This window comes from Rhineura floridana, chromosome 1, assembly GCF_030035675.1.
Source record: "Rhineura floridana isolate rRhiFlo1 chromosome 1, rRhiFlo1.hap2, whole genome shotgun sequence".
Lineage (NCBI taxonomy): Eukaryota > Metazoa > Chordata > Lepidosauria > Squamata > Rhineuridae > Rhineura > Rhineura floridana.
Window position 1 is genome coordinate 188,247,923 of NC_084480.1, and position 427,794 is coordinate 188,675,716.

Here is a 427,794-nt window from a genome sequence, read left to right on the forward strand (position 1 = left end):
TGAACCACACCACAATTCAAGAGAACTTTCATGACCATAACAGTGCACCACAAAAACCGGGCTGAGGTTTGTACCCCAACTCTTATTTTAAAAAAATTTAGTGCACATTTTAACATACTTTTACCATGCAATGCATTCAACCAACATCAGGTTAGAGTTCTCCTCGGTCTACTGAATGCACTGCCTGTAATCAGCAGGTAAGAATTTCCACCATCATCACCCCAACCTTTTACAATCATGCACAGATTGGGCTTGGAATTTTTAAACAAAGAAAAAGATGACCACAAAGGATGGATGTTTCCCTTCTCCACTCTATAGTCAACCAAATCTTTCCAAACAGGAATATGAAAGGAATTCCCGCAGATTAAAAAGTACATTTGCATTTTTCTTCCCATGTGTTAATAAAAACAAACCACCTTGGTTGTCATCTGGAAGCATCTGAACTGTTACTGCCTGTGGGAGTTTTTTTAGGAGAGGGCAGGTCAGAAACTTTAAGAACAAATGAGATGGAGAGAAAGCTAAGCCTTCCTACCCACCAGCCATATGGGGAAGGAGTGGGAATCATGACCAGGACAGAAGAACCCCCACCCTGCCCAGCTTTAACAATTCCCCACTGGCCTTGCTTTGCACCCTCCATAAGTGCTTTTGCCTGGCTTGAACTGTGGGAATACATCTCATCATAGTGGGGATGACTGTGACTAGATAACCTGTTTGCTTAATCGGTCTCTGTCCAGGTGCTAACTGTTGATGAACTCCAAAGTCTCTGTGCATGCTCTCTCTGGTTCTGTTTGTCATATTGTCAACTTCCTGGAGCTAATGCTTTTTAAAAATGTATATTCAGTGCAATCCTATCTATACTTACACAGAAATAAATCCCACTGTATTCATTGGGACATATTCCCAACTAACTATGCACAGGGTTGCAGTCTTAACCCAAGTCACATCCACACCATAGATTTAAAGCACTCTTATACTACTTTAACAGCCATAGCCTCCTCCAAAGAATCCTGGGAACTGTGGTTTGTTAATGGTGCTGGGAACTGTAGCTCTGTGAGTGGTAAACTACAGTTCTGAGGATTCTTTGGGGCACGCCATGACTGTTAAAGTGGTATAAATGGTTTTTAAAGGTATGGTGTGGATAGGATTCAACTTCACCCATCAAGCTTGCTAGGTGACCAGCAGTCACCATATCTCATTCTGTCTCTGGGGTCCCCAATGTGGCATCTGTGGGCACCATGGCACCCTCAGATACCCCCTTCGCTGCCCTGCCACTCCCAACTTTTTTACAAAAATAGTGTTCCGAGTCTGTTATTATTTTGCTTTTATGTTGGTGTGTGAGGGGGCCGTCTGTATTGTCTGTGTTGTATTTGTTTTGGAGTGTGTGTAGGTGTCTTGCCTTGGGGGAGCTTCTGAGCATTGCCAATTTTTCTTCTATGAAATTGATATTTTCTGGTGCTCACAACAGTTCCTTAGTTTTCCAAGGTTTTGAACTCCTAGGTTCAAAAAGGTTCATAGGTTGTTATGAGGATAAAATGAAGAAAAGCCACATAGGCTCCTTGGAGGAACAGTGGAATACAAATACAACACTGTCCTTGTCTGTGATGCTAACCCATTTCATAGTGTGAAGAGCAATTTAAACAGTCCTAACCATCTGGAACTCATTTGGTTTATATTACCTGTGCTTCTTTTTTTAATGAGCTTGTTATTGATATATTGCTTGGTCAGTCTAACTTATGCTTTGTTTGCAGTGTTCAATACTGCAAACTGATTTTTCTCTACTTTGACACTTTGTCACCATGGTGCTGTAGCCTCTCTCTGCAATCACCACAAAATGCTATTTTAAGTTTTCCATATTTTAAAGACTTTGTTGCATCACCTTTAAAGGACGAGTCTGCTATTTTGTTTCCACTCACACCAGCAAAACTATGATGAATTAGATTCCACTGATCATGAAACATCAATTTCTGATGGTCTCATCTACACACACTCAACCTAAAGGCTTTGCCATTTCTCAGCCAGATATGTTGCTGTTTTATTTGTTGTTGTTTTGCACAATTGTGACTTCAGGAGATATTTCTACTTTCACACTCCTGGGTGGATCATTCCCATGTTACTCACTTGCCTTTTTCAGCATACACTTGTCTAAGGCATTCATTAAAGACAAGATACCCACTGAGCACCGTGATCCCCTAACATTTTCATGAGACGAGGGCTAGATCACACAGAAACTAAAACGATGTGTTAATGTGGTTTGAGTGATTCCATGCAGACTACATAACATGCTGAAGCAGTTATACGTAACTGAACTGTCCAAGTACCACTTGGGGTACTCCACTAATCCTCAAGTCTCCATAAGAGAGCTTTTAATTGCCTTCTTCTGGAAGTACAAGACTTTGATCCCGGCAACTGCAAGAAGCCATCCTACTTCCAAATAAGCACAATTATGATCACCTTCTTCCTCCATATCTTTAGCCTGCATCACCAGTGAAATGTACTATCATGGCAGCATAGTCTCCTGTTCTGAGTCGCTCCTTTTTCATGCATTGCTACCTGTACTGTCCATCCTATGCTTGTGAGGATTTTGTGGATCAAATCTTAGGACAGAACAGTCCATTATCCTTTGAGCATTTTATCAACAAAATCCCATATTATTTTCAGTCCAGGTATGTTTTTCTTTAACTCATTTCCACATTTAACATTTTGCACACTTCTAACTTCACTTGAAAGTCCTGCCTTCCCTCAATTATGCTATTCTTTCCTCAGCTTTGCACCTGTAGCACTGAAGCCTATGAGTGGCTGGGCTGGAGAGATAGCAGCAGGTTCTGGGAAACTCCAAGGTTTATGAAAGTACAAAAAAAAAAGCTAGAAAACCCACCAAGACCAACCCCCCCCAAAAAAGCCCATTGAGAGTGGTGCATGTTCAGTGGCCACAAAATGGTGACTGGGGTCAGGGGGGGAGAAATCCAACTGGGAGGAGAAGTGGAATGGAGTTACGAGGAGGGCATGGCTTGCTGACAGTGCAATCCTATACATGTCTACTCTGAAGTAAGCTTCATTGATTTCAGTGGGACCGATTCCCAAGTAAGTGTTATAGGACTGCAGCCTGAAACACTGAACAGAAGCACTCCACATTGCAACATTTTGTGGTAGGCCCTGCCCCACTTGAGCAAATGTAAAACTGAAATGGCCAGAAGACTCCTTTATATTGTATAAGGCCAAATGTTTGCATAAATAGTACAGGAAAGCTCAAAGATCATTTAGTTTTGTCAAATATTCACCTCACTTGTATCTTGCCTGCCCTTGCTCCAGGAAATTCAGTGCACATGGGTTTTATCTCATTTTATCCTCACAACAATCCTATCTAATAGTTTAGGCTAACTGACACTACCTGGTCAGTTACACCCGGCAAGTTTCATAGCCAAGTGGAGATTTGAACACAGGCTTCGCTAGTCAAAATCCAACCCTCTGGTCACATTATGATGGCACCCCCTTTTTGCATCTCTACCATTTTCCTGGGGGTGTGGGGTGTGGTGGGGGTGGGGGTACATGCTTGCCCTCTTACAATAGTTGCACGTAGCTTACCATCTGTATACCCAGATCTTCTAACATCAGAAGAGACCCAGAAATTCTGGATTCAGCATCTAACTTCCTTCTTTGCAATCATGTCTGCTTGATCATTTTTAACCAGAGCCATCCACATTCAAATTATAGGCATTGCTATAGCTGGGCCAGAGCCAAAGGAAATAAGCTCTTAAATTAGCAAGACACTGTTCCTTGAAAGCAAATAATGTGCACACCCATTTAGCGCTATTTGGCAACATCTAGCTGACATCAATCCCCTTGGCAGAATAAGGTTTCTAGTAACAGAACTGGCAAGATGATTCAAAAGCACCAGCTCAGTTCCCAACAAGAGATACTGTACTAGGGATAACCAATCAGCAGCTCAACCAATTTACCATCCATCAGGATTTCCTGTCTGGCCCTGCAGCTTAACGTTGGATCTCACAGCTACTTTCTCTGAAATGAGGACACTGGCAATGCATCATTTTACTCAAATGTGTTTTTAAAACACAAAACAAAAACTTTACAAGGCTTTCACTCTGAATTCTAGAAATAAAATAAAGCAATGGCGATTTCCTGAGGTGCCAAAATTTAGATGGCTCTACGTCTGCCTTTTGAACCTACACAAAAGCACCCCACAGACAAGAAGTTGATACTTGCAGAGCTTGGAAAAGTTACTTTTTTGAACTACAACTCCCATCAGCCCCAGCCAGCGCCATGCTGGCTGGGGCTGATGGGAGTTGTAGTTCAAAAAAAGTAACTTTTCCAAGCTCTGCTCGCAATACACACAAAGCTTTTCTAGGGCACCACCAGCACACCTACTTACAAACAGCAAAGGAATATTCCAAGCAGATAAGATGGAGATGCTGTTGGTGGGTGGGTGGTCTGCCCAGGGATGTGGTGTTCACTCTAAATGGGTAGCATTTCTCCTGAAGGAGCAGCTGCACAGTTTGGGAGTACTTTTAGATCCATCCTCACTTCAGGTGCCCAGGTGACATCTGTGGCAGAAAGCACCTTTCAACTGCTGATGTTGGCATACTGTCTGCAGCCCATTCTGGACAGAAATAGGCTGGCCACAGTTATTCATGCTCTGGTGGCATCACTATTAGAAAACTGCGATATATTATATGTGGGGCTGCCTTAGAAGGCTACTTGGAAACTTCAGCTGGCACACAATACAGCAGCTAAACCACTGAGAGGAGCTAGCCCCACAAAACATCAGTATATCTCTGCTATTCCTGTTCATCTCTAGGTACAATTCAATCTGCTGATCCAAGCCTTTTAATCCCTGTGTAGCTTGGAGCCCCGGCATCTCCCATATGAAGCTGTCAAATCATTCAAATCATCTGGAGGCCCTTCCATTGGTGGTCCCTTTCAGCAGCAAGACAAGGGGGGGGGGGCAGAAGGTATTTTCAGTAGTGGCACCACAATTGTGAGACATCTCTCTAGAGACATTCACCCAGTACCCAAATTGCCTACTTTGAGGTGCCAGGTCAAAAAAATCTTATTTGTTGCTGATGTTGATATTTATGGTTGCTCCTGAAAGTTTACAGCTCTGCTGGTTTATAGTTTTATTGTGTTTCTGCTCCATGTAATAAGCTCATGCTTTGTATGCTGTCTTCTGAACTTCTTCAAAATTAAAAAGCTAGGTAGGAAGAGTTTAAACAAAACAGATATTCTCCCTCTTGATGTTGTCCATTTCTATTATATTTCCAAGGCTGAAGCACTGACCTTGCAGTTTCCTTCTATTTCTGTTGTTCATTCTGTACTCCACTGGCCTTACATGCACTGGGCTGCAGCTTAACCTAAGGTGGGTTATAGTAGCAGCACTACCATCATGCAAATCGGAGGAGGAGGAGGAGGAGGAGGAGAAGATTATTATTATTACACTTCTGGACTAAAGCTGGGTCCTGGTCTGAAACACCTGATCCTGCATGGTATATTTCACCTCTGTTCAGCAGATTTTCCTAGCCCTTACAATCCGAATGCAAATGGTAACAGGAGGATCCAGCAGCTTGGAGAGGTTCCAACTGCAGCTATTGAAGATCATCTATATAACACACATGGCAGCTGAAGACCTGCAAAGTACGATTTGCCCACTGAAGTGTTTTGCTCCATCTAGAGCCTGCCCTACCATCAGGCAGAGTGAGGTAGCCACCTCAGGCAGCTGATTTGGGAGTAATGAAAGGACAGCAAATTTTCTGTTATGTAATTTTTTATTATTATATTTTTACTGCAAGATAAAGAGGAGAGATACTTGTGGAATTTTCTGTCTACCAGAATAACTTGTCTCATCTCTGGATCTATGCATCTATGCATTTGCTGCTCTGCTTCAGGCATTTTCCAAGAGGGGGAAACCAAGCTGGTTTACCAAATCAGGATTCACCAGATGTGAAACCTTTGAACACAGAATAATAATGAAGTGTACCCTAGAACATATGCAGAATGCCCATACTTCACCACTAAGTAACAACCGCCAGCCCCTATAAAATGGGTTTCTGGGAAAGAGCTTCCAAATTACAAAGAGTAGCTGCACCACACACACAAAAATTAGGGGGCAGGGCACAGAAGGAGCAATGTATATTTCTAGGTGGGCACAATATACTAGGGGGGAGAGGGCAAGCTCCTTCTTTGGGGTGCCGCCCTGATCACAAAGTATGATTTGCAAGCAACCAAGTTATGACACCTCGCACTGTTTAAAAACAAGAGCCAGTGTGCTGCATTGGTTAGAGTAGGACTGAAGAGATTCAGATTCAGCCCCCAGCCTCAGCCATGAAGCTCACTGAGGGCTCTTCCAGGTGGCCTGTTTACTGGCCATTCATCCTGATTTGCTTGCACAAAGCTCGCACAAAGGTTAGACTAGGTCAAGTCTTTATTGAGCATTTGTTCTGATTTGCTTGTGCGGTGTTGATGTCTTCCCATGAATCATTTGTTCATTCCACACGTTTCAGTGCCTTTCCCCATCACTTTCCTAACAGCAAAAAAAATCCACTTTGTTTTTAGAGAATCCGTGGCACTAGGGTGACAAAGCACTTTAATCCATTTTAATTGCACAAACCTACATTTCTGCCATGGGCTTCAATCCCTCCCACAAAATACTGACAGTATGGATGAGACCTGGGTGAGCCTGAGCCAGTCACCTACCCAGTCACTCTCAACTTGACCTAACTCACAGGACTGTTGTGACAATTTTTAAAAAAGTGCAATTAGGAAGCACATGTCACTACTCTGAGAACAGCAGAGGTTAAAACCTCAGAGAAATAGAGTGACCAAAGTAAAAGACTCCAGAACTTACTTCTTTTAACATGTTTTAAAGTGTCTCTCTCACAAGTCGTTCTGGGCTACACTTTGCACAATGTAGCACATCCAACTCTCCATAGCTGACATTGCTCTAACGCGCTCAGTCTTTTGAAATGTTTTGTTCAAACAGCTCTGTGCCATTTTCTTTATTACTGTTCTTGTTAATTATATCCCCCCTCCTCCCTAAGGGAGCCCTGGGCAGCAAACAAATGATACAAGCTCTCGAAGCATCTTTCAAAACATCTTTAAGAACAATTCCAATACAGATGCAGATTGGAATGAGGTATCTGCTTAAAAGGCTTGCAGAAACTCAAAATTTTATTCTCTTTCGTTCTTAGTATGTGAACATTTCTGAAGGAGAGAAAGTTTTTTAAACAGCTAACTAGTAGTGCAATCCATGACAACTCACAAGTAAGCTTCATTGGGTTCACTGGGACTTATTCCCAGGTAAGTGTCTACTGGATTGCAACCTAAAAGGTATTCTGTGGGTACAGCTGCTCACCCCTGCATGGCAAGCACCTACAAAAACAAACGCTCTCCTTTTCCATAGCGATTAACAACAAGAGAACTTGGGGGCAGAGGAGGGTAGACGCAGATTGCCGGGGGTGAGAAGCTGTACCTGCAGAAATTCCCTCTTTTACGTGCCTATTAAAGATCCAGGAGCATCTGGTCACTGCCAGCAGGAGAGGCGCTACAAGAAGAGTGCTCTGGCTGCCTTTCCTCCAAGAACCCTCTAAAGCAAGGAAGAGGAGAAGCGCTCCCCGCCGCAAAAGTTGCGAAGCGCTTCAGGCAGGACCAGAGCAAACATTCCCACCTGCATCTCCTTGACGTTCTCCATCGCAGCGATGGGCTGAGTCGGCCTGGGGGGATGAGAGCGGGAGTCCCCCTTGCTCGGGCGGGCGGCCGATCCTTGGCGATCCCCTTCCCCCTTCTCCATCTCCGGGAAGCGGCCTTGGAGAGCAAAGCGCCTCCCGCGGCTGCTGCCCACTTCTCGAAAGTGCCCGCCACCCGGCACCCCCGGGCCTGTTTGCTGCCGCGGCCGTTTCTATGGCGAGCCTGAATCCTTAGATACTTTGCAAGGCGGCGGCGGCGGCGGCGGCGGCGGCGGCTGCCGCTACTCTTCCCTCCCCCTTCCCCACTTTACCATTATTATTTTTTTGCCTGCCTCTGAGCTTTCCCTCCCCACAGCGTGGTAAAAGCATCTGCAACCTCAACGTGTCTCCCAAGCGGCCTTAACAATAATAATGTCTCCTACCTCTGAGCTTTCTCTGCCCACCATGTTGCTGGCGAACCCACAGCCTAGAAAATGGCCAGGCTACCAAGCGCATTCTTGGAAGGTTCCGCTTCCGAGAATGCCAGCAATGCGTGGCCAACATGTCCACGCTGCCGCTGCTCCCCGCCGGTGCACGGCCGCGGCCACCCGTCCAGTCACCCATTTGCTCAGGGATGCGTATGACGTTGCCGGGGAATCCAAACTTCCGACCTTTCGGGAGCCTTCTGAGGAAGTCTCGGGCTGCTACAGGTGGAGGCTCTGAAGGCGCACCCCACCTCCCCGCGTGCCTTTTGGCCTGTAAGCACAATCCAGCCACGTCAAACTTTGCACTGGTTAGACTAGAGTGGGAGAAGTCGGCATGTATTTCAGTCTCGTCTGGCGTTGAATCAGTTGCACCTCTGTGGGTTCCTCACTCTGCCTGGAAGGGAACCTTTATGTTCAGCCATGGAAAGAAAGTGACAGCCATCTTGAATACCTCCGTTCAAAAATATGTGGAAGCGCACAAGGTTCTTCAAAGTACTGTTTTACCAATACTTTTTTTTTTCATCTTGAAAGGGGGCAGATTCATATTAATTTGTTTGCCAAAGAACATACACACACCACACTGATTCCTGACAGGATTCCTGTCGAGTGCAGAGGATACTGTGATGTGTTCAAGGGCGCATCCTCAGTTCCTGTAGCTAGGCATCATCCTGCATGACTAATAACCTACTGACTGATAACTTAGCAGATCGCAAACCACGTAGAGAACTTTTGTTTCATTATTATTGTGCACCCTTCACCAACAGGTCCTAGGACAGGTCACAGAAATTTAAAATACATATTAAACACCATTAAAACACACTACATTCACAGGAGTAGGGTGGGTCCTGAAAACATTCAGGTGCCAAAGGCTAGGGTAAAAAGGTGCATCTTTAGCTTTCACCAAAATCAGTATTGTGAAGGTGCCAGATGCACCTCTACAGGGAGGAATTTCTACAACTTAGGGGCTGCGACAGAGAGAGCCCTCTCCCAGGCCACCATCCCCTGAACGTCTGAGGGTGGTGGAACTACCAAGAAGCCCCCCTCTGCTGACAGTAACACCCAACAGGGTCTGTAGGGAAGAAATAGGTCTCTGAAACAAGTAAACGGTGTATAAAAATAAATACCCCAGGGTAGAGTTATTATTATCATCGTCATCTGACCTTCACCCAAAGGTCCAAGGGCAGGTTACAACAATTTTTAAAACATAATTAAAAACAGTTAAAAGCAACCTAAACAACATCACAGAAAATAGCATGGGCCTTAAAAATATCTCTCTCAGATGTCGAAAGCCAGGGGTAAAGCAGTGCATCTTCAGTATTCACCTAAAGTTGTACAATGAAGTTGCCAGAAGTACCTCAGTGGGGAGGGAGTTCCGCAGCTTAGGGGCTGCCACAGAGAATGTCCTCTCCCGGGCCACCCCCCGAACTTCTGAGGGTGGTGGAACTACCAAAAGGGCCCCTTCTGCTGATGTCAGCACCCAAGAGGATCTGTAGGGAAGGAAGTGGTCTTTCAGATATTTGGGACTGAGAGCCAGTGTGGTGTAGTGGTTAGAGCAGCCTTTCCCAACCAGTGTGCCTCCAGATGTTGTTGGACCACAGTTCCCATCAGCCTCAGCCAGCATTGCCAATGGCTGAGGCTGATGGGAGTTGTGGCCCAACAACATCTGGAGGCACACCGGTTGGGAAAGGCTGGGTTAGAGTGTTGGACTATGACCTGGGAGACTAGGGTTTGAATCTCCACACAGCCATGAAGCTCACTGGATGACCTTGGGCCAATCACTGCCTCTCATCCTCAGAGGAAGGCAATGGTAAACCCCTTGAACACCACTTACCATGAAAACCCTATTCATAGTGTTGCCATAAGTCGGGATCGACTTGAAGGCAGTCCATTTCCATTTTCAAGTTGTTTAGGGCTTTAAAGATTAACTTGAACACCTTGAACTGAGCCCGGAAATGAACTGGCAACCAATGCATCTCTTTTAAAACAGGGGTTATGTGAGTTCTAAAGGGAACCCCCAGCCAGTCACTTGGCTGCTGCATTTTGGACCAGTTGAAGTTTCCAAATAGTTTTCAAGGGCAGCCCCATGTAGAGCCCATTGCAATAATCCAGACTGGAAGTTACCAGAGCATGGAGCACTGTGGCCAAGTCTTCTCTGTCCAAAAGGGACTGGAGCTGGCAAAATAGCTGGAGCTGGAAAAGGGCACTCCTAGCCACTGAGGTTGCCTGAACTTCCAGTGACAGTGTTGGGTCAAGGCATACCCCCAGGCTCCGGACCTGTTCCTTCAAGGAAAAAGCAGTCCCATCCAGAACAGGCCGTCTTCCCAACTCCTGAACATGAGAACTCTGGACACATAACACCTCTGTCTTTTCAGGATACAGCCTCAATTTATTGGCCCACATCAACTGCCTCCAAGCACTGGTTCAACACCTCAACTGCATCTTCTGTTTCAGATGGAATAGAAAGGTAGAGCTGGGTGTCATCAGGATATTGATCCCACCTCACTCAGATCCCCTGATGACAGCTCCAGTGGTTTCCTATAGATGTTAAATAGCATGGGGAACAAGATGGAACCCTGCAGAACACCACAGGATAATTCCCATGGGCTGAACAGCAGCCTCTCATAACTACATTTTGAAGCGGTTCTGGAGGTATGAGCGGAACCACTGAAGGCCCAACCCCCACCTCCTCAAGACATTCCTGAAGGATACAGTGGTCAACAGTATCAAAAGCCAATGAGAGATCGTGGAGAATGAGCAGAATCACATCCCCCCCCTCTCCTGACAAATGTCATCAACCAGGATGACCAAGGCAATTTCAGTGCCATGGCCAGGACTGAAGCCAGACTGGAATGGATCCAAGTAATCAGTTTCCTCCAAGCATGCTTGAAGGTGGACCGCCACCACCTTCTCAAGAAACTTGCCCAAAAGGAGGATATTTGCCATTGGGTGATAGTTAACATTTATAGGTCCAGAGGGGTCTTCTGAAGGAAGGGACACACCACTGCCTCCTTCAAGTCAGATGATATCTCCCCCTCCTCCAGTGAAGCATTAATCACTCCCTGGACCCACCCATTCAATCTCCTATGGCTATTTCTCAGCAGCCAGGATGGGCAAGTGTCAAGGGGGCAGGTGGCGGGCTGCAATTTTTCAAGCAGCTTGTCCACATCCTCAGGCTGCAATAATTGAAACTGATGCAATAAAGGTGAAACAGGCAGTGCTCTGGACTCCTCCGTTGGACTTGCTCTAACTGTGGTATCCAACTCTATCCAAATCTGATCAATTTTGTCCCTAAAGTGTGTTGCAAAGTTGTTTCAGCAGGCCTCCAAGGCTATCAGAGCAATGCTCTCTTGGCTAGATGGCAAAAGCCCATTAACCACTTGGAAAACATCTGCCAGCTGGCTACTTGCAGACACAATGGTGGCAGAGAAATAGGCTTTCTTCGCCACTGCCACGTAGTAGGCATAACAGTGCAGCCTTACCTGTGTTCAGTCAGGTTTGGACCGATATTTGCATTACCTGCACTCCAGCCCCTGACCCTCCTGTTTCATTGTATGCAGATCATTGGAAGAGCAAGGTGACCTACGTGCTCCATAGCAAAGTTGGTTGCCTCATTGGAGCATCCTATCATGTAGTAAGGAGGTAAAGTTACATATCAGATGGAGATGTGTGATAAAACATTTCTATCAACTCAGATAATTGTCCCAGGAATTTATCTGTGATTGTCCAACTAAGGACAACAATACATCTGATTAAGCGGATGCTAGTCTGTGAAAGATAATGCCATAATAAATTTGTTTTAAAAATATGGGCCACAGGCCTGATCCAGCAGCCACTGATGTTCTCACTGCACACTCTTTCAGGTTCTATAATGAGCACACTCAGGGCTTATTTGTGTGTGATGGTACTCACTGGTACAGAGTACCAACACCTCTTCTTTGGCTAGCTATAGCGACCATTGGGAACTGGCACCCACAGCACTTTTATCAAGGTATGAGTACCGGAACCTCATTTTTTACAAAAATAACGCACTGAACACACTTGACATTACAGTAGGGCCCCTCTTTTTGGCAGCCCGCTTTTCAGCATTCCACTAACACAGTGGCTTTCAATTTATTTATTTATTTATTTATTTATTTATTTCATTTCATTTCTAAACCGCCCATAGCTAATAGCTGTCTGGGCGGTGTACAAAACAAGATTAAAATACAATATTAGAATAAAATCAGTAATAAAAAGCAACAAAATTAAACTAAAACATTAAACATAAAAACAATTAACATTAAAATGCCTGGGAGTATAACCAGGTCTTAACCTGGCGCCTAAAAGAAAGAACCGTAGGCGCCAGGCGTATCTCCCCCGGTAAGCTGTTCCACAGTTCGGGGGCCACCACAGAAAAGCAATTAGAGTAAGGCCCCACTCATACTCCGCTTGTTCCACTTTTACCGCATTTTTCAGGCGTCGGGCACCATTCTATTGAATGAGTTTCACTTTTCAGTGGGTTTCGCTTTTAGGCAGGGGTCTGGAACATAACTCACCATATGAGTGGGGCCCTACCGTACTTACAAACCAGACAGAGTCTGAGCTGGTGGCCCATAGCCCATTTGGACTTGCAGGATCAGCACCATAACCCAAGTCTTTAGGGAGCTTTCGTATGCTACATTAAGAAATGCATTTAATACACAAATGTGTTGACATAATTAAAGGTTTTAGGGATATTAGTTTAAAGAATCCAGATTGTCCAGTAGCAGTGGTTACATGCAGGAGCACATCCAATCACAGCTGTATATTAAAATGTCAGTGTGGTATACAAGACATAGTGTTAGACTTGGACTAGAGAGACGTGGGTTCAAAGAAAACCCCACTAAACCACAAATCTCACTGACCTCAGGCCACTCACTATCCGTCAGCCAAACCTACTTTATAAGTTGGGTTTGGTGAAAGATTGGCAAAACCATTTACACTGCCCTGAATTCTTGGAAGACTGATGATACATGCAATGTAAAACAAGAGGCAAATTATTTCCATTATCAAATTGGGCTTTGTTTCTACCTTCAAATATTTGAAAGAGTTTGCCTTTCCTGTTTGATACCAGTAGATAGCTTTCCGTAAGTTCCAAAACATTTCAAAGGCTGCAATCCTGAACCTACTTACCTGAGAATAAGTCCCAATGGGTCTTTCTTCTGTGCAGACATGTTTAGGTTTGTGTGTGATGCAGGGACAATTGGGGTGCTTCCAGACAGTGGTGGTGTGTATGCATGTGTAACGCTATACTAGGACCAGCCTTGTTCTGGGGCAATTGTGTATTACCTATTCTCATGTGTTAACAAAAACAAACCACTTCTTGGTTGTCATATGGAGGCATCTGAACTGTTACTGCCTGTGGGAGTTTTTTGGGAGAGGGCAGGTCAGAAGTTTTAAGAACAAATGAGATGGAGAGAAAGCTAAGCCTTCCTACCCACCAGCTATATGGGGAGGGAGTGGGAATCATGACCAGGACAGAAGAACCCCCACCCTGCCCAGCTTTAACAATTCCCCACTGGCCTTGCTTTGCACCCTCCATATGTGCTTTTGCCTGGCTTGAACTGTGGGAATACATCTCATCATAGTGGGGATGACTGTGACTAGATAACCTGTTTGCTTAATCGGTCTCCTGTCCAGGTGCCAACTGGTGATGAACTCCAAGGTCTCTGCACATGCTCTCTCTGGTTCTTTTACTTTTCAACCAGACTTGACCCTCTGCAAAGCAGAACACATGGCCACCAGACCTATAATAATTAGACTACTGATTAGGCACAGGCTGCTGAACTGACACTTCCCAGTCCCTTAATCCTTACTTGCCCTGGCAAGGCTGCATATGCAGCAGTCACTGCTGTTGTCCTTACTCTTATGAAAGCTTAGCTGGCATTGCCTCTTGATAGCCTACCCTTCTTGTTGCCCAGTCATTTATTTATTATTATTTATTTAAAGCATTTTTATCCCGCTCTTCAACCAAAAAAGGCTTACAAATGTCAATGATGAGACAGTCCCTGCCCTTAGGCTTACAATCTCAAAAACACAACCTAAAAGGAAAAGCATTACTAGTTACAGAACTCTTCTCTGGAATGAAAATATAACCAAGAGAGGAGGAGCCAAATGTTGCTGGATTTTCAGCAGAGCTGATGGAGAAGCCCTGTAGTCCCATCTCTCTTCTATAGCTTGATGCAATGGCTCCTGTAGATGACAGCAGCTTGATGGAGCTTGTCTCTGAGCCAATGGTGGTTGGTGCCCATTGTGACTGGGAGGGCAGAAGGCAAGGAGCCAAAACAGGAGATGGAGCCAGAGCCAAGGACAGGCAAAGCCAATCCTTCCCATTTTATCCCCATCCTCTTCCCTGCTGAGTTCTACAAGAGCCACATGGAGGAGGAGGAAGAGGAAGCTAACAGGCAGTGCTAGGCCTTTGACTGATTGTCAGGAGGAAGGCAGCATGATGGGGGCCAACTGTGGGCAGACAGGTTTGTGGGGCAGTACCGCATTTGCCATAATGGGCTGGCCTCTACTGCTTCCAGCAGAGCTGATGGGGAAGCCCTGCAGTCTCCACTCTCTCCCTCTCCTATAGCCTGATGGAATGGTTGCGGCAGATGACAATGGCAATGTAGATGATTTAGGGTCCAGGGAAGGACTATGCTTTCTGGCTGGCGGTGATGCATCAGACATTTGTCTGCACCTGTCAGCTACAGTACAAGCTCATTAGAGAAAACTAAGTCTTAATTCTCTCTCAAACAGTAGTGTAGTAGCAAACTGAGACGTTCAGGGTCCCTTCATGTTAGTCACAGCCACACCCCCTTCCCCACCCCTGCTGCTACCACTGCTGTTTCATGCTGCAGGCTGAGAATGAGATCCTTGTCTTCTCCCACAACAACAGAGCCAATAAGCATAAAAGAGGAGAGCATTAGCTACTAGAAGTCTTCTCAGCGGCTAATTCACCTCCTTTCACTCTGGCTCCAATTAGCAGGAAAGGCCAAAGAAGCATGTAAGAAGACTCTTCTGGGTGACTGACACATTCCCTTTTCATAAGGATTGGCTCATAGGATGTTGGAGACTTAGGGACCCTGCTCCCAGAAAAGTAAAGGGTCTAAGACCCCTCACAACCCTGGACAACTACACCCCTGCTCTCAAATTGGAAGGCCAGTGCCCATATATTAGCCTTCCAATTCCAACAAGCATAGAGCAGTAGATGCATCCAACACAGTGGCTTATTTGGAAGCAAACGTGGGGGGGGGGGGTGAAAGAGAATCATGACAATGTACAGGCCAATAGGTTTTTCAAGGCAGAAGCTTCATCAGATGCGTAATTATTAACAACAAGTTATAGTGTGCCTTTCTGGTATAAAGCAAGAGGGGACTTAGAAAACAATTAAAACTACATCAAAACAGTATCCAGCTTTAAGCTGGATTCCTGCATTGGGCAGGGGGTAGGACTTGATGGCCTCACAGACCCAACTCTGCTATTCTATGATGCTATTATTCAAGGCACACTTCAGCTTTTCTGAAGGCACACGTATCAAACAACTGGGAACCACTGGCCTCTGCCTCTTAAATCTTGTTGTTAAGCCAATCACAAGTCAGTTTACCTTTCTAAAAAACAAAAAGTATGTGTTATTTCATTTCTTTCTTTTTTAAAAAAAATCATGTTATCAGGGGAAACTCTTCAGTTTAGGGACTTCACAGACTAGCTACTAGAGGGGGAGGGAGTTCCCAACTCAAATCATTCTGTAGCTATGTCACAGTAATTCATTACCACAAAAGCAAACAGTCTTGCAATTCCTGATTTAGTGGCAAGAGCAGCCCTTTTCTGATGTTCTTTTAATGGGGGGGGGAAGCGGGATTGCACTCACTGTCCCTATTTCCTGACGTATGTTCACTGGAAGTAAATAACCTAGCCTACCTGTGCATACTACTACTACTACTACAAAATATAGTAAAATAATAATAAATACAACTCCATCAGTCTGTATACATTGTTATAGGGCACCCTTGCTCTTTCAGGGTTTTCAACTGGGCAAAGTAAATTGTACGCACACAGTTTCGCTTCTGACCTTCAACGAATGCAGGCCATAGGGACAGCGAGCATTGATCCTGCTTTGCCTGCCCAGCACAGATACACTGAAAGAATTTTAGAAAAGGCCTAGTACAATATTCAGCTCTTATTTAATGAAAGAAGTGGTAGCCTAGCTATTGAAGGATAGATTTAGTTATGTGTCCTGCTTTCTGCTGCCCCAGTTCATGGGAGATGTGCTCTCTGCAATTGGTGGAGGTGGGGCGGGCACAGTCTTCAAAGAACTGAAAGACAAGAAGAAAATACAGATATTCACAAAAATAGCAGGTCATTGCTGCATGGGTATTCTGGCCACTGGTCCATAAATCAAGAAACCAATGAAGCCTTTATCCCTGATTGACTAGCAATCCTCACCCAACAGCAAGAGCACACTCCTTTCTGAAACTAAGAACGGCTCTAAGAAAAGATAGCAACATTTCAATTTGTGGGACAATTAGTGGTGGTTGTTTTCTGGCTAGAAGCATCGATGTTTGGTGAAAATGTATTTTGTTGTTATGTGCCTTCAACTACATTATGACTTATGGCAACCCTATAAATCTGTTTTTGAATATATTCATAGGGTTTTCATGGTAAGAGGTATTCAGGGGTGGTTTACCATTGCCTTCCTCTAAGCCTATAGCACCCAGTACACTAATACCTCGCATTAACGTACGCAATGGGTCCAGAGTGAGTACGTAAACCAAAAATGTACTTAAAGTGAAGCGCTACCTTTTTTCACTTGTGCCGCCACTGTGCCACCTCTCCTTCACATGGAGCCTCAAAGCCCCGTGCTAAAGCCTCTGCTGCTGCGCCTCAGCTGATCGCAATTGCGCCTCCCAGCTGATTTGCAGTCGCGTCTCTTTCCACCCCCCCACCGAAAGAACAGGCCATTACCAAAGGTTAAGTTTCCATTCTTGTGAAGCGAAGTACGTAAATGGGAATGGTGCTACTGTAAGTATGTTCGTACTCGCGAGTGTCCATAAAGTGAAGGTCCGTATAGTGGGGTATTCCTGTATTCCCAGGCAGTCTCCCATACTAACCAGGCCTGACCCTGCTTAGCTTCCAAAATCAGACAAGATCAGGCGTGTTCAGAGTAGTATGGCCATAGGCAATGAACATGTCTACTCTTTATAAATGTTTCGATAGATAGGGAGAGGGATAGATATGGCAGGTATCTACTAGTGTGTGCTACTCTTGGTTTATTATGGGTGTGATTCCACATAATCTTATACCAACAAGTTTGAGGGTTGCACATGCAGTAGCACATAAGCTTAACTATCACCAAGTATATTATAGGGGGACTGTGCAACATCTTTCACAAGAGCAAGACACTCTTTGGATCCATTTGTCATGCTACACTAAGAAGAAGGTTCCTACTAGTGCAGTGGTTGTGGGAGCAGGCTGCCACAATTGGATATCACCCTAAAGATATAGAAACAGAAGTGTGCATGTGTGGAAAGGGTGGGGGAGTAGCGACATTCATGACGTTCATTGTTGTGTCACACTACACCCACTGGTGTGAATGAAATTTAGTGTGACATGGCAGTATATGGGTCAAACAGCCTCAGTTCCATAAGGCAACAGGTACTGCAGTGTGAAAGGAATGTTAAAAACTGGGACAGAAACTCCACCATTATAACTAAAACTAATGCAATAAACCCAAATCTGAATGCAGGCTAGGACCTGGGAGACCAGCATTTAAATCCCCATTCAGCCATGTAACTCACTGGGTGATCAGAGCTAGTCACCAGGGCTGGCGCCAGAGGGTGGCCAGGTCAGGCCCTGGCTGAGGGTCCTTTGGGCTCAAGGAGCACCTGAAGGGCCCCTCCGTAGGGTGGGTGGGTAGCGCTCCTTTCCGCGATCCATGGCAGCGTCGGCTCCCAACCCTGACATGGTTTGCAGAAAGGGAGCTCCCAATCACCCCCCCACACTACTGCACAGGCCCGCAATGCCCACCTGCATGCCACACCTACCTCTCTCTTGAAGTAAATGGCAGCTGCGCTGTGGGTGCAAGCCCGCCATCAACCAAGATGGTGGCCAAGGTTTCCCTAAGGGGCTGATGCCCCTGCTGCCATCTTGGTTGATGGCAAGTATGCATGCACATAGCACAGCACAGGCAGCATTCACTTCAAGGGAAAGGTAGGTAGGTGGGGCGTGCATGTGGGTGTCGGGACCTGGGGCAGGCTGGTGCCCAAGGGCCTGGGCATGCCTGGCACCAGCCCTGCTACTCACCCTATTTCTCAGCCTAATCTACCTCATAGGATTGTGACGATAAAATGGGGAGGAAGAGAACTGTGTACACCACTTTGAGCTCCTTGGAGGAAAGGTGGGCTATAAGTGTAAAAATAAATAAATATAAGTTAAAAAGATCAACCATCACAGGCCTACCTAAGAGAATTCAACAGGCACATCACCACCACCACCAAAAAGGCTTAGCTCTGTGTACAGCTATCAGCTGATCTTTGATTACAAAGGCACCAAGAGCAGTCATTAGGGCTGAGGACCCAAACTGCAAAAAGACAGTCTCCAATATTTGCTATAGTTATTTATTTAATTAATTTATATCCCACCCTTCCTCCCACAAGGAGCCCATGGTGGCAAGCAAAACACTACAAACACTCTAAAAAGTCTTAAAAACAGACTTTAAAATATATTAAAACAAAACATCTTTAAAAACATATTAAAACAAAACATTTTTTTTTAAAAAAAAGCTTTAAAAACATCTTAAAAAGCAATTCCAACACAGATGCAGATTGGGATAAGGTCTACTTAAAAGGCTTGCTGAAAAAGGAAGATCTTCAGTAGGCCTCAAAAATAAAACAGAGATGGTACCTGTCTAATATTTAAGGGGAGGGAATTCCAAAGTCTCAGTGCCACAGCACTAAAGGTCCGCTTCCCATGTCAACTTTCCTCTTTCAACAAGCCTTTTAAGTTGAGACCTATCCCAATCTGCATCTGTGTTGGAATTGCTTTTAAAAAACAACACCCTTTTTTTAACTATTTGTTTTTTTACCCTTTTTTAAAAAGATGTCTTTAAAGTTTTTTTAAAAATTTTTTTTAATGTTGTTTTGTTTTAATGTATTTTAAGGTCTGCTTTTATGATGTTTTAAAGTGATTTTAGTGCTTTTGTTTGCTGCCCTGGGCTCCTGCTGGGAGGAAGGGCGGGGTATAAATCAAATAATAAATAAATAAATAAATAAATAAATAAATAAAATGTTGTATGGAACGGACCTCCTGATAAGATTGTATCTGCCCTCACCTGCAGGGAGCAGTTGAAAGATTGTCTTACTCCTTATAGGTAGAGCTTTAAAGGTTCAACACAAGCACCTGAATTGTGCCCAGAAAGTAATCTAGTCTGTGCAGCCTTTCCCATGCAAGTCTGATGTGGTCCCTGCAGCTAACCACTAGGGCTGAACAAAACCCAACTCCCAAAATTGGGGGATGGGGTGGTTCTGGGCGGAATTCTCCAAAGGTTTCAGGGGCTCTGACCATTAGGAGCAGAGGTCTTGTGCTGCTAGCCTGGCTGACACTTTCTATCCCCCACAATGCCCCAGTCATTCTAAGGTACTGTGGGGGAAAATATAAAATCAGAGAATTGGATGAGACCTCAAAGGTCCGCTAGTCCATCCCCTTGCCAATCCAGAAACTCTGCTGTGACAACATCCCAGATACACCATCCAGCCTCTGCTTATAGAATCAGATGGTGGATGCCACACATACAAAAAAGGTGAATAATATTCAGATAATCAGCAAAATCCCCTCCTGGGGTGGGGATGGTTGGGGAGAGAAAAATGATCATAAGATTATCTTCTGAGAAATGTCAGCTCAGCTGTACTGCCAACTGCAGAATCTGAAGTTTCCAAACAGTCCTTAGGGCAGCCGCATGCTACCCTTTCATACACTGGAAAGAATAATAAGCGATGAGCAGCCAGATGTCATAAGTTGTGCAGGTATCTGCCAGAAATTGCTGCTCTTTCTCAATGAGAAGAAGAGCACATAGAGTAGCAAAATCAGATGGTTGGTCTCTAGAGTTATTACATCGGGCCCAGTGGAGGAGATCTAGCAAACGTCTTAAGCACTTAAGCAAAGCGTCTTAAGGGGATGCCACAAAGTCCTTCCCATCATCAATGAGCCGAGAGACTGACATGTCTTTGATGTTTTCCCGGTATCTTTTTACAAGGAAGGCATGCAGTTAAAGGCAGTCATATATTTATTTATTTATTTATTTATTATTTCAATTTATATACCGCCCTTAGCAGAATAGCTCTCAGGGCGGTGAACAAACAAGATAAAATACAATATATCATCATAAAAAATCACAAAAACATGTACAAACAAACAACAGAAAGCACAACAAAAATGAAATACAACACAAATTAAGAAGGATACATGTTAAAAGTAGAAAGATTAAGAAAATTAAAAGATTAAAATGCCTGGGAGCATAAAAAGGTCTTTACCTGGCGCCGGAAAGATAGAAGTGTAGGCGCCAGGCGTACCTCTTCGGTGAAATAGGCATTGGCCTGAAGAAGTTGGGAGTGTGAAAGCTTAGCCAAAATGGAGCTCTGTTAATTTGCTTTATGGTTTCCCCATATTCTGCACGACATTAACGCTGCATAGAAGCTGCCAAGAGGAAACAATGCTCAATAGCCACACAGCCTTTTTGAATGATAAATATATCAATTCATTTTTCAGCTTAGACTGGGTTCATCCTGAAGGAATGCGGCTCTTCCGCTTGATCCAATGCTGCCCCCAGAGACATTTCCTCCCTCCGATGCCATTTTGAATTTAAAATTGCTCTATTCACATGTTTCTGGGGAGGTGTGTTTGTTGGTCATGATGCATGGATGCAATCAGTAACCGGGAAGCAAACACGCTGCTGTTTTTGTGGCTAAGGAACAGAAACGCTACTTCTCTCCCTTTGTGATTCATCCTAAAAATGAATGACAGTACCTATTTTGGGGGGTGGGGGAGATCTAGTACCACTTGTGCCGTTTGTGGATAGGAACAAAGTCCTTAAAAACTGCATGTAACCAATGCATGTCTATTCAGAAGCAAGTCATACAAAGTTCAGTGGGACTTACAGGAAAATATGTAAAGGACGGCAGCCTTAATTCAAACAGAAAAGGGCAGCTCAGGGTAAGCCAAAGACATCCAGTGGGTTTGGGAAACGGTACTCACTGTTTGGAGAAACCTTGCATCGGGTCTGCCCTAATACCAGGAAGCAGCGGGAGTCAGGAGAACTGTCTACAGTGATGGTACCCCCCTCCGTTTCCCTTGCAGAAGCTGACTGGGCCATCTGCTGAATCATTCTTCCAACACTTGTGATGGGTCGTTGTCTTCTGCTGCACCTGAGGGCAGCGGGGTGTGTGTGTGCGTGTGCAGGCAGGATATGAGACACACAGCTCTGTCCTCCAGTTCCTCACTGCCACTGCCCACTTTTCAGTAACTGCTGCCAGAGTCAGACCCTTCACTGTGCCTAATGATAGGGTCAGCCCTGGGAAAGTTCATCATAGTTTCTAAACAAGATGAGACACATTTTCAATTAATTAATTAATACATACATATCCCAAAGAGCTCGTGGCATACAACGTTCTCCCCCATTCCATGTTACCCATGATTATCCTGACAACAACCCTGTGAGGTAGGTTAGACTAAAAGTTGATGATTGGCCCAGTGAGTTTCATGACTGAGTACGGATTTGAACCCTCATCTCCCAGGTCAAACACTCTAACCATTACACAACTCTGGCTCTGCTCTGACCTTCCTGGTTATACCTCTGTCCTCTCAGCACTGTCAAGCACTTAACTGTCAAAATAATTCACCCTCCTTAAATCCTTACAATGGTTTCCCCATTACTTTCTGCATCTTCTAGCACAAACCCTTTTCTTTAAAGCTCTCCACAGCCTTTCATACTACTACTCTGCTTATGACCTTCAGTCCTTCAATTCCACCACCCTTAACTGCCACAAAGTTTCCTGCTCTCCTATATAGTTCCTGCACAACTTTTAAAGATACAGAAGACCTCTTTGAGGCTGGGCCTGGCCTCTAAGAGGTCTTCTGTATCTTTAATAGTTGTGCAGGGGTAAGGGAGAATTCCACCTTGTAGTTTTTCCCATTACAATGTTGCAAGAAAACCTGCACTTGGCTGAATTTTCTCTTCTCTTAAAGATACAGAATCATTCTCAGGCCCTGAGCCTGGCAACCCTAGGAACAGATTTAAAGCTTCTTCTACATTAGAGCCACCTTTCCCTATGACTTTTGAACACTGAGCACAGTGGTTTGTTCTAACTATAGGTAATTAACAAACCAGGATATCAAACTATGACTTGATTCTGATTTGTTTTGACTAACAATACTACAAACAAGTTCCTCAAGTTTGGATATCACAGGGAACTGTGGTTAGTTCTCAAGTAGATAGTCTTAGTCTCATCTTTACACAAATGAAGGGGGAGAGGGAATTCACAAGGCCCAAATTCCTGCAAGATTGTTCCTATAGCTTTAAACCATGGCATGCTTAGGACTGCAGCTGAAGGAGTTCTGTGCAGATGCTGGGTTGTTCATTAGACTACAAATAAGCTTGCTTTCACCCATATACTCCGGAATAATATTGGCTCTTCAAGAGCTGTACTCCTGTCAGTAAAAGTGAATAGCAAAATGACATTAATATGCATCCTTAGTCTTTGTATGAGATATTTCTTTCCAATTCTAAAAGTAAACTGTATTAAATACCTATATGGGATGACAGCTGAAATGGTTTGAGCTCCCAATCTCTCTCTTTTTATTTAGATAGACATTGGGTATTGTTAGCAGTTGGCATAGCCTGGTTGTACAGACAGAGGCTTATTAAAGTATGCACTTTACTACTTTGCTATGCACACATTTTATGCAGCAGGGAGAAATGCCAGTTTTAGAGATTCTAATGTGATACTGAAGTATTGGCTTATCCAGGAGATAGCCAAGGTCCTTTTTTTCCCTTGTCTTTTTCCTGTGTTTGGTATATTGTGAAAGGCAAATGGTGATTACATTAAATAATTTAACAGAATAATTACAACAGTATACTTTTTTAAAAAAGGTTTTTGTACCTGCAATGAAGGTTGTATTTTGAGCATCCAGAAAAAGATTCCTGTGGGACAATAATCCTTCAGACAGACTGTGGAAAACTGCTAAACTATATTAAATGCAAAAAGAGGCAATACACTATTTTGACATGAGGTATCCATACCGCTTAGTTAGGAATGCTACATTTCAGGCTCGATGAACACAATAACTACTGATGTATTTCTGATAACAATATGAACTGTAGTAGGGTATCCACTCCACAACTGGGGCAGCACACCATGCTGTAACATCCATCACATGCCCCAAATTTGCCCAAATCTTAAGCTGCCATACTGTGGACAAAGCATTGTCCACAGAGCAAAACAGGATGTCAAAGGTCTTTTTGTGACTACTACAGTACACATGTGGGTGCACATCATTTCTATTATTAAATTCCAACAAAGGGTTAAAGGGGAGGGCAATTCTGTATAGTGCAGATACTATAATTTTTTTGTGATGGTAGTGGGGAGTAACTATAAGCATTGTGCATAGGAATGCATTGGACTGTTACAAGAGTCCTTGATGACAAAAGCCTGCATAGAAGGTGGTGGGACTTGCATCTGTTACAACATCATCCCAAGTACAATGACCTTTCCCCATTCTAGGACAGTAATTTTGAAGCCTTTGACAGATCAATCCAATACACCAATTATGCCAGAGGAAGGGGAGGCAGAGAAATATGGCCGCCATTCCCAGGAGGGGAAAGGAAAAAACGTACAACACAGAGTATCCAAAAACAGCATGAAAATGGCAGACATGCCCTAGCATCCCTGGAAACTCTAGCAAAGGCCACCAATCAACCAGGGACCATGATGCCAACATGCCATCCACCCACAGTCACCCCACAGCTCCTCAAATCCATTGGCACCTGGGGTGACACAACCAGCAATGCCTACATTGGGCATCCTTCTGGGCATCCTTCCAGGTAGGGTTCAGTGGGGGGAAAGGACATGGGAGTTTGAGCCCCAAGCAGGGAGAAAGGGGGTTGTCTCCATGTTTGTTCCAATCCATGTATCTGGATTGTAGAAGCTTCTTCTCTGTAGCTAACACACAGGCTCCCCTTTTGTGCTGATAGGCTCCTCGGGATGTCTGTTGCAGTGGAGGTGGACTCGGAGATGACAGGGAGAACAAGGGAGATGAGGGAAAGGGAGTATAGTGGTGAGGAGGCATGGCTATGAGGGGCCTATCATAACAGTCATGAAGGGACCCTTCACTTCTGAATTTGCCACTACACTACTGAGAAACAAAAGTGCTCATGAGCCACTGCAGCCCTAATCCAAATTGTCACACACCCCAGCTCTTTTGGGTCTGGAGGAGGAACACTGTAGGAAATGCATTCCTGTATCTCCAGTTTCTCACATAGTTTGTCCTTAAGAAGTGAGGAAACATTGATTTTGCTCATAGTCATTGCTAGTTTGCCTCAGGTAAATATATAGGGTATCCTTTTATGGATAGAGTTGTGTAACTTGAAAGCTCAATCATATGAATCTAAGGATACAAAGAGTCTGTAAAGTGTCCATGATTGCCTCTCGTATTTTCAGAACTGGTCATTCTGAACAAGGAGTAATTATGTTTTTATCTTACCTCCTAAAGTCTGTGGGTTCCCTTTTATAAGAGTGAAATCTTGAGAGGCTAGAATTCTGTTGACTGCGAATGCTAGGCCAAGAAAACAGACCAAGGCAAGATAGTCAGATGACTGAGCTTCCCAAAGCTCCATGTTGTTTCAGTGATAACATTTGATTAGGAGAGCTGCATAGAGCGTTATTTAATTTTTATGTAGTCTTGAAGTGTATGAAAAAAGATACATATTCATCATGTGGATGACTGTTCTGCTAGGCTAGGAAGAAGTCAAATCAGTGTGTGCTTCCAATTTTACTTGATCAAAGATTATATTCATGGGTTTAAAATTCTGGCTTTGCTCTTGCATTCCAGTATGCAGAGTGTATAAGCAAATAGACAAATTAAAAATGAATTGGAGTTTTCAGTTCCCCTTCTGTGTAGCTATCCCATGTGAATTCAAATGGAAAAATGAATGAAACTCTATTTAATGAATGCTGATCTAGGGAGGAATACTTTTAACAGGCTGGTGTCAGTGGATGTTCAGATTTATTTTCTGCTCACTCACCCCCCACTGCCCCAACCCATAAGTCATGCAAGAGTCAGACTGCTGAGATTCTCAATACATTGCTTTGAAACAATGGCAACTACTTGAATTGTGCATCCAGTTCTACAATAATATAGTGAAGTCAGAGAGACCCACTGCTTCTTTTGGGAACACTCAACACTGGAGAAAGTCAAGGGCCTCCTCACGTGAATGGTACTTTGTATGAATATACAGATTCAGCTCAACCAGGTGGGAAGGGAAGAAGGTGGCAGAAATAGGTATAACCTTATTCACGTTACGTACATGTAAAGCATAAATATGCTTTCAGCCTGCAGGTTGGGAATTTGTTCCTCTACGTTAAAGATTCCCTGTGAGTAGAAAACTAGCACAGCAGGGAAACGGCTGGCCCAAAAACTTTCTCCCTATTTGCAGGGAGTTTTTTTTTTAATGTGGAAGGAGCATTTAAAAAGTCATCCCCATCATTTGCAGTCTATAAAATTCTGTGATCTACAACTATCTGGAGTGATCTATACCAATCTGGAGTGCAGTAAAACTAGTTCTATCAGCCAGAAGACCTGGGAGGCTGGGGGGGTAGAACTAAGGCTGCAATCAAATATATGTCTACTCAGAAGTTCCGTTGGGTTCAATGGGACTTACTCCCATGTAAGTGTGTATTGGCTCACAGCCTTAACCATCATTGCCACTCCTCAACATTTCACTTTTGCTTCTGCCAGCCCCCTCTAGAGAAGAAATGAGAGGTCCAGCTGTGAACAATTGAGCCAGTGAGAAGATCCCACCTTTCAGATCTCTACACTATATTTTAGCCAAGCTGCTGCGGCACCTTGGGGGTGAGCAGGGTTAGGGGTCACTTCTGTTTCATTTTTTGTCCTGTTAGTTGACTTTTCCTTGTTTATCTTAAGTCTAAATTGTTGTATTGCAACTACACACACATTTGCATGCATCTTACAGAAGTGTTCACATAAATGCTAATTTGGGGAATTAGCAATGCTATCCTTGGGATTGTCAATTTCATGTTCACAAACAGGATTGCATTGGCTGCAGGTATGTTGCTTATCTGTGGGGGTTAATAACTGTTCTTAAAATGCTTTTCTTTTTGTTGTTGTTTCATTATTGTTATTTATTAAGTTGATACTCCACCGTTCCTCCTAGTGGGAGCCCAGGGCGGCATGTTTTGTTGATGTGTTTGCCACCCTGGGCTCCTTTGGGAGGAAGGGCAAGTTGTTGTTGTTGTTGTTGTTGTTAATAATAATAATAATAATAATAATAATAAAAGTCTTGTTTTATTTTATATTGGGTTCTTTAGAACCCTTTCGATTTGCTTATAAGTAGGCAGATTTTTCCTTGAGAAGAACACATTTGGGTGCCTTTTCTCCGAGGAGTAAGCACAGCTCAGAGGCAAGGAACGTGGTGTTAATCAGCTATCAGCTTTGAAATTGGGAAATTGCAATTCATATTTTTATCATGTTATTATTGGTTCATATCATTATTAATCATTAATTGACTTAAGCATATTTCTAAAGCCTTTTCCAATTGGTTCATGTTATCATTCCCATTACACCATTAAGTTCATGTAAATATTGCTTCATTACGTTTTCAGTGTTGCTTAAAGTTGTTGTATATCCAATATTATCTTTCTATTGTCTATCAGTTCATTATCTCATAATACCATTAGGTTTTGTGCATCAATAAATCAGTGTATTTGTTTCAGTTATAACTTGGGGGTTTGCGGTTTGAGTCATGAATTGGGTTTTCCCCCTTTCCTTCCACTGGGTCACTGCTTAGCAAAATGATTGAAAGTAATAATAATAATAAAATAATAAAATTTTATTTTTGAGTCGCCTATCTGGCCGAATTAACGGCCACTCTAGGCGACGTACAATAACAAGATAAAATACAATATAAAAACCATAACAACAATGTTCAATAATTAAGCTACCCACTCTTACATGTAATCAGCAGCATTAAAAACTAACCCACCCCAGAAACCCCATAGGCCTGCCTGAACAGCCAGGTCTTCAAGGATCGGCGGAAAGCCGTCAAGGAGGGGGCATGGCGGAGATCTAAAGGAAGGGCGTTCCAGAGGGTGGAGGCCACAATCGAAAATGACCTCTCTCTGGTCCGCACCAGCCTAGCTGTTTTAACTGGTGGGACCGAGAGAAGGTCTTGTGTGGCTGATCTTGTCAGGCGGCATAATTGGTGATGCTGGAGGCGCTCCTTCAGATAAACTGGGCCAAAATCGTATAGGGCTTTAAAGGTTAACACCAGCACTTTGAATTGGGCCCGGTAAACAACTGGTAACCAGTGAAGATCTATTAATACTGGAGTGATATGATCACGGCGACGGCTGTTCTTTATCAAACGTGCCGCCGCATTCTGTACCAGCTGTAGTTTCCAGACTGTTTTCAAGGGCAGCCCCATGTAGAGCGCATTACAGTAGTCTAAGCAAGAGGAGACCAGGGCATGTATCACTCATGGGAGAAGATGGACAGGAAGGTAGGGTTGCAGTCTCCATATCAGATGGAGTTGATACCAAGCTGCCCGGCTCACTGCTGATACTTGAGCCTCCATAGATAGCTGTGAGTCAAGAATGACCCCGAGGCTGCAGACCTGGTCCTGTATCCAATGAGGGATGATGCAGGCCAGAATTTGGCATGAGGAACTCTGATAACATCTACTGAGTAATGGAAAAGAAAGAGCAAGGAAGGGATCTAGCTAAAATCTAAAGAAAAAGAATGAAATAAGCCAATTCCTGCAGCTGTGTATGGGGTACAGTATTTTTTCAAAAATGGCACGGAGCCTTTTGGATGCTTCTCAAAAAGTTGAAGAAAACAGGGATGCAATGTGCACCCAGGTGTAGGAAAAATGTATCATACAACCTCACCATGAATTTGAAAGGGCATTTTCACCAAAAGTCTATATTTAGACATGAGTGACATTACCTAACAAAAGACATGGGTGGCGAGTTTCCTGGGACATAGTGAGTCATACCAAGTATGTGCCATATCATAGGGCTAAGACCAACTCATGGGGCATCGCCACTCCTCTGAGCTTATTCTAACAAGGGGAGGTCACCCTTGCTGAAGGGGGACAAGCTTGGACTGCTAAGCAAATGCAAAAAGGACACTTTGCTTAATTAAGGAAGAATATGCTTGTGCTAATATTGGAGATGAATGCTGGCAGAATTGTAGCAGAATCCCTGTTGAAGGAGCACACTTTACCCTGGAATCAATCACGCTGAGATTCTGGCTTTAAGAAAACAATAAACTGGCATTTAAATACATGCTGATAGGAAAGATCCCTAGTTCTGGCTAACTAAGGTGGAGATGCAATAAGGCATGCTTGTTCGTGCATCTCAAGAGAAGAAGGGTCCAAAGAGTAAGAGATAAAGGGTCAGGTCAGCAGTCCTAACAGTATTAATATAGCACTGGAAGGTAGACCAAGAGAGGCTAGACAGGAAAAGACAGTCTAGGAAGCATGGAGGTTCCTCTCTCTGTCTACTCTTTCCCAAGCAGACACATCTGTCTTCGGTGCAAGCTGAATTGCATCCAATACTTCCAGCAGCTTGCTGGTTGCCTCAGTTCATTTGCCAGAAATTATTAATGGCCAAGAAATGATCATAGGCATTGTTTGTATTAGGTATGGTATTGTATAATGGACCCCCTAGAACCCAATTGCAACCTACTGCTTGAGGTTGGCATGTGCTGAAACCAGCACTGGCTTGCACTCATAGGTGCAGGGAGCCTTTGGTCTTCCAAATGTTGCTACAACTACATCATTCCTGGCCATTGGCCATGCTTGCTGGGGCTGATGGGAGTTGTAGTTCAGCAACATGGGGGGGGAGATCCCTGACATAGAGGCTTTCCCCGATTTACCACAATGAAGCTCTCATTGCTCAGAGCAAAGTCAAATCACGCACACAGTTCAGGGGCATGTATAGAATTCCAGCTGAACTAAGCTACTCAGTAACAGACTTCACTGTAGAAAACCAGCATATAACTAAAATGAACTATCTTTAATGAGTTGATCAGCTCTCCGTTTCCCAGGACATTATGAGAAAGCAATGCTGCTTTGGACAAGATTGCCTAGTGTTTCTCTGCCACAACATGATGGAGCATCCCTGTAATGATAGGAATTCAAAGTAGGAAGCAGTGTTCCACAAGACATTATATGGAAGAGAGCTGCAGTCTCTCTGAATCTGGGTTGAAATTACACTCCAGTGGGTAACACTGAGCCGGTAAGAAAGACTGCAGATTCAAAACTGTAACAGGAACAAATGAAACAGTTTATTGAAGCACCATGCTCAGGGCAGAGACAGTAGAGAAATTATAGTGTGACTAAATAATATATTATTTCTATTATCTGTGTTCTATTAATTAGCCATTTGAGTTACATTTATTTAGTCACACTATGATTTCCACGCTGTTTCTGCACTGAGCATTCTGCTTCAATAAAGAGTTTAATTTGTTTCAGTTACAATTTTGAATTTCTGGTCTTTCGTACCAGTTCAGCTTTACTCACTGCAGTGTCATTTCAACTCCAAATACAGTCAAATCCAAATTTCAAATGCAGTCTTAGGGTGGATATATACCCTGGAAATATTCATCTAGAGGTACAGACACCATGATGATGGGACAGAGCTAAACAGTATCAGTGCAATTTTAACCATACGCATAGATAGCTAAAGGTTGAACAGGTGGACAAAAGAAAGAAATAAATAAAATCCAAATACTACTTCTTCTAGGTCAAGCAGCATTCTCCATTTAGAATAGAGAAGTATCAGAACAAAGGGATGTATGTTTCACCCCTTCCTGCCCACAACGTTTCTTCTCATAGATATTTGCAAATTATCATCATATGGACAATCTGTTTTTCAAAGGAGACACAAATGTTAAGCAACATTGACTCATGATGTCAATCATACTGGCCAAGGGAGACATATGAAGATTCAAAAGCTAGTATGATTACTTACTGGGAGCTTTTCTCTGAAGCACTGTGCCACAAATAGCAGTGATGTACCTTCTGATTGCACTACCGCTGTTTGTGGAGAATCTGCGCATCAGGTAAACCATCATAAAGGCTTTTCAGTTGTTTCCCTAAGAAACTATGTGTAGCCAGAACCAGTAAGTCCACTCCCTCCACTGCCACAACTGTAGAACTTAGTCATGCTTTTGTGCAGCTCTGCCAGTGTAATCTGGGCATCCTGTTGATTTGTAACCAATTCATTGCAGTCATTTAGTGTACATTGCTCATGACCATCCATACATCTGAGACTGGAAGAGGGCAAATATGCCACATGCGATACCATGAGCACACCAAAACAGAATCATCATTACTAGACACCCAAAGGCTCTGAAATTTTGCACAGCCCCAACCATTTACAGAAGCATCTGGTTATTAAAGATGTGTTGGTCTGTGATGCCTACAAAACGTGATACAACTAGGGATGAACTGACACTGGGATGGGATTGGGCAGCATTTGATTAAAAACGCAGCTCCCTGTAAAATGTGGACCCCATTTCAGCAATGGTATTTTGAGGGGGGAGGTGAAACAGGACCAAAATGTTTGCCCAGTCAGAGTGAGGACAGGAAGAATGACCAGCAGTCTGGTTCGGCTTCATTATGTTGTCTGATTGGCTATGTCTCCGTGACATCCTTATGACTATGTGACTCTAGCTCAGTGGTGGCTGATGTCCATTGGGACTGGTAGGGCTGAAGGCACCAACAGAAGGTGGACCCAGAGCCAATGTTAATCAGAGCCAACTAATTCTAGTTTCGTTTCCATGTTCCTCTTTGCTGAGTTACAAGTGCAACACTAAGACCAAGGAGAAAGAAGCCGATAGGCAGTGCTACCCCCTGGGCTGGTTGTAAGTAAGAGACAAGCAGGTGGGGGCTGGCTGAGGGCAGCCTGAGATTGGTGGGACAGTGCCCCATGCACTTTGATGGAGCAGCCTTCACTGCTACAACTAGCTGGAAATGCCAAACTTAATTTTATAAGCCACTATCTGAGATCAAGGTTAACAGAAGTGTAGCATCTTTTCTAACATTCACAACATTATGCGTGCCTAGTATGTACCACCTTAGTCATCCCTTTTTCTAAACTAAAAAGCCCCAAGTATCATGGGCCCTATACAGAACTCCTGGCAAAGTGAGCAGGAGGAGGAGGACTGGGACCCTGGAGGGAGCCCTAGTGCTCTGCAGAGGGTGGGGGTGAAACCAGAGAAGACTTCGTTAGTCTGGTCAGAAACAGCCCCACTCCCAAGTTGCCACCAGTTGTTGAAGAAATGGGGCCGGTCAATGAATCTCCTCTCACCATGGCTCCCGAGTCCATCAGCCCTGAACTGCCCCCAGCTCCACCTTCAGGGAGGGAGGGACAGGCGGTGAGACCAGAGGAGGGGACTCGGTAGGGAGGAACAGGCTGTTTCGTGTCCTCCTTGGTCACCAAGGACATGCCAGCAGTTGCACAGGCACAAACAGACTGGGGTTGCTCCCCTGTTCATTTGACAGAGTGCCTTCTAGCTTGCCCAGTCCCAATCTGAGAGACAGTTCCTGCACAAGTACTGAGCCCACCCTGCCCTAGTTAAGTGGTCCCAGGAGGTGTCTCAGATTGCTGCAACAATGCATTTGCTTGAGCAGCCATGCCTACTAATCCCCTGTAATGTTGTAGATAATGCAATATCTGCAGGCTGATCTATGAAATACTTTGGTGCTAAATTTCACATTAAACACAATGGGAAAAAGCACACCAATGCTTCGATTTTGATTCCAACGGAGTAGGTCAGGACACCAAGTAGGACACCACCCTGGACTATACGGGTTGCCCTTTTCTACATCTTTCCCAGCTGTAACAATAGCCATGTTGAGATGCGATGATGTGGGTTTATGATGGACTATCTTCATCCCTCAATTTAAGCTAGTCTTAATGGGTTGTTTTTTTAACAGCAGAAGCTAACATGGGCGTAGAAAGAGTTTAGAAAATGGACAGTAGATAGAATTACTTTCAAGGACAGTCATGGTCACTCTCCTTCAAGCCCATTCCTATCCACCTAGCCAAAAAGTTAGCATCGTAACTCCATTCAAAAACTTTATCCACCCTTAATTACATTGGGCAGAGTACACACTTTTATCTTTAAGTTTCTCAGTTTTGTGGATCATCATTATCATATTACATAAAGAAAAAGATTTGAGGGAGGAGCTGGTTGTGGGTGAAAACACCCAACAGGGGTCTTCCATGCTGTGCCATGTAGCCTACAAGCTGAATAATTTGTTGTTGTGGTAAGAAGTGATATTGGCTGGAAATGCATTGTGTCCGTACAGCACTCCAGAGTGGTAAGTCAATTTAAGGCAGCTCTTTGCATCAGACACCTCTCCAAGGCAGCACCAGATTATCTCATAGTGGCTGCCATGGTTTCAGACATCTGTTCACTGCCTAATGTTGAAAGAGATGAGGCACACACATCATGTAGAAACCTGATGATCCTGAATTTTTATTGAGTGTGTGAAGAAATCCTGTTTGTTTGAATTGTTTTAATGGGTATTTTGTAGCATACTCTGACATGTGCAGTGTAATGTATATTGTAATAATGTATTTGATGTGAGAAACTTTCTGTCTGGTCAAGTGAAAGTTAGTTTAACTGTCACATAGGGCCTTTGACAGCTGTGAGTTAGAATTCTTAGTATGAAGAAGAAGGATGGAAGGTATGCATGTTTTGATTGGTAAGTGCCAGTTTACACTTTTAGAATGTACAATCAGTGTGATTGGTTGAGGTTGGACAAGAGAGGCCAGAAGGGTATATATATGGCTAGGTACTAATCAGCAGTGAATTAGTTGGATTTGTTGGTGTTCATGGAGACTGTCAGAAGAAAAAGACAGCAAATGAAGACCTGACAGACAGGTAGTGTAGCTTGGTGGCCAAAGAATTGCTGGGGATAGTTGAATGGCTTGGCTTAGGCTGAAGAGACAAGGGGAGACACTGTCTCCAGCGCTGAGGAAGAAGTGAGAAGCAACTTGGAATGGTGGTCCTTGGCAACTGTTAGGAGTACGAGGGAAAAATTCTAAGGCAGTACAGCAAGACAAAATTGCACTTCAATAGCCCAGTATTGGAAAAAGAGTCTTCCAGCAGAATCCTGTTAACTGGGGTTAAAGGGCAATTTGGTCAAAATGTTTTAATAGGGTAATCGGCAGCTTCCTTAAAAACTGTCCCAGCTGAATATAACGTATTACTATTTAAAGCAACAGTAACAGGTTAACGAAGTGTATACTCATGTAAAGATACAGTACTATTTTAAAGCATACAGATAAGCATGTGCAGTTAATACTCTTGTGATAATTGAACAAAAACACCTTTGTTAAACATAGTATCGGTATCTGACCAGCTTTGTACCACACCTGTACCAACCCCTACCAGGTTATTGGTAAAGGTTCAGAGGGAGTAAGACTGAATGATGGCAGTGGCATGGATGTAGGAGAACCACTGGAGAGCGGGAGTAGGTTTTTGTTTTTTAAAAATAAGTAAATACCCCCCTTCCATCCTTAGAGCTCTGTGGTCATCTAGCTCAGAAAGTCTCAACGACCCTGTTTTCAGTATCCTTAGTTGCTTTAACTAAATCCTAGGTGAGCTCTGCATGATCTGTCTTCCTCCTGTTCTTAAGCCCAGCCATCCTCTGCGTATTGGTCAGTGGTGCCGATCCCTGCAAAATGCAGGGTTGAAGTCACTGCCCATTAGCTGATAGGTGGCAAGTTCAACCCTGATGGATCAGCTGCATGACTGAGGTCCACATGGACTGAACAGAGGGCTGAAAAAAACCCTTGCACTGTGGTTCCCAAGTGCCAACAACCAGAGGGCTGTTGGATGCTTAGGAAGAACTGCGTAAAGGACTTTGACAGTTGGGCTGTCCCACCCACTTGTCAAAGTTGGCGGTGCCAGGTAGGGACAGATAGAGATCTGGCCTGCCAGGCTGAAAAAGTTCCCTATTCCTGGACTACTTCTATCTCTATATTTATCCTAAATGTTTGTCTAATCAAGAATGTGTATTTGTAATACTGAAAATATATACTTAGTCCACAGTAAGGTTTGTAAATTAAGAGTTCAATTTCTACACTATATTCATTCCTTTAACCATTGTAAGCTATTCTCATAGTAAAATATTTGGCAACCCCAAAATTTCTTTTCTAGCACTTATCAGTGTAGCATCACTTACCCTTCTGATTCTCCCAGGAAGCACTTAACAAAACCTGCCTGTACAGGCTTTTTTACCTGAACAAGTTAGCAGAGGTAAAGAAACTTGTTCTGCAGGCTTCTTTTCCACCTGAAGGAACTGATATAATTTATAAAGGAAAGCTTCACAGAATCTATGATTTTCTGCATGATAGAAAATACAGCCCTTGTGGGATTCACTATTCATTGCTGTCTATTTGTAAAATTGTCACAGACCTGCTGAAATCAAGTATTCCAGTTTGTACAGAGTTCGCCAGGAAAACTTGGAGCTGTGAGACTATGAACTGCCAGACAGGAAACAGATGAGAACTGGTGTTATTATTCATTTTCTCCTTCATTTACTAGTGAAGTATTAAGTGCTTTTTGCTCAAATTGGTATTGTGTACAAAGTTACTTTCCTATGGACTTTGTTCCGTAACTTATTCTGTTGCATTCTTCTGTCACACTCTCCCCTTCTCTAGCAGCACGCGTTTACTAAATAATCTACCTTCAGTATGATAGCCAAGGCAACATCTGCTTTACAGGACAAGACAGACTACAAAAGGAACTGTTTTAGTTCAAAAAGGTTGAAGGATGCCAGGTGCTGACATCAGCCCTGGCTAATAGAGTTCCCAGCTTTCAAACTGGTGTCTCCCTGAAAAATCACTTTGATTTGCATTGGGGCAGTGCCTTTCTAAACATGTGAGTATTGCACTTGTTATGTTTTAGCCCCTTGCCACTGGTCTAGATGTTAAATATCTGAGCACGGAGCAGATGTAAGAATGTGCAACAGAGACAAGATACAAATCTGTCCATGATCACTGATGCTGTGTTATGGAGCGCACAGCCTAGCACAGTAGGCAAGGTCTATCTTGCACTATTGTTCTAGTTTATACAGGGGTGGGGAACTGGATCTGGCCAGAGACCACATTCTTAATTCCCCCACCCCCAAAGGGCCAACTTTGACAGGTGGGTGGGGTTGTCCACCTGTCAAAGTTAAAAGGGGCTCCCTTTAACCCAGGGGTAGGGAGCCTTTTTTTTTTTTTTTACTGCGGGGTTCATATCTTTATCTGGCCCTACTCTGTGCACCAACTTCTTTCTTTATTATTTCTTTATTAGATTTATATCCCACCTTTCCTCCCAGTAGGAGCCCAGTGCGGCAAACAAAAGCACTAAAAACACTCTAAAACATAATAAAAACAGACTTTAAAATATATTAAAGCAAAACATCCTTTTAAAAAAAGCTTTAAAAACATCTTTTTTTTAAAAAAAAGCTTTACAAACATATTAAAAAGCAATTCCAGCACAGACACATACTGGCATGTCTCTACTTAAAAAAATAATAATAATAAGCTGAAACTACTTAAAAGTCTTGTTGAAAGAGGAAGATCTTCAATAGGCGCTGAAAAGGTAACAGAGATGGTGCCTGTCTAATATTTAAGAGGAGGGAATTCCAAAGGGTAGATGCCACTACACTAAAGGTCCGCTTCCTATATTGTGCGGAACGGACCTCCTGATAAGATGGTATCTGCCCTCACCTGCAGAGCACAGTGGGTATCGCCTGGGTATATAAGGGATATTCAGGTATCCTGGTCCCAAGCTGTATAGGGCTTTGTACACCAAAACCTTGAACTTAGCCTGGTAGCTAACAGGTAGCCAGTGCAATTCATTCAGCAACAGGGTGACATGTTGGCAATAACCTGCCCCAGTGAGCAGTCTCACCACTGCATTTTGCACCAGCTGCAGCTTCCAAACCAATCTCAAGGGTAGCCCCACATAGAGCGTATTGCAGTAATCCAGCCTGGGGGTTACTAGTGCACGGACAACAGTGGTCAGGCTATCCCAGTCTAGAAACAGCCACAGCTATCTTACAAGTCAAACCTGGTAAAAGGCACTCCTAGCCATCACCTGAGCCTCTAGTAGTGACAGAGACGGATCCAGGAGCACCCCCAGACTACGGACCTGCTCTTTCAGAGGGAGTACGACCCCATCCAAAGCAGGCAACTGACCAATTAGCTGAACTCAGGAACCGCCAACCCACAGCGCCTCTGTCTTTCTAGGATTCAGACTCAGTTTATTGGCCCTTATCCAGCCCACCACTGAGTCCAGGCAGCAATCCAGGGAGCAATCCTCCCTTCCGAGGGAGGCAAGAATGGTCCCCTCTTTACTGTCCTTTCATCGACAGGTGAAGACTTATTCCAGCAGGCTTTTGGAGTAGAAGGTGTTTAGGACAGGACTTCTAGAGGTATCCCATATTGTTTTACGGTTTTATCACATTATTCTTAAATTGGTTTTAGGTATTTTTAGGTGATACTTAATTGTTTTAATGCTGTAATGAGTTTAATTCTATTTTAAATGTAGATTTTTATATGTCCAAATTATATGTACCCATTTTTAATTGTAAGCCGCCCTGAGTTCCAGTTTTGGAAAAAGGGTGGGGTATAAACAACAACAACAACAATAATAATTGCACAGCCTCTCCTGATTCAGATGTTACAGAGAAATAGACCTGGGTATCATCAGCGTACTCCTGACACCTTGCCCCAAATCTCTTGATGACCACTTCCAAGGGCTTCATATAGATGCTACACGGCATCGGGGACAAGATGGTACCCTGCGGCACCCTACAGCACAACTGCCAGGGGCCGAAAGACAATCACCCAATACTATTCTCTGAAAATGACCTTGGAGATAGGATCAGAACCACTGTAAAACAGTGCCTCCAATACCCATCTCAACAAGTTGGCCCAGAAGGATACCATGGTCAATAGTATCAAAAGCCGCTGAGAGATCAATAACAGGGTTGCATTCCCCCTGTCCTGCACCCAATAGAGGTTATCCATCAGGGTGACCAAGGCTGATTCAGTCCCATAAACAGGCCTGAACCCAGACTGGAATGGGTCAAGTTAATCTGTTTCATCTAAGAGTACTTGCAATTGCTGCACCACAACCCTCTCAATCACCTTCCCTAAAAGGGGGTATTTGCAATCGGGCGGTAGTTTTCACAAACTAATGCATCCAGGGTGGGCTTTTTCAGGAGTGGTCGGATCTTTCAGGGCAGCTGGAACCACTCTCTTCTGCAACAACGTGTTGACCACACCCTGGATCCACTTGGTCAAACCCCCTCAGCAAGCTTTAATAAGCCAAGAAGGGCAAGGGTCAAGAGGGCACGTTGCTGGCCACATCGTCACAAACACCTTGTCCACATCATCAGGCCACATCAACTGAAACCAATCCCAAGAAGTTGCAGCAGACATTGCACTGGATACCTCACTGGAGACTACAGTAGATGTGGATGAGGCATCAAGATTGCTACGGAAGCAAGCAACTTTACCCTCAAAGTGCCTTGCAAACAATTCACAGTAGGCCTCCGAAGGGTCAAAAACTCCCATTTCCTGGAGCTGATGTCAACAGACTCCTGACAATATGGATTGGCAACAACTTAAGACAGGTGGATGGGGCAATCCATATGTTAGTCACATGACATCACATGATTGACAGGTGGGTTTCACCACCCACCTGTCAAAATCCCTTGCATGGGGTTCCCAAGCTTGGGAACCACAGCGCAAGGGGAGTTGCCCCTATGTTTTGGTAGCCTCCACTCACTTCTCTTTTCCATCCCCAGTGCAAGAGGTGGAAGGAGGAAGCATGGGGATGCTCAGAAAGCCCTTTGTGCATCTCCTCACATTTCTCCTTTCCATCCCTGATGTCGGAGGTGGATAGGAGCCACACGGGGAGGCTTTAAAGAGCAGCACTGGGAGGGAGCAGCAGTTTCCTCTTCTTGAGCAAGGCACACTTCTGCTGCTCATTTTAATCTCCTGATTGTTCCTTTGAAGCCCCACCCATACTTGCCCAACATCTGATGTCATGTATTATGTCAGGTGTAGAATGGATGGACTTGGCTTCTCTCAAACAGCCTCATAGGCCAAATGGGGAGCCCCGGCATGCCAATCAGCTGCTTGGCACAGCAAGCCCCTTTGAAGTTCATTTGCAGGCACGGTTTATAGTTTGCAGGCAAACTATCAGGTGTTGGTAGATTCTTCAGCAACTACGTATAAAAGAGAGTTGGGGAGGTGGGAAATGTGTTGGTTCTTTTCCCTCTTATTTCCTTTCAGTGGATTTAGAACAAGCTAAATTGATATTTAAAACAGAAAATAAAAAGAAGTTGCAAGAGCTAAATTGCTAAATGTGTCCCATGTCCCATGTGTGCCAGGCCATTGTCTGAAGACATATGAGGCCAGCACCTTGCTGAAGCTAAGTGGGTCTGGGTCTGGTCAGTGCCTGGATGGGAGACTGTCTTGGAACCACATGTATGCTGCCCTTGGGTTCTGTGATGAAAGAAAGGTGGGATATAAATGTAATATAATAAATAAATAAGTGGGCAAAGCTGGACTCGCTGACAGCAGTAATCAGCTGACAGCAAGCCACCTTGGCTGCACTAGAGAGTACCTAAGGGAGCACTCCCTAGTGCAGCTGATGGCTATGGGGCTTGCTCTCAACACTGATCAGCACTGATAGCAAGCCATCATGGCTGCACTAGGGAGTTCCCAATGGGGAATTTCCTAGTGCAGCAGATTCCCCACAGCAAGCCCCACTTTGTCTGTTTGCAGGTGCATTTTGGATCTAAACCACACCTGCAAATGGACTTCAAAAAGGACTCACTGTGATCTGATGGGGAACTCCTTACTGCAGCTGTTCCCAGTGGGTTTGACTGGTGCTGTTAGTGAGTTCTGCTTGCAAAGAAACCATTTGGAGCTCACTTTATGCTCCCAATTGTTCCTTTGTAGCAATGTCCTTACCTGCCCCACACTGGATGTCAGGTATGAGGCAGATGGGCATGGTTTGGGGGGAAAGGCCTTGGGGGCCAAACTGGAAGTCTTGCCAGGCCTAATTAGTCCCACTGACTAGATATTTCTCACCCTGTATAATATCCTTAACAAAAAATGCTCTCTCGTTTTCAGTGGGTATAGGACAGGCATTGCAATGAATATAAAATAAAGAAAGGGGGAATCAGCAATACATAAATATAGATATAGCATATATAGACAACGTATTAGAAGTATGACATCCAAGATAAAACTGTACAAATAAGCAAACCTTTCAAAATATAAGAAGCTGCCTTATGCTGAGTCAAACTGTTGGTCCATTTAGCTCAGTATTGTCTACACTGACTGGAAGCAGCTCTCCAGGGTGTCAGGCAAGGTTTTTTCTCAGCTCCTACGTGGAGCTGCCAGGGATTGAACTTGGGACCTTCTCCATGCAAGGTAGATACTCTACCACTGAGCTATGGCCCTTCCCCTTATAGGAAAAATGGTAGGAAAGTGCCAAAATCACAAGATGATATCCTCAGTGTTCTATGGCAAGCTGGTCCATCAGTCTGAACACTTTTAAATCAGAAGCAGAGCTGGAGCAAGTACCACTGGAGAGTTCAATACCATATATGTATAGTTTTTCCCCCCTTGAAAAATCACAGTAGGGAGCCACTGAAAGTCTGGTGTACATCTCTCTCCATGGCTACACCCAGACAATCTTCCTCTTAATGTTGCATGAGATCATCTACAAATAAAAATGTAGTAAGGCTGCCATATGGTCTGGCTTCTTATATGAAACATAAAAAATTAACAGAAGAAAAACCCCACAAAAAAGGCTCAGTACACATTTTCCAGCGTGAACAATGAAGAGAGATTAAAGAGACCTGTGTTTTGGAACGCTGAAGTGCACTGTACAAAAAAAAAATGTTAAAAGCTCTGTAAATGTTTTTGTGGTAGCGAGGAGAACAATGCTGCAGGGATGTAAAACTGCCAGTCCTTGGAAGGAGCAGGTAAGGTAGAATAACAAGTAGCTCCATTCCAGTCTTTTATTGAGACTATTGTTATGAGGCATGCTTGAGCTGAGCATGCACAAGGCTTCGTAAAACAACTGAGGGTCCACACCCTGCTAAATAGTTTGATCCATATATATGGCCCAGACATATGTTATTAATTATTGGCTCTGAATTTGTTCCCCTACACCTCCAAATCACTGTATATCAGGTGTTGGTAGACTCTTCAGCAACTACGTATAAAAGAGATTGAGGGAGGGGGAAATGTGTTGATTCCTTTCCCTCTTATTTGCTTTCAGTGGATTTAGAACAAGCTAAATTGATACAGAAAATAAAAGAAAGTTGCAAGAGCTAAATTGCTAAATGTTTGCTGTGTCCCATGTGTGCCAGACCATGGTCTGAAGACACATGAGCCAGTCTTTGCCCAGTCTCTAATCTCCCCTTTGGGGGCAAGGTGATTGAGAAGGTGATGGCTGCTCAGCTCCAAGTTTTCCTGGATGAATCGGACCATCTAGACCCTTTTCAATCAGGCTTCAGGCCTGGTCATGGGACAGATACTGCCTTGGTCGCCCTGCTTGATGACCTATGCTGAGCATCAGACAGGGGGCGTGCATCCTTGTTGGTGCTGCTGGACCTCTTGGTGACTTTCGATACCATCAACTATGATATCCTTCTGGGCCGTCTAGTTTGGATGGGATTGGGAGGCACTGTTTTACAGTGGCTCCGGTCCTACCTGACGGACAGGACCCAGAAAGTGGTGCTGGAAGACTACCGCTCGGCCCCCTGGCTGTTGGCCTATGGGGTCCCGCAGGGTTCCATTCTGTCTCCCATGCTCTTTAACATTTATATGAAACCACTGAGAGGTCATCCGGAGATCTGGAGTACAATGTCATCAATATGCTGATGACACTCAACTCTATCCCTCCTGATCGCGGGGAACAAGTGCTCATCCTAAACTGGTGCCTGGAGGCTGTGAAGGGCTGGATGTGGGCTAACAAACTGAAACTTAATCCAGACAAGACAGAAGTGTTGCTGGTCAAGGGGATAAGTGTGTCAAGGATAGGGTTGCAACCTGTTCTGGATGGGATTGCACTCCCCTTGAAGGAGCAGGTCCACAGTTTGGGAGTCCTCCTGGATCCTGCCCTGCTGCTTGAATATCAGGTGGCTGCGGTAGCCAGGAGTGCTTTTGCCCAATTCAAACTGGTCTACCAGCTGCGTCTGTTCCTGGAAGCAGTTGAGTTGGCCACAGTGACACATACGTTGGTGACATCGAGGCTTGACTACTGTAACACTATGTGAGGCTGCCTTTGAAAACGTTTCAGAAATTACAGTTGGTTCAAAATGCAGCAGCCAGAATGTTAACTGGAGCATGGCGCAGGGAGCATATCATCCTGTGCTTTATCAACTCCACTGCTCCCAGTTTGTTTCTGGGCCCAATTTAAAGTGCTGGTTTTGATCTTTAAAGCCCTAAATGGCTTTGGACCAGTACACCTAAGGGACCGCTTACGCCCATATGTACCTGTCCAGGATTTAAGATCATCTTCCTTTGGTCTCCTCTGCATGCCTGGAATGAAAGATGTTAAGACTGAGAGGCACGCGGGAGAGAGCCTTTTCAGCTGTGGCCCCCAAGCTTTGGAATACCCTACCCCAAGAAGCCTGCTCTGCTCCCTCCCTGATGGTTTTCCGGAGATTTTTGAAAACCATCTTGTTCCAGAGAACCTTTGGGAGGGACTGATGGGAGAGCCTGAGACTATTTTTACAATTTTAATGTTAATTTTTTAGTCATTTGGTACCACTCCCCCTAAATATATATGTGTGTGTGTGTGTGTGTGTGTGTATTGCATTTTATTTATTTTAATTGTATTTTATTATTTTAATTTACTCTATTTTTTGTGTTTTTTATTGTGTACAATTTTATTATGTATGTGTGCGATTTTATTGTAATCCATCCTGAGTGCCCTATTTTAGGGCAGAAGGGAAAGATCAAAATATTTTAAATAAATAAATAGAGGCCACCACCTTCCTGAAGGTAAGCGGGTGTGGGTCTGGTCAGTGCCTGGATGGGAGACTGCCTTGGAACCGGATGTATGATGCCCTTGGGTTCTGTGATGAAAGAAAGGTGGGATGTAAATGTAATAAATAAACATACAAACAAATAAAGAAATGTATCCCATAGTCACAGGGTCTGACTTGGTCTACCCTTAATTGTATGTTTCATTTAACACTTTTATCAGTACTGAAATAGGGAAATGGGCTGCCTTCAAGTCAATTCCCACTTATGGTGACCCTGTGAATAGGGTTTTCACGGTAAGCAGTATTCAGAGGGGTTTACCATTGCCTCCCTCTGAGGCTAAGAGGCAATGACTGGCCCAAGGTCACCCAGTGAGCTTTATGGCTGTGTGGAGGGATTTGAACCCTCGTCTCCCAGGTCCTAGTCCAACACCTTAACCACTACACCACACTGGCTCTCGCCGAAATAGAGAAGAGCCATTTTATTAGCTCATTTTAATGGTTTACCTTCAAATCTTTTAGAAGGTAGCTCTGCTGCTAGAGTTCTTTTAGATATTACCCCTATTATGACACTGAAGGGGAAATGGTCACCTATGTGTTCTTTTACTGTAATTATTATCAGGGGGTTGGGAGTATAATCAGTCCTTGCATGACAGTGTTTTCAGGCCAATCTTTAGAAACCCTCTTGGATATTTTTCTTTAGGGTTCCAAATGTATTCATTATTTGGCTGATGGTGATAATCTCTCAGTGGTGTTGCCCTAGGCTGTACCGGGAGCAGCAAACAGCTCTCTATTTTATATACTGGGGAAAGATGCATTACATGAACTTTAAAAAGGTCACTTATACAGTCAGGTATGTAGTCATCCAGGGTTTCAGCGAGGCTTAGACGCCTTACTTTTTTGGGAGCAGGATCCCAGCAGGGTTCCTGTGTCTCCAGCATCCAATGAACCAATCAGCATGAAATGGGTGTGTGTTCACTACTGTTAAGATACTACCTTGTCCTTTCCTGCTGATTGCAGCCAATCAGAGTGAAAGGAAGTAAGTTAGCCCCTGAGAAGATTCTTTTCAGTAGGTAACCCTCTCCCCTTCAGCAGTGGCATAGGATACAAGCAAAATAGCAAATCCAGTTTCTCTGTTAGTATAAATTTATTCTTAATTTTGTTGCCTTGAAATCTTGCTTGTCAGATGTTATTAAAAAATACCTTACCTCAAATTTTATGTCCAGGTTACTACAATGAGTGATCTAGACAGAACAAGCTGACAAGACCCTTTATAGGGTAAAGACCATTCATAAAAACATTTTTAATACTCCAGATTTTTCTTAACATTTTATCCTTCAGCCAGAGGCCTGTAGTAAAGGCTTAGGTGCTATCCTTGCACAGGAAGGAACATCCCCTTCTGTATTTAACATAAACTACTCCCCAATGAACAAAAACATTCCACCATAAAATGAGAGATCCTAGCCATTTTTACACTACATTACCTTTGAGGTTCTCCATTTAGTCACTGACCATACCCCCGCTTCAATGGGTGAAAAATACTAACTCTTGCAGCACTTGGTGGCTTGTACTATAGCCCACCAGAAACACTCATGAAATGCTAATATTGTTTTTTCTTTTGTCAAAGCTCTTAGGATTATTCTCTCTTGGTAGAGAACCAACACGGCCAGATGTCCTCCTTGTGGGGTGTCTTGGGGTATACTGCCACTAGATGCAGCAGGCTATCCCCATACTGTCACCACTGAAGCTTCCTTGGATTGGTTGTGAGGCCAATGGCTGTCAATCAGCTGGACAGCAGCTAGTGGGTCAGCTCATGCACTAACCCAGAAACTGGGGAGGAACACAGCTGATATAAGCTCAGTAGAACAAGAGGCAGGGGTGCAAAATAGCACCGCTGAATTTAAATAGAAGTCAGTACTACAGAAAGGAGGAAGATAAAAGGAGATAGCAGAGAAATTGAAGCTATTCACCAAGGTGGGTTTAAAGAAATAGATGAAAGGCAGGGAGGGACTCATACTGGCTGGCTGGGGAAAAAGAGGAGCAGGAAAAGTAGGCTGAAGTGGATGGAAGCTTGAGATAAAAGGTAAGAGGTAATGGAAGGATGAGAGGACTAAAGAGAAGCATAAGTGGATCAGGAATAGCCTACTCACTCAGTTGCTGGGGTTGTAGGAGGTTCCTTCCCATTTGGAGCTTGTGAAGAGCTGATAGAATACCTACTGAGCCTACAATACAAAAGGGACAAGCTATGCAGCACTCGCCTTTGACAGCAGCCATTCCATGAACATGGAATATTTATCTGCATGCGCAGAGCTGACCATTCTTGCCTTTAATTAACTAAAGGACTGTAAGTGACCAGGAACCCAGAGAATTAACATGGCTTCTAATAAAATTTCACTTCAAACAACTAATTACATTTCTGTATCATTTTGACACAAGTATCAACATGTGACTAGATGCTTTGATGTGTCTCTCTCCCTTGACCACTTTGCAGCGGCCAACATCCAATTTTAAGGAATTGGTCAATGTCAATAATGGACTTAAAAGAGGTGAATTTACAAATAATGCTGCCAATTCCCTTAGTTGATATTAAACATTGATGGAAAACTTGAGGCCTATCTTGTCACCAGAAATTGCAGTCCCTCTCCTCAATCTTGGTTTGAAGTAGGATGGGGATCCTGTGGCCCTCTCAGTGTTTTTGGACTGCACCTCCTATAATCACTGACCATGCTGGCTGGGCCTGCTAGGGATTCAACATCTGGAGGGCCACAGGTTCTTTATTTCTGATGCTGAGTTCAAAAGTAAATGTCCCTAGTAAAAGCAGCAAGATCCCTACGGTTAAATAAATCAGATTAGCAAATTGAGTTTTTAACCCAGCAAATGAGTAGAAAACCTCTGAAGAAGGAAAAAAAGAGAATTAGGTTAATAAATTTTGGAAAGACTTTGGGCAGGCTGTTATCATTCAGCAGGTGGCAAAATTCGTAAACGTTGTTGTATCTCTCAGACTTGTTATGTTCGCCGGTTCTTAGTTTGTCACTCTTTTTAATCTGCTTTACCGAGTCTGTGATTTGGAATTTGTGTAAATGATCCGCTGACAGTAATAAAGGAAATGAGCATTCCACGGTACCTGCTCCTTGAAAGAATAGCTTTTTAAAAGTAACTTTAGAGTTATTTTTAATAGGGAAATGCAGAGGACTCTCGACCGGTCTCGCTAAGTTTCCTAATGTGGGGAACCACGCCTTACAATGGCCTCCCCCAGAAAGAGGGCGCTCTTTACTCCCCTCAGCCAATAAGGCGCATAAAATGCATATTCAAACGTCTATGTATTAAAGGGGATTTTCCTGCTCGGGCTTCGGCCGTTGCTTAGAATATGGCCTCAGCCAATAGAAAGGCGCTCTTTTCTTTAGCTCTGCGCTCCAATCGGCGCTCCCGACTGCCTCTTCCTGTGCAGCCTGCCGAACGTTAACGGAGCTGTCCGGAACTTCCCGAGAGGCTGTAGGTCCCCTCTCTCCCCCTTCTTCCAATGCTGTCCTCTCTCTTTCTTTTCCCTGGGCGGGGAATTGTCTCCCTTCCTTCCTTCCCTGTTCCCACCCACCTTTGCAATTGCAATCAAAATGGAGGAGCGGGGCGGCTTCTGCACCCTTCCAGGACACTGTTGTTAATGCAGCTGCTCCTGCCTGGCTCCCCAAAGACTGCAACACCCTTCTTCCCGCTTGCGCGCCTGCCCGACGCCTGCTTCCATTCTCTTTCTCCTCCCACCGGCTTCCTCCTCCTGCCCTGATTGCAGCCCCCTCCTTCCCTCTCCATCCATGCGCCCTCCCTTCCCCCTCCTGCAATTGTCTCTGCTTTTTTTGCTCCTGCATGCATCCATTGCTTATGCATGCGCTGTACACCCTGCCTCTCTGGAGGGGCTGCCGGGGGCTCTCCTAGAGCTGTGATCTCTCCGTGCGCACACCTTCAGTCGTGGTCTCCATCTATTATTACAATCCTTGCGCTGCCTGTGCAATCGAGCCGTCCATCCATCCGACCAGCCGTCCTTCTCTTTCTTTTCCCTCATTTTCCTTCTCTCTCCCCCCCTTCTCCGCTTGCACCATCATCATTATCACCACCCCCACCGTGTTTCTGGATGGATTTCTTCCTGGGTTTTTGCTAGAAGGGGAAGCCGAAGATCTGGTGGCGATTTTTTTAGGTATTTCTCCCCCCTCCTGCTGCTGTCAGGATCCAGGCAAAAACACTGATCAGAGTGGCGGTGGCCGTGGGATCAGGTCCAGAGGAGCCACCGACCGCATCTAGCAGCCATGAGCGGTTCCACGACCGCCTCCTCTACCAGCGGCAACGCAGCCGGGGAAGGGGCGGAGGACGCTGCCAAGGATTCCGCAGACATCGCGGCTTTCTTCCGATCGGGTGAGTTCTCCGTTTTGGCAAAAGAAAAAAAGGGATCTGGCAGAGGAGGCCTTGCAGGGGAGAGGGGCAAGGGAGATCTTACCCCCCCCCGCGTCCCTATGCCCAGGGAGTTGGGCCGGTGGCGGTGTGCGCTTTTGAGTGTTGGTGCCTAAGACCAAACGCTTTCCTTGTCCGAGATCTAAAATCCTGACTCAGGAAGCGGCTCCCTTTAATTTTACCGTGTTATATGCTGTCGGGCGTTGAAGGAGAGAAATGTTCCGAAGACACAAGAGAAGCCATGTGGATAACTGTAGGCGCTTCATAGCGTATCTTTAATACCTAATAGACGGATCTGGTGGATCCCCCCCCCCATTAATCTTCAACAAGTTCGGGTATCTTATCGTCTAATTGTAATGATCATTCTTCATAACAGCCTCACCTCCCCATGAAGGCTAGATTCTCCTTCTTGCTAAAGTCAGCAGAGAAGAGTATAAAAGGCCAGGCTTTCTGTGGACTGTAGCATGTGCCTCGATGCCAGAATCCACAGCCTTTGTCACTGTTTCTAGTCACCTCAGCTGCCTGTTAGCAAGGAATGGCAACAAACCCACACCCCCTTGTTTGCCTTCGGGGGGTGAACATTGTTTTCTTCCGTAGCCTTTGCTATGTCTCTGTGTGTTTATTTCTATTAAAAGAAGAAGCTTCACTTCCCAGCCACTTCTCTCTCCCTGCCTGCCTTTGGGGTTCTAAAGCAAGTATTGGAAACCAGCATATAAATAGTCTACAAAGGCGGCTAAAATATAATGGGCTTCATTTGTACATTTTTGGGGGGGGGCTTTTTTCAAATCTGGCGTAATGAGTGGCAGTTGATAGCCTTTGTGCGTTGGTGCTGGCAAGGTTAGGGTTTTCTAGAGGGCCTGTTGGCAAAGGAACACTTGTATCTTGCATAGTTAAGCTGTAAGGAAAATACTTTGACACAGGACAAATGCCAGGAGCTTCTCCTTACATGGTCACTCCAGCTGTTGTGGTAACCTTCTTGTATCCTATTACAGTGATGGTAAAACATTTTTTTTTTCTTTTTATAAATTGCTTGAGATGGGGTAACGACTGCGAATGGGAAGCACAATGGATAGGATGTGGGAGGAAATAGGTTCTTCCAAAACAGACCTTTTCCAGAAACCCACAATTGAGAAAGAGAACTTGTATTTCATTGATGCCTGTCAGGTGTGTATCTGTGTGGCTGAAACTGCCAAGTTACAGTGTTCCCAGTAGACCCAGTGCTTGCGACCAGAGGAACAGTGGCTATATGGAGGTGAAGTGTCCTAAAGCGTGGGAAGCAAGACCTTGGAGAGGGCTGGTGTGTTCTCTGGCTTACAGCTGAACTGTAAATGCTTTCTTCCCTGGAAATTGGGGGCGAGGACAACGTAAGAGGAGCCTACTGGATCAGGCCAGTGGCCCACCGAGTCTAGCGTTCTGTTCTTACAGCGGCCAGCTAGGAGAGAGGTTGCTGGGATAGAAATGGAAGTCATTGCCATCCCTTTGCTACTTTGGGATGAGGAGCTAATAACTCTCTGGAGCAAACATTTGTCAGCCCTGTTAGGACAAATTCAGGCAAAAGCTAGGAGTCTTTTTCCGAATTCAGGAGGTGAGAGATATCTCTGGATGAAAGAAGGGAAAGGAGTTGGGGCTGCCCTTTCCATTGATATCTCTGGATGAAAGAAGGGAAAGGAGTTGGGGCTGCCCTTTCCATTGCTTGCCTGCTATGTCCCCTGCTTCAGGAAGGCAGAAGGGGGAAGCCCAACAGGAAGCCTCTGACTGACTGACAGTCGGATTCCTTCTGAACACCCCTTGAGCCAAGTGCAGAGAGAGGGAATCTCTCTCTCTCTCTCTCTCTCTCTCTCTCTCTCTCTCTCTCTCTCTCTCTCTCTCTCTCTCTCTCGTGTGTGTGTGTGTGTGTGTATCTATCTGTCTTAGCCTATATGCTGCTCATCCTCCCCCTTTGAAGGAGGAGAGAGAGGGGGCAGCCAGCTTGATAACTTGCTTCATCTGAATGCCTTTAAAAGGACTGAGCCTAGCAAGTGGGGGGGGAGAAGAGGAGGGAAGAAATGCAGACTCATTGCTGGAAAAATGAAGGGGTGCCTGATTTAGGTTTGTATGTTTCTCTCTACTAGCGGAGTGGGTGTCGAGGGAACCTAGATAGAGCACGATTCCGTGGAATAAGTAACAGTTGGCTTGCTTCTGCCCTCCTTGACAAAGAACTGGGGGAGGGGTATGGAGAAGGAAAGGATAAAGACCATCAGTAATTGGGTCTCCTCCCTCACTGCCAGGAGTGGGTTATGGTGAGGGGTCTTGCACACAAGTGTGATCAGAAGCTTCTGAGCTCAAAGTCCCTTAATCTGGGCAAAATATAATCCATGAAGATGGTGGCTGGGTTAGACAGGTGGGTGCCTTTCATGTGAGCTTTGTTTTCATTCTCTGAAATAGTCTCCCAGGATAGACTGCATGGATCATGTTTCTCAGAAATCCACAATCCCTGTTTGGTGTTGCTCCCATGGGCAGCGTCAAGATGCAAGGGGATCCAGTTCTGTGTGGCTTTAGGGATAACTGTCAGCCAGGCAAAGTGCGCACAGTGTAATTTTGCTTTCCTGGGCATTGTTGTTGTCACAAAATTTGGGTGAGAGTTGCTAGCTAGCACACTTGCAGCCTGATCAAGCTTGGTATTACTCTTGTCTAGGTTTGGTCTGTGTTGCATAACAAAGATATTCCATCATGTGCCATTGACATTCAGTACTGGGGGTATGCCAGTATATGCTAGCTTCTGTTCAAAATAGGCTTCCAGATACACTGGCAAAATGTACTAGCCCGTAAAAATTTTATTGGCCTGCCTGATCATACATACCTGTTTTGGGCTGAAATCCTGTATCCCAGGTGTGGGCAACCTTTTGCCCTCCAGATATTGCTGAGCTACAACGTCCATCATCCTTGGCCATTGGCCATGCTTGCTGGGGCTGATGAGAGTTGTAGTTCAGCAACATCTGGAGGGCCAAAGGTTCCCCACACCTTCTGTCCAGAAATAAGCTCCGTTGAATTTAGTGGGATTTACTTCTGAGTAGACATGTATATCATTGCGCTGTTGGTCATTTTGGCTGAAAAAGCCAATGTCTGTATGACTTCCCTGCCAGGACACCTAGAGGCGATTTTTCTTGCCTCAGATAAGCAACTATTTGGAAGCCTGGTTTGAAATGTATTATGCTCTGGTGGTTTTGCTTCGGGTTGTATCTACTTTCTGTTTGTTACCCAATTGGAGCCCTTGGAATGGTTGCAGTAAAAGTGTAAATGAGAATGTTGGTAGTGAGAACGCTGGGAAAATGTGAAAGGCTATACAAATACAGGAGATAATTGACAAATATTTCCTTCTCTTTGAGATCCATTCGGGCATGCGGAGACACACTGATTCGGACTGTCTGTGCAACACATTTTCCTCTTCCAAGGATATGTTAAATTTCATTCTGCCTAAGGCAGGATTTTTTCAAGAGCAGTTTCAAAATTTGAGGTGGCTTCTCTGACAATCAGCCAAAGACTAAAAGTTGGGAAAGGCATTAAAAACAAACACACATCTGTGTGGGTAAGACCTGCCACAGTGGACTTCAGAAGGTATGAGTGATAGATGTCAAGTGGGGTGAAAAGTACAGTGAGAGGAAACTGACAAAAAAGGGTGTATTGGAAGGGATCCCTGGGGCTGGGGGAAAAGCAGTACATCAATGGTGTTTCAAGCATCTATGTAGAAATGTGAAGTTGGGCAGCCACAGTGACTGGTCTTCCAAGACTGCAAGAGAGGGAGTGGGCTTTGGATTTGGAATGGTGCAGCTGCTGTTAAAAGAGTGCCTGAGTCATTGGAAAGGGTTCACTTTTTATGGCCATGGTATGTATTCACAGTGGACTGCTTCCAGTGGACTAGCATATCTAAGTAGCTCTTTCAGCCATCAGCGGAACTATAGGCGTTGAATAGGTTAAAGACCTACTGGAGGAAAAATGCTTAAGTGGAATAAGGTAGGCAGGCATACTGTAAAATGGTTTGTCGTTGGGTATAATGAATGGTACATTGTGCCAAAGAAGTCTTCTTGTGGAATCTGAGAAACCAGCTGAAATCATGCTTGTTATCAGACAGCTCTGACACACAGATTTAGGGTGTGAACTGTGTCTCGTTTAGCCTGCATTGAAGAAGTAATACAGAAAATGGCCCTTATTCTTAAAATGTTGGTCTGTTGCCCTATAGGAACTTAAAACGACAAAGGTCAGGGCCAAGCTAAATGAGATGATATCTGATTAGATCTCTAGATCTTTTCTTAAACAACCAAAAAAATAATAATAGATGGGACATCTAAATTGGATTAGGGTAAAACTCTGGGAAAGAAGGGATTAGTGGCTTTTTTTTGCTCTAAATTATCCCCGCAAACTGTTTTTGCCTCCTATGGAAAGCATGAGCAAGTTTATCCAGTGTGGCAAATAGCAGCTTCGGCATGAGTTTTGGGGCCAGGGGAGGGAAACAATTTTAGATTAAAAAAAAAAGACATGGTTGGAAAAAGGTTAATCCTTCCTCCTTTCCCAGTGCCACAGCCCTGAACCAATTTAGGAGTATCTGTAGAGCTCTGATTTCAGCTCGTCTAGTTTGGCTTTTGAGTAGTAGGCCCTGGTACCTCAAAGGAAAGAAGTACTTCAAAGCACTGCAGCATTTCCCATTTTCTTGGAAAGAGTAACTGTATTTCTTAGCATGCTGTAACTTGGGTGGAAATGTTTCCTTAATGCCTGAAATAACAGGCCCGGTAAACTGGTGGCCAAATCCAGTAGGCACAGTTAGAAAGGATGGTGTTGAGCTTATGGGCTTTAGGCTTTGGTGTATGCAGGGTTTCTGCCACTTTCAATTTCCTTATTTTTATTGGCAAAAATCAATATGCCAGATACTGCCTCCATATTAAAAAGGCAGCGCTGAAGGCATCATGCGTTGATTTCAAGTCTCCTACACAGCTGTGATGTAAACAAGGCCTGAGAAGGGCATTCTTCCCATGCCTCTTCTTCCCCTCATTCTTGCTTATTCTCTGTAATTATCTAACTTGGCCCACTCTTTCAATGTGCAGCATAACACTTCGTGGTCTACATTTTTAAAATACCTTCTAAAAATAGATGGAGGGGTGACTTTGAACCAAACTAGATCGAGTAAAATTTAGGAAGTTGTGCAATGCTAAGAGTGCTTTTACTGTTTCTGTGAGTAACTTGAACTACTTTGAAAGCAGGGGTATTGGGGGCTGCATTCCTTCAGGGAGTAAACTGTCGGGGGCCTCATGCTGGTTGTGGTTGGGGCCCCTCCCATTTCTCTTCCCACCCCTCTCTCTTTTCTTCCTCAACCCATCTGGCTGCCTGAACAGGGACAGATCGCTCTTGCCAGAGGTCTGACTGAACTGAGGGCTTGCAGAGGGCTTTCTCCCTCCTTCCCTCTCTCCCTCTCCTTTGATTGTTCCATCCATTTCAGCTTTTCCTCCTTCCAACCTTCCTTGTATCCTTCTGGGCTTCCCTCACCTGCATGAAATTAGGCCAATCTAATGGAATAAGTTTATTTTCATTAAACACTTTTTAAATGCCCAAACTGGTGAATCCAGGCTTTGCAGTTCAACTATGTACTGATTCTTGATTCCTGGATATAAACTCAGTATTAACCTAGACATTTTCTAAACCACTGGCTTTTACACTTCGTACCTTCAGATAACATTGACTTTTGTCAAAGAAATCCTGCACATTGCTGAGAATACTGGGAATGGGGGAACGTTGTAATGCGCACAGTTGGATTGCATTGCAGATGGTTCAGACATAATGCCAAACCATGATGCTCTGTAAACAACCTTGACTTTTCTTCTCAGATGTGGTGATTCCCCATCTCGTCTGTTTTTCAGGCAAACCATGGTTTGCTATTTCATCTAAACCAACTACCTACTTCTGCAAACCATAGTCCACCAATCTGGATAAAATGACAAGCTATGGTTTGTGTCAAACGCAAGGTGAGCACATTCACAGAGCACCAATTCATAGTTTGTCATAGCATCTGAGCCTCCTATTGGAGGCCATACTTGTTGGACCTCAGTGTCTCTCCTGGGTGGACTAAGTGTACACCTTAGAAACACTGAAGTTCAACTGGATGGTCAGGGTCCACAAGCAGGTTACAACCCAGTTTTAAGGGGGTTGGGGCTCACACACAGGTCACAACCCCTGATTTTTAAGTATCATTTTAAGGATTTTGATATCTTTAATATGAGAGAGTCTACAGCAGAGTTTAAGAAAGGGGGGAGAGAAGGGGAGAAAAAGAAAAAGTTGGGCATGTATGGCAAAAAAAAGTTGGAGCTAAAGGTGGATCTGGGAAAGTTGAAGACTGCTACACACAATACACATAACATTTGTCTGAGGTTATTTATTGCAGAAGACGATTAGTAGTGGTGTGAAAAGTGTGAAGAATGCTTGTTGGTCATTTCTAGTCTACCAAATGAGTAAGCTTTTGAGGAACCTTGGGGTTCCCTGAAACATAATTTTGAAAGCCACTGGTATAATTGGAGCCAGCATGTTTTCCAATTAAGGAAGGCTAGCCTTTGGTCTTTGTTTCATTCTTGGTTTTTTTCCCATCAGGTCAGTTCTGTTGTCAAATCTTGAAATTATTTTTTACTATTTCTGGAACTGGTCCTTTTTGTTCACTCTTCACATCTCATCTTGGCTATTTCAGCATGATGCTGTTTGGTCTTCCTTTCTCAACGTAAACTTTTGTCCACAACAGTTCTGCCCTTAGTGGTATTTGTCCTGCTCACCATCAGCAGTCATCTCACTCTCCTCTATTCACTGACACTCAGTTTTCTCCTGTTTTCTTGTTCTGTTTCATATTTGCATCCCACCTTTTAGAGATTACAATTTCTCACAAAGCAGCTTCATACTTCTGCATCTCACCTTGAGGCACTATAACTCAGATCCTCTTTGAATTCTTATTAGATTTCAGTTTAGTTTGCTCTTTCCTTTGATTCTGACCCTATTATTGTTAAGGCAAAGATATCTTTTTCCAAATATGAACTTTTTCTTGCCTCTTCTTGTGCCTGGAATGGTTGTTCTGAACATGTTTTCACCTAACACATTTAAAAACTGAATCTTTTTGAACATAATGCCCTTGATATTACTAAGGAATTAAATTTTCCAGGAAGTCATAGATCCACTTTGCATCAAATTCAACTGTTGAATATTAATAAGTTATTTGGCAAACTCCTGATTGATTTCCTTATATTATCTCTCCAAAATACAACTGGAATTTTCTGATTGGGCTAACAAAGCAGAAATTGATGTATCCAGATAGGAAATGCAATACATTATCTACAGTTCACTCGGACATACCTCACATTAAATCTCTTTTGAGGTTTAGAGTCTGTTAAGAGATAAATAATAGGTTGTTATTCACAGAACAATTTGGCACCCAGTTTCTGGAATTCTAGAACACATTTCAGAATGGGGAAATCCTGAGACAGAGTTGAGCTCCATGTTCAGCAAAATATCATTCTGGAGCTCTTCCTAGAGTGTTAAAGGCTGAAGGTATGAGACTGGCATTTTTCAGTGCTTCCCCACATTAAACTCCCTGCATGTTAAAAGCTAGCACGTCAGGAAAGGATAATGCTAGAATCTTTCTCTGAAGTGCAAGGGTTTTTTTAATGTAGATGAGCATTCTGTGGGGATGCACTAAGCACAACCATAAACGATAAAGTGAAGGAAAAAACTCTCCACAAAATGTCATGCTAGTGTGAACGTACAACTTTATTTTGAATTTCTAGTGAATTATAAGAAACCAAAACTACAGTAGAACAAGTCTTGGAAAACAGAGATGGTGGCCCAATTTAAACTGATTTTTTATTTAATAAAAAGACGTTACAGATTTAACATAAATGTTAGGTTAAAATAAAACAAATAGGTTTACAGTAGCAAGCCACAAGTGGCTTAGTTATGAGTGTTGCATTCCCCATAGCTCATGATCAGTAATGATGCTTGCAGGTACATAGATGATACTAATGTGGAGGAGGTAATCGTCTGGAAATGGAGCAACTTGCGTGCATCAGGTTTTGAGAATATTTATTTATTGGAAATGAACCAGTGTTTTGCTTCTGAGTCAGCTAACCTCCTTTCCCCCAAAGCTGTTTTGTTAGATTGACAAAAAGCCTGGCTTCTCTGGGCTAGTAGAACTGTTTTGTGAAGGATATACCCGTCTTTGGCCTAGTGTGCATGCAACACTTAAGCTAAACCATGGCTAAGCTTGAATCAGGGCTGCTTTGTTCCTCTTGCTGCTGACTTACTACCCAGAGCTAAGCCATTGGCTTAGCATTATCTCTGAATCTAGGTTTATGGTTTGTCTCTCCCCAGAAAAACCACAAACTATAGCCATGGTTTGTTCTTGGCTTAGCACTTATGGTTTGTTTGGGGGAGGGAGACAAAGCATAAGCGCTCCTTCAGATGCAACAGTAAGCCAAACCATGGCTTCGCTCCGGGTAATGCAGTAGCAGCAGGACCAGAGGAGGAGCACAGTAGCTGCTATTTTTATTCTGAGTACACACACGCTTGCTTGGTTGTGCTTAGCCATGGTTGGGCTTAGTGTTATGTGCAAACTGGTTCCAGTTAGTATCAGACTATTTGGAAAAGTACCTGACTTAAAAATACCACTGCAGTTTTATTGCAGTAAAATACACAATTATGCAACAAAAGCAACTAGTGGTACTGTTGGCTTTTCATGGATTCTTTGGGGTAGTGAAAGAAGAAACAGCCATTTTGGATGTGCTAATAGAGCAGTGAGAATAGCAAGCTCAGTTGAGTTGTTCCCAGTCCTGTACATTATTTTCTGTCTTCTATCGCATTTGACTAGTTTCAGTACTTGCTAGCATCAAAATATTCCAGTGGGTGTCTTATTGCCAGGATTGGCCAATTTGTGAGCCGCATTCAGTCCACAGTCTTTCCGAGACCTCAGTGTCTTAATGATTTGTCAAGCACATTATGATGAAGTTATTTTTTCTCTCAGTCTCTCTTGTCACTCTTTCACTTACATAGACTAAAATGTATTTCAGGCCATAAACTCCCCTTCTGTATAAACGCACAAAGTCACTGGATATCCTGTAACTTGATTTTTCTAATCCTTGAAATGAGGATTATTTTAGGGGATTCCTGTCCTCTAAGGTTGGACTGTTCAGGAGAAATGACAAGATTATAGTCTGAACTGGCTCTTAGAGCTCTTAGTAGCAAAAGGGATGGGTTGGAAAAAGAGATGTAGAAAGGCATAGTCTGCTTGTTGTGAGCCCAGCCATGTGGTTGTTGCATCATAATGCAGAGTGGGTGGGGCTATGCCCAGAACATTGTGGTGGGGTGAATTTCCCAACAGTCTTTCTCTTGCTTTGTCGCTTGCATTGACATGCAGCACCCCTACATAGTCCTTCAGGAAAGAGGCAGGCTGCTGCTGACCTGATACTCGGGCGTTATGGCGAGGAGCCATGTACTTCAATGCAGGGCACATGCTTTGCATGTATAAGATGTCAACTTCAACTGCAGGCATCTCTAGTTAAAGGGGTTCTGATAGTGGGACTGGGAAGAATCTCTGCCTGAAGTCTTGGAGAGCTACTGCTGGTCAGGGCAGGGTAGTGCTAGATTTGGTAGGCCACTGGACAAACTGTATAGAGCAGCTGCTTGAAACTTTTGGTTGCAGTCCTGTTGTTCAGCTGGAAAATGTGAGTACTGGATAATTTATTTCTAACCTCTGTTCAGGGAAAGGTTGATAAAAGGCTAGGATAGTTTATTTTCAAAAATTCTAAATCGCTCTTCACCCAAACAGTTTCCACAGTGGTATACAAGAATAACAATTCAATAAAAGCAAAATGTAATCCATCATAAAACAATAAAAATGGAACGACAACAGCCAACCCCCCCCCCCGAAATGCACATGAGACAAATGTAGCTCCTTTAAAATGCCTGGGTAAACAAGAAAGGCTTTCACCTGGTACAAAGCGATTGTAATAGCCAGTTGAGCCTCTTCTGGGTGGGCGGTCAAGAGTAGTTGTGTCATCTTAGAAAAGGTCCTCTCCTTATTGCAAGCGTAATGTACTTCAGCAAGCAATGGAGAAAGACCTTAGCTGGAGATCTTAATGCATGTGTAGCACAACATGGAAAGAAATCTTGGGTCCCAAGCTGTGTAGGGCTTTAAAGATAAGCATCAGGACCTTGAATTGGGCAAATAGGCAGCTAGTGTAATTCTTTAAGAACCTACACCAGAATATGAACTATTTGAAGAATGCTATTGTCAAAGGCAGTCCATGCACAATGCATTATAGTAGTCCAGCTAGGCGGTTACCAGAGCTTGAATCATGATAGCTAAGCTATCAGTGTTCAGAACTGTCAAGTTCTGTCAGTGGCTGTTGGTTGTGATAGCCACAAACAAAGAACCTCAATGTTCAGAGGCCAATGAACAGATGCTGAGCATAAATAGGAGATGAGTTTCTATGTTACCTTACTTGAAAGTTCATCAAGGGAATCTTGGCAAGGGGCTCTATCTAGACATTGGAAATTACTGCTTGAGTTCTAACTTTAAAAAAGGAAACTTAAAACCAGTTCTTTTCATAGATTTGTGTTACTGTTATTTAGAAAGTATAAGATGTCTCCCCCCGGAATAGGGACTACAGTAGGGCCCCGCTTACCAGCGTTCCGTTTTCCAGCATTCCGCTGATGTGGCGGCTTTCAATGAGGAGAAATTCCCCATTTTAAGGCTGTTTTTGCGCTTTTGCGACATTTTCGCGTCATTTTTGCACGACGCGCGCCATTATTTTCAATGGGTTTCGCTTTACGGCGATTTCCGCTTTACGGCGGCAGTCCAGAATGGAACCTGCCGTATAAGCGGGGCCCGCCTGTAGTTCATGAATCGGAATCACAAATGCTTCTCCTGTTAGTGCTTCTGAAACTACAATTTGTGCTTTACCAGAAATCTCCTGCAGAGAATTATTAGCACTTTGTGTTTATATTTTTGGGAAGCATATATCTGTATGGATTCTCTCCAAAAACATTAACACTAAAACACACACACCCTGCTGCAGCGTCTGTTACCACTATGAGAAAACAGTTTGGATCTTTGGAGCAGGACTTGGGTTGATGAGCTTAACTAACTTGCTCCATCAGTGTAAAGATTATCGCTAGCACAATGGGACTTCTCTCTCTTGTACCCAGCCCCGCCCCCTCAAATCTGCTCTGGTGGGTTGGGGAAACCCGTAGAACAGGTTTAGGGGGCATGTGGGGGAGGAAGGTGGGAAGTCCTGTTGCACCAGTGGAAATCCTTGTGCTGATGGGACCCTGATTTAGCCCTACATTGGATACAGCTCTTAGTCCGATTTCTTACTGTGATGGTAAACTTGTTTCTGGGCTTGTAAAATTTCTTCAGCCTACAGGTGCTCCCATGACAGAATGTTCCTCTATTTTTTTAAAACCCCTCCACAAAGAGAATTAGATATCAGAAAGAAGGATTCCAGCCTGGTCTGTTACTCCCTTACATGATAGATCAGTGGTTTCCAACCTTTATGAGTATGGGACCCCCTTTTTAAGCTCAAAAAAATTTGTGACCCCCACATGTTAATTGTAATTTTGAAAATGGAAATGGACTGCCTTCAAGTCAATTCTGACATGCCAACCCTATGAATAGAGTTTTCATGGTAAGAGGTATTCAGAGGGGGTTTACCATTGCCTTCCTCGGAGGCTAAGAGGCAGCGACTGGCTACCTGAGCCTCAAGTGACACAGATGGTTCTAGGAGAACCCCTAAGCTGCGAACCTGCTCCTGCAGGGAGAGTGCAACCCCATCCAGGATAAGTTGAACATCCACAATCCGGTCAGAAGAACCACCCACTAGCAGCATCTCAGTCTTGTCTGGATTGAGCCTCAGTTTATTAGCCCTCATCCAGTCCATTGTCGCAGCCAGGCACCGGTTCAGCACATTGACAGCCTCACCTGAAGAAGATGAAAAGGAGAAATAGAGCTGTGTGTCATCAGCATACTGATGGCAACGCACTCCAAAGCTCCGGATGACCGCACCCTACGGTTTCATGTAATGTTGAACAGCATGGGGCTCAGAACTGACCTCTGCGGAACCCCATACCGGAGAGTCCAGGGTGCCGAGCAATGTTCCCCAAGCACCACCTTGTGGAGCTGACCCGCCAATAGGAGCGGAACCACCGCCATGCAGTCCCTTCCACTCCCAACTCAGCCAGTCTTCCCAGAAGGATACCATGGTCGATGGTATCGAAAGCTGCTGAGAGATCAAGGAGAATCAACAGAGTCACACTCCCCCTGTCTCTCTCCCGACAGAGGTCATCATATAGGGCAACCAAGGCTGTTTCCGTGTCAAAACCAGGCCTGAAACCCGACTGAAATGGATCCAGATAATCGTTCTCATCCAAGAGTGTCTGGAGCTGGCCTGCCACCTCTCGTTCAAGGACCTTGCCCAGGAATGGAACATTTTAGCCTCTGTTAATTGAAAAAATGGTGTGTGGCAAAATCACATCTCCAAGTATCCCTTTTCATAAAAAGCTCCTTGCAGACGGGGAGGTGTTGCTTTTTTTTCTTAATGCATAGATTCATCAAATTGGGATTCCCCCCCCCCAGTCTGAAGATGTACAGTCCTGTCTCCTAACACCAGTGGGTTACAGTGTTGGACTAAGATCCAGGTTCAAATCCCCACCCAGCCATGAAGTCCACTGGATGATCTTGCCAGACACAGTCTCTCAGCCTGACCAATCTCACAGGGTTGGTGTAAGGATAAAATGAAAAGGGGTGGGACTGTGCGCACCACCTTGAGCAACTTGGAAGAAAGGTGGGATAGAAGTGCAATAATTAAATAAATACATTTCAGCTGCAGTATGTGGACCCCAGCCTCACCCAACCTGCTGACCAATAATAATAATAATAATAATAATAATAGAAGCAGCGATGTAGTCATGGTGGGGATGCTAGATTGTGAAGATCAAAGGGTAGATAGATTGAGGAGGGGGGTTAGTGCTTTTAGGTCTTGGGGATGATCATCAGAACTGATGACTGGTTAGCGTACACTTGGGGAATGAGAGTGGAGCAGAAGGCAGATGCACATGCACACATACAAATATACTTGCCCCTCCTGCAAGTAGCTGCAGGCATGCATGCATTTGGGCATGTGGGAGAAGGGAAGCCCTCAACTGCCACAGCATCATGGAGAGAGATATGGGGGCGGAGTGTAGGTGGAAGAAAGGGCGGATGCTGGCACACACGCTGGCTGCCAGGAAGGAAGGAGGAAAGCAGCCTTTCCTTGCAGCCTTGCTTCTTTTTGCTTCACGAAAAGCCCTCTCCTCTCGTTCCGAGTAAGGGCGTCGTCAGCAGTGGCAGTGCGAGGAGACAGGAGTGGGTGATAGTAATTTCCCCTTCTTCCTAGTAGCTCCACCCTCAGCCTCCTTTGGCGTCTGCCACATGTTTTATAGGCAGATGCCTGTCCTCGGTGTGCCTGAAAGATGCTCTGCTGCTTCAGCAAAAGTCCTCCCCTCTCATTTGGAGCAAGGGGGAGGTGTTGTCTGCAGTGGCAGTGGGGAGCAGACAGTGTCCGGGGAGTGAAGCCTTTTCAAAGAAATTAATAAATAATTTATTTCTTTACTGTTCGTGGTCCTCTCTGGATTACTTTGCAGCCCCTAGATTGGGAACCACTGTGATAGATGATGATCTGTTAGTTTGTGTAGAGAACTAATATAGACCACTTACTATATATGTGTAAAAATACCTCAAAGCAGTTTACAGTAAGGAGTTGGACATTCTAAAATAACAAAGGGATGAGGACTAGTTTTTAAAACTTAAAACCAGACAATATACTTATACAGATAAATAACCAGCAGATAAAAACCATCAAAAAAAGGAAGAGGGGGAAAACTGGACTATAAAATTTTAAAAATCAAATGCAGTGCGCTCCAGTGATCAACAGTCAAGAAAGGTTTGGGCAAAACATACTTTTTCATTAAGTAACTGAAACACGCTATGGATGGAACCTTCTGGGTGTAGAAGGAGGAGCATTCCAGATAATAGGGGCCACAATGAAGACCTCCCTCCATAGTGCTGCTAGATGGCAGCCTGTGCATTTTGACATGGTGAGTAGAGTCTCCTCCGATGACCTCGGTGATTGCACAGGTATCCATCAGGGAAGGGGATCTGCTCGATAACCTGATCCCAAGTTGTTCAAGGCTTTATATGTTAATAACAAGACCTAGAACATGGCTTGGTAGCTAACAGTACCCAGTGCAGTTCTCCTAGCACCGGTGTAATGCGTGAGGTTGGGTACTTCAGTCAGCTGGGATTAGATGGAATCCTGTGGGACCCCACAAGGTGCCGAGGTGTAATTGCCCAAAGTTCAGGAGTGTTTGATCATAGGAGCCCTCTCTTGCAGTCTTAAGTGGTACAGATCATATAGAAGTTTAGCACATCAGTGAGAGCTACTAGCCCAGCTATCCCCAACCTGGTCCCTTGCAGCTTTTTTGGACTACTGGAGTTGTCCATAGTGATCCCAGCCACTGTGATTGTGTGGTGTGGTGGTTAGAGTGTTGGAACCCTGTAGATGAGGGTTCAGGTTCCCCACTCAGCCATGAAGCTTGCTGTGTGAAGCTTGGCGTAACCTACTTCACAGGGCAAGGATAAAATGGGGAGGGAAAGAACCATGTGCGCCACCTTGAGCTCCTTGGAGGATATAAATATAATAACAAACAAAGGGCCATAAACTATCCCTTCAGCTTTCTAGTGAAATCTTAAAAGTGCTGTTTAACAGTGCCAAGCAAGTTGAGAAGCGATTTTCTCAGGGGAAATCCTGGGAGAAGAAATAACATAATTCCTGCATAGCTACAATTGAACATAGAGGTCTACAGTAGTCTTTATCTAATTGGTATCAAGGTGCTGAATGTCACATAGGTTCAATTCAGGCATTGCACCAAACTTTGGTTTGTGCTAACTGTAGTTTAGAACCCAGATAGTGGATAGAGCTTCCAAACATAGAGTTAAGCCATATGGTAGGGTGGCTTGTCTGCTTTAGCTCTGTACTTTAAAATTATCTGCTGTGCATTCGTTTGCTGCTTTAATTAACTTTTTGTTGAAGGGGTGGTTTTTATTTTTTTTAATTAAAATCTGTATATCACTCGGATAATAATTGCTGTTGGGCAACTGATAAATGGAATAATAAATCTGCTTAGCATTTCTGTATCTGACTATAGTGGCCTCTGAAGATGGAGCAGCAGTCATAATGATGGCTTGATAATTCACACAACATGCCAAGCCATAACGGTAGTTTGCAAGCCAGCTTCAAGCCATGACTTCTAATTCTGGTTTTATGGTGGGTAGCAGACCATGACTTGTCAATTAACATCACAGTCAAGCTTCTTTAATGTTGATTTGGCGTGATGTCTGAATTGAGCCATCTTCTGCATGTAGACGCAGTTGGGTCATCTAAAATATGTGTAAGGCTGCTCTGTGTAAGATGTTACAAGCAGGCAGCTCCCATAAGCCATGTCCATATAGTTTGATGTGACTGTTGTGCTTTTGGGGAACTGCCAGAGACAAATAATTGCAATGCAGCAGATTGACTAGTGTAGTTTTTCAGAATTTGAGGTGTAGTTCTTATCAATGAAAACCAATTGCAAATCAATGAAAACCAATTGCAGATCTGCCATTAAACTTACTGATTTCCCCCAGGGACACTGCAGATGCAACTGTGGTCCATTATGAACCTTGGTTATGAAAATCGGAGTGGGTTGCAGACTTTTAACACCTCCTCCTTGCAGTCCCATATATCCTGGAGCAGACTGTCTTTTCCTGCTCTAACTGTGGTTAGCTTTGATGCTGGCACCACTTTTAAGCCTAAATGGGCCTGTCAGTTAACCAGTAGTTTAACCATGATTTCAAATCCTGGTTCCACAGATTACTTGCAGCCCCTTTCCCTTTTTCAAATTGTTGATCACATTCAGCAATGAATTCTAAATACTTAAGGTTCCTTTGCATTGGCAGCTAATGATGGGCACACTCATCCTCACTCACCCCATATGTTAGTTTTCTCTACCTTTCTTGGGAAAAACAAGGCCAAATGTCATCAAGTTGGTACAGAAGATATTACAAACTGCAAGAGCCTGGTACCCTAGCAGGATATGATTCCTGGGAGTGTTTGGGCCATAAGGACGTAGCCAGCAAGAACTCCAGTGAGCCTTCCTTACTGGTTTTCCCTTCCCACTTTTCTTAAAGTTGAGGGAACTGGCAGTGATTCCACTGTCAGCTAGAGCTAAACCTGGCAGGGAGGTTGGGTTCAGTTCATAATGGGCCATGGTTTTCTAAACCTCCCACTTCCAAAATTTGCCATCATCACTGCTAGCATTCATTTTCTTATTTTTTTTCCTAATAACTTCTAGCTGAACTGTGCAAGTATCTTATTTAGTATTTAGCTTATTGGCAAGCAATCCAATCAGAGACATTGTGAAAATAAAGGATTCTGTTGCTTCCTTTCCCACTTTTCCCAACAGAATAAAAATAAAAATGGAAAAAATAAACAGAGTAATATGGACTTGATTTTTCAGCCTGTTTTCAACATTGGCAGGCTATTCTCTAATGCAGCTAAACCTGAAGTTCTAGTGGTGGTGGGTAGAAAGTAGGCCTGTGATTCAGTTTGGTACCAGCTTCTGAAAAGCTGAATCACTTTGTTCAGGAAAAATACTGCATGACTAGGAAGTGATTCATATACTGGTGATTTCGTTGCTGCTTTTGTTTTGCTGCTCAGCGTTATAGAGGGGGAAAGGGGGGGGACTGCAGGAGAGGAAAACACACGCTGGAAAAGAACCTTTAGACTGCACCTTTAGAGACTCCATGAAATGTCTTGCCTTCCAAGAAGATCTGTGCAACAAAAATATGATTCTATAGCAGGCACCCCAGATCAAATTTTAAATATCACAAATGCTTTGGAATGCCAGTGCGTGTAGCCTAAAACCAACAGTTTCATTCTGTGGAAATAAGGGGGACACACTCTATCCCCAGAGTTGGCAATGTGTGGCCCACTGGATGTTGAGCTTTGAACTCCCACCAGACCCAGCCAGCATGGCCAGTGATCAGGGATTGTGGGAATTTTAGTCCAGCAACAGCTTGTTGACCTTTGTTCTATTCTATGATGCTGTGACCTCTTTAAAATAAGTGTGACTAGTACAAACATTGGGTTTCCCTCTGTTTTAGGCTACAAATGATTGCACATATATTTGGGCAAGCTAGTAAAAGCATTCTTGTTTTGGGGGCCAATCTGGGGTTAGGAGAAGCCCAGCTATTCTTGTTAACATTCTCTATTCAGCCTGAGATACCGTCTCTCAGTTCTGTTACTGAAGTAAGCTCTGCTGACAGATTTTCTCCTCTGTCAGGGAAATTGGGTCAGAGAGAGGACTGTTGGTAGTGTGGTAAGGAAGATGCATCCAGAGGTGAAAAGAGTTGTAACAAAGCTTTTAAAACTGATTTTGTTTATTTATGTGCTGTTTTTCAGCCTCATAACCTGTAAACATAATTAAACAAATGATGCTTCAGCAGCAAAGAACAGCCACGGCAACTACTAGTTCTTGATCATTGGACTGCTCTGCCAGATAGACTCATTCTCTGCTACCCTGTTTCTTTGCTGGAGGAAGTGGGCAACACCTACTTCATGCCGGGGGTGGGGAATGAGTTCACTGCATCCAGGCAGGGAACATGCAGACTTACTTTGGACCAGCTGGTGCTTCAGTGGGGGTGTATTTGCCACACCTCTTCACTTTCCAGAAACAGGAGTGTTTAATCAGTGATTTCTCCAGATCAGATGGTCTTGGCTTTTTATTATGAGACATGTTTCAGGCTTCCTTGTTTAGTACTTTATAGTAGGTGGGGGGCGGGCCCTGTAGTTCACCAGTGCAGTGCATGGTTATTGGTTCTTGAACAAGGGAGATTGGCTTCAAATCTCTACTTGACTATAGCCCTGTTCAGTTGGTCTCCCCTCATGCAATCAGAATCATCTGAGGGGGAGAGCAAGGCTGGGTTTTGTGTCTCCTCTTCTGTGTCCCTTGCCAGCCTTTCACCCCACCGTCCCCATGTTGGGGCTGAAAGGGGGAGTCTGCTGTGTCCAGGTGGGTTCCCTGTGTGATACAGATACATGTGCACAGGGAGTCTATTGGGTAGAACAGGCTTCCTTCTTCAGATCTTCAGGCCAACATGTGGATGGCAGGAGGCGGAACTCGATGACAGTGCCAGGGACTGTGATCTTTCTCTTACCCTCACATGATTGTAATTTAAGGGGAGAGTAACTGAAGCGGGCTGATAAAGCTCACTAGGTGGCCTTGGGCTATCCACTGTCTCTTGGCTTAACCTACCTAGTGGGTTGCGAGGATGAAATAGGATAATCTTATGGAAGCTTCCCCAAGCCCCTTGGAGAAAGGGCAGGTTACAAACATGATACACAGCTATTGATACACAAACATGATACACAGCTGTGATATACATAGTATATCAAACATGATATACAGCTTGGGACCAGGATACCTGAGAGACCATCTAACCCCTCATATACCCAGTCGATCACTGAGCTCTGCAGGTGAGGGCCTCCTGCAGATACCATTTTATCAGGAGGTCCATTCTGCACAACATAGGAAACAGACCTTGAGTGTGGCAGCACTTACCCTATGGAATTCCCTCCCCTTAAATATTAGGCAGGCGCCATCTCTGTTATCTTTCCAGTGCCTATTGACTTTTCTCTTTCAACAAGCCTTTTAAGTTGAGACCTATCCCAGTCTGCGTGTTGGGATTGCTTTTTAATATGTTTTTTTAAACCTTTTTTCCATAAACAATATGTTTTTTTAAAACCTTTTAAATATGTTTTTAAAGCTTTTAAAAAATGTTTTTAAAGTTGTTTTGTTTTAATGTATTTTAAGTTCTGTTTTTATGATATCTTAAAGTGTTTTTAGTGTTTTTGTTTGCCACCCTGGGCTCCTGCTGGGAGGGAGGGTGGGATATAAATAAATAAATCAATCAATAAATACACTTGTGCGTGTGTGTTCTGCTGCCCTTCTTCTGTGATGAAAACGTCAGTGTTTGTTCTGACTAAGAGGAACATAATGTATGTCTGGAACGTGACAGTCTTAATGGGGCATTCTTCTTCAGGCATGTCTGGATATAATCTAGTTGCTAAAGTCAGGTTGGCTGCTGATATGAGCAATTGAGTGTGTTGTCCATGATTTGGATATGTGCAGTTTGAACTCGTACTTAATAATGAATGCTTAGAAATGAGGATCTGGCTTAAACTAAAAAAAGTTATGGGACAAAATACAGTAATTTTATAGCTCTTATGGCTAGGTGCCTACCTGGTCACTTTGGCCAGTGAAGTGGAAAAACCAGATGAGGAGTGATCCAAGAACGAGCTGCAGGGAGGGCACCTGTGTCCGCTTAAGAGTACATCTTAAGGAAGAGGTTCCTTACAGTTCAGGATCTCGTAGATCCATTTGTTACAAGAAAAGTAAAAATTTAAAAAAGTAAATTCAATTTGTAGTAATTGTTTGAATAAAATGTACTTTGAATATAACAAATGTGATAATTTTATGCCAAACCAACTTGTACATAATTACATTTGATGTTCCTGAAGTAACAAAGTGATTTTCAATCTGTAAAAAGTGCTAATATTGCATTTTTTCAATTTTTCCAAAATTTTGTATTTTCTGAAAAAAACTGGTTTTTTTCCATGGCTTCAAAATTTCCAGAAATTTTACATCTCTACTCTTGTCCAATGTCCACTTTGTGGCTAGGGACATGGAGGGCTCTAGATTCAAGTACTAGGCCAGAACCAATGATAGTTATCTTTATGCATAACGTAGAGTGTTCACATTGTGTTCTCTGCATCTTTGGTTTCATGCCTCTTCTGATGCACACAGGCATCCATAAATGTACTCACCAGCTTGCTACTGTTGAATGCATTCTGATGAGAGAAGCTCCATGCGACAACAGATGGAGTCCCTGTCTTCCTTTAGACTTTGAAGAAGGACAGGGGCTCTTCCCTAATGGGATGCTGAAGCTCCAAAATAGTGAAAAAGTAGTGCAACGGTCACCAATAGTGCTCTAGTCTCTAGAGCTCAGCATGCCTTGAAGGTAAAAAGGGGATGAAGGAGATGAAACAGACACTGTATGAGATCCTGAATCAAAACTAAGATGTTAGCCAAAAGCTGCCAAAGGGAGGAAGATGTGGAGGAAAAATTTAACAATTGGAATCCATTTTGTCCTTAGCGTCCATTTTGCTCTCTTATGCCTCCTTGGCCTGATACAAAAGTTATTTCTGAGAAGACAGCTGTGCAGACACTGACTACTTATGCAAGTAGCTAAACACTAGGAATAGAATAAGGACTGTGCTCGGCCAGTTGGGGAAGATTCTGAGATAACCAAGAAACACACCTGGACCTGATATGTTAAAATAACTTATCTGTTGAACTCTCAAAAGTCCTTTCCAACATGTCTTCATGATGCACCACCCATCGCTTTGCTTGCTCTTTTGCATAATTAATGACTCTAGCTTGTAATTTTGTGATAAATAATTAGGCATCATGCCTATGGAGGTCAGAGAGAGCTTTTCCAATCTTGCTGTTGGGGGATCTCTCTCTCATTGCTAGCAACTGTGCGTGTGTGTGAATGGGTTTTAAATAAAGCCATAGCATTCTATATTAATGTGGTCAGACTCCTTGTTTTTCCACAACAGTATCCAGGGCAAGACTTCACCCCTTCCTTAAGTGGAGGGAAGTGAGTGGGTCAGTGATGAGCATACATTTTAGCAGACTACTAAGTCTCTATATGTAGCAGCCAAAGTCTCTATATGTAGTTAAGACAAATCAGTGTTTATTTGCAGAGGAGGTTCAGGCCCAAGAGAAGGTAGGTTCTTGGAGATTTAACCCTCTCACAGTGATCGTGTGAATCTTCATGAGGCCTGTCTGAGAAATCCCATTGCCTTGTCACAGCACTTAGAGAGCCTTTAAGTTAGTAAAGCATACCATTCAGGATTGATGAATGCAAACCTCTAGTAAGGTTTAATAGGAGATGAGTTTGCTTGAGCTTCAGCAGTTAACTCGGATTGCCCTGCTTTGCTGTTATGTGGTTCAGAGTGCACAAATAGAGCAGGGAGAGGAGAACTGAAGCACTCAAAACATTGGCCTTTAAAAAGGAAGACCTGCTGGAAAACTTTCCAGAATTAAAATAATATCCCACAATCTTCCCACCTCCCCCTGAATGTCTGGAAGAACACCTACAGCAAGCAAACAGATTATAAAAGATGGACAGTGTTTTACTGTGAAAGAAAGATGAAAGCTTTAAGGAGATAAAACCCTAAAGCGACCAACTCTGATTATCCAGGCTAGTCCCTATTAAGTTGCAAGCCCATCCATTAGTGTGATACGTCCAGTAAAGACAACTGTATGGGAAGAATGTCTCGGATGCTTACTGTGCAGTTTAGTAGACAATATTGCTTTTGTGTGTTAATGGCTTTCGGAACTCGCCTGCCAAATAACTACATGACTAGAGATGCGAGAGTCTGAGGGGGAATAAAGCAAAGAAGAATACAGTGGCTTGTGTGTGTATGCATGTGCCTGTCTGCTTTCTGTACTTACCCCTATCTTGTGAACCAGTGTTTGTAGAAACCATTTCCAATTATTTCACTTTTTCTGGAACAGGACTAACCACTGGGCATCCCTTAAGTTTTTACCACACTAACCATTTATGCGTGGAACAAGTTTTATGTACTAAAGCCTATCGCCCTCTAGAGATTCTTGGACTTCATCTCTCATCATCCCTGACCATTTGCCACACTGGCTAGGACTGATGGGCATTGAAGTCCAACAACATCTGGAGGGCTACAGGTTCCTCATTCCTGTACTAAAACATTGCTTTTCCTTTCCCTTCCCTTCCCTTTCTCCTCTCCCCAATTATTGAAATGTTGAAGGCCAGCTTCTTGTAGCATCAACCTGTGTGTTTTGACTTGAAAGGGTCTATAAAGCACCATAAGTCTGCCTGCTCTAAGAAATCTCAATTTTGAAGTGAATGGCTCCTTGTCATTGGGGTCAGTCTTGATATCTCTCTCCTCCACTTATTCCAAAGGTGGTATTATGACTGGAAAGTCGTTTCTGTTTTTGAGCCTCTACCTTGAAAAAGGTAAAACTGCCATGTTTTCTGCTAGAAATGGTTTCTGTAGTTTTCTGAGAAATTTCCCTTTTTAAAGGAAATGGTTTCCTTGTTTCAATATTCCTTAGCAGCTAACTTCGTCTTACAAGAAACCCACTCATCCTACATCTTGGTTCCCTCCCAGGGAACTAGAAACATGAAGGGGAAAAAGCCTATATGCAAATCTTAATATATATTGAAATATGTAAAAAAAAATCTTATGTAAAGATGGCAGACCAATTGAAATGAATTATACTATCTTCTTAAGCTCCTTAGTGTAGCTTTAATTTTGACAAAAGCTACTTATTTATGACCTTAATGGTTCTTTTTTTCCAGAGGGAGGGAGATTTTCTGTGTCTTCTGGGACAGATTTGCCCCAGAGGTCATTAGCTATTGATTTCCACTGTATGGCTATGTAAAAATCAGATGAATATTGTAGATTTTTCACCTCCCTGAAGTTACTTCGGCCTTGGGAACAAGCAGAAATTCCTGGGATTTTTCTGCCCCAGCACCAGTTCTGAACTATAGTGAAGAGAATGTGATCCAGATTCTTGTTATATTCCCAGCTGAAATCACGAATCATGAAGGAGAGACACTTGAGGATTCTCTTTGGACCTTGTTCAATTATTTTTGGCTTGCAGTTTTGCTGCTTCTAGTTGGAGCAGAATCCAAACTTCTGCTTTGTTTTTTTAAAAAAGTGTGCTCACTCTGATCTGTATCTCACCTGCTTGTCTTTGTTGGTAAGATACATAAACATTATCTGGAAACTGAATTACTTTCTTTAACCTGCTTTGACAAGCTAGTGGGGATTTAGGCGCTGTTAAAACTGTATGGAGCCACAGGGGAACATAATGGCTGTGTTTGGACATTTTGCCAACTGTAATTTTGTATTAACTTCTCTGGTGTTCCACAATGAGGAGATTGAAAGCTTTTGTTTCCATTTTTATCTAACTGCAGTTTAGTATCATGTCCAAGCCTAGACAAACTGTGGTTAGTCTTTGTTTATGGTTTACTGAAAATAGCAAACTTCAAATCATGATTTGCAAAGTTGGCTTGTTCTAATATGCCATGGTTACTATTAACCCCAGTTTAGAGTATGAATGTAACAGCAAACTGTGCTTAACTGAGAACAGAACTGCACTACTAGTCTCCTTGTGAAGCAAAGAGGATGGGAAACAAACAAAATAGAGGTTTGTGTACATAGCATGAAACAGTTTGGTGTTAGGTCCAAATCGATGAGTGTGATTGACCAGACTTGTGCAAAGAGAAAAGTTCACCAATTTTAATCTGTTCCTTGGATTATGACTTTCCCCTGTGTACACAAAAGGGGTATCATGTGGAAAAACTGTTCTTGTACCTCTTCAGAATGCAGATGTGGGATACACTGTACATTTTGAATATGTCTGTATGAAAGAAACAGACAACAAGAGTTTCCTTATTTATATTATTCTGTCTATATAAATGGTGCTTTACAGAACAACATAAGGCAAGATGGTCTGCCCTAAGGAAGCTACAGCCTAAACTTCTACAGTGGTAATGGAGAGTGGGAGAGAAATTGAAGAAAGAGTGAGGAAACAGAAAATGAACAACTTACAGTTACACCGTCTTGAGCTTCATTTTATTTGGGGAATGGATTTGAGGAGTGAAGTATTTATTATTTTATTTATTTAGTATATTTGTATGCCGCTTTTCATCACCAGGTGACCTCAAAGCGGCTTCCATAGCAAGAACAAAACAATTTAATTAAAACAATTCAGAACATAATAATAATAAAAAGACCTACAACAGTATCAATAAATAAGTAACGGGAGGGATTTTAGCCTGGGATGTGAAAGAGTAGTAGTTATGGGAGAGAGTTGCAACCAGAAGGGGCATCATCACCAGACAGATATTTTTCTCTTTTGAGTGCCATGATAACATGGCACAAACTTCATTCACGTTTCCCTAATTGTTTGTCATGTAATGGTTGTCATGATCACTTAAGGAATGTGTGTATGTGCCCCTATATGAGAGGAAATCTTGAGGCACACTTCTTAAGAGATTTTATGTTCTGACTTAAAAGTTGCCTGAAACCTGAGGTTGGAGGGTGGTACTTCCTGTTCACTGTTGCTATTGCTTATGTGTTTGTATGAAAAAGACCATTATCTGCCTTCCTCTGAAGATTCTGTCTGATTTCATCATGGTTTAGGGCTGTTGTATTCGTTCATTTCCTTTTGGGTGTTGGAAGCATTAGTTTGTTATCCAATGTTGCCGAAACAAACATTGTGAGTTGCTAAAAATAGTACAGTCCTGGTGCCAACTTTCACTTTGAATCATGTCCTGCATGGGTCATTCAAAAGAGGAAAGTGTGTGTTTATGAGAGAGAGAGACTGAATAGTTACAACTGTAGGCTATAACTTATATGCCATTCTTGAAAGTCTAAGAGTGCTGCATTAATGACGTGATCTTTGGCCAGTTGTTGGGTGTGGCTATATTTTTTATACAGTTATATGGCTGGGCACCAGAGAGAGTTGAAAATGCATGTTGCCACAAAAGTCTCCAGCTAAATCCAAATGCTGACCTTGTAGTTCAAAAGGCATTGTTCTTGACTCTTCTATTTGACTCTTCAAAGTCGGTATGTTAGCTGTAGTGACTGGATTATCTGCTGTTGAAATGGCATCTTGGAGTCACACACAGGGTATCTGTGCCTGCATCATAATGGCCCTTTATTCCACTCCTGGGACAGTACAGTACTGTAATACCTTTATTGGAAAAACCAGAGCTCACAGTGTGGAGTGCAAGCTTTTGAGTTACCAAGTTCTTCCTTGGAATAAATTTTAAACCCTATAAAACATCTGGGGAAACCATGTGTTCTCCACACCGTAGCACTTTACTACAGTTTGTAAAGTTGATCCTTTCCCTATTGTTTTCAGGCTCAGCTCCTCGGCTGGTGGGAGAGATGAACCCGGGGCCATGTAAACCTCATGAAGTACATACAATCTAGATCTCTCCTAAGAGAAGTGCTGTGGGGCAGCTTCAGATATGAGGGTCAGCACTAGGAAACCCATAGCTAACAATTTAATTAGCTTAACTAGCCTTGGTCACTCAACCAGTGGTGATTTTTAATTAGTTTTCAATCCTCTGCATGTGCAGTTACTTGGCTGTTCTCACAGAATGAATTTGTCTGTCTTGTCCTGTTTCTTAACAACTTAATTTTGTGATGTATACTTGTCAAATCTCTTCTCTATGGCATTCTTTTCTGCATAAATCCATTTTGCCTCTTAATATCATGTGCCTACTCTTCTGCTGTGACTGGAAAAAAATTACTTGTTTTTATAATTGTTAACTGCTTTTTATTTTTAATACCTGTGTTATGTTATTGCAGCCAGCCCTGCAACTTTATAGTGAAGGACAGGCAGGAAATCTTATTTATAAATGAATAAATATGTAGCTTTAAAATGAACATTCTCTGTCTGTATCTGTTTCGTAATTGAAACTTTAGGTTGTACTTCTATACCAACTGGTCTGGGAGCAAGTCTCATTGAATTCAGTGGGAGTGATTTCTGAGGTAGATATATATGGGCTCTACTGTAAGACAGTCAGAATATTTTTTGTAAAGGCAGTAGCTTGCTGAGCCCTGTTACACTCACATTATTCGTTTTGAATTATATCCCCCAAGTGGCTAACAACAGTTCTGCATAAGTGCTCTCTCAGGGGCTTTTGATACCATTGATCATGGTATACTTCTGGGCCGACTTGGTGAGATGGGTATTGGAGGCACTGTTTTAGAGTGGTTCCGATCCTATCTCCAAGGTCATTTTCAGAGAATAGCATTGGGTGATTGTCTTTTGTCCCCCTGGCAGTTGTGCTGTGGGGTGCCGCAGGGTACCATCTTGTCCCCCATGCTGTTTAACATCTATATGAAGCCCTTGGGAGTGGTCATCAGGAGATTTGGGGTGTGGTGTCAGCAATACACTGAAGATACCCAGCTCTGTTTCTCTAACATCTGAATCGGGAGAGGCCGTGCAAGCCCTGGACCGCTGCCTAGACTCTGTGGTGTGCTGGATGAGGGCCAATAAACTGAGTCTGAATCCTAGCAAGACGGAGGCGCTGTGGGTTGGTGGTTCCTGAGTTCAGCTAATTGGTCAGTTGCTTGCTTTGGATGGGGTTGTACTCCCTCTGAAAGAGCAGGTCTGTAGTCTGGGGGTGCTCCTGGGTCCATCTTTGTCGCTAGAGGCCCAGGTGACCTCAGTGGCTAGGAGTGTCTTTTACCAACTTCGGCTGATAAGAAAGCTGTGGCCATTTCTGGACCAGGATAGCCTGACCACTGTTGTCCATGCACTGGAAACCTCTAGGCTCAATTACTGTAATGTGCTCTATGTGGGGCTGCCCTTGAGGTTGGTCTGGAAGCTGGAGCAGGGTATTGCCAACATGTCACCCCACTGCTGAAATAATTGCACTGGCTACCTATTAGCTACCAGGCTAAGTTCAAGGTTCTAGTTTTAGTGTACAAAGCCCTATACAGCTCAGGACCAGAATACCTGAAAGATCATCTTATCCCTTATATACCCAGTCAATCACTGTGCTCTGCAGGTGAGGGCCTCCTGCAGATACCATCTTATCAGAAGGTCCATTCCAAATAACATAGGAAACTGACCTTTAGTGTCTACCTTGTGAAATTCCCTCCCCTTAAATATTAGACAGGCGCCATCTTGGTTATCTTTTTGGCGCCTATTGAAGACCATCCTCTTTCAACAAGCCTTTTAAGTAGAGAACTTATCCCAGTCTACAACTGTGTTGGAACTGCTTAATGTTTTGAAACATTTAAAAAATATATGTGTTTAACCTTTTTTTTAAAGATGTCGTGGAAGCTTTTTAAAAAAAATGTTTTTAAAGATTTTTTTTTAATGTATTTTGAAGTCTGTTTTTATGATGTTTTAAAGTGTTTTTAGTGCTTTTGTTTTCCGCCCTGGGCTCCTGCTGGGAGGAAGGGCGGGATATCAATCAAATAATAAATAAATAAGTGAACACATAAGAGCATAAGAAGAGCCTGCTGGATCAGGCCAGTGGCCCATCTAGTCCAGTATCGGTCCTCACAATGGCCAGCCAGATGCCCATGAGAAGCCCACAGGAAGGACATGAGTGCAAGAGAACTCTCTCCTGCAGTTTCCAGAAATTGGTATTCAGAAGCATACTTTTTCTTACTGTGGAGGCACAGCATGGCCATCATGACTAGTAGCCATTGATACACTGATGCGGGTCCATGTTGATGAATGGGCAGGGTGGTGGTGGAAACGGGCCATCTGAATGGACTCAGAGAAGTGGGGAGGGGAGAATTTTTGTAATGTACTGAACTTGGAATATCAGCAAAAAAACTCACTTCTGGCAGATAGAGAATGATTACTTCCTCTGAACATGGGGAAGTGGGTGTGGGAGAAGCGGAAGAGAGGCAACTCCATACTGACCTAGAAGAGGGCTTGTATATGGGGTGCCTCCCTCCCTCTCATTTTTTCAGCACACAGTTAAAATGCGCTGCGCCGAGATGCAGTGATGGTCACCAACTTCCATGGCTTTAAAAGGGGATTAAAAAGATTTCTGGAGGATATGGCTGTTGATGACTGCTAGTCAGCCTTGAGGCTGAGGAGCAGCATGCCTTTGAATTCTAGTAGCTGGGGCGGGAGAGTGCTGTTTCGGCCATCCCCTGCTTGTGGTTTTCCCATAGGCGTCTGGCTGGTCGCTGTGGGATGCTGGGCTAGATAGGCTTATGGTCTAACAAGCAGACCTGCCCTTATGAGGTGATATGGTGTCTTGCGGTTTTACTTCAGTTGCTTCATGATTAGAAGCAGTGGGCTCAGTTCTCCTCCTTCCCCACATCGTGGATTGCCTTACGTCAGATATACAGCACAGTGAACTGGTTAAAATATTAGCCTTTTTAGTTAGTGTGTGACTGTTCAGAGGACTTGGTATACAATTCAGCAATCCTTACCAACAGCCCTGTAAAGTAGGTCACTATTATTCCTCAATTTACTGAATAGGGGGATGAGACTGACAGATGGCTTCCCTGACACCACCTTGCCGCTACTGAATTTCAAAGAAATGGCATTCCCAATCTTTTTATACAATGTCCCAGAGTGAAATTTTTTATGATTAATATTTATTATTAATATCCCACCCTTTCTTTCACAGAGCAGAGGTATACACAACAGGAAAAATCTAATAGCAATAATAGTTAAAAACAATCTGTTGCAACCACTAAACTAACAGAAATACTACAATGTAAAAGCAATCAAATAACAGCACAGTGTTGGCAGCAAGATCCTAGTCTACTGGGTGAATAGACATGTCTTGAATTGCTGCCTAAAACTTAACAGTGTGTGCGGGTGAGCATTATGGTCCTTGCGGAGTAAGTTGCATAAACTAGCTGCCACCACTGAAAAGCCCCTGTCTCTTGTCACCATGATTTCATTTCAACACCTCACTCAACACTGGTCAGATGCATACCCAAATGAAAGGCTGAGTTGTGGAGATTATTAAACATAGGGGTGTAAACAGGAAGTGTCTTCTATAACACATGCTGGCTTCTGTGCAAACAAATGCTCTACAGGGTATAAGCCAAACACATACAGGCCTCAGGTGTCACTTTAAAATTAACATTGAGCTGCAGATAGGTCATTTGAACTTGGTTTTTGCCACTAATATTCTGTTATATGGGTAGGGTAAAGAATTTGGACACAAGGAGCATCTTTGCTAAATGTTTTAAAAGACCTTCCACAAGTCTTACTGCTTCGACTCTCAGCCATCTGCTGTCAGGCCTTGGCTCTGCAGTAGACAATCAGAGATGGAGTGTTAAAAGTCCTACCTTTTGGTGTAAACCTAAGACAGAGTAGTCAGTTCTCTTTGTTGATGAAATAGATGGCTGATGTCATGAAGAGATCTGGAACCCAGTCACCTTTTCAGAAAATGCTGGCTTTTCCCTCTTAAGTCATAGCTGTGTTGATAAGATCTTAAATGATAGGTTGATTGAGGGCCTTAGTCCACTAACTGTCAAATTTGCGCGTGGAGGACTCATGTCCCAAACGTCAAAAGATTGTTCTTAACTTTTACTTTTAAACCTGCAATAAAAAACCTCTGCAATCTGAAACAGATGAGAAATTTGCAAAGACCTGCATGCTGTCCCAAAAATAACTATGCTCATACTGTTTGACGTGCCTCACTTCTGGGTCTCTGTTTTTTGAGGGTGGGTGGAGGCAGTTGACGTTGGATGTACTGTTAGATAAAGAGAAGTATTGAGAGCTGGCCAAAACACGGGTCATGAGGGAAGTGCTGAATCAGAAGCCAATTCCTAAATAGGAGTCTGTTTTTAAAAACACAAACCTACTGCCTCCCCTATCTGCTACTCCCTGCACGGCTGAATCGTTCATTTTTATACATGAGTTAAGTGTGACTAGTGCTGTGAATCATCGTTTGTTAATTCTCCATATCTGGCCCGTGTTGAAACTTTGCTTGTACAGAGCTAGAGAAGGTCTTTATGTCTTGGGGGGGGGGGGAGATCCATGCTCAAAACGCTCCCTATTTTGAGTGGGTGAAAGAATTTCTTTTTTTGGAAATCCTCTGAATCAATAATTGCCTATTTGCCTTGCTGCTGCTGTTCCTCATAAAGAGGCATTGTCTGTTTGATATTTAGGGGAATAATCAATGCTGGGTGTGTTTGAATATATCCAACAAAGAGACACAATTTGACAAATGGCCATAAGGAAAACTGATAATTTGATAACAAAAATGAAAGAGTCTTCTGTGTCCAGACTCTCTTCTCAATTTGTGGGGTTTAATGACGTCAGTGGAACTTGAAGCTTCTTGGAGGCCACAAGGCCTTGTGTCCAAGAGGAAATGTTAACCCGGTCTGAGTTGCAGACCGTTCTTTCACATGCACCTCTCTCTCCTCCCATGAAGTGAAAGCAATGGGAGAAATTAGGCTATTCTAGGGTTGGGAACCTTTTCCAGCCTGAGTGCTACATGCCCTCATGTAACCTTCTGAGGTTTGTATGTATGTGCAGTGGGTGACAGTTCAGCCATGCAAAACCCAGAGGTTTCTGCACACTCTCTCACACACATACCTCTCTCCATCCAGACAGGCAAGAGGCATTATCACACCTCAAGGGCACATTCCTGCCAAGCAAAAACTGTTGAGCAGGGCTGGTAAGAGGTGTGACCTAGGGAGTCTCCCAATGTCAAGATGGGGAAGCCTGGAGGGCCGCATTGGGCCGCCAGACCTGTGGTTCCCATTCCTGGGATATACAGAGTATCTGTGTGACCAGGCAGTCTGTCCCATAGAGGACTGAGCCAACTGACTCAGTACTTTTCTTTTCCCATGGTAAGGTTGTATGCATGACAAAGGCTGGGCTGAGATGGAGTCTATATGATGAGTGAAAAATATGATGAGACCTGGGCTGCTCTTATGAATTGCACATCTAATATGATTTTCAGTATCTCTTTGTTAGATGTTATTGACACTGATCGGCTGGTGTTTGATTATCATGGCTGCCATGATAAATCAATCTTTCATGTACTGGGTTGAGTTTCTCTTGGAAGAACTTGTAATAGATAAATGGTAATAAAATGCTTGGGGCCTCAATCAAGGTCAAGTCACGCTCCCATTGGCAGCAGTGAGACTTGAATTAATTGTGACTGTGTTCCATTGGTTTCCGTGGGACTTAATCATATCTAACTGGAGCTGGGTTGGGGCCATAGATACAGCTGACAACCCCAATGAGCAAAATTCTCCTAGAAACATTGAGGAGGTTATAGAGAAAACTTGTGCATAAATGGCATATTCAGATATGCATGTCTAGTACTCTTTAAGCACGAACACTGGTGTGCAGCAAGGTACAGTGATGATACTCGGAATAAGGAATTATCCAGCAAGCAGTCTGTGAGAAGGAGGAATAATAATAATACTTAGCCTTTACATAGCTCCCTCTTTGAGTGTTCATAGTGCTTCACATATATTTATCACAGCAATCCTTACAATAAGGTAGATGAGCATCATCCTCTCCATATAAAGCGACCTACAAAGGCAACCTACTGATACGTTTTTTGCAGAGGCTAGATTTCAGCTGGGGTCTTCCCAACTCACAGCTTACACAGCCACTATGAAAAGTTCACGATGCAGGGGCTTCCCTATGCATGGTGGTGTCAGACACTGTTATGTCTGTGCAGTGGTGATGAGCATGAAATGAATGGGGAAGCCTGTATTGCCAGAGGGGATTTGCATGCACATAGGAAACTTGCCGGATAGACCCTGATTGAGGTTCAGAGTCAGTCGTGCAGTTGGCCACCTGCTTTATTAGTAAAAAAGTGTGCTTTCAGATGTCAACACTACAGTATCTTTGGCCAGCAAGAAAACCAAAGACCTGATGGTTTATGAATTATGTAAACTTTAGGGTTAGGGTCTAAGTGGTGCATACTGTTGTTACTTAATTCTGTAAGCAGTATGCTTTCTAGCCCTGAAGCTAGGCTGATTTTATTTTCTTTTTTTGTGCTCCTAGGTTTGTGATACACGAGCATTTGAAGCCCTTATGCATTCCTGAAATTCCTTGATGTGACTGAAGAAACTGGATAGGTTGTCAGCAGCTTAATTTTGTATTGAGTATCTTTTGTATATCACTAAACATCCTGCCCTGTAATCCTATACGCAGTTACTTGAAGGGTTAGTCCCATTGAACTCAGTGGTACTTACTTCTGGGGGAGCATACATAAGATGGACCTGCATTGCTAGTGCAAGTTTGGGGGGGGGGAAAGAAACATGCTATGGGGACAACATGATAATTCCATTATTTTGACCAATGAGACTACGTTTATGAACAGTTACTCAAATCTAGAGCAAGCTGAAAACAACTTAGTATAGCTAAAGCTGGGAGGAAGGATTCAAAGTGTTCTAAATCATGGGGTCTTGATAACAACCAGAGCTGATCACGGCTGCTGATCAGTGAAAGGTAGCATTTTATTCCTCAATGGGAAACATTGCATTTTCACTTGACGCTGTTGTGTTGGCTTTGGACATGTGACTCCTAGTAGCAAGAAAATTGCATAGCTTGGCATTTTCTAAGGCTTAGCCTTAGTAATTGTCCCTGATTTGTAATTGCACTGCAGTTCACTTGCTCCATTGATTGTAAATACACTAAAAACAATAGTTGCCTACATTCCAATTGTCAGTATAGCATCTTGCCTTAGAGAATAAATGTCTGAGGGGTGGGCACTGAATAATTACTACCGTTTAATTTTTTTTTATTGACTATGTGTAAGAATTTAGTCTGAGGAAATTCCAGCATATATGTATCATAGATTGATGTCATAACTGCTTCCTGCCTCTAGGACATTAATTCTCCTCTTTCCAATTAACTCTGGTTAAATGTTGCATTGGCACTAACATCATGGTAAGGCTAACCAGAGTTCCACCTTAATCATAATTTGGGACCAAGGTTTGAAGCTGGTTCCAGATCCTTGTTAAGGGGGAAACCTAATTAGCCTAAGCCAGGAGTAGCCAACCTGTGCCTTCCAAATGTTGTTAGACTCCCAACACCCACCAGCATGCCCAGTTGCCAGCACTGATGGGAGTTATAGTCCTCTGACATCTGGAGGGCTCCAGCTAGGCTACCTCTGGCTTAAGTGGTAGTTAACATTTGTGCCAATGTAATGGTGTGCAACTCTTCCCCTTCTCCAACTGTCTCTGTCAGCAGCGATTCCTCCTGGCTGCATTCAAGAGAGAGGTGAGACACTTAGGTCTTCTTCTTTGGTTCATCTGTGACCAGCTGCCATTTGGCTCTGCCCTACCAGAGCCATGGCCATTTCCCCTTGCTCACGCTGTGTCATCATGAAAGAGCTGTTGCCTTCGTATCTTTATTTTACTCTTTACTGAATGCTTTACGTTTTTAGAAATGCTCCATAATCACACAATATTAGCCATCAACAGTGGAACAAAATACTAAAGAAACAACTGGTTGTAGTATCCCATCAGAGCATTTTTATTTATTTATTTATTATTTGGTTTATATCCCGCCTTTCCTCCCAGCAGGAGCCCAGGACGGCATTTTTCTTTTCTGTATAGATGTCTAATAATCTGGAAGAGGTTGCTCAGCTCTTAATAGCAAGTGCCTACCATCTATAATATCTACCTGCATACACAGAGAGATTCTATATAATGCATTGGTTACTTAGGAACTGGAAGTTTGTTTCTGTGAGTCAATAAACTAGCTTATTACCTGCTAGAGAAGAAAAACAAATGGAGTGAGAAGGGCAGGCAAAGAAGTAGGCATAGCTTGCTCCAGCTAGACTTACCCTTAGCCCTGGGCAGGGCTCACTACTACCCAGTGAAAACCCCAGGAAAGCAAAAGGATGGTGAAGAAGATAGTGGGAACCTGCACCTGCTCCAGCTGGACTATCCCCTCCCCACCCAGGGCCATCTACCAGCTGCCCTGTGCGAAAGAGCCCTTTGGCCCTGATATGTTGATATTGCTGCATTGTGTGCATTTTAATGTGCATTGATATTACTTATAAGCCACCTTGGAAGGATTTATATCCTGAAAGGTGGTGTATAAATGACTAAAATTAACCCTATTTAAAGAATTGCATCAAGAAAATATAGGTGCAACAACTGTCTCGTTAAAATCACTCTAGTGGATTACTGTAATTGGGGTTTGTTTTCATGCTATGCATAATGATGTAATAGTTTAAAGAATTGAAATTCCATCGTAAGTAAAGTTTTGTAACGTCAAATTGTATTGTCAACCTGGATGTAATGGGCTTTCAAATGGCACGATGGTGTGGCCGACTTTTCATCAGGGCTGGGGGAACTTTATTAACGAGGACCACATTTGCTTGTGGAACCCCTTCCAGGGGCTACATACAGCTGTGGGTGGGACCAGAGGCAAAAGTGGGTGGAGGAATGGATGCGATTCCTACCTTTGTGCATAGGCTACATTTCAGCCATGTACAAGTTGGAGGGTTCTGCACATGCACACCCCCACATACCTCCCACCTCCATCCAGGCAAGGAAGAGGCATTGTCACAGTTCAAGGACATATTACAGCAGGCAAAAGCCCTTGAGGAGAGTACGAGGCAGGGGCAATGAGTAGTGTGACCTGAGGAGAGTGCCATGGGTCAAACAGAGTCCTTGAGGGCCACATTCAACCCCCAGGACTGAGGTTTTGATAACCCCCCCTGCTCTTGATGAAAAGGGATAGACTGTGTTTGGCTTTAATTCTGTATATGACCGGAGTGGTGCAAGAGGATCTAAACCACCCTAATAATTAAAAAAAAATGCATGGGTGATAGTGACTTTGGGAAAACCAAAACTGTTGCAGGTGGTTGGGAAGATGAGAATATAAGAAGTGCCTGCTCCATCTAGTTCAGCATCCTGTTCCCACAGCGGCCAGCCAAATGCCTTTGAGAAGCCTGGTGCAGGACCTGGGTGCAAGAGCACTCTCCGCTCCTGCAGTTTCCAGCAACTGGTGTGGGGAAGTATACTGCCTCTGACTATGGAGGCAGAGCATAGCCATCGTAGCTAGTAGCCATTGATAGCCTTGTCCTCCATGAATCTGCCTAATCCTTTTTTAAAACCCATCCAACTTGGTCACCGTTACTGCCACTTGTGTGAGCAAATTCCATAGTTTAACTATGTGCTGTGTGAATCTTCCAGCATTCAGCTTCATTGGATGTCCACGAGCTCTCGTTATGGGAGAGGGAGAAAAATGCTTCTCTATCCACTTTCTCCATGCCATGCATAATTTTATACACTTCTATAATGTCACCTCTTACTTGCCTTTTACCTAAACTAAAAAAAACCCAAATGCTACAACCTTTCCTCATAGGGGGACCCCCTGATTATTCTGGTTGCCCTTTTCTGAATGAGGTTTAAAGAAGCAGGATGGAACAGGCAGAGGTGTCAGTAACTCACTGTTGGTGCCAGCAAATAATTACACAAGCGACGGCAACTTCAGTTGTGCTGTACAGGTGCTATGAAGTTCCTACAGCAACAATTCTGGATCCCCCCTTTTGCCCCTATTGTGGCACAAAATGAGTAATATCAAATGAAACCTGCATTTGTGGTGGGTTCTGTAATGCTACCAAAATAATAATATGGAGAGGGCAGGAGACAGAATGGATGTATAGTGGAAATGGTAGAAAGTAGAGTGAGCATTGTGTAGAAGACACCGTAAAAGTTTGTAAACGTGGTTTAAATAAGGCTAAAAAAGGTCAACTCTCTGGACTTGCTGGGATCCCCTGGAGGGATAAAGAATTTTTAATCTCTTGGTATAAAAGTTTCAAGTATTATTATTATTTCATTTATGAATTGCTATGCAATGTAATAAAGCATCCCAACGTAATAAAACATGTATAAAACAGTTATATATATAAAAACAGCTAAAACATATAAATATATAAACCAATTTAAAATAATTTAAAACACCAGCACATGCATCAAATCAGTTCATAGGCAAGATCAGATACCAACTGGGGCAAATATCTGTAGAAAGCTTGTTGCAAGAGTAATGTCTTTGCAGTTGCTGAAAAGGCAATAGAGAAGGTACTTGTCTGATATTTAATAGGAGGGAACTCCAAAGGGTACTAACAGCCCAAATCTGACGTCATGCAGAAAGGACCTCCTCTGCAGGATGCCCTCCTGCAGAATGCAGCAACTGGTTGGGTCTGTATGGGATGAGAATGTCTTTTAGGTATCCTGATCCCAAGCTGTATAGGGCTTTGTACACCAATTCTAGCACCTTGAATCTTCCCTAGCCGGGAACCTGATTGGCAGTCAGTGCATTTATTTCAACCGTGGCATAATATGATGATGATATTCCACCCCAGTGACCGTTTGAGCTCATGTTATGCTAGCTGTGTTTTGCACTAGCTGTGGCTTTTCATCAGCCTCAAGAGCAGCCCTACGTAGAACGTGTTACCAGAACATGGACGACAGGGGTCAGAAGTGGACATAGCTGTCTTAACAACTGAAGCTGGCAAAAGGCACGCCTAGCCATTGAGGTCATCTGGGCCTCTAACAACAAAGGTGGATCCAGGAGCACCCCCAGACTACAAACCTGTTCTTTCAGGGGGAGTATGACCTCATCCAAACCTAGTCTTTCAAAGAGAGTGCTATTACTTGACAGCTGAACCTCTGTTTCCAGTTTAGGGCACAATCCAACTGCTGTTTACGCCGGGCTGAGGGGAGTTGGCTGTGGCAGACCTCTGGCTGAGCCGGCTAAGTCCCAGCTCACCTGGACTATGCCAGCGTACGTCCCTCATCCCTCTGGCTCAGCCAGAGGTTTGCTGGAGAAGCCCAGCCTGGTATAAGGGGTGCCAGTTGAAGGCCTGCAAAAAGAGCATTCTGGGGGCATGCAGGGCTGGAGGGGGGACTTAGGGTCAATATCCAGGTCCCATTTGGCGCTCTCCTGCGGCCGACCCTCTGTTCTGGTAGCCAGTATGCCAGGAAAAGGGGCGTTGCCTAAGTTGCGTGTCTTTTTTTAGCCCTCATCCAGTCCATTACTGCTTCCAAGCACTAATTAAGAATATCAACACTTTATCTGCAATCAGCACGGAGAAAGAGAGAGAGTGCCTCGTCGGGGGGGGCCCTCTCATGGTATCATATTCACATTTCCCCACCCCCACTATATCAGCTGGTCAGTGCATTTTTCCACATCATTAATCTATTAGGAAGAGATAGCAAGCACCGTTTTGGGGGGTGTTTTGTTTGTGTTATTTGGTCAGTATTGGAATTTAGAAGCATAATGATGATGATCAGCCATTCTTTTTATTTTCGTTACCCTTGGTATGTTTGTAATCTTGCATTTTAAAAATTATTCTGAAGCAGTGTATTGAGGGACAAGCATTTCTTCTTGAAATGTGCTTTCTTTTTGTGAATGCCTTAATATTAAGAACTCGTGTAAGCAAGCGGATGGAGAGAGGAAACACATTTGTGTTCAGGCAGCCATGCTCCCATTGCCTCATTGTGCATTGATTTTCCACTCACCACAAACACATGCATGGGCTTCCATGAGAAACAGGCAACTTAGCTGGTGCTTCCTGGGCAGATAAAACAGTGTTGTAACATGTCAACAGCCTTGATTATGATGCCGGTTCCACAGCCATAGCACAGCCACTACTTTGAACATCTTTGTCGTCTCGGGTCCTGCTTGCGGGCTTCCCAAGGCACCTGGTTGGCCACTGTGCGAACAGGATTCTGGACTAGATGGGCCACTGGCCTGATCCAGCAGGCTCTTCTTATGTTCTTAGTGATGTTGCAATGAAAGCACCTGGTTTTCAAACTTTCTATACTGACTCATTTGCTAAGGACCCATCAAGCATTGCTGAGGATTCTGGGCCAATTCAGGGCACATGCTCAATTTATGTGGCACACCCGGCCAGACATAGGTGTCACTGCTGCCTTATGTGACCAGAGGCTGTGCCCTGGAATCCACCCAATGCTTCCTGCCAGCTGGGCAGTTTTTTTGGGTGGTGGTGAAAGAAGCTTGTTGGCTATTACTGATCACCATGCGAGAAACATCCGATCACCTTCTGAGGGACCACAAAGGGTTTCATGCGACACAGTTCAAAAACCACTGCTCTAGACATGTCTCTTATTTTTGAACTGCTTAGTGCATACGTAACACACTAACCCTTATCTGTGGTTAAAGGAGTGGACTAGAGTATTGTTCAGGCTTGCTTGTTTGTCCAGCCATGTTTAAGATTTACATTGGCATAGCTAGTAACTATGGTTAACGCCAACCAGGGGGTGTGTGCTGTAAATCAGGGCTTGAAGTTGTCTTCAGATCCTTGTCAATAGAAAATTCTGGTTCATACTGGCCATAATTAAGGTTTAGTGGGGGAATTAATGGGGGGCAGCTGGAGTTCAACACATTTCCATATGTTGTTTCTTCCATCATAGTTAGTATCTGCACAGAACTGATTGTGTTTGAAGCTCACACACATCTCTTGTCAACTAGACTGCAGCTGCTGAAATCCAACATTGCAGCCAAGTGACAGGTGGATGGGATGCAGGGAGTTTGGGGTGTGTGTGCCTAAAGTCTGGTTAAACTACAGCTATCTTTTAAGGCCAGGGGTAGGCAATGCGATGTCCTCCAGGCATTGTTGGACTAAAACTCCCATTCTCCCTAGTCATTGGTTATGCTGGCTGGGGTGACGGGAGTTGGAGTCGATTACATCTGGAGGATGCAACGTTGGCTGCCCCTGTCTTAAGGGCATCTAGTCCTAAGTAGTTGCTACCCACCGTTCAAATGAAATACATGAACTGTGTTTGGAAGCTCACGTTCATAAGGAACCAGAGCCACTGCTGCACAGGAGGTGAAAATGTCTATTCTAGTAAAAATGTTTTAGTAGAAAAAAAGAAAAAAAATACATTGGTTACCAAATGTACTAGTAAAACACGCCACTTGATGAGGTTATTTCCTCAACTTGGTGTTGGCTGAGATTTTAGAAGTTGTCTTTAAGATCTGGCAAGAATATGCTTCTGTGTAATAACAAAAACTTGTTTCAGTTGCTTCCTCTTGCATGCTCTGTAACCGATCATTACAAAAAGGGGGGGAAAGAGCTTTTTACTGGTCAAGCTCATCTGTCTGTAGTTAGGTGGAGAAAGCTGTACACCATAGATGAGTCATTTCAGCACTGACTCAGATCCTTTTCTTGACTCTTTTGGAAGTAGATGCTCATTGGAAAATCTTCGGGAACTGAAGGCTTGCTTTTAAATAAGGCATCACGCAGAGTCCTCTTTTCTTCCTGAATTGGCCTCTTTGGGGAGGGAGGGGGCTCCCTCTCCCCAGAAGCTAAAATGGGAAAATGTTGCTGTGGATTGTTAGTACTGTTTATGTAGCTTGTTTCTTTACCTGATGGAACGCCTCTCCCGACACAAACCCACCCGTACACTACGCTCAACATCCAAGGCCCTCCTCCGGGTGCCTACTCCGAGAGAAGCTGGGAGTCTGGCAACAAGGGAGAGGGCCTTCTCAGTGGTGGCCCCCAAATTATGGAATGATCTTCCTGACGAGGTGTGCCTGGAGCCAACACTGTTATCTTTTCGGCGCCAGGTCAAGACTTTCCTCTTCTCCCAGGCATTTATTTTAGCATGTGTTTTTAATTTGTTTTTTAAAAATGTGTTTTTAAATTTGTATATTTGTTTTTAATGTTTTTAATTGTTGTAAACCGCCCAGAGAGCTTCGCCTATGGGGCGGTATACAAATGTAATAATAATAATAATAAATGTGAAAGCATTCCATGAAATGGCCATCCTACTTAAATGTCATGTGCTGTAGGTGTTGGGCCACTTGCGTGCAGCATTAGTGCACCAGCAGAACATCCTGTAGCCCAGACAGTTGGTGTGCTACTGCAGCGCCCAGATTTGCTGTGTTTGTGTGTGAGTGTCAGAGAAAGCCTTGAGACTGATTTAGTAAGGCCCTAGCTGTGTGGAACATGATTAAGTGCTTTCCACATTGGCTCCTCGCATTTAAATCAGGATGAACATTCTCTGGCAAGAATTCTCAGGGGGAGATGGAGTATTCTGGAAAAGACAGGCTGGGGTAAAGGGGCTGCTATATGCCAGGAATGATGTTTGATGGAAATGGACTCCCTTCGAGCCGATTTTGGCTTATGGCGACCCTATGAATAGGATTTTCATGGTAAGCAGTATTCAGGTTTACCATTGCCTTCCTCTGAGGCTAAGAGGCAGTGACTGGCCCAAGGTCATCCAGTGAGCTTCATGGCTGTGTGGGGATTTGAACCCTGGTCTCCCAGGTCATAGTCCAACATTCTAACCACTACACCACACTGGCCCTCGATGTGTGATGACTAGCCCCTATTGGCTGGGAGAAATGGGGAGACAAAGCAGAAAGGTAAATCTAGTGCTAAAAATCAGGGTTGGAGAGTTTTAAGTTATTAATACAGGCATGGGGAAGCTTTGGCCCTCCAGATGTTGCTGAACTAAAACTCCTGTCACCTCTGGCTATTGGCTGTGCTTGCTGGGGCTGATGGGAGTTGTAGGTCAGCAGCATCTGGAGGGCCAAAGCTTCCTCACACCTGCCTTAATGGATTCATTGATTTTTTTAAATAAAAAAGACTAAAATTAATTGGACAAATAACCCAATAAATTCGGCAGTAAAGTGTCTTAATGTAAATAATTCTGTAAACAAACACAAAACTATGATGGCAAGCACCTTCCTAGAAGAAACATGTTACCTTGTATGGGGGGAAGGCAGCTTCTAGGATGCCTCCTACATAAAACAATCTAAAAAAAAGTAGAATTTTGCTTCAAAACAATGTTTTTCCTCATCTGCTAATATAAGTGATCGACTAAAAGCCATACGATTAATCAACTGAGATTGAGTGGCAACCCTATCAGAAGCTCTTTTTCAGTCAACATTTTCCAGTTTTGGCCTCTGGGGGAAAAATAACCCTATGTACTACACTACACATAGGGGCTGCAAATCTTTTTGAGAAGGTGGGCACATTTGTAAACCTGAGAAACTGTTCTCGTCACCAACCACCCCACGCTGCCTCCATACCTGTAAACACACAGACCACCTCCCATGTTGCAACCATCCCCACACATCAGACAATATCCATTGTCTGCAATTTGAACTGAAAAAGAGGCCTTTTTAATAAGAGTGGACCTTTTCGTTGCAATGCAATTTGCGCGGGGGTGGGGAGCTGATCTGGATTAGAAAGGTGATCCAGATTTGTCTCCTCATACCTGCAGTTTGCATTGCAAAAAAGGCTGCATTTGGTTTAATAGGATCTTTTTTTGCAGTGACCTGGAGCGAGGCAATCTGGATTGGGATCATAGTGAGGGGCAAAGGGTTAGAGCTTCTTACTGCTGCACGTTGAACCAATTTAAGCTTCCGAACTGTCTTCAAAGGCAGCCCCACGTAGAGTGCGTTGCAGTAGTCAAGCCGGGATGTAACTAAGGCGTGAGTTACCTTCATCAGATCAGACATCTCTAAAAACGGGCGCAGCTGGCGAACCAGTCTTAACTGGGCAAAAGCACTCCTGGACACAGCAGAAACCTGAGCTTCTAGGTTCAAAGCCGAGTCCAGAAGCACACCCAAGCTGCGGACTTGAGTCTTCAGGGGGAGTGTAACCTCGTCTAACACAGGTACATTCCACGTTTCTAGTTTAGCCCTACGACTGACGAAGAGCATTTCTGTCTTGTCTGGATTTAATTTCAACTTGTTCACCTTCATCCAATCCATCACTGAGGACAGGCACTGGTTCAGGGGTCGAACGGCTTCCTTGGCATCAGGGGGAAAGGAGAAATAAAGCTGGGTGTCATCTGCATGTTGATGGTAACGAACTCCAAACCTCCGGATGACCTCACCCAGCGGCTTCATATAGATGTTAAATAACAAAGGAGACAAAATAGAGCCCTGTGGAACCCCGCAGGTCAAAGGCCAGGGGGCTGAGCAGGAGTCTCCGAGTATTACCTTCTGGGTTCGACCCTCCAGGAAGGAGCGGAGCCAACATAAAACAGTACCCTGAAGCCCCATCCTGGATAGGCGATCCAGAAGGATACCATGGTCGATGGTATCAAAGGCCGCCGAGAGATCCAGGAGAACCAACAGGGACACACTCCCCCTGTCTAATTCCCTTCAAAGGTCATCCACCAAGACGACCAAAGCTGTTTCGGTCCCGTGGCCAGGTCTGAAACCAGATTAGAATGGATCAAGATAATCCGTTTCCACTAGGAACCGTTGAAGTTGACTAGTCACCACCCACTCCACAATTTTACTTCAGAAAGGTAAGTTGGATACTGGTCGATAATTACCCAAACATAATGGGTCTAAGGAGGGTTTTTTCAGTAATGGTCTCACAAACGCCTCTTTCAGACATCCCGGCAGGGAGCCTTGTTGAAGAGAGGCATTGACTACTCCACAGACCCATTCAGCCAGATCCCCTCTGGCTTGTTTAATGATCCAGGAGGAACAAGGATCAAGCGGACAGGTGGTAGGTCTCATTCCTCCAAGGAGGCTGTCTATATCTCCAGGTTGAGCAAGTTGAAAGGAATCCATCTTAATTGGACAGACAGAAGCCGAAGGTACATCCTTAGAGACTGCATTAAAATTGGCTTCTAAGTCGGAGCGGATCTGATCGACCTTATTCGCAAAATAAAAGGCAAATTCTTGACAACGGGTTGGGGACAAATCTGCGTTGTCCTCAGGATGAACAGGGTTAAGCAAATTTTTAACCACTCGGAATAGTTCTGCCGGCTGGTTAACGGCTGATGAAATAGAAGCCGTAAAAAAGGCCTTTTGCGTAGATCGTCTTGTAGTCGAATAAGTTTTCAAGAATTCTTTAACGACAAGTCGGTCAGATTCGTTCCGAGTTTTCCGCCATCATCGCTCTAGACCCCGACGAGTGCGTTTCATCGCCATCAGTTCATTGGAAAACCATAGGGGCGATTTTGCTCTGGAACGCACAAGGGGACGCTCAGGAGCGATTGTGTCAACGGCCCTGGTCATTGAACTGTTCCAGAATTTGACCAGTGTGTCGACAGAATCACTTACTTAGATGTATCACAGGGCTGTTGATCTCAGTAGCCTTTAATGTGTGTTACAACTATGTGTTGGATTGTGGGTGCGTGCAGTCAGATCAGAGTAGATGAAGGCTACGAGATAGAACGATGATTTTGTTCCCTGCATTCTCTCATTCTTTCAGTAAAAGTGATTTAGTACAAAAAAATTAATTTTCATTCCCCCCTTTTAAAATGAGGTATTTAAACTTGTGTGTGTGTGTATTTTATAGCACACGTCCAACCAGTTTGATCATTCTTGCTTTCCATAGTATTTAAGAATTGTGCGGTTAAGATCCAGATTGACCTGAAATTGGCACCTGCCTGGCCCAATCCTTGCTTGCAGGGCTCCTCCAGTTTCCTGGAAGTACCTTGTAGCAGAGTGTTTTGCATTTACTGTAAATCTCACTAGCTTCAGCTTTAAAATTGCTGTTTTGCATAACATGAAGATGCTTGTGAGTATATAGAACACATTCTTAACATAAATGTAGCACTAAATAAAATGTGTACTGTTGGAATACCCCATGCACAGCTATGCAAATAAGATCTGACCAGAACTCTTTTCCAAAGCAATAAGGCAATTACTTATTAATATTAATGATAACTGAAAGTTTAGCTTAGGGCAAAGCATTATAGCAGGCTTTTAAAGTTAAATGTGCGCAAATTAAAACTAAGTGAGTTTCTTTCTGGCAGTTAAGGTGCTGGTTAACATTCTTAATTTCTGTGATTCAGTGCTCCTGGTAGCAGCCCCTCTTTTTGCACTAAGATTTGGTTGCAGCCCTTTGATACCAGATTGGGACCTTTTTTGTGTGTGTAGTACAGTACTGGGCCTGTCTTGTTAGCTGTGATCAGTTGCAGCTTGGCATTACAGGGGATTAAAAGCAATCATTGTTAAAAACCTATTTGGTAGTAAATCCAGTCAAAGCAACTGTCGAGCAAGCTGATGGTCTGTCAGGGCTTCTGGATGAAGATGTAGAAAGAGAAGCGTGTGCTTTTTACTTGGGAATATGGTTGTGAAAACACTAATGCACAACCATGGTGGAAGAAATACTGTATCTTCAAGATTGGCTTTTTCAAGAAGAAAGCAAGAGAGAAAGAATGGGAGGTAACAAATTCAGCAGGAATTGGTTTTGGCTAGTCTGATGCTTGGTGCTGACCTAGTTGCGCTTCCATTCAAGCAGTGAATGCTTGGAACCTTAAGCTGGCCATGTCTTCACTTTTTAAGAGGGAACGGTTTTGTTTTAGCAGTAAGCTTCAGGGTCTGTAAGCAAGTAGATTGTTTAAAACACTTGTTTTAAAATTGCTGCTTTGATTATGTTGAAGGTTTATCTCTGCACTCAGCTGTTGTATTTGTGTCTGTTTCATAATTGTATTTTTATTGTTTGTCAGCCACTCTGGGAATGCTAATTAGCATTAAAGGGTATCTACCTACCTACCTACCTACCTATCTATCTATCTATCTACTCTCAACCAATTTAGAAAAAGAGAAACCAGAATCAGCACCAATGACTGCTCTGAGGTTTGGCTTGGCCTAAGAGGTGTCAATACATGTCTAATTTTAGAAGATGGTGGCAGCATTCCTACTTGACATGTGTCCTGGTAACCTTTTTGTTGATCCTTCCAAAAAGCATCTGAGAAAGAAAGTTACACAAGAAAATGCCTGGTATGTTTCTAGATGTAACTTTGTGGAGTATATATCCTCTTGAAAAAATAATGGAATTCTGGTACAGTAGTGTGATGGAAATGACCATTGGTTTAATAATCTGAAAAGAACTAGGAAATGGCTGAAATGTGTTTAATCTTTGTCATCTGATAACGTTCCATGGATATCAAACCATAGATTTGAAAGAGTAATACGGATGTGATCTTTTTTGGAGTGGCTGCTTACACTGGAAAATGCTGAATACAAACATTAACTTTGCCACTAGCCTATATTGATGCAATTTGCTTTTTAATCTTTTCATTTTGAGTCCCAACCTAAATATACATTATAACATGAAAGACTGCAGTTAGGATTGCTGTGCTAAATATTACTGACATGAGATGTTTTAATAAATTGTTATGGCTTTCACAGCCAGTTCTTGGTCTTTTTGTGTGTGATTCAATTTTAGGTTGGTCTTCAGCAGCTCTCCACTCTTCTCTTTTGTCTTATTATGCAAATATTTTCAAGTTAACATATTTTCCACCCTTTTTTTCTTCTTTGGTTTGTTATATGTAGCTATATTTAGGCCAAGCATGGAGAATATGTGGTCCTTCAGATGTTGTTGGACTCCACCTGTCATCAGCCCCAGCCAGCATGTCCAGTGGTCACAGATGTAGTCCACCAACATCTGGAGGACCACAGGTTCCCCATCTCTGATCTGGTTCTACCAGTTATCACCCCCCCCATTCAGGACTATTAATATTTCTTTAGCTCTGCTTTCTATCCAATGCACTTACATTCTCACTGCATTTCAAAAGCCTTAGGTTTCTTTACGTACTTAACAAAAAATGCCACAGCTACCTTCCTCCAAGCCTTAGGAGGAATTACAACTGTTTTTGTCTGGTAGAAAGGGGATTGACCTGAAGATGTGCCACATCTTTGTAGGTGGCAACTCCTACCAAAAAAAAAAAAGGCCATGCATCTCTGTTTCTGGTCATATATACAATGGTCTGAGAAACCTAGGGGCTTTCCTGATAAAGTCTCTAAGTAATTTCCTGAAAAGTGGGCTCAGATGGAGCACCTGGTCATATTCATGATAATTCAGCTGGTGCTGTTAAATACTTAGCAAGTAACAGCTGCTTACAAGCCCTGCTTTGCCTTTGATATACTGCAAGACGTTCAGCTCTTGTTGGCCATTAGTAGAGCTCAGCTGTTTGTTTACAAACATTTGTTCTCCTGGGGGAAGGTAGGGCTACACTCATCATGGCATTCAAAGGGCACGTGGGCTTGAGTTGGCTGAGCAAGGGGCAAGTTGCATGTGTGCAACTTTTATTTTCCTCTCTGAATGTGTACTTTGAATTGTATATTGTAAAGTTTCTCTCTCCCGTATTGCAAAGCCACAGGGTCATGCTAATGATCTTACTGTTACGACAGGACCTTGAACTTCCTCATGAGCGTAGCTCACTAGAAATCCAAGTCCCCAAAAGAGAGCAGCAGGATCTTTTTGCTGGAGTTAGCCGCACGTCACCCCCAGAGCATGTATAATTTTACCCTTAACCCAATAACACATAACACTGAAAGTAAAATAAAGAGTGGTTTTATCAAGAGAAGAAACAAGGGAAAATATTGCAGTATACAATTGCAGTTAACAGTGAGTAGCTTTCTAACTATTATTCATTCATTCAACAACACTGGATAGACTAAAGCAAAGAGACTGATCCTATGAACACTTTCACATTAAGTTCACCCACACAGAAAGAAAGAAAAAAGGAAAGAAAAAGGCCCAGATAGTTGCATATACCTTTCCTGGAGAGTTGCTGCAAGCCTAAAACTGAGAGAGACCTTTCGTATCTAGCCCAATGAGCAAAAGCTCCACCCTTTGTAACTGGCACCAGATTTGAAAGTTCTCACCCAAATCCATAGCTCTGAAATTGTCCCAAAGATGCTAGCGTGCGTTGTTGGAGCCCTCCAGAAGAGGAACTGACTTCCCCTTCTCACTCCTCATGTTTTATACCTTTTCCTAACTAAACTGACCCCAAAGTAAACCCAAAGTAAATGTGATCAGGAACGCGGGAACCCACTGATTTCCTGATAAGTTCCCGGATGATAGGTGTGATCTCCCTGCTGTAGATTCCTGATGATTCCCCAAGGTTAAGATTATCATAATCCTTGTGTAAAACAGTTTCTTTGTTTGACAGGAGTTTATCCTGTCTTCTCCAAAGTCTTAGAAATGCACAACACCTCCTAGTTTGAAAGGAGCTATTCTGTTTCCTCGTGATGGCCTAGATTATCATAAACATTTCCTTTGTTTGAAAGGAGCGCCTATTCTTACTGGGTGACAAATCCAAATTTCCATGAGTCAGGAAGTCTATGCCTTCAGGCATTGCAAGATATGTACTCAGAGGTCACAGAGGGGCTGTCTCCCAGGAATCTTTGCTGTTGCAGGCCTTTTCAAACTCTGGTTCACTGAGATGAATCAAAGATTAAAAATTCCAAATATTTGATTCCTCATAACATTACCCTGTTGATTTTAATAGATAATTACTGTTGTGGTTACAGTGCTGTTATGAGCTCTGTATGTCTGTATGGATGCAATAGAGGTATATGATTTTTGTGGCATTAAATAGTATTTTGCATCAGAATTTGAAGTTCAGTGTCAATCATCAGATCTTTTTAGTGAGTGTTCCCATTTTTTTCCTCTTCTGTTGTTTGTATTTTGGTATACTTTGAGTGATTCTTTAACCCATGCCTTCCTCTCTGTTTTGAAGTGGTAGCGAGTGGGGGGGCAACAGATGTGGGCTGTGGTTGACTTTGTGTTGTTATTATACTAAGTGCTGGTTTGCAAGTTTTGTCCCAGTGAATAGTGTCTGCAGTTTTGTGTTGGAATCCGTAATGGCATCATATCCCGGTGACTTAGCATAGCTGGCCCAGCCTTTCTACTGTGATTCTTTTTCCATTGACAGAAAGATTGAGAGGTCCAGATGGTGGAAAGGTGATCTTGTATGCAGTGCAGAGAAACACCACCAGCAGTAATGACACATCCTTCTATTTGGTTCAGTACTGTGGCTTCTGCATCTTAAATCTTGCTTTCATTCTCCTCCTCTAGCATATTTGGTTCATAATAGCTTTATTTTTAACTTTTAGGTAGTTATCCTTTCTTCTCCTTATGGCCTTGCAGCTCAGTCCTGCTTTATGCAGTAGCCTGTCACATTGTGAGTAGGTATAAATAGCGCTAAGTATCATTAGTTACCTGGCAAAACTGCTGGGTGTATCAAAGCCCTATACATCACCATGCAGTCTACTAGTTGCAAACTCCACCCACGCTGGATGATGATAGCCCTGACACCTTTTGAGTTTGGTCCATGACTTGCTCTCTTTTTCTTCAGGATTGAAGTGGGGTGGCTTGGCAGCTTCCAGGTATTTCTGTACTTTTGGTATCCTGCATCTGTCTCCTCTGTCAATGATCAAATAAGTGCTCTATACTTTTTTTTTTAAACTCTACAATAGGTTACTCTGATTAGGGTGCGTGCTTCATTTTTGCTATAGCGCAGGACTTTCCTCTTCTCTAAGTCATTTTAGCATGGGCTTTTAAATTGCTTTTTAAAAATGTGTTTTTAAATTTGTATATTTGTTTTTAACGTTTTTAATTGTTGTAAACTGCCCAGAGAGCTTCAGCTATGGGGCGGGATATAAATGCAATTAATCATCATCACCATCATCTCCAAACACCTGAGGATGGAATAAGCTTCGGGTTGCACCCTATTATGAAAAACTTACTCTAAGTGCAGTATGGTTGGGGGGAGGGGTGTTGTCTGACATTTTTTACTTCTCTTGCCTGTTTTTCTTTAATTTGTAAAAGTACAAAACACAAACACTCAAAAATCAATTAAAAACAGATTAAAAAAAATCTTCGTAGCACAGAAAATAGGTTTATCCTATTCTGAAACTTATTATTCCAGTACATAATAATATTCTGTTGGGCTGGGAACAATAGGTTAACTTGGGCATGAGTGCAATCTTATGATACCATTCACTAATACCGCTCTTCTTTACATGGAAATCCAACTCAAGGCAGCTCACAAATAAAATATAAATAACACACACAAAACCCAGTCTTATTTTAATTGTTTTTGTTTTACATAAAAATGACCGGAAACAACAGGCTCTAACTAAAACTAAGTAACTAATAAATGAAAAGCCTGTTGGAGCCTATTTAAAAGCAAATGCCAAAATGTAAATGCTCATAGCTTTTTCAGGTTTTCACATGCACAGCAAGTTGTTTGTAGAGTGCTGGTTGGTAACAAATGATTTATGGTGTTAAGCACTAAAAATGTAATAAGTGGCCGCTGTGTTTAAAAAAGAATATTGTGCTTTCACTGTTGGAACAGGATTGATGATGAGGCCTTGTAAATGTACATTCAGCAGGTGATCATCCACCTGAATTCTGAATCCCAGTTCACATAGTGCAGTTCTCATGGGGCCCATCCATGATTTCTGGTCTTCATTTTCATTTTTGAACACATAAAGCTGCCTTGTACAAAGTTAGACTCCACTCCAGGGGTCACCATGGTGCCTGTGGAGGCCTTCAGTGGCACCCCCAGCATATAAGTCTGTACCCTCCCAGAAAGAAAGTTATGGAGCAAAATGTGCGGGTACCCTTCTAATGGATTTATGTGAAATGAGCGAGCCTAGCTGCTCCTACCTATCACTGTTATTAGTCAATGTGATTGATAAGTGGGTTGTTTGGACACCAGCCACATGAATTCCTGGGGCTCTTAAGAGCTGCTGTTTTGCCCTACCTGTTAGTGTACTTTTCCTGCTTGTCTTTTTTTTTCTAGTCCATGGTTTGCCCTTCCTTTTTCCCTGGCAACCAGGAAGCATCTTTCCTGTACTGGGTTCACCTGAGATCAGATAGTGCCTAGAGTTATTTTCTGCAAATACTGTACTAATAGACAATAAATGTGGGTGAAAGTTAAAGAATCCATTTCCCCCCCAAAGGCAAATGTGAAAACTTTGCCAAGAGGTGTAGGCATACCTCCAGGAGCTAAAGACTTTGTTGTTGTTTTGTGCCTTCAAGTTGATAACGACTTATGGCGACCCTATGAATCAGCAACCTCCAGTAGCATCTGTCGTAAGTTCAGGTCTGTAGCTTCCTTTATGGAATCAATCCATCGCTTGTTTGGTCTTCCTCTTCTTCTACTCCCTTCTGTTTTTCCCAGCATTATTGTCTTCTCTAGTGAATCATGTCTTCTCATTATGTGTCCAAAGTATGATAACCTCAGTTTCATCATTTTAGCTTCTAGTGACAGTTCTGGTTTAATTTGTTCTAACACCCAAGTATTTGATGTTCAGCTGCAGTTCTGCTTTTGTGCTTTCCTCTTTAACTTTCATCAGCATTTGTTTCAGATCATTACTGGTTTCTGCTAGTAGTATGGAATCGTCTGCATATCTTAAATTATTGATATTTCTCCCGTTTTCACACCTCCTTCATCTTGGTCCAATCCCGCTTTCCATATGATATGTTCAGCATATAGATTAAACAAGTAGGGTGATAAAATACACCCCTGTCTCACACCCTTTCCGATGGGGAACCGATTGGTTTCTCCATATTCTGTCCTTACAGTAGCCTCTTTACCTCCTTACCCTGGCCTTCGGCACTTGATATGTGTTTTCAGGACCCACCCTATTCGTGTAACTAATGTGCTTTGATTGTTTTTAATACTGTATTTTAAAATTCTGTAACTTGCCCTGGGACCCACACCGGTGAAGGTCAAGTCTGTAATAATAATAATAATAATAATAATAATAATAATAATAATAATAATAATAATATGCTCCACCAATGAGCAACATCCCCCATCTAAATACAATCGGGAGTGAATAACCAGTGGGCTTGTTAGTGCTGGGTGGTCCTAAATAGAGTCCATTTGGGAGACTTGTGCCTTCATATGCAGTTGAAACTTTTGGGTTTGTTGTATTAGGGGGCATTGCAGCAATGCTACCTTTCACTTCAGGATGTGACAAACATTTTTAGCTGGCTTGTGATAAGATTGTGCTGCCTAACATGAAGGATTAAAATTGTTTTCTAAGTAAGAGAAGCATTCTGAGAGCTTGCTGTACAATTGAGGGATATGTTGCCAATGCACTTTACTAATGATTTTCAGCCTGGTTAGGAGTAAGCATTGGGGTGAGAGAGAATTCTTGGATTAGCAATTAATAGGAAGGAAAGCTTATGCAAGTTCCTGTGTAGCAGTTGGGTTGGTATGGATTTCTCCTTAAAGAGAAGTGAAAAGATGCTCCTACCAGGTTGGAGCAATAAGGAAACTCTGGATAGGTTTTCCATCCTTTCCGAAGGAAGCGTTCAGCAGTCTTTATTTCTATTTAATGTTAGTATAGGTGCCCCAACAGAGTATGAGCTTGCTACAAGAACAAACTGAGCCTTCTCCCAGGCTTGCATACCCTCCCTTCTCTGATCCAGCTCAGGAGCTTTTCTTTCCTTTTTTGATTAACCACACTTTGACATGTTGTCTGAACCCAGACAGACTGCAATTAATCTTAACTATGGTTGGTGGAAACAAAGTTACGAAGCTGGCTTGTTTCATTATCCACTGTTTACAGTTCAGATGACACACTAAACTGCATTTAATCTAAAGGAGAAGCTTCTGACCTCCTTGCAGCCTCATGGGAGACGAATAAGGGGAGAGGGAGCACTCAGGCCTGATATGGAGGCTGGGCCCCATCCTTGTAATGCTACACCATGGTTTAGCATTGCTTCTGAACAGAGCTGCAAGTGGGAGGTTTAGGAGTGATGAAAGGAAGTTGGTTCCTAGAGTAGGAAGCCGATAGTACTGGAGCAAAAGATTATGCTTGTGACTGTTGCTGTTATAATCAGGGCTGCTGAGGTTAGCTCCTTCTCTTTGCTGTTGAGCAGTTCATTTAAATAGTTGTAGAAAAGAGCTGCTCCTACAAGAGCCCCCAGACTCTTGACTGGTTTCTAGCAGCCAAAGTTCTTAAGACATTTGTGGATGCTGAGAATATAGTGTGAAAACAACTTAAAGAAATACAAGGGCAAAACAGTATAAAAGTTATGCCATGAGAATGGTTCAGAATGTCTCTGTGTATATAGAAAAATGCACATGGACTATTTCATCTTTGGATAGCTCTTTGCAAAGCAGAATCAGATTCTGAGAAGCTAGCACACACCATCCAGATCTTATAAGAGCTACATGATTAAACGGAAGGTTAGCCCTACATTTTTATATCAACAAGAGGGTTTATTTGTGTGAGCCCTGAGTAGTGAACCGGCTACAGATGACTGAATTCAGTCACAAAGCGAGTGCTTGAAAATGGGTGTTCCCTTGCTGTCGCTTATGTCACTGGTGTTCGCCACTGGACAGAATGCTGACTTAATAGGCAAAACACAATGTGAGTGAAGCATTTAGCTGAACTGAGTAACAAAGGGAGTTGCCCCCAAAGATGCACATCTGGGAAATATAGTGCTTTAGTGCCGTAGAGTTGCCCCACGCTTAGGAAGTAAAGCACATTTTATGACAAATGGAAATGGGAAAGACCTTCATCCACCCCATTAAAAACACCCACCCTGATATTCTTCCTCTTTGAATTCATTCAAAGATCAGGTTATAGTTCCAATTCTGCTGAGTTTCCTGTAGCAATGCCATCTGTGGATCTTGCTTGAGGTAAAAGCAGGTTTCATCAGATGCATTGTTTGGGGTGGGAGATGTATATATTGTGGTTAGTTCTTTTGACATCTGAAGCCCAATGTAAAATGGGAGATTGTAGGCAGATGGATTTTTTTTAAAAAATGCAACATTTTCAGACTCCGAAGGTGGGAGGCAGGTGATAACTGCAGGAGCAGAAGAGGCAAAGCAGCTCCATCTGGCTGGGTGCTTGGTTTAAGCGTATTCACTGGCTCAGCTCTGCAAAACGATGATGTAATCCATTCTGCTGCAAGGGCTGCTGACTGGGGGTAGATATTCTGTTGCTGCATTTTGCACGGATACCATTGTGTTGTGCTGGTTCATTATCCGGAGTGGTTTTAGAGCTATTGTAAAGGCAGGTGAATTTTCGCACCTTTTGGGACTTGAATTGCCTTTACCACTGCATCATGTCTGAATGCTAGTAGTGCTTATGTGCTTACTAGGGAAGGAAGGGCCATTCTCTGTCCTCACAACTTGCATCTATCAACATGGAATCTTGGGGACATCTGCTTGGGGATTGGATGCTGCCCTTATCCTCTGCTTTAGGGTGAGGAGGAGGAGGGAATATGGGTTGCTAATAGCAACCACTTGCCTACATAAAAAAAGTGCAAGCTTTTTTCTCTTTTGTGTATAGCCCATTTCTTGGGATCTGAAAACCTGCCACATATGGGCTTACTGCAGGAAAAAGAAAAAATTATTTCTACAATAAAAATGTGCTTTTCTTTTAATCTAATACTTTTTATGGGTGATATGGTGCTTTGAGCTAGGAATATTGGGGTGAGGATGAGAGAGACCCAACTATATTCCAAATAATTTTCCAGGAATAATTTGCACAAATTACAGAGCAACCAAAACTCAATTCTTTAAGTCGTCATAGAGGAAAACAAAAATCTGATAAGATGAGGTAGTGCAAGCAGTGGTGAAAGAGCTCTAGCACCAAATTGGGGTTTTTACTATGAAAATGAGGGGGTGCAAAGTCCTTCACACAATTTCACACTTGTGCTTCTCTTACACAGTTTTGCCATTGCTTCTTACCACTCCCATCACCATCTTAGGTATGTGGCTCTTACTAACTTTTGGTAATGTTTTAAAAATTTAGAAAATTCAGCAACCCTCCCCTAGTAAAAAAAGACAGGGTATGTTACATTAGGTGAAGGATCCTCAGAAGATGTTAGTTTTGCTACTTGGAAGCCTGATTAACCTGCACTGCTGAGTACCACCCGTGGAATTCAGTAGCAAAATTTTAGAAATGGGATAATTCCCAAAATAGTGCATTTGTGATTCTTCCACAAGCATAGAAAAATTGTTCAGAATTCTTGTGATGGGTTGTAAATTTTAGTATTCTGAGAATCTTTTTCATTAAAAACAAAATTGCTGTCCTTTATGACAAAAATAGGTTTTTAATTGTATGTATGAACAGTGTCTGGTGAAACTTCTCAAGCAGGGAGGGGCATATCCAGTATGATTTCTAGTGATCAGAGGATGGGACTTCATTGCCCTACTTAGGACTAATAGAAGTATTTAAAAATTATGAAAACTAAGAGAATAATATTTTATATAATTTATTATTGCAGAATCGAGCTTTTCTTGCTGTGCAATTTCAAGAGCGCACAGTGTTAGGTCATATCCACAGCATATATTTAAAACACTCTTATGACACTTCTACCATCATGGCTTCCTCTAAAGAATCATGGGATAGTTTATTAAGGGTGCTGGGAATTGTAGCTCTGTGAGGGGTCGCCTAACAACTCTGTTAAAAGTGGTATCAGAGTGCTTTAAATGTTCGGTGTGCCTGTGCTGTCAGTTGTGCAGTTAGGCAGGAAGTCCCAGAAGATTATTAGCATTTGAATTTATGAAGTGTCTTGTTTATGATGATCTAGGTTACTGTGTGTTGAAGTTGAAGCAAACATGGACACCTTACTACTTTCATTCCTTTAAGATGCCCTGAAATTTAAGTTGCACATCATATAGAATTTAACTTGTTCATGAGGGAACAGATTCATAGCACAATTCTCAATAAAATATCATCTAGGAATATAACCCCATCACTTCTTTTTCTCTTGCTCTCTGACCTCGTGGTGTTTGCTGTCTCCATCTTGTTCTCCCTAAATGGAAGCAATTGGAATCTACTGTAAGCGCCTGGGTGGGGGGAGAGGCCTCTCTTTTTCACTTATAAAACTCTAAAGTGCCAGATGTATTGATGGTGCTGTATGAAATACCACCAAGGCCGTGCTTTGTAAGTGTTTGCTTTTCAACATTTTTTGACACTTGGACAGTATTGGCAGCAGTTCATAGAAACAAACACAAAAATAAGAATAGAGAAGGCTGACAAAAAATGTAACTTCTTTTCTGTGCAGCTCTATAACTATTCATTAACAGATGAACTGAAGAACAGAATTCTACAATTGCCACAAACCTAGCATTCTGGTATTTGATCTGCCTGTGAGCAACTGAGTTAGAAAAAGGATGAACAGAAGGTAGATTGTGGTCTCTTCCCCTTCTCTCCTCCAGTGGAGCACTGGCTATTTTTCAGGAGGACCGCTTAGTGACTGCTAGCTACTGGGATTCTTGCAAGGAATGCCGGACTACAAGGACCTTTATTTGATCCAGTGAAGCATTTTTTATGATGTTACTCAAGAGAGCATGCCCGCTCTTAACACTTAACACCAACTAGTTACAACTAAGGGATAACAACATAAGAAGAGTTGTGTTGGATCAGGCCATAGGCCCATCTAGGCCGACATTTTGTTTTCACAGTGGCAAACCAGATACATATAGGACCTGAGTGCAAAAGCATTCTCCCCACTTGTACCACATTATCCTCCATGAATATGTTTTGTGGGATCCTAACTTATATGCTATTGCTTCTAAATTTAAAGCTAGGGTTGAGCAAAATGGCCTTCTAAATTCTCCATGCCATTTATGAACAGTAATTTTTTTTTGGAGGGGGGAAGGATTTTGCCAAAAATTCTTGGGGAGGGGACTGAAATTCTCCCAGCGTTTTTTTCTCAGAAAACTCTCTTCGGAAAAACTTTGTTTAATGAGACTCTATGATAGATGATACTGATGATGGAGGAAACCATGGGCTGAGAGAGGAGAACTGGAAGGAGTAGGGCTCAGCCCACTGCTTCCTTTGTTAATATTCAGATGATACCAAAGAATATTATAACTGTATCCAGAGTTGTGCCCACATTTCTCCACCTTGTTCTTAGGTGGCAAAATTGGGAAGGATGTTTCACTGAGCCTTCTCCATGTGTTGACTGAAGTTCTCCAACAGTTCAGGAAGAACTTGAAAAAGAACATTTTTTTCCAAAAGAATTTTTCTGAGAAATTTCAAACACAGCAGTAGATTCTGGGATTTTCGTTTAAAAATAAATAAAAATAGGCCATGCAGGACTGAAGTTGGCCCACTCCTGATTTAGCATGGAGGGGCCTTTCAAACATTACCATCACTGTACCCAGCTATGTTCCTCTCTGAGCAGCCCCTCCACAGCTGGGGGAAATACTTCAAAAACCCAGCCCTATGGGTAGGGGCAGACTACAATAGTCTTGTTCACAGAACTGAGCAGTGGGCTGCCTTCTATTTTGTGTGGGTGGCTTCTTTTTTCAATAACTCTACTCCCCATGATCCACCAATCTGTTTCCCAGCTAAGGTAATATTTAAAAGACCCTCTGTATGCACTTTGTGATGGGCAGGATTTTGTCTGCTTTCTATGCAAACTGGAACTCAATGATCTCATCCAAGTCAGATGCTGCAGTAAGAGAAGGCACGCTTTTATCTCTACTTTCAGATGAGCTGGATAATTTTAAATACGATGTTTGGTGGATTTTTTGGTGGTTGTTTTTTTGGCAGTAGTGGTCTCATTTTTTGTTCAAGAAGAGTTGGAATGTGTCCCAAGTTGGATTGACTTGCATGTTATGTTACGCTAATTTATTTGAGGTAAAGATGGTATTCACTCAGATGACACTGTTTAGTCTTGGTTTTCTGTTGTATAAATAGCTAATCTGGAATGACTGGCTCTCAGCAGTTACACTCCTTAGGAAGCAAAGTGGGTAATAAATCTGCATTTGGAGCCATTCTATGGCCATATCTTCATGTTGTAGAGATTACAATAATTGACTGATATCATGAATGTGTGAAGCTGCAGTCTTGTAGTATGATTGGTTATCTGAGCATTGCCTCTCACTGAATCAAGCAGTTAGCCAGTTGCAAAAGTGCTAACATTGTTTTGGACATTATTGATTGGTTTATACAGCCAGGAAACAAGAGATATCATAGGTGTGGTGCAGGGTCAGCCCATGTGCGTGTGATATGGTAGTATACTGGTTTCCAGTAACTGCAGTCCTTTGACATCAAAAGAGGGGGAAGGATCACTAAGATTGGGTGTATAGTGCGACCACACCTTATGCAGTGTGTTACCTGTATGTATGTGGCACTTTAAACAAAAAGAAAAGCCTGCATTTGGACAATGCATGTTCACTTCCAAGAAAAGCTGAAATCAGTGGAATGTGTACGTTTTATGCAAACAGTGGAAAATCTACCTTCTCACTTCGCATAATTCTGGTTTTGCTAGCTCTGAGAAGCAAGCAGATGTGCCAAGATATTTGCCTCTTCTCTCCTCCACCCCACATGCTGGAAATCTTATTGAGATACCCCCTTTGACTTCTTTCTGTAGGCAGTATCCACACACTTTCAAGCCTAACCTTCTAGCTATCGGGTGTAGAAAAAATAAACTGAACTGCAAAAGCTGAGATTTTTTAGGATGCTGAATCCTAGGCCCAATACCGCAACCAGCTTATTATTATTAATAGTAAACCTCTTCGCTGTGCTGTTCTAGGACCTTCAACTCTTTCTCCCACCACGGGCGCTTCCTGGTGTTCTGTGGTGAGAGGAAAAGCTGAGCCATCTTAAAAGCCTGAAAAGATTTTTGATTGAACATGGGAGACTGGTCATTGTATGTCTGTTGCTAAATGCCAGTATTGGAGTATCATGGATTTCCACAGCACCCCCAAATGGAAAGGCAGGATATAAACTTATTTAAAATATGAAATTGGCCTGAAAATCAAAGCTTCCACTAAGCATCTGACAAAAGTAGCAGTCCATATCTACAGCATAGGGAGAACAGCATTCTCTCTCTCTCTCTCTCTCTCTCTCATGCAAACCATTATGCTATTTGCCTACTGTAAGTTTAATCACCACCACTACCCAGAAAAGGGTGGGGGAATGGGAGAGAAGGAAGATTGCAGGAACAGTGCCCACAAATCAAGGGTAGAAACGTTTGCAAAACCTTTTGCCAAGGTGCTTTTGCGCAAATCTGTAGGTGCATGATATGTGCTATGTGTGTGTTTCATCTTACCGTTTGGGAATCTCACTCATCTTGTAATGGGTCATATGTTGTGCTGTTGACAGTTGGCCCCATCTGCACTATACATGTAAAGCGGTATCATTCCATTTTAAACAGTCATGGCTTCTCCCAAAGAATCCTGGAAACTGCCATTTAAGGGTGCTGAGAGTTGTTAGGAAGTTCACCTCACAGAGTAACAATTCTCACAGTGATATAACAGTTAATCCCTCTTCTTGGGGAACTCGGAGAATTGTAGCTCTGTGGCAGGAACAGGGGTCTCCTAACAAATCTCAGCACCTATAACGAACATCAGTTCCCAGGATTATTTGGAGAAGCCATGCCTATGTAAAGTGATGTGAAACTGCTTTGAAAGCATAGTGCAGATGGGGCCCCGGTAAGCATTGTGAGTCAGACCCATATGGAAAAGGAAGATTTTGTTGGTACTACATTCACTCAACAATTGAGCCTGCATCCTATTGGGCCTAAAGGTTGTCGACAAATGCACCCTTCCTGCTGAATATAAACCTGGCCAGTTCCAATTAGGAGAGATCTTGTTAACAGATGCCTAGAAATGATCTCTTAAAAACTATACCCACCACCTCATCTTTTTGACTCCCCAGCTTCGGCCACAGTTTTTGTGCAGAGCCAGGGTAGTTGTCCCAATCACTTTTTCTCTTTTTGCCTGTGATATCTTGCTATGCCTTGCTATGCCTGTCACCTTCTTGATTCTTCCTTTACTGCTATCACAGCTACTTTCTCTTTCCAACTAGCCACACCTATTCCCCTTCTTGTTACTGCACAAACCATGCTTGTGGCTTTGCAAGCTGTGGGACAATAGCACTGGGCACTAGTAAACAGAAGCAGATATAACAGCAGGAATTCCACCTTCTGTAGGATCTTATAATCGCAAAGAACTGCTTCAACCCAGCCTAACAATATGTAGGGCCACAAATCTAACTCCAGAGTGTGATACTCATGCAACCCAGTAATTGCTTTTGAATGACAGCTTACCACGAGTTTGTGGGTTCAGGATGGGTCTTAGTATTCCAACACACGACACCACCTTTGTATCCTCAAAGAGCGCTCGGTCTAGGCAACAAATTATTAAAGAGCTTGGGGAATAAAGTCAGCCAAACAAATTAAAACTTTTTACAGAGAAATTCACTGATTAAGAAATCCAGTTAATCATTTTCTCCTATTCCTTGTCCATGATGTTCCTTCTCCCCAGCATTGCCATCAGAAATGAAGATGGAAAAGAAAACTTAAAAGAAAACCGCTACACCAAGGCACCATCATTTTATTGGTGTAATCGATCCATAGATATTTATGTTAGAGCTGGTTTATAGGTAGAAGAGTTCAGACCCAACAAGAAAAGTAGCAACTGTTATCTGCCCTGGGCTCCTTTTGGGAGGAAGGATATCAATTTAATTAATTACTTAATAATACATCCATCCCTACCTTTTTCAGGTTGTAAATTAAAATATTAAAATTCAGCTGAGCCTATCACATCCAACTTATACCATATACTCTGAGTATGTTGCTAAAAATGCAGTCACACATTGACCAGGCTGATGACCTCTGGGTCCTACAGTGTCTTTGAAAGAGTTGGTCATTCATCAACAGAGACAAAAGTGGAAGGTGCAAGGTGTGTGTGGGGGGGTCTGAGTTCAGTTCCAGGCAGGTCATAGTGGTGAGGAGGAGCAGGTAGCACTAACTGAATGAGTGTTCCAGAAGTGAGGTCATCATCCTGAATCAGGACATCACTGTCAAGATATTTACTGAACTGATTAAAAAAACTATGGTGTAGCTTTTCTAGACTGTTACGGGAAATTCAAGATTTGATGGAACTCCCAAGTATTGTTCTTGAACACTTTCTACATATTCTTCATAAGATAGTCAGTCTAACACCATTGCTTAAAGTTTGTCCCCAACAGTGTACTGATGACATATTAAGAATTACAGTGCTAGTTGCTCATTTTTGAAATGTATATAGAATTAGTGTTGATTTCATATATCTATAGGAGATTATAGATTTAAAGATTTGGGCCATAGTAACCTTTTCTTCTTGGTTGTCTTAAAAGGTTTGAAGGCCACCACAGGGGAGTTAAAATATTTTTGCTGGCATTTTTAGTTAGCCTGGTGTGGCTTTATTAGGTATAGGAAGCATGCGCACTATACTCCTTGGCATAGGATGGCAATATTAGAATTATCTATGTCATTGAAGAGATGTGTGCTTGAGTTGACCTCTGAAACCGTTAGTTGATCGAATTGAAATATTAGTTTACCATATTTATATCCTGCTTTTCTTTCTTTCTTTCTTTCTTTCTTTCTTTCTTTCTTTCTTTCTTTCTTTCTTTCTTTCTTTCTTTCTTTCTTTCTTTCTTTCTTTCTTTCTTTCTTTCTTTCTTTCTTTCTTTCTTTCTTTTATCAGTGTTAGCTCTTAGAGCGGCTTACAACAACTGAAATGCTAAAATCCATCTCAAGATCCATGGAAAGATGACCCAATTACTTAGTAATTAAGAGCATAATAAAAAGCAGGATAGTTAATTCAAAATGCAGTGGGATCAGGCTAATATTCAGAGACTGCAATCTGTGACTGGTTAAACAGCTGCTGCCCAGAGGTGAAGATAAATAGGCAATAATGTTCATCTGTTGAAAGCTCTTGGCTATTACAAAGTAGTTTGTTTGTCTGTGGGATGTTTTGGAGAAAAGCAGTACTCTCAGAAAGCTGTCAGAAAAATGTTAAGAGTTTTGTCTTATTCACGTGTGGTATCACGGGAGCAGTAAAAGTTGTATTCTCATTTGTAGAACCTCTGTAATATAAGGATTAAAATGTAAATTCTATGCAATGCAATAAAGCAGAACGGGAAATCCGTGGCTTCAACTCCCATCATCCTGGACCATTGGCCATGCTTGCTTGGGGCTTATAACATAAGAAACGCTTGCTGAACCAGATCAAAGGCCCATCTTGTCTGGCATCCTGTTCTCATAGTCACCACCCAGATGTTTTATGGGAAGTCTGCAAGCAGGACTCCCCACTTGTGATTCGCAGCAATTGGTATTCAGAGGCATATTGTCTCCAGTACTGGAGGTAGTACCTAGTCATTATGGCTAGTAGCCATTGATAGCCTTATCCTCCATGAATTTGTCAAATCCTCTTCTAAAGCTGTCTTGAGTTGGTGGCCATTACTACATCTTGAGGTAGTGAATTCCACAGTTTAACTTTGTGCTGGGTGAAGAAGTGCTTCCTTTTCTCTGTCCTGAATCTTCCATCATTCACCTTCATGAGATGATCCCTGGTTTGTATTATGAGAGAGGGAGAAAAACATCTCTCTGTCCACTTTTTCTACACCATGCATAATTTTATACAATTCTATCATGTCCCCCCCTGCTTTTTTTCTTAACTAGAAAGCCCCAACCTTTTCTCTGCTTCAACATCTGAACTTTTCCCAGCTCTACAGTATCCTTTTTGAGGTGAAACAGTCAGAACTGTATGTGGTATTCCAACTGCAGTCACAGCATAGCTTTGGTATAACAGCATTATTATATTGGCATGGGAGTTGGAGTCCAACATCTGGAGGTCCTCCGGTTCCCCATCTCTGCAGTAAAGGATCTTGTGGTGGAGGGGTGATATAAGTCTCTCAGGCAGCTTGTCTAATAGCTGCCAAAATATCAGAGGGATGGGAGAAGGCAGAAGGACTGTAATTGACTGAACTGCTGTGATCCTATATAGCTGTGTAGGCCTTCCAGGTGCTTGGCCTTCCAGATGTTGCTGAACTACAACTTCCATTAGCCCCAGCAAGAATGGCCAATAGGCAGGGGTGATGGGAATTGTAGTACAATAACATCTGGAGGGCCAAAGGTTTCTTACACCTGCTATAGAGGGACAAAGGAAGCTCGGTGTGGCGCAAACCAACCAACTGGACTCAAAGGAGAAGGAGAAGGTGGGAAAGTGAGAGGGCAGATTATTCAGGAATGGAAAACTGGAATAGCGAACGAGCAGGGATGGCACGTACCCCAGGCCAGGAGCTACAAATGTGAGGAAGACTGAAGTTTCCATATTGGCTACTAGTTACCTCACCTAAAACGACCTTTTCTAGCCTGGTGTCCTCCAAATCTTTTGGACTGCAACTCCCGTGCTGACTGGGACTGACAGGAGTTGTGGTCTAAAAGATTTGGATGGCGCAAGGTTGGGGTAGGCTGAACGAGAACCATTTGCTGCAAGCCTCTAGTACAGCCTTTCCCAGCCAGTGTGCCTCCAGATGTTGTTGGACCACAACTCCCATCTTTCCTGACAATTGGCAATGCTGGCTGAGGCTGATGGGAGTTGTGGTCCAACAACATCTGGAGGCACACTGGTTGAAAAAGGCTGCTGTAGTAAAACCCTTGTGTGTTTGCTGCGTTGGATAGTTGTCTGGAGCATTTTCTAGTCTTTTTGCATGTAGCATTGTTTGGAGTTGTATCTCAGTAAGCTGGTGCCTTTTAGAGGTTTGGCTTCATAAGAGATCCTCCTGTTTGAGCGTTGGTTCATTTACCTTGCTTTCAAGCGCAGTGGCCAATGTTTTACAGCGTTGAGCATAGTATCCCTGAAGTGTGGTTTCTTAACCGCAATTACACCTTTCTTCTCTGGAATGGAGATTTTACATTAGATGATCGGTAAGTTTTAGAAATAAGTACTTGGAAAATGCCTATTTCAAAATACAGCTGGATCCCTTAAATTGGAGGAAAGCCTTTGGATGAGATTTGTATAGAGACTCCAGTCCATCTAGCACCTAGAACAGATTGCTTTTTCTTGTTCACTTTGTTCCTCCATATGTTTGGGTAAAAGGGTTGCTGGTGATAGAACTTGAAAGGGGAAAAGCTGGTTGAAAGGCTGGAAAGCAAACAGGATATATACTATATTGTATGGAAACACAACAAAAACATCTATAAAGTGATTGAGATCCACCTTGATGATTATTTTTCAAATAATCCCAGATGAGATCCAATCTAGATTCAGATCTCTTATGATAGTAGCAGCTAAAATTGTATGGGCCAGGAGCTGGAAAATGGCACGATTACTTCCTGTCACTGAATGGTTGAAGAAATGCTTCAAGCTAGTGGTAATGGACAAATTAATGTATTGTATTCAGAGAAGAGAAGGAAGAGTATGCAATCTTGATATTATGGAAAGATGGGATCCCTTTAGATTATGCTAGAATAGATATGGGAATATTAGATTGGAAAGGTTTTTGTTCCAGTAAGGTAATTACTGATCCCAGTCTGTGTCTGTGTTAGAATTGCTTTTTAATATGTTCTTAAACTTTCTTTTTTAAAATGTTTTTAATCTTAGAAGATGTTTTCATAGCTTTTTAAAAATAACATTTTGAAGATGTTTTGTTTTAATGTGTTTTAAATATTTTTAATAATGTTTTTAACCCTTTTTAAAATATTTTTAAAGCTTTTAAAAATGTTTTTAACATTGTTTTGTTTTAATGTATTTTAAGGTCTGTTTTTATGATGCTTTAAAGTGTTTTTAGCGCTTCTGTTTGCTGCCCTGGGCTCCTGCTGGGAGGAAGGGCGGGATATAAATCAAATAATAAATAAATAAATAAATAAATAAATAAATAAATAAAGGGACAATACAGATTATATTAATTCATTTTTCATTGTTAGTATGATAAATAGCCATTATTTTAGTTTTTTCTTTTTATCTTTTCTTCTTTTTCATTTCCTTCTTAAGCATTTGATAATTTCTTAATTACATGGACTATATAATGATGTTGTATTGACTGTATAAAACATCGGATATATATTGTAAATGTATCTATTATTGCCAAATCTTGGAGATTGGGGCAGGTGGGGAGGGCAATATTTATTTATGTTTGGTTTAGTTTTCTCAGGACTAGTCATATGTATTTTAAACAAATCAGTACAATTATTTTAAAAAATCAAGTGATGGGTAAGGAGATAATCCTCTTTTCCTCCAAGTGCTTCTCTATGTTGAAAGAGATAGGTGCCATCCTGATGAGATGGCAGTCAATTTAACAAAAAAACTGTATGCTTTCTTGGAGTTGCACTGTATTGTACGGATTCTCTTAACCCTCCTGCAAAATAAGGAATTATGCCTGTGTATTATAGTAGGTAACAGTGTGATGCTAGAACACTAAATTCCTTATTCAGAACATATGCATTCAAAGGGGTTTGAAGGTATTGTTTTTATTTTTAAATCTCTAAGATGCTCAAGGTTACATACATTAAAAATAAACGTTAATTTTTTTAAAAAAAAACACCAAATAAGATTAAGCAAAGTTCAAGATCACTTTCCAGGAAAAAAAATGTATTGCCTAAAGGTATTATTCCTTGCCTACATTTGGGGGAAAGTATTCTTGGTTTAGAGTTGAATAGTTAATTTGTGCAATAGTTAATGGGTGCAATAGTTAATGTATCTATCACATTATTAGTATGGGAGAAAAATAGAAAAGATCCACGCTAAAGGAGCAGTGGCTGTTATTACAACATTTATGGCCCAAGTTAGTTGTTTCACTGGGGATACTAATTTCTGTGAAAATCTTGTGTGGATCAGGTGAATTCAGGATTGTCAAAGTATAAAAAGACTCTTCTTTCTTAGGTCAGGTAGGAAAGGTTTGAACCCCAATTCATGAATTCATACTTTCCAAGAGTAAGCATAGTTGAATGAGATAATAATTTTCCTCCAAGATTTTCTGTAATATATTGTGCAGGCAGAATTCAAATAAGGGAGCTTTATCTAGCTCTCCACTGTGCCACCTTTCTCTCTGCTGTGCCACCTTTCTCTCTTGCAAATCCTGTGAATACTGCAGGCACTGCAGTGGAAAAGACGACGGCAGCAGGAGCTGCAGACTGCCCTGGTTTTGAAAAGATGACATCATCTCTATTAATGTGCAGTGCTGAGGACGCTCGCTCACTCAGAGGGTTGCCAAGCTAATGTGTGAGCAGAGATTGATGCAGATATTTATGGCTCTGTGCATGCATGCAGCGATTTTCAGAAATCCTCCTTGTTCAGACCTCAAACATAAATGTTCTGGGGTTATTTATTGTATTTTTAAAAACTTGTAAATAGCTGACATTTGCCATAAATTTCACAGTGCACTTGGGGGGCGGGCGGGGGAGAGAGACATTTGTTTGTTTCTGGATAAATAATCTACAATGAAATACCGACCACTTATTTGGTAATTGTTGGGTTGGAATCCATGTTGGGGGGATCATTATACTGCAACCTCTTAGAAGATACTGAGGGCTTTCATTTTAGTTTTTTTAATGTTTGCTGTTATGATCAGGACGTGTTAAAACATTGATTTCTGTTGTAGCACAGTTGAGTCTCAGGACTGAATTTAGTCAAAGGCATCCAGCTGTCCACAAAAGCATTCAAGTTTTGTCTTTCCTTCCACATGTATAGAATTTGTTAATCTGGTCATAAAAGGATATTCCCGTATTTTATCAAGCCATTCCTCAACAACTGGACATTTTGGTTGCCTTAAATTCCTGGAATAAATCACCTATGTTTTCATTTTAATTTTAAAAAAAAGGAGATTACATGCTTTTTACCAACGTAAAAAGCTGGTCAGAAGAATGATCCACAAAGAAGCCAGGATGAAAAAGGTTGGGTGTGCGTGTTTTGCCTAGAACAAAGGAAGCTGAGAAGGGGAAGGGGATTAACAGGTAATACTGTAATTAATACAGTAGGGAGGAGACTTTGAGCACCTTTGTTGGCTGCTCGCTGTCCTTGTTAGTCCACTTCCAGACAGTTGAGGTTAAGGTGTGAAGGGCGAGAGGGCTCCTGTTTAACATTACCAATAATGTTCTAATGATGATTAAAGTAATTCCAGCAGAAAAGTTCTGAAATGGTTTTGAGTGTTGCATAAATGGATCTCATTCTGGGGTACTTACGTGAGTTGAAACATTTGCTTTAAAAGTACTTAAGCTAGGGACATGGGAAGCTGCCTGACACTGACCATTGCTCCATCTAGCTCAGTGCGGTGACCAGCAGTGGCCCTCCAGTATTCCAGACTGTGTTCTCTCCCAGCCCTACCTGGAGATGCTGGGGAATGAACCCAGGACCTTCTGCATGCAAGCGGGTGCTCTTCTGCTGAGCTATAATGGCCCTTCCCTCAAGGGATCTAAGGGAGCTGGTTTCTTTTATAAGCCTGCATGTGCAAGGATCAAACTGAAGCTCAAAGTTCAAAAGTACAGTAGTGTTTCTAGTTGGGGTTAATATCCAGGTAGCCATGCTTCAGATTTGCCAAAAGGCATTGGATTGCCTTCTGGAAGAGGGCCCAAACACATACAATATAACTGCTGTGATGTAAGAGTTCTTCAGCATGTATCTCTTATATCTACAGGGCAGGCATATTTTTGAGCAGTGCATCCAAATGAGTTTGGTGACCTCAGCTGTGACCCGTGACTTGGACTGGCACTTTCTGAAATTGTTGTAACGGGAGGGCTGGTTTCAAAGCAACTGGTAGTAGGCAGAACCTGAGTCGCATGGCATTTGCTTGTCATAGAAATCTGGCATTAAGTACTTGTCCAAGTGGGAGCTTCACAGGCTCTCCCACTCAGCATTTTACCGCAACTGGAATGTGAGAGGCAGCATCCAATAAAAGATATTACGTGGTACAGGATTATTCATATCACAAGCAGCAGTCTTGCCCAGTGTCAGGGTGGATTAGATTGATTTTAAATCATCAACATGGATCGATTTAAATCATCAACAATTTTCAGCCAGTTCTTACCTTTCAAATACATAAAGGCCTGCCTATTTGGTGACCCACTCAGTGCAGCAGCTGTGTACAGTGGCATATTAGGGTCTTGATAAACCCCCAAGAATATCAAGAGCCCCGATGGAACAGACCAAAGGCCTGGTCCAGCATCTTATTTTCCACAGAGAACAACCAGATGGCTCTGGGGAGGCAGCAAGCAGGACATGAGGGCAAGAGTCCGCTCCTGCTGTTGCTCCTAAGTGACGGAGGCATGCAGCCTCTGATACTGGAGGCGCTCTATGGCCATCATGACTAGTAGCCACTGTTAGCCTTGTCCCCATGAATTTATCCAATCCCTCTTTAAAACTACCTAAATTGCTGGCCATTAACACAATCTGATGGGACGATTAATTCTATAGTTTAACTATGTGCTGTGTAAAGAAGTACTTCCTTTCTTCTGTCCTGAATCTTCCAACATTCAACTTAACTGGATGGCCCCTGCTTCTAGTATATTACGAGAGGGAGAAAAAACATCCTCCTTTCCACTTTCTCCATACATAATTTTATGCATCTCTATCATATCCCCCATACTTGTCTTTTCCCCCCTTAAATTAAAAATCCCCAAATATTGTATTCATTCTACTGTGGCGATGGTGGGGTAGAGATACCCTCAACTGCCCACAGGAGGCTAGCAGTGTATTAGCTTAGCTTTCTGTATGCCTGCCTATTTTCATATTTTCAGCATTCCCCACCCCAGAATATGAAATGATGCAGACCCTGAAAAGGGATGCCATGAAGTGATATAGTTCCAGAAACTTGTTTCATATAATCTGTTGCATGTGTGTAGCCCAGTTCTCTTATGGGAAACGCATACTGCTCTGAAAGGCAACTAACATCCGTTTTATTTATTTCTTCAGGATTTCGTAAAAATGATGAAATGAAAGCTATGGAAGTCCTGCCAATCTTGAAGGAGAAAGTTGCATACCTTTCAGGTAAGGAGATATATTTCGGGTATAATTCTGAGCTGTATTTGATAGGTATCTTTTCAGTGGTCATCAGCAGTGGAATCCTGTACATTTTTTACTTAGAAGTAAATCTCACAAGGTTCAGTGGGATTTACTCCCATGTGAATGTGCACTGGATTTATAGCCCCAGGATATGAGGTAGGTGTTGGCAGTAAAATAAAAGATTTGACATTCTGAAGAAAAACTTGCATCAAGGGTTTTTTTCCCCAAGCACCTGTGCTTTCTATTTAAAAAACTGAGGGGGTTATTTTTTCATATAAGAACAGTTCAAACTATTTCATATATTTAGAAGTGTTGTCCTATTTTAAATTTGTTTGTATCTGTTTGGAGGTGGAGGATGCCTTCCAAATATTCATTTTAGTATGCATCACTCCTGCATGAAGTTGTATTTTGTTTGCTATGCTCATCTTGCCTTTGGTAAAATTGCTAATACAGACTAAAAATGTCCCATAAGTTTTGTATCTAGTCTACTACTAGGGGTGGTGTTGCTCAGGATTTTTTAAAGGTTTGTTTTTTTTAAGTCTCCATGTATATACCCCGTAGTGCTACCCTGAAGGAAGCCAATTTGGCACAGTGGTTAGACTGTTGGACTAGAATCTGGGAGACCAGGGTTCAAATCCCTACTCAGCCATGAAGCTCACTGGGTGTTCTTGGGCCAGTCCTTTGGGAGGATAGCATGGAGAGGGGGAAATCTACGTACACTGTCTTGAGCTCCTTGAAGGAAAGGTAGGATATAAGGCCCCATCTGCACTGCATATTTAAAGTACTATGATACCACTTTAAACAGCCATGGCTTCCCCCAAAGAATCCCAGGAACTGTAGTTTGTTATGGGTGCTGAGAGTTGTTGTTGTTGTTATGTGCTTTCAAGTCGATTACGACTTACGGTGACCCTATGAATCTGTGATCTCCAAGAGCATCTGTCAATGACCACCCTGTTCAGGTCTTGTAAATTCAGATCTGTGGCTTCCTTTATGGAATCAATTCATCTCTTGTTTGGCCTTCCTCTTTTTCTACTCCCTTCTGTTTTTCCCAGCATTATTGTCTTTTCTAGTGAATCGTGTCTTCTCATGATGTGTCCAAAGTATGATAACCTCTGTTTCATCATTTTAGCTTCTAGTGACAGTTCTGGTTTAATTTGTTCTAACACCCAATTATTTGTCTTTTTCTCAGTCCATGGTATGCACAAAGCTCTCCTCCAACACCACATTTCAAATGAGTTGATTTTTCTCTTATCTGCTTTTTTCACTGTCCAACTTTCACATCCATTAGTAGAGATTGGGATTGTTAGGAGATCCTTATTCCCCTCACAGAGTTGCAATTCTCAGAGTTCCCTGGGAAGAGGAATTGACTGTTAAACCACTCTTTGAATTGTAGCTCTGTAATGGGAATGGGGGTCTTCTAACAACTTTCAGCACCCTTAACAAACTACAGCTCCCAGAATTCTTTTTTGGGGGGGGGATGTTATGACTGTTTAAAGTGGGATGCTGCTGCTTGAAATACATAGTGCAGAATGGGCCTAAATGTAATCTTTATTGCTCATAATTTGCTCTTTTAGAGAGGTTAATAGAACAGTCACGTCTGTATTCCTTTGCTGTCTTGACTGATTAACCCAATAGCACCAGAGCCAGGTAAGACATCCTAAACTGTTTCTGATGGGTTTGCTTTGCTGATATCATGTGCCTGGGGCTGTTACAGTATTTCAAAACTGTCTGGTTTTTAAATCTTGGGAAGAGTAGGGGCTGAAAACCAACTAATGAAAGAATCTGACTCTTAACGTGGAAATGAACTGGCTGTAGGCCTGTACACAGCACTAGGTAACTTTGGCAGGCAAGTTGCTTTAATGGCTTATGGCTGTTAAACAGACTACAGCTGTGACAATTTTTCAAACTTAAACACTTTAGAAGCTGTTGGGATTATCGTGCAGCCGTCTTTTTGCCCACAATCCCTAAGCAACTGCCTGCTTAAGATGTGTTCTGCCTCCTAGCTTTGTTTGGTTTAGGAGTGTGAAATTGCAGGATGTCAAAACTGTAAGTCTGTCCTCTCACCATGGCCCAGATTTATTTGTCAAATTCAGATGCTGGGTTCAGACAAGTAGCTGCTTCATAAAAAAAAAAAAACCCACACTAACGCTGCTGATACAGTTGTATTAGTGAGTTAATAAGAATTTAGTGCTCAGAAATCTCTGGTTTAAATCTCATCTTAGCCATAAGTTTACTTAGTGGGCTGAGGAAAGCTACTCTCAACCTGCCTTTCTCCTTCCAAATCTGCATGATGGAGATAATTATGTTGACATGCCTTGAAGGGAAGTTGTACACGTTAGTGCAGAGAATCTATATGCAATGCAGTCTCCAAAGAGCTATGTTAGGAATATAGGAGGCTGCCTTGTGCAGAATCAGATCATTGATCTATCCAGCTAAATATTTTCTGCGCTGACAGGCAATGGCTCTCTGGAGTTTTAGACAGGAGTGTTTCACAGCTCTGCTTGGAGATGCCAGGGATTGGCCCTGGGTCCTTTTGCTCGCAGAGCAGGTGCTCTGTTACTAATACGTCCCATCAGTTAAACACTTAGCAAGATTATTATAATTACTACTACTACTACTGTTTGCAACTATTCGAAAACCAATCGGAAAGCTGTTTGTAGCTTGTTTGTTAGAGCTGCCACCCTTGCTGTAAGCTGAATTTGGTTCCGTGAGACCTGGCACAGGGATTTGGATGATAACTAAGCAATGAATTATCATTTGCCCTAATTTCCTCCCCATGTGCTTCTTTACCACCCTTTCCTGGCATGTTCGTTATATTTTACCAGCATCACCTTTTATTTTAAATGCTACTTTCCTTTCTTACAAGCCTCTCCTTTCATCACTTCCTACCATCTTGGACCTTTGTTTATCCGGTGGTCCTCTGTGGCCTTTTCTCTTCTGCTTTCATCTTTTGTTTTGATAAGAGTTTCTCTGGCTTCCTCACGGCTTGGAGGAGAAGGGTTCCGTTCTTCTGCATAACTTATTTGCATAACTTGTATTTGTATAAATCTAATTGCCAAGTCTGTGGGTGGTTTGCAGAATCTGTTGCATTGCATTTGTTGTGGTGAAGCCTTGAACATCGGTTAGATGAGTGAGTGCTGCAGAATGTTTACAAACATTCCAGTTGTTAAATGCAGATGGTTGTATTGATTTTAGTTTAGTTTAGTTTGATTGTCTGGTTTGTTGTTCGTGTTGGTGAGATATATAATAATGTTTAAAAACAGGATTTTTTAAAAGCGAAGTTGTCAGTTTCTGTGAGGGATGAAGCATCTGTTTCACTGGGATTAAAGCTCTGCATAGGCTTGAGGACAAGAACAGCATTATGGCTGAAGATTGGACGGGGCGGGAACTTTTGGAAGACGTACCAGGAGGTACGAAGCGAAGAGAGACAGAGCTCCAGGAGCAAGGTGTCTGAAGGAAGATTGCAGTGAGCTGAGAGAGAAATACAGAGGGTAGGGGAAGGATTGAGGAAAAGGGCAGATGAGATGACAAGGGGCTTCGAAGAACCCTCACGGTCCCTAAGATTAGCAAGGGCTTTATGCTGTTTGTGCTGTCAGTGAGGGCCAAGAAATAGTGATGAAGTTGATGGTGAATTGGACAAAGGACTGGATTTCACATGGATGTTTGAATTTGTCTGCAAGCCTCTAGTTTGAGACAAATTTTCATGGACTGTGGAGATGAGGCAAAAAGAAAGATTGATTAGATAGTAAGGACTGATTTCAACTAGAGATGTAGCAAATGCTCACAATTTTTATACTGGGAATCAAAATTTTGCATTAGCAAAAGTTGAGCACATGGATAAAGGTAATTATTTCAAGGAAGGTAGTAGGATTCAAAACAATTATTGTAGTTTGGAGTGTGTGTGTGTATATATATATATATATGCCTTCTTATCTGAGTAAGTCAATTTCACATGCAGGGAGAAGGAACAGAATAGTTGAGAGAAGGACCACAATAGTTGGGTATTAAACCATATGAGAGCCAGTTTGGTGTAGTGGTTAGAGTATTGGGACTAGGACCTGGGAGGTGAGCGTTGAAATCCCACTGAACCATGAAGCTTGCTGGATGGCCTTGGGGTACTCACAGTCTCTCAGCCTAACCCTACCTCACAGGGTTGCTGTGAGGATAAAATGGAGTGGGAGAACTATGTACAACACTTTGAGACCCTTGGAAGAAAAGTGGGATATAAATATAGTAATAAATAAAATATGTAACAGCAGCCCTTTTAGCCCAATGACAGTGAAACCACAGTTAGCAATTGCAAGCTAGCCAGCGCTTTATAACAAGGATGGGAGAGAACTGATGCAAGAATGTGAACTAACAGTGGATAAAGCCTTATTCCTGTGAAAATTACATCTCTGCTCCTCGTAGACAAATGACCCAAAGATGTGATATTACCTTTCAGCAGAATGAAAATATCCCTGGAAATAATAGGGAAGATTTCTGAGATCAAGTATGATTTGTCTGACTGTTTCACAAGAGTCCACAAAAGCACTCGCACTGGTTGTCAAGACCTCTCCTATCCCCACCCCGCAAGCAGCCCCATGTCTGACATGACAGTGTCCTTGGGAAAGGAACTCAGGACCTTCAGAATGCCACATGCTCAAAGGTAGACCCACACCTCTCCCCTAAGTGTGGAACTAGCAATGGAGTTTCACCTTTGACTTTGCTCTCTAGACATTTTGAGACCTCTGTGTCATGGCGAGTTAGCAATAGAATCAGTTAAATTATAGAAATTCATATAATCCTTTGTATCTGAATGGGTTTGCCTTTCTTGATTTATAAAGATCAAGGTTGCATGTAGCAGCCATTTTGTTGACCTTTGTTTTACCCCAAGCACTGATTGTTGGTCAGGACAAGCCTAGACTTCTTCTGAGTGATGCATAGGCATTAGAAGGGTGGGACAGATTTTTTTCCTATAAATAAATAAATATGTCTTGCACCAGGAAACCATCCCTAAATCAAATTATGCTCTCACATCAATTTGACAGCCAAGTTTCCTATAAATACATAGCCTAGACTTTTGTTGGGATAGTTTGATCTATAGTTAGCAGAAGATATGCACCCTGGATTCCATGTTGCATCTTTCACCAAGATGGTCTCAAAATGACTGCCTTTTGCTAGGGATCTTCTGTAGCAGCATAAGATATACAACCTGCCTGCCTATTGTATCAGCTGGGGAAGGTATTTGGAGTTAAAATGATGTTGCTCTTTTTATTTCCTTGACTGCACTTCTGTGGCCATTTTGTTCATTACATGAATTAACATCTTGGTTAAACTGTGTGTTCTAACCTGGGGAGAGTCTGATTAATATCATTTCGCCCCTTGTGTAAGTCTACTGTCTTCTAAGGCAAGTTAATAAGAGAGTGTAGAGCAGGTGTGTGGTTAGGCATTGGAAGTGTAAAGTTTCACTTGGTATCCCAATTATGTCTCTCTCCAATAAAATATGAGCCCAACAACTCGTTAACCCAGTAGGTGGTGGTATTTATTGCTGATTTGTGGGTATTAGATTAGATTTAGTCCCTACGGTAAAGTTGGAATAACTAGGCACCCATCTAACCTGGGTTTCCCCATGGCCCCTGGGAGACAGGGTAAAGAGAGGGATGAGGACTTTCCAGAGGACACCAAGAATGTCACAGTGCCCTTCACCCATATTGTTTTTGGTATTGCAGAAAACTTGGGAGATGGACAGGATCAATGATGACCGCAAATAATGGTTGGCTAGTAAGGCTAGTCAGAATTGGTGGGTTCTTGCTTTTGCATTTCAGGACAGAGATGGGTGCTGCCCCATGTGTAAATGGTGTATAGGAAAAATGATAATGTGTAAAACAATCCTTAACTATCTGGAGAAGGGAGAACATATTTTCTTGGTATACTTCTATCCCAAAATTGTGTGAATCCTGATCAGCGGTGATTGTTAAATGTTAGTGCTGGAAAAAACCCAGGATTTTATTGCAACAGTTCTTGATTATTGTTTCATACTCCTCCTCACTCCCCTCCTCTCCTCCTTAGAGGACCTTGAAGACCAGGGTTCGAATCCCCACATAGCCATGAAGCTCACTGAGTGACCTTGGGCCAGTCACTGCCTCTCAGCCTCATGCAAACCCTATTCATAGGGTTGCCATAAGTCGGAATCGACTTGAAGGCAGTACATTTACATTTTGCTTTCAGGGACGCATGTATCACTTCTAGGTTGTAGGAACAAAAAGGCAAATCAGAGCAACTCTTAACATCCGGATATAAACAAAGCAGCCTTAGATTAAGGATGAAATATCCAGTGGGGGTCTGATACCTTGTCGATTCAGCAGTGTGGCAATGTCAGAGACTGAATGTTAGCTGGCCATCTCTGTTTGGCCACCTAATTGGCTATCTCCCCACCTAAGGTTAACTATTAATCTGGAAGCCATGAGACCTGGACTGACTTAACTTTGAGTGTATTATGCCTATGGTAGACAGTGCTTAATTTCTAACCTGAAATGTCAGAGCTCAGCCCTGCTTGAAAATAGTGCTCTTGGCCTGAAAGCTCTTCTCACTAATTCGAAGTGCATGGAGGCTAGCTGTGGCTGTTCATTTGTGATGGAAAAGCACTCAGTATATGTCTTACAATGACATTAGTGTTCCACATCTAAACCAGCTCCAGCATGGAGGTTTGAAATTTAAGCCTTAGATCAGCCTTATATTTAACAACTTCCTAGTAGCCATAGGTGACTAGGAATTTCATACTGATAAGTGAATGCACTAAGGGAGGAGATTTCTGTGCTAGCCACAGAGAAAGGACAGCCCTTTCTTCTGCAACCAAATGCATGGTATTTGCTTCTTAGCAGCCTAGCAATTTTTTTGAAGGCTAGTAACTTTTGTTGGATTGATTGATTGAATGAATGAATGAATGAATGAATGAATGTTCCACCTTTACTCACAAAGGAGCCCAGGGCTACTCCAGGTGTAGGCTGTAAGTTTTTTATGTCACCCCCAATAAAATAATGGTACACGTTGATTTATCCTGACAGGATATTTTGAGACGAGCCAATCTTGGTATATTGGAAACCAATGCTTATCCAAATACTATTTGGTGGCATTTTCTACCACAAGAGTAGTTTCTTCTGCAGGTGTATAGAAAAATGCTATCATACAAGGTGTCACAAACATATAAGGTTTTATTTCCCATTTTTCAGTGTGATCAATTTATCTGCAAACTAACTTTGCCAGACCATGAAAACAATGAAGAGAAAAAAAATACCCCCTTCCTTGTATTTTCCTTTTTTTAAAAAAAGCTATGCAGCTATATAAATTTGTTTAATTTAAAACATTTCTGATGTGGTTTTAATTGGAAATACAATTTCAGAGTGGGTTACAAATTCCAAAATTGGGGTATCACCACCAAAAAGGCTCTCCCCGAGTTGCAATATAGAAGGCCTCAGCTAAGGACAGTTGAGAGAACTCCATGGCAGATCTTAACAAATGGCATGGATGTACCATATTTGATTGGCTAATTAACCAAACTGAGCTGGAAAATTGGCCTAGAAGAGAATATAAAAACAAATAAAATTGTACAGTTATGGGAGAAGTTGTTACTGATGAGATTAGTAGTGCTTGTGCCTTTGCTCCAGTGCAGCAGCTCTAAATCTTGAGCCAATAAAAGTTGCCTTGTGGCTTTATTTTTAAGTAGTAAATACTGCTGTTAGTGACGGCTGCCCTCTTCCCTCTCATCATAACTTAAATTAAGCTGGTAGCATAGTCAGAGGTGGAAATAGTCCTAGAAGCCTCTGAGATGGAAGTGGAGCACAAGGGCAAATATTCCTTTGCCACTTTCCTTAGACCTGTGAGCATTGCAGTGACCACAAATTTGCTATGGCAGGTTTGGTGAACATCCTTTCTCAAAAAGGGGGCAGGTAGGCAAGAAAAGAGCCGAGCAGACATCCAGTGAGGTCATAGCCAGTTCTGGCAGCTTCATCTCTCAAGCTGTGCATGCAGCTGACTCTGCCATGTGTTCATTGCTGCTCAGAGTTTTGCTGGTTTTACAAATGCCTTGGCTTCTCTCTCTTGTGGCCTTCAAGAGCTCCAATAATGGATGTAAAGTTGCTTGATACAGCTGCTGCTCTGAAGCGAAGGTTGTCTGTGTCTGGCCACTGCCTGCATGAGAGACTAACTGGGAATCCCATGTTGCTTTCTCTGAAGTCCTTGAAGTAGGGGCAGGGCTATTTTTTTTTCTGTACTGCCTTCAAAGAACAATCCTGTTTTAGGTTTTGTAGTGGTCGTGTTGCTCCAGTGAAAAATGGCTTTCTGTTCTCAGCTTTTATAAGTGCCATTGTGAAGTGTTAGTACTAGTGCTAGTAATTTATACACCATTGTAAGTGTATAAGGTGCTTTACAGAGTTTGGTAAGCAAAAGGTGGCTTGCAGTCTAAATTGAATAGTGGGGAAGGATGGCAGAGATAAAGGCAGCAACAGATGGATGTGAGCAACAGATAACTTTAGAGACCAGATGATCTGGGTTCAAATCTCCATTTACCTGGAAAACTCACTAGGTCCCAGGCAGGTCCCAGGATATGGTTTGAAGGCACATGAAGCCACCACCTTCCTGAACATTAATATATAATGTAAGACTATAATATAAGATTTTTTTATATTTATTTATATATATAGCATATAAGAACATAAATAAAATCTAAAATAAATGTTCAGCCTACTATCTAAAATTGTTTTGAATGTAAAGGTCATGCTTTGAACGCTACTCTTGAGTACTGGGACAAAAGCTGGAATACGAATGTGATCAAATAAATATGAAGTTTGTACTTCCAGTGTATTCAGCATGGTTGTTACAGTCCTAAAAACAAGACCTTTGTAAACTGCTTGTCCCCAGTGGTGTGTGTTTTGTTTTAAGCAAGATCTTAACATATCTTGGCAACACCTTTGTATTGAGTTAAAGCTATGCTGGCAGAAATAAATATGTGTGAAATGCCATGCTGTCTTCTCAAATGCACGCTGTCGGATTGTATCCCTCCCCTGGGCAGAATCTCTTATCGCCAGTGTACACCATACCCTACAGTTGGCACTCATTCAATATGTTTCTTTTTCAGGGGGAAGAGATAAGCGTGGAGGGCCCATTCTAACATTTCCAGCGCGCAGCAATCATGATAGAATACGACAAGAGGACCTTAGGAGGCTCATTTCATACCTAGCTTGTATTCCTAGGTAAGGGTACCTTTCCTGTATTATGATTTGAAGCTGTGTATACTTTGCATCATTGTGTCAAAAAAGTTTAAAAGGAGTCCTGTGCGAGTTCATATCAAGGTCACGTTCCTCTAACCTTCCAGTTGTTTAAGGAAAGGTAGCTTAGCAACCAAGTACGCTGCTCTGGAGTATTCAGAATGCTCAAAGGAGCAGCCGATCATCACAGACTTGGAGTAAAGTTACTTTCCGGGCCTTTTCACCCTTGAATGATCAGGGCTACCATTAACAAAACAAAACAAAAACTGTATTCCAAGGTTATTACCCTTTAACAAGAGTGCAAAGTGAGTTGTGGATTGCAGCCAAAGTCTGAATTGCTATTGCTGATTTTCCTAATGTACTGCAGACTAAGAAGCCAGTTTATACAGCATATAGAATCAAGTGATAAACACTTTACCTGGACTATACCACCTCATGCAACAGTTTTGGGGGGCGGGAATGTGTGTATATGCACATATACACGCTCCCCCACCCCCCAAAAAAAAACATGTCAGGGAAAGAAAGGTTCAACCTAGTATTTTCTTTGACATGTAATTTTTCTAGGTGTGGAGGGGATATGTTTGTATATGCAACTATGGAACCCCACACCTGCTGCGTGAAATGATCCCATCCAAGAAAAGCTTTACTGTTTGACTCTGTGAATTGATTAAGCTGTCCCAAATAATGTGGCAAAAGAAGAAACCAGTATTGGACAAGGGAGAAAGTGGCTTTGCACAAAATGTGACCTATTGCGCTAGTAAGTGCTAGCTCTGTTGAGCATTATCAATGGCTTTGCTCAATTTAGCTACTTTGGCAAATTTCAACACTTAAGACGTGTTTTTCCTAGTTCACATTAGGCTAAAGCTGCTTCTTTTTCTTAGAAAGGTGCCAATTTCACAGGGAGAATACATTCTGCTGAACTGAGTATTAATCCCAGAGTAAAGTTTACACTTTATAAATGGTATTAAACATGACTCTGCAAGAGTGCCGTTCAACCCAGAAATAGCTCACATCTGAACTGACTGCCTCACCTTCAGTTGATCAGAATTGTAGTGAAGTGCAGATTTTCTCTTAAGAGCCAGCTGGCTGTACTGTTATGAATTGCAGGGCTTCTGAGCTTTCCAAAAGACCGTGTGTGGGCTGAATACCAGGCTGAATTTAGGCACTGGTAGCATTTGCTAGAGTAGCCAATGCTTCTTATTAAAGCTAGTGTATTTTTATTGGTAAAGGGAGAGGGAATATGAGTGGAATCAGGCTAGGATAAGGTAGATCTCTAGGAGCAGCCGAGAGCATGTAGCTGAGCAGAATGCAAATTGCTAGTGGAATGTACAAGTGGGAAATCTGCAACAAAATGTTGCAGTAAATTCTCAGCCTTGGCAATCCCAGAAGAGCAAATTAGAGTTTCAAGGAACTAGGACATTCCATCAACAGACAACAGCGTGAGCTACTTTAAACTTCTTTTCTCCCTAGGCTCACATGCCATCAACATTCTGAAACTCCTGTAAGGTAGTAGGCCCTTTTCAGGTGGTGCTGGTGTAGGTGTTGGTACTGGAGGATGTCGTAAATATTGTCTAACTGATATCTGGGTCTGACACTACAGTCGGCTTCTATGTTGAGTTTTATGTGAAAATGAATTTTAAAAATTTACTAAAACCATTTTGTGCTTTATTTGCTAGTGCAGGGCTGGTCCAAGAGGTAAACTAGGTAGGTGCCTGGGGTACTAAGAGCACCTGTTGCGTCTTTATTAATGTCTTGGGAAAAGAGGGAGAGACCTGAACCTTTGAGGAGGTGCACTGAGACCGCTTGGCATCTGGTTGGCTGGGTGATACCCCTATATTCCAGAGAACACAACTGCGGGACTTCTGTGTCCATGATCTCCCTAGGACATATGCCCTGTTGTGCAGGGGAGGAAATAAATAAACAGTGCACATTATAACTGAGAAAATAGTATCCTGGTCCACTCTTGCTCATTTGTTGTGCTATTGTTTATGCTGCTTGTCATACAATGACGCAAGGATATGTGTTCATGTGTGCATTGTGTATGTGTAAAATGTTCTTTCATAGTAGTGCTTGATTCTACCAAGTTGTATAAATCTCTGGTTAGATGTTATCCTTCTGCAGGTAAAAAAACCTGCTGAGTTGACCGATGAGGACAAGAATAGAACTGGCAGACAGAGTAGCCAGGCTGGCACTCGGGACCATGCTTGCCTCTATTAATTGTTGTCTTATTTACCTTCTAGTGAAGAAGTGTGTAAACGAGGTTTCACGGTTATTGTAGATATGCGTGGATCTAAATGGGACTCTATTAAGCCACTTTTGAAGATCTTGCAGGAATCCTTTCCCTGTTGCATTCATGTTGCACTGATAATCAAGCCAGACAACTTTTGGCAGAAACAGCGGACTAACTTCGGCAGCTCCAAGTTTGAATTTGAGGTAACTTATAACAACAAAGTTGAATTTCTTCTTTCTAATGTTGGGTATCTAAAGTGGAGGGAAACCTGCCTCCCTTCTAACAGTATTTAAAGAAATTTTGTATCGCTAATACTTGGCCTGTTAAAACCCCCCCCCCATTTCAATATTACTGAGGAAACTACAGAACAGGCACTCCTGTACTCCAGTTATACCAGAGAGGGAGATATTTCATGGCTACACTGGTGGAATGGCAACCTTATCCTATGCATGCTTAGCCTGGGAGGGGGGAACCCCCGCCCCCCAGAAAATACAAGAATGGCATAAAATTGGAAATATCGCCTAGAAATATTTCCACAGGAATATAGGAAGCTGCCTTACACTGAGTCAATCCATTGGTCTATCTAGCTCAGTATTGTCTACACTGATTGGCAGTGGTTTTCTAGGATTTCAGGAGGTGCCAGGGATTGAACCTGGGACCTTCTGCATGCAAAGCAGATGCTCTATCACTGAGATACGTCCCCTTCCCCCTCCTGTTGCTCACACATGGAAAGAACCTGAATGCAGGTGGATAGAGACCCCCCCAGTCCCCTTCTGCATCAACCCACACACAGTACATAATGCCATAGTGCCCCTAAACTATCATCTTCAGTGGCACAGCCAGCAGCGACCCTGCTACTGCTGGACCCCAGGCCACCCTTACACGCCGGGGTCCAAATTCCTTTATGTGGCTAGCCGCCACCATTTTGAACCACAACACAGAACCCACATAGCTCCCTGGAGTTCACTTTAATTAAACGCTCCTTTTTTCAGTGCTTTAAATGTGTCTCATTGTATGGTTAACATTTGATCTTTGCTGCTTTCCAGACAAACATGGTGTCTCTGGAAGGCCTTACCAAAGTTGTCGACCCTTCTCAGTTAACCCCCGAATTTGATGGCTGCTTGGAATATAACCATGAGGAATGGATAGAAATCAGAGTTGCCTTTGAGGATTACATTAGCAATGCTACACACATGCTCTCTAGGCTAGAGGAGCTGCAGGACATATTGGCCAAAAAGGATTTGCCTCAGGACTTGGAGGCAGCTAGGAGTATGATCGAAGAGCATTCGCAGCTGAAGAAAAAGGTCATCAAAGCCCCTATTGAGGACCTGGACTTGGAAGGGCAAAAACTGCTGCAGAGGATACAGAGCAGTGAGACTTTCCCCAAAAAGAACTCTGGGTCTGGGAATGCGGACTTGCAGAACCTCTTGCCAAAAGTGTCCACTATGTTGGACAGGCTGCACTCGACGCGGCAGCATCTGCATCAGATGTGGCATGTCCGGAAGTTGAAATTGGACCAATGCTTTCAGCTCAGGCTTTTTGAACAAGATGCAGAAAAGGTAAAATGGGGACCGTTTTCTGAGCCAGGTTGGCCAACTTCTTAAGTGGGGCCATATGTTGCACCAGGGGCATCCACAGGAATTTTTCCAACGAGGGGGCCAAGTAAAACAGTGAAAGCAAGGAGCAGGACAATTTCTGATCTTTTAAAAAATGCAAAGAATAGTGCATATTTTACTTCCTATCTCAGGTTTTCCAAATGCTGGTAATTTACTATTTTTTTTAAAGAGAGAGAGAGAGAGAGACAGAAGGAAATCTGGGGGTTATGGTTCATGACCCACCCACCCCCTTCTTACCGGCACCAATGAGTTGCTATATGTGATGGAGAACCGTTGGAGTACCAAGGAAGCTGGCTGCGTTCCCCCTTAAGAGCCCAGGACAGTGTGTGTCTGTGTGGCCTAGCCATCCAGACTTGAAAAGGAGGCTGTGACTGCTGCCTCTGGAGGAAGTGGCTACCCCAACATGGAGCCATCATGGTAGTGTCCAGAGCCTGCAACCCAGTACCCCCAGGAGCCAGATCTAGGCCAGGGCCCACCAGTTGGCCCTCTGCTGTAAGCCATGCTCAAAGGATATTCGGAAATCCTTCTCTTAAATAAATAAGGTCTTAAATAAATAAGGTGGGGGGAAAACAAATGGCAAATATGATCTAGCCTCTAATTTCATATCCATGAAGCCTCTAGCCTTGCTGCAGTCAAGGGGATCTATCCATCTTCAAATGGTGGCAGGATTGGACCATTTGGCTGCTCTTATGCACATTTGGGAGTTGTCCCACTGAATTCTGTGAGTTTTAACTAATAAATAAAGCATGTATAGCAACTAGCTGCAACCAAGCACAGCCTCGTGGGATTTCACGTTGATGGTTTTTTTAGTAACTATAACTACTTTAATGCAGACATTTGGATGATTTAGGCAAATTGATCATAACACTGGGATTTGAGCGAGATGTTTTATTACATGCATGTACACTGCTTTTCATCCAAGATTGGCTTTCAGAGCAGATAACAATTAAAATCCAATACATAACAAACAAGATCCAATCAAACTGTAAGCCCCCTCAATGCACTCCAGTTTGCATTTCCCCCCCTCTGGACCCTTTTCTCTCCTTTTGGGCCTCACCGCTAATGACACTTCTGAAGCTCTCCCTTGCACGGAAGTCTCCTTTGGTAGGCCCAACTAGCTCTTACCTAGTAGATGCATCTTAACCCTCTACTCTCTCACAAGAAGGGTTAGGAAATGCAAGCAACTTAAAAATAACAGAACTTTTTCCATTGCTCTATTGACCAAAAGTAGATATTGTGAAATGAACGTTTTGGATCATTTAGATTCCGTGTACCTTAGATACGAAATGCTTAATTCTGCCTTTTCTTTCATTGTAATTGGGATCTAAATGCCTGGAATGTGCTCCTTGGTGAAATCCTCAAAGATCAAAATGACAACTGGAGGAGGCACTTTGACCCACCAGAAAACAATTGTCTTCTTCATTAGAAAGAGTGCATGCACCTCAACTGCATGGAAGGGTTTAAAAGGTGAAAGTTAAATATTGTTTTAAAAAGGTCGCTTGCCTAAGGATCAGTTTCCCAAATCAGAAAGCAACCTCCCTTGTCTTTGCATGCAGTTGGTGAGCCAGAGGGTCAGGACTGTGGGCACTTTCAATTTGTGTCTGCTACAGTTAGAGTGATGACCCTAGCAGGGGATTTCTCTTACTGCGGACTGCTCTGAAACATACTTCCTTTGGATGCTTTCCGTGCAGAGACCTTCTCGGCCAGCTGCAGAGCTGAGAGGCTCCAGGTGGATGCATACCTGTCTTGCAGCCTAACACAGGGGAAAGATTTTCGGTTTTAGAATGCACATCCATCTAGCCTTTCATACAGTTAGGGAACTTCCCCCAAGATTTACAACCCAACAGGGGCTGGGAAGCAGTGTATGGAAAGAGATTCATCCTCTTTGCCAATGTCAACAGGAGATGATAACATGAAGAGAAGCCAATCTGACATCATATTTTCCCTCTGTAGCTGAATACCCGTGGAGGATTAAATATGGGGGGAAATGTTGTTAGAATAGAAAATGCAAGTGAATTTTACTGTTTTTATATTTAAAATTATGTGTATATATAATTATATTTATATTGAAGCTTTACTTACTAGTGGCACTCTTCATTCTTTAAGGCAGGGATGACTAACCCACAGTTTGGGGGCCTGATTCAGGTTCCCATGCCAATTTTTCTGGCTCCCAGAGAGCCCACTGATTTTGCAGGTGGCAAAAAAGGGGGGAGGGAGTAGACACTGCACTGAGGTGGTTGGAGCACAGAACCATAAGGGGGATGTCAATTACAAGTCATTGGATCAATCAGTAACCCTCCACCCTTAACTGCTCTGCACGGATGAGCTGAAGAGGGGGACAGTGTGTGTGTGTGTGGGGGGGGGGCTCCTGGCTATGCTCACCACAAAGTCAGATCTTGTTTAATCCTGTATGTGTATTGCAAGTGTTTGTGTGTAAGCTTCTATCCCAGGCCTTTAAGGCATATACTGGATCAGGGTGATAATGAATAATCAAGCATCGCCAAAATTAAAGAGTGACATTAGCAAAAGAATAAACAGATTCTTTAACATCGGGATGGGAAACTTTTTGGCCCCAGGGCTGCGCTACCTTCATAAGCGTTATCCGCATGCCTAGTATGGACAGGGCCAGGTGCAAAAGTGGCCAGAGCAACCAATGTCACTCTTACCTTTGCAGAGTAGGATACATTCCAGCCACCCTAAAGTCAGAGGTTTCTACGTGTATCTGCATCTCTCTATCCTCCATCCTGGCAAGTAAGAGGTTTTATCGCAGTTCAAGAGCACATTCCAGCAAGGCAAAAGCACTTGAGGCTGGTACAAAGTAGAGCTAGTGAAGGGTATGGCCTGGGGAGTGCCCCGAGGACTGTGTTTTGTCCCTGAGGTTGATGTCCCCCTTCCCTGTTGTAACACATGTAGTGAAAGTTAAAAGCACATCCAAACAAAAAGTGAATTGTGTCAGTATAGAGCTGGTTCACAGGGGACGTCCATCTGAGCACTGAGTGGCTACCTTGGGCTTGCCAAGTTGATTGCCATTTAATGCACCTAAAGACAGGATACTCATTTTTCTAAATGAATCTCTTTTAAGACTCCAGATTTTTAAATGTTCCCTATTAAGACAGACAAAATATCCCTCATTCTAGTGCTAAAGCAGGTGTGGGGGACCTCCAACCTATGGGATAAAATTGACCCGCCAGGTCTCACCATCTGGCCTGCCAGGCCATTCTGGGCAAGCCATGCCCACTTGCCCTACACCTGACATCAGGTGTGCGGTAGGTAAGGGCAGGGCTTCAAAGAGACAAATGGGAGCTTTAAGTGAGTTCCCGATTGTTCCATTGCTGGAGCAAGGTGCACTCTCCCCACCCATCAGTTGTTTGGCATTTGGAGTGTGCCTTGCTCCTGGAGGAGGAAATGATTTCCATGGAAATCGTCGTTAAAATGGAGGTGGGGGGGATCAGTTTTTGCATTTTATATTGAAACTTCTTACCCCTCCCAGTGCTGGTCTTTGAACCTCTGGAAACAGCATGGGGCTGCTTGCAAAAAAGCGTTCAAACAGCCCCATGCTGCACTTTGAAGTCCCAACAATCGGGCCTTGAAAGCACAGCATCACCTGATATCATTGTGATGTCAGGTGATTGACAGATGGGTGGCTCTCTCCAAATTTGACCCGCCAGGGGTGGGGAGATAAGGATCTGGCCCACTGGCCAGAGAAAGCTCCACTACCCCTGCACAATTGTATGACCTAGGGGGATCAGATATGATGTGGAGATCTGTAGGGAATTCAGGATCAGTTTACAAGCTTTCTCTCTGAAGTGCTACATTTTTATGATGAGGGGGGCACTTTCAAGCAGTCTTTGCAATGCGAAACTTTCTTTGGTACAGCCCTCACATAAGGATTCTACCATCTTCATGCGAGCCTAGATGTGACAAAGTGTTCACTCCTGCTTCATAGCATCTATGAACACTGACCACATGATGGCAAGATTAGTACATTGCAAGTGTCTCAGCCACCACAGTATGCTAATGACAATGCTAGTTTCTGAAAGGGATGAGGGAAAGAAGGGCAAGAAAATTCACAAAACAATGAATCTGCATCACATGACAAGTATGGCCCTTTCAGCCAGGGGAGGAAACTCGCTGTGCAGAAGGAGAGATGTGAAGCCCTGGGGGGGAAATGTAAAAATTAGGGGAGCTGAACCATACAAAGAAAGAAATCGCAGATACTACATAGTAGTTTTGTAGTAAAGCTTAAAAAGATAGTAAAGGGGAAGAACAGGCTGAGACAATATAATTGGATGTTTTATAGAATTCTGTAAAATTGCCGCCGTACCATCTAAAGTAAACTACTGACAAAGAAACAAATGAAATTCTTTGACTAATAAATAATTGCATCTTTTTACACAAACGACATTTATATGGCTTACTTCCCTCCCCCACGCACCACCTCCGGTTCTAACTAGCTGTGCCACTATTCCACATTGAATTATTTTCTTCACTTATATCTGAGCCTTCAAGCCAGCGTACAATAAATGGCTAAAAACCAAATTACAACAAAGATTAATGCATAAGATGGGTGTGCACACGCAAGGAGTTGTAAGGCTGAACTGTTAATAAGAAATGTCAGTGTCAAATGTTAAGGGGGGGGAAGGGGGCAGATGTATCTAAAATTGTGATTTGATGTCCTAAATATTTAATTTCAGATTTGCAAAGTTAATTATAAAAAAATCTGGTTAACAGTGAAATGCCATAAAATAGATTATTAAAATCTTGACTGAATATTTTTCAAGGACTGTCTTGAATTCAAACTTCCATATGTGCTGATTGTCCAGTTACTGTTCTTAAAAGCATGCGCACAGAGAGCAAGAAATGTTTTGTGACTGAAGCAGATTGTTAACCTGCTCCTTGCCAAATTGCACCATCTGATCAGGAAGCATTTTTGAACATTGTTTAAGCGGTCCTTCAAGGCCTGTCCTGCTAAGCATGCTTCAGGAGGCACCATGAGATCAACGAAGGAAGTAATTTTTTTTAATTTTTTTAATTTAATTTAATTTATATACCGCCCTAAGCCCAAGGGCTCTCTGGGCGGTGTACATACAATAAAGCAATCAAAATATATAAATACAATAATACAATAAAATCAAACCAACAAAGGTAAACAAAATAATCAAACATAGCAAAATACATCAAATACATATACTAATACGCATTAAAATGCCTGGGAATATAAAAAGGTTTTCACCTGGCGCCGAAAAGATAGCAGTGTCGGCGCCAGGCGCACCTCATCAGAGATACCATTCCACAGTTCGGGAGCCACAACCGAAAAGGCCCTATTTCGAGTCACCACCCTCCGAGCTTCTCGATGGGATGGTACTCGGAGAAGGGCCTTAGATGTTGAGCGCAGTGTACGGGTAGTTTCATATTGGGAGAGGCGCTCCACCAGGTATTGCGGTCCCATGCCGTGTAAGGCTTTATAGGTCAAAACCAGCACTTTGAATTTAGCCCGGAAACAAATAGGAAGCCAGTGCAGACGAGCCAGAACAGGTGTAATATGAGCGGACCTTCTTGTCTGCGTCAACAATCTGGCCGCTGCATTCTGGACTAACTGTAGTTTCCAAACTGTCTTCAAGGGCAGCCCAACGTAATTGATGTTGGAAGACAAAGCATTAGCCTCGGTGGTAGTGGACATGGCACAATTTGCACTCCGTTTCAGGTAGCAAAATGTCTTGGGCCTATATCTGTGCTGGTAGCAAGCATATTGCTCCCCATTAGAGCTGAAATGTTTGATCAGTGTAGCTGGGCCAGCTCTGTTGCTGGTAGTAATTGCCAAGTGCCACTGGAAACCAGATTGGCCCAGATATGCTTGTGTGGTTTGTCCACCTCTGCTGCTTTCCCTCCTCCACAGTGGGATGGAGCTGGGAGTGAGTATGTAGCCCTGCCAGCCAGGCTCAGTTTTGTTGCCACTCCTGGGGACTCCTGGCTACCCAGCAAGGAAGCAGCTGTCTCATATTTTGTGTAGGCAGTTCCACAAGTGCACACCTTTCAGGTCCTCACTCTTGCCAGTATGTGTTGTGTGCGTATATGCATGCAGACTTCATACGTGCACAAAGTAAAACAGACAGCCCACCTGAAATATGTGGGGAGGGGCAAGACTGGCAGCTGTAGCAGCTGTCAGTTTAACATATGCAAGTCTGACATTTCAGTTGCAAAACTTGCAGATGAATGCGCTGTGATTGTCCTTTTTCGGTTGCAGCTTGTCTTCACTCTAGCTGAAAATGCTCAGCACTGGATGTGGTGTTCCAGCTGCATGTTAACTAGTGCTGTGCTGGGTGGCACTGTTAACTCTCATACTGTATTTGTTAGCAGTTACTTCTTGTGGCGCCTTCAAATGTACGCAGTTGCTCCACAGCACTTGTGACTTATTATTTCTGTGCTGGCCTTTGAGATGTGTTAGAACTGTGATACCCAGTGTGCCTGCCTGCATTGCTTTGGGATGGTTCTGATGACTCTTGCTATTGTTGGTCTTATCCTGACTTAACCTAGTGCTTGTTGTAGTACTCCTGCATAATTGGCTTTCTCTCTTTTGGTAATGGTGCATTTGTTTAATATTCTTCTCTCCGACTCCCCATATCTGTAGTATTTTACATTTGTTTTCTGTTCAATTCAGTTTGCAGCCTAAATTTCTTGTTTATTCAGAATCCCTTGAACCCTGTCCTAATCCTTCCCACCTCTGTCAAGCGCATTTTGGGGGAGCACACGTAAGCTCCCTTTTAACCAGAACAATAGATAAGTTGGACAGGATAGGCAGCTGTGAGGTCCAGCTTGATGCTTGCACCTGCCGTTTCGGCTCATTAATGAGCATGCTGAAGGTAGCGCTCCAACAAGCTATGTATCCACCAAATAGCAGGGCCTTCTTGGTAATGTTTCTCCATTTTTACTTCTGCTTTGCCAATGAGTCCACAGCAAGTATTACTAGTCCACAACAGTTTCTACATGCCTAACTAGCTACTTGTATCAATGATCATTAGGAGCATATTGGTGGCTTAAAATGAGTCAATTCACTTCTTTACAAAAGCTTCTCAGCTTGTTTGCCTGGAAGCAATTCTTGCTCACCACAGGTGACTAGGCAAGTGGTTATTTATAAGCCTGATCTGCTGACCTCTGTGTTGTCATCGAAGCTTTGCTAATTTGTAAGTTCTTTGCTTGTGAACATGCCGATGTCCTTAACCTTCTGTTCTGTGATGAACATTCATTCTTGTCTTCTCTTAGATGTTCGACTGGATCACACACAACAAAGGCCTGTTTTTGAATAGCTACACAGAGATTGGAGCCAGTCACCCTCATGCCATGGAGCTCCAGACACAGCACAATCATTTTGCTATGAATTGTATGGTAAGAATCTCTGGAACTTGCAACAGCACTCTGTACTTGGCATGCATCTTGTCCTTTACAGTGCAGAAGCATATGAAATTCTGACCTGGTGTGCTGGCCTCCTCTGTATACTGTGTGGTGAAGAGGAAAGAACAGGAACCAATGTATATGAACAAGGTAGGAGAAGAGAGAGAGGAAGAGAGATGAAGACAACATAGCTTCGCTATTCTTGTTACTGAAGAACTGTCAAAGTGCAAGGCACTTTGCAGACCACAAACAGATAGATCTCTCCTCAGAGGGCATATAATCTATTATTCAGCACAAGCAGGGGGTAAACAGGGAAATAATAGGTCTTTGTTTCAGTTACACATACTTTAGTTACAGTACCGCAGCAGGACAAGGGAGTTGTGCCCAAGGCTAATGAATCACACTTCATAGAAGTAGCTGTCCTGCCCTACCCCATTAGAATCAAACTCGGAATCACTGACATGCTTTTCTCCAGTGTATGTTTAATGCAAAATTTAACACTAGAGCAGTTCACAGATGAGCTTACCAAGAACATGGGTCTCTGCGACAGTACAAGAGATTGCGAGGAATGGCTACTCGAGTGAAGATATTGTTGCAGCAACTTGATACTCTCCCAGGACCACTTAAATAGGGTTGGGGTGGGCTCACTACTTGTGTGAGAATTGTGTCTCAGATCAGGACTGGGCAAACACGCTGGTGCTCATCGCATGGACTGGGGACCGACCTCAGCCTGTGGGCACCTGCGCAACCGCAGGTGCATCCTTGGTGACAGGGGAGGAGACGTGCTGGCAGTTCTTTCCCAGTCCCCTCATCTGGTCTATCCACCTAATCCTCCCTCCCTCGAGGCGGAGGCAGGGGTAGATCAAGAGGGCTGGCAGACTCTGGAGTAATGGTGGGAGGAGGGTCATTGGCCAGCCCTGTCTCTTCGACAGCCAGTGGTGGCTTGGGGGTGTGGCTGTCACTGACCAGACTACTGAAGTCTTCTCCAGTTTCAGCCCCCTCCCTCTGCAGATCACTAGGGCCCTCCCCAGGATGCCAGTCCCCCTCCTCGTCCTTTCACTCACTTTGCCAGATGTTCTCTACGGGGTCCATGACAATAGCAGGACTAACATACATGGACTCTTTCCAAAGTCAGTGAGAGGTGGAGGCCTCATTTCTATGAGGGCATTTGGCACTGGGACCTTGAATTGCTAATACTAATAATTCCACAAGTTGTGAAATAGTGCTGAAACAGTGTAGCTTGCAGAAACCTCTGTTCAGGCAGTCATTTATAAATGTGGGCAGGTAAAATAAGAGCCTGATTCATATTTGTTGCGCCCAAGAGAATGGGGACAACTCCCTGGGCCCCCCAGATTGTAGTCATGTGGGCACACAACACTGTTACATGGGATCTTGGTTTGAATGGGCATCAGCAAATGACCGCTCTAAAAACTATTTGAAATGAATTAGTATCTTAATAAGCAAGGATTTACTGAAGCCTTTATGATCTGGAGTCACTTTCAGTTTCAGATTAGCAGTTCAAACATGACCTATTTTGACAGCATTTTGAACTTCTTAATGATACTTAGTAGTTTATTGCAGAGGCCTGTGTGGGCTTGCCTATATCCAAAGGCACTAATTCAGGGGTGGCCACTCCGTGGCTCTCCAGATGCTGCTGGACTACAGCTCCCATCATCCCTGACCATGAGCTGTGTTGGCTGAGACTGATGGGAGCTGTAGTTCAGCAGCATCTGGAGAACCACGGAGTGGCCACCCCTGCACTAATTCTTGAAGTTAATAACATCTGGGACAGTCTAAGCAGAGGACAGGAACTGAAATCAAAATGGAAACAAATACTAATATATCTGAAGAGATTATTCTGTGAAAGGGAAACATTCAGCTTGGGTTTCTGGTTTGCTGCTGTTGGTGTATCAGTCATTCAACCCCTAGGAGTTTAGTTATCAGAGGCCAACAGGCACAGTGTATTTTCACTTGCCCAGATGTTTTGTTGCTAACCAATCACAAGTAGATATTCATCAGTCCACCAGAGCACGGTAAGGTATCTTAAGCCTGAGACCTATAATTGATTGGCCTGTTATTTGGACACTTAAGACCTGCAGCCAAAGATACAACTAGCTAAATCAAATCCATTGTTGCTGGTGTTTTTTAAGGAATTCAAGCTCTTCAGGTAGAAAGCTGTAAGGCAACCAATATTCTTAGGAAGGAAAGAAAAAAAGAGCATAGTAATGCGAATTCTCAGATTCCTTCAGGAGAGAGACCCAATGCAAACATAATATTTAAGATTAACTAGATTCGTATGTGATTAGTGGTTTGTATTTTCTTCTTCTCATTTAAAAATGGGAGGAAATCTCTCCCTATTATTTCAAGGGGCACAGTTATGCCATATTCAACAAAAAGCTCTGAATGTTAAACAAGCTAGATACGATGCCAGAGGAACATTTAATTATAACCACATTTTGTGTGGGGCCAGATACGCAAACAGTGTTATCTTTTCATGGAGGATGGAACTTTATTTGCTACGATCCTCCTCTCTAAATGTTGAATCTTGTTTGCAGCTGAGGTCTTTCTGTAATCTTGCTGCCCTCATTTGATCCAAAGTAGAGTAAAATGGCCTTAATATTAATAAGGGGTGAAAAATGGTTGTCTCCTTATGCACTTACAGGTACTATAATAGCTCGCATCAGCCCCAGCCAGTGATCAGGGATAATGATAGTCCAAAATACCTGGGGGGCACCAGGTATGGGAAGGCTGGCATAATGCAGTTTTTCACACGGTACTTCCCTAAGTATATGGGCAGTTGATTTATCTGTGGACTTTAGCATACTCTTGCATCCATAGGGAAATATGGAGATCAGATATATTGAGTGTTTGTGTGCCATCTTATGGGACCCTTTTTTAAAAAAGGCAGTGACTATGCTGTAAGAAGTCGCTTGCTTGCAACCTCAAATTTAGTTATGGTGACTCACCTCTAGGAATTCATGTAATGCAGCAGATTGGCAAAGCTTGTCACTTTAACAAACAAAAACAAAAAACCTTTGTAATCCTTGGCCAAGGTGGGGAATGTTCCTCTGAAGCTCACGTGTTGGAAGGCAAAGGAGGGCAGTGTCTAAAATTGTAGGTTGCAATCCTGCATGCAATTTCCCATACACAGGTCATATGGAAATCAATTCAAGGCTACTTGAATTTGGCTTATCCGACAGACAGTAAATATTGATAACCTTCTTATGATGGTGTTTTTGGTAAGCCCCCTTAGTTAGGCTTACCTATTTTCACAACAGCCCAGTAAGGAAGGCCATTAGTATTTTTATCTACGAGGTGGGGCCAGAAACGGAGTAATTTGAATTGTACTCTGGTTTCTCAGGCTGCATGACTTTGGGTTTCCTGCCAGTGTGTTTGAGGTGTCTGCATTCAGGAATACTGCAGCTAAGCACAGGACACTGAAATTCACTACATCTCTGTTCTCTGATCGCTTTTGCACCTGGGAAGGATGTGAAAGGGGGCAGAATGGACAAAGAGTCCTAGTCTCTGCTCCCTTTGCATGCTGATTTTAGTTTTGTGGATACTTGATAGTGATGGAGTGGGAAGAAATCTTGCCTGTACATGGTTGGTGTCTTATCTCGCTTCCCTGACAGCTCTCTTGGGCTCTTCAAATGTGAATAGAAGCCCTTGGTGTTCTCTCTCCTAATTTGGAATGCAAATGGCAGCAGACTTTTGAACTCTTTTTAGAAAGCATGGATAGCTATAGCTTTTAGTGGAATTTGATGCCCTTAGTGACGCGGCCAAATAAAGCCTCAAGAATTTTTGACTTAAAAAGATTGATCACTTACTTGCCATAAATCCTTCAGTGGTTCATTGCTCATGACAGTTCTGAAGCAGAGGACTCCAGTGATCACTGAACCCTTCCCAGATTTGAGTGCCAAATTTTCCAGTGCCACTTACCCTCTTTATTGGAAAGTTCATGTACAATGTATCCCTGTTGAGCGCTACTGTACCACTTCTGTGCCTCTTGATATCTACTGCTTGTGGATGGAAGATCCAATTTCAATGTTCCTAGCGGCGTGGGCTCAGCTCTGTCTTGAGAGCAAGGAGGAAGGTCTGTGTCGCATTATGCAAGCAGTAGTGGCTAATAAGGCAACTGCAGGCTGGAGATATAGAAGTTGTGACAGCAGGAGGCAGGATGAGTTTGTTGTGGAGCTTCAGTTGGTCCAGGAAAAAGAGCCATTCATGCTTTCAAGGAAGCAAAATCTTAAACCAAAGCCCTCAAAACGGAAATTTAATTTCTTTTCTTTGAGGAATTGTATAGTGGTAGCTTATATAGTATCAGTCTATAAGGGTGCTGTTGAGGCCTGTAACTGGCAGTCTGCTTGGATTTGAGTGGAAATTCTAAGCTCAAATCTCATAACCTGGTGCTCTGTTGAATATGGTAAGAAGCAGAGAGTTCAGATAAGGTAAAAAATAGTTCAAGAACTGGCAGCCTGAAGTTACCCCAACCCCTGCTAAAGGTTTTTTCCCCCTTAAGACCTGAAATACTTTTTTACTTCCAGTATTCCTTTTTAATTCACAAACCTGTCAGACTGATTTAAAAAGCTGTTCTTAGGCCTTCCAAAGGTCTTTTTAAGACTGTAGCAAACAAAAGCCACACTGTTAATGAAAATCTGTGTCATTTAGAGTGGTTCAAGGTGCAGTGTGATTTGCAGTCCCCCCCCCTTCCCTGGGTTAAACAAAAAAAATGCAGACCTTTGCTCAAAACAAGCTGCTTGCCTGCACTACTAATGAAAACGGATGGCAATGGGTTTGGAGAAAGTGGCATTGGCACAATGTCTTGGCAGCTTGGCATTTCACCATTCCCTTCCAGAAGCCAATTATGGGCAGTCAGTTGTACTGGTGCATGATTTAAGAACTAATGCTATTTACCTGCTAAGTGAAAAGGGAACATAAGAAGCTATGAATTCTATTGGAGGCCTCAAAGTTAAGAGGGGCTGTATTATGATATGTTAACAACAAGAACAGCCTTCTTCAACCTAGTGATCTTCAGTTGTTGTTGGGCCATAATTCCCATAATCTCTGACCATTGACTGTGCTGGCTGGAGCTGATGCAAGTTGGTGTCCAAAACATCTGGAAGGCATCAGGTTGGGGAAGGCTGAGCTAGAATCTTTGTCCACGGTGTTTTCTGACAAGTAGTTCTCATGAGGGGCAGCTGCCCATTCTGCTCAGTGTAGGCAGTTATTCAGAACGATGGCATCCATCCAGGGAATAGATCTGTCCTTTCTTGTTAGGCTCAGTTGTGTCGCTGACCCCAGAAGGTGAAGCATCTGTGATGAAATTCAGGTTGCTGGTTTTATCCTATTGGGGTTGTAAATGGCTTTGGACTGACATATTTAAAGATGATTTCCTCCCATATGCTTTACTACAACTCATGTTCTACTGAGACAATCCTTTAGCTAGCCTGTGCCAAGATTGACCATCAAGTGTGCGCCAAGCTGGCATTTATAAGGGTTGACAACGCTTGTGGGGTGGATGGGTAGGGAGTTGTAGTATGCCATGTCTTTCTGTTCTAATTCCTTTGTGTTTGATGAAAATTAAGATTTAAATGCTGTCTCTGCAAGCTCAGAATATTGTACACGGTGTTCAGTTCAGCATCTTTCAAGTCTGTTCACTTGTATTATTATTTTAAACAAGGGTGCCAAATTCAGAATACTGAACTCTGAACTTGCATGATGTTTGCACAAAATGCACATGCCCCTGATTATCATTAACATAAGGATATGAGCAAAAAACGAGTTTGTGTCAGAATGGATTCCTATATCTTGTGAGGTCCTTAACATGCTTAGCGTGCTTGTCTAATGTGTTTTGTCTTGTCCTTTTTGTAGAACGTGTATGTAAACATAAACCGCATCATGTCTGTAGCCAACCGTTTGGTGGAGTCCGGTCACTATGCTTCACAGCAGATCAAGCAGATTGCTAGCCAGTTGGAACAAGAATGGAAAGCGTTTGCTGCAGCCCTCGATGAGCGAAGTACCTTGTTAGATATGTCGGCCATTTTCCACCAGAAAGCTGAGCAGGTCAGTAATTCCACACAGCAGCAACAACAGGCTGATCTTGCACGGTTTCATTTAGTTTTGAAATAGACTTGGAGTCTAAGCCCCAGTTTATATATTTTCTTCTTAGTGAGGCATCACAGTGGGAAAGCGTCCTGGCGGATGTTGATCCCTGAAGCAGTTATAGGCAACTTGGCTTGGGGTTCTTCCTCCAAGACTTTGCTTTGGGCAGGGGAAGAGAGCCATCACTGCTCAGCTCATCCTCATTGTAGCATAACACCTCCATGGCTTTTAGCTAGAAGGAACAAATAAATCCATATCTTGAATTTTCTCCCCCTTGTTCCCTCCAGCGAGGTGTGAAAATTGGTGGGAGAAATATCAATAATTTAAGATATGCAGTCGATACCATACGAATGCTGATGAAAGTTAAAGAGGAAAGCACAAAAGCAGGACTAAAGCTGAACATCAAGACTGAAGTGATGACAACAAAAGATTTATGTAACTTCAAATTTGACAATGAGGACACTGAACTTGTCAAGGATTATGAATACCTTGGCACAGTCATTAACCAAAAGGGAGACAATGGTCAAGAAATCAGAAGAAGGCTAGGACTGGAGAGGGCAGCTGTGAGAGAACTAGAAAAGGTATTCAAATGCAAAGATGTATCACTAAACACTAAAGTCAGGATCATTCAGACCATGGTATTCCCGATCTTTATGTATGGATGTGAAAGTTGGACAGTGAAAAAAGCGGATAAGAGAAAAATCAACTCATTTGAAATGTGGTGTTGGAGGAGAGCTTTGCGCATACCATGGACTGCGAAAAAGACAAATAATTGGGTGTTAGAACAAATTAAACCAGAACTATCGCTAGAAGCTAAAATGATGAAACTGAGGTTATCATACTTTGGACACATCATGAGAAGACATGATTCATTAGAAAAATTAATAATGCTGGGGAAAACAGAAGGGAGTAGAAAAAGAGGAAGGCCAAACAAGAGATGGATTGATTCCATAAAGAAAGCCACAGACCTGAATGTACAAGTTCTGAACAGGGTGGTTTATAGCAGATGCTCTTGGAGGTCACTGATTCATAGGGTCTCCATAAGTCGTAATCGAATTGAAGGCACATAACAACAACAACATTCCCTTCAGCAAAATACATGCAATTAGGCTGCGGTAAGGGAAACGAGAGGCTGCAGGGGTCTTTTTCCTTCTTTTTCTCAAAGCATAGACTAAGGGGGGGGTTCAAAAGGGATCTCAAGGCAACACTGCTTGTAACTGCTTTGGGAATTGGTGGTCATTACAAGCTACAAATAAGCTTTTTATTATGTGATGCCTTGTTAAAAGGCAGACTTATTACTTGGTCTCGGAAAGGATCTGTCAGTGAGTAGAAAGCATAAACAAAAGCCCTGGTTTGTGCCAGAACATTTCCCTAACTTGAATGGCATTATTATAGTTGCACAGTCTACATTATCCATCAAACGGTTCACAAGGATTTTAAAGGATAGCTAGCAAATTGGGGACACTGGCATGTAAGACTAAATTAAAGTTTAACCCGAGGCAAACATTTGACTATGGTCTCTAGCTGCAGGCGGTCTTAGTTATTTAAAGTAACAGTTCTAAGTTATGCATAGGCAGAAGGGAATTAAAAACTTGATCTAGTGAGAAGCAGGCATAAATGTTCCTCTTATCCCCTGGTGGGCTGCCTCCATAACTAGAGTGTGTCTTCCTTAAGGGCATGTGCTCCTCACTTGCAAACTCAGCTTTGAGTTGCCTGTCAGTTTTGTTTCTGTTACAAGTTTTGTTTCTGTTACAGTGAGTGCGTTCACTTGACTGTGCATTTATTCGGCTAAATGGAAGAGTGAAATATACTCAGCTGCTTCCTTTGACTTGCTACATCTGAAGTTTTGTATTTATCCCTCTAGATGCAATTTAGTTTGTAGCCAATCAGCCAATGAAGGTGACCAAATAAAAGGAGGGCAAGCTTCTCTACCTTCACTAGTCATGTAGAAAAGGCAATTGTGGGCTGCTATTTTCCATCTCTGCATATGAAATAACTGCAACCTGTCAAAATTGTATATAACTATTAGTAAGGCTAAAGAGGCATGAATCTAGTACAGGTGGGAAACATTTCTCTCAAATCTGAACATGGAAATGTGTTGCTTTTGCTTACAATAGAGCAGTGACTTTGGAAGATAGAGGTTCAAATCCTATCTCAACCAAAGGAAAGCTTTGAGCAAGTCACTGTCTCTTGCGCAGTGGACAGAGGTATGGACCAAGAAGTCCTTTGTTTAGATATGTCCAAGCCAGCTGTATTGGGATGATAATTCTGTTAAGAAAGGTCAGTGTTATGGTAAGGATTAGTGAGACACGAAGAGCTATATAAATGCTAAATATTTGGAGAGGGGCCATAGTTTAGGAACCAGATACATGGCTTGCATGTGTAAGCTCACTGGTTCAATTCCTGGTGTCCTTAGCAAAAAGGTAACAGGATTAGGAAAGACCCCTGCCTGAGACCTTGAAGATTGCTGCCAATTGGAGTAGATGGCTTTGGACTGGCTAGTGGTTGACTCAGTATGGCAGCTGCAAATTTCTGTATCTAGCATCTTAGACTGGTTGAGTACTTTCCTATATTGCAAGTTCAGACAATGGAGATGAGCTCTGTTTACCAGGAGGCAGGTTCCTTAAAGGAATACGTACTCTCTTGAGGGACTGGAATAGGGAAATTCTTTCCATTCCTCCCTTGAGCCAGTCAGTTTCGAGATAGCTGAGACCTCCAGGATCTAGTTTGCTTCACAGCTTTAGGCTGTTACTTGGCCTTTTTTTTTAGTAGAACCTACTAAATAAAACTAACACCATACTGCTCTACTGATAATGAATTCAGGTGACAGGAATGCATGTCACATTATTAACCTCTGGCATATTATGGACATACCTGATAGTGTACATAGAGAATTAGTTCTCATGCCCATTATGCATTATTGTGATTGCCTTAAGTTTACCCAGTTCAAATTGCTTTCAGAAGTACAAGTTTGCTGTACATAATTTCTGAGCCAAGCATGTCTCGCTTCCAGCCAATCTGCAACTGGACCGTGTGTCCGCTGTCCCCCAACGTGCCTGGCCGTTGCGGTATCGGTGTCCAAATGAATAAGAGGAGAGGCTTCATTCTTTTATTTTTAGCGTTCTCTTCTGTGTAAATGCAACTTGAGGAGAAATAAAAACAGAACATGGAAAAGTCTGGGACTAATTGAATTAGCTTCATTAATGGGTGGTTCTGCTGTATGCTTAGGTACTTAATTATAGCACTTTGTCCACAGGAAAAGAGGCTATGAATTATAAGCTACCACCATTGTATCTGTATGTTGGAGAGTGTATTAATGGTGAGAGTGACAGGGGTGCATGATTTGATGGGATTGTCTGCTGCCAGCAATTGCAGCTGAACTCTTTTAAGATTTCTGGATGCATTTATAACTGTCCCATTTCTCATGTCAGTTGAGGTTTGGCTTCAGATTGTTTTAGTGCTTCCATATGTGTTTGTTTCCTCTCCTAAGCCCCTCCACAGCTAACAAAGACTTCTCATTTTGCGAAAGTTTTTTCTTTTACAATTCTCTTCTTTGCAAAGGATAGCAAATAAATGAATAAATAAAAATAGTGTTTCTTATTTACTTATTAAATTTCTCTCCTGCCCTTCCTCCCAGAAGGAGCCCAGGGCGCCTGTTTATTATTTATTTATTTCATTATTTAATGCAACCTATTCTTTAAACTAGTTGAAACAAAGGTAGAAATAAATACATATTAGTTGCTAGTTGAAAAGATTCCTGAAATACTCCTGCTGTTCCTTGCAGACTTCAGTATTCTTTAGATAGAAGAAAACAGAGTTTTAAAGGCAATATTTGTTGTTGCTATGTGCCTTCAAGTCGATTACGACCTATGGCGACCCTATGAATCAGTGACCTCGAAGAGCTTCTGTCATGGACCTCTCTATTCAGATCTTCTAAGTTCAGGTCTGTGGCTTCCTTTATGGAATCAATCCATCTCTTGTTTGGCCTTCCTCTTTTTCTATCCCCTTCTGTTTTTCCTAGCATTATTGTATAAACAATGAATGAAAAGCTTACCTTCAAGAGGACTAGTTTGCTGCTTAATTCACCCTTATTTGCAGAATACTGTGCAGGAGACCTACTGCTGTCTCTTAATTTATGTGTTTTTTTGTGAATAATTGGGATTTTCCTTTCCTTCTAGTACATGAGTAATGTGGATTCATGGTGCAAGGCCTGCGGTGAGGTAGAGCTTCCTTCAGAACTGCAGGACTTGGAGGATGCCATCCATCATCACCAAGGAATATATGATCATATTACGTTGGCATATTCTGAGGTGGGCAACATCATTTCCCCTATTTTAATGTGGATTGTTTTTGTAGCAGAAACAACAAAAAGCAGCACCCTGAAGAATAACATATTTATTATGGTGTAAGCTTTTGCAGACTAGAGTCCACTTCATTAGATGCATGTTGTATCTATGTAGTCAGCATGAAGATATATATATATATATACACACATGCACGTACACACACGGGTGCAATTCATTCATCTGATGAAGTGGGGTCTAGTCTGCAAAAGCTTATGCTATAATAAATATGCTGTGCTTTTACAGGGTGGATTACAACAATAAAAATTTTACTGTGCAATTTTAAAAACAAAATGAAACCAGCCAACCGTACACAGTGATCATCAGGTTAATTTCCAGTTCTCAGGTAGGTCACAAATACTTTTCAGCTGTCAAAGGCCAGGATAAAAAGGCATGACTTCAGGATACAGTGGAAGCTGAAGAATGATGAATCTGTGTAGAGAGAGAGTTCTACAGTTTTGGGGCTACCACAGAGAAGCCCTCTCCCGGGCTGCCTCTCCTAAAACTTCTGTGGGTGGCAGAACTACCAGGAAAGCTTCCTCTGCTGATTTTTACACCCAGCATGTTCTGTAGGGAAGCAAGTGGTCTTTTATAAGAGTGTAAGAATTTTCACCTTCATACCAACCTTCAGTTACACCCTCTTATCATTTCCTCTACCTATACACATAGAAAGCTTTATATTCTGTGTTTCTTCTTCTCTCACTCCTGTCTTTGCATTTTTCTCCTCCCTCCACCACCAGCTGCTTCTTCACAGTAATTGCTATGGAGCCTGAGAAAAGACAAGTAAGATGATAGTTTTGTTCTCACCAGGTAGTTATGAAGTTGGGCTGATCCCTCACCAGCCTCAGACGCTCATAAACTCTGGATCTATTGGTGTGCCTCAGTATTACTTAGTGACAGAACGAGGAGGACCTCTTACACATAAAACAGTCCATGTTTTAATAAAGCATTGGCTTGTCATCTGGATACCAACCGCAGAAGGCATAGATCTCTGGGGTTACGCCCATGTTTGTGCCAAAATGTTCCAGTTAATTTCTCTCAGCAGCCGTCTTAGCTCTTTCTGGATTAGTTTGTATGGTGGGCAGGAACACGAAGTAAATATTTTCTATGCTCCTATCCCCCACCTAAAATAAATAAATAAATAAACCTGTGAAAACTTGGGAATCGTGTGTCTGTCAGGCCCAGGATGTGACTCAGGAACCAGACCAGAGGTTGTAGTTAATTCGTGTTTTATTAGAGTAATGTCCAACAAAGACTGCGCTTTCTCATGAAGCAATACAGGGATACAGGTCCTGCGACATTGGGAGAAAGTTGACAGAGCAAGGGGCTGCTTCCCGCCTGTTCTTTAAGAAGGGGCTAAACGGGCGCGCAACCTTTCGCTCCTCCTTAACTCCCCTCAGGTACTGCCCGCCTTCCCCCCCTTCTCTCCTGTCTTTTCAACCGTCTGCGTGTGCGTGGTGAGGGGGGAGGCATCACCTCCTCCTCTTCTGAAGTGTCCGATTCCCCTATGGGTGATAAAGAAGGGGCTGAGGGTAAACCATCTCTCCACCTTTCTGCTGTGATCAGCCCTCCCTCTTGCTCTGAGCTGCGGAGAAGGGAGGGCCTGGGAATGTCTGGGGAGGATTCTAAAACTTCAAGGCTCTCAGGCTCCCCGTTGCTAGGCGACCCTATCTCTGGCATGTCCTCTGTTTCGGCTTCGCTCCACAGAGGGTAAGTTCCTCCCTCCTCCCTCTGCCAGCCATTTGAATCCTCTTCTGACAACCCCCCAGGAGCCCAGCTCATCCTCCCGACAGTGTCCAACATTCTTCATTATACCAGTGCCGGAGAAAAGCAATTTTTGTTTATCAGAGTCCATGAGATCCTGCATATATATAAATCTGACCTCTCACATTACTATCTGAATGAAGTGAAGGCTGTTAGGTTGGAGTTTTAAACCTGCTCCTGATCTCAGAACTTGTAGAGGTTCTGAAGAGTAGGGAGAGAATTAGCATCTGAACAGGCACTAAAAAGAGTCTCTAGTTTTGCTCATTCATTGTCATCTGTACCTAAAATATGAAAGCTGAATCTCTCACTTGAGTTACCTTGGCAAAGATAAATTGACACTTTTCCTAACAGCCCACATTGATACAAATTCAAGTCGTTTTTTCCACTAGAAGAGGTGTATGGTTCAATTTATCACCAGGCAATCAAGCCCTCTCCTGCAACCACTCTGTCTTCACTGGAGCCAAGTTCTGGAGACTCAGGGCCTCAGCCTTTAGGATGAACCAGTTGCTATTGTCTACTTTTCCAGCCATAGAAAGGTTCTACACCGTCAGTGCTAGAGGTCAAATTACTTCTTGACTATTGCTGTCAGTACAGGGCTGTGTTGTATATCACCACCCATCTGTGGTGTTTGCCAGGTGTAACCCTCCAATAAGCAACTCATGGCAGGGAGATGCTCTTGGGCAAGAATGGGGAGCCTTTTTGGGCCAATGGGCCAGAACATAATGTCCCCAACTTTGACAGGTGGGTTGTCTTGCCCACCTGTCAAAGGGCCTTATGCTTTGCCTCCCTAGCACCCAACAGCCAGGTGGTAGCTGGGCACTTGGGAACCACAGTGCCAAGAGGGTTCGCAGCCCTATACGTGGCAAAGTGCCAAGCATGGGTATGGTAAAGCTGATTTTCCCAGGGATGGGCTGTGCGATCAGGTTCCCTGCAGAGGAAGTCAACTGTGTAGCCAATCCAGCTGAGTTTCTACCTGCCCCACACCTGATGTCACATATGATGGCATGTGGGCATGGTGTGTGGAAAGTTTCCTTGCAAGCCAAATTGGGACATGGGATAGCCAGGGGTTCCCCACTGCTGCTCTAGGGCCGAATCCAACCTCAAAGGTTTTCCACCTCATCCACAGCATAGCTTCTGTAAGACTCCCCACTGCATACATAATTATGCACATCAGCCATTTTCTCCCTAGCTGAGAAGCCCTTAAAGGCCTCTGTAATCCACTTTCCAACAGTGTAAATGGCAAAAGAGGCCTTGGTGGAGCTCCTTGTTTCCAAGCCAGCACGCATCCCTAATCACATTACATGTTAACACATGCATCTACCTTGAATGCATGATATTTTGAGATGTTTGTCCAGCATCATGGCTCACCATGAGGAGGTTGCACTGTAATCTTAATTATTTCCGTTTTGGAGGGAATTAGCAATGCTCACTGAGTCCAGTTTTGGTTCCAAATGACATTAAAGACTAAAATAGTTGTGTGGCTTGAATCACCAAAGTGCAATATTCTTAGAAGAGTACAGTGGATAGTTTGAGTAAAACTTATACACAAGCTTTCCAAACTCACTTTGCCTGGACTGACAGTTCAGGTGTCACTTCCTTCTATGATAGAGGTGGAGGTGGGGAACCTTATTGTTACTATATATATATGGAGCGGGGAGTGGCTCTAGGGATCTAGCAGGTTGCAGTGGAGTCCTAGATACAAGAGTGGAAAGTATAATATTTTTGTTGTTGTTGTTGATGATGATGATGATAATTTCTTACCTGCCTTTCACTGTGAGGTCGCAGGACAAGTTACAACAATACATAATGCAACTGAAACATGGGCTGGGGAAATGTGACGATGGGAGAAAAAAAGAGCTGTGAAATGGAGGTGATAGGGAGAAATGGAATTAAACACTAATTAATTGTTCCGAGAAGAGGAACCAAAGGAACCTTTTATGTCACTCTTTGCACCTGGACTGCATAGTTTCCAAGCAAGCAATCTGGTTTTCTTAAGAACCTTCCGAATGTGGTTGCAAAAATAGAGAAGTTTCCCCAAGGAGAGTACGTGGCTTTGTACCCATTTATGGCTCCTAACTAACTCAAAGAAAACAACTGACAGAGATGAGGCAAGGGAGCAGGATGGAAGAGGCAAGGAAGGGGAGATAACTGGGGTTGGCGCAGTCTTCCCTCATGGAAGTCGCATGAGGAAGGAACAGATTGAACCAGCTTGAAGCATCCTGAGCAAGGAGAGGACCCACAAGAGCTGAACAGTGTGGTCTCTTGGGGATTAACAAAGAGTTTTAAAGACGCCCTGATGGAGAGGGGTTATTTGATGCAATAAGTGAACTTGAATCTGGCCAATGCCAGAGGAAGTGGATTTCCTAGGTCAAGATTCATATGCTGAGTCACTAGAGGTATGGCAATCTGCTTTTCCCGATCTCTCTAAGAGGGCTTTCTGGAGTTCTTGCCCTTCTCAGATACTGAGGGCAAGTACATCTGATATTAACAAGTTTAGTTAATGTACGTCAAGATTTGCTTCATCTGTGCACTTGTTTGTTCTGCAGCCACTTCTGAATGTAGCTAAATGATCCAAGGAGGTTAGAGACATACTCGGAGTGCAGCCTCAATTAGGCACCTTGGTAATAGCCCTCAGCATCAATTACACGCCTTGACTGCTGATTCCTATGCCCAAGCCCAAGACACCGTAGTGAGCAGCTGAAACGCACATCAAGGGGAGAGCTCTTCCAAAACGGTGTTTGCGGTTAACCCAGGGAGAGATAGGGTTAAAGAGCCTTTTGTTTGGTTGTGTAAGAGTAAATGAGTGGACAGAGCCAATGTTTCTGCCCCTTCACCCTATGCTCAGTTGAAAACACTGTCCCTAATACAGGTTAGTTGCCAACCAGCATACATTGCGCAAATATTTCAGATTGTCTTTTAATTGCATTTATAATGGCTTGACACCTCCCATCTTTCATGAGACTCTCACTTTGTTCCAAAGTAACAATCTAAAAATGCTGTATGTGATTTTTATCCAGTTAAAAGCAGAGGATATTGTTTTGTCTTCAAGTATAATTTAGCAGCCATGAGAAGTGGGGCACGAATTTTGTGTGTGTGCGTGCGCACGCACGCACGCACGCACACACACACACAGTTACTTTGGGTCTACCTTGAAATGAATTACAACAAAATAATGCCATTCATGGAGTTGAAACTTGCCGTCTGCCTTCCTGTGTAATACTTCGGTTGATGGACAGTGCCACTTTCATCTGCAGGTGGGAGTTGCAATGTTTGAATGATCACGTTAAAAAAAAATCATCTGAGAGAGATGGCTATGTTACAAACCTTCCCTATACTGTTCCTTTCTGTATGTTAAAAAAAAATGTGAATTTTCATTCAAACATTTAATCATCTAGTTAGTTTTAAGTGGTATAATCCAGTAATAGACTGTGTAAAATAGCTGTTTGACTTGACTCTTTCAGTAATGTTAATACAGGAGGATTTCCCCCCCACTTAAAAACAAAAACTCTCAAGAGAGAGCAACATCTTGTTGAAAAAACTCATTCTTTAATCTGTTAGAATTTGTTTCAAAAGGGAGAAAGACAATCCTGTACAGTCATCGTACAGAGTCAATTATTTTCATTGGTGTGAAGCAAGAAATAAATTAAACTCCATTTCTACATATATAAAAAGGAGCTATGAAGATTAAGGGGACCACATTTTTCTCTCTTGTTCAATAAACTTTAATACATTGTAACTAAAAGATGTGTTCACTCAAGCATCAGATTGATCACTGAATGAAAAATTGCTGCCGCCACCACAGTCATACTTTATATTTGGCTGTACTTTGAAGATAGATGGGTAACGTAACCATCTTTACTAAAGTCTTTTGGTCCTTCTGCAGACTAAGCAACTGCAAGCAGTCAGTCTGATGAGGCTGGACATCTAGGCTAAGCAGTATGCATCCAGTTCAGTCAAGATAGATGCCAATAATATGCTTCAATAAAATCGGTTTAGAACAGACTTGATTCCTGTCCTACTACAAAATTCGGAAAGAGGATATCTTGATCCTTGGCGTTCATCGCCAATTTTGCCTGATGCCCAGTTCACACTGAAGATCTTAAAGCCACCACAATCTCCAGTTGACTGTAGCAACTATTGTTTTGAGTAGGCCCACTGTGAATTGTTTGCAAGGCACGTTGAAGGTAAAGTTCTCACCTCTGTAGCAATCTTGATGCCTCATCCATATCTACTGTAGTCCCCGGTGAGGTGTCCAGTGCAACGTCTGCTGCAACTTCTTGGGAAAGGTTTCGGTTGATGCAGCCTGATGATGTCACAAGGTGCTTACGATGATGCAGCCAGCAACATGTCCTCTCAACCCTTGCCCTTCTTGGCTTATTAAAGCTTGCCGAGGGGGTTTAACCAAGTGGATCCAGGGTGTGGTCAACACATTGTTGCAGGAAGGAGTGGTTCCAGCCTCCTTGAAAGAGGCTGTGATCCGACAGCTGAAAAAGCCCATCCTGGACCCATTGGTTTGCGACAACTACTGCCCGGTCGCAAATACCCCCTTCTTAGGGAAGGTGATTGAGAGGGTTGTGGCACAGCAATTGCAAGTACTCTTGGATGAAATAGATTATCTTGACCCATTCCATTATTGGACTGAATCGGCCATGGTTGCCCTGATGAATGACCTTTATCGGGAGAAGGAGGGGGGAGGGGGACCCTGTTATTCTGACTTGATCTCTTGGTGGCTTTTGATACCATTGACCATGGTATCCTTCTGGGCTGACTTAGTGAGATTGATATCGAAGGCACTGTTTTACAGTGGTTCCGATCCTATCTCCAGGATCGTTTTCAGAGAACAGCATTGGGCAATTGTCTCTCGGCCCCCTGGCAGTTGTTGTAGTTATTATTATTGTTGTTTTTGTTGTTGTTGTTGTTTGATTTATATCCCGCCCTTCCTCCCAGCAGAAGCCCAGGGCGGCAAACAGAAATGCTAAAAACACTTTAAAACATCATAAAAAGACCTTAAAATACATTAAAACAAAACAACATTAAAAACATTTTTAAAAAGCTTTAAAAACATCTTTTAAAATGGGGGGTTAAAAACATATTATTAAAGAAAATATATTAAAAACAATTCTAGCACAGATGCAGATGCAGTTGTGCTGTGGGGTGCCACAGGGTACCATATTATCCCCCATGCTGTTTAACAACTATATGAAGCCCTTGAGAACAGTCATCAGGAGATTTGGGGCAAGGTGTCAGCAGTACACTGATGATACCCAGCTCTATTTCTCTGTAACATCTGAATCAGGAGAGGCTGTACAGGCCCTTAACCAGTGCCTGGACTCGGTGGTGGGCTGGATGATGACAAATAAACTTAGTCTGAATCCTAGCAAGACGGAGGAGCTGTGGGTAGGTGATTCCCGAGTTTGGATAATTGATCAGTTGCCTGCTTTGAATGGGGTTATACTCCCTCTGAAAGAGCAGGTCCATAGTCTGGGGGTGCTCCTGCATCCATCTTTGTCACTAGAGGCCCAGGTGACCTCAGTGGCTAGGAGTGCCTTTTACCAGCTTCAGCTGGTAAAACAGCTGTGGCTGTTTCTGGACTGGGGTAGCCTGACCATTGTTGTCCATGCATTGGTAACCTCCCGGCTAGATTACTGTAATGTGCTCTTTGTGGGACTGCTCTTGAGGTTCATGTGGAAGTTGCAGCTGGTGCAAAATGCGGCAGCGCAACTGCTCACTGGGGCAGGGTGTCGCCAACATGTTACCCCGCTGCTGAAAGAATTGCACTGGCTCCCTATTAGCTACAGGGCTAAGTTCAAGGTTCTAGTTCTGGTGTACAAAGCCCTATACAGCTCGGGACCAGGATACTTGAAAGACCATCTTATCCCTTATATGCCCAGTCGATCACTGTGCTCTGCAGGTGAGGGCCTCCTGCAGATACCGTCTTATGCGGAGGTCCATTCTGCACAACTTAGGAAGCGGGCCTTGAGTGTAGGGGCACCAACCCTTTGGAATTCCCTGCTCTTAAATATTAGACAGTCATCAGTCATTGAGTACAGCCCTCATCCCAGTCTGCGTCTGTGTTGGAATTGCTTTTTAATATGTTTTTAAACCTTTTTTTAAAAAAAAATAGATGTTTTTAAAGCTTTAAAAATGTTTTTAAAGATGTTTTGTTTTAATATGTTTTGAATGGTTGTTTTGTTTTAATATATTTTGAAGTCTGTTTTTATGATGTGTTAAAGTGTTTTTAGTGCTTTTGTTTGCCGCCCTGAGCTCCTACTGGGAGAAAGGATGAGATATAAATCTAATAAATAATAATAATAGGCATTAGTCACCTAGCAGGCCTCATTCTTGTAGTGCATTCCCACTTTCTCTATGCACTGTTACTTACCTGCTTGCTTAGCCTCCTGTGGTATAAAGGTTCTTTCTACAACACAAGAAGGGAACAAGGAAGTGCACAAATTGATCTGGCTGATGGTAGTACTCATCGGAACCAATAGCTGCTACAACCAGCCAGAGGCTTCTGACCGAATGAAGGTCCTTTTCGGAGCTTACTTTTTAATGTTAAAGTTCAGTGATACTATGACAGCTGGAACACACTGGAGTGATTGTTGTACTTGGCATAATGTGTAACTATCAAATGATGGCTAACAACTGCCTGAATAAATTTGACAATGATGGCACTTTTCCACAATTGTGCAAGGCTGCATCTAAACCACAGGCCTATTGTATAGAATATAATGTATTGACTTACTGAGACTAACCTTTCTGCCTTATCCAGCCACTGCTATTTTCTATCAGCTTCGGTTGTGGATCAAATATTAATTATAACTATTGCCAACAAGTTATTAGAAATTATCTATGAACTCATTTGTAAGAAGAATGTTGTAGGATAACCATAAAGAAAATCAAAACTAAGGTGACAGAGCTGTTTGCGTTTGAACAGCTCAAGGCTTTTAGCGGTACCTGTTTTTGCAGTTCTGGATTCAAAAGACCATATACAATGTTCCACATGCATTCTGGGACTTCTCATTCCCACTGCAGTCTCTTGCCTTTTCCCTCTCCCCTACCAGCTGCTTGGGGGATTCTCTAGAACAGGAAAGGAAACTTGTGGCTCTCCAGACATTGTTGGGCTACAGCTCCCATCACCCCTGGCCATTCGCTATGTTGGTTGGAGCTGATAGGAGTTGAGGTTCAACAATGTCTGGAAGATGTATTTGTTGCAGTGATAGAGACTACGCACCACGAATGTAGTCTCCTTTAATTCCAGGCATAAGAAATAATAACATGCTTTCCCATACTTGAGGTAGAGAAGTTCTGGTTCGTGGTCAGATGGAAAAGCAAATGCAAAGTTCTAATGACACATACTGGAATTACTCAGCCTGCAGGTGAGCTCCTAAATTCTTGTTTTGCTGAACAGGTGAGCCAAGATGGGAAGTCACTGCTTGACAAGCTGCAACGGCCTTTGACTCCTGGAAGTTCAGACTCCCTAACAGCTTCAGCTAACTACTCCAAGGCGGTGCACCATGTCCTCGATGTTATTCATGAAGTTCTGCATCACCAGAGGCAGCTGGAGAACATCTGGCAGCATCGAAAGGTCCGCCTACATCAACGGCTTCAGCTGTGTGTCTTTCAACAGGATGTACAACAGGTTAGTTCATGGCTCCTAGGGTTAGGAGATTTTGTGTTGCAGATGCTTGCAAGGCCTTTAACCATTAAAAAAAAGAAAGAAAACCTCTCTTCCTATATATTCTTTTACTAAGAATAGAACAGAAATCAGGGGAAAGCAAAGTTTTCAGCCAGTGCACTTTGATTCCACTCTTGATCAGCCAGACATGGTAGACGAGACTAAAGCAATTAGTGATTTTTTTTTGTTCACATTGAGGGTAAAATCAAATCTTAAATTTCAAGTTGAGAAAGGAGGGCAGGCAGTAGATGAGTGGAGGTATCTGGCCCTCTTTGTCTCTGCAGTACTTTGGAGAAGGGACCATAGCTCAGTGGTAGAGCATCCGCCTTGCATGCAGAAAGTCCTAGGTTCAATCCTTGGCATTTCCAGGTACGGCTGGGAGAGATTCCTGCCTGAAATCCTGGAGAGCCACTGCCAGTCAGTGTAGACAGTACTGAGCTAGATGGACCAGTGGTCTGACTCGGTATGAGGCAGCTTCCTGCGTTCCATTTATGTTGTAAACCATTACTTCAAATAAAAATGAAAGGCAGCTGATTCTAGGGTGAGTGTGTGTAGGACTGCAACCTGAGAAACTAAAGCAGACACATAGTACATTCATTTTTAGAACCCCTTTGCTGTCAGCATGCATGTGAATACTAGCTGTGTGCGGATACAGTGGCAAGGCACGTATGAAGGTCACAAATTAAAAATAAATCGTAGATGTACAAAGCAAGCGTTGGGAGAACATTATGCCTCCGTTTTCACAAAAGGTCTCGCATCCACCACCCCCATTTCAGGGCAAGTAATTGATTTTTGTGTGCAGATTCTGAGCATGCCCAGTGGAAGGAAACCTGTAACTTCAGGAATGAGAGAATTATGAAATAACTGAGTTACAACTCTCAGTGCAGTGACATTTGTTTCTCGGCCAGGATCTGGTGATGACGGAAAGTTTAGCTGGAGATCCTGCATTTGGATGAGGGAGGAATAACCCCTCGCACACGCACCTCAGCTTTTGGTCTCTCTCTCTTTATATGTGTGTGTAAACGCCCAACCGCTCAGCACAGCTTAGTGGAAAGTATAGGACGGGGCACATTTGACTGTTAAGCAAAAGGCAGGAGCAGCAGCCACCAGAGTTGGCCTGACAGTGGAAGAAGCAGTACTTTGAAAAGATGACAAGGTGTCCTCCTCAGCAGGCATTCTCCCAGGACCTTCCTGCCTCTTAAAACTAAGTGAAGCATGCCCAGGCCCCTCAGTGAAGCGTGGAGAGGAGGCCCTCCCACGCTTACCAGACAGCTTTAAAATCCATCTAGGGACCTAGTCCCCAAGATTATTTGACAGTGCTGCACAGCCTCTGACAATTATTAAAATGAGTAAGGTGGCCTACTGACATGAAGTGCCTCTTTCCCTCATTCCCTCCATAAACATGATGTCTTTCACAGGCTTTAGTTTGTACTAGAAGCCCTTGATGCATTGATGAACAGCTTTTTCCACATTTACACCTGCATTTTCTGCTGGTAGTTTTTTTTTAAAAAAACAAAAACAAATAGGTTTTATTTTGTCACAAAAATGACAGGTGCAATTTTGAAAGTGGCACTGCTGTCATATCAATTGATTTGCACAGATAGTTTGTTGAAAGCAATGGCTGTCTGTCATCTGCACCAGTGACTATCAGAAGAATTAGGGTAGCTTTGAATCCATTTAAAAATTGACCTCCTGAGACTTGGAGTGATTTTACTGTTTTGCCATTTTCGGCTACCATTTCTGCCCTGCATGAATCCCTTGGGTGTTTCTAATCCTCATCTCCAGGCAAGTTAAATTGAAGAAAGATGTGTTGAAGGCTCTGTAAACCAGGGATGGTCTACCTAGTAGCTCATGGGCTGAATCTCCCTCTGCTAACCCCATTTGAGCAATTTTTAGCTAGCTTGATAGTCTCACCAAATTTTAATAGTTGGGATAAAAAGTTTGCCCTAAGTTTTTCACTTACATGAAATCAGGCAAAACAAAAGTTTTGGGATTGCAATCCATGTTTTAGTAGTGCACTACTAGGGGATTTTATATCTATTTTCCTTGCTATTCCTGACCACATGTGACCTGTAACTGTGAAGTCCTTTTAATACTTTATCTCCATCATTTTCATAGAGCCTGGTTACCCCTGGGCAACTCAGTTTGTGCAGCAAAATATACTTCTGGCCCCCCATACAATAGTGTGGGAGCATAGGAATACCTGAGAATAGAGGAGTTAGTAATCCTTATCATAATAAAAATAAGTTTTAAAACTACAAAACTTTCTAAATGACCCCGCTCCTATAAAAAGGCCTTGTACTGGTTCAAAATTATGTTTAGTCTTGGGCCTCATTTTTTGATAAAGCTGATAAAGAGGTAAACCTGAAATAGCAAATTCAATTGGTGCTTCTATACTGAAGAAAAGTACCCACTCTGTTGCTGAACTGCACCTCTTCAGGCTGCAGGTGTGGAGTTCTCAGAGTTGAATACCCCCCACCCGGGACAAATGTATTTATACTTATTTGTATGAGCATTTATAATTTGCCCTTCTAGTGCTTACACGTCACTTTGGAGGGTTTCATCGATTAAAATCAATAATAAAATGCAATATAAAAATGGAGATGGTACCATAAAAAGAGGCAGGTGCAGCAGATTAAACAAAGGCACCAAAATTTATTTATTTATTCATTTATTTGACTTATATCCCACCCTTTATCCAAGTAGGAACACAGGGCGGCAAAAAACTCTTCAGCACATAATAAAAACAGATTTTAAAATATATTAAAACAAATCAACCACTCAAGACATATCAAAACAAAATATCTTTAACAACATTATAAAAAAGCTTTAAAAACATCTATGTTTTTAAAAGAAGGTTTAAAACATATTAAAAAGCAATTTCAACACAGACACAGACTGGGATAAGGGCTGTACTTAAAAGGCTTGTTGAAAGAGAAAGGTCCTCAGTAGGCGCCAAAAAGATAACAGAGATGGCAGCTGTCTAATATTTAAGGGGAGGGAATTCCAAAGGGTAGGTGCCACTACGCTAAAGGTCCATTTCCTACGTTGTACAGAACAGACCTCCTGATAAGATGGTATCTGCAGGAGGCCCTCACCTGCAGAGCGCAGTGATCGACTGGGTATATAAGTGATAAGTCCTCAGGTATCCTGGTCCTGAGCTGTATAGGACTTTGTACACCAAAGCTAGAACCTTGAACTTAGCCTGGTAGCTAATAAGTAGCCAGTGCAATTCTTTCAGCAGTGGGGTGACATGTTGGCGATACCCTGCCCCAGTGAGCAGTCTTATTGCTGCATTTTGCGCCAGCTACATCGTCCAACCTCAAGGGTAGCCTCACGCAGAGCGCATTATGATAATCTAGCAGGGAGGTGCATGGACAACAGTGGTCAACCTACCATGGTCCAGAAACAGCCACAGCTGTCTTACAAGTCAAAGCTGGTAAAAGGCACTCCTAGCCGTCACGTGAGCCTCTAGTTACAAAGGTCAGAGGTCACCTGAGCCTCTAGAGACAAAGATGGATGCAGGACCATCCCAGACTATGGACCTGCTCTTTCAGAGGGAGTATGACCCCATTCAAAGCAGGCAACTGACCAATTATCCGAACTCAGGAACCACCAACCCACAGCTCCTCCGTCTTGCTAGGATTCAGACTAAGTTTATCGGCCCTCATCCAGCCCACCACCGAGTCCAGGCACTGGTTAAGGGCCTGTACAGCCTCTCCTGATTCAGGTGTTACAGAGAAATAGAGCTGGGTATCATCAGTGTACTGCTGACACCTTGCCCCAAATCTCCTGATGACTGTTCTCAAGGGCTTCATATAGTTGTTAAACAGCATGGGGGACAAGATGGTAACCTATGGCATCCCACAGCACAACTGCCAGGGGGCCGAAAGACAATCACCCAATGTTATTCTCTGTAAATGACCCTAGAGATAGGATCGGAACCACTGTAAAACAGTGCCTTCGATACCCATCTCACCAAGTCAGCCCAGAAGGATATCATGGTCAATGGTATCAAAAGCCGCCGAGAGATCAAGTAAGAATAACTGGGTCACATTCCCCCTGTCCTCCCGATAAAGGTCATCCATCAGTGTGGCCAAGGCCCATTCAGTCCCATAACCAGACCTGAACTCAGACTGGAATGGGTCAAGATAATCTGTTTCATCCAAGAGTATTTGCAGTTGCTGTGCCAGAACCCTCTCAATCACCTTCCCTAAGAAGGGGGTGTTTGCGACTGGGCAGTAGTTGTTGCAAGGGCAAGGCTTGAGAGGACATGTTGCTGGCCGCATCGTTGCAAACACCTTGTCCTCGTCATATGGCCGCATCAGCTGAAAGCGTTCCCTAGAAATTGCAGCAGACTTTGCACTGGACACCTCCCTGGGGACTATAATAGATGTGGATGAGGCATCAAGATTGCTATGGAGGCGAGCAACAGTACCCCCAAAGTGTCATCCAAACAATTCACAGCGGGCCTGCTTATACAAAATTTTCTTACCATGTGAAAAAACACTTTAAGATACAAGGCCAATGGAGCCTCATGAGGCAAAGAGTTCCACAATTTAGCTGCATTCATAGAAAAGGCCTTTACTGTCATTCCCATCAGCTGAGATTCCAACATAGGACATAGTGAGGGGCCTCTCTGTCTTGTCTTAGGGACTGCCTCCTCTCATACCTGGACCCCAGGTATCTTGGATCTTAACTATTTTGGCTTTAAAGTTCATCACTGTTGCGTCTGGAAACAAAATGGTAACCAGTGCAGTTCTTGCGGGACAGGTGTAATAAGATCCCATTAAGTGAATACCCACCAGCATTCTTATTGCTGCACTCTGGACCAAATGCAGTTTCTGAATACTGTTCATGCAATAATAGTGTTGCAATAATAGTGTCTCAGTGTAATGAAGTCATGCTCATCATTCATTGCCAGATCTGTCCTGATCAGGCACAGATGCAGGTGGCGCACCGACCTAAGCTTGGTGAACACTGGCCTGGCTACAGCTGCTGCCTGAGCATCCAGGTGCAAAGCTGGTCTAGATCACCATATTTAAGAGGAGTATTGCCTCATTCACAACAGACTGAATTCCTATTCTAGATTTTTAAAATATGGAGGAGCTTGGTTTGTAAAGAAGATATGGTTTGTATAAACTAACAGTTTGTCACAAACCATGAACAGAAGCTTATATTCTCTTCCCTTACATGCAGAGGACGGCATGCAAGCCCAGGACACATGTACAGAACTAGACTAGAGGGTGTTTCACCCCCATTGAATTGGGGGGGGGGGAACAACACACTGCTAAAAGTACAGATTTGACCCATTTGCCACGGTTCCTCCCTCCCTCTCTCTGTCTTTTAAATAGTTTGGTAACAGTGCCATGTGATCAGATCCACATTGTTGTGTTCATATATGTGCCCCTGCAACATTGAATTGCACCATGCTGAAGTACATCCTGTGCTACTGTGCAATGCGAAGGGCACCCATACTTGTTGCACATATTCCAGGAAGCAGAGGTAACACTTCACTCCTTTGCTGGAGGAGGAAATGAGATTAAATCTTACTAGACAGAGCCACAGGGGAGAGCCAGTGTGGTACAGTGGTTAGAGTGTTGGACTATAACCTGGGAGACCAGGGTTCGAATCCCCACATAGGCATGAAGCTCACTGGGTGACCTTGGGCCAGTCACTGCCTCTCAGCCTCAGAGGAAGGCAATGGTAAACCCCCTCTGAATACCACTTACCATGAAAACCCTATTCATAGGGTCGCCATAAGTCGGCATCGACTTGAAGGCAGTCCAAGTCCAGACAGACAAGAAAATGCTGTAGAATAAGCCTCTACCGTTCCATGCTTTTATGCACAAAGCAGAATGGCTCAGTTCAGATTTCATACCAACGGTCATTAGGGAAGATTATGTCTTGTATGGAGTTAAAACCCATCGTTTGTGATTAACAGGCAAACCAGAATCAGAATTCATAGTTTGAAATGGTTTTGCAAACAATGGTTTGGTGTGACGGAAATTATAGTTCTGCTTCTCAGTGCCATTGTACCTGGAGACTAGAATGTGGATGGGAAAGAAATCAAATGAGCAACTCAAAATGATGGCTTTTCTATATGTTTCTAAACTGTGATTAGCACAACCCAAGGTTTGGTGTGATGTCTGAATAAACCCATTTTTCTAGTTAGATTTTGAGGTGCTGTCTTTATGATAAAAAGCTTTATAACTATAAAAATGAGGTTAATTTTGCCAATCTCTTGGATAAGCACTTCTTTAGAATGTACACGAGTTAGAGGCAGTGTTGTGCATAACAGAGTTAAAGGTGGTGTGATAGAAGCATTGGGTTGCATTCAGCTAAGTCCTCCTCAGAGTAGAAAATTGAAATTCATGAACCAAAGAAAGTCATGCCCACTGACTAGCATTTAATATTGCCCATTGTTTTCCTTTGTCTCACTGTTGCATCTGATCAAATCAGATCTCGGGTACCAGGGCTGGAAAAGACTTGCCTGAGAACTTGAAGAGCTGCTGCCTATCAGAGGAGGAAAAATTGGACTACATGGGCCAGTGGTCAGAGTGGCCATAAGGAAGTTTCATGCCTTCTGTCATCCATCTCTGTCCTCAATGATTACAGATAGGCTGCATGTTCAGGGTGTGTGTGATGGAGATGCAGCAGTCCTTGCGGATCTAGCTTTAAAGCACTATAGTTTTTCCTTGTTTTCAAAAATATCTGTTTCTGCAGTCAGGGCCCTACATTAGGAAACAACAACAATGTGAAATAATATACAAAACAGTTCAAGCTTAAATTGTACAGGATTAACAAACTTCATTTCACAATGGGGTTTTCTGCTGTCTTGTCTCTAAGCAAGTGATGTAATCTGGCTTGTAGTGATCAAGATGTTGGACAGCTAGTGTGGCTTAGGAAACTAAATATAAATTCCAATATCTGTTGAGCAAGCTGCTGAAAATGCTAATAGCAACAACATATACACACATAAAAATGACATCTGGGTTTTTTGTTTGTTTGCTTTTGGAAGCAGTGGGGAATTCTTAGTTGGAAGAATTTTGAAGCAGTACAGACAGACCCGCTCCTCATAATCTCTGAACAATGTTGGTTGGTTATGAAGTTCTGATTATGCCAACAGCAACCTTAACAGTGATTAAAAGGCCAGTGGGAATTTCTGCATGAGGGGGAAGCCCACATGACCCAACCATACACTTCTGATCTCTTAACCATAATAGAGAGGTCAGGTGCTTTACAACTACACCGGTCTTTTTGAGTCATCATACAAAATGGCATGTGTAACTCAGCATCACAGTGAAATGTTTGAAGACTTTTCTTCTGTCAGAACTGCTTTCTTCCTTCTTCACAGATCTGCAGCATTCTCTCTCTCTCTCTCTCTCTCTCTCTCTCTCTCTCTCTCTCTCTCTCTCTCTCTCTCTCTCTCTCTCACTCACTCACTCACTCACTCATTTGAACAATGGTTGAACTTCTGGCTGATGCTTGAGGCTTTTGCTATAGTGAACCAAGGAGGAATCTGTAGAATGAATATTTGCCTGAAGGCTGTATAATATCTCTGACTAATATAAGCAGAAGTGGAATGTCTGATGAATGAGGCTTCACTGTGTTTGCAGTCTCCAGGGTGGAAGTTGGCTCTTACATTACATGCAGTTCCTGAAAATATTAGTTGGACAGGCTTGAATTAAGCTTTGCTTTTAAGGAAGAGCTCTTCAGTTGCATTGGAGCTTGCCAGTATGATGCATCTGTAGAGAATTTGTGGAAGAAGGAACATCTTGCTTTTGTTATGCTCTTAATTGGAATAGTATAGTGATGTGTATGTTGGCTACGAATCCCAGAATGTTTAGTTTCTGGCTAGATTTTGGCTAGATTCTGATTCATAAAAGAATTGGGGCCTAACATGCATTGAAAGCAGAGTTCTTGCTTGATGGTACAATTAAAATCCTACATTTGATGGTTAGGCATAGAAAGCAGAATAGAATACAAATATTTTACTTAATTTCACTGGTTTTCAAATGCTATGCCTACAGGGAACCTTTTCTTTATGAACTTGTCTGCCAAAGAGCCTTTGCATATAGGCCACGGAATCTGATTTTGCAAAAGATTCCTGGGAAGATCCTGGGGTGCACACAGATCTCATGGGATACTTCCTGGCAAGGCCTGTTCAGCCCTGCCATTGCTCTGTGAGAACTGTGAATGCATCTCGAATGGCACTTTGTGCATCATAGGAGAGTAGATTGGGATGACGGGTGAACTTCCTTTCAGGAAAAATTGCCCATCATTACTGATCTCCTTATTCTGGAACTCTTATAAGCTTTTGGAAACCCAAGGTTTCCTCAAGACAAAGTTGGAAAACCATGGTTTTAGTTTAATGTTGTACAGCAAACTACCCCTCAATGTAGGCAACAACAACAAAACAAACAAGTAAATGGATGTGTCTTGGACATAATAGTGACATTTTATATAAATCAACAAAATATGCAAATTTGGCCTAGTACTGCCAAGTATACTTCCAAGATCCCTTTATCTCAGAGGACAAAGTTCTTCCTCAGAAGATCTTCAAGTGAGCAAGAATTTTGCTATATACCTGGAATCAGTGTGATGAGGCAGAGGATCCCATTGCTGAAAAGGGAAGGGAAGGGTCACTTGTCAAATGACAGTGAAGCAGCCTTGCCTGTACTGAATGCTTTGAATTATTGTATATAGGACTGGTTTGATGGTTATTTTCTTTGAAATTATCTGGGTTCTGTGGAGTGTTTTCCTTTAAGCTTGGTGCCATTGGAAGATGGTGGGGAAGCAATGGCCGTAAACCTATGACTGCCATTTTTGCTGCTGTCACATAGATCCAGCTCTCATGCTGCAGGGACATCTGTGTATTTGAGATTCCTTGCACGTTTGGGGATTTTTCAGTTTCTGGGGAAAATATATTTGATTTATTCATTGAAATTACTTCTATACTGCCTGTTAGGCTCTTACAATAAAACAGACTACAACTCCAATCAGCCCCGTGCAGCACAGCCATGGTGACTGGGGCTAATGGTAGTTTTAGACCAAAGCATCTGGAGGGCACCAGCTTGGCAAATACAACAACATTATTCAATAATCATTAAATCAGTATGTAAATTAACTCAATAAATACAGAACAGAACAGTAGCAGATAAAAACAGTATAAGCCAGGCCTTCTTCCCAAAATAGAATCACATATAATCATTATGTCTTTCGGATCGAGCTGATGCTAAGAAATTGGCAAAAACTTATGCCTCTGCAAGACATGCCGCCCAAAAAACTTTTTATTCGGCTGCTATCACCTCAGCCGGGAATCATTCAAAAGAGCTTTATAGGATAGTTAATGGCTTACTCCATCCGACACAGCCTGATTCTGGTATACTTCCCTCACAGGCTCGTTGTCAAGAATTTGCCACATTTTTTGAGAACAAGGTTAATCAGATTCGTCTCTCATTAGACGCCAATAAAGTAACAGGTTCTAGTGATCCCATGTTTGACACGGTTTATTCTTCTCTTTATACAACCTTTCAACTGATCCAACCAGAGGATATCCCTAAATTCCTTAATGGAATGAACCCTATGACATGTCTATTCGATCCATGTCCCTCCTGGCTTATAAAAACATCTAGAGTTGAATTGGCAAATTGGCTATGCGTGATAGTCAACTCATCACTCCAACAAGGCCACCTACCTGATTATCTGAAACAAGCAATTATAACACCTTTACTTAAAAAACCGTCCCTTAATGCCACTCTCTGTGACAGCTTTCACCCTGTATCCAATCTGCCGTTCCTAAGCATGTACGACTATCTGCCTGTTGGACAGAAGTCGTGGGTGTGCTCTCGGTGCAATGAGCTCCTGGCTCTCCGGGAATGACTTCATTTTCTTGAGGCCAAGGTGGCGGACCTGGAAAAGCTGAGAGAGGCAGAGAGGTGTGTGGAGGAGGCCTTCAGGGACGTTATAGCTGTGTCCCACTCCAACGATGATAGCTCTCCTGCTATCATGGAGAACGATGGTCTCGGGGAAGGAGAGCATCCAGCTGAGGAAGAGGGAAACGATCCCTTAGAAGGGACCCATTCCTTGGTTACAGGAGCTGGCCCTCGAGTGCACACCACACCACTTTTATACCATCTGCACTGGCTTCCTATTATATTTCGTAACCAATTTAAATTGTTAGTTCTAACTTTTAAAGCTCTACATAATTTGGCACCACTTTACTTATCCAATCGCATACATCCCACCGCCCACTGAGATCCACTGCTGAATGCACTTTAACTATTCCTTCAGCTTTTACCATCTGTCAAGCGAGCACTAGGAACAGAGCCTTTTCAGTGATAGCCCCTAGTATGTGGAATGCCCTTCCACTTGAGATACGGCTTTCTAACTCCCTCTTAGATTTTCGTCGACATGTTAAAATGTTTTTATTTCGCCAGGCTTTTAATATGTAAATGGCACTATTTCATTTAATGTTCATTTTAATTGATTTTAATGGATATGTTAACTGATTTTATGAGTTTATTTACATTGTATGAGACTATACTGTTGTTCGCCGCTTTGAATTCTGTGAACGAAAGCGGGTTACAAATTGGCAAATAAATAAATAAATAATATCACAACCAGCCAGGTCTTAACCAAATGCAAACTGAAAAAGAAAAGTCATTAGGGCTTGCTTAAAAGAAGTCAAGGTTGGTGTCAAATTCAAATCTCTGGGAAAAGAATTCCATAGGCAAGTCTACATGAAGTGGCGAAGGTAGATGTAGGTTCTGTTTTGCCGTCGCCCAGCCTTACCTCATTCATAAAATGAAAAATCTGGATTGCCCAACTGCATTCATCAACAATATATTTAGGACAGATATAAGGAAGTACATCTTTACATAATACATAACAAACTTATGGAATTTGTTGCCATAAGATGTGATGAGGGGCACTGGCTTAGGTGGCTTTTAAAAAGGATTAGATAAATTCATGGAGGGTTGATCTGTCAGTTGCTGTTAGCCATGACAGGTAATGGAACCTCCATATTCAGAGAGAGTTTAGCTCTGAATGCCTGTTGCTTTGTGGAGTGGGAATGTTGGTTGAGGATCGTTGCCCTCATGCCCTGCTTCCCAGCTTTCCAAAAGCATCTGGCTGGCTACTGTGACAAAAAAGATTGCTAGACGAGGTGAGTCTTTGCTCTGATTCAGCAGGATTCTCTAGCAGTGCAAGTGAAACCTAGCCCTATTGGAAGTATTTTGCTTGCTTAGTTCACAACCCCTTCAGAAGGAACGCCTCCTTTGGAGACTTGACAGTCTGAGGTCTGGTGCACACACAAGGCAGCTGCCATTTTAAATAGCACCCCTCTCCAAGGCAGTCTCTGTGTGGCCAATTCTTACATAGTGGCATGCTATAGACACTGAGGGACTTTTTCATATAATTGCCGGCTTTGGCTGGGGGAATTGCCACAAGCTTGTGTGGTGAACAAGTGGCCTTGTGTAGTCAACCAGTGTTTCAACAGTTTTTAATGTAGCCTCTGTGCAGTGTTTTTTTTTTAACCTGCAGTGGCCCTGAGCCAGTATTAATCTGAGCTGGGAGTTTTAATAATCACGAGGTTTTTATTTGGCTATTCTTTGTGTTTTGATATTTATTTATTTATTTATTTATTTGATTTATATCCTGCCCTTTCTCCCAGTAGGAGCCCAGGTAAAAGCTTTAAAAACATCTATTATTTTTTTTTAAAGGTTTAAAAACATATTAAAGAGAGCAGTCTCGCTGACACATTTTTTACTAGCTGGAGTTTCCGGACCAACCTCAAGGGTAGCCCCACCAGCCGTGTGTGTGTGTATGGTTGGTGGGGCTACCCTTGCGGTTGGTCTGGAAGCGTATCGCGAACATGCCACCCCACTGCTGAAACAATGGCAATGGCTACCTATATATATACAATGGAGAAGTTTATTATGACTTAAATTGGTCTATCCTGTTGGTTAAAGCATCAGTAGAAGCCGTTTGAGCCACTCTGTAAGCATATAATTGGAACTTCTTCATATTGATGTTTTCTTGAAGGTGCTGGATTGGATTGAAAACCATGGAGAAGCTTTCCTTAGCAAACACACAGGGGTTGGTAAATCGTTGCACCGAGCCAGAGCACTGCAGAAACGCCATGAAGACTTTGAAGAAGTGGCACAGGTAGGTCACATACTTCAGCACTTCATCTTAGTTGGTTGAAACTTAGTTTATAAAATGATGCAATAAGAGCCTTGTTTAAAAAATGGAATAGGTTGGAATTTTGGCTAATACATCATGCAAAGGATAATAATCGCTTCTTGGTTGTGCAGCTTATGAGATGAGACCGGGTAGATGCCTCCCAGTAAAGTTGCTGAAATTTTTAACTCCTCAGTTCAGCATACTGAGGCTCAGCAACTTGGGATACTTTCATTAAATACAAGGTGAGCATAATGAGTCCCCCTGCACCTGCCTCAAGATCTTTTCTAATTAAACTCTTGAGCCGGAAAAGACCTCCTTCTCTGCCAGTCAGCCATTTATCTGACTGCTACTGTAGAGGCAAAGTGCTAGGGATCTCCCTCTGTCTCTCCATCTTCCTCTCCATTGCCCTGAGCACATGGAAGCACTCCAGGAGCTTTGGGGCATGCAGTTTTCACAAAGTGACTGACTGACATAGCCCAAAATCGTTGGGCATCCTGTGAATAGTACGTGCCCCAAGACTGTTCCAAGTGCTGCCAAGAAGAGAGGGAAGGAGTCCTCCGTGGCTCTCTTCCTGCTGCGGAGGAAGAGGAGAAAGGTGCTGTGGAGAGCAGACTAGTGACTTAAGAGGCTAACGGGGCAAGGAGTTCAGCAGGAGTGTAGTCACCCGGGGTTGTAGACCTGTTACTTTTTTGGGAGAAGGGTCCCAGACAGGTCTCTATGTATGAGCCAATCAGCAAGAAAAGGGAGTGTGTTGGCCATGGAAAAAGCTCTTGTCCTTTTGTGCTGATTGGAGTTAATCCGAGTGAAATGAGGTGAGTCAGCCACTGAGAAGACTCTTCTCAGGAGCTAACCCATAGCTTCCCCTTTCATGCTGTTTGGCTTCAAGGGATGTCTGTTGCAGTGGGGTGTGGACTTGCAAGAAGTCAGGGTGAGCAAGGGAGACAAGGAAAAGTGGAAAAGGAGGAATGGCTATCATGAAGGGACCCTGCATTTCTGAATTTGCCATGACACTACTGAAGTTCAGTGGGTCTTATGGATTGGGGTTGGTAAGTTATGAATCAGTTTAGAACCCAGTGGGGGGGGGCGATTTTAAGTTTATTCCAAGCAGTCTCTGCAAGCACCTTAATTGTGTGCAGGCCCTTTGCTTTCAATTCACTCCCCCTCCCCCCTTGCATGAGTGCAGAAACAAACCAGGAGGTTGCTGTTGGCCATGATTTTAAAGTTGGCTTGTGAATCCTGGCTTGTGTGGGAACTGTTCATTATAGTTCGCAGTTCACATGCTAGCGAAAAGCTATGGTTAACAGCATTGCAAGCGACCTAGCGAAACATGGAGAATTGTAAACCACCTATGATCTTTGTTAAGATGGAGCTTTAATTTTGTAGTCTGTTGAGTTTAATCAGAATTGTTTGTGTTTCAAGTATAGGGCCTTGGATTTTGCTAGGAACTGAGCCAGTTCTGGAGTTCCTTCATGCCTGATTTTCAAGAGGGAAAATGTATTGGATTATGTGTCCTGTGCAGAATTCACACAGGCATTCATTCACTTTGAAAACAGCTGTCAGTGGATTCTTAGTTCTCTGGGCCTAGTAGTGTCTATGTTCTCTGCAGTACCTGATACATTGGTCTGCCATAGTGATGCTTGTTAGTTTATTTATCTTTATTTCTAGGCCACCTTTCAGCATTAAGCTTTCCAAGACAACTCACAACATAGTAAAGGACATTTCGATCCATACAGCCGCAATATAAAAATATCAGCAGAATAAAATTGTATAAATATTTTAAGCCGTATAAAAACCAAATAAATATCAAAACAAGCAACTAAAAAGCAATAGGAACCACAAGCACTTTAAATGAAAAGTTGCTGTGCCATGTGGTGGGTCAGACCAACAGAATTCAGTGCCAGAATTTGAAAGGATTGAACAAAGTGAGCAATGTCCATATTAAAGCAAAACGACAAAGCTCAGTGGATGAGGCGCCTGCTGCTGTTTGCAAACTGTGAACTCTCCTCCTATGGAAGTGTTGTGAGGTGATGGGGCATCTTAAACTCTTTCAGAAATTTCCCTTTACCATAATCTTCCCCCCACACCTTGCTTTTTTTGTAGAATACGTATACCAATGCAGACAAGTTGCTCGAAGCAGCCGAGCAGCTGGCGCAGACGGGAGAGTGTGACCCTGAAGAAATTTATCAAGCGGCACATCAGCTGGAAGACCGGATACAAGATTTTGTTCGGCGTGTAGAGCAACGCAAGATCCTCTTGGACATGTCTGTATCTTTTCACACGCATGTTAAAGAGGTAAGTAAACAACAGAGAATAAAAGCCAGTAACAGTTCTAAAGACTGTGCTTAGTAACCACAAATTTAAACCAGTTTCAAGCTTGCTTGAACAAGGATGGCTCCAAGGTTGAAGGGGTCCTTACAATTTGTCATCTGGTGGGTCCCCTCCTCTGTTAGTGTGCCTTAGTGGCTTGTGCTGGTCCTGGGCTTAAGTCTTATTTCCTGGAGCTAGGCATCTTTTATTATTGTTTATTATTATGAACTTATACCCCACCTTCCTACAATAGTATGCAAGATGTCTTTTGCAGAATGGACTCAGTACAAAATAAGACAAAAGTTCAACCTAAAACCAAGACAAAAATGCAACCAAAGACCAAGTAACAGGCAAAGCCAGTAACAATTAAAAACAAACATGCAGCAGTTTTTAAAGGCAAATCATGCAATAGAAGGTTGAGAGTTGTGGGACTATACTCCCCTTATCCTCCTCTGGCTCCAGTATCTTTTGCCACCTTTAACCAGGGTTACCCTTTAACCAACTTTTGAAAACGTGATCTGAGGCTGCTTCCATAGTTCTCCCTGATCTCCGATCCTAATTCTGGCAGGGAAGAGGGAAGACTTTCGGCAAAGGAAGAGTGTGGCCCTGCTCACAGTACCAGCGTGGCTGTTTGCTTCTAAGGGCTCAGCCCTTGTTGTCAACAGCTCTCAAGATGTTGGAGCTAGCAAAATAGGTGCTTTTGTTTTGCTGCGTCTGTTTGTTATATTTGCATTGCATATTATGTATTTTCAAGCTGCCTTTTGAGGGTATTTATGCTGAAAAGCAGCCTAAAAATATTTTAATAAATAGAACTGTTCTTAGCATGCTCATTAAAAACTACAATTGCTACAATTTGAGGTATGTGGAAGCCATGAGAGTTAACCTAATTTTGAACTGCATTAAATTTGTAGTGTATATGTGTCTGTCTTCTATGTATGAGATGAATCTTAAGTGCAGGACTGATCCATGAAATTTTTTGCCTGAGGCGAAAGCCAAGATCTCCCTCATTCCATGTACAGAGGTCAGCTGGACTGAAAGTTGAATCTTACTTCAGGGCTGGTGACAGGATGGCATCTCCCACCATACCTAGGAAAGCAGAATAACTTTGGGGGCATGTCATGTGGCTCACACAGTTCTGTCCCCCCACCAACACCTTGCCTCCACTCCCAGCTCCCCATCATCTGCCTGAGGCAGCTGCCTTACTCTGCCTAATAACAGGGCTGGCTCTGCTTAAGTGAAAAATTTCCTCTGTGTTATTAAACTCCAAAGTCAGTTGCTTTCAGTAGCATTAAGCATGAGGTCACTGTATTGATAAAAATGCACCTTCCTTTTTCCAGGAACAAAATCATTGTTCATACGCCCCTTGTGTCTCTGACTTGCAAGTTAGGCCATTTTCAAAATTAATGTGCTTCCCCGTGGCACTTTAAGCTACTTTCTCTTACCTCATTATATAGCAACTTCCTGTCTGTCATGTTCTCACCCCTACTGTTGATGTAACCCACAAATGGCAAGTTTGGCTCTGAATCAGAATGGCTTCTATTTTCTCTCAAGTGTAGCATTGCTAGATTTGCTTGCACCAGCAAGTGCAATCTAACTTTCTGTTACTCATGAATGGCAATCTCTACTTTGGGGGATGCTCAGTCATATGTTCAGGAGGAAATGATCAGCTGCCAAGGCTAGGAGACACCACAGTCCAAATTCAAGGAAGAATTGTGTGTGCATTATAACTGAGAGCTACAATATAAACCTTATAAGGTAAGATTAAGGTGCCCTTAATATAGCTTTGTTCCTCTGTTAGAATAAAATTCAGAAGGGACAGTAAAATAATACCTTTACCTAAATAAGGCCCTGTTAGATCTGGCCAAAGTTCCATTTAGTCCAAGATTTGGTTTCCAACAACGCTAGCCAAATGACCCTGTACAGCTTAACTAGCAGGCTGCATTTATTCCTCAACAAATAGTATTCAAAGGTATATACTGCCTCCAAGCGTGGACCAGCTACAATGTGTGTCCATGTCAGCTGATACAGAACTCCTCAGGCTAAATGGTAATGGAGAAAGCCCTATTTTTTCAAGACTGCCTTGCAAGTTGCATGTATAATCACTTCATTTCTCTACAATTTATTTACACTTGACTCCATGTGTTTCCATTTGGAATGAGAGATAATGTGGAAGCTTCATATTTGCTGTTGGTTCTAGTATGGTTCATTTAGATATGCTAATTACTTATTGGTGTAGTCAGGTGATAAACATGCACATATGAACCAGCCATAAACCTGTGCCTTGTGCAAAAGTAGTTGAGTAACACAGAGACATGTTGGTCAATACAGTGGAGGCCCTCCTTTTGAAAATCAATATAAACCAAAAGGAACATAAATCTCTCCCCCTTGCTTTAGACCTATGGTATTCTTTTGAGATAAGAGCTTAACTTGATACTTGATTTTATGCTAGCAATATTTATCTTTATGTATTTATGCATGCGCATGAATGCATGTCCATATAGTCCTACAGTCTTGGGAGAGAAAAGCTGGGCTTCAGTAGCAGCTAAAGTAGAAAGTCTTTCGTTTTGCAAGAACTTGCAACTAATTCTGGCAGGAAGGCATTGATGAAGGGAGCTCGTGGCATGATGAAGGAAGCTCGCAGCATGATGAAGGTCACCTGACAGAAGGATCTTAAACAAAACTTTAAGATGTCCCACTTGAGTAAAAATGGGAAAAGGCTTTGATAGAGGATACAATTAGATGTGATTCATAAACTTTGGGAAGTCGGCACAGATGTATTGGAATGGCGCCAAGCTTCCCCGATGCTGCTCAATGCAGAGAAATGTACTCTGACTTCAATCCTCCCCCCCACACACAATTTCTCTGTATGTATTTCTTCTCAGTTATGATAATATTCCATGATGTATTAACGAAATAGTCTATCCAATCTACAGGCTATACAACTATAATTTAATGTGAGTAACTCTATGATAGTGTTTTTAGCAAGCTCTCAGAGGGTGTGATAGCTGGAATTAGTGTGTTGGAGTTGGATCAGGGAAACCTAGGTTTGAATCTCTATTTAGCCGTGAAGCTCACAAAGGGATCTGGGACCAGTCTGTCTGTCTCAGCCTCTCAAGGTGATGGTGAGGATAATATGGGACAACCCAATGCTGCTTTAAGCTTTATGGAGGAGAGATGGGATCCAGATGTAATGGCTTAATAAATAACCGGTCATCATCCATACAGTGTTGTGTTGTGCTGAGCTGAGGTAATGTGTATGAACTGCTTTGAGCATTTACGAAAAACACCATATAACTGAAGTAGCTTTATTCTTACTGCTTTATGCTTTTTGATAGTGTTGTTCTATGGAGGGTTGTTGTAAGAAAGGTGATTACACCCATTTGTGCCATTGTGAAAGATAGCACTTTGCACCTTGCTAATTAGAGGGGATAGTGATTTCTTTGCACCAACCTAGGATATTGTTCATAGTTTCCATTTGCATGTGATAGTAAGAAGTGCCCAGATTGGCAACAAGCCAGATTAATAGAGGACACTATCCCCAAATGTTTGAGGCAAATCTGTGCTTTTCGAAGTGGTAATGTCAGCAGAGCCCCTACATCCCTACCCCAGAAGTTGAGATAATGGAAGGTGGGCTTGACTGTACCTTCCTACTTACATTAATTTTGGTTGAATACTAAATAACCCCAAATTGCAGCCTAGAGGCAAACTTTTAAAGCATTTTTGTTAGAAGGCTCACAAGCTGATTTAAAACAAAACAAAAAACAAAACCTTGACCTTTGTGGATTGTTATTCCTTCAGCTCCATTGCTCAAATAGATCATGAACTGAGCATTCTGCACGATGTCTGGCTCTGCCTTGTGCCTGTAGTTAAGAGCTGGGCAAGAGACTTCAGATGAGTAGAAATGAGTCTTGTTTACAGCAACAGTTGCTTAGATCAAAACCCCAGTGCAGGAATTAAAGACAGTCAAAACCTTAGGCCATTTCCCAGAGTGCAGCTTATCAACATTCACTGAATAATGCAATGTTGAAGAGGGCAGGGGAGGAGGGTGGTGTTCAAAAGGTGCTTTGAGTAATGTCTACATGTGTCTTCGCTCGTAATGTTTTGACTGTCAGCCATACAAATGTGCATTTAAATAACTCCCTTTCCTGTGATGGGAAAAACTGGAATGAGGGCCGGCCAGGTGTTTGTGTAGCAGTGCCAAAGTGCAGGGAACAAATCAACTCTGTCAACTCTTTGTGAAAGTGTGGGAATACAGATTTCAAAGATGGACCTTAAGGGGTAGCGTATGAACATTTTTGTATGGCACTTAACATACCGCACTCCACAGTGGCTTGTGAGGTTAGTGTCCAAATACTTCTTGTGTCAAAGTGCCTGTACTTTTTAGAGACAGTGTCAGCTACTTTCTTGATTGTTGGTATAATTGTCTTCCTGCATTTTTCTGTAAAAGACCTGACTAGATTGGAAGATTAGAGACCTGTCTTGGCATTTTCCAAGAGTCTGAAGTTTTGCAGTCTTGAAAAGAGAACCTTCATTGTGGAAAGCTAGTACAAGTTTATCATTTTATTTTCTTTCCACATTTTCTGTGTTTGTGTCAATCATACACAATGAATTTGATAGTAGCTTTGGGATAGACAAAAGCGTATTTCACCCAATGCTGAATGGCCTACACAATTTGGGGTACTGGTGGTTTTAATTTTCTTCTAATCTTATTCAAATTTTTAATAATGTACAATTTATTATTAGCAAGTTTTCCTGTGTCTTTAATTTCTTCTCCCCTTATTGTACAAAATGAAAAATTTGTTTTTGGAATTTGAATGTTTCTGTACTCTCAATAAACTTGAACTAACAGAATTAACTACCACAAAATGTGATGGGGGCTACGTTAGGAAAGAATTGGACAAATTAATTATGATTAAGAATATCAATGGTTATTAACCCTGATATAGCTATTCATCCATTCATCAGTGCAAAATACCAGATACTGGTGTCAAACAGATGAAGGACATTATTTTTATGCCTTTACTATGTGCTTCCTGGAGGAATATGGCTGGCCACTGTTTGAAACAGGAAGTTGGACTAGAACTGACCTTTGATCTGATCCAACAAGAATAATCTTGCGCAGTAGTTTCCCATTGATGCTTGGGTGCTGTGTGAGGAGCATCCTCGCAGAAGAAGAAGAGCTGAGCGTATCAGAGCATGTATTTTGTACACAAGTTCAGTTTCTTCTGTAGTGAAAGGTTCTGAGAAATGGCAGGGATTGTGTGAAGGCCTTGGCCGAAGGCCATGAAGAACTGTTGACACTTGGGGCTGGCTTACACCTGCATGTTCATCACTGGCTATCACAAGATAATGAGAGGTTGAATTCTACCCTTGCCAGTGGAGAGGAAGACATTCCTCTCCAAGCTGTAGTTTCATACCATGGAAGTATGGCATTATGAATACTGAGGAGAACAGACTGAGCTAAACACTATCAAAAGAAATAGGTTTATGCTCCCCAAGAGCTTCTTAAATACTAGTTCAATAATTCAGGACAAACAGTGTTTTCACTCCCCAGAAGCTATATACAAACCTGCTTTTTTCAGTGCAAAGCAACAAAAATACACAGAGGGAACTCTGAGGTGAGAGTTGCTAATACTCTTATCATTGCATTTCCTAATTAATGCTATGAAGTTATGGAAGATGTTGAGCCTTACGTCAGTGCCTCTGCTCTTCTTAGGCTCTTCACTAATCATAGTCCCCATATACAAGGCAAAATGGGGATGATGTGCTCAGTGATCAAATTCTGGTATTGGCATTGTAGCTCCATTTGTGAAAAGAGAGACTTCTAGCCAAAGTAGGTTATCTTACAGGCAGCACAGTACTGAATAAAAGCATAAGCTTAAAAGATCCCAGTTCAGTTCTCTGTTCAGCCAAGATTACCTTTCATGGCCTTAAGTAAAATGCTGTGTCTCAGCTACAGCCCCTCTTCCTCACAACAGTTATAAGAGCAACCCAAATTGTGTTTGCTTTTTGACAAATTTGTAGGGCAGTACAATATCTCAGAGAGGAGGTCAGGTCTCCTGCTCCCCTGGTGCATTCACTATAGCTGCCCAATTTCCCTGCTTTTTAAAGTTTGATAGAAATATCTGTGGGCTCTAGGTACATTCTTAAACCGCAAGGTTTTTTGCCTATTAGTGAATATTAATTAGGTCTTAAACTGCTTCTTTCCTCTTCTGGTACTCTGATTTCTGAAGAGAGATGGCATTATCATGCAAACTATTCAGTTAAACAATTTTATCAACTGGTAGCATGTCATCTTAGCAAGGAAAAGCAACATGAATGGTAATTATTGAATTTCCCAGCAATTACTCAATTTTTGATCAAAAACATCTGTTTTTTTAAAAAAGTTTGATATTTGGCACATTCAGCATTGGTTGTATTTATCTATCCCTTAGTCCCCCAAAGAAACCATTCATTGCTTCCTCATACACTTGCTTCATTGAAGAGTTTCCTGAAGTACATAACATTAATACTTCTGATGTAGATTATTTAACTTTTACAGATAAGTGAGGGGCTTGTAGCTCAGTAGTAGAACATACTGTATATATAAAATTCCAGGTTCAGTCCCTATCATCTTCTGGTAGAGAATCTTGGATAAGCAGTGCTGGGAAAAAGCCACTGCAAATAAACAAAGATTAGGCTGTCTGCACCAATGGTCTTTTAAGGTATGTATGTGGATGCACATGTGTACATACACAGAAACATGCTCATCTTCAGATATTTAAGAGGCTTTAGGATACTCCTACCTGAAATTGCACTTACGAGTGGGATCAGCACACAGGATTTTTTGTTTTTTGTTTAAATTAACTTTAATGACAACAAAGTGGGCTCTCTACTGTTCTAGGAATTTCATTCCGAGTCTGACTTTTTTTCTTAAAAGCCAGGGCAGCAGTGGGGACTCCTGTCCTGATAAGATGGCATAAGAAATCAAGTGTGGTGATTCAGCACCTTATGCAGCATTACAGTGTTAACTTGTTCAGCAGTGTGCAATGAAATAGAATTAGTGCTAATCAGCATGAGTCATAATAACACCACCACACATTTGTTCTTTAGAGAGTTCAAAACCTTTGCATTCACTACCTCAGTAATAAAAAGATAAGAAGAACTCTGCTGGATGAAACCAAAAGGTCCATCTAATCCAGTGACCTGTTTCCCAACAGTAATCCGCCAGATGCTTCTGGGAAGCCTCTAAGCAGGGTATGAAAGCAACAGCCCTTCCCCGGCTCTTAACCACCCCACCCCAGCAATTAGTGCTCACTGATATATTGCCTATGAACATGGAGGTTCCATTGAGCCATCATGGCTAATAGCTGTGAATTCCATCAGCTACAACAACATGGGTAATGTAAGTCAGGCTTCTTATCCCCACATTGCAGATTGGGGGGGGGGGAGTTGGAGCAGAAAAACAGTGTTGTGCCTGAGGCTACCTTACAAGTTTATGCTGAGACAAGATTTCAACTGGGGGCTTACTGGCTTGCACTCTTAACCACTGTGCTACACCAGCTGTGAGTTGGGAGTCTCCAGTTCAAATCTCAGCTCCACTACACACTCACTGGGTGACCGGAGGAAAACTGCTATCTCCTGGCACTCCTCTCCCATCTGTGGCATAGACTGAATAATACTGTTTGCTGGCTGACCTGTGAGAGAATTTGGAAAAAGCCCCGTTGGGCAAACCACATGATAAATCCAGATCCATCAAAGCATATAAATGTATTCTCAGGAGTAGATAGGTCATTATATTATGCTTTGTTACAACAAAACTGAAAAAATATATTTTATGTATATTGACCACTGAAGAAGACCCATTCCAGGTAAAACGCATTTGGTCCGCTCATCTATGTGTTTGTATGCTACATTTGGTTTGTCACAACATTGTTGGCTACATTAGTTGACATTATGATATATTCCATATACGTGTCAATAACGTTGAGTTTTTATACATTTGTTTTTATTTATTGGTGTTTTCCCTGTATTGTGTGTGTACACAAGCATGCACGCACGCATGCACTAATTGTTAGAGATTAAAGTTGGATGTTTTTTATTTATTTATTTATTTTCTTAACTTTGGGATCAATATTTTTTTATACCTGGATACCCAAACCCAATTCTGTATTGCTGTCTATAGAATAAATAATACTCAGACACTCTATAGATGCTGAATAGCTTTATATGCACATCACAACCAGTTATCTTTAAACTGCAACAAAAAAAATGCAAAGGGGGGGGAGTCATGAAATCCAATTTGACTGATTTGTTTTCTTAAGCAGCCTGTGGGCTTAAGCTTAGTTCTCTCTCTCTTTCTCTCTCTCTTTTTTTTTTATCTCCCACAGCTCTGGACGTGGCTGGAAGAGCTGCAGAAGGAACTGCTGGATGATGTCTACGCAGAGTCTGTGGAGGCCGTTCAGGAGCTGATCAAAAGGTTTGGCCAGCAGCAGCAGACTACGCTGCAGGTGACGGTGAATGTCATCAAGGAAGGCGAGGATCTGATACAGCAGCTGAGGTAAGATGCGACTTTCCCAGAAAACGGCAACTCTGTGTCGAGATCTCTCCTGTTCCTTCTGTAGCATGTGACTCAACTCTCCCCACGTCCTGATGCCTTTTAAGCTAATGTGTTTTTCTCCCCGTTGTCCTCCATACTGTTGACTGCCAAGGGGGGAGGGGGGGAACACAGTACAAGTTTTACTACATGTTACAAGACAGAGAAAACTTCTGTTATCTGTGGCAGACTTGTGTTTCTTGTAGCCTGTAACTTCAACCTAATGCTTACTTGAGAGGAAGGCTGCTCAGATCTTTCGCATGTTTGAACTGGGGCTGTGAGATGACTTGCACACTCAATGCTGGCAACTTTGGGAAGCAAGGCGCAGGTGCCAAAGGGCAGCCAGGTTGAGGCTGAGGGCTCCTGTGGCCCAGCTGGGACCCTGACGGGCTCCTCCTTAGGGTGGAAGGGTGGCGCTCCCGTTCCATGGTCCACGGCAACATAGGCTCCTGCAGCCCAACTCTGCTGCGGATCCTGGAGAGGGAGCCCCCAGGTACCCCCCCAATACAGACAGTGTGGGCTTCAATAAGCCCACACGCATGCCCTGCCTACCTCTCCCATCAGTGTGAATGCTGTGCATTCATGCCTGCCATCACTCAAGTTGGCGATGGGGGCTTCCCTAAGGGCCTGACGTCCTTGCCTCCATCTTGTTGATGGCAGGCATGCTCACTATGCACACACTTCATTCACACAACACAAGAGGTAGGTGGGGCGCCTAGGTGGGCTTATTAGCCCTGCACCACCTGTATGTTTTTTTTTTTTTACTGGGCTATGCCACTGCGGACCTGGGGCAGGCTGGTGCCCAAAGGCTTGGTCATGCCTGGCGCCGACCCTGTTTGGAACTGTGATGCTACTGTTCAAAGAGTGTAAGTTCAAATATGGATGGATAACAAATGGCTTAATATAGTGGATTTTGAACATTCTCTTCTGGGAAGTCTTGGGGTTCCCTGGAAGGTCATTAGGCATCAGTCAGGAAAGATGGAGGGTGTGTGTTCTACAAAGAGACTTTACCCACCCTGTCACACCTGCTCTGAAATACGCACTTGCAGAAGAGGGTGGGATATATTTTAATTCAGGCTCTCTCTTTCTGCATTCCTGTCTACCGTTGAGCTATGGCTGCCTAGAGTGTGCTGCCAAATCCTGTGCAACACACTGGAAATCTGTGGCGCAGGTTCCCCAACCTTTGGGGTGATGTGGAAAAGGTTCCCTGAGGAAAAAGAGTTTGAAAACCACTGGCTTAAAATAAGTGAAGGTCTTCCTTTCCAACTCCTATGGGGCATGGGCAGTGGAGAAAATTGTATGTACATACTCACTCACTCTCTCTCTCTCACACACACACACACACACACTCATTCAGATCCTGTTTTCCTTGTTAAATTTGGTTTTTCTTTTTTTTATATAGGGATTCTGCCATCTCAAGTAATAAGACTCCTCACAACAGCTCCATCAATCACATAGAGACGGTCCTTCAGCAGCTGGATGAGGCTCAGTCACAGATGGAGGAGCTTTTTCAGGAGCGCAAGATAAAACTGGAGCTCTTCTTACAGCTGCGGATATTTGAGAGAGATGCCATTGATGTGAGCCTCTAATTTGTACACAAGTGTTGTATTCTTTCCCTTCTCACCTGAGGTGTGGGCTGGATTTAAAATGTGGGTTTCACTTGAAGAACAAAAATATGATGAAGCTATTGGCTGTTTCCCCCAATTGATTTGTTTCCTTTAATACTCCACAGAATGAGACAAGACTGGGTACTTAAGGATTGCAATCTCAGTGCTAATGCAGACAGTTGTAGCCCTGGGAAGGTACAATCTATTCTGCTGTCAGAGTCTGAATTTACAGCCTTCCCCTACCAGTTTTGCAGGAATGCTTGTGAATGAATGCATATCTGTGGAGAGCTTGCAATGAGAGAGAGACAGTATAAATACTCCATACAGGTTGCACTGTTATTGCCTCTGCTCCTTCCTCCTGTGTGTTCCATACTTACTGCCATACTTGCAGCACCTGTTTGAACGAACCTCTGAGCAAATTATCCCCAACCATACACACTTACCACTTTCCATAAAATCCATTTAAAAACCTCAGCTCTGCTTATGCAAATATTAAGTGTGCCTTCCTCCATCCAATATCAGTGGTGCCCATCCACTCTCCCTCCAGCCTTGAATTCCTCTCCCAAGCCCTTGATTGGTAGCTGTCAAATATACACGTTTAAATTGACCAAACTGGATGTTCTTTGGAACTTGTTGGCTTTGCCTTGAAAGGCAATTTAAAAACATCTGTATGATGTCTTTTATTTTTAGTACCAACAATCTGATTCCAGTTCAAGCAGAGCCCACCAATTCAAATTCAGCTTCTTTTGTCCCGAAATATTACCCGAGGTCTAAAAAGTCTCAAGGGTTCCTGTTGAACCATCAACCCCATTCACAACATTGAGACCTTTGTCTTGTTAACTGGACTGTGCACAAAATGGGTACTTGAACCTCCTGTCTATTGATCTGTGTTCAATAGGACAATGTTCCCATTGTCTTTGGTATTCACGTATATCGCTACTGCTGACTCTTCCCTACCACACTCTGAGACCACATTCACACCACACATTTATTGCACTATTATCCCACTTTAAATGGTCATGGCTTCCCACAAAGATGCAGAGAGTTGTTAAGAGACCCCTATTCCCCTTATAGAGCAACAGTTCCCACAGTTCTCTGGGAAGAGGGACTGACTGTTAAACCACTCTGGGAATTGTAGCTCTGTGAGGGGAATAGGGCATTTCCTAACTCTCAGCACCCTTCACAAACTACATTTCCCATGATTCTTTCAGGGAAGCCATGACTGTTTAAAGTGAAATAATAGTAGAACACATGTATAGTGTGAATGTGGCCTGGAAATGACAGCAGTTTGTTACTCAGTTGTGAGCTCCCACATCTCAAGATGATGATCTTTATTCTCGAGGCACTTGTTTTCCACAACAGCATAGAAACTGTTTGTGTGGAAGTTCAGCTTCTCTCCAGCATACCTGAGAATTCATGTCAGTTCCTTAGTGGTCTTGATCTCTACCACTAAGGTGTACAAAGAGCAAACTTGTTCGTTGAGAATAGACTGTTTTTTTCTCCATCAAGTGATCAGCCCTTTAACGCACTTTGAGTTCTACTAGATACCTCAGCCTGTATTGTTTTTAACCATATGCTGAATGGAGTTTTCTTCTTTTTTAACTTTATCTGCTTTAGATCATTTCAGACCTTGAATCCTGGAACGATGAGCTCTCACAACAGATGAATGATTTTGACACTGAGGATCTCACAATAGCTGAGCAGAGGCTTCAGCACCATGCAGACAAAGCCCTGACCATGAATAACTTGACCTTCGATGTCATCCACCAAGGGCAAGATCTCCTACAGTATGTTAATGAAGTGCAGGCCTCTGGTAAGATGGATCTGTCCCACCTTAACCAGGTTAATGGATTTATAGAGATTATCCAGGCTGACTTCTCAAGGCATCTAGGGCACTATTGATTCTTGGAACTGAAAGAATTGCTGAAAGTATTAGGACATATCTGGTGTTGACTTTAGAGGAGAAAATGCTCTTTTTATTGTCCCTTATAATTAATATTTTGTGGTGAATTAATATGTATTCTGTGTTTAATAACAGGCAGCCGTAGTCTGGATTTTTCAGTTGAGCAGTTTTGGCTATCAGGTTCTGTCCTGAATAAGTTCTTGGATTTTGCTACTAGGCAAAAATGTTAGACAGTATAATCTTGTAATCTTGAAAGAATACAAATAGTAGGATCCAAAGTGCCATTTGGTGAACCCCAAAGCTTAGGCATGCCTTGCTTTTGGTTTTGTGACATCAGCTAGTCTTAAGTGCAAAGTACAACCAGCCAAAAACCAAGAGAAATATTATCAGCAAGTGCTGGGACCAGAAGTCGAATCACTTCTCTGCTCAAAATAGCGATGGTGGTGCCGATACTGTTCCCAGAAAAACTGATGTATTTTAGTGTCTTTAATTGAAATCTATTTTAATGATGATTAATCTTATAGTCAACATAGCAGACTAATAAACTTACTATAGCATAAGCGCTTGTGGTCTAGAGTGATGAAATGGACTCTAGTCCACAAAAGCTTATGCCATAATAAATTTGTTAGTCCTGAGCAGAGCAATTGAAACCCCTGATACCCCTGTGTTAGAGTGGGCTTGGTTGAGGCCCCTGTAGCCTCTAGGTGTTCCTGTGCTTAGTGGTGCCAGGCTGTGGTGGTGAGGGGTCTCCTCTACCACAAAGCTCCCAACTGCACCTGTATAAATCGCTGGCAAACTCTGCTACCAGTGTATACCCCAAAATGCATCAGGAAAGGGCTGGAGTTGAGCTAGCCAAGGTTCCTTTGGATCCTATGCTGATCCAGCTATTGGCACCAAGCCCAACAGCATCTTGGAGCCTGCGCATCAAAAAACCCAGGATTTTCCTGCCTCCCCCCAAGTTCTGGCAATGAACAATGGGGCTCTGGATGCGATCATGGCTCCGCTGCCCCATTAATGTTAAGTCCTGCTACTGCCCATCAGGGGCTTGCATTTTTCTGTAAGGTGCTCCAAGGGTCTTTGTTCTTTATTACAGCACAAGACGTGGCTTCCCATTTGCAAATATTGCAGTACAGTTATTATTGGGGGGGGAATCATCTTTTGTGGATGAAATGTTTAAAAAATGACATTTTAAATTTGACTCTGTTTGAAATCACACACACTCACACATACAGACACACATACATACATGAGGCCCCAAACTTTCATTGGTACCCAGCACAGATAAGAGCTGGATTCTACAACCTGTATAAATGTACATATTCCTGCTGCTATTGATAGGGACAAGGTGATATGTGGTGCTCTGAGGCACCACTGCCGCACTTCTCCCTGCCTCACTTCCACAGCACTTCCATCTGAAGTGTCAGCAAGTAGTACCCACACTATTTCAAGCCCAATGTAGCAGACACAAAGGTTGAATAGCTGCTTCTAAAAATGCATAAACAGATGAGATGTATGCAATTTTAAAAAAATGCATGGTACAGTTGAAAAACTGAGTGAGAGAAGTAGCATTTTACAGTGCTATGACTGAAACAGAAGTAATTACCACATGGTATGAACGAGTCCCATGTGCAAAGCTATCATTTGTGGATGGTGCTTACAGGTGTTGAGCTGCTCTGTGACAGAGATGTGGACATGGCAACCCGGGTTCAGGACTTGCTGGAATTCCTTCACGAAAAGCAGCAGGAGCTTGACTTGGCAGCAGAGCAGCATCGGAAACACTTGGAGCAGTGTGTACAGCTACGCCACCTGCAGGCTGAAGTCAAGCAGGTATAAGACAAGACTGTGTGGCATGATGTTTGTTCTGTATAGAACCTTTTCCAGATAAACAAAGACAGAACACAGACACCGCACTCGTTGAAAGATATAGGAGTGGTTCATAGAAAGCTGTTGTCCCCAGGCGAGCCCCATTGAAATTAATTGGAAAGGTCCTATAGCATACTTGTGCTGGCTCATCTCTCATTTCTATAACAGAGCCATGTTATTAGCCAAGGTAGCAAAATGAGACCTCCATATTCAGAGGCTTCTAGCATGCCGCTGTTCAAATGCTGGACTAGATGGATCTTTGGAGTGATCCAGCAGGGATCTGTGTATGTTCTTAAACTTATGCAGAAGCTGTTCTCAGCAGATGCTTCATGCTGCTGAAATTGCCTTACTCTGCTGCTTAAATCACTGCTCTTAAAGTTGGAATATTGGAATGTAAGATGAAGTGTATATTTCATCTTACACTTCCTACTCAGTCTGGGTTTTTTTTAAAAAAATTGAGTGTCTTTTTTTTAAAAAAGTTTGTTGCTTATAGCAGCCAGCTAGCTAGTTCGAGCATTAGGATGTATGTGCATCTTAATATGTATGCAACTAGCATATCTGGTACATTTAGCCTCCATTATCCAAATAAATATTATTTATTTGTGGGGTTTTTTTTAAAAAAAGAAAAAGCTTCTGCCTTTAATATTGCCTTTGAATGTACTACTTTCCCAAACTGTGGTCTGTGGTCCACCATTGGTCTACGAGCTCCGTTCAGTGTGTCTGTGGATTTGTAGTTGAATATGGAAGATGCACATCCATTGCATTAAATATTAACATTGATTTTAATTGTATTTTATTGCTTCTTTTATTCCTTACAATATATAAAAATTAAAAGAAGCAGTAAAATAACAATTTAAAATTATACAGTATCTAGCACAGAACATTACAATTGGTCCAACAGGCAGAAAAATACATTAAGTGCTCTGCCAAGACCTTCAACAATTTTCAGGAGGTTTATAGGGGGGGGAGTTTGGGAACCACTGTACTGGATCACTATAACTTTAAACATGGCAGCTGTAGTGTGTTTCCTCTTCCTTAAGAAACTTTCTTCATAGGTGCTCTCTGGAAGGCTATCCTTCAATAATGGTGCATTGTGCATGTTGACCTGTAGTGAAAGATACAGCATGATCAATTTTGGCGACTATTATACATTGATGTATAAAAAAGCCTTATCTCAATAATGTTAACATAAGTCTGGAGGAAACCCTTGTACCAGAGCAAGAAATTCAGTGGCAAAAGTCTGAACAAAAACAGTTAAGTGTTCAGATGAGCAGGTTAGTTCACATTTGAATTTTCCCATAGATATGTTCTATACAGTATCTCAGTAGAAGTGTTAAATGTTATTACATTATAGTAGATGAATTGGTGGAATTTTGGCAACTGTTATATATTTATGTATAAAAAACCCCTATCCCAATAATGTTAACAAAAGTCTGGAGGAAAACTTTGTAACAGAGTAAAAATACACATGCCAAATGCATTAATCCCATTCCATTGCCTTCACGATTGCAAGAATTCTCAACTTGAGTTTCATCTCCACAAGTCTCATATTTTAAACCCTTTGGGGGAGTGGAAAGCTCTTTTATCTTCTGACATAAGTGACCTTGATACAAAAATACGTATTTCATTTTTAAGCTAGGAAGGAAGATGTCTTGCTGTTTTTCCTCTGAGCTGGAAAAAGCTTCACAGCTCGGCAGGTGTTCAATCAGACAGAGTAAATCGCGTGTTTGCTGTTTGTTACATTTGCTTCCTGCGGCACTCGGGCCGCAGTTCCTTTAGCTAATGATGGTGACTTCCTGCCAGATTTGCTAATGTTGGACTGGGGTACTGAGCGATGCTTTTCCAGCAGTCAAGCCAAGCTTTGGCTTCACTAAAAGGGTGGGTGGTATGAATAATCTGATGAGACGTGGATTACTATATTTTTTAAAGTGCTGTACAAAGATACAGACAGTTGACAGTTGAGCACTTTGTATTTTCCTCTATGCTTTGTATCCTTTAATGTGTCCCTAACTTTACCCTTTAAGACCCACAATTTTTGCAGGCACATTTTCTTTTGTATTAGGTTTCTTCTGTATAGTCAAGGTAAAAGAAGCCATGCCCTGTAAAAAAGAAGAAAGAAAAGAAAGAAACGAATGTTTTTTTATCTCCATGGGGCTTTGCCAGCTTGTCTATTTTTAATGTTCATCTTACTTTAAAATATGTATCCATATTGGTATTTTATCTCTATTAGAATAATGCAGTTACATGTTGAGTTGCTACTTATAGGAATGTAGTACAGGCGGGCCCCGCTTATACGGCACGTTCCGTTCCGGACCCCCGCCGTAAAGCGGAACCCTATTGAGTACAATGGGGCGTGTCGCGCAAAAATGATGCAAAAGCGGCTTTAAAATGGGGAATGAAAGCCACCGCATTAGCTGAACACCGGGAAGCGGAGCACCGGGAAGCGGGGCCCTACTGTAACTTTATTTTCCACATAGTGCTTAATTTAACTGGAGCATCCATTAGCAGGACAAAATGGGATTGAGCTCTTTGATTCTTTTTAATTTTCTTTTGAAGATTCCATACGTTGTGATTACAATTGTAAAACGCTAACTTCTGTAGCACTTGTTCATCATTGCATAGATGCAGTTGTCACACTTCCCAGGATTAAGGGACCAGGTTTGAATTGTCACCAGCCCACCCTGCTCCACCTGTTCTCTTGCATGTAGTCTTCCTGATGGCACGTTTTAGAATCCTGATTAAATCTCACAATCAAATGTAATGGTAAACCAGGATTTGAGGCGGGTGGGAAGCAAGACGATGGAGAGCGTGCACAGTGCTGAGGTCCAATCCCAAGCTCTTAGCTCCAGGAAGGATATTTTCCAATAGGTGAAAGAACTGAAAGCTAAAGTGTGTTTGCTAACAAGATGGTTAAAATTGAGCTTTGGGATACAGTAGGGCCCCGCTTTACGGCGTTCCGCTTTACGGCGCTTCGTTCATGTGGCAGTTTTCAATTAGGGAAAGGCCCCGCTCTTGCAGCCCTTGTTGTGCTAATACGGCGGGTTTTTTCCGTGCCATTTTGACGGCATTTTTGTGCGACACAGCCCATTATAGTCTATGGGGCCCCGCTTTACGGCGATTTCCGCTTTACGACGGGAGCCTGGTCCCTAACCCGCCGTATTAGCGGGGCCCTACTGTAGTCTTATGTAGATACCATCAATAACATTGCAGTGTGGGAAAAAACCCCATATCTTTGAGTATTGTTCTTTAACAATATGAACCATGTGAATTTTCAAGTATCACTAAGCTGTGCTGTCTTGCGTTGCATTTCAGGTATTGGGCTGGATCCGCAATGGAGAGTCCATGTTAAATGCGGGCCTGATCACTGCTAGCTCACTGCAGGAGGCTGAGCAGCTGCAGCGTGAACATGAACAATTTCAGCATGCAATAGAGGTAAAAGCGTTTGGGCTATTAGGTTTTAACTTTGTAGTCTTACACAGTATGAAGAGGCGTCTTTTTTTTACACACGCATGTGAGGAACAACTTCGTTTATACCTTCAGTTGAATAGTGACACTACTTTATGGATTATACATTGCCTTGATAATGTTAAAATCTCCTGAGTCCGTATGTGACCTAAAAACAGGGCTATCTTTGTATGATTTCTCATAAGTCTGCCATTAACTGTATTTTACACATGAGGAGTAATCAACCATCTGTCAGCCTGCTGATGCGAATTAGCCAGCAAAAGACTAAAATATTTGTCAACGTGGCGCAACTTGCTCTGCCTTCCTACCTACTCACTTTAAGGGCATATGATCATTGTGGGCAGATTGGTTATTATTAACTTAATCAAAGATCATGTAGTCCCAATGACAAACTAGACCTGGAATCCTTAATTATGGCAGAGTTCAGTGCTCTGTCTTGTGCAGCTTGCCTTCTCCCAGTGCTGTGTTGCTGCAGCTGTGCGTAGACTAGATGTAGATTACATAAAAGGGAATGTACTGAGAGCCTAGCATTGGTGGGACGGGATGGGGAAAAGAAACATTGGCACCGTATCATGGACACTTCTAGGTACTCGGCTACTTCTACATAGACAGCTGAGGACTTGTTGACATTCTCCAGGCTGATACGGGTTTCCTTCACCATTGGAAGAAGCTTCACAGAACCAATTGAAAGAAAAGTACTTGCCTCCATGTAGCTTCATCAGTCCTTGGTGACCACTTTTTGGCTTTCCAGCAGCATCTCAGAGGCTGTCTTGCCATTCCTGGTGGAGAAACATCCCCCCCGGTGTGATACCATCTCTCAGTGTGAAGAAAACACACACAATCTCACACAATATGAACAGAGGGCTTCTGGAGCAGCTATTTCTGCTGTCCTGGGGCCACCACTATTTGCCAGGAGGAGAATCTGACACTTCAGTTCTCCTATGGCGCCTCTTTCTCATTGCTTCTGGTGGGGCTGATTTGGCTGACCTTCTGACAGAGCTGTGGTCTAAGAGAAAGCCTAGGCAGAGGGAGAGCAGGGAACACCCACCAGGAAGAGAGGCCTGTAACCTGATTTAACATGTAACATTCTGGGGCCCCAATCTCCTGACTTCTGCAGTAAAGCTATCAGTGTACGTAAAAAGGGGCCTGCCCCCCACTGACCCTGAACTGTTTTGTTCTATGTGAACACAAGGGCCTGTTCTGGTGAAGTGTTCTGCTTTCCTGTGGAACAGGGCTTGGAACTATTCACAGGAATCATTCCATGTGAAGACAAATGCATCACAATATCCTCAGCTATGCAAATTGTTCAAGGGAACCACATGAATTATTATTAATAGTAATAAATACCTCAGTCGCTATATACACAGTGCTGTATCCAGTAACATAAGCAACAGAGGGAAAGAAGATGGGCTCCCAATTACAACATCAGAGAACAAAGGGGGAAAGCAGGAAAGGGAAGGGAAAAATGTAACAGGTGGGGAACCTTCTTGGCCCAGTGGCCAGGTCTTTGATAAGTGATGTCATGATGACATCCAGACCACCCACCTGTCAAAGTTGGCCCATGGGTGGGGGGAAGATATTGGCCAAGCAGGATTGGACCCCCTGCATATCAGCTGATGGGCAAGGGGTTCAATCCTGCTTTCTGCAGGGACTGGCTGTGCAAGATGGGCAGGTCAGTGTGGTTTGGGGGCAATGGCCTGGTGGGTCAAATGGGAAGGCATAGTGGGCCAAATTTGGTCCCCAGGCTGAAGGTTCTCCATCCCTGAAATTCAGTGCCTTGCAAAAGTAATCAGACCCCCGACCAATGCTCTCATATTACTGAATTACAAATGGTACATTGTAATTTTGTTCTGTATGATATTTTGAAACACTGAAACTCAAAATCAATTATTGTAAGGTGACAATGTTTGTGAGAAACATAAAAAACTGAAACATGTTGCTTGCATAAGTATTCAACCCCTGTGCTGTGGAAACTCCCAGTTTACACAGATGAAAGAAATTGCCCTTACCATTGGCCTCCACCTGTGAACCATTAAAGTTGCTGTCGCATTCTCAGGATAAAAACCCACTGTTAAAGGATCATTGGTAAGGCTGTGGATCTGAAGGAAAATGAAGACCAAAGAGCATTCTACAGAAGTGAGAGAGAATGTAATACAAATGCATAGATTAGGAAAAGGGTGCAAAATAATATCCAAGTGTTTGGCTATCCCAGTGAGCACAGTTGGATCAATAATCAGGAAGTGGAAGCTGCATCACACCACCCAGGCACTGCCAAGAAAAGGCCATCCCTCAACACTCAGTGCTCAAACAAGAAGGAGACTTGTGAGAGAAGCCACAGAGGGGCCAACAATCACTTTGGAGGAGTTCAGTGGCTGGGAGTGGAGCAATGGTGCACCTGTCAGCCATATCAAGAGCTCTGCATAGCACTGGCCTGTAAGGGAGGGTGGCAAGAAAGTAGTAATTACTCAAAAAGTATCATCTGAAAGCACGTCTGGAGTTTGCCAGAAAGCGTGAAAGTGCCCAAGCTGTGATGTGGGAAAAGATTTGTGGTCAGATGAGACCAAGATAGAGCTTTTTGGCCAAAACTCAAAATGCTATGTGTGGCACAAACCTAACACTGCCCATGTGAAGTATGGTGGTGGCAGCATCATGCTGTGGGGATGTATCTCATCAGCAGGGACTGGGCATCTTGTTAAAATTGAAAGAAGAATGGATGGAACAAAATACAGGGCAATACTGCAAGAGAGCCTGCTTCAGTCCACTAAAAAACTGAAGCTTGGGAGGAAATTCAGCACGACAATGATCCCAAGCACAAGGCCAAAGCAACACTGGAGTGGCTCAAGAACAAAAAGGCGAATGTCCTACAGTGGCCCAGGCAAAGTCCTTACCTCAATCCCATTGAGAATCTGTGGCTGTCTTTGAAAAGTGCAGTCCACAAGCAATGTCCAACCAACCTGAACGACCTGGAGCAAATCTGCCAAGAAGAATGGGCCAGAATCCCTCCAACACTACGTGTAAAGCTGGTACATATCTACCCTAAAAGACTTAAAGCTGTTATTGCAGCTTAATTAATGTGTGGCGTTGAATACTTATGCAAACAACATGTTTGAGTTTTTTATGTTGCTTACAAACATTTCCCAACAAAAAACCAATGTCACCTTACAATAATTGATTTTGAGTTTCAATGTTCCAAAATAAAATATCATACGAAACAAAATTACAATTTGTAATTCAGTAATATGAGCACTGGTCAGGGGGTCTGATTACTTTTGCAAGGGATGAATGTTGTGCATACTTCAATCAGAAGTGAAGAGTAACAGGTTAAGCTACAGGCTTTGCTGACAGAGGCGAGTTTTGAGAACGAATTCTAAGGCAGGGGTGGCACCTAGAACTCACCCTTGTTTCTTAACTGTTCTGGCTCATAAGCTGCTGCTTCCTTTACAGACAGCAAATAGTGATACCATTGGTGTTGTTCAATTAAGTCCTGCTCAGAGGCGAGACACTGAAATGAATAAACCTAAGTTAGTCATATCTAGTAACATCAATGGTTTACTCTGAGTAGGAGTAGCATTGAAAACCGTCCCACGTTTTCTAACATACGCACAAAGATAATCCCAAAAGTCAACCTGTGAATGCAGACTGTTGTCCCTGGCTTTGCTTCATTTTACCCAAAGATGGCCAGGGGGTAGGGGGAGGAAAAAGTGGGAGAATATGCTGCTTGTAGCTCTCATGCTATGTGTATTTAGCTGGCGTGCAGTTGCCATTTAATGAACCAACAAGAATAAGAAATCACAGGGCTGACATGAATCATGAATGAAGTGGCATGCTCTGTTTGTATTTGATTAGAAAACACACCAGAGTGCACTGCAGGTGCAGCAGAAAGCTGAGGCAATGTTGCAGGCTAATCACTACGACATGGACATGATCAGGGACTGTGCTGAGAAAGTGGCCTCTCACTGGCAGCAGCTGATGCTCAAGATGGAAGATCGGCTCAAGCTTGTGAATGCCTCTGTGGCCTTTTACAAAACATCGGAGCAGGTAGAGGACAATGACTTATTAAGCCAATGGTGTGGCTGCTGGTCAACTGTTTAAGAGTTTTGTTTGTTTGTTTATATACCACCCCATAACCGAAGCTCTCTGGGCAGTTTACAGCAATTAAAAACATTAAAAACCAATTTTGAAACACAAAAAACAATTTAAAAACACATGCTAAAATGCCTGGGAGAAGAGGTTTGTAACAGATTAGTTTTTAAAGCCCAGATTTACCCAACTGAGGTTAATAAGGGAATCTATTTCCATTTTGTAGGCTTGGATCATTCACTTTATTCTATACATAGCCATCCACTGTTACAATAGTACATGGAAGTTGGCTTTATGTGTTCCTATGCATAGCTTTAGAAGTCCCGTCAGCACTTTGTTTCCCTCTAAAGTGAGCACAATCTCTGTGTGTTTTTTATATAAAATAAAATACACATTTTCCCGAGGGACTGTTTTTCAGGCAGTAGGTGCATGGAAATCCGAATGGCTGCTCTCGAGTAGTTTCTCTCTCTCCCACACTCCATTTAACAATTTGGTATCTTTTTGATTCCCATTCAGATTAATCTGGGGCCAGTATTAGGAGAATCGTGCTGCTACCCCTGAAAGCAGAATCCCCTTATCTTGTCTTCCTCTTTCTTTCTTTTTTTTTTAAGGAGATCACAGTTCAGGAGCAATTAAGATGTGGCAGTGCTCAAGATGGTATGCCTGTTAACACCTGTATTGTTCACTTGGCTTTAGCAGAATTTAAAGAAGTACCCTCTGTTTGCCAGCTGTGGATGAGGAGAGTTGGTAGTACTCGGATATGTAATGTTAACCCAGAGTTTTCAGTGTGACTTCAGAGGAAGCCGTCAAATCAAGTTGCAGATGCGAGCTGAATACCAGTTCCTTCAGTACTGGTAGTTTGTCCATCCTCCTCCAATAGAAATACTTAGTCTGTTTCTCTTGCCTGTTGGCCAATAGGTATGCAGCGTACTGGAAAGCTTGGAGCAAGAATATAAGAGGGAAGAAGACTGGTGTGGAGGAGCTGACAAACTGGGCCCCAACTCAGAAACAGACCATGTGACTCCTATGATAAGTAAACATCTTGAACAAAAAGAGGCGTTCCTGAAGGTAATGGCAACTTTGTGTGTCTATTGTACTGTATTTCTAATGTGGATTTTGCAATCGTGTATACAGAATGGACATCCTATTAGGGTACTCTAATTAGTTTCACAAGCACTTTTCAGTAAAACACCTCAGATTTCTTGTATGGCATTGCATTCTTGTGGACAGGGGTTAGCCACATGCACAGAACTGCAATTATCCCCCCAAGCAATTTGTCAATGAAGCTTTATGTAGTATCTTAATTGGTTAAAGTGGGTGACACCACCATTTGCTACTGCTTCTTGTTCTACTTTCTTCTTTTGCCTTTTTTAAATGGTGGGGTTTTTTTAAGTCAAGAGCAGGGAGAAGAAAAAGGAGCTCTAAGGAGAAAAGCAGAGGAGATTGTCAGATGCAAAGGGACGCAAAGGATCATGTGTGATTAATATGTTCTATGTACTACCAAGCCCAATTCAAGATGGTTACCTTTGATTTATCAAGCCCTAAATACTGTGGGATCCAAGTATCTGAAGGACAGGCTCTCCCAATAACGGCCTGCCCGAGCATGAAGCTCTGTAGGGGAAGCCCTTCTTGTAGTTCTGCTGCCAGGAGAGGTCCACAGCATGATAGTAAAAGAGAGGGCCTTCTCCATGGCAGGACCTCAGTTGTAGAATTCTCTCCCCCTTAAGCCACATGTTGTTGTTTTATTTGCTGTTCAGCACTGCTCTAAGCTCACAGGTTTCCACCCAGGCTTTTGGGGAGAGTTGTGTAAATGCTCCACTGCCTGCTAGTGATGATCTGCTGCAATCTTACTACTGTTTTGTTTTTAATGTAGCTTAGCTGATGTTTTAGTTTATTTAAATATTATTGTATGCTTTTATAGTAGTATAAATTGTAACCCACGCTGGTATCAGTGGGCTGTATCCAATGATAGTCAGTCTCAGAGTGGTCCCATGGAAATTGATGGATACAACTAACTTAGGCCCATCACTCTAAAGAGAACGGGATGAACAGGGTGACATGCACTTGTGCTCATGGAAGGGCTTTTGATCCCTTGAATACCTCCTCTTACAGAAGAAGAAGGGAGTTGATTTTTGCATATTTCCCCTCTCTGTGCCACTGAAAATCTGCTTCAGATAGTTGGGAGACCCTCCAGAAGAGGGGGGTGCAGGGGAAAGGACAAATTGGCAAAAAAAATCACTTTCTGCAGTGCGCACTGAATCAAAAGCCTCCTGTGAGCACAAGGGCACCAATTGGATTCCACCTGTATAATATAAAATTTAAAAGTGGGTCCCTGATGTGATCATGTTGAAGATAGCTGCTGCTAATTCAGTTTAGTGTTTCTGTTGTTATTTTACTAGCATTGATGATCTGCAGCTCTTGGGAGATAAAATTTAACCATTAAAAAGTCATGGATCCCAAAGGAAGCAAGTTTGGAAAAAGGAGAAGGAAAGATGGTCTAGAAAACTAACTGAGGGGAAAGGGAATAGGAAAAGGCTGTGGTTTCTCAGAATAATGCACAAAAGCTGTCAAATATAGTGCAATTAGTTAATTGGAGCAGAAAGCTGAAGAAATAAGGAACACAAGGACATCAAGCTGCTTGATTATCCATTTAATATTAAAGCAAGTGCATTTTTGCAATTTCTAGCAACATTAAAAATAAGATTTACAAGACACTTCACAAAAACAGCAGTCTTCTGGCACCTTAAAGCTTAAATTTATTACAGTGTAAGCTTTTGAGGACTAGAGGCCACTTCATCCGTCAATGTTGTTGATTATTGGATGGCTAAATAAATGAGAACTTCCTGGCCAGTGAATTTTTTAAGGAACTTGTAACTTGATAGTGACTTGTTTAGTGCAGGAGGTTGCAGTTGTTGCTGGCACTACCACCACCACCACACTTCTTTTTTTAAAAGCAGGCTTCCTACTAGAATTCTGTGTTTGAATAGGCAGCTCATTTTTAGGATAGAAAGAACAAAAATATATCTTAAAAATGGAGATGAATCTTTAAAAAATTGAGATGAATGGAATAAGACATATCTATTAGATGAGATTACATTTATTTATTTGTTTGTTTGTTTGTTGTTTCATTTTTAAACCGCCCATAGCGAGTGGCTCTCTGGGCGGTGTACAAAAAGATTAAAATACAGAATATCACAATAAATTCAACATACCAACAGTAAACATAAGCAGCAAACAAAAAATAAAAGATTTAAAGTTATAACATTAAACGCTTAAAATGCCTGGGAGCATAGCCAGGTCTTAACCTGGCACCGAAAAGATAGAAGCGTCAGCGCCAGGCGTACTTCTTCGGGGAGCTGTTCCACAGTTCGGGGGCCACTACAGAAAAGGCCCTAGATTGAGTAACTGTCCTCCGGGCTTCCCGATGGGTTGGTACCCGGAGGAGGGCCTTAGATGCTGAGCGAAGTGACCGGGTCGGTTCATAGCGGGAGAGGCGTTCCACAAGATACTGCGGTCCCACGCCGTGTAAGGCTTTATAGGTCAAAACCAGCACCTTGAATCTGGCTTGGAAACAAATAGGTAGCCAGTGCAAACGGGCCAGAACAGGTGTTACATGCGCTGACCGGCTGGTCCTCGTCAGCAGTCTGGCTGCTGCGTTTTGCACTAGCTGAAGCTTCCGAACTGTCTTCAAGGGCAGCCCTACATAGAGCGCATTACAGTAATCCAACCTAGAAGTTACCAGAGCATGAACAACTGAGGCGAGGTCATCCCTGTCCAGATAGGGGCGTAGCTGGGCAACCAACCGAATGCTCTGAAATTGATGAGAAATGCCGCAGTAGCTGAGAAGAGTAGCTGATTGCTATTTTGGCCTCCTCTCTTCTGGTCACAGAGAAAGGGGACCAAAAAGAGAACCTCAAAGTGTACTATGCACATTATGTAGAATGTTCCTCTGTATTTTTATTTTCTTTTTAGCCTAGTACGAAACATAGTTACTGCCACTGAGTTCCTAAATGTTCACTTAGGACTGCAGCCTTCGTTAAGTTCTTGGTCAGTGGGGTCGTGGAGCATATAGGAATGGTTAACTCCTCCTGTCAGCAGAGTCAGACTGAAACAAAGTGTTAGACAGTGCTAGCCGGAAGGGGAGGGAACCACCCTCTAACTGCCAGTCTTCACTTTGCCTCCAGTGGGTTAACAGTCATCTGTGTGCTCCTGTGTCTCTTCAGGGATACGGGGGTGAAGAAGTGTTTTTTCAGTAATTGTTACCTCAGCTTTTGGCTCCTCTTCCTCACCGCGACTGTCAGTGATTAGTCAGATGGGGGGGAGGAGAAAATATTCCATTTTGGAGACTTCAAGCGGTGCGGTAGCTGGGAATTCTCACTGGGCTCTCCGTTGCCCTGTAAAGACCACCTTTCATCCGGGGGGAGGAGGTAGCTGGGATTTGTCGCTGGCCTCTCCGTTGCTACCCAGAAGTGGCAGACGGAAGGTAGCCGGGAGGTGTCCCAGGCCCCTCCTCAGCCTCAGGGTGGTGGTGAGTCTTGTCGTGCCAGCCCTTTTTCTTCCCTTGGAGCAAGAGGTAACCGGGAGGAGTCCCAGGTCCCTCCATTACCTCACGGTGGTGGCGCATCTGTTTGGCCAGCCCTCTGCTCTTCCCTCAAATCGAGGCGGGAGGTAACCGGGAGACGTACCAGGCCCCTCCATTACCTCAGGGCAGTGGCGCGCCTCATTCAGCCAGCCCTCCGCTTTTCCCTCTAGTTGGTGCGGGAGGTAGCTGGGAAGCGTCCCAGGCCCCTCCATTACCTCAGGGCAGCCATGAGTACCAGCGCACCGGTATTTGAAGGGGTGGGAGGTTGTCAGGAGCCGTCCCAGGCCCCTCCATGGCCTTAGGGCTCGCCAGTCCATCACGAGGCTTAGCAGCCGAAAGGGGAGTAGCCGGGAAGCGTCCTAGGTCTCCCTCCGTCTCTTCCTCACACTGGCAGCACTCGGCGGCTAGGGACTTCACAGGGTGAGCTAGCAGCTGGAGGCTTCCGAACATCCTGTGTAGGCCCAGGGAGGTCATGAGGGAACGTTCTGCTGTTTCCCGCCCTGTCCAATTTTCTTAGCGGGGCAGTCGCCATACTCACGGGGGAAGGGCATTTTCCCACCATTTCCGGTCTTGCGCACGGTGGGAAGGCACTGAGCGCTTTACGCAAGGACACCAGCCACCAGTTTTCCTCTGATTTCCCCAGCCACCTGAGGACATAAGGGCTCTTGGTGGGGGGTGCCCATGTAGCCCTGACCCCCCCCCCAATTAAATGGCTGCAACTACGGAGCATCAGTCTTCCTTGGAGGAGGATGTCTTGTCAGAAAGCGAGGGGGAGCATCAGGATGATACTCCTCTTGATACCTTGGCCTCAGTGGCACTGGCCATGTTGCCTTCCCCTTTAGAGGTGGGGTTATATCCACGCAGCGTGGGGGGGCATTTGCCACAAGAGGTCCAGGTGTTGTCATGAGTCTGAAGAAGGGTCTTCCTCAACCGTGATGAAATGGATTAGTAGGGCCATGATGAAGGAAGCGGGGGCCTCGTTGGCCAACCATCTAGCTCGCTCTCACAAGAAGAAGCGGCCCAGACATGCCCAAGTGCACTCTACCTCCCCTTCCTCAAGCTCAGCCTCATGGTCCTTCTCTTCTTCTTCTTCTGGCTCTAGTCCAGTTGCGACAAACAGCAGGGCCAAGCACAAAGGCCACCACAGAGCTGGGGGGCATGGCAAGGGGTGCTCTTCTGGGTCCAGGAGTTACCACAGAGGAGAGGGCCTTAGCCCAAATTCCTTAGAGGCTGCTGGGCCTTTAGATTCTGGCTCGGAGGAGTTGGAGAGGGAGGAGGGAGAATTATCCGGGGATGATGCTCCGCTTCCGCCCTCGGTGCACAAGAGGCTTTATTCGCCCAATACACATTTGGTGCTAATTACCAAGGCCTGCGTGCGTGCAGTTGGAGTTGCCTAAGGAGACCTCCTCCAATGTAGAGGCTGGGGATGAGGAGCAGCAAGGCTCTTCTGATGTCTTCCCTAGGTCAGCGGAGACATTCACTGGTATTCCCTTTCTGAAGCTCTTCAAAGGCATAGTCAAGGAGGAATGGGAACAGCCAGCCAAACCAAAGAAGGCCCATGTCTTGTCCAAAAAACTTTACAGTCTTCCTCCTCCAGTGATGGACAGCCTGAAAGTGCTGGCCATAGACGAGCCAGTATCGGCTTTAGGTGCCAAAACGGCTATCTCCAAGGAAGGGGACAGACGCAGTAACACTGCACTCCGACATGCGCATGAGCCTGTGGCTCTGGCCATGAGGGCGTCAGCGGCTAACTCTTTCTTGGCGTGAGCAGCGGTCAAATGGGTCACAGCACGGATGGAAGAGGTTCCATCTGATGCCAGGCATGTGCGGGAGGGACTTAATAAGCTGGCCAAGATGGCCGAATTCTTGGCTGAATCCTTCATGGACAGTCTGCAGTACTCTGCTCACGCCCTAGGGTATGCGGTGGTCATAAGATGAAACATTTGGCTTAAACAGTGGGAGGTGGATCACCATTCCAAGGCCAGCCTGTCTGTTATCCCTTATGCGGGGGGGCATCTTTTCGGCAAGTCCTTGGATCGCCATTTGGTGGAGACCAGGGACAAGAAGAAGGCTTTGCCCATGGCTAAGAAAAAAGATGAGGGTAAACAATCTCGTAGGAAGTCAGGGCAGTCCTTCCATTCAAAGGGCTATTCTTCCACGTATAGGAACAGCAGACAAAGCAGAGGTTCCTGGGGCACAGCTCAACAGCAGCACAGAACCCCCTCATCGGGAGGTAGATTTGGTAGACAACGTCATTCCAAGCCCAACTCCAAGCCGGCTCAATCATGACGCTGTCGGGGGCAGGCTAAAGTTTTTTGGAGATCCATGGGCAGCATCCACTACCACCCAGTGGGTATTGGACACAGTATTGAAAGAGGTATTCCCCGGAATTCTCAACCATTCCAGCAGACAAGTGGAGAATGGTTCCCTGGCATTCGACCCCCAAAAAAGGCAGCGAACCCTAGACACCATAGCTCAACTTATCGACATAGGCACCATAGAACAGGTGCCAACACTACAGCATGGGTCTTCTCTGCCTTTTTTATGGTGCCCAAGCGCAGTGGTGACCTCTGCACCATTTTGGAATTGAAATTTCTAAACCGGTTCATCCGACCTATGCTTTGCACACAGAAGGCAGCAATTCCAATACAAAGCTCTGCCTTTTGGTCTCTCCTCCGCTCCCAGAGTTTTCACAAAACTCCTGGCAGCAATGGTGGGGCACCTTCACACTCGGGGTACATGTGTACCCCTACCTAGATGACCTTCTTAACCAGGCTCCATCTCTTCATTTTTTTTTCCAATTAATTTTTATTCAAATTTTCAAAATCAAGACAATACAAAAAGAAAAACACAAATTAAAACTAATACAATAAAAAGAAAAAAAAAGAAAAAAACTATTGACTTCCGATTTGTCGTAGTTCAGCTATAGGTCTATAATATATAACAAACCTGTCTCTTGATAAATTATAAAATCACCTTCCTCCAGCAGTTATCTTAGTTGGTATCAAATCTCATTAACATCATATCATTTTATTCTTATACAAAAAGTCAAAGAGAAGTTTCCAATCCTTGAGATATATGTCCATCAATTTTTTTCTAGATAGACATGTCAATTAATCCAACTCTTCAAGTCTATTAAATCCAGTAATTTCAAATTGCTCTTCTTCCTTTATCCGTGTTGATTCCATCTTCCATCTTTACGCACCCAATAATCTTGCTGTCATAGTCATATAATAAGAGTCTGATAGGGATTTCCTTCATCACAAATATTTTCTTGCCATCATTTCCGAACATATCACTGAAGTATTGTTGCAGAACCGCATCTCTGTTCCTCTTTTTTACAGAATGCACTAGCACATCTCTTGAAGGGTTTTTCATTGTCACAAAACAGGAATTAATTCTGTAGACTTTCTCCATTTCAAGTTCCATCAAATCCTTCCAGTCCATGAATTTTTTCAAACCGATGATATCTTTATCTCCAATCTCTACACCAATTCCTTCAGGGACAGCGCTGAATTCCAAACAGTAATATTTGTCTCCAGGATCCATCACAGCCAGGAAATCCAAATCTTTTTCCAAGACCATATTTAATCCAATCTCCAGGGCTTGAACCTTCCCTTTAATTTTTCTTTCATCCTTTTTTAATTTTCCAAATTTATCTTTGTTCTCCTTTCTCATAGAATCCTGAATTTCTTTCAGCTCCTGTCTCATTTCGCCAAATTCACTTATCATCACTTGTCTGTTATGTCTGAGTTCTTGTTTTGTTAGCTTAATCTCATTCATTATTTTCTGAAACATATCTAAAGAGAAAGTCCCTTCTTGTACATCCAGGATCTCAACCACCTTCTTGATTGTCATTCTTAAAACCAAAAAAAACCACAATCCCTTCAATTTCCAATGTCCCGAGCAAATAACAGTTTATTTCTTTATCCAGTTACAAAGGAGTTAATCTTTCAAGCCAGCTGATGTCACCCTCTAGACAAGATGAACTGCCTTATCTCTTGTATGTCCAAAAGTGCCAAAGCAACTTTAATTCACAGCATCCAAATAATTAGTAGCAGGAAGAATGAGCAGATTCGTCAAAAAAAAAAAAAAAGTAAACCGGAAAAATAGTCCCAGACATATATTACTCAAAAATCTTATAAATAAAAAAAAAATTTCTCTTTAAATTAGAAACCCCTCAGCCGTTTGTAATCTTTATAATGCTGAATTCCATGCCAGCTTTTTGCAATAAAAATAAAGATAAATTATTTCTATTTTCTTCCCCTTAGCTCCGTGAATAAAAGAGAAAGCTATGACTCACCCAGGGTTTCTTAATTGCTGGTTCTTTGACAAATCTCTTTAGCTGTATTGATAACAAAATAATGAGAAAAGACAGGAGAATGCTTGCCTGTTAATCCATTTTTCTTTGAAGAAAAAAAAAACGGCTCACTTAATCAGTTGAGCTGGTTGGAAATCCTAGCTCCGTCCGAGCTGCTGGAAGAACTTCTTTCACAGAATTCCAGCCTCCAACAAACACAACAAAGCTCTGTGGAAAATCTCTACGTTTCTTCCTTATCCGGAAGAAATTTTCCCCAGTCAAAAAGCCCTTCTGATTGGTTTTAAAACTGAAAAAGTTTCCACCAAGACGGGAGCCCGTCCCAGAGGCAGCACAGGCGGAGCGATCCTCCTGGGAAGTCACCGGGCTCCATCTCTTCAGAGGGCAAGACAGGGCATGGAGAGTACTATTCGCTGTGTGGAAGCCCATGGCTTTGTTGTCAACATGTCCAAGAGTCATCTGTTGCCAACGCAGCGCCTTCAACATCTCAGGGTAGTAATAGATACGGAGTGGGCCAAGTTGTTCCTATCAGAGGACAGGATATCCAAGCTCCAGTGTCAACTTCTTGCCTGTCTCTGCAGCAGGCAGGTCTGGCTGAGCAACCTGGCCAAGCTCCAGGGCTTAATGATAGCAGTGATCGATTCAGTACCCTGGGCGAGATTTCACTCCAGAGCATTACAGTGGCTTGCCTTTCTAAGACAAGATTGCTCGTCGGTGGAAGGGCTTAGTTTTTGTCACCAGAGACGTGAGGGATTCTCTACGCTGGTGGTGCCATCTGCCCAGTCTTCAGAAGGGTCCCTCAGGATTCCTTCAGTCACTGTTGTCACCACAGACACCAGTCTCGCGGGAAGGGGGCAACATGCCTGAATCTGTTTGCACAGGGAATGTGGCGGGTGCAGGAAAGGGGGCATTCAATCAACTGGCTGGAGCTCTGGGCAGTCAGACTGGCTCTCCAGTACATCCTACCCATCCTGCAACAAGCCCACGTCCTGATCTGGACCGATAATGTTTCCACAATGGCTCATTTGAACCATCAGCGGGGAACAAGGTCGGGTTCCCTGCAGAAGGAAACCAGTCTCCTCTTCAGGTGGGCGAAGCAGCACCTGATATCCATTGCGGCGGTTCACCTGAAGGGGACACTGAACACCCAGGCAGATTGGCTCAGCAGAGAGCAAGTACAGCAGGGCGAGTGGGCTCTCCACAGAGAAGTCTTTCATCAGCTGGCTCAGAGATGGAGGACTCCATGCATAGATCTCTTTGCGTTCGAGACAAACATGCAGGTCGACAGCTTCATATCGCGTTACTGAGAGCCTGGGGCTTAGGACGCAGATGCCTTCTCTGTGCCCTGGCCCCAGGGTCTACTGTACGCATTTCCTCTCCTACCTCTTCTGGCCAGGTTCTTACGCAGGCTCAGGGCTCTTCAAGCGCATGCAGTGGTGATTGCTCCCCACTGGCCCAGACTTCCATGGTTCTCGGATCTGGTGGATCTCAGCTCGGAATCCCCCTGGAGGCTCCCTTGGAGACAGGACCTACTCTGCCAGGGACCCTTGCTCCACCCAGATCCAGACTGGCTTCAACTTCACGCGTGGAGAAGGAGAGGGTCTATCTATCAGATAGGGTCATAGGTATCATATTGGCCTCGCGCAGGTCCTCCACACAGAGGATTTCTGAGACCACGTGGAGGGCATTCAATAGGTGGCACAGGCGTAAGCACCTGTTGCACAGTGAGTGCCATCTTATCATTCTGGATTTCCTGCAGGATAGTCTGGATCAAGGGTTGGCCCCTAGCACACTGAAGTGTCAGGCAGTGGCGCTCGGTACCGTGTTCTCTCCACCAGAGAGTGGCTCTTTGGCATCCCACCGCAGCATTAAACACTTTTTGAGGGGAGCGTCCATCATTTCTCCCCCCACTCTGCATAGATTTCCCTCTTGAGACCTGTCCTTGGTTCTTAAAGCTCTCTGTTCTTCTCCATTTGAACCAGCTGGCACATTGTCTATCAAACTGCTCACCCTAAGACAGTATTTTTGGTGGCTGTAACTTCAGCTTGGATGGTAGTCTGAGAGGAGCTTTGCACACGGTGCTTTGCCCAGATCCCGCTTATTTGCCCAAGGTGAATTCGGTGTTTCACAGGGGGCAGGATATTTCTTTGCCTACCTTCTGTCCACACCCTATACATCCTAGAAAAAAGGAATGGCACAAACTGGACGTCAAGTGGATACTCAAGATCTATCTAGACAGGACTGAGTCTTTCTGTAAGACGGAGTCCCTATTTGTTTCCTTCAAAAAGGGGGCACAGAGACGGAAGGTGTCACGCTCCACTATCAGCAGATGGGTCATGGAGTGTGTGGCTATAGCATATCAGGCAGCCAACAGATCTCCACCTAGTGGCATTACTGCCCACTCAGTCAGAGGAGCGGCCGCTACGGCTGCTTTGCTGTAGTGTTGCATAGGAGGCTCCACTGGAGGAGATCTGTAAGGCAGCTACATGGACACAGCCATCCACCTTCATCAGGCACTGCAAGGTGGATAAGTTCACCTCCGCCGATGCAGCCTTTAGCAGGAGGGTTCTTCAGAGAGTACTAGCCTAGCCCTGCATCTCCCCCTAGGGATGTGAGGCTCACTGCTTCGGTATATCCCATTCCTGTATGCTCCACAACCCCACTGACCAAGAACAGAAAGTTGGACTTACCGTGAAGTGTCCTTCTGGTCAGTGGGGAGTGGGGATTGGAGCATACAGTCCCATCCTGCAGGGGTGGCTAGGCCAACGGTGGGAAGGACCTCCTCTTCGAGGTCCATAGGGGATTCGCATTCGCGCAGAAACCTGGATAGTGTAGGGAGGGCCTCCCTGCACTGTCTACTATTGTTTCGTATTCTTTTACTGTCTCTGTTTCACATGTTGCGTAGTTTTTTATGATTTTTCGGTGGCCGGTCTCACCGGGTCAGCTTTATCATGACTGGCAGTTAAAGGGTTGTTCCCTCCCCTTCCGGCTAGCACTGTCTAACACTTTGTTTCAGTTTGACTCTGCCTACAGAGGAGCTAACTATTTCTGCATGCTCCACTCCCCACTGATCAGAAGGACACTTCACGCTAAGTCCAACTTTCCATTTAATATGCACCTCTATGGTCTATCCCAGGGGTTAGCATCCTTTTTGGGCCAGTGGGCACATACGGAATTCTGAGAAAGTGCCATGGGTGCCAGTCAGCACATGTCTGCCGTGGGGAGTGTGGCATAATGCAAGTGGCTGCCTTGTTGGAGAGCAAAGCCAGCACAAATAGGAAATGAACAGGAAGAGCAAACAGTCTGTCACACACAGGGGATTGTTGAAGGGATATTATTTTATTATACTGTTGGAGGCAGTATGCCTCTGAATGCCAGTTGCTGGGAATCACAAGTGGAGAGAGTGCTGTTGCACTCAGGTCCTACTGGTAGGCTTCCCATGGGCACGTGGTTGGCCACTCGGAGAACAAGATGCTGGACTAGATGGCCTGATGCAGCAGGGCTCTTATATTCTTAGGACCTGCTACCTGAAGAACTGTGGATCTCCAAAACACTCTAAAATACTCTTTAGAAGTTGGTATAATTAAGAAATGGGGTTTTTTATGTGCTTTTGTTCTTTTCTTTCTCTGCTGTGATCTGCACGGCAGTCATCCTCTTCATGTGTAATTTGTTGATTATGGATGCTAGGAAATAATGCAATAAGTGAGCATAGCTGGTCACTTCAAGCAACTATTTCCCTATTAATAATCAAGAGCAAAACACAGCATGACAATCTGTGTGTGAAGCTTACTGTGAAGGATTCACTTCATTTCCTGAATGCTGAGTGTTGGTGGCATTGTTCACACATTACTGTGCAATCTGTAGCCAAGGGTTGTTAAGGAGGAGAGAACTTATTCACAGTCCTGCATTTGAAAGACATGCTAAGCCAAAAGTTGCTGAGCTAAGGGGGCCAGGGAAGAGCAAAGTCTGGGAGCCAGCGCATCCATGCTAAGCTGTGGCTTGGGTCAGCGTTATGTGAAAATGTGACAAGTGTGAAAGTACAACCAGCAACTATCCTATAAACTTTACTAAACCATTCATTCTAAACCACTGTGATAATGGTTTTCTTGGTTAAAAGTTGGTTAACAAGTGATATACTACAGCCACACTCTGAAAAACCTTTACATAGAAATCCTGTTGATGGCAGTGCAACGTCATAGTCCCTGGATGCTTTCCTATCAAGTGGTACTATTGTTGGAGAATTGGGGTTGGGGCACAAGGGTCCCAGTGGGAAGTGATGGCGCAATCATGGAAGAACATGGTATGATGCCAGGAATTGGCATGTGCCCGAGTGTCCTGTCTGCTCAAATATTTTGGCATATATACTGTTGTTATAAGCAGTCCAAGAGGAATGAGCCAAATTTGCTTTGTACAACCAATTGCAGACAATCTACAGTGGAATTTAAACATCCATTTGCAGTGCCTAAAACTACAACTTCAGTTACATCTTCAACATTTGTGCTGAAGTGTCTTATCTGGTCACTTTTAGGCTTGCACGCTAGCTCGGCGAAATGCTGATGTGTTCCTGAAATACCTGCACAGGAATAGCGTAAACATGCCAGGGATGGTGACTCACATCAAGGCCCCTGAACAGCAGGTCAAAAGTAAGCATGTATGATTTGCTATAAATTGTTCATAATATTGTTCAGCAGTTCTGCTGTTGTGGTTTCTTTGTGTGGTATTCAAGATACACATACAGAGAAGGTGTGGGTCAGTTGTGAATCAGCTGTCACTGTTTGCTTGAGCATCGGAAGCCATTCAAAGAGTAATAGGGAACTCATGACTGTGGTTGGAACTAGGTTAAAATGGTGAGATAGTTTTGAAGAAAAAAAGCACAATCGTGGAAGTATTGGAAACTTCATATTGACATATGATAGCACTGCCAAACATCTTAAGCACATTTACTCTGCGTATGTAAATTACACATATACACATGCATGTGTGAGAAATGTTTTATTTCTACAAAAAAAATTAAAAGCAATCTTCATAAAATAAAAATTTTGAAAGAACAAATAGAACATAGCTTGAATATAAACATTAACACGGAGAAAATGATCAAGACCTATACTTAAAATAAGCAGGAAGCAAAATACACAAAAAGAACCAAGCAAGTGTCATATGTAGTGCTTACACCTTTTTAAAGTCCTACGTGATGGTTGCATTTTAAAGCTCTCCACAGCTTGAGATCTCAGTATCCAAGGGAACATCTGCTGCTCTGCAGTCCTATGGTTATCGAAGGTCCTCCTCTGGGTAGCCCCAAAGTCTGAGGTGAGGTGGGGTGGCTGGGGAGAGGACCTTCTCAGTTGTGGTGTTCCATTTAAGGAACTTTCCCAGGGAGGCTTACCTGACACGTATGTTGTTGCTAGGTGCATGGTGAAGATTTTTATTTTCCTAGGCTGTTAACAGCCCATGGCTTTTTAGTGGTTGCTGGGTCTGTGTTTGATGCTGCTTCTCTGCTCTGTTTTATTGACTGTTCATTTTTTTAATGATTGTTGTAAATTGAAGTGTGGTATAGAAATGCCTTAAATGAATCCATGTGTGGGAATAAGCCAAGTTGAGGACCAATTATTAGCAAGACAGGGCTTGATGAACACTCTGGATAGTGAAAATAAATTGCATAACTAAGTGAGAAGCTGAAATCACAAGGCTTTAATACATTTTTTCAGGTATGTATATAGCTTTGTCTTTGTGCAAGCAAGGGAACACACCAGGAAGTCTTCAGTTAACATTAGTGTCCCATTACGTCTGAAATGGGAAGCTGTGGTTAATGGCTTCAGAACAAGCCATGATATGAATTCAACTTTAAACCATGTTTTCATACCTGTCTTGTTCTGAAACTGTCAACCTTACTTTTCTAGTGGATGTAACCAAATGGTATAGTTAGCTGAAGACTTACTGGCTTGTTCACTCACTCACACAAAAGGTGGTTGTGTGCAAGGGTACTAAGCTTGTTCATATGTCTGCTTATTAATCAAGATAAAATCATCCACACACACCAGTGAATGAGTAGAGCATATTATGATATAGGAAAAATTCAAATTGACTGCCTCAAGTGACTGGGTATAGAAATTGATGGGTATGAGATTTGTTTCATGCATTGGCCACTTGCCATGGCAACATAAAAGCCATATATCAATGTAAACCACAGATACATCAAACACAAGGTATTCAAACGTTCTGCATACAGATAATCCAGCATTTGTATTGCTACAGCAATATGAAAGATGTAACACAACCTGTTTTTTAGTCTGTTCACTTTCCACGCACATTTTCAGCTATTGCTGATCTATGTCCAATTTGCATAGGTTCATTCTGAGCTACCTCTACAGCTTACCAAATATATCCATTTCATTGGCCTTCACTTTTACTTCAGCAAGTCAGTGATTTGATCTCTTTATGATTCGGCAGATATCCTGAATGAGCTGTTCCAGAGGGAAAACCGTGTCCTGCACTACTGGACAATGAGAAAAAGACGTCTTGACCAATGTCAGCAATATGTGGTCTTTGAAAGAAGTGCCAAACAGGTCAGGGCCTGTATTTTAAATAGCCTTTTTCTTCCTCATGCAGTTGAATTGGAATGTGCATGTCTACTTACAGCCCTTCTCCCAGTAGGCAACCAAGAAACAAGCTACATCACATATTGTTTATTTGTATAGTCTGTGGTAAAAACAACAACAATGTTTCATCCATTTTCTCCTTTGTGGTAACACTAAATTTGTATGTGTATGCTAACCTTCATTCCTTTTGTGCCACAAGGATTTTCAGTCAGCATGATGTTGCTTGCAAGGTCATGGTGTGAGTTATGTTGAATTTGCCAATAAATTCCCAAGTATAAATGACTCGCTTTTAAACTACAGTAGGCTGAGCGTTAGCAGCCCACTAGGAGAAAGTTTAAAAGTACATCACTGGGTTCTAAAGGGCCAGGCACAACCTTCTCCTCGATCGGAGCATTTCAGGCCCCACATTCCCTTCACAGCCATCCCCTGCAAAGCCATTCTTGAGGGATCTGCTAGTATCGTATGCAGCACAGAGACTGTAGGAGGAATGGAAACATCTCTGGACCTCCTTCCCCCTCTTACATGCCCATGGAAGCACTTTAGGTACATGCATGGGCCTCTTTGGCTTTTCCTTACAATTTTTCTTCTTCTCTTTTTACCCTAACATAAACTGATACAAAACACTAACAATTGGAAAAGAGAACATAACCTTGAATGGTTCAGTAGAAAGGGAAAAACAGATTTCCATTGTAAGGCACTTAGAAGTGTTTTGTTCTAGTAAGTGGTATTTAAATTTTCATAATTGAATTAAATTAAAATAGAGGTAAACCCTTTTTAGAAGCATGGTGACTGGGGGAAAATCAAATGTTTCAAACATAATTGGCAATTTTATTTCTTGTTGATTTTAAGGAGTGCAGTAGTATCTTGACTGATAAAGTGTGTGGAATGAGGGAGCAGAAGTGGCATGAAGTCTGGGGAAGTGAGCCCGGTATTGGGACTGGGCTAGTCTGTTAAATCCCATATATTTTGTTTTTATTTTATTATTTTAATTGTACTTACTTTTAATAATGACATATTTGTAACCTGCCCTGGGACCATATGGTAAAGAGTGGGCTGTGAGTACAAATAATAAGTACATAATGAATAATAACATTTATTGTATAGTGTTTTGGGGAGTGAAGTTTTCTCACAAACATCAAGGAGGAGAGCGAGTGAGAGGAATTTGTGAGCAGGACTGCTAGTGATGGGGGAGGAGTCAGTACTTGGCCATGGAATTCCAACCATTGGAGACATGCCTTGGGCTCTGGGACAAATGGTGGCTCTAAAGCTGGGGTCAGCTGTTGTTCATTCACCTTGATTGGCTGAGCTGACTGCAGCCACTGAGGCTTAGATGGCAGGAGCCAAGGGGCTGGCTCTGGAGAACAGGTAGCAGTCGGAAGAAGTCAACAGGCAGCCTCTCACACCAGTCTCCCATACCTTGAGAAGCTGGCCTGCCCAGTTCCAGGATTCTATCAGGCAGCAATGAGGCACATAGAACAGAGAAAGGAAAAAAGGCAGAAGGAAAGGAGAAAGATAAGCAAGAGAGAGTGAGTATGTATTAGGGTCAAATAAAAAATTATTTGAATAGCTAGGTGGGGAAAGGATTTTGTGTGTTGGAATTCACCCACCAGTATATTGACTGCAGGCTTCTAATAATTTCTGTTTTTATCAAAACCTGAACTTTTCTACGTTTTCTAAGTAATCTGTGAATTACAGTATCGCTTGGGTTGGGTGGGTAGGTTTGTATAAACATAAAAATGTAATGAAAAGAGGAAAATACCCCCCTCAGCTTGTTCAGGTCCAGTTTGAGCAGTTTGCACACCACAGCTAGTGGAACACTTTCACAATGGCCTACAGGTAATGGGTTTTATCCAGCACAGCTGTTCTGCTTGTGCAGCAGACTTTACGCTCACGCAGGAGAACCTCACATTCTCTCCTCTCTCCTGTAAAGTCCTGTGTGCCCTGCTCCCCAGGGACCCCGTGGAATAGATTTTGGGAGTGTGCAGGAAGGGGGGAGGAGGGGGAAGCCTTACTGTATGAGTAGAATGCCACTCACACAGTGTTGGCTACAATCCAGTGGGTTCCCCCAAAGAATTCTAAAATTGTTTTTCAATGGTGCTGGGAATTTTCTTGCGAAGATAACTGGTGCCAGTACAGAAGTAAAGTAAGGAAGGGGCTCTCGGTTGGAAACTATTGCTGATTCAAATATGTGATACAAAAATAGTACAATATTGGCAAATGGGATAGTTTTAATATGGTTGTAGGAACTCATTCCAATGCTATGGGAGCAGGACATTCATTTCAGTGTAACAAGATGAAAATAACAAAATACACCAATAAGAAAGAGACAACTTCTGGAAAATAGTGGGTGGGAGGGTGGGGAGGCCAGCATTTTCCAGGCAGCATCAGTGGGGGGGGGGAGTCAACCAATTTTATTTTAAATGTGGTATGAATCTCTGCAAATTTGCTCATCTGTCCAATCTCTTGGACAATAAGTAGAACAAATCTACTGTTCTGTTGTCAGCATAGTCTTGCTGTTTCATTTTTGTAAAATTATGTTTTTGAACATTGCTGCCCTCAACAACCAAACTTTTTTATGATAGTGTTCAGCCCAGTTTAGCTGGTAGATATCCTAGTGTATAATTACTGGCATCTGGTATAGAGCTTCAGTTACACTGTAAAAAGTCTTCTGATCCCTTTATATAATTCTCCAGAACACTATATTCTGCCTTTCCTGTCACGTCTTAAATATTTCTTTTTTGGAACTAGCTGTGATTTGAGTATTTTTGTAAGTGTTAATGTTGTCTCATCCTTCTTGAGCTATGCAGCATATTGAAAAAACGGTTAAACAGAGCAATCCTGAGCATGTTTACTCAGAAATAATTCCCACTGAGTTCAGTGGGATTTACTCTCCACAAAGTCTGTTATTTAGTTGGTGCCCTTGCACTCACAGAAGGGCTTTTGATCCAACAGATGCCTCTGCTAATGGAAGAAGGGAGATGTTTTTGTTGACACCTCCTCCCCCAGTCCTGCAGCCCCCAGCACCCCAAAAAATCTACTCCAGAGAACTGGAGGATTCTCCAGAAAAGGGTAGAAAGTGGAGGGGGGGGAAGGACAAATTTTGGGGGAAAACCCTTCCCTTCATTGGATTAAAATCTCTTCTGTGAGTATAGGAGCACCAATTGAATTCTACCCTGAGGATACTGATTATTTATTTATTTAGAGCCTTTGTAGCTCACTCTTCAGCCAAAAAAGACTCCCAGAGTGGCTTATGTACAACTAGCTAAAACCAGACAGCCCCTGCCCATGGGCTTACAATTTAAAAGACAAAACACACAAGGAAGAAGCGGGAGGGAAGAGGAAGAAAAGCAAACTTGAATGCCGGTTCTTAAAGTGAAATAGTACTACTTATAATGAAATGTGAACAGTTCAGGGGCAGGTCTTTCTGCAGGGCTGATGGAATGAACCCTGCTTCCCATCTCTCCCACTGAGGTAACCGGTTGGAATGGCTGCTGCCAGGTGACAGCCTAAATCTTTGATGCTAGGGTAACACTGGAAGAAGTACAGGAATGAGTGACCAGAGTTTTGAATGAGAATTTACACCTAGGAAATAAGTTGCCTTTACTGAAAGTAGTTTAACACATTTTTCCCACCTTAGGCTCTTGAGTGGATCCATGATAATGGAGAATTTTATTTATCCACACACACTTCCACTGGCTCCAGTATCCAGCATACTCAAGAACTGTTGAAGGAGCATGAAGAATTTCAGATTACTGCAAAGGTAAATTGCAATGGCTGTTTAGATTCCTGCCCTTTGCATTCTGTGTCTTGTGCCTGTTTTTATCTCTTTAGAAGAGGTGCACCATGTTGTCAGTCTTAAAGGAAAAAAATAAGAACAAAAAACAGTTTTTTTAAAAAAAAAACCCAACAGGCTGGTCCAGGTGCAGGGAAGGTAGGTATGATGCCTCTTCCCTCATCACATGTATGCTCCACACAAGGGGAAGGTAACCTTTCTTTGTTGTTGAAGGCCACATTCCCTCAGTATGCAGATGATGGGCAGGGCCGGGCCAAAGCCAGCAGAGAGTAGGGCTAGAGCCCAAAGTGGGCCTTATCTGTTTTGTCTTTTCCCCTCCTTCTCTCCATACAGGTGCTTCCATCCCACATGAAATTAGGTTGAGGGCTGCATGTGACCCTTGGGCCACAGGTTGCCCTCTCTACATATTTGAATCTCCCTGGGGTCACCCCATGGTTCTTCAAATGAATGAGAAGTCAGTGTGTCGGGTGCTATTGCTATACTTTTACAGATATTTATCCTTACAGTGCATCAGCCTGCTTGTGCCAAAGTCTCTAATTAAATCGGAAAAGACAATGACAGCAACATTGCCTTATAAAGAGGGCCTTCTTGTTCTGAAAATAGATGAAAGTTTGGCTAGCTAAGTATGTACTAATAAGCTGAACGTTTGACAACTAAAACCGCATCCTGCATATGTAGGAGCAAGCAAAGGTTTTGTGAGCAGTTCAGGTATTTTGTGCATAAGGAATCCATTCTGTCATGGATAACTTAGTTCTCATATCCAAAAATGGATGCGTGTTTGAGCCAGAGGCCATGTCATTGTGAAAGGAATAAGTGAATACATTTCACCAGCTGTTTATAGTATCAAAACAATTTGGGTACTGTATTTATCAGTAATGTGGTTTGAGGAAATATGGGGTCCAAGGGGAGAACTGTGCTTGAGAAGTCAATGGATTTTATTTCATTTTATTTATGACTTATAATACATTTTAATAAAACTGTTATTAGTTCTGACACTGGATGCCACCTTTTGCGCTGCTTAATTTTACCACTTAAGTTTACCACTTGGTAAACAAATTGGAGATCTATATCTTTTATAATACAATTTGGGGCCAGGTCACATGTGAGACCCAGTCATTTATTTTCTCTGCTCCATCTCTCCAGCATATGGGACTACATGGAGACACCTCATGCACACTTCACCATGGCTAGCTGCTATTTCTTGGACTAAAATGGCTGGGGAAAGTGCTAAACAGCTGTATCTTAATCAGTTGTGTATAGAATCACACTACCTTCAATTCTCTGTTGTATGTGTTGTTGTTTTTTAAAAAAATCATTTTTTAAAAAAGCAAAAGCAACCCTCATTATTTTGTATTCTTCTTCTGATTCTAATTCTCGAGATTTAGGCCATCTAAAATGGAGTAAAAGGGATAGGGGATCTAGAAAGCATTTGGCATGTGATGAACAGGAGAACAATGTTTTAGGATTACATTGAAGAAAACAACAGGGGGATATAGAGATGCTGGTCTTCAGGAATCCTCCCTCACTTCTGCAACATTGCAGATTTATTGATATGTTACCAGGCTTTCCTCTGCCACTATGAGGACTGGAAACATTAACTCTCAGTTCCAATCCTTGAGTTTGTTGTCAGCAATCTCGGACAGCATAAACTTGGATTATGAGGTTGGTGAAGCAGATTTCTTAGACAAATTCTATTCCTCAGGCTCTTGCCTTGCAGGGCCCCAAAAACTGAAAATGGAGAGTTCCTAAATCCTTCTCTTAAGTTGATGGTATAAAATCAAATAATACTGTGTTTTGGTAACAAGAACAACAACTGATAGCATGCAAACAGAAGAAGCATCTTCTAACTGGTAAATAACTTGAAAAGATCTTTCTTAATTTATAGGTGTTGTAGGTCTGCTCTTCCTGCTACCTTTCTGTCTTTTGTGTTTCCCACAGCAAACCAAAGAGAGGGTAAAGCTGTTGATACAGCTGGCAGATGGCTTTTGTGAAAAGGGACATGCCCATGCAGCAGAGATTAAGAAATGTGTCACAGCAGTGGACAAGAGATACAGGGACTTCTCTCTGCGTATGGAAAAATATAGGACCTCTTTAGAGAAAGCCCTGGGGATCTCTTCAGATTCCAATAAATCAGTGAGTGCCCTGTGTGTGTGCGTTTCTCTGTTAGTGGAAACGTGGGCTAGCTTAATGTGGCTGCTTAGTCTGCTTACTAGACAGCTGCCTTTTCTCTTCCCCCGCTTCTGCTAATTCTGTTGTCTTTCCCCCCTTTAATTCAGAGTAAAAGCCTGCAGCTGGATATAATCCCAGCCAGTGTTCCTGGGTCAGAGGTGAAGCTGCGAGATGCTGCTCATGAGCTTAATGAAGAAAAGAGGAAGTCTGCCCGCAGGAAAGAGTAATGCAGTGTTTTCCCCCCTTTTTTCCTTCTCCATTTGTGCTTTTCAGCTTCCCAGTAGTGGCCTTATGTATTGAAACAAAACAAGAGGCTGACTTTTCGAGTAGATTGAATGTTAAAAAATGTCCTCATCTATATACATTCTAAATTTTAATACTACCTTTTGCAAAAGTTCCATATACGTCAGCAAGAAGGACGATAACCAAGTGTGATGCACAGAAGAAAAGGGTAAAAATCCAAGAGTGCAAAAGTACAGTATTATTTTCAGAAATTTGACCTAAATCTACAAATCCCAAAGCTGTTCTTCTGAACAAATCACTTCCGGCTTTTTGTGTTTTCTGTGGATGTGCTTTAAGTGATATGCACCTAACTTATTTTCCTGGTTTATTGACTGACATTAAGCCAGAGTTCCCTGGTTCAGACATAATGGGGAACTCTGGCTTAACATAAGCCAGCATCTTCATGCCAAACTTGCACCAGAGATGAGAGAGAAGTAGTCATCCATGACTTCATAAACCATGGTTTATGCAGTATAGGACTATTGTCCCAACATGGTCTGTCTTTGCTTAAGGATTACCAGCAAGCCAGGGGAAAACAAATGAATTTTCATTAATACTTCTTTGCACTGGATGTTTGTCCTTTTCTATTCACTATATAAAGCAATAATAAAATGAGAAGAAAATGATGTGTGATAACTCTAGCACGCTAATGTTGTTTCCCTCCTGTTTCAAAGGTTCATTATGGCTGAGCTTATTCAGACAGAGAAGGCTTATGTAAGAGATCTCCGGGAGTGTATGGATGTAAGTGTGTGACCCAGAACTTAGCGATGTGGGATGGCTGTCATGTAGAATTTTTGCATTATCAGATTGTATCATTGGAGGGCCAGTTTGTGCTACCTTGTATCTGAAGTAAACTTGTTTATCAACAGAATTGTATTGGGCAGCAGCCAGTGCTGACTTGATCAGCATCTTGTTTTGCTGTTATAAAACTTCTTATGTTGACTGGATATGGGCATAGTTTGTTTACTCTTCTTTTCCCTTTTTTTTAGCATTGTGAACTGACTGCTGCTTTTGTTTAGGCTTTGGTATTTTGTTAAAGGGATGATCCTCTGCTCGTGCTTCCATTATGCGTACCACACATTTGAGAGCTGGCTCACTCTTTTTGAACAGAAATGCCTGTTTGTTGTTAAAACTAAAGGGAAATCCTGCTCCTGTAGTAGCTATTGCAATGTGTGGATTTTAAATTGTGACTTCATATGCTACCATGAAATATTGTGCCTATTGTCAGGATTTCATTTTTATAAAACCAGGACATGTTTTAAAAAACTAAGGTGGCCGTACATTACAAAGTTCCTGTATATCTGTTTTGGAAAGGTTGTGCTTGAGTTGCGACTCTCAAGCAAATTCACAGCTCACCCTTTTGTCTTGTCCTTTTGGCCAGACATATCTGTGGGAAATGACAAGTGGCGTTGAAGAGATCCCACCTGGTATTGTCAATAAGGAGCATATTATCTTCGGAAACATGCAGGAGATCTACGAATTCCATAATAAGTGAGTGAGAACATCAGTCATATAACGGAAGTCAGTGAAGACTGACTTACTGCATCCTGACTCTTCTAAACAAATATATGATTTTATTTGCCTGTTGTATAAATATTTGTAGAGAGTATGCGGCTACAGTGGGTGAAGCTTCAGTTTTTCTGATGATATCCTTCCATGTCCACTTCTTATTAAACAGCTGGTTAAAATAGGCTTAGATTCATTTTGACCTAAAAAATGCATGTAAGTGCAAAATGCCAGGCTGTTCAGCTTGGTAGAAAATGGGACATTCTGGTTTTGTTTCAGATTTGTATAGTGCACAAACTAATGAATATGACAACTCATTTTTTGTCTGTGAGATGATAGCTGCAGAAAGGTCTTTTCAGTAATCAGTAATAGTGAATTTGCCATGTTGCATGTGGATACATTATTAAAGCACGCAATCTGAGTTCAGGATTTAAATGAAACTTCATATTCAGTAGATGTATAAAACAATTAGTATTAGAGGCAAAAACTTGCAGAAAAATCATACTTAGGCTCCTGTAGCAAGACCAACACATCACTTGCTGAGAAGAGTGCAGAGATGCTAGGACATTTGAGTAGACAAAGACAATGTTTCTTTTCTATTCTTAAATAGTCATACAATCTCGTAAGTTTTTGCCCTGAACATAGAGCAAATACAAAACTTGTTGTGACCAGTCTTACAAGCAAAGCAGTAATCTGTTGCTGTGTTGTATTGCAGGAGCCTTATTTTATACAAGGCTGTATGTGTGCAAATGCTATGCAAGGTGGGAGTGCTCCTGGGCCCTCTGTGTGTTCAGAATGGAGAGCTTCCAGTCCACCCTCCCCCATTTTTTAAGGGGTGACAATCATATCTGAATGTCTCTGGCTGTGTGTGTAGACCCCTGTTATATGTAGACATCCAACAGGTCTGAGGCTGCCTATAGGCACAATCCGGATTTCCCACTGCATAAGCCTCTACAAGGTGTGCCACCTATAGATAGGACTACAGCCAAATCAGTTTGGAGTATATGATGAAGTGACTGTATTTTCCTAATCTTCATTGTCATGCTGAAAATGGATCAGTACCAGAGAGAAATTAATTGAATTAATTCAATTCAGTACACAATCATTTCTAACTTCATTAGAATCCACTGTGTGTTCAGGACAAATTTTGGGCAACATGAATTAGTCATTAGTGGTAGAGGAGAAGTGGGTTTTATCAAGCTTGGTCACCGTTACTTCCTGTAACATTTTTAGTTGTGTGATCCAAACAAAGTAATTTTTAAGCTGTATTTAATTCAGTAGGGGAGTACTTAGCATGCTTTTAACTTTTATGTTACCATTAGTGGACCTTCAGCTGAGACTGGACTGCACAGATATTTGGCATGGGTGTAAATATGTATGTGTTTATAACCACTATGCAAATTTTGTGTATCCTACTGAAAATCTGGCAAGGACTTTTTAAAACTATTTTATCAATTCTTTTTGTTTTACAGTATATTCCTAAAAGAGCTAGAGAAATATGAGCAGCTACCAGAAGATGTTGGTCACTGTTTTGTTACTTGGGTAAGAGAGCTTATTTTTCTATATCAGATAATCAATTGAGATTTTTGTTTTTAAAAATTACTTTGTAAAATTTGTGGCCACTCTCCTCTGAAAAAGCCCATGTCTCAAAAAGATACAAATACATTATTTCTGTGTTATGAGAAGCTGAAAGCAGTAGCGGCTCATTATCTTAGGAAAGAGCCAACTCTAAATTACAGTGAGATATAGAAAACATTCATGGTTTGCAGAATGTGAACAGGAATGATACTTTGCAAGATAAAGTTTGAAGCAGATGTAATGTTTGGAAGAAGACACATTTGTTTGTGTTTTTGCAGGCAGACAAGTTCCAGATGTATGTGACTTACTGCAAAAACAAGCCAGACTCTACCCAGTTGATACTGGAGCATGCAGGCGCTTATTTTGATGTAAGTACCAGGATCCTTGTGCTTGGATTAAATCTAGGGCCCTCTTATAAGTATTTTTGTGGATAAGATACCTCTGTGTGTGTGTACACAGTAGGAGTTCATAATTAGTTGGACAATGCCAACTTATTTGTTGATCATTTTTTAAATTGTCTGCCTGCAGACCATGTGATATATCACTGAAAGGGATGTTGCTATTATATTGTAAACTTTTTGGTATCTGTCAGTCACAGAATGTCTCTATGAGAGGAATGATAAACTGCCCAGTGCTTATTCTATGCTGGATATTTGTTTTTTAAAAAATTGAAAGATCAAGAATATAACCAGTGTCTTCAGTAGTACATGCACAACATCAACAAGCTTTTATTTGATCAGCTACAGTAGAAATTGCTTTTAAAAGACTGTGTTTTATTCCTCTGTGAGACCATCAGTTGTGCTGTGCTTGTAGGATTTACAGAAATAGAACAGAGTACAGTATCTCTCTGCCAGGCATAAGTGAAAGAACAAATCTGCTTCTAGAAGCATGAACTACTCAAGAATATGTATAGGGGCTTAAATATATATCCTGAATTTTATGATAGTCACACTTACTCTAGCTAGTAGAGTATATAGTATACTATAGTAAATCCCCTACCAATGTGGTGGGTAAAGAGTAGTGAAAAATAAACACACCTTGTAGAATATAGGGCATCTGTAGCTCAGTACTGATTCTTAAACTGAATTAGTTTGGGGCTCAGTAGTGCACTTTTTTAAACAAGCAGTTGAATCCAACTAAATAATTACACACTGACCGTGACTTTTACAAGCGCATTGGAACTTCCCCTCCCTCTCCTCCCCCCACATTGCCCCCAATTCTGCTCTGGGGGGTTAAATGAAAACTCTCCAGATTTGGGGGGGCACACGGGGGAGGAGAGGGAAGGGAAGTTGAGTTGTGCATCAAGTAGCTGTTCTGCACACACGGTGGTTTAGTTGGATGCAAACCAAGGTTCCTTGACCAAGTTAATCCTTCCATAATTTACAGTGCCTGGCTATATTGGGCAACAATTATGGGTTGCAGGAAGCATCTAAAGAATACAAGTTAAAAAGTGCTTAGAATCTTCACTAAGTATAGGCCTTCATAGTTTAATAGACAAAAAGGAATGTGCAATTGTAGTATGCTTCCAGTTTCCCTAGTTCAGCTATGATCTCTTTGTGTTGGGTGTTCTAATCTACAGAATTATTTGCAACCTGATGGAGATTACCGTATATTCTGGCGTATAAGACGACTGGGCGTATAAGACGACCCCCAACTTTTCTAGTTAAAATATAGAGTTTGGGATATACTCGCCGTATAAGACTACCCCTGCTTATGACATGCAAGCGATGTACCTTACCGGCGATTGGCTGGTTGTTGTATACAAAGCCTATCATGCGAAGGCAAGAATGTCTTTGAAGTCAAGACTAGGGGCGTCAGGCCCCTCCCACTCTCCAGTTCATTCTTGCCTTCGTATGAACAAGATTGAGATCCTATAGCGTAGCTTAGCTAAGTTTTCTGTGTTTTTTGTTGCTGTATTTGTTTGACAGAGTGTGGAGGTTTTGTGACTGTGTGTTTACCAAGTGTTCCCTTCCCTCTGTCTTGTATCTAACGTCGTGTTTTCCATTCCTGGGGAGTTCCCTTGGGGGGGTTCCCTGTTGCCCGGGCCGTTGATTTTCCCAGCCTTTCATCCAACGGCCATCAGAGGGACCGCGGCTGCGGTTCTCTCTATTCCCAGCGGGAGCTTGCGGCTGCAGCTCCTGTCGTTATTTCCCTCCCGTTCCTGGCCTTTTGAGTCTCCCCCATCCCGGGAATATTTCATTGAGAGTCTGCGGCTGCGGCTCTCTCTCTCCCTTTGCGGCTTTTATCTCGGACTGCCTTGAGCCTCGCTGCCTGACAGTTTCGCGCCGCAACGGTCCCTGCATACGGCGGCTGCGGCTGCCTCCTCCTGCTTCCTTAGCGGCGGCGGCTTTTTTGCCTTTCTTACCTAGCCGTTCCTTTATTGATTTTCTGCGCCGCGACCTTGCTTATCGGCCCCGCGGCTGCAGCACAAGCGGCTCTACCCCCGCCCGCCATTGCCGCTTCGTTATTGTCCGCCATTTTTTGACTTAATTTTCCCGCTCTTTTTCAGCACCCGGCGTATAAGACGACCCCCGACTTTTGAGAAGATTTTCCTGGGTTAAAAAGTCGTCTTATACGCCGGAATATACGGTAATAAGAAATGGGTGGAGGTGATTATGCTGTCTGAACAGATAGTTGTGCATGCATTTCAGTAGCAGTGATGCTTTAAACTGTACCACATCTGATGTTGTTAATGTTGATCATGTCTGGCCAATGTGCGTACACCTAGGAGATAACAGCGGTCCAGTGCCCAAAGTGTGCTTTGCCAGACAACGTCACCCTCTGATCAACTCATTCATGCATTCACACTAAGAGTGAGCTCAGGTGGTCAAGTTCCTATCACTTTAGAAGTAAAATGGGTCCACCCACAGATAACATAGCAGTCCTGCATACTCTGGGAACTCCTTAAGTATGCAGAAGTATATAGGTTATTAAATTTAAAAAAAGTGAAGTGGGAGGAAGGACTAGAAATACAGTAAAGACTGAGCATACTTTTTGGTCTCCAGGAAGTATGCAGTGACAAGGTGGAGAGTAGTTGAATTGTTTTGGTTGAGCTCCCAACAGTTTATACCAGCTTATAGGCTACCCATGAGTATCTGATTGGCTATTGTGAGAATAGGCTGCTAGACTAGATAGGCCTTTGGTCTACTACAGCAGGGCTGGTCTTGTGTTATCTGGAGGAAGATTTGGCTGGAATCCTGAACAAGAGCATTACTGTTACAGGGTAAAAATATATTGTAATATTTTGTTCCATGTTGAATTATTACACATTAAACCAAAGAAAGGTGCAAAAGAATCTCTTCTATTTTTGAAAAGTGTTTTCCTTGATAGGAGTGTATCATTTAGCTTTTATGCAGTACCTTAAAGTCTTCAGTTCACTTCAAAGACATTACCTCAATAAACCTTGGAGTGGAGTTGTAAGATAGGCCAATGCTGTTGGCCCTGTATTGCAGAAAAGGCTGAGAGTGACTGGCTTGCTGAAGACTACCTTGTGGATTCCTGACAGATGTGAGATTTAAACCAGAACCTTTCTGGTTCATTGCTCAGTCTTTGGCTGCTTCACTATGGTAGACCCACTAGTGTCAAGATGAAAGTTCTTCAGAAGGGCCACATTTTCCCCATAGGGCTGCCAATTGCTGTTCCTGACACAGAAGGAAAATAACTGTTCCATCCTCTGTGCACCTTAACAGTTTTGTAAATCTTCAAATGTGAATTGCATACATTTTGTGTGGTCAGTCACTTTGTGAAAATCTTGAAATATAACAAATCATGCATTCTAAGAAGCCTTTCATTGGTATGGATAACCCTAATTTAAATATTCAGTTAAGCGCTTGCTGTTCTGCTGTACAACTTGAAGTGAGTATGAAATATTAATGTGTGAGTGTAGCCTATCCCCAGGGTTCTCTTCTTTTTAGACAAGGGGTGGCTAAGTGCAGTCCTCCAGGTGTTGCTGGACTACAGTTCCCATCAACCTAACTGTTGGCCAGTGCTAGCTTGGGTTGATGGGAGTTGGAGTCCAGCAGCAATTGAGGGCCCCATATTTCAATTCCTACTTTAGAGGTTCAATTAGCCTCTCTTCCCTTGACTTCAGATGGATCCTGCTCTGAAAAAAACCCATCACTTTTGTGTGTTATTCCTTTTGTTTAAACGCGTAGCTCCCTCTGCTGGCTTGCAGGACCTTTTAAAGAAAATAAATCCTCTCTGGTCCAGTAAGCAAGCTTTAAAATTGCAGATTATGCTCGTAAGTCTGTTGCCTTCCCATCCAACTCCCAGTGTTTCCAATTCCACAGCCAGAAAAAGTACCATAGATAAATGGTTAATAGTAGTTTTCTTGAAAGTGATATGAATATATGATATATAATTTTATATAATCTAAGTGTGTGTTCAGAGAGACAGAGAGAGATTGCATTTGGTATATTATTTTGTGTGTTTTTCTTTGTGCATGTTTATATTTACATGTTATTTAACTGAAAGAGAAAAAGAAAGAAAGAAAAAGGTCCCTGCCTCAAAACTAAGTGCCCATCATAACTGCACTGTGACTGAATGTTTGTGGGATATGCTGATGAATAGCGAGTGGGGTGACACCCTTCGTAACACATTATACTAGTAAGAAAATACGCCCAAAGTTCTGTGTAGTAGCGGGTCTCATTTTCTAGGTTGCCTCAGTATTTTCTCATCCTGCCAGTGGTGGGAATTCTAGTAACAACACTGTTCATAATAGGTGGCATACTCACTAGCTGTAGTTTGATGTGTAAGAAGTGTGAAAGGCAATCCTATGCACACTTGGATAATCCCCATTGATCTCAGTGGTACTTACTTTTAAGTAAACATGTATAGGATCAGGCTAAAAAATATACAAACTGACTATGGATCTTACAGTACAGATATGTATCTCCTGTAAGATCTGCTCCCATGCTTGAAACAGAAAATTTAGCTGCAGACTTCCTAGGCTGCTGGCTGACTTCCACCACCATATACTCGACTCTCAAAGATTTTTGTTTCTAATACAGGAAATACAACAGCGGCATGGGCTAGCCAATTCAATTTCCTCTTACCTTATTAAACCTGTTCAACGGATAACAAAATATCAGCTTCTTCTAAAGGTAAGCATCATTTTTCTTGGCGTCACCCTTACTGGTACAGGTGGGTACCTTTTACTCTCAAAAGGATACCCACTTCAAATATCTTTTGTACTTGGATACAGATACCCAGATATATAATAACGCAATTGTGAAGGACATACATGCTTTTCTCTCTTTAAAAAGTAGCTTTTAGTGACAGCAACAATCACTGGAATATCTAGGATTGATCTGGGTAATAGGTTATCATAGGGCTGCACCAGAAATTACATTTTTGAAGTGTACTGCTACAGTCTACAATTTATGTAAGCAACATCACTGCTGCATGTGCACCAATTTAATCCTACATCTTTGTACTTGAATTTGGGAGCGCCCCTCCCCCCCCAAACAGCATACTTGTGCACGTCTCCTACAGGTTATGGCTGCAAGAATACACACACAATTTGGTAAACATGATTAGTGAAATGCGTTGTACAAAAGTACCAGTATGAATACAACAGTCATGTTTGTTATGTAAATTATGTGTTCTAGTGCTGCATGAATTTTTGGGACTACATTTTGCACTTGGTTTTTAATATTTCATGGTAAGTTTTTAAATAATACATAACTTGTTAAAAGCGTAATCATTTGGGGATGAGGAAGATTAGAAGTCTAAATGAATAAATAAGGTTTTAATTCTGTGCAATAGAACTTTGGCTGCTTTTTGGCCCATAGGCTCCCCAAGGCAATGTACAACAACCGTAAAATACCAATTTAAAACAACAATAAACATAATAAAAAATTCAGCGGCAGAAAAACCAAAACAAAAACACCATCGAACAGAGAGCCAGACAGGGATCTGATCAGGGGGAGCATAGCACAAGGCCTTTTGGATCTTCCTGAGAGTTAGTTGGAAGGGCTAGACAAACCTCCCAGGGGAGGAAGTTCCAGAAAGTCATGTTCCACATGCCACACTAGCTGATGGTGATACAACCAGAGCTTGGAAAAGTTACTTTTTTGAACTACAACTCCCATCAGCCCTAGGCAACATGGCCACTGGATTAGGCTGATGGGAGCTGTAGTTCAAAAAAGTAACTTTTCCAAGCTCTGGATACAACACACAACAGAGCCTGTCCCAGAGAGCTTAGTAGGCAGGAACATATAGGAGGAGGCTGTCCTTTAAATACCCCAATCTCCAAACAGTAGGACTTTAAAGGTGATAACCAGCACTTTTGAATTTGTGTCAGAAACATACCAGGAGCCAAGACAGATCAAATAATGTCAGAGTGACATGCTGTAAATACTGGGCCACTGATAGCATCTTTCTACACCATCTTCAGTTTCCATCGATCTTCAGAGGCAGCCCCATGTTCAGATCATTGCTGTAGTCTAGTTTGGATGTGTCAGTGACTGATTGTAGGCAACTGGTTTGAATATTGGGCAAAGTCTGTAACCCCCTTTTAACATGCCAATCGGCATGGTTACACTGACTTCCATGGCTGCTCCCACACTGGTCAAAGTTGATGTAAACACTCAGCCATGTGGCTCCTCTTAATAGTGTATTGGGCATACTGTGCAAGTGACCTACCTTGTAAGGCAAGAGGCTAAGCAAGCTGCTAGATGAACCATCCAGGTGTTAGTCTTCACATGGCAGCAATCACAGAGTTGCTCACCATGTCAGTCAAAGTCCATAGGAAGAACGTCTGGCTCAATAATGTTTCCTCTAGTTTGGGAAGTTGTCAGGAATAAAGGTAAAGAAAGAACTGTCAATGGAGGTCATTTTACCTGGCCTTGAACCTATGAAATCAAAAGGAAATATGCACCTGTTTGGCTCCTTTTGCCGCCTGTAGAAATAGATTGCCTGCTGAAATCTGTAGTATGTAAAGGCAAGACAGCTAAAGAGGAACGTGCTTAAGTGAATGTGTGACTTCTTTTATTTGTGCATATGCATGTCACATTATTCATGCATTAAGTCTTGTTAGCTTACAGCCTTACTCCCGCCTCCCTTTGTTGGCTTTAATTCAACATACTGCCTACCTTGCCTCACACTCCTTTTTCTTCCTCTGTGTAGTCAGCAGCAAAGTGATGCATCTTAACAATATGCTTCAGAGAGCAAAGTTACTGCACATCTGCTCATCAGAGTGTCAAGGGACCAAAAAGCCCATTAAAAGCAATTAATGAAGGCTTGACAGATGGCAGAAGTCTCATGTAAATAACTAGGCAAGAGACTTGAGAACCTGCACATGAATGAAATTGTCTACCAAATGAAATTTGTGACGTTCAGGCAACTTCCCTGTATTGTATTAGATGCACTTAATTCATCCATTTGGATCCTTTTTAACTATTCTAGGTTGTTGTTTTTTTTAAAAAAAATAATCTATGTTATTTGGAGATAGGCTACTCTAGCTTTCACTGGAACGCAATAAAATTCCTTTGAGAAATTGCTGGCATTCTTTCAATCAAAAGCCTGAGGCTCAATGTTGGTGAAACTTTTACATTGGCCTCTTATGAACCAGTGACAACAGAAAGCGGCTAGCATCCAAACCAGGAAAAAAGGGGGGCAGAAACCAAGATGCTAGAAAAGTAGAAATTTATTGTTTGTAAAAACCCAACGTGTTTCCGCCTGTTGATTTTCAGGCCTTCGTCAGGGGAATGCAGGCTAGAAGCTAGGCTGAAACGCGTTGGGTTTTTACAAACAATAAATTTCTACTTTTCTAGCATCTTGGTTTCTGCCCCCCTTTTTTCCTCTTATAAACCAGCCCTACTGCTTTTACGTAATTAAATGATGGGGCAGAATACTAAATATGGGATGGGCTTCAGACAAGTAGTGCAGTTAAGTAACTTTTAGACTCTAGACTAGTTAAAAGCTCTCTAGACTAGTTAAAAGCTCTTGGGTGCCATGTGCTGGGAATGACCTCTGCTGAGGTCCTGCAGAGTCCCTCCCAGTCAGAGTAAGCTGACTGACTGCATCACAATTGTGGAATGTGATTACATGGGACATCAGACAAGCCCCATCCCTTGCAGGTTTAAAATGGGCCTTAATGACCTATCTCTTTAGTGTAGCCTTTAGCAACTAATTTTGTCTGAGTAGCAGAACTAATATTTTCACCTGATATTAATAATGTTATATAATCTAAAACTGCATTATTGTATGTTTGACTGCGGCTTGTAAGCTGCTTTGGAAAGGTTTTTTTCTTAAAAAGCAGTATACAAATTTATAAAATAAAATAAAGAAATCTAAGAGTGATAAATATTCTAATAATGATTTGTTTTCTTTGCAGGAGCTGCTTACCTGCTGTGAAGAAGGTAAAGGTGAGATTAAAGATGGCTTAGAAGTGATGCTTAGTGTGCCAAAGCGAGCCAATGATGCCATGCATCTCAGCATGCTAGAAGGTATGATTCAGAGTCATCACTTTTATCTATGTAAATTTCTAAGAAATCACCAGTAGCACCTGGCATGTAAGCAGTTGTTTGTCTGATTGCCTCTGGTAAGCAAAAATTAACTCCAGGCAACCAGGGAAGGTTTTATAAACTGGAAAACAAATTTAGAAATGATGATTTGCAATATAACAGTTGCTTACAATCGTGGGATAGCTCCAGCTACCATTGAAATCAGATTGGTTGTGCATTTGGTAATGGAATAAGGTGACCTTTTTATTGCACAATTCATTTTTGATCAATGGAGGGATATACAACCAGATACTACAGATCAAGTCCCATGGTGAAGTTGCTAATAATGGGGAAGTAGCTAATCAACCCATTTGAGGCACATAGTCATTTATATTCAAACAGCATCTAGGTGGTGGTAGAGTTATCACCAAAATATACCTGAGATGCAATGTGAGGTGAATTTGGATGGTTCTGCAAAGCCAGGGGTATATGTAGGAATTTCAATTAAAATAATTTTGATAAAATAGCAAAATGTATGTGAGTGCTGTTTGTCCATCTCTTACAATGTCAATCAGTAGAAAGGTTCTGACTTTAATAATCTACCAGGTTGCACGCTTTGTGGAAGATTCCATCTTCATTTTAGCGCTACCATGACATGACTCCCTGTTCAAAAGATATCAAATATGTTTTGTCTAAATATGTTTTTGAAGATGTTTTGTTTTAATATATTTTAATGTCTGTTTTTATTGTTTTATAGTATTTATAGTGTTTTTGTTTGGTGCCCTGGGCCCCTATTGGGAGGAAGGGTGGGATATAAATAAATAATTATAATTATTATTATTATTAAAAAAACAGCTTTCATAATTACATTTTATCTGAATTATGCTTACTTTTTATAGGAATTATGCGTCTTCATTCTTAGTAACGTTAGCTACATTTTAAAAAACTTTCTAGTTTAAAAAATAACGTTTTGATTGCACAGCCTCTAAATCCCAAGTAACTCATATCGGTCATAGTTTATGTGGCCATTAGTACAGATCTGTTTAAGCAGAAGTGTTGGAATAACCATGGATTCTAGCATTAGTAGTCGTCTTGTCAGGAAGTATGTGGGCAGGCTCTGTGGAATATTCCAATATTTCTTTTGCACAGGTCAGTCTTTTAAACAAACTCTGTTGAACATTTGCATTGTTGACATCTTAAGTGAAAGCATTTCCTTTTAGGATCTGATCTCTAAGCCTTCTAATCCATCTGTTGATACTTGTGTCCTTTGATGGATTATGTATTAGACTTATAAAGAAAAAAAAATTCTTATTGCCATAGACATACATTTTCAGTTGGGGGAGGCAGGAATGAATGTGATGTAAATATTGGTTTGCCATTTCAAGCCAGTTCTGTGTATGATTGGTACTCTCTTTGGCAAGTGTAGAAAGCTTCATCCAGGTGAAACTAAGGACCTTTTATGTGGGTCTAACAAATAAGTTTTCACTTAATGATAGAAAAGGAGATTTCTGCTCCTTAATTGTCACCATTTATTTACAATGAATTTTGGATTGGCTCCATGTTGGAGATCCATTTTCAGTTGGGAAGCAGTTGAGTCAAACCTGTTAACATTTTTCATCTGAAACTGGTTTAAAATAAAATAGTACCCAAAAAGGCTTCTTAGGTGATGTTTTGCAATATGTAAATGTTGTTGTTGGCAATCAATTAAAAGCTAAAGAAAACCTAAATATGTTGACAGCTTTATTAAGTAGTAATGAGGCTGTTTCACAAAGTATTAAGACAGTGGATTTCCAACTTTGTACCCTGCAGGAAACCCCTTCCATATTGATTAATCTGCTGAGGAATCCCTGCAAATTGCCATGGAATCTTAATATATACTAGAAAAGATTCTGGGCCACAGTCTAATATATACATGGAGTTCATAGTGGACCACAGAGTACACTATATTGGGGCACACCACTGCCCTTCATGACCTGAGGATGCCATCTAGAGAATACCCAACACAGTCTCTTGCAGCAGCATGTTACAACGGCATGTTGATGATGTAGTTATCTTTGGGGTAGCTTGGCCTCCATTACTAATCTTGTCATGGGGGGGGGCTTAAAAGCTTCTGAGGAAATCCAAGGGTTTCCCTGAACAAAGTTTGAAAACCACTACAATAACAGATTGTAGAAAGTTTTATCACTTAATATTGTTTGAGTTTTGTTTTTCCCCCTTTGCTTCACATTGCATCTTTCAATTGCTCCAACTTGTTCCTAGGTTTTGATGAGAACATTGAATCTCAGGGAGAGCTCATCCTTCAGGAATCCTTCCAAGTATGGGACCCCAAAACTCTCATTCGGAAAGGTCGGGAGAGGCATCTTTTCCTCTTTGAGATGTCACTGGTCTTTAGTAAAGAAGTGAAGGACTCCAGTGGGAGAAGCAAATATATCTACAAGAGCAAATTGTTTGTAAGTTTGCAATTAGAGTGAATAAAATTCAAACAAATGTAGTTGTTAATGACAAGCAGATGTGCTCAAATATAAGCATACAGAGAGCTTTACAATATAGTGCATTACTATCCTTCCAGACTTTTCCTGAGGTTGGAGAAGTGGAAAGAGCAATCTGAAGGTATTTACCATAATGGGGCCATACAATTTGGCAGCTGACCCTGGAGAACAAATGGCAAATTTTGCAAAGTCAAGGCAAAAGATGGTTGAAGGAGATATATCAGCGTTAGAGGCCTCCTTCTCTGCACGTCATTGACAAGAGCTGGCTGGCCCAGCTGCTATCTAAACACCTGGTTGTCACTGCTTAAAGCCAGGGCTGGTAATGTGAATCTCAATTAGTCTAGTCTTGAATGTCAGACACATGGCATTCTCTAGTTGCCATTTTGCCTCGAAAGGATCAGCAGCCCGTTAAGTCAGACTGGAAGTGTATGGGGCTCAGATCTAATGTAGTAGTGTGCTCACTTGGAAACCACAGCAGGAGGTTTCACCTTGCCAGTCTTATAGCCAGCTAAGCAATCACTGGACCAGCTCCTGGGATTGGGTGGAGGGTTGGATGAGAGAAGAACTCAGGTGTGTAGGTTAGAGGATGTTAGTTAATTAGTCGCAGTCCCCTTTAATGAACTGGTTTAAAAAGAGAATTGATTGTGATTCTGTCACTTTTTGTCAGATTAAGTGGGGAAATTAGGCATTTTAGGATCCTGTTTTATAATTATTTTAACAGTGTTATGGGCTGGTGCGGATTCCTACTTTTTCTAATGGGTTTCATACGGTTTTACAACTTTGTGACAAACTATAATGGAATAGGTGAAACTTTTTCTTATCTTGTTAAGGGCATAGGGGTGGAGATGTGGTGACTGTAGTACTGATATAATATGATGAAAGAAGTGAAGAGCTTTCTGAGTCCCCAAATACACATAAGAAGTCTTTCACTTTTGTGGACATCATCAGTTTTGCAGATCAAAGACTACTAATAGAGCTGTATTAGTTCTTTCGTGTACATTTCTAACAATTCCAGCATTCATGACTACTGACTTTCAGGAGATGTTCAAGTAATTCTCCGGTCACAACTCATAGACCTGTGCTGATCCCCCCCCCCCCGAAATATGGATAGGCCCTTGGAATGTGCTTACTTAGAAAGGGGAACCTGTTGTGTGATAATTAAATGAGAAGATTGTGGGTGCCTTATAACATAATTAAAGCACCTAAAATTCCTTAATCGTTTGTTAGATGATTTAAGAAGTACACAGATGCTTCAAGAGATGAGGCCCTAAAAGGTATAATGGGATTTATACCTTCTTACTTGTAAAGGAACTAATATCTGTGTTGGAAGCCGGAATACACTGAAGCAGACACTTCAGCACCTCCTAACACTGTTCTTCAGCTGTGACCTAGAGACAGGCCGAACAGCAGACAGAAGCATAACTTCAGGGTATAGACTGCCAGTCATACCAATTTGCATGAAAGCTTTTGATTGATGCAACCAAACATGATAGCTTTTGTCCTAAACCAAGATTTGACCTAGAGTTTTCAGAGGAAAAGCCTTGTGAGTTTACTCCATTGAACCATGTAAAGTGAGAGTGATCTACAACCTAATGTCAACTGCAGCATGTCAAGGAACAAAATCCAGACAAGTCATTATTTATTTATTTATTTTGGCTTTTGAAATTATTCCTGTGTTCTGCTTCTTGTCTTGTATTACTGATAGCCTCTCTTTGTCCTATGCAGAGTTAAGATCCTGAACTGTTTTATTCTGCAATATCCTGTTTGACATCTGAAATAGAATGCAGAAAGGAAGTAGAGGAATAAACACTGCTAGATGGGGTGACAGGAATCTTCTGAAAATGCCAGCACAATAATGGGTCCCACAGAGTGCTGGTTGACATCCTCTCTTACAAGAAAATAAAATGCATCCTAACAATTTTGTAGTGGATTAACAGTGCAATCCTGTGCATTGAGTACTTAGACGTAAGTCCTATTCAGATGGGGCATGCCCCCAGGTAAGTGTGTATAGAATTGCACTCTTAAACCAAGGCACCTTTTGGAGAGTCTTTATCCCAGTACTGACAGGGGCTGCTGATAAAGTAGATTAGAATGGAAGGTAATTATTGAAGCTTACTATAATACTCAACCTATCATAAAACATCCTATACTGTAAATGTAGCTCCCACCACCTAATAATTCTTTTATCTCAGAGTAGCGTGATTCTGAAATTTGCAATTGAAATTAATTACGGTAGATTGAATATATAAGAACATAAGAAGAGCCTGCTGGATCAGGCCAGTGGCCCATCTAGTCCAGCATCCTGTTCTCACAGTGGCCAACCAGGTGCCTGGGGGAAACCCGCAAGCAGGACCCGAGTGCAAGAACACTCTCCCTTCCTGAGGCTTCCAGCAACTGGTTTTCAGAAGCATGCTGCCTCTGACTAGGGTGGCAGAGCACAGCCATCACGGCTAGTAGCCATTGATAGCCCTGTCCTCCATGAATTTGTCTAATCTTCTTTTAAAGCCATCCAAGCTGGTGGCCATTACCGCATCTTGTGGGAGCAAATTCCATAGTTTAACTATGCGCTGAGTAAAGAAGTACTTCCTTTTGTCTGTCCTGAATCTTCCAACATTCAGCTTTTTTGAATGTCCACGAGTTCTAGTATTATGAGAGAGGGAGAAGAACTTTTCTCAATCCTCTTTCTCAATGCCATGCATAATTTTATACACTTCTATCATGTCTCCTCTGACCCGCCTTTTCTCTAAACTAAAAAGCCCCAAATGCTGCAACCTTTCCTTGTAAGGGAGTCGCTCCATCCCCTTGATCATTCTGGTTGCCCTCTTCTGAACGTTTTCCAACTCTATAATATCCTTTTTGAGATGAGGAGACCAGAACTATACACAGTATTCCAAATGCGGCCGCACCATAGATTTATACAACGGCATTATAATATTGGCTGTTTTGTTTTCAATACCTTTCCTAATTATCGCTAGCATGGAATTTGCCTTTTTCACAGCTGCCGCACACTGGGTCAACATTTTCATCGTGCTGTCCACTACAACCCCGAGGTCTCTCTCCTGGTCGGTCACCGCCAGTTCAGACCCCATGAGCGTATATGTGAAATTCAGATTTTTTGCTCCAATATGCATAATTTTACACTTGTTTATATTGAATTGCATTTGCCATTTTTCCTCCCATTCACTCAGTTTGGAGAGGTCTTTTTGGAGCTCTTCGCAATCCCTTTTTGTTTTAACAACCCTGAACAATTTAGTGTCATCAGCAAACTTGGCCACTTCACTGCTCACTCCTAATTCTAGGTCATTAATGAACAAGTTGAAAAGTACAGGTCCCAATACAGATCCTTGAGGGACTCCACTTTCTACAGCCCTCCATTGGGAGAACTGTCCGTTTATTCCTACTCTCTGCTTTCTGCTTCTTAACCAATTCCTTATCCACAAGAGGACCTCTCTTCTTATTCCATGACTGCTAAGCTTCCTCAGAAGTCTTTGGTGAGGTACCTTGTCAAACGCTTTTTGAAAGTCTAAGTACACTATGTCCACTGGATCACCTCTATCTATATGCTTGTTGACACTCTCAAAGAATTCTAATAGGTTACTGAGATAGGACTTTCCCTTGCAGAAGCCATGCTGGCTCTGCTTCAGCAAGGCTTGTTCTTCTATGTGCTTAGTTAATCTAGCTTTAATAATACTTTCTACCAGTTTTCCAGGGACAGAAGTTAAGCTAACTGGCCTGTAATTTCCGGGATCCCCTCTGGATCCCTTTTTGAAGATTGGCGTTACATTTGCCACTTTCCAGTCCTCAGGCACGGAGGGGGACCCGAGGGACAAGTTACATATTTTAGTTAGCAGATCAGCAATTTCACATTTGAGTTCTTTGAGAACTCTCGGCTGGATGCCATCCGGGCCCGGTGATTTGTCAGTTTTTATATTGTCCATTAAGCCTAGAACTTCCTCTCTCATTACCATTATTTGTCTCAGTTCCTCAGAATCCCTTCCTGCAAATGTTAGTTCAGGTTCAGGGATCTGCCCTATATCTTCCACTTTGAAGACAGATGCAAAGAATTCATTTAGCTTCTCTGCAATCTCCTTATCGTTCTTTAGTACACCTTTGACTCCCTTATCATCCAAGGGTCCAATTGTCTCCCTAGATGGTCTCCTGCTTTGAATGTATTTATAGAATTTTTTGTTGTTGGTTTTTATGTTCTTAGCAATGTGCTCCTCAAATTCTTTTTTAGCATCCCTTATTGTCTTCTTGCATTTCTTTTGCCAGAGTTTGTGTTCTTTTTTATTTTCTTCATTCGGACAAGACTTCTATTTTCTGAAGGAAGACGTTTTGCCTCTAAGAGCTTCCTTGACTTTGCTCATTAACCATGCTGGCATCTTCTTGGCCCTGGCGGTACCTTTTCTGATCTGCAGTATGCACTCCAGTTGAGCTTCTAATAGAGTGTTTTTAAACAACTTCCAAGCATTTTCGAGTGATGTGACCCTCTGGACTTTGTTTTTCAGCTTTCTTTTTACCAATCCCCTCATTTTTGTGAAGTTTCCTCTTTTGAAGTCAAATGTGACCGTGTTGGATTTTCTTGGCAATTGGCCATTTACATGTATGTTTAATTTAATAGCACTGTGGTCACTGCTCCCAATCGGTTCAACAACACTTACATCTCGCACCAGGTCCCGGTCCCCACTGAGGATTAAGTCCAGGGTTGCCGTCCCTCTGGTTGGTTCCATGACCAACTGGTCTAGGGAATAGTCATTTAGAATATCTAGAAACTTTGCTTCTTTGTCATGACTGGAACACATATGCAGCCAGTCTACATCTGGGTAGTTGAAGTCACCCATTACTACCACATTTCCTAGTTTGGATGCTTCCTCAATTTCATATCTCATCTCAAGGTCTCCCTGAGCATTTTGATCAGGGGGACGATAGATCGTTCCCAGTATTAAGTCCCTCCTGGGGCATGGTATCACCACCCACAACGATTCTGTGGAGGAGTCTGCCTCTTTTGGGGTTTCGAGCTTGCTGGATTCAATGCCTTCTTTCACGTATACAGCGACTCCACCACCAATACGTCCTTCCCTGTCCTTCCGATATAGTTTATATCCAGGGATAACCGTATCCCACTGGTTTTCTCCATTCCACCAGGTCTCCGTTATGCTCACTATATCAATGCTCTCCTCTAAGACCAAGCACTCCAGTTCTCCCATCTTGGTTCGCAGGCTCCTAGCATTAGCGTACAGGCACTTGTAAGCAGTGTCTCTCTTCAAGTGTCTTTGGCACTTGTGGTTTGGCCTGTGGTAATTTTGCTCTTCTGAATTTATATCCTGTGCCCCTGCTCTCACAATGCCTACTTCTAGGCCTACCCCTTTTAAAATTTCATCATTTCTTTGGTTTTTATCCCAGGGGGGAGGTTTATTCCGAACCGGACCTTCCTCAGCTCCTGTCAGGTTTCCCCCTCAGTCAGTTTAAAAGCTGCTCTGCTACCTTTTTAATTTTAAGTGCCAGCAGTCTGGTTCCATTCTGGTTCAAGTGGAGCCCGTCCCTTTTGTACAGGCCCGGCTTGTCCCAAAATGTTCCCCAGTGCCTAACAAATCCAAACCCTTCCACCCGACACCATCGTCTCATCCACGCATTGAGACTGCAAAGCTGGGCCTGTCTGGCTGGTCCTGCGCGTGGAACCAGTAGCATTTCAGAGAAAGCCACCTTGGAGGTCCTGGCTTTCAGCATCCTACCTAGCAACCTAAATTTTGCTTCCAGGACCTCATGGCTGCATTTCCCCATGTCGTTGGTGCCAACGTGCACCACGACCACTGACTCCTCCCCAGCACTGTCTACCAAACTATCTAAACGACGGGTGATATCCGCAACCTTCGCACCAGGCAGGCAAAACACCTTGCGGTCTACACGCCCATCACACACCCCACTGTCTATGTCTATGTCTATGTCGATCATTAGGATCGAATCACCCACTACAAGGATCCCTCCACCCACTACAAGGATCCCTCCACCCCCATATATGCCACGTTTATTGAGTTCTAACTTTCCCAGTTTGTCAACCTCTATCTTCTCACAGTATAAAAGATGTTTACCAATAGCTTGGTCAAACTAAAACCTGAACTTTTAATTTAAGCAGAGCATACATTAGAAATTACTTATGAAATATTTAGTGATCTTGGTGAAGAAAAAAAGGACAGACTGAAGATTAGCCATGGAATATGAATAAAATACAGGGACAGTTGTTAACATGAACCCAGTTAGGAAGCAAAAAATATCTCAAGCAATTGTCATCTGTCTCATTTTCTTTTATTCTGCAAAGGCATTGACCAGAGGTTTGCATGGCTTTTCTGGAGAAATATATGCAGTTTTCTAATCTCTTCTGATTTTCAGACCTCAGAGTTGGGAGTCACGGAGCATGTGGAAGGTGATCCTTGCAAATTTGCACTGTGGGTTGGAAGGACTCCTACTTCAGACAACAAAATAGTACTAAAGGTAATTGAGATGTACTGATGTGCATAAGTGTGTGAAAGTATTTTTGAATAACTGTCATTCTTAATCAGACTTGCAAAACATATTACTCGCAATTCTGAGCCTCAAACATGAATTGGGAGTTCACACAGATGGATATGAGAAGAAAAGGATATGTGGGGCTGTCTCCTTTCCCATAGCAATCAGCAGAGAGGTCCTGCTGCACTAACACTCTAACAGTACTGGATCATAACCACTGAAACCAGATTGCTTTATAGTGGTTGTTATATAGAGTTTCAAAATAGTTTTCTGTTACTTAGCTGCTCTTTTCACACAATGGCTGTTTTGTGGTGTCAACTGAAAGCTTCTATGGGACAGTTCATCTTCCATAACAGAGTTTCTGGCAGAGTTGCATAACTAGCAGCTTGCGTGAGCAGTGTGATAGTAGAGAAGGAAAGCCTCACAAAGTCCTGTGACAACTTCCTTGAATGAAAAATGTGCTCTAAAACTAGAAATCCCTTCTCATAGTAGTTGGAGTGTGGTGGTTCCACAACCACCGAATATGCATACACCTGTAGGTTCCTGACATCCTCAGAAGCCAGAAAACCTGTATGTAAAGCAAATTATGTGACAGTTGGGCCAATTCACATGTTTAGTGTTATGTTTATAAACAAAGCCTTAGACTCAAGCACTTCCCTTTTCCTCCTCCCATGCAGCAGGGAGAAGGAATAAACCAGGATTCAGCTTCCACATTTCCTGGAAAGTTAAACTGAACAATGATTTATTTCTCCCCTTGACTATGTGGGAGAAGGAGGGAGGGGAGCTCTGTTTGGGCCCACAGAGACTCATCCATGTAACACTAAATTGTGGTTTAGCATCGCATGCAAACCAGGCCAGTATATGAAGTATAACTTGAATGTGTTTTTTTCACAACTAATTTAATAAAGAAATATAATTTTTCAAATCTAATACTATAAATGGGCACAACCAGGTTTGCTTCATGCCTCCTTCATACATGGAGTTGACTAGTATAGAGATCACTTTTTAAAAAAATCTGCTCTGTTCTTATATACCAAAACAAGTAGCTTATTTTATCTTAAAGGCTTCCAGTATTGAGAATAAACAAGACTGGATCAAGCATATCAGAGAAGTTATACAGGAAAGAACAATTCATCTCAAGGGAGCATTAAAAGAGCCAATTCACATCCCCAAAACTGCACCAACAACAAAACAGAAGGGAAGAAGGTTAGTAATTGCAGAGAATGCCATGGTATACGTTTACAGCATGTCATTCATGAAACATGTTTTAAATGTGAGGTTGAACTCTTTGGGAAACAGTTATTTTTTGATGTTGCTGGTCTAGGTCCCAGCACTGAATTGTAACTTCTTCAGAATCTTGAATGCTTGCATTACTTTGTTGCATGCTGCTCTGACCCTTATTTTATAAGATGTTGTGCTTGGCTTTTCAAGAAATGGACATGTCAGATATACTAAACAAAACAAGAAATCCTTGACTTCTTGTACGAAAATGCATATTATAGTAAGCTGCAGCCACCAAATGTCTGACTATCTGAATGTCTGCTTTTATACATTGAGCTAAGTATTGATAGCCTCTTACACAAAGAATGCTTTCCCAGCTATTGATTCAACTTTTTATATTTCCAGAGATGGAGAAGACTTGGATAGTCAAGGAGATGGAAGCAGTCAGCCTGATACTATTTCAATTGCGTCACGAACCTCTCAGAATACACTAGACAGTGATAAGGTAAGACAAAAATATACTTAGATTTTTGGTAAAAGATTGCTCAATTCCTTTTGCTAGAGTTACTGGCAAGCAATTGTTGTGACTGCGAATACCTCTTCATATATGGGAATCATGCATGTGTTTTTTACCAGTGAGTCAAAATGTCACATGAATGGGCCCACAGAACATGAAGACTAGAAATCTGAGCTTCATTTATCTAAGAAATGAATTGTATGTTTTACTTGCTTTTGTATCCTGCTCTTCCTCCAAGAAACTGACAGCCACATGCATATGGTTCCCACATGTTCCCCTGTCCAGACACTGCTCATGGCCAGGTCCCCTTAGTTTCAACAGACAAAACCATGTAATATACCTTCAAGCCATTCCCAGGGCCAAGATAATGACCTGTGCAAAAAGACTGTAGGTACTTCTTTTTAATATGTCTCATGGATGCTTTCAGTGAGACCTATAAAATATAAGTGATATTTTTACATTCTTCAATAAATACATTCCTACTTGTTTTGAGTTCTTAACCTAGTATGTGCACTTTTTGGTGTCTTCACCAGAAACAACTTCTCCTTCGTAGAATTTACCTCAAGAAATGATTAGGAGCTGCAACATTTATTTTGTACTATATAATTGAAAGCTTTGAAGATGTGAATCAGCAGACCTGATCTATAGCTTTTAAAAACCTCCCAGGCATTCTCCTCTTCTCTCCCACAACCCCACCCGGCAAGGAGGTTATTACTGATCTGCCCTCCCTGCTTGAAAAGGGAGAGACTTGGAATGTATGGTTTAATTCTGTCAGCTGACCCAATTCATGCCATTCATGGATGCTGAGGCTGCCCAGAGCTGGGTAGTCTCCCACCTGAGAAGTAAACTTTATTCTGCCTTCCAGTATTTTAGCCAGTAAGTAGAACAGTATTGAGATTACTGATGAGTGGTTTTTTTAAAAAAATTAAATTAGTATGTTATTACAGTAATGTAATACAAATTTAACTTTTAAATTAAACATACTGGATGGAAGTCTAGCAAATCTGTCATCTGAACTTCACAGTACAAGTATCTTATAGTTATCTAATCTGGCATCATCGTGCAGGAGGGAAGGTGAGATTTTTCTGAGAACACAGATGTCAAAGTATCAGTTCTGTGTAGGAGAAACTTCTGTTTAGTTTTCAGCTGATGATAGGACCAGTAGAGGGTGCTGTGACAGGATAAATTTAGGGCCTTCAGAAAAAGCTTCCCATTTTTCATAGAAAGTAAAGTTGCTCTCCATATCCTTAGGAGCGCTGGATAAAACTTTGGCCCTAAAACATGTCATAACAAAGACTTTTAAGAAAGGGCCTTTCTATATTTTATGTGTGTAGTTTTTCAAACTGGTTTGCGTAACTGCTTATCCTGAAATCGTACTCCTTTAACTCCCTATTGTTGTACAAGTAGGGGGCAAATAAAAGACTCCAGTAACTTGAGAGACAATATCCTCCTGATAAAAGCAGGGGCTCAACATTTTAAGCTTGAGCAGGTAAACAGCACATTGTTATTTCTGTTCTTCTTAGCTGAGTGAGGTACAGAGGTCTTGATGTGCACATCTAGGATAGTAAATCAGTGCTGCGTGGCTGCAGCTGGTTACCTTCTCAGGACAGCTGTGTATAACAGAGCTAACATACCTGAAGGTTATTTGAATAGTTTGCATCCTGTTGTGATACAAAATATTTCTATCAAAATATTTCTATCAAACTTTAAAAAGCAGGGAAATTGGGAAGCTGTAGTGAATGCACCAGGGGAGCAGGAGATCTTACCTCCTCTGAGATATGGTACTGCCCTACACATTTGTCAAAATGCAAACACAATTTAGGTTGATCTTTCAAAGTCCAATCCACTTCCTGTGTAGCTTGGAAGAAGCTGGAAATGTGCTTCTGAGCATATGGTGAGTGGTGGCAACACCTGCCATCTCCAAAGATGGAGAATTACATTATTGTATATTCTTACTTTCCTTCTTTTCTGTGTTACTACTGTTTCTACAGAGAATCAAACATAGAAAATTATATTTCTCTCATTATTCATCCTAGAAATCTGTGTCAAATTTATTTTTATTAATTTCAAAGCCTTTTTATTGGTCAGTGTCATAGGATGGTGAAGACAGCCTTTTGTATTTCAAATTGTTGGTTATGCTCTAGTTCTCTTTTGGGCGCATTAACAGTTGAATCTGAAACTGCAGTTTGATGTAAAATCAGACTGATTACAATATGTTCCTACTTAAGCACTGACTCTTTGTTGTTGTTATGTGCCTTCAAGTCGACCACAACTTATGGCTACCCTATGAATCAGCGACCTCCAAAAGCATCTGTCGTGAACCACCCTGTTCAGAACAAACTTAGCCTGCCCAAAATGGATGTTTTCAGCCTGCTATACTTAAACTACTCCACTTAAGGAAAGGTGGGCATAGTCAATTAAAAACATAGAGCACACCTAGAATTTTGCTAGAATATATTTCACCTCCCACTATTTTATCTTGTGGAAACTGAGACACTCCTCATGTCCATTAGAAACTATTCTGCAGAACAGTCAATGCCATTATTCCACAATTGTTTTTGGAACTTTTTTTATTGTTACAAAGTGTTGCTGTACTTCACATATTCACAGAAACAGAAGCAAAAGAGAATGATTTACTATAGGAAACTTCACTAAAATTGCAAAGTAAATCAAACATATTTAGAGTGACTATCTGAACTATATCATCTGTTTTAATATTGTTGCTTCCTCCCTGCTCAAACAAGATCAGCACAGCATGTCTTGTTTCTGTTATTTGGGCTGATTGCAGGTGTTGCCACCACTCCCTATATGCTCAGAGGTACATGTTACCAAATTCTTGCAAGCTACACAGGAAGTGGATTGGACTGTGGAAGACCAACCCAAATGGTGTTTGCATTTTGACAAATGTGTAGGGCAGTACAATATCTCAGAGAGGAGGTCAGGTCTTCTGCTCGCCTCGTGCATTCACTATAGCTTCCCAATTTCCCTGCTTTTTAAAGTTCGATAGAAATAGCTATGGGCTATAGGTACATTCTTAAACCACAAGGTTTTTTGCCTAGTAGTGAATTTCTCTACTTTTTAATCCAGGAGGTAAGAAATGGGATCCTTTGCAAGTTTGCTGAGAATGGATTGATCATTCACATGCTTATTGAGTTCAGTGGGATTTACTCCCCTGAAATCAAACTTAGAATAGGTGAAACTGACAACAGAGGGTGGGGAGAGGAGGAGAGGGAGAGAGTAAGCAAGAGGGGGTGGGGGAGGGCAGGTCTGATCATTTGCATATTTATTGATTTCAGTAGGATTTACTACCGTGCAATCATGCGTAGGACAGGTAAAACTGACCTTGGGGGAGGGAGGCCTGGAGTGGGCAGGGGAGGAGGAAGGAGGAAGAGGGGAGGGGAGGAAGAAGGGAGGAAGGAGGAGGAGAGGGGAAGGAGGGGAAAGGCAGGTCTGATCATTCACATGCTTATTGAGTTCAGTGGGATTTATTCCTGTGCAATCATGGCTAGGATAGGTAAAACTGACCATGGGGTGGACAGGGGAGCAGAAGGAGGGGGAGGGAGAAGGAGGATTTGAAGAGGAGGGGTGAAGGGAGGGGGAGGGAAGGGGCAAAAGGGAGATGATGGGAGGGAGGAGGAGGGGAGGGCAGGTTTGATTATTTGCATGCTTATTGAGTTCAATGGGATTTACTCCCATGCAATCATGCGTAGGATGGGTAAAATTGACCATGGGGGGGAGGGGAGGAGAAGGAGGGGATGGGGAGGGGAAGGCAGGGGTGAAGGAAGGGGGAGGGAGGGGATAAGAGAGAGGAGGAGGGGAGGGCAGGTTTGATCATTTGCATGTTTTTTTAGTTCAGTGGGATTTACTCCCGTGCAATCATGCTTAGGATAGCTGAAACTGACCTGGGGGAGGGGCAGGAAGGGGAGGGGAAGGGGAGGAGATTGGATGGGTGGGCACTTGGCAAAGGGGAAACCCCTTTCGTTTCCAAAAGGAAAACAATGTGATCAGTATCATTCTTTTTCAGGGTTTTCCCCACCTTTTTATTCTACAGCAGGCATATGTAGTCTCCTACGCAAATTTAAACCAAAGCTGTCCATAGCTACATCACACCAGACCTTTATTTCACTTTAGACAGTCATGGCTTCTCCAAAATTATCCTGGGAAGTGTAGTTAATGAAGGGTGGTGAGAGATGCTAGGAGATGCCCTGTTCCCTCACAGAGCTTCAATCAGAGCGACTGTTAAATCACTCTTGCCACTGGAGCTCTGTCAGGGGAATAGGAGTCTCCTCTCAGCACCCTTCACAAACTACACTTCCCAGGATTCTTTGGGGGAAGCCATGACTATCTAAAGTGAAATACATAAAGGTCTGGTGTGGGTGTGGCTCCTTGATTAGGCAAGCCCAGCAGCTGTGAGTCTGGCTTTTAGAGTACTGACAGTTGCTTCTTACTGAGCATGCCCAGCCTTATCATTGAGTTCAATGCTAAATTTCTTAAATTAATTAAAAATCAGCCAGGAATTTTTTTAAATTTTAAACTGCAGAAGATGACGGTCAGTATGGGGCAAAGTCAGTAATAGGGCCACAGGTACTCTGTGAACATGGCTGATTTTTGATTAATTTCAAGAAATTATGAGAACTCAGACAGAAAAAAGTCCAAAAGGGCTCTGGTTTTTGTCTCTCTCTTTTTACACTCTGAACTCTCGATTCTCTCTGACTGTTTTGTGTATTGCCATGAAAACCTAGAGATGTCGTTAAGCAAGCGTTTCTGAGTTCAGGACTATACTTTTTTTAAGTTTTGTTTTGAAGTGAGCTTATGGGAAGCATCAGAATGGCATGGGAGTATTTTCAATTTAACATTGCGGAATGTGAAAAATCCACACTAGCTATAATATACAGCCACTATTGTGGCTGTATAATAACCAAGCTGCTAGAAATTGTATGCACTTTATTTTTAATGAAAAAATCTTGTACACTTTGTTTTATACCATTATATCTGATTTATGTTGATACGTTTTAAAATAAATTACCATGTTTATATTATCACAATTAATTGTCTACTTTGAGCATATTTGTATAGAAAAAGGGCATACTAGTTGAAATAACAAATAAATAAATAAGTTTCTTAAAAGCTAGAAAAATGGGATGTTTACTAATTTAAGAAACATTGTTTAAGGTATCATACAATAATGTATACATAAAATTACTTACAATTATTATAATAGATTTTAAGCACTTTAAGAGACATTAAAATTCCCTCAGAAATGCATCCAACTATTTTCAGGCCCACTAATGGGACTGCCCTGATCAGGCTACATGCTTAGTTCCTTCAGCAAGGTGGCAAATTCTTTTAAAGCCCAAGACTGATTCTGCTTATTAGTTTAGCTATTGTGTGGCTGGAAGTATTTCACTGCTGTTTTATTTATTGTGTAGCTGTTCTTCTGTTTTCTCTCCTCCCTCCCTTTTTTGTCTTTATCATGACTGCTTTGATGTTTTATGAAACTTTGAATGCCATCTGCGGCAGAAACACAGCCTACAAACTTTGTAGATTCAGTGAGATGCTGGGAGGGCTGAGGCATGGATCTGTGGGTGGTGGATTAAAATGAACTGTTCACCATATACTAATTTGAGGCATGAGTTTGGTAGTAAAATGACAGCATCATTCAAAGGGTAATGATGCTTGCTGCCAAGTAATTGGCTACTCATTCTGTCACTTTTTTGAAACGGTTTTTGTGACTTCTCTGATATGTTCCCCTATGCCCTTATGAAACTGGGATTTTCACTCGTGGATGTTCTTTAAATCATGAAGAGCAATGTATCTTGGCTAATGTGTATATTCAGAAAGAAAAAGGAGGTCTCAGCCGCCTTGAAATTGCTATTTGTTGCAAACTGTTAGGCTTGTTGGAGGGCTGGGGCAGTGGTTACTTAGATTCCCTCTACCTGTGCTGACGAGGGCAGCATCCAAGAAGTGCTTCTGCCAGCATAAGAACTTTTGGTTACTCTATGAACTCTCCCCCCCTTTCCTTTACCTCTTCTATCCTCCGTGGGCCCCCTAAATGTGTTCTGGTGGTTCCTCCAACCCCCCAGATTGGAGAGGACATGTGGGGATAGGAGGGGGAGGAGAGGCTCCATTGTGCAAGCAGAAATCCTGGTGCTAGCAGAATCACTTCACTGAATACTGCCCTATGATGTGACGGTAGCGGTGCACATGACTGCTCCATCCATTCTTGGGAATTAATTCCTCCTTCTTGCCTTCACCACAGTTAAGGGATAAAATGGCACAGCCAGTGTGGTGTAGAGGTTAGAGCAGCCTTTCCCAACCGGTGTGCCTCCAGATGTTGTTGGACCACAAGTCCCATCAGCCTCAGCCATTGGCAATGCTGGCTGCGGCTGATGGGAGTTGTGGTCCAACAACATCTGGAGGCACACTGGTTGGGAAAGGTTGGATTAAGGTGTTGGACTACGACCTGGGAGACCGGGGTTCGAATCCCCACACAGCCATGAAGCTCACTGGGTGACCTTGGGCCAGTCACTGCCTCTCAGCCTCAGAGGGAGGCAATAGTAAACCACCTCTAAATACCGTTTACCATGAAAACCCTATTCATAGAGTCGCCATAAGTCAGAATCGACTTGATGGCAGTCCATTTCATATTTTTTTTCAGCCTAACTGTGGTTAACACTAGCTAGGGTTTCACAGTTTAGCATTGGTTCCTAATTCTGGTTAAAAACATGCCTTCATTTGTCAACCCAGAAGGCAGAATTAGAAATATTCTAAGAGCCAGAGGGATGCAGCTAGTTTCTACATCATTTTCTGAAAATAGCAGATGCTCAAATATATTTAAGTCTTTCTCTCCAATTAACATGCAAATAAAAAGAGATAGATATTCAACAAACGGTAGTGAGGAAACTGATTGTTTACAGAGCTTTGGGGTCTAGCAACAGCCCACCATACCCTATAATTGTCCTAGTATAAGTTTCTTTACAGTTATCCTGTTTGTTACTGTTTGGTCCACTGTGCATGTGTGTGAGGGGTGTGTGTGGCCAACTTCCACAGTGTGGTTGGCTGAACTAGAATTTTATTCTTGTCTGGTTGCCAAAAGGGGGGGCTATTCAGTCCTAGTCCTACTCAGAGTAGACCCATTAAAGTTAGTGGACCTGACTAACTTAGATTAATTAATGTCAGTGGGTCTACTCTGAGTAGGATTTAGTTGAACACAACCCAAGATTTTGAAATCAGGAGAAAGGGGGGGTGATACGTTTTAGTGTTGTTTTCCTACTGCCTCTGTGCTTTTAAGAAAAAAAACCTCAGGTGCCCTTCAGAGGGGAAACCCTCTGCATGTGCTCAGAAACACTTGAGGTGCCATGATATTTCTTTTTATACAAGTTGGCAGTCCCTTGGATATGTTCACTCTTACTGCTAGCAATGGGGGCACTTCCTCATATCTGTATGGGAAAATGCCGTGAGAAAAGGCTCCTTCCCCCACTGTTTGCAGTAAAGTGTTTGCATCCTAACCGAAAGTCAGAGTGTGCATTGCGAGGGGAATGAAATTGGGCTGTTAATGAAGAGAGTGGGGACTTGATAAAGCTGTATAAGAATATGCATGTTGTGGAGAAAGTGGATTGAGAGGATGTTTCTCCCTCGATCATAATACTAGAACTTGGGACCATCCGATGAAGTTGAATATTGGAAAATTCAGGACAGAGAAGTAATGGCCACCATCTTAGAAGACTTTAAAATGGGATTGGATAAATTCATAGAAGATAAGGCTGTCTGTGGCTACTAGCCATGATGACTGTGTGCTGCCTCCTGTATCAGATCCAGAAGGCCCCTGAATGCCAGTTGCTGGGGAGCATAGGTGGAGAGAGTGCTGCTGTGCTCATGCCCTGCGTGCAGTCTTCTGATAGGCACCTGGTTGCCTGTTGTGAGAGCAGGATGCCACACTAAGTGTGTCTTTGGTCTGATCCAGCAGGGCTGCTCTTATGTTCTTGCATTGCTAAATCATCAGTGGTTGATAGCAGAGAGAGATACAAATGCTGCTAACTACCTGAAAATTGCATTTCCTGAGTGGGAATCCCTGCCCTGATACATTTTTAGTGCAATCTTATTCATATTTATTCAGAAGTAAGTCCTGTTGTGCTCAGAGAGGCATACTCTCAGGTAACTATAAATGGGATTGCGGCTTCAAGGTCTGGGCCTATTAGCCCCTTAGTTCTCAGCCCTTGATAACCGAGCAATACTGTACTTCCATCTGCCCTCCCAAACAGCTCTTAGCTAAGTCATTACCCTTGGTAATGCATTGTGCAAAACAAGCTTTTATCTTTTATGGTGCTTTCCACTTTGATACAGCTTCCTCAGGAATGAGGATGATATCTCTGAGGTAACAAGACCACTTTGAAATGCGCTTCAATAAAAGGCTTTTATGAATGTGTGTTTAATTACTTTCTGTTCAGAAGACGGGTAGGAAGTAATTCCCCCCCCCCAATAGCTTCTGACAATTCCAGCGTGGTTGGCTAATTATCTTGGGAAGTTGTAAACAGGCAAAGTTTCAGGTCAAGAGGACAGGATAAAATTTATTTATTTATTTATTTATTTATTTATTTATTTGATTGATTTATATCCTGCCCTTCCTCCCAGCAGGAGCCTACAGCGGCAAACAAAAGGACTAAAAACACTTTAAAACATCATAAAAACAGACTTTAAAATACATTAAAACATCTTTAAAAACATTTTTTAAAAAGCTTCATCTAAGATACATATACTCTCTTTTCAGCTTTGAGCATAAGATGTGGAAGTGAATTGTGAAAATGTCATGAGCAACGCAGTATACAAGATACATTATTCTCCCTTGTCTTCATTCTCAATGAAAACGTATTAGCAACATGGAGGCCAATCTTTCAGTGAGAAATAGCCTTCGCTGTCTATTAAAAAGTCAAGTCATTTAGTAGCCAGAGATAGTAGGGTGTGTATTGCTCTGAAGTCTAAAGGGCTTTATTAAACATGTAAATTGAATTTCAAGAAAATCATGCAGTTAGTATATGGTTTTATTTGTAAAGCAGTCCACTGTTGAGAAGCGTAGTTTTCTTCACCTGATGCTATCATCTTGCAGCTCTAGTTGCAACATCCGATTCTCTAGTTTTTGTATATCCACTCGATGTTTCATGAGAAATTTTCCATTCAAATGAAAGACGTCATATTAATACTTGTCAAACTAGTTGAAAGTTGTCTTTCAGTTGTTGCTATGTTGTCAAGGAATATCACTGCCACAGTAAAGTTGCAGAATCTGGAATGTGAGTTCTCGTATAAAATCCAGTAGCTTGTGCAGAATTAAAAAAAAAGTATCATCTTAAAGCACATTTCTAGTTGCCCTGGGCTCCCACTAGAAGGAAGGGTGGGATATAAATCAACTAATTAAATAAATAATAAAATTAATAGTCCTTGTGATTTTAGAAAAGAAATTTGAAACGGCTTTAGGAAATCAGGAATTGGAAAATAATACTGCTCATGCAGATCTTTCCCAGTCCTGTTCTCTTGAAATTCTTTTAACCAGAGATACCAGAGATTTTCTGTGTGCACAGCATCTGCCCCAAGTCCTGTTTCCCCTTCCCATCATTGCTTTTTGTTTGTTTGTACCACATTGCTTCCTGCACTTTTGCTTTAATAATCAAGCAACAAGCTCCCATGAGGAGATGGATATGTTCCAGACACCTGAAGGTTATTTGAACCTACATCCTCCATGACAAGGCTGGTAGAGCCCAGTTTTAAATGATCCATTCAAGAGGATATTCAGAATGTTCTGTTCACAAAGTTCTTGGTTGTTGTCTTTAACGAGGCCTACATTTTGACATCTTGTGGTCAAACTCTAAATCAAAACGGCCCTTTTCTCAGACCCCTCTGGCATACAGCTGTTTTCAATTGTTTCTTACTCCTATCTGGGGAGAGCCATAACAATAAATCAGTGCCAAAAAAACTCAAGAGCTTGCCTTTCCCTCCCCCTCCTATCCCCCCCCCAAACCTCCCTTTGGCATAATTTTGAATGTACTGAGAGCAAATATATAAGAAAAGTGGGGGTGGTTGAGAAGAGCACCACAGATCACATTTTACAAGTGGGAAGGCAGCATGTGTCTAAATGTACACCTCATAACTTGAGTAGAGACTGTCCAGAGAGACCTAAGTAGGAGCACTATGATTAATTCCTGCCTGTGTCTTGACGGTTTCATGCTGATTTATTTTACTTCGTTATGAGAAACATAAGGCTTCTCTTTACCCCCACCCCAGTTGCAGAGCCAGGATTAGGAAGCAAGGCTAGCAGGCAGTGGTCGTGGGAAAGCTATGAGAGAACTCCAGACAGCCTGACCAAAGTTGTATCATACAGAGGGTGGAAAGGAAGGGAGGAATTAACCCAAATATGTTTTCATAGCAGATGCTTCTTATACTCTTCCTCCAGCGAGGCACACCATTGTACTAAACGACCAAAGACACATCTTCACAGAATTTTCTGTGCCTTCAGTTTAGTGTCAGAGTACTAAATGGGAAAGAGCGCAGTAGGGAGTCCATCAGACGTAAAAGAAGCTGGCCCAGTAACTGAGTGTGTATGTGCGTTTCAGAAGTGAAACCAAGTGGTTTAACAGGCAATTTGTACTGGAATTTAGGAAAGGTAAAGGGGCTGCTTCATAACAAACTGTGTAACTCGTTCATATAGTTGTATCAGCAGCTACATTTGCCATGATAAACTTACTGTTATATGTCACATTTGTCACTGTACTTATTGACTCTGAGATGTTGCCTCCCTCTCACTGTTAGAAGAGGTAATTACAACAGAAAGCATTGTCCTCCAAAAGTGCTTAATATTCAAAAGAAGAAGCCCCTTTTTATGTGCTAATGGTAGAAGACTAAGGCATGTACACATGACCCCCTCCATGCCTTAAGTACAAGCACAGGGAGCTGCATGTGCTAGTCTTGCCACACACCACTGCCATATTCCCCCAGCACGTGTCTGTTAGATATTCGGAAAGGTTCTCCATGGGTACAGTTAATTTTACAATATTAGAACGTCGCTGAGAATTGCCTTTTGCCCCTATATGTTTGAGTTGTTTTGGAACACTATGTTAGAAATATGTCAAGATGTCAACAGAATTCATAAATGTACATTACTGAAATTTCTCTGTTTTGTTGGCTTCCTCTGCAGTTGTCTGGTGGGTGTGAGTTGACAGTGGTCATCCATGATTTCACAGCATGCAACAGCAACGAACTGACAATCCGTCGTGGTCAGACAGTGGAGGTTCTAGAGCGGCCACATGATAAACCTGACTGGTGCCTAGTACGAACCACTGATCGGTCCCCAGCTGCAGAAGGGCTTGTACCGTGTGGGTCTCTCTGCATTGCCCACTCTCGAAGCAGTATGGAGATGGAGGGCATCTTTAACCACAAAGGTAGGAGAGTAAGGGTTTAAAGTAAACTGCCCTTTTCTTTCCCCATGCTTTTGTTTAACAGTGCTCTAGTTAGGGCTTTGGAAATTGATGCCCCACTTGGGACTAAAGGGGGGTTAATTCCTGTTAATTGGCCTTCACAGAAGGGTCTCAATCCCATTTAGGGTTGTGAATTCTGAGTAATCAATGTGAAATGGAGCTCCACATAATAGTTGTTGTTTATACTGAGTCTTTCAGTGGCTCCATGGGGGAGTGGGACATGGTCCATATTTTCTATATTCATTGAATAGCCCTATCCTGAGTAGTTGGAGAATTGCAGAACTTACCACATAGGTTTTCAAAAAATTGCAATACTTCCACACAACTCCCAATGGTAAAAGCACGATTATGAATTCATCTGTTTATTGCCATATAGCTAGATGATCAGAGGTCTATAAATCTAGGTCCCACTAGCAGCTGGTAAGATCCCCTCCCCCAGTTTTTCACTGAATTGTGGAGAAGGAGGGAAGGGTCTCTTCATTGGCATGATTGACATGGCACAGTAAGCCAAACCTCGGCTTTGTGAGACCATGTGGGCTCCCACTTTGCTCCTCCACTGTGCTTTTTGCTGCCACACCAAAGTAAATGAAGCCAGGGTTTGGCTTAACATGTTGTCTGAGCCAGGGCTCATGGATAAGTTCTCTCTTCACTAACCACAAACTGCAACCAAGGATTGTTCTTAGTTATAGTTTGCAGTTAGTGAGGAGGGAGCTTAACCACAAGACATATATGGTTAAGATCTAGCCTTCATGACGCACTAAGCCAAACCTTGGTTTAGCTTGGCACAGTAGCCACAAAGACCATGAAGGAGCTAAGCAGCTGTACGTTCTTCTTCAGAAGCCCATGCGGTCTCACTAGGCTAAGGTTTGGCTTAATGTATCATGCAAACCAGGCCACTGTGTCAGGAATGGGAAAGCAGCCCTGCCTCATCAATGTCCACATTGCACAGAGAGAACTTTGGGAGGTAAGCAAGGGACCAAGACTTGTGCTGGTCTTTGGAGAAGGCAGAAACTGTGAAAGAGCTTTGTGTTGCTTTTCTCCAAAGGTTAGTATAAAGTGAAAGAGACTCCCACCCGCCCCTCTGAGTGTACCAAAGAACTTGAGGGGAGTACTGCTGGGGTTGCCAACCTTTTTGGACCAGAGAGCACATGTCAAATTTTGAGAGAGTGCCCTGGCTCAACCCCTCAGAATCAGACTCAGGATTGCTGACATACTTTTCTCCATTATTTTTGATGCGAAACATAACTCTAGAGCGATCACACAGGTCTCTACATGGCATAGCTACTCAAGGTAAGACATTGTCACAACAATTTGACATGTCCCCTGAGACCACTTAAGTAGACTTGGAGCGGGCTTGCTGCTTGCCCCAAAACTCCCGGATTTGGACTGGGACAGCAAATGGGCACTGCTACAGACAGGCTGGTGAGCAGGCTCAGTCTGATTGCACCTGAGCAGCTGGTGGTGCATCGTTGATGATGGGGGGGGGGAGAGACACTTCAACCAGTTCTTCCCCAGTCTCCTCCTGCGGCTGTGAGTCTGACTCTCCTGCAGGCAAAGCGGGAGGCAAATCTGGAGGAAGCGCAAGGTTGGATGATGTGGAGAATGGGGCGTTCACCATCAGTCACCATCTCATCTGTTGCAGGCAGTGTCTCAGGTGTGGGGCTGTTACTGACCAGGCTACTGAAGTCTTCTCATATTTCAATCCCCTCCCATTGCAGACCACTAGACCCCTTCCCCAGATCCCAGTCCTCCTCCTGCTGCCCACTTTGCCAGGAGTTCTAGACAGAGTTCATGGCAGAGAGTGCTGGGGGCACCAGTCACAAAATGGCTTCCATGGGGATGTGGCATAACAAAATTAGAGAGTAATCATGATGAAGCTTTTCTAATAATTGTATTGCCATACTAGAAAAGGCTTGACCTGTGGAATTTCTGCCTGCCATACATCTGTCAAAGGCAGAAGAAACCTGGTTTTCCCCTGGTGCCTTCCAGAAATCAAAGCCTAGGCTGCCGTCCTGTACTCACTTTCCTGGAAGTAAACACCATTAAAAACAAAGAGACTTGTTTCTGCATAAACATGTATACCATTGTTCTGTAAGTTAACTATACATTGAATTCTTAAAGAGTGCCTGGTCTTTAGCGCCTGCAAAGCAAGTGACATGCCTAAGCCTCTTTATAAAGTTTTCACATTTGCATTTGGAGTGGAGGGGGATTCCTTAACAGTCACCCACACTTGTTGTGTAGTCTTTGCCGAAAATAACTCCTGGGCACTACCTGAATTTGTCAAACCCAGTACAGGAAAGATGCATCTTGGTTGCTAGGGGAAAAGGAAAGGCAATCTATGGAGATCCCAAGGACTGCAAGAAAAGACAGATGCAGGAAAAGTGCACTAAAAGGGAGGGCAAAACAGCAACTGTTTCAGACCCCAGGGATTTACCTGTTACCCAAAGAACTCGCTTATCAATCACAGCTCTGACTTTACCCATTGGCCAATAACGCTGACAGGCAGGAGCAGCCAGGCTGGCTCATTTCACATAAATTGCTTAGAAGGGTACCAGCAGAGCTTGGAAGATTACTTTTAAAAAGTAATAAATTACAGTTACAATTAAATGGCCCCCCAAAAGTTGTAATTACCGTTACAATTACCATTGCTCTGAAAGTAACTGATTACTTTGCTTTTCCTCAAAAGTAATCGCTACAATTACATTTCAGTTACTTTTTTTAAAAAATGCCTACAAAGTGCTGGCCTTGGCTGCTGCACATCTAAGTAGCCTAAAACAAGATTAAAAATAAACACACACATACAGAGGTAGTAGAATAATTCTTTTTATCTATAAGATAGCAATTGTGGTCTCTCCGCTGGTAAGGGAGGTGGGGAGGGAGGCTGAGGCCACTACTCAGATCTTTGCACGTCAAACCAAGTGCAACCCCCCCCACTCAGCCAGCAAGCATAATCTCTCTCACTTAACCACCTCCCAGACCCTGCCCTGCCACCAACTAAGGGACACTCACTCAAGCACACATTTTCCCCTGAGATGCAAAAAAGTTAAAATACTGCAAATGCAGCACAGTAGCCAGAGAGGGTCGTGGAGGCCACTTTGTGTGCCAAGTGCAAACACAGTATTCTCTCTCTCTCTCTCTCTCTCTCTCTCTCTCTCTCTCTCTCTCTCTCTCTCTCTCTCTCTCTCTCTCTCGCACGCACGCACGCACGCACGCACGCACGCACGCACGCACGCACACACATGTCGTCCTCTTTCACCTCCACACAGTTCTTTATCTCCATTCTGCTGCTGCCTCCTTCTCCTTTATCCATGTTCTTGCCCTCTGGCTCCTTTTTCCCTCCACTCCATTCTTCATCACCACCATCCATTTTTTAAAACAATTGTTTTCTCCACTCCACCCCGTCTCACTTTCCACCTCCTCTCTCATCACCTCCTACCCATCCACAGAGCATGAGGGAAGAGCAATGCTGCACAGAAGCCCAGTTTGAGGCACATGATTTTCATCCACAAATCAGAGGAGCAGAAGACTTCCCCTGCTTCCCCCCAAAAAGTAATGCCCAAAAGTAATGCTGCAAACATTACAGTTACTCCACAAAAGTAATAAAATTACTCCTAGTTCTATTACAAACAAAATGTAAAGTAATTACAGACTTGTTTCTCAAAAAAGTAATGAATTACAAGTAATTTGTTGCTTGTAACTAATTACTTCCATGCTCTGGGTACCAGCACGTTTTGCTTTATAACTTTATTTCTTGGAGGGTAGGGGCTTACATTTTTTTAAAAAATGGAAGCTCAGCAGCTGGGCTACTTGATGGGGGCACCACTGAAGTCCTTTGTAGGTGCCATGGCACCCACAAGAGAAGGGTTTGCAACCCTTGAGGTAGGATAAGTAGTGCCAACAAATCATGGCTGTTACATCAAGACAATATTGGTGGACCCCTGTGCATGAAAGTCTCATACTTGACAGCCTGAGGGAGTTTGAAAGTTTCAGGGGAATGCCATGTGTTTAGAAAAAAACAAAAGTTATATGTGCTTGTAAAACAGGCTTACACAGCACAAACTGCTTGTTAAAGTCTGAACCATTTGTTCCAAACTTAATTGGTATAAGACATCCGTGTACTCAGAACAGTCTCAGAGTTCTGTTTAATGCATCTGTCAAACCCTTCATAACAGTTTGCCTTAGAGAGAGAATGCAGCGTTCAGATTTCCCACCACCACTACCTTTTACATGCACTGGGAAGAGCTTGCCGAGTAGTCCTAGGAAAGTAAACTGGCTTGGGACTCTTAACTTGGTATATTTTCTTCAGATAATCAAATCCTAGTAATCTTAGTATTGGGTTGCAATTGTTAAGGAAAATAAAACCTTCAAAGATGAAATAAAAAAATAAATTTTAAAGAGAGTGATTGTAGCTAAGAGACTGAGACTGTGAACCAGGAGGTCTCAGGTTGTAATGTTGCCTCCTCCTGAATTCACTGAATGGCCTTCAGCAAGTCGCTAACTCTGAGCCTCACCTGCAATATGGTGATAATACTTCCAAGGTTGTTGAAAAGATAGATGAGAACTTGTGAAGTGCTTTGAACACTCAAACCTCTCTGTATAACTGCTTCTTATTGGTGATGTTATTACTACAAAGAAAATCATTGGATTGATTTACAGCTGAATCTCAAATGGTTTCCCCCCAAAAAAGGTTAAGACCTCTTAAAATATCAGTAAACTAGAATTTTTATTACTTTGTTCTTTATCGACAAAAATATGTAAATCATACAATAGCTGGAGGCATAGTACTGTACAATATTGGCTTATAATAGTCCCCAATAGCAACCTTCGTATGAACACTGCACCAATTAATTTAGCTAGTGCACGAACACTAAATATACAATCAGTTGCAGTGCCTAGATGACACTGATGTTTATGAGATAGGCAGTTGAAAGAATTGCACAGATTTAAAAAACAACAGCATGTAGCTGGATTTGTTGATTGAGTGAAATCAGATTGTGCATGTGATATGGCAACATTTACTTCTGTCTCTTGCTAAATGCAAAAAGTAATTTCAACATTAACAGAGGATGTTTTGAAATCAGTGGGAGTCAAATGATGATGATGAAGCAGTGGTAACTGAATTGACTGCCGTTAATGAAAAATCATGGTTGATATGCCTATTCACGATAACCAAGCACCTCTCAGGTCTGGAGGGACGTGACTGGCTTATGATATCCTGATATAAATCAACTATGAATGTTTTATTCATTTCTTGTCAGATTTATACCCTGCTTTTCTGCACTCAGCATTCATGGCAGCGGACAAAATAACATATTAATACAATATAAAAAGAATTATTGAGGCAGGAGAACCACAATCGCTTTATAAGAACAATGAATTACTCAGCTATCAAGAGGGGCTTTGCATGCATTAGATTGTTTTTGCTTTGTTAAGTAACTCAGGTAATGTACACACAATTTCTCAAAACAGCTTCGTGCATTTTCTTTGTCTGTTTGTGTATTCTCCACTGTGCAAAAAGGCAAAATGTGATCACAGGGCTGCTTTGAACATTGTGGCCAGCATCCAAATGACAGTCCAACTAATTCCACATGCCTCTAGGCCACATGACCAAATTGTTTTTAATGTTATGGGGAATTTGAAAAGCAGTTTGCGATATAGCGTTTGAGGGTTCTTCTGGTTCAAGCAGGAGGAAATTCTTAAGTCCCACTGGGCACTCTTACATCTGTGGGTGAGCTCTTTAGATCCCCACCAGTTTTTCCAGAGGTGACGCAGGTGATATTTTTTTCCTATAGATTTTTTGAGGTGTGAAGGAAAACTGGAACAACAACAACAAATCCAGGAGCATTCCATCCTCTACAACAGCGGTTCCCTATCCCTACACCCGCAGACCACTGCAAAATTACTGAGGGTCTTGGCAGACCACATAATCATTTTTCTACCTGCTGTTGTATGATTTTTAATTATATTTTTATTGCTTCTTTCTTATATTGTATTGTATTTTATCACCATTTGAATTCCATATAAGAAATAAAAGAAGCAATAAAATATAATTCAGAATCAATATAAATATTTAATCTGGTCATGCCGTGGACCACCTCACTGAAGCTCATGGACAACTGATGGTCCATGGACCACAGCTTGGGAACGTCTGCTCTATAACATGCAAGTTAGCATGTTTGTGTTATAATGTAGACTTTCAACCAAATAAGATGTAGATTCTCAAGGACTTCCATGATAGCACCTTGAATGGCTTGAATGGCTTCTAATAAATTTAAAATACATAACAAGGTTACAGAAGAATGGGAGATGTGTTTTAAGTTATAATGAATCTTGGGCAAACTGTGTTGTAATTAAGTTGCATCTTTGATGTTTCAATAATGTAAAAAAAGCTTATTCTTGACCAGCATTAATTATTAAAAGGAACAGAATAATTTGGTCATGTAAGAGTATTTAGATATTATCTGTGTTGGTTTGTTCCGTACTTCTGGGGAGCCATATACTTGAGTCATAACTTTACCAATGAGTGTTTCAAGGCCAGTGTACTCAGAAGCTCAGGGCTTTGCATCCAATTATTTGATTGATTGATTGCTCAGTTGTGCAGGGTTCTGAATCATAACATTCTCTTGGCTCCATTTTGGAGCTCCTCAGAAAACATGAATTAGTTAAATGAAATTCTAATTAGTCATAAATGTGGATATGTTGATGTTTTGCTAACATATTTATCTCCCATTGTGCTAATGTCTCATTTACCTGAATCAGTTCTGGCAGTATTTGTAGAGTCAGAAAAACTGGAAGTGAGAGAGGCCAATAGAATAATTAAGATGAAGTATCAGCTGAAATGTATTCACCGCACCTGAGTGTTCCTTCATTTAACAGTTTACATTTAAGTAGTCACTTAACAACAAATGTTAAAAGGGCAAAATCCTTTATGCAGTTTTCTGAGCACCTTAAAGTAATTCCTCCCATCGGTCTCCCAACAATTTTGAAAGGGCCTTTAACAGGATAGAGCAAAGGAATCAGAGCTGTTGACTGTGTCTTGTGATGGTGGGGATGCAGTGAATCAAAAGTTATTGAACAATTGGAAGAAAATGCCTTTGGGGCATTTGCACTCAAATGGGTCAGCATCTGGCTGACCCAGTAAAAAAGTGCTTTTGTTTGCAAGGATATGAAACAACATGACATAGCACCCCAGATATTTTCCAAAAGAAATAGTTTTCTAGTCATTCAATTCCTTTGCAAACTGGCTAAATGTTTTATCTGTGGGGTTGAAGGAAGCACACAAATTTCAGTTAACAGAGCAATCTTTGTGTTTGTAACCTAAGAAACCAAATCCTACTGGGCGCAGCTGCGCTGGTAGTGCTGAAACTGTAAGCACATTGTACAGTAAAGGCAAGAAAAACTTAGTCTGTCCAGAATTTGTTTTAATATGACATTGTATTTACCCAGAAAGTATTGACCCCACAATGATTTACCAAAGCTTTCTTGTTGGGGAGCGTGAAGCTTTTTGGCTAAACCCAGGGTAGTTTGGAAGGGTGGAACTGGCAAGCTGGAATGATGCTTTGCTGTTGAGTTCATGAGCAAGAACTCCCTGTCTCTCTCCTTACAGGAAATGTGTACTGTAAATAAAATTCCTGATAATTTGTGTAACTTTCTTTTTAATCCAAACATTGAACAGTTGCAGTCTTATGTTGGACCTTTTGGCTTTTGGGATTGGGTGGCCTGGTCTTCTGTGAGTTTGAGCAATTCAGTATAACTTCCAAGTTGCATTTTGCCAAAATGACAAATTGTGAATTATGAGAGTTGGGAATTGTATGGGGTAAAAAAGTGAAAAATTTGTCCTGTAGATAGATCACTTTTTTAAACTTATAAACGTGGTTTGTTAGCAGAATCTGCTTTTTCTTCTCTTATTGTAAGATTTAGCCATAGGACTTCCTCTAGATTATTATGTCCAGAAATGCAGCATAAAATTACAAAATCTAATTGTTACGTATGGTACCTTGCGCAATGCACAAATGAATGATGCTATTTAAGTTGATATGAGAAAGCTTAAATAGGTAGTTACATTTGATAAAGGCTCTGAAATGGAAATGGACTGCCTTCAAGTCGATCCCGACTTATGGCTACCCTATGAATAGGGTTTTCATGGTAAGCGGTATTCAGAGGGGGTTTACCATTGCCTCCCTCTGAGGCTAGTCCTCCCCAGCTGGCTAGGGCCTGCTCAGCTTGCCACAGCTGCACAAGCCAGCTCCTTCCTTGTCTGCAACTGCCAGCTGGAGGGAAACTGGGCTCCTTGGGACTTTGCAGCTTGCCCACGGCTGCACAGGTGGCAGGGCATGTAATCCCTGAGCCACTCACTGTGGGGGTGATCTTTAGCTGGCCCTTGACACCCAGGAGACACGAGCGGGGATTTGAACTCACAGACTCTGGACTCCTAGGCAGGCTGTCTTCCCCACTGTGCCATACCAGCTTCGATAAAGGATCTAAGGACTTCTTATTTAGGCAGGCTCTTCAGGGCTTTAGTATTGGCTTAGTAGTTCTTGTCCCTTTGCCTCCTTTTGCGTTTCTGATTTTACTGATTTGTGTTTTGTTGTAAATGCTGTCCCTCATTTTGAAAAGTTTATATTGAACAGAGAGTTCTGCAAGCTCTGAATAAAGGATTAATAGATGGAGCATTTGTTGGTGGGCAGGGGAAGGTCTGTGTCACTCTTCCCAACTCCCTGCCTTACCTTAGGCCCAACTTCTTCCTGCTGCCTTCCAGTATCCCACTTTCTACTCTACTGTTGTTCTGCTTTCCAGTATTGCAGAATAATTGTGGAGCCCTACAAAAAAGTGATGTGGGGAGGAAGGGAGCTACAGATTCTTTTTATTATTTTGTTTCCTTTTCTTCCCTGCTTCACTGATTTTCTTTGCAGGGGAGAAGGTAGAAGGACAAAGGAATTCAAGAGAGTCCTTGGCCCAATCTCCTCCTGATTCCCAACTGCTTGCCGTAGACTGCATCAGGTTCTGCATTTGTTGCCAAAGTGGTCATTGTCTCATACCAGGTTCAGGGAGTAACATACAGCCAGCCCAAAGGTGCTCCACTGTATACATCACAATCTGGAGAGGATACTGTGTGAATGGAAAGAAATTGGCATTTTGGGAAAGCCCCAATGCATGAATTATCATGAGCCACGTTGTATCTGGACAGGAGCTAAACCAAGATGCAGAGGGGTACAACTAGACCCTGTAGCTGCTCTCTGTTATTCTATGCTGGCAGCTGCCCAGCTGGTTTCCATGCATCTACAAAGCACGAGATCTTTCCACGTGCCCAACTTTCTCTTGATTTCTACTCTACCATATGGTTTTCATATAACATGGCTTGGGCTATTCAGAGCTCCTGAAAAACTGTAGGATGAACTATTTTTAAATTTCTTGTTGTTTCTCTGCCCTTTGCAATAGGAGATTGTGCTCCCCCTAATTTTATGCATACATCCTTGGTTTGTTATCTCCTAACATGCAAATATTTTGAATGTAAGAATTAGGCTTGCTGAGTTAATAGGCATGGAGTAGTATGGGTGTCTCAAACCTAAAAAAGAATGAGATGTGCAGAGATTTTCACTCTAAAGCAATTAACTAGACGTTACCTCATGGCAGCAAAACTTTGTAAATCAGTGCTTGGATCTTTTAATACTTGACGGCCCAATTCACATGCCATAGTCTGATCCTCGAAAGGGAACATGCTGCAGATGTGCACACTCACCTTCCCCCTCTCCCAACTTGTCTCTCATGCACAAGTTCTTCCTCTATGTTTCCTGCGTTCTCTTCTGTTTTTTCTAGTTTGTCATGATGTCCAAATTGTGCAAACTATGGTTAGCATTAACGTCTAAACCCCAATTTGGAAGCATGGTTTGAAGTGTGTTAGCAAACCATGATTTGGAAGTTACCAATAGCCCATAGCTACCTGTTCCAGACATAGCAACCTATGTTTAGAGGGATCCGGAGTTGGAGGAAGAAATCAATGCATGAGCACGGAGCATGGAGGATACTTTGGGTTTTTGTTGTAGTCGATGCTAGCATTTCCCTTGACAGTGTAGGCTATGCTTCCTGCATTATATTAAAAATGTTCATTGTACTTCCTAAAAAAAGTAGGTCTCAACAATTAAATTGCAAGCAGAATGTCAGCCACATCGGTCACAGGAGTTGCATAATGAGAATTCTTCCTGGTCATTATAACTCCAAAACTAAGGTGAAAATGCATGTTCAACAAGGGTTTCATGATACTTCTGTAAAATAGATGGTTGCTCATGACTGCGTCCTGCTTAAGAAAGTCACATTTTAAAATGGTGCCTCCTACTAGAAACTGTCTCACAAGCATGGATGGGATGCAAGAAGGCATTGTTTTCCATTTCCCCCTGTATTTGTTGCATGCAGCACTGTTTCTGTTCTGCTGCAGTTGGTCTTCTGCCAAAAACTGTAATTTGTCTCGGTGTCCACTGTGGCAAAATTACATAAATTATGTTGTCATTACATTATTCCATTCCATTCATTTCAGTGCAAAAGAAGCACAATGCAAATGGAGGGGGAGAGTAATCAATTATGTTTCATTTGTTGACTGAAAGAAACAACAACAGCGAATACCTATAACGTTTGCTGAATTGATTTCCATTCTGGATGTGGGATGAATAAGTGAACCACAGACATTTCCACACCTGTCTCCGTTTTCCTCTGTGCTCTTCAACATCCCTATTCCCAACACAGATGTATCATATTTACATGAAGCAACACAGATGTGTGTAATGTTGTTGCATTTGACAATGTGCATATGATTGTCATGCTACTTCCTGTACACAAACTTTCTGTACAGAAAACTCACTATATTTGAAGGGACCTTCACTACCATTGGAAAAGTTCCCAATGAGTGGCAAAATTATTGTTCCATCACAAAGTAAAAAGAAATGGATAGATGTGGAACCATTTTTTTTCACTACTAAACATTAACTAGAATATGAGTAGGCAATAAAATAAGTGAGCAGCAACAGTAACCAAATCATTCCCTTTCTCCCTGGGATATATTGTGACATTTTCTACCTTCCAAGTAGCTCCTAGTGTTCATGATTGTTATGGTCATATGTTGAAAAAACAGTATAGTACTGCAAAGAGTCACTAACTCACAGTGTTCAAGCCATTTTGTGACTCTGATGTGTCCAATTCATGATATTTCAATGTACTCTCTTATCTTATCTTAGCTAACTGGAAGGCCCTACCGCTAGATGGGCAGGCTCCTCATTTTTCACCATGCTAAGTGTTTGAAAATTAACCATCCATGGCCCTTCCTACTGACTGAATTTCATTTCAGCCTTCCAAAGGGAACAAATGAGCTAGTTGTCAGTGTAGCCAAGAATTTGCTTGAACTTCAATTAGGCTAGTTACGGTAGAGGGTAAGCCATCGCATCTGGCTATTCCCACATGTGAGCCTGAAATCTGGAGCTGTGCTGGATAATGAGTCAGAGGAGAGCATCCCCTGATGGGAGTTGCTGCACTGAAGCTGAGACGAGGGTCTTTAAAAGAGCTGAAACTTTAAATATATTCTATTCTCAGCTCTTGGCTAGGGAGCTCAGAGGGAAGGAGAAGAGGAGACCACTGTGTGTGGAAATCCTGTTCAGGAGTATACAGGGAAAAGTGGGAGTTTTGCAGCAAACGGTTTACTATGTCAAACGGAGTTGAGCAGATGGACACCCTGGAATCTCTTCATTCACCATACTGCGGAAATGGGCAGCCGGGCAGCTGCAAATACTGGATCCTGGACTTAGGTACAAATGGCAGGCAAATACTGGTTTGCAAGGGAGGGAGAAGAGAAGGGAGAGTGTCCCCCCCCCCCCAATTTCAGAAACAGATATGTTTAGATAAACAATATATCAGGTTGTGGGCTTAATAAAAGCAAAGGGAAGATCAAATGTACTTTGAATAAGTTCTGGGAAACTTATCAGGATCTTTTCTCTAGAAGATACAAGTACAGTAACACTACTCTTCCCATTCTTGACTTGCATTTTCCTATTAAATTTGCTATAAAGGGAAATAGTGCTGAATGCAAGCTAAAAATGGGAAGAGTAGCATTATTATACTTGTACAGTGGGCTACCTAAGAATATTTACCTGTAGCAGAATGAAGTCGCATCCTATTTGCATGAAATGAAGGTTGCTGCAGGGAGAAAGAGGTATATGGATCTAAGATGTTCAGAAGGTGTTTTTTTAAATCTTATGCAACTTTTTTGAAAGCCTCCAGTAAGAGAGTCTGTTTCTTTAAATGTGGGTGAAAAATATGAGTGTATTTGAATCTGGCTTGATTAACAGAAATTACAGGGATTTGTGCTAAAGCCTGATGAAGTAATTTCTTAAATCTATTAAAGAGTTTGATTAAAATGTTTCTAGATCTTTTTATTTCCCTACATATCTTGATTATGGTCTAAAAGCAGCCTCTGGTATGCAAAGGATCTAATGCATTCTAATGTTACATATGCAGCGAAATCCTATGTACAATTTACTAAGAAGTAAATTCCACTGACTGCAGTTCTGCTTAACAGCATGTGTCCTCTAGAACTACAGTTTGGGTAGAGTGAACTGAGGCATTCATCTGAGTGTAAGGAGTTTTCATTCTGGATAAGCTACTACAAAAAGAGATGTATGACAAGAGATATTGACAAATGTCTGAAACGATGGGGAAGTAGTATGGAACTGTAGCTTTATGGCTTTTTGTAGTGGAAGAGTTTGCTTATGCCAGATAAAAAGTGTGTGGTTCTCACTGTGTTGTTCATAATAAATTCTAGCCCCAAAGATAGAGTAGACTTTCCAGAGGAACATCTGACAACTTCCCAGATGCGTTACTTAATGGAAATGTTTCTCAGATGCTACAGCCTGCAGTGTCGTTGGGATAGATGCTGTACCAAACCAGGTAGATGAGCACAGTGCATTGCATTTGCCAGCTTAGGCTCACAGCATGCTCACGCTAGTCACAAACAACAGGAAGTAAGTGCACCTTGTTGTATTACACAAATTTAAGACCATACTGCATTTGTGAGGAGGCTAAGGAGGGAAACAGGAGCCAAAAATAGATTATAAGAGAGAGCAAGGATATTAGTATCTCAAGCTTGCTTTTTCTGGCCAATGCACTATACATGTTGATGGCAGTATAAAAATTAATTATAATGTGATGGTGCAGATTTTACTTTCATGCATTGATATTCAGTGTATTATTCAGTCCTTGATTCCAGGTCTGTCAAAACTTACGACTTCTGTAATGATTATCGCAAATTGTAGCGGAGAAACAAATGTTTCAAAGGCCGCCCAAATATTTTCTCACTTATGCTTCAACTTAAAAACGGCTAACAAATGGCTGGCATTCCAATGAGCTGACTAAGGCTGCTGAGTCACCTGGCAGGAAGTCTTTTCAGTTCCTGGGAGTTGTGCAGCCTATTCTGTTTTTTACCCTGCTTCCCTCTGGTGCGTGCACAACTTCTCACATTAACACCTATAAAAGATGCTCTGGGGGCAAGTCAGCAGAAATGTGACAATGTATAAACTGAAAATCTGATTAAATACGGTTGTACATATTGCACGTTTGTAAATAAGAATTGAAATTAGGAAGATATTACCTCCTCTTTCATTGATCCATGGTCACTTCCATTTAAAATAGAGCCCATCCAATATGATTTCCCTCCAGACATCTATAGTTGCTAAATCACACTTTGCTGTATTGAAATGTTGGTTGTAGCTGGGGTGCAAGCATGTTTTTATACCAAAATATTTCTTAGAGTACTGAAACATATGGTAGTTTAAAAACCTTTGTAGTTGTGTTGTTACATCAGAATGCCTTCATTACATCAACAGCCAACAAGTTGTTATGGAAAAGGTCATCTCCCAGATACAGTAGAAGGAAATCTGAGAAAAAAACTGTTGCCCCATTTTGTACCCCAATGTAAGTGGCTATAGGAATATGCACCAATAGGGAGATGGGTCCAACAAAAACACATTTTTAAAATGCCCGTTATCTCAAAAGAGATAGTTTATTAGCTAGAAAAATTATTTTAGGAAGCAGTACAGCACAGAGGAGTGTACTGGATTGAGTAACCTGCCCAAGTAATTGTTAAAAACGTTTTTATTATTTTAAATAAAATGAGAGGCATATCCAAGGATGTCATTCTTCGTACTACCTTAACATACGATATGAATCCATGTTTCAGTGAAATGGACAGACGGTATGGAACAGTGTTGAAGGAAATGCAAAGAAACAAGAGACATGTTGGTGAGCTCTGTAGTGTAAATGCTGCCCTGGGCTCCTGCTGGGAGGAAGGGCGGGATATAAATTAAATAATAGCTGGAAAGAAGGAAAGAAAGGGAGGAGGTTTCAGTGAGTTTTGCCTTTTAGTTATTAAAAATCATATTAGACCCTAATCCAGAGTGCACAAATGGAACCCTGTGAAAATAAGCATTGGCTGCCCCATTCTCCAGTGTAGGGAATACTCCATCCTTGCAATGAGACTGCACACATGGAGTATTGCTAAGCACTGAAGGGCATATCCACATGGGGGTGTTGTTTCAGAGAACTGGAGCACTGATTCAGTGCATCCCCTCCCCATAGTCCCAATGCATTCTGATTTTCCACTTTATTTGTAAGAATTCTTGCCTACCGTAAGGTTCCAGGGCAGGTTACAACAATGTAATATACAGTTATAAATGCAGATAAACCCGTTGCAATTATAAAACAACTAAAACTGCTCCAAATAGAGCAGAGCAGTATAAATTTAAATGAGAGGTGAGCCCTGCTAAACGAAGGGTAGTGTTCAGCACTAGTCCTACTCAAAGTAGATCCATTGAAGTTAATAGACGTGACTAAGGTTCATTAATCTCACTGGATCTAGGACTTAGTTGAATAGAACCCAAAGATCCACAGCACAGTCTGGAGCATGTGCATCCATGTCTCTGAGGCACTTCTTGTACTACATGTGTACATTCCATCCCCCTACTGAGACTTCTAATAGCTGCTACATAGACAGGCCCAGAGTAAAAGGGGTAGCTTCTGCTCAAGTAGAGCTCCCATATGTACTAATGTGCTCAGTATTGATTGGCATAATTGATTTTGGCTGCCCTTTGGGTAAGATTTATGGATTAAATAGAACATTCCATTTTTCTCACTGAGTACTTCTTAACGTTCACATCCAGTATCATGATTGTGCATACATGTAATATATTTCTCTGTTCTTACTTGAGGTATACTATTACTATGGAATGATTGCTGGGAAAGGGCGCTCAGGAAAACGGGGTGAAGGCTGGAATGCACTAAAGTAAGCAGTTTAGCTTACAGGGTGGTGTAACTGTTGGATGTGAGCCCATTCTGAAAGAGGCATATCGCTCTAGCCTTTGTGCCACAGATGGAAATTGTTAAATTTGTTGCTATAGACCCTCACCAGAGTCGGCCAGAACAATGGGCTACAAAATCTCTCCTGGAACAGAGCACATCTGGGTCCTGTAGAGACACATGTCTGTTGGTTAATGTACCCCAGGCCTATGTTTCCTTTTTACCTTTTCTTAGCGGGGATGTCTCAAGAGTTCTTTTGTGCAGAATTCATAAACAGGAAGTTGCAGTTGAAATCTCATTTTAAGAACCCTGAAGTTTTTCAAAAATCCTATTTTCATGTGTGCACATGGAGAGGTGAGGGGGAAGACTGTCCAAAGAAATAACAGTTGCTCCTGAATGGATTTTTGTTGGTTTGAGTGTAGGGAAGAAAATTCTGCATGTGATGAAATAGTCTGAGTTCCAAATTCTTCCGAAGAGCTTTACAGAAGTGAGGTAGAATACAGTGTGGGGCCCCATCATTCTCTTTCCACCCACTGCTCCTTTTAAACATCATTCCTCACCAAAGTATTGTGGGTCTGCTTTATACATGCATGTTTGCAACTTGCCAGCAATAAAAAATGGTAACTCGCATGTGAATTGAGCCGTCACAAATCAAACACCATTTGCATTTCACGTCAGACACAGTGCTTTTCTATAGAGTCAATTTACAGTATGTATCCTGCTTTAAATCATCAAGTTATGTCTTCATGTGTGTGAACTAACCTGAAGCTTCTTTTTTAAGGCCAAATTGAATATTACAGTGGTGGTGGTGGTGGTGGTGGGAAACCTGTCATTCCTTCCCCAGAGCTAATAGCAACTTGGAGTGGGGAGGGATCATCTACACTGGGGAAAGGGCATGAGAGGAAAGTATTAAACACCATCTCCTAGAGTGCTACTTCCTTGATTCAGCCGAGTAAATCAGTTTTGTTTGGTTTTTAAAATGGGTCTAGTTCTGACCCATATGCACTGGAGAAATGCTGGCTCCTCTTCCATACCCTGAGGATTTTTGCATTACTTTTGCAGTGTGGGAAGTTGCTCAGTGCCACAAAGCTGATTTGTGAACAGAGGTGAACCTCAAGTCTCTGGTGAACTTACGAAAGAGCCATCCCATCAAACATCTAAACTCATTTGTTTGTTAGCCTGCCTGGCTCTTTCAACTGAATCTCAGTCTTAAAACCACTTCCTCTGGATTAGTCCCGGTGACTTCACTGATTACTCCTGGATAAGGGTGTTTGCGGGTTTGTTGGTCTCTAACATTCCCCATTGGTTTTGAAGTGGATCCTTTGTTCTATCTTTTTTTTATAATGTTTACGGAAGAGGGGAAAATACATACTTTCATAAATATAATAGAGCTCCAAGAAGTGGGCTACTAATTCATAAGAACAAAGCATGCTTTTTTCTATTTTGATGTCTAAAAATACTGTGTATATTATGCATTTCTAAATGCATGTATTACTAAAGTAATGATGGACGTGATCATAAACGTATCACAAAGCATTTCAAGTTATGTCCTGCTCTTTGTCTTATTTTAAGGTTTTGCTGATGGGCTCCTGTTGGGTCCATATCAGGTGTTTAGGAGGAGTCTTAGTAAGGAGGAACATGGGTGATGCCACCCCACTTTCAGTGATCACAGGTAGAGGGAAATATAGCCATGGGAAGGTGGTGAACTACCATAGAACATGGGGCAAAGCTTTCTATGCCTTGCTCCTATTCCTCTCATGGATGGGTTCCTCGTTGCTCACCTGCTGTGCCCACTGGCCTGTGTGTGTTGTTGTTTAACACCAGATCGGTACACAATAAGACCACACTCATCCCTGATTTGATTGTGGATGAAGGTGCCGATTTGGTGTACATTACTGAGACCTGGGTGGGTGAGCTGGGAGGAGTTGATCTGACCCAGCTTTGTCCCCCTGGATACTCGGTGCAACACCAGCACAGGCTGTAGGGTCTGGGGGGAGGAGTTGCTGTGATCTACAGAACTTCCATCTCTGTCACCAGGAAACCACTCTGTCTTGGAGCTGGCTGTGAGGGCCTATACCTTGTGTCAGGCCAAGGAGACAATAAACTAGGTTTGCTGCTGGCGTACTGTCCACCCTGCTGCCTGCAGCTTCTCTGACTGAGCTGGCAGAGGCCGTCTCAGCTGTGATATTGGAGGAGCCCAGAACGATAGTACTGGGTGATTTCAATGTCCATGCTGAGGCTGCCTCTAGTGTTCCGGCTCAGGACTTCATGGCCTCCATGATATCCATGGGGCTGTCTCAAGTTGTCCCCAGCATTACTGGTATAGAGCAGGGCACACCCTCGACTTGGATTTTGCTCCAGATGGAGGAAGGGGTGGTCTGGAGATAGGAGGAGTGGATGTCACCCCATTGTCATATTCGGACCACTTACTGGTGAAGTTTAGACTTATGACTCCAATCCTCCCCTATAGGGGTGGTTGGACACATTAAGATGGTCCATCCCCAGAGGCTAATGGAATGCACAGGATTCCTGAATGCCCTGGGAGAGTTCCCAGTAGATAGAGCAGGTGACCCTGTTGAAGCTCTTTTCACGCTGTAGAATAGCGAGGCGCGTTGGCCTTTGACATGGTTGCCCCCAAGCGCCATCTCCAGCATTGTGGAGCCCGGTTTGCACCTTGATACACCAGTGAGCTAAGGGCAATGAAACAGGCTTGATGGCTAGAGCTCAAATGGCAAAAGACGTGCTGTGAGGCTGATCAGGCACGAGTAAAACATCATAACTGCACCTATTGTGTGGCAGTGAGGGTGGCGAAGAAGGCTGACTTCTCTGCCACCATCGCATCCTCAAGTAGCCGTCCAGTGCAGCTTTTCCATATTAACAGGGGTCTGTTGACATCAACTCCAGGAAATGGAGTTTTAGACCCTTCAGAAGCCCAGAAGCCCACTGTGAATTGTTTACAAGGCACTTTGAGGGTAAAGTTGCTCTCCTCCGTCGCAGTCTTGATGCCCCATCCACATCTACTATAGTTCCCAGTGAGGTATCCAGTGCAATGTCTGCTACAACTTCTCGGAGAAGGTTTCAGTTGATGCGGCCTGATGACATGGACAAGGTGCTTGCAACAATGTGGGCAGCAACATGTCCTCTTGAACCATGCCCTTCTTGGCTTATTAAAGCTTGACAAAGCAGTTTGACTGAGTGGATCCAGGGTGTGGTCAGTGCATGGTTGCAGGAGGGAGTGGTTCCAGCTGCCCTGAAAGAGGCAGTGATTGCTCCTGAAAAAGCCCACCCTGGACCCATTGGTTTGCAACAATTACCGACCGGTCGCAAATACCCCCTGCTTAGGGAAGGTGATTGAGAGGGTTGTGGGCTCTTGAATGAAATAGATTGTCTTGACCCATTCCAGTCTGGGTTCAGGCCTGGTTATGGGACTGAATCGGCCTTGGTCGCCCTGATGGTATACCTTTATACCATTGACCTTGGTATCCTTCTGGGCTGACTTGGTGAGATGGGTACCGCAGACACTGTTTTACAGTGATTTCAATATTATTGCCAGGGTTGTTTTCCGAGAATAGCATTGGGTGATTGTCTTTCGGCCCCCTAGCAGTTGTGGTGTGGGATGCCGCAGGGTACCATCTTGAACCCCATGCTGTTTAACATCTATATGAAGCCCTTGGGAGCAGTCATCAGGAGATTTGGGGTGAGGTGTCAGCAGTACGCTGATGATATCCAGCTCTGTTTTTCTGTAACATCGGAAGAGGCTGTGCAAGCTGTGGACTGCTGCCTGGACTCGGTGGTGGGCTGGATGAGGGCCAACAAACTGAGTCTGCATCCTAGCAAGATGGGGACTCTATGGGTTGGCAATTCCCAAGTTCAGATAATTGATCAGTTGGCTGCTTTGGATGGGATTGTACTCCCTCTGAAAGAGCAGGTCCATAGTCTGGGGGTGCTTCAGGATCCATCTTTGTCGCTAGAGGCCCAGGTGACCTCAGTGGCTAGGAGTGCCTTTTACCAGCTTTGGGTGGTAAGAGAGCTGTGGCCGTTTCTGAACTGGAATAGCCTGACCACTGTTTTGGTTTTTTTTTAATTTTCATTTATCTTTATTTTGCTTGTTACCACATTCTTGCATTTTTAATTTTTTTATTAATTTTTTTAAAATAAAAGTGAACAAACAGAAATAAGATCACAGAGTATAATTACCTAGTTTATAAAATATTAAGTTTATATTTTACTCTCCTGAGCAGTTACAGTTAGTCATGAATGATGTCTCCTTTGTCTCTCATTGCTTCATAGTCACAGAAATCTGGTTCTCAGACTTGAATACATAACTGCACCAGAAAGAGACATCAGTAGTGGTTGGAGAAACAGTAGGCAAAGTTCTATTGACATGTGCCACAAAAGGTGCCATGTGTTGTCAAATTTATCTCTGTATGATTGGTCTCTTATAGCATGGCTGTGGTATATTGATTTTTCAGAGAGCTATGTCCCATGCTCTGTCCAACCACTGTTTCATGGTGAGATTTTTGGCTTTTTTCCACCGAAAAGTAATTTCCATGTGAGCAGCTGCCAAGAGCAGAACCACTAGATTCGTATGGATTATCAGCTGGTCAAGATGGTCAATAAGTGGTAACAGGGCAAATGTTGGTGTAGGAATTATTAACTGACCAGTGATGTCAGAGTTTGTGCTAAATACCATTGACCAGAATCCATTCTTTCTCACCTGCTAGCAGGATTGCATTCCTCTCTAAGTTACTCGTGTATGGGATTTAAGTGGAGATCTTGCAAAAGTTGTTTGCCAGACGTTTCATGCTAGCTGTAAGATATTTCCCATTGTGCAGTACTATTAGCTTGAATGGGAACCCCCACTTACAGTGAATTCTTGCTTCTTGGAATGCTCCTCTGTAAGGTTTCAGCAGCTTCCTTCATTGTAATGTGTCAGGGCTCAGGTCTTTATATACGTCAACTATGGCGTTGTATTTTATTACATGGAGGTTGCACAAGGCTTCATAGACTTTTTCTTTCATTTTAAATCTCAAATTTCACTATAATGTCCCTTGGGGGGCCATCCGGTCTAGCACGAGCACCAAGTGCTCTGTGTACTCTTTCTATATCATCTGCAGTGAGAACAATATCTAGATTCAAGGTGTTTAACCAATTGACAAGAAATGCATGCATATCGCCCCCCTCCTCTTTCTCTGGGACCCCTCTCAGACGAATATTGTCTCTGCGAGCCTGCTCCTCCTGCTCCACTGCATGTAACCCCAGCTCTTTAGTCACCATTTTAAGCTCCTCGCTGTGCCTGAGACCTAGGTTCATGGCGGCATTAGCTGTTTGTGAGATGTCTTTAATTTGGGCAGAAAGTGTTTCAATTTTCCCTTCTATAGGTTGAAGTGCTGATGCCCACTCAGCTTATTTTAGAAATATATTCGTCTGATTCAGTGTCATCTGACAATGCATTTGTCAGTTTCCCGCCCTTAGGTGTTTTCTGCCCTCCCTGCACAATGTCAATATAGTCTTCGTCTTCAGAAGGTGTGGCTGAACTGTTGCATATGGTAGAGATCAAATGAAGTTTAGGGACTTTAGATCCAGCTCCTTGCATGGCCCACGGCATCACCTACCCAGAGATGATTTTCGAAGTTGGTGTGCTAAGCGACAGGACATTAAGTGCAAAAAGTCCCTGTGGCTTCAGGAGATTGGGCTGTACACCCCCATTTTGCCCGATGGCAAGTCACGCCTCCCCCCCCCAGCCTCACCACTGTTGTCCATGCACTGGTAACCTCCAGGCTAGATTACTGTAATGAGCTCTATGCGGAGCTACCCTTGAGGTTGGTCCGGAAGCTGCAGCTGGTGCAAAAGGCTGCAGCGAGACTGATCACTGGGGCAGAGTATTGCCAACATGTCACCCTGCTGCTGAAAAAATTGCACTGGCTACCTATTAGCTACTGGGCTAAGTTCAAGGTTCTAGTCTTGGGGTACGAAGCCCTGTACAGCTTGGGACCAGGACACCTGGAAGACCATCTTATCCCTTATATACCCAGTTGATCACTGTGCTCTGCAGGTGAGGGCCTCCTGCAGATACCATCTTATCAGGAGGTCCGTTCTGCAAAACATAGGAAACGGACCTTTAGTGTGGTGGCACCTACCCTGTGGAATTCCCTCCCCTTAAATATTAGGCAGGCACTATCTCTTATCTTTTTGGTGCCTACTGAAGACCTTCCTCTTTCAACAAGCCTTTTAAATTGAGACCTCAATCCCAGTCTGTGTTTGTGTTGGAATTGCTTTTTAATATGTTTTTGAACCTTTTTTAAAAAATAGATGTTTTTAAGCCTTTTTTCAGAGATGTCTTTAAACCTTTTTTTAAAATGTTTTTAAAAATGTTTTGTTTTAATTTAAAGTCTGCTTTTATGATGTTTTAAAGTGTTTTTAGTGCTTTTGTTTGCTGCCCTGGGCTCATACTGGGAGGAAGAGCGGGATATAAATAAAATAATAAATAAAATAAGACACATTTTTGCTCCTTTCTTAGACTCAGCACACAGTTTGAGAATCACTGTCCTAGCCTCTCTTTTCCCACCATGAAACATGTGTGCTGCAGAATTCCTCGCTTAAGAATGTGGTAATTAGTGGGGTTTTGCAGCTAAAGTTTTCTGGCAGACAACTGTGATTTTCCAGCATACTCACCATCTAAGGAGCATTTCACATATCACAAAGCAGTGAGCAAAGGTTTTCTATAGTGTGCTCACATGTAATGCTAAGTCATGATTTGCTTAACAAACTGCAGGTTGTCCCACATGGATTGCTTGTTTTGCTTTTCATCTGCTCATGTCTTTTTAGATTTGTGAGTGTCTGGGGTGGGGCATTCAAACAAACAATAGTTAAGGTGTTGGCTTCACACATAATGCTAAGCCATAGTTAAAAACAAATCCTGGTTCATAAGCTACTAACAAACCATATAAAATGTAAATGTCGATTCCGACTTATGGTGACCCTATGAATAGGCTTTTCATGAGGCTGAGAGGCAGTGACTGGCCCAAGGTCACCCAATGAGCTTCATGGCTATGTGGGGATTCGAACCCTGGTCTTCCAGGTCGTAGTCCAACACCTTAGCCACTACACCACACCGGCTCACAAACCATATGTCAGCTACCAAACCATGGTAGTTTGTTGACAGTAAATAAGCCATAGTGCCACTGAGCAGAGGTCAGATAATCAAACAATGATTTAACCATCGTTTACTAAATCCATGGCTTGGCTTTATGTGCAAACCAGGCCGATGAGAGGTTGCAACTAAACCTGGGCCCCCCACATGTGTACCTGAATACATCTGAGATACTCTTAAATGTATACCTTTTAAAATCTAACGTGTGAAGCAGCCTTAAACACCGTGTAGATAAGTGGAATTAAAAAAAAGTGGTGATGCTCTGACTTGTGTTTATTCTTTGGGGGCATTTTTTTAAAAAAAACTGATACTCCACTCACTTAGCAGCGGTTTCATTTGATCAATTGAGTCTTCATGATTTCTGTGGAAATACTATCAGATTCAGAGCAAACGAAGCTAAGAAGTGATTCAGTGACAAAAGCTGCAGGGAATTCCTCCCCCCACCCCCCGCAGGCAAAACATTGCCTTTTGATTGGAACCTGTCATGCCAAACAAGCCCCACAGCATAAGAGATTTTTTGCCAGAAGAAAGCCCTTAAGTCATATACGTATAAATTTGAAACCTCTGGTTTCAGTCTAGAGAGCGCGCTAAAGTTGGATATATTAACTGCATCATGTCGAGCAATTCCTGCTTCAGTAATGGTGGGATCCTTTGTTCTTGGCTGCTAGCAACATAAACAATTCTTTTTCTTTTTTGTCTGTAGTCTGGCAAGCATTCTCTTTAGAGGGAAAGGAGATTTGAGTCCAAACATTTCCTCTTAGGGTGGGGCTTCCATGCTAAGAAAATTAGAAGCTTATTAAAAGTACATGCTGGGGAGACATGGCAGTCACTTTGCAACATACTAACATCTACCGTTTTCTCCTCGTAGCCCACTTTTACTGTATTCTTGCTAGGCTGCACTATTGGACAGGGCAGAGGCAGTCATTGCAGACTGCATGCAGTTGTGCCTGTCTCTGACTTACAGCAATATGTAGAAGATCCAGCAGGGAGCAGCAGCCTGTTTCCCTTTGCGCCTCACCTTGCTCTGAGGCAGTGGACATTCGAAGCCTTCCCCAACCTGGTGCCCTTCAGATGTGTGGGAGCTGTAGTACAGCTAGTTGAGTGTGTTCATACATATATATTTTTTTACATAGACCTAAGATATTTTTTAAAAGAGTTCACAGAAAATGTAAAGTGTAACATGGCAAACAAATATCAAAGCTTACACTAGTTGAGGAAACTGTATTGGTTGTGACTATTCGTTGAGTTTAATTGCAATAGCAAGTCGGGTGTATGTGTGTGTGTGCCTTCTGAATTGTGTGAAATTGCCCTTCCTTGTTGTCAGGGCCAGCTCCAAAGGGCGGCTAGGTGGGTCCCTGCCCAAGGGCCCCTGAGGTGCCCCTCCGCTCCCCTTCCATAATCCGCAGAGCTTCCGAGCTGCCCACCATTCCCTCGCTCCACCTACCTTTCTCTGCTGATTTCTTTTGTGGCTGCCATTAATGAGGATGGTGGCCGAGGTTTCCCTAAGGTGCTGATGCCCCTGCCGCCATCTTGGTTGATGGCAGAAATGCATGTGCATAGCACGCATGAGTGCCATCAACCAAGATGGCAGCGGAGGCTTCAGCCCCTTAGGGAAACCTTGGCTGCCATCTTGATTAATGGAAGTGCTGCGCATGCAGCCCACATAGCTGCAAAAGACAGGAGACAAGTAGGTGGTGTGTGTGTGCGGCTGTGTGTGTGCGCACATGCTGGGGCCCGGGGTAAGCTGGTGCCCAAGACCCCCAGCATGTCTGGGGCAGTCCCTGCTTGTTGTTGTACTTTCCCTGCTTATTTGCCAGCAGCAGCTATCACTACCTGGTCATTGACATGTGGAAGATTGAGTGCTTCAAGTAAATACATGAATTCCATTATGCCCAGTGGCTTTCTCTGTTAGCCATAAATTATGCCTCCAGGGGCCACACAGCGCAGTGTTTCCATAGTAGTATATATGTAGCATCTGGCTTTTAGAAAACGTACCATGATGGAATTGGACTTTTTTACTTTTATCTCTACCTTGAGTAGGAATTAAGGGGCCCTTTAAAAAGATTCAGTACTTGTACTTTTGATGAACCTCACAACATAAGATTTTCCTTGCTTGGAGGACCAGGCCAAAGATCCACTTAATACAACAGTTCTATCCTGCTAAGGCCCCTAAGAAACACTTAGCTGGACTTGAAGCTGATGGCTATCTCCTATTTGACCTCAGCATCTGGTGCTCAGAGGTATGGAGCATCTGAACACAATCAATTTAGTCACCTTGGCTAATAGCCATTAATATATTAGATATTGTTATAGGTTTCAAGGAGTCTTTTGCATCTTTCACTTCACATAATAGTTATTATATAGAGTGCATATTGTTATTTAAATTATACACAATGTTCACCTGTACATCATTTTATAACTAATTTAGAAATTATCATAGTCTCTGGCTAGTCTAATGAAGACAGTCCATCTGTTTGGAGGGTTTTGTTTTTGTATAATATGCTTTGAGTTTAGAATATGTAGGATACAAATTTGAATATTGCAACAGCTGAAGTCATTACATAGGAAGAAGAAAGGAAATAAATGGTACTAACGAGGTTCTCCAAATTATAACATGTCCTAATGAGACTTTATGCTGCTTAAATGATGGCTTGGTTGGAATTGCTATAAAAGTCATTTTTTATTAGATTCTTTAATCCTATTTCAAGGAGGTCAAGGCAGCATACATGCGCGCTCTCTCTCACGCATGCACACACACACACACACACACACTTTTGTCTTCACCTGTGAGATAGGTTAGGCTGAGAGAGAGTGATTGGGCCAAGACTACCCAGTGAGTCTAAATAAGGTTTCAAATCAAAATCTTTATGCCTAGACCAACACACTATCTACTATACCACATTTCCTCATATTTGTCCAGGGAGTGTCAGTCACCATGGGAAGGAGAGAGAATGCTGCAACGAGGCAGAGAAGTCTACACTTACAGAGTTCAAGTTAAAACTTAATATTATGATGACTTGACAAAAAAGAGTAATGTCATATGAGTTGGAAAATGGCCTGTTTCCCATATTAACAAGAAAGAAAATGACTTCAGGTTGGTTTCTTTCCAACACTCTTGTTTCCAAATGTTCTGTACAATTTTGACTATAAGGGACTTCAGATGTGACCACTTCTTACGTGGGTTTCTCTTCCATATAGGCAATCTGCATGTAAACATGTATGTCAAACAGTTGTTACCTGTTTCATTACACACATAGGCAATATAGTAACATTTAGCATTTATATATCACTTTAGAATTTTCAAAGCACTTTCCAGATGTTCTCAGTAATTTTTGCTGCAGTTGTTTAATGTTAGCTAATAGCATTCTCCCCATATTGTAGATAAGACACTGGGGCTAAAAACTGATGCCTTTCCTAAGACTACCTGGTAAGTTCATGGCAGACACAAGATTTGAGCTAGGCTTACTTCCTGGATCATGCTTTTAGTCACTATATTGGACAATTGCAGCTTCCAACTGGGTGAGCATGCAGTAAATTAGCTGCATATGTAAACACATCACAGTGTCCATGTGGTTTTCTTAAACTAAAATGAAATGTGTAGAGGAAATTGTTGTGTGGGAAGTTCTTCTCATTGGAAGAAGCCTCATAGCAGAAAAGGAGATTGGGCCCAGGCCGCCATGGTCTGAGTCCAGCTTTTTCCCCATTACCCCATACTGGGGAGGGGGCGTGTATGAGAGAGAGCAAAGCAGCAAGAAGGGCAAACGGCAGAAGTCCTCCATTTTTTAACATATGCTCTCAACTAGCAAAACCATTGCTATTACGAGGTGACAAATGATCCTTGTATGTCAACAGTGTAAATTAAAGGACTTCCGCATAATGATTCATAATAAAACATTGCTTTTCATAAAATGGGACAGTTGATATCACCACTAATTACTTGCAACAGACCAGCCTTTTGTGCCTGTGTCTGTACTCTTAGATACAGATATTTGATTTTTCAGTAGACTGGTAGTCTAAATAGCAAGAACTAGGAACAGGACTACCTCTGTTCATCTAAGAAAGCCTCTTGAAACTGTTATTTTTTTGTCCTGTTTAGCTTTTTAAAAAACTTTCACAAGTCACTAAAGGTAAAGGTAAAGGTGTCCCCGCACTTATAGTGCGAGTCGTTTCCGACTCTTAGGGTGACATCTTGCGACATTTACAAGGCAGACCGTATATATGGGGTGGGATTGCCAGTTCCCCGGCCTTTCTTTACCCCCCAGAGTATGCCGGGTACTCATTTTACCGACCACGGATAGATGGAAGGCTGAGTGGACCTCGACCCCTTTTACTGGAGATTTGACTTCCTCCTTCCGTTGGAATCGAACTCCGTCTGTGAGCAGAGCTTCGGCTGTGTTACCGCTGCTTACCACTCTGCCCCACGGAGGATCCTCACAAGTCACTAAGGAATGTAAAAAAAAAAATACCATTACATTCTGCATATAAAAGCTGCCTTCAAGTTTTTGTGCCAAGGTAGTGAATTTACATTACAGTCACTAAGGAATGTAAATTCACTACCTTGGCACAAAAACTTAAAGGGAGCTTTTATATGCAGAATGTAATGGTATTTTTTTTTATTTCTGGTATTTTAATGTTTAGGGTTATCTGACTATAGATGAGTACAAACTTAGAAATTGCCATTTTTAAAAAGTACATAATTCGATATTCATTGACCAAGCTGAAAGTGAAGGCTGCTGCTGTTTCATAGTAGAAAACCTTTCCCAGGGAAGTACATTCACATAAATAGCAGGCCCTGTTCTCTGACAAGTATATAATAAAATGCGTTTGTAAACATGTTTGTCACATTAATGCATTGCATTTGTGCATAGATAGCATTTTATGAGGCACTTTAATGTAATGTAGGAAGCCTCTCTGAGGAGTAAAAAAAAAAAAAAAGCCTAGAAGTTGTATACCACACTACAAACTCAAGTAAGGCCTTCCAACAGAATGTTGCGTCATGGAGTGCTTTTCTTCACGGTCCTAGTCACTCCATTCAATCCCTTCTCTCCTGGTGTTCCTTTTTTCAGTCAGCATCCATTCCATGACTACTGAGCATGCCATTGTCAGCAGAGTTTTTTATTCTCATTCAGTCAGCATTTTATGCTGTTGAGTTCTTATGGAGCTGTTGGGGTGGGGGGTTCTCCAGCATTAGCCCCCCCCACCCAAAAATACTTTATGTGTATCTACAAACTTTGGGGCTACAGTTTTGGTTCCAGCTCCATGAGCCCAGGAAGATTCAGATTGGAAATTTTGGGGGGGGGGGCTGATGATGATAACGCTGATGGAACGTTGCCCCAATGTTAATAAGCTGGTGTTAATTTTATTTTTACTGTTTTTTCCTACCGAGAGTAGGGTTGAGTTTCATAACTCATATAACAAGGCATGGCAAGATGACACTCCTGATAACCATATAGGGTCTTTTGTACATTATGCTGGAAATGGAGGGAAAGAAGGTGCCTGTTGTATGAGTAGACTTAGACAGACAGTATTTTGTCTCTGCAAATTTTCTCTCCTGGTATTGAAGATAAGAGAATGTACAGTGTAGCATAATTGTGCAGGAGTAGTGCAAGAGCCAGCCCTAACGTGTATGTTCACATTTCAGTTAATGGAAGGAGGACTTGCATGTGTGTTTTGTTTGGCTGACAAATAGTTCGTTGTGGAAAATTAAGTATACCTGTTTCATTTATTGCTACAGTTCCATGGGATGAAATAGGGTTTTCTGTTGCCTCTTATCTTAAATATTATTGTCTGGAGCTCAACAGGGAAATCTAAGGCAGATGGTTTTCATTCATCGAGTAACAGGGCATAATTAAGGCTTTTTAAATAAAACAAAACCCTCTTAGTCACAGTATGATGATGAAAGTGTGATTTCTTAGTTTTGGGTTTAGAATGAGTGGTTCCATTTTCTTGGCTATAAAAATTGGATTTCATTATCCATTTTAGTTACAGCTCAACTATTCTACTTTCAGTTCAGATTTTTTGTCGTATGGACTTTGCATGAACTCTGACCTCCGTTAGCAGAGGCACATATGGAGCTGTACTTCAAGCTTGAGAAGAGTGTAGTAAATTATCCCTTGGAGAGTTATATGGATAGTCCAAACAAAAGTGCACCCTTGAGTAACTTGATAAAAGGAATAGGAGCGTCCCCAAAGGCTCATCTTGTGTCTGTATTTATGAATAGCTTTATGAACTTGGACAATATTCTTGGCTAGGCTTAGATAGATATGAGTTATCGTCAGGGGAAGGGCCATAGCTCAGTGGCAGAGCATCTGCCTTGCATGTAGAAGTTCCCAAGTTCAATCCCCAGCATCTTCTGGTAGGGATGAGAGAGACCCCTGCCTGAAACCCTGGAGAGCAGCTACCAGTCAGTGTAGACGATACTGAGCTAGATAGATCAGTGGTCTGACTCAATATAAGACAGCTTCCTATGTTCCATTTTATATTCAAAGACTTAACAAGAGGGGTATATGTTCATCATCTTGCTAATGGGAGAATAGTGGGCCGATGTCTTCTCAAAAATTCACAGGACTTTAAAATAGATGCAGAACCACAGTAAGTACTGTATATAATTGGTTTCTTACCAAGTTTATGTAATAGCTGAGAGAAAAAGCAAATTCTGTCAAATTGTTGCTGAGGGCATGCAGGCTAGGGCTCTGATTATGATGAAATTCTTCAAGAGCACCAACACTGCTGACATTCCGTTGGCAGGTGAAGATGCACCTCTTTGCCTAGACCTTTGGGAAAGGGTAAGGTTTAATCCTGCAGCTATATTGGTTTTGTTTGTTCAGTCACTGCTTTTTAGACTGTTGGTGAGGTTTTATATCTGTATAATGTTTTATATGTTTTACTTTGAAGATATTGTTAATTTATTTATTGCTACATGTACAACACCTAATGATCATTTGGCGAAGGCAAATAAATAAATAAAACTCATGGAATGTAATATTAGGTACACAGTTGAGATTCCCAGCAAATTCAATTCAGATTCACCTTCCTCAGCAGATTCTACCCCTTATGAATGTGAATATAAGGGTTGAAATAGTAAATTGTACAAAACAATTAAAAATGCAAAATTAATTATGTAAAGTTATGCAAATATGTTCAATTTGACTAATGATATATTGGTAATAACACACTTTGGATTACCAGAGTACAGAATGTTAATTGTTGAGTGCGAAATATACAATGCAGCACCAATTATATGCCCGTGTGGAAGTAGCTGATATGAGTAGTTCTGTGTCCAGATAATTTTTGGTGGGCTTTTTTTTTTAATAGAGGAGCATTCAGCCACATGAGCTCCAACCTGTTGTCTTAATGTGGTGCAACTAAGGCATAGGTTAACAACCTCAGTCAGAAGTACGCCCGAAATAAGGCAGTGTCTTACCCCTGTATTTGGTCACTCAGATGCTAGGCATTGATTGCATATCAGACAGCAGCTAATGTACCATTAATACTTGGTGCAAAGTCAGTTACGTGGGTTGGATGTGCATCAACCTCAGTTAAATGTACATTAAACCTAGTCATTTTGCACCACTTGTGGAATATGCTTATTCTATCTATTGCATACCAACAATCCTAGGAAACCAGGTGAAGTGATATGTATTATGAGAATTGGTATACAAAAGCCACCATTATTTCTTTATTTGGAAACATTTCTAAACTACTTAATTTTAAAAAAAAACCCTCCAAACAGTGAACATAAAATAAAACAATCAATAATACACAGATGAAATCAGCAAATATTAAGGACAAGTATACGTGATTAAATTATGTGTCTGGATAGTCTGAAATAAAAAAAAGTTTTAAGCAGGAGTCTAAAAATATAGTGAGGGAGCCTGCCTAATGCTGGAGTTGGAGAAGAACTTGGCAAAAAAATTGGAAGGCATTTCTGCATTATATACAGCCAGCATTTGAGAAAATGGCTTAGCTAATCAGGATCAGCTACTGCTAGTGCCAGTTCGTATGTACTGTTGTAACATGGTTGCTGTTTGTGCATACAGTAGTTTGCGCCACATTGTTATGGATGGATCTTGTACAAAATTACCACACTAACACCATACCTACCTGGGAACCAACACTTCTGATGTGGAAGCCTCTCCTGTAATCCATCTGACCCACATGGTTGCCACCACAAGGACTCCTCAGCATAACAGAAATAGCAAACATGTCACAGTGCATATAAATGGGTTTTCTGTCTGAAGGTGTATAAACCGTACCATGGCACATAGCAATTCGGTGTTGCACAATGACCAGAGTAGAGTTGATAGCAGTTTACTTACATTTTGATAATTATAGAAAATGACTTCAGTGTTATGTGTGGCACTAGCTTTAACATTAACAGATCACAGTTCATCGCATGCATTCAATCTAGCCATCAGATACGGTTGTTGATAAATCTTACAATGGGTCCTCCGTTCTCTTTTTCAGATTCTCTTTCTGTTTCCAGCAACGATGCCAGCCCTCCTGCATCGGTGACATCTCTTCAACACCATATGATTGGTGCACAGAGTTCCCCAGGCCCAAAGCGCCCAGGCAATACCCTAAGGAAATGGCTCACCAGCCCAGTGAGGCGACTGAGCAGCGGAAAGGCAGATGGGCATGTAAAGAAACTGGCACACAAACATAAGAAGAATCGTGAAGTTCGCAAAAGTGCTGATACTGGCTCTCAGAAGGACTCTGACGACAGTGCTGCTACACCACAAGATGAAACGATTGAAGAGGTGCGTCCATAGAATAGTCTGGTTTTATGCAGGTGTTGACTGTTTTCCAAGTTTTTATACAAATACTAGATAGGCTCACGGAGTGTCAAATAAGATATTTTTCTTATGAAAAGTAGGTATTACCTTACCTAGAGCATGACTGTGTTTCTATTTTGTTGTGGAAGCTCTGACCAACCTGGGGGGAGGGGCACTACTGCCTAGGTCAGCTTTTTATGACCAGAGAAAGAAACTTCCTTGTCTTCACTTGCCGCCGAAACCCTTAATAAACCGTTTGTTTTCTAAATCTTCCATGGCACACTTCCATAAACAGCCACATCTGGCTGTTTTCATTCCTCAGAATGCTTTGTTTCATTTCTCTTCACTCTATTTCACTGCAAACTATCAGATGGAACAGCTTGATTTTTTAGGAACATCTGTGTTTTGCCATTGCTGGCCTTATCAATAGTATGTGATACACTGCATTGAGATACTGCAACACTGAACCAGAAAGTTGTTAAAAATAACAGAGTTTATGAAGGATATAGCAGCAGGGAAGGATCTATGATTTAAGGTATTACTATATGTGTGTTACCCTTTTCCTCCCATGTTTTAACATGGGGGCATGAGCCCAATCTTGTTGTATTGAAAAGGCACATTTGCATGTGTCTGTCGTGCAGTTTCAGTACACAGATGTAGCCATACTTACCCAATCCAGACATAATGATCCCAGTTCAATTATTTATTGACCTGGGAACAAGGTGTGTGCCAAAACGCTGCCTCCTTGCTCCTCCTCCCTCATGTTCCCAACTTCAGCAAAGCTATTTTAGTTTCTTAAATGACAGTGCCCCATGATTCCAAACAGGGGAAAGGGCTTAAGAGCTTCCTGTAAGCCAGGATATGAAACCAGGACACCTGAACAACAGGGGTTTGTTCTAACCAAAGTTTGTTTGAAATACCCAGGATTTGAAATCACGATGGCTAGTTTTAAAGTGGAAGTGGAAGCTTAAGTTCTCTATGGAAGGGGAAGTGTGCAAGCCCAGTGCTCACCATGGCTTCTTTCATATCACATAACTGTGGCTTACATGCTTGTCTGAACTGGGACATAGTTGAGCTCACTTGATTTTGAACATACAGAAGTTTAAATATCCTGTTTTTAATCCTGAACATCGTTTTTTGAGGACATCAAACCCAACATCAGAATCAGAAATCAGTAATGGATTGAACGTCCAAACTTCTCATTCATTTTGTATAGTGGGATTCCAGTTTAAATGCTCATTTGTCACCAGTGTGGCTGCCTTTTCTTCAGTGGTTAAGCTAGAATTTAGGGAGGTCTCTGTCCTTTCACCAGAAGGCTAAAACAGCTGAATTTTCCAAAGCATATTTAATTAGTGGAAAGGTCTATAGCAGCCTTTCCCAACCAGTGTGCCTCCAGATGTTGTTGGACCACAACTCCCATCAGCCTCAGCCAGCATTGCCAGTGGTCAGGAAAGATGGGAGTTGTGGTCCAACAACATCTGGAGGCACACTGGTTGGGAAAGGCTGGTCTATAGAGTTCTCTCAGGCTTGAGAATGTTATGGCTTATTATTGAGGAAGATGCAAGCAGTTTTTTCATAGTGTCTAAGAGACTGAGCTATTTACCAGGAATGCTGGCCTCCCTTATGGGGCTATTGTAAGGATTGCTGAAATAAGATCAGTGAAGCACTTTCAGTACTCTAAAATACTATATAAATGCAAAGTACTGTTGTCATTACATTGGCAGAGAGGGCGGAACGAGGGCTTGAGCAGTGGCACCCTCTCCAAATCATCATCGTCAGGCATGCAGAGCTGTGGAGAGGAGGAAGGCGAAGAAGGGGCTGATGCTGTGCCGCTTCCCCCTCCAATGGCAATCCAACAACATAGTCTACTCCAGCCAGATTCACAGGATGACAAGGTAAATAAATGGAGAGACATCTCGTGGCAGAATGATTTGACTGCAGTGATTCATGTCTGGTAATCAAAGTTGACCGATCTATGGTGCCCTGTCAAGCCCAAACGTGCTGTAGAGGAGTATGGGTTCCATATGAATATACCAGGAAAAGAGTATGTGCTACCCAGCAGGGTGGTGCAGTGTACCCAGCAGGGTGGTGCAGTGGTGACACAATTCTGTGCCACAACAGTTTAAAGCCTGCACAATTAAAAACAATAAAAACCCATAGGACACTAGTACCAGATTTACCTCAGCCCAGTTTCCCAAAGGCCTCCTTAAAGAGGAAAGTCTTCCAATAATCTTCTGAAGGTCAGGAGGAAGTTGGTGAAGTGTGCATCCTTAGACCTTAAGAAGATCATCATGAGTATCTATTCTCATTCCTTCATCTAGTTCCTTCATCTTTGTGGCATGCTGAGGTTACTTCCTTCTTTTTGGATTGTTTGTCTGCAAGTTCTCTTTTGTTCATCTTAAATTAGAAGGCTTTGTCTATACATGTTGCATGTCACCCAACGCTCTGCTGCTTTCAGGCTTATAATTTGAATTTTGCAAAACATCCATTCTGCATAATTTATGCCTGATGATGTAAATAAAAATGTATCCTTAAATAATTCACATCTAACTCTTTGAAAGTGCAGGAATTTTTTGTGTATATAGTTTTCAAAAACTCTTAGCTCTCCACCAAATATTTTATTTTGAAATAAAATCAACTTTAAAAAAATGGATCTAACTTTTAGTATTTTACACTTTTTCTTCTCAGTATTCTTCTATCCTTCTCTCTTCTCCCCCTTTTTATACATTTTTATGTGAGATCATGACTAGTACATTTTCTTGGCAATAAGACACCATTCTGGGCAGACCAGATGGTTTCAGCAGTTTGGGATTTCCCCCCCCTTCCACACCCTTGTGGTTCTCCTGAGAATCTTAATCATTGTTAAGATAACCACATCCTGAATAGCAATGGGGATTTCCTGCATGCTCAGTGAAATGGACTCCCACAGTGTATAGAATGATTATAGAACCTGCTGGGAGGAAGGGCGGGATATAAATCAAATAATAAATAAATAAATAGAACCTGAAGTGAAATGTTCCTAGAGATGAACAGTAAGGCCCCAGTGCTTAAAATCCTTCCTGTCCTTAAAATCCTTAAACTTCTTTTAAGTTTGCTTATTTTTCAAATTAAACATTATGGCCCATACGCAAATGCTGTCATAGCAGGGCTCCAGTGCACAGAAGAAGCTCTACCTGGGCAAGAGCTTCCACATTCAGTGAGTTGAGGAATGCTCTGTGTACACACTTAAGAATTTTCACAGCAGTTGAGGTTTTACTATTTTTGGCTCAGATACTTACTCTCATGCTAAATCTAAAGCACCTAAAACTTCTTTGTCACCTTTTGGAAAGATTTCTCTTCTGTTTCTCATCTCTGCACGTGGGAAGTTCAAGAACAAGTCATGTGCCTCCCTCTTCTCCCTCACTGTCTTCACTATTTGTATTGTCTAGTCGTTCTAAAATACCCAGCATTAGGGGAGATTTGGAGTTTTAAAAAACTAGGAAGTTCTGTTTTGGGAGTCATGTTCTTCACGCTGTGAAAGGATTGGGGAAGAAATGCATGAGCCAGAGGCCTACTCCAAAATCTCACAATACATAGGAGTGGAAAGAGGGAAGCAACATCTGAAGAACCCTAAAGGTCTAGAATTAATTTTGCAAACAGGCATTGTAAGTTAATAATCACTCATCCCTCCATCTTTCTCCATTCTACGACCTGGTGTGCCATATAAGCTTGACAGTGTTAGAGGGTGAAAGCGGACTGCTTCTCACAGGACATCTCTGCACTTTTGTATGAATGTCATAAAATTCACCATAAATATTAAAAGATACATGTTTCTGTTTTACTATTTGTCTTATACATATTTCAGAGTTGTAATCAATGTTCTATTGTGTCTAATAGTCTTTCAATTCTATGTCAAGAACCCAGTTGAGACACTTATCCAAGCCTTTTTTGGGACTTTTTTGGGAGGTATAGTTTGTGAGGGGTGCTGAGAGTTGCTAGGAGACGCCCTACTCCCCTGACCGAGCTACAGTCCCCAGAATACTCTGGGAAGAGGGGCTGGCTTTTAAACCTCTCGGGCTGCAGGAGCTCTGTCAGGGGAAAAGGAGTCTCCTGGCAACTCTCAGCACCCTTCATAGGCTACACTTCCCAAGATTCTTTGGGGGAGGCCATGACTGTCTAAAGTGGAATGGCTGGGTGGCGTGGGTGTGGCCCCTGATTGGTCAAGCTGGGCGGTTGTTAGTTTGGCTTTTAGAACATTGACAGTTGATTGTAGTGGTGAGTGGGCTTGCGTGTTCCAATGAACCCTGTGAGCAATGCCGTCGTGAGTCATGTACTCCCAGTAGGGTCATCCATGGCGGTAAGGTCAAGGGAGAGGAACCAGACAAAGAACAATCCAAGAATGCCCACAATGACAGAACAGGTGGAGGATAACAATGTGTATGTTACAACGGCTGTGAAGGCGGATGAAGGCTGCAGCAGATAAAGGACTTCCAATCGTCGTGGTATCCATGCCATTGGATCAAAACCTTTTTCTGTCAAGATCGTGTGTTGATCGTTGTGCGCCGATCTCCCCACATAAAACAAATTCACGCAGAGGTGTCTTCCAACCAAATTATCCTGGGAGACAATCTTACTCGACCACGAGTGATCGCCAATGGAATGGGTGGAGGAGTACAAGCATACACATACACAGTTCTTAATGAACTGCTCCAAACTAACACCCACTCGTGCTGATTCACAGAGTCTGTGTGATCTCTTCTCACTCAGCAGGGTGTTTATGCGATTGGATGTTGATGTGGAGCACCCAGGTCATAGCTGACATCATTGCATGGGCAAGGAGTGGGGCTATAACTTCTGCATCATACAGCATTCTGGGTAATCATCAGAACTAAGACGAGAACCTAATGTAGGTTTTAGCATTAAACTAAATGCCCCCCTTCAATCACTAACGTAGACATTGTTGTGACTTTTGATACTCCTCTCCTAAATGCTTGCACCAGTATATTGACCTCCAGTGCCATCATAATGTATGCTCTTATAGTCCTACTAAACAGTAGACTAGAATTGCTGTCTGTCTCTCTGGAACACAGGAAGTTTGTGCAAAAGTAGCTTAGGTCAGCCTCTTCCTACTTCTGCCCAATTTACTCACTGTCCCTAGTTATCATCACAACCAAGAACTCTTGCTTTGCCATAAACCTGCCTTGAATTGCTATGTACCTCACTTAAAGTATCACCAGCATTTCTTAGAACTAGTTCAAGCATGACAAAGAAGCTAAATAGTCAGAGGCACAAATGAATTGCATCCCCCCCATTTTTTCCATAGTGATTCAAATGGGACTCATGTGCTTACTTCATCCTGGTGAGATCTTTAAACCCTAAAAACATTTGTGGTGAATTCTGGGTGACATTTTCAAAAATCTAGGTTTGACTTTTTCTCTCCCTTTGTGGAGGGAACCATGTATTATGTATATGGACTTCTTGTCCTCCGCACAGTAAGATATGGATCCAATATGTATACCTGAAATATCTTTATTCTGTACAAAAATAAGCTTTTACATTATAAATATTTTGCTCAACTCCATTTGGAAAAATAATACTAAAAATGGAAAAAATAGTAAAAGATAGTAAGATTCTGTCTACTTCTCTCTGTGCTCTGTGTGTTGGCCTCAATCCATTTTTCCTGTCTCCTTAATATTTTTCACTAGCAGGAAAGCAAAGACAAGCAGCTCCAACACTCCCTGCTTCTCTTTCTCCTAACCTATTGTAGCTTGTTGTAAGGTATGAGGTAATAATGTGACCATGGTAACTTTTCCAGTTCTCAGCTTTCTATCTCCCAGATTCTGATAAACGTTAGAAAGTCAGCATAACCTAGCTTTTCAGACTAAAATAACTAAAGATGTCTCCACAACAAGGATTATTATATTTTCCACAATCTCAGAGTCAGTTTTCACAGCTAGGCCTGAAGTCAAGGTTTTCCTCTTCCGATTCCAGACAATCAACAAGTGGAATTAGCAGTATCTGAGCTCTATCTGCAGTATATGCGATTATATTCAAGGCACTTAAGCTTCTACAGTAGGGCCCTGCTTTACAGCGATTCGCTTTACAGCGGTTCGCTAATAGAGCGGTCTCAATTAGACGCAATTAGACTAAAGCCCCACTCATACGCCGCTTGTTCTGCTTTTACGGCAGTTTTCGGGCATCACACGCCATTCTATTCAATGGGTTCCGCTTTACAGCAGTTTTCGCTTTACAGTGGGGGTCTGGAACGTAACCCTCCGTATGAGTGGGGCCCTACTGTACATACTTATATAATGTTTGTAGTATCTCTTAGTTTAGATTTATTAGGACCATGATTTTCAAACTGTTCCAGAGAATTCTTGGGTTCCTTGGAAGCATCAGCAGGAATTTCTCAAATATATCCATAATGGCAGACAAGGTTCCTGGAAAAACTTCTTCACAAGTACTAATCTCCCCCTGTAATGCATGTGTGGCAGCCCATGAGTTTTGGTGACGTTCTGAGGAAGTGAAATCTTGTGGGGCAATGGTATGGCCCTGTAGGGTTTGCCACCATGTAAACTGCCTGTATGCTTAAGGATATTTCCTAGAATTCTCTACAGTTTGTGAGGGTTTCTTGATAGCCAAGTTGGTATGGAAAAGATTCCCTGAAGGGAGAAAATTTTGTGAGCTGCAAGCCATATTTGCAAAAGAATTCCATTGTTGTAATATGTAGCTATTAAAAAGAAAATTCACAGGTTAGTATGCATCTTCCATTTTGTGATGTTGCATTGGTATTCCTATTGGGAATTATTCCTCAGTGTTTTCGTGCTGCACAACAAACCTATTCTTTGCTTTTTTAAAAGGAAGATATTTGTATTGCAAAAGTCTGTATGAAAGAGTTGTAGTTCTACTACATATACAAGCTTTTGCAAACAGCAAGGTTTGTTCATTTACAGTACTTGGAAAGAAGGAGAATAGAATGACCTTGATTTCTGCCTCAGTTTTCTATTCCCTATAGACTTACTCACTTGTCATCCCTGTCCCACCGTTAGCTCTCTTAGGTCTTTGTAATTGGTGTGTCGCTAAAAAGCAACCACTTCCATCACTGGAACACACAGTTCTTCTGTTTGGCAGCATCATTGCCATATGTCATCACGAGTTGTGTTTAAATTATAGCCTCTGACTTTTCTTACTGTTTTGAATAAAAATTGCTAAGGTAGCTGCTATATTACTGTATAACTAATTTTTTTAATTTATTTTTCTTTGTTTCTTTTTTCTTTTTCTTTAGCATTATGTTGATTTATGTTCAGTCTCTGCTTTGGCTCAATTTCCCTACCTCTCCATTTAGAGTTTCTTGTGTGTTTTTCTGCGTTTCCCCACTCCCTATGACGCAGTCTCATTGAAGATAATTACAGCACACTAAATTTGCATATTATTATTTAAATTATGGGGGCTAATTCTGCTCCCATAGAGAAGATTGAACATAGTTCCGTGTTCTGAAGCATTATACCTCTTGGTTTAACATGTCCATCCGGTGGTGAAGAACAATGTAACCTGTGTTGCATGATGTGCATCCATGCTGGTCCTTGTAATATGAAGTGAGGTGTATATTATTGTGCCTTGCTTAGCTTCCAGTTATAAATGATACATGTGATCTGCAAACAGGCTTGCGTGTTTTCTAATTACTGAAAGCTAAATTCAGTGGCCACAACCCCTCCCAGAATCCTTTGCTGTCAACACCTTTTATCCCCAGTTGCAGCCATAAATTGGTACCTTGTAGCTTTTGAGGCCAGAGATCTTCTAGACTCTGCTCCCTTTTAGAGTTATCAATTGGCTCTTTGTTTAGTAGTGTTAGCCTATTTTACAGTTTAGTTTAGTTGTGGTTCTTTTCCCTGTTGCCTCATAACATGTGTTGAATTGGGAGGGGAAAGGATCCTTAGATAATTCAGTACATCAGGAGTTGGCTTTGTGTAGTAGCTTTGCTAGATTCTATAGCAAGACCAAGATGGAAGGCTGTCCAAGAATATTTCCAGTCATCCAGCAACTAATGGAGCATTACAAGATCCTATCCAGGTATTATAAAAGGATAAAACAGATGCAGGCAGCTCAACATTTGTCATTATCAGACTTTATTTAAAACTTCATAATGTGCTTGTGTTAAATGAAGGGCATTTTTGAATAGAAGTGGAAGGAGAGGAATTTCATTCATTAGCAAGATGTTTCAGGAACGAAATTCCCCTCAGGAAAATGAAAATCTCCCCTCATTAGATGGGATCGTACTTCCCCTGAAGGCACAAGTCCGTAGCTTAGGCATCATTTTAGATTCAGCCCTAACCTTGGAACCTCAAGTCGCAGCAGTCTCCCGGACTGTGTTTGCACAACTAAAATTAGTCAGCCAACTTCGTCCTTTCTTGGGACTATCCGATCTACGGAAAGTAACGCAGGCCCTTGTAACATCACGATTGGATTATTGTAATTCCCTTTATGTCGGCCTTCCTGTCAAAAGCCTTCGGCCTCTTAAGCTGGTTCAAAGAGCAGCGGCACGGATGCTAACAGGAGCTGGCCCTCGAACGCATACCTCGCCTCTCTTATATCGGATTTCGTAACCAATTTAAGCTACTGACTTTAATTTTTAAAGCTTTACATAATCTGGCGCCATTTTATCTATCCAATCGTATTTGTGAATACACATCTCACCGTCCATTGAGATCCATTGTTGAATGTACCTTGAGTATCCCTTCAACTTTTACAATCTGTAAATTGGGCACTAGGAACAAAGCCTTTTCAGTAGTAGCCCCTAGCATGTGGAATGCCCTTCCACTAGAGATACGGCTTTCTAACTCCCTCTTAGATTTTCGTCGACATGTTAAAACATTTTTATTCCGCCAAGCTTTTAATTTATAAATGTTTCCGCCTTATTTAATTTTAATTTTTGCCAAGCTTTTAAAATGTATACATTATTGTTTTGTCTAATTACTAATGTCTAATGGATTTATTATTTGATTTTATGAGTTCCTATTTACATTGTATGAGTTTATACTGTTGTTCGCCGCTTTGAATTCAGTGAACGAAAGCGGGTTATAAATTGGCAAATAAATAAATAAATAAAACAAATATTTATATATGTGTATAGCCTCAAATTGATATTTTGGGTGCCTTCCTCCCCTTTTTCACCCTGTTGTGCAGACATCTTCTCGATTATTGGTACGTCCTACCAGCTCAGAAACTCCCAGTGCAGCAGAACTCGTCAGTGCAATAGAGGAGCTTGTGAAGAGTAAAATGGCAAGTGTGTTTTGCTTGCTTGCTTGTTTTTCTTCCTTTACAACAAGGGTGGGGAACCTCTAGATGCTGTTGGACTCCAAATCTCATCATCCCTGACCATTGACCACATTGGCTGGGGCTGATGGGAGCAAGAATCCAGCAATATCTGAAGAGCTGCAGATTTGCCACCCCTGTCCCAAGACATTTCAGAGCAGCTTGCATGGTATCCTATTGAAACATGGCTATAAGAACGTAAGAGCCATACTGGATCAGACCAAATGTCTGTCTAGCTCAGCACTGTTTTTCCAGCAGTGGTTCGTCAGATGTCCCTGCTAAGGTCTGGCAATGACAAGAAGACAACAACCCTCCCACTGTTATTTGTTCCTAGTATCTGGTGTTTGGCAATATCCTGCCTTGGAACATGAAGGGTTATTTAGCTATCAGGGCTAATACAGATAGACACATCATCCATAAATTTGTCTAATCTTTTTAAAAAGTCACCTAAGCTAGTGGCCACCTCCATTTCATTTGTTTTATCAGCCCAGGCTTTGATTTCTGGCATCTCTCTCAGAGGAATCATGATAGTGGAGCTCAAGTCTCTGTCTAGAATTTTGGAGTTAGGAACAATTAGGCTGTGTACTATGGCCCTGAAGTGGAATGGCCTGCTGGGTGCAACAAGGCTTCTGATCCCTATAAATGACTGCACACATTGCAGTCCATCTCATAGCAGTGTGACTGCACAGGAGCAGATTGGCTGGGAAGAGGAGAGTCATGACAACCTATGTGTGGATGGGGAAGGTGTTAACTGTATAAATGACCAACATGTTCTTAAAGTAGAAAAATGATATGATGTGTTTTAATATGTGAAATAGATTGTGCTGGTGGTGGTGGTGTCTAGATCCCACCAACCTTCTAAAGTGTGCAATTCAGAAAGGGGTAAATCTTGCTTATCAATTTGCTCTTAGGCTCTGGAGGATCGTCCAAGTTCACTAATGGTGGACCAGGGTGATAGTAGCAGCCCATCATTCAATCCTTCAGACAACTCACTTCTGTCCTCTTCATCGCCCATAGATGAGATGGAAGAACGGAAGTCTAGCTCTTTAAAAAGGCGACAGTAAGACTGCCCTGCCAATTTCTTTCCCCTTATTTGCTTAACAAGAGCAGCTGTCCTTGCCTTCTGTGTAGTAAAATGTATGTTATTATATAAATTTGTTTTTACCCTGTTTGCTGATTAAGTTAAAACTTTGATTACTTCAGCTTTTGGAGGATTCTGCCTGAAAACCAGCTAAATGTCATCAGTTTCCTCTGTGTGGCACATTAGCTTTCACTTTTGTGATCATAATATTTTTAAGAAGTTAGCAAGGAAGCTGAGTGCCTCAGAAACTTAAAATAATGTGTTTTTAGGACTCTTCAACACACTCAAATGATAGGGGCCTTATTGGTCTCTACAGCTAACAATACCACTTATTGTGGAATATTTTATAAAATTCATGTTGGCATACACGTTTTAAATTTTAGTATGAGAAATATTAGCACTTTTATAAATATTTAAATAGACAATTTTTAATCTCATGTACCTTAGTTACATCATATTTCACCATAGTATTCCCTACTGTTGTCACGCGCTGCTGAAAGAATTGCACTAACTGCCCGTTAGCTGACAGATCAAGTTCAAGGTGCTGGTTATGATGTGCCAAGCCATATACAGGTTGGGACGAGGATACGTGAAAGACCGTCTTACCCTTTGTGTACCCAGTTGATCATTGCAGTCTACAGGTGAGGGCCTCCTGCACGTACCATCATATCAGGAGGTCCATTCCACACAACTTATGAAGCAGACCTTGAGTGCTGTGGCACCGACCCTTTGGAATTCCCTCCCGTTAAATATTAGACAGGCACCATTTCTGTTACCTTTCAACAAGCCTTTTAAGTAGAGACCTTATCCCACTCTGCATCTGTATTGTAATTACTTTTAAGATGTTAAAAGAGTTTTTAAAAAGATGTTTTTAAGATATTATATATATTTTTTATGAATTTTTGTTTTTGAGATGTTTTAAGGTGTTTTTAGTGTTTTGTCCTTTGTTTGCAACCCTAGGCACCTTCTGGTATTATTATTATTGTTGTTGTTGTTATTTTATTATTATTAATAATAATAATATTTGAGCACATATAAATTGTTCATATTGCTAAACTCCACCCTTAATTATTCTCACTTTTCATAACTTTGCAGCTATGTCCTGCAGGAATTAGTGGAGACAGAGCGAGATTATGTGAGAGATCTTGGCTATGTAGTAGAGGTATGCTTCATCCCTTTAAATTCAAGTGTTTTCAACTTTCTTTTGGTCAGATCAGAAACACAAACTTTAGAAGTGTAAAGAGGAATATACCACTCCACTCCACCCAACCCTCTTGGGAAGATATTACCAGCAATACTTTGGGAAATCTACTTTGTCGTCTGTTGTATTGGTCCCTTTTTGTTGTTGTTAGAAATGAAATAGGTTATGGTTTGTAACTGCCAGATAGCCGTTTCCAGTGTTATTGATGTGCTAGCACTAATTCTATGTAAAGTATCTTTGAAAAGGAGCTTTTAATAAAAGCTGCCAGTTTAACTGCTTATGGACATATCAACATGTAAATTCTGAAATCTGGCAATAATTAGTTTCCATTCCTACATGAAAGCAGGACTGCCTGCTGTTTCTTGACTCATCTGTTGAGTATTTAAGACTGGCTTGGCAATACATTTGCTGTGAAGGAGTCTGTTGAATCCTAATGTAGGCAATGGAATGGCTGGCAGTATTTCAGTTTTAGAATGGGCAGCTGAAATGCCTTTTAATAAACATGCCTGTTAATAGATTTAAGAACAATCCCTGAATGAGGCAGCAAATTAAACAAGTATAATTGATGTACTTTAAAAATGGATGAAATTGGATTGGTGTAAGTTGTTCCTGTTGTCCTGAATTTGTGGTTTGGGAAGGATCAGAAGTGTTGAGTAACGGGGCTTATTAGGCTGCGTTTACCATTAGAAACTGTATTGAGTTCCCAGCTTCTGTATTCCTAAATGAGTTCATACATGAAGCTGAATTGAGCAGCTTGTTGCACGCACCAGGGATGATGTACATATAAAGCTGCTCCAGTCTTCATTGCAAGACGGACAATCCTTCTGTGTTTACAATCCCTGCACATGCAGATCTGCTTGCATGCACAAAGGCCCATTTCATGCTATTAAATTCCTCCACACAATAATATGCATGGGTTCATGACCATACAGAAAACAGTTTGTATGAACAGGACTGTATGTGTAGCAAATCATTGGTTGTCTCTTAACACTTTTGCTAGAAAATATGAGGCTACACTCATGAAGATAGCTGTTAGTTCTGTGCATGTATAATCTGGTTCACATCTAATTTGTGGAAGAATTTGACACGGTTGGCTATCCCAAAGTATCTAGCAAGCCTATATACTTCAGAGATATATTGGGAATGTAATAGGGCACACCCTTTGCATGCAAAGGTTCCAAGTTCAATCCCCAGCATCTCCAAGTAGGACTGGGAAAGACTCTTATCTGAAACCCTGGAGAGTCACTGCCAGGTAGACAGTGCTGAACTGGATGGACTAATGATCTGACTCAGCATGAGGCAGCTACCTATGTGCATTGAGGCCCACAGACAGGATGTAAACTGTATTTCAAAGTGACACTGAAATAATGTAACTTATTCTTGTGGAGTTTTTTACCGTCTAAATAGAGTTTACTATGTTTTCAGGATTCCTTAAAGCCATTCATAATGAAATTGATGTAGGACAGATTGTGAAAACTGACAATTAACTCTTATTTACTGAAAATAATACTTGCACATATCACAAACTGGCCCCAATAACCCACTACCGGTGCCCATAAATCTGGATCCAGCTTGAATTTGCTATCAAGTTTCAGATGGATATTTTCATTTGGTCTCTTGTTGCAGCATTTCCTGTGTCACAAACGTGGCCTCATGAGCTGATGGGTCAAGCCAGCAGAAGGGCAATGTCATTTTACATAAAGTACCCAAACTGATAATATTAAAAATGGTAAATCAGGATTTGTTTGAGTTTTGGTACTTGGCCATTTTGGGGAAGTATTTTGAAGGTGTCTTTTCAGCTACATTGTTGCAAATATGTTTGGCTCCCAAGTAAGTCTCTCATTTTTATGTTCTAAATGAGGAGTGGGGAACCTTTTTAGCTCACGAGCCAGATCCTTATCAGGATGTGCCTTGCGGCCCAAGACAACTGTTGGGCAGGGAGACGTGGCTTGGGGAAAATGGTGTCTTGGGCCAAATTGGACCCTCTAGGGGCCATGATTGGGCTGGAGGTTCCCTACCCCTGTTCTAAATAAAGGCACAGGTTAAGGCAGGAGTGTACAGATGGTAGATTGTGGACTACTGGCCAACTCCTAACAATTGTTGATATCATCCAGCAAGGCACTTCTTAAACAAGAGTTCATACTTGGGATCAGTTATCAGCTGTTAATTATGCCATTAAGAGATCATCCTCTCTTCCTCCCTCCAATGTTTAAAATACATCAGTCGGCAGAAGGATTCTGGAGGGGGAAAAATGGTAGAGGCACAAGAGAGCACTCAGCAGTTCAAAATGTTAAAAGTACCGAAAAGATGAACAGCAGCGCTCATGTTCATTTTTTTTTCTAACTTCAGGGTTACATGGCACTCATGAAAGAAGATGGTGTTCCTGATGACATGAAAGGGAAAGACAAAATTGTGTTTGGCAACATTCATCAAATATATGACTGGCACAGAGAGTATGTATTTTTTTATATATTTTTAGTTGGTTTTCTTTTTAATCTTGCAGAACCTACTGAAAAAATAGAACGAAACTACCCTAGACTGCATAAAATATTATACTGGAAAAAACTTGGTTGAACGTGTCAAGGTTTTAGGTTATATTCAACTACGTCCTACTCAGAGTAGCCCCTTGAAATAAACAAGCATAAGTTAGCTGTGTCTGTTCACTTCAGTGGGACTATTCTGAGTAGGATGGCATTGAATACCTCCCAATAATGATGAATGATCAACTGCCATTATATATTGACAATTTATTAAACTAAGGTTGTGCTGCCCATAACTAAAAGCTCATTGGGTGTATCATATAAAAAATGTGGACTGAGTAGCGTGCTGTTCTGATTACTCAAGAGCTAGCATTTTGCCTCTGGCCTGCCCACCCACTCTTTCATTTTTCATTTTGACTTGTGCATGTTGAAAGAGAAGAGAAGGCCCAATTGCAATCTGACATTGCATCTACCTTCAGGAGAAATTAGACCCATTTTTGCTGAGATGATAAAAACGAAAATGGGAAGCTTCTCCCTTTCAAACAGGAGCTACCTAAAGCAGTGACGCTTGGCATGGATTACCCTGAGTTGGAAGGGGAGACGATGCCTTGCAAATGAAGGGCAGTTTAGTTTTACTCTTTGAATGTACCAAGTCTAATGCAGATAGAAATCTGCATCAGCCTGCACTGTGTTGGATAGTACATGCTAGGTAGGCCAAAGCATGTTTGTCTAAGGGTTATAATGATATAGATAGTTTGGAAACAAGTGTGTAAAACTATTAAATGGTGCATTTAAAATATGAATAAAGTTTCCTTTAGATGAGTGCTAGACATCCTGCAGCACAGACCGTGAAGTTTTGTGGACTGGACTGAACATGAGGGATAGTGGACCTGTATTAGCATAGAGTCACACGTACACTGTCTGCCATCCTCTCCAACACAGTGCTGCTGTCTGCTTCCCAATTCACTAATCTGGAGAGAAAAGCACCCCAAGTTTGTATATGTACTATAGTGTGTACTCTAGTGACACATTCTAAATACTTGGGGCTTGACTTATGGCACGTTATCGAATAGGCTGACACCATTTCTCTAAGTAATGATCAGATACTATTGGAAAGGAGTTCTTGGATATGCATATGGTGGCCACTTTATTTCAATGGAAACAATACTGCTCCTCCGTTTGGGGGCCAAAAGCCTTCCAGGCGGGAGCACATTTGCAGCAGGATCAGAAAACTTGCAAAAGGCCACTTCTGGTGCTTGCATGTGAATGTGCCAGTACTTGGGAGGAGCAGGTGGAGGATGTATAAGGCCCTTCCCTCCTTCTCTGTTAGAGCATAGCATCCAACCTGCCCCCCCCCCGTTTGTAGTGTGGAATTGGCTGGTCACCTTAGTTCGGACTAGTAGGTGTTTTTTGTTCTTATCTGCAATTGGCTTTGTGGATGGGAATTGTTTCACCTACTCCATACTGTTTGGAGTCGGAGTTGCAGTTAGCGGTGAGTGCTGGATAATGATTAATTGTTAATTGGAATTGGTCACTTGACAGGTGTGTGTGGGAAAGGGAGGAGATGGACAGGAATGGTGAGTACCGGGGGGGGGGTTCTCAGTTAGCATGTGGTGGATGCAGTATGCCACAGGTGCAACTATGAGCCAGTCATTGTTAGTGCTGAGGTGGTTTAGCTGTGCCTTGCTTCAGATGGAAATCTGGCCTCTATACTGTGCATAACATGCAGCTTTTTTTTTTCTTTATTAAATGTGTATCCTGCCCTTCCCCCCCAAGGAGCCAAGGGCAGCAACTTCTTAATGCTGGGATATGTCTGGAGCCTACGGACAGATACATCAAGGCCTTATTAGCACTGTTCCTTCTAGGTGCAGTGACCCCCTTGATTAGTGGCTCACGAATGGGGTTTCTGCTGAAAGTTTCTGATCCTTCCATTTCATAATTGGATAAGTTTGCCATAAGACTATTTCTTTTATTTTGGACCTGTTCTATCAGAGCAGCAATCTTCCCTAGTTCCTGGGAGCCTTATATTTGGAAAGTCTGCAGATAAGAATAACTGTCTGGTGGACTATTCGCATTAGTACACAGCATTAGTGGCACAGAGTGGTAAGCGGCGGTAACGCAGCCGAAGCTCTGCTCACGGCCGGAGTTCGATTCCAACGAAAGGAGGAAGTCGAATCTCCGGTAAAAGGGGCCGAGGTCCACTCAGCCTTCCATCCATCCATGGTCGGTAAAACGAGTACCCGGCATATGCTGGGGGGTAAAGAAAGGCCAGGGACGGAACTGGCAATCCCACCCCATATATATGGTCTGCCTAGTAAACGTTGCAAGAGGTTGCCCTAAGAGTCAGAAATGACTCGCATTACAAGTGCGGGGACACCTTTACCTTTACACAGCATTCCAGAATGGATTCAGTCATCTCTGTAGAATCGTGGGGGTGGAAGACCTATATTACAAAGATCATTAGGGCCCCCAAATAGCATCTCTATGGATGAGTGATGGTTATTACTTAACAGACAGATCTTGGATGAGATCCAGTTTCTTAAGTTCCGCTGTAGGACCATGTAACATGATTCATCTAAGATGGACATTTCCATTCCCTATGTGTGCTGGTTAAAGATAAGTCTAGTTTGCTTTTGCTCAGTGTTGGAAATACATGAGTGTCTTGACATGTAACTCTTCACACCATGTGTGTCTGTGGTGTAGAAAGTATGGAATACCTGCTAGATGCTCTCTGATTCAGAGGAGTCCCGTGTTATGACAAAGATTCCTTTTTGGATAAATTTGCTTTGGCTCCTTAACTTTCATTTCTAGAAAAGCCTACACTTTTTGCATTTGCTCAGGATTGGCCCAGCTGCACAGTAAAACCAAGTGGCTGCTTGAGGCAGTTATAATTTAAAGGGAACTAATAAAGCAGCATGCAAGCTGAGAGGTGCATCCCAGGATTTCTTGCAACATTATAGAAGTTGCAGGGCAGGACATAATGCAGGGGCAATGTGGTGTGGCTTCTTGGGGATGAGAAAGTATCTTCAGCCAGCTTCATGCAGCCGTTCACTGATGCATCCTCTGTAAACCTTTTTGTTTCAAAAAGTGGAGGTCTTCCACAGAGCAAATGCAATGAAATTGTTGTCATCAGTTGAATATGTCTTCTGTTGCCCTAATGAGGTGGAAAAGTATTAATTACTTTTTTGCTGTTCTGCTCAGTTTCTTTTTAGGAGAATTAGAGAAGTGCCTTGAGGATCCAGAAAAATTAGGATCGCTTTTTGTTAAACATGTAAGTGTGAGCATCCTCTCCACTGCATATGTTGAAACTGTTTTGATTATAGATATAGATATTTGACAACGTACAGACTGTCCTTGCAACCATTCACCATTCTGTGCTAAGAATAGTTTGCTTTTATAAAAAAAAAAAAAAAAGCATGAGCTTCCTGTGCTTCATTTTGTTCCTGTCCAGAATATATATTTTTTTAGAATGGCAGGGAATAATAATCATGGGAGATAAAGGAACATAAAGATAACAAAAATATAACAGAAAACAGCTGTTATGCCTTGTATGCGCTCTTAGATGTGTGAGCAGTGATGGAACACGGAATCTATTACACAGCCACAATGATTCCCCATTTTTCTACTTAGAACTTTTTTGCACTCTTAAGTTCCATATGTACAACATATCTGAAAGACGCATAGATGATTAATGTTCACTTTAAAAGACTGATGGCTATTGCTTAGCTTCCTTATTTGGTCTGCGAAATCTAAAGCACATTTGCTTTTGAAGGTGGAGTGTCCTCAGCAAGAAAATCAGTGGCCATTCTTTCTGAAAGATGGGGCTGTTCAGTACTGTCAATTTTCTCCTGAAGTGCCCAACCAATAAGTAATATTGGGCCTCGCTCTGGCTCCATATGAACTCAAGAGGGTGCCTTAGAATGCCCACAGCAGCCTTGGCCGGTACCTAGAGTACTCGCCAGAATTCTTTGCAATATACATGACAAATTGTGAGGGTTCACTGGTAGACACCTCAGTGTAGGAACGGTTCCCTGCGGGCAGTAAGTGTGAAAACTGCCACTCTCAGACATGAGTCAGCATATCATATCAATGTACTCATTGTGCATGTGTTTGTGTTTTGTTGGGAGTGGGTGTCAATATCTTGACAGTAACGTAGATCATGATTGTCTGCCTTCAAGCTGGTAATGGAAGATACTACCTTCTCAACATGTTTAATTCTAAATGTCTCTGGCTACACTATTGTGTGAATAACAGGGTAAACTGCACTGAACATGGATATAATCACAGCACTTCTCATGCTCATTATATAAAAGATGCTTGTGCAGTTGCAAATTATCATTGTTGACTGTATCTATATACAGCCTTGATTTCTCCAAGCTATTGTATCGTGAGTATGTGCAAGGTGGAGAGTGGATAAGATAGCATGTATAGAAATATATTCATCTTGTATGAAGCAGCTTTTACAGAATATAGTACCTTTCATTTTAACAATCTGTGCTGTTCTAGTCCATGTCAGCAGTTTTAAGTTTTCATACAGTACAACATTTTTGTTCTTTTTCTTCCTACTTCAGGAGAGAAGATTGCACATGTACATAGTTTACTGCCAAAATAAACCAAAGTCTGAGCATATTGTCTCAGAATACATTGATACATTTTTTGAGGTAAGTGCCAAAGGCAGGGAGGAGGGGATGGCTGCCTCTTCCTGAGTAGAGGGAAAATGTCCACAATCTTTTTCAAACTTCCTTGTTCTTTGCAGTCTCTTGGGGTCTGTGGCTGTGATAGAAATTAGTTTGTTACCAGATGAACGAACTTTCCCCCCCCTCCATTAGCTCTGGGGCTTAATAACTCCCTGCATCAAATTCCAGTTCAGAGATGGATTACAGAATGGAAACGTTTTTTGTGATTTCCATACAATACTTGTGAGACATCAAAAAGCCAGATGACATTGATTCATTTAAGTGAATCTTACAATGTTGTCATAGTAACCTGGATTCAGATCACCAGCTGCTTTTACATTCCAGGCCAAAAAGAATGAAATGAGGGGAAAGAAATAAACAGAGAGCAATAGAGGAGATCATTACTCATAATTGATAAGGAGATTTTTATTCAGCCCAAGAGCCAGTCCAGGGAAATAGTTTCATGTTCCATCCTCCTTTTACCAGCCAAACAGAGGTGTAACAAAATTCAATCGGACAGAAGTGACTCATTGCTGTCCCAAGTTGGAGTGCATTGGCTGCCACAATCTCCCTTGTCCACTAAAGATTAAGCCCCCAGGTTTAGCATCCATAGAAGGTTTAACTGTGTGTATCTAATCAACGGAATTGCTATCAGTAGAGTAATTGTCATCTTTTCAGGGGAGGGATGACAGGCCCAGCTCTGACAGAATAAAGGTGGGGAGACTCATAATTTTTCTTTAGGGTATGAATAAGATGAAGTCCAGGAAGACATGAACCCCACATTAGTGCATAACCTTCAAAAACTGAAAATCAAACATTTTTTACAGTTCATTTTGTTTCTAAATACATCAAGAATATACAGGAAGCAATGAGGTAAGACAGGTGATTTGCTCTGAATCTTATTTTGCTACTACTAGGACCTGAAGCAGCGTTTGGGTCATAGACTTCAGCTCACAGACTTGCTGATAAAACCAGTGCAAAGAATTATGAAATACCAATTGTTACTAAAGGTAAGGAATTTTGAATTATATCTGCTTGGACTTACACTGCTTTATAGCATTTGAAACGTATTTTAAAAAATACAGGTTACTGTGCATCTTACAAATATGTCTTATCATGGCTTGCTCCCCCAAAGTGGCCGGACAAGAATGGCTTGGTTTTGATCTAACGAACGCACACATCCCCAGAGTTCAGTGCTCATTGACATGTATTAGCTTTAGAATTGCCATAGTTATCCAAATGACTTGCTCTCCAATGGATCGTCATTAAAGGATTTAAAGTGTACTCATTCCAATTACAGGGCCTAACACAACTTGCTTCTTATTGTCATCATTGTCTACCATTTTTGAGTTAAGGTAAAACCCATACAGTAACTAATTTACAGGTAGGAATCAAAGAAAAGGTGAGTCAATACACTGAGACTGAGAAGGCCAGCTGAGAAAGGCAGTGTGTGTGCATGTGTGTGTGGGAGAGAGAGAGAGATTAGAGAAGGCAAATAGCATAAAGAGGCAGAGGTTTAGTAAGATTAGTGTTTGAGGAAGAGGGATCGAGGAGGTTGGGAAAGTGATGGCTAAGAAGACACACACCAACACTGATATTTAAAGATGAGTTTAGACTTAATTGTAGAAGGTAGTGAAGAGAAACAAGTAAAAGTGTAACATGATTAAAATGCAAAGAAAGAAACACTAAGTGAGCAGAAGTGTTGAAAACAGAGCTAGGTTTAAGCATTGAGACCGGAAGACCAGTAAACAAAACATTACAACAATCAACATGGTAGAACTAGACATTGAAAAGGAGTTTTAGTAGACTCAGTGAATAATCAAGAGAAATTCGGGGAATATTATTGAGAGAGAGAACTGGAAAACTTTAGCTAGAGAAGTAATTTGAACTGAGAGAACATCAAAGATGTTTCCAGCTCTTGCTGGAAAGGGTTGTTGCCATTTCAGAAAGAGAAGGCAAAATTGAAAGCTTAAGGGGAAACAAAACAAAAAAAGCCTAATCTTTACATAGGCAAGTATTTCTCAGAAAGTACCCATAATGTTCATTGTTGCTGTTGTTGCAGCACTTTGTGTCTACTAAGGTAGTTATGTTGTGAGGAAGTTGTAAATAACTGGTGTTAATTCTGATCTGAAAATGTGAGCTTTCCTTCTGAAGGCAGTTTTCTTAGAAAACAGAAGTCTGCTTCTGTGTGGGAGGTTTTAACTACTAGTGAATAAAAAATAGTTTACTTTATTAGCTCTCTTACCTGCCCTTTATCATAAGGTCCCAAAAATATGCAATTATCTAACAAAACAGTTACAACCAAAGAACCAGAAAAGTGTAAAAACAAATAAAACCTGTTCTATATATAAAACAATTAAAAACACAGCAAATAATGCACACAAATCAAAGAACAGTCAAGAAACAGACAGTGTTTTTACCATTTGAGATATTTAAACTAGGCATTTAATTTCTAGGGCTTCCTAGAAGTCTAAAAGGAGATGATAGATAAATGCACATTTATTACTATCAGCAGTTTCTGAAAATCAAGACTGTCCAGTATTGGTTTTTTTTAATATCTGTTTTAATGTCAATTCATAGTTCTTACTTTTCTTTACAGGACTTCCTCAAATACTCCAAAAAAGCTAATCTTGATACAACTGAATTAGAGGTACTTAGAAATATTGCTTATCTTAAATATTTTTATCAGCAACAAGGTGACTGTTACAGCAGGAGCGGTGCATTGCACACTCTTAGTGTCTTTCTGCAATGTCCATGGACCTCTTCTTCACAATGTTTGTCATGTTTTTGTTTTTCCAAATTGCATTTTGTTCTCTGCTTTGGAAGAACTCATAAGCGAGGCTGCAGGAAAGGGCAAGATGTTCCCAGAAGCAGCCCCTCAACAAATTTTGTCATATAGTCTGCCTTTTGGTAGCATGAGATACATGTAACCAATCTTGGTAGTGGCATCTTAAAGAATCAGTATCTCCTTTGATTCAACAGAGAGCTGTAGAAGTAATGTGCATAGTCCCAAAACGCTGCAACGACATGATGAATGTTGGTCGTTTACAAGGATTTGATGTAAGTCCCTCTTCCTTGGGTTTGAGCTCCTTTCTCATTCTTCGTGGACAATGTGCTTTCTTCACAATCAGGAAACTTTTTTAAATAAATCACCCAGAAGCTTTAAATAAATCAATGCTTCCTTGATGTCCTGACATGTTTTAGCTTTAGAATTCCTTCTGGAATTCAGCTAAGGCTCCTTTTTCCTACTACAGGTTGAGAGCAGACTAGAGAGGAATAGCCAACATTCTTGTTTGACCCTGCCATGTTCCTGACTCAACAGTGCAGTGCCAGCAGGAAAGCAGGCTCTAAGGATAGGAATGTGCCTGGAAACCATGCCCCTGTGGGCATGCATCCAGCCACAGATCTCATTGTCTCTCTTCTCTACGATTTTATCCTCCTTAAGCGTCTATTCTCATCTGACCTATGCATGTTGAACGTCACAGTTGTTTGAACAAGGGCCAGTGTACAGTGTGTAAGGGCAGTGCATCTTGGCTCATTTGACATAGCTGTTGAGTAACAATGACTCGGTTGAGGCTGATACACATGACATCCAACGCATAGGCATTCCTGAACCCCACCAACTGATTTGCTAATATCTGATAGGGCTGTTGGATGTGGTGTTTCCAGATGCCCCCAAAGAAGTGTGGATACACCCCATGATCACATGGGGAAATACTGCGTGATCACCATGGGAAATTGCATGGTATTCTTTATAAAATCGTAACTGTCTTCATCCCACTGCTTAAGCAGTTTTTCTAGTTGATCGCATGTCACTTTTGTTTCACACCCACAGTCTCCTAAAAATTACAATCCTTCAGTAAAGCATCATAAGAATGTAGTTAAGTTTTCAACCAGAGAGCAGCACCCAAATTTTTAAAACATAACCACAGGGAATGTAAACATTTTTTGTCATAATTTTCTAATGTAACTATTTGTTTCAACTGATGGATTGGATAGAAGGATTCATTTAACTTATTTTGGCCTCTGTTTTAAGGGTAAAATTGTTGCCCAGGGTAAGCTGTTGCTTCAAGATACATTCATGGTTACAGACCAGGATACAGGACTCTTGCCACGTTGCAAAGAAAGGCGAGTCTTCTTGTTTGAACAGATTGTCATATTCAGTGAACCACTAGATAAAAAGAAAGGCTTCTCAACACCAGGATTCTTATTTAAAAACAGCATCAAGGTAAGTCTTCTGTATATTCCTTTTTTAATTGTGCAGTTAGGCTTGGGGAGTTTAATTCCATTCTGACTCTAATGGCTAATCCAACTGTCCTCCAATTCTCTCTTTAAAGTACTTAAAAGAAAAGGTATTCATCTTTTCTCTGGATTTAATCTTCTGAATTTGGAAAAAACACTGGAGTAGGGTTCTCAAAGGTTAGTGAGAGTAAAGCCAATAATCAGGAGATGGGATGCTAGCTGAGCTCCTCTCAGCCACCAGTGTGAAGATTTTTCATTCCACCTATCCTTCTCTCTATCTTCTTTCCTGTTATTTTTATTTATTGTCCCTCATAGATCCTTTTGCTTATGGCTGGCAGTATTTATCTTACAAATTACTAAACCACACTTCTTCCAACACAAAGATGGCACAATTTGTTTTCAAATTTTTTCTCCTGACAGACCACTTGAAAATTACTGAGGGTCTTGGCAGATCACTTAATTATTTTTTTGCTTGTTGTAGCCATTGTAATACACCATGATAAGTGCTGCATAATTTTTAATTGTATATTATTGCTTCTTTTATTTTTATATTGTATTTTACTGTATTGCAATTTGAATTCCACAATTCAAATGGTAATGCAATAAAAATACAATTAACATGAACACACCATACCTGAGTGAAACTTGTTGGACCACTGGTGGTCCACAGACCAGAGTTTGAGAACCCTTGGTGTAGAATGACCATTTAAAAAAAGACAAAAACTAAAACCCCAAAACAAACGTAACCCCTTTAAAATGCCAGGTCAAACAAGAAAGCCTTAACCTGGCACCGAAAAGATTATAATGCTGGCACCAGTCAAGACTCACTAGGGAGGGTATTCCGAAATCAGAGAACTGCCACAGAAAAGACCCTTTCCTTTGTGCAAATGTCATATACTTCAGCAAGTGAAGGCTGTCGTACCCCTGCTCCCTCCCTCCCTTCTGTCACCAGAGAGGGGACACAGGGCTTTATTTACTCTTCACGTTATCCAGTACAGCAATGCTGTTCAGGGGTTCCCTACTATATTCCCTTAGCATGGTTGCTATATGGTTCAGGTATATGGGCAAGCCTCCACTCCCTTGTGACACTTTCTCCCTTTAAAGCTCACAGCTATGAGTTTTGACCCCTGTGACCTGATACTAAACTCTCCTTCAAGGATTTGCTGCCTGCACATATACTAAGTATCTGACTCAAGCTCTTAATGTGGTGTGAAAACAGAACCAATATTTATTTTATAACAGATGTGTTTGAAAAAGAAGTGAATTCACTTGTTGTGTTGTTCATAAGCATGTGGTTTCATAAATTGTCTCAAGGTCTTAAACTTAAGTTACTGTGTGTTTTTTAACCACTTTTATAACCCTACGTGGCCTACTGCTCTAATATTCCTACACTAGCTTCACCCTCTCACCAATTAATCCAAAAGTAATAAACAACAACAATGCTGACATTGCAACAATGCTGAATGCTGTCTAACACTAATCAGTCCTTCCAACCATCCCTAACTCTTCCTAACAATCCCTGACTGCCAAAACAGTCACACACCTAAATATAAACCTCTCACTCTACTCTGTCAATCGCATGAAGTATTGTTTCCCCTCTATTCAGCACTAGTTAGGCCTCATTTTGAGTATTGTGTCCAATTCTGGACACCACACTTTAAGAAGGATGCAGACAAACTGGAACAGCTTCAGAGGAGGGCAACGAGGATGATTAGGGACTAGAAACAAAGCTCTATGAGGAGAGACTGAAAGAACTAGGTGTGTTTAGCCTTCAGAAGAGAAGACTAAGGGAAGATATGATAGCAAAGGATCTCTTCTCGATCATCCCAGAGTGCAGGACACAGAATAATGGGCTCGAGTTACAGGAAGCCAGATTTCAACTGAACATCAGGAAAAACTTTCTAACTGTTAGAGCAGTACACCAATGGAACCAATTACCTAGGGAGGTGGTGGGCTCTCCAACACTGGAGGCCTTCAAGAGGCAGCTGGGCAGCCACCTGTCAGGTATGCTTTAATTTGGATTCCTGCATTGAGCAGGGGGTTGGACTGGATGGTCTTATAAAGGTCCCTTCCATAAATCTGTGATTCATTCAGCCAATCACTGTCCAACACACTCCAACATTCTACTCACTCATTCCCCCCTCCCAACACCATGTACGTTAAATACTCTAATATAACCCACTTGCCATAAACGTTACAATATACAAGCATGAAACATTTGCACAAAAATATGGAACATCACAATGACACTCAGAAAATGTCGCATCTGGCCCATGAAATAGCCTGTCTCTGTGACAGGCAACTCAAGGCTGGAAGGCTTGTGGGTCACATCAGATGTTATGCATAAATAGCCAGGTCCGTGTGGGAAATGTAGACCAATGTGAAGGAGCTAATTCATCCTTTGTAAGGCTTCTAATATAATGTGAGGCTGGAAATAAGGAGTCTAGAGCAGTCATTGCCTCTCCCTCTTCAGTCATTCCAGCTACTCCTGAATGCACATATGTTTAGGGGGTGGGGATGGCAGGCTTTGATTTTCTACCACATAACTGGGGACCCTGCAAGCGGCAGTTTTCCGGTTGTGCAGAGACATGCAGACAGGTGTGTGTGTATTCAGCAGGCAATGAGTCTGCCACCACAGCACACCCCACCCTTTGTGTGTTCATGAAAGGCATGGAGGAGAGGCCAAACATGAAATGGGCTACTGTGATCAGGTTCCTGAGAGGCGCGATGTCCCTGCCCTATTTGGTATAATTCACTGCTTCTTCATCATATGATTTTCCACCAGGGGGCCTCAACAGTTCAGTTTGCAAATTGAATGCTGAGATTTTCAGTCATTCTGTACTCCTTACTGACTCATATGTTGAATGACTTCCTGAGTTTAATTTCTTGGTTGTTTGTTGACACTTGAGTCCAGTTCCCAAGTTGTACTTGGTAGTGCCAAAAACTGTTGCATAGTGCTGGTTCCCTTCCTCTCTTATTGGCAGAGTAACCTGGAACAAAATGTTATGCATCCCACCCTTTCTTCGGGGAGCTCAGATCAGCATTTTATTCACACCAGTGCCTTGTGAGGGATGTTGGGTTGAAAGAAACACCACAGTGAGCTTCATAGCTGAGTGGGAACTTGAATCTAGGTTTTCCCAACACAGCACTCTAGACATTGCAGCACATTTAGTGCAAAACTACTGTGTGTTTCAGCTGAGCTAAGTTGAACAGATGCAAATTGGCAAGTGGCCTGTTGTTAATGCTGACCTGAGTGAGTGTTGTTCGTCGTTACTGGTAACGTCTTGTGTTACTTCATAGCTCAGACTTATAAATAAAGCCAAGCAAGTTACCAGCCTGCCAAAAAAAAATTACTAGTCTTCTAAGAGAGTAGTATCCTGTATTTTTATGCTTGCCACAGAGAAAGGGAAGGCCCCTACCACTACCCATGATGAGCATGGAAATGTAGGCTACTATTGTTTTAGCAGACTACTTTTAAAAGTTGCCTTTTGTCAAGTGGACCGATGGACTGTACCAGCCCACTGCATTTCCTCGCTGGCCATGGAGGGGGGAATCCCCTTCTTTTGCAGCCAGCACAAAAAACAAACAGTCTTGAAGAGAAGGGCCAGCGTGATCCATCCCTCCTCTATCATCCCACTTGCTTGTCTGCAAGGAATTCCTTGTTGCCTGTGGCTACCAGGCAAGTTGTTAAAAACAAGACTGTTGTAACATCCTCTTCCTTTGGGTACAAAAAGTTTTCTGTCACCCTAAAACTTCCCCATTGTTGCATTCTGTAGCTTTGCTAATCTATAGAATGAGAAAAATAGTGTCCAAGGTTCTCATATCAATGGCGCCAGCCCAGTTTCACATTTTACAAAAGTGGCATGGGATGCAGCCATGGAGGAGCTGCATCAAAATCACTTGGGTAATATATTAATCTAGTGGTGGAAGTGGAAAATTGAGAATAAGTGGCATTGTCTCATTAATTTGGTGCTGACTTTCCTGCCTGGTTGCCTAGAGGGGTTTCTGACCCATCCCTGCTAACAGGAACAGGAAGGCACAGAAGAAGTCATATACTCTTTGACACTTGATTGCTTTGTTAGTGATGGTGGAGGCTGATTTGAAATGCTTCAAATACACCTGGCATTCAGAAAAAGGAAAGTTTTCGTAAACCAGGAGAGGTTCTTCCTCCCCGCCTCTTGCTATCAGGCTGCTGATGTGCCACAAGTGGCTAACCTAGTTATAGCTTCAAATGACTAACATAGCACTGTGTCTCAAGGAAGACTAGTAAAAATTGCTTGTGGACTTCAAACAAGGGCATTACTGGCAAGGTGAGCGGTACTGCGATCAAAATGGAGTAGAAATTAGTGCTGCATCCCCAGCTACAGTGAGAATGAGTTTGTAGTGAGTTTTTAGTCCTTTTGTTTACCGCCCTGGGCTCCTGCTGGGAGGAAGGGCGGGATATAAATCAAATAAGAAATAAAATAATGCTTAAGAACCTGAGCACAAAGTATTCTTAGTCATATTCAGATCTGTTATTTAATAAATCACACTTGATTCAAAACATCCCTAGTTATTTGGCCAACTACTATAATACATATAAGGACTGATGTTTGTATTTATAACAAGGGTTCTGAAACAGTATCAAACGGTGGCAGCGAAATTACCTGCCACCATACAATAGCAGGTTAAGGAAGCAAACCCATACCTGTGATCTTAAGAAAGGATAGAAAGAGGCACAGAGGGGTGAGGCTTGCCTGTAAACCTGGTGGATACAGCTAGTGCTGAGGAAATAAAGCAGCATTGCTATATAAAAGTGTAGCTGGGGAGAAATAAATAACATGCCCCCTCATCTGCTACTACAGAAAAGAAGAGGGTGGTAGTGGGTGAACAGAGAGGTGAAGGCACGGCATGGTCCTCTAGGGTATTGAATGCTATTTAATCAAAAGTAATGACAAAAGGATGAATATGGCATTTTCTGAAAACTTTTTTTTTTAATGAAGGTGAGTGGCCTGTGCTTGGAGGAAAATGTAGACAACGATCCATGTAAATTTGCACTAACATCAAGAGCAGGTGATGTTATGGAGACTTTTGTTTTGCATTCCACCAGTCCAGGAGTCCGCCAAATGTGGATCCATGAAATCAACCAAATCTTGGAAAACCAGCGTAATTTTCTAAATGGTAAAGTGAACTATATTTCTACTTCCTTCTAAAGTTTCAGAATGAACCTAACTCTCCAGAACTCTTATTGTTACTATTTTAGAAATTCCCTCCGCACTGAGGTACAGTACTCTTCCATATTTAGGTTTGCTGGTGGGGCTAGGCATAATTGGTTTGACAATCATTGTGGAAGCTTTTATTTCCTCTGAGACCTTAGTTTCCCCCCAGTAACCTACCACGCAGAATCAAACTGAAGTTAAGTTTCTAAAAGTTAGCCATAATACTTTGTCATTTCAAATCTTGATTATCTTGCATGTAAATCAATCATATATGAGAATGGGTATCCAGCTTTCCTTTTTAAGAATGTCTGCTAAACTTCTTATCCTGTATTATCTCTTTCTAGTGCAGCAACTTAAATAATTTTCCATAATTTATTCAGTTTAAAATATATAGATATCATTGTCTGAATTCCAGTTAAATATTTCAGATAATCCAGTTTCACTATCCACCTAAAATTATTTGCATGGTTGTTGTAATCCCATAGTTTCATATAAATTGCTCATATGAGCAAAAATAACAAATGATCTTTCATTAATTCACTTCTTTAACAAATATCAGAAAAGCCAGTTCTCATACAAAGCAATGTTAATCTAATCAAAATAACCATCTGCCACAGATTGGGCTGTAGTTATTTCATAAACAGTACTGTGTTTCTTTTCAAATACTTCAGAATTAGAATTTTTGCTGACATGAATATGTTTGTTTTTAAGTAGCTTGTCTTTATTTAGCAATGATGATATGAGTAATACCTAAGAAATGCATGGCAATTCTGTAATAGGAGACAATAGTAAGCTAATTGAATCTGAAAAATTGTTTTGCATTGCCTTCATTTTTATGTGAATTCCTCTCCCTTTCCTCAATTGCAACCTCAGCCTTGACATCACCGATTGAGTACCAGAGGAACCACAGTGGCCCTGGCAGCAGCAACAACAGCAGTGGCCCTAACACCTGCACTGGAATCCCCAGCTCCAGCCGTAGCAGGGCTTCCCGGATCCCGCAGCCGGTCCGACATCATTCCCCAGTCCTGGTCTCCTCTGCAGCCTCAGTCCAAGCAGAGGCAGACAAGATGTCAGGTATGTCCATTCACAATTCCTCCCTGCCTCCCCACACCACCACCCTAGAGGCTGGCCTTAGCCAGGCAGGCAGGCACCCACCAAATGTTCAGCAGAATCGTCCAGAAAAAGAAGCAGAGAAGATCCCTAAGATGAAAGCAATGGAGAGCCCCCGGAAGACATCAGGAAGCACCTGTGGCTCGGCAGACACAGATCAGAGGGAATGCCGTGGGAATTCAGAGGAGATTCGTTCAAGGAGCAGCATAGGATCGCTGACACTGGGAAAATCAAGACCCGGAGCCATCTCACCTATAAACTCTCCTTCCGCAATGACTTTCCCTTCTCCTTTTGTCAAGGAAACCTTTACACCCAGCAGCCCCCTGCAGAAGGGCTCCTTTTGGAGCTCCATCCCAGCATCCCCTGTCAGCCGTCCCGGCTCCTTCACTTTCCCCGGGGACAGTGACTCCCTCCAGCGCCAGGTCCACCGCCACTCTTCACACAGCAAGGACACAGACCGCATGAGCACATGTTCCTCGACCAGCGAGCAGTCAGTACACTCCACCCAGAGTAACGGGGTAAGAGCTGGAGCACTTCTATCCTGCGAGCTCCTCTAAAAAATCTTCCCATGCTCCCCCCTCCTGTGCGTTACCATCATTCTCCGTACTAACTTCTGGCTCTCTGGTGCTGCATCACTGCTCTGAAATAATAATCAATTGCTCCAATCTTTTTATGCAAATCTCAGTAGAAACATACGGTGCACCTGCGTGTGTATACATGAGATGTAGACTTGCAGTATGTATACAGACACAAAGAAAACCTTTCTAACTCTAAATGTGACTTCTGCCTCTGCTGGAAAAAAATATATGCTAGTCTGGTTTCTACTAACTTGCTGTTGGCTTTTTTCCTCATCTAACATGAAGGCACAAACCTAACATGCTGTGTACAGCCTCCCTGGTGGAGCTCAGTTTACCCCTCACCTGTAGTTCCAGTGCAGATTGGTTCAGGACTTCCTCTTTCTCCATTCACACACATTCACACAATTCATTCCTCCTCCTCCCCCCCCCATGAAACTTTGAAGAAAATAAGAATTGTCCTACTAGATCAGACCAAAGGTTCATTCTGTTCCCACAGTGGCCAGCCAGATGCATCCAGGAAGCCCACACACAGGGCATGAATTCAACACTCCACTCTTTCCCTGTTCTTGCTGACATCTGGTATTTAGGGGAATATGGAGGTACTCTTAGGCTGTGCTTCCTATGTTGCTCTTCTTACTTTCAGTTGAGCTGAAGCATTCTGTTGACTTGATGTCTTTTAAAATACCTACCCGGTCAAGGAATCTTCCAGCATCAAAAAATATAAATCCTGGGTACACTAGTACACACAGATAGAAGGCTATTATAATTAAATTTCCAAAATATTTTTCGCAAGCTGCATAACCTTCTCTTTTCTAAGAAGCTGTGCACTGTGGCACCTGGAGATTTCATTTTTCAGCCTTCTCTGCTGCCTGATATGCGAGGGAAATGCAGGGTTGTTGGCCAGCAGACTCCACACCTTTTCGTTAGAGCTTCTGTCTGGAAATGCAACATTCAGAGGACACCTTCAGTTTTTTTCAAAATAATCATTGTTCCTAGGGGATGTGCTAGTTGCATCCCAAAACTGGATATTGGTATTAATCGTCCCCTTTCTTCCCCCCCCCTTTAAGTGCGTTGTACACTTTTACCTCCTTTCACAGCTTCTGCACAACATTGATTGCACATCATCTGGCCTTCAGAACCTTTCTTGAACGCATGCACTACTTGATTGAATTTTTTTTAACAATGTAGAACTGTCCTGACTTCCTCTTTCACTTGCTGTATCATAGCTGTAGGGTAAGAAATTCTGCTTTGCATGTCTGTTCTTTTTCTGAGCTCCTGTTGTTATTTTGATTTGATTTGACTTTGGCGTGCCTCCTTAAATTGTTTTCTTAGCTCAGGGAAATGTCAGCTTGGCAGCCAGAGTAAACAGGCTCTTCACTGTGAATAAGGAATGGAGCTGTTCAGGATAGTGTTATGTATGTTCTTAATACCTTCCATAGTGGGGTGAAATATCAGTTCTTTGTATGGAGAAAATGTGCTGTGAAGACCAGTTATTTGTTTTATACTAAAAACTAGCTGCTCTGGGTTGAAAAGTGTGCATATGCATCAGACAAATGGCTTAAATTTAAAACAAAACATTTTTTAAAAATTGCCCTGACAATGTTTAAGGAGAAATGACCTATATGTTTTTAAAATAAATGCTTCCTAGTCTCTTACACATGGTAAAAATTATTTCCCTTTCCCCAATTCATTAAAGGTGGATGCTGTTCATATCACCAGAAAGCCTGAACATTTGAAATAGGAATTACATCAGTAATGAAAAAATACCTTCCCATTTAGGCTTTAGCAATATATTTCTTCCCTGTTTAACTTTTCTTTTTTTAGATATTGTACTGGGATAAAGAAACAACATACTTCCTCTATATCTGTGGATGACAATATCACGTCTCCAAGTCATTTTTGGATTTTGTTTAATAATCTTCAACCACTGATTTTAGCCAAATTAAAACTGTAGTTTTCAGTTCAGGCATGTGGTGTACTTGAGCCCACAATGAGTACTATCCAGTGCTTTCCATCTGCTGATGGAAGGGTGGAGCATGCAGCTCTTAAGCTCTGGAAAAGGTGGGGTGTTTAGAAAAGACAGTGTGAAGTGACTGAGTGGGCCAATTCTGACATAATGATCCCAGCTCCCTAAACCACTGTTCTTCAACCTTGAGTCCCCAGATGATGTCGGACTACAACTCCCATCATCCCCAGACAACATGGTCAATGGTCAGGGATGATGGGAGTTGTAGTCCATCAACATCTGGGGATCCAAGTTTGAAGAACACTGCCTTGAACCATAGTTTATTATGCCAGGAGCCAGTCCCACACCCTCCCACCCCACCACCTCCTGCTGCAAACCAGTTTCGGCACTTTAAATTATCTTGGTCGCTTTAAATCGCAGTTCCTTGCTACATCTGAAATGAGGAAGTTTGATTGGATGTTGGCTTACTAACCAGGATCTTAAAATACAGTTTAATTCTGGTTTAAAATGAGTAAACAGCTTAAGCCCCAACATGCATGCCTTTCTGTCCTTAAGAAAGGAGGCAAAACTATTAGTACATGAACAGAAGAATCACAGGATTGCACTTAAGAGCACAAGACCCCAGCAGATCAGACCAAAGGCCCATCTAGTCCAATGTGCTGTTTCCCTCAGTGACCAACCAGATGCCTATGGGGAAGCCTACAAGCAGGTTATGAGTGCAACAGCACTATTCCCACTTGTGTTCCCCAGCAGCTGGAATTTAGAGTCATACCATTTCCAGTAGTAGAGATAGTACACAGCCATTTTGCCAACACACTGAAACACCAGCCTCGTTGTTCTCTTGTACTGGTCAATTCAAGGTAGCTGTTCAGTTTATTAGATAACAGCTCTTTTGATTCTATTTAGGTTTTGAAAAATCTCATCAGTCATATAGTTTGTGTGAAGGATAAAAGCTGGATTTTATTACAAACATTGAAATTATTCTTGTGTGCTAATGTTATGGAAGAGAACTATCATAATTATCCCCCACCCCAGTACATTTGTAAACAATCTTTTTCCTCCTTGTTTCCCTCCCTCAACCTAATTGGTTCATTCACAGAGTGAAAGTAGCAGCAGTAGTAATATCTCCACCATGCTGGTGACACACGATTATATGGCAGTGAAGGAGGATGAGATTAATGTCTACCAAGGAGAAGTTGTGCAAATTCTAGCCAGCAACCAACAGAACATGTTTTTGGTGTTCCGAGCCGCCACTGACCAGTGCCCCGCAGCCGAGGGCTGGATCCCCGGTTATGTCCTGGGGCATACCAGTGCAGTCACCATTGACAACCCCGATGGAACAATGAAGTAAGTATTTGGGTGCTTCCATGAAGGTGGACATTTTTGGTGCGGTGTTGACAACACCATGCATCCCAGAGGAGGGGTTGTGCTAGTCAGTTATAGTTAAAAATCAAGGAGTCATGTGGCACCTTAAAGGCTAACAAATGTGATATAAGCTTTTAGGGGCCCAAACTCAGTTTGTCAGATGCATGATGTTGTAATTGGGAAGTGTGTGTGTGCACGCCAACATGCAGTACAACACACAGCCACAACCACACAAGAGTTGCAGAAAGAGACTGTAAAGTCACTTTGTGTTGTATAAGCTTTCTATTTTGTCTTTTAATTATGCCTAACCTTTAAAATGCAGTGTTCATGCATTCCAGATTCAGTGTTGGCATCAACATTTTTGATATCTAGTGAATTTGTATGTTGATAAATGGCTGCACAATGGTTTTCATATTCTGAGGTAGTGGGAGAAGGGTCAGCAGTATGGCAATATCTTCATATAATAGCTGACCATGTCACTGTTACATGCAGAGGTGCCTGTTTTGTGAAAGAAAAAAATCCCAACTATTTAATGTTTTATTGGAAAAATCAAACAATAACTTCAAGAATGCTTGCTTATTTATTTATTTGATTTATATCCCGCCCTTCCTCCCAGCAGGAGCCCTATGCTATGATATGCATGTGCTAAGATCTAGTCTTTAAGTTACCAGAATACAGTCTAGGAGTACAGCCCAATGAAAGGGGCAGCTATATCTATGATTAGGAAGTAAGTTCACATCAGTGACACCAATGGTCCAAAAAAGAAAATCAATAGCTAGTCAAGGAAGCTAGATAAGCAGGAGAGACCAGTTGACTAGTGAAATATCTGTTTTAACATCTCTGAAGTCATGGAAGAAATACACTCACTACAGATACTATCCTGGCTTGACCTTGATTAGAACCCCACAGAGTACAATGGGTCAAGTTAGGCCAAGATTTGTAGCACCATGGAAAGCTCTGATGAAGTCTGGCACTTTTGCAGCTTTTTGTGCTTTCCGTGCCAGATCACCCATCCCTGGCTCCACCCGTCCTTTTGGAGGAGGAGGAGGAATCTTGGAGGAGAAATGGAGCCTCACTTTCTGTTGCATATAAAGGAAGGGTAGCTTTTAACCTTGGTGGATATGCAGTAGTGCACCCTGCCTCTTACAGACTGAGAAGTCCCATAGATTGTGGTCCCTCAAATTAAGCAGCTCGTGCTAGTAGGAATTTGTATGCAATGAGACTGCTACTTAATAGTTTTTTCCCCGTGATTGAAATGTGATGATTCATCATTACCTAGTCCTGCAAACATATGCTTCAGCCCACATGCATGTTAAGGGTTTATTCACACTTGTAAAACTAAACAAATGTTTGCCACTTCACTGGATTAAGAGGGTGTCTTTTTCCCTCCACTGAATATTTGTTTTTGTAGCGGAATTGCAGGCAGTGTTGACAAGTGACTTACTAAAAGAAATTGAGAAATGAAGTCATTTCAGGGGCAGACCTGTGGCTGAGAACAGAGTAATCCTCCTCCTCTCTGAGAATCCCCTCCAGGTTTGTTGCGTGAGCCAGCATGGGGATGTGCATCCCTGGCATGGACAGAGTTGGTTCTTCAGGAGGTGCAGGCTCTGAGGGTATAGAATCTGGAGTTATCCATTCAGGTGTCCCCAGCCTTTGATTAAATGGGCTTAGTCTCTGGCTCAGGCCTGGCCCTGATGCTGGGCCCAATTTGATTTCTGGCCTCTCCATTGCTGATGGTCTGATGGATCTGGCTGTCCTCATCAGAATTTGAGTCCAACCTCAAGACTGCTTTTCAGGGGAGATTCCTGACAAATCCAGTCTGAATGATGAAAATTTACATTCTGAACACACCTGTTTGTTTGAGAGGCAGGCATTCCTAGTAATTGTGTGTGCTGAGAAAGAAGGTATCTACTTCATGATATAAACTTCAAAAACATCTATTTGCATTCAGCCTGTACATGATCTTGTTGAAGGCAAGGGAGGATGCATCTTCTAGTTAAAGCATCTTGAAAAATAACAGAGAACACAAAACTGCTTTGAGTAAATTCATGTTGTCTCATTAGGCTGGATAGGGCAACTTATTACAAGACATATGTGTCAGGTGTCATTACTTTCCCTTCTGTGCTTTTCCTGAACCTTTGATATACTGATTTGCCCAGGCAACGTGTTGTCCAGAAAGTGGTGATGTAATTTCTTGCTTGAGTTAAGTAGAGTGGATAGAATTAACATGTTAGCCCTTCAGACAAGAGGATTAATTTTTCTTCCTTTTTTTTTCCATCTAGAGGAAGGTAATTCTGAGACCTAATTTTCACTGAGGTGATAATCTGTGTCTAGCCTATACCACTCCAGGCCACAGGTGGGAGCATACATGACTGAATGCTTTCCTATACAAAAATGAATACATCTCTGAACATAGAAAACTTGGGTGTCAGGGAGAAAGCTAGACTAGAACTCTTCTCCCTGATACCTAGGCCCCATCTGCACTACACATTAAAGCAGTATCGTCATGGCTTTCTCCAAAGAATACTGGGAACTATAGTTTGTTAAGGGTGCTGAGAGTTGTTAGGAAACAGATCTACAATTTCCAGAGTTCTCTGAGAAGAGGGATTGATTGTTAAACCATTCTGGGGATTCAGAGGGGAATCAGGGTCTCCTAACAACTCACAACACCCTTAACAAACTACAGCACCCAACATTCTTTGGAGAAATCCATGGCCATTTAAAGTGGCATAATACTGCTTTAAATATATAGCACAGTTAGGACCCTAGATTTCTATAGGAGAAAACCTTTTGTATGGAACAATAAATCTCATGAGCCTTGCAGTCCAAAATGGTACGGCCGGACATAGGGTTTACAACCACAGCAAGAACTAGGCTCAAATTAATTGTTGCTATACAATGGTGACAGAATTCATACTCTTTGTGAAAAGACTCTCAGGAGAACCATGTCGCTTCTTAGGTCATTTGTGACTCCAGTTTGTTAGTATAGCCTTTTTGTTAAAAATGAACTCTTCAGTACATTATCTGGCAAATGTTTCTTCTTCTACATGTTAAAATGTTTTTCCAAGGCAAAGTTCCAACTAATCACAATGCTGTTGTGTTTTGGCTTCAGGAAGTCGTCATCTTGGCACACAGCACTCCGTCTAAGGAAGAAATCTGAGAAAAAAGATAAAAACAGCAAAAGGGAAGGCAAGTTGGAAAATGGTTACCGTAAATCTCGAGACGGACTTGCCAATAAGGTTTCCGTGAAGGTATTTCTTCCTGATATTGTGTTTTTAATAATGATTTCATGGTGGGGGAAATGGGCCAACTTTTAACCTAGAAAACAAGTACTGTATCTTATTTTAAAATAAACATTGTTTTGTTTCTCTGTATTTCCTGTTACCTGCTATTACTTGAGATACAAAGTACTAAAGACCTGTTTTCATGTCATATTTTAGGGCGTCTGTATAAAATTCAAAACTATGGATTGCTTAGCTTTACCGAGGATAATCACACTTACTGAAGAGTAGATCCCATTGAATTCATTCTGAGTAAACATTATTAGGATAGATAGCACTGTAAATGTGATATTATTTTTTAAAAATAGAGGCTAGCAAGATTCTTGCAGAAATCTGGTAGGTTGCATTTGCTGCATTTCAAAATGCATTTAAATAGATTTGTGCTTGAACAAATCATGTGGAGTAAGTGGTAAGAGTAAATGTTCGAGAACAGAGAACCTGGCTGGCAGAAAATGCTTGATTATAGGTATACACAGGCTGAATGTATCAGTGTATTGGGGGCATGTTGGGAGGAAGGGATGGGGAAAGGTTTTCATAAGAAAAGAGGATAGCTGGACTTAGTAAAGGAGCTGGGGCAAGAGCTTTTAAGAAAGCCATTAGAGTAACAACCAATAGAAGGGTTGGCACCTCAACATGAGCAGAAGACACCTTGTTGTAGCTACCTTTTCACGTTGCTAAGGTCCCCATGTCAGAAGAGGATTAGAGGTACATTCTTTTAGGTTCTATTGTTCTGGGCTGCCCAGTTTTAATAACATACAGTTCCTTCCTTATGGAATAGCAAACACACATAAAGAGACTTCCGATAGTACAGTAAGGCTTGGTCAGCTTTACTCGGAGGGTTATATTGCAGAGAAGATTACTCACTTTTCATTTTTCTGGCACAACCTAATACCTTGGGGTGGAGTACATGAGTCACGTTTCAGAATCAGTATTAAAATCACACAAGTTGAGCTGGCAGGTAGCAACAACTGGCTCAGAGAATAACAATAAGCAAATAAGCAAGTATGGTTGGCATACTTTCAGACAGAAATGGACGTGTTCCATGCTGACCAAGCCATCTTTAAATTAGACCACAGTTCAGAAGTTAAAAGCATCTTTCCTAAGTCCTAATTAATCCTTTCAGTAGTAGTAGTAACAGTGTCAGTAGTGACATCCATGGCTTCCTCAGTTTCTCAATAGTTCCTTTACTACTGCTACATAGGATATTAGATTATGTAATAACATCTAAATCTCTTTTCAGCAGACAGTAGCATTTTGTTTATTTGATGCAACCATCACAATAGACCTCATGTGCATGACAGAAGACTCCTACATCCTCTAAGCCTGTCACCAAACAAGACCAGAAATGTCTGGCTTTAGGTTAGACTGAAATCAGAAGGTCATAAACCTTTACTATCGCATATATATCCCTTTGCCATATCTTCATATTTTAAATCCAGATCCATACTCCTACAATGTACATTTTGAATATCCAAAAAAAGGGAAGGGCAGTTCTCAAGTCAGATATAATTAACAAGACAATCCATCATAATAAGAAGAAACAATATCTAGAGATCAGTTACATACGGATTTACCAGTACAATGGCTAGGATCACTGCTCATTGTAAGTGCATGGGGGCATTTCTTGAACCACCTGGGGTGAAAATTCTGTTTACTAGATTTGTAGTTTTAAAATTCTCTCTATATAATGCCATCATGCAATATCATCTGGATCCAGCATACTGGCACCAACATGCGTTTGGATGATGTAACACACAGTGTTTTGTCACAATTGGTTCTCCAGGATTCTGGGTACTCCACAATTCCTGTCCTGAAGGGAGGGGTTTAGAGTTCTAAAAATGTTCATTCTACCTGATATATACCTGAAGATAAGATCTGAAGAGCAGGGCATTGTAATGTGGCAGGTCTTCAGGGATCCAGGCAAAGGGGTCTTTACTGGTGGCATTGTTGATAGAGGGAGGAAAGAGTGCTGGCTAGCTATGTACAGCTTCTCAAGAAACTTCTTGGGATGAAAATCCTTTTGCTGATCTGTTATGTCCTGTTTTAGGGAAGGTAGTGAAAAAGGTTTTGATGGTACAGTTGCAGAGCCATTTGGATTCTAATAATACCCATCTAGATTTCAACCTTTTTTTGGCATAAATACCACATTTGCCAGGTTGACACATTTTCTGTTGATCATGATACACCAAGGACACCTGGTTATTCTGATTATTGTTGACCTTACAGCATCATTCAACACAAGTGGCCATGGGTCACTATGCCAAGAGAGATGTTTCAGACTTCAGTTTCAGCTAATACTTTTCAACTTTCCTTTTCAGCTTCTCAACCCCAACTATATTTATGATGGTAAGTTGAGTTTAAGCTCACAGTTGTCAATATCATGAAAATACATTTTTCATTTGGTCTTCATGTAGAGGAAGAATTCATGTCCAAAATACATTTAAAATGTAGCTGATGAGCCTACTAATCCATCAGAGGGTAATATCTGTGAGGGTGCAAGCCTTTAGGGTTCTGCAGATGCAATTCCTCTTCTGTCATTTTCTGCATACTATAATCTCTAAACTACTGGGGGTGAGAAATGGGCCTTGGTAGTCACCAATAGACAGTGATGGATGCATCAGCTGGTCTGACTAAAGGCTTCAGAGAGATGCATTTTATCAGAGATGCAATAACAGAAATTCTGATTGTCCCATGTCTTGCTACATCTTCTTGGTATCTTGTGAGAAACAATTGTGTTGTCACAGGAAAATATAATTGGTCACATTTGAGAAATAATGTATCTGGCACACATTTCTTTCATATTTAATTTAACCATGAAGGTTCAATCTAAATGAATCAAAATGAGATGCTAAAATCCTGAGATGATAAGAGTGGAATGTACCACTTTAAATTATAGATGGGGAATACCATTTTCAATGTTCCATGCCAGAAGAAAACAACATAGCAGATAAAAAATAATCTACCATTGTCTTTTGTGCTACCTGCACAGCCCCACATATAATCCATAGGTTATTCCATAAACTGTTTTTATCTTTGAAATAACTATTGTTTGTAGCAATGTTCCCTGTCTTGCTGTGCTAGATTTCTACTTGCATATACTTTTTTAGAGATGGGTAAGATTAATAAAGGTCACCCCCACTTGCAATCCAAAGTAGTACAATTCATTTTAACACCTCAAGATTTGAACACCTCATTCTGCTTCAATCCTTACCTTCCTCCTACCTTTTTCTTTTTAAAGGAAAGGATAGGGAACATGCTTGGGATTCTGCTATATGTCTGGGGTGCTGTTTGGATTTTGTTCTCATTATATGGGATTCTTCTGAGGAGCATACTGGGAGTAGGCTTTAGACCTCTGCAATCTCTCTTCTACTCTCCTCCTATTTCAAAGAGGGAAACACCTAAACTCTTCAAGTTTACTCTCCCAGGGTTCAGGGCAATCTCATGTTTAAGTAACCACAGGACCTCAGAGAGCTTGTATTCCCCTTGCCTTCTAGTGAGAATGCATAAGCCAGTATGAGCCCAAGGCCCATTCCTAATCTTTCCCTGGGGAAAATCCTGGTAGTTTAGGGGTAAATGCATCCAAGTGGGCTTTAAGACATAGGAATGGGCCTTAAACTGTACCTGTAGCAGTAATATTCCAGAGATAACATATTCATGCCTCTAAATTGCATGTATTTAAGTGATGGACAAGATGTATAATTTTAACCCTTTAACGGCAATCACTTTTCTCCCAGTTCCCCCAGAATTTATAATACCATTAAGCGAGACCACATGCGAGATAGGAGAGACTGTCATTCTTAAATGCAAAGTCTGTGGCCGTCCCAAAGCTTTGGTTACTTGGAAGGGTCCTGATCATAACACACTGAGCAGTGACAGTCGCTATAGCATCTCATACAGGTATTGTGGCTTCTACATGTTGCATGCTTTATACTGTGAATGGGAGGTTTGTAAGTGAGATAGATGGCAAGAAAGTGTAAATAATAGTTTAAAGGAATTAGATGTTCACAACCATTGTTATACAAACACACACACACTTTTGCATACCACATGAATTTTGGAGATTTTCCTCAACGTTTTGATTTTGTGTTTTCTTCACTGCTACTGAAGATTGCTTTTTAGTCAGTATTGCTCAAGGTATATAATGGCATGCACGTACACAGTGGAAGAAGTGAGAAATGCTAACCAAGTGTTAGGGAATGAATAATTTAACCTCGTAGTGACAGTAGTGAAAATCGCCCTTGTACAAAATTGTAAACTGATTTGGTTTTGTTTTATTATCTTCTAAAAGACTAGAACTGTAATGTAACACAGTCTGATGAAAGAAGATTAGGGATACCTAAAGAGAAGAGAACATTAAGGCATTTGGTATGTATAAATCTCACATGATTACAATTTATGATATTTTGCAGTGATTTAGGAGAAGCATCTCTGAAAATCATGGGTGTAACCACAGAAGATGATGGTATCTATACCTGTATAGCTGCAAACGATATGGGTTCCGTTTCATCTTCAGCCAGTCTACGAGTTTTAGGTGGGTTGTTTTCTATGGTGAGGATGCATCAAATAAAGATCGTAATGCATTTGCCATGTTAAATGCTCGATGTAGATTATTTTTCCCTTTTTCAGGTCCTGGAAGTGATGGGATCATAGTAACCTGGAAAGATAACTTTGATTCCCTGTACAGTGAAGTGGCTGAGCTTGGCAGGTATGACTCACCCTAAACATATCACCATTCACATGTTTGGAGATAAATGAGTTCTGTGCACCTCTCTCCTTTCTTCATTCATGGCCAGAAGGAGAATTTCATCAGAGTTAGTTTCAGTTTGCATGATTCCTGCCTTCTTGTTGTATGTGATCTGGGGATTGTGGTTTAAAATGATCAGTTTCAAAAGCTGACTTATTTAACTAACCAGGGTTTGATTTAAACCATGATCCCTGGTTTCACACAAAAAGCCAGGATTTGTGGAAACAAACTAACTGTGATGAAGTTCTTCTTCTGGTTGAGAGGGAGGGTAGTGTGTGAGCCCAAGGCTGCCAGTGGCTTTCTACTGATGCATGTAGCAATAACTATGCTACATGTGAATATATATAACTATGTAACGTGAACGCAGCCAGAGTTTAATTTTGTTCTTGAATTGCCCTTTTGTAATCTCTCATCTGAAAATACTGTCTCACATCTGAAAATACTGTCATATTCACTTATATTAGAATCGTAGAGTTGGAAGGGTCTTATAAGGTCATCCAGTCTAACCTCCTGCTCAAAGCAGGAATCCAAATTAAAGCATACCTGACAGGTGGCTGTCCAGCTGCCTCTTGAATACCTCCAGTGTTGGAGAACCCACCACCTCTATAGATAATTGGTTCATTGTCGTACTGTTCTAACAGTTAGGATGTTTTTCCTGATGTTCAGTCAAAATCTGGCTTCCTGTAACTTGAGCCCATTAGTTCATGTCCTGTACTCCAGGATGAACAAGAAGAGACCCTGACCCTCCTCTGTGAAAACCTTTCAAATACCTGAAGAGTGCTATCATATCTCCCCTCAGTCTTCTCTTCTCAAGGCTAAACCTGCCCATTTCTTACAGCCTCTCCTCATAGGGTTTCCAGTCCCCTGATCATCCTTATTGCCCTCCTATTCCAGTTTGTCTGCATCCTTCTGAAAGTGTCATGTTCAGAACTGGATGAAATACTCAAGATGAGGCCTAACCAGTGCTGAATAGAGGGGAACTAGTACATCACACAATCTGGAAACTATACTTCTGTCAATGCAGCCTAAAATAGCATTTGCCTTTTTTGCAGCCATATCACACCATTGGCTCATATTCAGCTTGTGATCAACAACAATTCCAAGATCCTTCTTGCATGTAGTATTGCTGAGCCAAGTATCCCCCATCTTATAACTGTGCATTTGGTTTCTTTTTTCTAGGTGTAGAACTTTGCACTTATCCCTGTCAAATTTCATTCTGTTTTCAGCCCAGTGCTCCAGCCTATCAAGATCCCTTTGAATTTGGTTTCTGTTTTCCAGGGTATTAGCTATTCCTCCCAATTTTATATCATCTGCAAATTTGATAAGCATTCCCTGTACATCCTCATCCAAGTCGTTAATAAAAATGTTGAAGAGCACTGGGCCCAGGACTGAGCCCTGTGGCACCCCACTCATTACCTCCCCCCTGTTTGAGAAGCAACCATTGATAGGCAGTCTTTGAATACGATTATGTAGCCAACTGTGGATCCACCTGATAGTTGTTCTATCCAGCCCACATTTAGCTAACTTGTTGATCAAAACATCATGGGGCATTTTGTCAAAAGCTTTGCTGAAGTTGAGATACAGTATGTCCACAGCATTTCCACAGTCTACCAGGGAGGTTATCAGATCAAAAAATGAGATAAGATTAGTCTGGCAAGACTTGTTCTTCATGAATCCATATTGGCTTATAGTAATCACTGCATTGGAAGAGCACTCTCTTTTCAACTTGTACACCTGATTTTAAATGGCAGTCCAGAACAATAACAAACATGTCCAGGCTAATTTAATATAATTGGTTCTGATAATTATTATTATTATGCTATTTTATTAGTATTGCTTTGTTTTAAGTGTCTCAGATATTGGACAATTACCTTCCATTTCAAAGTGTGAACGTTTTTCTAATAGTTCAAAACAACTTTGAATATGTGTGTCTGCAGGTGTGAAGCATGAAAATCAATATAGCTTTGTCTCTCATATTCTTTGTCTTGTAAAACTGACTTCCTTTCCCATTTTTGTTTTTCAGGGGCAGGTATTCTGTCATTAAGAGATGTGATCAAAAGGGGACCAAGCGAGAAGTAGCCGCTAAGTTCATAAATAAGAAACTGATGAAAAGAGATCAGGTCACCCATGAACTTGGAATAATGCAGAATCTCCAACACCCTCAGCTTGTCGGCCTCCTTGATACCTTTGAGACTTCCACCAGTTACATCTTGGTGTTAGAGATGTGTGTGGCCTTTAAATTATTTTATATTATGTTGTATAATGTTATGGTTCATTTATATACTGCTTTTTGGCCCAAAGGCTCCCAAAGTGGTAAATAGAATATTCATACAAAAGAAAAATACAGTAAAAGAAAGTACAATAAATCAGCCAAAACAGTATAAAAAGAAATCATCAGATACCCATCAATCACAATTTATATACATTTGTGAGCTGCATTCATCCTCTCACCACAGATGCAGCTTCCCAGAAATCCACCTTTCATTTGAACCAGGTTAATTCACATCCACAACCAGTCACCTAGAGGGAGTACCATCAGCCTCATCACACCTCAAAGGGAGGATGACCCTTGGGTGTGTCCCCCTTCAGGGTCTCCCTGCTGGCGATAGCCCAAACAATAGCTTCCAAATAAATAGGCTTTCCCCCTGGAAATTAGTCACAGTTGTGGCAAGTTCTTGTGCTTCACGAGCAGGCCTAGTAGGCCAAATTTTCTGGCTCTTACAACAGACTGCACTTCTTCAGGTGCAACAGAAAAGGGTTGAGGAGGCTTAAATTAGTATCTCCCAGCCAGCCAGCAATAGTCCTGTTACTGCTCCCTGCAGATATTTTGCTCCTATTTGATACCTGAATTTTATTATAATATAAATCAGTTGTGGCCATCCAAGTGCCTGTAGACCATATCCAGTCCACAAGAGTGTGGAGATTCTGGACTACCACATCAGCCCCATATTGGGGAAGCCACTTCTTCTGCAAGAACAACCTTTTTTTGAATTTGGATACTGAATCTCTAACACACCCATGCCCTAGATTCTTAAATGGGAAAGACCCTTCTGGACACTGAAGCAGTCATCCTTTGTAGACTGCATAGATGATCTGACTCTAAAGAAACAGGCAGCTTAAAGCATATAGACTTTGCTTAAAGTGTCCCATGAGCCAAAGGCCCACACACACACCCAAAATAACTACGATTGGTTCTCGGGCCTCTGTTGCTTGGCAGGCCACTCACTCAGGTTGCCAAACAAAGCCAGGATTAAGCCAGGATCCTGGGTTCAGACATAATGGCAAACATTTAAAGCAAGCTAAGATTCATAAGCTAACAAAAACCCATGTTTTCAATTTGTGGCTTATTGCCACAAATCAAACCATGGTTACTTTCCCGGAATGTGCTCGGATTTTCAAACAAACCATAATTAAGCTAAACAAGCTATTGCTTAACTTTACATGCAAAGGTGGCCAATATGTTGTGCACTCATTTTCTAGATGTCAATTATTTAAGATAGGAAAATACTACGTAATGAGTTCTTGTCCTTTCTTTGTGAGAACATCTTCATAAATGCAACCTGCATGTGATAAAACACCTGAGTGCATTCCTTTTGTTTAAATCAAGCTGCATTTCCACACTTCTACTTCAGTTTCATCATAAGAATGAGTAACCACAGAGCAGTAATGGGGATTTCTCACTTTATGGTGAGGGTTTGTGTTTGCTTGTTTTTTAAAGGTTAATTAATTTCTTCACATTACCACCTCATAGTCAGGACCAGCAAAGTTAAGCAACCTGCTTTTCTCCCCTCACAAATATGGACAGTTGATTTTCTTTTTTAACTCGGCACTTATGCTTCCATAGGGCTAACCAGGGTCGCCTTCTGGACTACATTGTGCAATGGGGAAACCTCACTGAAGGAAAAATCAAGCTGTATCTGGAGGAGATTCTGGAAGCTTTACAGTATCTTCACAATTGCAGAATAGTGCACTTGGACCTAAAGGTGATCTGGGTAACAGGTTTTTCTCCCCTGAGTACATTGATACCAGGACATGATTCAGAGTACCTAGATGTTTCTAACTAGTAAGTGGTCCAGTCTTATGAAGGAAACAGAGTGCATCCAGTTGGGCGTATTAGCACAGTCCCATCTCCTTACTGCACAAAGGCTATAAGTGCTGTGAGAGGCTTGTGTGAATAGAGCATATTTCTAAAGGGAACTCAATGTACAATGGTATCCAAAGCACACACTGAGCTGGGTTCACACCCCACAATAAGCCAAGATGTTTATGCTTACTGTGAACCCAGCTCTCCTCATGCTTTGTTTAGAGAGAAGCAAACGGGTTAAAAAATATTAATTTGGCTTTTTTCTACGTGCCATTCTTGATAAACTAGGTGAAATTATTGTGGTATTTCACATCTTTGTCCCAGTATCGGTTCACATAATTCTTCATGTTGGGGGCAATATAGTCATGGCATGGGGGTTCTGTAATTGGAACTCCCAAATGTCCCAACAGCAGCCAGAAAGAGGAACTGAATTAGGGGCATCCGGGAAGGAGAGGCTTAATCATGCCAATTCCCGAATGCAAATCTCCCCCCTCTCTGAAGCTGCTGTTAACCACTGAGGAGAAAGCATAGAGGCTCCCATATTGTCCCTGTGTGTTTTGTCCTATGTGACTGACAGCAGATTCCCTAGGAGCAAAATTCCATGGCATTGAGGGGAGAGGATCAGACTCTTCCCCCTTCCCCTCACCCAGGGCTATAGCCCCGATCCTCACTACCACTTCTCCAGCAGCTGCTTTTAGCAAAATAAAAAGAGGTTGGGAGATGCACTCACACATCTCTTGCATCATGTTTAGGTTTGCCTTTCGTACATTAAATGGGTATCATGGTCAGCATGTTGCAATATATTCATCTCATCACATTATGCTGTGAGTTGAGATTTATTTTGGAATTAAGATCGTCACAGTTTTCCAGAGATTTTGCCAAGCTGACCATTTTAAAGTTGTCATGGTTGGCAAGTGCTGGCTCCCCTCTAAGGCTTGAAAGTACAAGTAAGGATGTTACAAGTAAGGCTGTTCAAATATTTTGAGGTGGTTTGACGTAGCAGTGAAACGTTCCCTCCTTTATGTCTTCCAGCCCGAAAACATTCTGGTGGATAAGAGCTTGGCCAAAGCAACAATCAGACTGGCTGACTTTGGAGATGCAATCCAGCTCAACACCACCTATTATATCCACCAGTTGCTTGGAAACCCAGAGTTTGCAGCTCCCGAAATTATCCTTGGAAATCCCGTCTCCTTGACCTCAGATGTGTGGAGCCTTGGAGTGCTCACATATGTTCTCCTTAGTGGCGTGTCTCCTTTCCTGGATGAAAGCATAGAGGAAACCTGCCTGAACATTTGTCGCTTAGACTTTAGCTTCCCAGATGACTACTTCAAAGGAGTAAGCCAGAAGGCCAAAGATTTTGTCTGTTTCCTATTGCAGGATGATCCAGCCAAGCGTCCTTCTGCTGCACTGGCCCTCCAGGAGCAATGGCTGCAGCCAGGCAGTGCCAAAAGTGCTGACAGCATTGACATAGCCAGACTGACTTCATTCATTGAGCGGCGAAAACACCAGAACGATGTTCGACCCATTCGTAGCATTAAAAACTTCTTACAGAGCAGGCTCTTGCCAAAAGTTTAACCTATCTTTGATGTGTTCTCTCATTCTCTTTCACCTGTCAACTAAACCGAGGGTGAAGCTCTGCTGCCAATCAGCTGTTGACTTGAATTTGGGGTGAAGAAAAACAAAGAATTCAATCAGCTGCTAGCGTGTTCATCGTGTGGAAATGCATTCCAAGTAAATCTAAACACGGTTGTACTTGGGACTAGCACTGCAAAACTATGTTGGGGTGGAGGACTTGTACTCTGCAAAAGGCAATGAAGAACTTTACACTTAATACAGTATTTTATTCAGGGTTCTGCAAAAAAAAAACTTTTTTTAAAACGTCAAAAAGAATTAAAATTTTGCAAATGATCTTAACTAGCATTTTCAAGATTTTAGACAAAGGAAATATCCCTTTGTTCAAAGCACTGGTATTGAGAGAGAAGATACAGAAACTGACTGTAAAAGAAGACTGAACAAAATGGCTGCCCATCCAGATGGTGTCCATTTTGACCCATCTTATTTTATTCTATTTTATTTTTTGGGACTTGGACATAGAACTTTCCAGTTGCCTCGCCTGTGTGTATCTTGCATAGCAGTGCACTGAGATTGAACTCTGCTTATAAGTGCATCCAACCTCAAGATTTTTGCATACAGATAGAATGAACCATTTTGCTCTGATGAAATGTAGGCCTTACTTGTAAATAGACTGTTACCTGCCTTCAATCTGTGTCTCTTTAATTCCCCCCCTTCTCCTCTCCCTAATAATTCCCCCTAAATGGTGGTATACCACTGTTGCGGGTCTTCAGTTCAGGTCAGCCTTGGCTTGACCTATCAGAAAAGAACTCTTGGGTTTGGTGTCCATAGGCCAACCTCTTATCGTCAAGCAGTATACAGCAGGAAGAAAATACTGTAAATGCACTCAACTTTGGGATTTTCTTTTTTATTTCATATCATGTGCAATGTTGTGGCTTTAACATTTTATGCAACTATTTATGAGGACCTCTGTTGTAACTGTAATAAAGATATAGAAAAAAGCACATTCATGGTATGGCGAACTTTATGACTTTGTGTTTGGAATTTCCAGGGGTAGGGTGGGGGATGGCTAGGGTATATCACTGTGTCATTAACTTGAGCCTTAGCTTAGGACCTAGTTCATGTTTTTCTGGTTTTAAAGGATTGTAAAATTATTTTCATTTCCTGAAATGCAAACTGGATAAGAAAAATAAGGTGACATTTTAAAGAAGTTTGTTTTGTTTGTTTGTTCAAAATGCCAAAGTATTATTCCCCCCCCCCCCCCAGCAATCTCTCATATTTGGAATTTTCAGATTTGTCTGTTGTTTCCTGTACATTAACTGAATGGATGATTTTGTGCTCTTTGGAGAAAATATTGTCAAGCAGTCATGGTCATAAATGAATCCAGTACCTGACAAAAAATAACTTTTTTAATAAGGATTTTAAGACATTGACAATATTGGAAGCATCAGTGAACTGACGTGGATGTTCAGTCATCCATGTTTCTCTTTGTGATTAATGCTTGTTGAAGCAAACCAAGCCGGCATCCCCTTACAAAATAGATATAGCAGTCCATCTTAAGCCATAATCTGGCTTTGGTTTTAATTTTAATATTTGCAATTTCCATTGTAATCTATTTATTTCTCTTTTTTTCTTGTTTGTAAAGTTGTACAGAAACTTTTTAAACAAAAATTAAAATCAAAACTGAATGAATATGTATTCATACCAACCATAACGTTTTTTGCTTGTGAATTCTTTCATTTATTTTAGTTGTATTGCTTTATTTTGCATGTATATTTCTTTGTACAGCAACATTGCGTGTTTACACAGTATGTGATGTGAATATTTTATTTTGCCATCAGTTATTTTAAAAAAAAATTAAACATATTTAAAAGATGTTCCTGATTATTTGTTTTTATCGAAGGCCTCTTGAGTGGATCCATGAATGTTATAACAAATTTCCTTTACTCTAGCAATTATTACTTTTTAAAATATGTTCAGTGTTAAACAAGGTAGCTTAGGAACTTCTTTCTGACTTTTATTATAGATGTATGCCAGATAAAGGCCGGCTGCCCATTATAGCTGATGTTTGCACATAATGATAAGCCAAGGATCTTGGCTTAATAAACCACACTGTGCACAAGCTGCATGCTCCTGCTTTGCATATGCAGTTAAACTAGGAAAAGGGATAACTTAGCATTATGTTTGAATCTGTGGTCATGATTTGTTTCTTTAAAACAAGCCAGGATTGTTATGCAGCCCTAAACCAAGGTTTGTTGTTGGCTTATGAAGTCTAGCTTATTAGAGAAAAGCAAATTGTCATTCTGGATTCAGATATAACACTAAGCTATCCCCTTCCTGGTATATTTACCTGCTTTTGCAAAGGGAGGAACAAAGTCCCATCACAAATATTTGCATTTGCGCAATGGGATTTTTACCCCTCTTCCCCCTGTGCGCCTTCTAAATCTGTTCTACGGGTCTCCCAACCCTCTGGAGCAGATTTGTGGAGGATGGAAGGCAGGGGAAGTCCCACTGTGTAAGCGGAAATTCAGATGCGTTTACTAACTACTGCCCAGTATGTTTTATCGTTGCATGTGAATGTAACTGTCAGATTATTAACAGACCAGAAGAAGCACAGTTAGATGTATTTGTAACTGTGGGTGAACAGTCTGTCTATTTCATTTTTTACAAATGTATTGATCTATTTTGTAGTGTGTTTTTATTCTGTAGTTCAAACCGCAGTAACATTAATTCCCAGGGAGGCTCACATCATGACTGCTTTGCTGCTGTTTACTCACCTGTCAAAGACCTTTTATTTTTCCAGGTTTTTAAACATTTATTTCCAAGCTTTTTAATACTCTGTACCCATGGCTGAAGTAGGGCTTCTTTCAATTGCTTCACCATCCCCCTAAGCTTACATAAATAGTTTACTGGGTGAAGCTATATTATGCGTACATGAGGCAAGATTACCAAAGAACTGCTTCATAGAACAGAAGATCAATACTGCAAGCAATGTGGGCCAAGAAGGACAAAACCTGAGTTGTGTTCTTATCAGGGTTGAGGAAATTGCTCTTCAAAAAGAATAACACTCAAGTGGTATTGGTGGTTTTCCTTTTTAAAAACAGCTAACTCCCAGCACTCATTTTCATGACAACATTTTATGCTTTTCACAGCTCTCCATGTCCGAACAATTTCACAGTTTAAACAGGAAAAACGGGGGTGGGGGCAACCACAAGTGTATATAGCGCATTATACTTTATACTTCTTTAATTTGGCTCCTAGTGAACTATTTTGGATGGTATTGGGAGGCATTTATGTAGGAATGATTTCGACAAAATCTATTGTGTCAGATAACAACAAATGTGCAATGCATAAAATAGCAATATGTTTAGTAGGTGCAAGGAAAAACAATTGGCATTGCATTTGTGGGGGAGGAGCCTGAGCCGGTATGATGTGGAACATTCCAACTACTCAAAAGAGCAAAGCTGTTGGCCATATCACATTTATAGTCCCAATTCTGCACAAAGGAATACACTGTTTGGCTGGAGTGGAAGCTTCCTACAGACCATATAGATGGGAAGGGCTGTGCAGGGCAATGAAAGGACTGGAAAGCTTACCAGGAGGGGGCTCAGAACGTAGGAAATGTAAGGGGCAGAGAAGCAATAGCTAAATGTAAGTGTCAAAGTTGTCCTGCTCGAACGCAAAGAACTCGGATTCAGACACGGCTGTGGTTTTTTCTTTTATTGAAGTAAGAAAGTTTCACTTCAGTGTGCTTCATGAATCTACGTATGGCTTACTTAGAACTCAGCATCTCTCTAGGTCTAACTTTGCTGCACTAAGACGTTGACTCAGCAACTACTTCCCCTCACTCTGCTTATGTAAGGCCTGGGCGGACACCCTACTTGTGTGTGCTGTCACTGTTGGGAGTGTGCGTGCAGGTGAAGACTCCATCTCAATTGTGCCTGTTGAATTTCCCTCCTGGTGTGAGGCGAAAGCACAGCCCCTGCCACCATCCCATCTTCCCCCTCAGGGAGGAGGGCTACCTGTGGGCAACCCAGGGAGAGGGGGAGCATCTGGCTGGGAAACAACCAGCTGGTCACATTGACTTTTCACAGGGCTATGCGGAGATGTTGGGGTTGAGCTGTCAAAGTCCAGAGCTGGGGCGCCTTCTGAGTCCAACTCCCCACTTGGCCCCACACCGGCTCAACCCTCCGACTCTGTCCTTCTCCTCTGCTTCACAGTCCACCTCCAGCAGGGCTCACAACATCATTCCCTCCATGCTGATCCTCCCCCCACCCCGGAGGATTGGTATACTTCATGGAACTCTCTTACCAACTCTGGTGCATGGACGTCTGACGCCACCTCCCAGGATCTTTCCATTCCAAGTTGCTTCTCACTTCTTACTCAGCACTGGAGACAGTTCCTCCCCTTGTTTCATCAGCCTAAGCCAAGCAATTCAGCTATCCCCAGCAATTCTGTGGCCACTAAGCCACTCCACCTGTCTGTCAGGTCTTCTTTCTTTTTCCCTGATCCTCTCCTCTGATGTCTTTTTCTTCTGTACCTCCATGAACACCAATGAATTCCACTAACTCACTGCTGAATAGTACCCAACCACATATATACACTCTTCTGGCCTCTCTTCTCCAGCCCCAGCCAATCACACTGATTAACTGAAAATTCTAAACCTGCACCCACCAATCAAAAATACATACTTTATCTACTTTTGCATCCTGAGAATTCTGAGTCCCTTCCTCACAGTTGTCAGTTAAGGCACCAAGCAACAGTTAAACTACCTTTCACCAGACCAGACAGAAAACTTTCCACATCGAATACATTAAAATGGCCTTTTCAATACTAATGTCAGAAAATACTACACCATTAACACTTAATTCATATAAGCAAGATTTCTTCACATGCACCAACATTCTTTGGAATCCAAAGTATAATTTTTGTACAACATACTTGTGTTGAATAAGGAACTAAACATGACCAGTTTAGATTTCCTTGCAGGTATTTACATTTGGCCAATCCTTCCCCTCCTATTTCAGTTTTCTGCCTAATTTTTGCCCCCTTCGGTCACCAAAGAAGAATGTGAGGTGATGGATAGGTGCATGCATGTTGGGTGTGTCCACTCTACCCCAGATTGTCCCATGTTGAGTGGGAAGGTCCGATGAGGGCTTCAAATAACATTTTGCTAAACACAAGTTAGAAGCCTTTTGCAGCTGGAACCAATAAGGATCTTAGCTCAGTGGTAGAGCACCTGCTTTGCATGCAGAAGGCCTTAGGTTCAATCTCGTACCTCCATGTAGGACTGGAAATGTCCTCAGTCTGAAACCATTGAGAGCCGCTGCCAGTCAGGTGTAGAACACACTGAGTTAGATTGGCCTGACTTGGTATAAGGCCATTTTCTGTGTTCTACAGTTCCCGACTGCACAACCAAATGTGCTTAGATCTTCCAACTAAATGTAGGAAGGTTCAGGATGCAGTGGACACAACCTGGGACACTGAGGGCAGGGCCAGCATGTGCTCTCCGCTCCCCTTCCTTGTTTGTGTACTCACATGTTTCTTTAGAATGCCTTATGAGGCTTATATTTGAGTGTAAAGCAGCATTTCCCACTTTTCTAATATATAAGCCACTTTTTATTCTGAATTAAAATATTAAGTGAAGCAGAGTTAAATTATTCCAAGAGTTCTCTGTTTAATCTCCCCTGCCTTGCCATTCCAAAACAGATACCTGCAAAATCTCAGCAGTAGCTATCTTTGCATAGTCACATTTCCTTACTTATCCTAAATATGCAAAACCCCTGCTATACAGAAATTATCTAAATTCCCAACTATCCTAGATAGTTCCAAGGGCATGAACTCTGCCCACCCCCAAAGCATACATTCTGCTTGGTGGCTCTTTGCCCTGGAGTTTGCCTCTTTCCCATTTATAGATTACACTACATCTGCCCAAGCGTGGTTTGTTTGAACATTCAAGACTTTCAGTTGTGTGTCTATGGCAAGTCGCCCCTTTTTCTTCCACTTGGTTTCTGGAACTAGTTCATTGGCCAATCCAATTAATCCCTTGGTTGAAACTAGTAGTATGCTGAAAATTTCTCTTGCATTTTTTTTTTACCATTCTACATCAATTGACAAAAGAAATTGTGTTTGGAAATTATCAATGGGAAGAGAAAAATTTGGTGAAATTCCCCTGGGGCAGGGTTATCCTTATCTCACTTTTGAGGTTACCAAGCGGTGTTTGTGAGCGTCCTTTCTTTCATTCCAGAAATCCTTTCTCGAGTGGTCTGCACTCTGCAGCCTTCCCAGATGCCACACTTTAACTAAAGCTCAGGGGAAGACATCATAAGGTAACTCCTCCCATGGGGCTTTTCCTATTCAGGAACTGTAGGCAGCTAGGGAGGCTGTAGAGCACTGGAAAAATATTTACTGCAAGAAATAAACACCCATACTAACTTTGACCACCTCACAATGACAAGGTACATTCAAAACCACACACCAAAACTGTCCCTGAGAATAAGAGAAAAAATGAGGCCTCTTTCAAAAAGGAAGAAAACTTTCAAGAAATTGGAGGGTAGGGTTACATGTTCACCACTTCCCCATGTTTTGTTTTCTTTGGAAAAAGAGAGGTCTGGTAAGTTACAGTGTTTTTGTAAAGTCATGTCCATTAATTTCAATAGATCTACTCTGAGTATTCTAGCATGGAATACCACCCAATAATAATAATTCCCTGAACATCTCAGATAATTTATAAGCAAGAGACATGGCCAGGCCAGCAAAGCTGGCATTTATTACATTTTTTTAAAATTGGCATAGGAATCCACATAAAGTGTGGATTACATTCTACTCATTCAGACTCAAGCAAAAATACAAATATTTGTTTGAACAGTGTTATGCTTTTTGCACAAGTTAGGGGGTAAAGAAAAAACACCATTTGCGGCAGGCTTGCAGAACGGTAGTCAGCAGGAAATGACATGAACAAAGGGAGAAGGAGGGAGTGGGCATGGACTCACAAAAGCATTGGAGCTAAGCATCTGCAAGCCCCTAGAGGTACAAAGAACAGACAGTTTTTCCTTCCCTTTTTGGATTAAAATTGGATTTATTTGCTGTGGATTAAAAGGTAAAAGCAGCGGCTATGTTCACCTTGCCTAAAACATCATGTAACCGCTGCAAATTAAACGGGTCTGCAATTAGTGCCAGACTCACACTGAAGCTCCGTGTAAACTAATCCTTCGGTTGATATGCTAACTGCATCCTTTCCTGGACAGGGATAGCTTAGCCATTGCTATTCAAGCACCTTGTAATTTCACTGTTGGACTACTGTAATGGATTCTATGTAAGGCTTCCCTTGGGATCAGTCTGGAAGCTGCACCTGGTGCAGAATGCCATGGCCAGGTTGCTGAGTGGAACGCCTGGAAGTGTTTTAACATTTTTTCTTGTGTTACATTCTCAGTATTATTCTTCTATTAGCCTAATAAAGCTGAGGTAACTGCACTGGCTGCTGAACAGCTACCATGGCATGTTCAAGGTCTTGCTAATATCACTTTGAACAACTCAGGACCAGATTACCTGAAAGATGGCCTGCCCCCGTATAGACCTGTAAGATCACTTTGATCATCTGGGGAAATGTTACTCATGATACCACACCCTACAGAATATCATACAGTAGTAACCAAAAACGGGCATTTCCCACTATTTCTCGGGTACTGTGGAATACCCTTCCCTCTGCCATAGGTGAAGCACGAACCCTCAGCAAGCTCCAGAATGTCTCAGATATTTTTGTTATATATTTGGATCACTTCTTGGCCGGGTGCTTAACACAGAATAATGGCCTATTGGACGCCACAATTTGATGTAATGTGTGAGATGCCTCATATAATCTGTGGGGGCCTACCTTCTTCTTGAATTAGAATTCCATCCCGGAATAATTATTCTCATGGATGTGGGGGAATTGTGTGATCAGTACAGAAGGTACAGCCTCTTTGAATAATCCTGGCAGAAAAACCTGATGCTGTTCATGGGAATGCATTCTTTGTGCATGCACACACAAACCCCAAAACTATCCTAACTGAGGATGGGTTAAATTGAGCTCTCCCACAGTCATCACAAAAAAGAGTAGACTTCTTCCTCTACGTTAAGCTGAACTTTTTGTGGTTTGCATCTAGAGACGCATGTGCACAAGCTATGAAACTTTTTTGTAGAAGTTTATCGGAAATGTAACAGGAAGCCTGGCCTCTTTGCTGTGTAGTCTATAAAGATCAGCCATTTCTGAAAACAAGTCTTTTTGCTACAACTAGTTACTCAGTTATAGGGAAAAGAATTCTACTTTGACAAACCCTGTGCCCAGCTTCCAGACTCGGGGGAGCTCAAGAGATGTATCGATCAGCTGGACAAGCAGGAAAATAACATGACAAAGAGTTTATGAGCTTGAAAGAGTGAGGATTGTTGATTCAGCAGAAAACGGGTAAGTTTCTGGAGCTGAAATGGTGTGTGTGTTAAGTACTAGTTTAAATGTATTTCTAGTCTAAAAAATTCCAGTGCTTTAAAATTTGTAGCTTCACATGGTTGTTTAGTGACACATTTGCAGATAGCAATATTATAATCTTTGACTCAAAGGATAGGTATGTAGTCAAATATTTTGTACGTGGGTATTAGTTTTTGTTGGATTTTTTTGTTTATTCAGCCATAAGGACCATTGGTTATCATATGACACTATTTTTTCTAGAGACGTTAGTCTTATAAGGCAGTGGAGGGAGACCTACTGCTCAGCACCATCTTAGTGTTTGGTAGACTCTTATGACCTTATATTGTGAAAGAAACTCTATTGAAAAAGCAAAGCACCATGGTGGTATTGAAAGATGGATGTGTGGTATTTTGTCTTCTCTTGATAGTACCATGTGAGGCAGCCTTTCCCAACCAGTGTGCCTCCAGATGTTGGACCACAACTCCCATCAGCCTCAGCCAGCATTGCCAATGGTCAGGAAAGATGGAAATTGTGGTCCAACAACATCTGGAGGCACACTGGTTGGGAAAGGCTGAGAGGTGTTTGGTATGTTTGAAATCAATCAAAGATTTGTTGTTGGGAAAGTATTCCACTCATCTTCTTGAGAGTCAATTTAACAGAATCAAATGGTAAAGTCTTTCCTGATGTGCCTTCATGTCTTGACTGAGGGCTTCCCAGAAGCATCTGGTTGACTGCTGTGGAAATCAGGATACAGGACCAGGTGGGACTTTGTTCTGATCCAACAGGGCTTACGTACCACTTCAGAAGGCATGTAGGGTTCCATGTTTAATACTCGCCACACACACACACACAAATACTACCTGCAAGTAAAAAAATTGGAACATCACAGAGAAACCTTTACTTGGCCTTCTTGATTTGTTGGTTTAAAATATTTATATGAAATCCAAAAACCTAAGTTATCGCAACTGCTTCCAATAAAATTAAAACAAAGGAATGCAAACCAAGATTATAAACCCATGGAAACTAATACCATATAAAATCAAATATGGCCTAAAACCAGCAGCAGAAAATAAAATCAAGACAACAAAGTTCATAGCAGTGTCCAAGTGATATTTAAATTTTATTTTAATTGGTGCACATGGCCTTTTACATATATGTGAAATGGGGATATTTAAGCATTATCCTTAAGCTGCAGTGGTCAAGTCCAAGGAAAACTTTACCACTTCATCTTCAGTGACAGCCCTCCCACATATGTACCTTCCCACCCTCCACTTCTGTGAATTAAGACTGGCAGGAAAGACAACCTGAGGTGAGGCAATTTGCCACTACAAACAAGGCTTTTTTTTTTTTGCGGCACCTGTATTTTGAAACCTCCTCTTCAAAGAGGCTCACCAAAAGCATCCCTACTTGGCCAGGACTTTTGAGCTCCTTGGAATTGATTTTCTTACAAATAGGAAATGGAAGGCAGTTTCTGAGTTGCTGTTTTCAATTTCTTTTAAAGTTGTTGGTTATTGCTAAGCCACAGTGAGAGCTGTGTATGGAAAAGTTGATTATAAATTTAGATATATCAATTGTGCAACATGTTTGTACCAGCCCTAAAAGGCTGGTCTCCCACATTTTAATTGCTGTTTGTTTTGATTCCACTGATAGCATCTCATAAAGGCAAAATGTGAACATATTGTTCAGTTATGAAATTACACTGAAAATAGATCTTGACCTGGAAGGCTGCGACCTGGGAGACCAGGGTTCAAATCCCCACATAGCCATGAAGCGCACTGGGTGACCTTGGACCAGTCACTGCCTCTCAGCCTCATGAAAACCCTATTCATAGAGCCGCCTTAAGTCGGAATCGACTTGAAGGCAGTACATTTACATCTACCACCCTACAGCTAGGGAACACTATAATAATAATAATATTTAATTTGTTTGTCGCCTATCTGGCAAATGGCCACTCTAGGCGACGTACATTAAAATGAGGTAAAATACAACAATAACAATGCAGTCATATTAATAACAATAAATAAAAATACTGGACAGTCATCAATACATATAAAAACAATTATATTAACAGCATACGATAGATGACAAGATTAAGATTTACCCCTCCCAAGGACCTCAAAGGCCTGTTGGAATAGCCACGTCTTCAGGGCCTTGCGGAATACCTCTAGGGAAGGGGCATGTCGAAGGTCACATGGGAGGGAGTTCCAGAGAGTGGAATCCAAAGATCTGCTTTTACAGTACTTCCACTTTCTGACTAGTGTTCAAGTTTAACTAGCCTCTGGACCACAGTGATTTAACAGCAACTGGCAATATTCAGTTTCACAAGGCCTGAACCACTTCTGTTAAAGATTTAAAGCTGATGACTAAAGAGATGTGTAACAACAGTTGTAATTTCTAGATGTGGCAATGAAAAACTTTCTAGACTTTTAAGCTGATCAGTAGCTGCCCAACCACAAAAGTGGGAGACCAGGGTTCGAATTCCCACACAGCCATAAAGCTCACTGGGTGACCTTGGGCCAGTCACTGCCTCTCAGCCTCAGAGGAAGACAATGGTAAACCACCTCTGAATACTGCTTACCATGAAAACCCTGTTCATATGGTCTCCATAAGTCGGGATCGACTTGAAGGCAGTCTATTTCCATTTTCAGAGGCAGAAAGGTAGAAGCCAGCTAATTTCTATTGCATGGCATATCCTGCTGGGAAGTTCTGCTGTATACATTCAACTGAATTGGAAGAAGAATTTGGGAAGAGCATAGCTGAACTTCCTGATGGAGTGGCAGAAATGGCAGCTGGTTGATTTTTCAGTTCTTTACAGGTGATTCTTGGGATGCTCTGACAGTTAGAAAATTCCAGACTCCCTAAGAATTGCTTAGTTGAACAGACAATAGTTAAGTCTGAATATTTTTAATAGTACAGACTTTTGTATCACTCACCTCTGAGGATGATGGATGTGAGATGGTGTGCTGTTTTTTATTTTTAGAAAATCAGTGTGTAACAAGATATGACACAGATGCAAAAATCTGGCCTTTCCCATGGTGCTGTTTCTAAAAAAACCTCCATGTCCTGGAAGCTAATTTCCATAATCAAATATACAGCACAGGGGTGAAGAACTTGGCACCCTCCAGATGCTGTTACGACTCCAAGCTCACATCAGTCCCAGCCAGCACAGTCAATGGTCTGGGATGATGGGATTTGTAGTCCAGCAGCATCTGCAGGGTCACAGGTTTCCCATACGTGATACAACTACTTAAATTTGAACTTAAGAATTGCCTTGCTTGAGCAGATCACAATCAATTTAGACTAGCAATCTGTTTCCAACTGTGGTCAGCCAGATCCAAAAGTTGCTGAGAACGTAACAAGCAGAACATAAAGGGAATGGCCATCTCATGTCATTTGTCAATAGTCTCCAAAAATATATACTGTCTCTTGATGTGGAGGTGCCATTTATAGACATACTATCACGGCCATTTATAGACATACCCTCCATGCATTGGTCTAATCCAGCATGGTGGAGCTAACATGATATAGGGGAGAACTAGATCCAAATTGCTACTTAGCCATGAAGGCACTGAGTGCTCTTGGGCTAGTCACCATCTCTCAGCCTAAGCTACCTCACAGGGTTGTTGAGAGGATAAAATATTGGGGGAGTGAAGAACTATATAAGTTATAGGCACTCATGTGGGCTTCCCATAGGCATGTGGTTGACCACTGAGAAAACAAGATACTGGATGAGATAGACCAGATAGTCTGATCCAATCTTCTTAGTTCTTATGTTATCCTTGGAAGAAATGTGAGTTTTGAATGCAATGCAATATTGAAGCCATCCAAAAGAGAAGCTATCCAATTTTAAATGATCTTCAATTTTGAGGCAGCTATTCATAAATTTCTGTTATTGAGAAACAAGAACTTGAGGATATTCTCCATTATTTTCTGCACTGCATGATTTACAGGCTACATAAGTAAAGATTTTGGCAGAATTATTGGCTAATTATTGACAAAAATTATTTGGGCTATGTTTTTTGTTTTCTTTGCTGAATAAACAGCATGTTCATGGGAACACACCGGAAGAATGAGGACAGTTACCTCCTTTGGATTAACCATGTGCTTTCTTAAAAAAAACAAAGTCCCCCTTGTAGAACCCACAATAAGACACAAAATATGGACGCGCTATTCTGCCTATTCATTTTGTGAGAAACGAACCTTTCAGTATGTTTAGCCAATCAATTAAGGCATAGTAATGATTGACATTGAAGAAAGCAGATCCAACCAATCAGAGAAAGAGGAAGCTAGAATGACATACCACCATTCCAAAGAAGAAACTTAAACTTAAACCTAAAGCTAGTTTTTGGCCTTCCCTAATGTAAAAGCAATTGCTGCAAAGCAACTCAGTGTTTTGCTGGAGAGAGTTATAGTATAAGAACATACGAAGAGCCTGCTGGATCAGACCAGTGGCCCATCTAGTCCAGCATCCTGTTCTCACAGTGGCCAACCAGGTGCCTGGGGGAAGCCCGCAAGCAGGACCCGAGTGCAAGAACACTCTCCCTTCCTGAGGCTTCCGGCAACTGGTTTTCAGAAGCATGCTGCCTCTGACTAGGGTGGCAGAGCACAGCCATCATGGCTAGTAGCCATTGATAGCCCTCTCCTCCATGAATTTGTCTAATCTTCTTTTAAAGCCCTCCAAGCTGGTGGCCATTACTGCATCTTGTGGGAGCAAATTCCATAGTTTAACTATGTGCTGAGTAAAGAAGTACTTCCTTTTGTCTGTCCTGAATAGTATATGACAGGCCTGCACTATAGTTTATTGTTGAGCTCTTAACATGCTGGAGTTTTAGATGGACAACCAGGCCTTGCCACTGCTCAGGCTCCAGATCTACCAAAAATGATAGACCTGTTCTCTGATGCTAATTATGTTTGTGTTTCTGGAGTATTCACTCCCCCCTTCAAAAAAAAATAATCCTGTGAACTCTCATGAGCATATTGCTTAGAGTGGCATTTCTGCTGTATCTACACAGATTCTCAGAGAAGCTTTTATTCAGAGTTCCAACTAGTACAGTAGGGCCCACTCATACGGGGGGTTATGTTCCGGACCCCCACTGTAAAGTGAAAACCGCTGTAACGCGGAACTCATTGAACAGAATGGCGCGCAATGCCCAAAAACCGCCGTAAAAGCGGAACAAGTGCCGTATGAGTGGGGCTTTAGTCTAATGGCGTCTAATTGAGACCGCTGTATTAGCAAATCACTGTAAAGCGAAGCGCCATAAAGCAGGACCCTACTGTACCGTGAATTATCCCAAAGCTTGTTGACCAAACTTTATATAGCTATTTATCCGTTGAGCAGGCTAAGCTTTTATACTTCCTTCAACTATTTCAATTGGTGCAGATATATAGTTTGAAACAGCTGTGGATGAACAAGAATGCATTGATTTGATAAGCCCAAGGGTCCATCATCTCCCCTTCTCATTGCACACAGTGTTTTTAGAGCAAGGATGAGAAAATAGCAGGGCTGTGGAGTCGGTATGCCAAACCTTTGACTCCGACTCCTCTATTTTTCTACTGTCCAACTCCGACTCCTTCATAAATGGCAAATGTATATTAGCTAGTAATAGCAAATTTACTGTAGTAAAATGGTAGCACAAGGCATTTCATCACCACTACGTGAATCATCAGGCTAGATTGATAGAACATAAAATATATTTATTAGAACATAAAATATATTTATTTGATTAAAATTTCTGAACAAGAAAACTTACCTAAATTCCTAAAGTTTTTATTTTGAAGTTGGAGTCAGTACATTTCTACCGACTGACTCCATCCAAAATTGCTTCCGACTCCAACTCCACCACTCTGACTCCACAGCTCTGCAAAATAGCCCCACACAACGCACTTTACAAAACATTTATTATTATTATTGCTCTTCACTGCCTCCAGAATCCTCTTTTATCAAACACACATTTTCAAAACTGAGGTCTTGTTTGGCTACAGCACGTGATTCTGCCTTCAAAAAAATAATGGCGAACCTCCTTCCAGGAGATCAGTTTTGCTTGATATGGCCAGAGCTTCCAAGGGCAGTCTCCCAAACAATTCGGAATGAATTGTAGCGTGTGTTTTTTAATACCTGATCCCGTATAGTCACGTGTGCCCCGCCTTTAAAATCAAATATGTCCAAAGTAGCTTGCATGCTTGCTCCAGAATCAACGGAAAGGGAGAATGAAAAGCAGGCAAGTCCCTGGAAGCGGTTTTCTAGCGATTCCTAGAGCTCCTGGAGCATGCTGGCCCTCGCTGCCAGCCTCCAGAGGCGTGGCCGGTGTCTCTTTTTTGTCACCCAGCGGCAGGCGGGGCCGGCGGAGGCGAGGCTGCCGTATTTTCCCTGCCTTGCTCTGTGTCGCCTCCACTCAGCCTTAGCGGGCTGGAGAAGCAGTTGCCGCCGCCCATCTGCATGTGGTAGGTGAAACAGCGTTGCAGGCAATACATCGGATCAGCTGTGGAGTGGGTAAGGAAGAGCGGCCAGTTGCCTGCCAACCCTCATCTGGTGCCTGGAGCTCCCCCAAGGGCTAGGCCAGGGGTGAGGAAAGGGCGCTGCTCATCCCAGTAGGAACTCTAAGGCTGCACTTCCTTATCTCTTTGGCATGCCCAGCTTATGTGTGTGTGTCACAAAGAAAGTGCATGTTGAGGGCAGGGGCTCTGTTATACTTCCGGAGTTCCTACCTGAGTCCACTTTTTTTGCTGCCTGGTTTCTGAGCTGGGAGGCAACATCGGGGAGGCTCCTGCGTTTTGCCCAAGCAGACACTCGGGCGCTTATTGTGCAAGGCACGGACTTTTTCTAATATCGCCCAAAGTGCCGTTGAGCCTCTGTCCCTATTTTGTGTCTGTGTTTGGGTTTTGGACAAGGGAGGACAGAGGGTAGGTTTGTAGATTATTGTTTATCAAACTTTCCTGCGCATGCATGAAAAAACGCACCCTTTTCTGGAACATTTCCTTCTAAACTTGAGTTAAGATTGTTTGGAAACAGGCCTTATGTCTCAAAAACACAAAAGAGGAACAAACATAGCCAGAGCCTTTTTTTATCACGCAAGTCAATAGCGAAGTACATCCCCGCCTCTTTACCGTAGCAGTGCAGGCTTCAAATGTGGGCGAGAGAGAAGGGCGGTCCAAGGCATTGTGACTGGAGAATAATCTTCACTCGTAGACAATAGAAAGCATGTCATTTGCATTTTATTATCTGCTTTACCAGACCTTGGATGCAAATAATCCATGAACGGGTCATGCGGGTAGCAGTTTCTTATTGCATCCTTTTGTGCACGCACAGCAGGGCAGTGTAGAATAGTGGCTGATAGTCTAACTAGGCAAGATGGATACCTGTATATTTTGCCCTGCAAAGCAAATAGATTCAGGATGTGATTTTAATGGGAGGGGAGAGAGTTGACTTCTCCACTGTGTGCCCATTCCAAATTGGGACTCTGTCTGTACAGGTATTAGTCGTTTTTAAAACATGGGGGATCCTATTCACAGATCTTCCACGCCACTTCTAATTTGGCCCTGAGAGAAGAAACTGAATTAGGAAGCCACTGTTTCAAATTCATCAGTGTTGTTAGATTTTGATTCCAGTTTTGCTCAGAGCTCTTGCATGATAGTGGGGTAGAATTACCAACCAACAAGAAAAATGGCTTGCCCCCGCATTTCTTTTATGTTATCCTCCTGTTAACAGTCAGTGGGCAAGGTCTCTGAATGCACTCATGCTCAGTCCTCATGAGGATATTTTTTTGTAAAAGTTTTTTGTACATCTAGAAATCTTTATGTTCCCTGAGCCTGCTGATACCTTAGTGTCATTTTGGCTATATGAGGATACACACTCTGAAAACTGAATTTGCAATCACTGTATATCAGGGGTTCCCAAACAGTGGCCTGTGAGTTTCATTCAGGTATTCCATGGTGTATCTGTGAAGAGCAGTGGGAGTAGCCGGCACAGTGCATTAAATACTTCTATTGATTTTTAATTGTAGTTTTATTGCTGCTTTTATTTCTTATATTCTATTATTTGTTGTATTTTATATTGTATTCTATGGAATTCAAATTGTAATTTGAAAAATACAATATAAGAAATAAAAGAAAATAAAAATACAATTAAAAATCATACAGTAGAAAAATCATTAATTGGTCTGGCAAAACCCCAGCAATTTTTCAAGCGGTCCAAGGGGACAAAAATGTGGGAGCCACTGATCCCTAGTGTTGTATGATCGTGAAGCTGCTCTGGAAGAAGTCATACCATTGACCTATCAAGGGCAGTGCTTCTGCTTTGGCAGTGACTCTCCAAGGTCCCATTCAGATCCCTCTCCCATCCCTGCTATCTCAGATCCTGTAGCAGGAGATGCTGAGGCCTGAACGTGGGACCTTCTGTATAGAAAGTATGAACTCCGCTACACTGAGCTTATGACCACTTCCCCAAAGGGCTTCTACAAACCTTTGCCTTAATTCTTTCAATTTTGTGTTATGCTGGTGTTGTACAATAGAAGAGCTCACAGCTTCCAAAATAATTTTATTTTACCCTTAATATTTAATAATATGGCATTGGTCCAGTAGAGGAACTTGTCACTTTGCATTAGCTATGCCATATGCCAGGGATAGCCAGTATGGTGCCCTCTAGATGATGGTGGATTATACTTGCGTAACCATGTTGCAGTCTGCAACATCTGGAGGACACCATGCTGGCTCTCCCTGTTACATGCAATAAACATTTATACAAGCTTCTGTCTGGCATAATTACATTCCACACAGCATCAGTACGTGCAGTTAAGGGAGAACTACAAACTATTGAGGTTTGAGTACTAGAGCAGAAGAGCAGCCTCAAGGGCAGGTTTGGGTGTGCTGAGCCACAAGGGTGAAATACCTGCACAGTGTTTAATAAACTTTTTAAAACGAAAACAATGAAAATAACTCTAAAGAAAAGTAGTCAGCCTGCTTGCCATAGAGCATGGGTGTGGCATGCAAACGCACACAGACAAAATAGGCTTCTGTGGTTTCTGTTCCTCCTTTCTAAAATGCCAGATTCCAAAGTCCAGGCTTTGGTAAATCTTTTCAGGCCTCTCCCCTTTTGACAGGTGCACTTCAGTCTTGCACTTTTCCTTTAAAGACAGGGATAGAGAACCTGTGGCCCTCAAGTTGTTAGACTCAGAGCTTGGTAAAGTTACTTTTTTCGAACTACAACTCCCATCAGCCCAATCCAGTGGCCATGCTGGCTGGGGCTGATGGGAGTTGTAGTTCAAAAAAGTAACTTTTCCAAGCTCTGACTACAACTCTCATGATATGTTGCTTTTGGCCATGCTGGCTGAGGCTGTAGGGAAGTGGAGTCCAACAAATCTGGGGGCCACAGGTTCCCTACCACAACTCAAAGACAAAGGCTTCTTCTTGAAAGCCTGATCCTTGAAAATATTGTTTGAAAGGCAAAACATACTTTCAAGCTGATTTATCAGCCTTTAACTGTTACACAGTTTGAGATTTCGGGTCTCTCCAGACATCCTTTATATTGTGCATTCATGATGATTTATGCTCAGAATGTTATCGATTATATATGATCTTGCTTTCAATACTGTTTGCACCTGCAAAGATTCCAGGGCAGACGTACTGCTTCATTTCCAGTCAGTGCATGTCCTGTTGTGGCTTCCTGCTGAAATCCTGTAGCTTTTCATACCACAAATGTTCTGGTGTTTGGATTTTGTTGTCCCACTTTTTTTGTGCACAAGAGTACCTCTCCAAACAGCAACAATGTAACATTGGGGAAGCATTGCAGAACAACTAATAAAGTGGAAGAATGCGTGCACGGTCCAGTATAAATCCGCCATTAAGCCACTACTATTGCACCAGTGACACATTTCAGAATGCACACACATACGAACACACACACAAATCCAGACTGGACAGGCCCTTATGTGATAGATTTACATCTGCCTTTGCCAACTGAATGACTGAGGCAAGGGAAGGGCCATATTTAAATCATAGAGCATGTAGTTTGCATGCAAATAGTCTTTGGTTCAGCTTCCAGCACCTCCAAGTAAGGCTGGGGAAGACTCTGCAGAAACCCTAGAGAGCTGCAGCTAGGTGGACCAATGGCATTTCCTTTGCCCAAATTAAAGAAAATGGGACAGGGGATCTGAAGAAGGTCCCGCATCTGTAAATACTGCTTCTGCTTTCCTGACTGCCTGGTTTTCCCCAAGTTTTTAGTGTGTCAACCAAGCCATTCAGACATGGGGTCTATTGCTGCGTGCTTTTTAGGAAGGCGTGAGGGTAAGATATTGTCTGGGAGTGGACTCTGAAATGCATGTGTGGATTAGCATTAGGTAGGTAGGTAGGTAGGTAGGTAGGTAGATAGGTAGATAGATAGATGATAGTGCTGAAAAATTAATAAAACCTCTTTTTAAAAAAATAATTACATTGGTAAGATAAGAAATGAAGGTTAATAATTCCTTTTTCTGTTCATAGGATAGAATGATGTACCATTGTGGAGCAGAGCTGTCAGTCACCTCTTCTATTACATGTTACAAGCTATAAAGAGATTGTTGGATTAACCATGACTCTTCTTGCTACTGCTCTCTGGTGTTGCAAGCAACTGTATACATATATAGCTCATCTGTTAAAATGGTAGGTTGTAACTGGGCTGGGCTAATTTTTCCTGTGAAAGGCTATGGGGGGGGCTCAGGCAATTGCATGCGGAACCAGATCTTATGGTGGGCAGAGCCAAAACTGGGCAGAGTTTGCAGGATTGCATAGCTATTTTTCTGTGCTCCTCCACCTTATCCCTTTTCTGTCCCACAAGACACAGTAATGGCCACCAGCTTGGATGGCTTTAAAAGAAGATTAGACAAATTCATGGAGGACAGGGCTATCAATGGCTACTAGCCGTGATGGCTGTGCTCTGCCACCCTAGTCAGAGGCAGCATGCTTCTGAAAACCAGTTGCCAGAAGCCTCAGCAGGGGAGAGTGTTCTTGTACTCACGTCCTGCTTGAGGGCTTCCCCCAGGCACCTGGCTGGCCACAGTGAGAACAGGATGCTGGACTAGACGGCCACTGGCCTGATCCAGCAGGCTCTTCTTATGTCTCTCGCACATGTGTATGTACATACAGAGCAAAAGAGGAAGTGATGCCCACTGAGGCAGTCTGGAAAGCAAGAGTAGGCTCACAGCGTCCAGATAATCAGATGAAGCTGAAGGCTGAATTAAATTAGGCTGAGGATAAGGTTTCCCACCCCAGCATTATAACATAGTTATGCTTTGCTGGATCAGATGATGAGTCCATCTAGTCTAGCATTCTGTTTCTGACAGCAACTAGTCAATTGCCTCTGGAAGCTTACAAGGTATGAAAGTAATTGTTGTTTAGCCCCTTTGTTTGGTATTCAGAGGTACAAGTGAGACCTGCAATGAAATGTTGCAGTGCAGAGTGCTGTCGTTTAGGATTATGGCTACTCCACTCCATTCAATTTCCCCCTCAGTTTTTTTAAAAAAACAAAATGTTATACTTCTGCAAATATCAGGGTTCCCTGATGCCTGCTGATGACCTTCCTCTTGTCAGTAGGTGTTGCCATTATGGGTACATAAACAACAGCAATCACAGCCCAGACTTTGGAGGGAATTGCCCAGCCTGAACAACAGTAACAGAGAATTCCACATAGAGATTACGTTTTGCTATCATGTCAAATATTTATTGGTAGGATTTAATTTTCCTAATCTTTTTTGAAGAGCCATCTGAGCTAGTGGCCATTTATCATACTGTGTGGTAATGAACTATTATTTGTTTTTGTGTTACATGAAGAAATACTTTCTTCTGTCATTCACAAACTTCCTTCTAACCAGTTTCCAACAGTATAAACATTTTTTAAATATTTACCTTGCTGCAGGCTCTTTGACTACTATTCTTGTTTGGCTTTCAGGTGGAACAGATACCTGCAGAGAAAATTCACAAGTAAAATATGTAGTATTGTGTTTTTAAAAAATTCTTCATATAATGTTAAACAGATTCATTTTATTAACTAATACCTGCACTTACTTAGATAACCATAGTGTTTTGGCTGAAGTTGATCTGCTTGGCTACTGTGCAAAAGAATGGAAAGAAGAAACAGAGCAGGCCAAACAAATGAGAAAGGTAAGAATAGGAATTATAGAATCAAGCTGCCAATACAAAACTTGACTCATTGTGCATGGATGGCCAAGCAAAGTTTAACTTGCCTTTTGTGGCATTCTGTTGTTTGTATATTTGTAACACAATAATCACCTGTGATATTATACAGCCACAAGAGTGGCTGTATACTGTAGCCAGTGTAGATTTTTCACATTCCGCAATGTTAAATTGAAAATACCCCCCTTCCCATTCTGATGCTTCCCATAAGCTCATTTCAAAACACAACCTTACAAAACTTATACTCCTGAACTCAGAAACACTGCTTAACAACCCTCTCAATGTTCATGGCGATACACAAAACAGTCAGAGAGAAAAGAGAGTTCAAAGTCTAAAAAGAGAGAGAGAACCCCCAGAGCCCTTTTGGACTTTTTTCTGTCAGAGTTCTCATAATCTGTTGAAATTCATTAAAAATCAGCCATGTTCACAGAGTACCTGTAATCCTATTACTGCCCTTGCCCCATACTCTGACCTTCATCTTCTGCAGTTTAAAAGTAAAAAAACGTATGGCTGATTTTTAATTAATTTAATAAATTTTGCATTGAACTCAATGATAATTTCAGGCATCCTCAGTAAGAACCAACTGTCAGTGTTCTAAAAGCCAGACTCACAGCTGCTGGGCTTGCCTAATCAGGGGGCACACCCACACCAGACTTTGATTTCATTTGAGACAGTCATGGCTTCCCCCAGAGAATCCTGGGAAGTGTAGTTTGTGAAGGGTGCTGAGAGGAGACTCCTATTCCCCTGACAGCTCCAGTGGCCAGAGTGGTTTAACAGTCAGCCACTCTGATTGAAGCTCTGTGAGGGGGGAACAGGGTGTCTCCTAGCAACTCTCAGCACCCATCACTAACTACACTTCCCAGGATTCTTTGAGAGAAGCCATGACTGTCCAAAGTGAAATAAAGGTATGGTGTGGATGTGGCCAGGGACAGCTTTGGTTAAATTTGGGTGGGAGGCTGCATGTATGTGCTGTAGAATAAAAAGGTGGGGGAAACGCTGAAAAGCAATGATACTGTTCACAATGTTTTCCCTTTGGAAAGGAAAGGAGTTTCCCTTCTGCCAGTGCCCGCCCACCCAATCACCTCCCCTCCCACTCCTCCCCTCCCCCAGGTCAGCGTTGGACTACGACCTGGGAGACTAGGGTTCGAATCCCCAAACAGCCATGAAGCTCACTGGGTAACTTTGGGCCGGTCACTGCGTCTCAGCCTCAGAGGAATGTAATGGTAAAACCACCATGAAAACCCTATTCATAGCATCGCCATAAGTCGGGATCAACTTGAAGGCAGTCCATTTCCATTTTCAAACATGATTGCACAGAAATAAATCCCATTGAACTCAAAAAGTATGCAAATTATCAAACCCACCCTTCCTTCCCCTCCCTCCTATCCAGAGTTTGGAAGATTACTTGTAAAAAGTAATAAATTACAAGTACATGGCCCAAAAAGTTGTAATTACCGTTAGCAATTACAATTGCTCTGAAAGTAACTGATTACTTTACTTTTCTCAAAAGTAATCACTACAATTGCATTTCAGTTACTTTTTAAAAAATGCCTACAAGGTGCTGGTCTTGGCTGCACATCTAAGTAGCCTAAAACAACATTAACAATAAACACACACATACACAGGTAGTAGAATATATGCTCAGAGGCACATGTTACCAAATGCTTCTAAGCTACACAGGAAGTGGATTGGACTGTGAAAGACCAACCCAAATTGTGTTTGCATTTTGACAAATTTGTAGGTCAGTACAATATCTCCGAGAGGAGGTCAGGTCTCCTGCTCCCCTTGTGCATTCACTATAGCTGCCCAATTTCCCTGCTTTCTAAAGTTTGATAGAAATATCTGTGGGTATAGGTACGTTCTTAAACTACAAGGGTTTTTGCCTATTAATGATTAAAATAAAATTTGGTACTTGTGTACAAAGCACAATTCCATGTTCTATAGTAAAATTTCAGCATGACTCCTGTACCATTTTCAAAGCAGGGAGGAAATTGCAAATTGTAATGCAGTATCTGCCTTGAAGTTTGAAATATCACAATTAAAGTTGGCATGCACATTTAGGACACAGTGGGTTTGGGTCAGATGTAATTGTAAGCTATGCTTTAGTTTTACCAGAACAACCCAGTTCATGCACTCACCGCTTTGTGTGACAGTGGGGAGATTGAAATCTTCCACTTACAGTATTTGAATAAATTGTGATTTTTTGTTGCATCCTAACTGGAGAAACTGGTTTAGTCTAACTGTGGTTATTTCACAGGAACCAGGATTATATTGGTTTCAGATCCTGATTTGTTAATGGACCAGAGTTAGAATAAACCACATTTTCCCAAGATCAAACATAACTAGAAATTGGGTTTTATTTGAAAGGTGAAGCTCTGCTCCTCTCACATATTAAGTTGTTATTGATGATAATGATGATAATTATGGAGGAGAAGAGAGCAAAGGGAATACAATTGCAAGACTCTTTGCAGCTTGTTCTTATACTACTAAACCACACCAGTGTTTTAAGTTCAAAACTCAACGCAGCCCTCCTCCCCAATAAGCTTTTAAAGGCACCAAGATTTACATGCCAGTTGAGCCCCTACATCCATTTTCAAAGGGAAAGACGCAAAATTGATCATCATGTACTATCCACGGCAATGTCTCTATCTCCAAAAATTGCTTTATTTATTGGTACATAGATTTATAATAATTAAAATCGAACTCCAATTTAAGACCTTAAAATGCTTCCAAAATACGTGATTTTGCTATTATTATTACTAGCTGGCTTTCTACTAGTGCCTTGTATTGTGTATTGCTTTGCTTTGCTTGCTGCCTGCAGTCTTATTTGTTGCATGTAAAGATGTTGGTTGTCCAAGGCTAAGCTGTATTAAAATTAGCCTCAAAGGTGCTACTTTATTCAGACTTTGAATAAGTGGTACCCCAAGGTTAACATGGCTGCCTTACGTCTTTTTAAAAAAAATCTGGTTAGATCCTATCAGTCACAGAGACAGCAGACAGAACATAGGAAAATTCAAAGGAAGGAGAGTTCTCAGTGTCTAGAATCTCAGGGATTCAGGTATTAGTTTATTTAATTAGGTGTGTTTGATCATAAAAAGACAGAGTTGAAAGATTTTATTATCTATTAACTCCTGCTCACACATATTTCTGGCAAATGACATGACCTTGTTGACGTGATAATGCATACAACTGAAAGAGAGATCTCGGCTAGTGTCTTTTGAGAACAGGACATAAATAAGTGGGACCTGCACTAAATTGTTACAGTGTAGAGTGATCTTGTTCAAGTCAGGATGTCCCATTCCATTCCACCTCCCAGTTTTCTGTCCCCACACTGCCGACAGACCAGCAGCATTCTGTGGCCACTGGGCATGTTCAGTCCTCTATTGAGCAGCTTGCAGGGGATTTGGCTCCTTAGTTTTTTCCCCAAAAGATTTTTTTAGACTTCTGCAAACCTTGGGGTCCCCCCCGAGCATGCTGTCTCATTTCTCATTGGCCCCAGTTGGGCTGTGATCCTGTCAGCACTCACCAGCTCAATTTGCTATTAAACAGAGTGATACTATGATACTTGATTGTTTTGTTAGATTTAGCACATATGACCTTGCTGAAATAGTTGATCTGAAATTGTTTTGTTTATGTTACATCCATGAGCTAATGATCATGCCTTCAATATCAAGTCGAGTTCATTGTGTGGAGTTTTCTAAACGTAATTAATTCAGCATAAGTCTAAAGAAAGACTTCTTTAGAAATATATTAGCCTTCATGCTTGTCACTAAAGGACCATTTTCTGCCACATGAACCTGTCTACCCGCCAAGATACTCATCAGTTCCATGTGCCACCACACCAGGGGTGTGATTGGTGCTGATATAGAACAAGGCCTTGTAGAGGCACGTAGGTTTTTGTCCTCCTCTGAAACATCCATCTGGTCCCACATTATAGGCATTCTGATGCACTGAACATTGTTTTGTTTCATCTTCTTTTATTTCTTTGCTTCTTTTGGTTTAAAGTGATTTTTTCCTAGTTTGCTGCTTTGTAGTTTTGATCCTGCATTTCTGGCATTTTTCTGCATAGGTTTTATCAAAGTTTTATACATTGCTTGATTTATGTTTTTAGTATTCTTATTTTTGCTGTGATCTTTTTATTTTGTATGCTGCTTTGAAGGCCTTTTTTGGCAGAAAAGGTGGCCTAAAACCTTAAAATAGAACAAGTAAATGATTCCCAAGCTGCTGTATTGACAAGCGAGTCCTGGGGCTGGAATCAATACTGTACCTTCATCCATGAGCTGTAAATCAGTGAAACCTGCAATCTTCAGAAGTTAAAGAAATGGCCAGCTATTATCAGCTATTTACAATAGTCAATGTATAGCTGATGGATACCATGACCAAACTTTGACAAATGAAAATATGTGTAGAATCAAATTAAGTTTTAATTAGTATTTTCCATAAGCTGCTTATGCAGAAAAAATCTTCCTGAAATACTGTTTTTTTCTATAGCACTTTTCAGTGTGTAAAATATTTTACAATTCTCTCTTCATTTTTCCTCAAGTTGAGAGGTAATTATGATAACCTGATCAAGGCTACCTGTAAATAGCAAGACGTGTTGTTCGGCCCATATTTTCACAATAGAAAACCTTCTCAATCTGCTGCTGGAGATTCTTTTTAAGATCTCTTCCTCATCTAGTGTTCATTAGGCAGGGGCTCTTCTCCAATGAGAACAATGATATGAGTAAATGGGGCCTGTGTTACTCTCCCACCCAGCATAGGGGTGGCCTTCAATTGTTCGCTATATAAGAGTAGATGACCTCAGACATCTAGCTACAGGTGGCTACTCACCAGGGCTATTTCCTCAGAACAGATTTCTACCTTTTTGGAGGTAATGAATTCAGATTTGACTTGCAGCCACTTCTGATGTAGCTTCTGGCATTCCAAGATGGTCTATTAAAACAAGTGCAGGGCTTTCCTCTTTTGGAAATGCCTCTCAGGGCAATTCCAACAGCAACCTTCCCTACCCCGGTGCCCTTCAGTTCTTAAAGGATTGCAGCTCCCATCATCATGGCCAGTTATCAGGGATGGTGGGAGTTGTAGTCCAACAATATCTAGAAGTGGCAGGTCAGAAAAGCCTGCCATGTGGTATCTGCAAAGCGTTTCCCTGTGTGTAGTTCAGGGTGTGTGTGTAAGCCATTAGGCCAGTTTTGGGAACCTTTAACCCTCCAGATGTTGCTGAACTACAACTCCCATCAACCTCAGCAAGCATGGCCAATATCTAGAGAAGATGGGAGTTGCAGTTCAGCAACATCTGGAGGGCCTAAGGTTCCCTACACCTGGACTGTAGGCAATAGATTTATTGAAATGCAAAGGTGCTGTGTGAGAATACAACTGTGCTGTTGTACAGCTAGCTCCTACTGTTTCATTGAGAATTCAAGTGGAGGACTTCTCCCATGGGTCGTGTTCCATTGGGCATCTCTGACTGCTTTCCATTCTGGTGCTGTTAATGGCACCCAAAATTTACCCCCTGACCTAACCTCATGATCAAGCTACCTGTGATATTCTTCTTTAGAATGGTCTTTGAACGGCTGCTCCAGCCAATAATTTGTTCCCATCCAGAATTCAGAAAATATAATTCCCTGTTAATTTTGTATTTTTCTTTCTCTTTCTTTTTCCTTTAAGGCTTATGAAGAGTTGTTTTGGAGATGCCATGTGAAATATATACGACAAGTCAGGAGAGATAACTACTGTGTGCTGAGAGCTGTGTTGTTCCAGATTTTCAACCAAGGTATTCCTCCTCCATCATGGACAAAGGCAACAGATGTCCTAAAGGTATATACAAGGTTAATGATTTTCAGCTATATCTTATTCTCAGTTTCTGGTTAATGGTAACATTGGAGACAGATGTTGAGGGCAAGCAAAGTTGCACTAATACCACATACCTGCCCAAATTTCAGTCTGGATGAGAGGGCCAGGTCACATCCACACCAGACATTTATTCCACATTAAACAATCATGTCCCAAAGAACTCTGGGAAGTGTAGTTTGTAAAGGGTACTGAGAGTTTTTAGGATACTGTTATTCCCAACACAAAATTCCAATTCCCAGAATTCTCTGGGAAGAGGGGCTGACTGTTAAACTACTCTGGCCATGAGATCTCTGTCAGGGGAATAGGAGTCTCCTAATAACACTGAGCGCCCTTCACAAACTACGCCTCCCAGGATTCTTTAGGGGAAGCCATGACTGTTTAAAGTGGAATAAATGTCTGGTGTGGATGTGGCCCCAGTGTCACAACACTGGCTCTCTCATTCAGACTGGAATCCTAAAATTTCCACTGAACTCCTCCAGTGAAGCTCAAGTTACTCCCTTTTCTCTTTCAGCTCCCCGAGAAGCTACTTTATTCACAAGGGTGTAACTGGATCCAGCAATATAGTTTCGGATCAGAACAGTACACAGGATCCAATACATTAGGGAAATTACGCAGATGTATTGAAACATTAAAAAGTCAGGTGAGTGGGAAGATATTAATAGGATAAATGAACTGTAAAGGGGAATTGCCCATTGTCACTATAGTACCATCACATTATGGAAAAATATTAGGGTTGTAACCTCACAAAGGAAACTGCCTTATAGCAGGTCAGACCATCAGTCTGTTAGAGTTCTCTTTTAACCCTACCTGGTCATTGAACCTAGGACCTTCTACATACAAAGCAGATACTATATCACTGAGCAAATGGGGAACAGGGAATCTTTAATTTGTTTAATCAATAGATCAGTTAACTAAAGCTCTTGATGACTAATTAGTGGGAGGGGTTTTAATTGGAGAGGATAAATTTTATATTATGGACTCGTGAATTATAGTAAAGGCATTTATTTTGGGAAGATACTGTGGTTCTGTAATAAACAGTGAACATTTCATTCAGTATCTCAGAAAGGCGTCTATATTGAGTTTCAAGTGATCTGCAATTTATTTAATTGGTGTGTTCTTTTAAAGCAGAGGATTAAATCCATCAGACCCTTTTTTCAATTGACTGACAGCCATAAAGGAAATATTTTGCCTATGGTTCTGTCATACAGTACTGGGATTCACAAAGTTTGATCATTTTTCATGATAGAAAGGTGCTCATTTCATTGACAGTGTTTGGAAGAACATTAGCACTTCTCTTCCATTATTTGCAATGCATTGTATACTATCCTTCAGATACACGATCCAGTGTAATGACAATGGTGGACCAGTAGTGATACGACATGTAAAGATTTCAGTGTTTAATTACCCCCCTCTATAATCCTTCCCCTCTATAAAACCCAGTATCCTGCTGTCTATATGCATTCTAATAGGATTCAGCTGCATGATGAACTTGGACTTCTTAAAATTAATTGTATTTATTGCATCCTCCCCCAAAACTTGAGGAATTTTAGTTTTATGAGAGTATGTGTTTGTTTGTTTGGTACTGGGGGAGAGAAGAGTGTGGGGGATGGACAACCACCAGCCCATGCAGAAAGCATCCTACTTGCAGTAGTTACATGTTTTAAAAAGTCCTGAGGCACAAGGCATTACAATCCCCTTGACTGCTACCTTAAAGGATACTGTTTGTTTTTCAAACTTGATAACCCATATTTAAGGGCAACTACTCAGAGCAGATAATGTTCAGTGAAATGACTGGCTGAACCCCCCCCCCCCCGTGTGTGTGTGTGTGAGAGAGGGAGAGGGAGGGAGGTGCAAAATATTTATCTGTTCGGTTTTCCAGCCAGTCAGCCACATTCTCTATCAGGATACTTCATTCCATTCTTCCTTCCCCCACATCTTTATCAAGATACTCCATTCCATTCTTCCTTCCCCCAGTTTTCCATTATTTACCCCAGCAGCCACTCAGCATTTGGTGACCAATGAGCATGCTCAGTCCTTATTGGGCCATTTGTTTTTTGTCCCCTTCCTGGTATGTTTTTGTTGTTGTTGTTGCTTTGGTGCTGTGCTATCCTTGGGATTTACCAAACATGTGGATATCTCACTGTTATGTATGGATGGTGCCATTCTGGCTACATAAGAACCAGAATTTAGAGAACCTGAGTTTGCTATCAGTATATATTATATTGAAGATACTTTGGCCAAAATAAAACTGCTAGTTAATATTTAACTGTTTTATTTCTAGCAACAGCCTCAAGCTAACTTTTTATTGTTCCATACATTGTAGTGGATGGAAGTCAGTAGTATTAAAGACCACTATGAAAGAGGGAATCTGTGCAATGCCCTTTTTGCTGATGAAAGTTTGGAGCACAAACTGTATGAGGCCATAAAATTCATCATGCTTTACCAAGTAATAGAAGCCTATGAATGCTTGAACAACAAGCAGGAGTGCCTCCCGAGATTTTTTAACCACCTTTTTGTGCGTGATACCTCCTTGGACCCACTGAGCTACATGATGAATCATCTGAATTCCATAGGGGACAGAAGAACTCTTGATCAGGTAAATATGAGCTGAAAAACTAAATGCAAAGCTTCTGTGGCGTTCTTGAAAAGTGTAAAATACTGCAGTACTTGGATGTGTTCATGAGGTTAATGTATTTCTATCCACATTAAGAAAACAAATACAGGCATACCCCGCTTTAACATACGCAATGGGACCGGAGCGTGTATGTAAAGTGAAAATGTACTTAAAGTGAAGCAATTATCTGTGCATGTACTGCACTGCAATCGCCACTAGATGGCAGCGGCATCATGCCATTAAGTGTCCGTAATTGCAAAGTGTGTATGTTAAAGTGGGGTATGATGGCGAATGGAGCATGTACGTTATAGCGAGGCGACGTTAAGTGAAGTGACGTTAAGCAGGGTATGCCTGTACTAGGACTAGTCTGTGTGCAGTAAGAAAACAAAAAAATCAGAATTATTTGCCAAGAGGGAACCAGAATTGTGCTTCTGCTTTTGTATCTTTTGTCTTAGGGAAGGGGCAAGAATGATGCAGGGCCCTGAAGCTTCATCTCCTAACCACTGGAAACCTTATTATATCTAAGATTTCACAAGACATTACCCATGAATTTTCAAGCATATCTTCATAGCCATATGGATCGCCTTTCGTTTTTAGAAAGAAAGAGAGCACATTTTCTTAGCAAGCTGAATCCTGATATTTATTTGAAACATTTCTATCTGGCCTTTCCTCAGAAAAACTCAAGGCAGCTAACAACAGTGTTAAAACCATAAATTAACAGTTTAAAACATCCCTTACAATGTCAATACTAAAACAGCAGCAGGAAATAAATACAGCAACTTTTTTAAAAAATCAAAATTTAGAGACAATTAAAATCACTTCAGTAAAAGCAATTTACAACCCAAATGCCTTCCTGAAAGATTTTCTTTGCCAACTTATGAAAAACCATTGAAAAAGAGGCAAGACAGGTTTCCCTTGGAAGGGAATACTAAAGCCTAGGCACAGCCACCAAAAAGACCTCCTCCCTTGTCCCATCTCAGTGTGTATTTGTGGATGATGGGAAAGACAGGAGGGTCTGTGATTTAGTCAAACATTACATGTGAACTGAGCCATTAGATTCAGATGTGGCACCCATCTGTTTTGACATCACACGACTGAGCCCTTCCCTCCCCAGTTTACATCATGTACTCCACTTTTATGAGTTACTTGCTGATGTAATGGCAAACTTTGTGTATGTGGAATTAAACTGGGGAGGCGGGAAAAACATCTGGTTCAGCCATGTAATGCCAAATCGTGGCTTGATATTCCATGTGAGCTGACCTATTGTGGCTACAATTTTCCCATGCAAAAGGTTAAGAAAGATGCTGCATCTCTTAAGACTGAAGAATTATAAATAAATACTTGGGGAAGTTCCAAATTATCATTCATATACACATTTCCCTCAAGACAGATTTAAATTGCCAGAAAGAGGCATGGGATATATCTTTTATTCCCAGATCTACACTTGTTGTATTTGGTAAATTTCTTTATTGCCTTAAATGTTTTGGTTACTTCATTTGCTGATTTGGCCCCAAACAAGTATCATGTTCACATTCAAACAAACTTAATTTGTGTGTCATTCTCATCTTTTCTGCTCCACAGGTTGAAATATTTCTCCTTGGGTATTCTCTTGAAGTAAAGATAACAGTTTACAGGTTGTGCAAGTTTAATTCAGAAGTTTTCCAAGAAAGCTATTCGGATGTGTATCAGAGGGACTGGCAGGAAGTTTTCCTTCTGACTGAAGATGACCGTCACTATCACATCCCTATTATCAGGATATAAAACTGATTTCTGGGGATGCTTTCAAAACTGTCTGATATCAGATTCCCCTGCTGAAGAACCATACAATATCCAAACAATGTTTTAAGAGTCACCAGAGTGCTGGGCTTAAAACACAACTTCAGATCCCCACTCAGATATAAAGCTCACTAGATGGCTATGATCCAGGCTATTTCTCAGCTTAAGTTACCTCACAAGGTGTAGTGAGGGTAAAATGATTTAATCCTATATAGCCCACTCTCAAGATGTCACAAGCAGTGTGCTTAAAGTACAAGCTGGATATGAGGCCCAATTCACAAAATAATGTTTTTATGTGCTTTTCAAGATCAGTTCACATTGGGTATATTATATAGACTTGTAAACTAATAGCCATTCCTTTTCCCAGGAAACTAGCTCTGAGAGAAGTGGACTCTGAAAGATAATTCTCAGCAGCATCTCCAAGTGATAATTTGCAGGTAAACCTGCAATGTGAAATTCATATATAACTGATCTTAAGTTGGCAATGTGAACAGGCCCTGTGATACTATGGTCTATGGATGCCTTAGTTTTGTTTATACCAATCACTGTTGATCGATACCAGTGCTTTTTTTGGTAGGTACTTGTATTCATATATAGAAAAAAGTGCTATGTGTGCCAGCACACAGTGGTTGCCATGGGCAGCAAAAACAGGACCAATGAGTACTGTCACAAAAAAGTACTGATATAGTCTCCAGTGTAGTCTACCCTGCAAGCCCCTGTTTATTTAACAGAGAAATAAGGACTGAGGCCCTGCACATGTGGCTGTAGCAGACACTGGCTATCAGGTATATCAGGTCCTTCAGAAACCTCAAAGTATTCTTTAAAACCATGTCTTTGATGTGCAACTAGAAGGCCTTTTCATGTATTACATTGTAGAAAACTAGAGTTTGTCATTGAACGTATAGTGAGTCCTATCTCCCCAGCAACTGTACCTGTTTCATACTTGTATTTGCCATATTAACAATGTACATTCTGTGTAAAATGATCCAGAGACTACAATTACATTGGCCCACACCATGCTGGAAAAAATATGGCAGACAGATGTTGGGTTGCCACCTCAAAATAAAGAAGCTGGGAAGAGTCATTTTTTTCTCCACAAGCGTACCATTTCTTAAATTTCCTGCAGCTGACCCAGAATGTCATGTGATCATCTGGGTTATTATTGTGAGAATTATCATGCTTCTACAGTTTTGAATAGGATATTTTAATATATCCTATGTAGTAAAATTGAAATCATTGCAGTTAGCCATCATTCAAGCTGTGTATGCTCCAAGTGCTATCCTAAGAAAAGTAGAAGCCTGCCACCTGTGTAAATTATTCAAATTAAGCAGATCTGTCCTGTTCTGCTTTTTCTGCTTTTGCCAGAAAACTGCCCCTGTGACTTCTGAGATTTTACCAGACATCACCTACACACTTTCAAACATACATTCACAGCTATGAGCACTAGTAACCTATTCTATTATTATTATTATTTAAAGCTGAGATTCTCACAATGCTGAATTCTGCAGCCAAAACTCGCACTTTTTGCACTCATGTGGAATCACAGTGTATGCAGAGCCCAGGCCATATTCTTTTTAAGAAGAGTAATTACGTCTATCTCAAAATAATTAATACCATATTCCTTTTAGAATATACTAAAATGTTTATAACTTGCATTGTTTTGCAAAAAAATTAATCATCTGATTTTAGAATACCTAGCAGATTCCATACTGATTAATTTTGTTGAAGAATGATTGTAAATCACTTAGGAGCTTTACATTAGTGTTCTTTAGTCATCCTCGGAAAGAACATATTAAGCACTGTGTGCTTTCAATAACAGAGTCTGAATTCATTTGTATTGCAAAACAATTTTTCTTTCAAGTTCCTATATATAAGTGTGTGCATACAAAACCCTGAGATCAAAATGAGTAGTCAAGTACTTCAGTTGAGTCCTGCAGTTGTATTGATTTGTTGTCTTCTCTAAGTTTCAAGTTTAGCACCCTCTACTTGCTTTAATAAATATATTTATTATAAAATTACCAATTCCCTGGTGCTACACTTGTACTTGGTACTTGATAATTGTAAACCCTGAGGCAAGTCTACCTAAAACCTGACTCAAACAAGGAAGCAAGGAAAGAACAGAAACAATCAGCCCATCTCCTGAAGAGGAATTTAGCAAACCTCCACAGACGACACCCGCCCAGAACAGAATTATATTTCTCCACACTTTCCCAGCTTAAACCCTGAACCCTAACTTCAACGGTGCTTTTGAAAGGCATTCATACTTGGACACTGATAAGTGGCATGGGAGGGAATTTCATAATTCCACCAGGCAGCTACTATGCATTTAGATGTATATTTGTTTCAAAGTTGTTACAGTTAACATGTAGTGACTTAGGACTTGGTTAGAATTAGCTATACTTTAAAAACAATCAGAAGAAGAAAAAGCATTGAAATGTTGGATCTAGCGGATGACCTAATTCTCACTGAAATTATAAACCTGTGTCCCAAGTTGCCATTCTTCAGAATGCAGGTCGGAATTCACATTATGGGCCTATTTATTTACATTGTATGATGCCATCCATGACTGTTGTACTTTACAGACAGATCCCTGCCCTGAGGAATTTGTAATCTAAAATTGGACACGGGAAGGGAAGTGGAGGCAAGGATAAATGGAAAGAATATATGTGATTATTTCTGTTATATAGGCTTGGTTGCAGTCTTCGTTGTAGTAGGGCATAGGAACTAAATGGATGTGCCAAACCCTTAATGAGAAAGGTGGCTTGGGGGGAGGGATTTGAAGGAAGTGAAGTGAGATGGCATCATGCAGGTGTTCATGGAGGTCATTCCAAGCATAATGGACAGCCAGGGAGAAAGAAAGAAATGGAAGACCTTTGGACAGCTGAAGGTGGGGAAGCTAGAGCATTGTTCTTTCATGTTTAAAAGAATTCCACAGAATGCTGGCATGTCAGAGAAAAGGCTAGACTAGAACTCTTTCCTGTGGCATGCTAGTTTTCTATATGGAAGATTGGTCTTGGTCATTTGTATGGCTGGGCATTCAGTCATATGAGTCATCTTGAAACTGCCATCTTGAAACGACACAGTCCAGACACAGGCTTATCACCTCAGTGTCCTCAGGCCCAAGTGTCCTAAGTGGAGGTGAATGTTAGGCAGTCTTGTGTTAACAAAGGTAAGAGGAAAATAAATACATAGCAGCCAGAGCTTGGAAAAGTTACTTTTTTGAACTACAACTCCCATCAGCCCCAGCCAGCATGACCACTGGATTGGGCTGAGGGGAGTTGTAGTTCAAAAAAGTAACTTTTCCAAGCTCTGATAGCAGCATAGTTATCCCTGGAAGTTGGCTAGGATTCATTGGGTAAGTGTGTAGGGAAGAAGTGGGAAATCAGGTATGGAAGGGGAGGATTCTGTATACTGCAGTAACCATGGCAGACAGAGAGCAATTCAAAAAGGCAGAATTCTAGTTAAGGAGAGAGGTCTGAGCAAGACAGAATTAGATTTGCAGAAATAGACTATTTCTCTGCAGCGCTGGCAGTGTGCGAGTCCATGGTTTTGGTGTTTCCTGGTGTATGCAAAGAAAGAAGGTGGAGATGAGACTCGGGCATAATAATTTTTGCTTATGGACTAGGAACACACACAAGTGTGAAGGCAACTGACCAGAAGACTCTTCGTTGTACCTTACCCTGGATTTTCACAAGTTCATATAGTCAGAATGAACATGAAGGAAGCATGTCCTCATGCTGGAATTAGTTGCTGTCATGAGGGAAGAAAGAAATAGCCATTCATTTCACACTAATTGATACAGCACTCCTTGTTAAAGCTTGAGCTTTAAAATGCAAAAGTTTTGAATGTCTGGAATTCCAAATGTTCATCACCACCTAATTCAAATTCAAATCCCCAATTGGACCCATCAGCTGTCATCTTAGGTCCCTTGGTTCTTCCATTTGCATTAGCTGACCTTAATAAATTTTACATCACTATCCTTCTCCCTCTTCCACCCAAAGCTTACCTTCTAGGCCCTTGCAATATCTTTTCATTCTGGCCGGTATTAAGTGCCATTTCTGTCTGTTCTTTTTCCGCAGTCACATTGTTCTGTCAGCATGCACGTTCGCTACATGAATTTAGATGAAGGCATTTGCACCCCACAGTAGGAGACATCCACAGCATCTACAGCCTACACTTGAGCTAGGTAAGCTCTGAAGTATCCTTCAGGTCCCTCTGTCTCCATGGAAACCAAACACTCCATATTATGACATACGACCTGACGCTGTAAAGCATAAGCCACTGCACCGCTTGGGGTGGTAAAGACACACCAAGTAACAGCTGTGAGGTATTTATTAAACAGGGCAGATGAAAATTAGGAAAAGAGGCGAGTGAAAGGGAATACCCTCCTCAACTCTCCATCTCCTTTTTCTGTTCAAAACAAAAACTCTCCCCAGATTTTGCCCAATTCTATTTATTATTAATTTATTTAGTACATATATACTGTTGTCCATACTAGAGTCCTCAAAGTGGCTCACAACATTTCTTTAAACACAACAGAGACAAAGAACCACATGCTTAGCAGACAAAACAAGCCAGCCCCGCAGGAGTAGGCACCAGATGTTCCTACTCACAGGACAGTTGCTGTATATTGGTTCTGTGGAGGGAGAGGAAGAGACCAACTGGAGCAGGCTCTGATGTTGCCTCTCCCTGCCTGCCTCTCTCCTTGCTTTGGGGGTTTTCCTTTTTTTTATTGCTTGCTTTTTGCCCCTGTCTCCCAACAGATGCTGTGCCTCAACAATCAGGGCCTGTGCCAGAGGGTGGCCAGGTTTGGCCCTGGCCGAGGGACCCTCCTTAGGGTGGGAGGGTGGGACTCCCATTCCGTGATCCACAACAGCGTCAGGTCCTGCAACCTGACCCTGCCACGGATCGCAGAGAGGCAGCTCCCAGGCACCCTCCCCAATACAGACAGCGCGGGCTTCAATAAGGCCACCTGTATGCCCCATTTATCTCTCCTGTCAGTTTGAATGCTATGCATACGTGACTGCCATCACCCAAAATGACAGCAGAGGCTTCCCTAGGGGGCTAACGTCCCACCACCATCTTGGTTGATGGCAGGCATGCGTGTTATGCGTGCATATCATTCACATGACACAAGAGGTAGGTGGGGCGGGTGGGCTTATTAGCCCTGCACTGCCTGTATTATTTATTTATTATTTGATTTATATCCTGCCCTTCCCAGTAGGAGCCAGGCAGCTATATGGGGGGACTGCTATGCTGCTGTGGGCCCACAGCAGGCTGGTGCCCAAGAGCCCAATCATGCCTGGTGCCAGCCCTGTCATCAATCCTTGTGCATTGTCATTACCAACCAAGTGCAAAAAAGAAGCATTTTTCACTTTGGTTTAAAAACAACAACATAGTGGTGACAATCTCTTAACATATTTTGCTGTTCTTTTGCGGAGTGAATTTCTTATCCAGTAGTCAGAATGACACAATTTAACACTAGAGGGCAGTAGAGAACCATAACACTACACGAGAATATTTATTTATTTATTTATTTATTTATTTATTTATTTATTGTATTTGTATACTGTCCCATAGCCGAAGCTCTCTGGGCGGTTTACAGTAACTAAAAACATTTAAAAATATACAACTTTTTAAAATATGGGAATGATTTTTCTGTCCTGTTTTCTACAGTTCTGTATAGTAGCCAAAAATAAAACCCATATTTTGGCTAATGTGGCCAACAGGTAAAATAGGATTGTGAAGATCCGCAGGAGATTGCCTTGGGCTGAATGGCTCCTACCATCACTATCCTTTTAAGAAGGCCCCAATCCACCTCTATAGGGGCACCAACTCAATCAGCCAAACCAAGAGATAGGTGGGGCAGGGAGCAATGCCAACTCTAACCCAAAGCCTAGGCTGCCATACCTGATTACCTGGAAGTAAGCCCTATTCAACACAAGGAGACTTACTCCTGAGTAGACATGTATACCATGTACTGTAAGTCAACCATATAGTGAATTCTTAATTAGTCCCTGGTTTTTAGTTCCTGCAAAGCAACAGACATGCCTAAGTCTCTTTGCAAAGTCAGAAGCAAGAAAAAGTGCACTTAAAAGGGAAGGCAAAGCAGCAGCTGTTTAGGGCCTGAGGGATTCTGTTGCCTGGTATCCAAACAACTCACTTATCAATCACAACTCTGATTTCACTCATTGGCTAATAAGGGGACCGGTAGGCTGGCTCATTTCACTTAAATCAGTTAGAAGGGTAATTGCACATTTTGTTCCATAATTTTCTTTCTAGGAGGGCTAGAGACTTACTTTTTTTAAAAAAAAAATGAAAGCTCAGAGTCTGGGCTACCTGTGAGTAATGGACTGGCAACTGCCAGAACAGATGCTAATTTGAGGCTTAAGCTGGCTGTAAAAGTCCTGTCTCACTAACATTTTAGGATTCTTTGAGAGTGTCACCAAGCATATAAAGAGATCCAGTTAAACTTTCAAAATGCTTTCAACAAGGTACTTCACCAAAGACTCCTGAGTAAGCTTAGCAATCATGGAATAAGAGGAGAGGTCCTCTTGTGGATCAAGAATTGGTTAAGCAGCAGGAAGCAGAGGGTAGGAATAAATGGACAGTTCTCCCAATGGAGGGCTGTCAAAAATAGAGTCCCTTAAGGACTGAGATTAGGACCTATGCTTTTTAACTTGTTCATAAACTATCTAGAGAAAGGGGTGAGCAGTGAGATGGCTAAGGTTGCAGATGATACTAAATTGTTCAGAGTTGTTAAAACAAAAAGGGATTGCAAAGAGCTCCATAAGGAACCCTCCAAACTGACTGAATGGGCAGTAAAATGGCAAATGAAATTCATTGTAAACCAGAGCTTGGAGAAGTTACTTTTTTGAACTACAACTCCCATCAGCCCCAGCCAGCATGGCCACTGGATGGAGCTGATGGGAGTTGTATTTCAAAAAAGTAACTTTTCCAAGCTCTGATGTAAACAAGTGTAAAGGTATGCATATTGGAGCAAAAAATCGTAATTTCACATATACACTCATGGGGTCTGAACTGGCAGTGACTGACCAGGAACGAGACCTTGGGGTTGTAGTGGATAATTCGATGAAGATGTCAACCCAGTGTGCAGCAGCTGTGAAAAAGGCAAATTCCAGGCTAGGAATCATTGGGTAAGGTATTGAAAATAAACCTGCTGATATCATAATGCCATTGTATAAAACTCTGGTTCTGATTTCCTCATCTCAAAAATGATATTGTGGAGTTGGAAAAGGTTCAGAAAAGGACAACCAGAATGATCAAGGGGATGGAGCAACTCCCCAATGAAGAAAAGTTGCAGCATTTGGGGCTTTTTAGTTTTGAGAAAAGGTGAGTCAGAGGAGACATGATAGAAGTGTATAAAACTATGCATGGCATGGAAAAAGTAGATAAAGCTTTCCTTCCTCTATCATAACACTAGAACTGGTGCATGTTGGATGGTTCAGGACAGACAAAAGAAAGTACTTCACACAGTGCATAGTTAAACTATGGAATTAACTCCCACAAGAGGCAGTGATGGCCACCAACCTGGACAGCTTTAAGAGAAGATTAGAGAAATTCGTGGAAGATAAGGCTATCAACGGCTACTGGACATGATGACTATGCTCTGCCATCAGATTCCAATGCAGTAGGCTTCTGAAAACCAGTTGCCAGTAACTGCAGGAGGGGAGAATGCTCTTGCACTCAGGTCCTGCTTATGTATTTTCCATGGACATCAGGTTGGCCAGTGTAAGAACAGGACGCTAGACTAGATGGGCCACTGGCCTGATCCAGCAGGCTCTTCTTATATTCTTAAAATGTATCCTTGGGAGGCTGGAAGAGAAGAGCCTGCTTATTAGCTAGGCCTGCAGCTCAACTGTAACAGAGTCTAAACCAATCACGGTAAGATAAAATATATCTTTATATCTGGGCAGCAATAGAGATAAGATTGGCAAAGCAGTCAAGTAGCCCTAGTTCCAGAGTTTACTGTAAGGAGAGAAGAAACAGGGAAGGCTTTAAGGAGGGCTTCTGTGGCAGAGTAGATGGCCTGTTATTGTCAGAGAAAGAACTCTACCCCCACCCCCAGAAAGAGTTCAAGTAGTGAGTGAGTGAATGTGTAAATACCTCCTAAGATTTTAGGGCAAGGTGTCTACTGGAGAATAATTTTCCTCAGGGAAAGGCGCAGAAGTGGTGTGAGGCCAGACCTTAAGGGAGGAATCCTTCCTGAGTGAGTAACAGAGAAGGCCTGCAGGAGGGCACAAGACGACCTGTGAGGCTGAGCCCCAGAAAGCAGAAAGAAGCTCTCCCAGAAGGTGGTTGAATTTTGGAGGAGGCACTCAGGAGAAGCACAACTGTTCCCTTATCCCCATGGAAGAAAAAATGAAGCACATTATCCCAGGGCAAGGAGGAGCTGCAGGTGAGAATTCTCACATATAGGCTGTCCACACAAAGGAAGGCCCACTTCTCTGCCACCATCGCATCCTCAAGTAGCCGTCCAGTGGAGCTTGGGAACGGGAACGGTCTTGGGAACGGTTTCAGTTGATGCAGCCTGATGACATGGACAAGGTGCTTGACCCTTGCCCTTCTTAGCTTATTAAAGTTTGCTGAGGGGAGTGGATCGAGTAGATCCAGGGTGTGGTAAATGCATCATTGTGGAAGGGAGTGGTTCCAGCCACTCTGAAAGAGGTGGTGGTCTGACTGCTCCTGAAAAAGCCCACCCTGGACTCATTGGTTTGCAACAACTACTGCCCGGTCGCAAATACCCCCTTCTTTGGTAAGGTGATTGAGAGTTTTGTGGTGCAACAATTGCAAGTACTCTTGGATGAAACAGATTATCTTGACCCATTCCAGTCAGGGTTCAGGCCTGGTTATGGGACTGAATCGGCCTTGGTCACCCTGAGGGATGACCTTTATTGGAAGAAGGACGGGGGAGTGTGACCCCGTTATTCTTACAGGCTGATCTCTCAGCAGTTTTTGATACAATTGACCATAGTATCCTCCTGGGCTGACTTGGTGAGATGGGTATTGGAGGCACTGTTTCACAGTGGTTCCTATCCTATCGCCAGGGTTGTTTTCAGAGAATAGCATTGGGTAATTGTCTTTCAGCCCCCTGGCAGCTGTGCTGTGGGGTGCCACAGGGTACCATCTTGAACCCCATGCTGTTTAACATCTATATGAAGCCCTTGGGAGTGGTCATCAGGAGATTTGGAGTGAGGTGTCAGCAGTACACTGACAATACCCAGCTCTATTTCTCTGTAACATCTGAATCAGGAGAGGCTGTGCAAGCCCTGGACTGCTGCCTGGACTTGGTGGTGGGCTGGATGAGGGCTAATAAACTGAATCTGAATACTAGCAAAATGGAGATGTGCTGTGGATTGGTGGTTCCCAAGTTTGGATAATTGGTCAGTTGCCTGCTTTGGATGGGGCGTACTCCATCTGAAAGAGTATGTCCATAGACTAGGGGTGCTTCTGGATCCATCTTTGTCATTGGAGGCCCAGGTGACCTCAGCAGCTAGGAGTGCCTTTTACCAGCTTTGGCTGGTAAGATAGGTGCGGCCATTTCTGGACCAGGATAGCCTGACCACTGTTGTCCATGCACTGGTAACCTCCAAACTGGATTACTGTGTTGCGCTCTATGTGGGGATACCCTTGAGATTGGCCCAGAAGCTGCAGCTGCTGCCAAATTCAGTGGCACACCTGCTCACTGGGGCAGGGTATCGCCAGCATGTCACCCTGCTGCTGAAAGAATTGCACTGGCCACCTATTAGCTACTGGGCTAAGTTCAAGGTTCTAGTTTTGGTGTACAAAGCCCTATACAGCTTGGGACCAGGATACCTGAAAGACCACCTTATCACTTATATACCCAGTTGATCACTGTGCTCTGCAGGTGAGGGCTTCCTGCAGATACCATCTTATCAGGAGGTCAGGTCTGCACAAAATATGAAGCGTACCTTTAGTGTAGTGGCACCTACCCTTTGGAATTCCCTCCCCTTAACTATTAGACAAGTACCATCTCCATTATCTTTTCGGTGCCTACTGAAGACCTTCCTCTTTCAACAAGCCTTTTAAGGAAAGACCTTATCCCAGTCTGCATCTGTGTTGGAATTGCTTTTTAATATGCTTTTAAACCTTTTTAAAAAAGATATTTTTAAAGCTTATAAAAAATGTTTTTAAAGATGTTTTGTTTTAATATATTTTAAAGTCTGTTTGTATGATATTTTAATGTTTTAGTGCTGTTGTTTGCCGCCCTGGGCTCTTACTGGGAGGAAGGGCAGGGAAGGAAGGAAGGTTTGGACATATCCTTCATGGAACCTATGAAGTATGGACCATTCAATCTGCCCCTCCCCAAGGACAGGCAGAAGGAGCATATGAAAGCAATTATCTAGTTTAGCTATGAATATATTTTATAACCCTAGTAATTATGTACCTGCACTTTTAATGGCTAGCAACAACAACTATTTTTAAATGGGAATAATTGGTGTCCTCCTGTTGACCCAAGAAATGGTGAAAATTGTATGGAAAGAATTCCACTGAAATCAATGTCTTATTTAAGCTGATCCCTTAGCAATGTAATTAGGGTTGGGCGGGCTGACAATATGCTCTGAGGCCAGAGGCTGGTTCTCACTGAGGGAATAAACCTGTGAAGAGGCTTGTGCATCAGGGTGGAAGGATCTGTCCATTTCTCATTTTTCCAGTCTAAAATTCAATTCTCCACATTTCTGCAGCATTTTGTTTTAAAAAAAGCCCTCCTGAAAATTCTCCAGCACTTTAATGCGAATTTCTCCTAATAAATACATTTTTGTATGCAGTTTTACATGATATTTTTTCAAGCAGTTTCTCCTAATATGACACAATTTTACAAGTTTTCATAAATATATTCAGTTTTATGCACATTTACCTCTAATATATGGAACTGCATTGCAAAAGTCAGATGTATGAAATTTGAAGGATGGCTGTGTTTTGTTTCTCATATTGTTTCAGGAAGTGCAGATCGGATAGATTTGGTTTGCTCCTCCATTTAAAAAAATCCCTGCAGATAGACATCTAGCTGTTTGGAAGGAGGGTTCTAGTTTGGTACAAGCCTAGATGCGGGTTTACCTTCTTACTGAGAACAACAACAACAAAAGATAAAATTCCATTCAGATCTACAGGACTATTTAATAATTACCACACCTCAAAAGACACATGTATGCTTGCCACCTTCTTCCAGCTGAGCTCCTATGTCTTTAACATAAACATGGTTACAGGGAAGGGAAAAGGAACACTTGGTGGGGGATGGGGCTTGGATGCCTACAAAATGGCAGCCTAGGCCAGGAGCTCCTAAGCCCTTTTAGATCATTTTGCCTTTGAACGAGAGAAAAAAACACTAAAACACTCATTCCCTACCTGCCCAAAGCAGGGAATGCAATTATGAGTGGTGTGGCAAACACTATTTTCAACTGACAGGAAGTAGGCTATGCGGCTTATCTCAAACAGAGACAAAGGAGGAAAGGCAAATATGGTGCCTACCACTAGCAAACAGAAAAAATGACAGAGGTGCCCAACGACATAGTGACAACAATCAAGAAAGAAATCTCAAATCAATTTTGCAATGTTAGACAAGAGCTAATGTCTGGCTAGACAGAAATATTGGAGGAAAACTGGGTGAATTAAAAACCAGATGGACATGGTGGAGGGGAAAAGTTGGTAGTGCAGGAGAAAATCAATATACAGGAGGACAAAGTCAAGAAATTACAACAAACAGTTTGAAACAAAACCTTAGCTGGAGGACTTGGAGAACAGAAATTGATGCTTGAATCTTCATATTAAGGGTCTGGAAGAGGAAGCTGAGCAAGCAAATGTAAAAAGCTTTTTGGTAAAATTGCTGCCTTCTCTACCAGAGCTCCCACTGGGCGAAGATGATTTGGAGAGGGCACACAGGGCCTTAGGCCCATACAGGAAGGATGGTCTAAGAGACATAATTGTATGCTTTGCCAAATATGCTAAAAAGAGGAATTGCTTAAATGTCTACGGGATCTGGGGAAAAGAAAATATAAAGACTCATTGATCTTAGCGCTACAAGACCTAGCCCCAGAAACTCTGCAGTGCCAGAAGAAACTAAGACCATACACATTAATCCTACAAGAGGCTGGACTAAAATATTGTTGGGGCTTTCTGTTTAAACTAGAAGTCTTGTTTCAGGGAATGGCGCACACACAGCATTGATCCCAGTGGAGGTGGCTAATATTTTAAAAATATTGTATCTGGAGCAACCAGTCAGGACTGGTGGAGAAGAACAAAATGGAGGTGAGGGAAGAGCAAAGGATGATGGCACTGACTGGGAAGTAGTGAGGAGGAAAACAACTGAACAGAGATACATTTGGGATAGGCAACATTACCTTCAGCAATACTTATATGCCGCGGCCAACTTGTGGGATTTGCCTAACAGAAGATACTGAGGCTAAGGACACTACATACTGCAATAGCAGGATGATCACATTTCAACTGAAACAGTGAGTATTAAACACTTCAGTTAGGGAAACATCTGGGGAAGGGTGGTTGGGGGGCTGAAATGGAGTGTGTGTGACTGAGGGCTTTACATGAATGGGGCAGAGAGTCTCCTGTCTTACATGGTCAGACGATGAAGTAATAGGTTGAAACACCCACGAAACGGATATTTTTATTTTCTTTGTTGACTTAAAACTGTTTTAAAAGACACCCTGGAACTTTGGGTAGTCAGGTTCTACAGGACACATGCTGTGGGGCAGTGCAAACAGCACACTTCTAAAGGTAGCCAGACCTCTAGACAGAGGGTGCAGTGAGGGAGAGGTGCGGGAAAAAGGGGAGGATAGTTTTGGTTGCGGGAAGTTAGGTTAGGGGGAGGGAGGGGGTTGTGGAGAATAGTGATTGTTCAGGGAGGAGGAGTTAAAGCGAGATAATTGATATTTCATAAAATGATGAGAGTGTCAACATTAAATGTGAAAGGACTGGGGACAATAATCAAGTACAATCATTTGCAGAAACTGGTGAGATTTGCAGCCAACAGCACTAATGTTATAAGATATTTGGAAGGCTACGCTGTCAGAGGGATTTCTGGGCCAAAGACAATGGAAACACAAGTTTTTATCTATGGGAGCCAGGAAGGCTAGAGGGGTGACACTGCTATTCCATGAAGGTTCAGACTTTGAACGACTTCAGAATTATAAAATGGAAATGGGCTGCCTTCAAGTTGATCCCAATTTATGGCGACCCTATGAATAGGGTTTTCATGGTAAGCGGTATTCAGAGGGGGTTTACCTATGCCTCCCTGTGAGGCTGAGAGGCAGTGACTGGCCCAACGTCACCCAGTGAGCTCCATGGCTGTGTGGGGATTTGAACCCTGGTCTCCCAGGTCGTAGTCCAGCACCTTAGCCACTACACCACACTGGCTCTTTACTTCAGAATTTAATTGACAGTAAAGGAAGATAGATATATATTTGTAGAGGGAATGCTAATTATCACATTTGCAACATTCTACATTTATTTATTATATTTATTTATTTAATTAATGTGTATCCCGCCCTTCCTTTCAGCAGGAGCCCAGGGCAGAAAACAAAGCACTAAATAACTTCAAAACATCATAAAAACAGATCTTAAAATATATTAAAACAAAACAGCATTAAAAACATTTTAAAAAAAACAACCTTAAAAAGGGTTAAAACATTATTAAAAAACATATTAAACAATTCTGACACAGATGCAGACTGGGTTAGGTCTCAACTTAAAAGGCTTGTTGCCACCAAATGATGGACAAATTAACTATTTTCATAGTGATGGGGAAATTGGGTGCTTTTACCAAATCTGACAATCTTTAGAGGGGACACCAATATGAATTTACAAGGGATGAAACTGAATGATCTGAAAAGGGGGCTGAGAGATAGGGGTGGAAGAGGCAGGAGACAGACAAGGAATGGGAACACTAATGCAACAAAAGCAGGCAATGCAATCCTTTACACAGTTGTAGAAAACAGACTTAAATGAGGTCTGGGCAACATTGCACCTACTAGACCAGCCTTTCTCAACCTTTGGGTCCCCTGATGTTGTTGGGCTACAGCTCCCATCAGCTCCATTAAACATAGCCAATGGTTAGGAATTATATAGTCCAGCAACATCTGGGGACCGAAAGGTTGGGAAAGGCTGCATTAGGCTATAGTTATTATTTTCACTCAAGTCCCCATGGGTCATTCTCGTGGTTAGACACGACTATAGACTCTGACTCCTTATTGCCCACAATTCATAAAGCAGGCATAGGGGTGATCCAGGTAACAGATCACTCTCAAGTCCAAGTTGATTTTGTTTGTAATGCTTTGATTTGGATTCCTGCATTGAGCAGGGGGTTGGACCCGATGGCCTTGTAGGCCCCTTCCAACTCTACTATTCTATGATTCTATGAACTAATGGAGCCCCTCCATCATGGAGATTAAATCCCAATCTGCTCTCCTTCCCCCAGTCAGGCACAAATACAGGAAATACTAGAGAATTACTTCAGAGAGAATGTCATGGAAGAGATCAGGGAGACGAGCAAATGGGAGGCAATGAAGGTAGTCATCAGAGGTGTGTGTATAAGTGAGTGGGTTCATTTTTAAAAGTCCAAGCAGCAACAGAAAGAACAGCTAGAGCAGGAACCGAAGACTTTAAAGGAGCCGTAAAAATTGACGGGAGGGGTAAAAGCTAGACAGAAAATGGAAAAGGAAAGGACAGAATTCAATTTGGTGGACAGGGATAGAACAATGGTTAATCTGCTGTACTGGAAGCAGGTTCTATGAATTTTATGGAAAAGGATCAAAATTATTAGCTAATAGGATTGAAAGCAGGAGAAAATAACTGATTAGGACATTGAAAATTGGGGATCACAATCAAATAGTTAACAATAACTTGATAGGAAAGGAGCTGGCAAAATATTATGAGAATCTATATGAACAAAAAGACTCTGATCCCAACAGAATGAAAGAGTACCAAGCTGGGGCGAGAGTTCCCAGATTAGGGCTGCTGATAGAGACTTCATGGAAGCACCAATTTCGGAGAAGGATGTCAGGGAGGTCGTTAAATCCTTGAAATCAAACAAAGCACCAGGACCGGATGGATTCACTGGATTTTTTTTCAAATTGTATAAGGAAATCCTGATACCTCATCTCACAAGACTCTTTAACATCATCTTATTGGGATCCCATTTACCTCCCACTTGGACCACCTCTCACATAGTACTGTTATTAAAACCTGACAAACCTCCCACTTCCCCAGATTTGTACAGGCCGATTTCATTGCTGAGCACGGATTGCAAATTTTTTGCAATGGTCTTGGTAAACAAGTTAAAATTAGTAATTACAAAGCTGGTTCATCCAAACCAATATGGGTTTGTTCCAGGCAGATGTATCACTGACCTAGTGAGGAGGTCATTCAGTGTGATGAAACTAAACTAAGTATCTGGGTTCCCTTTGGTGTTGTAGGCCCTAGTTATTTACAAGACCTTCGGCAGTGTCAATTGGCAATTGCTACTAAATTCACTACATATTTATCAATTTGGGCCCAAACAATACAAACCATTTATTCACACTCCTCAGTGAAAATAAAATATAATGGAACAGAGTCCAGGAGTATTTCTCTTCATGCAGGCACCAAACAAGGGTGCCCACTTTCACCTATGTTATTTACTTTAATTATAGAATTTTTGGCTGACAGGCTGCGAAAAAATTAAGAAATCAAAGGGATGTGTGTTGCAAGGGAATAACATCTACTAAGTCTATATATGGACAACGTGCTCTTAATACTGACCAACCCAGTAGAGGCCTTACTGAGAAGGAGGAACTGGTACACTTTGGAGAAGCAGCTGGGCTAACAGTGAACCACAAGAAGTTAGATCTGTTTTGTTACAACATGTTTTCAGCTGTCCAGATTAAATTTTTCTGTGAGTTGGGAGTTCCAATGGTTCAGTCCATAGGGGTATAAATATCAAAAAACCAAAATAAACCATTTCAGTTCAACTATATTCCCCTACGGAAACAGATACAAAGAGATTTAAGGAAATAGTCTGGATTAAATTTGTTGTTATCTAGTAAAAAATAGCATTAATTAAAATGGTAGCTCTTCCTAAATTTATTGATGTGTTCTGTGTGTCACCAGCACTGGTCCCTAAAAAGAGTATAACATTTTGGCAAAGGAAATTGGAGTGTTTTATGATTCTAAAACACCTAGAATAGGAAAAATCTTAGATATAGGGGGAGCATGGAAGGAGGATGGGGAGGCAGCCTTTCCCAACCTTTGGGTCCTCAGTTGTTGCTGGACTACAACTCCCTTTAGCCCCAGCCAGCATGGCCAATGGTCAGGAATTATGGGAACTGTAGTCCAGCAACATCTGGGGACCAAAAGTTGGAAAAGGCTTCGGGCATATGAAATTAGTCACATGTTTTCTTTCTTAGATTGAAATCAAGTAAGTAATGGATGCGAACGGAAAGACATATGCTCAGGCAAGACAACCCTAAGGAATTGATCTTTGTTTAAAAAAAGAGATAAGAAAGGGAATAAAGAATCTGTACACAACAATGGCACCTATTTTTACAATATGGAAATAAATAAATGAGGTGTTTCCTCCAGGAATATTCCCATTAATTCCAATTTGTAGACACCCTGATTTCTACAAGTAGGATAGACAGGTAGATGATAGAGTGCTGGTCAAGAATGACCTGTTTAGATTGCAGAGATTCTATGTTAATTAGCACTCTTTTCTAAGAGACACGTGGCACACACACTTGAGGGGAAAAGACATCCTGTGGTTATTATGGTATCAGTTTAGCACATTTATTAGAAAAAAATGTTATTGAACAGGGAATAATGCAGTTAACAGCATGTGAACAGTTAGTAGTGAATAGCAAAAGTGAAGAGAAGAACCTGGCCTCCAAATTGTACAGATTCCTGCTGGATAAAGATATGGGATCCAGCGTGACTTTGAAGTTACTCTGGGAGACGGAATTGGGTTGTCAAATAGAAGAAGATTGGAAGGATATGTGGACTAAATTTCCCTTTAAATCAGTGGCAGCACTTAAAATAGTTCAAAAGTGGTATCTAACTCTGCTGCGTCTGGCACATATTACAAACTCTGATTCATCATCTTGTTGGCAGGGCTGTGGTGCGGAGGGCTCCTACAGACGTGTGGTGGGAGTGTGGTAAGATTATAGCATTTGGGGCCCAAATACAGGAGGAAATAAAAACATAACAGGACAAAAAGTGCATTTTACTGTGAAATTAACTTTATTGAATCTTTTTATAGGAGAAAATTTGAAATGAAATAATCAGAAACCAATTGGTTTTATGTTAGTTGCTGCCAGACTGGTAATAGTGAGATGCTGGGAAAATGTAGAGGACTTCACACTGGACAGATGGTATTGGAAACTAGGAAACTGTGCTGCTGGAGAAGTTGACACATAAAATAAGGCTAGCTGGAGGAAAGAAGAGGAAAAAATATCCTTTCAAGGTGCGATGGGCTCTGTTTCTACAGTAATCAGAGTTGCCATCAGATTATTTCTGATATTCTCTCTCTTTGCAGAGAGAATGTTGAAGTAACAACTCTTCATGCCTGATTTCCAATTCATTCTTCTTTTTTCCCCGATTTGTTTTTTTTTAAAACTCGCTTTGAAATCATCAATAGTGTGAGTGGTACTTTTATCAATCTACTTTCTGTGTGAGCTCTTCAAATGTGTATTCTCTTAAACTGATGTCAATGAAGTGTTGATTGAAACTGACAGACAAAAAGCAGAAAGGGGAATGAGGTGTTGACTGTAAGCAGCAGAGGGGAAGGCACTGATTTGATTGTCTACCTTAATCTGTCTGCAGTCCACTTGAAAAGGAATGTAAACAGGCAATCATTACAGAGTTCAGACTAAAGCTCGATACCACTGGAGACTTGTGAATAAACAGCAATTATAATATCGATAATTCTCTGCAAAGGAAAAAAATCAGAGGAGATCAGAAAAATGAAAAGGTGTCAGAGGAAAAAGGAAGGGGGTCATTAATGACCACCAGGGAGCCACACTTAAAAATGAAATGTAAAAAAGGAGAGGATTCAATCCCTATTTTGAGGTGGACTAGTGGCCCTTTATACTGTACTTTTTGTCAGTTGACAACTGTTACCAAGTTCCATCTCCTTTCAGATCTTTATGGTTGACATAAGCACTCTCTGAAGCTAATACATGTACAAGGAATGTAAGAGAAAGAGGAGGGAAAGGGTGGGGAAAAGAGGCTTAATGTTTTGCAGTTTTCCTTTTTGTTTGTAAACTTGTAACAGAAAAACTCAATAAAATATTTTTTTAAATACACTAAATGCTGCAAGTGAAAAAAGGAACACTTGCTGATTTTCTGTTATTCGGCAGCTATTTGTAGCAGACAATGGCTGAATACAGTGATGATTAGTCAATCTCTTGTGTTGTCACCACAAGACCTCCACCCCCACCCCCATTCCTGGAGCAGTTTTGTACCCTTTTAAAATGTTTTCTTTTTAAAATCAATAAGGTGATGAATGGACTGATAAAGACATGAGCTGACAAACATGGGGGAAGAAGCTTGGCTGTCAGCTAAACTAATGGTCAGTTCCCTGATAAGCACACTGTGTTGAGTTGCGAAGCCTGGTTTATTCTGTGGCTGAAAGTGCTGCTTATCACAAATAGCGTCTTTGGGGGCAAATGGAAATGGAGGGGAGGTGTAATTTTTTGGTAGAAAAATGACAGAGGGATGAAAATGTTTAACCCCTTTCACTCTGCGCTGTGGTTCTATTGTAGAACAGGTCCCAATGTAACTGTTATTTCAGAAAACTCATACAAGTGACCAGTGCTAACCACATTATTTGAAATATGTGCTTATGGTAAGATGCAGTTTGGCTCTGAGGAACATGAATGTGGGAACTATCTTTTTCTGTTGCATCTCTTTTCATTGCAATTGCCTTTCCCTTGTCTAGTAGTATCTTATACTGTTTTTATATTCTTTATTGATTTGACCGTCAATTGTAAGTCACCCTGGAAGTTGTGAAACAAAAGGGTGGGATATTAGATATTCCTCTGCCATCCCAGAGTGAAGACAAAGTAGCATATTGCTGGGATCAGATTTGGCCTGAAGAATGTTATTTATATACATCACAGTTTCCAACAAAATATAGTTTTCAGATTCATTTTAAAATCGTAGTACAACAATAAAAAAGGCATAAAAGTAAACCAACAGCAAAACACCAGCATCAACAGCAAAACCAAAGAGAAAGAGAACTACGCATACCCAAAGGCCCAACAAAATAACACATTTTAAGCAACTGTTAGAACGCCTGTAAGGTGGGATCTGTATGGATGTTGCTGATGAGGGAGTTCCAAAACCTAGGCTCTACTACCAAAAAAGCACTGTTCTGTGTCTCCATCAACTGCACTTTGACAGTGGCAGGCCATGGTGCAGGGCCTCTGCTGATAACCTCAGTGGGCAGGCAGGGTGGAGGCAGTGATCCCAAACCATAAAACGGCTTTAGAGGTAACGTCCATCACTTTGAACTTAGGGAGGTTTTGTATGTGCACTTACCATAGGGAATATCTGTGAGTGGGAGGAGGGCATATGTGCAGCGCATTCCATCACACAAGTCCATAAAAGTAGCATAGCATACCACCAAAAACCATTCCAGCCTTCTCCAGTCTGGACACCAAACGCCAATATGCCTGCACCAAGACAAACTGCCACAAGATGAGCAATTCCAACATAATTCAAGATTTCCACAGGTGTAGTTTGATTCAGTTTCATTCAACAGTGATTTTACTCAGCTATAAGTCCTCTGGCTCTTCGGAGGTGTGCTCTCAGCAGAAGGCGGAACTAAGGCTGCAGCGTTAACATATGTACTAGAACAAGCCCCATAAATACAATGGGACATGTCTGAGTAAAACATGTATAGGATTGCACAGTAAATTACTATAAAAAATTACCTTCTTTTCTCCTGCCACTACCCCCTTTTTTGCTATCTCTCTCCTTGTTTTTCTCCACCTTCTGTCTGAGCATCTTGGAAAACCTAGTTAAAGAGATATAAAGTGAAGCAGCATCATGGTCGTATACTTCCAGGTTTAGTGTTCTGTGCTTATATCTTAATAGTTGCAGTTCATTTCTTGGCTTAGTAAACGTCATGATGCTGCTTCACCAACCCCTTGTGCCTGTTCTAAAGATCTAAAACACGATGATCTTTCTTTCACATTAGTTGTATACTAATCTTTTCTACCAGCCACTCCAAGATGTATTTTCTTCCACCCATGTTATAAGTAGGAACTAAAGCATGTTATTAACCAATTTGCAAGTAAAACATGCCTGTCTGCAAACACACCCACTATGTGGCCAGGTTTGGAAATGCAGCACTCTATATTTATTCAATGTCTCCTCTTCTGGTAGGAACCTTGGTTGTTGTTTTTCGGGTGAAAAGCTTGGGATCAAAGCTGAGAAATGGAGTTTCTTTAGCCATAGAAGTTTTGCTTCTTTGAAGGAATTTAGCATATCTACTGATGCTCTGCAATGAATAGAAAAATATGATGGAACAAGGACAATAAGGAAGAAGTTTTAGCAGAAACAGTGAGGGGGCAAGACTTCCACAGCAGAATTTTATCAAAATACGATGAGCCACAGACATGGCAGGAAGAAGCTATAAGGAGCCAGCCCCCTCAAAGATATTAAAGGCCCTTTCCTTTAGTTTTCAGCTTTTGTTTTTCAATAAGGAAGTTTCCAGCCCCCTTTCTTCTGGAGATATAAGGAAAAACATTGTTCACTAATAACTGAATGTCCTAGCTTCCAGTGATTTGCTCAGCGAGTGCAAAGACTCTTGTTAAGAAGCACTTGGTGTTTTGTTTTTAATCTAATTAAAACGTGTTACTAAAATTCTGTAACATTAACTTAAGAACATATTAAATGACTATTATTAAGGGTGGCCATCCAACAGAGGAAAGTCCTCTATTTGAAGGGCTGTCCATTACAATCCCAGTTTAAAGATAAAGAACCATAAGAAGAGAGAGCAGCAGGGGCCTTGAAGTTGCCCATCAGTAGTCAGCAGCATCTGGACAGTGGATTGCGCAAGCACACAGGTCGCCTGGTCATAGTCTTCCTCACTATAGTGAGATGTATTATACTTCTGTTTTAAGATACTGTATAGCAATTATATCTAAATTTGCATCTATTTATATACATAAATAAGCATATGCTAATTCTGTCCTTTTTTGGCAATGCATAAGTGGCCTTCTTGCATTTGGTTTTGGCTGTTTTATGCTGATCTACAATGCCTCCCTTCCCATGCTTTTAGAAGTATGGTTGGATCCACTGTAACATTTCTGGGAGCAAGATGATAATGACAACTAGCTTTTCCCAATTCCGAAACAACTCCTGTATCCCCAAACCTGATCTCCTTTGCAACTTAACACATCTTACAACTGAACATTTCCTTTCTTAGCATCTGAGCTGAAGCCATACTCTCTTTCAATATTTTTTTTTTAAATCTGGTTGCATGGAGACAACGTTTACTTGCTAAGGGCAAATAGGTGAGTGACTATCTACAAGCCTGCTTTGGGGATTATGAGAAAGGTATGCCAATTTTTTTATTATTTAAAAAAAGAATACCTGAAATGCCAGTAACGGCTGCAGGCTATGGTAATGTAAATGCAGCTGTAATTGCTGAAGTTACCCGCTGCCATCTCTATTTATGTTGTTAAGTATTAAAGTATTTGCAGTTATAAAGTCAGGCATGGGCTTTAGTCAGCTCAAAAGAGCATAATTGTTTGTTGATGTCAAGCTGCCAAAGTGCCTAAAACTCTCTTGGTGAGCTTTATGCACAGGGTTTTCAGACCTATAAAAGAGCAGTGAATTACCCTAAGGGTAATGCCATAGTCATTATTAGTCAGCAGGTCAAACAATATAGTTACCAGAAAGGACAAGTAAAGTATTGTATGCATTTGGCTTGGAGGAATGGTTGGGGAAGGGAGGATTTAAAAAGCCTTTTTTCCCTTTAAAAATGTTAAAACTTTGTGTTATAATAAATAGCTGGTACATCCCTTGTCTACTGCTTTTTTATTCTGCAAACATAATATCAAAATGCCATCCTACTGTCTCGTTTTACTTATATCATTCCGAGACTTCTGTTGCCAAATATGAGCCTCTTCACTAGACCTGTAGTCATATAATCACACAAAATGTTATCACCTCAATCATTTTTGTTTCTTTCGATAAAAGACACCTCCTCTCTCTCTGCCAACTGCATGAGCTGTTTCAGCCACTGTAGGAAAGTGAGTTTTCTAATTACTGATAAAAAATTTCCTTCTGCAGAATCTTCATGATATAAGCTTTTTAAGGAGCAGCACCCAATCCATAGGGTCAGGCTGTAGCAGGTGGTCAGGACGTGGGAGGGGCATCGTTTCCAATTTATTTGAGCTCTGGCAATGCTCCTCCAGTTATTTCCATGTGTTCTGGAAGTGCTCCAGAAAAATGCTGTGAACACTGAGGGCTCACTCTGTTTCCCTGCCCCCCAGTGGCAATGCTGCCACCACTACTGTGGCCACTAATGTCACCAAGGAATAGGGGAGAAAGCGGGCAGGCCATTTGGAGGAGGTTTTGTGGGCCAGTTCTGGCCCATGAACTGCCTGTCCACAACCCCTGTTTTAAATGTCCATTGCTCAAAAGTGCTTAGATTTTTTCTCTTGATAAATTTTAATCTGTTTTATCTCATTATGGTATCATGATAAACAGAAAGCTACCAATGGTTCTATGTGGTGTAGACGAGGAATTGATAATAGTGAAAAGAGCAGACAATAGCCAGTTGTATTTCTTTTAATTCCTATGTGGCCTTTTTATTAACTAAATTCTATGCCCCAATCCAGAGAAAATTTATAAGCCCCGTTGAAACAATGTGTCATTATAGCCGTAATTAACTTGTCAATATGAGTTATGATTAACCTTCTCTGAATGTGAGTAAATGAATACTCTAGCATCCTAATTCTATACATGTTTACTTAGAAGTAAATTCACTGAATCTCAAATAAGTGAGCATAGGATTGCAGTCTAAGATAGGTAAACCTGTTTTATGGCTGAAGTGTGGCAAAAGTGTAGCACTCTCACTGTGGCAAACATCTGTTCTGGTGCACATCTGCTTGCAATTCAGACAGAAACAAAATATACTTTATTTTTGAGACAGTGAAGGAAGTTGTCTAGAAGTTTTAGAGGAAGTGAGGAAGTGATAATTCTTTCAATGTGATGTTTTCTGTATTTTTACTCTAGCTATAAATTCTACGAATAGCATGTCAGAGGAAGGCAAAATTAGAAATGTTTAGGAATTGTCACATAAAAGGCAAGCTGGTGCATAGGGAGGTGAAAATAGACTTGTGGCACCTTATTTTTATTTTTTAAAAAACACACAATATAAATGGAAGACTGAGATACACTGAGGCAAGCTTTTGTGGCCTAGAGCCCAATTCATCCAATACCACATCTTCAGTCCATGAACACTTATGCTACAATCAGTCTGTCAGTCGTTAAGGTGGCACAGAGCTCCTTTTAGTTAGTATAGTAACTTATTAACACAACTACCCTTCAAAAAATATGCTTGTTATTCACAGCTGCTATCAGAGCATTGTGTTGAATATGTATAAAGGATTTGGGGATGAAAGATGCAATGAGTTATCTTATTATAATAGCCCCAATCCCTCCTTCATGACATAGTACAGGCATACCCCGCTTTAATGTATGCAATGGGACTAGAGAGTGTACTTTAAGTGAAAATGTACTTAAAGTGAAGCAATTATTTTCACTTGTACTGCACACAATCACCACTAGATGGCAGCGGCGTCATGCCAATAAAGTGTCCGTTATTGCGAAGTGCTCGTACTTTAAGCGGGGTATGGTGGAGTATGGAGCATGTACTTTATAGCGAGGCTACTTTAAGTGAAGCTACTTAAGCGGGGTTTGCCTGTACAAACTTAATGTGTCAGAATATTATGTTGCAATCCTAGAGAGTCAAGACAAGATACATCCAAGATATGCTGGGTGGGTAGCCATTTATGCATTGCCAAAAAAGAGGATTTGCACATGGTAATTTATATTTGTAAATATAAACACAAATTTAGAAATAATTACTGTAATTTAAATAGAAATACAATACATCTTACCATACAGGGTAAGACACCAGGTGACTTGTAGTGCCCTAGCAATAGAGGCAGGCCAGGAATCAACGTGTCAAAGGCAATACCAATGGGGGTTAGATGCTACTGAGGATTTTCAATGGTGATCAAAATATGTCTTGTTTCAATTCCATACAAGATTAATAATGCATGCAGCTTTAAAGCTTGCTCTTGTTTTTATTAGGCAAGGTTTGTAACCCTAGGCAAGACTTACAGCTCAGGATCACCTAACAAAATTATACATGGCATAAATTATAAAAGGGAAGTACTTCACAAAATGCATAATTATTTAATGATGGAATTAACTAGTGTGACATAGCCACTTAGCCAAGATGCTGGGGAAAAAAGAAAAAAGAGCTGGACAAAGTCATGAAAGGTAAACCTATCTGTGGCAATTAGTACAAGATAGCGAAATGAAGGTTTCATGTTCACAAGGATTATACCTCTGAACAATATCAATTGAATGACAGGGAAAGGCTGCCATCTTTATTCCCTACTTTTTGGTTTGAACAGGCCCTTAACTGACTTGCTTTAAAATAGAATGCTGATCTACATGGCTCTTCTTGGCCTGATCAAGCAGGGCAATGTATATATTCTTAATCTATGAGCATGACTAATATGTCAAGGGAGGAGTGCTCAAGGACACCCAGTGAACAAGCAGGGATTTTAACCTGGCTTTCCCAGTTCTAGTGTCCAACTCTCACCTAGCCTTCCCAAGCCTTGGTTTCCCAGATGTTACTGGACTACAATCCCCACCTTCCCTAGTGAGCACGGACAATGGTCAGGGATGATGGGAATTCTAGACTAACAAAGTTGGGGAAGCTGCTCTAACCACTATACCACACTGCATGTAGACACAGTGCAACATGTAACACCATTTTCATAAGGAGCAAATATTTTGTGCACTGCAAAGTGTGTTTGGATGTAAAGTCTCTATATTGGCAGTGGGGAACCTCCAGCCCCTGGGCCTACTTGCCACTCCTTGCAAAAGCGACACAACTGACTACAGCCACAGAATGCCCTTAGAAACAATACTGCACCATCACATAGCATCATTTCCAGAGGCATCCCTGGGAACAAAAGATGGCTGTCCCCATGGACCATCCAGCCAGCCATCTTTTTCCCAGGAATACCCCTGGGATTGACAGTACATGAGAATGCAGTGTCATTCCCAGGGGGGTTCTGTCCCTTTCAGCAACAATGGTTGTTTTTTAGCACAGCAAATTAGATAAATGTGAACTGGAAAAAACAGCACTGAAGAGGCTGTGCATATCTTCCGAGGGAAGGAGTTCCAACAATTTGTGGATGGCCATGTGATGTTTCAATGTTATATGCTATAATATATGTTGTCATTGGTTTGTATTAGGAGTAGGGTTCCCAGGTGCCCAGTTTTTGCCGGGAGACTCCAGTTTTTTTGGGTCCTCTCTGGGTCTGCGGGTGAGTCACCTTAATCGTCGGACTCTTCATTTTCATTTTTTTTTAATTAAGTTGCTAGGTGGTCTGGTTCAAAAGATATAAAATGAAATGCCAGCCAACCCCCCGCAACTTCTGTTAATACTGGCTGATCTAATCCTTGCTTCTGAGTAAGCATGCATAGGATTGCACTACAACAGAAGATCACAGCAGGATCTTTGTGGGCAAGATGGTGTACATGCAGGGTTTTTTATTACTTGCAACAATGGCATATACTTTTTATCTTTCAAATAATTTTTGAACAGAAGTTTTAAAAAGTGTACATGCTGCAGTGTTATACTTTTCTAACTAAGGAGTCAAACAAGTTTAAGTTTTACTGCGCTGTTGAAGAGGGCAGTTTATTTGTCTTAGTCATAACCTGTTTTGAAAACCTTCCTAATATGAAGCTTTTCTGGGAGTAAAGCTGCAATGGTAATTCCACATAGCTGGGAGGTAACTCCATTGAATTCAGTAGGACTTACTTTTGAGTAGACATGGTTGGGATTGTGCTGAAAATTAATGGAACTTTTGAGTGAACATAGAACAGGATTGTGTTGTAGAACTTTCTCTCCCTTCTCCAATCCTTTTTTTAAGCAATTAGGCAGGGCTTACTTAAGTGTCATTGCTTTTATTTGGCAGGAAACTAATAATTTTTTAAAGTTCTGCAATGGCCAACTGGTTTTGACAATAAACTATTATATGGGGTGTATGTATTTTTACATCTCCAGTGTGTGTATATATGGAATCTTTCCAACAACCCTGTGAGGTAGGTTTGGAAACCAAGGCAGTTCAGAACAAGAAATAAAGCCAGTTAAAATCCAATAACCATAAAATAAATATAAAACAGTTGCAAAACAACTTAAAGTGGCATGATTCTGAATGTTGGATTGGGTGAGTGAAGTTCCTTATCATTAAATTGCCGTCCTGTGCATGCTTCCCTGTCTGAGTAAGCTCCATTGAATACATTGGGACTTGTTTCTGAGTAAACATGCATAGGATTGCACTATAAATATCCTTGCAGACTGTGTAAATAATAAACATCTTTGGCATTCATGCTGATATACAAATTTCTTCATGCTATGTTTTGATATGTATCTGATTTCACACTATGGATGTAAATTATTAATTACAAATCATTATTCTGCATTTTAAGTGTGCCCTTCTTCCTTGGGATGGTCATGGTCCTCCTCTGTTGATTTCACTCTGAGGAGCAGATTAGGCTGAGAGATGGTGCATAGCCCATGGTCACCCAGTAAACTTTTTAGCTTATTTCCATTTTAAATTTTAATTAAAATGATTTATATGCAGGCAAAGTTTATGAAGTAATGCAGATCCACATAATACATTTAAAGCACATCCAACTCGCATTTAAAGCACATATCTTCCCCCAAAGAATCCTGGGAAGTGTATTTTTCCCTTCACAGTTATAGTTCCCACCACCCTTAACAAACTACAGGTCTCAGGATTCTGTAGTGGGATTCATGTGCTTCAAATGTATGTTGAATGTGGCTTCGGCCAGATAGGCGGCCTAAAAATTAAATTATTATTATTATTATTATTTTAAATGCATGTTGTGGATCTGCCTAGTACGCTGTGCATTCATTAGTGACTTGAAAAGAACAATTTTAAAAGATACTTTTAAAAACAGGGCTGTAGCTCAATGGTAAGGCACATGCTTTGCATGCAAAAGTCCAAAATTCAATATCTGGAAGAAACCATTGCCTGGAATTCTGGAGAGCCAATGCTAGTCCATGTCATCAGTATTGAGCTGGTACCAAATGGCCTGACTCAGTATAAAAGAGGAAAGAGACCCAAGGGCCACAGTGACTCTGAAATTTATTTATGTATTTTATTCACAACATTTATATGTGGCTTTATTGTAAAAAACCTCAAAGCGGTTCATAGAAGGAATTACAACAATAAAATTATTGGCAAAAACAGTTAAAGACAGGTATTTTAAAACATTCAAAATAATAAAACCAACAATGAGTTAAAAACAGATTAAAATCAATAGCTTCTACATGCTTTTAGCAGGTGCCAAAATGAGTACAATGAAGGTGCCTGCTTAATGTAAATAGGCAGGGAATTCGAAAGTGTAGGTACTGTCACACTAAAGGATCGATTTCTTACAAGAGCAGAACAAGTGCTATGTGGAACCCGTAACATGGAAAGCACACCTTGAACTTGGCCTGGTAGCAAATCAGCAACCAGTGCAGATTTCAGAGCAGAGATATTATGTACTGGTAGGGTCTCACTCATGTCAGCAATCATGCCACAGCACCGCTGGGTTAAGTTATGCTGCACGGGGATTTCTGTGACTTTGGCTAACTGGCTGTGAGGATTTTTTTAGTTTTAGTTAGGAACCCTGACTGTCTTTTCTTTTTCTTTTTCAATTTGCATTTCATTTATATCTGACCTTACGCCCTTACATCCATAGAAGCAACAACAGTGGTTCCATGTGGTCAGCTTAACCCCCTTAAAGCCACTGATGATGCACCTTGTTGGTTTAATGACAGTTTGTTTCTTGCCCAATAGTGGTAAAGGAAAATTCACATACTGGGAAGTATGGCGTTAGCTGCTGTTATTCCCAGTCTACTGCCTGTGAAAGTAGACAAAACCATGTGTGTTTTCTCTCTGTTAATTATTACTCACTGAAATTGGGTTGGCTGTGAAAGTGAGTTTATAGCAGCCCACAGAGTAGGCAGGAAAGATAAGAGAATCTTCTTAACTCTTACTCATTTCTCAAACCTCTCTCTGCAGTGAAGGGTCAAGTCTGTAAAGAAGTCTGGAGCAGCCATGTTAAAAGGCAGGTAGGGCATTCCAGGCAGGGGGTTGCCAACTCTGCTTTGATATGGATATCGTTGCAGAGGATCCCTAGTCAAGTCTTACCAACAGCACAATCCTAACAATATCTACTCAGAGGTAAGTTCTGTTGAGTTCTATGGGGCTTAGTTGCTTAGTAAATGTGTTTAGAATTGCAGCCTTCGGGGTCATATCTTTACTCCTTAGTGCTCCCTTCTAACATCTCCACAACATTAGGCTCCCTTCTTCCTACAATGGCTTTCTGGTAACTGGCCTGATCTGAGGGTACTTAAACCCTTGTTGCCAGAAGCAAGGAGGCTAGATTAAATGTTCCTTACCCAAGCTCTCTAAGCAGGTGAGAAGTAATGATCCTGTCACTTCAGCTGGATCTAGAAACACCCTCATTTAGCTAAGATTTCTATCAATTTACAGTCAGAGAATTTTTTTTGTTTAAATGGTATGCTTCAAGAAACTGTGGTTGATGCTTAATGCATCATGCTTAATGACACCACTAGGGTGCACCCCCATGACATCACTTGGACCCACCCCCAATGCATCACTAGGGCACACCCCTATGATATCACCAGGGCCTGCCCCTGAAATCTCAGCATTTGGGATGCTTCTGACCTGGTACCCCTAACGCACCCCCCCCAGTTCCTTACCCTTAGGACTTTTGTCAAAAGACAGCATATAAATCCTTTACCTAAAAAAAATAAAGCAACATTGCAACAGGATTATGATTCTTGTCTGCACCCCTATGTCAAAATGAAAGGCATTCTGGATTAAGGTTTTTTCATTTTACAAAGATGCAGCTCCAATAATTTCTCTGATGAGTGGTGGTGGTGGGGACAAAAAAAACAGGCCCTCATTACTGCCAGCAATACCATACTATGTTTTCATTTTCTTGGGCTGAATTTCTTCCATTGCAAAAGACAATGTAAGGAACCATAAAACAAATTTAGTAATAAATAAAATCAGGCATATTGTGTAATTGCTCAATGGTTATTAGAGTTCTTCTGTTAATAAAGTATGGGGAGGGGGTGTAGCTCAATGGTAGAGCATCTGCTCTGCATGCAGAAGGTCCTAGGTTCAATCACTGGCATCTCCAGCTAAGGCTGGGAGACAATCCTGTCTGAAGCCCTGCAGAGTTGCCAGTCAGTGAGGACAATGCTGAGCTAGATGGACTAATGGTCTTAATCATTGTAAGGCTTCCTATGAGAGAGGACCAAAATAAGAAACTACAGACACTCAACCCTTCAGAATAACCAAACTTCAGGAGGATAGTGGGCAGGGCCAGTTCTAAAGATCGGCCAGGTGGGGCACTGGCCGAGGGCCCCTGGAGCTACGAGGGGGCCCTCAGCCACCCCTCTGCTCCCCTTCTGCGATCTGCCCCCCACCTACCTGTCCTGTCTTTTACTATTGCCCTTAACGAAGATGACGGCCACGGTTTCCCTAAGGTACTGAAGCCCCTGCTGCCATCTTAGTTGATGGCAGAGATGCGCACGTGTAGCACATACGCGTGCCATCAACAAAGATGGTGGCGGAGGCATCATCCCCTTAGGGAAACCGCAACTGCCATCTTCATTAAGGGCAATGGTAAAAGACAGGAGACAGGTAGGTGGGGGGATGTGGGGGGGCCGCATGCATGCGTGCCCCTACATGAACACCCAATTGCAAACAGGTACTCTATGTGACTGGGCATTTGCAGAGGGCCCTGTTCATACTGCATGCTATATGTCTGGTGGAAGGAAAGGGTTCTCATATTCAGGGGTGTTGCTAGGTACTTAAAGGACTTGAGGTACAGGCCCATGGCCCAAATTTGCTCATGCACCACACCTATGCACACACGCATACAAACCCAATATGCTGCTAATTTATATGTATAGATGCCTCTGGGAAATTAAGATGGTGGGTGACTACTGTCTCACTTGCATTGTGCTTTGCAGTGTGCCCTACTGCCCTATGAGCAAAAGGTGTGCTTTTTTTCTTCTTAACGTAAGAAAGAGGGAAGGCGCAGGTGATCTGAGGCATGCTGCAAAACACCTGAGGCTTGGGCCCCCTGCACCACCCCCTATGCCTCCCCCCCCACAACTCCTTGTACTAGCCCTTCCCTATGCTGTTGTAGCCCTTGGCTCTGGTGAATGGCTCTGGTGCAGCAGCTTATGTTTTTTTTTCTGACCAGGCTTTGCACTTTTCTTGGAGCTGCTATCTCACACTCTTCAGAACTCTGCCTCTAAAAGAAAGTAAAATAAAATATTTCTCACTCTATGTGGGAATTAATAGGATCCTAACCCGTACATAAATCAGGACAAACTGAACTGAGGTAATACACACAGTACCCTAGAAAGTCCCAAGTGAGTATAAACCACAAGCAGGAAACAATCTGATTTTCTGATATTTTTATCTTGAATTGTGGCTGCTGAACTCCACTACTCTGACCAGGACTAAATGTCAAATATTAAAGAATTGTAATGATTAGACTGTAGTGGCAGAGTGGTAGGACAGAAGGGCCACCAAGTTGCAATCATCTGCTGTCCTCTTGTCCCTGTTTACTTCCTTTTGGCAGACATTCAACCCAGGAAACTGAATAAAAAATATTTTTAATATGTACAGAATTGTTTAGGTTCCATTCCAGTTTTTGATAAACTTATTTTATAGTTTTTTTGTAGTGCTCATAAAACCTGTAATGCCTGTTTAAACAACAGCAGGTTAAAAGAACGAGTGTGCATGCCATGAGTAATGATGTCTATGTCACCACCACCTTCAGCTATCAAACAATGCACTCCTGTAAATGTCTGCACAGAAATATGCCCCAGTTGGGCCCTTCAGATCATTGCATTGATTTATTAAATTGTGTATAGCCATAGGCTGTTACAATAGCTTAAAAATATAATACATAATATACAAGGTACATACATAATGAATTAACAATACAAGTTAAATCCATAGAAAGTAGTATTAAAGCCCAACAATTAATTATTGGGAAATTTCTTGACAAAATTAACTCTAAGCTTCTTTGCGGCAAGAGCAAAGTTTGCCACTGATATTATTATGTGGGCCTGGGGGGTTGATAGTAATGTGACCACTCTCTGAGTCTCAGTTACCATATTGCTTTTTGATAAAAGGGGAATTATAAATCTTGCTCTTGGGGCATGATATAAAGGACAATGGAGCATATAATGTACTAAATCTTCAAGGGCCTTACAGCCCTTGATACACAGGCGGTCAGCATAGGGGACGCCACAGTATCTACCCTGTAAGATCATTGAAGGCATGGTCTGAAACCTTAATTCAGTATATGCTCTTCGTAAAGGAGCAGATGTCAAAATGTCTAGATATAAAGGCCATGCATGATTGACTTTAATAAGAGGGTACCAAGTAGAAAAAAGCGACGTAGCAATAGTTGCTCTATCTTGTTGTGCATCGTAGTTGTATATTCTATTACGCAGTTCAATTGGGCTAAGACTCTTGAGCAAGTTGCCAGATAGATCGTAAATAGATGCTAAGTCATGAAATTTAGTGGCCCAACCCCCCTTCTCCAGTTGATCTTCCCAACACAGCTTTGGTAGAGCTCAGGGTGGGCTAATAATAGCTTCTTCCAATAGCGAATAAACGCGAGATCCATCCTAGCTGCCATGGAGGGAAGATTTAATTCTGCTCTAAGGTGGGCAGAAGGAGTTCCTTTAGGTAGTCCTAAAATTTGCCTAAGAAAGGAGTTTTGTAAAGACTCGAGAGAGGAACAGGAGGAAAGCCCCCAGATTTCTGCTCCATATATAATTGAAGGGAGGATTTTTGCAACATACGGCTTAATCAGGGGTCTTACTAATTGGCCACTCCAAGAATAAAAAAATTTCTTCATCTGGCCTAAAGCTCTGTTTGCTTGTAACTTAATATGCTCGAGATGGAGAGACCAAGACAGGTTATTATTAATATGGATACCCAAATACTTAAAAGATTTTACTTGTTCAATACACTGGCCTTTTAGGGACCAGGAGGATAGGGATCTACTGTTCTTCACACAGACCATAATTTTTGATTTGGAATAATTAATTTGGAGGCATTGATTGTCACTATATTCCTGAAGACACAATAGCATACGTCTTAGGCCGACCTTATTCAGTGACAGCAGAACTAAATCATCAGCATAAAGAAGGGACGGGAATTTTTTTGCCTTGATTGACGGGGGAAAAAAGGAAGGGGAGGCCATTACTTCAACAATATCATTAATAAAGAAATTAAATAAAAATGGTGCCAGAATACACCCTTGTTTCACTCCTCTTTTTGCTGGAACATTTTGGGAAAGAAGTCCATTGAGGCCTAATCAGATTCTTACATAAGTATCATGGTGCAATATTTGTAGTAGCCACAGTAGTCTTTTATCGATACCTGCTTTTTCCAGTTTCTTCCACAGTAAAGTTCTATCGATGGAGTCAAAAGCAGCCGCAAAGTCAATAAAGGCCAGATATAATGATTGGATTGACTTCATTTTAACTTTCTTGATGAAATGTTTTAGGATAAACACTTGGTCCAACGTGCTTTTCCCTTCTCTGGATCCGGCCTGTACTTCGGCTATAATAGACTGATCCTTTTCCCAATCAAGAAGTTTGTGTACTAAGTAGCGTCCATATATCTTGGCAGCCACATCTAATAAGCTAATTGGCCTATAGTTGGTGGGATTTGTAGGATCACCTTTTTTTAGTATCGGCACGACTATGCTTATTCGCCAACCCTGGGGAATGCTTCCCGTGTCATTAATTTTTGTGAACAGCGCTGCCAAGATAGGGCTCCACCATACAGGGTCCATTTGGTATAAATCTGGAGGGATCATGTCCTCACCGGGGGCTTTTCCTGTGCGTAATGATGAAATTAATCTGCTGATTTCTGCACAGGAGACAGGAGGCCAAGGAGGGAGTTCAGCAGGAGGGACTAGTGAGAGGTGATGTTGAGGAGCTAATTCTCCAAAAATGGCACGGAAGTGTGTAACCCACGTTTCAGGAAGGATCGGGGGAACCATTATAGGCGATTTGTGGGACAATCTGCCGTGGACCAAATGCCAAAACTCCTCATCTTTACCCTGAAGGACCGCTGTACCCAAACATCACCAGTTTGTGGCTATATACATTGATTTTTTCTGTTTCAAGAGGTTGTTATATTCCTTCTTAAGTCTTTGAAGTCGTGAGATGGCTACTTCCAAGTAATGGAGCCTAGTAAATCGTATTTGATAACGCAATTGCTTTTTTTTTGTCATGCAGATCTTATCGTACCAAGGCTTAAAGCCTGGGTGAACACTGGTAGAGGGAGGTTTAGATGTGGCAACTAGCGGTTGTAGAAGGGAAATAATCTGATCATATATAGGCAAGATATCACACGAGAAAGAGAGAGCTTTTTGACGCAGGTCCATTAATTTTGGAGATGTTAAAAGTTGCCTCACCACTTCCATTGTCGTTGAAGACCATCTTAAATGTCTAAGACCATAAGTAGCATCTAGGATCGGCATCGACTTGGGTTGGTTCGAATGTATGGATAAAGATAAAATAGTTAATGTCAAGGACAGATGGTCGCTGTCCAGTCTGTCGCCAATACAAAACTCTTTTAAATGGTCTATCCACTGTGGGGAGACCAGGATGTAGTCTACTACACTAGCTCCTCTTTTAGAAATAAAGGTGTAATAGCCCTTAGAGATATCAAACCTTGAGCCATTCAGACATAAAAGTTGGGACTTTATGAAGGTCCTAAACAGGGCACGTCCATTTTTATTAATTAGCTTGTCCCAAGACGAACGGGGTAAGAGAGCCGTTTCCAGGGGGAAAAAATCCAGAACGTCAAGAGCCTCCGGGTAGTTTGAGCCCAGCCTGGCATTAAAATCTCCTCCTGCGATCAATAAGCATGAGGGATGCTCTCGATACAGCAAATCAATAAAATCATCAAATTCTTGCCAGATTTGAACCCTTTGCGAGGTATTGTAGGGCGGAAAATAGACGTTTATACATATAAATGCCAGAAGTGCAACGTTAGGTGTTATACACAGAGCTTGGCATGAATCCGGAATTGGGCATGTTACCTCTGATACTGAAACATCTATCTTGGTGGATATCAAAATTGCCAGGCCACCACTGCCACGGCCTCTCGGGGCCAGGCGTCTTGCTGGCTTGGACCAGGTTTTAAATCCATCTACCCATAAACTATTTTCCTCTACTAGCCAAGTCTCTTGAGGACATAAAATATCAAATAGTTGTAAGAAGGAAAAAAACTCTTTGTCCGCCACCTTGTTATTCCAACCGGCGATGTTCCAAAATAAAATAGTTGAAATTGATGATATAGAGGGTGCATTGGACATAAGTGCCCCAGATCGGGGCTGAGAGTGGGCAGTTGGAGCATTAGAATATCAGTTCCCTGGAACATTTAGAGGGTGAATCTGATTGAGTTCCGGTAGAAAGACACTGACATTGGAAGTGGGCAATTTTCCCAGGCAAGGTATCAAATGGGGTAACTGGGTAGCCTGGGGAGAAGAGCCCAGCTCCTCAGGTGCCAGTAGTCGTCTGTCCGTCCAAGTCAGAGGAGATGGTATAGCTGCCCCCTGCGCGGCTGCATCTAATTCTGAATGGAAGATTGGCATATCTCTAGTGATTGATTCTGGTAAGACTACAAGCAGAGACTGTAAGTCGGCTTTCAGTCGATCTATCCTATTGATTATTTTAAATTGTTCCTCTTTAGGAAGATCAGTAAAAACTTCAATCAGTTGTAAATCCTCTAGTTCTCGTGGGTCACTGCATGAGGTGGCCAAGGAACTTCGCTGATGCGAGATAGGAGATTGGAGCCGAGGTGGGGGAGTGGGGGGGGCCAAGGGTGTAGTTATTCTTAAATAGTCTTGGAGATGGCTTGTGCTTAACCAAAGGGAATGGGGGGGCCACGTTCTTAAAACAGTGTGTTATCAAAAGGCCCCTCGCGGCAAGGTGTGGCTTTAGTTTGTAAGATCTTTGAGTTATCTCTTGATTCCTAAAGGTTATAATGACTCTTGTCGAGATTTGATTACTATGTAAAAAAAGAGTGTTCATTATATCAGAATGAAAAAACTGAATTGGTAGAAATGGACTCAGGTTCTCAACAAAACTGAGCTTTGTTAGGATAACAGCCATGTCTTCTCAAAAAGTTAGGATAGTTAAGAAGAGCCACTTTAGTTTGTTCTAGAACTAAATTCCAGTTATTCTTCGAATAAGTGGGTTCTATTGCCCCATCCTGTGTTAATTTTTGTACTGCTGGAACTGGGGACGTTTTAGTGGTTTGAATAAAAGGACGGGTAGGTGAAATTGATAACAGAGAATTCGAAGGAGAGGCACTAGAGGCCAAAGTCTGCAAGCTAGCTGGCGATTTTCTATCATGGGTTGCAATTTCCGTATAGAGAGAAGGCTTGCTTGAAAAATAAGGAGCACTGGCTAGTGCTTGTAAAATAGCAAATAGAGGTTTAAAATTTAATTTCTTATAATGAGGAAGTTTAAAATTCTTGATATTCTTAGGTTTCCTGACTTCTTTCTTGCCTTTTTTACGTTTCTTCCGATGGTCGAGTTGAGAAGCAGGCTTTCGTTGTTTTGTAGTCGCCTCCTCCTGTTGTTTGTTATTATTATTGTCCCCCTTTTGATGGATCAAGTTACTTGTCAGTAGCGTTTTGGCTGTCAGTGTCAAAGTTTTCAATAAGTCATTACATTCGGCAAGGTAAGACTTCATTGAACTAACTTCCTCCAAAACCATGAGAAATGGAGCTAAGGAGCTGGCAGATGGTAAGATGGGAGTGTCCTCGGCATTTCCCATGGACTCAAGGGAGGAGGGGGAGAAAAGGGGGGGAGGCGTCGGAGATGAAACAAAGGGATGTGTGAGAAGACTTGTGTTATGTAACAAATTCGCCTCTGCTAACTCAACACTTAAAGGGATAGCGTAGAGATCCTCTTTCGGGGTAGGAAAGTTCTTAATAAAATCTACCGACCTATCCATGGTTGAGAGCAGAGCCAAGGCAGAGTCAGATGTTGAAGAAAGTCTCTTCTCCTGGGTGGAAGGTTCCAACGTAGGAGGGAAGAAGGTTGTAATTTTAGGCTGCAAATTTTGTTGTGGTAAGATTTGTACCGGCTGGCTAGCCTTCTGTTCCTTAAGCTTTTTCCTTGTTAGAACCATTATTTTAAGCCAGACAGACACATATATAAATAACCTCCAAGAAGAAGACACAGTCTGTATCACTTGAGCAGGAGTTTAACTAGCTCAAGGTCGGGTAGAGTATAATCCCTATCAGATCAGTGTGTATACCACTGCAATCTACAAATCAGGTTCTAGTTCCAATCCTAAAAAGGTTTCCAAATCAGAGAGATAACATACTGAATACAAATGCGCACTTCCCAGTATTCCCAATATTTGTTTTAATTTTTGTAAGTCGCCTTGATTCCCAGTTCTGGGGAAAAGGCAGGATATAATAATAATAATATTAATAATAAAATAATAATGATGATGATGATGATGATGATCCCTCTCTGTATGAGAGTTAACCTGAAAAGGAATGCAGGACTGAATCTAGCTTTAAATATGTTTTACGGATCCTATTATAATTCAAGCTGCAAGCATAAGTCTGTTTTTTCCCTTTTGTACAGGCTGCATAGCTACTGACTTAATTATCTGGTAATGCCTATCTGTGTGGTTTGAAAAATGAATAGGTCAAGAAAAACGTGATTGTTGAGCATATTTTAGTGCAAAAGGTATAAATCTGGAGACAGAGAGGTCTCTAAATCAAAAGTTGTGGCTTTCCTCTTATGTACGTTTCTTTTTCTGAAACGTGTCGACATTCGAATCTTCTTTTTTTCTCAGTTACATTGAGATTTCACAGAATTCAGTAAAGCAGACGTGAGACGCTTTCTGCTTAATCTCACCGGTGCCCCCCTGGACTCTTTTTTCGGAGGAAGGACAGGATAGAAATTAAATAGGTAAATAAAGTGATTCTCTTTTTCTTAAAGCATGGGGGAGACCACCAACCAAACTCACTCAAAAATGGTTCATTATTTATTTTGTGTGAATATCTGGGTATAACTTTACACATTTATACAAAATTATACAAAAATAGTGTATATTTTACAAATTTTCAGACATGTTTAAAATGAATTAGTCTGACGAACAAATATTGCTTTCAGCTATTCTTCATGGGCAGGACTGCATACCTTACTTCACAAAGTGTGTTCCCACATCTCCACTGGCTAAAGTACCATGAATGCAGGGGCAGCAGAGAGTTTGTAAGGGAGAACCAGGTGGCTGGAACAGGGGGTTCTTGAACATTCCTCTGTGTGGTGGTCAGCCTGCAAATCTCGCCCAAGGCTGTTTTCATCCATTTAGGCTTATGTCCAGAGCCCAGCAGGGAAGGGGGTGGGATAGGCTATGAACTGGTGGTGGTGCAATGAAGAACTGATGTGAAGGGGAAGGCTTAAGCACCCCCTCTCACCAGCTGCTTTTTCCCTACAAATGTTTCCCCCACTCTTACATCAACCTTATGAGGCAACATTCGTTTATATCAGGAACGGTGTGCTTGTCTTGTAATGTATAGTTTCTGCCTCATATTTGTGCTTACCAAACAAATGTCAGTTAAAAAAATTAAAAAAAAGTGTTACTACTACTACTACTTATTCTTCTTCTTCGAGTACAATAGTTGGAAACACACAGCTTGTATTTGAGAATCAGAAATAGTTTGTCATGGCAATTTTATATTATTTATTGAAATAGAAGTAGGAGAATGTGCAAGGTGAACATGAAGAATTGCTTCTCATAGAAGAATGCTGTCTGTAATATTCTGTGTTTGGCTCAGTATTTCAGTCTCCAGTGACCTCTCTTTTATCATTTTGTTTTCTTTGATAGAGCACTTTCTTGCAGAACACCTACTTCTTTATTTCATTATTTTCAAAGTCCATCACCCTTAACAACTACTCTGAGGAATGAAGAAAAAGAGTTTAACCAACAAAATTCATCTGAACAAAATGGAGTGCCTGGTGGGGGAGATGAGAATCCATTGACAGGCAGTTTCTGTTGTTTCAGATAACTAACCAATTCAATCCTGCCCTGTTTTGCTAAAGCTGTTGCTAATGAAAGCTACCCATACAGAAGGTTCCTTTGGTCTTGCTCCTTGATCTTTGTCGTCGTCATCGTCGTTTGTTTATTTCTACCCCACCTTTTGGCCAAAAGGCCCACAAGGAGGCTTACAAAAAACACAAATATAAAAATACATCAATAAAAGCAATGCAATTTAGCAATACAATAAGTTGAACACAAGCCCTCTGAACACAGAGCAATCCCAAATAAGGATCCTATTTTTGACAATTGACAATCTTGATAATTTAAATAAACAAATTATTCACCCAGTTGGTGAACTGTGAATGTAGCTGAAGCGGATCCATGTAGAATTTGTTACATGACAATGTAGTAAGCTGCCACCATCCATCTTCTAGCGGTGGCCCCTCCCTCTCCCAACTGCCACTACAGGAGCTTCCCGAAGGACTACCTTGCCAGAAGGGAAAAGAAAGAAACAGCCTGGTCAGCTGCCACCATACAACTCCCAGTGGTGGACAAACACATTTGTTCAAGTTTAAATTAACTCACATTTACTCTGCCGCTACAAAAGATTGCCCTCTTTATCATTACCTTCTGGGTTCAGGTAAAAGCTGAAGAGGGCTATAGTTCAGTAAAAATGAGCAGGAACAAGGAAAAAGCCATGTGTGTGCACATGCACACTAGAGGCTGTGCTCTGCTGGCCAACCCCCTGGAACTCCAGACAGATTAACCTCACAGAGTTTCCCCTTACCACCTCATGCAACTACTAAGCTCCCTGTTCACCTTCCCAACCCCATTTCTGAAGTCACTTCTCTTCTCTTCTGCAGCCTCACTTTGCACCCCTATTTCAACCTTCACCCCCATGTCCATGCCTCCCTCCTCCTTTTGTGCAACTTCTCCTTGCAGACAGATCATCCACGTGGTAACCTCCTGCATCTTTGTCCTCCCACTCATTGCAATTATTAAGCATCCTTTTCACCTTCTAACTAATTTTGAAGCCTCCATCCCCTCCTATTGTGCACCCCCTTTCATACCTCCACTTTCATCTTCATCCCCATTCTCATGCCTCCTACTCCCTCCTTTTTTCAACCACCCTTTGAACCCCGATTTTAACCTTTACCCCTGTTCCCTCCCTCCTGCTGCCTTTTCTCAATTCCCCTTTGCACACCGTCCACTCCCATTTCCATGCCTCTTCACCTCTCTCCTATTCTGCAGCCCCTTTGTGTGCACACACCGTGATGATACAGTATCTTTAAGATGAATAAAAAGCTAAGAATAAGCCTGTTCAGTTGGAGAAGGTTAAGTTCATTTGATAGATGTTGTAGATATATGGTATTTGCTGGTTAATAAAATACCTGTTCTAAATTACAGCATTGCGTCGGAAACTTCATGCTGAAGACAACACATGGTACTACGAGTGAAATACTTTGTGTGAAGGTACTATGGAATATTTGAAGGCTCCACATCATTTGTCCCTCTTGTATGAGGCAGCTGAGGAACGGAAGAGGGAGAAGTTTGAGTACAGGGAGAAAGAAAGGGTAATGAAAGGAAAAATGGCAGTGTAAAGCAACAACAGGTTTGAGTGAAGCAGAGATTGAGGAACAATGAGAAAAAATGGTGGTTTTAACTGGCAGAACTTTGAATAGAGTGAGTAGGAGTTTGAATATAGTGAGAAGGGAAAGGCTCTGTTGTGTTGTACCCATCTCTGCTATTTCTCCTTGTTGAAACTTTTTTTTAAATACCGTCAATGTTCCTGCCTTTCCCCCATCTATTAGACCACTCTTGTCCACTTTCCCCGTCACTGTCCCTCACTTCTCACTCCCATGCCATAGCCACTGCTGTTGCGCAACCTGCCTTCTCTTTTGCTCCCCTCCCCTCCCCTGACTTCATGCAAATCCCAGGATTGTGATGAGGCAGTGGCACTACAAACCAGGCTGTGCTCTGGTTTCGCAATTCCAGGACTTTGTGGCACTACAAATCTTCCAATGGGGGCTGTGCTCTGGTTTCACAATTCCAGGACTTTGTGGCACTACAAATCTTCCAATGGGGGCTGTGTGATGACACTCTTACATTTTTATTATATGATACAGATAGATAGATATACATACAGATATAGATGTATCATATAAAAGATTGCCACCCTTTCATAATTGTTATGAATTAATCATATTTTGCTAGTTCTATCTAAAATAGATAGAACACTTACTATGGATAGACTTTTAACATTTTGCAACCAGAGGGCGATATCCAATGCTCTTGTTAGTGCAAGGATTTCCGCTTGCACAGCAGAGCTTCCCTGTTCTCCTCTCCCCCCACGCACCTCGCACCCTCCACAAATCTACTCTGAACAGTTGGGAGAACCCCAGAACAAATTTAGGGACCAGTTTAGAAATCGGGAGGAGTTCCAATGCACAGCGAAACGTTCTTGCACTGACAGAACGAGTTCATTAAATGCTGCCCAGTGTGCCCTCAGTTTCATAAAATATATGTTTGAGAAAAAGGGCATCTGTAGGCGGTACACAGCATCAGTGAGAATGCCTTATGGAGGTACATTATCTTATAGAAATATAGTATGCAGGGTTATTACTCTGAAAACCAGAATGGCTGTGTAAGATAATAAGGGACTGTAGTGACTAGAAGGTATGTGATTTTTTCCCCCAGTAACATGACTATGTACCTGCAATTAGTTCCAATAAGTCCCTTGACAACCAATTTGCTTCACCCCACTCATGTGTTGAATGACTGATCTGTCCATAATCTGCTAGGTCAAAAGGCTGGTAGGTAGAGGCGTGTGTATTATAGATTTCAAATAACTTCAGAGAATTATTTTATGTTATTTTATTTTTGCTTAATTCCTTATGTTAGACGGAGGGTTGTGGAAAAACTGTTTGTGGTCATGAGATGGAACTAGCTACAAGAAATTTCCTTAACTTTGCTCATCTTAAAGGTCAATAATAGATGACACATTTTCCAATAAGGAAGTTGCAGACTCACTTATTGGCAGTGGTGCAACATAAATGGGCAAAGTGCAGGGGCTATTTGGAAATTAGTCAGTACTCCAGGTATACACAGGGAGCCCACAATCAGGATACAGTCCAGACTTTTTATTTATTTATTTTTATTATGTTCCCAAAGTAGTTGGTTGCACTATAACACCTCTTTTTGAAATCAGAACATTGTAATGCTACTGACTTGAACGAAGTCCATATGCATGTTCAGCTCCAGATGCTATGGTTGTGGCTCAAAAGCTGGCTATGGATTGTTTGTTTGTTTAAAATATTTATATCCTGCCTTTTGCTGTTAGCTGTAACTGAGGGTTTTTTTCCCCCTGGAAGCAATTAACAAAGAAAGGAGTGTTAAACTTCTTCTATATTCTGCTAGATTTCCAGAAGTGGTTTTTATATTGTGTGACAGATCAAATAAGATGCAGAAATTATCAGTAAAAGAAACATCAGGAAAACAGAATAAACCACTGTCTGAATGCAGCCAGAATCTCAGGTCTTTATGACTTGGTGCCATAGGAAAGCTGACTTAATAGTTCTTGAAAATGTTTCCAGGTAAGCTTTACGTAAATGAGACAATACACACTCCGTGTGATGGGGTGAAAGCCAGTACATTTTACTTCCTTTTCACAGTCCAAGATAATACAATAATGAGCTTGACTTTTCTGAAAAATATATTGTGCACCTATTTCTTCTCTGGCATTCTTACTCACTAGTGCAGGAGCAAACCTTTTGAAGCACACTATAGCAAACTAGCCAAGAAATGCACTGAGATTACACAGCCATGCGAGTGGCTGTATACTATAGCCAGCATGGATGTTTCACATTCTGCAGTGTTAAATTGAAAATACCCCCCATGCCATTCTGCTGCTTCCCATAAGCTCATTTCAAAACAAAACCTTACAAAACATATAGTCCTGAACTCAGAAACGCTTCCTTAACAACCCTATACATTTTCATGGTGATACACAAAACAGTCAGAGAAAATTGAGAGTTCAAAGTACAGTAGGGCCCCGCTTTACGGCGTCCTGCTTTACGGCGCTTCGTTCATGCGGCGGTTTTCAGTTAGGGAAAGGCCCCACATTATAGTGCTTGTTCTGCTTTTACGGCGGTTTTTTTCCGCCACGCGCCATTTTGACGTCATTTTCGCACGACGACGCCCATTATAGTCTATGGGGCCCCGCTTTACAGTGATTTCTGCTTTACGGCAGGGGCCTGGTCCCTAACCTGCCGTATTAGCGGGGCCCTACTGTATAAAAATAGAGAGAAAAATCCAGACCCCGTTGGATTTTTTCTGTCAGTGGTCTCATAATTTGTTGAAATTAATTAAAAACCAGCCATGTTCACAGAGTACCTGTAATCCTATTACTGATCTTGCCCCATACTCTGTCCTTCATCTTCTGCAGTTTAAAAGTTTAAAAAAATGCATGGCTTATTTTTAATTAATTTAAGAAAATTAACATTGGAGTCTATGATAAGCGCAGTCTATTATAATGTTGGGCATGCTCAGTAAGAACCAACTGTCAGTGGTTGCCAGACTCACAGGTGTTTGGCTTGGCTAATCAAGGGGCCACACCCACACTAGACCTTTATTTCACTTTAGACAGTCATAGCTTCCCACAAAGAATCCTGGGAAGTGTAGTTTGTGAGGGGTGCTGAGAGTTGTTAGGAGACTCCTGTTTTCCTGACAGAGCTCCAGTGGCAAGAGTGGTTTAACAGTCAGCCCTTCTTCTGAGGATTGTTCTGTGAGGGGAATAGGGCATCTCCTAGCAACTCTCAGCACCCTTCACAAATGTGGCCAGTAACAGCTTTGGCTTAAATTTGAGTGGGAGACTACGTGTGCCTGCTGTAGAATAAAAAGGTAGAGAAACCCTGAAAAACAATGATAGCGTTATGCCCATAATTTCAAAATTAAGTAAATCAGATAAATCAGCTATCACATACGAAAATAGTTTGTTTTCAGAAAAGAAGAAAAATAGCTATTGACTCTTTTGTAGAGCATCTGCTTTGTGTGCAGAAGGTCCCAGGTTCAATCCCAGGTAGGGCTGCTGCCAGTCAGTGTATTTATTTATTTATTTCATTAAACTTATAGACCGCCCCATAGCCGAAGCTCTCTGGGCGGTTCACAAGACAATACTGTAGACAATACTGAGCTGGATGGACCAATGATCTGACTCAGTATAAGGCAACTTCCTTTGTTACTAATAGTAAACCCATAGATGTGTAGTTTGGGGGAATGTAGTGGGGTGACAGAGATCTCTAAAAGAGAATTCTCAGCATCTTACCAAATTACAGTTCCCAGAATTCTTTTTAATGTGGTATCAAACCAATATACATTAGTTTTTGATAGGGTATTGATACTGAAACTTTTATTTTCCTTCCCGGCTTTTTGGAGAAGGGAGTTGTGAAGGAAGAGGGCCTGGTTATCTGCATATCTGCTTCCCGCAAGCACGTGTCCTTTTGCTGCCTAGAGCTTTAGTACAAGTAACATACTACCTTTTTATCAGTCTTTACATAAGGCAAGCATGAGTCCCTGTCATTACTGAACGGCAGTCAAAAGAGTCTCTGCTCCCCCATTAGCTGTTGGTCCCTTCACTCACACCATTCAGCTATGGTGCTGATTACGCTACAGTCAGGAGGCTGCTTTGTTAAGATCAGCAGAAAGTTCATCATCACTGATGTTAGCTTTGGTAACAGAAATGATGATGTGGTAAATTCCACCTTACAGAGATGCAGGTGATTAGTCACTTGACCTCAGGCCTCTGAGCACAATTACGCAGTCATAAGAGCAACCCCCAGGCATGTATTAAAGGACCTACCCCTAACTAACCCCTACCCACATTTTCAGGACCCTTTAATATATTCAACCCAAGGAAATATTCACAAACTGATGAGAAAATGTGAACTGAACTTAAGATTGGAAAAATTAGAAATGGAGAGAAACCCATATTGCCAGATTCATCCACCTCTAGTATCAGCAATACTTGTTTGTGATGGGGTGGCTTTCTGATCCTTTAAAGGAAGTAGTTGTCCCCACCCTCAAAATAATTACTTAAGCAATCACAATAGTTCCATTTGTTCCATTTTGGGGAAACTTGACTGAGGACATGGTTGCAATGCAGCTCAAGATATTCCTTGATGATACAACTGCTTTCAGCTTATGCCAACTCCACCACTGTCCTGGACATGTTATTGTGAGGTCACTGATCTGGTAGGTAATGTATGTCTGGAATTTGACAAGTGGTACATAACCTTGTTGATCTTATTGGACCTCTTGCTGAATACTGTAGATCAGCCTTCTCTAACCTGGTGTCTTTCAGATGTTACATCCCTTTAGCATCAGCCAGTTGGCCAATGGCCAGAGATGATGGGAGTTGTAGTCCTTCAACCACTGGAGCACACCAGGGTGAGGAAAGCTTCCATAGACCAATAGTCTTTATCCTTTCCAAGGATCCTTTATCCTTTCTACTCTAACAACTGTTGTTAAACAAAAATCAAAAACAAATCTTACCTATCCCCACTAAAAAATGAGTTCCACAGTAAAGACTAAAATCATACACAAATATGTCCACAAAAACATAGCCACCAAAAGTGTCGGTAAATAAAAATGCCTTAGCCTGGTGCCCAAAAACTGACAGTGATGTTGGCAGGTGTGTTTCCGTAAGGACAGCATTCAATAGATGCAGGGCCACCACTGAGAAAGCATCTTCTCATGTGGTCACCCTCTTGTCAGGCCCAGGATGTGACTCAGGAACCAGACCAACGGCTGTAGTTAATTCGTGTTTTATTAGGGTAATGTCCAAACAAAGACTGCGTTTTCTCATGAAGCAATACAGGGATACAGGTCCTGCGGCATTGGGAGAAAGTTGACAGAGCAAGGGACTTCTTCCCGCCTGTTCTTTAAGAAGGGGCCAAACGGGCGCACAATCTTTCGCTCCTCCTTAACTGCCCCTCAGGTACTGCCCGCCTTCCCCCCCTTCTCTCCTGTCTTTTCAGCTGTCTGCGTGTGCGCGGTGAGGGGGGAAGCATCACCCCCTCCTCTTCTGAAGTTTCTGATTCCAGGATGGGGGATAGGGGAGGGGCTGATGGTAAACTGCCTCCCCGCTTTTCGGCTGTGAGCAGCCCTCCCTCTTTCCCCTCTTGCTCTGAGCCTGAAAGAGGGGGAGGCGTGAGAATGTCCAGGGAGGGCTCAGGCTCCCCGTTGCTAAGCGACCTTATCACTGGCAGTTCCTCTGTTTCGTCTTCGCTCCAAAGGGGGGAAGTTCCTCCCCCTTCCCTCTGCCATCCATCCGAATACTCTTCTCCCAACTCTCCGGGATCCAGCTCCCCGGGATTGGGACCCCAGCTCTGCCTTCCGACACCTCTGCACCTCCCTCAAATGAGGCACACTGAGAAGGTTGGAAAGGGATGTGGAATGGAACATTTCCAGGGAAGAGTCAGTGGGCAGGAGAAAGATTAAGCACTGCCCATATTACCATTATGAGGCAAACACAGAGGACTCCATGTTGGGTTCATCATGTGTAGTAGTTCCACCCTTAGTATTTCTCCTTCTGCCTCTCTCTGTTTCTTCTTCTCTTTTGTTTGTTTCCCACTGTCTTGCTCTCCTAATCTCCCCTTTCCCCTCTTCTTCAGTTAAAAAAAAAGTTCCTAAGTGATGGTGTTGGCACTAGTGCAGTTCACATGGTCAGGTTCTGACCCAGTTGTCACTCATAACCACCAGTTAGACATCTGCAGTATAGAACAATAATAGAGGGTGCAATGTTCTTGCCTATGGTGATAGCCTCAGAAAGTTACAGTGTGGGATTACTTTCTGCCTCATAGGTATTATTTTACAGTGCACCATGAGCACACATTTTATATTCATTGGTCCCAAATGAATGTGCTTTTGGGAACATCAGGAGTGAAATGCTCAGAGAGCAGCACAAAACTCAACAATTTTTTTCTGGTTCCAGTCACATGGGTGGAAAATTCCACAGATCCTTGGGAAGTATCACTACAAATCAGTGGGCTTTCAATAAAGTTTAAAATAGACTCTGGTGCAGATGTCACCATAGTTTCTGAGTCTGTTTACAAATCTTTCTCTAACACACCTAGTCTCCAGCAGACAACAGCAGTTTGAACTGGTCCTGGAGGATGGAATCTAAATTGCATGGGATACTTCATAGCAAGAACCTGCTACAGAGACAATGACTATGACTTTAAGGTCTATGTGATCTGTACAAAGACTAATAACCTCCTAAGCTGAGATGTTGCAGCTGTGATGGGGTTGGTGTAACGTTTAGATGAGCTTTCCACAGAAATTCCTGATGCAGTTGGAACTTTGAAGACACCATCAGTACAGATAAGACTCAAAGAAGGGGCAGTACCTTATGCTATTCACACTGCCAGAACAATCAGTTCCACTGCTACCCAAAATAAAGGCAGAACTGGATAGAATGGTTCACTGTGGAGTCATAGAACCTATCAGAGAACCTACTGATTGGTACATGCCAATGGTTCCATTACCAAAGAAGGACAGAACAGTATGTGTATGTGTGGATCTAAAACAACTAAACAAAGCTGTCAAGCGGAAAAGTACATTCTTCCTACTATGGATGATATCCTGCCACAGTTAGCAGTTGCCCAAGTATTTTCACTGCTTGATGCTGCAAGTGGATTCTGGCAGATCCGCCTAGCTGCTGACACTGCTAAATTGACTACGTTAATCACTCCGTTTGGGAGATACTTCTTCAAGAGATTGCCATTTGGAATTTCAAGTGCAGCTGAGACATTTCAGAGAGAAATGTTGGAGCTGTTACAACACCAGGAAGTCATTTCAGTTTTCATGGACAATGCGTTGGTTTATGGTGCCACAAAGCAGAACACAATGAAAGATTGACAAAAGTTTTAGCAACAGTAAAGGCAGCAGGGTTAAGACTCAACAACAGCAAATGCATTTTACGCCAGAAAGAGCTTACATATCTTGGACACTGCATAAATGAGCATGGTGTGTGTCCAGATCCTAAGACAGTAGAAGCCATTTCTGTAATCAAGCTTCCAGACTCCATCATAGGACTGAAAATATTTTTGGGCATGGTACAATTATTTGGGATGCTTCTTGCCAAATTTGGCAGAGAAACGACACCCATTAAATACACTTTTGAAAGCAGACAGCACATGGTGCTGGGGTCCAAGCAAAAAAAAGGCCTCCTCAATAGTGAAAAAAACTCTTAACAGAGGCTCCAGTACTCGCTTACTATGCAATTAACAAGCAGACCATAGTGAGTGCTGAAGGCAGCACTTATGTCCTGGGAGGAGTACTACTCCAAAATCATGATGGAGAATTGAAGCCAGTGGCCTATTGCTCAATAATGCTAACAGAAGCTGAGACCTGGTAAACTCAGAAAGAAAACTAATGTCTAGCTGCTGTTTGGGCTTGTGAAAAATTCTCAAAATATCTCTATGGGCTAGAATCATTTACACTCTATATAGACCATATTTACACTCCATATAGACCATAAACCCTTTGGTACCGCTGATAGCAGAATATATTGCCAGAACAATCTCAAAAGACTGAGACCAAAGAATTGACAAATTCTTGTGAGCAAGAATCACTTGCCAAAGACAATGTACCTCTTGAGAGTCCTCAGAGAGTGACATCCAGAAGAAGAGTAATTAAAAAACCAGAGCGTTACAGAGATGAAATGTTATTCTACACAATGTTTGTTGATAGTTAGGGGGGAAAGACACAAAATAAGTCTGAACTCAAAGAAAGGGAAATGTTGTGAAATGTGTCTTTAAGTTAGATGCACAGTAAAGAAAGAGTTAACTTTCTCTAGAGGGTATTACACACCCTATTGGGAGTTACAGTTAGTTAGCGCTGTGTGTGCTGGGCGAGGCCTAGGACAGAACAAGCTCAGATGTCTTACTGTTTTAAGAATTTCTAAATAAAAAAGCTCTATTTTATCCTCGGTTTCATCCTCATCAATATAACACCACCCAACTGTGCAAATTATCATTATAAATAATTCACCGTATTTAACTTTTCTCATGCAAACTTATGTATTATATTACCAAAATAGGGTGTGTACGATTTGCTAATAGAGCCATCAGAAGCAGTCCTAGTTGGTGGCCCAGGGCCTTTCTGTAGAACAGAGATTGTGGGCTTGTACAGTTAATTCTAGCACCAGTAGTTCAGAAAAACATATAATTCCTATGTGGCATGCTGTCAAGCATTTCCTTATGAAAAGTAATGTTTATAGGTATTTATTTAATTTTAAAAGTTAAATTTCTCTTAATTGCTTTCCTGGCATGGCAAAGGAGATCAAGGTAGATAGTTCTGGGAAGTAGCTGCCTCTGGAGAATTGAACTCACAGTTCACGAGCTTTCTAAAACATTGTACCTGTACAAGGAAGCCTTTCCACAAATGTACACTTGGTAAGCTGTAGGACTCACCTTTGGTGCATCTACAGCTGTGTGTGAAAATTCATTCGTAACTTTGACACATATGTTGACACCATACAGGCGTTCAGTGCTTCATCAAAGGAAAGCAAACTTAGTAATGTTGTCTTTGAAAGTAACACATTTGAAAGAATTTCAAGTGAACAGTTTCTCTGTAAGTTTGCAGAGAAATCACGGTGCATTAGACTTTATTAACAGTTCAGATGATTATGGTAGGATGACTTGCACAATATACATTTACTTCCTATTACTGTTATTTAGTTTACACAACTATTTTGCATGTGGAAAATACTGTATTTTAAATTAATTTCTTTGTAAACTTCACAACCCATGGTTTCTAATTAAAACGCATAAACTGAGTTTATTTTTGCCATTACCTATGAAAACTTTCCCCCAAAAAACCTGTTTTATAATGACCAATGCCCCAGTGCTCCTGCCCTCCCATTTTTTGCCCCTGCCCACCCAATGAAAATTGTCGTGCTACACTCCTGGGGCTTATCCACACGGAAGCATTACTTCGTACTAAAGACGCTGGTTTTATCTCTGTTTCTACTTGCACCGTCCACAGTAAGGGCTCAATGCCAGCTGCAAACAGTGTTTTCTATTCACACTGAGGGGAAGGATCAATCACAATTTTCTAATTACCACACCCTCTAATTTAACATTTCTACTCCCTCTGGCAAGTGAGCATGCTCAGTTTGTTCTACCAGTTAGTTTCATTTAAAAACAACAACAACCCGGAAGTGTGATTATTTGTATTTTCACTGGTACAATACAGCTGAAATACAAATATTTATTTGAACAATATTATGCTTTTGCGGACAACTTAGGGGGAAAAGAAAAATAAGGCTCTGTTTGCAGCAACATAAAAAAGCCTTGCAGAATGGGGGGAGCAGCTGGAAGTTGTTTGTCAGCCCACAGGAAATGAAATGAAAGAAGGGAGGAGGAGGCAGTGAGCATGGAGAGGGGAACAATTTACACACACCCTAAAAGCATTGGAGCAAAGTGTCTGCAAGCACTAAAGATATGGTGTGGAGATATTTTTTCCTTCCCTTTTCATATTATCAGAGGATTGGGTTAGTACGGATTTACAGGGGGGAAACTGCGTGATAGCTTCTGTTTGCCGGTTACATCATGTGAACCATGTGAATTAAAAGGGGATGTGAGTAGCACTAAACACATACTAAATCACAGCGTAGAGGAGCCCCTGGATAAGCCGGGTTCAGAAGAGCATCCTGTTTTTCACAGGTGCCTAACATTATGTGTGTTCTAATATTGGCATGGGACAATTTGTGGTCAGATGAACAAAGGCTACATCAGTGCAATCAGTGATGTTAATTATCTTGCCCCACCCCTGCCCTGCCTGAGTACTTACACCTGAATTGACTTCTGCAGTATCTTCCTTGGTTTGTTTCTGTTTCGTCTGCATGCAATGTTATTTTTGTCAAATTGGACTGTTTTTTCTCCTCCTGCATTTCACAGTCAGTTCCGGCTGGTGAAGAAGTTTGCTAGAGGCAAAACCCACCAATAGTTGCAGTGTGAAGTTTAAGGGAAAATCCTTTCCTTACTTTTTAGTTGTGGGAAGTGGTGGTGGAGGGCAGGGCATTGTAACCACCAGCACTGTGCATGTGCACAGTTGCTGAGTGGATAGTCATTGTGACACAGGAACAGACTGATGATGACATCAGGAGGGGTGCCTTTCTCTATTCATTGCCATCATGGAATTTCATGGTGCTGGCTGTGGCATTTGCCCTTTCCTAGCACCAAAAGATAAGGGATGGGATTTCTCTTTCAGCTTCTTATCACCACACCATGGCTACTGGAATGACTTGCCAAATGCCGCTGTTTACAGCAAGAAGGGCTATGCTACATTTGTACTTAAGACTGCTTGTGATTGCAACCAACTTGCTGGAAACTCTACTCACGTGAACAAGATTAGTTTTTCTATTTTAGCATAGATACAGAATTGGTAGAGATGATGATCCTACCCAAGATGCTCTTCCTCTTCCTGAGGTACCTTGGACATTTATGTTAGTTTGACAAACTGTAAAGAGATTTTTACCACACATAAGTCATAGATGTGCGGTAGAATGGTAATTGGTATCCACCCATATTGTGTTCAGGTTTTCCCTCATTATTCTTAATAATCCATTTTCAGTGTTTTAGTTGCCAATCTTCCTCATGCTATTTACTAACCAATTTTAACAGGAAACTTGAGGCTCTTACTCAACAAAAGGCTGCTCCTTTTAAAAATAATAATAAAGGCACTGATGAAGCCAAAGCTGAAGAATTATTTTCAAACGTGTTTTTAAATTGCTTTTTAAAAAATGCGTTTTTAAATTTGTATATTTGTTTTTAACGTTTTTAATTGTTGTAAACCACCCAGAGAGCTTCGGCTATGGGGTGGTATACAAATGCAATAAATAAGTAAGTAAGTGAAATTCCTGGTGCACTTTTTGGCCCTGGGTGCCTGCCTTGAACCATCTTCTTGTTGTGTTAGAGGAGGAAATTCAATGTTATTCAGTGTGCTATAGTGTATACTAGTTTAAAGGCATATCATAAAGAAATCACTGGAAACGCCTAAAAGCGAGGCACTTATTTATTTCATTATCCATAGACCAACTATGACAAGCTGAATGTTTCTTTTCCACACAGGAGATTCCAGTCCTACAGCTTTTACCACTGATACTTAGAAGGAAGTGCTGGTTGCTCTGAGTGCACACAGCATGAGCTGTTATTCTCCTTGCCCATTTCCTCTGAGTGACCAGGACGATGATCCCTTGCAGGCTCTTGATCCGGTGAGGTTACTTTTACGTCAACATCTGGATCCTCTTTACACCCTTAAAATAAAATTAGAACACTGTTTCTGATTCATTGGATAGTTGTTTTTCTCTTTTAAAGATTTGCTGAACAGCAGTTTCCTTGGGGAAAGATTCTCTTACCTTAATTTGTTGTATCCTCTTTTAAGATGTGGGGGTGGGGGTGGGGGCAGGGAGATATGCTCAAACAGACTTTTCAAGTTAAAATAAATGTGTACAGAGCTAGGAAGAGTGGGAAAGGGAAAACACCGTTCCAAACAGCTGGCTTCTGGAGATGAACATAAAGGCGATGGGATGTCAAGAGGAAAGAAGTACCTACCCTACCAATTGACACTATGTGATCCTCCTTGGAGTTTGTTTATAGCACCTAATTGGGAGACCATGAAACTGCATTCTGCACATGCTCTCAAGCTGAGATTCCATATTGCACCCTGTGTTTTTCTCATATGGCAACTGTGGGGGCAGGGAGGCACTAGCAAGGGAGAATCACTGGCCAGTAGCAGCTGTGCTAACCTCTTTCCCCACCAGAAGATGTTTCCCTGCAAATGCTCCCCTAGTTTATTTTTAACCATTTTGCCCCAGCCAGAGCCAAAAACTAGAAGTAAGCCCATCTGGAAGAACAAGAGCCAGGCCAAGAGGGACCTTTCCAAGGGAGAGAGCTGTTACCCATTCCTTCCTGCCCACCAATTCTCCTGTACAGGTGCTGCCTCAAACCCCTTCCTCCCTACTTCTGTAGAAAGAGAGAGAGAGAGAGAAGGGGAGAAAAAGTGACTTTCCTGCCATTTTCCTTTCTCTAATAATGGCTTGTGCTGCACTAGTCACTGCCACAGTGAGAGGGTTCTATCAGAAACAACAAGTGAAGTGGCCAAGTTTGCTGACGACACTAAATTGTTCAGTGTTGTTAAAACAAAAAGGGATTGTGAAGAGCTCGAAAAAGATCTCTCCAAACTGAGTGAATGGGCGGAAAAATGGCAAATGCAATTCAATATAAACAAGTGTAAAATTATGCATATTGGAGCAAAAAATCTTAATTTCATATATACGCTCATGGGGTTTGAACTGGTGGTGACTGACCAGGAGAGAGACTTCGGGGTTGTAGTGGACAGCACGATGAAAATGTCGACCCAGTGTGCGGCAGCTGTGAAAAAGGCAAATTCCCTGCTAGCGATAATTAGGAAAGGTATTGAAAATAAAACAGCCAATATCATAATGCCGTTGTATAAATCTATGGTGCGGCCGCATTTGGAATACTGTGTACAGTTCTGGTCGCCTCATCTCAAAAAGGATATTATAGAGTTGGAAAAGGTTCAGAAGAGGGCAACCAGAATGATCAAGGGGATGGAGCGACTCCCTCACGAGGAAAGGTTGCAGCATTTGGGGCTTTTTAGTTTAGAGAAAAGGCGGGTCAGAGGAGACATGATAGAAGTGTATAAAATTATGCATGGCATTGAGAAAGTGGATAGAGAAAAGTTCTTCTCCCTCTCTCATAATACTAGAACTCGTGGACATTCAAAGAAGCTGAATGTTGGAAGATTCAGGACAGACAAAAGGAAGTACTTCTTTACTCAGCGCATAGTTAAACTATGGAATTTGCTCCCACAAGATGCAGTAATGGCCACCAGCTTGGACGGCTTTAAAAGAAGATTAGACAAATTCATGGAGGACAGGGCTATCAATGGCTACTAGCTGTGATGGCTGTGCTGTGCCACCCTAGTCAGAGGCAGCATGCTTCTGAAAACCAGTTGCCGGAAGCCTCAGGAGGGGAGAGTGTTCTTGCACTCGGTCCTGCTTGCGGGCTTCCCCCAGGCACCTGGTTGGCCACTGTGAGAACAGGATGCTGGACTAGATGGGCCACTGGCCTGATCCAGCAGGCTCTTCTTATGTTCTTATGTTCTTAATGCACTAGTTCTGACTGTGGAATTCCCAGAATACATTTGCTTGGCTAACACTGATCCCACTGATCCACAAAACACACACACACACACACACACACACACAGAGAGAGAGAGAGAGAGAGAGAGAGAGAGAGAGAGAGAGAGAGCATAGTTGTCTATGGTGTTCTGTCTGCTTGTCAGCAATAAAGGGCACCTACTGGGAGAACGGGTGGGATATAACTCTAAGAATAAATTAAAAAAATAAAATAAAGCTATAGCCCAAGGCCATTTTTTCTCTTGCTGCAGCACTTTCTTGAACTTTCTTGCTGTGGATACCAAGATTTTAATGTAAGTGTGCTGCTTCATGGTGTTAGATCCCCCCCACACACATACACAGAGGTAATCTCTGGATGAAAATAGAGAACATTTTGAGGGAACTGTCAAAAACACATTGAAAAGCAGAAGAGTTTTTAGACAGTAGCAAAATAAAAAATGAAACTAAAGAGATGCTTTTGACCCAAGCTCTAGACAACTTCACAACTCTATCCCATCTCCTTTGACTTGGGGTGGTTCCATACATTAGCTCCCTGTAGTCATTAGCCTCCAGGTGATGGGAGAGTAGGGCTATGCCTGCTGGCTCAACTCACATCATCAAGGTTCCAGCTCCTGGGAAGAGCCTATGCACATTCAGCAGGCTTCCCCATTGCAGAATGCCCCCAGATTCCAGGCAGGGCCAAAAGGGAACCCAATGGTAGAGATGGGACCAGCTATTACAGCCTCCCTTTTGCCATGTAATTGTAATCCTCATCCAGAATCTATATGTGGGAGGTGGGGACATATGTAGATTGGACAGCAGTGTATCAGCTGCCCAACTATTCACCTATTCCTTATTGTTGTTGCTGTTGCTATTATATTCCCAGACGGCTTCTAAGCAATTTCTAATCTAACAATATAATATTTTCCTAAGCCATCACACCATCACGCAGCATCATGTGGGGGCAGAGAGGGGGCAGCAGCAGGGTGGCAAGCAAGGCAAGGGTGTGAGGAAAGCAAGGATGACTGGCTGGAGGGCGAGAGACCAAATGAGTGGGGTGACCAGGTTTAGGGTGAGTGGGTGACTGCAGGGTGGGCTGTGGAGCGAGCAGGAAAGCACCCGGGGGGAGGGCAAGTGGCCGGGGGGAAATGGCGGTGGCTGCAGCAGCCTGGGTCAGACACAGGTAAATGTCCGATATGGGGAGGTGGCCTAGGTGTGCCGTGCAGAGCTACATAGTGGCACCGTTTGTCGAGGGAGAAGCAGTGGGGTGGGGCAGTGGTGGGCTGGGGTGGGAGCAGTGACGCAGCACAGGAACAGTCAAAGTGAGCTAGCAGGCCCGTGGCAGCTGGCATGGGCTGACGCCTGGAGGCACTGGGGAATTTGCAAGCGGGGTGGCAAGGGGAGTGGGATGTCTAGAGGGCGTTAGCAAGTGCCTGGACTGCACATTTGCGAGTGTGTGTGTTTTGAAATCCATGTGTGTTTGGGGGTGCCTGGTATATGTGATGGGGATGGGGGGTTGGCAAGTGAAACAAGCAGTAGAGCAGAGGCCCCCAGTACACAATATATAAACCTATTTTATACATAATTAAAAATACAGAATTATTAAAAAATATGCAATGCAACAATCCCATTAAAACATAAACCTCCATAATTAAATATGCAATAAATACTGTTAGGTTTCATTTTCACTATTATCATAAAGCACCTTCATTTTCCAATGTGCTTTTGACAATTCTTTCAACATTTTCTCTATTTTTTTTTATCCAAGTTCTGGATGAAAATTACCTTTTGTACAGTTCCCTCTGAACAGTGTTTGATATTTAAGAGTTGGTCAAAAAGTACAAAAAATCATTTTCATGTAATCTCAAATGCGTTGGGCAAAAGATTCTCTCTTATTGAAAAAATTTATGAACATTCAGCTCAGTCCTCTACAGACATGTTTTTGTTTAAAACAAGCAAGGGTGTTTTGCTTGGTGTGTGTGTGAGAGAGGGGGGAGGAACAATACATTTTCTCAGTATGATTACTTACAGCTCTGATGAGTTAACATACTGTTCCACAGTTACTTAATGCAAAAAAAGCAAGCACATGGAGAGAACAGATCAAAAATACTTGATAAATCAAGATAGTCATGTTAAAGAGAACAACAAAAGAGGATATTGAAAGGTTTGGTTTTTGACCTCCAACTCCTTGTATACCATCTAGATGAGTGTGTCCAGGTTTTCAAGTTCATAACAGAGGCTTTCAAGAGAGGGGGTGAAAAACCATACGAGGTTTCTGAAACATGACCAAGCCCAAGTGACTGAAAATAAGTATTGCTTGGTGACTGTAAAACATAAATTGAACACTGGTTCACTACTTGTCCTCAGGATGTGGTTGCACTTCTGGCAATACCAACTCATCTTGGCACTGAGTCTGTGACGGAAGGGGAATAAAATCAGCAATTAAACATAAGTTCTCTAAACCTTATTTTTTTCCCTCCTTCCCTAGGGCTCCAATACCCTCATTCACCTTGGACTTTTTCTTCTGCAGTGTTCTGTTATACACACAGCTATTTTTAGCTTGGTTTGGACCCATGATATTTTTAAAAAAACTAATTTGTTTACTTCACACTTGAAAAACAATCACAGCTAATATTTTAAAAATCACTTATAAAGATAACGAGCTAGATCCAGACTTGAATTCAGGAGGGTTCTGCTCATGCTGGAGGAAGATGGCAGGATGTGACGTGCAGATTTCACCTTAAACCTGAAACCCTTTTATGCCCCCTGAAAAGCTGCTCTGAAGGGTTAGGATTCTCCCCCAGCAGGAAGCCTTCTTTGGACCCTGATTCTCTCTGCAAACAGGAAGAGTGCTATCCATGGAAGGGCATACTTCTAGATCCAACTCATTATAAACACTTCTGAACAGCAGTATCTCAATCCAACTACTAAAACAAACTGATCTTAGAATATAACCTATGTGTTCCATTCATTTCAGTAAATTGTTACCGTATTTGGTAATTAATTTCAACCCAAGAATATGATTGCCTCTTCTTCCTTACCAAATTATGAAAATAATAATAATCATATTAAAAACTTCTGTTATCTTTTATCTTACCTTCTCTCACACACACACACTCACACACATATAGAAACATTAATTTCAAATAGTTTGTATTTGCTCAAATCTTCTTTTCCCATTGCCTAACTGATACATTTTCTTTCAAAATTAGGTCACCAGTATCCTTGTGGCTATGGAACCGACACAACATTTTACCTGAGTCAAGTTCTTTCAGAATCTCAATATTATCACCACCAGCCTAGTAGTATTATAATGCAAGTAAGATAATTTCAGTTAAATTAATTCTGGGCATTATTTTCATACTCCATATATATTTCCAGATATCATCTGTATATGTTCTGTCTAGATCTCTGCTTCATTGTAAGCAACAGATATTATTGTTGGATGATTTAAATTTGATAACTTTTAGAGGGCATGACAGATAAATAAAGGACCATTTGTCTCACTAATGGTTTGCTTGTCACTACAAACAGAGCCTGTTTAATCTCTTCTACTGCCTTAGCTAAAGAAACTGAAATACAGGGAACCACTCATCATTCCTCTCTTTAACTAATTCTCCATACAAAAATATTCTGTCTCTTTTAACTAAGTGCCTTGGGCTGCAATCCTAAACTAACTTCCTAGATAGTAAGCCTTGTAGCTCAATGTGATACTTATGCAAAAGATCCCAGGTTCAGTTCCCAGCATCTTCAGATAGATCTGGGAAAGATTCCTGTCTGAAACTCTGGAGAGCCACTGACTATGTCAATGACTGGTTTGCACACATTAAGCAAAATTAAACGATGGTTTAGGGAGAATGCACAACGTGCTGATGCATGCTGCTTAAAAGTCTATGCAGTGCTCCTTCCCAGTTCCTTCCTTCCCTATGTGGAGGAGAAAACAAAGAAGAGGCTGCCTTGCCATTACATGAGAACTTATGGTTTTTCTTCTGGGAAACCAGGATGGTACGCCAAAGTTTGTTCTTAATGTAAATTATAGTTTAAAGTGACATACAAACTAGGTCACTGTATACAGTGCTGACCTGATTGGACCAGTGGTTTGAGTAAATATACATAAGGCAGCTTCCTTCCTGCGTTCCTAACACTGGGGGACTTACTTCTGAGTAAATATACATAGATTGCTCTGCACATATTAACTGATAACACTGTCCAAACTATAATTAGCCATTGTCTCTATTTCAACTCCCCCCCCCAAGAAAAACCACTCGACAGCAACATTTCTGGACTTATTTTTTCATCTCCTCATTCCAGGCAGAGACCAGGGCCATCACCGTACCACCTACTAAATATGTGGGAAACTTCCTCATAGAAATCGGGAAAACCCCAGTTCCATGAGCCTCTGGGGGCAGACTCATTAAAAGTGGCCCCCTACCTCTGCAGAGTTCAGAAACAGCATGGTCCAGATGGATCGGATAATTACCTGTTTATAACTACAAAGTAATTGCAAGGTCCCCTAGCACAGGCCATCTTCCTCCAATTTAGTGCAGAAAGCCACATTCAAAGTATGTCCTACTATGTATGTCAGGCCCAATATTATTTAAAACAGGCCTGTGGCTGGCATGACAGCTAGGAAATTGTGGGCTGCTCCCAGCAATGTGCTGTCAGTTGTGTACGTTGAAATCTTCCAAGACCAAAAGCACTGGAATTCTCAACATAACCTCTGAGACCACATCTGCTTGCCTGGGCAAGGAGACTGTTAGGCAGCAGGTGTACAGTACACTCACAGAATCCCAATGCTATCTCAGGTCCAAGGTACAGCTGCTCAAGACTGATAAGAGTGTTGGACAGGATACCTGAGAAGGGGAACAGAATCAATATGGGCTGCAGCTACCCCAAAACAGCAAAGACAAAAGTCAGAGGAAATTCTTGCCCTGTGCCTGTTTCCCTAAAAGCATTCCATTTAAATAAATGTTAACCTTTGAGTTTTTATAATATATTGATAGCCAATTGCAAACCATTTTTCTAAAGGAAAGCCTTTTCAGTACTGAATCAAAATATGTTCTCCCTGCTATATCAAATACCATTTTGATAACTAAGGGAAATATTCACTATATGCAATAAAAATGAATAGCAATTCTAATATTGTCTTGTAATATCTGTCTTTAATCAACCCTGCTTGAACAATAGAAACATATTAATACAAAGCTTAATCTTTGAGCCAGAATAATGATCCTTATCTTGACATCTTGATTTAGCAATGTTATATAAGCCTACACACTAGAAGGATCTTTTCCTTCATTAGGAAACAAACTAATTCTGGCTTCCACCCACTGTGAGAACAGGATAGAGATGGGAGTTTGGCCTGATCCAACAGGGCTCTCCTTATATTCTTCTGATGTTCTTATCCAAGAACTTGGAATGTTTCCAGCTAAATTTATAAGCTGTGTAAAGGTAATTATTTCATCTCTCTCTCTCTCTCTCTCCCTCCCTCCCTCCCCATACACACACACACACGTAAAATTGGCAATGATCCCATCAATATTCTTGGCAAGTCTTAACAGTAACTCTCACTTCCTTCTACGTAACCTCAGTATTCAGATGCCACCTATCCTCTTCAGTAATCTTTAGGAAAGGAATCTCTCTTACATATCCACTTACTAGCTTGCCAGGACCAAGTGCCCCTTGCCCACTGGCAAGAAAGACTTCTGTCAGCCTCTCTGAAAGGCTGCAGTGTAACTGCAGTTTAGAGAAGGAAGAAACAGCAGAAGCCAGTATGTTAGGGTGGGATAACAGAACTATCTGCTATTCTTTATCAAATGTCTCCTTGTTCTGAGTATTGTTTTCTATAAATAAATACATGTATTGATTTTCAAATGTATTAATGTGTTCTGTGTGGGAGATTCTAGGTTAACAGACCGCACCCCACATTGTTGGCTTTTGCTTACAAGCCAAGTAAATAAAAGAAAGTGATCTTTGTAAATCAGTAAGTGGTGTCTGCAAGATATTTTAGGAAGTATTAAGGGAAGTCTAAACTCAGTGGACCAGCTGAGTAACTGACCTAGTGACCTCCAGGGACCAGGTCCTTGTAGGAGAGCTCTGGAATTCTGCAGACAGTTTCAGGATATTGTGGCATTCAAAACAAGATCTGGGAATGAGCTTTAGTGACCCTTGGTTTCAGTATACACACAGGGCAGTTTTCACGTAATGGCACACAGGAAATATCCACGCCACAGCTGAGGGACCACGGGAAAACTATATTTCCTAGCCAGAGTACAGTAGGATTCACGGTGCCTGCATTAAACTACAGTCCAAAGATTCTGTTCTGTAGGAGGAAATCTGACAGTTAAAGTGGTATAATTAAACCAATATAAATTCCTAGTGCAGATATGCCTTTAAAGTCCAGTCCTATTAACCACTACCCAAACAAAAAGAATAATGGTTTTATGTTGAATTAAATCAACACAACTTTAACAACAAGATTTAACATGTATACAAACGGAGGTGTTGCCTTTATATACACATAGGTTTAATTTTGTTTGAAATAATTGTCTGTCTTGCCACTCAGCCTCCAGCCCTTACATTTCCCAATAGTTCAATTATTTTCAAAACCCCAGGATACCTTTGAATTGTAGCACAGGTACCTCTGTGAGAATGTCAGTAAATGCCAGGCACAAACATACTTGAAAGCTCATTTGTCCATCCTTACATCATTAATTATGATGCAATGATAATAATACACATCCATAGAAGAGGGTTGTTTATATTCTTGGATGTACTCACTGAGCTCAGGAGTCAGGAGACAACAGAGTGGACAAGCATGCCTTGCAGGCGGCCCAAATCTATTTCATTTTTATTTCGCCATTTATATACCACCCACACTAACCGTGTTCTCTGGGCAGTTCACAAATTACAATCAATAAAATACAAATACAATAAACTTAAAACAATCCATATAAAAGGAACACCAATTCAAAAATTACCGCAAAACCAGCGTGGAGCAACATGAAACCAATAAAAACAACACTACAACCAAGGGGGGGGGGAACAAAATACTTGCATGCTTCAGCATGTACCACAAAACCCTCTACTACAAAATCCAGAGGTTATTTAGCAGACATGCAGGAGTTCCTTTTCAAACAGATACAGAAAAGGTTCTCTGTGCACAGGATGTTGGAAAAGTGACTTAGGGATGATGGTTCATATATTACCAGCAGGATACAGGGGGGAGCACTACGGCAGGGCTGTTCCCAAGCTGCTCCCTGTAACATTTGAAGGAAATAGATCACAAGAGTGAAGTGGCCATGTGGTTGCTTCCCTTGCTAGTATTGCTGTGTAAAATATGAATTGTCCCTTAATGGAGTAGCTTGAGAAAAGCAGCCAATCACATTTTTTCTACTTCAGAATAAAAGCTTAACATGCAATTACTTAAGACTCTTTTGAGCATTTAATGCCATGGCCCTACATGAGCAAAAAGTTTACTTTTCATGGCCCACAGGACAAAGGTTAATTCTCTAATGAAATCATATATAGCAGCTAGAGTAAAAAAAAATGAATACATGTCCAAATTGTAGGCTGGCAGAAAGGAAAGATCAACACAAGTCTCTCTTCTCTCTCTGGTTTTATTCTTTTTTTTATATCCTGTTACGTTAGAACTATACAGAACACAACAATTAGGCAGAAACCACGTTAAAATGGAAATGAAAAGATTTTTGAGTTTTGTCTCTGGATAATTTCATAGTGAAGTATACTTTGTCATTTGACAGTGATGGGAAAAGCGTAATGGGATTGTGGGCCTTTAGTGGTATGTGCTTTTACTCTACCCACATACCCACACACTTCCTCTGTTGTTGTGCTTTTGGACTTTGACCTGGTTTGTTAGAATAAAGGATTCCTGTTGCTGTTGTTGTTGTTGTTGTTATATGCCTCCAAGCATCCACAGGGGATTTATCTCCATACACTATGGCACTGATAACACATCTTGTATGAGTACGGCCCACCTTACTATTTGCTAAAGTTATGAGTGTTCACAGTTTAGAAGTACATTGATATTCTGATATGTGTGGATGCCAGCCTCTCTGGCTCACTGTGAAGGAATCTCTGCTTTGAGGGATCAAAAAGCTATGAACTGAACTGTGTATGTATGAACCTCTTACTGTATACATTTTAAATTAGGTAGGGAGCATATATTCAGAGAATATATCTCACTCTGATTTCAAAGTATAAAACAACAGGAAGCAATGTCAAAAAGAACCCTGTAAAAATGGTACGTAACAAAAAGGTATAATTGCCATTGATCATGTTAGCTTCAGACAGCCACCAATAGTAGATCAAACATAATGTTAATAATTAATGTCCAGAGCCTGAAAAATGACTGGAAAATACTAATGATCGATTAATCCTTAGATGCACCAGTAACTTGGTGATACTGAAATCACTGGTTTTTGCTGTTCTTGTAGGATGATCATTTGCCATTATGAAGACCTTTGAAAGTAAAAGAAGTCCCCATAAGTAAACCAAGAGATCACATGTGACTGAAAATATATCATGCTGAAAACTGTACTCACTTTAGGGATATTATAGTGGGTTGTTTTTTATAGGTTGAATCGTTTAATTTGTTTAGCTGAAAACCATCACATTTAATAGATTGGGAAGTATATTTCTTTCCCTCTCTCAAATTGATCACACAAACATTTTTCTTAACGTTCTTATAGATGGTTTTGAAAGAGGATTAGACCAACCGATGGAGGGAAAGTCTCCCAACGGCTTCTTCTCATGATGGCTAATGATTCCCTGCAGGTTCAGAAGCAGTAAGTGCTCTGATCAGGTCAATACAGTGCTGCCCATTGCTGGAGAACAGGAATAGACTGTTGCCCTGCTTGTGGGCTGCCTGAGGGAACTGGTTTGGCCCCTATAGGAAGCAGGATGCTGGACCTCTGATGCGATCCATCAGGGCTCCTCTTATGTTCCAGCGCATATCAAACTATAGAGAAAAACAGAGCAAACTGGTGGAGGTCAGTAGTGTGGTCTTGTTGCAAGAAATCCAAGATGCATCATTGTGAAGGAGACTGATTTGTATGTTGGGTAGAGCTGCAACATCTGTTTAATTGTAACTGTTGTAATATGTTAGCCAACAAAATGATGCTTTGGGCCTCCTCCCCAATTATCCTCAACGCGTAAAAGCCTGTGTGGGTCACCCTGAAGTGGCACTGGAAGCACACAGGTACAAATCTGGTCAGGAAAGGAGACTGAGGGCTATTCTCTTTTCTTGTGGAGTGAAGATGGTTCTGTAAGACTATTGCTATACTGAATGACTTAAACAGATTTGCTAAGTTTTATAGTAGAGATCCTTAGCTGCAAAGCCTGAAATAGTAAATAAATGGTCTCATCCTTCCTGGCTGAAATCACTGTTAAAATGGGATGTTTGTGAACTAGCAGCTGAGATTTTGCTGTGCACTTCCAATTGGCTGAAACTCCAGAGATCAAAAGGAGTGAAAGGGGCCTTTTTGCTACCACCTGTTGCTTGGAGGACAAATCTGCTGCTGCCACCTGCTGAAGCAGTTCATCCTGGAACACTATCAAATGTTTGCATCTTTGTGGGACATGCAAGGCACCCCTACTCCCTGATGCATCCTTAAATTAACCATGAGTAAGGCCAAAGGACATAGACTTTCATGACTTTGGCATATCAAGCTTGTCGGAAGAGGGGGGCAATTCTGAAGTTGGGGGTATCTTTGTGGTTTTCTCTGTTACTAATCTGTTGTTGACATTACTGCTGTCTGTTGACCTGAATAAATACTGTTGTTTAGCAATATCTCCTGGGGGGAGGTTGCTACCTAGATATCCAAATGGGGGGCCCAGGTTTTTGTGGATGGGGGCTTGAGCCAAAACCAAATATAAAGAAGGAAAATCACTCCTAGATTCTGAAGCCTACCCTGGGAGCTGACCCAAGGGTTGCGCATGTGTACCGGAGAGTTCCTCCCTTCTGTACCACGTGTGTGTGCGCGCAGACCTTTCAAAGGCCAACAAAAGAAACAAACAAAAATAGCAATATAAGTAAGGATACTTCCCTTTAGTAAGCAACTGGGAGAGGAGAGGTGGCAGAGGCTTGAAAAAGAATTGCAAGTGGAGGGGTATTCTGTTGCAAACCTGAGAGATGGTGAATGGGAAGGTGTGTCAGAAGGAGAAGGAAATGCTTTCTGTATATATTTGTTAGTAATTTGTATTAATGGTTTCATTGTACATTTTTGTAACATTTGTTGTTTTTATTTTTATTATTTTATTTCTTATTTTCTGAAAATATATTTTTTCTTAATATGTTTTTACATATTAAGTGAGAAATGGTCTCACTATCAAAATGCTGTTGTGCTATTGAAATTGAGTGGACCTGATCTGTGCTTGGAAGGGAGACACTGGGAGCTCCACATAAGCCCCTCTGAGCTGTTTAAAGGTCCAACAGACACAATCAATGAATATTAATTTATTTGAAATATGTGTGTTTCCACCTCTCCGACCCTGCAACTCCCTGCTCGCATTTGTTTGGCTTTGCAAGAAGATATGGCAGATGTGCCTTCTCACTTATATTGCAAGATGGCTGGGAAGACACATCCTTATTCATACTTTGCAGTAATGCTGAGCACTGTGAGCGCTGGACACACATTACAAAGCTCTGCTTACTGGATTCAGACATCAACAAGCAAAACACCTTCCTGTATCCACACACCACATGCCCAGCAATCGGATATGTGCTTAGAAGCCTGCTTCTGGATTTCCCTTCTTTGAAAGGGTGCAATTGTGAATTTCAAACTATCATTAAAAAATCGTATATCTCTAGGTCACTAATTCCATCCAAGCTTGTTTTCCACCTGACCTTGGTCAGCGCAGGAGCACAAAACCACACTGGCTTTAAATGAAGGCCACGTACTGACCTCTAATTTTTTGTTTTTCTTCACCAAATGGGAAGAAATGTGCATCCATAAGAGGAAGGAAAACAAACTGAGGGTGAGTTTTAAAATATATATTTAAGAACTGAACTCTTTCAACTTGACTGAGAACATGCACTGCATGACCCAAAGCAATATGTGATTGTGGGTGAATAAATGAAGAATAAATGGTTTAATGAAACAAATCTGGTAATGCAAATTACCTGACGTTTGGGTGATAATGGACTTGTCTGACACAGGTCTAGATAACTTGTGACCTACCAAGTTGAACTGAATATATAAGGCTCTGTGAATGCAGTGGGAGTGGATCTGAAACCAGGGCTCCCACTAGTCAAGCTCTCTGACTGCCTGTGCTACCAGCACTGTGTTGATACTACAAACCTGCTGGACTTGGCGTTGGAGTTAAAGGGCACCACCTAGGTAGGTGGCACTACCAACCGGTCTGCACCTCCAGTCAGCTGACTGCAATCAAAAGGGCCAATCCCAGAGCACCAGGCCCTATAAATCTCTGCCCTCCAGAGCTAGCTTTTCAGTCTGAGCAACTCACCAGAAAGAATAGGTGGTCTAGAGACTCCAGTACCTTGCCTCCCTTTTTCTTGCTTGATAGCATCCTCATATCTGTTTTTGGCCCTCAGTTGCTGCCTCAGATCCCCACACAGCTTCATTTTGACTGTCCTTGTGGTCTCTGCCTTTGGGAACTCTATGTCCTTCATCTGGCCCATGCATCGTTATCTCTCTTCTGTGGAACTTGATCTCTAATCAACTTTGTTTTCATTTTTGCTGCCCACCTGGCCTAAATCCATGTGACGTGAAAAAAGGTGATAGGGTAGTGACAGTTTCTCAAGCACCTGTTGGGCTATACTGCAGGCTGGTGGTCTATGTTCAGCTTCATAGATCACAAGTTATGGACTGATTTTTAAACTGCGACTGTTTTTTGTTCTAAATTGTGATTTTGTTTAGTTGGTCTTATTGGATTGCTGATCTTAGACAATGTTTCATGCTGCTATTTTTAGTGTAAAATATTAGATGTGTTGTTAAACGAATTTTTAAATGATTTTATTATTGTAAGCCACTTTTGGGACTTTTTGTTTTGCACAGCAGAGTTATAAACCCTTAAAGAAATAACATAAGCCTGCCCTAACACCATATTGAATGATTACTCAGTCTGGACAGGAAAATGAATTATTGCCATCTTCTTGCCTGGATGAATAAAATTGCAACAGCATATATCCCGTTAATCTTAGCAACAAATATTTGACAATATGGCAGGAAAAGGGCATTAAGAATCTTTCAAAGGCAAAAAGGAGAAATTCTTTAAGTGTTAATTAGGCTGGTGCAAACAAAATGTCCCCAAGCTGAGGCTCCTTCAAATGGCACCATGTGTTGGCTAAGAAATACATAAGAAAGTAGCATAAGAAAGTAGTTTTTTTCCCCAGCCGGTGGGTGAACATTATGTGTATTCAGCAATGCAATTTCAGAACAGAGTTAATTAGGAATTCATAAGAGAAGATGGTATGCATCACTTTTGATCACACAAGAATAGAAGGCTACACTCCTAGTATTTAATACAGATATGGCCACTGCAGAAGCTTCATACTGCCTACCAGTCATAAGGCATAATGTTGCAAAGCCCTACTCCTTTCTTCATTTGAAGAAAGATAGTGCTGATGCCTGAACAAACAGTCCCTTGCTGCTGGATCCAACCTGGATCCAACCTTCAGACCAAGAGGTTACCAGTTCAAATCCTGATATTGTGACGACTGTAAAATGTGTGACATGATCGCTTTGTGTTTTCATTATTTTTCAGTCGTCCATATGACGCTGCACGCTTTCGTGCGGTTAAATCCGCTCCTGCAATACCGCAAATCATGCAAAAACGGGAATCATCCGCTGTACCCTTCAGGTGCTCAGATGCAATATCGCGGACTTTACAGCTGTGGGCGTTTGATGGGCGGTTCCCCATATCCCTTCCCTCATTCTCAGCTAATCACGTATTTCCACTGTTGCGCATGTGCGCGAATGTCCGGGGAAAGTCCGGGAAAAAGGAACCTATCAGAGCAAACTCGGCAGCCACTCAGGGTGAGATCTGCAATTGTGGTTGTTTGTAAACTTTTTCAAGGGAGAAAATATTTATTTTTGCCTAACCTCCACCTCCCACCCCTCACCCCCGCATCAAATGCCCTTCTTGAACGTATTGGTCTTTGCTTCCAGGCATCCAGAGTCCAGGGAGGGGGGGGGGAGAAGAGAAATAGAGGCTTTCGTCTTGGATTGCACTCACGCACCTTTAGTCAATTTCGCTTTCCTGCCTGCAAGGCTACTCTCTTCAGTCTTGTCAATTTCAACCACAGCCTGCAGGTTCTCTGTAGCCCAGCTGAGCTGAAAAGCATACAGTCGCTTTTGCCAAATATCTCAAATACAAGCAAAAAACCCACAGGAATTATTGGCATATAAGTGGTTTGCTAGAGAGTCTCAGCCACCCGCAACCATAGAGACTGGTGGTCTACCTTCCTAGATATGACACATCGTTACTTGCTGTTCTGGAGAAATAAGTGGAATTGCAATCATGTGTATCTCCAGAAACGTTAAAGGTAGAGAAGCATACAGTCGGTTTTGCGAAATATCGCAAATACAAACAAACAAAAATACAGGAATTATAGGCATATAAGTGGTTTGCATGTTTCTTTTATCAGAGGGAACACTGCAAAGCCTGTGCTGGTTGCTTCAGCGCAGATTGACACAGCAGCACACGGGGCTGTTTGCCCACATTCCCTGCCCAAGCCAAGAGCGGCCACCCGTGGGGGGGGGCTGTTTGCTTCCCTCAGGGGCAGCATTCCTGCCGCCGAGCCACATAACTGCCCGGGGCTGAACGCTGCAGTGAATGAGCCCATGGGGGGGGGATTCACCCAGCGATTACAAGCGCTGATCCCTTGCACTGCCCACAATCCCCCTGGATTGTCAGGGGCACCTGGAGACACCCCCCCAGCCGGCACTGCTCCAGAGTGGTGAGTGACAAGGAACTCCATTACCATCAGGAAATTCAAACTTTTGCGCTCATATGTTCAAGCGCATGCGCCTTCTTGTGCTTTGTTGCAAAGGGGGAGAGGAGCATACGTCATATTTTTGCAGACCAATTGGCTGATAGGGGGGAGTGTTATGGGCGGAGCTGGGAAAAAACGAGAAGTACGGGTCCTCTCGCTGCGTGTGTGGGTGCAAAAAAAGCGGGTTTTTTTATTGGGAAAGAGCGAACAAACAGGCAAAGTGAGGACTGTCAGATGACAAACCGGATATGGAAAACGTGGATTATCCCGCTCCGTTTGGATGAGCCCTTAGTCACTAAGTGGATGTGATGGAGATGTATAAGGGTATATATGCTGTGGAGAAAGTGGATGGAGATAGGTTTTTCTCCTTCTCTCACGATACTAGGCCATTCAATGAAGCTGAATGTTGGAAGATTCAGAACAGACGAAGTATTTCTTCACATGGCTTGTAGTTAAACTATGGTATTTGCTAGCACAAGCGGTGGTGATGGCTGCCATCTTAGACAGCCTGAAAAGAGGATTAGACAAATCCACGGAGGATAGGGCTATCAACGTCTGCTAGCCATGATGTCTCTGTTTTACCTCCCTTGTCGGAGGCAGTATTCTCACTTCCTGAGAATGACAAGTGAGGAGAGTGCTGTTGTATCGGAGTCTTGCTTGCTGGGTTCCCATCAGCATCTGGTCTGCCTTTTTGAGAACTTGGTAGGCCTAGTTTTGCCAAACTAGATGGGCCTTTGGTTTGATCCAGCAGGGGTCTTCCTATGTTCTTATGACTTAAATGTATCTGGGTGAACTGGGGAATTTGCTGCGGCTGATCTGTCCTTGTTCACAAACATAATGCAGTTCTTGTTTAGCTTCCTGACAGGTGAACACTCTTAGCAGGTATGGCTGGCCCCTAAGGTCAAAAGGGGCAATGGCCTACCAACAGGAACCATCAAATTACCCTTAAGCCCGGACTGTGAGCCAACTCTCACTCTCCCTTCTCCCACATTATAATCATACACACTCTACCTACATAGTAATTTCCTGTAATTTGCTTACACTGGTCCAGACCAGACTGATGCCTACAACCAAACCACCACAAACAGGTCAAATTTTTCCTCCCATGTTTACTTTGATCAGCATCCCTGGGCCAATGAGAATTAATGCAGGAAACTTTCAGCCATTCATATTGCTGCTGCTGCTGCTGCTGCAGTTGGGTTTTTAGAGAGAGAAGCTAGGCCATCATACCGCTTTGGAGACTGGGTGGAAAGCAACAGAAGGAGCAGGCAAGTTATGTTGCTTTGGTTTAAAACAGGCACAGGGAACCATGACAGGATCATTCGGGTTGCTTCACTGTGCTGGGAGAAAAGGATGTCCTTTAGTGCTATGCAGCCCAGGAAGGTTCTCCCGCTTAGCTCCACTGTCACATCCCACTGCCCAGTCTTGCTCTTTCTCCTGCCACCCCTTAACCTCTTTCTCCTGTTCCCAGCATCTAGCCTCACTATCTCTACCCACCCTTTCCATCCCCCCAAACTCTCTTGGTACTTCTGCCACCCTCTGTGGATCAAAGAATGGCAGCCTGGGAAGGGACATTCCCTGTAGCAGCCCCTACATTGTGGAATTCCCTCGACTCACCTCTTTTGCTGAATGTATACTGTTCTGTTTCATTTGGAATGGTTTTATTTGTTTTATAACTAACATTTTTATGTATTTTTGTAACTGTATATTATATTGTAACCTGACCTGGGACCTTTCTAACGATGGACAGGGAGGAAATCTAATAAATGTGTGTCTGTCTGTGTCTGTGTGTCAAGAGTACTCTGCCTCTTGTGAACTCCATGTCAACTGTGTTCTACCTATTGTTCCTCTGGCTCCTCCTTTTTCTAGCTCTACCTTCTGTTAGCTGCCTGCTCTCTGCCCTGTCCTTCACTCCTCCAGCCCCAGTGGACAGCAGCTGCCGCTGCATCTAAGTCTTCTGTCACACAGTATCAGAAGTCAAGTTTTAAGCCCACAGATTCATAAGACAAAAAGAAAAGAAAAAGGGGGGAAAGGAACAGTTCCTTGCACCCGAAGACCTCAGCCATTCAGGCAGCATGTTTACTTTTGTCTGGCCACAAAGAGGAACAAATAATGCAAGTAAATCAGTTCCTTTATGCTATGGGGAAAGAAGTTAGCTATATATATATATATATATATATATATATATATATATATATATATATATATATATATATATATATATATATATGTATGTATGTATGAATGAATGAATGAATGAATGAATGAATGAATTTTAATAATACAGCCAAAAGCCATTCTTACACAACAACACATAATAAAATATTATCAGAATCAATAGTTAATTCAAATCATTAAAATATATAGATTCAGTTAAAAACGTTAAACAGTTTGATTATTGGATAGATAATTCACTATTGTTTTTCTGGTTTGGATAGCGCCCGCAGTGAATTTGGCGACTGCAAATGTCACCTCTGGTAAAAGATCATTTAATAGATAATCTGCATAAAAAACTTGGGTCCTTCCTGGAAGGGGTCGTAAAATTGGTGCAATGAATTGGCTCCTCAAGTCCTTATAATATGTGCAACGAAGAAGAACATGCTCGTTAGTTTCAGGTTTTCGAATATCACATGAGCATAATCTCTCTGAATAGGGAGTTTTATTATATCTGCCAATGAGGATTGCAGATGGTAAGATGTTAAGGCGCATTAAAGTAAAAGCTCTGCGATAATTTGGAAGCTCTAGGGTCGACAGATATGTCATTAACGTACAGAACTTAGGGTTATGTCTCTGCTTCCTAATGAGAAGTAAATGGGTCTGGAAGTCGATGTCTTTCAGCCTTTGCTTAACTAGCTGACTAGCAGATTCAAAATTCAATTGTAATATATAGGAAGGAGAGAGCCCTAAACTTAATAATTTTTCGTGGATTAATGTCACCCACAAGGAATGGTGATTATCAGAGAGAATAAGGGGGGCCAGCCCTAAAGGGTTAAAGCTCAGCTTCAACCAGTATGCTATTCTCAACTTCCATATGTACGATTCTATGGATTGAAGACCACACTCCAATCTTAAAATGTGATTGGGTACACAGGTGGGCACTCCTAGTATTGCTCTTAAAAAGGAGTTTTGGATAGCTTCCAGTTTTGTGAAATTCATAAATGTACTAATCTGGGCTCCATATGTAAATTGGGGGACTATTTTGGCCAGGAAGACCTTAATTGCTGGGGGGACTGATTGGCCTCCTTTAGTATGATAGAAGGATAATAGTGATTTTATTGTACGTCTAGCATTTAGCAAACTGGAATTTATATGCTGTTGTTGGGAACCTGATGATTGGAAAATAATTCCCAAATATCTAATGGTATTAACCTGATCTATGGGCCGATTGTCAATCCTCCAGACATGTTTAATCTTTTTTTTGGTGAAAACTAAAACTTTTGTTTTTTGGAGGTTAATTATTAGGTCTTCCTCAAGACAAAAAGATGTTAAAGTTGCCAATAGTCTTTTAAGGCCTATGGGCGTTTGTGATAGCAGGAGTATATCGTCTGCATATAATAAACATGGTCTGGGAGTATGGGCCAGCATCAGGGGATGCGATGTGATTTGAGCAATATTGGATATTACGGCGTTTATGTAAATGTTGAATAATAGGGGAGCAAGGATGCATCCCTGTTTGACACCCTTGGAAGTTTGAATTCGTTTTGTTAGGTGGCCTTTGTTGTTACAACAAATTTGTAAAGAAGTATTTTGATATAGGCCTTGTATCAACATTAATAGACGCCTGTCGATTCCCAAATTTTGTAATTTTAAGCAGAGTCTTGTTCTTGAAATTGAATCGAAGGCCGCTTTTAGGTCCACAAAGGCCGTATATAGGGCTTTTCCATTAGTATTACTATATTTAGAAATCAAATGCTGCAAAACCAAAGCATGATCACCAGGAGAACGTCCGGTGCGGAAACCTGCTTGCTCTGGTGCTAGGATGTCCATCTGGATGACCCAGTCTGAAAGTTTCCTATATAAATAAGTAGCATATATCTTACTTATTATATTTAGGAGACTTATTGGTCTATAATTTGCTGGGTCTAAGTGGGATCCTTTTTTATAGATGGGGATTATTATTGCAGCTCCCCAGCCCTCGGGGATGATCATAGAGGAGTTAATGTTGGTAAACAGGGCGGCCAAAAGGGGGGGCCACCAATTAGCATTCAATTTGAAGACCTCCGGGGGAATATTGTCAGGCCCTGGTGCCTTGTTTAATTTGAGGGAGGCTATAAGATCCAGGGTTTCTTCAGTAGTAACAGGAGGCCATGTAGGGAGTTCAATAGATGTGTCAGGGAGGCTCTTAAATTTGGGCATATTGCTTTGAAATAGAGTGGCATAGTACTTTTCCCATTCAGCTGGAGGAATGGCGCAATCAAGTTTAAAATTAGATTTGGGCCATTGTTGGGATATTATATGCCAAAATTGAGTGGAGTCTTTTAATTTAGACCCCTGAATAAGGCTTTGCCATGTTTGTCTCATTTCTAAGTTCTTTTTTGTTTTAATTAGATGCTTAAAGCTTTTTCTAGCTTCTCAAAATTTTTCAAGATAGCCGGATGATCCATGCAACTTATATGCTTGGTGTATTAGTTTAAGTTGTTTCTTACTTTTGAGACATTCATGATCGAACCAGGTTTTTTCCCTATATCTATCTCTGCATAAGGTTGCAGGTAAGGGCCTCTTAAGAAGATCTTGGATATTTGTTATCAGCTGATATAGGTAATGATAAGATGAAGTGCCAGCTGGGGTTGAAAGGAATTGGTTCTTAATGTTCATTAATTCTGAAGAATTTAAACTAACGGAAATTTCCTTCTGAAGTTTTGGAATCACTTAATTCTGGCTGGGCGTATTTCCACTTCATTGGCATCAAATGTGTGTGTAATCAAAAAAGGGGATTCTTTGAAACCATGGAGCGTGAGGACCATTGGAAAATGATCGCTTTCAGGTCGAGCCATTACATTACAACAATCAACTAGAGTAAAGCATTCTTGAGAAACAAAGATCATATCTATCGCAGAGGCTCCGTTTGTCGTTACATACGTTAGCTCACCCTCTAGGTCACCATTAGTGCGGCCATTTAAGAGAGTCAAATTTAGCTTCACAGACAGATGTATTAGATATATTCTGGCTTGATTTATACCCTTGTCCTTAGATTGTCTCGTGGGGATGTTTAATAGGCCATCCAACTCAGGAGGTTCTAGGGAAAATTTGGTATATAAGGC

General features: G+C 42.0%; 3 protein-coding genes and 1 long non-coding RNA gene across 21 annotated transcripts in view; 2 read left to right on the forward strand and 2 right to left on the reverse strand.

Annotated features, from left to right (window-relative positions):
- The window catches only part of DNAH5 (dynein axonemal heavy chain 5), a 196,844-nt gene extending 188,476 nt beyond the window's left edge, over nt 1–8,368 (reverse strand). For 6 of the 7 annotated variants that reach the window (XM_061589366.1, XM_061589341.1, XM_061589331.1 and 3 more), the window contains exon 1: nt 8,117–8,368. In XM_061589366.1, the coding sequence (XP_061445350.1) occupies nt 8,117–8,140 (24 nt within the window). In that variant the 5' untranslated portion in view covers nt 8,141–8,368. Of the gene's footprint in view, nt 1–7,675; nt 7,745–8,116 lie in introns of those variants that run through there. The other variant, XM_061589323.1, reaches the window with a different exon arrangement.
- Nucleotides 8,369–16,325: 7,957 nt separating this feature from the next.
- On the reverse strand, nt 16,326–22,182 carry LOC133366385 (uncharacterized). Of its 4 annotated transcripts, none has more exons than XR_009758395.1 (3): nt 22,111–22,182; nt 21,410–21,747; nt 16,326–16,476 (listed from the first exon to the last, which is right to left on the reverse strand). It is a non-coding gene; the product is annotated as an uncharacterized LOC133366385 (long non-coding RNA). The 4 variants fall into 4 exon arrangements; XR_009758392.1 differs by having other exon boundaries at nt 22,071–22,176; XR_009758391.1 differs by having other exon boundaries at nt 22,006–22,176.
- Nucleotides 22,183–45,913: 23,731 nt separating this feature from the next.
- TRIO (trio Rho guanine nucleotide exchange factor) lies at nt 45,914–325,047 on the forward strand. 6 transcript variants are annotated; one of them, XM_061589377.1, is made up of 57 exons: nt 45,918–46,880; nt 114,008–114,082; nt 123,213–123,327; nt 125,583–125,775; nt 126,619–127,131; nt 134,449–134,571; nt 140,449–140,640; nt 144,858–144,989; nt 154,198–154,428; nt 166,513–166,635; nt 168,754–168,945; nt 177,330–177,499; nt 178,938–179,112; nt 180,760–180,955; nt 182,706–182,872; nt 186,221–186,340; nt 190,220–190,411; nt 191,372–191,521; nt 203,882–203,996; nt 205,801–205,916; nt 209,587–209,709; nt 211,681–211,875; nt 212,019–212,134; nt 212,868–212,934; nt 213,575–213,684; nt 215,172–215,241; nt 215,556–215,645; nt 220,287–220,379; nt 223,616–223,727; nt 225,984–226,174; nt 232,601–232,702; nt 233,781–233,923; nt 234,344–234,443; nt 245,638–245,881; nt 276,867–277,159; nt 278,899–279,069; nt 286,337–286,432; nt 287,377–287,525; nt 288,642–288,708; nt 291,097–291,200; nt 294,429–294,498; nt 295,799–295,888; nt 296,821–296,913; nt 298,503–298,553; nt 298,886–298,963; nt 299,940–300,131; nt 305,128–305,305; nt 306,217–306,971; nt 310,097–310,344; nt 313,475–313,613; nt 315,962–315,989; nt 317,378–317,540; nt 318,053–318,174; nt 318,270–318,348; nt 320,411–320,611; nt 322,232–322,370; nt 323,504–325,047. In XM_061589377.1, the coding sequence occupies exons 1-57, from the start codon at nt 46,775–46,777 to the stop codon at nt 324,044–324,046; spliced, it is 9,201 nt and encodes a 3,066-aa protein (XP_061445361.1). In that variant the 5' UTR covers nt 45,918–46,774; the 3' UTR covers nt 324,047–325,047. The 6 variants fall into 6 exon arrangements, with proteins under 6 accessions (XP_061445397.1, XP_061445394.1, XP_061445361.1 ...); XM_061589385.1 differs by lacking the exon at nt 45,918–46,880 and adding an exon at nt 78,696–78,718; XM_061589393.1 differs by lacking the exons at nt 45,918–46,880; nt 114,008–114,082 and having other exon boundaries at nt 123,288–123,327; nt 125,588–125,775.
- A 7,220-nt stretch (nt 325,048–332,267) lies between these two features.
- OTULINL (OTU deubiquitinase with linear linkage specificity like) lies at nt 332,268–355,972 on the forward strand. Of its 4 annotated transcripts, none has more exons than XM_061589462.1 (8): nt 332,268–332,486; nt 342,960–343,118; nt 344,404–344,435; nt 344,524–344,615; nt 350,313–350,462; nt 351,010–351,138; nt 352,822–353,094; nt 354,694–355,972. In XM_061589462.1, the coding sequence occupies exons 2-8, from the start codon at nt 343,048–343,050 to the stop codon at nt 354,871–354,873; spliced, it is 927 nt and encodes a 308-aa protein (XP_061445446.1). In that variant the 5' UTR covers nt 332,268–332,486; nt 342,960–343,047; the 3' UTR covers nt 354,874–355,972. The 4 variants fall into 4 exon arrangements, with proteins under 4 accessions (XP_061445446.1, XP_061445429.1, XP_061445438.1 ...); XM_061589445.1 differs by lacking the exon at nt 332,268–332,486 and adding an exon at nt 338,818–338,976; XM_061589454.1 differs by lacking the exon at nt 332,268–332,486 and adding an exon at nt 338,820–338,927.
- Nucleotides 355,973–427,794: the final 71,822 nt, after the last annotated feature.

Bases quoted from the DNA above. Each gene is read 5' to 3' on its own strand.
- TRIO (XM_061589377.1), top strand. From the start codon at position 46,775: ATGAGCGGTTCCACGACCGCCTCCTCTACCAGCGGCAACGCAGCCGGG. The intron at 177,500-178,937 runs GTAAGATGCGAC...TTTTTTATATAG, and splicing joins GATCTGATACAGCAGCTGAG to GGATTCTGCCATCTCAAGTA. The intron at 180,956-182,705 runs GTAAGATGGATC...TGGTGCTTACAG, and splicing joins TAATGAAGTGCAGGCCTCTG to GTGTTGAGCTGCTCTGTGAC.
- OTULINL (XM_061589462.1), top strand. From the start codon at position 343,048: ATGACTCTTCTTGCTACTGCTCTCTGGTGTTGCAAGCAACTGTATACA. The intron at 350,463-351,009 runs GTATATACAAGG...TTTCTCTTTCAG, and splicing joins AGGCAACAGATGTCCTAAAG to CTCCCCGAGAAGCTACTTTA. The intron at 353,095-354,693 runs GTAAATATGAGC...TCTGCTCCACAG, and splicing joins ACAGAAGAACTCTTGATCAG to GTTGAAATATTTCTCCTTGG.